General features: G+C 44.0%; 1 protein-coding gene across 6 annotated transcripts; it reads left to right on the top strand.

Annotated features, from left to right (window-relative positions):
• Nucleotides 1–209,167: 209,167 nt before the first annotated feature.
• madd (MAP-kinase activating death domain) lies at nucleotides 209,168–485,064 on the top strand. 6 transcript variants are annotated; one of them, XM_072272112.1, is made up of 33 exons: nucleotides 209,168–209,238; nucleotides 249,168–249,383; nucleotides 250,221–250,799; nucleotides 263,325–263,628; nucleotides 277,330–277,461; nucleotides 300,326–300,439; nucleotides 305,607–305,687; nucleotides 325,796–325,974; nucleotides 327,419–327,654; nucleotides 334,654–334,810; nucleotides 336,374–336,477; nucleotides 339,417–339,610; nucleotides 342,986–343,248; nucleotides 364,556–364,695; nucleotides 370,927–371,028; nucleotides 395,890–395,992; nucleotides 396,312–396,498; nucleotides 398,192–398,342; nucleotides 432,400–432,600; nucleotides 440,051–440,145; nucleotides 441,403–441,486; nucleotides 445,572–445,730; nucleotides 447,903–448,023; nucleotides 449,798–449,918; nucleotides 450,005–450,110; nucleotides 451,069–451,179; nucleotides 451,820–451,927; nucleotides 452,288–452,452; nucleotides 452,685–452,757; nucleotides 453,455–453,561; nucleotides 464,953–465,022; nucleotides 480,948–480,994; nucleotides 481,871–485,064. In XM_072272112.1, the coding sequence occupies exons 2-33, from the start codon at nucleotides 249,325–249,327 to the stop codon at nucleotides 481,970–481,972; spliced, it is 4,755 nt and encodes a 1,584-aa protein (XP_072128213.1). In that variant the 5' UTR covers nucleotides 209,168–209,238; nucleotides 249,168–249,324; the 3' UTR covers nucleotides 481,973–485,064. The 6 variants fall into 6 exon arrangements, with proteins under 6 accessions (XP_072128213.1, XP_072128214.1, XP_072128216.1 ...); XM_072272113.1 differs by having other exon boundaries at nucleotides 441,403–441,483; XM_072272115.1 differs by having other exon boundaries at nucleotides 481,822–481,964.
• Nucleotides 485,065–488,270: the final 3,206 nt, after the last annotated feature.

Consider the following 488,270-nt stretch of genomic DNA (forward strand, 5'->3'; position numbering starts at 1 on the left):
GATATAAGGAAAGATTAAATAGGTGTTCTTGGAACGTAGAAGATTGAGGGAGGTTTGATAGAGGTATACAAAATTATGAGGGATATAGATAGGGTAAATACAAGCAGGCTTTTCCACTGAAGTTTGGTGGGACTACAAGAAGAAGTTATGGGTTAAGGATGAAAGGTGAAAAATTTAAGGGGAGCATTCTTCACTCAGTGTCGCGAAAGTGTAGAATGGGCTGCCAGCACAAGTGGTGCATGCAAGTTCAGTTTCAATATTTAAGATGTTTGGACAGCTACGTGGATGGTAGGGGTATGGAGGGTTATGGTCCCAGTACAGATCGATAGGAGCAGGCAGCTTAAATGTTTCTGCATGGACCAGATGGGCCAAAAGACCTGTTTCTGTGCTGTACTTCTCTATGACTATGATGCTAAGTTTACAAAAAATTACTGATAATTTTGGGTGAACTTCACATGTTACTCTGTGTTCCAATCCAGACTTGATGTGCTTATTGTTTCAACTCGGTCTTTTCCAGGGTCAACATCAACTGGAACTTCAACAACAGGTATAAACTCTTTCTCATGTGAAGATCAAAGTTCAAAGTTAAAAGTAAATTTATTATTAAAGTATATCTAGTATATGTTTCCATATATGACACCAAGCTAAATTTTCTTGTAGGTATTTCAGGAAAAATAAAGAAATACAATATAATTTTAAAAAATATAAACAAAGAATGACAAACTAAAATGCAAAGGAAGGCAAACTACAAATCAAAAAATAGCACTGAGAACAAGTTGTAAAACTCTCCTTGAAAGAGAATCAGTCAGTCATAAAATCAGTTTGAAATTCTGTAAGCATCTCCACCAACCATTTTACCTATCGTATTCCCTTTCACACCCAAACAGTTACCGTGTATTTTAACATATCCTCAGTGTGGTGACCATACAGACCGAGAAGGTTACAAGAGAAAAGGCATTCTGCGATCAGTCACACAGTGATGATATTGTACACTCCACACTGACACAAACTTCAACAACAGATACAAAATAAGTTTTTTGTTCAAGATCTCTGCGAACCTCCTGCTGAACATGGATGGAGTTGCTCAGTATCCTCCTCAACTAAGCCGACAATTTGGTTTCCAGCCACAACACCAACAACATCCTGGATCCCTTTGACAACCACATCAATAACACATATTGAAGCATTTTGCATGAACCACAAAATTTACTGCATGTGTCAATCCAATCACTCATTAATATCTTCACCAGACATTGATGGAATTGAATTAATTGAACTTACTGTCTCATCTCTCTTTGATCCAGGATCGACAACAACTCCAACTACAACATCAGGTATAAACTGTCAAAATTACAGGAATGTGGTCACATTTAATAATCACAAAATCTACCATACTAATGTATTTTTGTGCTTTTGGACATCATGACTGGCAGGGCAATGTCAAGAATGCAAAACCCACAAAACATTGGAGGAGCTCAGCAGGTCAGGGGCACAAGACCACAAGAAGACATTAGAGCATAACTAGGCCCTCCAGACCATCAAGTCTGCTTTGCCATTCCATCATGGCTGATCCTGGATCACTCTCAACCCCATGCACCTGCCTTCTCGCCATATTCTTTGGTGCCCTGACCGATCAGGAAACAATCAAAATCCACTTTTAATATACCCATGGACTTGGCCTCCACCACAGTCTATGGCAGAGTAGTCCACAGATTAACTACTCTCTGGCTAAAAAAAAAATCCCTACCTCCTTTCTAAAAGGTCACCTTTCAATTTTGAGGCTGTGCCCTCTAGTTCTGGATACCCCCATCATAGGAAATATCCTCCCCATATTCATTCGATCTAGTCCTTTCAATATTCCATAGGTTTCAGTAAGATCCCCCCCACCATTCTTCTAAATCTCAGTGAGTACAGGCCCAAAGCTGCCAAATGCTCCTGATATGTTAACCCTTTCATTCCCAGAATCATCCTCTTCACCCTCCTCTTGACTCTCTCCAATGACAACACATCCTTTCCAAGATAAGGGGCCCAAAACAATTGACAATACTCCAAGTGTAGTCTGATAAATGTCTTATGAAGGCTCAGCATTATCTCCTTGCTTTTAGATTCTATTCCCCTTGAAATAAATGCCAACATTGCATTTGCCTTTTTTACCACAGACTCAACCTGAAAATTAACCTTCTGGGAGTATTGTACAATGACTCCCAAGTTCCTCTGCACTTCTGATGTTTCAACCTTCTCCCCATTTAGATAACAGTCTACAATATTGTTCCCTTTATCAAAATGCATTATCATACATTTCCATCCCTGTAATCCATCTGCTACCCGTTTGCCCATTCTTCCAATTTGTCTAAGTCCTGCTGCAATCACATTGCTTCCTCAGCACTACCTACCCTTCCAGCTATCTTTGTATCATCTGCAAACTTTGCCACGAAGCCATCAATTCCATTACCCAAATCATTGATAAACAATTTGAAAAGTAGCAGTTCCAATACTGACCCTTGAGGAACACGACCTTTCATTGGCAGCCAACCAAAAAGGCCCCTTTTATATCCACTCACTGCCTCCTGCCTGTCAGACATTCCTCTATCCATGCCAGTATCTTTTCTGTAATGCCACTGGATTCTATCTTGTTAAGCAGCCTCATTTGTGGCACCTTATCATCTATGGAAATAAATGGCAGATGGAATACAGTGTCGGGAAGTGTGTCCTCATGCTCTTTGGTAGAAGAAATCAAAGGGTAGGCTATTTTCTAAATGAAGATAAAATTCAAAAACCTGAGACACAAAGGGTCTGTGGAGTCTTTGCACAGGATTCCTTAAGGGTTAATTTGCAGGCTGAGTCGGTGGTAAGGAAAGCAAATGCAATGTAAGCATTCATTTCAAGAGAATATAAAGGAAAGAATATAATATTGAGACTTTATAAAGAACCAGTGAGACCTCACTTGGAATATTGTGAGCAGTTTTGTCCCCCTTTCTTTTAGAAAGAATGTGCTGACACTGGAGAGGATCCAAAGGAGGTTCACAGAAATGATTCCAGGATTGAACAGCTTGATGGAGAGTGTTTGATGGCTCTGAACCTGTATTCACTGGAGTTCAGAAGAATGAGGGGTGACATAATTGAAACCTATTGAATGTTGAAAGGCCTCAATAGAGTGGAGGTGGAGAGGATGTTTCCTGTGGTGGGAGAATCTAGGACCAGATGAGAATGCCTCAGAATACAGGGGCATCCTTTTAGAATGGAGATGAAGAGAGCTTTCTTTAGGTAGAGAGTGGAGGATCTATGGAATTCTCTGCCACAGGCAGCTGTGGAGGCCAAATCTTTATGTATTTTTAAGGCAGAGATTGATAGATTCTTGATTGGTCAGGGCATGAAAGAATAAGATGAGAAAGTGTGTGATTGGGGTGAGAGGGAAAATGGAGCAGATTCTATTGTCAAAATGGCCTAATTCTGCTCCTATATCTTTCGGTCTTATGGACTTTTAGATAAACAGTCGATGTTTCAGGCCAAGACTCTTCTTCAGGACTGTGAGGAAGGGAAAAGATGTCCAAATAAAATGGTGGGGGGGGGGTGGCAAGGGAAGGAGACTAACTGAGAGGTGATAAGTGAAGCCTGGTGGGTGGGAACAGTGAAGGGCTGGAGAAAAAGGAATCTGAGAGGAGAGGAGAGTGGACCATCGGAGAAAGGGAAGGAAGAAGGGACCCAGGGGGAAGTAACACGTAGGTGAGAAGAGGTAAAAGGTCACAGCGTAGAATAGAGGAGGGAAGGGGACATTAGTTTACCAGGAGGAAAAACAAACATTCATTCCATCAGGTAGGAGACTGTCCAGATGGACTATTAGGTGTTGCTCCTCCGCCCTGAGCATGGTCTCATCTTGGCATGAGAGAAGACCATGGACTGACATGTCGGAATGTGAATGGGAAATGGAATACAAATGTTTGGCCACCGAGAAGCCCCATTTGTGCTGGATAGTGTGGAGGTGCTCACCAAAGTGGTCACATAACTTATGGTGGGTCACACCAATACAGAGGAGGCCGCATTAGGCCCACCAGATTTCCAGCATCTACAGACTTCCTCGTGTTTATATGTCAAGAAAATTGTGCAGTTACCTCGATTCTTTAAACGCTGAGCTGTAGTCAATAAACAGTATCCTGACACAAGTACAAGTATAGCCCAGATGATCCAATGCCACGTGAAGAGCCATTAGGATTGCTTCTGCTGTAGACTTATAGTGACAATAGGCAAGTTGCAGTGGGTCCATGTTCTTGCTGAGATAAGGGTTGATTCTAGACATAACCAAACACTCAAAGCACTTCATAACCGTGGATGTGAGGGCTATAACCAATAATCATTAAGGCAGCTCACTCTGCTCCACTTGAGATGTTCATTTCAAAGTATAACTGTCAATATTGGGAAGCAAGTTAATTCAATGAAGGCAGAAATGAAATGAATAGACAAGGGGAAACTTCTTTCTCATCATCAGTGACCCAATTTTAATCTAATGCCACTTTCAATATAATCTTATTGATCTTGAAATATTAAGAATACAAATCTGGCAGAGGAAAACCTAATGAGATTAGTAATCTCTTCTGAATAAGACCAACTGCTCTTAGATGGGACAGCTTCTCAACTTCTGTGCACTGAGAGATGATGGAATGATTTTCTAGTCTGTCTATTGACACCATCTACTGTGTTCCTTCCAGCACCAACATCGATCTCATCTTCAACAACAGGTAAGAAATAAACAATCTGCTGTCCATAAACCTGGGAAAAAGAGTTTTCAAGAACATAAAACTCTCACCCTTGATATAGTTGGGGGAAAAAAATTATATCTTGCATGATAAACAGAAACTTGCAAGAAGTCCACAGTGGTTTAACAGATGCAGACTTCACCGAAAATCAATCCTTCATCCTCAGCAACAAGAGTGGCCCTCCCTGATGAGAGGCATTGCCCCTGAATGACGACAGAATTCTGAGACTCCACTCAGGAATATTAGGACACTTACTACTCTGATTTTAATCTTTCTTATTTTCAGTAAGTTCAACTATGAAAGGAGATACAAATTTTACATTATATATTATGATATGAAAAATTGCTGACTTCCACAGTAAGTGACTACATTGAACATGACTCTGGTGTCATCTATGAGGAGTTTGCACTTGAAGATTAAATATCTCAGTTGGAGAATCAACATCAGGGGTGCATAGAAAGAACTTTCTGTTAATCAGGGTGGCAATCGAGGTTTTAAAGGCAGAGATTCACAGCGGTTTCTCTGATTTGAGGAGCAACCTATCAACAAGAGGGATTCATTAGAAAGGGCCAGTGAACGTAACTCAAGTGCAAGCAGAGCGGCCATTATTTGGAGTGTGCCAGTCTTTGCAGCGGCTTTGGCTCATCAGGCTTAGGTGATGTAAAGTATCATGCAAGTTACACTCTCTCTGTTCTTATTTGTTTATTCCTCGCCTGTAAGAGGATAGTAGATTAGTGAGAATGGCTCCAGAATGCTCTGTACTCTGTGTGGGAGTGGGAAGCCTGGGAGACGACCAGTCTCCCAGATAAACACATCTGCCCCAAGTGCCCTGACCTACAGCTCCTGAGAGAACATGTTAAGGAACTGGAGCTGCAGCTCAGTGACCTTTGGCTCATACAGGCAACTGAGGAGGTGGCAGACAGGAGCTACGGGGAGGTAGCCACCCCTAGGTTGCGGGAGATAGGTAACTGGGTGACTGTCAGGAGAAGGAGGGGAAATGCATAGTGAGTGCAGAGTACACCTGTGGCTGTTTCCCTCAATAATAATTATAAAATTTTAGCTACAATTTGTGCAGGTTAGTGATAATATTTCCTCTTCACTGACTATCAACATTGGTGCACCTCAGGGGTGTGTGCTTAGCCCACTGCTCTACTCTCTCTATACTCATGACTATGTGGTTAGGCATGGCTCAAATAGCATCTATAGATTTGCTGATGATACAACCATTGTTGGTAGAATCTCAGATGAAGATAAGAGGGTGTACAGGAGCGAGGTATACCACCTAGTGGAGTGGTGTCACAGCAATGGCAGTAAGACAAAAGAGTTGATTGTGGACTTCAGGAAGGGTAAGATAAAGGAACACACACCAGTCCACAGAGGGATCAGAAGTGGAGAGAGTGAGCAGTTTCAAGCGCCTGGGTGTCAAGATATTTGAGATCCTAACCTGGTCCCAACATACTGATGCAGCTATAAAGAAGGCAAGACAGCGGCTATACTTCATTAGGAGTCTGAAGAGATTTGGTATGTCAATAAAAGCACTCAAAAACTTCTATAGATGTACCGTGGGGAGCATTCTGACAGGGGGCATCACTGTCTGTGTGGGAGGTGGGGGCTACTGCACAGGACCAAAAGAAGCTGCAGAGGGTTGTAAATTTAGTCGGCATCATCTTGGGGACTAGCCTACAGAGTACCCAGGACATCTTCAAGGAGCAGTATCTCAGAAAGGCAGTGATCATTATTAAGGACCCACTGCACCCAGGGCGTGCCCTTTTCTCGTTACCATCAGGTAGGAGGTACAGAAGCCTGAAGGCACACATTCAGCGATTCAGGAACAGCTTCTTTCCCACTGCCATCCGATTCCTAAATGGGCATTGAACCCGTGAACACTACCTCCCATTTTAATATATATTTCTGCTTTTGCACAATTTTTAATCTATTCAATATAAGTATACTGTAATTGATTTACTTATTTTTTTCCTCTATATTATGTATTGCATTGAACTGCTGCTACTAAGTTAACAAATTTCACGACAATTAACTGTGATAATAAACCTGATTCTGATCCTGATACTATTGAGGGGGACAGCCAACTGAGGGGAGCCACAGTAACCAGGTCTCTGACACCGAGTCTGGTGCTGTGGCTCAGAAGAGCAGAGAAGTGAAGAGGACAGTAGTGTTGACAGGGGAATCCTTAGTCAGAGAAACAGAGGTGTGGTTCTGTGGGCGCAATAGACACACCACGATGGTACATTACCTCCCTGGTGTCAGGACCAGGGATGTGTTGGATTAGGTCCACAGCATCCTCAAAGGCAAGGGTGAGCAGGCAGAAATCTTGGTACATATTGGCAAAAATGATGTAAGTAGGCATGGTGAGAAAGTCATGAAGAGAGATTTTAGGGAGCTAGGTAGAATGCTGAAAAGGCAGGATCTCCAGGGTAGTAATCTTTGGATTGCTGCCTGTGCCACGCAGCAGGGAAGGCAAGAATAGAATGATTTGTGAAGTGAATGCATGGTTGAGGAACTGGTGCAGTGGGCAGGGTCTCAGATTAATGGATCATTGGGTCTCTTCTGGAGACCTGTACAAAAGAGATAGATTACACCTGAACCAGAGGGGGCCCAATATCCTTGCGGGCAGGTTGGCTAGAGTTGTTCAGGTGAGTTTAAATTAATTTGGCGGGGGATGGGAACTGGAGTGGTAGTGCTGAAGATGAGGTAGTTAGTTTACAAACAGAGACAGTGTGTAGTGAGGCTCCAAGCAAGGAGAGGCTGATGAGGGAAAAAATTGCACTAAACAGGATGAGTTGCAATATAAAAGCAGACAATAATCAATAAGGGTGAATACAGGACTGAAGGTGGTATATCTGAATGCGCGCAGTGTGCGGAATAAGGTGATTGCAGTTGCAGATCGGCAGGTATGATGTTGTAGACGCGGATACACAATGTATTGAAAGGATAGTCAGGTAGGCAGAGGAGACGGCATTGCTCTGTTAGTAAAAAATAAAATAAAATCATAAAGAGGTTACATAGGATCAGAAGGTGTAATCATTGTGGATAGACCTAAGGAACTGCAAGGGTAAAAATACCTTGATTGGTGTCAAATACAGACCCCCAAACAATAGTAAGGATGTTGCCTACAAATTACAATGGGAGATAGAAAATCCATGCCAAAAGAGCAATGTTACAAAAGTCACATGGGACCTCCACATGCAGGTAGATTGGGAAAATCAGACTGATGCTGGATTACAGAAGGAGGAATTTCTGAAGTATCTGTGAGATGGCTTTTTAGAGCAGTTCATGTTTGAGCTCACTAGAGGATCAGCTATACTGGACTGAGTGTTGTGCAATGAACCAGAATTGATTAAAGAGCTTAAGGTAAAAGAACCCTTAGAGCCAAGTGATTATAATATGATCGAATTCACTCTGAAATTTGAGAAGAAGCCAAAGTCAGAAGTATCACTATTACAGTGGAGTAAAGGGAATTGCAGAGGAATGAGAATGGAGTTGGCCAGAATTGACTGGAAAAGAACACTGGCAGGGATGACGGCAGAGCAGCAATGGCTGTAATTTCTGGAAGCAATTCGGAAGGCACAGGATATATACATCCCAAAGAGGAAGTAATATTCTAAAGGAAAGGTGACACAACCAGGGCTGACAAGTCAAAGCCAACATTAAAACCAAAGAGAGACCGTATAATGGAGAAAAGGTTAGTGGGGAGTTAGAGGATTGGGAAGCTTTCAAAAACCAACAGAAGGCAACTAAATTAAGTCATTAAGGTAAAGATGGAATATGAAAGTAAGAAAGCAAAAAATATTAAAGAGGAGACCAAAAGTTTCTTTAGATATTTAAAGTGTAAAAGAGAGGTGAGAGTGGATAATGAACCACTGGAAAACGATGCTGAAGAGGTAGTAATGGGGGAAAGGAAATAGCAGATGAACTGAATAAGTATTTTCTGTTGTACTCACTGTGGAAGACACTACCAGAATGGGGGAAGTTCCAGGTGTCAATGTGAAATTACACTAAGTAGGGAGAAGGTTCTTGGGAAACTAAAAGATCTGAAGGTAGACAAATCACCTTAAACCTGATGGCATACAGCCTAGAGTTCTGAAAAAGGTGGCTGAAGAGATCATGGAGGGATTAGTAAGAATCACTAGATTCTGGAATGGTTCTGGAAGACTGGAAAATTGCAAATGTCATTCCACTCTTCCAGAAAGGAGATAGGCAGAAGAAAGGAAACTGTAGGACAGTTGGAGGATGTTGCAGCCAATTATTAAGGATGAAGTCTCAGGGTACTTGGAGGCACATGATAAAATAGGCTTTAGTCAGCATGGTTTCCTCAGGGAAAACCTTGCCAGACAATTCTATTAGAATTCTATGAAGTAGTAACGAGCAGAATAGACAAAGGAGAATCGGTTGATATTGTGTACTTGGATTTTCAGAAGGCCTTTGACAAGGTGCCACACATGAGGCTACTTAACAAGCTACAAGCCCATGGTATTCAAGGAAAGATTCTAGCATGGATAAAGCAGTGACTGATTGACAGGAAGCAAAGACTGGGACTAAACGAGACTTTTCTGACTGGCTGCCGGTGACTAACGGTGCTCCAAAGGGGTCTGTGATGGGACTTATTCTTTTAACATTATATGTCAATAATTTGGATGATGGAGTTGATGGCTTTGTTAAAAATTTTCCAGACAATATGAAAATAGGTGGAGGGGCATGTAGTTTTGAGGAAGTAGAGAGGCTACAGAAGGACTTAGAGAAATTAGGAGAACAGGCAAAGAAATAAAATATAGAATGCAGTGTCAGGAAATGTACGGTCATGCACTTTGGCAGAAGAAGTGGCTGACTATTTTCTAAGTGGAGAGAAAGTATAAAAAACTAAGGTGCAAAGGACTTGGGAGTCCTTGAGCAGGATTCCCTAAAGGTTAATTTGCAGGTTGAGTCTGTGGCGAGGAAGACAAATGCGATGTTAGCATTCATTTCAAGAGGACTAGACTATAAAAGCAATAATGTAACGTTGAGACTTTATAGTCATAGTCATAGTCATACTTTATTGATCCCAGGGTAAATTGGTTTTCATTACAGTTGCACCATAGATAATTAAATAGTAATAAAACCATAAATAGTTAAATACTAATATGTAAATTATGACAGGAAATAAGTCCAGGACCAGTCTATTGGCTCAGGGTGTCTGTTCCTCCAAGGGAGGAGTTGTAAAGTTTGATGGCCACAGGCAGGAATGACTTCCTATGACACTCCGTGTTACATCTCGGTGGAATGAGTCTCTGGCTGAATGTACTCCTGTGCCCAACCAGTACATTATGTAGTGGATGGGAGACATTGTCCAATAGGGCATGCAACTTGGACAGCATCTTCTTTTCAGACACCACCGTCAGAGAGTCCAGTTCCATCCCCACAACATCACTGGCCTTACGAATGAGTTTGTTGATTCTGTTGGTGTCTGCTACCCTCAGCCTGCTGCCCCAGCACACAACAGCAAACATGATAGCTCTGGCCACCACAGACTCGTAGAACATCCTCAGCATTGTCCGGCAGATGTCAAAGGACCTCAGTCTCCTCAGGAAATAGAGATGGCTCTGACCCTTCTTGTAGACAGTCTCGGTGTTCTTTGACCAGTCCAGTTTATTGTCAATTCGTATCCCCAGGTATTTGTAATCCTCCACCATGTCCACATTGACCCCCTGGATGGAAACAGGGGTCACCGGTACCTTAGCTCTCCTCAGGTCTACCACCAGCTCCTTAGTCTTTTTCACATTAAGCTGCAGATAATTCTGCTCACACCATGTGACAAAGTTTCCTACCATAGCCCTGTACTCAGCCTCATCTCCCTTGCTGATGCATCCAACTATGGCAGAGTCATCAGAAAACTTCTGAAGATGACGTGACTCTGTGCAGTAGTTGAAGTCTGAGGTGTAAATGGTGAAGAGAAAGGGAGACAAGACAGTCCCCTGTAGAGCCCCAGTGCTGCTGATCACTCTGTCGGACACACAGTGTTGCAAGCACACGTACTGTGGTCTGCCAGTCAGGTAATCAAGAATCCATGATACCAGGGAAGCATCCACCTACATCGCTGGTGAGCACTGGTGAGGCCTCACTTGGAGTATTGTGAGCAGTCTTGAGCCCCTTAACTTAGATAGGATGTGTTGAAACTGGAGAGGGTTTAAAGGAGGTTCACAAAAATGATTCTAAGGCTCCGTCCACACTCGACCAGATAAATCTGTAACCAAAGCTTTTTCTCTTCGTTTTGACCCTTCATCCTCACTGAAACGGCATTTTCCTCCTCCAAAAACGGAGCTTTTCTAAAACATTCTCCACAGTGTTTAAATCTGAAAACGCCGGTTGGCCATTGTAGTGTGTATGGGGTAACCGGCTAATTTTAAAAACACTGTCATGACATGCCGGAACAAATGGTGGTGGCAGCACGGCATTTCATTGTCTTCTTCAATGCAACCTTCAACGCCACAACAACAATATCTGAGAATAGATGTGCAACAGCCTAATGTAACGTTGTGTGGAAATACAAGATAACACTGACGCAGACATGTTTTATACATTTAACAAGGTGCTTTATTAATGTAATGCTTGTGCAAACATTCAATAGACGCAATTGTCACTTTTGCCCAGCAACTCGTTTTATTGCACATGTTAAATACAGCAAAATAAAACATGGCAAAAGTAAAAGCAAACAAATGAGGTAACAGTAAATTTCACTTTTGCCCAGTAACAAGCCTTATTGCATTTAGTCGTAGCTCTCGTCCCTTTCATCAGTGAAGAGACTATGGCTGTAGGAAATGTTTCTGGACAAAAGCGCACCAGGTCTTTCGTTTGGCAATTTCCTTTTAAGTTTTTCTAGTCTGTAACTGGACAAACGCATACCAAGTATACCTTTTCCTCTTCACTTGTTTTCTGTGTGTCCTGCGCATGCCCAGTAGGAGGAGATTCGCCCAAATACGCATTTTAATGTGGACGGAAGTATTTTCAAAAATGCCTGGTGTGGACGCCTATCATTTTTACGCGAAACCGGCGTTTTCAAAATTATCCGGTCTAGTGTGGACGTAGCCTAAGATTGAATGGCTTGTCATATGAAGAGCATATGATGGCTCTGGGCCTGTATTCACCAGAATTCAGTTGAATGAGGGTTGAACTCATTGAAACGTATCGTATGGTGAAAGGCCTTGATAGAGAGGATGTGTGAAGGATGTTTCCCATGGTGAGATAGTCAAAGACTAGAGGTCACAGCCTCAGAATAGAGGGGGGTCCTTTTAGAGTGAAGATGAGGAGGAATTTCTTTAGCCAGAGAGTGGTTGGTGCGTGGAATGCACTGCCTGAGTCAGTGGTGGAGGCAGATACACTAGTGAAATTTAAGAGACTGCTAGACAGGTATATGGAGGAATTTAAGGTGTGGGGTTATATGGGAGTTAGGGTTTAACAGTCAGCACAACGCTGTGGGCCAAAGGGCCTGTACTATGTTGTACTATTCAATGTTCTATATGTTCTATGACAGTGGTGGCCTCACTACAGGAAGCATGTGGAAACCACAGAAAGGCTGCAGAAGAGATTTACAGGGATGTTGCCTGGATTGGGGAGCATGTCTTACGAGAATAGTTTGAGTGAACATGGGGATGAGGATGAGAGGTAACCTAATAGAGGTGTATAAGATGATGAGAGGCATTGATCATGTGGATAGTTAGAGGCTTTTTCCCAGGGCTGAAATAGCTATCACGAGAGGGCACAGTTTTAAGGTGCTTGGAAATAGGTAGAGAGGAGATGTCAGGTGTATGTTCTTTTATGCAGAGAATGGTGAGTGCGTGGAAAGGGCTGCCAGTGATGGTGGTGGAGGCGGATATGATAAGGTCTTTTAAGAGACTTGTGGACAGGTACGTGGAGCTCAGAAAAATAGAGGGCTGTGGGTAACCAGAGGTAATTTCGAAGGTAAGGACATGTTGGGCACAGCTTTGTGGGCTGAAGAGCCTGTATTGTGCTGTAGGGTTTCTGGTTTCTAAATCAAAGATCTTTTCATCAGAAAATATAAAATTCATGGATAAATGTCACAAGACAATGAGTTGACAATGTCTCTGTGCACTGAGATGATGGTGGAATGATTTCCTAGTCTATTGACACCATCTACTGTGTTCCTTCCAGCACCAACATCGATCACAACTTCAACAACAGGTAAGGAATGAACAACCCGCTGTCCATAAACCTGGGGAAAAGAGTTTTCAAGAACATATACTTCTCGCTCTTCATCTAGCTGGGTAAAAAATTGGATTCCACATGAAAAACAGAAAATTGCAAGAAGCCCACAGTGATTAAACAGGTGCAGACTGCATCGCATATTCATCCCTGCTCCTCAGTAGCAGAAGTGGCCTTCCCTGATGACAGGCATTTCTCGAGAATGATGACAGTATCTTGAGACCTTGCTCATAAATATTGGACTACATATTACCGATTTTAAACTTTTTTCATTTTCAGTAAGTTCATCAACTATGAAAGGAGATACTAAATGTAAGTTAGATAAAATTAGGGATATGAAAAAAATTGTGATTTGCACGGTTACTGACTCACGTTGAATCATGTCTCTGGTGCTATCTGTGAGGAATTTCGTGTGTTCTCCAGGTGACCACCGGGGAAACTCCTTGATGTTACCACTGCTTTCCAGATTCCAAAAACATGCACGTTGATAGAGTAATTGTTCATATACTTGATGTCAGTGTGTTTGTGAGTGGCAGAATCTGAAGGGAGTTGGTAGGATTATGAAAAGAACAAAATGTATAATTGTGTAAATGTGTTCTTGATGGCAGGGATGCACTTGGTTGGTAGAAGAGTTGGTTTCTGTGCTATGTAACTCCATGACTCATATGAGGGAACCATGAAATTCAAGCTTAAACATTCTCTACTTTTAAATGAATGAAATCATTCTCTTTCACATCAATGAGGGACATCAATGAGGGAACCATGAAATTCAAGCTTAAACATTCTCTACTTTTAAATGAATGAAATCATTCTCTTTCACTTGAAAATTATGTATCTCTACTTGTTAGTTTCTGTTGTACTGCAGAACATGGTCTTTCTCGGGGGCTTTGCTTGGAGAGTAGAGGGTGCTGATGCTTTTTTTGTTGAAGTTAGTGGGGGAGGGGGAAGGTTGTTGCTTTGCTCTGCCTGTGTGTGGGACATGGAGGTGTAAGGGGCTTTGGGGTTCCAATGTTTTTACTGTCTCTCATTCTTCAAGACACTCTTCTGATTTTGTGAATCTGTGAAGAATAAGAATTTCATGTTGGACATTGCTTACATTCGCTAATGTTAAATGGATTATTGAACTATTGGTTATTCTCCCTTCTCTCAATGTGCTGATTTTACAAACAGTATTTCACATTATGTTATAATACTTGATAAACATTGGAACTCTGCTTCAGTCATAGACAAGTGTGGTTATCTTGGGAACTGGCATTCTATTACCAAACACACTGGTGAAATTCTACTTTCTATCCTGACAGGGCCAGTTGTAGCCTTCCCTTCATCAACAATTACTTCAACTGCAACAAGAGGTATGGGATCAGCTGTAATGCAACAGGGTGATAGCTGTGATGGAAATGGACGACAACAGTAATGATACACTCCTGACCCACTGCAGAGCTTGTCCTGGATTCATGTTTCACCCCTTCAGTTCAGCTCGCACTCCACCCACTCCAGAGAGAGCACTGGAAGCTGTTGATCCATTACCTACACTGACGTTTCCCACGTTCAACAACAATGGAAATACTCAGTATCCTGCTCAACTAAACTGACAAATCTTTACTTCCAATGTAAACAGCACCAAACAACACTTTGACTTCAACTGACACCAACTTTACAGAAGATCATTGATAATTTTGGGTGAACCTTACATATTAGTGTGTGCTTCAATCTACAATATCAACATCAATCATTGATGGACTTGATGTGAATTTGCTAATTGTTTCAATTCTCTTTTTTCCAGAGTCAACATCAGCTGAAACTTCAATAACAGGTATAAACTCTTCCTCATGTGAAGATCAAAATTAAAAGTAAATTTATTAGTCAAGTACGTCTAGAATATGTTGCCATATACTTCGCCAAGATATTTTCTTGTGGACATTTACATGAAAAATAAAGAAGTACAATAAAATCTACAAAAAGAACATACAGGTACGTAAATAAAGTCCGACAAATTAAAGGGCAAAGGAAGGCAAACAATAATATAAAAAATAGCACTGAGAACAGGTTGCAAAATTCTCCTTGAAAGTGAATCAGCCATAAAATCAGTTTGAAATTGTGTAAGCATCTCCAGCAACTATTTTACCTGTCTTATTCCCTTTCACACCCAGTTACTGTGTATTTTTTGTAATTTATTTTTTATTGAATTTCATCATCGAACAAACATTTTCACAAGATCTATTTCAGATACTGTAATCATATAATCATATAATTATTTGTCACAAATCTCCACATAATATTTATGAGGTATACACTTATAGAAAGGAGAGGAAAGAAAGAACAATCAAAAGAAGAAAACTATGTACAGAATAGGAAGTGATCTTTTTTTTTACAACATATTCATTGACTTGTGAGAATAAAATCAGGCCTCTGAGGTGTTATGTAGTTAAACCATTTTTTCCACTATGGATAAAATTGTTCCAACTTATGACTAACAGATGCTGTTATCTTCTCCAATTTGTAAATGTCCATTGTAATTTCCATCCATACATTTAAAGTTGGGCTCTCCTGAGAAAACCCATTTCCCAGTAACGGTCTTTTTACCAGCCACCAGCAGTACATTCATTATTTATCTCTTTTCAACCATTCTTGAGGTATATACCCAAAATATATGGTCTTATTCTCTAAGGGTATTTCACATTTAAAGATGTCTTGTAGGGCATTATGTGTCCCACTCCAATAGTTTTTGATAACGGGGCATTCCCAGAAAATATGATAATGGTTTTCATTTTGATTTCCACAATTTCTCCAGCAAACAGGGGGGTTACCATCATAATGGGATTTCTGAGAGGGTGTAATAAAATATCTTACCAAGTTTTTCCACCTGAACTCCCTCTATTTCTGTGAACTGGTACACTTCCATTCATACCTCCATATTATTGTCCAGTCTTCCTCAGATATTATTATCCCTCCTTCCTTCTCCCATTTTGTTTTAATGAATGAAGTCGAATGTGTTTTAAGATTTGACAAACCCTTATACATGCCTGAAATTATTCTACTACCGTTGCCTGAGCTATATGCTTTTCTAAATAGCTCTACCAGACATGTACTTGCCTTGGTTACATTTTTAACCATCCTATTAACATACTGTCGCATCTGTAAATACCAGTAAAAGTCTTGTTTTTCTAATAAGTGTTTCTCTTTGAACATTTCAAAACTGAACAGTGTTCCTTCTTTCATTATATTGCAAATGGCTGTTATTCCTTCAGCTGTCCAGTCCTTAAATCTAGCATCCAGTTTATTCAGCATGAAATCAGAGTCATGTGCATACCATTTAAAAATTGCAATGTCTCTCTCCAGTTTATATTCTTTTATAATAGTTTTCCATATTTTAAGAGTCCATTTCGCCCACGGGTTGTCAATATTATTTATGTAACTTTGTAGGTTATCAGCCAAAATTTCCTGTATGTTTTTCCATTGAGTGTCATATGATGGGTTGCACCAGCATATTATGGCTCTCAATTGTGCTGCAAAATAATAACCTCTAAGAGAAGGTAGGCCCCTTGCCCCCCTTTTCCTTGGCTAATTGCAAAGTTTTGAGACGAACCCTAAGCCTTTTACTTTGCCATATATATCTTGATAGCATCTTGTTCCATTCATTGAATTGATTTTGATTAATCTCTATTAGTAGGGTCTGAAAGAGATATAGTAGTCTGGGCAGTATATTCATTATAATAGATTCAGTCCTTGAACTGAGACCAAGAAAAGGAATCAGGCTCGATCTTGTTATATCTTCCTTAATTTTTTTATATATAGGCTAATAATTCCACCAAATCTTTTGGCATAATGATGCCCAAATATCTGACGGACTCTGTTTGCCATGCTCAAGGATATTTACTTTCAATTTCTCTTCGTGGGCTATAGTTATATGAAAGTAGTTGGGTTTTATCTATGTTGATCTTGTATCCTGATAATTGGCCATACTGTTCAAAGGATATTGCTCCCGGTGCGGCCTCCTCTACATCAGTGAAACCGGACGCAGATTGGGGGACCGCTTTGTCGAGCACCTCCGCTCCGTCCGCCACAACAGGCAGGATCTCCCAGTAGCCACCCACTTCAACTCTGCTTCCCACTCCCATTCAGATATGTCCATACATGGCCTCCTCTACTGCCATGATGAGGCTAAACTCAGGTTGGAGGAGCAACACCTCATGTACTGTCTAGGTAGTCTCCAGCCCCTTGGTATGAACATAGAATTCTCCAACTTCCTGTGATTCCCTCCCCCTCCCTTCCTCTATCCCTATGTCACTCTGCCCCTTCCCCCAGCTGCCTATCACCTCCCCTATGGTTCCACCTCCTTCTACTACCCATTCTGTTTTCCCCTATTCCTTCTTCACCTTTCCTGCCTATCATCTCTCTGCTTCCCCTCCCCAACCCCTTTATCTTTCCCCTTACTGGTTTTTCACCTGGTACCTACCAGAATTCTCCTTCCCACCGTCCCCCCACCTTCTTTATAGGGCCTCTGCCCCTTCCCTCTACAGTCCTGACGAAGGGTTCCAGCCCGAAACGTCGACTGATCGTTTCCACAGATGCTGCCCGACCTGCTGAGTTCCTCCAGTGTGTTGTGAGTGTTGATTTGACCCCAGCATCTGCAGAGTATTTTGTGTTTTTGTTCAAAGGCTTTCATCAATTTAGGTAAAGAGTATGCTGGTTGCCCTCGATAGATCAAAATGTCATCCGCGTAACAGGCCAATTTACGCTCTGTCCCTTTAATAGTAATTCCCTCGATATCTTCATTTTGTCTGATGTATTGAGCTAATAGTTCCAGATATAATGCGAAGAGTAGCGGTGACCATGCAAAACCCTGTCTCGTGCCCCTTTCTAGGGTAAAACTATTAGATAAATATCCATTGATTTTAATCCTGGCAGTAGGATTGTCGTACAGTGCCTGTATAGTTTTAATAATTGTGTCATGTAGACCAAATCTATGCAAAATTCTGTAAAGAAAATTCCAATTAACTGAATCAAATGCCTCTTCAGCGTTCACATTTATCACTATTGCTTCAATTTCATTTTTTTTAATATGATCCATAATGCGAAGTGTCCTTCATATATTGTCTTGTGTTTGGCATTGTTGTATAAAACCTGTCTGATCATTATGTATCAGTGTGGGTAGAGACTCTTCTAATCATGATGGCCAATGATAGAGGTAAATATTCTATAATCCACATTAACAACAGATATTGGTCTAAATGACCCACATTCCATTTTATCCTTGCCTTCTTTCGGTATAGCTGAGATTATCGCCTCCTTCCAGCTGGGTAGCATTTGCACCTTTCTTAGGGTCCAGTTCAATGTGGGGAGTAAAACAGGAACTAACTCATTTCTAACCTCTTTATACCACTCTGCCGTATATCCATCTGATCCTGGTGACTTGCTTAATTTAAGCCTACTAATTGCAGTTTTTAGTTCAGCTTCAGTTATGTCAGCAGTCATGGTTCTATTTTGGTCTTTGCTTAAAGTGGGTAACTCTGAAGAATTCAGGAAGGTGTCAGTTTGGGTTACGCTTCCCCCTGGAACTTTGGAATATAGAGTTTTGTAAAACATTTCAAAAGCTTCTTGAATTTCATTTAGCTTATTTTTTTTAATCACTTTTGTTCTTGGATCCCTAATTCTATGAATTGTATTTTCAGCTATTTTTTTTTTCAGTTTCCACGCCAGCATTTTCATAGATTTAGATCCACTTTCATAGTGTCTCTGTTTCAGAAACATTAAATTTTTTCTAATTTCTTGTGTAGCCGAACTATTAATTTCATTCCTAATTTTTAAAATTTCCTCTCGTGTATCCTGTGCCAAACTCAATGTTTTATTTTCTAGTTCCTTCAGCTTATTTTGTAATTCCTCTATCATTCTATTCCTTACTTTTTCTTATATGAAGATATCGCTATAATTTTGCCTCTTAAGACAGCCTTCAGAGTATCCCATAGAATGGGAGGTGAAACCTCTCTGTTATCATTGAATTTTAAGTAAAGACCAATTTCTTATTTAATTTGTTCCTTAAAATAAGGATCATGAGTAGACTTGAATTTAGTTTCCAAATAGTATTCTTTGGTTGTAGGTCAAAATCAACAGATAAATATATAGGTGCATGGTCACTTACATCTATTGTCCCAATTCCACAGGTGATTATTTTGTTCTATCTTTTCCAAATGTTATGAAATAGTCTATTCTTGTATATACAGAATGGGGGGCAGAATAATGAGTGTAATCCCTTCTGTCGGGGGAAAAGATCCTTCCATATATCAATTAGACCAACATCCTCAAAAAGAGTGTTAACTTTCTTATGTAAGGACTTTGTTTCATAAGTTTTTCTATTGGAAGAGTCTAACTTTGGTTGTAATTGTAAATTTAAGTCTCCCTGACATATCAAGAGACCTTCTGTTTCCTTTACCATAATATTAGTAATTTTCTGGAGGAAACTAATATCACTTCCTGGAGGTGCATATATATTCAATAAAGTAACTGGATTTCCATCTATATTCCCCCTTACCAGAATATATCTGCCCTCCTTATCTCCCATTTCGAATACTTTTTCAAAATTTAGCTTGCTTGAGATGAGAATAGCAACTCCTCCTCTATTTATATTTATATGAGGAGAAAACAAATTAGTGAAGCCCATTCTCTTGAATTTTCCATGCTCATTATCACTTAAGTGAGTTTCCTGTAAATATACTACATGGGCTTGTTCTTTTTTCAGTTTTGATAGAATTCTACTGTGCTTGACTGGATTCAACAGCCCCTTGACATTAAAAGAAATGAATTTTACTTTGTCCTTAGCCATGTGTATTTATCTGTTAGTATATCATTGAAATTTGCAGAATATAACTTAATCGGTCTACTCCCTGAACAAATAAGAGCCGAGAAACACGAATAATTTTAAAAAAAGGTAACGGAGGTGTGATTCCAAGGCTGGGGTCTCTAGCTGACCCTGGGTTGAGCTGGAAGAAACGTCTGGCAGTGGGGGATAGCCCCTCCTACCTGTGAGTTGAGGGTCCCTGCTGCAGTACCTATAAAAGTAAGTTAAAAAAATCTATGTCCATTACACAGAAATGATTTCCCTGTGTATTCCTCCCATGTATATATTCTCACTTAGGTGGGAAAAAGGAATGAATTAATTAATTTTTAAAAATTGAGTAATATACAATCCACATATTAATACTTATTTCTCGAGATAGGTATATCACCGTTTATTTTTGCTTCTGTTTAGTTTATCAGCACTTTTAAAGTTAGCCAAACCTTATTGCTCTTCTGGAGGAGGTGAGCGCTGTCTTCAAATAACTCACAGTCTCTTCCTAATATCCTTCTCTAGTCCTCCTCCCGTCCCCTGCTTTCTCGGTTCTCTTACTATTTCCCAAGCAGATCAGGATAACTGCTCAGCCAGGCTTTCACTAGATCTGACCACGCTAACGGCATATCCTCTGTTGTTCATGTCTGTAGTCGCCCCTTCCACCGTCTGATATAGCCGTATTCCTCCTTCGTAAAACATCCTCAGTTTAGCAGGGTACGGGGTTTGGAATTTAATCTTCCCTTGCTTTAATATTCATTTTGTTTCAGAATATTCCTTCCGTTTTTGTAGGACCGCCGGTGGGTAATCTTGATCGAAGTATATTAACTTCCCATTCCAAAAAACCCTCTTCTTACCCCAGGCCCTTCGTAGAATCTCCGCCTTGCTCTTGAATGGAAGGAATCTAAGTGCTATTGAGCGCGGTTTACTTTCTCTGTCTCTGGGAGGCCTCGGGACGAGCGCACGATGCGACCTCTCAATTTCAATCTCCATAGTCGGGAGAATCTCCAGCGCTTCCCGCAGCAGCTTGTCTACAAACTTCACCATCGACAATCCCTCTGCTCCTTCGGGAACATTATAAATCCTGGTATTTCTCCATTGCGATCTTCCCTCCTGGTCAAGCAATTTACTTTCCTGTTGATTTAATATTTTTATCGTCTTACTTCGTATCTGTTCCACATTTTGCACACGATCTTCCGCCTTCTCAATTCGAGTCTCTGCCATCACTATTTTCTGATTGACGTTGGCGAGCTCTGACTTGATGTCATTGAGTTGCTGTTTTATATCTTTTTGGACTTCCCTTAATTCTAACAAAATCCTTATCATATTTGCCGCTTCGCCTGAACGAGGCCCCACGTCAGTCTCGCTGCCACGCGCGCGTGTAGGAGAGCCGCGTGTTGTATCTCTCTCTTCCATAGGCCCCGCAGTGATGCTTTTTTTATCTCCATTCTTTTTCCCATTCTCTCCCCCCTTATCAATTCAGATATTTTTGAAATATCTTATATTTGATGGATTAACTACAACTACAACTACAACATCAGGTATAAACTCAAAATTACAGGAATGTGGTCACATTTAACAATCACAGAATCTACCATACTAATGTATTTTTGTGCTTTTGGACATCATGACTGGCAGGGCAATGTCAAGAATGCAAAACCCACAAAACATTGGAGGAGCTCAGCAGGTCAGGGGCACAAGACCACAAGAAGACTTTGGAGCATAACTAGGCCCTCCAGACCATCAAGGTCTGCTTTGCCATTCCATCATGGCTGATCCTGGATCATACTCAACCCCAAGCACCTACCTTCTCGCCATATTCTTTGATGCACTGACCTATCAGGAAACGATCAACTTCCGCTTTAAATATACCCATGACCTTGGCCTCCACCACAGTCTATGGCAGAGCATTCCTCAGATTCACTACTCTCTGGCTAAAAAAAAAAAATCATCCCTACCTCCCTTCAATTTTGAGGCTGTGCCCTCTAGTTCTGAATACTCCCATCATAGGAAACATCCTCCACATATTCATCCTATCTAGCCCTTTCAATATTCCATAGGTTTCAATGAGACCCCCCCCCACCATTCTTCTAAATCTCAGTGAGTACAGGCCCAAAGCCACCAAATGCTCTTCAAATGTTAACCTCTTCATTCCCAAAATCATCCTCATGAACCTCCTGTGGACTCTCTCCAATCACAACACATCCTTTCTGAGATAAGGGGCCTAAAACAAATGAAAGAATAAGATGAGAAAGTGTGCGATTGGGGTGAGAAGGAAAATGGAGCATACTCGATTGTCAAAGTGGCCTAGTTCTGCTCCTATATCTTTTGGTCTTATGGACTTCTGAATAGACAGTCGATGTTTCAGGCTGAGACTCTTCTTCAGGACTGTGAGAGAAGGGAAAAGATCTCCAAATAAAATGGAGAAGGGGAAGGAGGCTAACTGGAAGGTGATAAGTGAAGCCTGGTGGGTGGGAACGGTGAAGAAGGAAACTGAGAAGAGAGGAGAGGAGAGTGGACTGTCAGAGAAAGGGAAGGAGGAAGGGACCTAGGGGAAAGTAACAGGCAGGTGAGAAGAGGTAAAAGGTCACAGCGCAGAATAGAGGAGGGAGGGGACATTAGTTTACCAGGAGGAAAAAAAAACATTCATTCCATCAGGTAGGAGTCTATCCAGATGGACTATTAGGTGTTGCTCCTCCGCCCTGAGCATGGTCTCATCTTGGCATGAGAGAAGACCATGGACTGACATGTCGGAATGTGAATGGGAAATGGAATACAAATGTTTGGCCACCGAGAAGCCCCATTTGTGCTGGATAGTGTGGAGGTGCTCACCAAAGTGGTCACACAATTTACGGTGGGTCACACCAATACAGTGCAGGCCACCTTCGGCCCACCAGATTTCCAGCATCTACAGACTTCCTCGTGTTTATATGTCAAGAAAATTGTGCAGTTACCTCCATTCGTTAAAAGCTGAGCTGTAGTCAATAAACAGCATGACACAAGTACAAGTATGGTCCAGATCAGTGTTCCCCAAGCACCGGGCTGCGAGGAGACGATATGAGTTTTCGTCATCCCTGTCACACCCACTGTTGAACTTGAACGCACGCGAGGTCATTAGCCACGCGAGGACATCAGTCTGTCATTAACCTACAACTACTCGATGAGTAAAAAACAAATGTCGCTCGAGAGTTTCTTTGGAAGAGATGGTAGGGGACATAAAAGGCCTAACGATGATGATAACGCAGAGACAGCTGAGGCCGAGACTGCAAAAAAAAGCTTCCTTCAACAGAAAATACGACGAGTCGTACATAAAATATGGCTTTATTGCAACTGGTGACTCGCACGCTCCAAGCCCCCTGTGCATGATATGTGGAGACAAGCTGTCCAATGAGGCAATGAAGCCCTCAAAACTGCTTCGGCACCTTGAGTCCAAGCACCCTGCATTTAAAGACAAACCTGTTGAGTTTTATGAGCGGAAAAAAAATGTGAGCAAGCGGGACAGAAGCACGTACTGAGAGCCATCACCTCCACAAATGCCGCTGCTCTGAGAGCGTCGTATTTAGTGGCTAGCCATATTGCTAAGGCTCAGAAGCCTTTCGCGGTTGGTGAAGAATTGATTCTCCCTGCTGCCAAGGACATGTGCCGTGAACTGTTGGGAGAAGCTGCAGCTAACAAGATTGCATAGGTTTCTCTTTCAGCTACCGCAGATTCAAGGAGAATCGATGACATAGTGGAGGACATCGAAGCACAGCTGTTGGAACGGCTTAACAAGTCTGGTTTCACTACCCGAGTCAAAGAGGTTGCTCCTGAATGCCAGTCTACACACTGTGTCACACACAGGGAAATGCTGGCTAGCCGAAAAATGTCACCTGATCTTAACAGAGTATTGAGTGACGTTGTTGAAGTTATCAATCACATCAAAGCAAAAGCCCTGACCTCAAGTCTGTTTGAGCAGCTTTGCGAGGAAATTGATGCAGAGCACAAACGCCTTCTCTTACACACTGAAGTCAGGTGGCTATCAAGGGGGAGAGCCCTGGCCAGGGTTTTTGAGTTAAGAGAGCAGCTACAGAGATTTCTTTCAGGAAAAAGGTCACTACTGGCAGCACACTTCAGTGACGAGGAGTGGATAGCAAAACTCGCTTATCTGTGTGACATCTTCAACCTGCTCAATGAACTCAATTTGTCACTTCAGGGGAGAATGACAACTGTCTTCAAGTTAGCAGATAAAGTGTCTGCTTTCACAGCAAAACTGAAACTGTGGGGACAGCACATTAGCAGGGATTTTGGGAGAGACTGAAGCTGCACCGTCCTTCTCACAGCTGGTGCGCGAACACCTATCTTCGCTGTCGACTGAATTCGAGCGTTACTTCCCGACCGCAAATGACCCAAGACGTGCAAAGAAATAGGTCCGTGACCCATTTGTGAATGTCCCCGATGAATCATCCATGTCAGCATGGGAAGAAGATCAACTCCTCGAGCTTGCAAATGACAGTGGGCTGAAAAGTATGCTTGACATAACATCTCTGCCGGCATTCTGAATCAAAGTCAAGGCTGAATATCTTGAGATAGCCACAAAAACACTGAAAACTTTGCTTCCATTTCCAACATCATATCTCTGCAAAGCGGAGTTTTCCGCAATGAATGCAACGAAAACTAAATTGCAGAATAGACTAGACATAAGGAACCCCTTATCACTATATTCATGCGAGGAAAACATGCGCCGTGTGTCATTAGATAAATCCTTTTAGAAACAAAATTGAGTGTATTAGCCACTGATAAGGGACTTATAGTTGACTTACCACCTATATTCCGTTCGTGATTAACACCACCCCCCGTCGGCCGGTCAGCAAGAATATTGTTGATATTAAACCGGTCCGCGGTGTAAAGGAGATTGGGGGCCCCTGGTCCAAATTATCCAAGGCCACGTGAAGAGCCATTAGGATTGCTTCTGCTGTAGACCTATAGTGACGATAGGCAAGTTGCAGTGGGTCCAGGTCCTTGCTGAGACTAGAGTTGATTCTAGACATAACCAAACACTCAAAGCATTTCATCACCGTGGATGTGAGCGCAGCTCACTCTGCTCCACTTGAGAGGTTCATTTCAAGGTATAACTGTCAATATTTGGAAGCAAGTTAATTCAATGAAGGCAGAAATGAAATGAATAGACAAGGGGAAACTTCTTTCTCATCATCAGTGACCCAATTTTAATCCAATGCCACTTCCTATATAATCTTATTGATCTTGAAATATTAACAAGAATACAAATCTGGCAGAGGAAAACCTAATGAGATTAGTAATCTCTTCTGAATAAGACCAACTGCTCTTAGATGGGACAGCTTCTCGACTTCTGTGCACTGAGAGATGATGCAATGATATTCTAGTAGTCCATCTATTGACACCATCTACTGTGTTCCTTCCAGCACCAACATCGATCACAACTTCAACAACAGGTAAGAAATGAACAACCTGCTGTCCATATATGGAGGAATTTAAACTGGCGGGTTATATGGGAGGCAGGGTTTAAGGGTCAGCAGAACATTGTGGGCCGAAGTGCCTGTACTATGCTGTACTATTCTATGTTCTATAAACCTGGGGAAAAGAGTTTTCAAGTACATAAAACTCTCACTCTTGATATAGCTGGGGGGAGAAACATTATATCCTGCATGATAAACAGAAACTTGCAAGAAGTCCACAGTGGTTTAACAGATGCAGACTTCACCGAAAATCAATCCTTCATCCTCAGCAACAAGAGTGGCCCTCCCTGATGAGAGGCATTGCCCCTGAATGACGACAGAATTCTGAGACTCCACTCAGGAATATTAGGACACTTACTACTCTGATTTTAATCTTTCCGATTTTCAGTAAGTTCATCAACAATGAAAGGAGATACAAATTTTACAGAGAAGTGAAGAGGACTGCAGTGTTGACAGGGTATTCCTTCGTCAGAGGAACAGAGACGAGGTTCTGTGGGCACGATAGACACACCAAGATGGTATGTTACCTCCCTGGTGCCAGGACCAGGGATGTGTTGGATTAGGTCCATGGCATCCTCAAAGGCAAGGGTGAGCAGGCGAGGAGGTCATGAAGAGAGATTTTAGGGAGCGAGATAGAACGCTAAAAGGCAGGATCTCCAGGATTGCTGCCTGTCCCACACACCAAGGAAGGTGAATGTGTGGTTGATGAACTGGTGCAGGGGACAGGGCTTCAGATTTATGGATCACTGGGATCTCTTCTGGAGACCTGTACAAAAGAGACAACTTACACTTGAACCAGAGGGGGCCCAATATCCTTGCAGACAGGTTGGCTAGAGTTGTTCAGGTGAGTTTAAATTAATTTGGCAGGGGATGAGAACTGGAGTGTATAGTGAGACTCCAAGCAAGGAGATGCTGATGATAGAGCAAAATTGCAGTCAACAGGATGAGTTGCAATATGAAAGTAGACAAAATCGAAAAGGGTGAAAACAGGACTGAAGGTGTTATATCTGCATGCTTGCAGCACAGTTGCAGTTGCAGATCAGCAGGTATGATATTGTAGACAAGGATACAGGTAGACAGAGGGGTGGTGTTGCTGTTATTAAAAAAAAATAAAATCATCAGAAAGTTACATAGAATCAGAAGATTTAAATCATTGTGGATAGACCTAAGGAATAGCAAGGGTAAAAATACCTTGATTAGCGTTAAATACAGATCCCCCCCAACAGTAGTAAAGATGTTGCCTACAAATTACAATGGGAGATAGCAATGTTACAAAAGTCACATGGGACCTCCACATGCAGGTAGATTGGGAAAGTCAGATTGATGCTGGATTACAGGAGAAGGAATTTCTGAAGTATCTGTGAGATGGCTTTTTAGAGCAGTTCATGGTTGAGCTCACTAGAGGATCAGCTATACTGGACTGAGTGTTGTGCAATGAACCAGAATTGATTAGAGAGCTTAAGGTAAAAGAACCCTTAGAGCCAAGTGATTATAATATGATTGAATTCACTCTGAAATTTGAGAAGAAGCTGAAGTCAGAAGTATCACTATTACAGTGGAGTAAAGGGAATTGCAGAGGAATGAGAATGGAGTTGGCCAGAATTGACTGGAAAAGAACACTGGCAGGGATGACGGCAGAGCAGCAATGGCTGTAATTTCTGGAAGCAATCCGGAAGGCACAGGATATATACATCCCAAAGAGGAAGTAATATTCTAAAGGAAAGATGACACAACCAGGGCTGACAAGTCAAAGCCAACATTAAAACCAAAGAGAGACCACATAATGGAGAAAAGATTAGTGGGGAGTTAGAGGATTGAGAAGCTTTCAAAAACCAACAGAAGGCAACTAAAATAAGTCATTAAGGTAAAGATGGAATATGAAAGTAAGAAAGCAAAAAATATTAAAGAGGAGACCAAAAGTTTCTTTAAATATTTAAAGTGTAAAAGAGAGGTGAGAGTGGATAATGAACCACTGGAAAACGATGCTGAAGAGGTAGTAATGGGGGAAAGGAAATAGCAGATGAACTGAATAAGTATTTTCTGTTGTATTCACTGTGGAAGACACTACCAGCATGGAGGAAGTTCCAGGTGTCAATGTGAAATTACACTAAGTAGGGAGAAGGTTCTTGGGAAACTAAAAGATCTGAAGGTAGACAAATCACCTGAACCTGATGGCATACACCCTAGAGTTCTGAAAAAGGTGGCTGAAGAGATCATGGAGGGATTAGTAAGAATCACTAGATTCTGGAATGGTTCTGGAAGACTGGAAAATTGCAAATGTCATTCCACTCTTCCAGAAGGGAGATAGGCAGAAGAAAGGAAACTGTAGGCCATCTGGTCTGACCTCAGTGATTGGGAAGATGTTGCAGTCAATTATTAAGGATGAGATGTTAGAGTACTTGGAGGCACATGATAATCAGCATGGTTTCCTCAGGGAAAGTCTAGCAGATAATTCTGTCAGAATTCTGTGAAGTAGTAACAGTAGAATAGGCAAAGGAGAATCGAATGATATTGTGTACTTGGATTTTCAGAAGGCCTTTGACAAGGTGCCACACATGAGGCTGCTTAACAAGCTACAAGCCCATGGTATTAAATGAAAGATTCTAGCATGGATACAGCAGTGGCTGATTGATGGGAGGCAAAGACTGGGAATAAACGAGACTTTTCTGACTGGCTGCCGGTGACTAACGGTGCTCCAAAGGGGTCTGTGATGGGTCTTATTCTTTTAACATTATATGTCAATGATTTGGATGATGGAGTTGTTGGCTTTGTTGAAAAGTTTCCAGATAATATGAAGATAGGTGGAGGAGCAAGTAGTTTTGAGGAAGTAGAGAGGCTACAGAAGGACTTAGAGAAATTAGGAGAACAGGCAAAGAAATAACAGATGGAATGCAGTGTCAGGAAATGTATGGTCATGCACTTTGGTAGAAGAAATGGCTGACTATTTTCTGAGGAGAAGATGGTGGCGTGATGCAGCTCACAGCGGCCACTCCGGTGGTGACGTCTGTTATTTGTCAAGTAGGGTGCCGTACACAATCCTGATTTGATGAAGACGGACATGAGAGCACAGAGGAACATCTGGTGAAACTTCTGAAATGCTTGCTTTGCTGCTGCTGCTACTGTGTGGTCCAGAATCTCCGGAGAAGGCCCCGAGTCCTCGGCTTTGCTTGTTGCTCGACGGCCGGGGCGGGGTCAAAGCTCTCGGCAGAGGATGGTGCTCGGAGAGGCTGTATCAGAGGGGCTGGTCGGAGGCTCGAAGTTTTTGAATGGACTCAGAGTCAGCTACGGTCGGGTGCTTCCAATGCATCCGCAAGTTGTTGGTGCTTGGAGGTTCCTGGCAGGGAGAGTTTCTCCCTTCTGCCACCTGCGTTAGATGATGAGTCAATCGGGACTTTGAGACTTTTTTTTAAACTGTGCCCATGGTCTGCTGGTAATCAAATTATGGTATTGCTTTACACTGTTGAAACTATATGTTATAATTATGTGATTTTGTCAGTTTTAGTCTTGGTTTGTCCTGTTTTTTCTTGTGATATCATTCTGGAGGAACACTGTATCATTTTTTTAATGCATGCATTTCTAAATGACAATAAATGAGGACTGAGTGTCCTCAAAATCAAAAAAAATTGAGAGAAGGTATAAAAAAAATTGAAGTGCAAAAGGACTTGGGAGTCCCTGAGCAGGATTCCCTAAAGGTTAATTTGCAGGTTGAGTCTGTGGCGAGGAAGACAAATGCGATGTTAGCATTCATTTCAAAACGACTAGAATATCAAAGCAAGGATGTAATGTTGAGACTTTATAAAGCACTGGTGAGGACTCACTTGTGAGCAGTTTTGAGCCCCTCATCTTAGATAGGATATGTTGAAACTGTAAAGAGTTTAAAGGAGGTTCACAAAAATGATTCCAGGATTGAATGGCTCGTCATATGAAGACCATTTGATGGCTCTGGGCCTGTATTCACTAGAATTCAGATGAATGAGGGCTGAATTCATTGAAATGTATCGTATGGTGAATGCCTTGATAGAGTGGATGTGTAAAGTAAGTTTCTCGTGGTGAGATAGTCAAAGATTAGAGGTCACACCCTGAGAATAGAGGGGTGTCCTTTTAGAATGGAGATGAGGAGGAATTTCTTTAGCCAGAGAGTGGTGGCCTCATGACAGGAAGTATTGCTAACCATAGAAAGGGTGTAGAGGAGACTTACAGGAATGTTGCTTGGATTGGGGAGCATGCCTGAAGAGAATAGGTTGAGAGAACTCAGTCTTTTTTCCTTAGAGCGACAGAGGATGACAGGTGACCTGACAGAGGTGTATAAGATGATGAGAGGCATCGATAATGTGAACAGTCAGAGGCTTTTTCCCAGGGCTTAAATGGCTAGCACGAGAAGCCACAGTTTTAAGGTGCTTGGAAGCAGGTACAGAGGAGATGACCGGGGTAAGTTGTTGTTTTCTTTAAAAAACGCAGAGAGTGGTGAGTGTGTGGAATGGACTGCCAGTAATGGTGGTGGAGACAGAAACAATGGGGTCTTTCAAGAGACTCCTGGACAGGTACGTGGAGCTCAGAAAAATAGAGGGCTGTGGGTAACCAGAGGTAATTTCGAAGGTAAGGACATGTTGGGCACAGCTTTGTGGGCTGAAGAGCCTGTATTGTGCTGTAGGGTTTCTGGTTTCTAAATCAAAGATCTTTTCATCAGAAAATATAAAATTCATGGATAAATGTCACAAGACAATGAGTTGACAATGTCTCTGTGCACTGAGATGATGGTGGAATGATTTCCTAATCTATTGACACCATCTACTGTGTTCCTTCCAGCACCAACATCGATCACAACTTCAACAACAGGTAAGGAATGAACAACCCGCTGTCCATAAACCTGGGGAAAAGAGTTTTCAAGAACATATACTTCTCGCTCTTCATCTAGCTGGGTAAAAAATTGGATCCCACATGAAAAACAGAAATTTGCAAGAGGCCCACAGTGATTAAACAGGTGCAGACTGCATCGCATATTCATCCCTGCTCCTCAGTAGCAGAAGTGGCCTTCCCTGATGAGAGGCATTTCTCGAGAATGATTAAAGAATTTTGAGACTTTGCTCATAATTATTAGACTACATATTACCCTGATTTAAAATTTTTGATTTTCATTAAGTTCATCATCTATGAAAGGAGATACTAAATGTAAATTAGATAAAATTATGGATATGAAAAAAAATTGTGTTTTGCATGGTTACTGACTCACGTTGAATCATGTCTCTGGTGCTATCTGTGAGGAATTTCATTATGTTCTCCCGGTGACCACCGGGGAAACTCCTTGATGTTACCACAGCTTTCCAGATTCCAAAAACATTCACGTTGATAAGAATAATTCTACATAAACTTGATGTCAGTGTGTTTGTGAGTGGCAGAATCTGAAGGGAGTTGGTAGGATTATGAAAAGAACAAAATGTATAATTGTGTAAATGTGTTCTTAATGGCAGGGATGCACTTGGTTGGTAGAAGAGTTGGTTTCTGTGCTATGTAACTCCATGACTCATAAACCCATCAATGAGGGAACCATGAAATTCAAGCTTAAACATTCTCTACTTTCACATGAACAAAGTCATTCTCTTTCACTTGTAAATTATGTATCTCTACTTGTTATATAGCCATGATGATCAAATATTGCTATGATGATTATACGTTCTAGTATCAATTGTTTGGTGACAATAAAGTATAAAGTTAGTTTCTGTTGTACTGCAGAACATGGTCTTTCTTGGGGGCTTTGCTTGGAGAGTAGAGGGTGCTGATGCTTTTTTTGTTGAAGTTAGTGGGGGAGGGGGAAGGTTGTTGCTTTGCTCTGCCTGTGTGTGGGACATGGAGGAGTAAGGGGCTTTGGGTTCCAATGTTTTTACTGTCTCTCATTCTTCAAGACACTCTTCTGATTTTGAGAATCTGTGAAGAATAAGAATTTCAGGTTGGACATTGCTTACGTTCACTAATGTTAAATAGATTATTGAACTATTGGTTATTCCCCCTTCTCCCAATGTGCTGATTTTACAAACAGTATTTCACATTATGTTATAATACTTGATAAACATTGGAACTCTGCTTCAGTCATAGACAAGAGTGGTTATCTTGGGAACTGGCATTCTATTACCAAACACACTGGTGAAATTCTACTTTCTATCCTGACAGGGCCAGTTGTAGCCTTCCCTTCATCAACAATTACTTCAACTACAACAAGAGGTATGGGATCAGCTGTAATGCAACAGGGTGATAGCTGTGATGGAAATGGATGACAACAGTAATGATACACTCCTGACCCACTGCAGAGCTTGTCCTGGATTCATGTTTCACCCCTTCAGTTCAGCTCGCACTCCACCCACTCCAGAGAGAGCACTGGAAGCTGTTGATCCATTACCTACACTGACGTTTCCCATGTTCAACAACAATGGAAATACTCAGTATCCTGCTCAACTAAACTGACAGATCTTTACTTCCAATGTAAACAGCACCAAACAACACTTTGACTTCAACTGACACCAACTTTACAGAAGATCATTGATAATTTTGGGTGAACCTTACATATTAGTGGGTGCTTCATTCTACAATATCAGCATCAATCATTGATGGACTTGATGTGAATTTGCTAATTGTTTCAATTCTCTCTTTTCCAGAATCAACATCAGCTGGAACTTCAATAACAGGTATAAACCCTTCCTCATTCCTCAAGATCAAAGTTCAAAGTTACAAGTAAATTTATTAAAGTACCTCTGGAATATGTTGTCATATACTTAGTCAATATACTTTCTTGTGGACATTTACATGAAAAATAAAGAAATACAATAAAATCTACAAAAAGAACATACAGGTACATAAATAAAATCTGACAAATTAAAGTGCAAAGGAAGGCAAACAATAATACAAAAAATAGCACTGAGCACAGGTTGCAAAATTCTCCTTGAAAGAGAATCAGCCAGTCATAGAATCAGATTAAAATTGTGTAAGCATCTCCACCAACCATGTTACCCGTCATATTCCCCAACAGTTACTGTGTATCTTAACATATCCCCAGTGCGGTGACTATACAGACCAAGAAGGTTACATGTGAAAAGGCATTCTGCGATCAATCACACAGTGATGATATTGTACACTCTACACTGACACAAGCTTCAACAACAGATACAAAATGAGTTCTTCGTTCAAAATCTCTGTAAATATCTTGCTGAACACGGATGGAATTGCTCAGTATCCTCCTCAACTAAGCCGACAATTTCCAGCCATAACACCAACATCATCCTCGATCCCATTGACAAACACAACAGTAACACCTATCGAAGCATTTTGCATGAACCACAAAAGTTACTGCATGTGTCAATCCAATCGCTTATTAATATCTTCACCAGATATTGATGGAATTGAATTAATTGAACTTACTGTTTCTTCTGTCTTTGATCCAGGGTCAACGCCGACTCCAACTACAACATCAGGTATAAAGTCTATCAAAATTACAGGAATGTGGTCACTTAACAATCACAACATCTACCATACCAACATATTTTTGTCCTTTTAGACATCTTGACTGGCGAGGCAATGCCAAGAAAGTTTGTGCAATTTCCTTAATACTTTACCCAATCTTTCGCATCGCAGTGGAGACTGGTGACTACTACTGTGAAGCATATGTCGATGTTGGGACCCTTGTTATCCGTTATTTATACAAATGATTTGGGTGTGAATGCAGACAGCTTATTGAAGGAATATGCACTGAAATTGTAGCGAGCTAGGTAGAAATTTGAAAGGCAGAGTCTTTGGGCTGAAGGGCTGTATCTGTGCTGTGTTGGTTGATGACTCCCTGACAATGATTCAGCTCACCTTTAAGAAACTTCCCACTGGAGAGGAACGAATAGGAAACAAATCATGGTATATCATCTCCATTCCAGAACAAAGGTCACCAGAAGTCGGTGGGAGAAATGAATTCGGCAGATGTAACACTGGCATTTGCTCTCGTTACAAGGCTGAGCTCAAAGTCATCGTGAACTCATTCACTGAAGTACGTGAGGTGCATTACATTCAGCATTCACAAAATACAGCTCCCCCACTACTTTCCTTCACTTTACAACAACTCTTTCTGATGTAGAATTTCACAGAAAATGCAGACTTTTCCGAGACCTAGACAGCTGCCCTTCAAACAGGCATAGTCTATGACCGATCATATAAGATTTCTTTTAAATCAGAGATTGCAGAAGTTTCTTTAGCCAGGGAGTGGTGATTTTAAGGAGTTTATTACCACTGACAGCTATGGACAACAGGTGTATTTAAGGCAGAGATTGATAGGTTCCTGATTGGGCACAGCATCAAAGGTTATGGGGAGAAGACTGCGGTTTGGGGCTGAGGAGAAGAGGAAAAAAAGGATCACCCACAATTGAATGACAGAACAGACTCAATGAGCCTAATGGCCTAATTCTGCTCCTCTGTTTTATGGTCTTATGGTCTGAAGGAGAAATTACAAACGATCCATCAAAATTATTGTTCTATTCCTTGTTTACAAACTATATTTAAATAGTAGCATCATGCATCTTGCAACGAATTATCATCCACTGAGGTAACCTCAAAATACTTAAAGAACAGAAAGGATGCCATAAGGGTGTGAAAGGATATAAAGAACAACTGATAATAGATTCAAGTAATGCCTCCACCCCCCCTTCACCATTCCTATCCCCTTGTCCCTCTCTCATGTTATCCCCTTGCCCGCCCATCACCTCCCTCTGGAGCTCCTCCCCACCCCACCCCTTTCTTCTTTCTTCCATGGCCTTCTGACTCTTTCACCAATCAACTTCCTAGCTCTTTGCCTCATCCATCCCCCTCCAAGTTTCACCTATCGCCTGGTGTTTCTCTCCCCACCCCCACCCCACCTTTCAAATCTACTCCTCAGCTTTTTTTCTCCAGTCTTGCCAAGGGGCTCTGGCCTGAAACATGGACTGTACTTTTTTTCCCCATAGATGACACCTGGTCTGCTGTGTTCCTCCAGTATTTTGTGTGTGTTGCTCAGATTTCTAGCAGGTAATGCTGCAGCTATATAGGACCCTGGTCAGACCCCACTTGGAGTACTGTGCTCAGTTCTGGTCGCCTCACTACAGGAAGGATGTGAAGCCATAAAAAGGGTGCAGAGGAGATTTACAAGGATGTTGCCTGGATTGGGGAGAATGCCTTATGAGAGTAGGTTGAGTGAACTTGGCCTTTTCTCCTTGGAGCAGCAGAGGATGAGAGGTGACCTGATAGAGGTGTATAAGATGATGAGAGGTATTGATCGTGTGGATAGTCAGAAGCTTTCTCCTAGGGCTGAAATGGACACAGGTTTAAAGTGCTGGGGAGTAAGTACAGAGGAGATGTCAGGGGTAAGATTTTTACTCAGAGTGGTGAGTGCGTGGAATGGGCTGCCGGAAACGGTGGTGGAAGTGGATACGATAGGGTCTTTTAAGAGACTTTTAGATAGATACATGGAACTTAGAAAAATAGAGGGCTATAGGTAAGCCTAGTAATTTCTACTAGGACATGTTCAGCACAACTTTGTGAGCCGAAGGGCCTGTATTATGCTGTAGGTTTTCTATGTTTCTATCTGCAGACTTCCTCTTGTTTGTGATAATAAATTCTGTAATTCTAAGTCAATCCTGGCAGAAAAGCAGAAATCTTACATGTTATATTTCATACCCAAAAGCATTTAATTCTGTCTCGCATTCATGGTTAATAGGAGTTCTTACTATATATTAACTACACCGAATACTTGGGAAATTTCTTCAACACCTGATGAAGTATTGGTGGTACTATAGTCACCTTATCTATTAACAACCAAAAAAGAACCAACACCGTTACCAAAATAGATCAAGGGATTTAAATAAGAACTGAAGTGATAAATTTTAGAAAACACTGTTTACACTCGAATGCGCCTAGGTTACCACTAACTTGGACAAAAGGAGGAAGACAAATAACACATAAAAAATCTACACAGTCAGCAGATAAGAATTCCAAGGATAAATTTTCACCTACAAAAACAGAATTAAGTCCTCTATATGAGCATGTGCAATTCTGATAAGTACACACAACTAAACATAAATGAAATTATTAAAAAAATGATCACTTTAGAAGAAAAAGTTAACCAATGGAAGAGCATGACCCTCCATGGAAGATATCCCCACAATCTGAACAGATGAGATCAGACTAACCAATCGAATGGTGAAAGGCCTGGATAGAGTGGATGTGGAAAGGATGTTTGCGATGGTGAGAGAGTCTAAGACCAAAGGACACAGCCTTGAATAGAGGGGCATCCTTTCAAAATGGAGAGGAGCAGGAACTTCTCTTGACAGAGAATGTTAAATCTCTGGAATTCCTTGCTACATGCAGCTGTAGAGGCCAAGTCTTTATGTATATTTAAAGCAGACGTCCATAGATTTTTGAATGGTCAGGAGATGATGGGACCTGGGGAGAAGGCAGGAGATTGGGGCTGAGAGGAAAAATGAATCAGCCATGACAAAATGGCAGAGTGGATGCAATGGGCCAAATGGCCTAATTCTGCTCCTACATCTTATGGTCTTATGTCAACAAGAAAGCTTCAAACACCTGGCTCAGAGTTGGAGACCTCTTCGCAGAAACAGAAGGGTTCCTTGTAGCAATACAGGACCAGGTAGTTACCAGAAGTATTACCAAAAATATATGATAAGAGACCCACAATTTCAAGACAATAAATGCAGAACACAGGCACAATCAAGTGGCAAACATATTTCACCAAAGAAGTTGCTTTAAAATACAAATTCGTAAAAGAAACACCTTACTATAAATACTAGCCTGAACCAGTTTTATTGTCAAAAATCCCACAAATTATATTACAGACAGTTATTAGAAATTAGACAATCCATAATAATTGTCTGGATATAAAAATACAGGATGAACAAGAACAACTTAATAGATAGAGCCATTCCAAACACACATAGCATACAGAAATCAATGTGAAAATCAAAAGAAATTTGCCAAATTAAAAGAGGAAATTGAAAGACTATGGAACATGAACCAACAGTAAGATAACTGGTAACATCTCAAGATCACTGCACAATACAATTAAACAATTAGGCTTACTCAGCAAAATTTATGTAAATCTCCAGAAAGACAAACTAAACATGGGAAACCTGAAACTTCCAGGAAATTGAGAAATGAGTGTGCTTGGCTATGCCCATACCTTAGGTTTTATCAGCTTGGGCTGAGAAAAAATAATAATAAATAGCTCAATCAAGATATCTTCTTCTATTGTCCATCGAAATCCGATGACGAGGTCCCCTCCTCTAACGGTGAGATCTTTGATGACTATACAGTCCTATCCTGGACCCACAAGCTCTGTTGCAGGTGGAACATGTATATGTGGTAGTGTTGGCAACCATGGCTGCATTTCTCCTGGCTCTCTTCTGCTGTCTTCTGGTTGTTCTTTTCATCTCTGGAATACGAACCCCATCGCTACACAACTGTCGCCAAGTGGTACTGTCAGCCACTCCAGCTCCTCGGGGCTGATCTTGCACTTTCTTAAAGCATTCTTCATCTGATCCTTATAGCGCTTCTTCAGCCTTCCAGCTGAGCGTCGACCATGATGTAGCTGGCCGTATAACACTCTGCGGGGTAGCCGACATGGGGGCATCCTTATCACGTGCCCCAGCCACTGCAGCTGACGCTGGGTGATCATGGCCTCAATACTCCTGCAGTTGGTCTTTACAAGTATTTCAGTGTGAGATACCCACTCACGCCAGGTAATTCCCAGGATACGCTAGAGGCAGCTTATGTGGAAGCGCTCCAATGACTTGATGTGATGGCTGTAGGTTACCCAAGTTTCACAGCTATAAAGGAGGGTGGTGAGACAGACCGCTTGGTATACGGCAACCTTTGTGGAGGGACGAAGGCTCCAGTTCTGAAAGACTCTACGCCGAAGTCTCCCAACGGCAGCTGATGCCTGTTTAATGCGGCTCTGGATGTCGTTGTCAATGCCGCTATCCTCAGAGAGAATGCTCCCCAGATATTTGAAAGATGGCACTACTGACAGCTTTTCATCACCAACAGTGAAGGCAGGTAGAGTGGGTGGGACACTGGTACTCCATTGGCAAACCACTTCTGTCTTGGTGGTATTGACAGTCAGCCCTATCCTGCTGTATGCTCTCACTGCCGCAGTGAGGACAGTCTGAAGATCCTCCGGAGTATGGGCCACAAGAGCACAGTCATCTACGTACTGCAGCTCCAGGACCCACTCTCTACGGAGTTTGGTGGTTGCGTGGAGCCTCCTTCTGTCAAAGAGGTTGCCATCTAATCTGGCGTCCACTGCCACACCACTGCTGTATTCAATCTCGTTGTGGAGAAGCTTGGTAAAACACAAGAGGAAAATGTTACTGGCGCTAGTACACACCCCTGCCTCACCTGTGTGTACAAGGAAGGGCTCGGACTCTTGTCCTGCTATGGCCACCCGAGCAGTCATCCCATCGTGGAACTGGCAGAGTATGTTAACAAATTTATTGGGACAGCCAAGCCCAAGGAGAACATCCCATAAGAGCTCTCTTTGCAAGTGTCGTACGCTTTGGGGAGGTCGACAAAGGCCATAAACAGGTCCTGATGTTGCTCCAGGCACTTTTCCTGAAGCTGCCAGGCTGTAAAGAACACGTCGATCGTACTCCTGTTCTTCCTAAATCCACATTGCGATTCAGGCAGTATTGGCTCGATGATGTTGCTAATGAGTCTCTGAAGCATCGCCTTAACCAGGAACTTTCCAGCAACAGAAAGGAGTGATATGCCCCTACTATTGCCGCAGATGGCCTTGTCACCCTTGTTGTTATAAATGTCTTCGATGTTTGCATTTCTCCATTGCTTCAGTAACTTAGCAGGGATGTAGAGTACAGAGCCTCTCAATCAAGATATCACATCTTACTATAAATACAAACCTAATCCAGTTTTAGAGTCCTACAAATTAAGTTATGACTGACCCATTACTACAGATAGAACAACCCATAATAACCTTCCGAATATCATATGGCATGAGAACAACTTGTCTTTAAAGACTTTATCCTCAGCTACCTTCCCCCTTCTCCAAAAATATGGACTGCCCATGGCCCCACCTCTCCAGGGTCTCCTAATGTATTGGGCAGCATTACTTTAGTCACATCACTGCAAGTCTGAAATAACATGACATCCTTACCAGCTCTCTGGTCAAAACGCCATTCAATCAGTGTAACTTTCCCCCATACTTTTACAGAACTCAGCACTCTCAATAGCAGTCCACAGGGAATTCAGATATCCACACCACTCAGAACACCAGCATTATTTGTGGAAAATCTCTTTTTGAGTGACACCAAACTTTAATCCCTGCAGCCATAATAAAGTACCTTAAATGCTTCACCCGACTCTAGTTTAAACACAAGCTTAACATACAAACCACTTAATCAATTCTAAACAGTAGCTACACGACATCCTAAGTACCTGGAAAATGGTCCCCACAAATGTAACCCCCTCACTGGGCTCGTATACAAACTTAGCTTGTTAGCTACCTCGGCTAACACCACATGACTCAACAGTGAGGAGGGCAACTTACACAAAAACAATATACATCTAGGGTTGGTATGATTTGGGGTTTAACCAAACAGGAATGTTGTATTGTTCTAATTAAAGAAACCTCAATTTTATCAAATGCTGGGTAAATACTGCCTATGCACAATTAGCAGTCAGAAAGAAATAACAGATCGTGCACTGCATAAAATTACAAAGAAACTATATTTACTAATATCAGTTTTATCAAGCTTTTATTACATAGAAACCTACAGCACATTACAGGCCCTTCGGCCCACAATGTTGTGCCAACCATGTAACCTACTCTAGAAACTGACTAGAATTACCCTACTACGTAGCCCTCCATTTTTCTAAGCTCCATGGAGTTATCCAAGAGTCTCTTAAATGACCCTATTGTATCTGCCTCGACCATCGTCACGGGTAGTGCATTCCATTCAGCCACCACTGTGTGTGAAAACATCCCCTCTCTACCTACTTCCAAGCACTTAAAACTGTGCCCTCTTGTGTTAACCATTTCTGCCCTGGGAAAAAGCCTCTGACTATCCACACAATCAATCCCTCTCATCATCTTATACACCTCTATCAGTTCACCTCTCATTCTCCGTCGCTCCAAGGAGAAAAGGCCGAGTTCACTCAACCTATTCTCATAAGGCATGCTCCCCAGTCCAGGCAACATCCTTGTAAATCTCCTCTGCACTCTCTCTATAACATCCACATCCTTCCTGTAGTGAGGTGATAAGAACTGAACACAGTACTCCAAGTGAGGGCTAACTATTCGAATAACTGTTCGAGTAACAGTATCTTCAGATTCAGTGAGGGTCATGACCAACCTTGCTTTGGTGCATTTGAATTCTTCCACAAGACTTGCAATTGGTAATTCCAATTTGCCACTCCCGTACAGTCCAACAGGACTTAAGCATCGTGGAAGTCCAAGCCACTGTTTCACATGTTTGCTGATCATTCTTTCAAGCTTTTCAACCTTGCTGATGGGGATTTCATACACTGTTAAAGGCCACATGAGTCTTGGGAGTATGCCGAACTGGAAGCACCACAGCTTGAGTTTTCCTGGCAGCAAGGTCTTGTTGATGCAAGCTATGTACATGATGGTATCCTTTTTGAGTTCTTCAAATTGTTCAGTGTCCTTGAGCTTAGCATCATACCATCGGCCCAAGCTCTTCACTGGCATTTCTGAAACAGTTGGGACAGGTGTCCTGTCAATCTGAAATCTTTTATCCGTGACTTGACCTTTGACAATAGAGATGCTTCTGCACTTGCTAGGCTTGATCTTCATCCTCACCCATGCGATGCTTTGATGAAGCTTTTCCAGCAGTCTCTTGGTGCAGGGGACAGTTGTGATCAGTATCGTTATATCGTCCATATATTCTTGTATCGGTGGTAACCATTGACCAAACTGTAGCCCTTTTCCTCCCGCAACCCATTTTGAGGCTCTGATAATGAGCTTCATTTCCACAGTGAAGGCCAGTGGGGAGATGGTGCACTTCGCCATGATGCCTACTTCCAGTGGTTGCCACGCTGTGGTGAAGTCTGATGTTGTGAGACAGACTTGCAGATCCTGGAAGTAGTGTTTTACCAGATTTGTTATTGTTGCAGGCACCTGAAAGAATTCAAAAGCAGTCCACAGTAGGGAATGAGGAACTGATCCATAGGCATTGGCCAGGTCGGGGAACAAAACATGCAGATCCTTTCTTTCTTTCTTAACCATCTGGATTTGATGCCACATGATGCTGGTTTGTTCAAGGCATCCCGAGAAGCCTGCTATGCCAGCCTTTTGGATTGACGTATCAATGAAATGCTTTTGTTTCAGATACTTTGTAAGTCTTTGCGCCAACACGCTGAAAAAGATCTTGCCCTCTATGTTCAGAAGGTTTATTTGGTGAAATTGCTCAATGGTAGACGAATTCTTTTCTTTTGGGATCAGAACTCCCCCCGCTCTTCTCCAGGCTTTGGGGATAATTTGCTTTACCCACGCAACCCTCATGTTTTTCCAAAGGAATTTCAGAACATCTGGGGTGTTCTTGTAGACACAATACGGAACACCGTTAGGGCCTGGCACTGATGCCAATCTTGCCTTCTTCACTGCCTCTTTCACCTCACTCAGCTTGGGAGGGCTGATGTTAAATTGATGTTGTGGGGGTGAGATTGGTGGGATGTCAGCTGGGACAAGTATCAGTTCGTCTTTTAGCTCATCAGTGTGGATGATTCTGAGATGTCTTTCAACCTCCTCTTTTGATACTTCCAAGTATCCGCTTTTCTCTTTTGTGAAAATGCCTTTCACATATTTAAAGGGATCTTTGTAGAAGTCTGTTCTTGCTTTCTCCTTCTTTTTGCGTCATTTCGTTAAATTCTCTGCCTTGCACAGTTTTGAAAGCCTCTGTCTTAGGTCCTCTTGAAGGAGGTTAATGCCCTCCCTTTCTTCTGCTGTTGCTTTTTTCCACAACTTCCTCAGGCCTCTTCTCTCTTTAACAAGTCGTTGGATTTCCTGGACATGACGGGATTTGGGGGGATGAGGCATATCTTTCCTGCTGACTTGTTCCTTCACTCCAAATTTCTCCTTTCCATAGCTGTAGATCAGGTCACCCATCCTCTCCAACTTCTTTTCTACTGTTCCCTTGATGCCACTTAAGATCAGACTCACATCTGCATTGATGGTTTCACACTCCGTGCTGGTAGACTTCAGCCATTTCACCAACAGTTTACGTCCTTGCATATTCTCCACTTTACGATGTGCCTGGCTATGTCTTGGACTGCTGCTTGTGCCTGAAACTTCTTCCACATCCCGTAGGGTGCTGATACTCTGCGAACTGTGGGTTCCTTCCTGCCACTGAGTTTCATCTGACTGATTTGACCTTCCTCTTAACAGAATCTGGTCAATGCAGGGCCCTGGGTTGGAGATTTTCAAGCATTTCTTCCGTCCTTGATGAATTTTTAGACCACGAGTTGAAATTACTTTAGTCCAGCCACGCCTACAGGTCTGAAGAACATATCCAGCTGCTGGAAGGCATATGGTGTATTGGCCTTCATCAATCATGGAATTGAATTTAGGAGCTGAGAGGTAATGTTGCAACTATATAGGACCATGGTCAGATCCCACTTGGAGTACTGTGCTCAGTTCTGGTCGCCTCACTACAGGAAGGATGTGGAAACCATAGAAAGGGTGCAGAGGTGATTTACAAGGATGTTGCCTGGATTGGGAAGCATGCCTTATGAGAATAGGTTGAGTGAACTTGGCCTTTTCTCCTTGGAGTGACGCAGAATGAGAGGTGACCTGATAGAGGTGTATAAGATGATGAGAGGCATTGATCGTGTGGATAGTCAGAGGCTTCTTCCCAGGGCTGAAATGGTTGCCACAAGAGGACACAGGTTTAAGATGCTGGGGAGTAGGTGCAGAGGAGATGTCAGGGGTAAGTTTTTTTACACAGAGAGTGGTGAGTGCGTAGAATGGGCTGCCGGCAATGGTGGTGGAGGTGGATATAGGGTCTTTTAAGAGGCTTTTGGATAGGTACATGGAGCTTAGAAAAATGGAGGGCTATGCGTAAGCCTAGTAATTTTATGGTGTGGTGCACATGCTTGGCATGACTTTTTTGGGCCAAAGGGCCTGTATTGTGCTGAAGGTTTTCTATGTTTCTATCTTTACCACAATATCTACTTGTTTTGCATCTTTTAGGAAGCTATGGATTTGCACCCCGAGATTCCTCTGAACATTAGAGAATGGCTCTGTAGACATTCTTACATTTCTCCCAAAATTCAACACCTCACTTGTCTGGATTGGACTCCATCTGCCAACTCTCCACACAAATTTGCAAGTGATCTTCATCCTACTGCATCCTTTAACAGACCTCCTCACTTTCCACCACTCCTGCATTTATATATAAATCTATATCAGCAGAGGTCTCAGCACTGATCACTGAAGAACACTACTGTTCTCAGATTTCAATTCAAAGGAAAGCTCCTCCAACACCATCCTTATTTTTGAATTTGGAAGGGATATTGGTGAACTTGACAAAGGGAACTCAGTTTTCACTCTCATAGTGTTTATTCTGTATTCCTCACACATGCTGGCATTTATAGCAAGAGGATTCGAGTACAGGAGCAGGGAGGTACTACTGCAGTTGTACAAGGCCTTGGTGAGACCACACCTGGAGTATCGTGTGCAGGTTTGGTCCCCAAATCTGAGGAAAGACATCCTTGCCATAGAGGGAGTACAAAGAAGGTTCACCAAATTGATTTCTGGGATGGCAGGACTTTCATATGATGAAAGACTGGATGTACTAGGCTTATACTCATTGGAATTTAGAAGATTGAGGGGGGATCTGATTGAAACGTATAAAATCCTAAAGGGATTGGACAGGCTAGATGCAGGAAGATTGTTCCTGATGTTGGGGAGGTCCAAAACGAGGGGTCACAGTTTGAGGATAAAGGGGAAACCTTTTAGGACCGAGATTAAGAAAAACTTCTTCACACAGAGAGTGGTGAATCTGTGGAATTCTCTGCCACAGGAAACAGTTGAGGCCAGTTCATTGGCTATATTTAAGAGGGAGTTAGATATGGCCCTTGTGGCTAAAGGAATCAGGGGGTATGGAGGGAAGGCTGGTACAGGGTTCTGAGTTGGATGATCAGCCATGATCATACTGAATGGCGGTGCAAGCTCGAAGGGCCGAATGGCCTACTCCTGCACCTATTTTCTATGTTTTCTATGTCTATGTTCTATGTTTTCATGCCCTCAATTATATCCCTTACAGAATCAAAAATTATACTTTCCACGGTTCTGTGATATCTGCCATACAACATGCCAATGCTCTCTGTACAAATGATACACATAGGAATCACAGAAGAATGATGTACGGAGGTTGCGTACAGGTTAGTGTCGGTTTACCAGAACCACACCTGAAATTCAATGTAGAATTAGGAATTCGAATTGCACAATGGAGTGTGGTGCACATGTGGAATATGGAAGGGAAGGGACGATTGTTGAAAGTTAAAATAAATGCCAGTAATGCTCAACAGGTCAAGCCATATCAGTGTGATGAGAAGCAGAGATGCTTCAGGTTGAAGACCTTTCATCATAACTAGGAAGGAAAAAGAACCTTATTAAACTACAGAGATGTTGAAGGGGACTACCGGAGTCTCTGATAGGTTAACACTGCAGTGATCATGGGGATAAGCTGTAAACAAGGTTACTGAGTCAGTGAATGGGAGCAGTCAGAGGGTAAGGACATAGAAAACTGGAGCAGAAAGTGAACAATCTGTGCCAAATCACTGATAAATGATTGTACAGACAGAGAAATCAAAGTTACCTGGACTGTAGAATTTAATGTTGGTAATCCACAATTTATGAAGTGCTGTTTACAGATTTGTGGTGGACCTCAAATGGATAGATCAAGGTTGGAAAGGACCTTGATTGCTTTATCCAATGTAGAAGAGTCCATATTCTGAACAGCGAACCCAGTACACTACAAAGTATTGCATACTACAGTCTTCCCAAATTGCTATTAAGTTGTATAACATCAGGTAATCAGTATTTTTATTTTTATTTTTTTTTTATTTTTATTGAAATACAGCCACACCCCCGATTTTAATCACAGGACCATTTATAATGGCTTGTTAATCTAAAAACTGGTACATCTTTGGTCTGTGGGAGGAAACCAGAGCACCCAGAGAAAACCCATGCAGTCACGGGGAGAATCTACCATCTCCTTACAGGCAGTGGTGGGAATTGAACCAGGGTCACCTGTACTGTAAAGTGTTATTTCTCTTCAAGCAATGTGCAAGGGAACAGCATCAAACAAGAGAAAATCTGCAGATGCTGGAAATCCAGACAACACACACAGAATGCTGGAGGAACTCAGCAGGCCAGGCTGGAAAACAGTACAGTCGACATTTCAGGCTGAGACCCTTCATCAGGACTGCACCTGACATTAGATTCTGTGCAAAGGGGCTGCATGAGAATCAGAACAAAATAAAATATTGCGAAGGTAGTCTCATGTACAGGTATAATAAGTGAAATATAGATCCTCCAAGACACAATAACTTAATTCTGCATCCTCTTGTGACAGATTAATTTCACAGTCTCCATAATTACATCCTGAACTGTTTCTAGAGTCAACAACATCACCATTGACCACAGGCAAGGACATGATGAGAGGACACCATTTGATGACTCTTCTGTTTTGAACATCATATGGTTTATTCTGTAATTCTCACATACACATCTTGCTCAATCAACGGCATTGTTGTCAAACCGCATCTAATCAACACTCGGCTCCAACTAACAGTGGGATATCAGGGGCTCCTACTTATGCTGTGGCTTTTGAGACAGTTCGTTGAGCCATTTCCACAAGGAACCTAATTGCTTTAATCAGGGATATGGGCAAAATGAAAGGACAATATTGAATTGCTCGTTTGCTTTCAATATCACATTCAACCCACCAACAACAACTACAGGCATGCAGACTCCTCACAGCTATCCTATCATATTCCAATCTCCCAGTTCCTCCTTCTCCATCATACTTGCTCCAATGAAGATGTTGTCCACACAGATGCCCTGGAAATTTCTTGCTTCCTTCGAGGCCTTCCCTCAACAAGAGTTGATAAAGAACTTGACTACATCTCATTTGCTTCCATCCAGTCTCAGGACCCATCCATCTTTTGATGTAAAAGAGTTGAGGGTGTAAGCCTGAGTAGGACTGAAAAAAATACTGTTTCTTGCACAAAAACATAGAGGTAGCTTGAACCCATGTGAGTTCTCAGTGCTACAGCTTGGATCTGGAGATACTGCTGTGGAATTGACTGAATCTCTACTTAAGGAAGAAGCAGAGAGCCCTCAGATCATGCTGATGTGGAAAGAAGATGTAGATTCTTCAAAGTAAAACTGAGCTAGTTGGGACTAAGAATTGGAAACTTGCAGTGGATATAGAGATGGCACAGATGTACAAGGGAAAGGACCAGAAAGAGGGAGACATAAAGGGAGACATAAAGTAGGGAGAAGTAAGGTGGATGGGAGACCAGCAGCAGAAAAAAGAGCTTTGTCTGCACTGTCCTGCTTGTAGATCTCGAGCAGTAAGTAGAAGAGGATCGTGCAAGACTGGAAGTCTATAAATCTGGATGGGAAAATCTTTCAAGGATATGATTGCTACAACACATTATAACATGTAGTGAGTCATAGTCCAGAGGGAGCAATGAGGATATACCCGAAATTGAGAGGTAAAATCTCTCTTCACTAGACCAAATTAGTGCCACTTTTGTGGGAAGTGTGATGACAGCATTATGACTATTCACAGTGAGACCTCTTCACAGGATTATTCAGACTTCTGGATCAATGGGACCTGTACAAAAGGGATGGGTTGCACTTGATCTGAGGAGGACCAATATCTTTGCGACAGGTTTGGTAGAGCTGTTGTGAGTGGTTTAAACTAATATGGCAGGGGGATGGGAACCAGTATGATAGAGCTGAGGATGAGCCAGCAGGTTTACAATTAGATGTTATAATGTGTAATATGAATGTAAAGAAGGACAAGGCAAAGATTCGGTTCAAATGCAGACACAGCAAAGAGTTAAGTTATACTACGGAGGCAAAATTCAAAAGAGTGAAGAATGAAGGACTGAATGTGCTGTATTTAATTGTGTGCAGCATTTGGAATGAGGTGGACAAACTCACGGCGCAACTAGAGATTGGTCAGTATGACGTTGTGGGCATCACTGAGTTTTGGCTGAAAGAAGGCCATAGTTGGGAGTTTAACAGCAAAGGATATACTTTGTATCGAAAGGACAGGCAGGAGGCATAGGGGTGATGTGGCTCTATTGGTAAGAGATGGAATTACATCTTTAGAAAGAGGTGACATAGGGTCAGAGAATGTTGAATCTTTATGGGTGGAGTTAAGAAACTACAAGGGTGAAAAAAAACATTATGGGAATCATATTGAGGCCTCCAAATAGTAGCCAAGATGTGGGGTTGAGATTGCAAAGGGAGCTGAAAAGGGCATGCAATAAGGGTAATGTCACAATTGTACTGGGGGAATTCAATATGCAACGGGACTGGGAAAATCAGATTGGTGTTAGATCACAGGAGAGGGAATTTGTTGAATGCCTATGAGATGGCTTTTTAGGGCAACTTGTGCTTGAGCCTACTAGGGGGAATGCTGTCTTAGATTGGGTGTTGTGTAATAACCCAGATTTTATTAGTCAACTAAACGTAAAGGAACCCCTAGGATCATAATATGATTGAATTCATACTACAATTTGAAAGGGAGAAGCATAAATCACGTGTATCAGTATCACAATGGAATAAAAGAAATTACAGAGGCATGAGAGAGGAGCTTGCCCAGGTGGGTTGGTGGGGATGACGGTAGAACAGAGCTGCCTGAAGTTTCTGAATAGTTTACAAGGTGCAGGATAGATATGTCCCACAGAAGAAGTTCTCAAATGGCAGGGGTAGGCAACCATGGCTGACAAGGGATGTTGAGATGTGCATAAAAGCCAAGGAAAGGGCATATAAGGAAGCAAAAGTGAGTGGGAAGTTGGATGGTTGGGAAGCTTTTAAAAACCAACAAAAGGCAACTAAAAAGCTCTAAGAAAGGAAAAGACAAAATATGAAGGCAAACTAGCCAATAATATATAGCAAGATACTAAAAGTTTTTTCAGTTATATAAAGAGTAAAAGGGAGATGAGAGTTGATATTGGACCACTGGAAAATGACGCTGGTGAGGTAGTAATGGGGGACAAAGAAATGACAGATGAACTTAATAGGTAATTTGAATCTATCTTCATTGTGGAAGACACTAGCAGTGTGCTAGAGGTCCATGAGTGTCAGGAAGCAGGAGTGAGTAACATTGCTATCCCAAAGGAAAAAGTGCCAAGCAAACTAAAAGGTCTTAAGGTGAATAAGTCACCTGGACCAGATGGACTACATGATCTTTCAAAATCACTTGATTTTGACATGGTCCCAGAGGACTGGAAGATCACAAATGTCACTGCACTCTTTAAGAAGGGAGGGAAGGCAAAAAAGAATAAATCATAGGCCAGTTAGCCTAACATCAGTGGTTGGGAAAGTGTTGGAGTCCATTATTAAGGACAAGGTTTCAGGGTACGTGGAGACTAGTGATAAAATAAGTCAGTCAGCATGGTTTCTGTAAAGGGAAACCTTGCCTGACAAATCTGTTAGAATTCTTTGAGGACCCTGTTTCCGTGCTGTAATTGTTATATGATTATATGTTATATGGTTAAGTGACAATCAGGGTGGACAAAGGAGGGGCAGTGGATGTCATTTACTTGGATTTTCAGAAGGCATTTGATAAAGTGCCACACATGAGGCTGTTTAATAAGATAAAATCTTATGGTGTTACATGAAAGATACTGACATGGATAGAGGAATGTCTGACTGGCAGGAGGAAGTGAGTGGGAATAAAGGGGGCCTTTTCTGGTTGGCTGCCAGTGACTGGTGGTGTTCCTCAGGGGTCAGTATTGGGACCACAACTTTGCACATTGTTTGTCAATGAATTACATAGTGGAATTGATGACTTTGTAGCAAAGTTTGTAGATGATACAAAGATAGGTTCAAACATCAGAGGTGCAAAGGGACTTAGGAGTCCTCATGCAAGACTCCCAGAAGGTTAATTCATAGGTTGTGTCTGTGGTAAAGACACTAGTCAGACTGCACTTGAAGTATTGTCAACAGTTTTGTGCCCCATATCTCAAAAAGGATGTATTGTCATTGGAGAGACTCCAGAGGAGGTTCACTAGGATGGACAGAGGAATGGCTGACAGGCAGGAGGCAGAGAATGGGAATAAGGTTAATTCACAGGTTGAGTTGTGGTGCAGAGGCAAATGCAGTGTTGGCACTTATTTCAAGGGGAATAGAATATTAAAAGCAAGGAGATAATGCCAAGACTTTACAAGACAATAGTCAGGCCGCACTTGGCTGCAGGTGTATGGGGTTGAATGGAATCTGGGATCAGCCATGATGAAATAACAGAACAGACTCGATGGGCTGAATTGCCTAATTCTGCTTTTATGTCTTATAGCGCATGGACTGCTGCCAGTTCATTAGATGGTAGGTTAGAAAAGGGAATGAGAGTGGAAAAATCAGGACTAAACTCTGATTTGATGGTTATCAGTCCTTATCTATCTCCAACACCTCTGTTCTCACCTTATCTTCAGTGCAAAAGAAAGATGCACTTACCTGGTCCATGACTTTAACTCAACCAAAACCTGTGTTCAATGAATCATCTTTTTACAATTTCCATCCTGTTCAATGAGATTCCCGTAGCTGACACAGTCCCTTTATAGTACTCTGGTCCAATTTTCTGTCTTCACCAAACCAATTCTATTCTTTAAACTCATTCTCATGCAACCGTAAGAGATACAATTTCTGTTCATATATCGTTACCATCCAAACCAGCCAGGGGCCGAAGGATCCCCTCCAAGTAAAGCAGCAATTCACTTGCAGTTCTCCCAGTCTAGAGCACTGCTTTCTGTGTTCACTGTATGCTGTCCACATTGGGGAAAGCAAACATGGGAGTCGGTTTCCCCAATGTGGCCATCCACATTGGGGAAAAGTTGGCCAGCTGCTTTATGGAGCACTTGCTTTTAGTCTGTAGAGGTGAGCCAGAGCTCCTATTGTCAACCACTTTCACTTTGACCTACCTGTAGCCTCCTGCACTGTGGCCCTGTGTCAACGTGATGAACAGAACCTACAACAATGTTTTCTGGACTCAACATTGAACTCTCCAACTTCTGGTAAATAACTAACTGTCAATATTAGAATTGGCCATTTCTGTTGTCAGATCAAGTTCAAACTAACTTGTTTTCTCCATTCCACTGTTCTGATAGAGCCTTTGAAATGAAATGTTAACTCTGTTTCTCTGTTAAGGTGACAGTTGGCCAGTTGATTGCTTCAGCATTTTTTGATTTATCTTTCAGATTTTCAGCACAAACCTGCAACAGGGTCTTCAGCCCACTGGCCCATGCCAACCAAGATTACCATCCAAGCCAATCCCAATTGCCTGCATTTGACCTATGTAGTTCTAAACCTATCCACCCTCTTATCCAGTTCACTGTCTTTTAAAAGTTAGTTAATTCACACCAATCTGATTTATCTGGTCACGAATAGATATCTTCCACAGCTCAGTGCTGAGTTCCTTTTTAAAAAGTGACAGCTTGGGAACTGTTGATATTCAAAGGAAATTTTGCAAGTATTCTTGGGCAGTAAATGCTGGCCTAATGCCATGGTCACATTCACCTAAATTAATAAATGCCACATAGTTTTATTCAACTGTTGTATTCTTCCCATCTTTCTTTCAGAACTTATTGTCGGAGGCACCCGTGAGTGTAAGTAGTAATTCGTTTTAATTTATCCAAATATTCCCAATATTGCAAATGGACAAACAGATTTAACGGATTAGTTAGTGACATATACTTACAGAGCTCAATACTGAATTTGATTTAAGTGTTGAGAGATTGTGAACCTGGCCTCTATTACAGAAGGATTCTAATACAAGCAATGTCTCTCTAGAGATAAGGATCTGGTCCAGTGGGGAGGGAAGAACACGTGACCTTTTATTGTAAAATCACATGAGGCAGGTGGCTGAGGTGTCATTGCAGGAGCAGTGACCATAAGTGACCAGAATTCTGTTTATATTTAAACAGCTATGGAAAGAGATAGAACAGGTCCACAAATCCAATTCTAAATTGGCTGATCGCATTCCCACCTAATCTAGCCCCACTTACCCATGTTTGGTCACTTTATAGCTTTCCAAGCTATCTACAACTCCAATTACCTTTCTCTGACATCTTACTACTTTCAATTACCACCTTGTCCCCTCAGTTTCTGATTACATCTTTCCCCTGTTACCATAAAACTCTGCCCTCTCGCTCTTGATTCTTGAATTCTGTGGAAAAGAATGTGCACATTGACCTTATCAATGGTGTTCATGATACCATTCGATGAAGGAGTCTGAAAGGATTCGATGAAGGAGTCTGAGAGTCTGAGTGGGAGTGCCGAGAAAGACATTTTTGAAATTTTCGTTATTTTTTTTTCTCCAACGGCGTTCTGAGAGGCGGGACTGCGCAGACGTGTGACGTCGGGCAGTCCAGCGTGGCAGATTTAAAAGGGCAGACATCCTGCTTCGGGTTTGATTCGAAGAAGGAGTCTGAGAGTCTGAGTGGGAGTGCCGAGAAAGACATTTTTGAAATTTTCGTTATTTTTTTTTCTCCAACGGCGTTCTGAGAGGCGAGACTGCGCAGGCGGGTGACGTAGGGCTGTGCAGTGCGGCAGATTTAAAAGGAACAGAGCCTCATAGAGCAGGCAGCGGAGTGAGCCGGGAGCAGAGTGAAGACTTAAGGGTTTCGACTCAACGGGCTTAGGGGGAAACAGGCGAGGCGAGGAAGGTTTGGCATTCATTTTCTGTTGTTATTTGAGGAGAGGGGCATTATGAGTGTGAGGGCAGTTTGCTGTTCTCGGTGTCGGATGTGGGAGGCCCTGGAGTCTACAAGCCTCCCGGACGTCTACATCTGCGCCAAGTGCATCGAGATGCAGCTCCTAAGGGACCGCGTTACGGAACTGGAGCTGCAGCTCGATGACCTTCGTCTGGTCAGGGAGAGTGAGGAGGTGATAGAGAGGAGTTGCAGGCAGGTGGTCACGCCGGGGCCACGGGAGGCAGACAAGTGGGTCACGGTTAGGAGGGGGAAGGGGAAAGGTCAGGTAATAGGGAGTACCCCGGTGGCTGTGCCCCTTAACAACAAGTACTCCTGTTTGAGTACTGTTGTGGGGGGACAGCTTACCCGGGGGAAGCGACAGTGGCCGTGCCTCCGGCACAGAGTCCGGCCCTGTAGCTCAGAAGGGTAGGGCAAGGAAGAGGAGGGCAGTTGTGATAGGGGACTCGATAGTAAGGGGGTCAGATAGGTGATTCTGTGGACGCAGTCCAGAGACCCGGATGGTAGTTTGCCTCCCTGGTGCCAGGGTCTGGGATATTTCTGATCGTGTCCAAGATATCCTGAAGTGGGAGGGTGAGGAGCCAGAGGTCGTGGTACATATAGGTACCAATGACATAGGTAGGAAAAGGGATGAGGTCCTGAAAGGAGAATATAGGGAGCTAGGAAGGGAGTTGAGAAAAAGGACCGCAAAGGTAGTAATCTCGGGATTACTGCCTGTGCCACGCAACAGTGAGAGTAGGAATGCGATGAGGTGGAGGATAAATGCATGGCTGAGGGATTGGAGCAGGGGGCAGGGATTCAAGTTTTTGGATCATTGGGACCTCTTTTGGCGCAGGCGTGACCTGTACAAAAAGGACGGGTTGTACTTGAATCCTAGGGGGACCAATATCCTGGCAGGGAGATTAGCGGGGGCTGCTGAGGTGACTTTAAACTAGAATGGTTGGGGGGTGGGAATCAAATTAAAGAGGCTAGGCGTGAGGAGGTTAGTTCACTACAGGGGGATGGGAACCAGTGCAGAGAGGCAGAGGGGTGTAAAGTGAGGGTAGAAACAAAAAGTACTATGGAGAAAAGTAAAAGTGGCAGGCCGACAAATCCAGGGCAAGCATTAAAAAGGGCCACTTTTCAGCATAATTGTATAAGGGCTAAGAGAGTTGTAAAAGAGCGCCTGAAGGCTTTGTGTGTCAATGCAAGGAGCATTCGTAATAAGGTGGATGAATTGAAACTGCAGATTGTTATTAATGATTATGATATAGTTGGGATCACAGAGACATGGCTCCAGGGTGACCAGGGATGGGAGCTCAACGTTCAGGGATATTCAATATTCAGGAGGGATAGACATGAAGGAAGGGGAGGTGGGGTGGCGTTGCTGGTTAAAGAAGAGATTAATGCAATAGAAAGGAAGGACTTAAGCCGGGAAGATGTGGAATCGATATGGGTAGAGCTGCGTAACACTAAGGGGCAGAAGACGCTGATGGGAGTTGTGTACAGGCCACCAAACAGTAGTAGTGAGGTCGGAGATGGTATTAAACAGGAAATTAGAAATGTGTGCAATAAAGGAACAGCAGTTATAATGGGTGACTTCAATCTACATGTAGATTGGGTGAACCAAATTGGTAAAGGTGCTGAGGAAGAGGATTTCTTGGAATGTATGCGGGATGGTTTTTTGAACCAACATGTCGAGGAACCGACTAGAGAGCAGGCTATTCTGGACTGGGTTTTGAGCAATGGGGAAGGGTTAATTAGCAATCTTGTCGTGAGGGGCCCCTTGGGTAAGAGTGACCATAATATGGTGGAATTCTTCATTAAGATGGGGAGTGCCATAGTTAATTTAGAAACAAAGGTTCTGAACTTAAAGAGGGGTAACTTTGAAGGTATGAGACGTGAATTAGCTAAGATAGACTGGCAAATGACACTTAAAGGATTGACGGTGGATATGCAATGGCAAGCATTTAAAGGTTGCATGGATGAACTGCAACAAATGTTCATCCCAGTTTGGCAAAAGAATAAATCAAGGAAGGTAGTGCACCCGTGGCTGACAAGAGAAATTAGGGATAGTATCAATTCCAAAGAAGCAGCATACAAATTAGCCAGAGAAAGTGGCTCACCTGAGGACTGGGAGAAATTCAGAGTTCAGCAGAGGAGGACAAAGGGCTTAATTAGGAAGGGGAAAAAAGATCATGAGAGAAAACTGGCAGGCAACATAAAAACGGACTGTAAAAGCTTTCATAGATATGTAAAAAGGAAAAGACTGGTAAAGACAAATGTAGGTCCCCTGCAGGCAGAAACAGGTGAATTGATTATGGGGAGCAAGGACATGGCAGACCAATTGAATAATTACTTTGGTTCTGTCTTCACTAAGGAGGACATAAATAATCTTCCAGAAATAGTAGGGGACAGAGGGTCCAGTGAGATGGAGGAACTGAGCGAAATACATGTTAGTAGGGAAGTGGTGTTAGGTAAATTGAAGGGATTGAAGGCAGATAAATCCCCAGGGCCAGATGGTCTGCATCCCAGGGTGCTTAAGGAAGTAGCCCAAGAAATAGTGGATGCATTAGTGATAATTATTCAAAACTCGTTAGATTCTGGACTAGTTCCTGAGGATTGGAGGGTGGCTAATGTAACTCCACTTTTTAAAAAAGGAGGGAGAGAGAAACCGGGGAATTATAGACCGGTTAGCCTAACGTCGGTGGTGGGGAAACTGCTGGAGTCAGTTATCAAGGATGTGATAACAGCACATTTGGAAAGTGGTGAAATGATCAGACAAAGTCAGCATGGATTTGTGAAAGGAAAATCATGTCTCACGAATCTCATAGAATTTTTTGAGGATGTAACTAGTAGAGTGGATAGGGGAGAACCAGTGGATGTGGTATATTTGGATTTTCAGAAGGCTTTTGACAAGGTCCCACACAGGAGATTAGTGTGCAAACTTAAAGCACACGGTATTGGGGGTAAGGTATTGGTGTGGGTGGAGAGTTGGTTAGCAGACAGGAAGCAAAGAGTGGGAATAAACGGGACCTTTTCAGAATGGCAGGCGGTGACTAGTGGGGTACCGCAAGGCTCAGTGCTGGGACCCCAGTTGTTTACAATATATATTAATGACTTGGATGAGGGAATTAAATGCAGCATCTCCAAGTTTGCGGATGACACGAAGCTAGGTGGCAGTGTTAGCTGTGAGGAGGATGCTAAGAGGATGCAGGGTGACTTGGATAGGTTGGGTGAGTGGGCAAATTCATGGCAGATGCAATTTAATGTGGATAAATGTGAAGTTATCCACTTTGGTGGCAAAAATAGGAAAACAGATTATTATCTGAATGGTGGCCGATTAGGAAAAGGGGAGGTGCAACGTGACCTGGGTGTCATTATACACCAGTCATTGAAAGTGGGCATGCAGGTACAGCAGGCGGTGAAAAAGGCGAATGGTATGCTGGCATTTATAGCAAGAGGATTTGAGTACAGGAGCAGGGAGGTACTACTGCAGTTGTACAAGGCCTTGGTGAGACCACACCTGGAGTATTGTGTGCAGTTTTGGTCCCCTAATCTGAGGAAAGACATCCTTGCCATAGAGGGAGTACAGAGAAGGTTCACCAGATTGATTCCTGGGATGGCAGGATTTTCATATGAAGAAAGACTGGATGAACTGGGCTTGTACTCGTTGGAATTTAGAAGATTGAGGGGGGATCTGATTGAAACGTATAAGATCCTAAAGGGATTGGACAGGCTAGATGCAGGAAGATTGTTCCCGATGTTGGGGAAGTCCAGAACGAGGGGTCACAGTTTGAGGATAGAGGGGAAGCCTTTTAGGACCGAGATTAGGAAAAACTTCTTCACACAGAGAGTGGTGAATCTGTGGAATTCTCTGCCACAGGAAACAGTTGAGGCCAGTTCATTGGCTATATTTAAGAGGGAGTTAGATATGGCCCTTGTGGCTACAGGGGTCAGGGGGTATGGAGGGAAGGCTGGGGCGGTGTTCTGAATTGGATGATCAGCCATGATCATAATAAATGACGGTGCAGGCTCGAGGGGCCGAATGGCCTACTCCTGCACCTATTTTCTATGTTTCTATGTTTCTATATTATATATCATAGTTCATGGTTTCAAAGAGACTTTCATGAAAAACTACTTTCCAAACTTTAATTGTTCTTTTCACTGTAGCCTCTCCAATCCAACAAAGAATGGCAATAACTTAGAACATAGAGCATTACAGCACAGTACAGGCCCTTCAGTGCATGATGTTTTGCCAACTTTTTAATCTACTCGAAGATCAATCTTACCTTTTCCTCTTACATAGCTATCTATTTTCCTATCTGAGCCTTTCTCAAATATTGCTAATATATTTATTTCTACCACCACCCTTCATAGGCCGTTCCATACACCTACCATTCTCTGCATAAAAATAATACTTCTGACATCTCCCTATATTTTCTTCCAACCATCTTAAAGCTATGCTGCCTCATATTAGCCATTTCTGCTCTGTCCACTCAATCAGTGTCTCTCTTCATCTCGTACACCTCGATCCTCCTTCACCCTAGAGAGAAAAGCCCTAATTCACTCAGCCTATCCTCATAGGGCATGCTTTCTAACCCAGGCAGCATCCTGGTAAATCTCCTCTGCACCCTCTTTAAAGTTTCAACATTCTTCCTATAATGAGGCAACCGGAGCTGAACACAATATTGCAAGTGTAGTCTAACCAGGGTCTTATATGTACAGCTGCAACATTACCTCACACTTCTTGAACTTGGTCTCCCGAATAATGAAGGCCAACACAGCATACAACTTCTTAACCATCATATCAAGTTGCTCTGTAACTTTTGGGGATCTGCGGACATGGACCACAAGATCCTTCTGTTCTTGCACATGCTCGACAAAATCCAATGTCTCCTCAGGAACTATGGCCTGTGACTAGTGAAACTCCCGATCAGGATATTGGTTGCCTCCAGTTAAGATGCATCTTATCCCCCTGTGCCAGAGGAGGTTCTAATGAACCAAGAAATTGAAACTCTGTCCCCTGCACCAGTTCCTCAGCCAGTCTTTCCTGCCTGGACTAGCACATAGCATCAAGCTAATCCAAAGATGCTGCTCTTCAGCTACTTTCCTAACTCTGTATACTCACTCTACAGTGTAGGTAATGGATCAACAGCTTCCAGTGCTCTCTCTGGAGTGGGTGGGGTGAGAGCTGAACTGAAGGGGTGAAACATGAATCCAGGACAAGCTCTGCAGTGGGTCAGTCATAGTCATAGTCATAGTCATAGTCATACTTTATTGATCCCGGGGGAAATTGGTTTTCGTTACAGTTGCACCATAAATAATAAACAGTAATAAAACCATAAATAGTTAAATAGTAATATGTAAGTTATGCCAGTAAATTGTGAAATAAGTCCAGGACCAGCCTATTGGCTCAGGGTGTCTGACCCTCCAAGGAAGGAGTTGTAAAGTTTGATGGCCACAGGCAGGAATGACTTCCTATGACACTCTGTGTTGCATCTCAGTGGAATGAGTCTCTGGCTGAATGTACTCCTGTGCCCACCCAGTCCATTATGTAGTGGATGGGAGACACTGTCCAAGATGGCATGCAACTTGGACAGCATCTTCTTTTCAGACACCACCGTCAGAGAGTCCAGTTCCATCCCCACAACATCACTGGCCTTACGAATGAGTTTGTTGATTCTGTTGGTGTCTGCTACCCTCAGCCTGCTGCCCCAGCACACAGCAGCAAACATGATAGCACTGGCCACCACAGACTCGTAGAACATCCTCAGCATCGTCCAGCAGATGCTGAAGGACCTCAGTCTCCTTAGGAAATACAGACAGCTCGGACCCTTCTTGTAGACAGCCTCAGTGTTCTTTGACCAGTCCAGTTTATTGTCAATTCGTATCCCCAGGTATTTGTAATCCTCCACCATGTCCACACTGACCCCCTAGATGGAAACGGGGGTCACCGGTACCTTAGCTCTCCTCAGGTCTACCACCAGCTCCTTGGCCTTTTTCACATTAAGCTGCAGATAATTCTGCTCACACTATGTGACAAAGTTTCCTACCGTAGCCCTGTACTCAGCCTCATCTCCCTTGCTGATGCATCCAACTGTGGCAGAGTCATCCGAAAACTTCTGAAGATGACAAGACTCTGTGCAGTAGTTGAAGTCCGAGGTGTAAATAGTGAATAGAAGGGGAGACAAGACAACCTGTGGAGCCCCAGTGCTGCTGATCACTCTATCGGACAAACAGGAGTGTATCATTCCTGTTGTCGTCCACTTCCATCACAGCTATCACCCTGTTGCATTACAGCTGATCCCATACCTCTTGTTGTAGTTGAAGTAATTGTCAGTGAAGGAAAGGTTGCAAATGACCCTGTCAGGATAGAAAGTACAGGTTTATCAGAATGTGTTTTGCAGTAGAATGCCCATTCCCAAGATAACCACACCTGTCTAGGTCTCACTTGTAGTTCCCATGTGTTTCATGGTGAGATCAGAAGGGTGTGAGAAAGGAACAGATAAAATAACTAGGTGGTGATCATGAATCTTCAGGGAACAAAGAGAATTAAATTGTTCCTGTAAAGTTAGGGAATGTTGATACCTGGCCCCCTCATTAATATATTTATGGGTCATGGACATATGTAGCTTAGAAACAGACTCTTTGACCAATGAGTCCACTCCACCTATCAAGAACAATTTTATGTGAAATCCCATCAGATGACGCCATTAAGCAGCAGCTCTTTGCATGCAGCTCCGATATGAATCATCAAATATTCCCCATTAGGACTACTACAGCAGGGCCAGTTGTATCCTTTCCTTCATCGGTAACTTCAGCAACAAGTAATGGATTGACTGTAATGCAGCAGGGTGATTACTGTGATGCAAATGAACATCAGGAATGAATCATAAAAGCAATAGAGAGGGAATATAATGTAGCCAAAATTAGTGGGAGGTTAGAGGATTGGGAAACTTTTAAAAACCAACAGAAGAAGGCAACTAAAAATTATAACTGGGAGGATAAAATGAAATATGAAGCTAAGCTAGCCAACTTTTTTCAGATATATAAAGAGTAATTGAGAGGTAAGAGTGGATATTGAGCTGCTGGAAAATGACACTGGAGAGATAGTATGGGAGACAAGGAAATGATGGATGAACTGAAGAAGTATTTTCACTGTGGAAGACATTATTAGTATGCCGGAAGTTTGAGAGTGTCTAGGGACAGAAGTGAGTGCAGTTGCTATTTCTGGTGTGGGATCTCAGTAATTTTTCTGATCACCGGGTTCTCTTAGGAGTCCAAGAATGACTGAAAACATATTTCTTCATGATCAGTTACCTTAAAGTTTAAGCATAGGAACAGACACAGTGCATGTGAAACTAAGTAAGGAGCTGAGAAACAAAGGAAACAGGGTGATACAAAGATGGCACTTTGGCAAAATCTGGCACGTTTATACTCAAAATAACACAAATTTCTGAGGTCTTGCAAGAGCCTATTAAGGCACACAGTCTTATCACAAATAAGAGAAAGTCTGCAGATGCTGGAAATCCAAGCAACACACACTAAATGCAGGAGGAACTCAGCAGGTCAGGCCGGATCAGCTGAAGGGTCTCGGCCCAAAATATTGACTGTATTCTTTTCCATAGATGCTGCCTGGCCTGCTGAATTCCTCCAGCATTTTGTGTGCGTTATACAGTCTTGTTGTGTTTGTCATCTGCTAACACTTAGCCAATGAAAAATGAAAAAGGCGATAAACCGTTATGTAACTGCTATACTGCTTTCCCACCAGTAAGTGGAGACAAAACAACATATATTGTGAATATATACAAGTTTGTTAAACATACATACCATGTGTCAGTAAAACTATGATTTTATTCTTGCATTATTTCAACTAATATCTTAACAAAAACATTAAAAAAACAGCTAATTCCAACACTAGGGAGATGATGCTTGGGAAGCTGAAAGATCTGAAGCTCGATACTGTACATCACCTGGACCGGATGGACAACACCCCAGGGTTCTGAAGGAGATGGCTGACAGATTGCAGAGGCATTAGTAATGATCTTTCAAGAATCAGTTGATTCTGGCATGGATCTGGATGACTGCAATATTGCAAATGTCACTCCACTCTTCAGGAACGGAGGGAGACAGAAGAAAGGAAACTATAGGCCAGTGAACCTGACCTCAATGGTTGGAAAGATGTTGGAGTCGATTGTTAAGGATGTAGTTTTGGAGTACTTGGAGTCGCATGACAAAAAAGGCCAAAGTCAGTATGGTTTCTTAAAGGAAAATCTTGCCTGATAAATCTGTTAGAATTCTTTGAAGAAATATCAAGCAGGATAGTCAAAGGAGAATGGTGGATGTTGTGTACTTGGATTGTCAGAAGGCCTTTGACAAGGTGCCTCACATAAGGCTGCTTTGCAAGGTAAAAGCCCAGGGTATTACAGGAAAAATACTAGCATTGATAGAGCACTGGCTGTTTGGCAGGAGACAAAGAGTGGGAATAAAGGGCTGCCAGTGACTAGTGGTTTCTATAGGGGTCTGTGTTGAGACCACTTCTTTTTATGTTATATGTCAATGATTTGGATAATGAAATTGATGGCTTTGTGACCAGGTTTTTGGACAATATGAAGATTGGAAGGGCAGGTAGTGTTGAAGCAAAGAGACTGGAGAAGGACTTAGACAGATTAGGAGAATGAGCAAAGAAGTGGCCAAAGGAATAAAGTGTCTGGAAGTGTCTGATCATACACTTTGGTAGAAGGAATAAAAGCACAGACTATTTTCTAAACCAGGAAAAAATCAAGAATCTGAGGTGCAAAGGGATTTGGTAGTCCTCATTCAAGATTCTGTAAAGGTTAATTGTCAGGTTGAACCGGAGGTGAGGAAGACAAATGCAATGTTAGCATTCATTTCAAGGGGCCTGGAATATAAAAGCAAGGATGTAATGCTGAGGCTGGGGGCCTCACTTGGAGTGTTGTTAAATGCAAACAACAGGAATTCTGCAGATGCTGGAAATTCAAGCAACACACATCAAAGTTGCTGGTGAACGCAGCATCTGTAGGAAGAGGTACAGTCGACATTTCAGGCCGAGACCTTTCGTCAGGACTAACTGAGGGAAGAGTGAGTAAGGGATTTGAAAGTTGGAGGGGGAGGGGGAGATCCAAAATGATAGGAGAAGACAGGAGGGGGAGGGATAGAGCCAAGAGCTGGACAGGTGATAGGCAAAAGGGGATACGAGAGGATCATAGGACAGGAGGCCCGGGAAGAAAGACGGGGGGGAGGGACCCAGAGGATGGGCAAGAGGTATATTCAGAGGGACAGAGGGAGAAAAAGGAGAGTGAGGGAAAGAATGTGTGCATAAAAATAAGTAACAGATGAGGTACGAGGGGGAGGTGGGGCCTTAGCGGAAGTTAGAGAAGTCAATGTTCATGCCATCAGGTTGGAGGCTACCCAGACGGAATATAGGGTGTTGTTCCTCCAACCTGAGTGTGGCTTCATCTTTACAGTAGAGGAGGCCGTGGATAGACATGTCAGAATGGGAATGGGATGTGGAATTAAAATGTGTGGCCACTGTGAGATCCTGCTTTCTCTGGCGGACAGAGCGTAGATGTTCAGCAAAGCGGTCTCCCAGTCTGCGTCGGGTCTCGCCAATATATAAAAGGCCACATCGGGAGCACCGGACGCAGTATATCATCCCAGTCGACTCACAGGTGAAGTGTTGCCTCACCTGGAAGGACTGTTTGGGGCCCTGAATGGTGGTAAGGGAGGAAGTGTAAGGGCATGTGTAGCACTTGTTCCGCTTACACGGATAAGTGCCAGGAGGGAGATCAGTGGGGAGGGATGGGGGGGACAAATGGACAAGGGAGTTGCGTAGGGAGCGATCCCTGCAGAATGCGTGGGGGGGGGAGGGAAAGATGTGCTCAGTGGTGGGATCCCGTTAGAGGTGGCGGAAGTTACGGAGAATAATATGTTGGACCCGGAGGCTGGTGGGGTGGTAGGTGAGGACCAGGGGAACCCTATTCCTAGTGGGGTGGCGGGAGGATGGAGTGAGAGCAGATGTACGTGAAATGGGGGAGATGCGTTTAAGAGCAGAGTTGATTAGTGGAGGAAGGGAAGCTCCTTTCTTTAAAAAAGGAAGACATCTCCCTCGTCCTAGAATGAAAAGCCTCATCCTGAGAGCAGATGCGGCGGAGACGGAGGAATTGCGAGAAGGGGATGGCGTTTTTGCAAGAGACAGGGTGAGAAGAGGAATAGTCCAGATAGCTGTGAGAGTCAGTAGGCTTATAGTAGACATCAGTGGATAAGCTGTCTCCAGAGACAGAAACAGAAAGATCTAGAAGGGGGAGGGAGGTGTCGGAAATGGACCAGGTAAACTTGAGGGCAGGGTGAAAGTTGGAGGCAAAGTTAATAAAGTCAACGAGTTCTGCATGCGTGCAGGAAGCAGCGCCAATGCAGTCGTCGATGTAGCGAAGGAAAAGTGGGGGACTTCCCCCATCAGGAAGGTCTCAAAGCTCTACGCTTCTTTTTGGATTCCAGACCTAATCAGTTCCCCTCTACCACCACTCTGCTCCATCTAGCGGAATTAGTCCTTACTCTTAATAATTTCTCCTTTGGCTCCTCCCACTTCCTCCAAACTAAAGGTGTAGCTATGGGCACCCGTATGGAGCCTAGCTATGCCTGCCTTTTTGTTGGGTCTGTGGAACAATCTATGTTCCGTGCCTATCCTGGTATCTGTCCCCCACTTTTCCTTCGCTACATCAATGACTGCATTGGCGCTGCTTCCTGCACGCATGTACAGCACAGTACAGGCCCTTCAGCCCACAATGTTGTGCCGACCCTCAAACCCTGCCTTCCGTAAAATCCCCCACCTTAAATTCCTCCATATGCCTGTCTAGTAGTCTCTTAAACTTCACTAGTGTATCTGTCTCCACCACTGACTCAGGCAGTGCGTTCCACGCACCAACCACTCTCTGAGTAAAAAACTTTCCTCTAATATCCCCCTTGAACTTCCCACCCCTTACCTTAAAGCCATGTCCTCTTGTATTGAGCAGTGGTTCCCTGGGGAAGAGGTGCTGGCTATCCACTCTATCTATTCCTCTTATTTTATCTTGTACACCTCTATCATGTCTCCTCTCATCCTCCTTCACTCCAAAGAGTAAAGCCCTAGCTCCCTTAATCTCTGATCATAATGCATACTCTCCAAACCAGGCAGCATCCTGATAAATCTCCTCTGTACCCTTTCCACATCCTTCCTATAGTGAGGTGACCAGAACTGGACACAGTACTCCAAGTGTGGCCTAACCAGAGTTTTATAGAGCTGCATCATTACATCGCAACTCTTAAACTCTATCCCTCGACTTATGAAAGCTAACACCCCATAAGCTTTCTTAACTACCCTATCCACCTGTGAGGCAACTTTCAGGGATCTGTGGACATGTACCCCCAGATCCCTCTGCTCCTCCACACTACCAAGTATCCTGCCATTTACTTTGTACTCTATCTTGGAGTTTGTTCTTCCAAAGTGTACCACCTCACACTTCTCCGGGTGGAACTCCATCTGCCACTTCTCAGCCCACTTCTGCATCTTATCAATGTCTCTCTGCAATCTTTGACAATGCTCTACACTATCTACAACACCACCAACCTTTGTGGCGTCTGCAAACTTGCCAACCCGCCCTTCTACCTCCACATCCAGGTCGTTAATAAAAATCACGAAAAGTAGAGGTCCCAGAACAGATCCTTGTGGGACACCACTAGTCACAATCCTCCAGTCTGAATGTACTCCCTCTACCACGACCCTCCGCCTTCTGCAGGCAAGCCAATTCTGAATCCACCTGGCCAATCTTCCCTGGATCCTATGCCTTCTGACTTTCTGAATAAGCCTACCGTGTGGAACATTGTCAAATGCCTTAGTAAAATCCATATAGATCACATCCACTGCACTACCCTCATCTATATGCCTGGTCACTCCTCAAAGAACTCTATCAGGCTTGTTAGACATGATCTGCCCTTCACAAAGCCATGCTGACTGTCCCTGATTAGACCATGATTCTGTAAATGCCCATAGATCCTATCTCTAAGAATCTTTTCCAACTGCTTTCCCACAACAGACATAAGGCTCACTGGTCTATAATTACCTGGTCTATCCCTACTACCTTTTTGGAACAAGGGGACAACATTCGCCTCCCTCCAATCCTCCGGTACCATTCCTGTGGACAACTAGGACATAAAGATCCCAGCTAGAGGCTCAGCAATCTCTTCCCTTGCCTAGTGGAGCAGCCTGGGGAATATTCCGTCAGGCCCCGGGGACTTATCTGTCCTAATGTATTTTAATAACTCCAACACGTCCTCTCCCTTAGTATCAACATGCTCCAGAACATCAACCTCACTCATATTGTCCTCACCATCATTAAGTTCCCTCTCATTGGTGAATACTGAAGAGAAGTATTCATTGAGGACCTCGTTCACTTCCACAGCCTCCAGGCACATTTTCCCACCTTTATCTCTAATTGGTCCTACCTTCACTCCTGTCATCCTTTTTTTCTTCACATTATTGAAGAATTCCTTGGGGTTTTCCTTTACCCTACTCACTAAGGCCTTCTCATGCCCCCTTCTTGCTCTTCTCAGCCCCTTTCTTGCTTCCCTATATTCCTCAATAGACCCACCTGATCCTTGCTTCCTAAATCTCATGTATGCTGCCTTCTTCCACCTGACTAGATTTTCCACCTCACTTGTCACCCATGGTTCCTTCACCCTACCATTCTTTATCTTCCTCACCGGGACAAATTTATCCCTAACATCCTGCAAGAGATCTCTGAACATCGACCACATGTCCATAGTACATTTCCCTGCAAAAACATCATCCCAATTCACACCCACAAGTTCTAGCCTTATAGCCTCATAATTTGCCCTTCCCCAATTAAAAATTTTCCTGTCCTCTCTGATTCTATCCTTTTCCATGATAATGCTAAAGGCCAGGGAGCAGTGGTCACTGTCCCCCAGATGCTCACCCACTGAGAGATCTGTGACCTGACCCGGTTCATTACCCAGCACCAGATCTAGTATGGCATTCCCCCTAGTCGGCCTGTCCACATACTGTGACAGGAATCCATCCTGGACACGCTTAATAAACTCTGCCCCATCTAAACCCTTGGAACTAATCAGGTGCCAGTCAATATTAGGGAAGTTAAAGTCACCCATGATAACAACCCTGTTATTTTTGCACCTTTCGCAAAATCTGCCTCCCAATCTGCTCCTCGGTATCTCTGCTGCTACCAAGGGGCCTATAGAATAATCCCAATAGAGTAACTGCTTGCTTCCTGTTCCTGACTTCCACCCATACTGACTCAAAAGAGGATCCTGCTACATTACCCACCCTTTCTGTAGCTGTAATAGTATCCTTGACCAGTAATGCCACCCCTCCTCCCTTTTTTCTGCCCTCTCTATCCCTTTTAAAGCACTGAAATCCAGGAATATTGAGAATCCATTCCTGCCCTGGTGCCAGCCAAGTCTCTGTAATGGCCACTACATCATAATGCATCCAAGCTCTCAGTTCATCACCTTTGTTCCTGATGCATCTTGCATTGAGGTACACACACTTCAGCCCTTCTACCTTACTGTCTTTACACCGTTTATTCTGCTTCTCTTTCCTCAAAGCCCCTCTATATGTTAGATCTGGCTTTACTCCATGCACTTCTTTCACTACTCTATCGCTCTGGGTCCCATCCCCCTTGCAAATTAGTTTAAATCCTCCCGAACCATGCTGGCAAACCTACCTGCAAGGATATTGCTCCCCCTCACGTTCAGGTGCAACCCATCCAATCTGTACAGGTCCCACCTTCCCCAGAAGAGATCCCAATGATCCAAAAATCTAAAACTCTGCTCCCTGCACCAACTCCTCAGCTACGCATTCAACTGCCATCTCCTCCAATTCTTACCATCACTGTCACGTAGCACTGGCAGCAATCCTGAGAACGCCACCCTTGAGGTCCTGTTCTTCAGCCTTCTGCCTAATTCCCGAAACTCACATTTCAGGACCTCATCCCTCTTCCTGCCTAGGTCGTTGGTCCCAACATGTATCACGACTTCTGGTTGCTTTCCCTCTCGTACCAGGATGTCATGCACCTGGTCAGAGACATCCCGGACCCCGGCACCCGGGAGGCAACAAACCATGCGGGTGTCCTTCTCACGTCCACAAAATCTCCTGTCTGCTCCCCTGACTATAGAGTCTCCAATGATGACAGCTCTCCTCTTCTCTGTCCTACCCTTCTGCACCACCAGGTCAGAATCAGTGCCGGAGGCCCTGCCACCGTGGCTCGCACCTGGTCGGTCATCCCCACCAACAGTATCCAGGACGATAAACCTATTATTCAGGGGAATGGCTACAGGGGTGCTCTGCACTACCTCCCTGTAGCTCTCATCTATGACTGCCTCATTCTCCCTTATGAGTCGAAGGTCATCCAGCTGCTGCTCCAGATTCCTTACACGGTCTTCCAGATCACCCAGCCATACGGCAGATGTGACTCTGCGGGAGAGGGGAGTTCCCCCAAGACTGCCACATCTCACATGAGAGGCACATCACCGTCTCTGGAGACATTGTAAAGACTAACTGCGAGCAAGCTTGTCCTCCGCCTCTTCTCGTCGAAGCCTCTCGAGTCAAAGCCTCAAAGCTCCACTCCTTCACTGGCCCACTCACACACTGGCCGCTTCGCTTGAGCTATCCCTCTATTTATCTGTTTGAGCTTTTCAAAATTCTTGGTTACATGACCTCGATTGCCCAATCAGCTGCTTTCTGCTGAGTTTGATCTATTCAAATATTGATTGACTTGATTGCACAGACCAACTGCCAAAACTGCCAGAATCTCTCGAGAGTACTAACAGTACCAACAGTAAAAGTACCAACAAATTTGATGCTTCAGTAAAAATAGAGAACGAGGTAAAAAGGGTGGGGGGGGTGCAGTTGTACTATTAATCAGGGACAATATGACAATTGGAATCCAGGTCCACAGCTCCCTGAAAGTAGTTACGTGGGTTGATAAGGTGATGAGGAAGGCATTACGGTATTCTTCTAGGAATTCAGTTCAGGGGTCAGGATATTATTCTGCAACTTTATAAAACTTGAGTTAGAATGTCTTTGGAGTATTGCATTCAGATCTGGTTGCACCATTACAGGAATGGTATTCAAGCATCGGAGAAAGTGTGGAAGAGGTTACCGGAGTGCTGATTTTGATTAGGAAGCTTAAGGTAAAGGAGCCATAGGAGACAGTTTTCAACAGTTTGAGAGGGAGAAGCTAAAATAAGATCAATCAATATTACAGTGGAGTAAAGGGAACTACAAAGACATGAGCGAGGAGATGCCCAAAGCTGATTGGAAGAGGGCACTGGCAGGGATGACAGCAGAACAGCCATGGCTGGAGTTTCTGGGAACAGGATAAATTCAGCCAAATGAAGTATTCTAAAGGGAGGATGAGGCAACTGTGACTGACAAGGGATGTCAAAGACAGCATTAAAAGCAAAAGAGAGGGCATATAATATAAAACTAGTGGGAAGCTAGAGGATTGAGAAGATTTAAAAACCCACAGAAGACAACAAATAAAATAATGAGATAAATGGTGAAATACAATGGTAAGCTAGCCAATAGCTTAAAAGAGGATACCAAAAGATTTTTCTTTTTTTTTTGGCGCGCGCCTGCGTGCGTGCGAGTCTGTGCGTGTGTGTCTGCGTGTGCCCGCGATAATGTCTTTTTCATGGCTTTTTACAAGGCGCGGAGCGAGAGAGAGACTGTGTGGTGCGCCACTCCTCACACAGACATTTTCTCAGTATTCTTCCCTTTATTTTACGAGGTCGAGTTGCGATCTCGACACTCAACCCTGCACGGATGGAAAGCGTACTTGGGAGCGGACCCAACTGGTTTCGAACCCAAGAATCTCCGCTTCCGGGTCCGGCGCCGATGTCATTTCGCCACCAGCCGGCCCACTAAAAGATTTTTCAGTTATGTAAAGAGTAAAAGAGAGGAGAGAGTGGATATTGGACTGTTGGAAAATGATGTCAGAGAAGGAGTAATTGGGACAAAGAAATTACATATAAACCCTATAAGTATTTTGCATCACTCTTCATTATGGAAGGCACTAGCAGTGTGTCAGAAATTCAAGTGTGTCAGGGGGCAGAAGTGAGTGTAGTTGCTATTACTTAGAAGAAGAGATTGGGAAGCTGAAAAGTCAGAAGGTAGATAAGTCACCTGGACCAGATGGACTACACCCCAGGGTCTGAAGGAGATAGATAAAATGATTGTGGAGACAATAGTAGTGATCTTTCAGGAATCACTAGATTCTGGAATGGTTCTGCAGCTCTATAAAACTCTGGTTTAACCACACTTGGAGTACTGTGTCCAGTTCTGGTCGCCTCACTATAGGAAGAATGTGGAAGCATTGGAAAGGGTACAGAGGAGATTTACCAGGATGCTGCCTGGTTTAGAGAGTATGCATTATGATCAAAGATTAAGGGAGCTAGGGCTTTACTCTCTGGAGAGAAGGAGGATGAGAGGAGTCATGATAGAGGTATACAAGATATTAAGAGGAATTGATAGAGTGGACAGCCAGCGCCTCTTCCCCAGGGCACCACTGTTCAATACAAGAGGACATGGCTTTAAGATAAGGGGTGGGAAGTTCAAAGAGTATATTAGAGGAAGGTTTTTTACTCAGAGAGTGGTTGGTGCGTGGAATGCACTGCCTGAGTCAGTGGTGGAGGCAGATACACTAGTGAAATTTAAGAGACTGCTAGACAGGTATATGGAGGAATTTAAGGTGGGGGGTTATATGGGAGGCAGAGTTTAAGCACAACATTGTGGGCCGAAGGGCCTTGCTGTGGTGTACTATTCTATGTTCTATGTCTAGAAAATGAAATCAATCCACATTATCAACGTCCATCAGTGATGGACCTGTTGTGACATTGATTATCATTTCAATGTTCTGTTTTTCAGGGTCGACATCAACTGCAACTTCAGCAACAGGTATAAACTCTATCATCCAATCTCACATCAACAATGCATGACAAGGCATTAAAATCTAATATTTCCTGTGGAAAATTTGTTGATGAATTTAAAGTTAAATATTAACAACACTCAAGGAAAGTGAATTCTGTGTTCCTGTTTCTTCAGTGAAGTCCTTGATGAGAATTTTACATCAGTATTCATCAAGGAGAACATGGAAGATAGGGAGATCAGTGCTGATATGCTTCGGCAATTGGGTAAAAGAAGTAGTGTGGGTTATAGTCTTAACCTGTTCAGACTTTCCTTATAAATCATGTCCTCCAGACCCGGAAAAATCCTGTAAATTTCCTCTGCACTCTTTCAACCTTACTTACATCTTTCCTGTAGGTAGGTGACTAAATCCGCACACAAGTCAGCCTCACCAACAACTTCAACGTAACATCCCATTTTTTTGTACTCAATACTTTGATTTATGAGGCCAATGGCTTTCCGCACATTGGCCTCATAAATCAAAGTATTGAGTACAAAAAAATGGGATGTTACTTTGATTTATGAGGCCAATGTGCGGAAAGCTTTCTTTACGACCCCAGCTACCCTGTGGCACCAGTTTCAGTGAATTATGTACCTGTATTCCCAGGAACCCTTTGTCCTACCACACTCCTCAGTGCCTTATTGTTCACTGTGTAAGACCTACCCTGGTTGGTCCTACCGAAGTGCAAAATCTCACACTTGTTCACATTAAATTCCATCTGACATTTTTCAGCCCAATTTTCCAGCAGGTCCAGATGCCACTGCAAACTCTGGTAGTCTACTTCGCTGTCCACTACATTCCTAATCTTGGTGTCACTCGCAAATTCCCTGATCCAGTTAACCACATTATCACCCAGATCAGTTATATAGATAACAAACAACAATGGACCCAGTACTGATCCCTGCAGCACTCCACATGCCTCCAGTCAGAGATGTAAACATCTACTACCACTCTCTGGTTTTTCCTACAAAGTCAATATCTAATCCAGCTACCTCATCCTAAATGCCATGTAACTGAACCTTCTTGACCAGCCTCCCATGTGGGATCGTGTCAAATGCCTTGCTAAAGCCTATGTAGACAATATTCATGGCCTTGTCTTCATCCACTTTCCTGGTATCTTCCTCAAAAAACTCTATAAGATTGGTTAGCCATGACCTACCACACACACTATCCCTAACCAGTCCTTGTCTATCCATATACTCATATATCTGGTCCCTCAGAATACCTTCTATAAAATAACCTGAAAATTACTGGAAGACTTTTCAGGAGTTGAGGTGAGGAACACATAAACATGCCGATGTTTGTTTACAGATTGGAGTTTATTTTGTAAGCAACAACTAATGCTAGATCAATGTTGTTTTCATGGATGTCATACAGCATAGAAACATGGACTTTCACCCTCCAGCTTCATGCCAAGTTCCTATCTATACTCATCCCATATTACAATACTTTTCCCCTAGCTTTCGATGTATATAAACCCCTTCTAAAGCCTTTAATATTTTGCAGAGCTTGTTCAAGTGCCGACTTGGCCACTTCTGCCCCAAGGTAAACAAGCCCAGCCTGTCCAGACTCTCATCAGAATGCAACACTCCACCCCAGGAAACATACTAGTGAATCTTTTCTGCACCCTCTCCAAAGTAGTCATGTTGCAGTTACAATTGTACCATAACCTTCCAGTTGAAAGCAGTCTTACCAAATGACTTCTTCACTGCTTGTGTGCTCTCACCTGCCTTTGCTCTCGCAACCTGTGCCCTCAGTTGCAGGGATCCTTGGACTTATACCTCTGTTCCTCAATACTCCACAGGGCTTGGCCATTGATTGTATTTGCCTTTGCCTTATTAGTTGTCTAAGCAGCTACATCATAAAACATTATCTCTTCACACTTTTCAGCAATTCTGCCACTCTCTTCCCATCTGAGTGACTCATCAATATTAGCATGGGGCTGAAAGCTATCCTGCTCACTATCAAAATTGCATCACATCTACTATATCTTCCTACATCCATTTATAAAGTATTAACATAATAAACTACGATTGTCCCAGCCTTGTGGTATACCTAGACCACTACGTTATACCACTGTTACAGGCTTCAAATTACAAAAGCAACCCTTACTATCATTTTTTTATGTGCCTATCGTACCAGTTTTGGATCCAATTTGCCCACCTGCCTTGGATACCATAGGCCCTTAACTTTTGCATCAGTCTCCTCTGTGGGAACTTGTCAAAGGCCATATTGAAAGCCATGTTAACAGCACTGACCTCATTAATACACTGTGTTAAATGTTTTAAAAATACCATTAAATTTCATAGTATCAACCACAAGCCGAAAATGCCATGTTTGGTCAATATGATCCCACTTATCATTACACAGGAGTCAGCAAAGGTTGGGTAGCCGAGGACATTTGCTGGTAAAGTGATACCTGACAGCGATAGGCTTTTATAAATGAGATAAGCAAGTTCGGACTCAACATGTACCTCTCAAAGTGAGGACAATTCTGACAGGAATATAGAACTTTGGTTCACTAGGATTATTGATGTTCCTGTTAGGGAAAGGAAAGATGTGTATGTCAGTTTGTCACAACTGGAATCAGGAGCATCTACTGGGGAGTATAAAGGGCATAGAGGTATATTTAAGAGGGAAATCATGATGGCAAAAAGCAGAGATGAGATAGCTTTGGCATATAAGTAATGAGAATCCTAATAGTTTCTGTAAGAAATATTAAGAGCAAAAGGGTAACAAGGGAGAGGATAGGTTTTCTTGAGAATCAATGTTCTCATCTATGTGTGGAGAGGAAAGAAGTGGGCCAAGTCTTAAATGAATACCTTTTCTGTATTTACTGTGGAGAAAGTCGTAGAAGTTAGGGAATTCAGGGAAAAGTATAATGATGCGTTGAAACATATTTAGAATACACAAGAAGATGTCCACATGTGTTCGCAGGACCTGGCACATTTAATTTAACTTATCGATTCCTGAGTCTATGGCAGTACCTTCCTTAATGAGTCTATGTTTGGGCATTCCCAGAAATCATGGGAAGGCACACTGCTTATACCTCAAGGACCTGAGGCTCATGTTTTTGCCTTTATTGTTTACCAGAAGATATTGGCCTGTCCAGTTGTTGGCAATACTAGGTCAGTTATTGACACTGATTCATGGCATCCCTAGACCCCTACTAAGGCTGTTCTGTTCATAGAAACTTAATGTCATACTCCACGGTATGCAGACCAGAATTCACATGTCCTACCTTGCCATATTTGCCTTAATTGGTCCCATATTACTGGAAAACTTTCTTAACTTTATATACTGCCTCAACCACCTCAATCCATCAACTGACCCCATTCCCCAATGTTCTAATGAAAAATTCCCAACCTGCAAAACCCCTACATAAATCAGTCCATCAAATCCAGTAAAGTCCTTGTAAATCAGCTCTGCGCTCTTTGCCACTTAATGGTTCTTTCCGAAAATGCTCTCCGGCATATGTAGCTGAGCATCAAGAACATGACTGAAATCACATGGAAATACAGTCTACTGTACTAGTGACACCTACCTCTCTGACACTCTAAGTAACTGTTATCCATACTTTGGGGCGTGCAACACAATGCTGGCCACAAAAGCTAGCCCCTCCCAGGTGAGAAGCCACTGTCTGCAACAGCAGCAGACATAAGAAGGAATCAGCAGAGAGTCAACCCCCATACTGCAGCTGAGGCAGACAGCGTCCCAGGCTAGGTACTCAGAGAGTGTGCACACCAGCTCACTGATGTCTTCACATACATCTTCAACACTTCACTCATCCAGACTGCTATGTCCACATGCTTCAACTCAGCTACCACCAATGAACTCTACACCTTCAGAACTAAATGACTACTGCCTGGTGGCAAAATGCTAATCATCATGAAGTGCTTTGAGTGGCTGGTCACGGCACATATCAAAAAATCTGTTCCTGCCACACCGGACGCTCACCAATATGCCTACCGACAGAACTACTCTATGACAGATACTATAGCATAGCATCTGTCATGTACCTGGCCCTGACACTCCTAGAAAACAAGGACACTTGTGTCAGAATGCTGTTTCTCAATTTCATTTTGGCATTCAACACTATTGTCCCACAGACCTTGGTGAGCAAACTCCTACTCCTTGGTCAAGTACATTACTGTGCAAATGCGTGTTGCACTTTCTAATGAACAGATGTCTTCCAGTTGGGCTGCACCACCACTCCTCCCTCCCCATCATCAACACGGGTGCCCCCCGGGGCTGTGTGCTGAGCCCACTGCTGTACACTCTGCTCACACATCCGAGTAATCACATTGGCAAATTCACCAATGGCACAACTGTGATGGGGATCATTACCAAAAACAATGAGAAGGCCTACAAGGAGCAGGTGGAAGAGCTCGAGCTCTGATGACAGGCAAATGACTTCTTCCTCAATGTCAGCAAACTAGGGGGATGATTATCGACCCAGGGGAGCTTGCATCACTCGTACCCCCTTTATATCAGCAGCACAGCAGTGGAAACTGCAAGCAGTGTCAAACTCCCTGCAGTGCACATCTCGCACAACCTCTCATGGTCCCAGAACACATCCAACACAGTCAGGAAAGCTCATCAACACTTGTATTTTCTGAAGAGAATTTAACAGTCATTCATTCTTTGGGGCACTCCTCTGTTTTCGTGGATGACTGCAAAGAGAAAGAATTTCGGGATGTATATTGTATACATTTCTCTCACACTAAGTGTACTTATTGAATCTATTGAGCTGGACTATGCAAATCTATACTCATGTCATTCTACAGATGCGCAGAGCAGAGTATCCTGACAAGCTGCATCACTGCTTGTTATGGAAACTGCACTGCGACAGACAGGAACACTGTACAATGGGTAGTTAAAGCTCCTAATGCATCATTGGTACCAGCCTACGCACTGTCAAGGGCATATACAGAGAAAGATGCTAGAAAAGGGCCAGTAACATCATGAAGGATCCCAACCTGCTCATGGTTGCAGGAAACTGGGTGACTGTCAGGAGAGGGAGGGGAAATGGGCAGCCAGTGCAGGGTACCCTTGTGAACATTCCCCTCAATAATAAGTGTACGACTTCAGATACTGTTGAGGGGAATGACCTACCACGGGGGAGTAGCAGTGGCCGGGTCTCTGGCAGTGAGTGTGGTGCTGTGGCTCAAAAGAGAAGGGAATTGAAGAGGACTGGAGTAGTGATAGGGCATTCCATAGTGAGAGGAGTAGAGACGAGATTCTGTGGACGTGAAAGAGACACCCAGAGGGTATGTAGCCTCCCTGGTGCTAGGATCAGGGACATTTCAGATTGGATCCACGGCATTCTAAAGGAGGAGGGTGAGCAGCCAGGAGCCTTGGTACATATTGGAAGGAGACACCAGCAGGAATGACAACAGACCAACAATGGCTGGTGTTTCTGGGAGAAATTTTGAAGGTGCTAGATAGATACATCCCAAGAAGAAGTATTCCAAAGGCACGATGCAAACAAGACATATCAAAGACAACATAAAAGCAAAAGGGAAGGCATGTAATAGAGCAAAAAAGAGTGTGAAGTTAGAGTATCGGGAAGCTTTTAAACAGCAGCTGAAAGTAACTAATGTACAAATGCCATTAGAATCAGAATAAGGTTCAATATAACTGACATATGTGGTGAAATTTGTTGTTATGCAGCAGCAGTACATTGCAATGCATAATAATAAAAACTGTAAGTTACAGTAGAGTGAAAAAAGTAGTGAGGTAGTGTTCATTGCTTTAATGTCCATTCAGAAATCTGATGGCTGAGGGGAAGAAGCTGTTCCTGCATCATTGAGTGTGTGCCTTTAGGCTCCTGTACCTCCTCCCTGATGGTAGCAATGAGAAGAGGGCATGTCTTGGGTGATGGGGTCCTTAATAATGCACGCTGCCTTTTTGAGACATCGTTCCTTGAAGATGTCCTGGATGCTGGGGAAGCTGGTGCCCATGATAGAGCTGACTGAGGTTACAACTTTCTGCAGCTTATGGGTTCACATCCTGTGCAGTGCCACTCTCCCATGTCAGAAGGTGATACAACCAGTTAGAATGGTACATCTGTAGAACTTTCTGAGTGTCTTTATTAACATACCAAATCTAATGAACTTCCAAATGGAACATAGCCAGTGTCATGCCTTCTTTGTAACTGCATTGATACGTTGGGCCCAGAATAGGTGCTCAGAGATGTTGATACCCAGGAACTTGAAATTGCTCACTCTCTCTACTTCTGATCCCTGCATGAAGACTGGTGGGTGTTCCCTCGTCTTACACTTTCTGAAGGCCACAATCAACTATTTCGTCTTGCTGTCATTGCATCAAAGTTGTTGTTGTGACACATTCAGCCAGCTGATCTAGCTTGCTCTTGTTTGCCTTCTCGTCACTATGTGAAATTCTGACAACAATAGTTATGTCAACTTGCAGGTTGAGTCGATGGCTAGCATTCATTTTGAGAGGATTAGAATACTAGAACAAATATGTAATGTTGAGGGTTTTATAGGGCACTGGCCAGATCTCACTTGGAGTTTTGTGAGCAGCTTTGGGCCCCTTATCTAAGAAAGGATGCTAGTATTGCAGAGGGTCCAGAGGAGTTTCACGAGAATTATTCTAGGAATGAAACAGTTATCGTATGAAGAGCATATGGTAGCTCTGGGCCTGTACTTGCTGGAGATTAGAAGAATGAAGAGAGATCTCAATGAAACCTATCAGATGTTGAAAGGTCTTGATAGAGTGGATGCGGAGAGGATGTTTCCTATGGTGGGAGAGTCTAAGCAGTAGATGTAGTGTATATGGATTTCAGCAAGGCATTTGATAAGGTACCCCATACAAGGCTTATTGAGAAAGTAAGGAGGCATGGGATCCAAGGGGACATTGCTTTGTGGATCCAGAACTGGCTTGCCCACAGAAGGCAATGAGTGGTTGTAGACAGGTCATATTCTGCATGGAGGCTGGTGACCAGTGGTGTGCCTCAGTTCTGTGACCCTTACTCTTCGTGATTTTTATAAATGACCTGGATGAGGAATTGGCGGGATGGGTTAGTAAGTTTTCTGATGACACAAAGGTTGGGGGTGTTGTGGATAGTGTGGAGAGCTGTCAGAGGTTATAGCAGGACATTGATAGGATGCAAAACTGGGCTGAGAAGTGGCAGATGGAGTTCATCCCAGATAAATGTGAAGTGGTTCATTTTGTTAGGTCAAATATAGAAACATAGAAAATAGGTGCAGGAGTAGACCATTCGGCCCTTCGAGCCTGCACCACCATTCAGTATGATCATGGCTGATCATCCAACTCAGAACCCTGTAACTGCCTTCTCTCCATACCCCCTGATACCTTTAGCCACAAGGGTCATATCTAACTCCCTCTTTAAATATAGCCAATGAACTGGCCTGAACTGTTTCCTGTGGCAGAGAATTCCACAGATTCACCACTCAAATGACAGAGCAGAGCATAAATGGTAAGACTCTTGGCAGTGTGGAGGATCAGAGAGATCTTGGGGTCCGAGTCCATAGGACGCTCAAAGCAGCTGTGCAGGTTGACTCTGTGATTAAGAAGGCATACGGTGTATTGACCTTCATCAATCATGAAATTGAATTTAGGAGCCGAGAGGTAATGTTGCAGCTATATAGGACCCTGGTCAGACCCCACTTGGAGTACTGTACTCAGTTCTGGTCGCCTCACTACAGAAAGGATGTGGAAACAATAGAAAGGAGGAGATTTACAAGGATGTTGCCTGGATTGGGGAGCATGCCTTATGAAAACAGGTTGAGTGAACTCGGCCTTTTCTCATCGGAACAATGGAGGATGAGAGGTGACCTGATAGAGGTGTATAAGATGATGAGAGGCATTGATTATGTGGAGTTACGTACCCCGTAACTGGGTTGCCAAACCAGCAGAAATGGACCACTTAGTTGGAGTCTGGATTACTGGAACTAAGAAAGTTTTATTAAAGAAATAAGTAACACAGTACTCTAATAGTAAGGATATAAATGCAACAGGTTAGCAATGATAAAACACACATGTACACAGAACTAGGATAATAGGATCAATCAAGCTGTATCGCAGTCTAGGGGTAAAATGATCAGTCTCAAGTGACACAGGGTTCAGTTCAGTTTCAGTTCGCAGTAATCGCCGTCGTGCCGTTGGAGAGAGAGAGAGGGAGTGAATGCTGATATTCAAATCAGATTCAACAGACCTTTGATATTCCTCGCAGTTAGCTTTCGGCGCAAGCCCTTTTTAATGTCTTCTGAGGTCACCGACTGTGACCCCTCCATTCCGGATACAATCGTTCTTCTGCGGTGAACCCGGCACCCAGGCAAGGGTGGACACACACACCAGGTTCCTGCCGATCGTACCATCTCACCCTGTGCGTCTATGGTTGGTCCCGCGACCAGACCTCCAAAACTCCCACCATCTTGTGGGGGCACACCGCACTTGTTATCTCGTGGTGTTGTGGTGTGTCTTGCCTTAGCGAACCTGTTCCTTTTATCCCCTTGCTGGCATATCGCCTGTCCATCAAACTTCAAACAGTTCAGGTTCAAAGCAACCGGTCTCTGACAATACTCAGAACTGTGTCTCCTTTTCGTTAATCTCTCTCATCTCTCTCTTATTAGCATTTTGAATGTTTCCCCCATTTGTCTCTCGCTTATCTCTCTTATCAGCATCTTCTGATAACTTGGTCACAGTGGATAGTCAGGGGCTTTTTCCCAGGACTGAAATGGCTGCCACAAGAGGGCACAGGTTTAAGGTGCTTGGCAGTAGGTACAGTGGAGATGTCAGGAGTAAGTTTTTACGCAGAGAGTGGTGAGTGCGTAGAATGGGCTGCTGGCAACGGTGATGGAGGTGGATGCTATAGGGTCTTTTAAGAGACTTTTGGATAGGTACATGGAGCTTAGAAAAATAGAGGGCTATGGGTAATCCTAGTAATTTCAAAGGTAGGGACATGTTCAGCACAACTTTGTGGGCCGAAGGGCCTGTATTGTGCTGTAGGTTTTCTATGTTTCTAAGACCAGGGGACACATCCTCAGAATAGAGGGACATCTACAGTATTTAGAATGGAGATAGAGAGGAAATTCTTTTGAACATAGAACATAGAATAGTACAGCACAGTACAGGGCCTTCAGTCTACAATGTTGTGCGGACCCTTAAACCCTCCCTCCCATATAACCTCCCAACTTAAATTCTTCCATATACCTGTCTAGTAGTCTCTTAAATTTCACTAGTGTATCTGCCTCCACCGCTGACTTACGCAGTGCATTCCATGAACCAACCACTCTCTGAGTAAAAACACCCTCCTCTAATATCCCCCTTGAACTTCCTACCCCTTACCTTAAAGCCTTATCCTCTTGTATTGAGCAGTGGTGCCCTGAGGAAGAGGCGCTGATGTCCACTCTATCTATTCCTCTTAATATCTTGTACACCTCTATCATGTCTCCTCTCATCTTCCTTCTCTCCAGAGAGTAAAGCCCTAGCTCCCTTAATCTCTGATCATAATGCATACTCTCTAAACCAGGCAGCATCCTGGTAAATCTCCTCTGTACCCCTTCCAATGCTTTCACATCCTTCCTCTAGTGAGGCGACCAGAACTGGACACAGTATGGCCTAACCAGGGTTTTATAGAGCTGCATCATTACCTCGTGACTCTTAAACTCTATCCCTCAACTTATGAAAGCTAACACCCCATAAGCTTTCTTAATTACCCTATCTACCTGTGAGGCAACTTTCAGGGATCTGTGGACATGTACCCCCAGATCCCTCTGCTCCTCCACACTACCAAGTATCCTACCATTTACTTTGTACTCTGCCTTGGAGTTTGTCCTTCCAAAGTGTACCACCTCACACTTCTCCGGGTTGAACTCCATCTGTCATATCTCAGTCCACTTCTGCATCCTATCAATGTCTCTCTGCAATCTTCGACAATCGTCTACACTATCTACAACACCACCAACCTTTGTGTCATCTGCAAACTTGCCAACCCACCCTTCTACCCCCACATCCAGGTCGTTAATAAAAATCACAAAAAGTAGAGGTCCCAGAACCAATCCTTGTGGGACACCACTAGTCACAACCCTCCAATCCAAATGTGCTCCCTCCACCACAATGCTCTGTTTCCTGCAGGCAAGCCAATTCTGAATCCACCTGGCCAAACATCCCTGGATCCCATGCCTTCTGACTTTCTGAATAAGCCTACCGTGTGGAACCTTGTCAAGCGCCTTACTAAAATCTACATAGATCACATCCACTGCACTACCCTCATCTATATGCCTGGTCACCTCCTCAAAGAACTCTATCAGGCTTGTTAGACATGATCTTCCCTTCACAAAGCCATGCTGACTTTCCCTGATCAGACCATGATTCTCTAAATGCCCATGGATCCTATCTCTAAGAATCTTTTCCAACAGCTCTCCCACCACAGACGTAAGACTTACTGGTCTATTATTACCCAGACTATCCCTACTACCTTTTTTGAACAAAGGGACAACATTCACCTCCCTACAGTCCTTCGGTACCATTCTCATGGACAGCGAGGTCATAAAGATCCTAGCCAGAGGCTCAGCAATCTCTTCCCTCGCCTCGTGGAGCAGCCTGGGGAATATTCCATCAGGCCCCTGGGACTTATCTGTCCTAATGTAGCTTAACAACTCCAACACCTCCTCTCCCTTAATATCAACATGCTCCAGAACATTGACCTCACTAATATTGTCCTCACCGTCATCAAGTTCCCTCATTGGTAAGAACCGAAGAGAAGTATTCATTGAGGACCTCGCTCACTTCAACCGCCTCCAGGCACATCTTCCCACCTTTATCTCTAATCGGTCCTACCTTCACTCCTGTCTTCCTTTTGTTCTTCACATAATTGAAGAATGCCTTGGAGTTTTCCTTTACCCTACTCGCCAAGGCCTCCTCATGCCTCCTTCTTGCTCTCCTCAGCCCCTTCTTAAGCTCCTTTCTTGCTACCCTATATTCTTCAATAGACCCATCTGATCCTTGCTTCCTAAAGCTCATGTATGCTGCCTTCTTCCACCTGATGGGATTATCTACCTCACTTGTCACGCACCCATGGTTCCTTCACCCAGCCATTCTTTATCTTCCTCACCGGGACAAATTTATCCCTAACATCCTGCAAGAGATCCTTCAATATTGACCACGTGTCCATGGTACATTTCCCTGCAAAAACAGCATCCCAATTCACACCCACAAGTTCTAGCCTTATAGCCTCATAATTTGCCCTTCTCCAATTTAAAAAGTTCCTGTCCTTTCTGATTCTATCCTTTCCCATGATAATGCTAAAGGCTAGGGAGCGGTGGTCACTGTCCCCCAGATGCTCACCCACTGAGAGATCTGTGACCTGACCCTGTTCATTACCTAATACTAGATCTAGCAGCCTCCAGATCCAGCACATTATCCTCCGCAACTTCTGCCACCTTCAACAGGACCCCACCACTAAGCACATCTTTTCCTCTCCATCCCTCTCCGCTTTCCGCAGGGATCGTTCCCTTCACGACTCCCTGGTCCACACATCCCTCCCCACGGATCTTCCACCCAGCACTTATCCTGTAAGCGTAAGTGCTACACCTGTCCCTACACCTCCACTCTTGCCACCATTCAGGGTCCCAAACAGTCCTTCCAGGTGAGGCAACACTTCACTTGTGAGTCTGTTGGGTCATCTATTGCATCTGGTGCTCTCGATGCAGCCTCCTCTACATTGGTGAGACCCAACACAGATTGGGGGACCGCTTCGCCGAGCACTTCCGCTCCATCCGCCACAACAGACAGGATCTCCCGGTTGCCACCCACTTCAACTCTGCTTCACATTCCCATTCGGATATGTCCATACATGGCCTCCTCTACTGCCATGATGAGGCTAAACTCAGGTTGGAGGAGCAACACCTCATATACCATCTAGGTAGTCTCCAGCCCCTTGGCATGAACATTGAGTTCTCCAACTTCCGGTAATTCCCTCCCCCTCCCTTCCCCTATCCCAGTTTCACTCTGCCCCCTCCCCCAGCTGCCTATCACCTCCCTCATGGTTCCGCCTCCTTCTACTACCCATAGTGCTTTCCCCTATTCCTTCTTCACCTTTCCTGCCTATCACCTCCCTGCTTCCCCTCCCCGACCCCTTTATCTTTCCCATTACTGGTTTTTCACCTGGAACATTCCAGCCTTCTCCTTCCCACCCTCCCCCCACCTTCTTTATAGGGCCTCTGCCCCTTCCCTCTTCAGTCCTGACGAAGGGTTCTGGCCCGAAACGTTGACTGATCGTTTCCACGGATGCTGCCCGACCTGCTGAGTTCCTCCAGTGTGTTGTGAGTGTTGCTTTGACCCCAGCATCTGCAGAGTATTTTGTGTTTAAATCTGCTATGGCATTCCCCCTAGTCAGCCTGTCTACATACTACGACAGGAATCCGTCCTGGACACCACTTAACAAACTCTGTCCCGTCTAAACCGTTGGAACTAAGGTGCCAATCAATATTTGGGAAGTTAAAGTCACCCATGATAACAACCCCGTTATTTTTGCACCTTTCCAAAATCTGTCTCCCAATCTGCTCCTTGGTATCTTCGCTGCTACCAGGGGGCCTATAGAATACTCCCAATAGACTAACTGCTCCTTTCCTGTTCCTGACTTCCACTCATACTGACTCAAAAGAGGATCCTGCTACATTACCCATCTTTTCTGTAGCTGTAATAGTATCCCTGACCAGTAATGCCACCCCTCCTCCCCTTTCCCCCCCTCTCGATCATTCTTAAAGCATTATTAGCCAGAGAGTGATGAATCTGTGGAAGTTGTTGCCACAGGCAGTTATGGAGGCCAGGTCATTGGGTATATCTAAGCCGGAGGTTGATAGGTTTTTGATTAGCAAGGTGCGAAAGGTTATGGGGACAAGGCAAGAGAATGGGACTGAGAGAGATATAGATCAGCCATGATGAAATGGCAGAACAGACTTGATGAACTAGATCTGCTCCTATGTCTAATTGTCTTATGTTGTATAGAATGTGGGGAGATTTGAGATACAGGTGTTCCCCGCTTTTTGAACGTTCACTTTACGAAACCTCACTGTTACGAAAGACCTACATTAATTCCCTGTTTTCGCTAACAGAAGGTGTTTCACTATTATGAGAAAAGGCAGCGCGCGCCCTGAGCAGCCGCTCTCCCCTGTATTCGGAACTGCATTCCCACCGGCATTGCTTAAACACGTGCCTGCGAACAGCCGTTAGCAAGATGAGTTCTAAGGTATCGGAAAAGCCTAAAAGAACTCGTAAGGGTGTTACACTTAGCGTAAATCTAGACATAATTAAGCGTTTCGATCATGGTGAACAAAGTAAGGACAACGTGAGTTTGGCTTGTGGAAGTTGACGAAGAGGATGTTGAAGGGGTTTTGGCATCCCATGACCAAGAACTGATAGATGAAGAGCTGATGCAGTTGGAAGAGGAAAGGATAACAATCAAAACCGAATGAGTAATAATAAAGTACAACTTTAATTTTGAAAGGGTACGTCGGTTTAGGGCATATTTGCAAGATGGTTTGAGTCCTTACAAGGAACTGTATGATACAAAAGTGTGCGAGGCTAAGCAATCGGCAATTGCCTCTGATCTGGGCCGATAATTATGCGCCGGGCGGCACCTAATTAATTAGCTTGTTTATTTCGGCTTTTTTCTTAAAGATGTGCTGGATGCATCCCGGCTACCGCTGTACCCCTGCATGCTTCGCGGATCAGTATTGGTTCGCTGCCTGGAGAGTGGGGGCCACTGCACCACCCCAGCCCCCGACGACTCAGCCTAACACACCATCATCAGTGTGCTCGCTGTCTTCCCGATTCCCATAAGTGATACTACATTATTTCTACTTTATATCAGCTGTGTATTTTTACGTGTTATTTGGTATGATTTGGCAGCTTCATAGCTTAAAGGTTACTGGAGAGCTCTTGCGCCATGTTTTTTCCGACGGCGCTTGCGTGAGATTTTCGCTACGGAGAACAGTTCAGGCAATGATTGTGGAAAAGTATTTCTACTTTATATAGGCTGTGTATTTATCATATCATTCCTGCTTTTACTATATGTTACTGTTATTTTAGGTTATATGTGTTATTTGGCATTTTTTTGTGTCTGCGAACGCTCATAAAATTTTCCCATATAAATAAATGCTAATTGCTTCTTCGCTTTACGACATTCTGGCTTACAAACCGTTTCATAGGAACGCTCTACCTTCGGATGGCGGGGGAAACTTGTACAATTGGAGCAAATAGGATGTTGATATGCAGTTTGGACACAGTGAATCGGGGCCAGTTTCCATGCCATGTAACCCCATCACTCGGTATCATGATAATGAGATAGTCATGAAATGGAAGGTCCAATGTCTTCCCTTTAACTTGAATAAAGTAATTCCCTTTGCAACCTGAATATTAAAGATCTCTGCATTGACCTATCATTACCCAATTAGTTTGCCGCTTTCCCACCTGACTGATTTCGCACCCAAACTTTCAATATGTGTTGCAATTTTTGTTATATATGGCAACCATAGCGAAGTCAGGCATGCTTATCTTGGGAGCAAGTATGCCACCCTCCGGTAGACTCTGGTGAATTTGTACTCTCCACACTTCATACTTTTTGTTTCTTTATTCTCAAATAAATTGAGAAGAAAGAAATACTTACTGCATCAACAACTTTAACCTCAAAATGTATCAAGTTATTCAGAACAATTTTGTATGAACCTCACAAGTCATTGCATATTACAGCCCCAATCACCCACTCGTGTCAGCATCGGGCATTAATTGACTTCAGATGACTCAACTTATTCTTTCACATCTCTCATTTCCAGGGTTGACATCAACTGCAACTTCAGCAGGTATAAGCTCCGTCATCCAATCCAACTGGATGCATTTAACAATCACAAAATCCACTGTATTAGTATTTTATCATGTCTTTGTACACCATCACCGGCAGATGATAATTCTCAGTTCTCATGTTCTTCACAATAAAAATACATACCAGCTGTGCATGACTAACATGCATTGAGATTTAAATATTTCCTGTGGAAAATTTGCTGATGATTTTAAAGGTTGGTATCAACAGCTCACAAAGCCAGTGGACCAGTGAATTCTGTGTTCCCATCCTCCAATTGTGTATCAGCAACCACAATATTCCAGTGATATTATCCTACTGTCTTCATATTCTTCAGTCATTAATTCACAGCCTCTTTAAAGTTGCAATAGTTTCTACTTCATATAATCGCTATAAGAAATTATGTTCTAATCAAACACTAAAATATTTCCATAATCCTCTTTCCCACAACTTCAGTGCCCTCTACAAAAAGTCCAATCTTGCAGAAACAAGTGCAAGATATTTTCTCCACAATAATCCACATCATTAATGAGAGGGGCAGAGTGGTGTAGCAGATACCATCAGGGACCCTGACAGATAACACTGTTCCATTGCATCTTCAGAACCATGTTCCATCACATCTTCAGCAATCCTAGCAGATACAACTGTATCATCACATCTTCAGGGGCCCTGGCAGATACCACTGTCCCATCACGTCTTCATAACCCTAGCAGATACCACTGTTCCATCACATCTTCAGGGACCCTAGCAGATACCATTGTCCCATCACATCTTCATAACCCTAGCAGATACCACTGTTCCATCACATCTTCAGGGACCCTAGCAGATACCATTGTCCCATCACATCTTCATAACCCTAGCAGATACCATTGTCCCATCACATCTTCAGGGACCCTAGCAGATACCACTGTCCCATCACGTCTTCATAACAATTATAGCAATGTTATAGCAATTAGTGAAACTTGGCTACAGAAGGGGCAGGACTGGCAGCTTAATATTCCAGGGTTCGGATGTTTCAGATGTGATCGAGGCAGAGGAATGAAAGATGGGGGAGTAGCATTGCTTGTTAGGGAAAATATTACAGCAGTGCTCAGGCAGGACAGATTAGAGGGCTTGTCTACTGAGTCCTTATAGGTGGAGCTGAGAAACAGGAAAGGTATGGCCACATTAGTGGGATTGTATTACAGACCACCCAATAGTCAACGAGACTTGGAAGAGCAAATCTGCAGAGAGATAGCAGGCAACTGCAGGAAACATAAAGTTGTGGTGGTAGGGGATTTTAATTTTCCATACATTGATTGGGACTCCCATACTGTTAGGGGTCTAGATGGTTTAGAGTTTGTAAAATGTGTTCAGGAAAGTTTTCTAAATCAATATATAGAGGGACCAACTAGAGGGGATGCAATATTGGATCTCCTGTTAGGAAACGAGTTAGGACAAGTGACGGAAGGCTGTGTAGGGGAGCACTTTGGTTCCAGTGATCATAACACCATTAGTTTCAATTTGATCATGGACAAGGATAGATCTGGTCCTAGGGTTGAGGTTCTGAACTGGAAGAAGGCCAAATTTGAAGAAATGAGAAAGGATCTAAAAGACATGGATTGGGACAGGTTGTTCTCTGGCAAAGATGTGATTGGTAGGTCGGAAGCCTTCAAAGGGGAAATTTTGAGAATGCAGAGTTTGTATGTTCCTGTCAGGATTAAAGGCAAATTGAATAGGAATAAGGAACCTTGGTTCTCAAGGGATATTGCAACTCTGATAAAGAAGAAGAGGGAGTTGTATGAAATGTATAGGAAACAGGGAGTAAATCAGGTGCTTGAGGAGTATAAGAAGTGCAAGAAAATACTTAAGAAAGTAATCAGGAGGGCTAAAAGAAGACATGAGGTTGCCTTGGCAGTCAAAGTAAAGGATAATCCAAAGAGCTTTTACAGGTATATTAAGAACAAAAGGATTGTAAAGGATAAAATTGGTCCTCTTGAAGATCAGAGTGGTGGGCTATGTGCGGAACAAAAGGAAATGGGGGAGATCTTAAATAGGTTTTTTGCGTCTGTATTTACTAAGGAAACTGGCATGAAGTCTATGGAATTGAGGGAATCAGGTAGTGAGATCATGGAAACTGTACAGATTGAAAAGGAGGAGGTGTTTATGGTCTTGAGGAAAATTAAAGTGGATAAATCCCCGGGACCTGACAGAGTGTTCCCTCGGACCTTGAAGGAGACTAGAGTTGAAATTGCGGGGGCCCTGTCAGAAATATTTAAAATGTCGTTGTCTATGGGTGAGGTGCCGGAGGATTGGAGAGTGGCTCATGTTGTTCCGTTGTTTAAAAAAGGATCGAAAAGTAATCCGGGAAATTATAGGCCGGTGAGTTTAATGTCGGTAGTAGGTAAGTTATTGGAGGGAGTACTAAGAGACAGAATCTACAAGCATTTGGATAGACAGGGACTTATTAGGGAGAGTCAACATGGCTTTGTGCGTGGTAGGTCACGTTTGACCAATCTGTTGGAGTTTTTCGAGGAGGTTACCAGGAAAGTGGATGAAGGGAAGGCAGTGGATATTGTCTACATGGATTTCAGTAAAGCCTTTGACAAGGTCCCACATGGGAGGTTAGTTAGGAAAATTCAGTCGCTAGGTATACATGGAGAGGTGGTAAATTGGATTAGACATTGACTCAATGGAAGAAGCCAAAGAGTGGTGGTAGAGAATTGCTTCTCTGAGTGGAGGCCTGTGACTAGTGGTGTGCCACAGGGATCAGTGCTGGGTCCATTGTTATTTGTCATCTGTATCAATGATCTGGATGATAATGTGGTAAATTGGATCACAAATTTGCTGATGATACAAAGATTGGAAGTGTAGTAGACATTGAGGAAGGTTTTCAGAGCCTGCAGAGGGACTTGGACCAGCTGGAAAAATGGGCTGAAAAATGGCAGATGGAGTTTAATACAGACAAGTGTGAGGTATTGCACGTTGGAAGGACAAACCAAGGTAGAACATACAGGGTTAATGGTAAGGCACTGAGGAGTGCAGTAGAACAGAGGGATCTGGGAATACAGATACAAAATTCCCTAAAAGTGGCGTCACAAGTAGATAGGGTCGTAAAGAGAGCTTTTGGTACATTGGCCTTTATTAATCAAAGTATTGAGTATAAGAGCTGGAATGTTATGATGAGGTTGTATAAGGCATTGGTGAGGCCGAATCTGGAGTATTGTGTTCAGTTTTGGTCACCAAATTACAGGAAGGATATAAATAAGGTTGAAAGAGTGCAGAGAAGGTTTACAAGGATGTTGCCGGGACTTGAGAAACTCAGTTACAGAGAAAGGTTGAATAGGTTAGGACTTTATTCCCTGGAGCGTAGAAGAATGAGGGGAGATTTGATAGAGGTATATAAAATTATGATGGGTATAGATAGAGTGAATACAAGCAGGGTTTTTCCACTGAGGCAAGGGGAGAAAAAAACCAGAGGACATGGGTTAAGGGTGAGGGGGGAAAAGTTTAAAGGGAACATTAGGGGAGGCTTCTTCACACAGAGAGTGGTGGGAGTATGGAATGAGCTGCCAGATGAGGTGGTAAATGCGGGTTCTTTATTAACATTTAAGAATAAATTGGACAGATACATGGATGGGAGGTGTATGGAGGGATATGGTCCGTGTGCAGGTCAGTGGGACTAGGCAGAAAATGGTTCGGCACAGCCAAGAAGTGCCAAAAGACCTGTTTCTGTGCTGTAGTTTCTATGGTTCTATGGTTCTATAACCCTAGCAGATACCACTGTCCCATCACATCTTCAGAACCCTAGCAGATACCATTGTCCCATCACGTCTTCAGAACCCTAGCAGATACCACTGTCCCATCACATCTTCAGGGACTCTGGTTACTGCCAGTGTGCTATTTTGTACAAGTTTTGTTTGCATCCTTTCTAGTTTCACAAGTGGATTATGACCTGAAGTGCTCTCTGTTTCTCTTCAAATGATGTACATTACATTAGAATCTTGACACAGGGACTGTGTTAGAATTAGAGCCAAGTGAAATGTTCAGAAAGCAGTTTAACATACATATGTGAAATGCAGATCCTCCAGGGCACAATAACTGCTATTCTGCATTCTCTGGTGTCAGCTCATTTTCACAGTCTCCACAATTATATTCAGTGGCCACTTTATTAGGTACACCAGTACATCCACTCATTAATGCAGATATATGTAATCTGCCAGTCATGTGGCAGCAACTCAATCCATAAAAACATGCAGACATGGTCATAATTCCTCAGACCGTACATCACAATGGGGAAGAAAGGTGATCTAAGTAACTTTGACTATGGAATGATTGTTGGTGGATTGAGTATCTCAGAAACTGCTGATCTCCCAGATTTTCATGTAGAACAGTCTCTATAGTTTACAGAGAATAGTGCAAGAATAAAACATTCAGTGAGTGGCAGTTCTGTGAAAGAAAATGCCTTCTTAATGAGAGGTCAGAGGAGAATGGCCAGATTGGTTCAAGCTGACAGGAAGGCTACAGGTATGGGCATTAGGCAAGAACAGCAGTTGACAATTGTTCCTCTGTTTCCAATATCACAAGGTTTATGCTGTAATCTCCACATACGCATCAATAATTTTATTCCTTCCACAGTCAGTCTTGTTATCAACCACAGTTATAATCATAGCCAGATTAATTCCATACCCTGCTCCAACTAACAGTGGTAAACTGGGGTTCTAACCTCAGGTGTACCTTCTGAGACAGTTCATTGATCTGTGAGTTATAATTTGTCTTCGTCACAACCAATCTAATTACATCTTCAACAGCAGCAACATCAGTGTGTCCATTAACAGTGCATCTATAATCAATCACCTAACTACTTAACTTTTTTAGTGAGGATCTCAAATTTCAGATTTTTGTCTGCCCAACATGCTCTTTGTATGTGTCCTAATTTGTTGTATTTTCTGAATTTCACCTTTAAATCTGCACTGGTCTGGTGTATGTCACAATGGGAACACAATTTGTTCAGCCAGACTGGTTTCTGTGTAGATGTTGCAATTCTGTCATGCTCACTTCCATTCCTGGCTGCAGCTCAACTGCTCCTCTGCCTGCTGTTTCCATTGACACAGCTATTTCAACTTCTCTTTTCAATGTAAGTTGTACTTCAGTTAGGAGCCATTTTTGAATGCTTTCTTGTAAGATTTGACAAACCAAACAATTTGTCAGAGCATCACTGAACTGACAATACTCAGTCAATCCCTTCAATTCAGCTACATAAGCTGAAATGAACTCCCGTTCCTTTTGAATCCACTTATGAAAAGTTGACAGTATCCCACAGCTCTACTCTCAACCACTCTCAGAAGCCATGCTGTTGGTGATCTATTAAAAAATGAGCTAAGAGAGAGGACCAGAGTAGGACTGAATCAAATACTTTTATATTTATTGCACAAAAATATAAGTGAAGCTTGAACTCATGTGAGCTGCTAGTGCTATAGTTTAGATCTCAAGATAATGGTTGTGAAGTTGAAGTAGAAGTTAATCAATGTGACAATGTGTTTGGCGATGTCCTATCAGAGAAATAACTGAATTTCTGTTTGAGGTTAAGGAGAGGGCCGTCAGACCACCCTCGTGTGGAATGGAGGTGTAGGTTGTACAGAATAAAATTGAGCTGGTTGGGACTTGCAGAGGACATCAGAGGTGGACAGCTGTCAAGGAAAAGACCAGAGGAAGGGAGAAAGAAGGAGTATGTAGGAAGAAATAGGGTTAATGGGCAGGTGCAGCTGAGAAAAGAGCATTGCCTGAATGGTTCTGCTCATGGATGCTGAACAGAAAGTAGAGGGTAAATCTACTTTGTGAAGGTAAATTTTCTGTGGAAATAATATCTATAGCTGTCTAGCACAATGATTGAGAGTGAATCATACTCCAGAGAGATTTGTAAGATGTATCTGTGAGCTAAAATCTCTGTTGGCCAGATCAAATCAGTGCCACTTTTGTGGGAAGTTTGATAGTGACATCGGGATTGGTACACTGCAAATGGCCCAATTGCCTTTCCAACTGTCTTTTAAAAATTATTCAAATCACTGCCAATCTGATTGAATTGGTCACTGATAGATACTTGCCACAGTTCCACAGTGAATTCCTTTTCAAACAGTGAGAAGTTGGGAAATGTTGATGTTCTCAGGGACATTGGAATGTCTCCTGGAGCAATAAATGATGTTCTTGCCACTGTGGCCACATGCCTCTAAATCAATAAATACTAAATAGTTTTATTCTGCCAACGTATATTCTCATCTTTCAGAATTTATTGCTGGAGGCTCCCATAACATAAGCAGTGATTCATTTTACATTTTTCCCCAAAATGCAAAGTATTAACCAGTCAAACAGTACAACTGATCAGTACAAATGCATCATGAGCTCAATACTGAGTTTGCTTTTAAACAATGAGACATCGGGAATATTTCTCAAGTGATATAGAGATGGCCCAGTAGGGAGAGGGCAGCACTCAACCTCTAATTTTGGAACGAGTTGGGGCAATTGACTAAAGTGTCAGTGGGGCAGTAATTTAGACAGTGACCATAATTCCATTCATTTTAAAATAGCCATACAAAGAGATAGGACTGTCCTATGAGCTAAAGTTTTCAAAGGCTAATCTTGATGGTGGCAGATATTGGTGTTTAAATCTGAGGTTGTTATAGAAGTCAGGAAAGAGGCATAAACTTGTTGCTTCACAATTGTTTTATTAAGAGTTGATAGTAAAAATTACTATCAATTTTTACTGCAGTAAAAATTAACCAATGAGAAAATACATTCACCTAGTGCAAAACAAAGCTTCCAGAGTTTTCCAAAATTATACTTGGCATAAACACTAGAGGCATATTAAACTGCTATGCATATAAAGACTACTTAAAATACAAGCAGATAATTAATTATTAAACTGCAAAGAAAATGACAATTAAACAGTCGAATCCAAAAAACCTTCTCCCTTTTGATTCTAAATCACACATTTAGAATCATTACATCTAAAAATTCAGAGGCAGAAAAATATGTGGGATCTATGATATGTATAAAATAATCAAAAAATTACTTGGGTTATGAAGTATCTAAGAATATGCAGTATATGTTCTTCAAAGTATTCATAAGATTATAATCATTGTTAGGTAAATTAGCAAGCACACTTAAATGAGTTGACTTATTTTGTCAATGATTGCCTTTAAAATTTACATCATATTTACTTATGTGGTGTAAATTACAATGACACATTAGTATGAATATTATGACTCGTAATATTGAGCAATGGCAGCTTCCCAGACGTAAATGAATCCAGTCAAAGAAATCCCATCCATCAGATTGATGTATTTTAGTTACTTCTTTACGAATATGATCAGCCAAATTAGTTATATCTTTAGATTCATCAGGTATGTACTGTAAGTACAACACTTTTGCCTCTAACCGCACGTTCCCCCTTTAGTTGCTAAGATCTTATACCGTACGATTTTGAAGAACCATCTTACACACGACAACCATTTCTGTTGTTACTTTTCCCAGGGCTTCAATAGTATCATTGCTTACTCTTTCTAAGGCTGAAACAACATTTTAAAATCTCTATTATACTCCTTGCAACACCATAAAATGGTAATAGAATTGATGTAAAATGATCTCCTTCTGAAATATTTCATTTACTCCTAGACTCAGGAGGTAAAGGTAAAGTGTGTGTACATCATGTTGCAGAAAAAATAACAAGTTCCTAACCAATTATGTGGAAGAGTAATATAAGCTCCATTTCTGCACAAGAAATACATATTGCTCCTTCAGTTTAGAATATTTATTAATACTTGACAGGAGCTTTGTTGAATTGTAATAATTTTGATCATCATTAATACAAGTACACATTATGAGTCATCTCAACTGGTACATTAAATAGAGAAAGTTGGCAAAAATATTGCAAACTTTATAATGTCCAGTAGTTGTTGACTTGCTTGAAGACTCCTGGTTGGTTAGTGATTTGTTCACTGTAGCCCAGCAGTGTAGGCACTGAGTCAGAGGTTACTACCACATTAACCACAGTGCTTGTTGTCTTCGTTGGGTACCACTTTAGCTTACTTGCAGCGGCTGGAGTGTATTGACTTACTTTTACCTTCTGCTTTCACCGCTGAGTTGGTAACTAACAGTACTTGAGCTCCTTGAATGCTCCAGATGGCTCTTGACGTGAATTGGCAACAGCATATGACGAACGTTGAGCTCTATAACAACCTACCGATGCTCTCCACTAAAATTGAGGCGAGAAGACTACAACTAACAGGGCACTGTCTACGCCACCCCGAGCTACCTGCCAGCCTAGTCATCATATGGGAGCCCAAGCACGGGAGGATGAACCCTGGGCGCCCTCCCAAAACTATGGTCAACATGCTCCTAGAAGACAGCGGTGCGGCTAATGTAGATGAACTGAACATACTGATGATGGAGAGGGAGAAGTGGAGAGTCTGTCATCGTGCCCGACGCCGGCCCCCTAGGCCTGAGTAGTACTAGTAGTAGTAGTAGTAGTAGTAGTGAGCTCCTGGTGGTTCCTTAAGTGGTTTCATAATCAGGACCCACTCACCAGGAATCAGGATCTGTCCTCCTGCTGGGTCTTCCCAAGTGGCAGAAACCCGTTGAGAAGCAGACTGTACAGCTTGAATTAATTTCACATAATAGTAATTGTCTGCCATAATGTGTATATCAGCCTCTCGGAGTTCGAGGGCTCCCGGCAGTGACATAGGATGCCTTGTTCCACCTCAGATGGACAGCTTAGTTTTCTTGTTTGAGGTTGCTCTGGGAAGGTAGCCTTCCTCATGATATTTGGTCAGTCATTGTTCGATGGTTCCATCCATTCAGTACACTTGTCCTGACGACTCTGGCTGATGATGACAAGCATAAGATCATTCAATGTTCATCAGTCAACATCCTTCCTGACAAACAGTCCCAGTGAAACGTGTTCCTTGGTCAGAGTCAAAGTGACATGGCAAACCCCATCTAGGAATATACCTCCTGATCAAAGATTTTGCTGTGTGTGTGGCAGTGGCTTTCTTTGCTAAAATAGTTTGCTGAAAACCTGTCCACTATTACCAGTACCTCTGAGCATACTTGACACTTTGGAAAGAAATGTAGTCCACTTGTAAGTGTAAAAATGGAGCGACAGTGGCAGGAGAATTGATTGTGGTAGTTTTTCTGCTGCTCCAGGAACTGTTTTCTGGCATGTCGTGCACCTTTCAAACATTTGTCAAGGTTGTGCCCTGAGCCACCATTGGGAGAATCTGTCGATTGCCTTTTGCACTCCAATGTTCTTATTGGAGTGTATTTACTGTTCCAGATAATCTTGTACTGTATGTTTGTCTGTGAACCAGTTCAACCTCATTTCCATAATTCCAGTTGTCAGACTCTCCATATTTATTTAATTTCTTTCGTTTCTTCTCATGCTGCCTTTTTTGCAATTCCATCTGCGAATGAATTTCCATGGCTTTCCATTGTAGAAACTTTTACATTTTAATACAGCAACTTCTGATGGCAGTTGTATGAGATCCAAAAGTTTTTGTACTAGTTGACCATTCTTGATTGGGGATCCTGGAGCAGCAAGAAATCCCCTTTGCCTCCATAAGTTTCCAAACTCATGAACAATTTCAAAAGCATGTCGAGAATCAGTGTAGATAGTTGTTGGTCTTCCTTCTGCCAACTTACAAGCTTCAGTCAAAACTTTCAGTTCTGCCATTTGCAGAAAGGTAGCAGGAAGCATACTTCCTCACACCAGTACTTCATTTCCAGAATCTACCTTTCGAATTCCCCTCCCAACCATTGAGGAGCATCAGTGTATACAGACAGATCTCTGGCAGAGTAAAACCAACAGGATGCTGTCAGTCTCCATGTTCTTGAATTAAAACTGCCATCATATGTTTCTCATTAACATACAGGGTAAATGGTCTATTTGTATCAGGGATTCTTAATGCAATGTCACCTTTAAAGTTTGAAACACTTTTAGTTGATCTTTATTAAAAGTCACAGGGTCATCTGAGAACTTGCTGTCCTTCAGCAGATTGTTGAACAGTTGAGTAATTGTTGATGAATCTGCCACTAGCTTGTAAATACATTGATTAGCAATGGTTTCATCTTCAGTCCTGTGTGTCTTCACCTCTTTGAACTTTATTGGAGTAAGCTGGGACATAACAGTCAATCATATAGTTTCATCACTGTCATTCTTACTTGAGTTGCCAGAGGCCGCTGTAGAATCCATGTCACGTCCATCCTGTAATCCCTTGCAGTTCAGATGCTGGTGCTGCTTCCGGAATCTGTCTGATGTAGGCTGTAATTCTCCAGTGTTCTAACGGTGGTGCTGTATTGGGAGACTGCCCGATGTAAACTGTAATTCCTTCAAAAATAGGTGCTTTCCCAGTGAAGCACCTGCACTAATGTAAGTAGCGGGACCGTCCTAGTCAAGTCACAGTTATACTTTCTTACATTGTTTCAGTTTCTAAGCCCCAAACAATACACTTTGATTGAATTAAAAACACAAGAGATTCTGCAAATGCTGGAAATCCAGATCAAAACACACCAACATCCAGCATTTTGTGTGTGTGACTTTGATTGAATTATCATGTTTTTTTTTTGCTCGTTTGGTTAATGCAAAGATTTGCTCTTAAGACTTTTAACTCTATCAGCTGTTCTTGTATTTTATCACAATTTTCACATTTCTTTCTGTTAGTAAAAGACTTTGCATGTCCCATTTACTCTTTCAATCACTCACACATTCAATCAATCTGACCACATGGTCTTATCTCTAAATTAATAGCAATTATTCATTGGATCAAACACATGCCTTCATATTCTTAATAAACTTAACATTGTTGCTATTTTACATTCAGACTTTTTCATTAACTCTATCAAACTTAAATGTTTTATTCAGGTAAGATTTCTTAGTTGATTTCACAACTTTGGCCATTGTTTTGATTCGGTCTTAATTCGTGCACACTTTTTATGACTTTGATCGCGATCTCAAAATATTCAGAGTTTGCAGCCAAAATTTTAACAGGTTGCTCTGCAACCCAAATTTAATTCTTTTTACCCATGCACCACCAGGATGATGTATTGAAATTTTGGCATGCACTCTATTAGCTTGTATAAATTTATTAACTTTTTAATCTGTGCTCACTGCTTGTATGAATTTAATTTTTGATGCCTTGCCGCTTTGTGTATTTAGTCCACACTCTCCCAGTTTTGCACATGACTCTACCAAATTGTGTTTCTTTTTTACAGATCTTTTTTTAAAACTACAATATTTTGGTTCCGCGATCCTAAATCCCATCTGATGATGAGCCAGTTCTAGTTTTCTCTCAGACAGTTAGGAACATAAAAAGGAAGTTCTTTCCCCTTTTGTTGTGTGCTAAAAATTCCACCATTGGGTAATCCCTCCAAGCTCTAACTCATCCCGCTGACTATGACACTTGACAGTTTTGGTGTGTAAATCTGAGGTGGTTTCAGGAAAGAGGCATAAGCTTGTTGCTTCATGATGATTTTATTAAGAGTTGATAGAACAAAGGGAAGTTGAAACAAACAGGAACAAAGGTCTACTACTGGAAGATGAGAGAAACTAAAAATATGCCTTACATAAAACAATTACTTTTATACCCTGAGACAGAAAAAAATCCATTCATATCTATTGATAATAATAAATGAATTAGAAAATCTTATTCAATACTGAAGTAAAAACTAACCAATGAGAAAATACTTATTCACCTAATGCAGAACAAACCTTCCAGAGCTTTCCAGTATTATATTTGGTATAACACTGGAAGCACTAAGCCATTATGCATATAAAGGCTACTTAAAATACAAGCAAATAATTTTTTCTTAAACTGCACAGAAAATGACAATTAAGTAGTTGGATCCTACAATGGCATTACATAGGAGTATGCAAAGGCTGATTGAAAGAGGTTGTTTGTAGGCATGGAGATACCTTGCAATTGGAGGCTTTTAAACATGTGACATAGAGTGTTCAGGGTCAACATGCTCCTGTTAGAGTAAAAGAAATCCTGGTTGACTAGGAATAGTCATAGTCATACTTTATTGATCCGGGAGGAAATTGGTTTTCGTTACAGTTGCACCATAAATAATTAAATAGCAATAAACCATATATAGTTAAATAGTAACATGTAAATTATGCCAGTAAATTATGAAATAAGTCCAGGACCAGCCTATTGGCTCAGGGTGTCTGACCCTCCAAGGGAGGAGTTGTAAAGTTTGATGGCCACAGGCGGGAATGACTTCCTATGACGCTCTGTGTTGCATCTTGGTGGAATGAGTCTCTGGCTGAATGTACTCCTATGCCCGACCAGTACATTACGTAGTGGATGGGAGACATTGTCCAAGATGGCATGCAACTTGGACAGCATCCTCTTTTCAGACACCACCGTCAGAATGCTGGTGCACTCGCCAAATCAGAATCAGATTTATCATCACTGACATATGTTGACTGTGAATCTTCAGTTCAAAAGTTTAGTATCAAAGTTTGTATACTATATAAAACCTTGAGATTCAGGCTCCTCCCTGATGATAGTATTGAGAAGAGGACATGTCCCAGATGCTGAGGGTGGTTAATTATGGATGCCTCCTGTGATGGAGCTGGGTGCATACTGATAAACCAGAGGAGGCAACACATCTCTTTCATCTTGTCACTTTCTCACAGCATGTACATTCACAGAGGCTTCTGTCTTTAGCTGAAGTTGAAAGATTGCACCACCATTCACATGACAGCTGTCAGTGGCATTTCCTTCCCCCTATTCTGTGTCAGCTTGTTCTAAGCTGAATCTAGCATATGTATGATGTTTAGGGGCCAATCTGCCAAGGATCCAATGAGAACAAACTTCCAGTAGCTTCAGCAACTATGAAATATTACAATCATCAACACTATTGATCAAGTAATGATTGAGATCTGCATAAAGGGGCCATCATAACTATCATGTAGATGAAGCAGACACTACCTTCCCTGTTCTGTCACTCAGCATGTTTCGAAGCAGCAATACCTTGTACTCTACCTTGAGATACAATCCATGAAAGTCAATGAAGTGAATTTTGGAGGCCATGTACAAAATCATGAGGCTATAATGGAACGTGTAACAGTACAGTATAGCAACAGGTCCTTCAGTGCACAATGTTATACCTGACTAATTAATGTAATGAAACTAATCCCATCAGCCTGCGCATGGCCCATATCTCTCCATCCTATTTATATTCACATGCCTATCTCAGAGTCTCTACCTCTATTACATCTGCCTCCCAGCCCTGATGCTTTACCACCCTCCACATGTCACATTGCTGTCCCCAAATATCAAAGCCCTGGAACACTAAGCATCCAATGCTCTCTCTCTCTCTCTCAACCAAGTCTCTTTAATGCCCATAACACTTTAGTTCCATGTACTGATTCATGCTTCAAGTTTATCTCCTTTACCCTAAATACTTCTTGCATTTAAATAAACACACTTCACCCTTCAGTCACTGTCTACATTATCCTGATCCTGCCTTATAGACTCAAGATATCTGCCTTCCCCTCAATTCCTCTCCTTGCTGACATGGTATTTCTGTTTCCATTCAATCAGTATCAACCTCCATCTGCCTCGCTGCTACCTTAGATCCTGGACCCACTGCTAATGTAGCTTAAACTAGTTTCAGTGCAGCAATGTACTCTGTATATTGTAGCACGTACAGCAGCTTGGGTGCCACAGTAGCCTTGCAGCTATTATAGCTTGGGGCGTCAGACTGGAGTTCGATTCCAATGTCTCCTGTAAAGGTTTTCACTCAATGCTCTGGTTTCCTCTCACAGTCCAAAGGGTAGGTTATTGAGTCATTTTAAATTGTCCCATGATTAGGTTAGTGTTGAATTGGGACTGTCAGAGTTGCTGTGCAGCACGTCTCGAAATGCCAGAAGGGCCTATTCCGAGCAGTATGTCTAAATAAATAAGTATATTTTTGTGCGACTGACATGGAATGAACTTCAGGCTGACTGAGTTCCCATAGTTCGTAAGGTGATCCTTTTATTTCACTGAGTGAGACACAGTGAACCATTCAAGCAGAACAGGGAACTGCATACATCAGAACTGGCCTACATAATGTCTCCTCCTGGAAATCGATTATGAAAGTGAGATGGTCTGATGGGTCTGATACCTGATTTCATGTACATTTAATTTCAGCACAGACTTGTGGGGATTCAGGCTGAATCGGGCTATGAATGTAAAACACCAAAGACTGATTTTCATAACTCAGTTCACAGCAATCACAAGATATTGTGATCACATAATAAATTAAATGGAGGAGTATTGTGCAATTACAAGAGTTACCAATTTGTCTCATCAGTTTTCATACTTGATTCCTCCTTTATCCTAATTCTGCAGGATGAATCTCTTGTCCTCCTCATGGGAAGCTCAATATCCCTCCCTATCATTCACCTGGTGCATTCCCTGTCATACCCAAACAGTTACTGTAAACTGCAGGAAGTGAGAAGTGTGGGAATGGTACAGGAAGATGAGCACAGGTTGGATTACTTGAGAAAAGCATTCCTCTGTCACCCCCACTGATAAATATGCACACTCCGCACTAACACAGCCAACAACTCAACCTTCAACAATACATATGGAATCAACTGTTGGTTCTAATCCTCTTTGAACCTCCCACTGAACTAGGATGGAAGTGTCAGCATCCTCCCCAACTAAACCCTCCAGATTTATTTCCAGTGCCATTGAGAACCACATCAAAAATACAAATTGAAGAGCTTTGCATTGGCCTCAAAAGTCATTTAGTGTTTCAAACAAATCGCTCCTTCCCATCAGTAGCGTAGCAGTTAGCAATGCTATTACAGTTCAGAGTTCAAAGTTCAATCACAGTGTCCTCTGTAAGGAGTCTGTACACTCTCCCTGAGGAATGTAAGGGTTTTCTCTGGGTGCTCCCGTTTCCTCCCACAGTCAAAGATGTACCAGGTAGGTGAATTGGTGATTGTAAATTGTCCTGTGATTAGGTTCGGGTTAAATAGAGGTTGCTAGGGGTTGCTGGGCAGTGTGGCTTGAAGGACCTGAAGGATTTATTCTGTAGTTTATGTCTGAATGAACGAGTAAATGAATAAATGAACAAATAACTGAATGAATAGTAGAATCAGCATTAACCATTGATGGAGTTGGATTAATCGAACTTACTGCTTTATCTCTTTGTTCTAGGATCAATGTTGACTCCAACCACAACATCAGGTACAGAGTCCATCATATAATTACAGGATTGTGGATACAGTTAAACATCACAAAATCTACTGCACCAATGTATACTTGAGCTTTTGGTCATCCTGACTGGTATTATCCACCTCTTTGACCCCTCCAGCTATTGAGACCCTGCAACTGAGGATACTCCATGACCATTTCTTGCTCCACAATTGGATTTTGGGCTTACCTACTTTCAGCGGGAATGAGATCCTGTCACAAGGGGGCGCTGGGAGCAGACCCAAATGCAAGACAGAGACACTGAAGTACCAGAAACAGGACTTGACTAGAGAGCTGAGACAAGAACACAGACTTGGGCTAGGACATTGGCTAGGCAAGCGGGACCAGGACTAGGAACTAGGAACTGAGAGCCTGGGCTTGGACTCTGAGCCAGAGACTGGACAAGGACACAGAACCTGGGTCTTGACTCAGGCTCAGACCCCAGAACTAGGCAAGGACATGATGTGGCTACAGGACTGGACATAGCTTGGGTTTCTTCGGGGCTTGGGTATGGACTCCGAGCCAGAGACTGGGCAAGGACCCAGAACCTGGGTCTTGACTCGGGCTCAGACTACAGAACTAGACGAAGACATGACATGGCTATAGGACTGGACATGGAACTCCTGCACAGGATGAGGCACACGGACAGGACGAGGATGTAAAGCCTTGACTTGGACAGGACGAGGTTCTTGGATGTGGCTTGGACAGGATGAGGTTCTTGGACGTGGCTTGGACAGGATGAGGTTCTTGGATGTGGCTTGGACAGGATGAGATTCTTGGACGTGGCTTGGACAGGACGAGAGACTCCTGGAGAGGACAAGGGAACCCCAGCACAGGATGAGGGAACCCCAGCACCAGGTTGGGTGTGGTACTCCTGGGCTGGGCAAGGCACATGGACAGGATGAGAACATGAAGCCTTGACTAGGTCGAGGGAGACAGGAACCCAGAGACATGGAACACAGAGCCGGGACCCTTCCTTGGGAACAGGACGGGGCTGGGGCTCTACACAGAGTCAGGACCCCTCCTAGGGAGCAGTTTTATAATTGCTTTAATCTTATCTTCTTTCCATTGCTTTGCTGTCCTGTTTTGATCATCTGTTGACTCCTCAGAGTTTGATATCCTGCACCTCTGCTTTCTTCTCTTCCTCTTTCCTTTCCATTCCTCTTTCCCGCCTACCTCCATCTCTAGTTCACTTCCACTCTCACCAAAAACTTCCTTCAATAGCTTGGCTCTTTCCTTGATGTTCTCTTTCTCTGCCATTTTCCAGTCAGCCATCTTGACCCACTGTTTCCAACACACACTCCCAGCTCACCTCAGCCGCCAGCCAGTGAAGCTGAACCAAGGAGCTATTTATGTAGCCAGCCCAAAATGTGAATCAGCTACCTCAATTAGAGCACTCAACAGAAAAGAGGGAAAACCAGAAAACCTGAAATAAGGAACGATGGACTGGACCGTGAACCAGAATCCGGACTTCATGGACCGGACCATGACAGATCCTTAAGATAATTCCATGGGCTTTGCTCATAGTTTCCTTGTGTTCAGAGAGGTAATATGCCACTCTAACATTTTGAACATTTCGTATTACTTCAAATGCATTGCAAATAGTCTCCACTTTGAAGGCACATATAGAACATGCCCTGTAACAGCCTAATGGTAAAGAAGCAGTTAATGATTTTGATTAATATTATACTGAGTGCTGTGTAGAATGCAAGACCTCTCATTTGAATCATGTCCTCTGAAGTTCCATGTGCATCTGACAGTTGGGGAAGACTACCGTTCAAGTCCACAGGCCAAGGAGCACAGTAGTGGAACACCTAGCCCGGCTGTTCCTTCCTCCCGCATTCAGAAGGAATAGCCAAGTAGGAGATTCAGGATGAATTCCAAAATGGACTTTAGCTTCTCAAGGATATTGTAGACTCCATGTTACTATAAATTAAAATAAGAAATATATATAAAAAATTAAGTTAGTTCTGCAGAAATAGTGAGTTATTTTTAATGAATTGATGGGCTATTCATAGATCTGATGGCAAAGAGGAAGAAGCAGTTTCTAAAACTTCGAGAGTGTGTCTTTGGGCTTCTGTACCTCCTCCTGATGGCGGTAATAAGAGGAGGGCATGGCCTGGATGGTGAGGGTCCTTCATGAAGGAGGCATTGCTTTTTGAAACTTTCCTCGATGATGAGGAGACTAGTGCTCATGACAGAGCTCAATGAGTGTAAGACCATAAGTTGTAGGAGTAGAAGTCCATTGGAGTATCAGGACTGCTCCACCATTTGATCATGGCTGATCCATTTCCCTCTCAACCCCATTCTCCTACCTTCTATCTATAACATTTCATGCCCTGACTTATCCAGAATCTACCGACCTTCACCTTAAATGCACCCAATGACCTGGCCTCTTCAGCTGCCTGTGGAAATGAATTCCACAGATTCACCATGCTCTGGCTAAAGAAATTCCTCCCCATCTCCATTCTAAAATGATGCCCCTCTATTCTGAGGCTATGCCCTCTGGTCTTCGACTCCCCCACCTTAGGAGACATCCTCTGCACATCCACTCTATCAAGACCTTTCAAAATCTGATAGGTTTCAAATAGATCACCCCTTATACTTCTGAATAATAAATATGGGCCCAGAGCCATCAAATGTTCCTCATACAACAAACCTTTCAATCTCAGAATCGTTTTCTTGAACCTTCTTTGAACCCTCTCCGATATCAACACATCCTTTCTAAGATGAGGGGCCCAAAACTGCTCACAATACTCCATATGAGGCCTCACCTGTGCTTTATAAAGTCTCAACATTACATCCTTGCTTTCATATTCTAGTCTTCTCAAAATGAATGCTAACATCACAGTTGCCTTCCTCACTACAGACGCAACCTGCAAATTAACCTTTAGGGAATACTGCACAAGGACTCCCAAGTCCCTTAGCATCTCAGATTTTTGAAATAAATTCCATCATCCAAATCATTAAAATATTATGTAAAAAGAACTGGTTCCCCTGTGGAACACCACTAGTCACTAGCATCCAAACAGAAAAGGCTCACTTTATTCCCACTCCTTGCATCCTGCCAATCACCCACTGCTTTATCCATACTAGTATCTTTCTTGTTATACCATGGGCTCTTAACTTGTGTCACAGCCTCATGTGTGGCACCTTGTCAAAGGCCTTCTGAAAATCCAAGTACACAGCATCCACCAATTCTACTTTGTCTTTCCTGCTTGTTATTTCTTCAAAGAATTCCAACAGATTTGTCAGGCAAGATTTCCCCTGGAAGAAACCATGCTGACTACAGCCTATCTTAATGTGCCTCCAAGTACCCTGAGATCACATCCTTAACAACTGACTCCAACATTTCCCCAACCACTGAGGTCAGACTAATTGGCCTAGAGTTTTGTTTCTTCTGCCTCTCTCCCTTCTTCAAGAGTGGAATGACATTTTCAATTTTCCAGTCCTCCAAGACAATGCCAGAATCCACTGATTCTTAAAAGATCATTACCGATGCCTCCACAATCGCGTCAGCCACATCTTTCAGAACCCTGGGGTGTAGACCACCTGGTCCCGGTGACTTATCTTCCTTCAAACCTTTCAGTTTCCCAAGAACCTTCTCCCTAGTAATGGTAAATTCACACACTTCTGATCCCTGACACCTGGAACTTCCACCATACTGCTAGTGTTTTCCACAGTGAAAACTGACGCAAAGTACTTATTCAGTTCGTCCACCATTTCCTTGTCCCCCATTACTACCTGTACAACATCATTTACCAACGGTCTGATATCCACTCCCGCCTCAAACCAAGTTCTAGTTAGTGGATCAGTATAGATAAGTAACACTGATTGCAATGTTTATAGTGAGCCAGAGGGCCCTGTATCTGCTCTCTAACTCAAATGAGCAGAGGATACACGAGTAGGTCCTGGGCTATTGATGAGAAACGATGGAGAATCACTGCAATGCCAGAGTAGACATGGGTATGTCATAGGTGAGTAAAAAATATGGTGTAAGAAAATCCTTCCATTAATGATTTAAAAAACATTAAGTGTCCTCAGTGAGGATATTCTCTTGAAATGTGAAGAATTATGTGGTATTTCTGTACTTTGGAAATACATACATTCCAACATCATATCAAATTTAACACCAGTATGAAATCAACCTGCATTTGGTGATAGCTTCAGAATGCACAGGGAAAGGCCATGTGAAACTCAGACACTGATGTTTGACTTAAATGTAACAAGCAAGAGGCCAGAGAAACTAGCTGTAATTTCACTCGTCACTCGTCCTTTTTGTTGAAAGAGTTACTAGATAATCTCCGCATTATACCTTCACCTCTGCTACACCAGCAACATCCCATTAATGGGTAAAATTCTTCAATGTGTTCATACTTTCATAATAAATAACTATGCAATTTCAGGCTTTGCACCAGCCAAACAATATTCAGTTCTATTTCATAAATTTTTCACAAATTGGTCATTCATTCAGGTGTCTTGCCATTTGGCGTGGGCGATCATGTCTCTCCATCCATCACGGTCCCTGACCCTCCGAACTGTAATTGTTGCCTCCCTTGTTTCTAACCATGATGTTATTCCATCTATCATTTTTATTCTCTGCCTGCCTCTGCTTCTTTTTCCTTCCAACTTTCCAGTTGTAACTAAATGTTCTAATGTCTCTCTTCGCATGATGTGTCCAAAGAATTTTGATTGCTGTTTTCTGATTTTTTTTAAGTAATGTACGTTTTGTTTTCGTTCTCTGTAGAACTTCTTTGTTGGTTATCCTGTCCGTATATGATATGCATATTCTTCTGAGGAACCACATCTCTGCTGTATTGATTCTTTTTTCCATCGCATTTGTGATGGTCCATGACTCGCAGCCATACATCAATATAGGAAGAATGTAGCAGCTGAGAGTGCTAAGGCGGATGTCAATTGCTATTTTCTTGTTCGTTAGGATGTTTCTCATTTCTGTAAATGCTGTTCTTTGCCATTGCTATTCTTGCTTTTATGTCTGTTTCGCATTTGCCGTCAGATGTTACCCATGATATAAGGTACTTGAAGTTGTGAACTTGTTTCAGGATTTCATTTCCCAATATGATCCTACAGTATGGGATATCAGGTTTCTTTGAGATTACCATTACTTCAGTTTTCTTTTTGTTTAAGGTTAGGCCAAGTCTTTTGCTCTCTGTGTTGATGATAGATACTAGTTTCTGTAAAGTTACTTCACTGTTTGCTGTCAGTACTGTATCATCCGCATAGCAGAGGTTGTTGATATTGTATCCTCCTATACTTATTCCAGGAAGGTCTTGCATGATTCTCATGATGTTTTCGCTGTACAGGGAGAACAGGTCTGGTGATAGAACACAACCCTGTCTGACTCCTTGCTTTATTAACTGATATTCACCAATCTCGTTTTCTATCTGTATGGCTGCACTTTGTTGCCAGGAGAGATGCCCGATTATTCTTAGATCTTTTCCGTTGATATTAATATCTTTAAGCATTTTCATGATGACTTGTGTTTCACTGTGTTAAAGGCTTTTGTGTAGTCAATGAAACAGAAGTATAGGTCTTGTTGTACTTCTATTGACCTTTCGATAATATTCCTGAGAATATAAGTGGCGTCTGATGTTCCCTTGCCTTCAACAAAGCCACATTGTTCTTCACTGATCTCTGGTTTAATTTTGTTTCTTATTCTGAACATGATGATTCTAAGTAGAATTTTTGTGAGGTGGCTCATTAAACTAATCGTTCTGTGTTGTCCACATTCTGTTGCACCTGGTTTCTTTGGCAGTGCAATGAATACTGTCTTTAAAAGATCTTCTGGTACTTTGCCACTGTTGTACAGCGGCATGCAGAAGTTTGGGTCCCTTGGTCAAAATTTCTGTTACTGTGAATAACTAAGTGAGTAAACGATGACCTGATTTCCAAAAGGCATAAAGATAACACATTTCTTTAATATTTTAAGCTTTTACAGTTTCAAAATAACGAAAAAGCAAAAGTTTGGGCACCCTGCATGGCAGTACTTAGTAACACCCCCTTTGGCAAGTATCACTGCCTGTAAACGCTTTTTGTAGCCAGCTAAGAGTTTTTCAATTCTTGTTTGGGGGATTTTCACCCATTCTTCCTTGCAAAAGGCTTCTATTTCTGTGAGATTCTTGGGCCATCTTGCATGCACTGCTCTTTTGAGATCTATCCACAGATTCTCGATGATTTTTAGGTCAGGGGACTGTGAGGGCCGTGGCAAAACCTTAGCTTGCACCTCTTGAGGTAGTCCATTGTGGATTTTGAGGTGTGTTTAGGATCATTATCCTCTTTTCATCTTCGGCTTTTTTACAGACAGTGTGATATTTGCTTCCAGAATTTGCTGCTATTTAATTGAATTCATTCTTCCCTCTACCAGTAAATGTTAGTGGCTGCAACACAAGCCCAAAGCATGATCGATTCACCCCCATGCTTAACAATTGGAGAGGGGTTCTTTTTATGAAATTCTGCACCCTTTTTTCTCCAAAAAGTTCTATTTTAACTTCATCAGTCCACAGGACTTGTTTCCAAAATGCATCAGGCTATTTTAGATGTTCCTTTGAACCTTTTGAATAGAACTTTTTGGCCGCAATGAGCAAAGGTATGTTTGGAGAAAAAAGGGTGCAGAAAATCCCCCAAACAAGAATTGAAAGACTCTTAGCTGGCTACAAAAGGCGTTTACAAGCTGTGATACTTGCCAAAGAGGGTGTTACTAAGTACTGCTATGCAGGGTGCCCAAACTTTTGCTTCAGGCCCTTTTCCCTTTTTGTTATTTTGAAACTGTAAAAGATGGAACTAAAAAAGTTTTCTTGCTTAAAATATTAAAGAAATGTGCCATCTTTAACTTTATGCCTTTTGGAAATCAGTTCATCTTTTACTCGCTTAGCTATTCACAGTAACAGAAATTTTGACCAGGGGTACCCAAACTTTTGCATGCCACTGTATATTCTATTCAATAAAATTCTTAATTTCTTTTCACCAAAATCTTCTAGCACTTCATACAGTTCAACTGGAATGTTATCTGGTCCTGATGATTTCCCCTTTCACATTTTCTTTATAGCATGTTCCACTTCCTCTTTAAGTATTTATTGCTGGGCCCTCGTTGTTGTTGCCAATATCAAAGTTGTACTCTTGGTCTTCGTCGTCATATAGGTCTTTGATGTATTCTGACCATCTTTGCATTATTTTTTCTTTTTCCATAATTGTAGAGCCATCTTTTGCTTTTATACATCCTGTTGTTGCCCTGCTTTTCTTCCGATTTGCGACCTCTTTGATCTCGTCGTGCATACATTTGCTGTTTGCTGTTGTTGGTACTTGGATTTAATTGCACAATAATTGATTATTTTTCTCAGCTCTGCACTGATTTCTGGTGACAGGAAGTAGTGAAGCACAGTTTGGGCAGGGTCATATTTTCACTCCCCAGTTCTGGTCATTTTCAGCTGTTTCTCAATTCTGAATGACAGCCTGTAAATATTCCTCTCATTATTTTCAACAACAGTAGAATTAACCAAATTCAAGATCCACATCTACAATAATAGGGAGGAAATTAAATCAACTAATTTCAAAATTAGCTTCAAGTTTTATAAAGAAATTCAAAGTTCACAGTAAAATTTATTATCAGAGTACATATGTCATCACAATTCAACCCTGAGAATCTTTTTCTGCTGGCATACGTAGCAAACCTGTAGAAGAATAATTGTAAACAGAACCAATGAACAACAAACTGTGCAAATGCAGATATAAATAAATAGCAATAAATAATGAGCATGACATAACAAGCTAACGTCCTTAAGGTGAGACCATCGGTTGTGGGAACACCAGAAATAGAATGAGTGTAGCTGTCCCCTTTTGTTCAAGGGCCTGATGGTTGTAGAGTATTAACTTTTCCTGAACCCAGTGGTGTGAGTCCTGACGCACTTGTACCTTCTACCTGATGGCAGCAGTGAAAAAAGAACCTGGCCTGGGTGGTGAGGATCTTTAATGATAAATGCTGCTTTTCTATGGCAACGTGTCATGTCGATATGCCCAATGGTTGGGAATGTTTTACTAGTGATGGACTTGTAACGTATGGATCTATTTATTTTAGAGCAATGACCCCACCCCCCCCCCCCCCGCCCCAGCAGTACATATGGACTGTTGTCTATACATGCGTCTTGATCCTTGTCTGCGCAATGCACATTGATCTGTTGTCTACTCATCTGTATTGTTCTCTCCCCCTTGCCGTAATGTGAATACACCAGTTAAAGCCATCACCCGCGTGCGTGCTTTTATTTAATTGATATGTAGCTGCACAGACACAACAAATTGGTGACAAGTATAAACTTGAACATCAGAGGATATCCCCAACTCCACCGATAGTTACGGGATGAGACCGTGAGAGCGAAGAGTTAAACAGTACAGGGAAGGCCACCATTGACTCTAATAAAGGGACATGTGAGTACACTGCATAGTACACAGTGAAAAGAGCAACTAGCAAATTTAAAGTGAAAATAACATAGTTATGGCTTCAGTTAGGAAGGCTGATGAATTTGATACAGCTAATGAAGGCTGGGAGTTGTATATCCAGAGGGGTGAACTGTATTGTAAGGCGAACGACATGGTTAAGCAAATGAAAGCCCCCACACTTCTTAGCTTAATGGGTACAAGGATGTACAGTCTCTCCTGCAACTTAATAACCCCTGAAGAGCCAGCAAGCAAGACGTATGACGAAATTGTTACAACTTTATAAAATCACTTGAGCCCTAAACCACTGGTAATAGCTGAGAGATTTAGATTTTACAAAAGGAACCAAAGGATGAAAGAGTTTCTGAACAAATTACATTAGCTGCACAAACTTTCCCAATACTGTAACTTTAGAGCTAGACTTTCTGATACATGAAGGGACAGGCTTCTACGTGGCATACATAGTCAAAGCACTCAAAAAAGGCTACTGGCAGAAAGAGACATAACCTTAAAATGGGCATGGACCATTGCAATATTGTTAGAGACTGCAGTAGTGGATGCAGCAGAAATACAGAAAAAGAGATTAGAATGTGAAATGCATAAAATGTCCCTCAATGGTGCAAAAAGCCAAAAATGTTATCAATGGGCAAATCCTCCTGTGATGCGAATGACTGTTGGCTCAAAGAAAGAAATTGCAGAAAGTGTCACAGACAAGGTCACATAGAGAGAATGTGCAAGGCAGACAAAAAGCACAACCAGAGAGAAAAACCACGGAGCGAAAAGTTTCAAACACAAAACTAAGCAAATATATAAGTGATCGAATGTGAAACAGAATTAGACAGCACAGAGTCTGACAAAGGTGAACTGTCATGCCTAGAACTGCATAGTATAACTGAAGTAGATCACAAGATCATATAGATCACAATATATGTGCCTGGTGTAAAGCTAAAAATGGAGCTGGACACAGGGTCAGCTTTGTCTATGATTTCAGAGGATAACTACACAAGATTGTTTTCTAAGTTACCATTAGAGAAGACCTTGGTGATGCTAAAGACTTAGACAGGCAAAAAAGTGTCTCCCTAAGGCAAATTGAAGATGAATGTGACATATGGAGGTCAAACACAGCACTTAGAGCTTTACGTATTGAAACGTGGAGGGCAGCACTTTTCAAATATCAATAGTTGAGACTGCCACTCAATCAAATCTCTTAGTGTGGTAGCAACAGGCAACAGCAGCCCAAATGGTAGCACTAATCGGAGACTGGCATAGCTGCTTACTGCTAATAAAAAGATGTTAGAGAAGGGGATTGGTAAACACGAAGGCATGAAGGCCAGAATTGAACTGGATGAAGCAGCAACACCAAGATTCCATTAACCATGTCCAGTGCTTTACACACTACATCCTAAAGTGGATACTGAACTTAAGAGCTTGGAGACATCTGGGAGTGTCTCCAAGGTTGAGTGGAGCAATTGGGCCACGCCCATTGTTCTGGTGATCAAGAAAGGAAAGGCCAGAGCCATTCGCATATGTAGGGATTTCAAGATGAGCATCAACCAGGTGCTCCGTACTGTGCAGTATCCCCACCACAAAGAGAAGACATTTTTGCATCTTTGGCAGGTGGGGAGAGGTTTTCAAAGATTGATTTGGCATGTACCTATCTGCAAATGGAGACTGAGGAGTCAAACAGGAAGTTCCTCACAATCAACACCCACAAGAGACTGTTGCAGTATAATCGTCTCATCCTTGGCGTCACATCAGCTCCAGCAATTTGGCAAACAGCAATGGACCAAGTGCTCCAAGATATCCCAGGAACATGGGATGATGATGTTATTGTGACTGGCAAGAATGATGAAGAGCACCTCCAGAACCTTGGTAAAGTGCTTACCAGGCTGAGCGAGTATGGTCTGTGTGCAAAGGGAAAGAAGTGTGAGCTTTTCAAGAATGAAATCTCATATTGTGGATGTGTCATTGAAAAGCATGGCTTATATAAGTCACAAGAAGATTGAAGCAGTGATAAAGGCACCCAAACCAGAAAATGTGTCATAACTCAGACCATAATTGAGCTTTGTAAACTACTACCACTGGTTTCTCCCTAACATTGCTACAGAGCTGCATCCACTGAACACACTGTTATAGACAGGAGCAAAGTGGGAAGACTTTTCTTCTTCAGTTGCCAACAGTGGAAGATGTGACAAGCCATCAGCGTCCGCGGAAACAAAGCGTCTGATCACATCAGATGAACTGCTCGCCCATTTTGACCCATCACTGCCCATCAGACTGGCATGCAATGCGTCCCCTTATGGTATTGGAGCCTTTTTGTCGCACACTATGAAAGATGGATCTGAACACCTGTTTGTATTTGCATCAAGATCACTGACAATTGCAGATCACAACTACGCATAGATTGACTGAAGGGCCCTTAGTCTAGTATGGGGAATAAAGAAGTTCCACCACTACCTCTACAAACAGAAGTTTACACTAGTGACAGATCACCATTCCCTTGTATCCATTTTCAATCCCAGGAAGTGAATCCCAGTGATGACTGCTACCCGGTTACAACGTTGGTCACTATTCCTAGGAGCCCACTCTTACGATGTAGAGTTCAAGGACACCAAACAACACAGCAACACTGATGGCTAGTCATGTCTTCCACTACTGGCAACTGAAGAAGAAAATTCTTCATACTGTGACGCAGCAGAAGTGTTCCACACCACATTGGTGGACCAGTTGCCAGTAACAAATTCTGAAATACAAAAGGAAACCATAGAAACCTTAGAAAAACTACAGCACAGAAACAGACCTTTTGGCCCTTCTTGGCTGTGCCGAACCATTTTCTGCCTAGTCCCACTGACCTGCACACGGACCATATCCCTCCGTACACCTCCCATCCATGTATCTGTCCAATTTATTCTTAAGTGTTAAAAAAGAACCCGCATTTACCACCTCGTCTGGCAGCTCATTCCATACTCCCACCACTCTCTGTGTGAAGAAGCTCCCCTAATGTTCCCTTTAAACCTTTCCCCCCCTCATCCTTAACCCATGTCCTCTGGTTTTGTTCTCCCCTTGCCTCAGTGGAAAAACCCTGCTTGCATTCACTCTATCTATACCCATCATAATTTTATATACCTCTATCAAATCTCCCCTCATTCTTCTACGCTCCAGGGAATAAAGTCCTAACCTATTCAACCTTTCTCTGTAACTGAGTTTCTCAAGTCCCGGCAACATCCTTGTAAACCTTCTCTGCACTCTTTCAATCTTATTTATATCCTTCCTGTAATTTAGAAACATAGAAACATAGAAAATAGGTGCAGGAGTAGGCCATTTGGCCCTTCGAGCCTGCACCGCCATTTATTATGATCATGGCTGATCATCCAACTCAGAACCCCGACCCAGCCGTTCCTCCATACCCCCTGACCCCCGTAGCCACAAGGGCCATATCTAACTCCCTCTTAAATATAGCCAATGAACTGGCCTCAACTGCTTCCTGTGGCAGAGAATTCCACAGATTCACCACTCTCTGTGTGAAGAAGTTTTTCCTAATCTCGGTCCTAAAAGGCTTCCCCTCTATCCTCAAACTGTGGCCCCTCGTTCTGGACTTCCCCAACATCGGGAACAATCTTCCTGCATCTAGCCTGTCCAATCCCTTTAGGATCTTATATGTTTCAATCAGATCCCCCCTCAATCTTCTAAATTCCAACGAGTACAAGCCCAGTTCATCCAGTCTTTCTTCATATGAAAGTCCTGCCATCCCAGGAATCAATCTGGTGAACCTTCTTTGTACTCCCTCTATGGCAAGGATGTCTTTCCTCAGATTAGGGGACCAAAACTGCACACAATACTCCAGGTGTGGTCTCACCAAGGCCTTGTACAATTGCAGTAGTACCTCCCTGCTCCTGTACTCGAATCCTTTCGCTATAAATGCCAGCATACCATTCGCTTTTTTCACCACCTGCTGTACCTGCATACCCACTTTCAATGACTGGTGTATACTGACACCCAGGTCTCGTTGCACCTCCCCTTTTCCTAATCAGCCACCATTCAGATAATAATCTGTTTTCCTATTTTTGCCACCAAAGTGGATAACTTCACATTTATCCACATTAAATTGCATCTGCCATGAATTTGCCCACTCACCCAACCTATCCAAGTCACCCTGCATCCTCTTAGCATCCTCCTCACAGCTAACACTGCCCCGCAGCTTCGTGTCATCCGCAAACTTGGAGATGCTGCATTTAATTCCCTCATCCAAGTCATTAATATATATTGTAAACAACTGGGGTCCCAGCACTGAGCCTTGCGGTACCCCACTAGTCACCGCCTGCCGTTCTGAAAAGGTCCCGTTTATTCCCACTCTTTGCTTCCTGTTTGCTAACCAACTCTCCACCCACACCAATACCTTACCCCCAATACCGTGTGCTTTAAGTTTGCACACTAATCTCCTGTGTGGGACCTTGTCAAAAGCCTTCTGAAAATCCAAATATACCACATCCACAGGTTCTCCCCTATCCACTCTACTAGTTACATCCTCAAAAAATTCTATGAGATTCGTCAGACATGATTTTCCTTTCACAAATCCATGCTGACTTTGTCCGATCATTTCACCGCTTTCCAAATGTGCTGTTATCACATCCTTGATAACTGACTCCAGCAGTTTCCCCACCACCGACGTTAGGCTAACCGGTCTATAATTCCCCGGTTTCTCTCTCCCTCCTTTTTTAAAAAGTGGAGTTACATTAGCCACCCTCCAATCCTCAGTCCTCAGGAACTAGTCCAGAATCTAACGAGTTTTGAAAAATTATCACTAATGCATCCACTATTTCTTGGGCTACTTCCTTAAGCACTCTGGGATGCAGACCATCTGGTGACCACTTTGGTGACCAAAACTGAACACAATACTCCAGATTCGGCCTCACCAATGCCTTATACAACCTCATCATAACATTCCAGCTCTTATACTCAATACTTTGATTAATAAAGGCCAATGTACCAAAAGCTCTCTTTACGACCCTATCTACCTGTTACGCCACTTTTAGAGAATTTTGTATCTGTATTCCCAGATCCCTCTGTTCTACTGCACTCCTCAGTGCCTTACCATTAACCCTGTATGTTCTACCTTGGTTTGTCCTTCCAATGTGCAATACCTCACATTTGTCTGTATTAAACTCCATCTGCCACTTTTCAGCCCATTTTTCCAGCTGGTCCAAGTCCCTCTGCAGGCTCTGAAAACCTTCCTCACTGTCTACTACACCTCCAATCTTTGTATCATCAGCAAATTTGCTGATCCAATTTACCACATTATCATCCAGATCATTGATATAGATGACAAATAACAATACCCAGCACTGATCCCTGTGGCACACCATTAGTCACAGGCCTCCACTCGGAGAAGCAATTCTCTACTACCACTCTTTGGTTTCTTCCATTGAGCCAATGTCTTATCCAATTTACCACCTCTCCATGTATGCCTAGCGACTGAATTTTCGTAACTAACCTCGCATGCGGGACCTTGTCAAAGGCCTTACTGAAGTCCATGTAGACAATATCCACCGCCTTCCCTTCATCCACTTTCCTGGTAACCTCCTCGAAAAACTCCAATAGATTGGTCAAACATGACCTACCACGCACAAAGCCATGTTGACTCTCCCTAATAAGTCCCTGTCTATCCAAATGCTTATAGATTCTGTCTCTTAGTACTCCCTTCAATAACTTACCTACTACCGACATTAAACTTACCGGCCTATAATCTCCTGGATTACTTTTCGATCCTTTTTTAAACAACGGAACAACATGAGCCACTCTCCAATCCTCCGGCACCTCACCTGTAGACAGCGACATTTTAAATATTTCTGCCAGGGCCCCCGCAATTTCAACACTAGTGTCCTTCAAGGTCCGAGGGAACACCCTGTCAGGTCACGGGGATTTATCCACTTTAATTTTCCTCAAGACCATAAACACCTCCTCCTTTTCAATCTGTACAGTTTCCATGATCTCACGACTTGTTTCCCTTAATTCCATAGACTTCATGCCAGTTTCCTTAGTAAACACAGATGCAAAAAACCTATTTAAGATCTCCCCCATTTCCTTTTGTTCCGCACATAGCCCACCACTCTGATCTTCAAGAGGACCAATTCTATCCCTTACAATCCATTTGCTCTTAATATACCTGTAAAAGCTCTTTGGATTATCCTTCACTTTGACTGCCAAGGCAACCTCATGTCTTCTTTTAGCCCTCCTGATTTCTTTCTTAAGTATTGTCTTGCACTTCTTATACATCTCAAGCACCTTATTTACTCCCTGCTTCCTATACATGTCATACAACTCTCTCTTCTTCTTTATCAGAGTTGCAATATCCCTTGAGAACCAAGTTTCCTTATTCCTATTCACTTTGCCTTTAATCCTGACAGGAACATACAAACTCTGCACTCTCAAAATTTCTCCTTTGTAGGCTTCCCACCTACCGGTCACATCTTTGCCAGAGAACAACCTGTCCCAATCCACGCCTTTTAGATCTTTTCTCATTTCTTCAAATTTGGCCTTCTTCCAGTTCAGAACCTCAACCCTAGGACCAGATCTATCCTTGTCCATGATCAAGTTGAAACTAATGGTGTTATGATCACTGGAACCAAAGTGCTCCCCTACACAGACTTCCGTCACTTATCCTAACTCGTTTCCTAACAGGAGATCCAATATTGCATCCCCTCTAGTTGGTCCCTCTATATATTGATTTAGAAAACTTTCCTGAACACATTTTACAAACTCTAAACCATCTAGACCCCTAACAGTATGGGAGTCCCAATCAATATATGGAAAATTAAAATCCCCTACCACCACAAATTTATGTTTCCTGCAGTTGCCTGCTATCTCGCTGCAGATTTGCTCTTCCAATTCTCGTTGACTATTGGGTGGTCTGTAATACAATCCCACTAATGTGGCCATACCTTTCCTGTTTCTCAGCTCCACCCATAAGGACTCAGTAGACAAGCAAGGACCGAACATTGTCAAGTCTATGAATTCATCATGCGAGGATGGCCAACTCATAGTAACCCTATGTTTCCAGAGTTCTCAGTGAGACAAGTCCAACTGTTCTTGTTAAAGAACACTGATGAGTGGATCTCATGTTGTGGTTCCCTAAGCCACACACCAGAGTGTTAGAACATCTGCATAAAGGAGGCCTGGGTACAGTCAAAATGAAGATCTCACACGAGCTACATGTGGTGGCCGGGAATAGATAGTGTTATGTACCCCGTAACTGGGTTGCCAAACCAGCAGAAATGGACCACTTAGTTGGAGTCTGGTTTAACAGAAATTAATAAAGTTTTATTAAAGAAATAAGTAACACAGTACTCTAATCATAAGGATATAAATGCAACAGGTTAGTAATAATAAAACACACATGTACACAGAACTAGGGTAATAGGAATCAACCAAGCTCTATCGCAGTCTAGAGGTAAAATAATCAGTCTCAAGTGATGCAGAGTTCAGTTCAGCTTAGTACAGTTCGCAGTAATTGCTGTTGTGCCATTGGGGAGAGAGAGAATGCAAATTTTGATTCAAACAGACCTTTGATGTTCTTCACAGTTAGCTTTCGGGTGAACCCTTTTATGTCTTCTGTGGTCACCGACTGTGACCCCTCCGTTCCGGATACGACCGTTCTTCCGCAGTGAACCCGGCACCCAGGCAAGGGCGGACACACATACCAGGTTCCCGCCGATCGTCCCTTTTCACCCTGTCAGTCTATGGTCAGTTCCCTCAAACCAGACCTCCAACTCCCACCAACTTGTGGGGGCACACTGCTCTTCCAGGGTCTCATTATCTCGTGATCTCGTGGTGTGTGTCGTGCTTAGCGAACCTGTTCTTTTTATCCCCCAGCTGAGGTATCGCCTGTCCATCAAACTTCAAACAGTTCAGGTTCAAAGCAATCGGTCTGTCAATATCTGAAATGTGTTTCTTTCTCGTTAATCTCTCTCTTCTCTCTTATTAGCATTTTGAATGTTTCTCCATTGTCTCCCTTATCTCTCTCATCAGTATCAATCTTCTGATAACTTGGTTTGTTGTCACAATAGACAGATTGAAGATTTGGCCAAAAGCTGTTCAGGATGATACAAAGTTCAAAATGCACCCTCACAGGCACCATAATGCCATGGGATTGGTTGTCATCACCATGGCAAAGAGTGCATATTTACATTCATGGACTCCATGTTTCTGATTGCTGTGGATGCTCATTCAAAGTGGCTGGAAGTTATACTAAAGAAGTCAACCATCTCAGCAAAGCCTGTCTCTGCTCTGAGGACTATCTTCACCAGAAATGGCTTACCAGAACAAATTGTGAGTGACAACAGAGCATAATACACGTCAGAAGAATTCCGACTGTTCATGAAGAAAAATGGCATCAGACATTTCAAGTCAGCTCCTCACCACCCAGAAATGAATGGGTTAGCTGAAAGGTTTATCCTAACCTTCTAGAAGTCCATTGAAGTGATGGACATTTCTCTATAGCACAAGGTGGATAACTTCCTTTGTGTATCAGAACTCTGTTCATGTGACAACAAATCAGACGCCTGCAATGCCATTCATGAGCAGGAATCTGAGATCTCGCATGGACTTCCTGAAACCAGATCAATGGAGGCAAGTGCAGAATAAACAGTTCAGCCAGTTGCCAGGTAAATCAGCAAGGAGCTCTGAGGTTGGACTGGAAGTCCTAGCGTGTGATCACTGAGAAGACAAGTAGACACACAGTATGATAGATACAAGAACTGGACCACTGATGTACACAGTGGATGTTGGAGATCATACATGGACATCATGTGGACCAGACACCTAATGCTCAGCCAAAGAACACACCTGAGTTGACTGCATCCAACAGGATGGACACATTACAGCCACCGGACTTACATCTCAGTGATGATCATGTGCTTAACAGCAACGTGACACCAGTAGCCAAGAACATTATCGTTGCCAAGACACCTGCCAAACCTGATGCCTCTCCACAGGTCCAGAGGCACTATCTTGAAGAAATCAGAGCACCACCCAAAAGACTGAACTTCTAGAACAGTGAAGTTAGTTATGGACTATTATTGAGAATATGGGTTTATGAAAGAGAAATTGAATGTTTTGTACATAGAGTTTGATGTTGCATTAATCTAAAGGGGAGTCAGTGTAAAGTATGGATCTATTTCTTTTAGAGCAATGATGCCCCTTAGCACTGCATATCATCTATTGTCTAACCAAGTGCAATATTCTCTCTCTCTCTCTCTCACTCACTGCAATGTGAATACACAAGTTAAAGCCATCTCTCACGTGCATGCTTTTATTCAATCAATATGCAGTTGCTCAGACACAACATTACTGGGCCGAATCCACTACCTTTTGTAGGATTTTCTGCTCAAAGGCATTGGTGTTCCCATACCAGGCCGTGATGCAACCAGACAACATGCTTTCCACCACACATATGTAGAAATTTGCCAAGGTTTTTGATGACATGCTGAATCTCTGCAGACTCCTGAGGAAGTAGGGGTGCTGTTGTGCTTTCTTCACAGTTATATTTATATGATGGGTTCAGCAGAAAATTACACAAGAAACATGGGGCTGTTTTATATTTGTTACACCTCATTACTATTTAAACTGCTTATACTTTCAAATGATTTCTTTACACCTTCAGTGCCCTGAATCTCTAACCAGAATGCAAATCCTTTCAAGCTTCACTTTATACAATTAGCATTGACATGTCAATCAGCAAACTATTTCCCCACATTTAGCTTTCTTTCTAATTGTCGTTCTTCAAGTTTTTTGCCCATTTTCCATATGAAAAGAAATTCACTCAAGCCTCATTGCACTTTTCTTTTAATGAAAATATAGAAAGGCAAAGGAGAAAAAGAAATCAAATGAATTTTGAAGAAATTTGGTTGAACTGCATGTTGTATCCTAAATTTCACCCAACAAAGATTTTATGCATTTGCAATGTAACTTCCCTACATTCCTACTCAATGATGAAGGCAAGAATGCCAAATGCCACCTTTACCTGTTATGTTGCCACTTCAGGGAACTATGAATTTGCTCTCTAAGAATTGGAAAATTGCAAATGTTACTCCACTATTTAAGAAGGGTGGAAAGGAAACTACAGACCTCTTAGCCTGACATCAGTGTTGGAATCAATAGTTAGGGATTTGATTACGGAGTACCTGGAGGCACATGACAAGATAAGCCAAAGCCAGCATGGTTTCCTGAAAGGAAAATCCTGCCTGACGAACCTAATGCAATTTTTTGAGGAAATTACAAGCAGGGTAGACAAAGGAGATGCAGTGGATGTGGTGTACTTGGATTTTCAGAAGGCCTTTGACAAGGTGCCGCACGTGAGGCTGCTTAGCAAGATAAGAGCCAATGAAATTACAGGGAAGTTACTAGCATGGGTGGAGCATTGGCTGATTGGCAGAAAACAGAGAGCGGGAATAAAGGGATCCTATTCTGGCTGGCTTCCGGTTACCAGTGGGGTTCCACAGGGGTCGGTGCTGCTTTTCACGATGTATGTCAATGATTTGGACTATGGGATTAACGGATTTGTGGCTAAATTTGCTGATGATACAAAGATAGGTGGAGGAGCGGGTAGTTTTGAGGAAACAGAGAGCCCCGCAGAAAGACTTAGATAGTTTAGGGGAATGGGCAAAGAAGTGACAAATGAAATACGATGTTGGACAGTGTATGGTCATGCACTTTGGTGGACGAAATAAATGTGCTGACTGTTATTTAGATGGGGAGAGAATTCAAAATGCAGAGATGCAAAGGGACTTGGGAGTCCTTGTGCAGGATACCCTAAAGTTAACCTCCAGGTTGAGTCGGTTGTGAAGAAGGTGAATGCAATGTTGGCATTAATTTCTAGAGGTATAGAATATAAGAGCCAGAATGTGATGTTGAGGCTCTATAAGCCACTCGTGAGACCACACTTGGAGTATTGTGTGCAGTTTTGGGCTCCTTATTTTAGAAAGGGTATACTGACATTGGAGAGGGTTCAGAGAAGATTCGCAAGAATGATACCAGGAATGAAAGGGTTACCGTATGAGGAACGTCTGGTAACTCTTGAGCTGTATTCCCTGGAGTTCAGGAGAATGAGGAGGGATCTCATAGAAACATTCCGAATGTTAAAAGGCCTGAACAGATTAGATATGGCAAAGTTATTTCCCATGGTAGGGGAGTCTAGGACAAGAGAGCATGACTTCAGGATTGAGGGACGTCCTTTTAGAACTGAGATGCAGAGAAATTACTGTAGTCAGAGGGTGGTAAATCTGTGGAATTTGTTGCCACGAGTGGCTGTGGAGGCCAAGTCACTGGGTGTATTTAAGGCAGAGATAGATAGGTTCCTGATTAGCCAGGGCATCAAAGGGTATGGGGTGAAAGCAGGGGAGTGGGGATGACGGGAAGAATTGGATCAGCCCATGATTGAATGGCAGAGCAGACTCGATGGGCCAAACGGCCTACTTCCGCTCCTATGTCTTAGGATCCCTCTGTACATACAGTGAATGTGTCAAAAGTTCCAGCTTTTAGAAGGGATATAAACTATGTATATTTTGACCTCCTTAAGTGCTGCAGCTCACACGTTTCAGGATTAAGCTCCATATACATACTATGATTTCTTCATAAAGATGACATTTAAAGCTAGTTCTACCATTTCAATAATTTGATTATTTTAGGTAACATCGCATGATAGTACAGCGGTTAGTGAAAGTATCTCACAGCCTAGGGAGCTGGGTTTAGACCTGATCTGCGTGCTATTCGTATGGAGTGTGCATATTCTCATAACCGTTTGGTTTTCCCAAAGCTGCCTTGGTTTCTTCCCACATCTAAACATACATGAGTTGGTAAATTAATTGGCCACTGTAGCTTAACACATGGTGTAGATAACTGGTCAAAAAGATCTAAAGGTGATTGATGAGAGGAGTATAGGGAAATAGGAGTGAGATTGCACCGATGGGAGCTGGCAAGGACCCAGTAGGCCAAATGGTTTCCTACGTTGTAAGAAATGTGTAAATAGAGTGACATCACAAAGACAAATAAAAGTTTTCCCCAATCAGAAACCATGGATGAACAGAGAAGTTCACCTACTGCTCAAAGCCAGAGATTCAGTCTTCAGGTCTGGAGACAGGGAGGCTTATAGCTCAGCCAGGGCCAACCTGAGGAGGGGAATCTCTCAGGCTAAACACATATATAAACAGAGAATCGAGGAGCATTTCAACTCCTCGGACCCCTGGCACATGTGGCATTGCATACAGGTCATTAGAGACTGCAAACCTCCTAGTACTGTGCCCCCTTCCAGCTCTGCTTCCCTCCCTGATGAGCTCAATTACTTCTACGCTCACTTTGACCGAGAGAACAAGGATATCACCCTCAAAGCTGATCTCCCACCTGGCGAACTGCCTCTCTCACTTTCCACCTCCGATGTTTGCGCCACCCTGAGCAGGGTGAATGTACGGAAGGCAGCTGGTCCAGATGGAATACCTGGACGTGTGCTCAGAGTCTGTGCAGGGTTGGCTGGAGTCTTCACGGACATTTTTAATCTGTCCCTGGCCCAGGCAGTTGTCCCCACAAGCTTCAAGACCACCACCATCGTGCCAGTGCCGAAGCATTCCACTGCCATGGGCCTGAGTGACTTCCAACCAGTTGCACTCACCCCCATCATTGCAAAGTGCTTTGAGAGACTGGTTCTATCACATCTGAAATCCTGTCTGCCCTCTACCCTGGACCCCCATCAATTTGCCTATCGCACCAACAGGTCAGTAGAGGATGCCATCTCCACAGCACTTCACTCTGCCCTGACCCACCTGGACAGCCCCAACTCATATGTCAGAATGCTGTTCATTGACTTTAGTTCGGCATTCAATACTGTGATCCCCTCCAAGCTGATCACCAAACTTCGCCAGCTTGGTATCAGCATATCCCTCTGCAATTGGACCTTGGACTTTCTGACTAACAGACCCCAATCAGTTAAGTTAGACAACCTCTCCTCCTCCACTCACCCTGAACACTGGCATTCCTCAAGGCTGTGTGCTGAGCCCTCTTCTGTACTCCCTTTTCACCTATGACTGCGTTCCTGTACATGGTTCTAACTCCATAATCAAGTTCGCAGACAACATCACAGTGGTTGGTCTGATCAGAGGGGATGACGAGACGGCCTACAGGGATGAGGTCCAGCACCTGGCTGTGTGGTGTGCCGACAACAATCTGGCCCTTAACACCCAGAAGACCAAGGAGATCATTGTGGACTTCAGGCATGCTAGGAGCCACACTCACGTCCCCATCTACATCAATGGAACTGTAGTGGAGCGTGTATCAAGCTTCAAATTCCTTGGTGTCCACATTTCCGAGGATCTCACCTGGTCCCTGAACTCTTCCAACCTGATCAAAAAGACGCAACAGCGCCTTTATTTCCTGCGGAGCATGAAGAAAGCTCACCTCACTGACAGCCTTTTACCGGTGTACCATTGAGAGCATACTCACCAACTGCATCTCAGTGTGATATGGCAATTGTCCCGTATCAGACCGCAAAGCACTCCAGCGTGTGGTGAAAACTGCCCAGCGGATTATCGGCACCCAATTGCTCACCATTGAGAACATCTACCATAAACGCTTCCTGGGCAGAGCGAAAAGCATTATCAGGGATGCGTCTCACCCTAACCATGGACTTTTTACTCTCCCTCCATCCAGTAGGCGCTACAGGAGCCTCCGCTCCCACACCAGCAGGCACAGGAAGAGCTTCTTCCCTGAGGCTGTGACACTGCTGAACCTCTCATCACAGCGCTAAGCAGTATTGCACCCATATTGTACTGTCTCAGTACTTTTATATTTGTGTGCTATAGCACTTTTTTCATTCGCAGTTATTTTGTAAATAACACTATTCTTTGCATTTGTGGTCAGATGCTAAATGCATTTCATTGGCTTTGTATCTGTACTCGGCACAATGACAATAAAGTTGAATCTAATCTAAGCTAAAAAAAAACAGGCTTACTAAATTAGGAGACAAATTCCAGAATTTGAAATCATCACAGAGAATCATTCGAATTCAATTCAACAATATTGAAAACTTGTTAGTGAACCAGCTTGAAGCATCTGGTTGAACTGCTTTTCCCAAAACCTGACAATTCACTTCCTCGTCATTCTGCTTCACTCCTGTCTGTTTCAGATGCTTCTTTTATCCTGTCTCTTTGTATACTCTGACAAGTGCTCATGTATATTCTTTCAATAAATTTGCCCATCAGTGAATTTCCATCTCTCAAATTTGAAAGAGAACCAGTAGTTATCATCTTCAGCACAGCCTTGATTTTATAGTAGAATTTCATCTTGACTTTTCACACAGGGCTTCAGGTTTTTTAATGAACTGAATGGCAGTAGTGAGTGAGCTGAAAATGGTTTCAGGTTTCATTGTTCATCCAGTCTGTAGATTTCAAATGTAAAATGCATTTTGAAATTTTTCAAATCTATCAAATGTTCCCAATTACATGGGATAAATTATGTTATGTTTACACATCTATCTATTTGTACATTTAAAATGTACATATTACTGGAAGTTTGTCTATTCAGTGTCAGAGAAATAAATGTAAAAGCTCTGGATTTTCAACAAGTGCCTGAGAATCAAATGAGAATTAACGTCAGCAATATGATTAGAGGACTTGTCTACTGAGTCCTTATGGGTGGAGCTGAGAAACAGGAAAGGTATGGCCACATTAGTGGGATTGTATTACAGACCACCCAATAGTCAACAAGACTTGGAAGAGCAAATCTGCAGAGAGATAGCAGGCAACTGCAGGAAACATAAAGTTGTGGTGGTAGGGGATTTTAATTTTCCATACATTGATTGGGACTCCCATACTGTTAGGGGTCTAGATGGTTTAGAGTTTGTAAAATGTGTTCAGGGAAGTTTTCTAAATCAATATATAGAGGGACCAACTAGAGGGGATGCAATATTGGATCTCCTGTTAGGAAACGAGTTAGGACAAGTGACGGAAGGCTGTGTAGGGGAGCACTTTGGTTCCAGTGATCATAACACCATTAGTTTCAATTTGATCATGGATAAGGATAGATCTGGTCCTAGGGTTGAGGTTCTGAACTGGAAGAAGGCCAAATTTGAAGAAATGAGAAAGGATCTAAAAAGGCGTGGATTGGGACAGGTTGTTCTCTGGCAAAGATGTGATCGGTAGGTGGGAAGCCTTCAAAGGGGAAATTTTGAGAGTGCAGAGTTTGTATGTTCCTGTCAGGATTAAAGGCAAATTGAATAGGAATAAGGAACCTTGGTTCTCAAGGGATATTGCAACTCTGATAAAGAAGAAGAGGGAGTTGTATGAAATGTATAGGAAACAGGGAGTAAATCAGGTGCTTGAGGAGTATAAGAAGTGCAAGAAAATACTTAAGAAAGTAATCAGGAGGGCTAAAAGAAGACATGAGGATGCCTTGGCAGTCAAAGTGAAGGATAATCCAAAGAGATTTTACAGGTATATTAAGAGCAAAAGGATTGTAAGGGATAAAATTGGAGCTCTTGAAGATCAGAGTGGTGGGCCATGTGCGGAACAAAAGGAAATGGGGAAAATCTTAAATAGGTTTTTTGCGTCTGTATTTACTAAGGAAACTGGCATGAAGTCTATGGAATTGAGGGAACCAGGTAGTGAGATCATGGAAACTGTACAGATTGAAAAGGAGGAGGTACTTGCTGTCTTAAGGAAAATTAAAGTGGATAAATCCCCAGGACCTGACAGAGTGTTCCCTCAGACCTTGAAGGAGACTAGTGTTGAAATTGCGGGGGTCCTGGCAGAAATATTTAAAATGTCGCTGTCTACGGTGGAGGTGCCGGAGGATTGGAGAGTGGCTCATGTTGTTCCGTTGTTTAAAAAAGGATCGAAAAGTAATCCGGAAAATTATAGGCCGGTGAGTTTAACGTCGGTAGTAGGTAAGTTATTGGAGGGAGTACTAAGAGACAGAATCTACAAGCATTTGGATAGACAGGGACTTATTAGGGAGAGTCAACATGGCTTTGTGCGTGGTAGGTCATGTTTGACCAATCTATTGGAGTTTTTCGAGGAGGTTACCAGGAAAGTGGATGAAGGAAAGGCAGTGGATATTGTCTACATGGATTTCAGTAAGGCCTTTGACAAGGTCCCGCATGGGAGGTTAGTTAGGAAAATTTAGTCGCTAGGTATACATGGAGAGGTGGTAAATTGGATTAGACATTGGCTCAATAGAAGAAGCCAAAGAGTTGTGGTAGAGAATTGCTTCTCCGAGTGGAGGCCTGTGACGAGTGGTGTGCCACAGGGATCAGTGCTGGGTCCATTGTTATTTGTCATCTATATCAATAATCTGGATGATAATGTGGTAAATTGGATCAGCAAATTTGCTGATGATACGAAGATTAGACGTGTAGTAGACAGTGAGGAAGGTTTTCAGAGCCTGCAGAGGGACTTGGACCAGCTGGAAAAATGGGCTGAAAAATGGCAGATGGAGTTTAATACAGACAAGTGTGAGGTATTGCACGTTGGAAGGACAAACCAAGGTAGAACATACAGGGTTAATGGTAAGGCACTGAGGAGTGCAGTAGAACAGAGGGATCTGGGAATACAGATACAAAATTCCCTAAAAGTGGCGTCACAGGTAGATAGGGTCGTAAAGAGAGCTTTTGGTACATTGGCCTTTATTAATCAAAGTATTGGGTATAAGAGCTGGAATGTTATGATGAGGTTGTATAAGGCATTGGTGAGGCCGAATCTGGAGTATTGTGTTCAGTTTTGGTCACCAAATTACAGGAAGGATATAAATAAGGTTGAAAGAGTGCAGAGAAAATAGAGAATTAACACAAGTAAAGGGAAAGATTTGGGAAAGGGATAAAAAAATGAAAAAATTAAGTAAATAAGTACATAGGGATTGGATAATTACGTCTGCGGGCAGGAGCAAGCATGAACAAATTAGGATATAAACACCTACAATGGTTGATACATAGGCTTATATACAACATTTTGGACCAGTGGAAATGGTCCAGAAGGGTTATATGGAAACTATTATTACCATTTTTCTTAACAAGTAATTCCATTACTTAGCCTAATAGGTTAGATTTACCACAGTACATAATTATCTACTTAAATGTTTATTTTCCTTTTATATCATCTCAATGTGTACTTAAGAATGTATAAATAATTGTAGTTTTATACATATAAAAAATTGAAAAGGTTATATGTGTGAAAAAAGTACATGATATTTGTGAATTCCTTATCCAAATAAAAATAAAATTTAAAAAAAAGAAAGAGTAGGTTTACAAGGATGTTGCCGGGACTTGAGAAACTCAGTTACAGAGAAAGGTTGAATAGGTTAGGACTTTATTCCCTGGAGCGTAGAAGAATGAGGGGAGATTTGATAGAGGTATATAAAATTATGATGGGTATAGATAGAGTGAATGCAAGCAGGGTTTTTCCACTGAGGCAAAGGGAGAAAAAAACCAGAGGACATGGGTTAAGGGTGAGGGGGGGAAAGGTTTAAAGGGAACATTAGGGGAGCTTCTTCACACAGAGAGTGGTGGGAGTATGGAATGAGCTGCCAGATGAGGTGGTAAATGCGGGTTCTTTTTTAACACTTAAGAATAAATTGGACAGATACATGGATGGGAGGTGTATGGAGGGATATGGTCTGTGTGCAGGTCAGTGGGACTAGGCAGAAAATGGTTCGGCACAGCCAAGAAGGGCTCTGTGCTGTAGTTTCTATGGTTTCTATGGTTTCTATGTGCCAAGCATCAGAATAAGTATTTTTAATGCATTTTTGCAGCATATTGCATTTTTCTGTCTCTTCCCAAACCTATAAGTTGATATCTTCAACACATCTAAAATCCAAGTACAAATGATTTAATTTCTTTTCCAGAATTGAGCTGTAGTATGAATGGACATACATTGCGGGTAATTACAATTAATTGTACATTTTAATTGAAATTACTATTTTATATGGCCTATATTAGGTAGATCTTTTCCTTCTCACTGCAGATTGGAGAAGCTCTGGAATTCAAAGAAGGCAACTGTGTGAAAACAACAGTAAATTGCCTTTATGAAAACAATCAGTTACTTCTCTTCAATCAAAGTGTAATACAGAGTTGTCCTGCTCAACCCCCTCCAGATCACAATTGCGTGAGTATTTTACTAGTGTTCTCATACTAGTCTTCCAAACTTTGTATACTCCAATACGTATTTTATAATCTCACAATAATGTTTCCAATCCATTATAGTTATAGTTTATTAGATAATTTATTGAATACAAGTTGATATAAAGTACATTTTGTATGTTTCTGAAAGGACAACTAAATAATTTTCAAAAATTACATTCACAAATTCATGCAAATAAAAGGTAGTTTTTATAGTATAATTTACTTTGAGTGTCCCTAGCAAAGGCAGCATTTGTTGCCCCTCCCGAGATTATCTTGAACAGAGTGGTTCGCCAGTCTATTTCAGAGATGTTTAAGCATCAACCACATGGAGTTAGTTGGAATCACATGTAACTGCAGTTTTATATACCAATCCAGTAGTTACTATGATCATTTTTAACCATATAACCACATAACCATATAACAAGGACAGTACGGAAACAAGCCATCTCGGCCCTTCTAGTCCATGCTGAACTCTTACTCTCACCTAGTCCCACCGACCTGCACTCAGCCCATAACCCTCCATTCCTTTCCTGTCCATATATCTATCTAATTTAACTTTAAACAACAACATTGAACCTGCCTCAACCACTTCTGCTGGAAACTCGTTCCACACAGCTACCACTCTCTGAGTATAGAAGTTCCCCCTCATGCTACCTCTAAACTTTTGCCCTTTAACTCTCAACTCATGTCCTCATGTTTGAATCTCCCTCACTCTCAATGGAAAAAGCCTATCCACGTCAACTCTATCAATCCCCCTCATAATTTTAAACACCTCTATCAAGTCCCCCCTCAACCTTCTACGCTCCAAAGAATAAAGACCTAACTTGTTCAACCTTTCTCTGTAACTTAGGAGATGAAACCCAGGCAACATGTTAGTAAACCTCCTCTGTACTCTCTCAATTTTATTGACATCTTTCCTATAATTCGGTGACCAGAACTGTACACCATACTCCAAATTTGGCCTTACCAATGCCTTATACAATTCCAACATTACATCCCAACTCCTATACTCAATACTCTGATTAATAAAGGCCAGCATACCAAAAGCTTTCTTCAACACCCTATTCACATGAGATTCCACCTTCAGGGAACTATGCACCATTATTCCTAGATCCCTCTGTTCTACAGCATTCTTCAATGCCCTACCATTTACCATGTATGTCCTATTTTGATTAGTCCTACCAAAATGTAGCACCTCATATTTTTCAGCAATAAACTCCACCTGCCATCTTTCAGCCCACTCTTCTAACTGGCCTAAATCTCTCCGCAAGCTTTGAAAACCTACTTTATTATCCACAATGCCACCTATTTTAGTATCACCTGCATACTTACTAATCCAATTTACCACTCCATCATTCAGATCATTAATATATATGACAAACAACATTGGACCCAGTACAGATCCCTGAGGCACACCGCTACACACCGTCCTCCAATCTGACACACAGTAATCCACCACTACTCAATGGCGTCTCCCATCCAGCCACTGCTGAATCCATTTTACTACTTCGATATTAATGCCTAACGATTGAACCTTCCTAACTAACCTTCCATGTGGAACCTTGTCAAAGGCCTTACTGAAGTCCATATAGATAACATCCACCGCTTTACCCTCATCAACTTTCTTAGTAACCTCATCAAAAAATTCAGAAAGATTTGTCAAACATGAACTTCCACGCACAATTTCATGTTGTCTATTCCTAATCAGATCCTTTCTATCCAGATAATTATATATACCATCTCTAAGAATACTTTCCATCATTTTACCCACCACTGACGTCAAACTCACAGGCCAATAATTGCTAGGTTTACTCTTAGAACCCTTTTTAAACAATGGAACCACATCAGCAATACGCCAGTCCTCCAGCACCATCCCAGTTTCTAATGACATTTGAAATATTTCTGTCAGAGCCCCTGCTATTTCCACACTAACTTCCCTCAAGGTCCTAGGGAATATCTTGTACGGACCCGGAGACTTATCCACTTTTATATTCCTTAAAAGCGCCAGTCATCTTTAATCATCATACTTTCCATAACTACCCTTCTTGTTTCCTTTCCCTTACACAATTCAATATCCTTCTCCTCAATGAATACGGAAGAAAAGAAATTGTTCAAAATCTCCCCCATTTCTTTTGGCTCCGCACATAGCCTTCCACTTCGATTCTTTAAGGGACCAATTTTATCCCTCACTATCCTTTTGCTATTAACATAACTGTAGAAACCCTTTGGATTTATTTTCACCTTACTTGCCAAAGCAGCCTCGTATCTTCTTTTAGCTTTTCTAATTTCTTTCTTAAGATTCTTTTTACATTCTTTATATTCCTCGAGCACCTCATGAACTCCAGGCTGCCTATATTTTTTGAAGATCCCTCTCTTTTTCCAAACCAGGTTTCCAGTATCCCTTGAAAACCATGGCTCTCTTAAACTTTTAGCCTTTCCTTTCAACCTAACAAGAACATAAAGATGTAAACACGAGAAATTCTGCAGATGCTGGAAATTCAAGTAACACACATCAAAGTTGCTGGTGAACGCAGCAGGCCAGGCAGCATCTCTAGGAAGAGGTACAGTCGACATTTCAGGCCGAGACCCTTCGTCAGGACTAACTGAAGGAACAGCTAGTAAGAGATTTGAAAGTGGGACGGGGAGGGGGAGATCCAAAATGATAGAAGACAGGAGGAGGAGGTATGGAGCCAAGCGCTGGACAGGTGATTGGCAAAAGGGATATGAAAGGATCATGGGACAGGAGGCCCGGGGAGGGGGGGTATAGTCAGAGGGAGAAAAAGGAGAGAGAGAGAGAGAGAGAAAGAATGAATGTGTGTATATAAATAAATAACAGATGGGGGAGGTGGAGCATTAGCGAAAGTTAGATAAGTCAATGTTCATGCCATCAGGTTGGAGGCTACCCAGACGGAATATAAGGTGTTGTTCCTCCAACCTGAGTGTGGCTTCATCTTTACAGTAGAGGAGGCCATGGATAGACATATTGGAATGGGAATGGGATGTGGAATTAAAATGTGTGGCCCCTGGGAGATCCTGCTTTCTCTGGCGGACAGAGCGTAGGTGTTCAGCAAAACGATCTCCCAGTCTGCGTCGGGTCTCGCCAATATATAGAAGGCCACATCGGGAGCACCGGATGCAGTATATCACCCCAGCCGACTCACAGGTGAAGTGTCGCCTCACCTGGAAGGACTCTCTGGGGCCCTGAATGGTGGTAAGGGAGGAAGTGTAAGGCCATGTGTAGCACTTGTTCCAGGACGAGGCAGATGTCCTCCTTTTTTAAAGAAAGGGGCTTCCCTTCCTCCACCATCAGCTCTGTTCTCAAACGCATCTCCCCCATTTCACGCACATCTGCTCTCATTCCATCCTCCCGTCACCCCACTAGGAATAGAGTTCCCCTGGTCCTCACCTACCAACCCACCAGCCTCCGGGTCCAACATATTATTCCCCGTAACTTCCCGCCACCTCCAATGGGATCCCACCACTAAGCACATCTTTCCCTCCCCCCGTCTCTGCTTTCCGCAGGGATCGCTCCCTACGTGACTCCCTTGTCCATTCCTCCCCCCCATCCCTCCCCACTGATCTCCCTCCTGGCACTTATCCTTGTAAGCGGAACAAGTGCTACACATGCCCTTACACTTCCTCCCTTACCACCATTCAGGGCCCCCTCCTGTCTTCTCCTATCATTTTGGATCTCCCCCTCCCCCTCCCACTTTTAAATCTCTTACTAGCTCTTCCTTCAGTTAGTCCTGACGAAGGGTCTTGGCCCGAAACGTCAATGGTACCTCCTCCTAGAGATGCTGCCTGTCCTGCTGCGTTCACCAGCAACTTTGATGTGTGTTGCAGGAACATAAAGATCCTGTACCCTCAAAATTTCACCTTTAAATGACCTCCATTTCTCTATTACATCCTTCCCATAAAACAAGTTGTCCCAATCCACTCCTTCTAAATCCTTTCGCATCTCCTCAACGTTAGCCTTTCTCCAATCAAAAATCTCAATCCTAGGTCCAGTCCTATCCTTCTCCATAATTATATTGAAACTAATGGTATTGTGATCACTGGACCCGAAGTGCTCCCCAACACATACCTCCGTCACCTGCCCTATCTCATTCCCTAACAGGAGATCCAACACTGCCCCTTCTCTAGTTGGTACCTCTATGTATTGTTCCAAAAAACTATCTTGCACACATTTGACAAACTCCAAACCATCCAGTCCTTTTACAGAATGGGCTTCCCAGTCTATGTGTGGAAAATTAAAATCTCCCACTATCACAACCTTGTGCTTACTACAAATATCTGCTATCTCCTTACAAATTTGCTCCTCCAGTTCTCGGTCCCCATTAGGTGGTCTATAATACACCCCTATAAGTGTCACAACACCTTTCCTATTCTTCAATTCCACCCAAATAGCCTCCCTAGACGAGTCCACTAATCTATCCTACCAGAGCACCGCTGTTATATTTTCTCTGACAAGCAATGCAACACCTCCTGCTCTTGCCCCTCCTATTCTATCACACCTGAAGCAATGAAATCCTGGAATATTTAGTTGTCAATCACACCCCTCCTGCAACCACGTTTCACTAATAGCTACAACATCATATTAACAGGTATCAATCCATGCTCTAAGCTCATCCACCTTTCTTACAATGCTCCTAGCATTAAAATAGATGCATTTAAGAAACTCTCCATCTCCTACTCTCTGTTTATCCTTAATGGAACAAACAACTTTGTTATCTTTTTCTTCCTTGTCCCCTACATCTTTGGTCTGAGTGCTCCTGATCTCTGTCCCCTGCCTATCCTCCGGCACACACTGTCTACCTGCTTTCTCTATTCGTGAACTAACCTCCTCTCTCCTAGTCTCTTTAACTTGATCCCACCCCCCCCAACCATTCTAGTTTAAAGTCACCTCAGTAGCCCTCGCAAATCTCCCTGCCAGGATATTGGTCCCCCTAGGATTCAAGTGTAACCCGTCCTTTTTGTACAGGTCACACCTGCACCAAAAGAGGTCCCAATGATGCAAAAACTTGAATCCCTGCCCCCTGCTCCAATCCCTCAGCCACGCATTTATCCTCCACTTCATTGCATTCCTACTCTCGCTGTCGCGTAGCACAGGCAGTAATCCGGAGATTACTTCCTTTGCTGTCCTTTTTCTCAACTCCCTTCCTAACTCCCTATATTCTCCATTCAGGACCTCTTCCCTTTTCCTACCTATGTCATTGGTACCTATATGTACCACGACCTCCGGCTCCTCTCCCTCCCACTTCAGGATCTCTTGGACACGACCAGAAATATCCCGAACCCTGGCACCAGGGAGGCAAACTACCATCCGGGTCTCTGGACTGTGTCTACAGAATCGTACCAAGACCATAGTTTACAAATTCCAGATTATTAATCTCAGTTTGAATTCAGCTGCCATTATGGGATTTGAACTCAGGTCATGGGATTATTCATTTTGTAATATGACACCAATACCAACCATTTTACATGGAATTTCTAATAAATTGTTTGCTCGTATTGGATCTAAATTTCTCCAGCTGCAATTATTTGGCAACTTGAGCTTGCATACAACAATCTCCAGAAATTTCAAATCCATCTATTTGTTCAACGCATTGTATTTGTAATATAATGAAGACTGCAAATAAAGTGTTGCAACCATATTATGAACTCTTAGACAGAAGCTCCCAAGAATAACAAAGAATAACAAAGAATACCATATTATGAACTCCTAGACAGAAGCTCCCAAGAATAACAAAGAATAACAAAGAATACCATATTATGAACTCTTAGACAGAAGCTCCCAAGAATAACAAAGAATAACAAAGAATACCATATTATGAACTCTTAGACAGAAGCTCCCAAGAATAACAAAGAATAACAAAGAATACCATATTATGAACTCTTAGACAGAAGCTCCCAAGAATAACAAAGAATACCATATTATGAACTCTTAGACAGAAGCTCCCAAGAATAACAAAGAATAACAAAGAATACCATATTATGAACTCTTAGACAGAAGCTCCCAAGAATAACAAAGAATAACAAAGAATACCATATTATGAACTCTTAGACAGAAGCTCCCAAGAATAACAAAGAATAACAAAGAATACCATATTATGAACTCTTAGACAGAAGCTCCCAAGAATAACAAAGAATAACAAAGAATACCATATTATGAACTCCTAGACAGAAGCTCCCAAGAATAACAAAGAATAACAAAGAATACCATATTATGAACTCTTAGACAGAAGCTCCCAAGAATAACAAAGAATAACAAAGAATACCATATTATGAACTCTTAGACAGAAGCTCCCAAGAATAACAAAGAATAACAAAGAATACCATATTATGAACTCTTAGACAGAAGCTCCCAAGAATAACAAAGAATAACAAAGAATACCATATTATGAACTCTTAGACAGAAGCTCCCAAGAATAACAAAGAATAACAAAGAATACCATATTATGAACTCTTAGACAGAAGCTCCCAAGAATAACAAAGAATAACAAAGAATACCATATTATGAACTCTTAGACAGAAGCTCCCAAGAATAACATGTTCTGTATAGTTAACTGAAAACTACTGAAAAAAATTAGAGAAATACATTATGCATGGAATTCAGGTCAAGCTAACAAGTTCACACTGACCATCAACCACAAATTGTCCTCCATTAATCCTATTTTAATTCTCTCCACATTTTCATCAGCTCTCCCAGATTTCATCACATATCTACACAATTATTTTGATTCTATGTTCTATAAATTAAGTGATCCCAGAGATAGCTCTAAAGACCACCAAAACCAGTACTATTTAAATTAAAATAGGCCACTAGGTATTGAACACATTTTCAGAAATTGCCCCTCTCTGATCTCTAACATGTTTATCAGAACTAAATGGCAGAAAGAAAAACAATATGGCATCAGTTACCCAGTGTCAGGAAATATAGAGGCTTGGACCAAACGAGAGCACCAGAGACAATTTAGCAGTGAGTGACAACAAACTGCAAAATAACAGGCCACAAGAGGCCAAAAAACAAGAGAGAACAGTTAACACAAGGCAACTAGGTAACTGAAGGCTAAGAGCAACTGGTTGAGTCTGGCTGGTTCATATGAGTGAACAAGGACGGTGGATGAGAGCTGGCTTTAAATAGGCTTCAGAATCAGAATCAGGTTTATTATCTCCAGCATCTGTTGTGAAATTTGTTAACCTAGCAGCAGCAGTTCAATGAAATACATAATATAGAAGAAGAAAAAAATAATAAAATAGTACTAATAAGTAAATCAATTACCGTATGCATATATTGAATAGATTAAAAATCATGCAAAAAACAGAAATAATATATATTTAAAAAGTGAGGTAGTGTTCAAGGAATTGGATGGCGGGGGGAAGAAGCTGTTCTGAATCACTGAGTGTGCCTTCAGGCTTCTGTACTTCCTACCTGATGGTAACAGTGAGAAAAGGACATGCCCTGGGTGCTGGATGTCCTTAATAATGGACGCTGCCTTTCTGAGACACCGCTCCCTAAAGATGTCCTGGGTACTCTGTAGGTACCCAAGATGAAGCCAACTAAATTTACAACCCTCTGCGGCCTCTTTCGGTCCTGTGCAGTAGCCCCTCCATACCCAGACTGTGATGCAGCCTGTCAGAATGCTCTCCGTGGTATATCTATAGAATTTTTGAGTGTTTTTGTTACATACCAAATCTTTTCAAACTCTGCATGAAGTATAGCTGCTGTCTTTATAACTGCATCGACATGTTGGGACCAGGTTAGGATGGCAGAGATCTTGACACTCAGGAACTTGAAGCTGCTCACTCTCTCCACTTCTGATCCCTCTATGAGGATTGGTATGTGTTCCTTTCTCTTACCCTTCCTGAAGTCCACAATCAGCTATTTCGTCTTACTGACGTTGAGTTCCAGGTTGTTACTGCGACACCACTCCATTAATTGGCATATCTCATTCCTGTACGCCCTCTCGTCACCACCTGAGATTTTACCAACAATGGCTGTATCGTCAGCAAATTTATAGATGGTATTTGAGCTATGCCTAGCCACACGGTCATGGGTACAGAGAGAGTAGAGCAGTGAGCTAAGCACACAGCCCTGAGGTGCACCAGTGTTGATCGTCAGCAAGGAGGATATGTTATCATCAATCCACACAGACTGTGATCTTCCGGTTAGGAAGTCAAGGATCCAATTGCAGAGGGAGGTACAAAGGCCCAGGTTCTGTAACTTATCAATCAAGATTGTGGGAATGATGGTATTAAATGCTGAGCTATAGTCAATGAACAGCATCCTGACGTAGGTGTTTGTGTTGTCCAGGTGGTCTAAAGCCATGTGGAGAGCCATTGAGATTGCTTCTGCCATTGACCTATTGTGGCTATAGGCAAATTGCAATGGGTCCAGGTCCTTGCTGAGGCAGCAGTTCAGTCCAGTCATGACCAACCTCTCAAAGCATTTCATCATTGTTGATGTGAGTGCTACCAGGAGATAGTCATTCAGTCAGCTCACATTATTCTCCTTAGGCACTGGTATAATTGTTGCTTTTTTGATGCAAGTGGGAGCTTCTGCCTGTAGCAGTGAGAGGTTGAAAATGTTATTGAATACTCACACCAGTTGGTTGGCACAGGTTTTCAGAGACTTACCAGGTACTCCATCAGGACCTTCCATCTTGCAGGGTTCACCCTCTTTAAAGACAGCCTAACATCGGCCTCTGAGACAGAGATCACAGGGTCATCAGGTGCAGCAGGGATCTTCACAGCCGAAGTTGTGTTCTCCCTTTCAAAGTGTGCATAGAAGGTGTTGAGTTCATCTGGTAGTGAAGCATTGCTGTCATTCATGCCATTGGGTTTCACTTTGTAGGAAGTAATGTCTTGAAGACCCTGTTAGAGTTGTTGTACATCCGATATTGCCCTCAACCTCATTCGCAATTGTCTCTTCGTCCTTGAAATAGCCTTCCGCAAATCATACCTGGTTTTCTGGTACAGACCTGGGCCGCCAGATTTGAATGCCACAGATCTAGCCTTCAGCAGAAAATGTACCTCCTGGTTCATCCATGGCTTTTGGTTTGGGAATGTATAGTAAGTCTTTGTCAGCACACAATCATCCACACAGGTTTTAATGAAGTCAGTGACACTGCAGCATACTCATCCAGGTTCAAAGATGAATGCATGAGTACAGTCCAGTCCACCGATTCAAAGCAGTCCTGTAGGCACTCCTATGCTTCCCTAATCCAGACCTTCTTGGTCCTCACTGCTGGTGTTGCAGTCTTCAGTCTCTTCCTGTACTCAGGGAGTAGAAGTACAACCAGGTGATCAGACTTCCCGAAGTGAGGGCGTGGAATAGCACAGTATGCATTCTTGATGATGGTGTAACAATGGTCCAGTGTGTTGTTTCCTCTGGTATTGCAAGTGATCTTTTGATGGTAATTGCTTAGTGATTTTTTTCAAACTGACCTGGTTAAAATCTCCCAAAACGATGGTGAAGGCGGTAGGGTGCGCTGTTTTGTGCATGTTGATCCCATTGCTCAGGTCATCTAAAGCCTGATTGACATTGGCCTGAGGTGGAATGTAAACTGCTACCAAAATGATCCCAGAAATCTCCTGTGATAGGTAAAAAGGACGGCACTTTACTGCTAGATATTCCAGGTCTGGAGAGCAGAATTAGGATAGCACTGATACATTCGTGCAGCAAGAAGAGTTGATCATGAGGCATACTGCTCCACCTCTGCTTTTGAGAGACTCTATAGATCTATCCCGACAGTGTATAGTAAACCCGTCGATCTGAATCGCTGCATCCGGTACGGAAGGGGTTAACCAGGATTCCGTGAAACAAAGGACACACGCGGTCCTAATGTCCCTCTGATTCAGCACCACAACTCTGAGATCATTGATTTTATTCACCAGAGACTGCACGTTTGCCAGCAAGATAGTTAGTATTGGGAGTTTAAAACCCCGTTTCCTTAAACGCATTTGTATCTCTGATCTGCAGCCATGCACCTCCGTGGAATCCTATGTGGACACATCTATCCACAATCAGTTTTAAGCAGGGATAGTTCACTTAAACGCATTAAGACATCTTTGTTGCCTGTACTGACCTTGCTTTTTAGTTGTATCAGGCTGAAACAAGAATATTTAATCGTATCAGGTGATGAGTTGAAAATGAGTGGCAAGTTACTCCTGTTAGCTGGATGGAGTCTGAGAGTGTTGCCCCCCACCCCCACAACCAGCGGAAGTCCCCAGTGAGAGACGAATCCAAGATGAAACTGGATGGCACCCAAGACCTCTCCTCTGAGCTGTACCCTTCCCAGTCAACCAGGTAGTGCACACCCCATCACAATGGTGTGAACCACCTTCCATCATCCTTGGTTCCAGAGGTGCAGGCTCAGGTGACTTGAGTGCTCCATGGACATGTGGAAGGATGTGATCCTGATGGACAGTGGCAGCTGAAGACAATTAGTATCTGAGATGATATAATAGGTAATCTTAAAGGGACCAATGAACCAGGGTGAGATCTCCAGTGGACATCAGACACGATACCCTGCCTGGAGTAGTCTGACTGGGCACTGATGGCGGTTAGCCTGGCAGTAGTCAACATGGTTAACAGCTAGGATAGCTCTAGCCTGGCGGTAGTCGACATAGTTAACAGCCCTCTGTGTCCTCTTCCAAGCATTCGGGCATCAGTGAAGCATGGCTCTGGCAGACCAGACTTCCACCGTTGGCTCCTCCAAGGAGAACAATAGGGGTTGGTAGCCATGAAGCACTTCAAAGGATGACATACCAGTGGCCGAGGAGGTGTGTAGATTGTGGGACAGTTTGGCCCAGTACAGATACTTCTTCCATGTGGAAGGTGTAGAAGTAATGCAGAAACTTCTCCTCTTGTATAGAGCTGAATACTGAGGTGTAGTATATTGTTACTTTCTGACTGACTGTTGGTCTGTGGGTGACAGCCAGAGGACAAACTCACTGAAGTGGGGAAGAGGGAGCGAAAGGCTCACCAGAAGCAGGAGACAAATTGTGGGCACAAATTGTTCCTGAGCGAAACCATGGAGGTGAGCTACATGTCCCATCACACTCGTGCCTCTGCTTCTTCAGGAGCCTACGGATGTTTGGAATGTCATCAAAAACCTTGGCAAACTTCTATAAGATGTGTGGTGGAAAGTGTGCTGACTGGCTGCATTATGGCCTGATATGGGAGCACGAATACCTTTGAATGGAAAATCATACAAATGTAGTGTATTTGGCCCAATCAATCCCTCCCAACCATTGAGCACATCTACATGAAACATTGCTGTAGAAAAGCAGCATCCATCATCAAAGATCCTCACCACCCAGGCTATGCTCTTTTCTCACTGCTGCCATTAGGTAAAAGGTACAAGAACCTCAGGACTCACACCACCAGGTTCAAGAACAGTTACTACCCCTCAATCATCAGGCTCTTGAAAAGGGGATAGCTATACTCATTTAAGGATTCTGTTATATTGTTATTTCATGCTCATTATTTCCAGTTAACAGTTCCTGATGTTTACAGGTTACAGTTACTGTTCTATAGATTTGCTGATTATGCCTGCAGAAGAAGAATCTCAGGGTTGTATGTGGTGACATGTATGCACTCTGATAATAAATTTTACTTTGAACTCTGATATTACAACAGCCTAGCTCTCAGCATCAGCAAGACTAAGGAACTGATTGTCCACTTCAGGAAGGGGAAGTAGGCAAAGTAAGTAGCGATTCTCATTGAGGGGTCAGTGATTGAAAGGGTGAGCAGTTTCACATTCTTGGGCATCAGCATCTCAGAGGATCTGTCCTGGTTCTGCCGTATTGGTGCAATTATGATGAAGGCACACCAGCAGCTATACTTCATTAGGAGTTTGAGGAGATTTGCTATGTCACCAAAGACTAGCAATTTTTATAGATGTACCACAGGGAGCATTGTAACTGGCTGGGTCACCATCTGATATGGGGATGTCAATGCACAGAATTGTAAGAGGCTTCAGAACATTCTAGATTCGGCCAGCTACAACACAGGCAGAAACTTCATCACCATTAAGAGCATCTTCAAAAGGCAGTGGGTCAAGCAGGCAGCACCCATCATTAAAGACTATCGCCATTCAGGACATGCCCTCTTCCTATTAGAGTGGAGGTACAGGAGCCTGAAAATGCTCGCTCAATGTTTTAGAAACACCTTTTTCTGCTCTGCTATCATATTTCTGAAAGGTCCATGAACTGATGAATACCACCTCATACACCTCTTTCCCTCTTTTTATGTACCTTCACTGTGACTGCAGTAATTTGTCGTACCTGCACTGTACTGCTGCCACAAAACAACTAATTTCATGACCCATGTTACTGATTCTGTTTCTTTTATTTGCTTGCCTTATATACACATCAATTTAGCATAAATGGCTAAAGCTGAGTCCCAGCAATACCAAAAGATGAATGGGATGCTAATTCTGCACATTGCTCCAAAAGGGACACTCTGCAGAAAAAAAACATGTCATGCTATGCACCCCAACATGTTAATTGTGTCAGGGCCATGAGGGCAATTAATGTCAACATTAATTAATGCCTCATATTCCTGATGTTACCCTGTGATGGTCACCATCATGTACTATATCCTCCATTGAAATAAAAAAGCACGTGTTACCTGGCTTTCAGGCAATTTTGTTCCTTATACATCTGGTATTATTAATGCACCTAATGCTTAAAATCAAAAGCTGCAGAGAAGCTTGGTATATCACACAGGATCTGTGGAGGCAGAGAGATGGTGGATGACTTGGGTGGAGATCCTGTATTCAGACTGAGAGTGTAGAGAAGAGATAGCTGGTATAAAGAAGAGAGAGGAGGGGGTAAGGGATGGAACCAGGTGAGGACAGTGATGATGAGCAGGTGGACCCAGATGGGAAGGAGAATGAAACTGGGAAACAGGGGCCATGGGTGAAGTTGGCAAAAGAGGGGGAAAGAGAGTGCTAGCTAGATCAGAAGGAGAGAGAAAGAAACACCAGGAGTGCAGGTTATCTGAAACTGGAACTGGAACGGTTTATCTGTAACTGAGCTGCAGAATATTGTTGTCTTTCCAGTTTCTGTTTCGCCTCACCATGGCATTGGAGGAGGCTGAGGTCAGAAAGATTGGTGCGGGAATGGAAAGGGGAATTGGAATGCTCATGTGTAAGATATAGGAGCAGAACTAGGACAATCGAGTCTGCTCCAGTACTTAATCATGGCTGCTTCTTAATCCAGAGTGGGAAAGTGGCAGAGTGGCTTTCTCAGAATAACCCTTAACCAACAATATTCTGCAGCTCAGTTACCAATCAAGAACCAATTTATCTCTGCCTTAAGTACGCCCATTGACTTCTCCTCAACCGTCTTTGGCAATGAATTATGAGGATTCACATCCATCAGGCTGAAGAATTCCCTCCTCATCTCAGTTCTAAAAGGATGTCCCCTGACTCTGAAGCCGAGAGCATGGACCCTGAGCTATCTTACTAATGGAAACACCCCCTCCACATCCACACTATTCAAGTCTTTCAGCAGGAATGTCAAGCTCTTCATCCTTATTTCTTTCACAGGGAGTCCTCACCCACCACAGATGACCTGTAACAAAAATCCAACCAACTCTCCAGCATGGATCCTCTCATTTGTCAAACAAAACTTGTTCTTATCCTGAACAACTTCTCTTTAGACTTTTCTCTTTAGATTTTTCTCTTTCTACTATTCAGAGGTATAGCCATGGACACTCGCATGGACCCCAGCAATGCCTATCATTTCATTGGCTCTGTGGAATAGTCTATGTTCCAAACCTGTTCTGGTGCCACTCCCCAACACTTACAAAGTTCAAATTAAAATTTAATATCAAAGTATGTATATGTTACCAGCAGATGGGGCTCGTCAGCCTTGGACAGCAGCCCACCTAGGAGAAATAAACTCTGATTTTAAACCTCCGCTGCCTTGCAGCCATACCCACCCATGGGAAAGGCTTCGAGAGTAAACCCCAAGGAAGAAATCTGGAGCCAGGGTCCCTAAGACAGTTTGATGTTGTTTACAACTTCACTAGATCCCCTCCAGTTCGCCTACCAGCCCCGACTAGGAGTTGACGTTGCCATCATCTACCTGCTGAACAGTGTCTACGCCCACCTGGACAAGCCAGCCAGCACTGTGAGGGTCATGGTTTTTGACTTCTCCAGTGCGTTCAACACCATCCACCCTGCTCTGCTGGGGGAAAAGCTGACAGCAATGCAGGTGGATGCTTCCCTGGTATCATGGATTCTTGATTACCTAACTGGCAGACCACAATACATGTGCTTGCAACACTGTGTGTCCGACAGAGTGATCAGCAGCACTGGGGCTCCACAGGGGACTGTCTTGTCTCCCTTTCTCTTCACCATTTACACCTCGGACTTCAACTACTGCACAGAGTCTTGTCATCTTCAGAAGTTTTTGGATGACTCTGCCATAGTTGGATGCATCAGCAAGGGAGATGAGGTTGAGTACAGGTCTACAGTAGAAACTTTGTCACATGGTGTGAGCAGAATTATCTGCAGCTTAATGTGAAAATGACTAAGGAGCTGGTGGTAGACCTGAGGAGAGCTAAGGTACCAGTGACCCCTGTTTCCATCCAGGGGGTCAGTGTGGACATGGTGGAGGATTACAAATACCTGGGGATACGAATTGACAATAAACTGGACTGGTCTAAGAACCCTGAGGCAGTCTACAAGAAGGGTCAGAGCCATCTCTATTTCCTGAGGAGACTGAGGTCCTTTAACATCTGTCGGACGATGCTGAGGATGTTCTACGAGTCTGTGGTGGCCAGTGCTATCATGTTTGCTGTTGTGTTCTGGGGCAGCAGGCTGAGGGTAGCAGACACCAACAGAATCAACAAATTCATTCGTAAGACCAGTGATGTTGTAGGGATGGAACTGGACTCTCTCACGGTGGTATCTGAAAAGAGGATGCTGTCTAAGTTGCATGCCATCTTGGTCAATGTCTCCCATCCACTACATAATGTACTGGGTGGGCACAGGAGTATATTCAGCCAGAGACTCATTCCACCAAGATGCAGCACAGAGCGTCACAGGAAGTCATTTCTGCCTGTGTCCATCAAACCTTACAACTCCTCCCTTGGAGGGTCAGACACCCTGAGCCGATAGGCCGGTCCTGGACTTATTTCATAATTTACTGGCATAATTTACATATTACTATTTAACTATTTATGGTTCTATTACTATTTATTATTTATGGCGCAACTGTAATGAAAACCAATTTCCCCCGGGATCAATGAAGTATGACTATGACTATGACTATGACTATGACTATGGCAACCTCTGCAACGACACTGGTACCAAGCTGTATCGGCGCTTGCCCTTCCCTTGGACTACATCAGTGACGTGGAGAGGGGGAACCGGCTGCATGGGCAACAGTCAGCTCTTCAAATCTTCCCATCCAGGCTTGTGTCTTGGAGAAGACACAGTTCACCAGAGGCACAAACCCATGATCCCCTGGAATCGACGGCTGCCGAAGATTCTACCTTGAGGTTCATTTTCTCACAGTCATTTATGGTAAAATAAGGAAATACAATAGAATTTATGAAAAACTATACATAAATAAAACTCCCAACCAACCAATGTGCAAAGCAGACAAATTGTGCAAATAAAAATACATACTGTCATGTACCCCGTGACGGGTTAGAGAATCAGCAGAAATGGAAAACACTTTGGAATCCAGTATTGCTATTAACTAATGGTATTTATTAGTAAATATGCAATACTGTAATATAAATGCAGATAAATCAAACAGGTTAGCAATGAATATATATATTCATTGAGAGAGAGATTTGAGTCTTCAGGTGAGCTGATGCCGTCAATCTTCCTGTTGTCCTCCGAAATCCTTTCAAGGTCTCTGACTATGACCACAGCAAAGGGGACCATTCTTCTATGGTGGAGCTATCAACCCAGGCGAGGATTGGACACACGAATAACTCCCCACTGGTCACACCCTGTTCACACTGCAAGAGTCACTGATCAATCCGCCTGATCGATCCTCCAAAACCCATTTTTTCTGTGGGCACAACAAAGCTCATTGACTAAAATCATGTGTTTGAGGTCTATCATCTGACCTTCTATTTATCTCCCCGTACTGAGTACCAACTGTCTCTCAAATAACAGCTCTTCCCTTCTCTTTCTGTAAGAATACAGAAGCTGAAGCCAGTGTTCTTGTAGAAAGTATAAACAAACTGTGAGCAGTCTTCATTTCTCTCTCTCTTAAAAACAAGATGTCGGTGTTAAATATCTCTCTCTCTCTTTTCAAAAGCACAGTTCATAGGGGTAATTCAGGACCCCATTACAATACTGAGAATATAAGTTGTAAGGTCCTTGAAAGTGAGTCTGTAGTAGGTTGTAGACTCCGTTGAATTGAATTGAATTGACTTTATTTCTTAAAACCTTCACATACGAGGAGTAAAAATCTTTACGTTATGTCTCCATATAAATGTGCAATGTGCAATCGTAGTAATTTTTAATAATTTATAATAAATAGAACTGTTAATATAACATAGAGTACACTCAAATCAGCGTGAGTTCATCAGTCTGATGGCCTGATGGAAGAAGCTGTCCCGGAGCCTGTTGGTCCTGGCTTTTATGCTGCGGTACCATTTCCTGGAGGATAGCAGCTGGAATAGATTGTGGTTTGGGTGACTCGGGTCCCCAATGATCCTATGGACCCTTTTTATACACCGGTCCTTGTAAATGTCCTGAATCATGGGAAGTTCACAACTCACAATGCTGGCCTGTCAGCACCACTCTCTGAAGAATCCTGTGATTAAGGGAGGTACAGTTCCCATACCAGGGAATGCAGCCAGTCAGGATGCTCTCAATTGTGCCCCTGTAGAAAGTTCTTAGGACTTGGGGACCCATACCAAACTTCCTCATCCGTCTGAGGTGAGAGAATCGCTGTTGTGCCTTTTTCACCACACAGCCGGTGTATACAGACCACATGAGATCCTTGGTGATGTGGATGCCAAGGAACTTGAAGCTGTTTACCCTCTCAACCCCGGTAATCCACAACCAGCTCCTTTGTTTTTGTGACATTGAGGGAGAGGTTGTTTTCTTGACACCACTGTGCCAGAGAAACGACTTCTTCCCTGTAGGCCACCTTGTTATTGTTTGAAATAAGGCCAATCAATGTAGTGTCATCAGCAAATTATTTAGCAGATTGGAGCTGTGGGTGGCGATACAGTCGTAAGTATATGGGGAGTAAAGGAGGGGCTGAGGGGCTCCTGTATTGAGAGTCAGAGGGTTGGAGGCGAGGGAACCCGCTCTTACAACCTGCTGGCGATCTGACAGCAAGTCCAGGATCCAGCTGCGCAAGGCAGGGTCAAGGCTGAGGTCTCTGAGCTTCTTGTTGAGCCTGGATGGAACTATGGCATTGAATGCTGAACTGTAGTTCAAGAACAGCATTCTCACATAAGCATCCTTCTTCTCCAAAGGACGGTGAGTGAAGTTATCTATGCCAATTCAGGAGCCTGATGGTTATAGGATAATAATTGTTCTTGAGCCTGTTGGTGTCAGACTCAAGTCTCCAGTACCTCCTACCCAATGATAGTAGTGAGAAGTAGTGGCCTGGATGGTGGGAGTATTTTATGATGGATATTGCTTTCTTGTGGCAGTGCTCAATGGTGGGAAGGTCCTTGCCAACAATGAACCGAGCTGCTTTGATCACTTTCTGTGGTCTTTTCCATTCTTGGGCATTGCTGTTTCCATACCAAACCATGATGCAATCAGTTAGGATTCTCTTTTCCGTGCATCTATGAAAGTTTGTCAAAGTCTTTGCTGATGTCGAGTCTATGCAAACTTCCAAGAAAGTAGAGGTGCTACTGTGCCTTATTTGTGATGGAGGAGGTTCTGCCATGCTGGTCCCAGGATATGATAACACCAAGGAATTTAAAGTTACTACCTCTTTCCACTCCGATCTCCTAATGAGGACTGGCTCAGATAATTGCTACGTCAACTAGCTGCATCCTGAACTCGTGCAGAACAGGTCAACTTTATCACCTTTGCAACTAACTCCAGCCTTTCTTCATGTTCACTTGCATCACCTGATACCATTCTCCCATTTCTGGATCTCTCTGTCTCCATCTCAGGGTACAGATTACCTACTGACATTTACTGCAAGCTCACTGGCTCCCGTCCTGTCCCTTGTATCCCTCTCTGTCGTTTCTCTACCTCTACATCTGTTCTCAAGATGCATCTTTCCCTTCCAGCATATCTATATTACCCACATTTTTCAGGAAATATGGCTTTCTTTCTACCACAGTAGACAAAGACCTCTCTCATATTTCCTCCATTTCCCGGACTTATGCACCCACCCCAGAGGTGGAGTTGAAGTCCAAATTCAAGTTTAATTGTTATTTGGCCATACATGAATATCCATGAACACAGCCAAACAAAACAGCATTACTCTGGGGCCATGGTGCAAAATGCAGTATCAACCATCACACACAGCACAAGACACATAGAGCACATATAAGACAGCAAGCGCATATAATATATCAGCAAAATAGTCACACAAAAAAATATATTCCAATACCGAGTCTGCCGTCAAACAAAATACAGCTCGTCTTCTGCGAAGCAAACACTAGGGGCTGCACTGACTCTAGCTTGGATAGCTCACCACACTGCCTCTGGTGGAGTGCACCATCTCCAACGACTCTCTCCTACGCGGTTGTAAATAGGCGACATGGCAGCCTGAGGCCATGTACCATCCACCAATAAATCAGTGAATCTTACTTGCAGCATTCCACATTAACCTTGTCCACCAGGGTCTTGCGATTACAAGAGAAGTAACTAACATGATTACTTGCTGCTAGACTGCAAACTGCCTTTGCCCAACAACTCTTCGCTTTTTTTTTTGCGCAGCTCCTTCAGTTGTTCATCCAGTGAGCAACTTGCTGATGGAGTAGACCTGCAGTACTTTAAGGTCTTAGTGTCCAGCAGGGTCTTGCAATCATAACAAGTATGTTTTAAAAAGACAATAACACCTTTAGTTGACCCTGTAGAAACTGCTGCAATTGAATGTGCCACTATCTGACCGGAAGATCCCAGAGTTCCTTTGGTCTTCACCTTGAACCTACCAGCCTCCATGTCTAGCGTGTCATCCTTCATCATTTCCACTGCTTGCAATGGGATTCCAACACCAGACACATCTTCACCTTGCACTTTTCTCTGCTTTGTGCAGGGACCACTCCCTCTGTGATTCCCTGGTCCACTCATCCTTCCTCACCCAGTCCTCCCCATCCCCTGACACTTTTATCTGCAACCCTTGGGGATGTATCACTTATTACAACACTTCCTTCCTCGCCATCACTCAGTGCTCGAATGGCAGAACCTCCTCCAATCTCATTCACCACATTCAGTGCTCCCAATGTGGCCTCCTCTACATCATGGAGAACAAATGTAAACTAGGTGATCATTTTGCAAAGCATTTGTGCTCTGTTGACGATAGCCATCTTGAGTTTTCAGTTGCTAGTCATTTCAACACTCTATCCATTTCTGCACCAACCTGTCTGCCCTCAGCCCTCTCTTCTACTAGGCTGAGCCCAAATGAAAGCTAGAAAAACAACATCACATATTCCACTTAGCTGGTCTTCATCCCAGTGGCATGAATGTAGAACGTAAAACACTCTGGCGTTCTGCTCTCGTTCTGACCCACCCAGGTTCTCTAATTCCCTTTTGTTCTGACCAGCCACCACCTCCAGATCCTCATTATTCAGTATTACCTGTTTTCTCCGATCTCCCCATCTCATTCTATCTGCCCATCATACCCCTCCTCACCTGCTTCCACCTCTCAGCTGCCAGCCTCTGCCACAGCTCGCCCTCTCCTCTCTTTACACTACCTATCTCTTCTCTACATTCTTAGCTCTTTAGCAGGGTTTCAATAGAAAACGCCTCTGCTTGACCCGTTGAGTTTCTCCAGCAGTTTACTTTTTCTTCAGATTCTAGCATCTACAATCTTGTGTTCTCATCAAAAACTGAAGATTCTGGAAATCTGAAATAAAAGCAGAAAGTGGTGGCAACTCAAAGCAGTAACACAGATGCAGGGATCCCATTTCTTATCTCCTGACTGATGTATGTCAGATTAATGGGCTGAGGTTGTTTGAGTCCGGAAAACACCTTTGCAATCTCTCTCAGGACTATGTCAGAACAACATAGCTTGTAAAGCAGTTGGTTCTGGACGGTATTATTAACATCACAGCTGAAAGGAATCTAATTGTAACAGTCACAACACGCTGGAGGAACTCAACAGGTCGGGCAGCATCCGTGGAAAAGATCGGTCGATGTTTCGGGCCGGAACCCTTCATCCTGACCTTTTGATTTTAGCTTTTCATAAATTGTATTGTATTTCTTTATTTTCCTATAACTATCTGGAAAAATGAAACTCAGGGAAGTATGTGCTAAGATATATGTACTTCAATAATAAGTTTACTTTTTATTTAAACATTGAATTTGACTTTAACTAAACTTTTTCCCACTCTGTCTCTTGCAGGGATGCTATTCCTTTTTGCTTGTAGGGCTGTTCACTGACCCTGGAGGATAGGTCGCAAACTTTGTCACCAGTTAAACTGACATCATCAATGCACAATTGGGTGTTGTTTCTGCCCAGTGCTCATGTTTATATTGGTTCGGCTCTTTCTGATTGGTTGGCTGTTTTGCTGCTCGCTAGTCTCTGCTGGGTCTCGGCCAATCAGATAGCCGAGTGAACTCTGTTGGCCCATATTCCTGGTTATCGGTCATTGTGAGCATTGGTTCCTCGAGGTCCACGGTTCAAGCCTTGGCCCGGATCCCACAGATGCATAGGCTTGTAAATTGTGCCCAGTTCAGTATGCTCATTAATAGAGTCTCCATTGAGAGCCAAGATTCGAAGAATTCTCCTGATTTCTTGTTTTGTTCTTCTGCCAGGATTTTTGTAGTTTCCCAAATTAACTTGTGTCCTTCTTGGTCTTCATGTATGGAGATGAGTGACAGAGGACCGTGTCTACAGTCTATTTCTCACACATCTGCCTTCATCCCATTGAACCCCAGACATAACAGAGATAGGGTTGACCTTGACGATATGGTACCAGGTGGCATGGTAGGGTAGGGGTAAGTGTAACCCTTTACAACACCAGTGACGTGACCCAAGTTCAATTCCCTTCATTGTCTGGAAAGAGTCTGAACGTTCTCCCCTGGTTAGGGAGGGTTTCCTCCAGGTGTTCTGATTTCCTCCCTCATTCCAATGTCAAGTGTATTAGGGGTAATAAATTATGGGCAAGCTATTATGGCACCAGAAATGTGGCAACACTTGCAGACTGGTCCCAGCATATCTTTGTACTGCGTTGCTTATGATGCAAATGATGCATTTCACTGTATATTTAATAATACATAGAACAGTACAGTGCAGTAGAGGGCACTTCAGCCCACAAAATTGTGCCAACCTTTTAACCCACGTTAAGATCAATCTAACCCTTCCCTCCATATGCCACGTGCCTTCATCCATGCGCCAAACTAACCCTTCCCTCCATGCACCAATCTAACCCTTCCCTCCATGTGCCAATCTAACCCTTTCCTCCATGCGCCAATCTAACCCTTCCCTCCATGTGCCAATCTAACCCTTCCCTCCATGTGCCAATCTAACCCTTCCCTCCATGTGCCAGTCTAACCCTTCTCTCCATGTGCCAATCTAACCCTTCTCTCCATGTGCAAATCTAACCCTTCCCTCCATATGCCGGGTGCCTTCATCCATATTCCAATCTAACCCTTCCCTGCATGTACCACGTGCCTTCATCCTTGTGCCAATCTGTAAGTTTCTTAAATGTCTCTAATGTGTCAGCCTCTACTACCACCCCTTGCAAGGAAATCTACACACTCCCTAACCTGTGTAAAAACAAAATACTTCTGACATCCCCTCTCTCTTTCATCCAATCACATTTAAATTACATTTAAACTTGTATTAGCGTTTCCACCCTCTTGGCTATCAACTCAATCTACAAGGGGTGATTGATAAGTCTGTGGCCTAAGGTAGGAGTCAATTTTAGAAAACCTAGCACATTTATTTTTCAACATAGTCCCCTCCTACACTTACACACTTACTCCAGCGATCGTGGACATACGAATCCCTTCTTTGTAGAAGTGGTCCACAGCATGGATGATTGATAAGTTTGTGGCCTAAGGTAGAAGGAGATGAGTTATTAACTTCAATCTTTCTGCATTAAGACTTGAACTGCACGTGCATGTAGTGAGAGCATCTTGGACCTCCAGGCAGTCCATAGCAGGGGTGATTGATAAGTTTGTGGCCTAAGGTAGAAGGAGGTGAGTTATATTGCTCTCGTTACATGCACATGCAGTTCAAGAGTGAAAATACAAAAAGTTTGAAGGTTATTAACTCATGTCCTTGTACCTTAGGCCACAAACTTATCAATCACCCCTGCTGTGGACCACTTCTGGAGGTCCAAGACACCGACTTCTACAAAGAAGGAATCCGTATGCTCCACGACCACTGGACTAATTGTGTAAATGTAGGAAAAATAAATGTGCTAGGTTTTCTAAAATTGACTCCTTCTACCTTAGGCCACAAACTTATCAATCACCCCTCGTATGCCTCTTATCATTTTCTAAACTTTATGAAGTCAGCTCCAATCCTCCTTTGCTCCAAAGAGAAAAAGCCTTAGCTTGCTCAGCCTGTCCTCCTGCAGGTAGCGTCCTGGTCAATCTCCTGTACATTCTTTCTAAAGGTCCTACTTCCTTCCTGTAATGAGCCAATCAAAACTGAACACAATATTCCAAGCAGGTTCTAACCAGGGTTTATAGAGCTCCAACACTAGCTCATGGCTCTTGAACTCAAACCCCAACTAATGAAGACCAGTACACCTTCTTCATAAACCTTAACTTGCACAGCAACTTTGAGGACATGGACCCCGAGTTCTTCCACACTGCTGAGAAGCTGCCATTAGCCCTGTCCTCGGCCTTCAAATTCTACCTTCCAAATTAATCATTGCACACTTTTTCAGTTGAATTTCGTCTGCCACTTCTCAGCCCAGCTCTGCATCTTCTTGAGGTCTTGTTGTAACCTATGACAACCTATCCACATCTTCACCAACCATCATGCCATCTGTAAACTTACTAACCCACCTTTCCACCTCCTCATCCAAGTCATTTATAAAAATCTCAAAGAGTGGGGGTTCCAGATCTGATCCTTGCAGAACACCACTGGTCACTGACCTCCAGGCAGAAACTGCTCCTTTTACAACCATGCTCTGCCTTTTATGGGCAAGCCAATTCTGTATCTATGCAACCAAGTTTCCTTGGATCCCATGCCTCCTGACTTTTGGAATGAGCCTACCATGGGAACCTTATCAAACACCTTACAAAAATCCATACACACCGCATCCACCGCTCGTTCTTCATCCATGTGCTTTGCTACATCCTCAAAAAAATTAATCAGGCTCGTGAGGCATGATTTGCCTTTCACAAAGCCATCCTGTCTATCCCTAATCGGACCATGTTTCTCCTAATGTTCATAGATTCACTTTCTAAGAATCTTCTTCAATAATTTGCGCATCACTGAAGTAAGACTCACTGCTCTATAATTCCCAGGGCTACCCCGACTCCGTTTCTTGAACAAAGGGATAACCTTTGCCATCTTCTGATCATCTGGTACTACTCCTGTGGGTAGTGAGGACACAAAGAGAATTGCAAAAGGTGCAGCAACCTCTTCCCTCGCTTCTCATCGTAACTTGGCATACAGTATATCCCAACTGCCCCTGCACAGTTACCCAAAATAATGTATTTCTAGGTTCCAGCACATCCTCTTTCTTTATGTTGACATGGTCTAGCATCAGTCTGTTTTACACTGTCCTCAAGGTCTGTTCCTACTCCTCTCCAAGGCTAAAGGTCAGGGAGCTGTGGCCACCGTCTCAGAAATGCTCACCGACCAAGAGAGATTTAACATCTGACCTGGTTCATTGGCTAGCACCAGACCAATTATGGCCTTTCCTCTAGTCAGCCTGTCTACATCCTGGATACCCCATCTAAACCTTTTTCACTAAGGATGTGCCAATCAATATTAGGAAAGTTGAAGTGAGCAATAACAACAAGCCTGTTATTTTTGCAACTTTCCAAAATCTGCTTCCTGATCTGTTCCTCACTGTCTCTGTTTCTCTTGGGGGTCTATATAATACTCCAACTAGAGTTATCACTCCCAACCTGTTTGTAATTTCCACCCACACTGGTTTAGTTGGTAATTCCTCCATATTGTTCTCCCTTTCTACAGCTGTGATATTATCCCTGATTAGCAATACCACTCCCCCACCTCTTTTCCCTCCTTTCCTGTCCCTTCTGAAACACCTAAACCCTGGATTATCCAGCAGCCATTCCTGTCCTTGACTCCTTGATGGTCACAACATCATATTTCCATGTACTGACCCAGGCTCTATGTTCATTATCCTTGCTCCTGACACTTCTTGCATTAAAATAGACACACTTCATCCTAATCTACTGACTGCAATTTTGCCCTATCATCTACCTGTCCTCCCTCACCATCTCTGTGCTGCATCTATGTGTATATCATCTGTTCATCCTCTGATCTACCACTGCTTCCCCTCTCCAACAGCTCTAGCAAACCTGCCCGCAAGGATATGGGTCTCCCTCAAGTTCACATGTAACCCATCCTTTTTGTACAGGCCTGAAAAAATCCCAGTGATCCAGAAATCTGAACCACTGTCCCCTGCAGCAGTTTCTCAGCCACACATTTATCTGCCAAATCATCCTATTCTTACCCTCACTGGCATTAATGTTTCAATATATATGTGACAAATAAAATTAATCTAATTTTTTTATTCTATTGTATTTATTTAGTGATACAGCACAGAATAGAGCCCATGCTGCCCAGCAATCCCCAATTTAACTCTACCCTAATCACGGGACAATTTACATTGAGTAATTAACCTACTGACCAATATGCCTTTGGACTGTGGGAGCAAACCAGAGCACCTGGGAAAAAACATGTATTCCACAGGGAGGATGTACGGAAGGCACCAGGACTGAACTCTGAACTCCGAACTTCGACACCCCAATCTGTAATGGTGTTGTGCAATGCCACCATGCCACTCTTATGTTATCTTCAGCTGTCACTCCATGAGCCTCTGAATCCTTCTCTGCAACTTCTGCCATCTCCAAAAGGAATATCTTCCCCTCCCCCTCCAATTTCCACTCCCTCCATGACTCCCCCGTCCACTCATCCCTCCCCCGATCCCCGTCCAGTCACTTATCCCTGCAAGGGCACTAATGTTATACCTGCCCCTGCACCTCCGCTCTCATCACTAAACAGTCCTTCCAGGTGAGGCACCCTTTCACGTATGAATCCATCTGTATCGTTTACTGAATCTTATGATCCATCTGCTGCCTTCACTATATCAGTGAGACCCAACAAAGATCTGAAAATCTTTATTGAACTTTTTTCCGTCCTCCTTAACAGCCAGGATCACCCAGTGACCAGCATTTTAATTCCACTTCCCATTCCCACACTGACATGGCCTCCTTTACTACCAAGTGAAGCTAGACACAGATTGGAGAAGCAGCACCTCATATTCTGCCTCGGCATGAACATCAATTTCTCTCACTTTTGGTAAGCTCACCCCACATCTCCCCCGGCCACCTTATCCCACTTGCCCCATTGCATCTTTTCTTTCCCCTCCCCCACTCTCTCAATCTGCCCATCACCCACACATTCCTGAGTTCCCTTCCTCACCACTTACGTTTTCAGCCATGGCCCTCACTTCTCCTAGCAGACTCCATCTTCTTCAACTCTCTATCACCTCCCACCTTCTCCCCCTCCCCATATTGGCCAACTCTTGCTCCACAGCCTCCTGGCACCCTTTTCTAATGGATTTTCAGTCCAGACAGTTCATTTCCTCCCTGACCCGCTGATTTCCTCCAGCATTTTGTGTGTTGCTTCTGATTTGGTTTGGCAATATACAGTATCACTTTTTAAATTAGAGTTGTAACCATGAATTTGTTCCAAAGGTAAAGTTAATAAAAAATCAATTAATATGGCCATTTTATGACTTTTGAACTAAAATATACTTTTCTTTCTATTTTCAGAAATTTGTAGGGCTAGATTCAAATGGCTGCTGCAAGTTATATGACTGCAAACAAAAGAAGTGTAGGTATTCTAAGTTTTAAGGTGTTGGGTTACCATGTTGAAGTACACAATGAGTTTTCAGTCTAATAATGACCAAACTATCAACACTGAGTTGCAAGTGGCTCCATCTCATCTAAAAGGTGCTTCTGACAAATATGTGGAGTGGGACGTGGGACACAACTAAAATCATTATCAATCATTTGAGAAATCCTCTCACAGCCTATGATTATTAAAGAAATTAATAAATAACAATTAGAGGAACCTATATGATAGAGGGAGAAATTATCTACAATGTTTGTGACATCTGAAGAAAAATCAGAAGTGAAATTAGAAACCTGATGGACAAGTTATGATAGAGAATCAAATATATGGTCAAAAGCAAATGGTTTCAAAAGAAAATGCAAGCAGAGCTAGTTTGATGCCATGCATTGCAATTATTACAATGTGTTTAATACCAAAGGGCATGTATTGCAATAAAACAAGCCATCAACGTTGGGAAAATGCAAGGAATGAAAAGCACGCAACAGGAAGAGGTGGTTGTATACTGCTCCACTAGATAGGAACATGTATCTGTTACAACAGCTGAATATGTGAAACAGTCTGTCTGGTAACCAAACAATTGGCAAGCTGCTTTGAACATCCCTGAGAAATTTTCATGATCCAACTAAGAGAGCCAAGACTCAGTCAATGTTAATCCTTATAAAATCCAGAATAAAGGGTTCAGTTAACCCCAGGTAACCACATTCAGAATCCTCTGCTATTGAAATAATCACCTTCCCCTTGTTATATCACTAGTCATGCAGAAATATATTTCTCCTCTTTCCTTGTGATTCAGTTTCTGAACATTTGTCAGATCTGCAAGTCTTCTGGGTCAAATCACTCAGGCTGAAGAGCAAATAATCTCTAACAGTAGAGAATTAATTATGGCAAATAGATAAATTCTGGTTTTTTATGCACAGTGAAATGAAAGTTGTGGCAGTTCTGTGCAGTACATCCTTAATTCATGAATTTCTGCATCACAAAATAGTAAACACGTATCTTTACTTCTGCATCACGTACCTTTACTTCTCTCCCTCCCCCCGCTCTGCTTTCCGCCATAATTCCATAAAGCCATAAGATACAGGAGCAGATTACACCATTTGGCCCATCAAATCTGCCCTGCCATTTCATCATGACTGATCCCTTTTGCCTCTCAGCTCCAATCTGCTGCCTTCCCCTCATATCCCTTCATGTCATGACAAATCAAGAATCTATCAACCTCTACCTTAAGTACACATAAAGATGGCCTCCACAGCTGCCTGTGACAACAAACCCCACAGATTCACCACTCTCTGACTAAAGAAATTCCTCCTCAACTCCTTTCTAAAAGGACACTTCCTCTATTCTGAGGCTGTCCACTAATCTTAACTTCTCCCACCATAGGAAACATCCTCCCCACATCCACTCTATCAAGGCCTCTCACTATTCAAAAGGTTTCAATTAGGTCAGCCCTCATTCTTCTAAACTCAAGTGAATACAGGCCCAGAGCCATCAAACACTCTTCATATGACAAGCCTTTCAACTGTAGAATCATTTTTGTAAACCTCCTTTGAACCGTCTCCAGTTTCAGCACATCCGTTCTGAGATTAGGAGCCGAAAACAGCTCACAATACTCCAAGTGAGGCCTCACCAGTTCCTTACAAAGTCTCAACATTACATCCTTGCTTTTATATTCTCATCCTCTAACATCGCCTTTGCCTTCTCCACCACAGACTCAGCCTGTAAATTAACTGTTAGGGAATTCTGCATAAGGACCTCCAAGTCCCTTTGTGTCTCTCCATTTAGAAAATAGTCCACCCTTTCATTTCTTCTACCACAGTGCATGACCATACTCTTCCATCTTCTTTGTCCATTCTCCTAATCTGTCTAAGTCCTTCTCCAGCCTTTCTACTTCCTCAAAAGTACCTGCCCCTCCACCTATCTTTATACTGTCTGCAAACTTTGCAAAAAAGCCATCAATTCCAACATGACATATAGTGTAAAAAGAATCGGTCCCACATGAACCCCTGTGGAACACCACTAGTCACCAGCAGCCAACCAGAAAAGGCTCCCTTTATTCCCACACTTTTCCTCCTGCCAATCAGCCACTGCTTTATTCATGCTACAATCTTCCCTGTAATACCTTGAGTTTGTAGTTCCTTCAGCAGCCATAGGTGGCATCTTATCAAAGACCTTCTGAAAATCCAAGTATACAATATCAAATGATTCTCCTTTATTTCTTTAAAGAGTTCCAACAGATTTGTCAGGCAAGGTTTTCCCTTCAGGAAACAATGCTGACTACAGCTACTTTATTAGGTGCTTCCAAGTACCCTGAAACCACATCCTTAACAATCAACTCCAACATCTTCCCAACCACTGAGGTCAGAATAACTGGCCTCTATTTTCCTATTCCTATGTTTTCCTTTCTTCTGCCCCTTTTGAAGAGTTGAGTGACAGTTGCAAATTTCCAGTCTTCCAGAACCATTCCAGAATCTAGTGGTTCTAGATTCTTGCCTCCATAATGTCCTCAGCCACCTCTTTCAGAGGTGTACACTTACACCTCTTACACCCTGGGGCGTAGACCATCTAGTCCAGGTGACTTATCTACCTTCAGACCTTACAGTTTCTCAAGAACCTTCTCCCTAGTAATGGTGACTTCACACACTACTGATCCCTGACATCTGGAACTTCCACCATACTGCTTGTGTCTTCCACAGTGAAAACTGATGAAAAATACTTATTCATTTTGTTCTCATTTCCTTGTCCCCCATTACTACCTCTCCAGCATTGTTTTCTAGGGATCCAATATCCACTCTTCTCTCTCTCTTTATGCTTTATCTATCTGAAGAAACTTTTGGTATCCTCCTTAATATTATTGGCTTGTTTACCATCATATTCCATCTTCACCTTCTTTATGACTTTTTAATTGCCTTCTGTTGGTTTCTAAAAGCTTCTCAATCCTCTAATTTCCCACTAATTTTTGCTCTGTCATAAGCCCTCCCTTTGGTTTTTAGGTTGGCTTTAACTTCTCTTGTTTCCCACGGTTGTAACATCTTGCCTTTTGAATATTTCTTCCTCTTTGGGATGTATATGTCCTGTGCCTTCCACATTGCTTCCAGAAATTCCAACCATTGCTGCCCTGCCGTCATCCCTGCCAGTGTTCTTTTCCAATCAATTCTGGCCAGCTCCTCTCTCAAGCTTCTGTAATTCCCTTTACTCCACTGTAATACTGATACATCTGACTTTAGCTTCTTCTCAAATTTCAGGGTGAATTCAATCATATTACGATCACTTGACCCTCAGGGTACTTTTACCTTAAGCTTTCCAGTCAATTCCAATTCATTGCACAATCCAGATTAGCTGATTCCTTTGTGGGCTCAACTACAAGCTGCTCTAAAAAGCCATCTCACTGGCATCCAGAAAATTCTCCCTTTTGGAATCCAGCACCAACATGATTTACCTAATCTGTCTGCGTATTAAAATCCTCCAAGACGATTGTAACATTGGCAGGCATTTTCCATCTCCCATTGTAATTTGTAGTCCACATCATTACTATCGTTTGGGAGGTCTGTATATAACTCACTTGTCCATTTGCCCCTCCCCACTAACCTCCCTCCCAGCACTTTTGTCTGCAAGCAGTTAAAGTGCTACACTTGCCCATTCATTCCTCCCTCACCTCCACTCAGGGCCTCAAACGGACCTTCCAGGTGTGGCAACATTTCACCTGGAAATATGAGTGGGGTCATTTATTGTGACCAGTGCTCCTGACGTGGCCCCCTCTACATTAGTGAGTCATAGAACATATAAGCATAGAAAACCTACAGCACAATACAGGCCCTCCGGCCCACAAAGCTGTGCCAAGCATGGACTTATCTTAGGAATTACCTACGGTTACCCATAGCCCTCTATTTTTCTAAGCTCCATGTACCTATCCAGGAGTCTCTTAAAAGACCCCATTGTATCCACCTCCACCACCGTCACCGGCAGCCCATTCCACGCACTCACCACTCCCTGTGTAAAAAACTTACATCTGACATCTCTTCTGTACCTACTTCCAAGCACCTTAAAACTGTGCCCTCTTGTGTTAGCCATTTCATCCCTAGGAAAAAGCCTCTGACTATGCACATGATCAATGCCCCTCATCATCTTATATACCTCTATCAGATCACCTCTCATCCTTAGTCGCTCCCAAGGAGAAAAGTCCAAATTTACTCAATTCTCATAAGGCATGCTCCCCAATCCAGGGAAACATCCTTGTAAGTCTCCCCTGCACCCTTTCTATAGTTTCCACAGCCTTCCTGTAGTCTGGTGACCAGAACTGAGCACAGTGGGATCTGACCAGGGTCCTACATAGCTGTAACATTACCTCCCGGCTCTTGAACTTGGTTGATGAAGGCCAATGCACCGTATGCCTTCTTAACCACAGAGTCAACCTGCACAGCAGATTTGAGTGTCCTATGGACATGGACCCCAAGATCCCTCTGATCCTCCACGCTACCAAGAGTCTTACCATTAATATTGTATTCTGCCATCATATTTGACCTACCAAAATGAACCACTTCACACTTACCAACGCACACAAAAAATGCTGGTGAATGCAGCACCTCACACTTATCTGGGTTGAACTCCATCTGCCACTTCTCAGCCCACTTTTGCATCCTATCAATGTCCCACTGTAACCTCTGACAGCCCTCCACACTATCCACAACACCTCCAACCTTTGTGTCATCAGCAAACTTACTAACCTATCCCTTCACTTCCTCATCCAAGTCATTTATAAAAATCACGAAGAGAAGGAGTCCCAGAACAGATCCCTGAGGCACACCACTGGTCACCAACCTCCATGTAGAATATGACCTGTCTACAACCACACTTTGCCTTCTGTAGGCAAACCAATTCTGGATCCACAAAGCAAGGTCCCCTTGGAGCCCATGCCTCCTTACTTTCTCAATAAGCCTGGCATGGGGTACCTTATCAAATGCCTTGCTGAAATCCATATACACTACATCTACTGCTCTACCTTCATCAATGTGCTTAGTCACGTCTTCAAAAAATTCAATCAGGCTCGTAAGGCATGACCTGCCTTTCACAAAGCCATGCTGACTATTCCTAATCATATTATGCCTCTCCAAATGTTCATAAATCCTGCCTCTCAGGATCTTCTCCATCAACTTACCAACCACTGAAGTAAGACTCACTGGTCTATAATTTCCTGGGCTATCTCTACTCCCTTTCTTGAATAAGGGAACAACATCTGCAACCCTCCATTGATGATGCAAAGATCATTGCCAGAGGCTTAGCAATCCCCTCCTTCGCCTCCCACAGTAGCCTGGGGTATATCTCGTTTGGTCCTGGTGACTTGTCCAACTTGATGCTTTCCAAAAGCTCCAGCACATCCTCTTTCTTAATGTCTATATGCTTAAGCTCTTCAGTCCGCTGTAAGTCATCCTTACAATCGCCAAGGTCCTCTTCCATAGTGAATACTGAAGCAAAGTATTCATTACGTACCTCCGCTATCTCTTCCGGTTCCATACACACTTTTTCACTGTCACAAGGTCCTATTCTCTTATGTCTTATCCTCTTGCTCTTCACATACTTACAGAATGCCTTGGGGTTTTCCCTAATCCTGCTCGCCAAGGCCTCCTCATGGCCTCCTCTGGCTCTCCTAATTTCATTCTTAAACTCCTTCCTGCTAGCCTTATAATCTTCCAGATCTCTATAGCGTTACCTAGTTTTTTAAACCTTTCATAAGCTTTTCTTTTCTTCTTGACTAGATTTTCAACAACCTTTGTACACCATGGTTCCTGTATCCTACCATCTTTTCCCTGTCTCACTGGAGTGTACCTATGCAGAATGCCACGCCAATATCCCCTGAACACTTGCCACAATTCTGCAGTACATTTCCCCGAGATCATCTGTTCCCAATTTATGCTTCCAAGTTCCTGCCTGATAGCCTCATATTTCCTCTTTCCCCTTAAACTCCAATTAAACGCTTTCCGAACTTGTCTTTTCCTATCCCTCTCCAATGCTGTGGTAAAGGAGATAGAAATGTGATCACTATCTCCAAAATGCTCTCCCACTGAGAGACCTGACACCTGACCAGATTCATTTCCCAATATCAGATCAAGTACAGCCTCTCCTCTTGTAGGGTTATCTACATATTGTGTCAGGGAACCTTCCTGAACACACCTAACAAACTCCACCCCATCTAAACCCCTTGCTCTAGAGAGATACCAATCAATACTTGGGAAATTAAGATCTCCCACCATGACAACCCTGTTACTATTACAGCTTTCCAGAATCCGTCTCCCTATCTGCTCCTCGATATCCCTGTACTATTGGGTGGTCCATAAAAAACACCCAGTCAAATTATTGACGCCTTCCTGTTCCTATGTCTTCCTCCTTTTCTGCAGCCGTGACACTATCTCTGATCAGCAGTGCCATGCCCCACCTCTTTTGCCTCCCTCCCCGTCCTTTCAGAGACATCTAAAGCCTGGCACTCTAAGTAGTCATTCCTGTCCCTGAGCCATCCAAGTCACTGTAATGGCCACAACATCATAGCTCCAAGTATTGATCCACGCTTGAAGCTCATCCGCTTTGTTCATGATGCTTCTTGCATTAAAATAGACACATCTCAAACCATTGGTCTGATTGCATCCCTTCTCTATCACCCGCCTATCCTCCGTCTCGCATTGTCTCTAAGCTTTCTCTATATGTGAGCCAACCGCGCCTTCCGCAGTCTCTTCAGTTTGGTTCCCACCTATCATATATTGAGGGACAGCTTTGTTGAGCACATCCACACAAAAAGCAGAACTTCCCAGTGGCTAAACATTTTAATTTCCATCCCATTCCAACACATTGGTCCATGGCTTTCTCTCGTGCTAAGAAGAGGTCACCCTCAGGGTGGAGGAGCAACATCTTGTATTCAGTCTTAGTAGCGTCCAACCTGATGGCAAGAATACAGATTTATTCTTCTGGTAAAAGCTATTCTCTCCTCCCTCCCCTCTTCTTCTATTCCCCACTCCAGCCTCTTACCTCTTCTCACATGCCTTTCACCTCCTTCTGGATCCCCTCCTCCTTCCCTTTCTCCTATGCTCCACTCTCCTCTTCTATTAGATTCCTTCCTGTCCAGCCGTTTACCTTTCCCACCCACCTGGCTTCACCGATCACCTTCCAGCTGTACTCCTTCCCCTCACCCCCATCTTTTTAATCTGGCGTTTTCCCTCTTCCTTTCCAGTCCTGAAGAAGAATCTTGGCCTGAAACGCCAACTGTTTATTCATTTCCATTTTGCTGCCAGACCTGCTGAGTTCCTCAAGCATTTTGTGTGTGCTGCCCTGGTAAAGATCTATCATTACCATTGATCTCTGAGTTTCAGTAATCAACATTGCTGAAGTAGCACTCAGTCCCTGGTAAATTTGCTGGTTAATTAATGATAATCCAATTAGTCAACATCTGCCACCACTAACTCTCCCAGGAAACAGTGTCAGTCTTGCCATTTAACCCCCGGCATCTTTGCGTCACCACAGAACATATAGCCTCAAAGTGTCACTTTGTCCTAATTAATGGGAATATCAGTTGTCTTAAAATGCCTGTGCTGTACAATAAACATAGTCATATATTTTTCACCCTTTATTCTTTGTCATCTCATCATCAGCACCGAAAGTATATCTTTTCTATTCACTTCAACCACTCTTCCTGCCATGTATTCCATGTATTAAGTATGTGTATTTAAGTCAGAGGTTGATAGAGGTTGATAAATTCTTGATTGCTCAGGGCATGAAGAGATAGAGAGGGAAGGCAGGAGATTGGGGCTGAGAGAAAAAATGGATCAGCCCTGATGACAGAGCAGACTCGATGGACCAAATGGCCTAATTCTGCTCCCATATCTTATGATCTTATTCATGATCCCTTTGCTGATTAAACCCCAATGAGTTCATTATAAATTCTTACATCAGCCATGTCTAGTGTTGACTTATGAAAATATCCTTCCCACTATTATAGCCTTGAAGATCTTTATCGGGATTCTGCTCAGGGAAATTTCCATCCGGTGTAAACTTCCTTGATAAGCGTGCCTTCCAACAACATCTCTCAAAATCTAGACTTAACAAGAGTTGAGTTAGATGCACTATAATGTAATAATAACTGGATCAATGTAATTTAAACCTCATTAATATTCAACTTAAAAATTTGAGCATGTTAATATAACTTGACAGTCTATAGCCAAAAAGCTTGAAATTATTAACAATACTGGTCATTGAATAAATAAGAATAGAGATTAGAACAAATATTTGTAAAACTTAACTACAGTTCAGATTCAAGTGTTAAGCATCAGATTACTGAAATTATTGAACATTGCAACTCTTCCTTAATGTGACTTGTTACTTTCTCCACAGCAAAATGTTTACTTACGAGTTACAGAAAGACTTTAATTAAGAATGGATGTAAGCAAAATATCACAATGACCCGCTGTGAAGGATATTGTGATTCATCAACTGAGTAAGATATCATCAGTATTCTTATACTTCCAAAGCTAACTTTCAGAAATACAAGGTGTAATTCTTTTCTTAATAGAAGTGACTGTTGCAAGTTCTAGTGGAAGCAAATTCATATCTTCGTACCAAGGCTCACTCATTTATGTTGTGTGGCACTGTAGGTGTGGACAAATTCAGACAGCTCTGGCTGCTCAAAACTGGGTATCTACGAGATATTGCAGATGCTTAGCAGCAACAGAGATGTTCACAACCACATTGTCTGGCTCCTCACACTGCATTATTATCAAGCCAGGGGATCGACTCGGGTTCAATGAGGACAGCAGAAAAGCATGCTGGGAACACCTAAAATGATGTTAACAGTGCAGTGAAGCAATATTAGAACTGCATGTGTACCAAACAGTATCCTTTTAAAAGACATTTAGACAAGTATATGGATAGAAAAGGTTAGTGGGACATGTGTCAAACACAGGCAACTGGAACTGGCTTAGATGAGTAGCTCGGTTAGCAGGACCAGATGGGTCAGATGGTCTATTTTCCTGATATATGACTCTGTGCTTCTAAACAGCAAAAGCAACATGCAATGTCAATTGTTGAAAGTTGTTGAAGATCAGTCAACCCATGTCTTTACTGTAGGAGTTGCTCCTACAGTGAAGACCCAACTATCTTTATCAGCTTCCCCGGGAACTTACTTCCACCAAAAAGTCACAAAAGAAGATGCTTGATATATACAGAGCAATCTTCAACTCTTTTTGCAATTCCTTAGCAAATGAAATGGATGCTTGGGTTGATAAGCGCCAAATAATATCTCCATCACAAAAATGCCAGGCAGTGACCATGTTCAGTGAGAAGTACAAAGCGATCTACCCTTAACATTCAGTGATGTTACCAAAGCTGAATTTTCCAGAAATTCAAATGGCCAAGCTACATAAGCTGTCAAGGCTAGTAATTCATGTCAAAGGCTGTATCTCCTGCAGACTATGACTCCTGCTGAAGGGTTTCAGCCAGAAATGTTAATTGCACTCTTTTCCATAGATGCTGCCTGGCCTGCTGAGTTCCTCCTGCATTTTGTGTGTGTTGCTTGGATTTCCAGCATCTGCAGATTTTCTCTTTTTTGAGATGGTGACTCATCCCTGGTATGCCCAAGGTCTTTGTATCATCTACAAGGCTTAGCAGTAATGTCATGGAATATTGTCCACTTGCCTGGATGAGTACAGTGTCAACAATTTTCAAGAAGCTCAACACCATCCTGAACAAAGCTGTCCATTTGTTTAGCAACCATCTACCGCCATAAATATTCATTCCCTCCACTTGGGTGGCTGTAGTGTGTATCATCTACAAAATGTTCTGGAGTTAGTTACCCAGGCTGTTCTGACCGTACATCCCAAAGCCACAACTTCTACCGTCAAGGATAAGGGCAGGGTGTATGAGAACCCACTGCCTAGAGGCTCCCCTCCTGATCACATAGTATTGGAAGTATATCACTGTTCTTTCGTTGTTACTGGACCTCTCTCCAACACCATTCTGAGAGAACCCACTCGAGAAAGACTGCAGCTACTTACAAGTCAACTCATCACCATCTGTCAAGAGAATGGATAACAAATACTGGCCTAACCACCATCACTCAGAATCTAAACAAAGAGTAAAATCAAAAGGCCATTAAGTTTTCGTCCTGCCAAAGTGCATCACTCTCGCCTCTCTCTATTTGATTTCATTTACCACTTTTCTACTCTTCATTACCTTTATGCTATTGGGACTGCTGTTTTTTACATTGTTTGTCAGTGATTTAGATAATGGAATTGATGGCTTTGTGGCAAAGTTTGCAGATGAAGCAAGGATAGGTGAAGGGGTAGATAGTACTGAGGAAGCAATGTGATTGCAGCAGGACTTGGACAAATTGGAAGAATGGGCAAAAAAAAGTGGCAGATGTTGGGAAATGTATGATAATGCATTTTGGTAAAAGGAACAATAGTGCAGACTATTATCTAAATGGGGAGAAGGTGCAAACATCAGAGGTGCAGAAGGACTTCGGAGTCCTCGTGCAAGACTCCCAGAAGGAGGTTAATTTACAGGTTGAGTCTTGGTGTGTGTGTGTGTGTGTGTGTGTGTGTGTGTGTGTGTGTGTGTGTGTGTGTGTGTGTGTGTGTGTGTGTGTGTGTGTGTGTGTGACGCCACCGGCCGGTAGTAAAGAAGGCAAATGCAATGTTGGCATTTATTTCAAGGGGGATTGAATATAAAAGCAAGGAGATAATGCTGAGGCTTTATAAGACACTAGTTCAAAGGTTCAGAGGTACAATTTGATGTCAGAGAAATGTGTATACAATACACATCCTGAAATGCTTTTTCTTTGCAACCATCCACGAAAAACAGAGGAGTGCACCAAAGAATGAATGACAAACCCAAAGTCCCCCCCCCAGCTCCCACACGTAAGTGGCAGTGAGCAATAATCCCCCTCCCCCCACCAGCAAAAATAAAGCGCACCCACTACCAGCACTCAAGCGTGAGCAAAGACACAGACTTGCAGTTACCCCAAAGACTACATTGTTCACCCGATAATTCGACATGCTGCAGGCTCTCTCTCTCCTAATAAGGGAGAAAGAGGTAACTCCATTTTCCAACGAACGGGAGAGATAACAAACAACTCGCTGGTTTACGATGTTCAAAGTCCGTTATGTCACTTTTTTTTCGAGCTCTGTGCCTGGAGATCGCAAGGACCCCGGGTCCCCAGGCACACAGCAGATGTTCTGACTCCCCCAATGACACACGGGTCTCCTATGGCGACACCAACCCTTGATTTGCCCGTCTCCAGTTACTCAAGATCCCAGGCTTCTGGATCCACGCCAAAATCTTAGGCCGAGACTTTGGCATGCCGAATAGCGGCCGATTGTGGAACCCCGAGAGCAGGTCCCATTCTCACAAAGAATCATAGTCAGCGTGTACCTCCAGGTCAGAGTCTTCAAAAGAACCCTGAAAGGGAAAAATAGAGATATTAAAGATAGAAATAGAACTGTCTTCAAAGATGCAAGCAAAGGAGTCGCTGTTGGGCACCATAACTACTTAGCTCCGCCTCACTTGGAGTATTGTCAGCGGTCTTGGGGTCCTTATCTCAGAAAGGATGCGTTGTCAGTGTAGAGATTCCAGAGGAGGTTCACAAGGATAATTTCGGGAATGAAGGAGTTAACAAATGCTCCACACTTCCAAACATTGCCTCATTTGCATGTCCCTCCACACCCATGTTCAAGTGATTTATATGAGAAGAAGCAATGGTCCCAGCCATGAGCCCTGGGGAATGTATTATCCACATCCACCACAACCATTCTGAGAAATTGTTAACTGTTTCTGCCTTTCAGCCAATTCCCTTTCAATGCTGCAAGTAATCCTTTAATTCCACTGCACTGCTGTTTAGCCAGCTTCTCACGTAGGATTTTGTCAAATTCCTTTCATGCAGACTCATCCACTGCAGTTCTCACATTGACTTTTCACGTTGTCTCTTTTGCAATTTGCTTTAAACACAATCTGTTATGTTCTGCCTCTTATTTGTTTACTTGCAGCATTGTCTGCATCCTCATCATTAGCTTTCACCATCCACTAAAGCGGCCATATGACCATGAGATATAAGAGCAGAATTAGGCCATTTTGTCCATCGGGATTGCTCTGCTATTCCATCATGGCTGATGTATTTCCTCTCAACCACAATCTCCTGCCTTTATGCCCTGACTATTGAAGAATCTATCAACCTCTGCTTTAAATATACATAAAGACTTGGCCTCCACAGCTGCCTGTGGCAAAGAATTCCAGAGATTCACCTCTCTCTGGCTAAAGAAATTCCTCCTCATCTCCATTTGTTTCTGAGACTGTGTCCTCTGGTCTTAGACTCACCCACCATAGGAAACATCCTCTCTACACCCACTCTATTGAGGACTTTCAACATTCGACAGGTTTCAGTGAAAGTGCCTCTCATTGTTCTAAATTCCAGTTCGTACTGGCCCAGAGCCTAAAGCGCTCCTCATATCCTTTCAATCCCGGATTCATTTTTGTGAACCTCCTCTGAACTCTCTCCAATGTCAGCACATCCCAAAACTGCTCACAATACTCCAAGTGAGGCCTCACCATGGCTTTATAAAGCCTCAACATTACATATTTGCTTTAGTCCTCTTGAAATGAATTGCATTTGCTTTTCTCACCACCGACTCAACCTGCAAATTAACCTTTAAGGAATCCTATATGAGGACTCCCAAATCCCTTTGCACCTCAGATTTTTGAATTTTCTCTCCATTTCTCTCCATTCTCTCCATATTTTTTCTTTGGTATTTCTTCTACTAAAGTCAATTACCATACACTGTATTCCATCCACCACTTCTTTGCCCATTCTCCTAATGTGTCTAAGTCCTTCTGTAGCCTCTCTGCTTCCTCAACCCTTCCTAGCTCTCTACCTATGCTTGTATCGTACACAAATTTGGCTATCAATTCCATTATCCAAATCATTGACATATAATGTAAAGAGAAGCAGTCCCAACATAGACCCCTGTGGCAGCCAGCTAGGAAAGGCTCCCTTTATTCCAACGCTTTGCCTCTTGCCAATCAGCCAATCTTATATCCATGCTAGTATCTTTCCTGTAACACCATGGGCTTTTAACTTGTTAAGCAGCCTCGTGTGTGGCACCTTGTCAAAGGCTTTCTGAAATCCAAGTACACAACATCCAATTCTCCTTTGTCTATCCTGCTGGTTATTTCTTCAGACAAGACCCCGGCACCTGAAGGTAACATACCATCAACATGTCTCATTCACATCTACAGAACCTTGTCTCTATTCTTCTATCGAATCTCCTATCACTACTCATCTAACTGCTTTGCATGATCATCTCCCTTATTCAGTATATTATGTGCATTCAAATATAACACCTTCAGTCCTGAATTCATCACCCTTTTTGATTTTGTCCCCCTGTTACATTGTAACTCACCCCACTGACTGCAGTTTTGCCCTATCATCTGCCTCTCCTTCCCAAAAGTCTCACTACATACTGCCTCTTCTTGTATACCAACTGCCTCAACCTCAGCCCTATCACTCCATTCCCACCCCTCTTGCAAATTAATTTAAACCTTCCCCAACAACTCTAACAAATTAGCCCTCAAGGTTCTTGGTCCCCCTTGGGTTCAGATGTAACCTGTCCCTATTGTACAGGTCACACCTTCCCTAGAAGAAATCCCAATGATCCAGAAACCTGAAACTCTTCCCCCTGCACCAGTTCCTCAGCCACACATTCATCTGCCAAATAATCCTATTCTTACCCTCAATGGCACGTGGCACAGGTACCAATCCTGAGATTATTACCCTGGAGCTCTGCTTTTCTGCTTTCTACCTAACTCCCTAAATAGTCTCTTCAGGATCTCCTCCCTTTTCCACCTATGCCACTGGTGCCAATATGTACCAAGGCTTCTGGCTACTCACCCTCCTCCTTTAGAATGTCATGGATCCAATCTGAGATGTCCCTGACCCTCGCACTGGAGAGGCCACATACCCTCTGGGTGTCTCTTCCATGTCCACAGAATCTCATCCTCTCTACTCCTCTCACTATGGAGTGCCCTATCACTACTCCAGTCCTCTTTACCTCTCTTCTTTTCTGAGCCACAGCACCGGACTTACTGCCAGAGACCCAGCCAAAGCAGCTGCCTTGTGGTAGGTCATCCACCTCAACAGTATCTGAAGTCGTACACTTACTATTGAGCGGAACTGCCACAGGGGGTGCTCTGCACTGGCTGTCCATTTCCCTTCCTTCTTCTGACAGTCACCCAGTTACCTGGCTTCTGCAATCTACAATCTAGGGGTGACTACCTCCCTGTAGGTCCCATCTATCACTTCCTCAATCTTATGTATGAGCCGAAGGTCATCGAGCTACAGCTCCAGTTCCCTAACACATTGTCTCAGGGGCTGCAGCTCAGTGCAGTTGGTGCAGATGTGGTTATCCGAGAGCTGGAAGTTGTTTCCCAGAATTCCCACGTCTTACACACAGAACAAAACACTGTCTCTAGCATTCTCACTGCTTGAACTGTGCCCTATCATACAAGAAATGAAGAATAAAGAAGAAGAGGAAGAAACATACCCAATACTTAATGTGCCCAAGCCTGATCTCGCCAAAACCTGATGAGCCAAAGCCACTCCAACACTGGCCCATTTACACAATGGCCGCTCCACTGCCTTGTTTTTATTTGCCCTTTCTAATGAATCCCATTTGCCGATTGGGTGCAATCCAACTCCAAAACCTGCCGTGAAGCACTGCCTTTGTCAATCTTCAGCCCTGTGAAGTCGTTGCTTCTTCTGGTGCTCCTGCTCGCTGATCGGGTGCAGTCCAACTCCACTTCCACTGAGATTTTGCAGCATCATCTTGCTTACATAGACTGATCCAAACAGCTTGTTGAATGTTCCCCCTTCTACCTCTCTACGTAGTCAACTGTGTTAACCCAGCCTGCTCATCATCTATATGGCCAGAGACCTCTGCATTTCATTTTTATGTTAAATACCACTCTTGTACTCACCACCCCAAACACTCATACCATTTTCTTTTTCAGTTCCCCTCTAAGTCTGGCTGTCATGGAAGACAGACATCTTTCTTTTTCCTTTCATTTCCACCTCCCTTTATTCTGCTGTCTGGAGAGCTCCAATGTTGGTTCCTTTCCCATTCCCCCTGTGAGAATGTGCACAGCCTGACCCAGAAGTATATTCTCTTTAGGGCTCATCTATCAGTCTCTTACGCTTCTTCTTTCCTGATATTTGGTTCCATTTATCCCGTGCATGACTTTTCTCAGCCTCCTTCAATTTCAACTTTCACCTTTAGTTTCTCATTGCCCTTTTCTATTCGAACTCCAAACCTTATGATCTGACGATCAGCAATCCAAAGTGTTCTCTCTCGCTCTTCCCTTGTTCCCAACATCTCCCTCTGCTGGACATAGTTCACAAACTCCTCTCTTAAGCCCTTTTCTGCAACATTATCCCAATGAACATCTGGAGTAACTGTAACTGAATACCCCAATATCACCAGTCAGCAGCATTTGTACAACTCTGGAACTTCCCTATAGATCTGGTCTTCTATCTACTTCCTTGGCTGACAAAGTACCCCCAGAAGACTTCCTGTCCTGATGAAGGGTCTCAGCCCAAAACATCGACTCTTTATCCTCTCCATTGATGCTGCCCGACCTGCTGAGTTCCTCCAGTATTTTGTGTTTAAGAGTAGTCTTAGGCATGATCTCTCCTCTGCCTTCTCTGCGCTAAACAATTGACTTGACACCTTACCTCGCAAGGCCATGATCACTCCCCTGTCTTCTCTGCTCTAACCAAATGACTTGACACCTCACCTCACAAGGGCATTCTCTCTCCTCAGCACTGTAATGTATTTCTATGTCAGGATGCTGACTGTCCTTTTTCCCTCCCCTTCCTTTTCTGAACACCTTGTATCATAGAGCAGAGAAACACACCCTTTGGTTAACAAGGCCGTGCAACCTATTTGCACTAATTCTATTTATTCTCTCCACATTTTCAACAACTCCCCTTAGATTTTACTGGGCACCTACACATCAGGGACAAACTACAGCTACTGTTAACCTTTAGGATACTGAAAGAAACTGAGCACCCATTTGGTCACTGGGAAAATATGGATCAGGAGTCAGGATTGAATTCTGGAGCTGTGCTCTCACCCAATATCATAAGACCGTAAGACATGGTGGCAGATTTAACCATTCAGCCCATTGAGTATACTCTGTCATTCCATCATGGCTGATTTTTATCCCTCTCGACCCCATTCTCCTGTCTTCTCCCATAACCTTTGATGTCTTAATTAATTAAGAACCAATCAACCTCCACTTTAAATGTACTCAATGACTTGACCACCACAGCCATCTGTGGTGATGAATTCCACTGATTCACCACCCTCTGGCTAAAGAAACTCCTCCTCATCTCTGTTCTAAATGGATTTCCCTCTATTCTGAGTTCATGCCCTCTGATGCCAGACTTCCGCACTACAGGATATATCGTCTCCACATCCACTCTGTCTAGGCCTTTCAATATTCAATAGGTTTTAATGAGATTACTCCCCCCCCCCGCCCCCATTCTTCTAAATTCCGGTGAATACAGATCCAGAACCATCAAACACTTCACAGAAGTTAAGCCTTTCATACCGGAATCATTCTCGTGAAGATCTGCTGGGCTCTGTTCAATGCCAGCACATCTTTTCTTAGATAAGGGGCCCAGAACTGCTCAAAATAGTCCAAGTGCAATCTGACCAATGCCTTATTACATCCTCAATGGCATCTTTGTTATCCGGCAACTCATTAGTGAGGTAGACTTGCGTACTTGGTGTTCTTGCGATCATAAGAAAGAAGTAAGGGATGAGCAATTAGACCATTAGTTGGAGCTTGAGTAGCCACTGCCACTGTACATGGTTCCATCTTGGAGAAACTGCAAGAGATTTATCAACCCCTACAATATCACTCCTCATCCACAGTGAGAACAAGCCCTGCCAGTGCAAGCTAACCTTGCATATAAAACCCTCCATTATAGGCAATATCCTGGCCAATCTCTTTTGCACACTCTCTAATGCTGCCACATCCTTCCTGTAGTGTGGTGGCCAGAACTGTATACAATATTTCAGGTGCAGTCCAACCAACAGTTAGTTAACCTCACCATGATGTCCCAACTCTTATACACAATGCCTTGTCCTATGAACATAACCATGTTGAATGTGCTCTTCACTACTCTATCCCACTGTGTTACCATCTTCAGGGAACTATAAGTTTGCACTCTAAAGTCTTTTTGTAGTCTGTGCTTATAAAGTTCTTGCCACTTATTTTGTGACATCCCAGAGTGTATTATCTCACACTCCACCTGCCACTGCCTCACCCAACCGTCTAGTTGACTGATTCCCTCTGTATTCTTAGACATAATTTCTCCTTGACATTGACTCCACCAACAATCATTTTATCGGCAGACATTCTAATCAGACTCCCTGTATCCTCATTTCTATATTGAGTTTACAGAGCTAGAAAAAATGGCTGGGTGGAGGTCACCATTGGAGTAACTCAGCAATCGGTTCTTGATCCTCTATTGTTTGCTGTTTCTATTACTGACTTAGAGGAGGGAGTGAGATACACAGTTATAGGTCTGCCAGTGGTACGGAGGTAGGTGGAAGGTTGTGTTGTAACAAGGACATTGTGAGTCTGCAACAGGCTATAGACATAGCGAGTAGGGAAAACCAAGAAAATGGGGATGTGTGAGGTCACACACTTCAGTAAGTGGGATCCAAGCTAGGTACAGAGAGACTATGCATGTGTGACATTCGGCAGGCTCTGGGTGCTGTAGTGCATAAATGGTAAAATGTTCACAGGCAGGTTCAGCTGATTAAGAAGGCAAGTGTTCACCTTTAAAGTAGATTGGGAGGTTTTGTTCCAGTACACAATGTGCTGGTGAGGCCACACCTGGAACAGTGAGCACAGATTTGATCCCTTCCCCAAACAAAGGGAAAACAAAGCCATATTAGCAGTGCATAGAAATGTCCTCATTGAGGGCATTAAATTTCAGAATTGTTTGCCCCGGGGTGGTAGGGCCTAATCATGGGATATATCTGGGGTGGTGGGGCAGGTGGATAAATATTTAAAAGGATAAGAAATTGAGGATTATAGTGAACTGGCACAGACAGGGAGCTTCTATCCTGCTGTTATAACACTATCCCAGAACATTAAATACCCAGTCCTGTCTTGTCTTGAGCCACATTTCAGGTATTGCCTCCATGTGTCAAATATCCTATCCCCAAATTCACCAGCTTCACAAAATGTAACAAACTCTGACCCGCTGATCTCATTTTAAATTGCACCAGTCTGTGTTAGTGCACCTTGACAAACATTTGCATAACTCCAATGGAACAGTAACAATAGGATTCTGGAGGATCTCAACTGGTCAGGCAAGATCCTAGGAGCAAAATGGATAGTTGATATGTCCAGTTGAGACGCTCTATCTATACTGAAAGAGAAAGGGAAGATAGCAAGTAGAGAGGTGGTGGAAAGGGGTGGAGCGGGAGTTGACAGTGAACAAAATTTCCTCTTCTTCTAGCTCACCTCCATCTGACCAGATCCCTTCTCATTTCCAATTGCCAATGTGATATTAACCACCATAACCTCTCCACTCCCCTCACTTACTCATATCTCATCCCCTACAGTCCAGAGGATTGGAGGTTAGCAAATTTTGTTCTGTTGTTCAAGAAACACTCTAAGAATAAACTGGGAAATTACAAGCCAACAAGCCTAATGCCAGTCATGGTTGAATTATTGGAAGGTATTCTGAGGGACAGGATATGTAAGTATTTGGATAGACAGAGCCTGATAAAGGATAGTCAGGATGGCTTTGTGCATGGTAGGTCATGTCTAACCAACCTTATACAGTTTTTTGAGGAGGATACCAAGAAGGTTAATGAAAGGAAGGCAGTGGACATTGTCTACATGGACTTTAGCAAGGACTTGAAGGCTGATCCAGAAGGTTAAGTCATTTGTCAATCAGGATGAAGAGGTAATTTGGATTCAGCATTGGCTTCATGGGAGAAGATGAGGAGTGGTAGTAATAGTAAATGGTTGCCTCTCTGATGGAAGCCTGTGACAAGCAGTACACCATGGATATTGATGCCCATTATTGCTTGTCATGTACAATATATTGCGGTAAGCTGTTTCTGCAAATTTGCAGATGACTCCAAGACTGGATTTTGGACAGCAAGGAAAGCTATCAAAGCATTAAGCATGATCATCTTATGGCTGACATGGTTCCCATCGCAATGCCTAATCCTGTGCTCCTATGCTTTTATTGGCAGGTACAATGTAATGACGGGCCAAGTTATGCATGAGTGTGGCTGCTGTACGCCAAAGGCCTTTGAGGAAAGGACCACACATCTCATCTGTGAAATAGGCTTCAGGAGCATTACATACACCATGTTCAAAGATTGTGATTGTGATTACAAGTTCTGCAGGAATGAAATCAATCTATAAATATATGTATATACAAGCGAATTATCAATTCCAAGTTACTTTATAGAATTGACAGATAATTTTAGCAACTTTGTAATTTGGACATTCCTCTAATACTGAAGTAACTTTCTTAAATTTAATTTAAAGAAATTATGATGGCTAGATTCAATTAAAATTATTTACGTGTTTGCATTCCGTTCTTGTCTGTTTCGTGGTATATTGTTGGTGTATTGTCTTGGTTTATCATTTAAGTAGGAAAATGCTAATGTTGGAGAATAACAAGTGGTTTCAGAAGTAAACTTTATCTGAGCAAACATAAAGCAAATCAAATGCAGTTGAAATACCTACATTGAATCACAGAAGTGAAGGAATTTGAATAAATATATTGAATAAATATTTCAAGATAGTTGACAAAGAATGTTTTAAACACAAGAATAATCACCTTGTCCAAAAGGTCAGTAACATATTCACAACCGAAGCTGTTTATGTTTCAAAGATTTTATTTCATCAAATAATGTTTGCTAAGACAGGCAAGCATTACAAATTACAATAGCGGGGTGTAGAGTAAGGTTGCTGGTCATTCTTAGAATGTGATGTAACTCTGAGGCCAACATTTATTCTGGTTCTCTGATTCATTTAAGAAGGTGATACTGGCTTAATATCATGGAGTGACTTCAGGAAATCTCAGAGGATAAAAAGCGGTCAACCACATTGTGTGATTTAATTCATCTTTGAAGCAGACTAGATAAGGATGACAGATTTCTGTTTTCCAGAGAACATCCATAAACTGAAATGAAAACAAGATATTGGAAATAAGCAGCAGGTTTGATGGCATCTGTGGAGAGAGGATGATAGAGAAAATAGAAGCATCAGTAAGGATCCAGCCTGCTCCACTGACATTCAACGTGAATTGGCTGATCATTCCTATTCAGTACTCCTTCCAGCTTTCTCCTCGTTCTTTGATCCGTCTAGCCCAAAGAACAACATCTAACTTCTTGAATGTACAGTATTTATGATTCAAACACAGAACATTGAACAGTACAACACGACAGGCCATTCAGCCCATGATGTTGTGCCGAACTTGATGCCAATTTATACTAAATGTCTTCTACCTGTGTCTCATCCATATCCCTCCATTCCCTTCATCCTGATATGTCCATCTAAAAGCCTCTTAAACGCCACCAAATTGTCTGCTTCAACTACCACCTCTGGTAACCTATTCCAGCCAGCTATCACTCCCCGTGTAAAAAACTCCTCACATCATCTTTAAACATCACTCCCCCCCTGCCGCCCCCCCCCACCTTCCAACCTAAAAAGTCCTCTGGTGTTTGACATTTCTACTCTAGGAAAATTGTTTCCCACTCTTTACTTTAACTATACCTTTCATTATTTTAAAAACATCTTTCAGGTCTCTCCTCAATCTCCAACACTCCAGGAGGCATAAGCCGTGTTTGTCCAATGTTTTCTTGTAATACCTAACCTCTAATCCAGGTAGCATCCTGCAGCATCTCCACAGTCTCCACATTTTTCCTAAAATGGGGTGACTAGAGCTACACACAATTCTCCAAGTGCAATCTGACTAAAGTTTTACGTAGCTGCAGCATGACTTCCTTACTCCTTTACTCAACACTCCTACCAATGAAGGCAAGCATGTCGTATGCTTCCTTTACCATTGAGTAGCCACTTTCAGTGAATTATGGACCTGGATCCCAAAATTGCTCCATACCTCAATGCTATTAAGATATGGATGGATATTGAGCGATTCCTCAATATTTCTGGCTGATTGTATCCTCTTTTGTGTATACCCAAGTATGCATTTAATTGGTCTGATATTGTTTAGTTCTCCATTATGAATGTCCTGTTTCTGATTGGACCTACATTTTTCTTTACAGTAAGATTTCATATTCTGTGAAGGCTTGCTCTCATACTCTATTCTCCCCTTCCCAATCCATCTCTTTGTAAATTGCTGCCAGCTCTCAAATTTGCTGCTCCTTTTATACATTCATAAATTTCTTCCTTAAAAGCAAATTCATGAATCTTTCCTGCTCAGCTTAATGACATACTTTCTATAGCTGGAGGATCTGAACTGAACACAACACTCCAAGTGTGGTCTCACCATGATTTGTTCATTTGCAACGTGACATCCCAACAACTGTATTCAGTGCTCCAGCCGATGAAGGTAAACATGGTGAATGCCTTCTTATCAGAACTGGAGGGCTTGAGCTTTAAAAGTTTGAATAAGCTGAGATTTTGTGTTCCAGGTGCATAGGAGCCTGAGTGTTGACCTTATAGACATCTAAAAATCATGAAGACATTGATAAGTTTAAACAGTATTGGAAGTGCGATCAGTTGGGTCAAATATGATGTTCTCTTGGGGACTATTTCATTAGAATCAGAATCAGGTTTAATATCATTGGCATACGTCATGAAATTTGTTGTTTTGCAGCAGCAGTACATAATAATAAAAATTATAAATTACAATAAGTACATATAAAAATAAATGAAATAAGTAGTGCAAAAGGAAATGATTTTTTTTTAAAATACTGAAGTTCATGTATCCATTGCCCGTTCAGAAATCTGATGGTGAAGGAATGGAGCTGGGTTTGGTTACACCATTCTACAGCTTACTCTGATCCTATGGCAGGACCCCTCCAGACCAGATGGTGATGCAACTAGTCAGAATGCTCTCCACGGTACATCTGTAGAAATTTACTAGTACCAATTCTCCTCCATCTCCTAATGGAATATAGCCACTGTTGTGCCTTCTTTATAATTGTATCAATATATTAGGCACAAAATAGATCCTCAGAGACATTGACACCCAGGAACTGAGACAGTTCACCCTTCCCATTTCTGATCCTTCAATGTGTGTTCTCCCGACTTCCCCTTCCTGAAGTCCAGAATTACTTCTTTGGTCTTACTGATGTTGAGTGATAGGTTGCTGTTGCAATACAACTTAACCAGCTGATCTATCTCGTTCCTGTATGCCTCCTCATCACCATCTGAAATTCTACCAACAATAGTTGTGACGTTAGAAGATTTAGCTATTTAGCTGTTTGAGCTATGCCGAGCCAAAAATTGTGGGTGTGAAGAGGATAGAGCAGTGGGCTTAACACTCATCCTTGAGGTGTGCCAATGTTGATTGTCAGCAAGACATGCTATTTCCGATCTGAAGAGACTGTGGTGTCCTAGTGAGGAAGTCAAGAATTCCATTGGAAAGGGAGATATAAGGGTTCTGGTGACGTCATCGTTCAGAATGGCAGCTTAAATCAACAGCTCCTCCGGAAAAATGCGTATTTTGCCCAGTTAATCCATCAAATACAAGATCTTACAAAAAGATCTGAATTGGTAAGGAGGGCAAGAATGGGGAAAAAGAATGGAGATAAAAAAAGCAACACTGCGGGGCCTATGGAAGAGAGAGATACAACACGCGGCTCTCCTACACGCGCGTGTGGCAGCGAGACTGACGTGGGGCCTCGTTCAGGCGAAGCAGCAAATATGATAAGGATTTTGTTAGAATTAAGGGAAGTCCAAAAAGATATAAAACAGCAACTCAATGATATAAAGTCAGAGCTCGCCAACGTCAATCAGAAAATAGCGGCGGCAGAGACTCGAATTAAGAAGGTGGAAGATCGTGTGCAAAACGTGGAACAGATACTAAGTAAGACGATAAAAATATTAAATCAACAGGAAAGTAAATTTCTTGACCAGGAGGGAAGATCACGACAGAAAAATATCAGGATTTATAGTGTTTGCAAAGGAGCAGAGGGATTGTCGATGATGGACTTTGTAGACAAGCTGCTGCGGGAAGCGCTGGAGATTCCCCCGACTATGGAGATTGAAATTGAGAGGTCGCATCGTTCGCTCATCCAGAGGCCTCCCGGAGACAGAGAAAGTAAACCGCGCTCAATAGTACTTAGATTCCTTCCATTCAAGAGCAAGGCTGAGACTCTACGAAGGGCCTGGGGTAAGAAGACGGTTTTTTGAAATGGGAAGTTAATATACTTCGATCACGATTACCTCCCGGCACGAACAACAAGGGACTGTCCATTAGCGTGGTCAAACCAAGGGAAAGTCTGGCTGAGCAGTTATCCTGAACTGCTTGGGAAATAGTAAGAGAACCTAGAAAGCAGGGGATGGGAGGAGGACTAGAGAAGGATATTAGGAAGAGACTGTGAGTTCTCCGAGGACAGTCCTCACCTCCTCCAGAAGAGCCATAAGGTTTAGCTAACTTCAAAAGTGCTGATAAACTAAACAGAAGGAAGAATAGACGGTGATATACCTACCTCGAGGAATTTGAGTTATAATGTGGATTTTATATTACTCAATTTTTTAAAATTTATTTATTCATTCCATTTACTCCACCTAAATGAGAATATATACATGGGAGGAATACACAGGGAAATCATTTCTGTGTAATGGACATAGTATTTTTTACTTACTTTTATAGGTACTGCAGCGGGGGCCCTCAACTCACAGGTAGGAGGGACTATCCCCCACAGCTAGACTTTTCTTCTAGCCCAACCCAGGGTCAGCTAGAGACCCCAGCCTTGGAATCACACCTTCGTTACTTTTTTTTAAATTATTCATGTTTCTTGGCTCTTATTTGTTCAGGGAGTAGATTGATTAAGTTTTATTCTGTAAATTTCAATGATATACCAACAGATAAATACACATGGCTAAGGACAAAGTAAAATTCATTTCTTTTAATGTCAATGGGCTGTTGAATCCAGTCAAGCGCAGTAAAATTCTATCAAAAATGAAAAAAAGAACAAGCCCATGTAGTATATTTACAGGAAACTCACTTAAGTGATAATGAGCATGGAAAATTAAAGAGAATGGGCCTCACTAATTTGTTTTTCTCCTCATACAAATCAGGACATAGAAGAGGAGTTGCTATTCTCATCTCAAGCAAGCTAAATTTAGAAAAGGTATTCAAAATGGGAGATAAGGAGGGCAGATATATTCTGGTAAGGGGAATATAGACAGAAATCCAGTTACTTTATTGAATATATACGCACCCCCAGGAAGTGATATTAGTTTCTTCCAGAAAATTACTAATATTATGGTAATGGAAACAGAAGGTCTCTTGATATGTGGGGGAGGCTTAAATTTCCAATTACAACCAAAGTTAGACTCTTCCAATAGAAAAACTTATGAAACAAAGTCCTTACATAAGAAAGTTAACACTCTTTTTGACGATGTTGGTCTAATTGATATATGGCAGGACCTTTTCCCCGACAGAAGGGATTACACTCATTATTCTGCACCCCATTCCGTATATACAAGAATAGACTATTTCATAACATTTGGAAAAGGTAGAGACAAAATAATCACCTGTAGAATTGGGACAATAGATGTAACTGACCATGCACCTATATATTTATCTATTGATTTTGACCTACAACCAAAGAATACTATTTTGAAACTAAATTCGTCTACTCAATAATCCCTATTTTAAGGAACAAATTAAAAAAGAAATTAGACAATAGACAATAGAGAATAGGTGCAGGAGTAGGCCATTCAGCCCTTTGAGCCAGCACCACCATTCACTGTGATCATGGCTGATCATCCAAAATTGGTACCCTTTTCCTGCCTTCTCCCCATGTCCCTTGACTCTACTATCTTTAAGAGCTCTATCTAACTCTTTTTTGAAAGAATCCAGAGAATTGGCCTCCACTGCCTTCTGAGGCAGAGCATTCCACAGAACCACAACCCACTGTGTGAAAAAGTTTCTCCTCAACTCCATTCCAAATTGTCTACCCCTTATTCTTAAACTGTGGCCTCTGGTTCTAGACTCCGCCAACATCGGGAACATGTTTCCTGCCTCTAGTGTGTCCAATTCCTTAACAATCTTATATGCTTCTTTCAGATCCCCTCTCATCCTTCTAAATTCCAGTGTATACAACCCCAGTCACTCCAATCTTTCAATATATGACAGTCCCGCCATCCCGGGAATTAAATTGGTCTTTACTTAGAATTCAATGATAATGGAGAGGTTTCACCTCCCATTCTATGGGATACTCTGAAGGTTGACTGAAGAGGGAAAATTATAGCGATATCTTCATATAAGAAAAAACTAAGGAATAGAACATTAGAGGAGTTACAAAATAAGCTGAAGGAAGTAGAAAAAAATTGAGTTTGGCACAGGATACACTAGAGGAAATTTTAAAAATTAGGAATGAAATTAATAGTTTGGCTACACAAGAAATTAGAAAAAATTTAATGTTTCTGAAACAGAGACACTATGAAAGTGGATCTAAATCTATGAAAATACTGGCATGGAAACTGAAAAAAAAAGATAGCAGAAAATACAATTCATAGAATAAGGGATCTAAGAACAAAAGTGATAAAAAAAAGCTAAATGAAATTCAAGAAGCTTTTGAAATATTTTACAAAACTCTATATTCCAAAGTTCCGGAGGAAGCATAACCCAAATTGACACCTTCCTGAATTCTTCAGAGTTACCCACTTTAAGCAAAGAACAAAATAGAACCATGACTGCTGACATAACTGAAGCTGAACTAAAAACTGCAATTAGTAGGCTTAAATTAAGCAAGTCACCAGGATCAGATGGATATACGGCAGAGTGGTATAAGGAATTTAGAAGTGAGTTAATTCCTGTTTTACTCCCCACACTGAACTGGACCCTAAGAAAGGTGCAAATGCCACCCAGCTGGAAGGAGGCGATAATCTCAGCTATACCGAAAGAAGGCAAGGATAAAATGGAATGTGGGTCATTTAGACTAATATCTGTTCTTAATGTGGATTATAGATTATTTACCTCTATCATGGCCAAACCATTAGAAGAGTTTCTACCCACATTGATACATAATGATCAGACAGGTTTTATACAACAATGCCAAACACAAGGCAATATATGAAGGACACTTCACATTATGGATCATATTTTAAAAAATGAAATTGAAGCAATAATGATGAGCATGGATGCTGAAAAGGCATTTGATTCGGTTAATTGGAATTTTCTTTACAGAGTTTTACATAGATTTGGTCTACATGACATAATTATTAAAACTATACAGACACTATATGACAATCCTACTGCTAGAATTAAAATCAACGGATATTTATCTAATAGTTTTACTCTAGAAAGGGGCACGAGACAGGGTTGTGCATGGTCACCACTACTCTTCGCATTATATCTGGAACCATTAGCTCAATACATCAGACAAAATGAAGATATCAGGGGAATTACCATTAAAGGGACAGAGCATAAATTGGCCCGTTAAGCGAATGACATTTTGATCTATCTAGGGCAACCAACATACTCCTTACCTAAATTGATGCAATCCTTTGAACAATATGGCCAATTATCAGGATACAAGATCAACATACATAAAACCCAATTACTTTCATATAACTATAGCCCATCAAGAGAAATTGAAAGTAGATATCCTTGGGCATGGCAAACAGAGTCCATCAAATATTTGGGCATCATTATGCCAAAAGATTTGGCAAGATTATCATAATGCAATTATCAGCCTATATATAAAAAATTAAGGAAGATATAACAAGATGGAACCTAATTCCCCTTCTTGGTCTCAGTTCAAGGATTGAATCTATTAAAATGAATATACTGCCCAGACTATTATATCTCTTTCAGACCCTGCCAATAGAGATTAACCAAAATCAATTCAATGTATAGAACAAGATGCTATCAAGATATATATGGCAAGGTAAAAGGTCTAGAATTCATCTCAAAACTTTGCAATTAGCCAAGGAAAAGGAGGGATGGGGCCTACCTTCTCTTAGAGATTATTATTTTGCAGCACAGTTGAGTGCTGTGATATGCTGGTGCAACCCATCATATGATGCTCAATGGAAAAACATTGAGGAGAGGATACTTTCCATCCCCATACAGGCAATTTTGGCTGATAACAACCTACAAAGTTGCATAAATAATATTGACAACCTGTGGGTGAAATGGACTCTTAAAATATGGAAAACTATTATAAAAGAATATAAACTAGAGAGAGACATTGCAATTCTTAAATGGTTTGTATATAGAAACATAGAAAATAGGTGCAGGAGTAGGCCATTTGGCCCTTCGAGCCTGCACCGCCATTCAATATGATCATGGCTGATCATCCAACACAGAACCCTGCACCTGCCTTCTCTCCATACCCCCTGATCCCTTTAGCCACAAGGGCCTTATCAAACTCCCTCTTAAATATAGCCAATGAACTGGCCTCAACTGTTTCCTGTGGCAGAGAATTCCACAGATTCACCACTCCCTGTGTGAAGAAGTTTTTCCTCACTTCGGTCCTAAAAGGCTTCCCCTTTATCCTCAAACTGTGACCCCTCATTCTGGACTTCCCCAAAATCGGGAACAATCTTCCTACATCTAGTCTGTCCAATCCCTTTAGAATTTTATACATTTCAATAAGATCCCCCCTCAATCTTCTAAATTCCAGAGAGTATAAGCCTAGCCGATCCAGTCTTTCATCATACGAAAGTCCTGCCATCCCAGGAATCAATCTGCTGAACCTTCTTTGTACTCCCTCTATGGCAAGAATGTCTTTCCTCAGATGAGGGGACCAAAACTGCACACAATACTCCAGGTGTGGTCTCACCAAGGCCTTGTACAACCGCAGTAGTACCTCCCTGCTCCTGTACTCGAATCCTCTCGCTATAAATGCCAGCATACCATTCGCCTTTTTCACCGCCTGCTGTACCTGCATGCCCACTTTCAATGACTGGTGTATAATGACACCCAGGTCTCGTTGCACCTCCCCTTTTCCTAATCGGCCACCATTCAGATAATAATCTGTTTTCCTGTTCTTGATACCAAAGTGGATAACCTCACATTTATCCACATTAACTTGCATCTGCCATGGATTTGCCCACTCACCTAACCTATCCAAGTCACCCTGCATCCTCTTAGCATCTTCCTCACAGCTAACACTGCCACCCAGCTTTGTGTCATCTGAAAACTTGGAGATGCTGCATTTAATTCCCTCGTCTAAGTCATTAATATATATTGTAAACAACTGGGGTCCCAGCACTGAGCCTTGCGGTACCCCATTTGTCACTGCCTGCTATTCTGAAAAGGTCCCATTTATTCCCACTCTTTGCTTCCTGTCTGCCAACCAATTCTCTATCCACATCAATGCCATACCCCCAATACCGTGTGCTTTAAGTTTGCACACCAATCTCCTGCGTGGGACCTTGTCAAAAGCCTTTTGAAAATCCAAATATACCACATCCACGGGTTCTCCCCTATCCACACTACTAGTTACATCCTCAAAAAATTCTATGAGATTCATGGGACATGATTTTCCTTTCACAAATCCATGCTGACTTTGTCCGATGATTTCACCACTTTCCAAATGTGCTGTTATCACATCTTTGATAACTGACTCTAGCAGTTTCCCCACCACCGATGTCAGGCTTACCGGTCTATAATTCCCCGGTTTCTCTCTCCCTTCTTTTTTAAAAAGTGAGGTTACATTAGCCACCCTCCAATCCTCAGGAACTAATCCAGAATCCAAAGAGTTTTGAAAAATTATCACTAATGCATCCACTATTTCTTGGGCTACTTCCTTAAGCACTCTGGGATGCAGACCATCTGGCCTGGGGGATTTATCTGCCTTCAATCCCTTCAATTTACCTAACACCACTTCCCTACTGACATGTATTTCTCTCAGTTCCTCCATCTTACTAGACCCTCGGTCCCCTACTATTTCTGGAAGATTATTTATGTCCTCCTTAGTGAAGACAGAACCAAAGTAGTTATTCAATTGGTCTGCCATGTCCTTGTTCCCCATGATCAATTCGGATTTTACGCCGAATAAACTGGATGCTAGATTTAAGGACTGGACAGCTAAAGGAATAACAGCTATTTGCAATATAATGAAAGAAGGAACACTGTTCAGTTTTGAAATGCTCAAAGAGAAACACTTATTAGAAAAACAAGACTTTTACCGGTATTTACAGATGTGACAGTATTTTAATAGGACGGTTAAAAACGTAACCAAGGCAAGTACATGTCTGATCAAGCTATTTAGAAAAGCATATAATTCAGGCAATGGTAGTAGAATAATTTCAAGTGTTTATAAGGGTTTGTCAAATCTTAAAACACATACGACTTCATACATTAAAACAAAATGGGAGAAGGAAGGAGGGATAATAATATCTGAGAAAAAATGGACAATAATATGGAGGTATCAATGGAAGTGTACCAGTTCACAGAAATGGAGGGAGTTCGGGTGGAAAACCTTGATAATATATTTTATTACACCCTCTCAGAAAACCCATTATAATAGTAACCTCCCTGCTTGCTGGAGAAATTGTAGAAATCAAAATGCAAGCCATTATCATATGTTCTGGGAATGCCCGATTATCAAAGACTATTGGAGTGGGATACATAATGCCCTACAAGACATCTTTAAATGTGAAATACCCTTAGAGTGTAAGACCATATATTTTGGGTTTATACCTCAAGAATGGTTGAAAAGAAATAAATATTTAATGAATGTACTGCTGGTGGCTGGTAAAAAAGATCCTTACCAGGAAATGGTTATCACTTTAAATTTGGATAGAAATTACAATGGACATTTACAAAATGGAGAAGATAACAACATCTGTTAATCGTAAGTTGGAACAATTTTATTCATACTGGAAAAAATGGTTTAACTACATAACACCTCATAGGCCTGATTTTATTCTCACAAGTCAATGAATATGTTGTAAAAAAAAATCACTCCCTACTTTGTACATAGTTTTCTTCTTTCGATTGTTCTTTCTTTCCTCTCCTTTCTATAAGTGTATACCTCAGATAAATATTATGTGGAGATTTCTGACAAATATGATTGTATGATATATATGTACAGTGTTTGAAATACATCTGATGGAAATGTTTGTTTGATGATGAAATTCAATACAAAATAATTACAAAAAAAAAGGAAAGGGAGATACAGATGGCCTAGGTTTTGTACCTTGATGATTAGAACTGAGTGTATGATTTTTTTTAACACTGAGCTGTAGTCAATAAACAGCAGCCTGACATATTGCTGTTGTCCAGGTGATCCAAGGCCAAGTGGTGAGCCAGTGAGATTGTATCCCCTGTAGACCTATTGTAGTGAAAGGCAAATTGCAGAGGGTCAAGGTGCTTGCTTAGGCACGAGTTGACTCTAGCCAAGATCATCTTCTCAATGCACTTCATCACAGTAGTTGTGAGTGCCACTGTGTGATAATTGTTGCGGTTCTTCTTTGACACTGGTATTATTGTCCCCCTTTTGGAGCAGATGGAAACCTCCAACTGTAGCAGTGAAAGTTTGAAGATATCCTTGAACATTCTTGCCAATTGTTTGGCACTGTTATTCAGAGCCCTACCTGGCACACCATCAGGACCTGAGCCCTTGCGAAGGTTCACCATCTTCAAAGACGTTCTCATATTGGTCTCCAAGACAGAGATCATACGGTCGGTCACCAGATGCTGCAGGGATTTACACAGGTGTAGTTTTATTTTCCCTTTCAAAGTGTGCATAAAAGGCATTGAGCTCATCTGGGAGTGAAGTATCACAGCCATTCATGATGGTAGGTTTCACTTTGTAGAGGATGCTTTCATGTCATCATAGAGAATGGCTGTTTGTGACTTTGTCAGACATGGGAGGCTGATGCACAGGCAGCCACCACATGGTCTTTGACAGTTCAGTGTCAGGATCCAGTGTCATTGAAAACAAGATGACTGGAAAGCCTTCACTCGTGCAGCCATTCTTCACCTTCACTGCCATTGTGATGTGTCATCATCATTCATTATCACCACCGCTGAGGTCTTTGTTGGATCGTTCTTTGTCTGGAACCTCCTCTTTTGACCTTCCACCATGGCCCTACCAGGAGGTAAACCCCAAGAGGCATTACAGTAACAGTCCCTTTTCCCAGAGTGGGAGAGTGTGAAACCAGAGGACTTAGATTTGAGACTGGTTATGAACATGAAAATTAGAGACATGACTAACAAGGGTAAAACAATGACAATGGAAAACTAATCTACATGAAAAATGGGAGAATCAAATTAGTGTTGACAATGTAGAGGAAGAATTTCTGGGGAATGGATATGTGTCTCAGATTTCTAGGTTGGCAGATGAGGTAAGTATTGATATGGAATATGATATGCCGCTCATGACAGGAAGGAATAAAGGGTAAGTCAGCAAAAGGCTAGAGATTACAAAACTAATAAATTCATATTGCATTTGAAACAAAACAATTGAACTCAGGGTGTAAATAGAAATAACTTAGTACAATCTGGTAACCATCACAGAGGCTACAGAATGACAAAGAATTGGGACCGGAATGATATTTTCGATAGACAGAGTGAGTTACTCTGTTAATTAATGATGGACAAAGCACATTAGAGAAGGGTGATCAAAGTTCAGGAAAGCAGGACATACGAGGGGTGATTGATAGGTTTGTGGCCTAAGGTAGAAGGACTCAATTTTAGAAAACCTAGCACATTTATTTTTCAACATAGTCCCCTCCTACATTTACACACTTAGTCCAGCGGTCATGGAACATACAGATCCTTTCCTTGTAGAAATCGGAGTCTTGGACCTCCAGAAGTGGTCCGCAGCAGGGGTGATTGATATGTTCATGGCCTGCGGCAGAATGAGATCAGTTATTAACTTCAAACGTTCTGCATAATCACTCAAAGAGTTGAACTGCACGTGCACGTAACAAGAGCTGTATATCTCAACTCCTTCTACCTTAGGCCACGAACTTATCAATCATCCCTGCTGTGGACCACTTTCTGGAGGTCCAAGATGTCAACTTCTACAAAGAAGGGATCCGTATGCTCCACGACCACTGAACTAAGTGTGTACATGTAGGAGGCACTAATTTGAAAAATAAATGAGCTAGGTTTTCTAAAACTAACTCCTTCTACCTTAGGCCACAAACTTATCAATCACGCCTCGTACAAGTGGCTTGGGTGGAAATACAAAATAATAATGACAAGAAGTCACCTGTGGTTGTGGAGTATGAACCCCCTAATTGTCACGGTCCAGTCCGTGGACTCAGGACTCTGGGTCTTCCAGCTGTCCCTTGTTTGAGTTAATCATTGGCACCTGATTCCCATCATTGGGCTTGCAATATAAGTAGCCTTGGGATGGCGTGTGGGCTGCTGGTTTGTTTTGTTAGTCCTCCTTGGAGTAACCTGCTGATGAAACCATTTGTGATCTCTAGGCCTGGTTGGAGGACCACTGCTTTATGGATTCTTGTTGCCACTTGTAGGAGTAATTTTGTGGTATGGATTTGGCTGTTTCCTGGGCCAGCTGAGAGGCTGCCAGCTGCTCTGAGCTAGGTAGGGATCTGGCTGTTTCTGTAGCTAGCTGAGGTTGCTGGCTGAACTGAGATTTGGAGTATCCCTGGAGCAGAGATGGAACTGTGTTGTTCTTTGGAGTTTGTCTCTTCTTGTCCTTGCCTCTGTGGGGTAAGTCAGGCTGTCTTGCTGTTGCCCTGTGGGGGGGGGGGGGGTCAAGTCTTGTCTTGTCCTTGCCTCTGTGGGGTAAGTCAGGCTAGTTTGTTCTGTTGCATGGGGTGACTGTGGAGAGCCCGGGCCTCGACGGTCCGGCAGCTGCGCTCCAAGAGCCCGGGCCTCGACGGTCCGGCAGCTGCGCTCCAAGAGCCCGGGCCTCGACGGTCCGGCAGCTGCGCTCCAAGAGCCCGGGCCTCGACGGTCCGGCAGCTGCGCTCCAAGAGCCCGGGCCTCGACGGTCCGGCAGCTGCGCTCCAAGAGCCCGGGCCTCGACGGTCCGGCAGCTGCGCTCCAAGAGCCCTATAAAGAAGGCAAGACAGTGGCTATATTTTATTAGGAGTTTGAAGAGATTAGACATGTTAACAAATACTCAAAAACTTCTATAGTTGTGCTGTGGAGAGCATTCTGACAGGCTGCATCACTGTCTGGTATGGAGGAGCTATTGCACAGGACTGAAAGAAGCTGCAGAAGATTGTAAATCTAATCAGCTCCATCTTGGGTACTAGCCTACAAAGTACCCAGGACATTTTCAGGGGGCAGTCTCTCAAAGGCAGTGTCCATTATTAAGGACCTCCAGTACCAGGGCATGCCCTTTTTTCACTGTTACTATCAGGTAGGAGGTATAGAAGCCTGAAGGCGCACACAGTGATTCAGGAACAGCTTCTTCCCCTCTGCCATCAGATTCCTAAATGGACTTTGAACCCTTGGACACCACAACACTTTTTTAAAAAAAAAAATATACAGTATTTTTGTTTTGAATGTTTATTTAAATCTATTCAATATATGTAATTGATTTACTTTATTAATTATTATTATTATTTTTATTTTTTTCTGCTAGATTATGTATTGCATTGAACTGCTGCTGCCAAGTTAACAAATTTCTCATCACATGCTGATGATGAACCTGATTCTGATTCTGATATTGTCTGTCTTGACAGGATTGGGGGCTGAGGTCACTCTACTTGGCAGGTGAGACATGTGGCTGTGAAATAATCTCAGATTCTGGAGCTTCCTCTGGGTTAGTGGTAGGAGCTGACTCTGGAAATGGTTCTGGAACACCTTTCTTCTCCAACAATTGACTCTGCCAGGGCAATGCAGGCCATTTCCAGGGATGGAGAGGCACTGCTCTTGGCATCTTCTGGATGTTTTAGCATCCCAAACAGTTCAAGCTGCTCAATCTGCTGATAAATTCCAGACCACCAGACTAGGCTTCAAGCCAACACTTTTGTTTTGGCTATGCCTAAATAACTGGCATGTACTTCCTCCAACATTTAGCTCTCAGCTTGGATGGTACAACAACTCTCAATCTCCACAAGGCAATCCCCATCAAGGGCAAATTCATCCCAGAGCTGGTAAAAATGGGGGAACTGGAATTTCTGCTGCACATTCCAGCCATTTTGGATTGCCTTGTAGTCCTGAGACAGTGTAGGATTTATTCTGGTTTGCCTTTGGATCATCTCTGCCATAATGGGAGACTTCTGATTTTCATTAGGGAGAATATATCAAAAGGAGTGTTCACTTTTCTAAATTTTTCAGTTATTTCCTTTTCCAAGGGTGAACTGGACAATCCAACCATTTTCATGATTAGTTGCCCCCTTGAACTTGATCTTGCAATTTTCTCCTCCAAGAAAGAGCCCATCTCTGTATTCATGCTGATGTTAGTGGAATAGCCATCTGTCTTGATGCTTTGCTGCACACTTGGGTGCTTGGTGGAGGTGCCATTGGTTTTTTGTTGGTGGGAGGAGGGGTTCATTGCTTTTGCTGCTGCTTATGTGTGAGGGGGGGAAGTTGGGGGGGCTTTGGGGTTCTAACATTTAACTCTTTCATTATTTGGGGAATTCCTCTCTTTTCATGGGTGTTTGTCAAAAAAAGAATTTCAGGATGTACAAGGGGTGATTGATAAGTTTGTGGCCTAAAGTAGGAGTCAATTTTAGAAAACCTAGCACATTTATTTTTTCCTACATTTACACACTTAGTCCATCGGTCATAGAGCATACGGAGAGCATTGATCTACCTTCAGTACTGGGTTGATGATGACCTTAAAAGCATCACAGATATTGATGACTTATCAGATCTTGGCTACTGGGGCCACTGGCATTGCTCATGGGCTCCACTCAATCTTAAAGAATTCCTTCAGACTCCATGCAGTTAACTCACTGGCTGCTTTATCACAGATGACACAAGGAACTGGATGGGTTTTGGGAAACTTGGGTGTCATTTTCATTTAACACAATTTTACCCTTGATAGTGTGGTGACCATGACAGATGAGAAAAGCTTGTTTACCTCAACTGACATCTTTATTGTGACAAGTACAAACACAGACCAGGTGCTAAGCCCCGGCGAGAGAACCCGCTCAGTCACATACAGATGGGGAAGGTACAGTCAGGGTGATCCACAAACATACAGGCAATAACTGTATAACTCAAACTAAAATCTAACAATAAATGAACTTGAGTATCACACTGTAATCCCACAAAAGCATTTTCAAACAAGTACAATGAGTAGCACTAGCCACTGGCTGGGTGATTCACTCCACCATGTCCCCCAGGTTGGGGAGCCTGGGTATATTCACCCCATCAGGATTCCCTAGGAAGGCACGATACTCAGTTCCCAGGTCCTCCCTCCAGGTTTGTGTCCTGTCTTCAGAAACCCAGCTAGGGACACGGGATGCATACTGTTTGGTCCCTCGATTTATTCCCTGGGTCTTAAGATGCTCCATCCAACATCGTAGCTCTTCAATCTCACTGTAAATTTCTAATCCCACTCCTGACACCAATGTGGGGAGCATTCTACCCATGATCACAGACAAGAAAAGCTCGTTTATCTCAACTAACAAAAAGCAGACCTGGCACTATGACCCAGGGAGAGAACCCACTCAGTCACATACAGATGGGGAAGGTGGTTATTACACACCCTGGTTACAGTCAAGGTGATCCACAAACACACATGTGAATAACTGTATAACCCAAGATAAAATGTAATAATAAATGAACTTGAACCTCCCACCATAATCCCACAAGAGCATTTTAAAACAAGAACAATAAATATCACTGGCCACTAGGACCGCTGAGACGGGCTGCAGACAATGCCTCCCCACCCCCCCGAGTGTTACAATATGTTCCCAATTCCATCCTTGAGCACTGCTGTGGTGTCATCCAATATCTTTCTTCATTCTATTGACTCTATTGCAGCAGAATGAATGAAAATGGTGGCTGGATCTCCAGTCAAGTTGTAGTTGTCTCAGCCAATCACAACCCCTCAAAGCTCACCTTCCTGTTTTTACCACCTACTAGTCCAATGTGGCTTGTTGGTTGTTGTATTTCACTGTTACAAATGTCATTCCCACAGGAATTATCTTTTCTCCAGTATAAATTCTTAGTTGCATTAATCAAAATTCTTAGTTGAATATTTGCAGGCTTCAGTTCAGTATCTTCAGACTAATTTTTTCAAGATTCAAAGATTCAAAAAGCTTTATTGTCATTCTAACCATATGGCAGCTCTGCAGGGCAGAATGAGACAGCGTTCCTCAGGGGCAGTGTGTTACGTACCCCGTAACTGGGTTGCCAAACCAGCAGAAATGGATCACTCAGTTGGAGTCTGGATTACTAGAACTAAGAAAGTTTTATTAAAGAAACAAGCAACACAGTACTCTAATCAAAAGGATAATAAATGCAACAGTTCAGCAATGATAAACACATGTACACAGAATTAAGATAACAGGATCAATTAAGCTCTATCGTTGTCTAGGGGTAAATGACCAGTTTCAAAGTGACGCAAAGTTCAGTTCAATTTAGTTCAGTTCAGTTCGCAGTAATCGCTGCCGTGGGAGATGGACAGTGGGGGGAAGGAGAGAGAGAGAGTGAAACGAATGAATATTCAAACGGCTTCCACACACAGACCTTCGATATTCTTCACAGTCAGCTTTTGTGCGAGCCCTTTGTGATGTCATCTGAGGTCACCGACTGTGACCCCTCTGTTTCCAGATACGATCGTTTCTCTGCAGTGAACCTGGCACCCAGGCAAGGGTGGACACACAGCAGGTTCCCGCCGATGGTGCCTTTGCACCCTGTGCGTCTATGGCTTGATCCCGCGATCAGCCGTCCAAAACTTCCCACCGACTTGTGGGAGACGCACCACGGTCTCGTTACCTCGGGGTGTCGTGTGTGTCTTGCCTTAGTGAACCTGTCCCTTTTTATCCCCCTGCTGGGGTATCGCCTGTCCATCACTTCAAACAGTTCAGGGTTCAAAGGGGGAGCCGATCTTGACAGCTCTCCTTCCGTTAAACTCTCCCGTCCCTTCATTAACATCTCCAAATGCTGCTCCATTGTTTCCCTTATCTCTCTTTCCCCTGAAGACAGGTGGCAGACCAACTGCTGATCCCACTGGTGCCAGCACAGGGCAGCTAACATCTTAATCTATGTGTATTCTTGTCACAAGTGCAATCATAACATAACAAACGCAACACTAAATAATAAACATAACAATAAATAGTAAAACACAACAGCCACATATCAGTTAAATCAGTTATAAGTGTCCAGTGCAAGTTAAAAGTGTCCAAAGCAGAGTCAGGTGGAGCAGCTATTTAGCAGTCTGACTACCTGTTGGAGGAAGCTGTTTAGTAGCCTTGTGGTTTTAGTTTTGATGCTTGTGTAATGTTTGCCTGATGGCAGAAGAACAAACAGTTCATGGAGAGGGTGTGAGGGGTCTTTAATGATGTACCGTGTCTTCTGGAGGCATCGACTCTGAAAGAGGCCTCGGACAGAAGGTAAGGAGACCCCAATAACCTTCTCTGCTCCCCTAACCACCCTCTGCAAGGCTTTTTTGTCGACAGCACTGCAGATGGAGTACCAGAATTGTGATGTAAAAGGTCAGCACACTCTCAACCACACCTCTGTAGAATGTAGTTAAGATGTTGATGTTTTCCACTCTCTCCACTGTGGAGCTGCTGATGCTGAGGGGTGTGTGCTCAGGCTGAGACCGTCTGAAATTGACGATCATCTCCTTGGTTTTGGTGACATTAAGCATCAAGTTGTTATCCCTGCACCAGCTCTCTAGGTGTTTGACCTCCTCCCTGTACATTGTTTCATCATTTTTGCTGATGAATCCCACCACTGTGGTATCATCTGCAAATTTAATGATCAGGTTCTCCTTGAATCTGGCTGCACAGTCATGTGTTAGCAGTGTTAACAGCAATGGGCTAAGCGCACAGCCTTGTGGGGATCCAGTGCTCACTGTGATGGAGTCAGAGGTGTTCCTGCCAACACGGACTGACTATGGTCTCTCTGTCAAGAAATCCAGAATCCAGCGATACATGGCAGTGCTAAGGCCAAGCAGCAATAGTTTCTCCAGGATGATAGTCTCTGCAGGATGATGGTATTGAACGCTGAACTGAAATCAATGTACAGGACTCTGGCATAAGTGTCTTTGTTGTCCAAGTGAGAGAGAACTGTGTGCAGTGTGGTGGATATTGCGTCCTCCGTAGAGCGATTTGGATGATAAGCAAACTGCAGAGGATCCAGTGATGAGGGGAGGCTGGCTGTGATATGAGGCTTGACAAACCGTTCAAAACATTTCATCACTATGGGGGTCAGGGCAACAGGACAGTAATCATTCAGACAGGCTACAACTGATTTCTTTGCTACAGGGATGATTGTGGAGGTTTTGAAGCATCTGGGGACAATAGCTGGGATTTTGTGGAATGACTGAAACTGCGGAGCCAGTGTCCAATTTAACTTTAATTAATTTGCTGTTCTCTTCTGGTGGAAGCCATATTGTTTGTCCCTTGACAGTTTTCACAGTTAAATCTCAAGGCTATTCTGTCCTGTGTCACTTTCATCATTATCATGTTTTTCATCAATAGAGTGCAGATTAGTGCTCTTTTTGAAAATGCAGTTTGACTTTTTATCTTTTTCTCTTCCCTGTGGAGTCCATTTATTCTTGTCTGCCTGGCATGCTCTTTGTTCAACTGTGTTACATTTTATGCAAGTTTCGCCTTTAACCCTGCCTAGGTCTGTTGTATGTGAGCCTCTGCCACAATGGTAACACAATTTTTTTGGCCAGGTAGGGTTTTGTTTAGGCATTGTAATTTTGTTCACACTCATTTCCATTCCTGACTGCAACTCAATTGTGGTTCTGTCTGCTGTTTCCATTGCTCTTTTAAATGTGAGTTGCGCTTCAGTTAGAAGACATTTTGGAATTTTTCATGTAAGATTCCACAAAATAAATGATCTGTCAGTGCATCATTAAGCCCATCACTGAACTGATAATGCTCAGACAATTACTTCAGTTCAGCCATGCAAGTTGAAATAGATTTCCCTGACATTTGTTTCCACTTATGAAAACTTAAGGTGTTCTGCAATCAAGAATGGTTTCAGTTCTAAATGTAAACAACAGGAATTCTGCAGATGCTGGAAATTCAAGCAACACACATCAAAGTTGCTGGTGAACGCAGCAGGCCAGGCAGCATCTGTAGGAAGAGGTGCAGTCGACGTTTCAGGCCGAGACCCTTCGTCAGTTCTAACTGTTCCTGCATTATCTTCATGATATCAGCAAAGCTCATTTCAGCTCTTTTGGTTGGTGCAGTCACACTTCTAAGGAAACTATATGCTCTTCCACCAATTACACTCAGCAAAATTGGCACACGTTTCTCATTAGCTATTCCATTTGCTTTATAATACTGCTCAATTCTTATTAATGCACATCAGGAAAAACATTTTAACATCCTGACTTTTTGTGAGAGGAAGAACATTTTACTTTGTTGGATATCCGATAAGGCCCCTGGACCTTTTGGTTGGCGTAAATTAATCATGGAACTCAGCAGGTCGGGCAGCATCTGTGGAAATGATCAGTCAACGTTTTGGGCCAGAACCCTTCGTCAGGACTGAAGAGGGAAGGGGCAGAGGCCCTATATAGAAGGTGGGGGGAGGGTGGGAAGGAGAAGGCTGGTAGGTATCAGGTGAAAAGCCAGTAAGGGGAAAGATCAAGGGGTGGGGGAGGGGAAGCAGGGAGGGGATAGGCAGGAAAGGTGACGAAGGAACAGGGGAAAACACAAGTGGGTAGTAGAAGTAGGCAGAACCATAAGGGAGGTAGCAGGCAGCTGGGGGAGGGGGAGGGAATTACCAGAAGTTGGAGAATTCAATGTTCATACCAAGGGGCTGGAATTCAATGCCTTACATTACAAGGCCGTATGCCTGGGAAACACGGAAGAGGAAGGCAAAGAAGAAAATATATGGACACTGTGAAAGAACTAACAGATCTAAGTGTGTGAGATATCATTGAGGGATCGTTCGATGTGGAGAGCCATGATCGCCCAAGCGTGTAATACACAAGACACATGAAGAAGAAGACTCATTATTTATGAGCCCATGAATTTTGTTTCTTTTCTGCTTTTTTTTATCTTGACCATCTCTCCCCTTTTCTGAAGAAATCACATGTTGCACTTTTATTTTACTCAACCATTTACTCTTGTGAAGAAAACTTGCTGCATTCTTTTTAAACCTGAATGTCCTGTTGCACTTCAACAGGGAGGTAGTTCTCATCACCTGTTATGTTTTGTAACTCCAAACATTAAACTAATTGAAAGATAAACAAATAATTGGGGATAATATGGCGACTTCATTTTTGCTTTAGTGAGGCACATACATGTGATGTGATGGTGTGTGATCACATATGCCATTCATATACTTTTACATATAACCCATAATGACTTATAACAACAAAGGGTGCTTCATCACACAACACATTTACAACAACACTCAAATATTATGAAATATTAAATACAAAACAGTTACATCCTTGATGGTAGTGAGGAAGAAGGTGAAGGGGCTGCTGTTACACCAGCAATTGCAAGGGAAGTGCCTAGGGCAGGGGAGGGATGAGTAGGGAGGGATGACTAGACCAAGGAGTCACAGGGAATGGCCCCTGCAGAACTTAGAAAAGAGTGAGAGGAGAGGTTACTAGATGGTTGGTCATGCTTTGGTTGCCTGAAGGGCCTGTTTTCAAGCTGTGTGACTATGAAGATGACTTCAATAGCCTGTCCCTTTTCAAATTCCTGTCCCGTTACCATCTTTGCCTGACACCCAAAAAGACAAGTGCATTCCTGCCTATTGACAGTCTGTCAGCCACTCAGTGTCTAGCTGTACGTATATCATTCCTAATCCCATGCACTTTTACTTTGCATTCTAATCTTTATGTGGGCCTTTATCAAAGGTTTTCTGAAAATCCAAATACATATACACTATCTGCTGGCTTTTCCTTATCTGTTTTACCCATTATGTTCCAAAAATACCCCAGTAGGTTTATCAATATAAATTTATGTTAACTATTGATCATTTCTAACTGTCCTGGTATCATATGCTTTTAAAAAAAGTCTTTGCTATTTTCATTATTACTGATGTTATGCTAACTTATCTCTTATTTATGTGTTTCTCCCGTATTTGTCGAGTGGAATTGCAGCGCTATGTTTCAAGATGTAGATGCCAAGAGGCTTTTGATCTCTATCTCTTGCTGTGTGGGTTGGGTACACAGATTATTGCAAACCCACTATATGTTGCAATGTCTGGATATAAAGAGAAAAGAATTCCATTCTAGTCTTATGTGGAATGGCTGGTTATGGAGATAAATGGGAACATAGAAACATAGAAAACCTACGGCACAATACAGGCCCTTCTGCCCACAAAGCTGTGCCAAACATGTCCTTACCTTAGAACTACCTAGGCTTACGCATAGCCCTCTACTTTTCTAAGCTCTATGTATCCATCCAGGAGTCTCTTAAAAGAATCTATCATTTCTGCTTCCACCACCGCCGCCAGCAGCCCATTCCACGCACTCACCACTCTATGCGTAAAAAACTTACCCTGACATCTCCTCTGTACCTACTTCCAAGCACCATAAAACTATGCCCTCTCGTGCTAGCCATTTCAGCCCTGGGAAAAAACCTCTGACTATCAACACGATCAATGCCTCTCATCATCTTATACACCTCTATCAGGTCACCTCTCATCCTCCATTGCTCCAAGGAGAAAAGGACGAGTTCACTCAAACTATTCTCATAAGGCATGCTCCCTAATCCAGGCAACATCTTTGTAAATCTCATCTGCACTCTTTCTATGGTTTCCACGTCCTTCGTGTAGTGAGGCGACCAGAACTGAGCACAGTACTCCAACTGGGGTCTGACCAGGGTCCTATGTAGCTGCAATATTACCTCTCGGCTCTTAAACTCAATACCACAATTGATGAAGAGTCAACCTGCGTATCAGCTTTGAGTGTCCTATGGACTTGGACCCCAAGAACCCTCTGATTTTTTCTGATTTTTGAGTGCAATAAAGTTGGACTTCACCTAAACGCTAAAAAGACAGAGTACATGGCGTTTAACTGCGACGAAGGTACTCTCAAGACCATAAAGAACGATACTGTTAAGAAAGTCTTTGACTACAAGTACCTCGGGTCAAGAATGGTGAGTTCGGAGAAGTACATAAAGATATGGAAGGCGCTAGCGTGGAGGGCTATGAATGACATGAAGGAAGTCTGGAAGTTTGAATCTGACCAGGGGGCTTAAAAAGAGGATTTTCATAGCAGTCATGGAGTCCATTCTCACGTATGGATGCGAGACGTGGACACTCACCAAGACTACGTGGAAGTCTCTAAATGGTTGCTATACATGAATGCTCCGGATGGCTCTTGACGTGAGTTGGCAACAGCACATGACAAACGTCGAGCTCTATAACAACCTACTGATGCTCACCACTAAAATCGAGGTGAGAAGACTGCAACTAGCAGGGCACTGTCTACACCTCCCCGAGCTACCTGCCAGCCTAATCATCATATGGGAGCCCAAGCATGGGAGGATGAACCCTGGGCGCCCTCCCAAGACTATGGTCAACACGCTCCTAGAAGCCAGCGGTGCGGCTATTGTAGATGAACTGAACACACTGATGAGGGAGAGGGAGAAGTGGAGAGTCCATCATCGTGCCCGACGCCGGCCCCCTAGGCCTGAGTAGTAGTAGTAGTAGTAGTAGTACTAGTAGTAGTAGTAGTAACCCTCTGCTCCTCCACACTGCCAAGAGTCTTACCATTAATGTTATATTCTGCCATCATATTTGACCTACCAAAATGAACCACCTCACACTTATCTGGGTTGACTCTATCTGTCACTTTTCAGCCCAGCTTTGCATCCTATCTATGTCCCGTTATAACCTCTGACAGCCCTCCACACTATCCACAGCACCCCCAACCTTTGTGTCATCAGCAAATTCACTAACCCATCCCTCCACTTCCTCAGCCAGGTCATTTATAAAAATCACAAAGCGTAGGGGTCCCAGAACAGATCCCTGAGGTACACTACTGGTCACCGGCCTTCATGTAGAATTTGACCCGTCTAGAACCACTCTTTGCCTTCTGTGGGCAAGCCAGTTCTGGATCCACAAAGAAATGTCCCCTTGGATCCCATGCCTCCTTGCTTTATCAATAAGCCTGGCATGGGGTACCTTATCAAAGGCCTTGCTAAAATCCATGTACACTACATCTACAGCTCTACCTTCATCAATGTGTTCAGACACATTCTCAAAAAATTCAATCAGGCTCGTAAGGGATGACTTGCCTTTGACAAAGCCATGCTCATTATTCCTAATCATACTATGCCTCTCCAAATGTTCATAAATCCTGCTTCTCGGGATCTTTTCCATCAACTGACCAACCACTGAAGTAAGACTCACTGGTCTATAATTTCCTGGGCTACCCCTACTCCCTTTCTTGAATAAGGAAACAGCATCTGCAACCCTCTGATCCTCTGGAACCTCTCCCATCCTCATTGATGATGCAAAGACCATCGCCAAAGGCTCAGCAATCTCCTCCCTCAGTTCCCACAGTAGCCTGGGGTACATCCCATCCGGTCCTGGTGACTTATCCAACTTGATGCTTTCCAAAAGCTCCAGCACATCCTCTTCCTTAATATCTAAATGCTCAAGCTTTTCAGTCCACTGCAAGTCATCCCTACAATCGCCAAGATCCTTTCTCGTAGTAAATACTGAAGCAAAGTATTCATTAAGTATCTCTGCCATCTCCTCTGGTTCCACACACACTTTTCCACTGTCACACTTGATTGGTCCTATTGTCTCATAAATTATCCTCTTGCTCTTCACATACTTGTAGAATGCCTTGGGGTTTTCCTTAATCCTGTCCATCAAGGCCTTCTCATGGCCCCTCTGGCTCTCCTAATTTCATTCTTAAACTCCTTCCAGCTAGCCTTATAATCTTCTAGATCTCTATCATTACCTAGTTTTTTGAACCTTTCGTAAGCTCTTCTTTTCTTCTTGACTAGATTTACAACAGCCCTTGTACACCACGGCTCCTGTACCCTACCATCCTTTCCGTCTCATTGGAATGTACTGATGTAGAATGCCACGCAAATATCCCCGGAACATTTGCCACATTTCTTCCATACGTTTCCCTGAGAACATCTGTTCCCAATTTATGCTTCCAAGTTCCTGCCTGATAGCCTCATGTTTCCCCTTACTCCAATTAACTGCTTTCCTAACTTGTCTGTTCCTATCCCTCTCCAAAGCTATGGTAAAGGTGATAGAATTGTGATCACAATCTCCAAAATGCTCTTCCACTGAGAGACCTGACACCTGACTGTATGGAGTGGTTGGATTTGGAGAGCGTAGTGATTGATAAAGATATCTGCTGTGCTTTAATATACAGAAATCTAGGACTCCAATCTAAGTTCATTTCAAGAGGATTAGAATATAAAAGCAAAGATATAATGTTAAGTCTTTATAAAGCACTGGTTGGGCCTCACTTGGAGAATTGCGTACTATTTTGGGCTCCTTCCACAGGATGGGCTGAAACTGGAGAACGTTCAAAGGAGGTTCACAAAAATGATTCCAGGATTAAATGGCTTTAAGTATGAAAAGCATTTGAAGGCTTTGGGCCTGTATTCATTGGAATTTAGAAGAATGACGGGTGAACTAATTGATGGGTGCCTTTTTGTCACACACTAGGAGAGGTGGATCTGAATGTCCGATTGCATTTGCTTCAAGATCACTGATGAGTGCAGAACACAACTCTGCACAGATTGACCGAAAGGCCCTTAGTCTGGTGTGGGGAATAATGAGTTCCACCTCTGTCTCTGCAGACAACCACCTTGAGTCCATTTTCAATCCCAGGAAGGGAACCTCAGTGAAGTCTGCTGCTCAGTTGCACTGTTGGACACTTTTCCTAGGAGCCCACTCTTATAATATGGAGTTCAAGGGTACCAAACAACACAACAACTCTGATGGCTTGTCACATCTTCCACTGTTGGCAAATGAAGAAGAGAAGCATCCATTCTGTGACCCAGCAGAAGTGTTCCACACAGCATTGGTGGGCCAGATGCCAGAAACAAATTCTGAAATACAAAGAGAATCAAGGAATGACCTGACATTGTCAAAAGTCAATGACGTCACCATGCAAGGATGGCCAACTCATGGTAATCCTGTGTTTCCAGAGTTCTGAGTGAGATGAGATCAACTGTTTGTATGTCAAGGTAGGCTGGTGTGTAGATCTTGTGTTTGATTCCCTTTAAATTGCACACCAGAGTGTTAGAAAATCTGCATGAAGAACATATGGGTACAGTCAAGGTAAAGAGTCTTGTCTGGAGCTACATGTGGTGGCTGGGAATAGATAGACAGATTGAAGACTTGACCAAAAGCTGTTCGGGGTGCTACAGAAATCAAAATGCCCCCCCCCCCCCCGCGGCACCATTACACCTGTAGGAGTGGCCATCTTCACCATAGCAAAAAGTGTACATTGACTTTGCTGGGCCATTTAAAGACTTTATGCTTCTGATTACTATGGATGCTCATTCAAAGTGGCCGAAGGTCATACCAATGAAGTCAACCACATTAGAAAAGACTGTTTCTCATCTGAGGACTATCTTCTCCAGAAATGGCTTATCTGAACAGATTGTGAGTACCAACAGACCACAATACACATCAGAAGAATTCAGACTATTCATGAAGAAAAATGGCATCAAACATTTCAAGTCAGCTTCTCACCACCCAGCAAGAAATGGGTGAGCTGAAAGGTTTGTCCAAACCTTCAAGAAGTCCTTTAAAACTATGGTCAAGGAGGACATTTCTCTACAGCACAAGGTGGACAACTTCAGGGTGAAAGTTTAAGGGGAACATGAGTTGAAACTTATTAACTCAGAGCATCATAATAGTGTGGAATGAGCTACCAGCACAAGTGGTGCTTGCAAACTCAATTTCAACATTTTAGAGAAGTTGGGATAGGTACCTGAATGGTAGGGGTATGGAGACCTTTGGATCAGTTGCAGGTCGGTGGGAGTAGACAGCTTAAATGAAGAAAGGTAGGATGCAGAAGGACTTAGGCAGATTGAGGAAATGGGTTGGATGCAGAAGGATAACACATTGATGAAGGAAGAACAGTAGATGTAGTGTATATGGATTTCAGCAAGACATTTGATAAGGTACCCCATGACAGGCTTACTGAGAAAGTAAGGAGGCATGCGATCCAAGGGGACATTGCTTTGTGGATCCAGAACTGGCTTGCCCATAGAAGGCAAAGAGTGGTTGTAGATGGGTCATATTCTGCATGGAGGTCAGTCACCAGTGGAGTGCCTCAGGGATCTGTTCTGGGACCCCTACTCTTTGTGATTTTTATAAGTGACTTGGATGAGGAAGTGGAGGGATGGGTTAGTAAGTTTGCTGATCACACAAAGGTTGGAGGTGTTGTGGATAGTGTGGAGGACTGTCAGAGGTTACAGCGGGACATTGACATGATGCAAAACTGGCTGAGGAATGGCAGATGGAGTTCAACCCAGATAAGTGTGAAGTGGTTCATATTGGTAGGTCAAGTATGATGGCAGAATATAGTATTAATGGTCAGACTCTTGACAGTGTGGAGGATCAGAGAGATCTTGGGTCCGAGTCCATAGGACACTCAAAGCATCTGCGCAGGTTGACACTGTGGTTAAGAAGGCGTACAGTGTACTGGCCTTCATCAATTGTGGAATTGAATTTAGGAGCTGAAAGGTAATGTTGCAGCTATATAGGACCCTGGTCAGACCACACTTGGAGTACTGTGCTCAGTTCTGGTCGCCTCACTACAGGAAGGATGTGGAAGCCATAGAAAGGGTGCAGAGGAGATTTACAAGGATGTTGCCTGGATTTGGGAGCATGCCTTATGAGAATAGGTTGAGTGAACTTGGCCTTTTCTCCTTGGAGCAATGGAGGATGAGAGGTGACCTGATAGAGGTGTATAAGATGATGAGAGGCATAGATCGTGTGGATAGTCAGAGGCTTTTTCCCAGGGCTGAAATGGTTGCCACAAGAGGACACAGGTATAAGGTTTTGTGGAGTAGGTACAGAGGAGATGTCAGGGGTAAGTTTTTTACGCAGAGAGTGGTGGGTGTGTGGAATGGGCTGCCGGTAACGGTGGTGGAGGCAGATACGACAGGGTCTTTTAAGAGACTTTTAGATAGGTAGATGGAGCTTAGTAAAATAGAGGGCTATAGGTAAGCCTAGTAATTTCTAAGGTAGGGACATGTTCGGCCCAACTCTGTGGGCCAAAGGGCCTGTATTGTGCTGTAGGTTTTCTATGTTTCTATGTGTCTATGTTTCTAAGGACTTAGACAGTTCAGGAGAATGGGCAGGAAAATGGCAAATGAAATATAATGTTGGAAAATACATGGTCATGCACTTTGATAGAAATAAATGTGTGGACTATTTTCTAAACGGGGAGAAAATCCAGGAATCTGAGATGCAGAGGGACTTGGGAGTCCTTGTACAGATCACCCTGAAGGTTAACTTGCAGGTTGAGTCGGTGGTGAGGAAGGCAAGTGCCATGTTAGTATTCATTTCGAAAGGTCTAGAATACAAGAGCAAGGATAGGATGCTGAGGCTTTGCAAGGCACTGGTGAGGCCTCACCTTGAGTATTGTGAACAGTTTTGGGCCTCTCATTTCTTCGGCAGTTTGAATGGGGCATGACTGCGCAAGCGCATGAAGGTTGGCCTGTGAGACAGCTGGAGAGTTTAAAAAGCGAGCAGATTAACGGAGCGGGCAATGGGGTAGTGGGAGACAGAGTAGGAAGGCTTTGGCTCGAGAGGCTTTGGCGAACGGAGGCTGAGGGCGAGCTTGCTCCCAGTGAGGCAAGGCCGGGTAAGTTCCTTTAATTACTCTAATTAACTTAGGAGTAGGTAATGGAGGCAGCAGTTAGGGCAGTCGAGTGCTCCATATGCAGAATGTGGGAAGTCAGGGACAGCACAGTTGCTCCTGATCACTACACTGTAAAAGGTACATCCAGCTACAGCTCCTGACCAACCGAGTTAGGAAACCGGAGCTGGATCTGGAGAACTACGGATCATTCGTGAGGCTGAGGCAAAAATAGACATGAGTTTCAGGGAGACAGTCACCCCTAAAAGTCAGGAGGCAGGTAACTGGGTGACTGTCAGGAGAGGGAAGGGGAATAGACAGAATGAGCAGAGCACCCCTGTGGTCATTCCTATCAACAATAAGTATACCGTTTTAGATACTGTTGATGGGGACGACCTACCAAGGACAAGTTGTAGTGGTTGCGCCTCTGGCACCCTCAGCTCAGAAGGGAAGGAGAGAAAAGAGGAGAGCAGTAATGATAGGGGATTCAATAGTTAGGGGGACAGATATGAGGTTCTGTGGGAGAGATCAAGAATCCTGGATGGTCTGTTGCCTCCCTGGTGCCAGGGTCTGCAATATCTCGGATCGAGTTCTCGGTATTCTCAGGAGGGAGTGTGAGCAGCCAGATGTCTTGGTCCATGTAGGCACCAATGACATGTAGAGAAAGGAGCAGGAGGTCCTGCAAAGAGAGTTCGGGAGTTAGGTGCAAAGTTGAAGGACAGGACCTCCAGGATTAAAATCTCAGGATTGCTACCCGTGCCACGTGCTAGTGAGGCTAGAAATAGGAAGATAATGCAGCTAAATACGTGGCTAAGGAGTTGGTGCAGGAGGGAGGGCTTCATGTTTCTGGACAATTGGGCCTTGTTCCAGGGAAGGTGGGACCTGTTCCAGGGAAGGTGGGACCTGTTCCGACGGGACGGGTTGCACCTGAACTGGAGGGGGACTAACATCCTTGCAGGAAGGTTTGCTAGCGCTGCTCCGGGGGGTTTAAACTAGATTTGCAGGGGGAGGGGAACCAGAGAGTTAGAGCAGATAGTGAGGTGGAGGAGGATAAAGGTCATGCGAGAACCGCAAGTATAGTGCATGGAGTAAAGCCAGATCTAACATATAAAGAGGTTTTGAGGAAAGAGAAGCAGAATAAAGGGTGTAAAGGTAGTAAGGAAGAAGGGCGAAAGTGCATTTACTTCAATGCAAGGAGCATCAGGAACAAAGGTGATGAACTGAGAGCTTGGATACATACATGGAATTATGATGCAGTGGCCATTACAGAGACTTGGCTGGCACCAGGGCAGGAATGGATTCTCAATATTCCTGGATTTCAGTGCTTTAAAAGGGATAGAGATGGGGGAAAAAGGGGAGGAGGGGTGGCATTACTGGTCAGGGATACTATTAGAGCTACAGAAAGGGTGGGTAATGTTGCAGGATCTTCTTTTGAGTCAATATGGGTCGAAGTCAGAGGGTGGTGAATCTATGGAATTTGTTGCCACGGGCAGCAGTGGAGGCCAAGTCATTGGGTGTATTTAAGGCAGAGATTGATAGGTATCTGAGTAGCCAGGGCATCAAAGGTTATGGTGAGAAGGCGGGGGAGTGGGACTAAATGGGAGAATGGATCAGATCATGATAAAATGGCAGAGCAGACTCAATGGGCCGAATGTCCGACTTCTGCTCCTTTGTCCTATGGTCTTACGGTCGAAGTCAGGACCAGGAAGGGAGCAGTTACTCTATTGGGAGTATTCTATAGGCCCACGGTAGCAACAGAGATACCGAGGAGCAGATTGGGAGGCAGATTTTAGAAAGGTGCAAAAATAACAGGGTTGTTATCTTGGGTGACTTTAACCTCCCTAATATTATAGATTATAGAACATAGAACATAGAATACTACAGCACAGTACAGGCCCTTTGGCCCACAATGTTGTGCCGACCTTTAAACCCTACCTCCCATATAACACCCCACCTTAAATTCCTCCATATACCTGTCAAGCAGTCTCTTTAAATTTCACTAATGATTAGTGATTGGCACCTGATTAGTTCCAATGGTTTAGACGGGGCAGATTTTGTTAAGTGTGTCCAGGATGGATTCCTGTCACAGTATGTTGACAGGCCGACTGGGGGAATGCCATACTAGATCTAGTATTAGGAAACAAACTGGGTCAGGTCACAGATCTCTCAGTGGATGAGCATCTGAGGGACAGTGACCACTGCTCCCTAGCCTTTAGCATTATCATGGAAAAGGATAGAATCAGAGAGGACAGGAAAATTTTTAATTGGGGAAGGGCAAATTATGAGGCTATAAGGCTCGAACTTGCGGGTGTGAATTGGGATGCTATTTTTGCAGGGAAGTGTACTATGGGCATGTGGTCGATGTTGAGGGATCTCTTGCAGAATGTTAGGGATAAATTTGTCCCAGTGAGGAAGATAAAGAATTGTAGGGTGAAGGAACCATGGGTAACAAGTGAGGTGGAAAATCTAGTCAGGTGGGAGAAGGATGGCTCTATTGAGGAATATAGGGTAGCAAGAAAGGAGCTTAAGAAGGGGCTGAGGAGAGCAAGAAGGGGGCATGAGAAGGCCTTGACAGGTACGGTAAGGGAAAACCCCAAGGTATTCTTCAATTAGGTGAAGAACAAAAGGATGACAGGAGTGAAGGTAGGACTGATTGGAGATAAAGGTGGGAAGATGTGCCTGGAGGCTGTGGAAGTGAGCGAGGTCCTAAATTAATACTCCTCTTCGGTATTCACCAATGAGAGGGAACTTGATGACGGTGAGGACAATATGAGTGAGGTCGATGTTCTGGAGCAAGTTGACATTAAGGGAGAGGAGGTGTTGGAGTTGTTAAAACACTGAGATTGCTGAGCCTCTGGCTAGGATCTTTATGACCTCGTTGTCTATGGGAATGGTACCGAAGGATTGGAGGGGGGCAAATGTTGTCCCCTTGTTCGAAAAAGGTAGTAAGGATAGTCCAGGTAACTATAGACCAGTGAGCCTTACGTCTGTGGTGGGAAAGCTGTTGGAAAAGATTCTTAGAGATAGGATCTATAGGCATTTAGAGAATCATGGTCTGATCAGGGACAGTCAGCATGGCTTTGTGAAGGGCAGATTGTGTCCAACAAGCCTGATAGAGTTCTTTGAGGAGGTGACCAGGCATATAGATGAGGGTACTTCAGTGGATGTGATCTACATGGATTTTAGTAAGGCACTTGACAAGGTTCCACACAGTAGGCTTATTCAGAAAGTCAGAAGGCATGGGATCCAGGGAAGTTTGGCCAGGTGGATTCAGAATTGGCTTGCCTGCAGAAGGCAGAGGGTGGTGGTGGAGGGAGTACATTTGGATTGGAGAGTTGTGACTAGTGGTGTCCCACAAGGATCGGTTCTGGGACCTCTACTTTTCGTGATTTTTATTAACAACCTGGATGTGGTGGTAGAAGGGTTGGCAAGTTTGCAGACGACACAAAATGTTGATGGTGTTGTGGATAGTGTAGAGGATTGTCAAAGATTGCAGAGAGACATCGATAGGATGCAGCAGTGGGCTGAGAAGTGGCAGATGGAGTTCAACCCGGAGAAGTGCGAGGTGGTACACTTTGGAAGGACAAACTCCAAGACAGAGTACAAAGTAAATGGCAGGATACTTGGTAGTGTGGAGGAGCAGAGGGATCTGGGGGGTACATGTCCACAGATCCCTGAAAGCTGCCTCACAGATAGATAAGGTGGTTGAGAAAGCTTATGGAGTGATAGCTTTCATAAGTCGAGGGATAGAGTTTAAGAGTCGCGGGGTAATGATGCAGCTTTGTAAAGCTCTGGTTAGGCCACACTTGGAGTACTGTGTTCATTTCTGGTCGCCTCACTATAGGAAGGACATGGAAGCATTGGAAAGGGCACAGAGGAGATTTACCAGGATGCTGCCTGGTTTAGAGAGTATGCATTATGATCAGAGATTAAGGGAGATAGGGCTTTACTCTTTGAAGAGATGGAGGATGAGAGGAGACATGATAGAGGTATACAAGATATTAAGAGGAATAGATAGAGTGGACAGCCAGCGCCTCTTCCCCAGGGCACCACTGCTCAATACAAGAGGAAGTGGCTTTAAGGTAAGGGGTGGGAAGTACAAGGGGAATATTAGAGGAAGGTTTTTTACTCAGAGAGTCGTTGGTGCGTGGAATGCACTGCTTGAGTCAGTGGTGGAGGCGGATACACTAGTGAAATTTAAGAGACTACTAGACAGGTATATGGAGGAATTTAAGGTTTGGGGTTATATGGGAGGCAGGGTTTGAGGGTCGGCACAACATTGTAGGCCGAAGTACTGTGCTGTACTATTCAATGTTCTATGTTCTATGTTCTCATCTTAGAAAAGATGTACTGGCATTGGAGAGGGTCCAGAGGAGGTTCACAAGGATGATTCCAGGAATGAAAAGGTTATCATATGAGGAAGGTTTAATGGCTCCGGGTCTGTACTCGCTGGAATTCAGAAGGATGAGGGAGAATCTTGTTGAAACCTTTCGAATGTTGAAAGGCCTAGACAGAGTAAATGTGGAAAGGATGTTTCCCATGGTGGGAGAGTCTAGGACAAGAGGGCACAGCCTCAGGATAAAGGGGTGCCCTTTCAAAACAGAGATACAGAGAAATTTCTTTAGCCAAAGTGTGGTGAATTTATGGAATTTGTTGTCACATGCAACTGTTGGGGCTTAGTCACTGGGTGTATTTAAGGCAGAGATTGATAGGTTCTTGACTGGAGATGGCATCAAAGATTACGGGGAGAAGGCTGGGAACTGGGGTTGAGGAGGAGATTAAATAAAAGGATCAGCCATGATTGAATGGCGGAGCAGACGGAGCAGATGGCGTAATTCTCCTCCTATGTCTTATGGTCTAAATGGTTTTGTCATGGACTAGATGGACCAAAGGGCCTGTTTCTGTGCTATACCTCTCTATGACTCTATGGTTGGGATACAGTTTTAACTCAGCGTGTTAGTTATTCTAGGGTTGTGAAATCCCTCCCCCATCCTCTGTGATCTGCCTGGTTACATCTGCCTTGTCCATATTTTGTGCAATAGCTTTCCACTCAGGTGAGAGGGATTCAGTTTAGTGCTGAGTGTTTGGATCTACCATGGATGAGACCCAATTCTAACATCATGCATAAAGCTCAGATATGAAGAAAATAAGTGTGTTATCATACAAAGTACAATGGCTGATGACACAAATGACTGATTACACAAATTACACACTGTAATTGCATAATCAGAGCTCAAATGTACAAAGTAATCACTCTTTCCTGTGTGTGGTTATTTATGAAATGGATAAATAAACTACAGAGGGCACATTCTAAAACTAAACATTAAAGAAAAGGCAGGAAGGCAGGAATCCTGATCAATTATTAAGTTTAAAACTTCATAGTCCTGTTTATATCAGGACTATCAGTACTGATGTAAAGTCATCACCCTGTAACATGAACTCAGCTTTCCCTCTCTGAATGCTGTCTGTTCAGAATTCCAACAACTACTGTGTTCTGCTTCTCACACAGTTACAGCAGCTTCTTTCTCTCTGCCATCACCCATGTATTATTGAAGTAGCTCCAAATATGTTGTGCACTTGAGAAACCTTTGTCTCTGCTCTTTGACAGCTGTTCCTCTGTTCTCTCCACCTCTCTCTGACAATTCAAATACATTCAACTTCCAGCCCTTATTACAGGTCAATGATATGAAATATTAACTGTTTCTGTCTTCACTGGCAACATTCATTATTAAAGACATGCCCGCTTCGCATTGCTAACATCAAGGAGGAGGTTAGTGACTGAAAACCCATTCTCAATATTTTGGGAACAGCTTCTTCCCCTCTGCCATCAAATTTCTGAACAGACCATGAACCCATGAACACTACCTTGCTATTCCTCTGTTATACTATTGACTTATTTTGGTAGCTGTACGAATTATTTCTTGAACCAAACTGCTGAAACAAAACAAGTTTCAGAACAAGTCAGTGATAATAAACCTGATGCAGAGATGCAGCATTTTCCATTTTATTTTAGATTTCCAGCATTTGTAGTTGTTTTTTTTTGCTTTTCAGTCCCAATCTAGTGATATTAGCAATGATTATTTACAGAGTATGAGATCCCATTCTAATATTGGGTGCTGCGGTGAGATATGCAGAGACCAGTGAGTAGGTTAATTGGTTATGATAAATTGTCGCGTGATTAGGTTAGGGTTAAATTGGGGGTTGCTGGGCAGCACAGCTTGAAGGGCCTAATCTGTGATGTGTCTCTAAATAAATAAATAAAATAATTACACGACATTGGTTGTATGTACAAATTACTGTGATCCTCTTCAAATATTGATTATTTTTAATTCTAATACAGAGGGCAACATATAATGTGTGAAATAAAATATAGAACAGGAAGAGGCCATCCAGCCCACAATGTTGTGCCGAACCAGCTGAAAAGCAGATCAAAAACACCCTAACACTAATCCCTCTAACCTACACCATGTCCATATCCTTCCACCTTCCTTACATCCATGTGCCTATCCAAACGTCTCTTAAAAGCCTCTAATGTATTTGCCTCCACATCAGGCAATGCATTCCAGACTTTCACAATTCTCTGAGTAAAAAACATGCCCCTCACATCCCCCTTGAACCTACTCCCCATCACCTTCAATGCCTGCCCTCTCGAATTAGACATTTCAACCCTGGGATACAGATACTTTCTGTCCACTCTATCTATGCCTGTCATAATCTTGTGAACCTCTCAGCCCTCTGATGCTCCAGAGAAAACAACCCAAGTTTATCCTGCCTCACGTGATAACACATGTCCTCTAAACCAAGGAGATTCCTGATAAACCTCTTCTGCACCTTCTCCAAAGTATCAACATCCTTCCTATAGTACTTCCAGAACAGTACGCAATACTTCAGATGGGGCCTAACCAGAGTTTTATAAATTTGCAACATAACCTCCTGACTTTTGAACTCAATACCTTGACTAATAAAAACAAGCATTCCATAAGCCTTTTTAACCACCTTATTGATCTGCGTAGCCACTTTCAGGGAGCTATGAACTTGGATCCCAAGATCTCTCTGCTCTGCAACACTGTTAAGGATCTTGCCCTAGTGGGGTGCAATACCTCATATTTATCAGGGTTAAACCTTATCTGCCATTTTTCAGCCCATATTTGCAACTGATTTATATCATGCTGTATTCTTTGCCAGTCTTCTACACTATCCACAATTCCACCAATCTTGGCATCATCCTCAAATCTACTAACCCACGATGTACTTTTTCATCTGTCATTTACATACATCATAAACAGCAGAGGTCCCAGCACAACACTTCCTCCTCATTGATCTCTAAACACCCTAACATATTTATACACTTAGCACTGATCTCCTCATCCTCCATTCCCGTCCTTGGTAAATACTGAAGCAAAGTACTCATTAAGTACCTCACTCACATCAAAGCAAATGTTCCCCCTTTAACCTTGTGGTCCCACCGTCTCTCTCGTTATCCTCTAGCTCTTGATGTTTCTATAGAATGTCTTGGGATTCTTCTTAATCCTACTTGTCAAGGATTTTTCATGGTCCCTCCTGGCTTTCCCAATTCCCTTCTTTTGTTCTTTTCTAGCTTATTTACGCTCCTCATGTCCTTCATTTGATCCTAACTTCTAAAGCTTTACATACTTACCCTTTTTCTTCTTGACTAAATTGATCAACTTTCTGGATATCCAAGGTTCTCTTATCTTTCTATTCCTGTCCTTCCTTCTTACAGGAACTTACCTTTCCTGTGTTGAATGTACTGAGAAGTGAGCTCCACCTTTGATTATTTTTTCTGAGGAAATGGATTCTTAGCCTCTGTGCCGTGGTTGGTTATAGGACTGGGTCCCATTTCAACTTTGCACAATGTTTGGATTTACATAGGATTCAGTTCCTTTTATATATTTTGTGCAAAAGTTCCAAACACTGGGTTTTCAATTAAACCAACTTTGATTTTCATGAAATTTAAGTGGTAAAATTAGTGTAATTATATTATTTTCTGGGTTCCTGGTTCTTTAAGCGATGGGCTTCTAATATACTCCAGTGGATACACAAGGGCTGTGGGGGATGAATATACAATCAATGAGGTCACATTCTAAAACTCCTTGTAATGTCTAGATACACAGAAGACAGGACTGTCATTCTAATTCAATGGAGAGTTTAGCTGGAGGAGATAAGGATCCCATTATAATTCTGTGTGCATTTGTTGGCTGTGCTGAGGACTGATGTCACATGCTAATACTGAATGGATTATATATGGAAACTGATGGTATCTCATTCTGAATACCAATTGCTAGATGTGCAATTGAATCCCTTAGTAAAATGTTAATGATTTTAAACATAATATAGAAAACAACATCTTTGGGCTCCTAAGTCTGCAATGACCATCAAAAACCTATTACATGCCCAGTAGGGACTCCCATGACTTTTGTGACTATACTTCCTCCTGTTCTGTCTCTTGTAGGGACATCATTCCATTCTCCCATTTCCTACTGTATTGCATTTTCTCTGATGAGACATTCTATACAGATGCTTCTGAGATGTCTCCCTGCTTCCTGAACATGACTTCCCTTCAATACTGTGGACAAAGTCTACATCTAGTCCATTTATCTCATCTCCTTTCCTCCTGATTGGAGCAATACTTTCCACCCCACCTGCCGCTACATTCAACTGATCATTCTTCCCAATTTCCACCAACTCCAACAAGATCCACCACCCTCGTGCACACACATCTTCCCTTCCCCCCTCCTTTCTGCATTTTGTTCTCTCTTCCACCCCCACCAAACACTCCCCATCATATGGCACTCTCCCAGACCGCCACAAATCTTTCACCTCTTCCCAATGCACTATCCAGGGACTCCTCAAATAAATAAATGAGCAAAAACACAATACAGAAACAATTAAATATATAGATAGTATTAAGAACATGAGTTTAGATTCTTCAAAAGTGAGTCCATAGGTTGTGGAATCAGTTCAGTGTTGAGGTGAGTGAAGTTATCCACACTGGTTCAGGAGCCTGATTGTTAAAGGATAATAACTGTTTCTGAACCTGGTGGTGTGAAACTTTTCAGATGGTGGCAATGAGAATAGTGGGTGTCTTGCTGATAGATGCTGCTTTGTTGTGGCAGCACTCCCTGTAGATGTGCTTAATAATGGAGAGGGCTTTTCCAGTGATATCCACTAATTTTTCTAAGCTTTCCCGGTCTTGGGCATTGGTGTTTCCATACCGGGCAATGATATCAATTGCCTTTCACAATAAAGGTGTCCAAGTGGAAAGGCCAGGCAGCATCTCTAGGAAGAGGTACAGTCGACGTTTCAGGCCAAGACCCTTCGTCAGGACTCCTGAAACGTCGACTGTACCTCTTCCTTGAGATGCTGCCTGGCCTGCTGCGTTCACCAGCAACTTTGATGTGTGTTGCTTGAATTTCCAGCATCTGCAGAATTCCTGTTGTTCAAGTGGAAAGATGTTTTTGAGTTAGTAGGGACAATAGAGCCTAAGTATGTTTCACATCCTTCTGTTATCTCGTCTGTCTCCGGTACCCCCTATTGCAAAGGTTTTAGGAAGACCTTTCTGTAAAACTCTCACTCATCTGACCTGAGTATACACTACCGCAGTCAAAAAGCAAAGGTGACTCCAGCGGTCTCACTTGACTACAACTGGCTTACTGCAATTTCCACAATTGCACCCTGATGAATATAACCTTGAACTGGTCTAAATCTAAGGGCATCCTCAGTGATTGCTTGCATCCAAGCTGAAGACGAGTGGACACGGAGGTTTAACAGAATTCAGCAGTCAGAAACATCAGGCCGACCACAACAACTCGGCCTCGATCTCGGTGGTTGCTGGGGCGACGCGCACGATCCCGTCAGGGTCTAGGGGAGCATAGTGCACGCGCACGGCTACCAGCAGAGTGGCGTAATCGAGAAAGGAGGAGGTCTTGCGCAGGCGCGTTGGGAACCAGCACGGAAGCTGTAGTGCGGGGGACAGTGGTCTGGAGGGACGGGTGAGTGAGATTGGGGCGTGTGGGAATGGGGACAGACTGGCCTCTCTCCTGCCAAGGGTGCTGTATAACCGGAACTCCCACTGGCCCCGGGACCCTGTTCCTGGAGCGCGGGTGACATACCGAGGTCGACGGTGGCTGCGGCAGGGTTCTTGCGGAGAGGGGTCGGGGTGGGTCTCTGCGGAAGGGCCGGGCCCTGGTGTTCACGCCACCCTGAGCGCTGGTGTCGCATCCCGTGCCCCTTTTACAGCGGAGGTTTAAAGGCAGATCCTGTGGAGGCAGTCGCCCTATCTGCCTCATATGAATCGCGGCTGTTCTGGTAACGGCTGACCTATTTTTGTTTTGGTATCATATTGTTTTTTCCCCTCACCATTGACATTCCCGTCCCTGATCCTTTACATCAAGCGCTAATTGTTGTCCGTGGTTCAGTAGCTCTGTTAATAGAGGTCACATGAAGGAATCTGCAAAACCCACCTATCAATTTTGTGGTGGCCTGCGGCTGAGTGGATGGATCTGGGCCTGGTGAAGAGCTTTCCACCAGTGCATGTTGTGCTTTGGGTACCATGGATCCACTGTGTAGGGCAAGTAATTTGTCCTTGTGCCATTTTCTGCCTTTCTGCAGATGGCCTCTGCAGTTGCGTGTAGGATAATTGTGTGTTGAATATGTGAAGGTGGAACATGTAAAAGATACTTTGATGAGGATTATGTACAAGACATCTAATCCAACTTCATTCTTTTTTAAAGGAGAGGTGGGTCTTAAGTTCTCTGATACCCTCTGTATTTCAGTGCTACCACTTACTCCCACCTCCCTTCTACCAAGTGCAAGTGTGAGTGCAGGAGTACCATTTTCTGCATTTTACAGGGTAAACCATGTGCTCTGCAAATTAGACTGTTCCCCTGATAGATGACTAGTGATTTTGTTCTAGGTTATGGATCTGGTGTTTCCATCTGGAGGAACTCAGCAGGCCGGGCAGCATCCGTGGAAACGAACAGTCAACGTTTCGGGCCCGAAACGTTGACTGTTTGTTTTCACAGATGCTGCCTGACCTGCTAAGTTCCTCTAGCGTAGGGGTCGCCAACCGGTCAATCTTTGAGACTTTCCCAGTAGATCCTGAAGAAAAATCAAAAATAAGTAACACAAATACTGTTGTAATGTGAGCATTATAAAAGTAAGTAATACTAATTAGGATAATGGTAATATAGCAATATTTTTGCTAAAAAGCTGTTTGTAAAGAGAGATTGTTTCTGGGTTGCGGGGGTTTAGTTCCGTTCTTTCTGCCAGTGCACATGTGTGTAGTTCCCCCGCCATGCACCACGTTTTCAGCGTAGCAAGTGCTGCATCAAAGTGACCAATCAGATCAGACTGTCACAAACATCAATATACGGCAGTGGTCCCCAACCTCCGGGCCGCGAAGCATGCAGGGGTGCAGCGGTAGTCAGGATGCACACAGCACATCTTTAAGAAAAATAGGCCGAAATAAACTAATTAATTAGGTGCCGCCCGGTATGTAAATGTCGGCTCAGATCAGAGGCGACGCAATCGTCAATTGCTCGTGATATCCTGATAGCATAGCGGAGGCTCCACGAAAGAAGGCGAAAACGTACAAATTCCATCTAGAATTTAAAGACGCCTACCCGCCCCCCCCCCCCCCGCGCAATTCATGCCTGGAAAGTTGAGCTGAAATCGGGGTTGAAGGCCCAGCAATAGTTTTCCACAAAACATGCTACTCAAACTAAGGCTGTTATTGAAGCATCATTTTGTGTAAGTCACCTTTTGGCTGAACACAAGAAGCCTTTTGCAGACGGCGATTTATTCAAGGAAGCAATGGTCATTACTGCAGAGACTGTTTTTAGTGACTTTAAAAACAAAAACGGCACCACAGCTGCAATACATAATATACGGCTTGGCCCTGCAACAGTGACAAAGAGGGTAGAGTCACCGTCAGAGGACATGATTATTTTTCACTACAGTTCGATGAATCCCTGGATGTAATGCAAACAGCTCAGCTTGTTGTATTTGTCAGAATGGCTTTCCAGGATTTTACAACAAAGGAGGACTTCCTCACTCTTTTGCAATTAAAGGAAAGAATGAGAGATGAGGATATTTACAATGAGTTTAAAAAAAATGTCCGTGAAAATGACATCCCCATTCATAAACTGGTGGCAATTACTACTGATGGGGCCGAGCAATGCACGGTGTGTGCATTAGTTTTACAGCACTAAAAGTCAGTCCTTACTTCGGGTCAAATTATCAATGTGAAATTGCATTTTCACAGATGAAAATTATTAAATCTAAGTACAGGAGCTGACTTACTGACAGCCACCTCACTAGGGTTGCCAACTTTCTCACTCCCAAATAAGGGACAAAAGTAGCAGTCAAATCCCGGGACATTTGTGTTTACCCCGAGAAAGACTACCATGACCATGAAGCCTTGCGCAGGCACCTGCCTGTGCATGCGCGTACATGCCAATTATTTTTACCCCACGAATCGGTTTTGGCTTAATCTTCATTATTTCTACTTTATGTAGGCTGTGTATTGATCATATCATTCCTGCTTTTACTATATGTTAGTGTTATTTTAGGTTTTATTTGGTAGATGTTATTTGGTATGATTTGGTAGGTTATTTTTTTGGATCTGGGAACACTCAAAATTTTTTTCCATATAAATTAATGGTAATTGTTTCTTTGGCATCAAGCATTTCGGCACGAAAGGTTTCATAGGAACGCTCTACCTTAGTGGGGGAAATACGGGACAGTTGGCAACCCTACACCTCACAGACTGTCTCAGACTGGCTGTCTGTAGTTATGAGCCAAATTTCAGGGAACTAGCAGAAAGTATTCAGCTCCAGTCATCACACTGAGTGCAACAGTCAATTTTTATTCATTTATTTTTCGTGTTGAAATAAAATTAAATAATGAAACTTAGAATTAAAGGTGTGAAGTATTGTAATATTCTTAAAGAAAGACATCTATGGCCTGTTTGATATGCTAGTTACAGTGTTTTCTTGTTTGAATTAATTTGAAAGTTTGACAAAAGTATTTTGTATAATTCAAATAACAATTCGCCCAAATAAAAGGCCTCAAATTGGAAGTACAATCTGAGCTGTTTTTTCTCTAAACCATTTAGTAGGTAGATCTTGCCTTTCACTGAGGTCGAGGTAGGGGATCTTGGGCTTAAAAAGGTTGGTGACCACTACTCTAGCATATTGCGCGTGTTGCTTTGACCCCAGCATCTGCAAAATATTTGGTGTTTCCATCTGTAGCAAGCTAAACTTGCAATTCAGTTATTTAGTGGCGCATTTGCATTTGTAGTGTTATGATCAATGTTTGGTTTATTGGTGTGTATGCGTTTTACAGTTGATAGATGAGTCATCCATGAGAAGTGAGTGCCAATCCAGAGCGATTGTCTGCTCTGCTCATCCAGAAGAATGATACAGATAGGGCAGTTTACACCTGTCCTTTGCTTGGTAGTGTGAGATATTACAACGGATGTCTTTCAGTAGGTCTCATAGTCATACTGTAAACCAGAATTAAACCAACTACTAGGCTTTTTTGTGAGTAGTGTCCTGGTAATATGTAGGGCAGATTCATATTGGCAAAAGGCTGAGAGCATAGTATTAGAAGGTAGTAAATTGTATATAGTGAAAATTGTGGCGGTAAGTTGGAAGAAGTTCTTGCATTGAATGGTCTCAGAGTCATTTTTGTACCTCAGTTGCTCAACAGTTTGCCTTTTTTGGTGAGGCAGGTTTACATAAGGGTGGGTTCAGGTCCATGTTAGGGTGCAGTGTTTGACTGTATCCTTGCTGAAAGAAAGCTGGCAAGAAAAGCTAAAGGAAGGTGAAGGTGAAGAAACATCATGGGCACAACTATCCATATTGTTGGGGACCTATTCAAAAGGCAGTGCCTCAAGGCTGAATCCATCTTCAAGGACTCCTACCATCCAGGACGTGCTCTCTTCTCATTGCTACCTTCAGGGAGGAGTACAGGAGTCTGAAGATCCACACCCAGTGTTTCAGTAACAGATTTTCCCCCTCTGCCATTACTATTCCTCTTTTGCTCTATTTTTTTTCTTTCAGTGTACTACTGTCACTCGAAACAAATTTCTCAACCTATGTCAGTGATAATAAACCTGATTCTGAAGAAAGATGACTTGCTTTTCTTGCAAAAGAAGTACTTTTGCTGTTGTCCATGTTGTACAGGAGTATAGCAGTCAATTTATACACCACCAGCTTTCACAAACAGCAATGTGATAATGAGCAGATAATCCATTTTTTTAATGTTGGTTGAGGGATAGATACTGGCTAGCATATAGGAGTAACCTCCCTGTTCTGTTTACAAATATTGTGAGGCATTTCATGTGCTCGTGAGAGGGAAGTTTTGTTCACTTGTTCTGCATTCACACTGGGATCCCATTCTGAAATTTTTATGCTGAAGGTGATGGAGTAGGGCTTGTTTTCACAACAATCTCATTTAAGCAAGAGCTCTACCAACTGAGCCACGTGAACACTGAGCACAGAAACAAATTTCTATCTGGTAATAAAACAGTTGCTAAAATACAGCTATTCTGCTGTGGCATCTTTATGGGTGTTGCAGGATCACACAGGGTAGAGTCATGACAGGCCATCAAAGTTGAACCCATGGTAGAATCTGCTTGGCATACTTTGAAGGCATCTTTGTACAGGGTGTTGATGTGGTCACATTTAGGATATTGTGTTCTATTAATGGGAAGGCTGCAGAGGAGATTTACGAGGATGTCACTGGGGTTATAGAGAGAGGTCAATCAGACTGCGACTTTATTCCCTGAAGTGTAAGAGAAGTATATAAAATCACAAAGGACTTAGATGGGTGAATGCCCTCTGTCTTTCCCCCAGGGCTGGGCAATCAAGGACTAGAGCACATAGGTTTGAGGTGGAGGGGAGAGATTGAAAAGGAACTTGAGGGGCAACATTTTAACCCAGAGGGTGGTCCATATATGGAATGAGCTGCCGGGGTAGTAGTTGAGGCAGGTACATTAACAACAGTTAAATAGTACTTTGATAAGTACATGGTAAAGGCATAAGGGCCAAATGTGAACAAATATTGCTAGCTTAGATGGGAGTCTTGGGTGGCATGAACCTGTTGGGCTGACTATCTATGGAATGGGAAGACTGTAGGGGATATTGTAGGCTGTTTTGGGCCAGGTGGGAGTAGGTAGGTGTGTGCTCATGCAGTACAGGTCGACCTTCACTAATCCGACTACCTGTAATCCGGTTCCTTCGATAATCCGACATTGATTATGCCTAATGTGATCCTTCTGTAATTTGGCATTTTCACTAATCCGGCACTCCTCAGGTCCCAATGGTGCTGGATTAGTGAAGGTCGACCAGGGTAACTCACAGGCATCTATTTCACAGAAATCATAGAAATGTGAAAAGAGCTGAGATCCTGGTAGCTTTGATGCCCAACAATTGTTGGATCATGAGATGCTCCAGCCACCATGTCCAATGTGCATATCATGTAGCTCGGCCTTCCATTGATCAGGATCAGCCATGGATGTTGCGTCTTAGCTACCTATGCAGGCCAGGGCAGTTTGATATTGAGAGCAAACTGTTGCCCATAGAGAAGGCTTCCTCTGTCCACACAGCTGATGAATCCAAAGAAATGGCAGAGACTGATACAGTTTGGCACCAGCGGCGTCACAGGAGTTCCCAGTCAGCGTTGAACTCAACGTGGAACTGCCTAAGGAATTCCAGTTCCGGGTTTTTCCTCTGGGTTTACTCCTGAAGCCTTTCCCATGAGTAGGTATAGTAGTAAGGCGGTAGACTTTTGAAATCAGAGTTTACCTTCTGGATGAGCTGCCAACTGCAGCTGATGAGCCCATCTGCCTGAAGCAACTGGTTTTAAGGCACCAGTAACCCACTTTTGCCTCTTCTGTCAATTGAAATGGTTCTGCCGTACTTAGTAGTTACACCATGCATGAAGGCCAGGAGTTGGATTTGGTTGTCAGAGGCTATTTGGGACGCACGTCATTGGAAGCATTTAATAAATAGAGCTTACTACCACTACATCCCCCGACTATGACCAGCTTGAGGAATCATTACATATCTATCTATACTATTTTCTAGTACCTACTTTTTCTGTTCCCAACCTTTCCAGGGATATGTTGTATCTCATAAGTAGGAGTTTCACGATGGTGCCAAGCTGCAGTCTGCATTAAGGTTACAGCTCAGATTTAGTTGTTTTTTATTATTTTAGGTTCGTATGGATGTTTTAGGTTCGGAGGGCAGTTGGGATTTAGGGATAGGGATGTGGTGGAACTGGAGGACAGGCTGGAGTCCAAGTCTAAGCTTCTGCTCCAAGTTCGAAGGCTGAAAATGATGCAATTCACTATGTTTCAATTAATATGTGTTAAATTTTAATTTGTATTCATATCATCTACCTGTCCTGCCAACTTCAAGAATCTTTGTACATAAACCAAGGTCCCTCTGTTTATGCTTCTGGGCCTAACATTTAGTGTATTTATAGTATTAAAGGAGTATGCATGTTTGTTACTGGAGTTATCAATAATCACTAATAGAAATAATTCATAACTGCAATGTAGCACTGTCTTAGTGTTGTACCACACAACCAGAATGACTAGTGAAGACTGGAGAATTACAGCACAGCCCTTTGGTCATTCCTCCTGTGAAGATTCTTGGGAAGTGGTGCATAGTCTTTGATTTGCATATATCTGAGTACAGAATTTTCAGGTTTGTTTGCAATCATCAGAGGAGCATCTGAATGTGTTGATGGAGATGTATGGAGAAAAAACAAAATGACATCAGTTAATAGTAAAAAAAAAAGTGGCTGCGTGAAATAAACTTGGTTAGTTAATAGGTCCCACATTTTACAGTAAACTATCACCCTGTACAGTATGTCCTTTAATTAGTGACAGGCCTGGACTAGGCATCTGATAACCTTGCATCAGCTATAGCTCTGATTAAAAGCAAAGAGTTGTTGCTTTCATAATTGTATGTGAGCACTTAATTGCAACAGATCAGAAAGACTGTTGAAGTCTGGAATGCACTAATTATGTTGCTCGTGTACTTCCAGCAATCTGTGTGTCACCTTGATTGTGACATCTGTGACTGCAGTTAATGATGAATAATCCCATCGGGAACCCTGTACTAATCACTGGCTGCAGCCAATGATGAGTAATCCCATCGGGAGCACTGTGCTAATCACTGACTGCACCCAATGATGAGTAATCCCATGGGGAGCACTGTACTAATCACTGGCTGCAGCCAATGATGGGTAATCCCATCGGGAACCCTGTACTAATCACTGACTGCACCCAAAGGTGAGTAATCCCATCGGGAACACTGTGCTAATCACTGGCTGCAGGCAATGATGGGTAATCCCATCGGGAATACTGTGCTAATCACTGGCTGCAGCCAATGATGGGTAATCCCATCGGGAACCCTGTGCTAATCACTGACTGCACCCACTGATGAGTAATCCCTTCGGGAGCACTGTGCTAATCACTGGCTGCAGCCAATGATGGGTAATCCCATCGGGAACCCTGTGCTAATCACTGACTGCACCCAATGATGAGTAATCCCTTCGGGAGCACTGTACTAATCACTGGCTGCAGCCAATGATGAGTAATCCCATTGGGAACCCTGTGCTAATCACTGACTGCACCCAATGATGAGTAATCCCATCGGGAACACTGTGCTAATCACTGGCTGCAGCCAGTGATGGGTAATCCCATCGGGAACCCTGTACTAATCACTGACTGCACCCAATGATGAGTAATCCCATCGGGAACCCTGTACTAATCACTGGCTGCAGCCAATGATGAGTAATCCCATCGGGAGCACTGTGCTAATCACTGACTGCACCCAATGATGAGTAATCCCATGGGGAGCACTGTACTAATCACTGGCTGCAGCCAATGATGGGTAATCCCATCGGGAACCCTGTACTAATCACTGACTGCACCCAAAGGTGAGTAATCCCATCGGGAACACTGTGCTAATCACTGGCTGCAGCCAATGATGGGTAATCCCATCGGGAACACTGTGCTAATCACTGGCTGCAGCCAATGATGGGTAATCCCATCGGGAACCCTGTACTAATCACTGACTGCACCCAATGATGAGTAATCCCATCGGGAACACTGTACTAATCACTGGCTGCAGCCAGTGATGGGTAATCCCATCGGGAACCCTGTACTAATCACTGACTGCACCCAATGATGAGTAATCCCATCGGGAACACTGTGCTAATCACTGGCTGCAGCCAATGATGAGTAATCCCATCGGGAACACTGTACTAATCACTGACTGCACCCAATGATGAGTAATCCCATCGGGAACACTGTGCTAATCACTGGCTGCAGCCAATGATGGGTAATCCCATCGGGAACCCTGTGCTAATCACTGACTGCACCCAATGATGAGTAATCCCTTCGGGAGCACTGTACTAATCACTGGCTGCAGCCAATGATGGGTAATCCCATCGGGAACCCTGTGCTAATCACTGACTGCACCCAATGATGAGTAATCCCTTCGGGAGCACTGTACTAATCACTGGCTGCAGCCAATGATGAGTAATCCCATCGGGAACCCTGTGCTAATCACTGACTGCACCCAACGATGAGTAATCCCATCGGGAACACTGTGCTAATCACTGGCTGCAGCCAGTGATGGGTAATCCCATCGGGAACCCTGTACTAATCACTGACTGCACCCAATGATGAGTAATCCCATCGGGAACCCTGTACTAATCACTGGCTGCAGCCAATGATGAGTAATCCCATCGGGAGCACTGTGCTAATCACTGACTGCACCCAATGATGAGTAATCCCATGGGGAGCACTGTACTAATCACTGGCTGCAGCCAATGATGAGTAATCCCATCGGGAACCCTGTGCTAATCACTGACTGCACCCAATGATGAGTAATCCCATCGGGAACACTGTACTAATCACTGGCTGCAGCCAATGATGCATAATCCCATCGGGAACACTGTTCTAATCACTGGGTGCTTCAGAAGGCCAAAATGGTTGAAGGAGGAGGTTTTTTTTTTAACTCCTGGAAAAATTTTGTGATAATGCAAGCGGTGACTGCACTTTAAAGGTACTGACCTGGTTGTAAAACCCTGGACCTTGAGATCATGAAAGATGCAAGTCTTTTAGGAATCTTCCTGACCATAAATTATTTGTCTGTAATTCACCTTGTATTCAGTGATAGAGGAGGGGGAGTTTGTAAAATTAAACTAATGAACCAGGGCATGCTTTTCCACATCCTCTTAGCAAATTCAGAGTCTGCAAAGAAGTGGGAGTCTGTATCTGCATACTGAGCTGATATGTTGCCTGGACAAGAATGTTCTGAGAGGTGGACCCCTCTCACTGCCAGCTAGTCTTGGTGTTTTTCGGTCAGATCTGGCAATAAGGCCTTTTGCCAGATGCTCAGGCAGTCTGCTCATGGAAGAAATCCACTATCCATAGTGTCACAGTTCTGCAGCATCTGCAGTATGTTCTGCCTTAACCATGGCCTGATGGACTTGTGGTCCAAGGTGTTTACTTGAAAGAACTCTTCCACAAAGGACAGGTAGTGGAGCAACATCCAGCTGACTGGGGCATTCCACAGTAGAGAGTCCAAGCCTACTTGCAACAGGTGGAGCCTCAGTTCGTAGTGCCCACGTACACAGAATAATGGATGCAACATCAAAAGTAATGGACAGCACAGTGGAGTCGTTGCCTCATAGTGCCATTGGCCCATGTTGGGTCAAACTGTTGGCTCCCTGGTGTGGAGTTTGTGCATCCTTCCTGTGACCACGTGAGTTTCCTCCCACATTCCCAAGATGTCTTGGTTGGTAGATTATTTAGCCACTATAAACCATGGTTCATCAATAATCTTCATGATATCCACTTTTGGATTTTGTCAGGGATACTTGGCTCCTTGTTTTGTCATAGCCTTGGGCCAAAGATAGACCAGAGACCTGAACTGTAGAGCTGGGGTGAAATCAACTGTTATTGTAAAATATACGACATTTGACTGAGTGTTAAAGAGTCTGAGTAAAACTGAAATTAATAAAAATCAAAAAGCAAACACTACTGTACTCTGAGTAAAAACAGGTAATGCTGGAGATAGATCATGAGGTATTTGTGGGGAGAGAAACAGTTCCTGATTTAGTTCAATGATCCTTCAGAACTGCTGAGACATTCGAAAATGCTTTTGTTGGAGAGCAGGGGATGTTAGGAAAACAAGGAGAATGTCTGTGAAGGGTGATGCTGAATGATAGGTCTGAACCACCTTTAGCCTGATTCAGAGATGTTAGGGCCATCCACGTAACATGGTGTGTGATAGTTTAGGAGCAGTAATCAGGCACATTGCCAGAAGTGAGTCTCTGACATCAATTTGGGATGTTACTGTAATGGTCTTGTTGGCTGGTTGAGAAGTACGTGTTATTGTGACAGCTTGATGAAAGATTGCCTAATTCTCCAGGCATTCTCATGTTTGAGAAATGGAAGTTTGATAAGTCTGGGCAGAAAAACTGTGGAAGGGTTTCTTCAAACATTTATTTTACCAGCAAAAATTTCTTTCCACCACTACACCAATTGGATTTCAAGCATTGATTTTGGCCATATCTGTGTGACTTGCTATAGATTATTTCCTTTATCTATTAATTTCTTTTCTTCACTTTTGCCATTTTTATCCTACTTGGATCAAGACCTCAGGAACAAAACCAAAACCTCAGGAACAAAGTGGCTGAACGAGGAGGAGGTAGCCGACTTGCAATGTTGTAGAGAATGGCAGATGTGCTCCAGATATCCCTTAGGGAGATGGTGTGCATCCCAGAGTTGAGTGTCCAACTATAGTCGACGATGACCATGAAACCTCTGAGTTTGTAAGCAGGACAGAGGAGCTCCACAGGACCATCTCTGATCCTGATCCTAAACTTCATAAAAAGGAAGTAGTGATAGTAGTGGACTCTATGATTGGAGGTGGGGGGGTTGAGAATCGAATGTGCACTGACAAGTAGCCTTATATGATGTGTTGCTCACAAGGAGCACAAGGAGGAGACCTCCTCCCTGGATGAATAGATAAGCTCCTGGTCAGAGCTGGGCTGGATCTATTAGTCATTGTTTAGATTAGATTCAACTTTATTGTCATTGTGCTGGGTACAGCTACAAAGCCAATGAAATGCATTTAGCATCTGACCAGAAATGCAAAGAATAGGGTTATTTACAAAATAACTGTGAATAATAAGTAAGTGCTACAGCACACAAATATGAAAGTACTGAGACAGTACAATAAGGGTGCAATACTACTTAGCGCTGTGATGTGAGGTTCAGCAGGGTCACAGCCTCAGGGAAGAAGCTCTTCCTGTGCCTGCTGGTGCGACAGCGGAGGCTCCTGTAGCCCCTACCGGATGGGAGGAGAATAAAAAGTCCATGGTTAGGGTGCGATGCATCCTTGATAATGCTTTTCGCCCTACCCAAGCAGCGTTTATGGTAGATGTTCTCAATGGGGGGCAGTTGGGTGCCGATAATCTGCTGGGCAGTTTTCACCACACGCTGGAGTGCTTTGCGGTCCGATACGAGACAATTGCCATACCACACTTAGATGCAGTTGGTGAGTATGCTTTCAATGGTACAGCGGTAAAAGTCTGTCAGTGTCCTGGGACAGAGGTGCGCTTTCTTGATGCTCCGCAAGAAATAAAGGCGCTGTTGCGCCTTTTTGATCAGGATGGAGGAGTTCAGGGATCAGGTGAGATCCTTGGAAATGTGGACACCAAGGAATTTGAAGTTTGATATACCCTCCACTACAGCTCCGTTGATGTAGATGGAGACGTGAGCGTGCTCCTAGCATGCCTGAAGTCCACGATGATCTCCTTGGTCTTCTGGGTGTTAAGGGCCAGGTTGTTATCGGCACACCACACTGCCAGGTGCTGGACCTCGTCCCTGTAGGCTGTCTCGTCATCCCCTCTGAGCAGGCCAACCACTGTGGTGTCGTCTGCGAACTTGATTATGGAGTTAGAACCATGTACAGGAATGCAGTCATAGGTGAAAAGGGAGTACCGAAGAGGGCTCAGCCCACAGCCTTGAGGCACGCCAGTGTTCAGGGTGAAAGTGGAGGAGGAGAAGTTGTCTAACTTAACTGATTGGGGTCTGTTAGTCAGAAAGTCCAAGGTCCAATTGCAGAGGGATGAGCTGATACCAAGCTGGTGAAGTTTGGCAATCAGCTTGGAGGGGATCACAGTATTTATTGAATGCCGAACTAAAGTCAATGAACAGTATTCTGATGTAAGAGTTGGGGCTGTCCAGGTGGGTCAGGGCAGAGTGAAGTGCCGTGGAGATGGCATCCTCTGTTGACCTGTTGGTGCGATAGGCAAATTGATGGGGATCCAGGGTAGAGGGCAGACAGGATTTCAGATGCGATAGAACCAGTCTCTCAAAGCACTTTGCAGTGATGGGGCTGAGTGCAACTGGGCAGAAGTCATTCAGGCCCGTGGCAGTGGAATGCTTTGGCACTGGTGCGATGGTGGTGGTCTTGAAGCTTGTGGGGATAACTCCCTGGGCCAGGGACAGATTAAAAATGTCTGTGAAGACCCTGGCCAACTGCCCTGCTCAGACTCTTGAGTACACAGCCAGGTATTCCATCCGGACCAGCTGCCTTCCGTACATTCACCCTGCTCAGGGTGGCGCAAACATCGGAGGTGGGAAGTGAGAGAGGCAGTTCGCCAGGTGGGAGATCCGCTTTGAGAGTGACCTCCTTGTTCTCTCGGTCAAAGCGAGCGTAGAAGTAATTGAGCTCATCAGGGAGGGAAGCAGATCTGGAAGGGGGCACAGTACTAGGTGGTTTGAAGTCTGTAATGACCTGTATGCCATGCCACATGCGCCGGGGGACCGAGGAGTTGAAATGCTCCTCGATTCTCTGTTTGTATGTGTGTTTAGCCTGAGAGATTCCCCTCCTCAGGTTGTCCACATCGGAACAAATGGCATGAGTAAGGGCAGGCTGTCAGTTCTGCAAGACAGATTTAAAGAGTTTGGTGGGAAGCTTGGGGACAGAACTGACAAGGTGGTCTTGTCAGAATTTCTGCCCGTGCCACTGTCACAGGTAAGATGAAGGAGATTAGAAGATATAACATGTGGCTTAAATCTTGGTGTAGGTTTGAGGGGCTTAGGTTTTTGGGTTACTTTTGGGGCAGATGGAACTTGTACTGCCGGGACATCTTGCACTTGAAACGGAGGGGCACTAACGTACTGGGCAGGCGTATGCTTCGGTTAGTTGAGATCTGTTTAAACTAGGGAATGAGGGGACAGGGAACTTAGAATAGGGCAGCTCAACTGTTTAAACACCATAGTGGAAAATAACATATTAGGACATAAACTAATTTTTTCTTGTATGCCATACTCTGCCAGAGCCTCGGCGACCACTTTTTTTTTCAAGTGGTTGTCTTGGAGGAAAGATTCCATGAGTGGTCCCCCACGTCCTTCTCACAGCGCAGTTTTTTTTTACGAGGCCGAGTTGTGAGCTCGACACTCAACCTGGCACAGATGGAAAGAGTGCCCGGGAGCGGCCCGACTGGATTCAAACTCAGGAACCTTCGCTCTGGAGTCCGGCGCTGATGTCACTGCACCACCAGCTGGCCCCCAAAAACTAATTATAGACTTCAAAAATATAAAAATGGGTTGGAGTAGGAAACAAAACATCAGTAATAGATGAAGGATGGCCTGTAAAAATGCAAGAAGTATTAAAAATAAAATAAACGAGCTGGAATTATATGCAAGTGTTTATAAGTATGATATAATAGCAATAACTGAAACCTGGCTGACCTCAAAGGATGATGATGAATATAACTTGGGAAAGATGGGCAAGATTGTAAAGGGGGATCGCAAGGTTGCTTGTGATAGGAGATGAATTGAGACTGAGTGAAGATATTTGGGTGAGAATTGGAAGCTATAAGGATAAAGGAATAATGTTGGGTGTATGTTACAGACCCCTAATGCTAATAGTAATTTTAATAAACAACTCTATCAGATAATTAGAAAAGCGAGTTCTGAGAGAGATGTTATAGTTATGGGAGATGTTAATTTCCCAAATATTGAGTGGGAGAACCCAGTGACTAATAGATTACAGGAAAGTGAATTCATTGAGTTATTGAATGACTGTTTGCTGATGACACAGAATTAGGGGAGGGCAGTTAGATTGTAACAAAATCCAGATGTGGGCAGAGAATGGCAGATGAAATTTAATGTAAGTAAATGTGAAGTATTACATATAGGAAGTAGAAGTATCAGATATAAATATATAATGGGGAAACTTGAGTTAGGAAGCACACTGTATGAGAAGGATTTGAGCATCCTGGTAGGCTCATCACTATCAACATCCAGACAACGCACAGAAGCGATTAGGAAGGCTAATAGAATGTTTGGCCATATAATGCGCTCAGTGGAGTTCAAGTCAAGAGACATTCTCCTTAAGCTGTATAATGGGCTTGTGAGGCCACACCTTGAATACTGTGTAGAATTTTGGTCTCCATATTGTATGAGGGATGTGAAGGCACCACAGAGAGTCCAGAGCAGGGTGACTCGACTCATTCCAGTTCTGCGGGGTATGAGCTGTGAAGAAAGAATGAAAGAATTAAATCTTCTTAGCTAAGTGAATGCAGAATGAGAGAAGACATGATAGAATTGTTCAAAATTATTAAATGGTATAAGTAAAGTGAGTGCCAGCTGCTATTTCAAAATTAATTCACCATCAAGGACACGGGGCCATAAGTGGAGACTGGTTAAGGGGAGATTTCAGAATAATATCAGGAAGCATTTCTTTACATAGTGAATTGTGGGCACGTACCTAGTTGTGTAACGCAAACACAAGGAAATCTGCAGATGCTGGAATTTCAAGCAACACACATAAAAGTTGCTGGTGAATGCAGCAGGCCAGGCAGCATCTCTAGGAAGAGGTACAGTCGACGTTTCGGGCCGCGAGCCTTCGTCAGGACTAACTGAAAGAAGAGCTAGTTTACAGTTAGTCCTGACGAAGGGTCTTGGCCCGAAACGTCGACTGTACCTCTTCCTAGAGATGCTGCCTAGCCTGCTGCGTTCACCAGCAACTTTTATGTGTGTTACCTAGTTGTGTAGTTGAGAGTAGTACCTTGGAGAGACTTTCAAACCTAAAGTTGATAGTTATTTCAACTCACTATGTGAATAGGAATTTGGCAAGCTTTGTTGGGGTGAATGGCCTATTCTTGTCAAAAATACTTTCTAACATTCTAATGGTTTGCTTTCTGATGGAATCTTTGTCACTGTGTGTATGTGGTGAACACAGTGTATTGCTCTGTCCTGAGTGATCAGACACCTTCATGAACAAAACAACAGTGAATTATTTATGGGCTTCAACAGACAGAAATGTGGACTAATCATTGCATGTTTGAAGGATTGAGATATCATCTTTTTGAAGTTCTTTCGGTTATATATGCATAAATCTCTCGGGCATTAAAGAATGGAATCTAATTTTTAGATTAGGATGGATCCAAGTCTTCTCTGGAGACTTGAGCATAAAGATCTAGTTGGCAGTGCAAGGTAGGGCAGTGGGAATGGTGTATTTTAAGAAGGCTGTCTTTCATGGGAGATGTCAATTGGGTGGTGTTCTCCCCTCACCTCCTAAGGAGCAGAAGACTTTACTCTGCCCTGTGCAATGATGGAAGTTCTCCATATTGGATTACTATTGCATATTGTTGGATTTCATTTGTCTGTTGGTTACTGTTTTCTACATAAGTGTTGTCACTTTGAAGTACTTTAATATCTGCTAGTACCTGCAAAGTCTTTGATAAGCCCTGAAAGGTGCTGTTGGAAAGCAAACTTGTTTTTTTTTTCACATGCTGAAATGAGATTGAAGTGTTTGTGTGGCTGTTTATAGATTAACATTCATGTGATGTGCTCTCTGCCAGTTGAGGTTGATATGGCGGTGAGGTTCAGGGCATGACATGAGGCTTAGTGGGTTGTGTAGGGGGTGCCTTGATCGCCCTGCTGGCTGGTGAGAGGTGCAATCCAACATTAATAGCCAGGTTGTGGTAAGGGTAATGGTGGTGGGGTTTATGTAGAACAGCACAGGAATAGGCTTTTTAGCTTATGGTGTCTGTATTGACCATAACACCACATTAAACGAATGGCATATGCCTCCACATGATCCTTATCCCTCCATCTGCATCCTCTCTACAGCCTTCATGTTCTTCCAGAAATGAATACAATACTCCAGATGCAGTCCAGCTAGAGCTTTATAAACCTGCAACATAACTTTCCAGCTTTTGAACGCAGTTCCTTTACTAATAAAGACAAATGTGCCATCTACTTTCTTTATGACCCTATCAACCTGTGCAACTACTTTCAGAGATCTATGGACTGAGACCCCAAGATCCCTCTGCGCATCACTGTTAAGGGTTTTATCATTAATGTGCTGCCTCTTTTTGTTTGATCTCCTAAAGTGCAATACTTCATATTTAGCTGGGTTAAATCTATCTGCCATTCCTCCACCCGTACCTGCACCTGAGCTATGTCCTTTGGTAGTCTTCTACACTATCCACAGCACCACTAATCTTTGAATCATCTATGGACTTAGTAACCTATTCATCTATAATTTTTATTTACCATAAATTCCGGTGTATAAGCGGAGAATTTGGCCCTAAATTTTGGTCCTAAAATTAGGGGGTCGGCTTATACAGAGGGTGCCAACTTTGGAAAACGAATACATGGAAGACAGGTCGTATTTATTGGCTGTTTTTTAGTCAAATTCGTTCCACTGTCGACGCAGGAATTCTTTAAGTGGTTTGTTTAAACTCACATCTAGTGGCTGAAGCATGGACATCAAACCACCAGGGATGACTGCAATGTCCGTATTTTCAGCTTTCAATGCTGCTTTTGTCTCACCTGACAAGTGCGCTTTGAACATATCCCAGACAAGTAGCGACCTTTGGGACGTCGACGCCACACTTCTTTAACCCACTTCAAGCAACCCGCTTCGTCCATCCATCAGTGTTTTCGGACGTAAACAACAACAACACCCCATGGGAATTTTCTGAGCAATCTTTGTTTTTTTGTCTCAACACAAGATCACGGCTATTCATAAATCAGGTGCACCAACTTTGCATAGCTTTGAAATTTTCGCTGACCTCACAGTGTTTTTCGTCCCATTTCAACACTTGAACTCGAATCATTTCTCTGGTAACAATGTATCCAGACGATCGCTGGTGATTCACCCACTCTAAAACTTTTTCTTCGCGTTCTGGCCACTGGCATATTTTCCCGCGGTTTGCACGTTTTGTCTTTGGCATTTTCCCTCAGCGTGTCCTCTGCCTTTCTCCACTCTCTCACTTGTTTCTCATTTACACTCAACGTCTTGGCAACTGCAGAATTATTCATTCCTTTAGCAAAATCAACAGCCTTCAGCTTGAAGCCAGCATCATATCACACTCGTTTTAATCTTTCGTACATGGTGGTCGCAAACTCAATACTGAGTACACGTACTGATCCCACCACCCCGGATTATGTTTTAATGAGATTACGATGGGCGCTAAATGGTTTCACGGGGGTTACATTTCAGAGGATTCTTTACCATTGGAGACCTAATCCAAAATTTCTCTCCCTGATTTATTTATTAAGAATTCGCTTATAACGCTCTACAATATGTGGGCCTGTTTTCTTAGCAGGTACTGGTTCACAAAATTTCCAGGTTCTGGATCCGGCAAAGCTGAGTACCGGCATGTGAGATCTTGTGATCTTTTCTGGTTAGATCAAAAACCTCTACAAAAGGGGTTGGCTTATACTCTGGGTCAGCTTATACTCCGGAATATACGGTAGGTTATTTAAATGTATGTACGTATATGTATATATACATACAAAGGTCCTAGTATGGATACCTGCAGAACACCACTCGTATCAGATCTCCAGTCAGAATAAGTCCTGTTGGCCACTACCCTCTGTCTTCTATGGATAAGCGAATTCTGAATCCAAGTTTTCCAAATCACTTTGGATCCCATACATTTCCCTTGCATCATCATACATCTCATCTTCCAGATGAGCCTTCCATGAGGGACCTTATCAAAGGATAGACCCACAAGATAAGACTGGTTCCTAATGTGTGTAACATCCTTATTGCCGTTTCTGAGGCTTGATAGATTCCAAGCATCTGACTGACAGTGGGGTGAGTTACTGAGTCACAGCACTTGGTGAAGGATGTGTGGTAAAGCAGTGTAGTAACATCACAGGGTATCCCAGTCCCACTCCAATGGCCTCTCCATAGATTCTTTGAAAATGTTGGCATCCAATTTTGTGTCTGTTGCCTCTCCTTGACTCCAAGCAGAGTTGGAATCATCACCTTGGTGAGGACAGGGCGATGCACACATTGCATATTCCTTGTCATCATGATCTTAAGGGATAGAATGATCATGGAATGGCTGAGAGTGTTGAACTGTTTATGCCCGGATGCCATGGGAAATCAGGACACCACCCTCTTTTGTCTCCACTGTCACAGCCCTTCCCTGCCACCCACACTCAACTGAGGTAAATCCTGAGCTTTCAGTTGCAGTGAAGTTAAGTGCAGTTGTAGAACTGGCCTGACCAGGTTCTTTTCTCAGCCTGAGAACTAAATCATACCTCATGTCTCTTCCAGTAGTGATCAGAGCGGGTGTGTTAGACCAGTTACGGGGTGTAAAGAAAGGCTTGCTGCGTGGTGGTTTTGGAGGATTTGGGGGAATACATGATTGCATTTGGAAGAGGAGGGGCAAAGTGATGGGAGAGTGAATGGGGAAGCAAAGTTAAGGAATGACAGAGAGATAGGAGGTTAAGATGCCAGGAAGTGGAACGAGAATAAGAATGGGCAGAATAAGGGCGAGGCAGAATAGGTGAGGTGGGGAGGAGTGTTGTGAATGTGGGCAATAGTGGAGGGGAAAGTGATAGGCAAGTATGGGGATAGTGGTTCAGAAGGCAACTAGGTGAGGGATTGGGAAGGAAGTATAAATGAAGATAGCTTTACTACTTTTGTCATTATAGCCCCACCCCTATTAACAGCCTACATTATTCAGCACAACAGCTTTTTATGTCTGATTTCAATATCCTTTTGCTTTTTATAATTGATACTGCCATGCTGTGAAGTCTCATCATTGTCCAGGTCACAATACATTTCTTCAGATATGCCCCATCCCATTTGTTGCCTCTTTAGTTTGGTATTTCTACACTGGTGCTCTGATTTCTCTGTGCATTTGTACAACCATAAATTAAGTCATCACTGAAGGCTAACTGTGCATTGTCAGTGTTGTTGGTTTGTTTAGCAGGGTACCATGGTGTTGATTTTGCTGAAGGGGAAGGGAGTTACCTGAGAGTGCTATAGGAAATATCCTACCGCAGAATCTTTCTAATGCTTACTATTATTAACTGATATTAATATTTAATTGTTCCTGTGCCTGCCAAATGAATTATTAAATGTTCAATAATTTAAAATGCTGGGATAGGGCTGCACTTTGATGGGGAGAAGGGGTCACATTACATGGTGAATTCTGACAGCTTGCACTCAGCTGAGGACAGGCAAGTTGGTGGGTTAGTACAGGTGTTAATTAAAACCAAAACAAAACAATATAACTCAGTGGTTCAGGCAACATTCGTGGAGGGAAATGGGCATTCAATGTTTTGGGTTGAGACCCTTCATCTGGACTGAGAGTAGAGATGAGGGAAAGGGATGAGACGAGAGGTAGCAAGTGATAGGTGAATTCAGGTGAGGAGGGATGGGGGTTTATTGGCAGATGACAGGCTGGGAGGCAATACGTGGAGGTGACAAAGGGTTGAAGGTGATGGAATCTGTAATTAAGAGCTGGGTACTGAGAATAATGTCTAAAAAATCTTCAGGGCTTATGGAACACAGTGGCATGTTGAAACTGGGATGCTGAATGTGGTGCTCTTTCTCTGCCTTCAGGCCTGACCCCCCCCCCCCCGCCCCAATTCCCAGCCTTTCTCTGAGTATGTCATATCCCTGATCTGTGTGGAGTTTGTAAGGATGATGTCAGCTGGGCTTGGGAGTTCTGTTAATCTTGTGGGGGGCACCTCAGGGATAATGGAGTTCAGTTATGTTGAGAAGCTGGGGTTATACTTACAGTACAGAAACTTTGAGAAAAAGTTAATAGAAGCTTTAGAAACTGTGGTATGTATATGAGGCAATTAAGGTGAAATTGTTTGCAGTATAACCAAATGAGAAAAACATGGCAAAAACTTGTGAAAGAGAGTAAAGAATGTGACACCTGAGAAACAGTTGGAAGTAGATTCAGTGCTAATTTGCAAGAGGGATTTGTATACTTAGTGTTCTACTTTCAACTCATGAGGAAAATTGCCTGCTTCATAAGCGCAGTGGACCCTGCCCTGCTTTGGTGTAATTGGGTCGTAGGTGTACATGAATGCAGGGCCAGTCAGTGCCTGCAGTGTTAAATATCTAGAAGACTTCCCTGAATTTGATTGCTATCTTGTGTTGTTAGTTTCCATTTCCCTCTGCTATACTGGTTTTCAAACTTGGACCTGTTCAGCTAGTGATGGTGCACTATAAATAACGGCAGATTGGTATCTGCAGATAGCAGATTAGATTCTGTCACTATAGTAACCCAGCCAGATTATGGCACATCATGATGTGCTTATATAAATTCTGACTCTTACAATATGTTAGAGATTTACGTGAAAGCTAGTATAATTTCACAATGTGGTATGTATGTTTGCTTGCCATAACTCAGTAGGTCATTAACCTGTAAGGACGGATGCAATCACAAACAAGAGAAAATCTGCAGATGATGGAGAACACACAAAATGCTGGAAACCCAGCAGACCAGGCAGCCTCTATGGAAAAAAAGTATAGTTGAGGTTGTGGACTGAGCCCTTCAGCAGGACTGGAGAAAAAGAGATGAAGAGTCAGATTAGTAGGTGGAGGGAGAGGAGGAAGAAACTCAAAGAGATAGGTGAAACCGGGGTGGAGGGGTGTGAAGTAATGAGTTGGGAAGTTGATTGGTGAAGAAGATAGAGGGCTGGAGAAGGGGGAATCTAATAAGAGAGGACAGGAGGCCATGGAAGAAAGAAAAGGGGGAGGAAAAAGGGGATGGGGAATGGTGAAGGGGGGGTGGGGCCATTACCAGAAGTTTGAGAAATCACTGTTCATGCCATCAGGTTGGAGGCTAACCAGGTGGAATACAAGGTGTTGCTCCTTCAACCTGAGTGAGGCCTCATTGTGACAGTTGAGAAGACCATGGATAGACATGTTGGAGTAGGACTGGGAAGTGGAATTACAGTGGGTTGTCATTGGGAGATCACGCTTTTTCTGGCGAGATGGTGGATGTCCCGTCGGCAGATGGAAATGAAAAGATACAGAACAGCCAGAAGATGAGAGCAGGGTGTCCAGTAAGACAGCGGTCCCCAACCACCGGGCCGCAGAGCATTTGCTACCGGGCCGTGAGGAAACGGTATGATTTGGCGATATGAGTCAGCTGCACCTTTCCTCATTCCCTGTCATGCCCACTGTTGAGCGTGAACACACGCGAGGTCATTAACAGCTCGTCATCCGTGTCAGCGTGGGAAGGAGAGCAATTCCTCGAGCTTGCAAATGACGGCGGGCTGAAAAGTATGTTTGAAATAACATTTCTGCCGGCATTCTGGATCAAAGTCAAGACTAAATATCCTGAGATAGCCACGAAAGCACTGAAAACGTTGCTTCCATTTCCATTGTATCTCTGCAATGAATGCAACGAAAACTAAACTGCGGAATAGACTGGAGATAAGGAACCCCCTTCGTTTATCACAGTCTCCCGTCACCCCTCGATAGGACCGTCTTGTTGCAGGAAAACAAGCCCAGGGCTCCCACTGATTCAGCGATATTGGTGTGTTGCAATGATTTTATATGTTCATACAGGGAAAATATGTGCCGTGTGTTTAATATCCAAACATTGCTTAAAATGTTATGATGCTATTGACTGATAAGTGACTTATGTAACCGTATAACAATTGCAGTACGGAAATAGGCGATCTCGGCCCTTCTAGTCCTTGCCGAACGCTACTATCACCTAGTCCCACCGACCTGCACTCAGCCCATACTCCTCCATTCCTTTCCTGTCCATATACCTATCCATTTTTTTCTTTAAATAATATCGAACCTGCCTCTACCACTTCTACTGGAAGTTCTTTCAGCACTTACTTCAAGCTCCCCGTCCTCCCTGATGATTGACTTATCACTATATTCATGCAAGGAAAATATGCGCTGTGTGTTTAATATTAAATTCGTTAGATAAACCCTTTTAGAAACGAAATTGAGTGTATTAGCCCCTTATTACCAATATTCCGGTCGTGATTAACACCCCCCCCCCCCCCGAACAGAATCGCCAAAAAAGACTTACAGAGAATAATATCGGCAGGTACATACATGCGCAGGTCACGCATGTGCACTGGTGCCCGCGCAAGGCTTCATGGTCATTGTAGTCTTTCTCGGGATAAACACAACGTATTTTTTGACTGCTACTCTTGTCCGTTGGCAACCCTCCCCCCCCCCCCCCCCCCCGGCCGAGTCGGCCGGTCCGCAAGAATATTGTCAATATTAAACTGGTCCGCAGCGCAAAAAAGGTTGGGGACCCCTGCAGTAAGAGGAGGGTTGAAGAGAAGGGATCATTGGTGCAGGGTGGAGAGCCGCGCCAAAGAAGTAGGCATGGAGGTGGAGGCGGCGGTAGAAAAGCTCAGCGTCATGGTGGGTACAAAACTCACTGAGACAGGAAAAAGGTGAAGTCCTTAGTGAGAACAGACTGTTCCACTAACCTATGCTACATCAACGACTACATTGGTGCTCTTCCTGTGGACTTCATCAACCTTGCCTCCAACTTCCTCCCTGTCCTCAAATTTACCTGGTCCATTCCCAACACTTCCCTCCTCTTTCCGTCTCCAGTCCTCCAGAAAGGTCTCGGCCTGAACTGTCAATTGTACTCTTTTTCTGTAGATGCTGCCTGGCCTGCTGAGTTCCTCCAACATATTTTGTGTATTTGGAGGAATTCAATCATCAGCTCTCATGCAGTGTTTGATGGATTGTTGAAATCAGCATGTTCGTCATAATGACTTTATTAATTTCCCCAATTTTTAAAAAAAAAATTCAAGTACCTGTTAAAATGTTGCTTAGTGGCAGTTTGGATTTTGAAATGAAGTGTTTTGTTGCATTTCTGATTTGTGCTGTGTGGGGAAGTTTTCTGGAGTTTGAGCTGCTTCACCAGTTGCAGTCACATTGCAAAATGGAGGATAGGGTGGTGAAGTTCCTAAATGGTATTAAGTTTTGAGGTAGCACATCAAGGCTTTTTCATCACAGGCTACTTCCTGATGGAGTTTGGAGGTGAGCTACCTGCTACAGAGCATTTAGCCTCTGGTTTTCTCTTTGAGACGCATTGTTAATGTTGAGTGAGACCTGGTATATGGGTCTATGCTGATGCAGATATGAAGTCATATAAGATAAGAAAGTTGGAGATGGAGACTCATTGAATGTTGATCTGGTATGAACATTGGGATTCAAAGTATAAACCCAGTGATTTTCTAGCTGAGCTTTCTGCTAGTTTAAGATGAGGGTTCAATAGCCTTTTCTCTGAGCTAGTGTTGGTTGCATTTGGACCATGTGGTTTGCACAAGGTTGTACATCAAGAACACAGTGAATCTCCAGCTGCTGGTGGGGAGACAGACATTCCACTTGCAACGTTGAAGAATGGGATGCAATAACTGCCTCATAAAGTCACTAATCAGGATATTTTTTCCACTGTTTCCTCAAGATTGTATTATCTCTAGTGTGTCATTGTGTTGCATTAAGTTTACTGTATTTTCCTTTTTTTTTGTAATTGGGATGTCCTATTATTGCTGGGCACGTCCTGCCTGTTTAGCCTCAGTCAAGTGTCTAACTGTAGTGAGAGCAGGTGATGTTCATGTACTTGGACTGTCTGTTTTAAAATAGAATGTAGTTAGAAAATGTTGGTTGTAAAACACTGCAGCTTCCCTTGTAGTGTTGATTTCCACCAAGGGTAACTTCATGATTTTGTGAAGTTGGAGTTGACAGCTTCAGGAAGATTGCAGCACATGTGGTTGTTTAACCCAATGTGTTTGCACAAGATCATTCTTAATGCATTTGATCAAGATAATTACAAAAATAGAGGAGGAAATGTTCGGATGTTTTCCTTTATGGAATGTCAGCTAAAATAATTCTAGATCTACATGTTGAAAAGAGGTGTTTTTCAGATGCCGCATGCCTGGCTGTCTGTGTTTAGTAAAATCAGAGGTAGTGTTGGGTGTCCTGCATACATGCTTTCTGCACCCTACTCAAACACTGTTGCTGTTCTCTCTGCAGGGATAGTTCACTTATAAGATGCATTAAGCAAGGTTTAATTACTTCCATTCCACTAATTGATTCCAGGTACTTTGAAAATCTGAGTATATAATTGTTTGCTGATTTATCAGATTGGCTTGGCAGTTACTTTTGAACAATATTTGTGTCATTTATACCTAATGCTATTTATTAGTTGTGATTTAGGGATGGAGAGCATGGCTGTCAATGCTGGTAAGTAGGTTATCAACCTTTACCCAGCATGCAGTGAGCACTCTGAACACAGCCCTTGGTATATACAGAGTAAAGCTCCAGTTTTGTTAATCTCTTCTAATACTTCACCATCATCTAAAAGGCACAAAAATGCAGAGAGGGAGGTGGTGACCCAGATTGCATGATGAGGGTTTTGCAGATGGGTGAGGCATTGTACCTGGGAAGAAAGGTAACTCAGAAAATAAATAACACTGTCCTAGAGGGATGGGTCAAAACCAGGGCAGTGTGAATATGAATGCATTGATGAGATAATGTACGTCACTACTAGATTACAGTTACAGAGGTTGGGTGGATTGGGAAAAGGAGATGTGAAAGTTAGAGTAGAGGTTGCCTTGTGGCAAGTTAACGGTTTGTGGATGCAGTGGGGTTAGTGTTTGACTGCTCCAGTGAAGAACTGGTCCTGGCATGATGGAATGAATATCCTCCTGACATACTTTGATAACAAAATCTTTTTATGATTTCCTGCTTGGCTCTCTCCTTTTAGGTTGTGTGTTCAAGCCCAACTCCAGTATGACATTGTGGGCATCATTGAGACATGGCTGCAAGATTGTAGTTGGGAGCTTAATATCCAGGGATACACCTTGTATTGAAAGGACAGTCAAGTGGGCAGAGGGGCTGGGGTGGCTCTGTTAAAAAATAAAATCAAATCCTTAGAAAGAGGTGACATAGGATCGGAAGATGTCAAATCATTGTGGGTAGAGTTAAGCAACTGCAAGAGCAAGGAGGCCCTGATGGGAGTTACGTACGTGCCTCTGAACAGTAGCAAAGATGTGGTCTACAAATTACAATAGGAGATAGAAAAGGCATGTAATAAGAGCAATGTTACGATAGTCTTGGGGAATTTCAATATGCAGATAGATTGGGAAAATCAGGTTGATGCTGGATCCCGAGAGAGGTCATTTGTAGAATCAGAATTCTGGCAACAATACAATGAAATACATGATAAATAAATATAGAGGAAAAAACTGAGTTACATGAAGTGTGTGTGTGTGTTAAAAAAATATAAAATAGTTAAAATACATAGTGCAAAACAACAGAAAATATAAAATAGTGAGATAGTGTTCATGATTTCAATGTCTGTTTAGTAATCATATGGCCAAAGGAGAAAAAGCTGTTCCTGAGTCGCTGAGTGTGTGCTTTCAGGCTTCTGTACCTCCTTCCCGATGGTAACAGAGTGAAGAGGACATGTCCTGGCTGCCTTCCTAAGGCACCACTCCTTGAAGATGGCTTGGATACTACGGAGGCTGGTACCCATGATGGAACTGTCTAATTTTACAAGTTTCTGCAACTTATTTCGATCCTGTGCAGTACTCCCCCTGCCCCCCCCCCATACCAGAGGGTGATACAGACAGTCAAAATACTCACCATGGTACATTTTAGGTGACACACCAAATCTCCTCCAGCTCCTCATGAAATATAGTTGCTGTCTTGCCTTCTTTATAGCTACATCCAGGTTATGTTCTCAGAGATATTGACACCCAAGAAATTGCTCACTCTCCACTTCTGATCCCTCTGAGGATTGGTTTGTGTTCCCTTGTTTTACCCTTGTTAAGTCCATAATCAGCTCTTTGGTCTTGCTGATGTTGAATGCAAGGTTGTTGCTGCAACACCACTCAACCAACTGTTATATCTTGTTCCTGTATACCAGGTCCTTCCTGAGACAAGTGTTGATTCTAGCGATAACCAACGTCTCAAAACATTTCATCACTGAAGATGTGAGTGCCACTGAACAATAGTTATTGACACATGAGAGAATGCCTAGGAGGTGGCTTTTTAGAGCAGCTTGTGGTTGAGCCCACTAGAGGAAAGATAATTCTGGACTGGGTGTTCTGTAATGAATCAGACATGATTAGAAAGTTTAAGGTAAAAGAACCCTTAGGAGGCAGTGATCATAATATGGTAGAATTTACTCTGCAATTTGAGAGGGAGAAGATAAAATCAGATGTATCAGTATTACAGTGGAGTAAAGGGAATTAGAGGCATAAAAGCCAAGACAAGCAACTAAAAAAGCCTGAAAAGAGAACAGATGAAAGGCAAAGTAAGCCAACCAACTATATAAAAGAGGGTACCATAAGTTTTTTCAGATATATAAAGATTAAGAGTAAGGTGAGAGTATCAGACCGCTGGAAAATGATGTGTGAGAGGTAATTGGGGACAAAGAAATGGCAGACAAACTTAATACATATTTTGCGTCAGTCTACACTTTGCAAGATACCAGCAGTGTGCCGGAAATTCAAAGTGTTGAGGGAAGAAGTGAGTGGAGGTGCTATTCTAAGGAGCAGGTGCTTGGGAAGCTGAAAGGTATAAAGTTAGATCTGGACCAGGTGGCCTTCACTTCAGGGTTCCGAAAGAGGTAGCTAAAGAGATTGTGGAAACATTAGTAATAATCTGTCAAAAATCACTAAGTTCAGGAATGGTTGCAGAGGACTAGAAAATGGCAGTTATCTCTCCACTCAAACTGCAAGAATGGAGGGAGGCAAATGAAAGGAAATTCACCCTGCAGTTTTAGAGGGAGAAGTTGAAGTCTGATGTATTAGTATTACAGTGGAATAAAGGAATTGCAGAGGCATGTGAGAGGAGCTGGCCAAAGTTGATTGGAAGGGGACACTAGCAGGGGTGATGACAGAACTGTAGTGGCTGAATTTCTGGGCAATTTGGAAGGTGCAGGACAGAAACATCACAAAGATGAAGGGAAGATGATGCAACCGTAGCTGACAAGGTAGTGGTCCCAATCTACCTGCATATTGAAATCCTCCAAGACTATTGCAACATTGCCTTTTTGACATGCCTTTTCTATCTCCCATTGTAATTTGTAGCCCATATCCAAGCTATTGTTTGGAGGCCTATATATAACTACCCTTGCAGTTTCTTAACTGTACCCACAAGGATGCTACATCTTCCAATCCTGTGTCATCTCTTTAAGGATTTGATTTCATTTTATACCAACAGAACCACACCACCCTCTTCACCTGCCTGCTGTCCTTTCAGTAAAATGTGTATCCTTGGATGTAAAACTTCCAATTAAAATCTTTAAGCTGCAACCCATTAATGCCTACAGCTTCATACGTGCCAATCTCTTAACTACGCTACAAAATTATCTGCCTTATTTCATATACTGCGTGCATTCAAACGTAACACTTTCAGCCCCTCATTCTTCACCCTTTTAGATTTTGTCCCTGTTACACTGCATTTCATCCCACTGACTGCAATTTAGCCCTATCATCTGCCTGTCCTTCCTGACAATCTCATTACACACTGCCTCTGCTTGTAGATGAACTACTCTATCTTCAGCCGTATCACTCAGTTTCTCATTCCCCTGCCAAATTAGTTTAAACTCTGTGCAACAATTCCAGCAAACTGGCCTGCAAGGATATTGATCCCCCTTGGATTCAGGTTGTTACAAGGATTTACCCCTTAATAGTAATAATCAGGCACAGAGAGAACCTGTATTTACTGACATGTAAATGTGGTAACTAAAGAGCTCAACTAAAGAGCATCTTTAGTCTCAACTAAAGAGCATGTGGGTTCACAGACTTAACTGTGCAGTCCCACTAGGATTCCTTGACCTTCCTCAAAGAGTCAATGAAGAGAAAAGGTATTACCGAGGAAAGGAGTCTATGCCGGCTAGGTGTTCCTTGAGGTCCTGATATACACATATCTGCTGTGGGGTTATTCACTTCAGCAATCTGCAATGTTTCATCTCTGGAGAGTTGTCGCTCCTTTGCATTAAAAGCATCTCACTTTTATATTCTTCCCTCACCAGTTCAAATGTTCTGCTTCAATCTCATTGGTTCGGGGTCACCTGACTAGCCTGGGTCACCTTCTTATTAGTTCTGGTCCAGGGCTGCAACCGGTATTGTTCTATGCCCTCAGCCTTGTGCCTTTTGTCCTTTTCAACTCTGAGTGGGTCAAACCAGGTAACCTAAATATTGAACCTAACAATGTTATATTTCTCCTCCTGCAAGCCTGCCGCTTTACATAATAAATAGCAACTTGTCTGAAAATGGTCTCAATTTGCAGGTCATTAGCAGAAAACTCCTTGCATCTAGCTTTCATTGTTCTGATTAAATTATCCCAGAGTAAGAAGTCAGTTCAAAGAGTTCACGAAATTGTGGCTGCAAGGACAATCTCACAAAATAGCTGCCTCCACTTGTGTTCACTGATTATCATTCCTTCTGGCCAACAAGGTGTACCCCGTCCCTTTTGTTCAGGTCATAGCTTCCCAGGAAGAGATCCCAATAATCCAGAAATCTGAAGCCCTGCCTCTTGCACCAGTTCCTCAGCCACATAATAATCTGCCAAATCATCCTATTCTGATGCTCACTGGTGCATGGCTCAGGCAGCAATCCAGAGATTACTACCCTTGAGGTCCTGCTTTTCAGCTTTCTACCTAGCTCCCTAAATTCTCTCTTTTCCCTACCTATGTCAATATGTACCAAGACTTCTGGCTTCTCACCTTCCTGCTTTAGAACACTGTGGACCCGATTCAACATGTCCTTAACCCTGGCAGTTGGGAAGCAACATACCATCCGGGTGTCTCCATTGCAGCTAAAAAAAAAATCGTGACTACTGCTCTAAATAGTGCATTCCTTTTCTTCCCCCCTTCCCTTCCTTGCCCCCCTTCCCTTCTGAGACACAGTGCCAGAGACCTTGTCATAGTGGCTCCTCCTTGGTAGGTTGTCATTTATCAAACGTTAGTGGGATGTTGGAGGATTGGGAAGCTTTTAACAGAAATGCAACTAAATTAATGATAGGGAGAGAAAAGATGGAATACGAAGGTAAGCTATCCTAGTGAGGCTTTATGGGTGCAACTGAGGAATAAGAAAGGTATGGCCGCATTAATGGGACAATATTATACATCACCCAACAGCCCATAAGACATGGGAGCAGAATTAGGTCATTCACCCCATCGAGTCTGCTGCATCATTCCATCTTGGCTGATCCCGGATCCCTCTCAAGTCCATACACCTGTCTTCTCGCCATATCCTTTGATGCCCCGATCGATCAGGAAACGATCGAGGCATCAACGATCAACCCATGGACTTGGCTTCCACCGCAGTCTGTGGCAGAGCATTCCACAGATTCAATACTCTTTGGCTAAAAAAAAATTCATCCTTACCTCTGTTCTAAAAGGTTGCCCCTCAATTTTGAGCTGTGCCCTCTAGTTCTGGATATCCCCACCATAGGAAACATTCCCTCCATATCCAGCCTATCTAGTCCTTTCAACATTTGGTAGGTTTCAGTGAGCTTATCCACATTCTTTTAAATTCTAGTGAGTACAGGTCCAAAGCTGCCAAACATTCCTCATATGTTATCCCCTTCATTCCCATAATCATCCTCATAAACCTCCTCTGGACTCTCTCCAATGACAGCACATCTTTCTGAGCTATGGAGCTGAAAACTGTTGACAATACTCCAAGTGCGGCCTGACTAGTATCTTATAAAGGGTCAGCATTATCATCTTGCTTTTGTATTCTATTCCCTTTGAAATAAATGAGGAACAAATTTGTGGAGAGAATGCAGACTGTTGCAAGAAACATAAAGTTGTTATAGTAGGTGATTTTAATTTTCCGCATATTGACTGGGACTCCCATACTGTCAAAGGACTAGATGGGATAGAATTTATCAAATTTGTTCAGGAAGCCCCAAGGAGAGAGTGTGTGATACATGATCTGCTATTAGGAAATGAGACAGAGCAGGTGGCAGAGGCTCGTGTAGGGGAACATTTTGCATCTAGTGATCATAATGCCATTAGTTTCAAAGTAAATATGGAAAAGGACATGTCTGGTCCTCAGGTTGATATTTGCTTCATTGCTTCGAGGACTGCTGTAGGTTGTACTTCAGCTTCTTGGAAGGAGTTCGCTTGTGTTGCTATGCATAGATCTTCTGCACAGATAAACCTGCGTGTGTTCGGAAAAGTTGGTTGGTCGTTTGTGTAGACATTAAATAGTAGAGGTACCAGGACCGATCCCTGTGGTAGTCCGTTCTTTTGTGGACGCCACCTACTCTTAATTACATTAAGTTCTACATAAAATCTGCGGTTTTCTAGGAGGCTTCTTATTACTTTGACTGTTGTTTCGTTCTTTAACATTTTAGATAATTTCAGTCAAAGGCGTCTGTGATTCACAGTGTCGTATGCTGCTGTTAAGTCAACAAATACTGCCCCTGTAATTTATCGCATTTCAAAGCCATCCTCAGTATACTGGGTTAAGTTCAGGACTTGACCGCAGCAAGAGCGGCCTGGCCTGAACCTGGCTTGGTCTGGTGTTAGAAGATCTTCGACTAAGGAGAATATTTTTTTCAGTATGAGTCTGTCATAGAGTTTATAGAGGGTGCTCAGCAAGGAAATCGGTCTGCAGTTTTTAGGAATGTTGGGGTCTTTATTGGGTTTTAGGAGAGCAACAATTTTGGCTCTTCTCCACTTAATGATCTTGGGCAACAGTTAAAAAGGGACAGAAGCCAGTGGAGTGCTTTAGGTCCAAGATGTTTAAGGAATTCATTAAGAATCCTATCTATGCCACCAGCTTTGTTGGATTTTAGCTGTGATACTTCATCCTTTAATTCTTCTAGGGTGAAAGGTGGGAAGTTGTTATTCCCCTTTGAGAGATCTGACTCCATCTCCTGATGTTGCTTTTTTCTTTTTCCTCCGTTCCTTGTTATTTGGTCGACCATTTAGTATCAATTGGTGGGCAACCTGATTGGGCGTTACGGCAGCAATTCTCTGTGGTGGTCTATTGTCTGAGTTGAGTTTCCGAACAGTTGCCCATGCCTTCTTACTGTTCTTGGTCATGTCTGTGTTTTCTATCAGTTCCTGCCAACACTGTTGTCTCTCTTGGCCCAGTAGGGACAGAACTGACTCTCCCATTTCATTTTGTGTCTTGACCAAATGGGGCTTGGTCGTATAAGTTGACATACTCATCATAACTTTGCTTGATATCACTAGTCAATCCCTGAATATATTTGGTTCTGCAGCCTCTAGGTATGTTCTTCCGTGCTACTTTCCAGATTAGTTGGACAAATTCATCATAATGATCAGGTTCTGGTGGTATGGTATTGATAAGTTGATCAAGGGATTCTGTGAAAGATGTCCAATTTGCTTTTCTTAGGTTAAATCTTGGTAGCTACTTTGATGGTACAGGTCTCAGAACTGGAAGGGATTCTACCTGGACTGGATGATGTTGGGATTTGGGTATATGTTGGAGGGCTGTTCATGTGAAGAGGTTGGAGCTTGCCAAGGTAACAAAGGCAAGGTCTGGGTTGTATCCTTTTCTCCATCTGGCACTTGTGAAGGTAGGGGTGTCCTCAAGGCTGTTGTTTAGAGCCCATGATACAACTTCTCCATTTGCATCGTCATCTTCATATCCCCAGTTGATGCTGTGGCTATTAAAGTCACAATAATGTGGTACATTTTGTCCTGGAGTTCTAGGTTAGGTGGCCACATGAATGGCTCATTAGGGGGCTTGTAGACCGAGATGATAGTTATGTGTTTTGTTCCAACTTTCAGAAGTTCCATTGAGCCGGCTTGGATGTTGGCTGTGCTCACTACTATAGATTTCTCTTTAACAAAGATTGCACTTCCATAAGTTTGGCTAGGGGTGTCAATAGCCAAGTGCATTCCTGGCACATAGGGTTGGTTGTTCAGCCTGTGAGTTCCTTGTATGCACAAGATGTCTGGTTTTATGTTTGCCAGGATTTCTGCTTTATTGTGGCTGAAGCCTTCGATGTTGTGGCTAATGATTTTCACGATTTCCAGTGGGTGGAGGATTTATCCTTTTACCACCCACTGGATCACTTGGTCTGGCGCATAATGTCAGGATTGGTCTCCTTTCGGATTAGCAGAGTCACAGCGTGAACGTTCCTGACTGGATCCCTGCACAGCAGGTAAAGGCAGGTAGGAACAAATGAAGTTATTATGGAGTATAAGAAGTACAAGCAAACATTTAAGAAAGAAATCTGGAGGGATAAAAGAAGGCATGAGGTTTCCCTAGCAGACAAGGTGAAGCAGGATCCTAAGGGCTTCAACAGATATATGAAGTGCAAAAGGATTGCAACAGACAAAATTGGTCCTCTGGAAGATCAGAATGGTATATCAATGTATTGATTATAGCAGATGGGATGTTATGTTGAAGTTGTATAAGATGTTGGTGAGGCCTAATTTGGAGTATTGTGAGCAGTTTTTGTCCCCTACCGACAGGAAAGATAAGAACCTAAGAAAGTAGGAGGAGCAGTAGGCCATCTAACCCATCGAGCCTGCTGCACCATTTAATAAGATCATGGCTGAACTGGCTATGGACTCATTTCCACCTACCTGCCTTTTTCCCATAACCTTTAATGCCCCTTACTATGCATTTCACTGTGTATGTTCATGCTTTGATGTATGTGTGACAAATAAAGCTAATCTTTAAATCTTTAATGAAAGGATCTACTGAAACCATCTCATAATGAATCGCTGTGAGAAGTTAAAAATAATTACCCATCTTTAATGCCCTGGAGAAGATGGTGGTGAGCTGCCTTCATGATCTGCCACAGTCCTTCTGGTGGAGTCTTTCCCACATTGCTGCTGGGGAGGGAGTTAGTTAACCATAAGACCATAAGATATAAACAAGGTTGAAAGAGTACAGAGAAAACTTACAAGGATGTTGTTGGTCTGGAAGACCTGAGTTATAAGGAAAGGTTGAATAGGTTAGGACTTTATTTCTTAGAATGTAGAAGATTGAGGGGAGATTTGATAGAGGTACACAAAATTATGAGCGGTATAGATAGGGTAAATGCAAGCAGGCTTTTTCCACTGAGGTTGGGTGGGACTGCAGCCAGAGGTCGTGGGTTAAGAGTGAAAGGTGAAAAGTTTAATGGGAACATGAAGGGAAAACTGGACACTTGGAGAGTCATGAGAACATGGAATGAGCTGCCAGCGCAAGCAGTGCATGCAAGCTCGATTTCAGCATTTAAGAAAAATTTGGATAGGTACACGGATGGTAGGGGTATGGAGGGCTACAATCCAAGTGCAGGTCAATGGGAATAGGCAGTTTAAATGGTTTGGCAAAAGGGCCTGATTCTGTGCTCTACTTTTCTCTAACTCTATAAACAAAAACTTTGATATGCAGACATTTGAATTAGTAGTAAGAGTAGGCTGTCCAGTGTCCCTGTTGTGCAGAGACATTCCTGGCCTTGTCTGAATGTAATCTCTGCTTTGCAATTCCATTGACTACTGTGTAACCTTTCACTCATTTGCTTATCAACTATGTATTTATTACTGCCTTAAAACTATTTGAAGATTCCATTTTCACCCCCCCCCCCCCCAAGGAATTGTTCTCATAGTCTCTGAAAAGATTTGTCTTAAATGGGCAACGGTAACCTGTTTGGTTCTAACTTCCCATCAAAAGGAAACACCCCCTCCACATTCACATTATCAAGGCCCCTCAGCATCATTTATTTTTCAATCAGATCAACTTCTATTCTTTTAGACTTCAGTATATACAAGCTAATTACTGTCCATTCTTTATAAGACAACCTGTTTAAATATTGGTCCAGTAAACTGTCCCTGAGCTGCTTTCAGTGCTGTAACTTCTTCATCCTTATGGAGACTAATACTGTCGCGATGTGATTTTACAAATGGCCCCTGTAATTGACACACAGCCACCTACTTCTGCATTTGGTTCTTTCAATGCACAACCAGATTGTTAGTTTTCTGAGCTACCTGCTTTTCCTACACACTATACTTTCGCGAATCATGCAAAATCCTTAATAATGTTTTTTAAATTTTTGTTGCTAAATGGATATTTTTCCATGTAATATTCCATCTGTCAGTTTTTTTTTCCCACTCAGGTATCCTGTCTAGAATCTTCTTTCATCATCTTACAATTTATTTTCTGATCATTGTATCAATATCAAAGATGCCTTCATCTAAATTTGTATGTATTGATGGTCTGTGCTGCTCCCCATGCCACACCAGTCATTTTATCTAGCCAGTCGGAAAAAGGATTTTTCACGCCACCTTGTTTCCTGTTAGCTGGCCAATCATCAATCTGAATCTATATGCACTCTCCTACAATGTGATCTTTGGCCCGTGATGTTATTAATTGTTTCTGAAAAGCTAAGTTAGTACATCCGATGGTTCCTCTTTATCCACAGCATATTATTTATTTCCAAAGAACTCCAGTTAATTTGTCAAGTGTAATTTCCCTTTCACAAAACTTTAAAATCTTAGACACTAAGAAAAAAAAACTTCTGGTTTAACGTGGTGCTACCATACACATGCAACAGCTCACTGGTGATGAACAAACTTTTCTTGGGCTTCAGCCAGGTACAGGTATCGATTTTAACCGATATTTTGATGACAAGCTCTGCCATCTTCATCATGGATGATGTCTAGACCATCTAAACAGTTTACATCCAAACATTCAATTTATGATGAAGATGGAGAAGAATGTTTGCCTCCCGTTCCTTGACATTCTAATACACTGGAAACTGGATGTAGCCTCAGGCATGGCATCTATTGGAAGCCCACTCACACGGACTTCTACCTCAACAATAGCAGCCACCAACAAGCAGTTCTTTCTCCTTTGATTAACTGTGCAAGAACTATTTCTGAATCGGAGAGTATCCTCGAGGAAGGAAGACAATTACGCATGACGTTCCTACAGAATGGCTATAGAAGGAAGTCAATCAAGCCTTTAAAAGACATCAACAGAAAAACCAGGAAACCTAACAATGAAGAGGAACCCGTCACTACCGCCTGTCTTCTCTATATTTGCATGGTTTCTAGAAGGATTGCCAGGGTCCTGAAGAAATACCAAATTAATACGATCCATAAACCCGTAAGGAAGCTCAAATCCCAGCTTATATGGGTCAAAGTCGGCCTGGGACTCAGGATGGCTGGCGTTTACAGGATTCCTTGTGATTGCAGAGCAGTGTATATTGACCAGATGGGACACGCAGTGAAAACCTGCATTAAGGAGCACAGGAGGTGTATCCATTTGGATTACCTGGAGAAAATGGTTGTAGCAGAACATTGCATTCATAATTGCAGTAGGATTGACTTTGACGGCTCAAAACTACTATGCCACACCAATGGCTTTTGTGATTGCCTGGTGAAGAAGTCATTAAAATAAGACTAGAAAATAAGAATTTTAACAAAGACGAAATTTAGAACTGGAATTTGATTGTAAGCAAGGTGGAAGAGTGGAATCCTGATTTGTTGAGGACTTGCCCATCAGGAGGTATAGACGACAGGGGTATATATAATACCAGATGTGCCTAGTCATCATCCATGATGAAGATGGCAGAGTTTGTCTTTGGAACATTGGTTAAAATCAATACATATACTCGGCTGGAAGCACGAGAAGAGTTAATTCGTCATATACACCAGGTGTCACGTGACCGGCAGCAATGAATATAAAAATGAGTCAGGTGCTATAAACAAATAAACTTTATTAAACTCAGCTCAAAATTAGTAAAATGATAAACAAACGAAAAACCTTAACCGGAAGTAAACTGCTATGCGGCCATTTAACAAACCGCCAAATTCAGTACTAGTTCTTAAAGTGGTAAGTGCGAAAACAGTTCTTAAAGTGGTAAATTCAAACACAGTTCTTACACGTTTGTAGAATGGTAAATTAGAAAGTCCAAGAGATTTATATAGTCAAATAGGAGAGTCTTTCCTGAAGTAAAGAACTCCTCGAAGACATGACGTCACTGTCGATCCCAGCCGGAACCTGCCTTGTCCACAGGATTCATGATGACGGAAATAAAACGGTTTAAAGGCACTGACGTTTCCCTCTGGATACTAGATAGTGCACAGCCTTTTCTGCTGCTTTTAGCAGAGGCTATATCAGGCAGATCACTTTTTCTTGAACGAATTCAATAAGGGTCGATCCTATCCAAATCAGCCGAACTCCTTCATGTTCCTGTCTTCACTCTCCAATATTACTGAAAAGGTACATCAACAATCCTGGCAGCTGTTGGTGAAACTGCCAGCCCAGCACTTCTGTACCTTACAATAGAAAGTAAAACTCCATTTTAAAACTATACTGCGTCATGAGATTAATAAGCAGCGTAGCGGCGTATTTGACGATCTAACTGAAAACCAACTGCGTCACCAGGGGTCTACACTTATATACCTGGTGAGAACAGGTCATCACGTGACCTCACATCGGTGGGAAAATTACATCTTGTGACCTCCGCAAGACCATTACATCATCCTCATAAGACAATCACAAGATATCCATGAAGCATGTAACACAAGAAAGCACAAGATCCTTTTTCAGCTTACTGGTAGTTCAGAAGATAAGAAATTCAACTAACTGTGTTACTGATAACACCTTATTTGAAGTAAATTGGAAACTATCAGCACAAACGATGAAGAGGCAAGCAAAGGTGAAGTGAGTTCGAGGTGAGCTGTGCTGGTGCATTGCAGAATGGACACAGAGAGAGTGAGCCATTCAGAGAGGAGAAGCTGAGGCCGAGGAGTTCCGATGCCCGCACAACTGGCCGGGTGTGAGGTTGGATCACTCTGGGGGGGGGGGGGGGGGCGAGCTGATTTGAAGAATTTGAGAGTGACTTCGGGCTGAAGACAAGTCACTGGGTGGTATGGTCTAGGTTTGGAGCCTTTTGCTGCAGCAGTGCCCGGGTCCTAGGGCATTGTTTATAATTTATAAATGCCGGCCCAGATAGACTGGAAAGACAGGATGTTGGGATTTTGCTCGCTCTCCGTGATGTTCACTCCTCTCTCCATGGTGCTGAGGCTGTGGAGACTGCCCCATCTGCTGTGTTTTGTGCCTGCTAATATGATGAGCTGAAACAGTGGCTTTGGGCCCACTCTGGGCTCAGTTTAGTTCAGAACAGTTGTTCGCTTCTGTCATTTGTATAATTTGTTGTTTTTTTCCCTCTTTCTCTTGCACATTAAGTGTTAGTCTTTTTTTTCTACATTGGGTTCTTTTGGGTTTCTTGCTTTGTGCTATGTGTAAGCAAGCAAATCTCAAGTTAGATAACTTATCCATTCTTTGATAATAAAAGTATGTTGAAACTTTGAAACACTGCTGCTAGCTGTAATATTGGAGGACAGAAAAACTAGGCAATGAATGAGAGGTTCTGAAGAACAGGACTTTATTGTATAAGACCAAGGATTGCTGAAGTTGGCAGCATATTTAGATAAGATGATGAAGAATTCAGATGGGAAACTTGCTTATTCAGGGGGTTTTGAATTTAAGAGTAGGGAGTTCACGGTACAGCTTTATAAAGCATCGTTTAGGCATCAGCTGGATGCATAGAATATACTGTAGAACAGTACAGGTACAGGTTCTTCAGCTCACAGTGTCTGAGATAATCACAGTCCCAAATTAAACTTAACCCTTCTGCTTCCATATACTCTATATATTTCCAATTTCTATTCCTATTCATGTACCTGCTTTGTACATATTAGATTAGATTATGAGGACACTCAGTCCTTGTTTATTGTCATTTAGAAATGTATGCATTAAGAAATGATACAATGTTCCTCCAGTATGATATCACAGAAACACAAGACAAACCGACTAAAACTGACAAAAACCACATAATTATAACATATAGTTACAACAGTGCAAAGCAATACCATAATTTGATAAAGAACAGACCATGGGCACGGTAAAAAAAAAAGTCTCAAAGTCCTAATAGCCCCATCATCTCACACAGACGGAAGAAGGAAGAAAAACTCTCCCTGCCATGAACCTCCAGCGCCGCAAACTTGCCGATGCAGCACGCTGGAAGCACCCGACCACAGCCGATTCTGAGTCCGTCCAAAAACTTTGAGCCTCCGACCAGCCCTCCGACACCGAGCACCAAGCACCATCCTCTACTGAGCGCTTCGACCCCGGCCCTGGCCGCCAAGCAACAGGCAAAGCCGAGGATTCGGGGCCTTCCCCTCAGGAGATTCTGGATTGCACAGTAGCAGCGGCAGCGAAACAGGCATTTCAGAAGTTTCTCCAGATGTTCCTCCGTGCTTCTCACGTCCGTCTCCATCAAATCAGGATTGTGCACAGCATCCTATTTAACAAATAACAGATATCATTCCGGAGTGGCTGCTGCGCGCTGCGTCACGTCGCCATCTTCTCTTCAAGTTGCTCTTGTATCTGCTTCCACTAATTCTAAGCACCTGCCACTCTATCTTAAAAGCAACTGCCCTGTAAATCTCCTTTAAACTTTCCCCCTCACACCTAAAATCTGCTCTAGTTTTGACATTTCATCCTAGGAAATGCTGGAGGCCAGCCAGCATTTATAGAGATGAATAAACAGTCAACGTTATAGACCAAAACCCTTGATCAGGATTGGACAAAGGGTTTGGTCCAAAATGTTGACTTTATTCCTCTCCCTGGATGCTACCTGACCTGAGTTCCTCCAGCATTTTGTGTGTAATACTCCAAATGTGTGGCCTAATTGAAGTAACATGACTTACTGACTTTTGTAATCAATGCCCCCCCCCCCCCAATAAAGCAAGCATGCTGCAGATCTTCCTTAACAGCTAGTCCACTTAGGTTGCCACATCCAGGGAGCTACTGGCTTGCACCCCAGTGTCCAGTTCTGATAGCTTCACTTATCGAAGGAGATGCAGAGGAAATTCACCAGGGTATTGCCTGGGATGGATTGTTTCAGCAATAAACCTCAGCTTGTTGAAGAGAGACCAAATGGGCTAGGTTTGTTTTCCTTGAAGCAGGGGAGACTGTGTGAGAAGCGACCTGATAAGGAGTATGTAGAACTGTGATGGGCATAAGTAGGGTAGATAGTAGCAAGGAGATTTAGAGAGGATCTGTGGAAGGCCAATTTCTGCCAGAAGTTGGTTGGAATTTGGAACCTACTGTCCAAACAGCTAATTGAGGCTGATACTCTCAAAATGAAGCATTGGCACATTGCTTGTCCCTACTGGAATTATCACAGGACACATCTGCTTAATATACCAACCCTGTGGAAGGTTAGTTTTTTGACTAGTCACCCCGGCACCCATCTGCGTATGCGCTGACACAAAGGCATCTATCTGTATGGCATGATCTGGTTTGTCATCTTCCCATCGGAGATCCACAATTGAAATGATCAAAGTCTAGTTTTATGCACAAGCTTTGGAAGTGGATTTTGGTCATTGTGGAGAACTTGTCACTCAACCTCCTGCTGAGAAAGCAATCGTGCTGCTCAGAGGCAATTCACCAAAGAGTAATTAACCCATTGTCATGATTTTCTCTGTAAACTTGAACGTTATCGGACTCTCGGTGTCTGTTAGTGTGATGTATGCTTTCTAAGCTGCTGTGGGATCATCTTTTGTGATACCTAATAACAAGATTTGCTTTCTTGTTTTGCAGATTCCAAGTGTTGTTCCATATGAGATCTTTTATAGGCTGTGATACAGGGTTTCTTCGCCTACATCAGTTGCTGGTAGAGAGTTGGCGTCAGATGTGCTTCTACCATCAGGTGCTGATTTCTGACCAGGTGCAATGACCTAGTGGGGGGCTGGAGAGGATGTTTCAAAAGAAAGCATGTCCTCGCTTACTGGACTACCTGGTCTTCATTGGTGCCAGGTAATGATTCCTGCAACATTTGTGGTGGGATTGGGGCTCTGGCAGTTGGATTCCTCCAATTTGGGGGTGAGGGGAAACATAACAATGAGAGCCAGATGTTGACGTTCCAGTGCTTAGTGGCAGGAGCCAAATGCCATTGTTCCCAAGCACTTATAGATGTTTTGGGGCTCAAAGAAGAAAATAAGTAATATCTACCTGCTATATCATAACTACTTGGGAAGTATCTGAATGTGAAGAATTTCATGGAAAAGCTCTTGGAAATCATCTTGCTGATTGCTGGAGTCAGAAGCTTGTGTTGGAGTGGTTTTACTAATTGTGCCTATGCCCTCCTCTCTGGCATTTGATGATTTGCTTTTCTCAGTATGCCTTCATCACCAGCCGCAGTATGCTCTTGGGGCAAAGAATCTACAATCTGCTGTCGAAGCAGATTGTGACAGACCAAGGCTGCTAAATGATGTTCAGTGCTATTATGTGTATATAGGGCATAGCAGCACTGTGACAGGATGGGTTTCATGGTATTATTTTGCTGTATGATGGTTGCTTACGTGGCATTGCAGGTTGCTGCCTTGTTGGTAATGGATTGCCATGCACTTGATATTGCCAATATGACTGGGGGTTGGGGCATTGGAGGAACAAAGAAACGTGGCAACTCCATGGCTGTTTGTGATGGGTGATTGGTGGCCCTGCTGCAGTCAGTAGTGGAATGTCTGGGCTCAAGTGGAAACGTGTGGTTATTTTTGGAACATATTTGAGATGCAGCATTATCTCTGGCGGGGGTGTTGCAGACTGATTGTTGCAGGACTCATAGAACTGTTCATTTTTATCTTGTCTTTGCAGGCAACCCAGCAGTGATAGTATTGCTCAGACTCCTGAGCTGCTGCGTCGCTATCCACTGGAAGATCACCATGACTTTCCCCTCCCTCCAGACGTAGTCTTCTTCTGCCAGCCTGAGGGATGTCTCAGTGTGCGGCAGAAACGCACCAGCTTGCGTGATGACACTTCTTTTGTTTTCACTCTGACGGACAAGGACACTGGAGTGGTTCGATACGGGGTCTGTGTCAACTTTTACCGCTCCTTCCAAAAGCGAAGCCGGGACAGGCCAGACAGGGGGCCGCAGCGCCCAAAGAGCAATGCCGTAGAGACACTGGATGACCATAATAACTCCGACAGTGGCTCATCCTTGGCCACGCATAGTGCTGATTCCACCCCTGACATCAGTCGTTCGCCCCGGATGAAATCCCATCTGAAGAGTGGGAATCGATCACGGAACAATACCCTAACTTCACTCTGCATACTCAGCCACTATCCATTCTTCTCTACCTTCCGTGAATGTCTTTACACCCTCAAGCGATTGGTGGACTGTTGCAGTGAGCGCCTGCTTATTAAGAAGGCAGGAAGCTTGAAAGGCATCCAAAGGTGAGTGTGTGTATTTACCAATCAGTATATTGGAAATTGTGGCACATAGAGGCTGGCGATTCTGGAATCTGGTGCAACAAACTGGAGGAACTCAATAAATCAGGCACCTGTGGGGGAGGTGGGGGTCAAGAAATCATTGATGTTTTGGGTTGAAGCCCTGGGTTTTGACTTGAAACATTGACAATTTTATTCTCCCACAGATGCTGCCTAACCCACTGAGCTCTTCCAGCAGATTCTTTGTTGCATTGGAAATGGTGTTGTGTTCTGTTAAATATATTTATTCATTGCTATCAAAGAAGCAAAGAGAAATTGGGACAGAGGTGTACATTGCTAAAACGTGACTTGCAGGTTGGAACAGTTGATAGGAGGCCTACTCAGTTTATGGTACACTTCTTAGCATCACTGGCTGGGGTGTTAATGTTGCTTTTGACACAACTTTTACATTCCATTTGAGCTCTTGCTGTGTGCTAGCATAAGGGTTAAGGAGAAACGAGGAATAGAATTAAACTTGTGTGGGATATCATTGTCCATTGCCCAGTTTTGGTATATTCTAACTTTATCCCATCTAAAACATTGGTAGTTCTACATAGACACAGTTAAGGGTACTATTTGTGAAGAGAAATCTTCACTTTGTATAAGGACTGCAGTGGTGTTCACACTTTGCAGTAGAATTATGGAGAATTAAATCTGTAATTGATATGGTGGCAAGGAAAAGTTATTCTCCCAGTTTCCTGCATCTGTTCTAGCAAAGTCAGTTGACTTGCCAATATCCCCTTTGCTCAACTGTGAGTTACATCAGGGTTGATGGCTGTGATTTTTTTTTTTGCTGACTTCTATAATAGGCATAGTATTTCTCCTTTCCTTACCAGCTCTTCTCTTCAGATCACTTTCCGCAAGTTTCAACACTCTATCTAGAAACACAATTTCTTCCTTATTCTTTCAACATTCTAATTGACCATTCTGTCTGGGATACCCTGGTTTACTCTCCCATCTCCACCCATACCCAGCTCAGTACTTTTATGTCAGCAGGTCGGGCAGCATCCGTGGAAATGATCAGTCAGTGCTTCGGGCAGAAACCCTTCGTCCTGACGAAGGGTTCCAACCCGAAACATTGACTGATCGTTTCCACGGATGCTGCCCAACCTGCTGAGTTCCTCCAGCATGCTGTGAGTGTTGCTGTGACCCCAGCATCTGCAGCGTATTTTGTGTCAGTACTTTTATGTGCTGTTGCAGCTAACACATACCTTTAATCTCCTCCCTTATCAGTGCCCAAAACCCTAAACACATGGCCCATGTAAAGCAATTTGTTTATACTATCTCCTATTTATTATGCTATTAAATGGGCACAGTATTAGTTACACCTATACACTGCTCATTAGTGCAAATATCTAATCAGCCAATCATGTGGCAGCAACTCAATCCATCAAAGAATGCAGGCATTGTCAAGTTGTTTTTCAGACAAACATCAGAATGGGGAAGAAATGATCTAGGTGATTTTAATCATGGAATGATTGTTGGTGGTTTGATTATTTCAGGAACTGCTAATCTTCTGGAGTTTTCATGCACAACAGTCTTTAGCGTTTACAGAGAGTGGTGCAAAAAATCCAGTGAGTAGCCGTTTTGTGGGCAAAAATGCCTTGTTAATGAGAGAGGTCAGAAGAGAATGGCCAGACTGGTTTAAGCTGACAGGAAGGCGACAGTATCTCAAGTAATCATTTGTTATTGCAATGGTGTGCTGAAGAGCATCTCTGAATGCACAGCATGTTGGACCTTGGAGTGGATGGGTGACAGCAGCAGAAGACCACACTGGGTTCTACTCCTGTACCTAACAAAGTAGCCACTGAGTGTATGTGCCCATGTTGTCGTTTCCTCCACAAAGCGAAACAAGACGCAGATTAGGTGACTGCTATACAGATCCTCTCTGCAAGCATGACCTTGACCTTCCAGTTGCTTTTTACTTGAATTCTTCATTCTACCTAATGATTTCTTTTGCTTCCTACTGCATTCCAACAAATCTCAACAGAAGTTCAAGGACCAGCACCTCATCTTCCATCTGAGTACTTTGGGCATGTTTATATTCAATATTTTCTAATAGTTAGCATCTCCAGTTTTGTCCTTTTTCAGAGATCCAGCATCCTTTATTAAATTCAGAGTTTTCTGCATTTTCACCTCTGTACTTGCGCATTGTCACTAATTTTGTTCTTTAATCTTGAGTACCATTTACCCTGTGACATAGCTTCACTTTGTTACCCAACTAACTTTCTCTGCATTTTAAACATGAGGGAATATGCAGATGCTGGAAATTTGAGAAACACACAAAAAAAGAAGAGAAGTCAGAGCAAGAAGTGGGGAAAGGGGAGGAAGAAGTACAAAATGGGAGACGGGGAGGGGTGAAGTGGAAACTGGGAGACGGGGAGGGCTGAAGTTAAGAGCTGGGAGGTCGATTGGTGAAGGAGATAAAGGATGGAGAAGGGGGAATCTGATGAGAGAGGGCAGAAGACCATGGAGAAAGGGGAAGGGAGAAGAGCACCAGGGAGAGTTGGTGGGCAGGTTAGCAGATAAGGTGAGAGAGGGGAACTGGAATGGTGGTGGGGGGAGCAATTACTGGAAATTTGAGAAATCAATGTTCATGCCACCGGGTAGGAAGCTACCCAGACAGAATATAATGTGTTGCTCCTCCAACCTGAGTGTGGCATCATTGCGGCAGTAGGTGCATCTTAAATCCTGTTTATGTCTATTTTTTTTTCTAGTTCTGAAATGTGAGCACTTTTTCATTTCAGAGATTTGAATGCATCAAACACTTTCTGTTTTTGTTATTGTTTTTTTTTCAATAAATCTTATGTGCAGATCATGTCAACCATGTCCCACAGGACGCTCAGCACAGCAGGCATTGATATTCTTTAGTCACTGCTGATCATGGACATTGATGTTCCCGACCCTGTTGCTATTTTACCTGAGTGGTAAACCAGATAAACTGATGTGGTAAAGAGGCCAGACTGGGCAACATCATCTGAGTTCCATCGCTGGCATCTTAGGATAATCTAATAGTGTACCAAAATGACTAAAACAATAATTTTTCCCAACATTAAATTTTATTTCTAGTTTAAAATTCTTGGGTGTGTGACGTGCATTGGTTTGGAAGTTTGCCAGTCATGTAGCTTTGCCCTGCTCCAGTGTGATTGATGGAGCAGTGTAGCTGTTGAATCAGCTTGTTTATTTTTGTAACTTGAACTGCTGAGAAAGCAGACTCTTGAGACAGAACGCTCCTGGGAGAGCTCCACTTGCTGCAATTTGTATAATTTGCCATTGATGAAGCCTTTGTCCTTGTCACATCACAGCTAATATCAGCAATTCTGGTTACAGTATGATGGTACTTTTTTTACCTTCCCTTTTGGTGATATAACACTCAGTCACTACCAACTATTTTCCTTTCCTGAATGCAACTCTCCTCAATTGTTCAGCATTCTAGAAATATTGTTTAACTCTAGGTAGAGCAAATTTCAGTTATGACTGTCATTTGTCACTTTAATTTTCAAGATTTCTCTTATTTTTTTTGTAAAGTTTGAATTGAGACTGATACCTGTTGCTCTGTGAAGATGGTCATGGGCTGTTGTCTGGCAGCTTGTATAACTGAATGTCCTATTTCCAGGGAAATTAGTGTTAATCATATTGCTATGAATCTAGTGGCACAAGTCAGCCAAAGCAGGCGGGGACAACTTAGTGACTAACCCTGAAGAATACCAATGAGCTTGTTTCTGTTGTTTTGACTGTCTGGCAGCTCTGTGATAACTGAAAATTGAATATATTTGAGAGACCATCAACAGACTACCACGATGTGAACCATAAGTTTCTACTGTTGTAGTCCAGGAGCAGCCCAGGCTTAGTGAATGTGGGATCAAATGTATCTAAAAATGAGTCAACCTGGTGGAGCTGTAACATGGGTTATTTTGAACTAAGCAGCATTCAATAGACGAAGTTAAGCAATTCCATAATTAAGAAATCAGATGACAGCTTTGGAGTCTTGCCACATCCAATCATGAGTGATGGTAATTAGTTAAACAGATGGGAGGTAGGGACAAAGAAGATATCCATCTTCAACCACTTGAAATAAAAGTTGAAGCATTCACAACCAACTTTTGCAATAAGTACATGATCCACCTCAACTTCCTACTGAGCATCACTCCATGTGATAACAACAAGCAGAGCAGAGACTGAATACAGCAGAGTACACTGGGCTGTAATAAAGAAAATCTGCACTCCCAAACTAACTACATTTCTGACCAATCTATTCCTGTGCAGTTACAATACTGGAAGCTACCCAACACTGTGTCCTGTCCTCAAAAATTTGGATGTTCTATGTAATTACTTATTACCCAGTCATTCTGCTCTTATCAGCCAACTGATAGTACAGTTGATGGCTTCTGTAAAGTGGCCTTTGCTCATTAGTAAGACTCACTAGTAGCTAGTGTGAGGTTTGGCCGGTCCGCTCAGACCAAGATGTAGTTGCAAGAAAAATTTTGCGAATCCTTTTCAGTTAACTGGTTTTCTGCATTAGTTATCATAAATGTGGTCTGATCTTCATCTAAGTCACAATAATAGACAAATGCAATCTGCCTAAACTAACGACACACAAATAATTGTACTTTTCATGTCTTTATTGAACACATCACTTAATCATTCACAGTCCAGTCTGGAAAAAGTATGTCAACCCTTGTATTTAATAACTAGTAGAACCTCCTTTAGCAGTAATAACCTCTGACAAATGTTTCCTGTAGCTGCTGATCAGACTTGCACAAGGTGAGGAGGAACTTTAGACCATTCCTCCATACAAAACTGTTTCATTCATCATTATTTCTCGGATACCTTGCGATCAAGGAAGGTTGTGCACCCGTGGCTGACAAGGGAAATTAGGGTTGTATCAATTCCAAAGAAGAAGCATACAAATTAGCCAGAAAAAGTGGCTCACCTGAGGACTGGGAGAAATTCAGAGTCCAGCAGAGGAGGACAAAGGGCTTAATTAGGAAGGGGAAAAAAGATTATGAGAGAAAACTGGCAGGGACCACAAAAACTGACTGTAAAAGCTTTTACAGATATGTGAAAAGAAAAAGATTGGTTAAGACAAATGTAGGTCCCCTACAGCTAGAAACAGGTGAATTGATTATGGGGAGCAAGGACATGGCAGACCAATTGAATAACTACTTTGGTTCTGTCTTCACTAAGGAGGACATAAATAATCTTCCAGAAATAGTAGGGGACAGAGGGTCCAGTGAGATGGAGGAATTGAGGGAAATACATATTAGTAGGGAAGTGGTGTTAGGGAAATTGAAGGGATTAAAGGCAGATAAATCCCCAGGACCAGATGGTCTGCATCCCAGAGTGCTTAAGGAAGTTGCCCAAGAAATAGTGGATGCATTAGTGATAATTTTTCAAAACTCTTTAGATTCTGGACTAGTTCCTGAGGATTGGAGGGTGGCTAATGTAACCCCGCTTTTTAAAAAAGGAGGGCGAGAGAAACCGGGGAATTATAGACCGGTTAGCCTAACATCAGTGGTGGGGAAAATGCTAGAGTCAGTTATCAAAGATGTGATAACAGCACATTTGGAAAGCGGTGAAATGATCGGACAAAGTCAGCATGGATTTGTGAAAGGAAAATCATGTCTGACGAATCTCATAGAATTTTTTGAGGATGTAACTAGTAGAGTGGATGGGGAGAACCAGTGGATGTGGTATATTTGGATTTTCAAAAGGCTTTTGACAAGGTCCCACACAGGAGATTAGTGTGCAAATTTAAAGCACACGGTATTGGGGATAAGGTATTGATGTGGATAGAGAATTGGTTGGTAGACAGGAAGCAAAGAGTGGGAATAAATGGGACCTTTTCAGAATGGCAGGCAGTGACTAGTGGGGTACCGTAAGGCTCAGTGCTGGGACCCCAGTTGTTTACAATATATATTAATGACTTGGATGAGGGAATTAAATGCAGCATCTCCAAGTTTGCGGATGACACAAAGCTGGGCGGCAGTGTTAGCTGTGAGGAGGATGCTAAGAGGATGCAGGGTGACTTGGATAGGTTGGGTGAGTGGGCAAGTTCATGGCAGATGCAATTTAATGTGGATAAATGTGAGTTTATCCACTTTGGTGTCAAGAAGAGGAAAACAGATGAATGGTGGCTGATTAGGAAAAGGGGAGGTGCAATGAGACCTGGGTGTCATTATACACCAGTCATTGAACGTGGGCATGCAGGTACAGCAGGCGGTGAAAAAGGCGAATGGTATGCTGGCATTCATAGCAAGAGGATTCGAGTACAGGAGCAGGGAGGTACTACTGCAGTTGTACAAGGCCTTGGTGAGACCACACCTGGAGTATTGTGTGCAGTTTTGGTCCCCAAATCTGAGGAAAGACATCCTTGCCATAGAGGGAGTACAAAGAACGTTCACCAGATTGATTCTTGGGATGGCAGTACTTTCATATGATGAAACTAGGCTTATACTCGTTGGAATTTAGAAGATTGAGGGGGGATCTTATTGAAACGTATAAAATCCTAAAGGGATTGGACAGGCTAGATGCAGGAAGGTTGTTCCTGATGTTGGGGAAGTCCAGAACAAGGAGTCACAGTTTGAGAATAAAGGGGAATCCTTTTAGGACCGAGATGAGGAAAAACTTCTTCACACAGAGAGTGGTGAATCTGTGGAATTCTCTGCCACAGGAAACAGTTGAGGCCAGTTCATTGGCTATATTTAAGAGGGAGTTAGATATGGCCCTTGTGGCTGAAGGGATCGGGGATATGGAGGGAAGGCTGGTACAGGGTTCTGAGTTGGATGATCAGCCATGATCATTCTGAATGGCGGTGCAGGCTCGAAGGGCCGAATGACCTACTCCTGCACCTATTTTCTATGGTTCTATCTTTCTATGAACAGCTCTCTTCAGGTCATGCCACAACATCTCATTTGGGTTAAAGTCTGGACTCTTAATTTGACCAACTTCTATTAAGTTTCAGGTGACCAACTTCTATTAAGTTTCTGCTACCTTGACATTCTCCTGCAAAATATCTTGATACAGTTTTGAATTCATTGTTCCCTCAGCGATTGCAAGCTGTCCAGTCCCTAAGGCAGCAAAGCAGCCCTAAACCGCAATGCTCTTTACACAATGCTTCACAGTTGGGGTGAGGTTTTGGTGCCCTTTTTCTTCCGAACATGTCAGGGTGCATTTCTGCCAAAAAGTTCAACCTTTGTCTCATCTGTCCACAGAATATTGTTCCAGAAGCATTGTGGAACATCCAGATATGGAACGTGCAGCAATGTTTTTTTTTGGAGAGCAGTGGTTTCCTCCATGGTGTCCTTCCATGAACACCATTCTTGTTCAGTATTTTTCTTATAATGGACAGATGAACAGAGGCGAACAAGTTGTAGAGACTTCTGCAGGTCTTTTGCTGTTATCCTTGGGTTCTTTTTTACCTCCTTCAGCATTGCACGTTGTGCTCTTGACAGGACACCCACTCCTAGGTTGAGTAGCAACAGTACTGAATTTCCTCTGTAGACATTTTCTCTTACTGTGCACTGATGAACATTCAGGTCTTTAGAAATGCTTTTGTAGCTTTTTCCAGCTTCATACATCTCTACAATTCTTCTAAGGTCCTCTGAAAGTTGTTTTAATTGAGACATTGTGCACAAAAACAGATCTTTCTTGAGCAGAGTTGGCTTTGTCAGTAACCTGACTTCGTGTGTCTTTTTTATAGGGCAGGGCACCTTGACAACCCACACCTCCAATCTCATTTAATTCTTTGAAACGCCTTTCTCCAAATAGCTGTTGAATCTAGGCATTACCACAGAGGCTCACTTACTTTTTTGAATTTAGACTGATTATTTAAGTGGTGTACTCAGTGTTGACAAGAAGTACAATTGTTTGTGTGTGATTAGTCTAAGCAGATTGTGTTTGTCTATTATTGTGACTTAGATGAATATCAGACCACATTTTATGAGTAATTAATGCAGAAAACCAGGTAATTGAAAAGAGTTCACAAACATTTTTTTTCAACTGTACTTCACTGTTAAATTGCTGTTTCACTGTTAAGCTATGTTAGCATTAGACGGACAGTAGCATTAAGGTTCCTTTGCTGATATTTGAGAATAAAATGTTTGGGAGGAAACTAATCTAAAGACTGTTGTGCTTGATGCAGTTGGTCAATCTACCTCATTATTGGCAAGTCTGCCTAAGGTACCCTGTTAAAGGGTTTTGGTCCGAAACGTCAACTCTTTATTCCACTCCATAGATGCTGTCTGCCCTGCTGAGTTCCTCCAACATTTTGTGTGCAGTGTTATGGAATTCTAGTATCTACGGAATCTCGTGTATATGATAGTGGTTCCCTCTTTAATCAATATAGTGAGTAATGTATCTCTCTCTAGACCCTGCTGGTGGGCTGAGTTCCTTTATTTATTTTGATCTGGGCATTCCTTTATGATCAGGGATGAGTTCCTTCCACTGTTTAGGCGGCGCTTGTTCCTATGGGTTTTAGTACCATCCTGAGAGCTCCTTCTCCACTTTGCTTGTGAGCCTTCAGTTGATGGGTTTGTCGCATTTTTTAGTGTGGCTTTGATTATTAATCTTTCCCAGCAATAAATAGTCTATTGGAGTAACCTAGTGGATTGAGCAACATCTGTTTGGGAGTGGGGGTGGGAGCCGAATATTTGGGGAAGGAATTATTGATGTTTTGGGTTGAAACCTTACACCAGGACCTTTGAATCATAATTTTTGTCCACCTGGTAATTGCTTTCCATGACCTAATGCAGAGTAGAATATCTTTTGGTATGTGTTTCAAGTTGGCACTGTTGGGTAGGTTTGACTTTAGTGCTGGGATAATTGATCAAGTGGTCTTGGGGCACGAAGCTCATTGTCTTGCAGATTTTCAGTCCACCAAAGGCTGTGCGGGAACATAGAGGATTGATTGGATTTCATTGGTGTATGTCTTTGGGAGATGGTCCCTGAGAAGGAAAGTGATCCATGTTTTGCAGGAACTTAAACCATGATCTTTAATTGTTGGAGGGCAGTGTAATGCTGCGGGGGTTGGCGGGGGCTGCAGATTAGCGAGGCTCTTGATCTTATGAATTTTGAGTGTAAGGTTTTTCTTACACTCACTGTGTACAACTGCTGTACACCCTACCTGTTAAGAACTGTGATGATCTAACTAAACTGGTTATTCCAATTATACTGGTCTGCCAATGAATCCTTGAGTTAGGGAGGTGACCTGTTGTTAAAGATTTGAGAGGATGAAGGATAACGGGACTTTGGGAAATTCTAAATGTCAAAGTTCAAATTAAATTTATTATCAAAGTACTTGCACGTCACCATATACAACCCCAAGATTCATTTCCTGTGGGCATACTCAGCAAATCTATAGAATAGTAACAATAACAGGATCAATGAAAGATCAACCAGAGTGCAGAAGATGAAAAACTGTGCAAATTCAAATATAAATAAATAGCAATAAATAATGAAAACATGAAATAACAGGGTAATGAGTCCTTAAAGTGAGCTAATTGGTTGTGGGAACATCTCAATGGATGGACAAGTGAGTGTAGTTAACCCCTTTGTTCAAGAGCCTAACGGGTGTGGGGTGGTAACTGTTCTTGAACCTGGTGGTGTGAGTCTTGAGGCTCTTGTACTTTTCTACCTGATGGCCATAGCGAGGAAGGAACATAGTTAAGGTGGTGAGGATCTCTAATGATGGATGCTGCTTTCCTACAACAGTGTTTCATGTAGATATGCTCAGTGGTTGGGAGGGCTTTACCTGTGATGTACTGGGCCAAATCTGCTACCTTTGTAGGACAGCCTCTTAGATCTGATGGCATATTGTTAAAGAACCTAAATTTAATAATATTGGCAGGACAATGAAGATCTTGGGTATCATTTCTACTTGGGATGGTACTTCAGCGACGCTTGATGTTATGGTGCAGTAACTCTGGCTCACCAGGTAAGGCCAACCCTGGAAAATTAAATAGACCAATATCCCTGTAGCCTGATAAAGAGCACTCCTCTCTTGCACCCTGCCCCGAACTGCACTTTTGTGTCTTGTGTCAAGTTCACCTATGTTAGAGGTGCCATTGTCACCTTACGCAAGATAGAAGTGTAGAGTTATACTATTATGGAGAAAGGCCCTTTGCCCACCATCTGTGCTACATTCAAAGGTGTATTTACACTAATCCTACATAAATGATTTTCTATTCTGCATATTCCTATACCAGATTCTACACTACTCCCAAGCACACTAAACACAATTTACACGACCAATTAACCTGTCAATTCACACGTCTTGGGGATATGTGTGTACTGGACAAACCAACACGGTCAGAGGGAGAACATGAAGAAATGCAAACAAACAACCCCCAACGTTCTGATTGAACTTGGATAAACCAATACGGTCAGAGGGAGAACATACAGCAATGAAAACAAACAACCCCCAGCATTCAGATTGAACCTGGATAAGCTAGTGTAAGGGGGTTTCTTTTTTTTTATGTCACTGCATAGTCTAATTAAAATGGCTTCTTTGTTATGTTATAATTGAAAGGGCTTCTTTCTCAGTTAACTGCTGAGAAAGTCCTTCCCGCTAGCAGATTGTTTGAATCACGTTACTGATAAGAAGATGTGATGAACCAATTGCGATAGTTGTTATGTTTTTGATGTATCTGTAAGATATTGTATGCGTGGGGTTTTGGGGGAGAAGGCGGGAGAGAGAGACAGAGGATGGATCAGGTGCTGGGAGTCCGCTAACAGGGTCGGTCTCCGAGCGGGGCGTTCGGCGAGGAGAGGAGACGGACTCGTGTGGAGCGTCTGGTCGACCACCGTTGTTGGTCCCAGGCGGCCGATCGAGGTGGTCCAAGGGGTCGCAGGGTAAAGAAGAAGGGTCCTGAGCTCCAACTGTTTATGCACGTAGAGATTGAACTTTGATAAGTGTGGCGCCTTTTATTTTCCTTTTATATTTTATTCTTTATTAATTATATAGTTCCAGTAATATCTATAAACTGTAAATCATTTAATCGTATCTGGTGTATTGTCTGTTATTTGGGCGGGGTGCAGTACATCACACAGCATCCACACAAACTGATTACCTAGTGTGGCGGGGCTGAGGGCTGTCTCCCTAGACGACAGTGAGCCGAGCGACCCTGAGGCTGGCCAGGGGGGGCTACACTAGCCCCCAACGTTCTGATTGAACTTGGATAAACCAACCCCCAACGTTCTGATTGAATTTGGATAAACCAACACGGTCAGTGGGAGAGCATTCAGAAATGCAAACAGACAACCCCCAACGTTCTGATTGAACTTGGATAACCCAACCCCCAACGTTCTGATTGAACTTGGATAAACCAACACGGTCAGAGGGAGAACATACAGAAATGCAAACAAACAACCCCCAGTGTTCTGATTCAACTTGGATAAACCAACCCCCAACGTTCTGATTGAATTTGGATAAACCAACACGGTCAGAGGGAGAACATACAGAAATGCAAACAGACGACCCCCAATATTCTGATTGAACTTGGTCTCTAGATCTATGTGGCAGCAGCTCAGCTAGCTGTGCCACTTTACTACCTCGTAGCTTTATTCAGAATTTTGAGTAGGAAGTCAGTACAAGACTTGTGGCTTACACAGTAGGCTAATGATCATACATGAAATAATCAGTACTGGTCAGACTTGGAGTTTCTGGCATTCTCTGAATCCCTGATTACTTTTCTCCAAGAAGAAATGTTGGTTTGATCTTTTACTTTTCCAGGATTCAGTAAGGATTTCGATTCTGTTTCCTGGATTCAACTCCTAATTCCTACCAGTCTCCATTGGAACAGTTTCATCTTGTCTGTCTTTAATACCTTATTCATTGCCACAGCAGCACCTTCCATTTAACACTTCACTGCTTGCCATCTTAGCTATCAGTATTGAGGCATTCGACTGCAGAGGAGTGCATGACTGATTGCTCCTGGTAGTCTACACAAAACTCACATTTACCTTGGTGGATTCATGCTTTTTACACTGAGGGCTGTCACTCTATGGGCATTAGTGATTTCATAATCTACTCAATGGTGAGTTGAAGCTGTTTTTTTTAATCCTCGGGTGATTTCTGAACTGATTAGCACAGAAAGCCTGCATGTAGGCTGGTTTAATTGTGGTTAGCTTAAAAGAAAAGGATGGATTTTAGGAGCCATAATTTAGAGTTGTGTGGATCTGAAAGTGCAGTGGTCTAATTACAATTTGTTTAATCACAATGTGGTTGCAACTCCATATTAATTGGTTGAAATCTTATTGACACCTAGCAAGAGTGAGTCCTTTGGTCATGTTTTATTCCTGGATAGGTAACCCTCATCAGCTCACATGCTCTGCCTCCTTATCTGCTCTTTATTGCTTTTTTATGATGTTCTGTCTCTGTCTTTTCATTAGGTCGAAAGGAATTAGTATGCGCTCAAGCTTTCTTTCTCCTTTCAACCTATGGAAATTATTTTGTGTGCTGTAACATAATGTGGTTTTCCTTTTCTTTCTCAGAGACACTATGTGGCGGCTTTTCACTGGCTCTCTGACAGTGGATGAAAAGTCCAGTATCGTCCTCCATGACGTGAGAGAAATTGAATCCTGGATCTACAGGCTCCTGCACTCCCCTGTGCCTGTTCCTGGCCAGAAGAGGGTAGATGTGGAGATACTACCCCATGAACTCCAGCCAGCCCTAACCTTTGCTCTTCCAGATGTGGCCCGCTTCTCCTTGGTGGATTTCCCTCTGCATCTGCCCCTCGAGCTTCTTGGAGTTGAACCCTGCCTGCAGGTGCTCAGCTGCATTCTACTGGAACATAAGGTGAGGAGTGGGCATTTCCCTTTGCTTACTGTGTTGTTGAATAAAACTACAGTTCTGCTGAATCCTCCCCCTTCAAGCGAAGCTTGAGAAGGGGGAAGCTAAAGTTAGATGTACTCATATAACAGAGAGTAAAGGAAAATACAGAGGCATGAGAGAGGAGCTGGCCAAAATTGATTGGAAGAGAACACTGGCATGGATAATGGCAGAGCAGCAATAGCTGGAGTTTCTGGGAACAATTTGGAAGGCGCAGGATAGATACATCCCAAAGATGAATTATTCCCAAGGAAGGATGATGCAGCCATGGCTGACGAGAATTCAAAGCCAACATAAAAGCCAAAGAGAGGGTATATAACAGAGCAAAAATTATTGGGAAGCTAGAGGATTGGGAAGTTTTTAAAAACTATCTGGGGCAACTAAGAAGTTGTAAAGAAGGAAAAGATGGAATATGAAGGTAAGCTAACCAATAGTATTAAAAAGGATGCCAAAGGTTTTTCAGATATGTAAAATATAAAAGAGAGAGGAGAGTAGATATTAGACTGCTGGAAAATAATGTTGGAGAGGTAGTAATAGGGGACAAGGAAATGGCGGACGAACTGAATAAGTACAGTCGGCCCTCCTTATCCGCGGGATTGGAAAGGTCTGAAGGTAGATCAGTCACCTGGACCAGACGGTGTACACCCCAGGGTTCTGAAGCAGGTGGCTGAAGGTATTGTGGAGGCATTAGTAATGACTCTTCAAGAATCAAAGGATTGGAAGATTGGAAAATTTAAAATGTCACTCCACTATTTCAAGAAAGGAGAGGGGCAGAAGAAAGGAAATTATAAGCCGGTTAATTTGACCTCAGTGGTTGGGAAGATGTTGGAGTCGATTGTTAAGGATGTATTCCGGGGTACTTGGAGGCATATGATAAAGTAGGCCAATGTCAGCATGGTTTTCTCAAGGGAAAATCTTTCCTTAGAAACTGTTGGAATTCTTTGAAGAAATAACAAGCAGCATAGGTAAGGGACAATCGGTTGATATGTACTTGGATTTTCAGAAGGCTTTTAATAAGCTACCACACATACGGCTGCTTAACAAGTTAAAAGCCCTTGGTATTGCAGGAAAGATGCCAGCATGAATAGAGCATTGGCTAATTGGCAGTTTGCAAAGAGTGAGAATAAATGGAGCCTTTTCTGGTTGGCTGCTAGTGACTAGTGGTCTTCCACAAGGATCCAGAGGGGGCAATTAGCATTGAGGAAGCGGAGAGGCTGCAGAAGGATTTAAACAAATTAGGAGAATGTGCAAAGAAGTGGCAGATGGAATATAGTGTTGGGAAGTGTATGGTCATGCATGTTGGTAGAAGAAATGAAAGTGTAGACTATCTTCCAAATGGCGAGAAAATTCAAATATCTGAGCTGCAAAGGGACTTAGGAGTCCTCGTGCAGGATTCCCTAAAGTCTAATTTGCAGGTTGAGTGGGTGGTGACAAAGGCAAGTACAATGTTAGCATGCATTTTGAGAGGATTATCGTGTAAAAGCAAGGATGTAACGTTGAATCTTTATAAAGCACTGGTGAAACTCCTCAAAGTATTGTGAGCAGTTTGGGGCCCGTTGCCCCCTTTGGAGGTTATGGGGAGAAGGCAGGCGATTGGGGCTGAGAGGGAAAAGCATTAGCCATGATGAAATGGCAGAGCAGACAATGGGTGAAATAGCCTAATTTTGCTCCTTCTCTTATGGTCTTATAGTGCTGTAATACAGTCTGTTCCAAAATAAATGTAATTTATACAGCGTTTCAATCTGGCATACTACTACATTGGATTGGACTCTGTGGTTACAATTCTGTGAAATGTTCTTTCTTTTGTCACAGGCAAGACATTGTGCAAGACATGTTAATAGTTGGAGAACTTAAGCCCTGACTTCAGAGTTTAATCAGCAGCTTAAGTACATCTCCTAAAATGATGAAGTGGTCATCCCATACTGTGTGAAGGGAATTTATGCTGGGACTGTGTATAGAGAACAGTATAAAGAACTGGAACTTGTATTACCAGTCCTGTACTCCACATGCAGAGCCCAAATGGAGTTACTTGTTTGCCCATGACTAATGGCCTGATTTTTTTTTTTAAAGTTTATTAAGGTATAATTGCAAGTGTTCTGAGTGAAAGGTTCGGAACACAATAATGAATTAGCGTTCTGTGGGACAGTGGTAAATGAGCTACCAGTATAATTTATAGACCAGCCAAATATCAGCGCCAGAAAAATCATTGAAAAATATTGCCCACTAGTATTTGTTACTTATAAAGGCAGCAATTAATCAAAGATGATCATAATGGGTTTCGTCATTAGTAATTTACCATGGGAAAGTTGCATCTGGATCAATTAATTTAATTATTTTGAAGGAATAAGGAAGGATGAAGAGAGTGGCACATTTAATGGAGTCCATAACAAGGTTTAACACACCATAGTGGTCAGTTTATGCTCTGTAAGCTTCTGGGATTTCAGATTGGATCCAAAATTGATCGTGGAAATGAGAGAGGGTGTGCATACAAGTTTTGCTAACTAGTTAGTTGTCTTGATGAGCTGATTTACAAGCTGTGCTTCATGGCACTCCTTTCTATTTCTCTTAAGCTAATATACAAACAAATTTATGTTTTGAGTGTTTAGTAGTTCCTCACCATTTAAAAACTATTTAGTGATTGTCATGAAGTGAGATACACTGAAAAGCTTTATTTGCATGCTAAACATGCAGATCATTTCATATATCAATACAGCAAGGTACATAGAACAGGAACAGGCCCTTCGGCCCACAATGTTATGCCAAACTAATTAAAGTAGTAATCAAATGGCTAGCTAATCTCTCCTGTCTTCCAAATTCCTTACATTCAGGTGCCTATCTAAACATCTTTTAAAAGTCCCACAAGCCTCTGCATCCAAAATGTCATTCTTTACAACTTCTGGCATCTTTAGCAGGACGCTACTGCCAAACGCATTTTTATCTCCCCTCACCATCTGCATTCTGCAGAGATCGTTCCCTCTGTGATTCCCTTGTCCATTCGTCCCTCCCCACTAATCTCCTGCTTGGCAATTATCCCTGCAAGCTGAAGAAGATTGCCTCCTGCCAATATCAACCAATGCTCTGTGCAAGCTAGCATGAATAGAGCATTGGCTGATTGGCAGGAGGCAAAGAATGGGAATAAAGGAAGACTTTTCTGGTTGGCTGCTGGTAACCAATGGTGTTCCACAGCCATTGGTGTTGTTACGGCTTTTTACATTGTATGCCATTGATTTAGATGATGGAATTGATGGCTTTATGGCCATATTTGTTGGTGGAGGGGCAAATAGTGTTGAGGAAGCAGGGAGGATGCAGAAGGACTGTGACAGATTAGCAGAATGGGCAAAGAAGTAGCAGATGGAATACAGTGTTGGGAACTGTATGGTCATACACTTTGGTAGAAGGAATAAAAACATAGATTATTTTCTAAGCAGGGAGAAGATTCAAAATTTTGAGGTGCAAAGAGACTTGTGAGTCCTCTGCAGGATTCCCTGAAGGTTAACTTGTAGGTTGAGTTGGTGGTGACGAAGACAAATGCACAGTTATCATTCATTTCGAGAGGACTAGAATATAAAAACAGGGATGTAATACTGGGGCTTTATAAGGCACTGGTGAGGCTTCATGTTGTGAGCAGTTTTAGGGCCCTTATCTAATAAAATGTGTTGACATTGAAGGGGGGTTCAAAGGAGGTTCACGAAAATGATTCTGGGATTGAAAGGTCTATCATGCGAGGAGTATTTGATGCCTCTGGGCCTGTACTCACTGGAACTTAGAAGAATTTGGCGGGGGGTGGTATCTGACTGAAACCTATTGAATGTTTAAAGGCCTAGATAGAGTAGATGTGGTGAGGATGTTTTCAATGATGGGAAAGTCTAGGACCAGAGGACACACCCCCAGAATAGAGAGAAGTCCATTTAGAATGGAGATGAGAAATTCCTTTAGCCAGAGGGTAGTGAATCTGGAATCTATTGCCACAGTCTGCTGTGGAGGACAGGTCTTCGGCTGTTTTTAAGGCAAAGGCTGACAGATTATTGATCAGTCAGGGTGTGAAAGGTATATGCCCTCTTTTGCTTTTATGTTGGCTTTGACTACCTTTGTCAGCCACGGTTGTGTCATCTTGCCTTTAGAATGCCACTACTACTTTTGGAGAATTGCTTCCAGAACCTTTAGCTATTACTGCTCTTCCGTAATCTCTGCTAGTATCCCCTTTCAATCAACTTTCACCAGCTCCTCTCTCATGCTTCTTTAATTCCCTTTACTCCACTGTAACACTAATACATTTGACTTTCGCTTTTTCCTCTCAGATTTCAGGTGAATTCTATCATATGATGATTATTCCTCCTAAGGGTTCTTTTACCTTAAGCTGTTAATCAATTCTGGTGCATTACACAACAACCAATCCAGAGTAGCTGATCCCCTAGTGGGCTCAGTCACATGCTGCTCTAAAATGACATCTCATAGGTATTCTAGAAATTCTCTCTCTTGGAGTCCAAAATTTAAGAAATTTTGGATCCTAAGAGAGATTTTCCCAATCTACCTGCATATTGAAATCCCCCATTACTATGGTAACATTGCCGTTTTGACATGGTTTTTCTATCTTCCATTGTAATTTGTAGCCCGCATCCTGGCTACAGTTTGGAGGCCTGTATATAACTCCCATCAGGTCTTTTCACTCTTGCAGTTTACCCACAACGGTTTTACATCTTCCGATCCTCTGTCACCTCTTTCTAAGGATTTTATTTCATTTTTTACCAACCAAGCTATGCCACCCCCTCTGCCTTCCTGCCTAAACTTTTGATACATCCTTGGATGTTAGCTTCCAACTATGATCATTTTTTAGCAATGACTTTGAGATGCTCAAAACATAATACCTGCCAATCTCTAACTGTGCTACAAGATCAATCTTATTCCGGATACTGTGTGTATTCGAATATAGCACCTACAGTCCTGTATTCATCATCATTTTTGATTTTGGCCCTGTTATACTTTAACCCATTCCACTAACTGTAATTTTGTCCTATCATCTGCCTGTCCATCTGACAGTCTCACCACACACTGCCTCTACTTCCATCCTCAGTCCTATCACTTAGGTTCTCATCCCCCTGCCAAATTAGTTCAAACCCTTCCCAGCAGCTCTAACAAATCTGCTGGCAAGGATATTGGTTCTCTTTGGGTTCAGGTGTAACCCTTCCCTCTTTTACAGGCCATGCCTTCTTCAGAAGAGATCTCAATGATCCAGATATCTGAAACCTTGCCCCCTGCTCCAGTTCCTCAACCATGCATTCATCTGCCAAATCACCTTACCCTTACCCTCACTGATGGCAAGGATGGTGTGGACCCGATCTGAGATGTCCCTGGCACCTGGAGGCAGCATACCTTCCAGGTATCTCTACTGCATCCACAGAATCCTCTAACTATAGAACCCTCTATCACTACTGCAGTGCGCATCTACTCCCCTTCCCTTCAGAGCAACATTGCCAGACTGGGTGTCAGAGACCTCGTTGCTGTGGCTTCCCTCAGTAGGTTCCCCCCCCCCACCCCATCAAACAGGATCCAAAACTTATTATTGAGGGGACCTGCCACATGTGTACTCTGCATTGGCTGCCTATTTCCTTTCCCTCTCCTGACAGTCACCCAGGTATCTGCTCCTGCAACCTAGGGGTGACCACCACCCTGTAGCTCCTACCTTACCTCTCAGTTTCCCTTATGAGCCAAAGGTCAAGCTATAGCTGCTGCAAATGTGGTTATCCAGAAGCTGGAGGTCTCCCAGAGTTCCCTCATCTCACCCAAAGAACACAACACAGACCCTGGAGCCACCTTTACTACTCTATGTAGTAACAGAAGATGAACGAAGAAGAAGAACCCTCCCACACCATCACTGACTTTATCAGCTCAGGCGATCTCCCATCCAATGCTACCAACCTTATAGTTCCTACACCCCGCACGTCCCGTTTCTACCTCCTACCCAAGATCCACAAACCTGCCTGTCCTGGCAGACCTATTGTCTCAGCTTGCTCCTGCCCCACTGAACTCATTTCTGCATAACTCGACACGAAACGAGGAAGATTTAAAAGGACTCAAATCCTGATTCGAGTATAATTGGGAGAAAGAAGACTGAGATTCGGAGCGGGAGTGTGGAGGAAGCCTTTTTCAAATTTTTCGGTTTTTTTCCCATCAGCGTCAGGACTGTGCAGGCGTGTGACGTCGTGGAGGGAAACGAGGAAGATTTAAAAGGAACACAGCCTTATATAGCGGGCAGCAAAGTTTGCGGGCTGCGGAGTGAGCCGGGAGCAGAGTGAAGCCTTAAGGGCTTTGGCTGAACGGGCTTAGGCAGAAAGGGGCGAGGCGAAGAGAGTTTGGTTATTCATTTTTTTCACTGTTTGAAGAGAGGGGGAAGTATGAGTATGAGGGCAGCTTGTTGTTCTCAGTGCCGGATGTGGGAGGTAGTGGAGTCTCCAAGCCTCCCGGATATCCACATCTGCGCCAGGTGCGTCGAGATGCAGCTCCTAAGAGACCGCGTTAGGAAACTGGAGCTGCAGCTCCATGACCTTCGTCTTATCAGGGAGAGTCAGGAGTTGATAGAGAGAAGTTACAGGCAGGTGGTCACACCGGAGCCACGGGAGGCAGACAAGTGGGTGAAGGTTAGGAGGGTGTAATAGTTAGGAACAGTCAACATGGATTTGTGCATGGAAGGTCATGTTTGACAAATCCTATTGAATTTTTTGATGAGGTTACTAAGAAAGTTGAGGGTAAAACAGTGGATGTTGTCTATATGGACTTCAATAAGGCCTTTGACAAGGTTCCACACGAAAGGTTAGTTGGGAAGGTTCAACCGTTAGGCGTTAATATGGAAGTAGTAAAATGGATTCAGCAGTGGCTAGATGGGAGACGCCAGAGAGTAGTGGTGGATAACTGTGTCTCAGATTGGAGGACGGTGTGTAGCGGTGTGCCTCAGGAATCTGTACTGGGTATAGTGTGTGTGTGTGTGTGTGTGTGTGTATGTATATATGTATAATGTATATGTTGGCTGGGTTTCATCTCCTAAGTTACAGAGAAAGGTTGAACAAATTAGGTCTTTATTCTTTGGAGTGTAGAAGGTTAAGGGGGGACTTGATAGACTTGATAAGTTCTCCCTCATGTTACCCCTAAACTGTTTCTGTGCTGTAATTGTTATATGGTTATATGATTTTATCCCCCCCGTTCAATCCCTTTCTACCTATGTTTGTGAAACTTCTCATGCTGTTAAACTTTTCGATGATTTTAAGTTCCCTGGCCCCCACCGCTTTATTTTCACCATGGATATCCAGTCCCTATATACTTCCGTCCCCCATCAGGAAGGTCTCAAAACTCTCCGCTTCTTTTTGGATTCCAGACCTAACCAGTTCCCCTCTACTACCACTCTGCTCCGTCTAGAGGAACTAGTCCTTACTGTTAATAATTTCTCCTTTGGCTCCTCCCACTTCCTCCAAACTAAAGGTGTAGCTATGGGCACCAGTATGGGTCCTAGCTATGCCTGCCTTTTTGTTGGCTTTGTGGAACAATCCATGTTCCAAACCTGTTCTGGTATCTGTCCCTCACTTTTCCTTCGCTACATCGACAACTGCATTGGCGCTGCTTCCTGCACGTATGCTGAGCTCGTTGACTTCATTAACTTTGCCTCCAACTTTCACCCTGCTCTCAAGTTTACCTAGTCCATTTCCGACACCTCCCTCCCCTTTCTAGATCTTTCTGTCTCTATCTCTGGAGACAGCTTATCTACTGATGTCTACTATAAGCCTACTGACTCTCACAGCTATCCTAATTCCTCTTATCACCCCGTCCCTTGCAAAAATGCTATCCCCTTCTCGCAATTCCTCCGTCTCAGCCACATCTGCTCTCAGGATGAGGCTTTTCATTCCAGAACGAGGGAGATGTCCTCCTCTTTTAAAGAAAGGGGCTTCCCTTCCTCCACCATCAATTCTGCCGTCAAACGCATCTCCCCCATTTCACGCACATCTGCTCTCACTCCATCCTCCTGCCACCCCACTAGGAATAGGGTTCTCCTTGTCCTCACCTACCACCCCACCAGCCTACGGGTCCAACATATTATTCTTCGTAACTTTCGCCACCTCCAACGGGATCCCACCACTAAGCACATCTTTCCCTCCCCCCCCCCCCCCCACTTTCTGCAGGGATCGCTCCCTACGCGACTCCCTTGTCCATTCGTCCCCCCCATCCCTCCCCACCGATCTCCCTCCTGGCAATTATCCTTGTAAGTGGAACAAGTACTACACATGCCCTTACACTTCCTCCCTTACCACCATTCAGGGCCCCAGACAGTCCTTCCAGGTGAGGCGACACTTCACCTGTGAGTCGGCTGGGGCAAGAAAATCGTTCTTTGAGAACCCTCACGAGTTCACAAAGAAACTGTTTGAACAAAGTAAAAGCGGGCAGCTTAACATCTCTCAACAAGAACTTGAGGATCACCTGGCAAGCACTTACTGTAACAAACAGCGGGAGGCTCCTTTACTTGACATTTCACGGCTTGTGAAGCCTACCAAACCAGGAGTGAAGTTCGATCTGTCAGAACCCAAATTGGCAGAAGTGGAACGGTTCATCAGAAAGGCAAGGTCAGGATCAGTGCCAGAACCTAATGGAGTGCCATATAAGGTGTTCAAGAAGTGTGAACAGCTGAGGAAATACTTGTGGAGATTGTTAAAGGTGGTGTGGAGACAAGGTGTTGTTCCTTTGTCATGGAGTGAGGCTGAAGGAGTATACATCCCGAAGGAAGAGAATTCTTCTACAAACCCCATTTCTAGAAAAGTTGGGATATTTTCCAAAATGCAATAAAAACAAAAATCTGTGATTTGTTAATTCACGTGAACCTTTATTTAACTGACAAAAGTACAAAGAAAAGATGTTCAATAGTTTTACTGACCAACTTAATTGTATTTTGTAAACATACACAAATTTAGAATTTGGTGGCTGCAACACACTCAACAACAGTTGGGACAGAGGCATGTTTACCATTGTGTTACATCACCTTTCCTTTTAATAACACTTCTTAATCGTTTTGGAACTGAGGATACTAATTGTAGTAGATTTGCAATTGGAAATTTTGTCCATTCTTGCTTGATATAAGACTTCAGCTGCTCAACAGTCCGTGGTCTCCGTTGTCTGATTCTCCTCTTCATGATGCACCATACATTTTCAATAGGAGATAGAACTGGACTGGCAGCAGGCCAGTCAAGCACACGCACTCTGTGTCTACAAAGCCACGCTGTTGTAGCCCGTGCAGAATGTGGTCTGGCATTGTCCTGCTGAAATAAGCATGGACGTCCCGGGAAGGGACGTCACTTTGATGGCAACATATGTCTCTCTAACATCCTAATATACGCTTCAGAGTCGATGGTACCTTCACATACATGCAACTCACCCATGCCGTGGGCACTGATGCACCCCCAGACCATCACAGGTGCCGGCTTTTGCACCTTTCGCTGATAACAATCTGGATGGTCGTTTTCATCTTTGGCACGGAGAACTCGATGCCCGTTTTTTCCGAAAACTAGCTGAAATGTGGACTCATCTGACCACAGCACACGGTTCCACAGTCTTTCAGTCCATCTGAGATGAGCTTGGGCCCAGAGAACTCGCTGGCGTTTCTGCGTAGAGTTGATTTATGGCTTCCTCCTTGCGTAATACAGTTTCAAGTTGCATTTCTGGATGCAGCGACGGACTGTGTTGAGTGACAGTGGTTTTCCGAAGTACTCCCGAGCCCAGATGGCTATAATTGTCACAGTAGCATGATGGTTTCTTAGGCAGTGCCGCCTGAGGGCTCGAAGATCACGCACATTCAGCAGTGGTTTCCGACCTTGCCCTTTACACACTGAGATATCTCTGAATTCTCTGAATCTTTTCACAATATTATGTACTGTAGATGTTGAAAGACCTAAATTGTCTGCAATCTTCCGTTGAGAAATGTTCCTTTTGAACTGACTAACAATTCTCTCACAAATTTTGGCACAAAGGAGTGAGCCACGACCCATCCTTACTTGCAAAGACTGAGCCTTTGATAGACGCTACTTTTATACCCAGTCATACCTCACCTGCTACCAATTAGCCTGCTTAATGTGGAGTCTTCCAAACCGGTGTTACTTGAATATTCTGTGCACTTTTCAATCTTATTTCAACTCTGTCCCAACTTCTGTTGAGTGTGTTGCAGCCATCAAATTCTAAATTTGTGTATATTTACAAAATACAATTAAGTTGGTCAGTAAAACTATTGAAAATCTTTTCTTTGTACTTTTGTCAGTTAAATAAAGGTTCATGTGAATTAACATATCACAGATTTTTGTTTTTATTGCATTTTGGAAAATATCCCAACTTTTTTGGAAATGGGGTTTGTACATTGAATCAGTTCCGACCATTTTCACTCCTGAATGTAGAGGGGAAGATAATGTTTGGCATTCTGGCAGAACGAATATCTTCATTTGTGATAGAGAATGAATTAGTAGATACATCTGTGCAGAAGGCAGGAATAGCAAGCTTCCCAGGATGCCTTGAACATTCTAGTATGATAATTGCATACCATCCAGGAGTCAAAAAGGTTGAGAAGGAATCTGGCTGTAGTTTGGCTTGATCTGGCAAATGCGTATGGTTCTGTTCCCTATGTCCTGATTGAGTTTGCAATGGAATTCCTATGGATACCTGCTAAGGTGAGGAACTTTGTTATGCAGTACTACAACGATTTCCGGATGAGGTTTTCCACTCAGCAGTTTACAACTAGGTGGCAGAGCTTGGATGTTGGAATCCCAATGGGATGTGCAATTTCACCCATCCTTTTTGTGTTAGCCACGGAGGTCATTGTGAGGGCTGCAGAATCAATGGGACCAGGTGCCGCACTTGATGGCGGAGGGGAGTTACCACCAATACGAGCGTTCATGGATGATCTTACCATTTTGGGTCCCAGCATGGAGGCAGTGGAAAATTTACTATCTAGACTCGAGCTAATGGATTGGGGAAAGAATGAAGTTCAAGACCAAGAAGTTAAGGAGCCTTGTTCTTAGGAGAGGAAAGCTGGTTGACTTTCATTTCACCCTTTGTAGAGAGGAGATTTCATCCATTCAGGACCAACCAGTTAAGAGCCTCGGACGATGGTACACAGAGGAGCTGAGAGACACCAAGAGGGTTCAAGAGACAGGAGAACAGATCAGCAGAGGTCAAATGTCTGTTGACAAGTGTGGCTTGCCTGGCAAGTTGAAGTTGTGGTGTTTGCAGTACGGACTGATGCCACGGATAATGTGGCCACTAACTGTCTATGAAGTGGCAATGTCCCATGTTGAGGCAATGGAACGGAAGATGAACAAGTATGTGAAGAATTGGCTTGGAGTACAGAGCAGCCTCACCAATGTTGCAGTTCACAGCAGGCAGACAAAGCTTACCATCCCAGTGCAATCCCTTGTTGAAGAGGTCAAGGTAGCCAAGGTAAGATCATTCTTGATGCTTCGAGACTCAAAAGGCCCTGTCATCAAGAACATCCAGCTGGATGTGAGATCAGGCAGGAAGTGGTCAGCCCGTGTAGCAGTTGATGAGGCAGAGTCTAAATTGAAGCACAAGGAGATGGTTGGGGCTATCCAGCTAGGCCACCAGGGACTTGGATGGACAACCCACAAGTGGTGGTTATCTTCTATAGGTAAGGAGTGCCCTGAGCTTATAACAGAAGAAATAGGTAGAAGAGGAGAAGAGGTTAGCTAAAACAGCTGGCCTGGCCAAACAAGGGGCTTGGACCCGGTGGGAAAGTGTTGAACAACGACATCTATCTTGGAATATTCTGTGGCAGGTGGAACCACTCCGCATTTCTTTTCTATGCAGAGCAGCGTATGATCTGCTCCCAACATCTGCCAACCTCAGCACCTGGTATGAAGATAAGACAGACAAGTGTGCTGCTTGTGGCAAGAAGGGAACACTTCAACATATTTTGAGTGCATGCAGAGTCAATCTTTCCAGCGGCATGTACACTTGGAGACATAACAACGTTCTCAAAGTTGTAACAGAAGCGGTTGAGCAGAGAGTACTGCAGCACAACTTATCTCATGTCCCATGTTGCACAGAACATCGCATGTCATTTGTGAAAGAAGGCTCCAAGTCAAGGGTGTACAGCGCAGACTCACGATCAAGCATACTTTCTTCAGCCAATGATTGGTGTGTCAAGGCTGACCTGGACGGGAAAGGCAGTTTCCCGGAGCAAATAGCTTTCACCACATTGCATCCAGATATAATCATATGGTCTGACACCAGTAGAGAAGTGGTTATTGGTGAACTCACAATCCCCTGTGAAGACAACATCGATGAAGCCCCTGAGCTCAATTTAACCAAGTATGCATGATTAAGATCAGAGTGCAGAGACAGAGGGTGGAAGGTCTCATGCTATCCATTGGAAGTAGGCTGCTGTGGGTTTATTGCGTTCACTCTCCAGAAATGGCTGCATGACCTTGGCTTCACTAGAAGAGAGATCAAGTCAACCAGCAGGGCTGTAGCTGAGGCAGCAGAGAAAGGATCAGCATGGGTGTGGACCAAGTATGTCCAGAGGGGCAGATAGTCAGACAGTGTATACATATCTTGTAAACCTTTCAGTAGTTGCACGATACCTGAAGAGCAGACTATCTGTTGGCTGGAAGAGACCAACAACTCTGATAGAGGCAGATCCCAAGTTTTTAACGCAAACACGGGGAGTTCTGCAGATGCTGGAAATTCAAGTAACACACATCAACGTTGCTGGTGAACGCAGCAGGCCAGGCAGCATCTCTAGGAAGAGGTACAGTCGGCGTTTTGGGCCGAAACTCTTCATCAGGAATCCTGACAAAGGGTCTCGGCCCAAAACGTTGACTGTACCTCTTCCTAGAGATGCTGCCTGGCCTGCTTTGTTCACCAGCAACTTTGATGTGTGTTGCCAAGTTTTTAAGTTCATCAGTGGGAGGGGGTGCTTTAGCACTGCTGGCCCACCACCTCGAGGGAGTCTTGATCATAAGTGGGCAGAAACTCCTGAAGACAGGTGGCAGATCAACTGATGATCCCACTGGTGATAGGACAGGACAGTTAACATCTTAGTCCACGTGTAATTTTTTAACTCTCTCTGGCCGTTCCCCCCCCCCCCCCCATTAGGAGACACAGATCTTTCTGTACCCCAGAGCTCTGCAGTCTCTTGCCTTTTAAACAAAATGCTTCTTAATTTTCATGCTAAAATGACGGCTTTATTTGCTAGATCCTTAGCCATTCATGTGATCTTTAGAAAATGTCTTTTTTTTCTCATGAAATGGCGAGTCTGCATTTTCACAATTTTCCAAGGTAAATCAGTTGATTATTGTCACATGTACTGAGTTTAAAAAAAACTTGCATGCCATCCACACCAATTATTTCATTGAGGTAGTACAAAGAAAACAACTGGGTGCAGTATATAGTGTTAAGTTGCAGAGAATGTGCAGTGCAGACAGACATTAAGGTGCGAAGCCATAACAAGGTAGATTGTAATTGTCATGGTAGTAATAATGGCATTTTTCGATCAGCTTTTGTTGTTAGGCTAACTGATCAAAAGATCCTAATTTTCAAACTATCATTTTAAATAACACTGTTATACATGGATGTTGGCGAATGTGCTTGTGTTCTTGTTTAATGACGATGCTCCTGTTTGCTTCACAGGTGGTGTTGCAATCCCGTGATTACAATGCACTGTCCATGAGTGTGATGGCTTTTGTCGCAATGATTTATCCTCTGGAATACATGTTCCCAGTTATTCCCTTGCTGCCCACTTGCATGGCTTCAGCAGAGCAGGTACGGAGTGAAGCTTAGAAACTGAAACTGGGTCCAAAAGAGCCCACAGTACTTGTTGCGTCTATATAGGCTGTGGAGGAATTTAAATTATATTGGGCAGGGCAATGTAATGGGTATATTTACTAGATTATAATCGAGAGCTACAAAGCACTGAGGGCTTGGTTCAAACCTATTGTAGTAGCTGGAAAATCTGAATTTAATTAGCAAAAAAATTTGAAATTCTGAAAGTAATATCAGTGGTGATGATCATAATGACATTAGTCTGATATAACTCCTTTACTGTGAGGAATCCTTGTGTTTTTAAACTTGATCTTGCCTGTATGTAACTTTAGACCAAAGCAATGTGGTTGACCATTCAATGGATTCAATGTCCGCTTGGTTCTATGCCAAGATTTCAATTGTTCTGATATTCATCTGTTTATTACAATTTATTCTGCTGCAAATAACTCTCCTTGTATCTCAGGTAAGTACAACTTCAACAGCTTCAAAAAGCACAAGATTCAAGACAGTTTAATGTCATTTCCAATACACAAGTGCAGGGGAGAATGAAATAATTGCTACAGCACAAAAAAACACAAGATAAAGAACACAATAATAAAAAATACATATAAATACGCAAGATAGCTTGTACGGAGATTCATTGCATATCCATGAAGTGTCGCCAAACACAGGAATGTCTGTACATAAGGTGACTCTAGGAGGAAATGATAAAGTAGTGGTGGTGGGTCTGTGGAGAGATGGGTTAGTAGGTGAAGGTATTGATACACCTTATTGCTTGGGGAAAGTAACTGTTTTTAGTCTAGTGGGTACTGATGTGGATACTATGCAGCCTCCTCCTTGATGGGAGTGTAGGAAACAGTCTCTAAGCACGGTGGGTCTGATCATTCATCATGTTCTGGCCCTTTCCCAGTACTTTTTTGTTTATGTCCTTGATGTCGGGTAGGTTGGTGCTGGTGATACGTTGAGCAGTTTTGAATACCTGTTGAGGAACCTTCCTGTCTGTCACAGTGCAGTTTTTTCACATGCATTGGTGCAGAATGTTAGGATCCTTTCTACTGCTCATCTGTGAAGGATATGAGTACAGGTATGCATAGTCCAGCTCTCCTCAGAAAGTAGAGGCCTTGGTGAGCTTTCCTGATTGTGTAGGATATGTTCAAGGACCATGAGGCTGTGCAAGATGAGCACTCCCAGGAGTTTGAAACTGCTCACAGCTTCCACTGTTGTGCCGCTGAGGTAAAAGGGGTTGTGATTAATGTGAGTTATCAGTCTTGATAACTATCTCCTTTATCTTGTGATATTGAGGAAGAGGTTATTTGCCTGGCACCAGGCCTCAAACTCTTCCCACAACTCTCTGTAGGCTATCTAATCATTGTTGATGATGAGCCCCACTACTGTCGTGTAATCGGCGAATTGACAATATGATTACTTGGGTATTTCACCATGCAGTTTTGTTTGAGCAGAGTGTACAGCAATGGGCTCAGCACTCAGCCCCGGGTCTCCCATGTTAAAGATGATTTAGAGGGAGACGTAGTTATGCACCCTGACTGTCTGAGGTCTGTTAGGAAGTCTAACAACTGGTTGCACCAAGATGTATTTAGACCGAGGGATAAGGGTTTGTTCACCAAGGTCCGTGGGACAATAGTGTTGAATGCTGAACTGAAATCCAGAAACAGCATTCTGACACAGGTATCCTTGTGTCAGAGCCAGGTGCATAACAGATTCTACGGCACCTGTTGTAGAGCAGTTCTGTTGGTAGGCATATTGATGTGTGTCCAGTGTGGCAGGAATGGAGCTTTTTTGATATGTGCTGTTATCAGCCATTCAGAGCACTTTATTATGATTAGCATTAGTGCCATCAGGTGGAATTCGTTTAGACCATAAGATATAGGAGCAGAACCTGTTGAGACTGCTTTGCCATTTCATTATGGCTGATCCATTATTCCTCTCAGCCCCAATCTCCCAGCTTCTCCCTATAGCACCTCATGCTCTGACCAATCAAAAATCTATCAACTTCTGCCTTAAATATCATAAAGACTTGGCCTGGGCAGCTGCATGTGACAATGATTTCACCACTTCCTGGCTAAAGAAATTCCTCATCATCTCTGTTCTAAAAGGACATCCTTCTATTGAGGCTGTGTTCTCTAGTCCTAGATTCTCCCACCATAGGACACATCCTATCCAAATACACTATCAAGACCTTTCACCATTCGATAGGTTTCAATGAGGTCACCCTTATTTTTCTGAATTCTAGTGAGTACAGGCCCAGAGCCATCAAACGCTCTTCATATGGCAAGCCATTCAATCTTGGAATCATTCTTGTGAACCTCCTTTGAACCCTCTTCGGTGTCAGCACATCCTTTCTAAGATAAGGGGCCCAAAACTACTCTGAATACTCTAAGTGAGGCCTCACCAGTGCTTTATAAAGCCTCAACATGGCGTCCTTACTTTTATGTTCTATTCCTCTTGAAATGAATGCTTACATTGCATTTGTCATCCTCACCATGGACCCAACCTGAAAATTAACCTTTAGGGGATCCGCCACAAAGACTCTCAAGCCCCTTTTGAGCCTCAGACTTTTGAATATTCTCTTTATTTCGAAAATAGTCGGCCCTTCCATTACTACTACCAAAATGCATGACCGTACACTTCCCGACTCTGAGAATGGGCAAAGTGCAGTTGAAATGCAGTCTGACTAAGCCTCTCTACTTCCTCGAAACTATCTGCCCCTCCACCTATCTTCGTATCATCCACAAACTTTGCAACAAAGTTATCAACTCCATCATCCAAGTAATTGATATATAACGTAAAAAGAAGTAGTCTCAACATCACTAGTCACCAGCAGACAGCCAGGAAAGGCTCCCTTTATTCCCACTACACACATCAAAGTTGCTGGTGGCCTGCTGCATTCACCAGCAACTTTGATGTGTGTTGCTTGAATTTCCAGCATCTGCAGAATTCCTTGTGTTTACCTTTATTCCCGCTCTTTGCCTCCTGCTAATCGGCCACTGCTTTTACTGTGCTAGTATCTTTCCTGTAATACAATAGGTTCTTAACTTGTTAAGCAGCCACACGTCAAAGGCCCTCTGAAAATCCAGATACACAACATCAACTGATTCTCCTTTGTCTTTCCTGCTTATTATTTCTTCAAAGAATTCCAACAGATTTGTCAGGTAAAATCTTCCCTTGAAGAAACCATGTTGACTATGGCCTATTTTATCATGTGCCTCCAGGTACTCCGAAACCTCATCCTTAACAATGGATTCCAGCGTCTTCCCAACCACTAAGGTCAGACTAACTGGCCTATAATTTCCTTTCTTTTGCCTTTCTCCCTTCTTGAAGAGTGAAATCTGCAATTTTCCGGACTTCCAGAACCATTCCAGAATCTAGTGATTCTTGAAAGATCATTACCAATGCCTCCACAGTGTATTCAGACACCTGTTTCAGATCTCTGGGGTGTACATCTTCTGGTCTTGGTGATATATCTACCTTCAGACCTTTCATTTTCCCAAGGATTTTCTCCTTTGTAATGACAAATTCACACACTTCTGAGTCCTGACACTGGAACTTCCACCATACTGCCAGTGTCTTCCACAGTGAACATAGATGCAAAATATTTATTCAGTTTGTCTGTCATTTCCTTGTCTCCCATTACTACCTCTCTCTCCAGTACCATTTTCCAGCAGTCCGATATCCACTGTCTTACACTTTATGTATCTGAAGAAACATTTGGTATCCTCTTTAATATTTTTGCCAGCTTACTTTCATATTCCATCTTTTCCTTCCTGATTTTTGTTTTAATTACCTTCTGTTGGTTTTTAAAGGCTTCCCGATCCTCTAAATTCCCACTAATTTTTGCTCTACTATACGCCCTCTGTCTTAGAATTGAGAATTTAGAATTTATTTAAACCTTATATCCATCCCACAATGTGAGGGAGTAAAATTCTTTGCATTACGACTCCATCGCAATGTACAGACATGTAAATTTAAAAGTCTAATGGCTTGTAGAAAGAAGCTGTCCCATAGCCTGTTGGTCCTGGCTTTAAAGCTGCAGTATAATTTGCCAGACGGAAGTAGCTGAAACAGTTTATAGTTGGGGTGACTTGTGTCCCCGATGGTCTTCCAAGCCTTTTTCAGCACCTGCTGCTATAAATGTCCTCATTGGAGGGAAGTTCACATCCACAAAAGCGCCAGACTGTCCGTACCACTCTGCAGTGCCCATCGATCAAGGTTGGTACAGTTCTCGTACCAGGCGGTGATACAGCCGTTCAGTATGCTCTCAATGGTGCCCCTGTAGGAGGTCTTGAGGATTTGGGGGCCCATGCTGAACTTCTCCAGTCGCATGAGGTGGAAGAGACGCTGTTGTGCCTTTTTTTTTTGCCACAAAGCTGGTGTGTACCATCCAGGTGAGATCATTGGTGATGTGTATACCAAGGAACTTGAAACTACTCACTCTGTCAAGTACAGACCCATTGATGTTGATTAGGCCGAACCCGTCTCCATTTCTCCTGTACTCCACAATCAGCTCTTCTGTTTTTTCGACCAGCACCACTGTGTCAGGGTGTCAAGCTCTTCTCTGTACGTTGTCTCAACACCACTAGAAATAAGGCCAGTCAAAGTTTTGTTATCTGTGAATTTGATCAGTAGATTGGAGCTGTGTTGTGGCAGTACAGTCGTGGGTGTAAAGGAGTAGAGAAGGGGACTCAGAACACAACCCTGGGGGGCACCTTTGCTGAGGGTTAGGGGGCAGAAGTGAGGAAACCCATCAGTACCACCTGTCGGCAATCTGATAGGAAGTCTAGGATCCAGCTACACAAGGCGGGGTGCAGACCGAGGTCTCTGAGGTTCCTGTCAAGTCTGGAGGCAATTATGATGTTGAATGCTGAACTGTAGTCCAGGAACAGCATTCGAACGTATGCATTAGTTCAGAAGGTTTAGAGTTCTTTAGTACAGGGATGATGGTGGCTTATTTGAAGCATGTGGAGATAGCACCTAGGATAAGTGAAATGTTGAAGATGTTTGTAAAAATGTCTGAGTTGGTGAGCACTTTCCTTGAGTACTTAGCCTCAGATGTTGTTTGGCTTGGTGGCCTTGCGTGGGTTGACACTCTGCAGAATCCTTCTCAGGTCTGCTGCTGTTAGAGACGGCTCACCTTAAAGGGGGCTAGCTTTCATGGTAAACCAGGTCGATTGTCAGCAAGGAGAAGATGTTAGTTCTGACCTCCAGAGACAATGGTCTCCCAGTGAGGAAGTCACAATCCAGTTACAGAGGACCACGTTTTGAATCTTGTTGGTTAGTACTGAGGGTAGATTGTGTTGAACACTGAACTGTAATCAACAAACAGCAGCCTGATGTAGGTATTGCTATTGTACAGGTGATCAAAGGCTAAGTGGAGAGCTAGTAAGATTGCATCCTCTGTAGACCTATTGTGGCAATAGGCAAATTGCAGCAGGTATCAACTCCTGCTTAAACAAGCTATGACCAAACTCTGGAAGTACTTTACAGTAGATGTGAGTGCCACTGGGTGATAGTTGTTGAGGCAGCTCACACTGCTCTCCTTGAGCCTTGGTATGATTGTCGCCTCTGACTGCAACAGCGAGAGATTGAAGATATCCTTGAATGCTGCTGCCATTTGATTGGCTCAGCTTTTCAGAGCCAGACCAGGTACACCATCACGGCCTGACAACGCATGAGGAGTCAACCTCTTGAAATATGTTTTGATGTTGGTCTCTGAGACTGAGATCTCTGGGTCACCAGATGCCACAGGGGTTTGCGCGGATGTAGTTTTATTCTCCTTTTCAGAGCATGCAGAAAAAACATTAATCTCAACTGAGAATGAAGCATTGTAGCTATTCATGAAGCTGGATTTGCTTTGTAGGAAGCAATGGCCTGCAAACTCCGTCGGACCTGACATGCATCCGATTCAGTCTCTAACCTCAATTGGAATTGTTTTGTTCACTTTTAAAATGGCTTTCCTTTGGTTGTACCTGGACTGGTATAGATATAGATCACTAGGCTTGCATGCCACAATTCTAGTCCTCAGCACACTCTGAATCTCCTGGTTCATCTACAGCTTTTGGTTTAGATATGTCCAGTATGTTCTCAAAGGCACACACTCATCTACACAAGTCTTGATGAAGGCACTGACAAAATGGTGTATTCATTCAGATTCAAGATGAATCCCTGAATATTGTGTAGTCTACCGATTTAAAGCAGTTCTGTAAGTGCTGCTGTGCTTCTCTTTACTACACCATCTTGGTCCTCACCTTTGGTGCCATGGTCATTTCTCTTTGCCTATGCACTAGGAATAGAGGTACAGCTAGGTAATTGGACTTCCCAAGGCGTGCGTGTAGGAAGGCATGGTAAATGTTCTTGATGGTGACATAGTGTGTTGGCTCCTCAGATTTCACAGTTGGTAGTTTGTGGTAGTTGTTCAGAGACTTCTTTAAGCTGGCCTGTTTGAAATTCCCTTCAATGATGGAGAGGGCATCAGGGTGTGTTGTTTTGTAAATCATAAAGTATACCCCACCTACCCTGCCTTTAAAAGACTCAACTTGACCTGTCTTTGCAGTGAGTCATGAAGCTATTGGGTTGCAGCACTACATCGGAAATGGCGACTGTGTACTATGTTTCTGTGAAGCAAACTACCCAGCAGTCCTGATATCCTTGTGGTACTGCAATCTTGATCTGATGTCTTCAGTTTTATTTTCCACAGTCTGTACATTTGCAACCAGGATGGTTGGGAATGGGGAGGATGGTCTTAAATCACCTGCATCTCAGTTGTAGCTGTAGACCAGTGTGCCATCCCTGCTTCCATTTTCTTAAATGGGATCTGCACTCGCGACCCGAGTTCGCTAATTTTGGGTATCACTACATTTTTAAAAAAATATCTTAAAACAATCTTGCTTACCCATGGCTGTGACTATGGATTTCAGCTGCAGTAGTCCTAGACAGGAATATTTGATGATTCCATCAGGGCTGCATGCAAAGTGTCGTCATGCCTCGCAGAGTGCAACTTCTCATACTTGTCTGCATTAAATTCCATCTGCCATTTTACAGCCCCATTTTTCCACTGGTCCAGATCCTGATAGCCTTTGATAGGCTTTCTCACTGTCTACTCGACCCCTAAGCTTGGTCTTGCCCACAAGTATGTTGATGCAGTTTTCCACATTGTATCAACAATCTGGCTGATAGACCTTCACTTTAATGGCCTCAAAGCCATCTGTGTCAATGAATTCCACAGTTTTACCACTCTCTGGCTGAAGAAATTCCTCCTCTTTCCTGTTCTTAATGGACATCCCTCTATTCTGAGACTGTGTTCTCTGGTCCTAGACTCACCCAGTATAGGAAACACCCTCTCTATATCCACTCTTCCCAGGCCTTTCAATATTTGTTAGGCTTCAATGAGATCTCTCTCTGCATTCTTCTAAACTCCAGTGAGTGCTACAACAAAAGCTCCCCAAATGTTAACCCTTTAATTCCTGGGATAATCTTGTGAACCTCTTCTGGACTCTGTCCAATACTAGGACATCTTAGATAAGGGGCCCAAAACTGCTCACAGTACTCCAAGTATGGTCTCACCAATGCTTTATAAAGCCTCAGCATCACATCCTCCTTATATTCTTGTTCAATCAAAATGAATGCTGACATTGCATTTGCCTTCCTTACTACCGACTCATCCTGCAAGTTTATCGTTAGAGAATCCTGCACGTGGACTCCTAAGTCCCTTTACACCTCTGAATTTAGAATTTCTTCCCCATTTATCCCTTCTACTAAAGTGCATGATCATACATAGTCCCTACACTATATTCCATCTGCCACTTCTTTGCCCGTTCTTCAAATTTGTCCACATTCTTCTGAAGGCTCCCTACTTCCTCAACACTAAGTGCCTCTCCATCTATCTTTGTATCGTCTGCGAACTTGGCCACTAGACTATTAATTCCGTCATCCAAATAGTTGACATAATGTGAAAAGAACTGGGCCCCTGTGGAGCACCACTTGTCACTGGCAGCCAACTAGTGTGGCGGGGGGGGGCGGAGGGTACGTCGACTCAGACCATGAGAGGCCTGCATCGGGCATTTTCATGCCTTACAAGGCCCTCCCTATTCCCAGTCTTTGCCTCCTGCCAGTCTGCCAATCTTCTGTCAATGCTCATATCTTTCCTATAATGCTATGGTCTCTTATCTTTTTTAGCGGTCTCATGCGCGGCAACTTTTCAGAGGCTTTTGAAAATCCAAGTAAACAACATTCACTGACTCTCCTTTGTCTATTCTGCCTGTTATTCCCTCAAAGAATTCCAACGGATTTGTCAGGGCAGGTTTCCCCTTGAGGAAACCATGCTAATTTTGGCCTACTTCATCACATGCATCCGAGTATCCTGAAACCTCATCCTTAATAATGGACACCAACATCTTCCCAACAACTGAAGTCAGGATAACTCCCAATTAGTTCATTTCTTCTGCCTCCTCATTTCTTTAAGAGTGGAGTGACATTCGCAATTTTCCAGTCCTCTGGAACTGTTCCAGAATCTACTGATTCTTAAAGATAGCTACTGATGTCTCCACAATCTCTTCAGCTATTTCTTTCAGAACTCTGGGGTGTACACCTTTAGGTCCAGGTGACCTGCCTACCTTCAGACCTTTCAGCTTCCCAGGTATCATCATCTTAGTAATAGCACTCACTTCTGCCCCCAACATTCACGTTTTTGGTATACTGCTAGTATTTTACACAGTGAAGACTGATACAAAATACTGTTTGTCTGCCATTTCTTTGTCCCCCATCACTACATCTCCAGCATCATTTTCCAGCGGTCTGATAACTACTCTAACCCCTCTTTTAATCTTTATATATCTGAATAAACTTTTGATACGCAAACGACAGGAATTCTGCAGATATGCTCTTTTATGTTATTGGCTATTCTATTTCATCTTTTCTCTCCTTATGGCTTTTTTAGTTGCCTTATGTTGGTTTTTAAAAGTTCCCCAAACCTCTAACTTCCCACATATTTTGCTATATTATATGCCCTCTTTTTTTCTTTTCTGCTGTCCTTGACTTCCCTTGTCAGCCACAGTTGCCTCTTCCTCCTTTTAGAATACTTCATTGGGATGTATCTATGCTGCTCTTTAAGTTTTGCCCCCATAAACTCCAGCCATTGCTGTTCTGCCATCATCCCTGCTAGTGTCTCCTTCCTACCACCTTTGGCCAGCTCCTCTCTCATGCTTCTGTAACTCCCTTTACTCTGCTTTAGTACTCATATAACTAATTTTATCCTCTCCCTCTCAAACTGCAGGGTGAACTACATCATATTATGATCAGTGCCTCCTAAGAGTCCCTTTTAATCAAATTTTGGTTCATTACACAACATGCAGTCCGGAATTGCCTTTCCCCTAATGGGCTAAATTGTACGGTGCACTTAAAAAAAACCCATCTCATTGACATTCTACAAAAACCCTCTCTGGATCCAGCACTAACTGGACTTTCCCAATCTACCTGCGCATTGAAATCCCCATGACTATTATAATGTTGTCCTTACTACATGCCTTTTCTATTTCCCATCGTGATTTGTATCGTATATTCTGGCTACCGTTTGGACGCCTATATATAACTTTCATCAGGGTCTTTTTACCCTTGCTATTTCTTAACTCCACCCACAGGATTCTACATCTTCTGATCCCATGCCACTTCCTTCGCAGGACTTGATTTCATTTTATATTTGGTTTGCCAACAATGGACCCTGATCAGTCAAGGCATCAAAGGATTTGGCGAGAAGACAGGTATATAGGATTGAATGAGATCTGGGATCAGCCTTGATGGAATAGTACAGAGGAGGTTTACTAAAATGTTGCCTGGGTTTCAACTCCTAAGTTACAGAGAAAGGTTGAAGAGATTAGGTCTTTATTCCTTGGAGCGTAGAAGGTTGAGGAGCGACTCGATAGAGGTATTGAAAATTATGAGAGGGATAGATAGAGTTGACGTGGATAGGCTTTTTCCATTGAGAGTGGGGGAGATTCGAACAAGAGGACACGAGTTGAGAGTTAAAGGACAAAAGTTTAGGGGTAACATGAGGGGGAACTTCTTTACTCAGGGAGTGGTAGCTGTGTGGAACGAGCTTCCAGGAGAAGTGGTTGAGGCAGGTTCGATGCTGTCGTTTAAAGTTAAATTGGATAGATATATGGACAGGAAAGGAATGGAGGGTTATGGGCTGAGTGCAGGTCGGTGGGCCGAGGTGAGAGTAAGAGTTCGGCACGGACTAGAAGGGCCGAGATGGCCTGTTTCCGTGCTGTAATTGTTATATGGTTACAATGGCAGAGCAGACTCAATGGGCTGAATGGCCCAATTCTGCTCCCATGTCTTATAGCCTTATGAACCCAGCGCTGATCCCTGCAGCACACCACTAGTCACAGCCTCCAGTGAGAGGGACAAGTATCTTCTCCCACTCTCTGGCTTCTGTCGTGAAGCCAATGTCTAATTTACTACCTCGTCTTGAATGGTAATTGACCGAACCTTCTTGACCACTCCCTACCCCCCCCCCCCCGTGGGACTTTGGTTCTCTTGACTCGTTTCTCTGTTTTCAGCAGTGGTCAGTATTCTAACATTAACATATGGAGATGTGGTCTGAGAGCCAAGATGAAGGTGTGTGATGCCTTTGTCATTATGTCAGTACTGTGTGTGTCTATATAAACATAGTCTAGTCTGTTTCCCTAGTGGCCATGGTGACGTGTTGGTGGAATTTGGGTAAAATATCCAGCATGATTGAAGTCTCCTGCAATTATGAAGAGACCATCTGGGTGCTTTTATAGGGAGCTGAAGATGCTGTAAAGCTCTCCCAATGCATCCTTGGCATTCCTGCTTGGAGGTGGGGGGAATGTAGACAGCAGTGATGAACACAACAGTAAACTCTCTGAGCGGGTGATGTAGCCGGCATTTAATTGTAAGAAGTTCAGTTGCTCCAGGATAATGACTAGTAAATACAGAGGAGTTTGTGCACCAACCTTTGTTAATGTACGCACAGAGACCTCTTCCTCTCAATTTCCCTGGTGGAGTATCTGTCTGTATAGAGAATGAAGAGTACACTGACCAACATTAAACTAGGCGTGACAACCCGCCTCAGAGTACGTTTATCCAGTTATGTTATATGGATTAGAATGTTGGACAATATCTAGTAACATGAGGAAACAAATTGAAGCAGCAGAGATGTGGTTTTTGAGGAGGATGCAAAGAATATCATGGACAAAACGAATATCTAATGAGGGTATCATGAACAGAGCAAGCACAAAAAGAGAAATGTATGAGATCATGAAAAGGCAATGTAACTTCATTAGACATGTGATTAGGAAAGAGAAGTTAGAATGCCCGATAATAATGGAAAAGATTGGAGGGAAGAAAGCAAAAGGAAGGCAAAGACAAATGATGATTGAGACAGCAGCCAGAGAACTGGAAATGAATACCAATGAGTTGATCCACTTGACCCAAAACAGGAGTGTGTGGGCCATAGCAGTCAAAGCTCAAACTGGGCATTGCACCTGATGATGATGTCTGTGTGGAACAGAGTCATCCCATCGAGTTGAAATACTGAGTCAGGCATGTTGTTTAGCTGCGTTTTGGTGAGAACCAGAATGCAGTTTCTCATGTCTTTCTGTGTGTTCGTTCTCAGTTTCAGTGAGTCCACTTTATTTTCTAGTGAGTGGACGTTAGCCAACATCATGAACATTTGATCAGACATTCCACAGATTTGCGATATTAGTGCAACTGCCTACACCATGTACAGCAGTGCAGAAAGACAGCAAGGTTTCTTAGTGAACCTCTCAAAACAGGGTTGAGTGCTGGATACAGCTAAGTCACGGCATTGAAGCCAAGCAAACCTCAGCATTCTTGCTCTTGTACTGAAATACTGTGCTCCAGAACTAGCTATGGTGTAAGCCAAGCTGTTGCAGCGTTGCTCTCTTCTCCCCATCAATCTTCTCATCTGTGCTCATTTTGGGTATCTGCATTCATCTTGATCAAAAGGGCCAAATTCTGGAGGTCAGGGTTGAGTGGCAACCCATTACATTAAGACCTTGACTGAGTTCTATATCAAGTAGTCTTGGCGTCTTTGGAAATGAATAGTGTTGAGGATCACACCTGTCATAAAGATACATATCATTGTTGCAGTTGAATCCTCCCAAACGTAGCACCTCTGCAGGAAGTCCCCAAGTCTCTGGCCTTGGCCCTATCAATTACATCTGCTCCATGTATATTATTAAGATGGCGCCGGTAACTGGCGACTTTGCGCGTGCTCTCCCGAGCAAACTGCCCTCTCCACTATCCTATACCCGAGAAACCCTTCTAAACCTGCAATCTAGCAAGATCAAGATCAACAACACCCTGGCGAAGCTACTGACCCAGCAGGACACCACTGCGCCAGAACTGCTTCTTAAACTCTGGACCACACCTGGACCCAACCAGCAAGGCCCACCACGTTCCCGGAGATCCGTGGTCTGCTACCGTGCCAGAGTGCTTGGAGACACGGCCCATTTCAACCAGCACCTCTCCGGAGCAGACAATCACACAGAAGTGACGGCGGAGACCTCAAGGTGCCCCAGACGCTTCCCCGGAGCGACCACCGTAAAGCCCCGTTGGTGGCCATCCACAGCTGCTGGAGGTGAGGCCTCTGCCGCCAACTTTGGAAATTGAGCCCGAGGCTCGGCTGGAGCGGAGGCCTCCGCAACTGTGACTCAGCTTAAGGATTTGTTTCAGCCAGGAGCCTGGCCATATGGGATTAATTGTCAGCTTTGGGGCCTGACCCAATCGACAGCCTGGGCCCTTGGCAGCTGGAAGTGGCAGCAGAGCCTCCCCCGTTACTCGGCCCAACCCGGAGCGCACGACGACGTGACCCGCCGATCGATCCCCGCGGGATGTATCCATCAACCTCAAATAGCTGACGACAATAGACTGCATCGATGGAAACCTGGAAAGATGCACTATTTACCGAGCAAGTGTGGGAAAAGAGCTGGGCTGCTAGTCAGATTGAAGCTGAGGGGCTTCAGGGTCCCTCTGCCCACCATCCTACAAGCTAATGTGCAAGCCATAGAGAAGAAGGTGGATGATCTTAAATGGAGACTCACCTACTGCATGGAGATGCAGAACTGCTGTGTATTCTGTTTCATCAAGACCTGGCTCTCCCCTGCCACCCCCGACTGTGCCATCCGACTGGAGGGATTTTCGATCCATTGGATGGACTGCACGGCGTCTTCGGGCAAGACGAGAGGAGGTGGTGTCTGCCTACTGCTCAACACTGCGTGGTGCTCGGATACAGTGGCACTGACGAGCTCCAGCAGCCTGGACCTGGAACACCTGTCGGTGAAGTGTCGTCCCTACTATCTGCCACGGGAATTCACCTCGGTCATACCAACAGCGGTCTATATTCCCCCCCAGGCGGACGTGGAGTGTGCTCTGAACATACTGTATGCCAACATCAGTGAACTTTAGACCAGGTATCCGGAGGCTTTGCTCATTACAGCCAGGGACTTTAACCAGGCCAACCTCAGAAAGGCGCTGCCAAAGTTATACCACCATGTCTCCTGCCCCCCTAGAGGCCCGAATATACCTGACCACTGCTACACAGCAGTCAAGGATGCCTACTGTTCTGTCCCACGACCTCACTTCAGAAAATTGGACCATCAGGCTGTACTCCTGCTCCCGGCTTACAAACAGAAACTGAAGCGGGAGGTCACGATGTCAAAGGTAGTGTCGCATTGGACGGAGGAAACGGATGAGGTCCTCCGTGACTGCTTTGAATCGGTGGACTGGTTAGTATTCAAGGACTCGACAGCTAACCTCGATGAGTATGCCTCAGCTGTCACGGACTTTATTTGGAAACGCACGGAGGGCTGTGTGTCTCGCAAGACGATCCGGGTATTCCCTAACTGGAAACCTTAGATGAATTATGAGGTCAAGTCCCCTTTAAAGGCTAGAGCTGTGGCTTTTAGGTCCGGGGATACCAGTCGCTACACGGAATCCAGGCGTGAACTCTGGAAAGCCATTAAGGGCGCCAAGAGTCAATATCGAGCCAAGTTGGAACCTCAGGCTAACCAGAGGGATGCCAGTAGACTATGGCAGGGTCTAAATGAGATCACTGTGTGCAAAGAAAAGGCTGGGAATATCAATAATTGTGGCGCTTCTCTCCCTGACGAACTTAACTTATTCTACGCAAGATTCGAACAGAAGAGGAGCTCCCTCCGGATGAACCGGACCTGGTGGCATCGAGATTCATTGTCACCGAGGAGGACGTTAGAAGGGCCTTCCTGAAGATAAATCCAAGGAAGGCGACGGGCCCAGATGGCATCCCAGGTCGGGTTCTCCGGGCCTGTGCAAGCGAGCTAGCTGGAGTGTTTGCTGACATCTTCAACTGCTCCTTGCTTCAGTCTAAGATCCCCTCGTGTTTTAAGAAGGCAACGATAATCCAGTGCCGAAGAAGAGCAAGGTGGCATGCCTGAATGACTGTTGACCTGTGGCTGTGACATCAATTGCTATGAAGTTCTTGGAGAGATTGGTTATGGCACACATCAACCACAGCCTACCGGTCAACCTCGACGCTTTGCAATTCGCCAACCGGAGCAACAGGTCGATGGCAGATGCCATCTGTCTGGCCGTACGTTCCTCCTTTGAACACCTGGAGAATAAAGACGCATACCTAAGGCTGCTTTTCATTGACTACAGCTCTGCCTTTAATACCATCATTCCAAATAAACTGATTCCTAAGCTCCGGAACCTGGGCCTTAGCACTCAGATCTGCAGCTGGATCTTCAACTTCCTCACAGACAGGACCCAGGCTGTAAAAATAGAGGACAAGCTCTCCTCTACAATCATTCTGAGCACCGGTGCCCCACAAGGCTATGTACTCAGCCCCCTGCTGTACTCACTGTACACCCATGATTGTGTAGCCAAGTTTCCATCAAACTCAATATATAAGTTTGCTGATGACACAACAATTGTGGGCCGTATCTCAGGTAATGATGAGTTTGAGTACAGAGAGGAAATTAAGAACCTGATGGCATGGTGCGAAGACAATAACCTATCCCTCAACGTCAGCAAGACGAAGGAATTGGTTGTTGACTTCAGAAGGAGTAGCGGACCGCACGACCCAATTTACATCGGTGGTGCGCAAGTGGAACAGGTCAAAAGCTTTAAGTTCCTTGGGGTCAATATCACAAATGACCTGACTTGGTCCAACCAAGCAGAGTTCACTGCCAAGAAGGCCCACCTTTACTTTACTTCCTGAGAAAAGTAAAGAAATTTGTCCTCTCCCCTAAAACCCTCACTAATTTTTATAGATGCTCCGTAGAAAGCATTCTTCTAGGGTGCATCACAACCTGGTATGGAAGTTCTCCTGTCCAAGACCGAAAGAAGCTGCAGAATATCGTGAACACGGCGCAGCACATCACACAAACCAATCTTCTGTCCTTTGACTCAGTTTACACCGCACGCTGTCGGAACAGTGCTGCCAGGATAATCAAGGACACGAAGCGCAGAATCAAATATCGCTGTGATGATTGTATGTTCCAGTATCAATTGTTTGGCGACAATAAAGTATAAAATATATTTATTCCGTGAGAAGTGGAGACACTTGCTGATGATTACACAATGTTCAGTTGCATTTGCATTACCCCATAAAATGAAGCAGTTCGTGCCGCAAGCAGTGAGGCCCAAAGGGCCCAGATACATCACTTGCAGCCCAGTTAATTAATATCAGTGTATCAAAGTTAATAACCATCCTCAGGAAGAGAGTCCTCCTCAGGTCATTTCCAGACATGGAAGATGTCTGTCATCTACCAGTGGCTGATGAGACCAGTGTAGAAACTCCAGATTCTGCCACTGGCGGTGGTGGGGGTAAAGGTTTGGGAGGTAGTGTTCTCCTTCTACTGTTTATACTGGGCTCTGTGTGCTCCAAGCATGTGGTTCTCGGTATCATCCCAAGTGCTCTTGTGCACTTTGAGCAGCCAAGGGTGAGAGGTTCCAGCTGTCATGGTACAGGTCCTTGTGGATCACCTTGTCCATATGATGGTCATGCTGCTAATCTATGCAAATACTATTTACCTCTATTAGGCGCTTCCTTTCCTACCCAAGCACCTGTCCAAATGGCTTTAAAAAATCTTAATTGTATCTGCTTCTACTACCTCATTTGAAAATCTTGCTCCTCGGATAGCCTTTAATTTCCTCTCTTCTTACTTAAACCTGTTCTGGACTTTCCCGGCCTGGGAAGAAGATTCTGATTATCTATCTATGCTCCTCATAATTTTGTAAACCTCTAAGGTTAACCCTTAGCCTTATACACTCTGATGAGGAAAGTCCAGCCCATCCTCTCTCTTCTTTATAACTACAGCTACAGCTCTCCAGTAAGGGTAACATCTTGGTAAATTTCCTCTTGCTCTCTTAAGTTGCTGCTCAGAGATTAAACCACTGAAGATGAGCATACCAAATGTCCTTTTTACTACGTTATCCACTTGTGTCACTTTTAGTGAGATTTGGACTTGTATCCCAAATTCTCCTCATATCTTCTAAAGTCTCTGCCATTTATCCTATATGTATGAATGATTTTTATCTCCCTAAACGCATTACCTTACAATTGTCTGGATTGAATTCCATCTGCCAGTGCAACATCTAATTTTCCAGACTGAACTATTTCCTGCTGTATCCATCATGGCTTTGTGCAGCTCCACATTTGACAACTGACAACTTGCTCAACAGGCAACCTACGTTCTCATCCAAGTTGTATATAAGCTGCAAATATTTTGCTACAACTAAAGGTTCTCCTATCCAGCTTGGATGTGCGGAAAGGCAGAGCAACTCCAATTATCTACTTAAAATAAAAGTTATGTCAAAACAGAGCAGTCATTAAAATGGGTTATGTGAAGATTCCTCTCCGCAGCACACCTCACCCGCCAGTCCACGGTGCCATTCAGTACCAGTTCATCGGTGATGCCTCGGAGAATGTTCAAGACCCCCTCAACGCTGTACTTTTATACCCTTTCCACTGATATAAAGTTCTGCTGTAATCCTACCTCTTTAATGTCGCAAAACAAGTCAAGAGGTTATGTTGCAACTTTATAAACATCTGGTTCGGCCACATCTGAAGTATTGCATACAGTTCTGGTCACCCCACTATAAGAAGGATGTTGAGGCTTTGTAGAGGATGCAGAAGAGGTTTACAAAGGACGCTGCTTGGTTTAGAGGGCATGTACTATCAGGAGAGGCTGTATAAACTTGAGTTGAGCATCGGAGGCTGAGGGGAGATCTGATGGAGGTTTATGAGATTATGGGAGGCAAAGGTAGAGTAGACAAAGAACATCTGTATCCCTGGGTTGAAATGTCTAATACCAGAGGATGTACATTGAAGGTGAGAGGGGGTAGGTTCAAGGGAGATGTGAGGTGTAAGTCTTTTACTTGAGAGTGGTGGATGCCTGGAATGCGTTGCCTGGTATGGTGGTAGAGGCAATATTATTGGAAGCTTTTAAGAAACATTTGGATAGGCATACGGATGTAAGGAAGATGGAGGGATATGGATATGGTGTAGGTAAGAGGGATTAGTGTTGGGTATTTTTGGTTTGCTTTTAGCTGGTTTAGCACAACATTGTGGCATGAATGACTGGCCTGTTCCCTGTGCTGTACTGTTAAAAGACCATGAGATAGAGGAGCAGAATTAGGCCATTCAGCCCATCGAGTCTGCTCTGCTATTCCATCATGGCTGATCCCAGATCCTACTCAACCCCATACACCTGCCTTCTCACCATATCCTTTGGTGCCCTGACCAATCAGGAAACTATCAACTTCTGCCTTAAATATATCCATGGACTTGGCCTCCACCATAACTCGTGGCAGAGCATTCCAAAGATTTACTACTCTCTGGCTAAAAAAAATTCCTCCTTACCTCTGTTCTAAAAGGTTGTCCCCCTCAATTTTGAGGTTGTGCCCTCTAGTACTGGATACCCCACCATTGGAAACATCATCTCCACATCCACTCTATCTAGCCCTTTTAACATTCGGCAAGTTTCAATGAGATTCTCACACATTCTTCTGAATTCCAGTGAGTACAGGCCCAAAACTGCCAAATGGTCTTCAGATATTTAATCCCTTCATTCCCAAAATCATCCTCGTGAACGTTCTCTGGACTCTCTCCAATGGCAACTCATCCTTTCTGAGATATGGGGCCGAAAACTGTTGGCAATACTCCATATGCGGCCTGACCAGTGTCTTATAAAGGCTCAACATTATCTCCTTGCTTTTATATTCTATTCCCGTTGAAATAAATGGCAACATTGCATTTGCCTCCTTTACCACAGACTCAACCTGTAAATTAACCTTCTGGGAGTCTTGCTCGAGAACTCCTAAGTTTCTCTGCACCTCTGATGTTTGAACCTTCTCCCCATTTAAGATAAGAGTTCGCACTATTGTATCTTTTACCAAAGTGCATTATCATACATTTCCCAACACTGTATTCCATCTGCTACTTTTTTGCCCAGTCTTCCAATCTGTCCAAATCCTGTTCAATCACATTTCTTCCTCAGAACTACCTGTCCCTCCATCTATCTTTGTATCATCTGCAAACTTTGCCAGAAAGCCATCAATTCCATTATCCAAATTATTGACAAACAATGTGAAAAGTAGCGGTCCCAATAATGACCCCTGAGGAACACTACTTGTCACTGGCAGCCAACCAGAAAAGGCACCCTTTATTCCCACTCGCTGCCTGCTGCTTCCTGCCTCCTGAAGTTTTGACATATGGGTCGGGTGATTGGTCAATATGATACACCTATGGCACAACAGACCTCAGGTAGCAGCAGCAAGACCAGCCCGTGGGGTGGTAAGGGGAGGCCGGTGAGCTGCACACACAGTACGTGCCTTTCAGGGTGGGAAACAGACCTGTTTCCCCAATCTCCTTTGTACACCTTGGATGAGGTATTGCTTGATGTTAGCCGCTATGGTTAGAGGTGGGCTTTTGAGGAGCTCCCACTTAGACATTCTCACCAGTACTGAAGTTCGAGACACCCCAAAATCTTTTGGGAAGAGGAGGGAATAGAAAATCTTAAATGTGAAGTGGAAGTAGCAAATCAGTAGTGCATGACTGTGGTGGAGGCTGCCCCATTGGTGCAGACTCAGGCTGAGAAAATGGGGGAAAAGTGTATCGCCTTCTACTTCCAACTGGCTAAGGTCCAGCAACAGGAAGCAGCCCAAAGGGATAAATGGCAACCAGTCTAGTGAAGGTCCAGAGACTTATTTTATGAGCTGATGACCCAGATACCTGGGATGGGGATATTCGTTCAATGGTAAAGATTGGGAGGACGGGTGGGAATTTGGCCTCTAGGCCAATCTCCCACACCAGGACAATCCCTCACTCCAGGACAATTTGTCTCGCAGCTCGAGGAGGAATGGGAGTAGAGACCAGAAACACCTCCGTGATGACTAAGGAATATTCTGTGAGGAATTGGTGGAACTGAGGAATTGGTACAGAGAGAAAGCTGGGGGATCTGTTAGTAGTGTGGTTGTTAAGGATTAGGGATGCTGGGGGAGGTGGGGTGATCTTATCCAACAAGGAAATGGGCATCCTGGGAGGAAAGCAATGTCCTACGGGGATGGTCAGGGAGAAAAGGTCCCAGTCAGAGAGAGTAATGGCTGCAGTGAAGAGTGGGACACAGCACAGGCTGTTTATCATGACCACTGATCACTGGGATTTATGAGGGTAGTGATGATCTGCTGGAGAATCCAAAGTTCAGCTCGACTGTAGTAAGCTATCTGGTAAAAACGACAGTCCCCTCATCTGAAGGGAATAATACTGCCCCTTTTAGGGTTAGTGAAAGGGAGGACAGTAAGATTGGCTATAGGGCTCTTGTAGTGGTTGGAACATGCACACAAAAAACATGACACTTGTTCATTTATTTATGAATAAGAGATGAGGGGTATTTTGTACCCGGAGGGGGTTAGGGTAGTTTGTACCTGGTGGCAGGGAAGGGAGGGGGTTAGTTTGTACCCGGTGGTGGGGTTGCGAGGGGGTTAAGGCTGATTTATACTTGTGCGTTCACTCGACTCCATAACCTACGCAAGTGGCCTACTTGCGTTGTGAGCATTTATACTTGTGCATTGGTGTGTGTGCGTTGCTCTGCAATTCGCGCACGTCGCGCATGCACACACACACCTACCCGCGCAAGGCTTCATGGTCATGGTAGTCTTTCTTGGGGTAAACAAGCTTAAAGCGAGCGTCTTTTTTCATAAAAGCGAAATGTGTCCTCCATAATTTCGGAGGTCTGTAAAGCTTTATGGAAAGCATTGCAGCCAGAGTTCCTTCCCTGCCCTTCAGTCGGCCAAAAGGAATCTATTGCAGCATAGGAGGAAATGTCATGCCACCAGGCGGACCAATCACAATTGTTGCGGTCTGCGTTGCTGCGACGCGTAGTTACATTTTGGGAGAGGTGCATGTCAGGCTACGGCGTAGGGATCCGGGTAGGCTCTGTGTAGGGTTTGCGGTGACGCTGTACCTACGGTGCCGAGTTGACACACAAGTATAAATCAGCCTTTAGTTTGTACCTGTTGGCGGGGATGGAAGGGAGTTAGTTTGTAGTCGGGGATGGGAGGGGTTTAATTTGTACCTGGGTGAGAGTGCAGAACGTGCTAGTGGATTTGTGCCAGCAGTGTCTTGTGTGGAATAGTTTTTTGTGCAGGAGGGAGAGGAAAGGGGAGGTCTTGATACAGTCATAGTCATACTTTATTGATCCCGGGGGAAATTGGTTTTCGTTACAGTTGCACCATAAATAATAAATAGTAATAGAACTATAAATAGTTAAATAGTAATATGTAAATTATGCCAGTAAATTATGAAATAAGTCCAGGACCAGCCTATCGGCTCAGGGTGTCTGACCCTCCAAGGGAGGAGTTGTAAAGTTTGATGGCCACAGGCAGGAATGACTTCCTGTGACGCTCTGTGCTGCATCTCGGTGGAATGAGTCTCTGGCTGAATATACTCCTGTGCCCACCCAGGACATTATGTAGTGGATGGGAGACATTGACCAAGATGGCATGCAACTTAGACAGCATCCTCTTTTCAGACACCACTGTCAGAGAGTCCAGTTCCATCCCCACAACATCACTGGCCTTAGGAATGAGTTTGTTGATTCTGTTGGTGTCTGCTACCCTCAGCCTGCTGCCCCAGCACACAACAGCAAACATGATAGCACTGGCCACCACAGACTCGTAGAACATCCTCAGCATCATCCGGCAGATGTCAAAGGACCTCAGTCTCCTCAGGAAATAGAGATGGCTCTGACCCTTCTTGTAGACAGCCTCAGTGTTCTTTGACCAGTCCAGTTTATTGTCAATTCGTATCCCCAGGTATTTGTAATCCTCCACCATATCCACACTGACCCCCTGGATGGAAACAGGGGTCACCGGTACCTTAGCTCTCCTCAGGTCTACCACCAGCTCCTTAGTCTTTTTCACATTAAGCTGCAGATAATTCTGCTCACACCATGTGACAAAGTTTCCTACTGTAGCCCTGTACTCAGCCTCATCTCCCTTGCTGATGCATCCAACTATGGCAGAGTCATCCAAAAACTTCTGAAGATGACAAGACTCTGTGCAGTAGTTGAAGTCCGAGGTGTAAATGGTGAAGAGAAAGGGAGACGAGACAGTCCCCTGTGGAGCCCCAGTGCTGCTGATCACTCTGTTGGACACACACTGTTGCAAGCACATGTACTGTGGTCTGCCAGTCAGGTAATCAAGAATCCATGATACCAGGGAAGCATCCACCTGCATCGCTGTCAGCTTCTCCTCCAGCAGAGCAGGGCGGATGGTGTTGAACGCACTGGAGAAGTCAAAAGCATGACCCTCACAGTGCTGGCTGGCTTGTCCAGGTGGGCGTAGACACGGTTCAGCAGGTAGACGATGGCATCCTCAACTCCTAGTCGGGGCTGGTAGGCGAACTGGGGGGGATCTAAGTGTGGCCTGACCATAGGCTGGAGCAGCTCCAGAAAAAGATACTCAGCCTGTGACTGGTAGAGATGGAGTTATACTTTGTGAAAACTAAAGAGAATATAATAAGGTTTACCCACGTGATCAGAGGGAACAGAGGATTGTGACGTCTAGTGCTGTGGTGCTTTGCGGTACAGGTTTACCCCGCTATCCGAAGGTAGAGCGTTCCTATGAAACCGTTCGTAAGCCGAAATGGTGTAAAGCGAAGAAGCAATTACCATTAATTTATTTGGGAAAATTTTTTGAGAGTTCCCGGACCCAAAAAATAGCCTACCAAATCATACCAAATAGCACATAAAACCTAAAATAACACTAAAATATAGTAAAAGCAGAAATGATATGATAAATACACAACCTATATATAGTAGAAATAATGTATGTACAGTGTAGTTTCACTTAACAGAATCGGGAAGTTTGAGCCAAAATTGATTTGTGGAAAAAAAAATCTGCACATACACACGTGTGCACGTCATGCATTTGCACATACAGCATGTCACGCATGCACAAGTACACGCATTCGCACGTCATGCATGCACACACACCTGCCCATGCAAGGCTTCATGGTCATGGTAGTCTTTCTTGGGGCAAACACAAGTTTAAAACGAGTGTCTTTTTTCGTAAAAGAGAAAATCCCTTTCAGTTAATGAAAACAGGTACTGATGTAGGTCTTTCGTTAAAACAAAATGTCGTAAAGAGAACGTTCAGAAAGTGGGGGACACCTGTATTGTGGTTTGTGATGTTGAGATGGAAATGTCTTTGGGTGGAGTTGTATCCTTTGTGTCATGGTGCCATTTTATCTGAGTGTAAATATTGCTTCCTATGTAGTAGTCGCCAATAATAATCATTTACATTTTTACATCTTTTTTTAAAGCTACTACTAGCTCCGACCCCTTACATCATTGGAGTCCCGGCCAGTTTTCTCCTCTACAAGGCTGATTTCAAGATGCCAGATGATGTGTGGCTTGTTGATCTAGATGCTAATAAGGTAAGACACTAGCGTGTGAGAGAATGAAGCTCAATTTCCAAGTGGATCCACAGAAGGGTGGCTTCATGGGTTGGGCCTAATATACCTTATTTATGGTGAAACAGTTGAAATTCTTTAGTTGGCTGTCCAACAATTGCTCCTAATTTCATTGCTTTTGGTTGACATTACCTGTGAGGCTTTATGCCATGAAGCTGTTGCACAGTGCCTGGAAAGGTTAAATCATACGACCATCAGACATAGGAGTAGAATTAGGCCACTCTGCCATTCTGTCATGGGTATTTATTATCCATCTCAACCCCATTCTCCTGCCTTTACCCCAAAACTTCTCACTCCCTTGACTAATCAAGAGCCAAAAAGCATCCGCTTTAAATATACTAAAACATAGAATAGTACAGCACAGTCCAGGCCCTTTGGCCCACAATGTTGTGCCGACCCTCAAACCCTGCCTCCCATTTAAGTCCCCAACTTAAAATCCTCCATATACCTGTCCAGTAGTCTCTTAAACTTCACTAGTGTATCTGCCTCCACCACTGACTCAGGCAGTGCATTCCTCGCACCAACCACTCTCTGAGTAAAAAACCTTCCTCTAATATCCCCCTTGAACTTCCCACCCCTTACCTTAAAGCCATGTCCTCTTGTATTGAGCAGTGGTGCCCTGGGGAAGAGGCGCTGACTATCCACTCTATCTATTCCTCTTATTATCTTGTACACCTCTATCATGTCTCCTCTCATCCTCCTTCTCTCCAAAGAGTAAAGCCCTATCTCCCTTAATTTCTGATCATAATGCATACTATCTAAACCAGGCAGCATCCTGATAAATCTCCTCTGTACCCTTTCCAATGCTTCCACATCCTTCGTATAGTGAGGCGACCAGAACTGGACACAGTACTCCTAGTGTGGCCTAACCAGAGTTTTATAGGGCTGCATCATTGCATCGCGACTCTTAAACTCTATCCCTCGACTTATGAAAGCTAACACCCCATAAGCTTTCTTAACTACTCAATCCATCTGTGAGGCAACTTTCAGGGATCTGCGGACATGTGCCCCCAGATCCCTCTGCTCCTCCACACTACCAAGTATCCTGCCATTTACTTTGTACTCTGCCTTGGAGTTTGTCCTTCCAAAGTGTGCCACCTCACACTTCTCCGGGTTGAACTCCATCTGCCCACTTCTGCATCCTACCAATGTCTCTCTGCAGTCTTTGACAATCCTCTACACTATCTACAACACCACTAACCTTTGTGTCGTCTGCAAACTTGCCAACCCACCCTTCTACCCCAACATCCAGATCGTTAATAAAAATCACAAAATTAGAGGTTCCAGAACAGATCCTTATGGGACACCACTAGTCACAATCCTCCAATCTGATTGTACTCCCCCCACCACGACCCTCTGCCTTCTGCAGGCAAGCCAATTCTGAATCCACCTGGCCAAACTTCCCTGGATCCCATGCCTTCTGACTTTCTGAATAAGCCTACCATGTGGAACCTTGTCAAATGCCTTACTAAAATCCATGTAGATCACATCCACTGCATTACCTTCATCTAAATGCCTGGTCACCTCCTCAAAGAACTCAGAAATAGAGTCAGGTTTATTATCACCGGCATGTGACGTGAAATTTGTTAACTTAGCAGTAGTAGTTCAATACGATACATAATCTAACAAAGAAAAAATATAATAATAGATAATTAAATCAATTACGTATATTGAATAGATTTTCAAAAGTGCAAAAACAGGAATACTGTACATTTAAAAAAAAAAGTGAGGTTGTGTCCAAAGATTCAATATCCATTTAGGAATAGTGGAGGGGAAAAAGTTGTTCCTGAATTGTTGAGTGTGTGCCTTCAGGCTTCTGTATCTCCTACCTGATGGTAACGTGAGAAAAGGGCATGCCCTGGGTGTTGGAGGTCCTGACTGTCTTTCTGAGATACAGCTCCCTGAAGATGTCCTGGGTACTTGGTAGGCTCGTACCCAAGATGGAGCTGACCAGATTTATAACCTTCTGCAGCTTCTTTTGGTCCTTTGCAGTAGCCCCTCCATACCAGACAGTGATGCAGCCTGTCAGAACGCTCTCCACGGTCTAACTATTAGAAGTTTTTATTTACACACCAAATCTCTTCAAACTCCTAATAAAGTATAGCTGCTGTCTTGCCTTCCTTATAACTACATTAATATGTTGGGACCAGGTTAGATCCTCAGAGATCTTGACACCCAGGAACTTGAAGCTGCTCACTCTTTCCACTTCTGATCCCTCTGAGGATTGGTATGTGTTCCTTTGTCTTGCCCTTCCTGAAGTCCACAACCAGCTCTTTCGTCTTACTGACAATGAGTGCCAGGTTTTTGCTGCAGCACCACTCCACTAGTTGGCATATTTCACTCCTGTATGCCCTCTTGTCACCACCTGAGATTCTACCAACAATGGTTGTATCATCAGCGAATTTATTGATGGTATTTGAGCTGTGCCTAGCCACACAGTCATGTGTATGTAGAGAGTAGAGCAGTGGGCGAAGCACACACACCTGAGGTGCGCCAGTGTTGATAGTCAGTGAGGAAGAATATGTTATCACCAATCTGCACAGATTGTGGTCTTCTGGTTAGGAAGTCAAGGATCCAATTGCAGAGGGAGGTACGGAAGCCCAGGTTCTGCAACTTCTCAATCAGGATGGTGGGAATGGTGGTATTAAATGCTGAGCTATAGTTGATACTCCAAGTGCAATTTGAGCAGTGCCTTATAAAGCCTCAGCATTACATCTTGTATCCTAGTCCACTGAAAATGAATGGTAACATTACATTTGCCTTCCTTATCACTGACTCAATTTGCAAGTTAACCTTAAGGAATGCTGCATAAAGTCTGCTAAGTTCCTTTCCAACTCCGATTTTTGAATTTTCTCCCCCGCTTAGAAAATACTGTACACCTTTATTCCTTCTACCAATTTGCAGGACCATACAGTGCCCTACACTATATATCATTTGCCACTTCTTTGCCCATTCTCCCAATTTGTTTCAAGTCCTTTTGCAGACTCCCTGCTTATTTAACACTACCTGGCCTTCTACCTATCTTTTTTACCATCTGCAAACTTGGCCACTAAACCATCAATTCTGTTATCGAAATCATTGACATATAATGTGAAAAGAAGTTGTCCCAATACTGGCCCCTGGAGAACGTCGTTAGTCACAAGCGACCAACCATAATAGGCCCCCTTTATTCTGACTCTTTGCCTCCTTGCCAGGCAACCACTCTCCTATTCCTTCTAGTATCTTTCCTGTAATACAATGGGCTCTTATCTTGTTATGCAGCGTCAGTGTGTAGCAACTTGTTAAAGGTTTTCTGAAAATCCAAGTAAACAACATCCTCTGACTCTCCTTTGTCTATCCTGCCTGTTATTTCCTCAAAGACTCCAACAGAATTGCCAGGCAAAATTTCCCATGAAGGAACTATGCCGACTTGGCCTGCTTTATCATGCGTCTCCAAGTACTCCCAAAACCTTATCCTTAATAATGGACTTCAGCGTCTTCCCAGCCATTGAAGACAGGTTAATTTCCTTTCTTCTACCTCCCTCCCTTCCTAAAGAGTGAAGTGACATTTGCAATATTCCAGTCCTCTGGAAACATTCCAGAATCTGGTGATTCTTGAAAGATCACCACTGATGCCTCCATGATCTCTTCAGCTACCTCTTTCAGAACACTGGGTTGTAGGCCATCTGGTCCAGGGACTTACCTACCTTCAGGCCTTTCAGCTTTCCAAGCACCTTCTCCTTAGTAACAACAAAGAGGGAGTACTTGATTACTCCCAAGCAACTACACTCATTTCTACCCCTGATGCTCTTGAATTTCTGGCATTCTGCTTGGGTCTTCCACAATGAAGACTGACTCAAAATATGTATTAAATTTGTTAGCAATTTCTTTGTCCCCCATTAGTACCTCTCCAGCGACATTTTCCAGCAGTCTGATATCCACTCTCACCTCTCATTTAAACTTTATATATCTGATAAAAAAAATTTGCTGTCCTCTTTTATATTATTAGCTAGCTTGCTTTCATTTCATCTTTTCCCTTATGGCTTTTGTAGTTGCCTTGTGTTGATTTTTAAAAGCTTCCCAACTCTCTAACTTCCCACTCATGTTTGATATATTATATGCCCTCGTGTTTGCTTTTATGTTGGCTTTGACTTCCCTGTCAGCCTCCGTTTGAGTACTTCCTCATCTTTGCAATGTATCTATTGTGGCTTCCAAATTGCCACCAAAAACCCAAGCCATTGCTCATGGTGATAGTGTCCCCCTTCCAATCAACTTTGGCCAGCTCTTCTCTCATGCCTCTGTAATTCCCTTCACACCACTGTAATACTAATACATCTGACTTCATCTTCTCCCTTTCAAACTGCAGTGTGAATTCTTTCATGTTATGATCACTGCTCCTAAGCAGTGTCCCCAAAAATGAATCACGCTGCACTTGCCCAAGTTAAATTCTACCAGTCATTGCCCATTTTGGCAGGACAACAATTAATAGACATATTATCTACAGTGAGAGTTTAGAGCTTTGACATGCAGAGGCAGAACTTTCAAAAAGTTGTTATGAACTTACAGCAAACCTAACAACATTATTGCTGATTGCTAGAGTGAATGAGTACTAAAATAGGGAGGGTCTGCTTTGGTTTCTTATTGACGAAACCACATCTGGAGTTACAGTGTACAGCATAGGTCTTATTTAAGGAAGGGCAGAAATGCATTGTAAACAGTTCCAGATGAGGTTTATGGTGCCTGGAATATTCAGGTTCTCTGATGGGGAAAGATTTGATAGGCTAGGTCTGTATCTGATGAAGTATAGAAAAGCAGGAGCTCATATGATTGAAACCTACGATTCTTGAGGGGTCTTGATAGGTTAAATGTTGAGTGGAGAAAACTAAAAATGGGATTGATGTTTTAAAAGGTAGGAGTCACCACTTAAGTAAGTCAAAAGTGCCTCTGAGGGTTTTGAACTCTGTCCCTCCAAACGCTGGAGGAAGCAGAATATAGGTAAGGTAGAGATAGGCTGACTTGACAAGTAGGTAGAACTGGAAACTTGTAGATGCAGTCAGGTCTGTACAGTTAATTCAACATACTTGTTAAAGTCAGATCAGTTCCCATCCATGTGATAACTTCTCTTGTCACCTATTTTTTTTATATTTGGCAGGTTATTGCCCCTACTAACGCAGAGCTGTTGCCCCTCATGCCTGAACCTGAAGCCAGTGAGCTGAAGAAGCATCTGAAGCAGGTAACATAAACACAAGAGATTCTGCAGATGCTAGAAATCCAGAGCAACATGCACAAAATGCTGGAGGAACTCAGCAGGTCAGGCAGCATCCATGGAAATGAATAAGCAGTCAATGATTCAGGCCAAGACCCTCCTTCAGGACTGGAAGGGAAGGGAAAGGGAAAGACACTTGAATAAAAAGATGGGAGAAGGGAAAGGAGGATTAGCTGGAACGTGATAGCTGAAGTCAGGTGGGTAAAGTTAAAGAGAAGAAGGAATCTGATGACAGGAGAATGGACCATAAGAGAAAGAGAAGGAGGAAGGGCACCAGAGGGATGTGATAGGCAGGAGAGGAGAAGAGGTAAGAGGCCAGAGTGGGAAATAGAAGAAGAGGGAAGGCTGAGGGAAAGAAAATTGCCAGAAGGAGAAATAGATGTTCATGCCATCAGGTTGGAGGCTACCTAGACGGAATATGAGATGTTGATCTTCCACCCTGTGAATAGCTGTGGTTAAAGAGGTAATAGCCATGGACTGACATGTTGTAATGGGGATAGGAATTAAAATGGTTGGCCATGGGAAATTCTGCTTTTGGCAGATGAAGTGAAGGTGCTCAACAAAGTGGTCCCCAATTTGCATCAGGTCTCACCAATGTAGAGGAGGCCGCATTGGGATACTGGATACAACCCCAACAGGTTCACAGATGAAGTGTTGCTTCACCTGGAAGGACTGTTTGGAGCCCTGAATGGAGGTAAGGGCGGAGGTTCAAAATACCTTTGTTACTAAAGTACATTTGCAGAGGGGGAAAAAAACCAAATCACGCAAATAATAAAAGTAAGCAAATAGCATTCAGAAGGAAAGTGAGTCCACGGATACGAAGTCCTGAACAGCTGGAGCTGATCACAGCCTCGGCCTCAGTTCAGCACAGAGCCGAGTAAACGTCACAGAGCAGAGAGCAGAACCAGCCCAACACCCTTCTTTCCCAATCTGGCCTTCTTTTAAGTTGTCCAAACATTGAGTCATTCCTCACTCTAGGACCCAGGCCCTGTTGCTTTGATATGCTGTGACCCTGGACCTGGCTACCACGCTTCAACCTGTGTTTGACCTTTCCAAATTGGTCTGGAGCTTAGATTGATCAAACCTTGGGTCTTTCCTTGCTTTCGGATTAGGCGGATGGGCCTCAACTCTGCCTTGCCTCTGCTCGCCCCGACTTTGTCTCATCTCTGCTTGCTTTGAATCCCCCTTGACCTTGCCTCACACCTCCTCACCTTGACTGTGATCTCCTGAAAGAAAACCTCATCCTGGGGACAGATGCTATGTTATGTCTCTCTTTTCATTGGTTATGTAGAACAGTCCATGTTCTAAGTTTTCCCTGGTAATGCTTCCTGCACTACATTGACGACTGCATTGGTGCTGCTTCATGCACCTCTGCTGAACTCATCAATTTCAACAACTTTCCCTCTAACTTCCACCCTGCCCTTAAATTCACTTGGTCCATTTCTGTTACCTCCCTCTCCTTTCTCAATCTCTGTCTCTTCCTCTGGAGACAAAATGTCTACCAATATATTTTATGAACCCGTCAAAACCTAATGCTACCTCTTCCCATCCTGCCTCTGTAAAAATACTATTCACTTTTCTCAGTTTCTTCATCTCTGCTGCATCTGTTCCCAGGTTTAGGCTGTCCTTTCCAGGACATCAGAAATGTCCTCCTTCAAAGATCTGGGTTTCCCTTCCTCCACCGTTGTTACTGCCCTCATCTGCATACCCTCCATTTCCTGGACATCTGCACCAACCTCATTTTCCTGCTGCCTCAGGGAAAAGAGTTCCTGTTGTCCTCACCTACCACTCCGTGATCTACCACATCCAAGACATCACTCTCCTCAATCTTTGCCATCTTCAAATGAGATCCTACCACCAAACAGATTTTTACCTCTCCCCACTCTCTGCTTTCTGCAGGGATCTTTCTGTAATTCCCTTGTCCATTTGTCCCTTTGCACTTATCTTCCTCCTGGCACATCTCTGCAAGGAACAGAAATATTATACCTGCCCATACACCTCCTCCCTTACCCCCATTCAGGGGCCCAAATAGTCCTTCACCTGCGAATCTGATGGGGTTATCCATCATATCTGGTGGATACGATGGTATCTGGTTGATGTGGCATCCTCTACATTGGTGAGACCGGACATAAATTGTTGAACACCTAACCTCCAGCCCCAAAAGTGGAGTTTCCTGGTGAGCAATATTCCCTCTAATTTGTAATGACCAGTGTGTGCAAAAATGTTGTACTGTGCAATTTTTGCCCAGTGGCAACATGCACACTGAATTTTATATATAGAGGTATTCACTTTAACAGTTAGCAAAACGCTGTCAATAGGTACTTTGATCTCCTCTGGGTTTGATCGTTTTTGCTCTCGTTCAATTGCACTCTTACAAAACTTATAGCAGGCTTGCAGCGGGTAATGAAGGATTTTCTCGCTGGAGCTTTTGCACACCATCCATATGTGATTTGCTTGCTAAATGACGTTTAAAAAGTCAAGTTTCCAAATATCACTCCACTTCTTCCCATTTGCAAATTCTTCAGCAACTTTTGTATCATGATGATACACCCAGGTAACACCAGTTTCTGAATTGTACATAAATATTTCTCATAGCTGCACCTTTCTTGCACGAGTCTGTGGTGGCCAGTGCTATCATGTTTGCTGTTGTGTGCTGGGGCAGCAGGCTGAGGGTAGCAGATACCAACAGAATCAACAAACTCATTCCTAAGGCCAGTGATGTTGTGGGGATGGAACTGGACTCTCTCACGGTGGTGTCTGAAAAGAGGATGCTGTCTAAGTTCATGCCACCTTGGTCAATGTCTCCCATCCACTACATAATGTCCTGGGTGGGCACAGGAGTGCATTCAGCCAGAGACTCATTTCACCCAGATGCAACACAGAGCGTCATAGGAAATCATTCCTGCCTGTGGCCATCAAACTTTACAACTCCTCCCTTGGAGGGTCAGACACCCTGAGCCGATAGACTGGTGCTGGACTTATTTCATAATTTACTAGCATAATTTACATATTACTATTTAACTATTTATAGTTCTATTACTATTTATTATTTATGGTGCAACTGTAACGAAAACCAATTTCCCCTGGGATCAATAAAGTATGACTATGATTGTGTTCCTGACCTCACGATCTTTGGGTGTAGCAGTTTCGACTGTTTCATCAAGCCATTCAATTTTAAATGAGCTAGCAATTCTTCTGCGCTTCAGGCCTTTTGCTTCTTTGGAATTGGACTTAGTGAATCAATAATTTCTTCAATAAAATATAAGGCAATTCTAAAATCAATTACAAACTCCATGTGATCAACACCATCCACATCAGAAACCGGCAAAGGAAATGTGATTGTGTATGATTGTGAAATATACTTAACGTGCCAACAAGATAGAGGGTGACAGCCTTTTGTGTGCGGTTTATGTTCCTTTGTGCACTTGTAGCAAAAGATTTGTGCGCGTGCACACGTACGCATCTTAGAGGGAACATTGCCAGTGGCCAACTATTTTAATTCCTATCCTCATTCCAGTTCCAACATGTTAGTCCATGGATGCCTCTTTTGTCACAATGAGGCCACTTTCAGGTTGGAGGGGCAACACCTCATCTTTGGTGTAGGTAGCCTCTAACCTGATGGCATGAACATCAATTTCACCTCAGTCTGGCCGCCTTGCCTCTTCTCCTCGCCTGACTATCATCTTCCCCTGGTGACCCTCCTTCTTCCCTTTCTGCCATGGTCTGCTCTCCTATCAGATTCTTTCCTCTCCAGCCCTTTCCACCCACCTGGCTTCACCTGTCCCCTTCTAGCTATCCTCCTTCCTACCCCGCCTTTTTATTCTGGCATCTTCCCCTTCTCTTCCAGTCCTGAAGAATGGTCTCAGCCTGAAACATTGGTTGTTTATTCATTTCCATAGATGTTGCTGAGTTCCTCCAGCTTTTTGTATCTGAGGCAGGTAGGACCTGGTGGTTGGTAATCTGGAAGTCATACCATCTAACATCATACATGGGAGCTTTGTGGGAAGGGGCATCAGATAGAACCAGAGCAAAGCTGCACGTCTCTTGCCTTCAGTCATGCGGCGATGCACTACTTAGACCGTGACTTCACTGCCCCGCACCTGAATTTCTCCAATGTTCTCCAATGTCAGCAATGCTGGGGATGGTGAGTGGCCATGGTCTTACCAGCCTTACATTGTCTATGGGGGTGTGGGCTCATGGTCTTACTCACCTTTCATTGTTAGGTTGTCTGTGTGTGTGGTCGCCGGGGGGGGGCTGGTGTTGGAAATGATGGTTTCCCATGTTGGGTGAACTGACAACTTTTGGTTTGGTGGTGCGTGATTTGGACTCCTGAGGTTGAGGTGCGTTTGCTCTACTGAGATGGTCTGGTCTCTTGGGTTGGGTGGATGAGGACTGGCTTAGTTACAGTGCCTTGGGTCAGATGGGAGTGGAGTTAGAGGAGTGTGCAGTCCCTTGGGTCAGCTGGGTGAGGGGTTTGGTCTTCTGCAGTCGTTCCTCGTGGATGGTAGCAATGTGCATGCTGATTCAGCTTCATTGAGTCATTTGACCTTAAAACTTTGTGATTGCAATGTGCCTTGGTTTATGTTGTTAAAGTTGTACAGAGAAGCTCCATTATTAACCTGTTGGCTGTTTCATGTCCAATGTGTGTCTGACTTCTCCTTTGCCCCCATTCTCAATTCTGGACACTTGTTCCTGCTCTGAGAGGAGCTACTTTATAATTGTTCCCAGACCCAGTGGTACTGTTTTAATTGGTTTCCACGCGTGTATCTGTGTCATAACACTCAGTGAAGCCTACCTGCGTCAGCCTGGAGAATATTGGGTTGCTGTGGACCTGGTGGAATAGATGGTTCTCAGCTGGTGCTGAGTGTTCATAATGAACTCAACTTTGCCATTTATGTGGTTCACAAGTCAGCAACTGGGAAAACAATCTACCTTCCTGCCTTTGGCTCTCCACAGTAAAGGGGAAAGTCTATGTCGACCCACAGTCATGCCCAATAACATGCATCTGATCAATAAACACACTTACCTGAAAGAATCAAAATACTTTGCTGTCTGTTAATCTGGTTGTTACCTGGATGAGCTACTGGTGGGTGTGGAAAGGGAGGGGTTTGCAGGTCGTTGCTCAGGAACATAAAGGTATGGCATCTCAGTGCCCATACTCCACCCTGCTTCCTGTAGTGTGCAGTAAACAGCTCAGCACAAGCTGGAGTGTGGGTATATCTATGGGAGTGCCATCGTCATTTGTGTATTTCCTTTATTCTTTCTTTATTTTTTTCTCTGAATTTGTACTGCTGGCAGCATTTGAAGGTAAACTAGTTACTGACGTGGGGGCAGAGCATCAAATAAGTGGAGCCCATCTGTGTTTCAACTACTCAGTGTACTCATGCTTTACAGCAATGAAGAAAAAAATGCAGGCTTGGTGTGTTGAAAGCAAGAAGTCTATTACAGAATGTGTGAAAGTGCAGCAGTCAGCCTGGGCATGCCTTCTTATATTGCTCACTTACCAAACAGTAGTATATAGACCCTGCTACCTGCAGTCTGGAGAGGGAAAGGCTAGCCTGCAAACTGGCCATCACTGGGTCTGGAGATGAAGCTGTGAGCAATCCTGTTTCCAACCCGAAGCAGAAGATGCTGTTAAATCTGGAATTTGGACAGGGAGGTGTTTCTGGTAAGGTGTACAAATCAGTCATTTTGGGTTGAGCCCACAATCAATTAGACAAGTGTTTAAAACAAGGAACCACAACTGGTCACTTCGCTTCAGCACAACAGGCTTCTACCCTCATGCTCCTCCTTCTTTGATGCTCTGTTCCAAGGTTAGAACTCCTCACTGTGACCGTAATTTACCTAGCACTCTTGCTCACCCATGTCTTTACCTGACTGTTCTAGTAATAGATTTTCCTTTTGTCTGTGTCTCCACAATTTTTATTCTTCCTGTTGGGGCCTATCCTCATGGCTGGTTGGTTGCTGTCTTGGTGTTGTCATGGTGTCTTCCATCTTGTCCTTTGCCGTCCAGTGTTTGGTTAGCTTAAGTGATATCATGCAGCAGGAACTCGTCACAGCAGAGAAGGTGGTCCGTTTTTAAATCTATCTTTACTGCTTTCTTCCTGCTGTGATTTATTTTGGGAACGGCTTTTGGCTGTTGATTGAAGGGCGAGACTGGACCACTTATAATGCTTCTCCAGCAAATTCCTGTCTGAGCTTATCATTAACTTGGACCTTGATGAATAGCAGTTGCTTCAGTCTATCTCCTAACCTCTCCGTCCCACTCGTAGCTTGCCCTCCACCCACTGCTTCATTCCATTTTGAGTCCTCCCACAACCACCATTCTGACAGCTCATGCCTGTCCTGCTCAATCCCACAATTCCTACCCATTTCACCAGCTTTCCTCAGCTTCCAGCCACTCCTCTGACTCACACTTATTCACCCCTTTCTTCTTACCTCACCCCCTTCCTTCCTTCCTTCCTTTCCAGCCCCGTTCCTGGCACACACAGCTTCCACCCATCACCACCCTCGCATCACTTTCCAGACCCACCAGTGACTATCAAATTCATCCTGGTGAATTTATGATGTAATTTATATTTTGTGTTAAGATTCATCTTTGTTATTGAGGTAATGGAAAGCATGCTGTTATTCCTGGCCTTGCCTAGAATGCTTCTGCCAAATGACTTGAAGTGAGCATGCTGGTGATATGCAACTGTCTGCAATGGCATCATGGGGAGCTTGGCTCACTGCTAATACAAATATTCTGTTAATACCTCTAAAATCGCTCATCAAACTGCTGATGATTGTAAGCACATGTAACCAGTTTTCCACTTTACCGTTGCCGATTGACTGTGCAGGTAGTACATCTGGACCACATGGATGGCACAGTAATGTAGCCGCGAGCACAACGCTATTATGGTGTGAGCAGCCTGGGTTCGGTTCCATCGCTATCTGTAAGGAGTTTGTATGTTCTCCCTGTTACCACATTGGTTTCTTTGGGTGCTCCTTTTTCATCCCACATTCCAAATACGTATGGGTTATTGGTCTCATGGGTGTAATTGGGTGGTGCAGGCTTATTGGGCTGGAAAAGCCTGTAATTGTGCTACCGTATAGCTATAAATTATTTTTTTTAAATATCGAAACTCTATTATCACCTTGCTTCACTTGGTTCTGTTTGTTACCATTTCACTGTCCACTGAAAGCTTCCATACGTGGTAAATAATATTCTAAGCTACTGGACTTGGTTGATTCTGCAGTTAAAATATGCCCAGCCTTTAAAATGCCCCCATATCATCTTCCCTTCCCTTTGCAAGTTTTTTACTTGTTCATGAAGGGCTATTTAAACCTATGTGACTGGAATGTGTTTGGAATATCAAGCCTGTTTCAGCCTCTACTTGCTGTCTAATCAAACACTCCCAGGGAAGATACAGTACGGTTAAATGCCAAGCCAGACTCTTATTCCGTTATCACTGACGGGGACAAATTATCCTATTTTAGAAAATAGGATAATGTCTGCTGCAGACTGCGGAGTTCATTATGTATTCTGCCAGTTGTTACCAAATTGTGAAATTAATGTCTCCCCTTGCTTTCAAACTTTCAACTCTTGATCCAGATCAATAGAAGATTTGCCAAACATTGTTCTTAACATATATCCACACTGTGCATTGATAAATTCTGTTCTTTCTTGCTCAACTAACCATGACTGAGACAAGGGAACTCGCTTCAGGAAAGCAGTCTATTGTCCATTTCAGTTGTCACCCAACAGACTTGGTGTTTCATGATCTTTGGTTCAAACCTGCAGATGCTCCCATAGAGTCCATTGATATGATAGAATTTCCATCTGATCCACAGACAAATGATGACTACTTTCAAAGTTTCAGCTTTCTCCATCAGTAGAAGATATAGGAAATAGTGTTCTGGAGGTTGCTTAGCTACCTTTATTTGACCTCTGCATTTGGAAATGGTAGCTAGGTGGCTATTGTGCTTGATGATTTTCAGTGATTCTCCACAGATGTTTGTTCTGGTGGCTGGGCTGGGGTGGGGTGGTGAGAGGAGATACATTTGCTTAACAGGTTTATGCAGAATCTTGGTAATGCCGATAAGTGAGAGTCCCAGTCAATGATGGAGACTGAGATTACAGAATACTCTCATTGTGCTAAGGTTGTACAGTTGTCAGTTTACTGAAGGCTGATGGTGCTGCTTTCAGTAATAATTTTGGAGTGAAGACATTAGAAATTGAAGAATTGACCATTCATTTTCAAACCCTGAAAGAAGTAATGGATTGGAATTGACATCCCAAAAAGATCGATGATAAAGGGGTTTGGGAGATTTCATGCTTGACACCAGAATGAATGGGAAACTGAATTTGTCTCCGATCGGGTGTGGGTATCCCATAGGGAGGTAAACAAGATAACCAGGGAACCCAAAGGCTTCATGCTGGGAAGTTAGGGGATGAATGGGCAATTAATGCTGCTCTTTACATTTAGAACCATAGAACCATAGAAACTACAGCACAGAAACAGGCCCTTTGGCCCTTCTTGGCTGTGCCGAACCACTTTCTGCCTAGTCCCACTGACCTGCACACGGACCATATCCCTCCATACACCTCCCATCCACGTATCTGTCCAATTTATTCTTAAATGTTAAAAAAGAACCCGCATTTACCACCTCGTCTGGCAGCTCATTCCATGCTCCCACCACTCTCTGTGTGAAGAAGCCCCCCCTAATGTTCCCTTTAAACTTTTCCCCCCCTCACCCTTAACCCATGTCCTCTGGTTTTTTTCTCCCCTTGCCTCAGTGGAAAAAGCCTGCTTGCATTCACTCTATCTATACCCATCATAATTTTATATATCTCTATCAAATCTCCCCTCATTCTTCTACGCTCCAGGGAATAAAGTCCTAACCTATTCAACCTTTCTCTGTAACTGAGTTTCTCAAGTCCCGGCAACATCCTTGTAAACCTTCTCTGCACTCTTTCAACCTTATTTATATCCTTCCTGTAATTTGGTGACCAAAACTGAACACAATACTCCAGATTCGGCCTCACCAATGCCTTATACAACCTCACCAATGCCTTATACAACCTCATCATAACATTCCAGCTCTTATACTCAATACTTTGATTAATAAAGGCCAATGTACCAAAAGCTCTCTTTACGACCCTATCTACCTGTGATGACACTTTTAGGGAATTTTGTATCTGTATTCCTAGATCCCTCTGTTCCACTGCACTCCTCAGTGCCTTAACATTAACCCTGTATGTTCTACGTTGGTTTGTCCTTCCAACGTGCAATACCTCACACTTGTCAGTATTAAACTCCATCTGCCATTTTTCAGCCCATTTTCCCAGCTGGTCCAAGTCCCTCTGCAGGCTCTGAAAACCTTCCTCACTGTCTACTACACCTCCAATCTTTGTATCATCAGCAAACTTGCTGATCCAATTTACCACATTATCATCCAGATCATTGATATAGATGACAAATAACAATGGACCCAGCACTGATCCCTGTGGCACACCACTCGTCACAGGCCTCCACTCAGCGAAGCAATTCTCTACCACCACTCTCTGGCTTCTTCCATTGAGCCAATGTCTAATCCAATTTACCACCTCTCCATGTATACTTAGCGACTGAATTTTCCTAACTAACCTCCCATGCGGGACCTTGTCAAAGGCCTTACTGAAGTCCATGTAGACAATATCCACTGCCTTCCCTTCATCCACTTTCCTGGTAACCTCCTCGAAAAACTCCAACAGATTGGTCAAACATGACCTACCACGCACAAAGCCATGTTGACTCTCCCTAATAAGCCCCTGTCTATCCAAATGCTTGTAGATTCTGTCTCTTAGTACTCCCTCCAATAACTTGCCTACTACTGACGTTAAACTCACCGGCCTATAATTTCCCGGATTACTTTTCGATCCTTTTTTAAACAACGGAACAACATGAGCCACTCTCTAATCCTCCGGCACTTCACCCGTAGACAGCGACATTTTAAATATTTCTGCCAGGGCCCCCGCAATTTCAACACTAGTCTCCTTCAAGATCCGAGGGAACACTCTGTCAGGTCCCGGGGATTTATCCACTTTAATTTTCCTCAAGACAGCAAGCACCTCCTCCTTTTCAATCTGTACAGTTTCCATGGTCTCACTACTTGATTCCCTCAATTCCATAGATTTTATGCCAGCTTCCTTAGTAAATACAGACGCAAAAAACCTATTTAAGATCTCCCCCATTTCCTTTGGTTCCGCACAAAGCCGACCACTCTGATCTTCAAGAGGACCAATTTTATCCCTTACAATCCTTTTGCTCTTAATATACCTGTAAAAGCTCTTTGGATTATCCTTCACTTTGACTGCCAAGGCAACCTCATGTCTTCTTTTAGCCCTCTGATTTCTTTCTTAAGTATTTTCTTGCACTTCTTAAACTCCTCAAGCACCTGATTTACTCCCTGTTTCCTATACATTTCATACAACTCCCTCTTCTTCTTTGTCAGAGTTGCAATATCCCTTGAGAACCAAGGTTCCTTATTCCTATTCAATTTGCCTTTAATCCTGACAGGAACATACAAACTCTGCACTCTCAAAATTTCCCCTTTGAAGGCTTCCCACCTACCAATCACATCTTTGCCAGAGAACAACCTGTCCCAATCCACGCTTTTTAGATCCTTTCTCATTTCTTCAAATTTGGCCTTCTTCCAGTTCAGAACCTCAACCCTAGGACCAGATCTATCCTTGTCCATGATCAAATTGAAACTAATGGTGTTATGATCACTGGAACCAAAGTGCTCCCCTACACAGACTCCTGTCACTTGCCCTAATTCGTTTCCTAACAGGAGATCCAATATTGCATCTCCTCTAGTTGGTCCCTCTATATATTGATTTAGAAAACTTTCCTGAACACATTTTACAAACTCTAAACCATCTAGACCCCTAACAGTATGGGAGTCCCAATCAATGTATGGAAAATTAAAATCCCCTACCACCACAGCTTTATGTTTCCTGCAGTTGCCTGCTATCTCTCTGCAGATTTGCTCTTCCAAGTCTCGTTGACTATTGGGTGGTCTGTAATACAATCCCACTAATGTGAACCTTTCCTGTTTCTCAGCTCCACCCATAAGGACTCAGTAGACAAGCCCTCTAATCTGTCCTGCCTGAGCACTGCTGTAATATTTTCCCTAACAAGCAACGCTACTCCCCCATCTTTCATTCCTCTGCCTCGATCACATCTGAAACATCCGAACCCTGGAATATTAAGCTGCCAGTCCTGCCCCTCCTGTAGCCAAGTTTCACTAATTGCTACAACATCATAATTCCACGTGTCAATCCACGCCCTCAACTCATCCGCCTTCCCCTCAATACTCCTAACATTGAAATATATACACCTCAGAAGATTTTTACCACTACTCACAACCTTTCTATCAGCAGATTTGCTTAAACTTTCAACATCATTTATTTTCACCCAGCCACACTGTCAGCTCTGGCACTCTGGTTCCCATCCCCCTGCAAATCTAGTTTAGAACCTCCCCAATAGCACTAACAAACCTCCCTGAAAGGATATTGGTCCCCCTGTGGTTCAAGTGTAACCCGTCTCTCTTGTACAGGTCCCACCTGCCCCAGAAGAGGTCCTGGTTGTCCTGGTTCTGACAGGGCACACAATAAAATAGGTTAAAGTCAGCATGGTTTCATTGCCTGAGAAATCTGTTGGAATTCTTTGAGGAAATAACAGGCAAGATGACAAAGGAGTCAGTGGATGTTCAAGAAACACACACAAAATGCTGGAGGAACTCAGCAGGCCAGGCAGCATCTGTGGAAAAGAGTACATAATTAACCCAGGAAACATTTCGGGCCGCGACCCCTCAGTGGATGTTGTTTACTTGGATTTTCCGAAGGCCTTTAACAAAGTGTCGCACTCGAGGCTGCTGAACGAGATTACACCCAATGGTATACAGGGAAGATACTAGCATCATTAGAAAGATTGGATGATTGGCAGAAGGCAAAGAAATAAAGGGGGCCTTTTCTGGTTGGCTGCCGATGACAAGTGGAGTTCTGCAGGGATTTGTGTCTTTTGGGTCCGCTGCTTTTCAAGTTGCATGTTAATGATCTGCATAATGGAATTGATGGCTTTGCAGCCAAGTTTGTGAATGAGTCAAAGATGGATGAAGGAGCAGGTAGTGTTGAAGAAGCAGTGTGTCTGCAAAAGGCGTGTCCTGTACAAAAAGGGTGGGTTGTACTTGAATCTGAGGGGATCCAATATCCTGGCAGGGAGGTTTGCAAAGGCTACTGGGAAGAGTTTAAACTTGAATATCTGGGGAGTGGGAACCAGACTGAAGAGACAGAGGAAGAGGTGGTTGGCTCACAAATAGAGAAAGCTTGGAGACAGTGCGAGAGGAAGGATAGGCAGGTGATAGAGAAGGGATACGCTCAGACCGATGGTTTGAGATGTGTCTATTTTAATGCAAGAAGCATCATGAACAAAGTGGATGAGCTTAGAGCATGGAACAATACTTGGAGCTATGATGTTGTGGCCATTACAGAGATTTGGGTAGCTCAGGAGTGGGAATGGTTACTTAGAGTGCCAGGCTTTAGATGTTTCAGAAAGGACAGGGATAGAGGCAAAAGAGGTGGGGGCGTGGCACTGCTGATCAGAGATGGTGTCATGGCTGCAGAAAAGGAGGAAGACATGGAGGGATTGTCTACTGAGTTTCTGTGGATGAAAGTTAGAAACAGGAAGTGGTCAATAATTCTACTAGGTATTTTTTATAGACCACCCAATAGTAACAGGGATATCGAGAAGCAGATAGACAGATTCTGGAAAGCTGTAATAATAACACAGTTGTCGCGATGGGAGATGGTAATTTCCAAAATATTGATTGATATCTACCTAAAGCAAGGGTTTAGATGGAGTGGAGTTTGTTAGGTGTGTTCAGGAAGGTTTCCTGACACAATATGTATATAAGCCTAGAAGACGAGAGGCTGTACTTGATCTGATATTGGGAAATGAACCTGGTCAGGTGTCAGATCTCTCAGTGGGAGAGCATTTTTGGAGATAGTGATCATAATTCTATCTCCTTTACCATGGCATTGGAGAGGGATAGGAACAGACAAGTTAGGAAAGTGTTTAATTGGAATAATGGGAAATATGAAGCTATCAGGCAGGAACTTGGAAGCATAAGTTGGGAACAGATGTTCTCCAGGGAAATGTACGGCAGAAATGTGGCAAATGTTCAGGAGACGTTCTGCATAGGTATGTTCCAATGAGACGGGAAGGATGGTAGGGTGCAGGAACCGTGGCGTACGATGGCTGTTGTAAATCTAGTCAAAAAGAAAAGAAAAATTTACGATAAGTTCAAAAAATCAGATAACGATAGAGATCTAGAAGATTATAAGGCTAGCAGGAAGGAGCTTAAGAATGAAATTAGGAGAACCAGAAGGGGCCATGAGAAGGTCTTGGTGGGCAGGATTAAGGAAAACTCCAAGGCATTCTACATGTATGTGATGAACAAGAGGATAAGACGTGAGAGAATAGGACCAATCAAGTGTGACAGTGGAAAAGTGTGTATGGAACCAGAGGAGATAGCTGAGGTACTTAATGAATACCTTGCTTCAGTATTCACTACGGAAAAGGATCTTGGCGATTGTAGGGATGACTTACAAGGAACTTAGAAGGAGCTTTTGGAAAGCATCAAGTTGGATAAGTCTCCGGTACTGAACGAGATGTACCTCAGGTTACTGAGGGAGGTGAGGGAGGAGATTGCTGAGCCTCTGGCAATGATTTTTGCATCATCAATGGGGACAGGAGAGGTTCCAGGGGATTAGAGGGTTGCAGATGTTGTTCCCTTATTCAAGAAAACGAGTAGAGATAGCCCAAGAAATTATAGACCAGTGAGTCTTTCTTCAGTGGTTGGTAAGTTGATGGAAAAGATCCTGAAAGGCAGGATTTATGGACATTTGGAGAGGTATAATATGATTAGGAAATAGTCGGCATGGCTTTGTCAAAGGCAGGTTATGCCTTCCGGGCCTGATTGAATTTTTTGAGGATGTGACTAAACACGTTGATGAAGGTAGAGCAGTAGATGTAGTGTATAAGGATTTCAGCAAGGCATTTGATAAGGTACCCCATGCAAGGCTTATTGAGAAAGTAAGGAGGCATGGGATTCAAGGGGACCTTGCTTTGTGGATCTAGAATTGGCTTGCCAACAGAAGGCAAAGTGTGGTTGTAGACAGCTTATATTCTGCATGGAGGTCGGTGACCAGTGGTGTGCTTCAGGGATCTGTTTTTCTCTTCATGATTTTTACAAATGACCTGGATGAGGAAGTGGAGGGATGAGTTAGTAAATTTACTGATGACACAAAGGTAGGGGGTGTTGTGGATAGTGTGGAAGGCTTCCAGAGGTTACAGAGGGACATCAATAGAATGCAAAACTGGGCTGAGAAGTGGCAGATGGAGTTCAACCCAGATAAGTGTGGGGTGGTTCATTTTGATTGGTCAAATAAGATGACAGAATATAGTATTAATGGTAAGGCTCTTGGCAGTGTGGAGGATCAGTGGGATATTAGGGTCCGAGTCTGTAGGACACTCAAAGCTGCTGCGCCTCCATGGTTAAGAAGGCATACGGTGCATTGGCTTTCATCAGTTTAAGAACTGAGAGGTAATGTTGCAGCAATGTAGGACCTTGGAGTACCATGCTCAATTCTGATCACCTCACTACAGGAAGGATGTGGAAACTATAGAAAGGGTGCAGAGGAGATTTACAAGGATGTTGCCTGGATTAGGGAGCATGCCTTACGAGAATAGGTAGAGTGAACTTGGCCGTTTCTCCTTGGAGCGATGGAGGATGGGAGGTGACCTCATAGAGATGTATGAGATGATGAGAGGCATTGATCGTGTGGATAATCAGAGGCTTTTTTCCAGGGCTCAAATGGCTAGCATGAAAAGGCACAGTTTTAAGGTGCTTGGAAGTAGATACAGAGGAGATCTCAGGGGTAAGTTTTTTTTAATGCAGAGAGTAATGAGTGCGTGGAATGGTGGAGGTGGATACGATAGGGTCTTTTAAGAGACCCCTGGATGGATACATGGAGCTTAGAAAAATAGAGGGTTATGGGTAACCCTAGGTCAGTGGTCCCCAGCCACCGGGCCGCAAAGCATGTGCTACCGGGCCGCGAGGAAATGATATGATTTGGCGATATGTGTCAGCTGCACCTTTCCTCATTCCCTGTCACGGCCACTGTTGAGCTTGAACGCACGCGAGGTCATTACCCACGCATCATCCGTGTCAGCGGTCAGCGCGGGAAGGAGATCAACTCCTCAATCTTGCAAATGACGGCGGGCTGAAAAGTATGTTTGACATAACATCTCTGCCGGCATTCCGGATGAAAGGCAAGGCTGAATATCCTGAGATAGCCACGAAAGCACTGAAAACGTTGATTCCATTTCTAACATCATATTGCTGCGAAGCAGTGTTTCCTGTGATGAATGCAACGAAAATGAAATTGCGGAATAGACTGGACATCAGGAACACCCTTCGAGTATCGCTGTCTCCCATCACCCCTCGATAGGACCGTCTTGTTGCAGGGAAACAAGCCTAGGTCTCCCACTGATTCAGCGATATTGATGTGTTGCAATGATTTTATATGCTTATATGGGGAAAATATGTGCTGTGTGTTTAATATCCAAGCGTTACTTAAAATGTTATGATGCTATTGACTTATAAGTGATTTATATAACCATATAACAATTATAGCACGGAAACAGGCGATCTCTGCCCTCCTAGTCCGTGCCGAACTCTTAGTCCCACCGATCTGCACTCAGCCCATAACCCTCCATTCCTTTCCTGTCCATATACCTGTCCAATTTTTCTTTAAATGATAATATCGAACCTGCCTCAACCATTTCTACTGGAAGTTCGTTCAACACTCACTTCAAGCTCCCCTGTCTCTCTCTCCCCCCCCCCCGGATAATTGACTTATCACTATATTCATGCGAGGAAAATATGCGCTGTGTGTTTAATATTAAATTCGTTAGATAAACCCTTTTAGAAACGAAATTGAGTGTAATAGCCACTTATCACCTATATTCTGGTCGTGATTAACACTCTCACCCCCCCCCCCCGAACAGAATCGCCAAAAACATTTTGTAGAAAAAAATCGGCACGTACAGGCATGCGCAAGTCACGCATGCGCACTGGTGCAAGGCTTCATGGTCATTGTAGTCTCTCGGGGTAAACACAACGTATTTGGCTGCTACTCTTGTCCGTTGGCAATCCCCCCCCCCACCCCAGTCTGCCGGTCCGCAAGAATATTGTCAATAATAAACTGGTCCGCAGTGCAAAAAAAGTTGGGGACCCCTGCCCTAGGTAATTTCTAAAGTAAGTACACATTCAGCACAGCATTGTGGGCCGAAGGTCCTGTATTGTGCTGTAGGTTTTTCTATCTTTCTATGACAGAGATGAGTAGGCGTTTTGTTATCCAGGGGATGTTGAATCTGTGGCATTCATATGGCTATTGATGCAAAGTTGTTGGGTATATTTAAGGCAGAGGTTGATAGGTCTTTGATTAGAAAGGGATTCGAAGATTGTGGGAGAAGGCAGAAGAATGGTGTTGAGGGGGGTAATAAATCAGTCACGATCGAATGTCGGGGCAGACTTGATTGGTTCTGCTCGTATGTCTTATGGTCTTTTAGTGACCACATGGGTTTCTACTGGCTCCTCTGGTTTTGTCCCACATTCCAAAGACATGGGTAGGGTCAGTGAATTGTGACTATACTAGGTTGGCACCAGAAATGTGGCAACGCTTGCAGGCTGCTCCCAGTCAAATCCTTGGACTGTGTTGGTCATTGATGCAAATGACACATGTCACTGCGTTTCAATGTACATGTGGCAAATAAATCTGATCTTTAAAGCTATTCCTGCCTTTGTGACAGCCAAATCTCTGTATCATCGGAAGGATTTATTATCCATTCCCTATCTCCACCTGATTTTCTGTAGGTTGGCTGCATTTTTATTTGGAAATTGTTCATGTTCCAAGTGTTGTTCCACTTTTGAAGTAGTCTCTGAAGGTGCTGTTCATGTCTGTAGTCTTAATGTCAACAAAGCAGAGTTGCAAGCTGCTGATTATGTAACTGGATCTTGAGGGATGAGTTTCGATCTGAGAGCACAGCTTTATATTTCAATTAAGCAGTCATGTTCTTCAGGCATTCCTTAAAAGCAGTACTAAGCAAGGACTGCTGGGGATTAGGTACATAGATTGCTTTCACTGGGTGAAGGAAGACTCTCGTGTTATGTTATTTAGCAGTGATTAACTCTCCAAAGTTTACACTTATCACCAAATTTTGATGTTGCCCTGTCTGCTACAGTTCTCAATTACAGCTTTATTATCGGTAGCAATCCATATGGTTTCGCTTTTTGGTAGGCTCACTTTGGAATGTAGACAAGTAGGTTTCTTTATTATTGCCAAATCAACCTGGTGTCTAAGCAGAATATCCGATGGATTCAGCTCATAGTTTGTTACTAGTGATCTTGAGCTTCATTTATCATGTTGATCAAGTAAGTTAGAACGCCACTCAGTAAAGCTTTAAGGGCCTCACAGCTATCTTGTTGCAATTTAATGTGAAGGTTTTCCTGCACTCTTTTTAGTGTTGTGTTATGTAAGCCATGTGTTCAAAATCGACCTGTATAAACTATACTCTGTCAGGCAATCTTGAACCAAGAGGGTGTTGGTGGATATTTTAATTATTTTTATGATATTTTTATGAACTTCTGTTTAAGATGGCTTCTGTGTACAACACTCCTTCGGTTGACATCTCCTGGATAGATCATAAAACTATATACTTCACTTCTTCTATGTCTTTTACGTTTGCTTTTCATCTTGAATGTGATTGTGGAACAATTGGAGCCTGTGATTTGAAGTTTGGGGATCGTTTGGGTGTTTCAGCGCTCTGCAGCCCCTGAGTGGATCCTGGGAGGGAGAGGTGACGTTTGGGACCTCGTGGCAAGCAGGCTATGAGACGGGCCACAAGCCAATGTTTGACTCCATTTCGTCGAAAAAGCGAAGAGGGAGATTGAAACATTGAGGTGAATGCAGGAGGTGAGCGATGGCAAGCTGCCTTTTGACTGCCGGGGAATCACTCCGCTATCGGAGGGGGCGACTGCCTTTTGCTCTCTAGGGCATTGCTCTGCTGGCAGAGAGGAGAGACTGCCACTATGCCTGGAGAATGTTATTCAGGTTTTCTGCATTTTAGATATGACTTGGACTGTAGACTTTTTTCAGTCTTATAGATTAATCACATTCTGTACTTTTCGATTGATCTCTCTCATTTTTTTTTAGGGGAGGGAGATTTGGGGGTCAACGTGCCTATTCCATTTTCGTTTTGTGCGGGAGGAGCAATTTTACGGGAAGGGTGTTGATGATTGTGCTACCGTTCTTTTCTTTGTTAGGTTTGTGGCTATCTGGAGAAGAAGAATTTCAGAGTTGTATACTTTGATAATAAATGAGCCTTTGAACCTTTATATTTATAGATACAATATCTTACAGGCCCTTCTAGCCCATTGAGCCTGTGCCGCTCAATTACACACATGAGACCAATTAACCCAGTAAACAGCATGTCTTTGGAATGTGGGAGGAGACCAGAGGAAAACCACGTAGTCATGGAGAGAATGTACAAGCTTCGTACAGATAATGGCAGAACTGAACCTGGGTTGCTGGCGCAATAATTGTGTTATACTAACTGCTACGCTACAGTGACTTGGCATTGCTTATGCCTCCCTTTCTGAAGATGATGATTAAGTAGATATTGCTCTGTATATCTGCTGAGGTATTGTTGGCTTTCGCTACAGTTTTTTCCCATTGGTGGTGCTTGAGATTGGAGCATCATCCAGCTCTCACATCTATGTTGTCCGTTGCATGTTGGGACTGCATCAAGAGCTGAGTGGAACTATGTGCTGACAAGTAATTTGCAATGATAGAGCTTACTTGCTGTGACACATTAATTGTCGCTAAGGGTGAAGCAGATTCACATTAAAACCCAAAGGGTACTTAGAATCTTTGTTGCCAATGGTGGTGGCAAAAGGTGGACCCATGAATGCACCTCCCTTCAACTGGTGTTCCTATTTGGAGAAAGGCTTAGCTACCTCCTCCATTCATTTGGTCTCTGTTCAATCAGCCTCTGATGGGACAGCAGTACCCTGTTTTGCAAGATGCTAGCCCTGGTTAGAGTAAAGCTTCCTTTGACTGTTCAGTTACAGCATTCGCTGAATATGAAAATACTGGTCTTTACCTCAGCCATAAGGTGCTCCCAGAGCAGGCACTGCACTGGCTAGATGCAAAGTAATGATTCTAAATTGTCCCAATAAATGCCTAGATTATGCTGTGATTGGTGAGGAAAAGAGTAAATCTGTCCCATCAAATCATTGAAAGGGCAGATGCAGCTCCCTCAAACTATTCCATGAAATAATCCTGCCAAAAGTATGCTGTACGTTCCCCAGATTCAGAATAGAAGCTCCTTAGGCACTGTGGGCTTCTTCAATGGTGCCCAGTGCTGTGAAGTGACATTGTCTCAGTTCTGGAGCCTGGACCGAATTGGCTGGACATGTCGGTGGTGTCTATACCAGGGCCTAGCCTTGTTGCCCAGTGGAGTTGAATGGATTGCTCCTATAGGTTGTGTTTCATTTGGGGGCTTCAATTCCATTCTCTGTACTGATTTATTTTGTTCCCATGAGCATTAGACTGAATGTAACAATGGGGAGATTGGTGTTGCTTGTCTAGCAGTCCTGTTGATCATCTGCCCCTCCCCCTGCACCCCAAGAACACTGCTGTCTCTGAAATTCAGGACAGGGGGTGTCTTGGAAGGAAGGTGGACGGTGTAGATCTGTTTAATGGAATCAAAGGAGAGGGTCATTTATCTGTCGGGAGATATGTATTCAGTGTGCTCCCTGTGCTTGGGCACAGGAGCATTGCTGCCGCTGTCAGAGAGTTTTGCCAAGGAGGAGGGTGGGGTGGTGGCTGATGCTGTGATGGTGTTGCAATGACTGAAGTGGGCTGGTTTCAGTCCCGAGTTCCCTCATGCTGACAATTCTCCTGTACTGTGGTCCCACAATAGGCACTGGCAAGCATGAGCTTGAACACTCAACCAATCCTCAATCTCGAGAAGTTCAATGAAGCACAGCAACTGCCTCTGCTGACTGGGAGGGCACGCGAAGAGCAGACCTCCACTCCGTCCACCGAGTTCAACCCCCTCATCTACGGCAATGACGTCGACTCTGTGGACATTGCAACCCGGTGAGTTTCAGGGTGAGCCTGGGGCTTTGTGCATTCTCCTTGAGTCATATTAGTAGGATACCTATCTACAGGCACCTTTGTCCTGTAGGAATGTTGCCTCATCAAGTGCTCTGTCATTGTGTATCACAGCCACGTAAATCCTAATTAGATCTGTTGGGATCATTGCTGTGTTCCTCAGCTAACCAGCTCCTGCAGTTACCTTCAGCAGACCTGCCTTTCTGGGTCAGATCCCAAAGCCAGAGGTGAAGAAGTTTTCAGCTCCGTTCTGGCTGTTCTGGCTTGGATTTAATGTAAGACATCTGAACTTTGGTTGCTGCCACTGGGTAGAGGCATGAGGGGCAACACTGGAACATGAAAACGTGTTGGAAAATCAAATTTTGGATGGCGGAAGCTCTGGAAACAAGGTGACATTGTGGTATTTCTGCACACGTCCTACAGAAACCATGCTCCTCCTGTCCTACATCCTCCACAGCTGTTGCACATCATTGAATTGAATTGACTTTATTGCTTACATCCTTCATATACATGAGTAAAAATCTTTACATTATGTCTCCGACTAATCGTGCAATGTGCAATTTATAGTAATTTATAATACTATAATCAGTATCAGCATGAATTCATGAATTAATCAGTTTGATGGCCTGGTGAAAGAAGCTGTCCCGGAGCCTTTAGGTCCTGGCGTTTATGCTGCGGTACCGTTTCCCAGATGGTAACAGCTGGGAGTTTGTGGTTGGGGTGACTCAGGTCCTCAATAATCCTTCGGGCCCTTTTTACACACTTGTCTTTGTAAATGTCCTGAATAGTGGGAAATTCACAGCTACAGAGTCCTGCAATTGAGGGTACGGTTCCCATAGCAGGCAGTGATGCAGCCAGTCAGGATGCTCTCAATTGTGCCCCTGTAGAAAGTTCCTAAGATTTGGGGGTCCATATCAAACTTCATCTGTCTGAGGTGAAAGAGGTGCTGTTGTGCTTTTTTCACCACACAGCCGGTATGTACAGACCACACGAGGTCCTCAGTAATGTGTATACTGAGGAACTTAAAGCTGTTCACCCTCTCAACTGCAGATCCATTGATGTCAATGGTAAGGCCACTCATTCTCTCACCTTGTTCATTCATTACTGCTCACTTCCATCATGTACTGTCCAAGGAGAGATTGCTCCTGACCACTACTCCATTCTTTTCACTCCCTGGCCTGCCAATGTCCGAGTTTACACGGTTATTGTGGCCATGTGTCCTGATTAGATTGCTGTAGTATAGCAATCTAATGAGTGGATGTGATCCTGTGCTCAAGTGAGATTTGCATGCTTACATCTTCTGTTATGTAGAATGAATGACATAACAGGTGTGTTTTTTTTACTTGGTTGTACTGCTCTGACTGTGGCTGTGCTTGATCCAAAACGGCTTCCCTGTTGCTTTCTAAGTGGCTGATCCTTTGATTCACAGGGTTGCCATGGTGCGGTTCTTCAACTCCCCCAATGTGCTGCAGGGCTTCCTAGCCCACACCAGGATCCTCCGACTCTTTCCTCGGCCTGTTGTTGCTTTCCAAGTAAATTCTTTCCTCGCATCCAGACCCAAGTTGTCGTTATTCACTGAGAAGCTGGCTCGGACTCAAGCTGTGGAATATTCTGGAGAATGGTTGCTGAATCCCACCAACTACACCTTCCAAAGGATCCACAACAGTAAGTTGGGGAGGGTTGCTCTGCACAAAGATGGCGGATGAGTTTCGCAGTACAAGTCTGTTGCAGCCAGCTCGAGAATATACAATGGAACTGAACCCACCAGCTGTGCCCTTGTTATCAGGAGTGTGGGTTTGAGTTAATTTTAGGGCAGAGACATGTTCTTGATAATCAAGAGGGTGAATGATTACTGTTCGCTGATGATTTGAGATTACAGGCAGATCAGCCATGATCTTGTAAATGCTGAAGTGGGTTCAAAGAGCCAGATTACCACATCATCCTCATTGCTATGTTCCTGTTTGCTGCTCACTAGTTTTGTAGTCTTGTGTATGGAATTGGACATACCACTAAATGGGCCCAAGTTAGTATTTTACGATTTCATTTCCTAACCTTCCTTTCCTCTCATAACATAGTCTAGAATCATACATCCTTTAACTCTTTTGCTGTCATCATGGATTTGTTCACAAATTTCTTCCCTGTGTCTCATATTCCATTTAAAGCCATCATTCATTTTGTCCTATCACAAACGAGAAAATTCAAGCAACACACACAAAAAGCTGGAGGAACTCAGCAGGCCAGACAGCGTCCATGGAAAAGAGTACAACTGATGTTTCGGTTCGAGACCCTTCGTGGGGACTGGGGAGAAAAGATGAGGAGTCAGAGTAAGAAAGTGGCGGGGGGGGGGTGGAGAGTAAGAACCACAAGGTGATAGTGAAACTGGGAAGGGGTGAGGTAAGGAGCTGGGACGTTGATTGGTGAAAGTGATGCAAGGCTGTAGAAGGAGGAATTCAATAGGAGAGGACAGAAGGCCATGGAAGAAAGAAAAGGGGGAGAGCACCAGAGGGAGGTGATGGGCAGGTCAGGAGATAAGGTGAGAGAGGGAATGGGGAATGGTGAAGTGGGGGTGGGGGGCAATTACCGGAAGTTTGAGAAATTGTTGTTCATGCCATCAGGCTACTCAGATGGAATATGAAGTATTGTTCACCAACCTGAGTGAGTGTGGCCTCATTACGACAGTAGAGGCGGCCATGGACTGACATGTCGAAATGGGAAGTGGTATTAAAATGGGTGACCACTGGGATATCCCAGTTTTTCTGGCAGATGGAGCATAGGGGCTTAGCAAAGCAGTCTCCCAATCTATATCCAGTCTCACTGATATACAGGAGGTTACATTGGGAGCACCAGACACAGTATATGACCCCAACAGACTCACAGGTGAATTGTCACCTCACGTGGAAGGACTGTTTGGCCCAAAATGGTAGTGAGGGAGGGGGTGTAGGGGCAGGTGTAGCACTTGTTCCGCTTGCAAAGATAAGTGCCAGGAGGGAGATCAGTGGGGAGGGACGAATGGACAAGGAAGTCGCATAGGGAGCGATACCTGTGGAAAGCAGTAAGTGGGGGGGGGGGTGGAGGGAAAGATGTGTTTGGTGGTGGGTTCCCGCTGGAGATGATGGAAGTTACAGAGAATTACGTGCTGGATGTGGAGGCTGGGTTAGTAGGTGAGGACAAGCAGAACAGTATCCCTGGTGGGATGGCGGGAGGATGGGTGAGGGCAGACGTGTGAAATGGAAGAGATGTGGTTGAAAGCAGTATTGATGGTGGAGGAAGGGCAGCCCCTTTATTTGAAGAAGGAGGACATCTCCTTAGTTCTGGAATTAAGAATCCTCAGAGCAGATGCGGCGGAGATGGAGGAATTGAGAGAAGGGGATGGTGTTTTTAAAAGTAACGGGGTGGGAAGAGGTACGGTCCAGGTAGCTGTGAGAGTCAGTGCGTTTAAATAGACATCAGTGGATAAGCTGTCTCTAGAGATAGAGATCGAGAAAGGGGAGAGGGATGGTGGAAATGGACCAGGTAAATTTGAGGGTAGGGTGGAAATTGGAGGTAAAGTTGATGAAGTCAATGAGCTCCGAGTGCTTGCAAGAAGCAGCACCAATGCAGTCATCGATGTAGCATAGGAAAAGTTGTGCAGTGATACCAGTGTAGGCTTGCAACCATGTAGCTGACAATCAGGCAGGCAGAGCCGGGTCCCATGGAAGTGGCCATAGCTATGCCTTTTGTTTGAAGTGTGAGGAGCCAAAGGAGAAATCTTGTCCGGAAGGTATGTCCTCTCTTTCTGATTTGCCTTTCATCTGCTATGGAAGTTACCCAGCTGCACCAGCCCATTTTCACTGGAAGTCCATAGAGCTCCTTCTGTTATATTATGTGCAAATTATGAATATAGTTGTGCCCCCAAATCACTAATGTATTGGCAAATTGTAACTGGCATGCCAAAATTGGACTTGGAGTTCCATAGTCAACCTTCCTCTAGTGTGATAAATATTCACCACAATTTATTATTACTCAGACATACTGTAGGTACATGATGCTACTTCCCCTTTATGCATGCTACAGTTTTGTTTAGAAGCTAATTAAATTCTTCCTTTCTTTGATCTGGGGCTTTGCTTAATGCACATCTTGGTGTGTTCTTTGTTTCCCATATCCTCTTTTCCTCCTCTATTAGGGGTAAATTACAGGTGATTGGAAACCTTAGGATGCCTTCAGAAGTGGGATGGAAGACAGATAAGCAAGCTTGGAAGGAAGACAAAACAAAAGACTTGTAAAAATGTGCATGGTTCAGCAGTTGTTTCAATCCAATGAATCAATGTGATCATCTGAAACATACCTTAAGGAAGGGAAAGGATGGCAGTGCAACATTCTTGTTTATAGGATTTTCAGATGAGATGAGGAAATAAGGTGACTAGATCAACAAAAGAGATTAGAAAACACTGAAGAGGGAAAAAGTAGTGTCTGAGAGCTAGGAAATGCTGAAGGAATGCATTTGGTTTTATTTCAACTCTCTAGTATCTGCAGCTTTCATGATTTTTATTGATTGAGTCCAGATGAGTTGAAATAAGTGGGAAGCCTGTAGGACCCTTAAATTCATGTTTATGTACTTTTAAGGTCAAATGGAAGGAAACAGGGCAAATATGTCGGTAATTTTATGTGAAATTTAAAAGCATTAGCGACCCAGCAGGGATTTTAAGTCTATGAACATTAACTGGGACAGGAACATTATAAAATATAGAGAATTTTAAGTGCATTTAAGCAAGTTTTTTAAAAAATAGTCAATCTGAACAGATTCAAGGCAGCTTTAGGAAATTAAAGTGCTGTGTCAATGTATTGGTGGCAGAGAAGATATTTATATGAGGTTTAGAAAAGTGCAAAGACTCCAGTTTGGTTAAGGGGAATTTTACTGAAACTAGAAACAACTACTTGGCATCAAGCCACAGGAGAAAAATTAGAGTGGCAAGTAAGTATGAAGAGGTGAAAGTGTGCGCAGATTTCTGGAATGATAGTATTTTGCATCTTCATAAAATGTGTGAGTGGGAACCATGCCCACTGTGTGGTAAAGGAAGTGTGAGAAATATGCTGCAGTACTGATGTGATGGTAAATATAGGAAATATAAAAAAAAATATTGGAGCCTTTGATTTCTTTGAAAGTTGTGAACTCTGCCAGTCTCAGTGAAGTGTATTGCACATAGAACTGTACAACACAGAAGTGAGCCCTTTCATCCCACTTCATCATGTCAACCAACTGTGATGCTTGTTTATACTAATTCTATTTGCTTACATGAGGTCCACTTCCATCTGCCCCTTTTCTATCTAAGTAGCTGTCCAAAATCTTTTTAAACATTGTAATTATATTTGTTTCTACTACCTCCCTGTGTATGTCATTCCCGATGGTCACCACAGTCTGTGCGAGAAATCCTACCCCTCAAATTGCCTTTAATTTTCACCCCACTCATCTGTCCATTCTCGTTTTAGACTTCCCTGTTCTGTTAAGACACTGTGATTATCTATTCTATTTGTGCCCCCTTGTCATTTTATAAACCTCTAAGTTCACCCATCAGCCTCCTGCATTCCAGAGAGAATAAACCCGCTTATCTAATCTCCACTCCGTTCTAGGCAACATCCTGATGAACAACTTCTGTATTCTTTTGGTTCTATGTAATCGCTACTTCGCCCTACCTGTAGTGTCGTGACTAGAACTACAACACTCGACTCTTAAGTACAGTCTAACCGATGTTGCATATGGCTGAAATATGATGGCACAACCCTTAATGCCTGGCCTATGAAAGCAAGCATACCAAATGCCTCCTTTGTGTTGCCACTTTCACGGAGCAATGGCTTTGTATCTGGAATTCTGTCTGCACATTAATGTTCCTTAGAACCCTGCCATTTACTCTACATGTCCAGCCAGAATTTGACTTCCCAAAGTGTGTCACCTCACACTTGTCAAGAGGGTGCCATCTGCCACTGCTCTGCTCAATTTTCCAGCTGATCCATGTCTCACTGTATCCTTGGATAACCTTATCTATCTATGACTGTTCAATCCTCCTACATTCTCATCTAAATCATTTATATGTATTTCAAATAACAAAGGTTCCAGCATTGATCCCAGTGGTAGACCACATTACAGATTTACAATCAGAAAAATACCCATGTGCCACTACCCTCTGTATTCTCTCCTGAGTCTGGTTTTGGATCCAGTTTGCCGATGCACCTTGGATTACTAGTGGATTAACCTCCCAGCCCAGGCAACCAGACAGGATCTTGTCAAAAGCCTGACTGCGGTTCATGTGAACCACATCAGAGAGTCACAGAGTTCTACAACATAAAGACAGGCACTTTGGACTAACACATCTATTCTCACATCAGTTGCCTGTATTAATTCCATATGCCTTGTTCATTCAAATACCTGTCCAGATGCCTCTTAAATGTTATTACTTTCCTGCCTCCTCTAACCCTTCTGACAATTCATTCCAGATACCAGCTATAAACTACTTTGTGTGAAAAATTTTCCCCTCCTCCCTCTCCACCAAAGACTCACAAATTTATACAGATGAGAGCACTCCACTGATTGCATCACTGTCTGGTATGAAGGAGCCACTGGAAAAAAAAACTACAGAATAAACTAAGCCAGCTTCAAGATAGGCACTAGCCTCCCCAACATTGAGGACACCTTCAAAGGGGGATTCTTCATTGACAACCCCCATCACCCTGGACATCCCCTCGTCTCATTGCTACCATCGGGGAGGAGGTATAGGAGCCTGAGGTCCCATACTCAACATTTCAAGAACAGCTTCTTCCCCTCCACCATCAGATCTCTGAATAGATATTGAACCCACTTTTTAGCTTTTTTTTTTGCTCTCATTTTGCAGTACACTAATTTATTTATATATATTTCTTATTGTAATTTGTAGTTTAATTATGTATTGCGTTGTACTGTTACCCCCACCCTGGGAAACACACTGGTTGTGTACTATTTATACCTCCCATGATTTTATAAACCTCTATCATGCCACTTCTCAGTCTCCAATCCAATCTGTTCACACAGCCTATCCAATCTGTTCTCAGAACTCAATCCCTCTGATCCCAGCAACATCCTTGTGAATTTTAATTTTAATTTTATTTAGGGATACAGTACAGTAATAGGCCCTTCTGGCCCAGTGAGCCTGTGCCGCTCATGTGCCCAATTAACCTACTAATCCATATGTCTTTGGAATTTGGGAGGAAACCGGAGCATGCAGAGGAACCCCACGCAGTCATGGGGTAAATGTACAAATTCCTTACAGACATTGGCAGAATTGAACCCAGGTTACTGGCACTGTAATAGCTTTACCCTAACCATTAAGCTACCGTGCCTCCCCCACTAGCTCAGTTTTCTGCACCCACTCTAGCACAATCATCGTTTCAGTAGTGTAGCGACCAGAACTGTAGACATTGCTCCTTGCGGCTCAACTAGTGTGTAAAGTTGCAGCGTAACATTCCAACTTTATTAATTAATCTTAATTAACATTAATCTACATGGGCAAAAATGCCATATGCTGCCTTCACCATGCTATCTACCTGTGGGAATTATGGACTTGGGCCCCTAGGTCTCTGTTCATCAACATTACTTAATGCCCTTCCATTTGACTTCCAAAATGCATGACCTTGCACTTGCTGGGATTAAATTTCATCTGCCAACATGCAACAGGAAATCAAGATATGGCATGGTGGATCAAGTGCTGCACGGCTCTCATTCTTTCTTTTATCAAAAATGTTTGAAGATCACTGCTGAGTGGTGCTAGAGACAGAAGCAATAAACAGTTTATAAAGTATATTGGATGCATGATGTGCTGTAGCCCAAGTTGTCTGATTAGTCTGAATAGCTCATTTTAACAGGCACACAGACAGACACGCACAGGCACACAGAGAGGCACAGACAGAGAAGCAAAGACAGACACACGCATTATTTTCTATGATTCTTGGATTTCATGGTGTTTGTTTGGAAGCATCTTTAAATTGAGAAGTAACTTTATATTACCTCCTGGTTGTTTCCACCATCTGAAGAAACTAAAAGACTCCAGCTTCCATTTCTCTTCCAAGCTGTCTCCATGGGCTGGCATTTGTCCTGATCCACCTGGTATTCGCTAGTGGTGATAGTAGAGGGCTACACTTCACATTGTCACAAGAGCTTACAATAACGTAAGGTAGGGAAATCAGATCGGATAAGGTTACGTGATGGCTCAAATTGATATGGATATCTGAATTTCTAATCTATAAAGGAAGTGGATGAAAATGGTAGTTCAATTCTTCTGACATCCAATGCATGGAGGGTGGCCTTTGACCTCTCAGAATGATCTGTCAGGCAGTTTGAGCAGATTAGGTAGGAATCCTTAACTGAGATAGTTAGCCTTTTGTACAGCAAGAATTCTAGGTACTGAGGTTTGAAAGTCTTAGGGCATTTCTGGTTATATATTTGAAAATGAATGGGAAAGAGCAGGGGAGTTTGATAGTCTTGGTCTCTAGACAATGTCAAATGTCTTTAGTAGTAATGCTATAACATGGAGCTGTGAAATCACTCATCCTGCTGTTCAGTGATTTGCTTGTTTAATCCTAGTGTCAAGGGAAGGACTCTGTTTTGATTCTGGCTTTCTGTACAAATTGCAAAGAGCGTATTATTTTGTCTTTAACTAGGTGTGTTTGACCCTGCTCTGATCGGAGATAAGCCCAAGTGGTATGCCCATCAGCTTCAGCCCATTTACTACCGGGTCTATGACAGCAACTCTCAACTGGCTGAGGCTCTCAATATTCCCATTGAGAAAGATGATGGCTCTGAACCGACTGATGACAGGTCAGTTTTGAATTCTGAATCCACACAGCCAAGTTTCATGAATTGCATGCTTTCTGACTTTCTGAATGAGTCGGCCATGGGGAAACTTCAACAAGTGCATTAATAAAATCCTATTCATCACATCCATTGTTCTACCTTCATCAATGTGTAATATCCTCAAAAAATTTGATCAGAATTGTGAGGCATGAGCTGGCACTCACAAAGCATGCTGACTATCCCTGACCAGACTAAGCTTCTCCAACATCCTCCCAAGTTCTGTCTCTAAGAATCTTCTTCAATTATTTGCCCACCTCTGAAGTAAGACTGGTCTATAATTCCCAGGGTTATACGTACCCTTTCTTGAACAAAGGAATAACATTTGTCTGGTACTACTCCTGTAGCCAGAGAGGACACAACGATTATTGCCAAAGGCACAGCAATCTATTCCCCCTCTTCCCATAGTAAGTTGGGCTATATCCCGTCCGATCCTGATGACTTATCCTAATGTTTTTCAAAGATTCCGGTTCCTCCCCTTTCTTAATGTCAACATGTTCTAGCGTAGCAGTCTGTTTTACAGGAGAGTTACAGGAAACTTATTCAGCCTTCATTAGAACGAATGTCAAACTTTAAAAAATAATAATATGAAAGCTTGTTTGTATGGGCAAGTGTTCATAACCCAGAGATGTTCTACATTATTCGTTAAATGTGAAGACCAAAACTGCATGCATTTGTCCAGGTTGTGGTCTTATAATGTCCTGTAGTTGTGTCAAAGCTTTCCTTTTGTATAACTCCATACAACTTGGATTAAAATTCAACCTCTTGCTCTGCCCCATACTTTGTGTTTCATGTTTGTACTGCAGTATTTTATTGTCTAATTCCATTCAAATACTTCCTTTCAAAATGGATAACCTCACACCTTCCCACATTATACTCCACTCACACCATTTTTCACAGGGCAATGCTGTTCTTCCTTGTACTCCGTTTGAATTACCTACCCCTTACCCTAAACTTGTGCCCTCTAGTTCTAGGCACCTTTGCTTTGGTGAATCATTTCCCACTACCTACATTGTGATCCTCATTTTATACTGTCTGTATCTTAAAGGTCCCCTCTGAGCTTCCTTCACTCCAAGGTAAACAAACTCAGCCAATGTGATCTGTCTTCAAAACTGAACCATTCCAATCCAGACATCATCCTGGTGAATATCCCCTGCACCTGGCCAGTTAATTGTGGACTTCCAATAGTATAATGATCAGAACTGTACAAAGTACTCCATTTGTGTCCGAAGCAATGTTACAAATTTGTATTGTGACTTCCCCAAGGTTACATTCTATGCTGTGCAGAATAAAGTATTGTTTCCTGTAACTTCACCACCTTATCTAGCCATGCATTTGAAATGCTGCCAATAAATATTTCACCCTCGAGGAAGACTTGTTGATTGTATTGTTGACTTGTTGCCTGATCCAGATTTACACAACTATTTTGGTGAACAAATCTACTGGACTTGTACTCCTGTTCATTGACTATGCTGCTTGCTCACGTCTGCTCAATGTGTGAGATTCTGATAAGTCTTGTCTTCATTGCAGTGGGAGTGACAGTGTGGATTATAATGACTCCAGCTCTTCCTACTCTTCCCTGGGTGACTTTGTCAATGAGATGATGAAGTGTGACATCAAAGGAGATACACCCAGTGAGTAGCCAATGAGATGTCATTAACCCCATTGAACTTGATACCCCCAGATCCCGTGAACCCTCTGTTCTGGAATGGTGACCATATACAATGCTAACTTGTACTAATCCTGATGTCATGCCAGTGTCCTATCACTCTTCTGTCCATCTGCACTGTGGTGTATCTAGTGGAGCCACTGCCTCGCAATGCCAGAGATCCAGGTTCAATCCTTCCTTCAGCTTTTGTATGTGTGGAGTTTGCACATTCACATTCACACCCTATGACCGCATGGGTTTCCCCCTGGTACTCTGGTTTCCTCCCATATCCTATTAAGAAGGGTTGATTGGTAGGTTAATTGTCCATTAAGTTGTTCCTAGTGTGTGAATGGTAGAAGGTGGTAAGGTCAGTGTAAATAAGTAGCTAATGGTTGGTGCAGACCTGGTGGGCTGAAGAACTTTTTTGTTTGTATCGCTCTGGGAATCTAGTTGTGAGTAGTTGGATTTACAAGTTTGGATGAGTTATCTGTAAAAAGGAAAATATCAATTAAAATTAGCTATGCCCATGCTGGCTATGACAGAAGTTGTATTGGGGATTAGGAATATAACAAGGAAATTAAACCGTCTTCATAGCAGGAAGCATAAAAACTTCCAGAAATAATTGAAAACAGATCTAGAATAAATACGAAGTTAAAATTAATTAGCATTAGTTTTAAAAATTTGTATTGATTGGTGTCTGAAGACCAATGATGCTCATGACCTGAATCCAAAAAGTTTTTGAAGATGCTGGTGGTAGAGATGATGGGTGCTTTGGTTGTCACCTTCCAAAGCTAAATTCTACAACAGTTCCCACAGATTGGAAGTGTAAACAGAAGAGAGCAAACAAAAGTTCAGATCAGCTTGATATCATGTTTCAGCTGTTGCACATCTCAATGATTTGGATAAGGGAGTCAATTGCACTAGATTAGATTAGATTATTAGGACATGCAGTCCTCTTTTATTGTCATTTAGTAATGCATGTATTAAGAAATGATACAATATTCCTCCGGTGTGATATCACAGAAACACAGGACAGACCAACACTGAAAAAATAACAAAAACCACATAATTATAACATATAGTTACAACAGTGCAACAATACCGTAACTTGATGAAGAACAGGCCACGGCACAGTAAAAAAGTTCAAAGTCTCTCGAAAGTCCCACATCTCACGCAGACAGGAGAAGGAAGAAAACTCTCACTGCCATGCCTGACCACAGTCCGACTCTGAGTTGTCCGAAAACTTTGAGCTCTGATCAGCCCTCCAACACCGAGTACCAAGCGCCATCTCTGCCAAACGGTTCAACCTCAGCCTCGGTCGCCAACAGCAGGCAAAGCCGGGGATTTTGGGGCCTTCCCTCTGGAGATTCTCAATCACACAGTAGCAGCAGCAGCGAACCGGGCATTTCAGAAATTTCCACATGTTCCTCTGTGCCTTCTCAGGTCTGTCTCCATCAAATCAGAATTGTGCACGGTTCCCTATTTAACAAATATGATATCATTTCACCAGAGAGGCTGCACGCGCTGCGTCGTGCTGCCATCTTCTCCTCCCGCCGATGAAAGTTTGCTGATGAAAGGTTGATGGTTTGGGCAGTGCAGATATGGTGGATAGGACATGGTATGGAAGAATGGGAGTCATCTACATGAGTCAAAGAAAAGGGAAAGATTGAAAGTTATAGGCTTGCAGGTGGATCTGATACCTTCGTACAGAAATTACTGAAAGAATTTGCAAGCCCAGTGAGAATTTAAAAAAACAAATAGCATGTTAGCCATCATTGCAAAAGGATTTGGGTAAAAAAAAAATTTGTTCTTGAAATTATGGACCCTGGTGAGGTTTTTCTTGCAAATTTATATACAGGTCTGGTCTCCCAACCAAAGATAAGACATTTGTGTGAAAGATAGAGAGCAGTTGATTTGTGGGATGGCATGTTGTCGTCTTGGATTGTTATTCACACTGGGCCAATAGTCTTTAGAAGAATGAGGTGATCTCATAGGGACGTACATTAACAAGATAAATGCATCTTTCTTGGATGTCTAGATCCAGGGTCACAGTCTCTTTAAGATGATGGCTCTACAGGATAAAGAAGAATTTTTTTTATCAAGGGAGGAGAAAACCTTTGGAATTATCTTTGAAAGTGGGCTATTGTGGAAGCTCAGTCATTGAATATCAGAGGTTCAGAGAATTGAGAGTTAATAAGTTAATGCAGGAAAATAACACTGGGGTGAAAGATCAACCAGGACCTTACAGAATGGCAAAGACAAGCTTGATCCTTCTAAACACAAAATACTCTTCAGATGCTGGGTTCAAAGCAACTCTCACAACATGCTGGAGGAACTCAACAGGTCGGGCAGCATCCGTGGGCACTGCACCTTCCCTCTTCAGTCCTGACGAAGAGTTCCGGCCTGAAACGTTGACTGATTGTTTCCACGGATGCTGCCCGACTTGCGGAGTTCCTCCAGCGTGTTGTGAGTGTTGCCTTGATCCTTCTGTTTCTTACATTCTTAAGGTGGGTGAACAAGATTGATAGATTTAATTTAACTTATTAATAAATTATTGTAATTTATGTATTTTGATGTGTTTACGTGTATTACAGTCACGAAACAACAAATTTCACAGCATATTATTATGTCAGCGATATTAAGCCTGATTCTGATCTTGCTGATTCCAGTGAGCATGAAGAAAAAAAAATACATGAGGTTGAGAGTGATAGGTGGGATTAAGATCTGTGAATATTCAAGTTTTCATCCAGTGTCTCAGACTTTTTCTGCCATTGGTTTCTTGGAACAGTTTTCCAATCAGGGTCCAAGATACAGTGAGGAGAGAGTTCATTGGGTATCTGCAATTGGTAGCATATAGGTGTTTTTGGGGTTTTTTTTTTGAAAACGATGTCTGTATGTGTACTGAGCAAGGCCTTGTAATTGCAGATGTTGATCCTCTGACCCATGCTGCCCTTGGTGATCCCAGTGAGATAGACTTCCAGGGCTTTCAGAAAGATCAGGAAGATCAAGATGACCAGGGACTGGATAGCGAAAATTCTCTGGAAAACAATCCTCCTCGTTCAAGTTCAAGTACAACAGCAAGCAGCAGTCCCAGTACGGTCATACAGGGCATCAATCATGTGAGTGTGCTGCATGGGGACAATCCTTTTCTGTATGTCTTTGCACTAAAGCTTGGTCTTTGTATTCCTGCAAGTCCTTCAAGATTTCTGTACTTTCATATTTTTAAAATCTATTGTCATCCCAGTTTCCTGCCACCTCCCACTTCCTTTACAGTTGCTGTCTTAGCCGATTCCTCAAAGGCTTCTGCTTCCTTGCCTCTGAAGTTATAAAAGATACATCTCCTTTACTGAGCTCTGACCCTGTGCAGCACCTGGTTACATTTCATCTCTATAGCAATACTTTCTTCCTACTTGAGGTTCTCGTGCATTCATCAGCAATTTCTCCCACTTATTTGCCCCTTACACTGTGATTTCCCTGTATCAGAATCTTTGAAGACCCCATTCAAAGTATTTTCTAGTTCTTGTATCTTTTTGCAATTTTCTTTTTGAACTCCTTTCCATTTTTTTCCTATCAACAGTTTATATCTAGAAGTGCTCATCTTCCTTAGAAAGAGGTAACATAAGATCAGAAGATGTAGAATCATTGTGGGTGGAGATAAGGAACTTCAGGGGCAAAAAGACCCTGACGAGAATTCCAAACTGTAGCCAGGATGTGGGCTACAAATTACAATGGGAGATAGAAGATGCATGCCAAAAGGTCGATGCTGATTTTGGATCCCAAGGGAGAGAACTTGTAGAATGCCTATGAGATGGCTTTTCACAGCAGCTTGTAGTTGCGTCCACTAGGGGGGATAAACTGTACTGGATTAGGTGTTCTGTAATGAACTGGATTTGATTTTTGAGATTAAGCTAAAGGAAACCTGAGGAGTTCTGATAATAATGTGATAGAATTCACCCTGCAATTTGAGAGGGAGAAGCTAAAGTCAGATGTATCAGTATTACAGTTGAGTAAAGGGAGTTACAGAGGCATGAGAGAGGAGCAAGGTAAAGTGGATTGTAAGGGGACACTAGCAGGGATGACAGCAGAGTAGCAATGGCTTGAGTTTCTGGGAGCAATTTGGAAGACACAGGTAGGTACATCCCAAGAAGAAGTAATAGTACTCTAAAGGCAGGATGACACAACTATTGCTGACGAGTAAGTCAAAGCCAACGTAAAAGCCAAAGAGAGGGCATATAATGGAGCAAAAATTAGTGGGATGTTAGAGGATTGGGAAGCTTTTAAAAACCAACAGAAGACAACTAAAAGCCATAAAGAGGGAAAAGATGAACTATGAAGGTAAGCCAGCTAATAATATCAAAGTGGATATCAAAAGTTTTTTCTTATGTATAAAGAGTAAATGAGAGACGGGAGTCTATATTGAACCACTGGAAAATGACATGGAAAGGTAGTTATGGGGGACAAGAAAATAGAGGACAAACTGAACAAATATTTTGTATCAGTCCCTACTGTGGAAAACACTAGCAGTATGCTGGAAGTTCGAGAATGCCAGGATAGAAGTGAGTACATTTGCTATTACTAGGATAAAGGTGCTTGGGAAGCTGGAAGGTCTGAAGGTAGATAAGTCTCCTGGACTTTAAGATTTGGAAAAGATTTGTAGCTGGGGTTGAGGATGTTGTTGTTGAATATCTCGCTGAGCTGGCTTGTTAGAGTATGCCCGTGGTGCAAGCTAACAAGTCAGCTCGGCGAGCTACTTACCTGGAATGGATGCAGTGCTGAAAGCGGTAGCTAAAGAGGTTGAGCAGGCATTAGTCATGATCTTGCAAGAATCATTAGATTGTGGCTTAGTTCTAGGGGACTGGAAAATTGCAAATGCCACTCCACTCTTGAAGGTGGGAGGGAGAGAGAAGAAAGGAAATTATAGGCCAGTTATCCTGGCTTCGGTGGTTGGGCAGATGTTGGAGTCAATTATTAAGGATGAGATTTCAGGGTACTTGAAGGCACATGATAAAATGGGCTGAAATCAGCATGGTTTCCTTAACGGAAAATCTTGCCTGAAAATCTGTTGGAATTCTTTGAGGAAATAACAAGCAGGATAGACGAAGGAGAATTGTAGATATTTTGTACTTGGATTTTCAGAATGCCTTTGACAAGGTGTCACACATGAGGCTGCTCAGCAAGATATTATAGTAAAGATTCTAGCATGGATAGAGAATTGGCTGATCAGCAGGAGGCAAAGAGTAGAAATAAAGGGAGCCTTTTCTGATTGGCTGCCGGTGACTAGTTGTGTTCCACGGGTCTGTGTTGAGATCCTTTTGTTTTTAAGTTGTACGTCAATAATTTGGATGATGGAATTGATGGCTTTGTGGGCAATAGGAAGGTAGGTGGAGGAACAGGTAGTGCTGATGAAGTAGGGAGGCTGCAGAAGGACAGATTAGGAGAACGAGCAAAGAATTGGCAGATGGAATACAATGTCAGAAAGTGTACAGACATGCATTTTAGTAGAAGGAATAAAAACATACACTATTTTGTAACTGGGGAGAAAATTCAAAAATCTGAGGTGCAAAGGACCTTGTGCAAGGTACTCTAAAGGTTCATTTACAGTTTGAGTCAGAGGTGAGGAAGGCAAATGCAATATTAGCATTCATTTTTAGAGGACTAGTATATAAAAATAAGGATGTAATGCTAAGGCTTGATAAGATACTGGTGAGAGCGCACTTGGAGTATCGTCAGCAGTTTTGGGCTCTTTATCTAAGAAGGGATGTGTCGTCATGGGGGAGGGTTCAAATGAGGTTCACGAAAATGATTCCAGGAATGAAAGGCTTATCATATGAGGAGCATTTGATGGATTAGGGTTTATATTTGCTGGAATTTAGAAGAATGAGGGGGTATCACATTGAAACCTATTAAAACTTTAAAGGTCTAATTAGAACGGATGTGGAGAGGATGTTTCCTATAGTCTAGGATCAGAGAGCACAAACTCAGAATAGAGGGATGTCCATTTAGAATGGAGAGGGGGAAGAATTGCTTTGGCCAGGGGGTGTTGTATCTATGGAATTCATTGCCACATATGGCTCTGGAGGTCAGGTCATCGAGTGTATTTAAGGCAGAGATTGATAGATTCTTGTTAGGTCAGTGTGTGAACGGTTACAGGGAGAAAACAGGAGAATGGGGTTGAGGGAAATGTATCAGCAATGATCAAAGGACAGAGCAGAGTCGAAGGACTGAACAGTTTAGTTCTGTTCCAGTGTCTTATGGTCTGTTGCTTCTTCACCATAACCAATTATATTGTGCCCTTGACTCCTCCTGCATTACACTGTACAGTCAAATGGAGAATCTCCTCCAGCTTCCACTTTGGATTCCTAGTATCTGTAGTCGGGTTAACACAAAGCCCAGCTTGTGCATGCATTGTCTCCTCTCCATTCCAACCCTTTCAGGATGAAGTGAGCCTTCATTAAGGTTGGGTGATTCATTGTCGCATACCTCTGGTCTGACAGGAGTCCATTGACTCGGTGGAGGCTGATGAAAAGTCGCTGACTTTCCACAACCATATTGCAGCCACGTCGATTCAGGCCTTTGCTAAAGCCAGCTTAGAGCGGCGGGAAAGTGATGGCTTGTCTGAGGTTATGGGCCGGCAGAAGGACTATGACAATCCCTACTTCGAGCCTCAGTATGGCTTCCCTACTGAGGAAGGCGAGGGTGAAGACGATCAAGGGGAGAGCTACACACCTAACTTCATTCAGACCATCAATGGAAACCGGTGAGTGAATACTTCATGTGCAGCAGCTCTTGTGAATTCAAAGTGGTAGTAGCCTATTCTTCAGGCTGTGTGTTAGGGAAGGTGGGAGTTTAAAAAGGGAATAATCAAGGATCCTGTGACATTGCAGTTCAGGGGAAGTTATAGAAAGTTGATTAAGCTAAATGTCTTCTATGTCTGCAGCAAGGACTGCCCTTAAATGAGCTTAGGGGCTGGAGGTGATCAGACCTAACTGAGGGACAAAAGCAGGCTCAAGAAATTGCCCTACTTTGGTTAGCATGTTCCCTTTTTTCAGCATCTCCTTCCTCAAGAAGAGGTGATAATAAATACCCAGGGAACATCTGCCAGTGAAATGCCAGATCCAACAAGAGTATCCAGCCTAGTTGACCAAGAAAAGTCCTCATGATGTTACATCTGGGGAATGTGCATTAACAACAATGTTAGAATCTATTCCATTCGCATCAAAATGTTCAGCATAATGTGGTCTGTGTTCTACCTTGCTAGCAAGTCTGATCAGTTCTTGAGGCAATAATCTTTCGAATAGATATTGAATATTTTTGAGGCAACGATTGACTGATTTTAGTTTGCCTTTTGGAGGTGAGGGCTGAAGGACAGGAGACTGGCACCAAGGCCAAGATCAGATCAACCATGATCTTAATGAGCAAGCTCAAGGGGCTTTATGGCAAACAGCAGCTCTATTTCCTATGTTGTTGTGCTGTGCCATATACCAGTGGCTATTGCCTGGAATGATCAATAGGCTAATAGTTTGGGATGCTGTGAAGCAGTGTGGTAACTGGCAGGTTCAAAGTTCAACTTAAAAGTAAATTTATTATCAAAGTACAATATACAACCCTGAAATTCATTTTCCTGCAGGCATTCACAGTAAAGCCAAGAAACATAATAGAATCAATAAAAGACTGCACCTAAAAGGACAGACAAACAACCAATGTACTAAAGATAACAAACTGTGCAAATACAAAAGAAAAAATATAATAATAAATAAGCAATAAATACCTTGAACTTAAGATGAAGAGTCCTCAAAATTGAGTCCATGGTTGTAGGAACAGTTCACTGATGGGCAAATGAAGTTGAATGAATCTATCCCTCTGTTCAAGAACCTGATGGCTGAGGAGTAATAACTGTTTCTGAACCTGGTGGTGTGGGTCCTGAATCTCTTGTGTCACCTTCCTGATGACAGGAGGAGATGAAGGCATGACCTGGGTGGTGAGGGTTCCTTGATGATGGATGCTGATTTCCTGCAACAGTGCTCTGTATGGATGTGCTCAGTGGTGGGGAAGGCTTTACCTGTGATTGACTGGGCTGTATCCACTACTGTTGTAGACTTTTCTGTTAACATTGATGTTTCCATACCAACGTGTGTTGCAACCTGTCAGTATACTCTCCACCACACATTTATAGAAGTTTGTCAAAGTTTTAGATGTCATGCCAAATCTACACAAACTTCTAAGGGTGTAGAGGCGCTGCTGTGCTTTCTTTGTAATGGCACAGGAATTTAAAGTTGCTAACCCTCTCTTGCCTCTAATCTATTGAGGACTGGCTTGTAGACCGCTGGTTTCCTCTTCCTGAAGTCAATAAACAGCTCCCCGGTCTTACTGACACTGAGTGAAAGGTGGTTGTTGTGGCACCACTCAGCCAGATTTTCAGTCTCCCTCCTATATGCTGATTCATCACCAGCTTTGATTTGACCAACGACAGTGGTGTTTCACCAAACTTGAATATATCTTTAGAGCTGTCCTTGGCCTCAGTCTTAAGTATCAAGTGAGTAGAGCAGGGGGCTAAGCATAGGCCTTGTGGTGCACCTGTGCTGATGGAGATTGTGGAGGAGATGTTGCCAATCTAAACAGACTAGGGTCTGTAAGTGAGGATATCGAGGACACAGTTGCACAAGGAGGTATTGAGGCCACAGTCTTGAAGCTTATTGATAAGTTTTGAGGGATAATGGTATTGAATGCCGAGCTGTAGTCAATGAAGAGCATTATAATGTATGCACCTTCTCTGTCCAGATATTCCAAGATTGAGTGAAGAGCTATCTGCTGTTGACTGTTGTGACTCTAGGCAAATTGAATTGGGTCCAATTCACTTCTCGGACAGGAGTGGATATATTTCCTCACCAACCTCTCAAAGTATTTCATCAGTGGATTATAAGTGCTACTGGACGATAGTTGTTGAGGCAGGTTGCCACGTTCTTCTTGGTTGCTTGTATATCTGAAGTCTGTTTGAAGCAGGTGGATACCTCAGAATGCCAAAGTGAGAGGTTAAAGATATTGGTGAACACACCAGCCAGATGATCAGCACAAGACTTATGTCCTTGGCCAGGGACCCCATCTGGGCTGGTGCTCTCCGTTAGCTCATCCTCCTGAAGAGTGCACTCACATCGACCTCAGAGACTGAAATCACATGGTCATTGGGTGCTTTGGGAGGTTGTGAAGGTCCCTCCATGTTTTGATGGTCAAAGTGAGCATAGAAGGGATTAAGTTCATTTGGGACCATTGCCTTGTTACCTACTGTACTTAGTTTTACTTCGTATTTTGTAATAGTCTTCAAGCGCTGCCACAACTGTCGTATATTCTTCAGTGATTCATTTGGTCTGGAATTGCCACTTCACATGTGAGATGGCATTCCAGAGATTATACCTGGACTTCTTATATCTTTCTTGGTTATCAGACCTAAATATCACTGATCAGGCCCTCAGCAGGTTGCACATCTTGAAGTTCATCCAGGGCTTCTGTTTGGGAAAGACTGAATGATTTTGTGTGGGCACACTGGTCTCGACAGTGACAGCCATGGTGTATTCATTCAAATCTTCTGATGACTCCTTGAACACGGTCCAGTACTTGAAGCTAGCCCGTAGCTGTTCCTGTGCCTCCTTTGACCTCCTCTTTGTTGTCCTTTTCTCTCATCCTTGCTGTTTAGCTTCTGCCTGTATGCAAATAGGTGAAGGATAGTCAAGTGATTAGATTTCCTGAAATGTGGTCTTGGGATGGAACGGTATGCATTCCTAATCATAGTATGGTAGAGCTTGAGTATGTTGAGACTCCTGGTGCATATACAATTATAATTATATATTGATGATTATTGGGCAAAGGTTCCATCAAACAAGAAGTCCATGACAATGATTCGAAATGTGGTGGGGATAGATTGTTTCTTGTTTGCTGTCGGCATCATTCAATATCTCAAGTGCCTGCATAATGCCTGCAGTATGTAATCTGCAGTCACGATTGTGGAGTTGCTTTCCCTGGGTAAGGAGAGCAGTCAGCACTTAATCGTTAGATGTTCCAGGTCGGAGGAACAAGACAAGTTCGCAATGTCCAAGCATTACAAAGAGTATATCGTGAGCCACAGACCCCCCACCATTTGCCTTCTTTGAATCAGCAGTCAGATCCATCCTGTGTATTAAGAAGTCCTTGGGTCGTCGTGACTTATCTGGCGTGTCCAGAGTGAGCCATATCTCCTTGAAACACAAAACACAGCAATTTCTCATTTCCCTCCGACACAGCAATCTTGCCCTTAGGTCCTCAATCTTGTTCTCATGTGTGACTGTACATCTGCTAACAAGATGCCAGGTAGAGGAAGTTTCATTCCCTTACGTTTCAGTCATTTGGAGGCCTCCCCTCTTCCCTTTCTTACTGTACCTTTTGTTTGTTTAAAGGTGCTGTGCTGGTGTATTTGAGAGCTTTATTCGCCTGAGTATATAGCAGAGTAGAGTCCCATGGAAGTTGGGAGAAAGGATAAAAAGAGCAGATTCGGACAAGGCCAGTCATTTTGGATTGCGTAGGCACAGAAAGTGTCTGTGTCAGGCCTAACCTCATCTACAAATAAAAGGTGGGTAGGCTCAAGTGGACACCATTATTCAGAGTGGCCATTGCCAGAGTGTGCCAGTGATAGAGTGTGCAGGCTTTGGCTTAGCACACTCCAGCACAGTTAAGAAGAGGCAAGCCCTTTCGTTTTTTGGTATAGGGTAGTCAGAATGGAATGCTTCTCCTGTCAGATGTGGGAATTTGGGTTACCAGCAAGTTTCCCTGATGACTACATCTCCTGGAAGTGCACCCAAATTCAGCACCTGACTGACTGGATCAAGAGTTGGAGCTGGAGTTGGAAGTATTCAGGATCATTCGGGAGACCGAAGATATTATAGACAAGACTTTTGAAGAGGCAGTCACACCCAGAGTACAGGCTTCAGACAGTAGATGGGTGACCACCAGGAGAGGTAAGGGGATTAAGAAGTCAGTGCAGGGTTCCATTGTGGCTATTCCCCTCAGCAACAAGGATACTCTTTAGGATACTGCTGGGGGTGGTGCGGGTGGGTGGTGACCCATCACATCATGGCGGCAGTTGCCAGGCTGGTGATGCTGCAGCCAGCTGTGAGTCTCGGTCGGCAGGGAAGGGTAAAGTCAAGCAGTGTAGTAGTTATAGGGGACTCAATAGTTAGGGGAACAGAAAGAAGATTCTGTGGCCATAAAAGTGACACCAGGATGATGTGTTGCCTCCTGAGTGCTGGGATCCATGATTTATCAGAGCAGTTACAGGATATTCTCAAGGTGAAAGGGGTACAGCCAAAGGTTGTGGTGCATATTGGCACCAGTGACATAGGCAGAAAAAGGAACGAGGTCCTACACAGTGAGTATATTAGGAAAGAGGCTGAAGAGAAGGACCTCCAAGGTTGTAATCTCCAGATTACTCCCTGTGTCATTGGCTAGTGCATGTATGATTGAGTGGCTGCTGAGATGGTATAAAGGGCAGGGTTTCAAGTTCTTGGATCATTGGAACCTTTTCTGTGGAAGGGGTGTCCTGTGCAAGAGGGATGGGTTGCACCTCAACAGGAGGGAAACCAGTTTGCCTGGCCAGGGTTTGCTGGCAAGCACTCTGTGAGCCACATGGAGAGGATATTGATGGGCTCACAGAGTGCATCACTGTTTACATCAACTTCTGTGTGGACTGCAATGTTCCGACAAGAACTGTCCTTTGTTATTCAAATAACAAGCCATGGGTAACAAAGGACATTAAGGACATCCTGAACGCTAAAAAGAGGACGTTTAGAGATGGAAATAGGGAGGAGCTGAGGGCAATACAGAGGGACCTGAAAGCCAGGATCAGGGAGGCTAAAGCCAGGTACAGGAGGAAGCTTGAGTGGAAACTCCAGCAGAACAACATGAGAGAGTTCTGGAGGGGGATGAGGACCATCACTGGGTTCCGGCAAGCTAGCAACAGAGGAGCTGAAGGCAATGTGGACAGGGCCAACGAACTTAACCTGTTTTGTTGGTTCTGTTGGTGTCTGCTACCCTCAGCCTGATTTGATATTGTGGCCCCTGCCCATCCCCCACATGAGTCATCTGTTGTCAGCCCCCAACCAACACGTATTCCACTCTCCCCTCCTACCCCTTCTCACAGTCCCCCACCCTGCTGTCATGACTATACCCCTTCCCCACACGAAACCACCACGGTGGGCTTCACAGCTGAACAGGTGAGAAGACAGCTGAAACGTCTCAACCCAAGCAAGGCTGCAGGACTGGATGGTGTCAGTACCAGGGTGCTCAAAGCCTGTGCCCCTCAGCTATATGGAATACTTCGCCATGTCTTCAACCTGAGCTTGAGGCTCCGGAGGGTTCCTGTGCTGTGGAAGACGTCCTGCCTTGTCCCTGTGCCGAAGACACCGCGCCCCAGCGGCCTCAGTGACTACAGACCGGTGGCATTGACCTCCCACATCATGAAGACCCTGGAGAGTCTTGTTCTGGAGCTGCTCCGGCCTATGGTCGGGCCACACTTAGATCCCCTCCAGTTCGCCTACCAGTCCCGACTAGGAGTTGAGGATGCCATCGTCTACCTGCTGAACCGTGTCTACGCCCACCTGGACAAGCCAGTGAGCACTGTAAGGGTCATGTTTTTTGACTTCTCCAGTGCGTTCAACACCATCCGCCCTGCTCTGCTGGAGGAGAAGCTGACAGCGATGCAGGTGGATGCTTTCCTGGTGTCATGGATTCTTGATTACCTGACTGGCAGACCACAGTACGTGCGCTTGCAACACTGTGTCTGACAGAGTGATCAGCAGCACTGGGGCTCCACAGGGGACTGTCTTGTCTCCCTTTCTCTTCACCATTTACACCTCGGACTTCAACTACTGCACAGAGTCTTGTCATCTTCAGAAGTTTTCTGATGACTCTGCCATAGTTGGATGCATCAGCAAGGGAGATGAGGCTGAGTACAGGGCTACAGCAGGAAACTTTGTCACATGGTGTGAGCAGAATTATCTGCAGCTTAATGTGAAAAAGACTGAGGAGCTGGTGGTAGACCCTCAGGTGACCCCTGTTTCCATCCAGGGGGTCAGTGTGGACATAGTGGAGGATTACAAATATCTGGGCTGGCTGAATTGACAATGAACTGTACTGGTCAAAGAACACTGAGGCTGTCTACAGGAAGGGTAAGAGCCGTCTCTGTTTCCTGAGGAGACTGAGGTCTTTTAACATCTGCTGGACGATGCTGAGGATGTTCTACGAGTCTGTGGTGGCCAGTGCTATCTTGTTTGCTGTTGTGTGCTGGGGCAGCAGGCTGAGGGTAGCAGACACCAACAGAATCAACAAACTCATTTGTAAGGCCAGTGATGTTGTGGGGATGGAACTGGACTCTCTGACGGTGGTGTCTGAAAAGAAGATGCTGTCCAAGTTGCATGCCATCTTGGACAATGTCTCCCATCCACTACATAATGGACTGGTTGGGCACAGGAGTACATTCAGCCAGAGACTCACTCCACCAAGATGCAACGCAGGGCGTCATAGGAAGTCATTCCTGCCTGTGGCCATCAAACTTTACAACTCCTCCCTTGGGAGTGTCAGACACCCTGAGCCAATAGGCTGGTCCTGGACTTATTTCCTGGCATAATTTACATATTACTATTAATTATTTATGGTTTTATTACTATTTAATTATTTATGGTGCAACTGTAACGAAAACCAATTTTCCCCGGGATCAATAAAATATGACTATGACCATGGCTATGACTGTGCTACTCGGGGGAGTCTAAACTAGTTGTGCAGGGGGCTGGGAGCTGAATCCCCAAGTCAGTAAGGGAAGGATTAGACCAGAAGATAGATGTCAGGAGAAGTATTCAAAGGCAACATCGAAATAACAGTTATGATGGGTTGGATAGTTTGAAGTGTGTATATTTTACTGTAGGAGTATTATTGGGAAGGGTGATGAGCTCACTGCATGGATGTTGTAGTTGTAACTGAAACTTGTTTGATAGGGGCAGGAATGAGTGATTCGTGTCCAGGTTTTTGAAGTTTAGAAAAGAATGCGTGGAGTTGTACTACTAATCAGGGACAATACCACAGATGCCCTTAGACACCGAGTCCATTTGGGTGGAGCTCAGGAATACCAAGGGTGCAATCACATTGATGGGATTGTACTGCAGAACCCCGAATAGCCTCTGGGACATTGAGGAGCATGTATGTAATCAGATTAAGGTAAAGTGTAAAAATAATAGGGCTGTTGTCATGAGGGATTTCAACTTCCCTAATATAAACTGGGACTTTCTTAGTGTAGCTTTCTAACTCTACTCCTCATCTTTTTTTTCTCCAGTCCTGCTGAAGGGGCTTGGCCCAAAACATCAACTGTATTCTTTTCTATAGATGCTGCCTGACCTGCTGAGATCCTTCAGCATTCTGTGTGTGTTACCTACTTAATGTAAGGTGTTTAGATAGGGCTGAATTTGTTAAGTGTGTCCAGGAAGATTTCTTAAATCAGTATGTGGACGGTGCAACAAGAGGAAGAGCTGTACTAGACCTGGACCTGGTAGTGAGCTTGGGCTGGTGACTGACCTTACATTAGATGAACGGTTAGGGAACAGTGACCACACTCCTTATCTTTCAGGATAGATATCAATATGGTCCTTGTGGGAGAGTTTAAATTGGAATAGGGAAAATTATGAGGGTATTAGGCAGGAAATAAGTGTTAATTGGGGACACTTTTCTTTGGCAAGATCACATCAAACACTGGGAAGGTTGTTAAAGATCAATTGCAGAGAATACAGGATGATATGTTCCTGTTAGAATGAAGCACAGGGATGGAAAGATGAGAGAACCTTTGATGTCCAGGGAGGTGATGAATTTAATCGAGAAGAAAAAGGGAAAGTATGTAAAACTTCGGAAGTCAGGCTCATACGAAGCATGAGGAAGATAAAGAAGCCCGGAAAGAACTAAAGAAGGGAATTAGGAAAGCCAGGAGGGGCCATGAAAAGTCCTTGGCAAGTAGGATTAAGGCATTCTATACATATATCAAGAATAAAAGGATAACTAGGTTAGAGGGTGGGACCACTCAAGGATAAAGGGGAGAACATTTGCTTGGATGCAGGATGTGAGTGAGGTACTTACCAAGGAAAAGAATATGGAGGGCCAGGAGATCAGTACTGAGTGTAAAAATACCTTAGTATGTTTAGAGGTCAAGGAGGAGGGACTGTTGGGCCTCCTAAGGAGTATTAAGGAGGATAAGTTCCCAGGGTCTGATGGAATTTTCTCCAGGTTATTGAAGGAGGCAAGAGACGAGATTGCTGAGCCCTTGACCAGTATCTTTGTGTCGTTGCTAGCAACAGGTAAGGTTCTGGAGGACTGGAAAGTGGCTAATGTTAGACCTCTATTTCAGAAGGGAGCAATCGAAAATCCTGGGAACTATAGACTGGTGAGTTTCGCATCAGTTCTAGGGAAATTATTGGAGAAAATTTGTAGGGATAGGATGTACCAGCATTTGGAAACCCGTGGCCTAATTAGGGAGAGCCAGCATGGCTTTGTGCGTGGCAGGTCGTGCCTTACCAACTTGATTGAGTTTTTTGACAAGGTGGTGAAAGAGATTGATGAGGATAAAGCAGTGAATTCCATCTGCATGGATTTTAGTAAAGTGTTTGACAAAGTCTGTCATAGAAGGCTAATCCAGGTAATTAAGATGCATGTGGCAAATTGGCTGTTTGAATTCAGAATTGACTTGCACTTAGGCTACGTCCACACTACGCCGGATAATTTTGAAAACGCCGGTTTCGAGTAAAAACGACAGGCGTACACACTAAGCGTTTTTCAAAATATCTCTGTCCACACTAACACGGATATTTGGGCGAATCTCCTCTACTGGGCAAGCGCAGGGCACACACAAAACAAGTGAAGAGGAAATGGTATACCTAGTGCACGTTTGTCCAGTTACAGAGCAGAAAAACTTCAAAAGGAATTGCTCTTGGCTCTCGCGCAGGAGGACTTAAAACAAAAAAAAACAAATACTGGAGCGTATGGAGGCAAATGACAGGGAGTTCACAGACAGTATCACCAGGCTGACACCGAACATTGAAAAACTGACTAACTGTGTTGCATTAATAAAGCTCCTTGTTGAATGTATAAAACATGTCTGCATCAGTGTTATCTTGTATTTCCATACAATGTAACATTAGGCTGTTACACATCTATTGTCAGAGAAGTACTTGCATAAATAGGTAAACCACCTTCATACAAGCAAGGACAGAAAACGGGGCAAAGTGAGTATACTTATCTATTCAGTAAACTATGGGTTGAAGTATTTGGTGAGTACATTTCTAATTCTTCTGGTTTCAGTCTTGTTGCCGTCTGTTCTGAAATTGTTAGGTTATGTGGGGAGTTGCGTTCAAGAAAACACGAAATGCCGCGCTGCGGCCATCTTTTCCGGCACATCATGACAGCGTTTTTAAATACTGTAGTCAAAAAAGCTCACTTTACAATTTAATTGTCACGCCATTCACACCAACTGCGCGTTATAACAGCTGTACGGCAGTGCTTGCGCAGTACCAAGCAGAAGCAGAAGAAGCATTGTTGTTGTGGTGTTGTCATGACAGCGTTTTTAAATCTCTCCATTTACCCCATACACACTACAATGGATATTAGGCATTTTCAAATTTATTCACTCTAAAGACTGTTTCTGAAAATTTTCGTTTTTGGGGGATGAAAACGCTGCTTTAGTGTGGACGGAGGGTCAAAACGAAGAGAAAAAGCTTCGTTTTCAAAATTATCCGGCGTAGTGTAGACGTAGCCTTAGAAGACAGAAGATAGTGGTTGAAGGAACTTACTCAAACTGGAGTTCTGTAATTAGTGAAGTTCTACAGTGATCTGTGTTGGGACTTATGCTATTTCTGATGTATATAAATGACAGATGAAAATGTAGATGGGTGGGTTAGTAAATTTGTGGATAATATCAAGATAGGTGGGATTGTGGATAGTGTAGAAGACTGGCAAAGAATATAGCACAATATAGACTAGTTGCAGATATGGGCTGAGAAATGGCAGATAGAGTTTAAATCAGATAAATGTGAGGTGCTGCACCTTTGTAGGGCAAATGCAAGGTACCCCGTCTAGGCTTGACGCTTTCTGTGGGTTTTCTTCTGAAGGATACACTCACATCTGCCTCAGAGACTAAAATCACACAGTCAGTGGTGCTGTAAGATTTTGTGAAGGTTCCTCCATGTTTTGACGTTCAAAGAAAGCATAAAAGACATGGAGCTCATCTGGGAACAAAGCCTTGTTGTCACCCCTGTTACATGGTTTCACTTTGTAGGAGGTGATGGCATTCAAGCCCTGCCATAGCTAAATAGCATCTTTCAGTGATTCAGGCTTGGTATGGAATTGCCTCCTTGTATGTGAGATGGCTTTCTGGAGTTCATATCTGGACCTCTAGTATTTTAGAAACATAGAAAACCTACAGCACAATACAGGTCCTTCGGCCCACAAATTTGTGCTGAACATGTCCCTACCTTAGAAATTACTAGGCCTACCTATAGCCCTCTATTTTTCTAAGCTCCATGTACCTATCCAAAAGTCTCTTAAAAGACCCTATGGCATCCTCCTCTCCCGCCGGCAGCTCATTCCACACACTCACCACTCTCTGAGTGAAAAAACTTACCCCTGACATCTCTTCTGTACCTGCTCCCTAGCACCTTAAACCTGTGTCCCCTGTAGCAACCATTTCAGCCCTGGGAAAAAGCCTCTGCCTGTCCACACAATCAATGCCTGTCATCATCTTATATACCTCTATCAGGTCACCTCTCATCCTCCGTCACTCCAAGGAGAAATGGCGGAGTTCACTCAACCTATTCTCATAAGGCATGCTCCCCAGTCCAGGCAACATCCTTGTAAATCTCCTCTGCACCCTTTCTATGGCTTCCACATCCTTCCTGCAGTGAGGCGACCAGAATCGAGCACAGTACTCCAAGTGGGGTCTGACCAGGGTCCTATAAAGCTGCAACATCACCTCTCAGCTCCTAAATTCAATTCCACGGTTGATGAAGGCGAATACACCGTACACCTTCTTAACCACAGAGTCAACCTGCGCAGCTGCTTTGAGCGTCCTATGGACTTGGACCCCAAGATCCCTCTTATCCTCCACACTGCCAAGAGTCTTACCATTAATACTATATTCTATCATATTTGACCATGCAGAATATGACCCCTCTACAACCACTCTTTGCCTTCTGTGGGCAAGCCAGTTGTGGATCCATAAAGCAATGTCCCCTTGGATCCCATACCTCTTTACTTTCTCAATAAGCCTTGCATGGGGTACCTTATCAAATGCCTTGCTGAAATCCATGTACGCTACATCTACTGCTCTTCCTTCATCAATTCACATTCAATGTGTTTAGTCACATCCTCAAAAAATTCAATCAGGCTCATAAGGCATGCCTGCCCTTAACAAAGCCATGTTAACTATTCCTAATCATATTATACCTCTCCAAATGTTCATAAATCCTGCCTCTCAGGATCTCCTCCATCAACTTACCAACCACTGAGGTAAGACTCATTGGTCTATAATTTCCTGGGCTATCTCTACTCCCTATCTTGAATAAAGGAACAACATCCGCAACCCTCCAATCCTCCGGAACCTGTCCTGTCCCCATTGATGATGCAAAGATTGGCAATCTCCTCCCTCGCCTCCCACAGTAGTCTGGGGTACATCTTATCCAGTCCTGGTAACTCGTCCAAGTTGATGCTTTCGAAAAGCTCCAGCACGTTCTCTTTCTTAATACCTACATGCTCAAGCTTTTCAGTCTGTTGCAAGTTATCACTACAATCACCAAGATCCTTTTCCATATTGAATACTGAAGTAAAGTATTCATTAACTACCTCTGCTATTTCCTCTGGTTCCATACATACTTTCCCACTGTCACACTTGATAGGTCCTATTCTTTAACATCTTATCCTCTTGCTCTTCACATACTTGCAGAATGCCTTGGGGTTTTCCTTAATCCTGCCCGTCAAGGCCTTCTCGTGGCCCCTTCTGGCTCTCCTAATTTCTTCCTTAAGCTCCTTCCTATTAGCCTTATAATCTTCTAGATCTCTAACATTACCTAGCTCTCTGAACCTTTTATAGGCTTTTCTTTTCTTCTTGACTAGATTCATTACAGGCTTTGTACACCATGGTTCCTGTACCCTACCATAACTTCCCTGTCTCATTGGAACTCCACGCAAATATCCCCTGAACATTTGCCACATTTCTTCCATGCTTTTCCCTGTGAACATCTGTTTCCAATTTAAGCTTCCATTTTCCTGCCTGATAGCCTCATAATTCCCCTTACTCCAATTAAACACTTTTCTAACTTGTCTGTTCCTATCTCTCTCCAAAATGCTCTCTCACTGAGAGATCTGACACCTGACCAGGTTCATTTCCCAATGCAAGTGCAGCCTCTCCTCTTGTAGGCTTATCTACATATTGTGTCAAGAAACCTTCCTGAACACACCTAACATACTCCACTCCATACCCCTTGCTCTAGGGGTTTTAGAATCATAGAAAACATAGAAACATAGATTTATTTTACTTTTACTTGCTCTCCAGATCTGAATGCCCTTAGTGGGTTGCAGATGTCATGGTTGTTCAGGGCTTCTGGTTCAGGAAGACTATGAATGTTTTTTTGGGGACACACTCACCTATGACTATTTTCATAATGTCCATGACAGCTTTGGTGTATTCATTAGATCCTCTGAGTCCTTGAACATCGCCCAGTCCACCGACTCAAAGTAATCCTATAGCTACTCCTCTGCCTCCCATGACCACCTCTTTGCTGTCCTTACCTCTGGAGCCTTGCTGTTTAGTCTCTGTCTGTATAGGTAGGAGGAGAACAACCAAATGATCAGATTTCCTTAATTGCAGTCTAAGCATGGAATGGTTGGCATTCCTAATTGTAGTATAGCAATGGTCGGCACCCCTGGTGCTGCAGGTTGTATGTTAATGATAATTAGGTAGAGATTTCTGTTTTTGAAGTTTTTGGTAATGAGTTGAAAGGCATCGGGTTAAGCTCTTTCTTGTATGCTGATCACAGCACTCGGTTCTTTGAGTGCCAGTTCAAAACCTGCCTTTGGCGGTATGTGATTCCAGTACATTAACATCTTTGATTGAGAGACGCAATACACTGCATTGCAGAACTCCACAATATTCTCACAAATTTTCTATGTAACTGAAGCATAATCTCCATTTTAGTTCATTAGCTTCCCTAACATGTTGTACCAGGATACTATAACTACTCCTACATTCTTGTGCATTGCAGAGTTTTGAAATTATTCGCTGCTTAAAAATACTATGATTTTTATTCCAGCAAACTAGATAATTTCACATTTTCCCACATTATTCTCCATTTGTCAGACCTGCACACTAACAGACTTTCAATATCGTTCTAAACATTCCTGCCTAAATTTGTGTCATCAGCAAATTTAACAGTTACTGTATACCTTTGGTAGCTAAATCCTTGTAATTTATACAAATTGTAGAAGATTGAGTGCCCAGGACTTATCCCCTTAGCACATAATTTATTACATCTTGCCAACCAGAGAGAATCTCACCTGTGTTTTATTCTGGTGAAGGTGGACAGGCAGGCATGTTGTCTTCTACTTTAATATTTTGAGATAACCTTTGATTTGGAGCCTGGAAATTTAAGTTTTGCACACTGCCACTTCCTGTGACCATGTGGGTTTCCTCCAGGTGACCTTGTTTCCCCCTGCAGTCCAAGGACATACTGGTTGGTAGGTTAATTTGTCATTATAGATTGTCGATAATTAGGCTAAGATTAAATCAGGGATTGCTGGGCAGTGTGGCTCGAAGGACCGGAAGGGCCTATTCCATGCTGTATCTCAATATATAAGTAAATAAACATCTTTCAGATCCTCTTTTTCCAATGTAGACATTACTGTGCAGATAGTACGCCAGTATATTGGTTGAACTTGATTTTGATTTTGCCTGATTTCCTTGAATTTTTTTTTAATTTGCCTGCCTGAACCCTCTGCAATTTGCCTATTGCCACAATAGGTCTGCGGCAGATGCAATCTCAATGGCTCTTCACACGGCCTTAAATCACCTGGACAATACAAACGCCCATGTCAGAATGCTGTTCATTGACTGTAGGTCAGCGTTTAACCCCATTATTCCTATAGTCCTGATTGAGAAACTATGGAACCTGGGCCTCGCTACCTCACTCTGCAATTGGATCCTCGACTTCCTGACCAGAAGACCACAATCTGTGTGGATTGGTTTAACATCTCCTCAGGGATGTGTGCTTAGCCCACTGCTGTACTCTGTCTATACCCTTGACTGTGTGGCTAGGCATAACTCAAATACCATCAATAAATTTGCTGATGATACAACCATTGTTGACAGGATCTCAGATAGAGACGGGAGGACGTACAGGAGCGAGAGTCACCAGCTAGTTGAGTAGTTTCGTAGCAACAGCCTTGTGCTGAATGTCAGTAAGACCAAAGCACTGATTGTAGACTTCAGAAAGGGTATGATGAGGGAACTCGAACCTGTCATGGAGGCATCAGAAGTGGAGAGAGTGAGCAATTTCAAGTTTCTAGCTGTCAATATCTCTGAGGATCTAACCTGGTCCCAATATATTGATGCAACTATAAAGAAGGCAAGACAGCAGCTGTATTTCATCAGGAGTTTGAAGAGATTTGGTTTGTCACCTAAAACACTCGAAAACATTTACAGATGTCAGAGCATCCTGACAGGCTACATCAATATCTGGTGTGGGGAGGAGGGGCTACTGTATAGGAATGAAAGGAACTATGGGAAGTTGTAAAGTTAGTCAGCTCCATCATGGGTACTAACCTCAGTAGTATCCAAGACATCTTCAAGGAGCAGTGCCTCAGGTCCATGATTAAAGTCCTCCATCACCCAGAACGCATTGTTACCACCCATTAGGAAGGAGCTACAGAAACCTGGAGGCACATACTCCGCGATTCAGAAACAGATTCTTCCCCTCTTGCCCTCTTTCTAAATGGAACATTGAACCCATGAACACTACCTCACTTTTTTTTTATTACTTCTGCTTTTGTACTACTGTTTTTAAGTTAACTATTTAATATATGTATACTTACTGTAATTCATGTATTTATTTTTGTCTATATTTATCATGCATTGCATTGTACTATTGCTGCCTTGTTAACAAAGTTCACAACTTTGACCAGCGACCAAGCTGGAAACCAGAAGTTTTGAGAGGTGAGGATCTCACACAAGTCTGCTGCTGGAGTAGAAAAAGGAGCAATGGGTTGCTTCAGTGAAATAGAGCTTTGACCAGACAAGAGCAAACTAAATGGGCAAGTACATGACCATCATTGCAGTGACTGTGTAGGAGTGGACAAAGTTAGAGTTAGAAAACCATAGAAAATGGTGATCTTGTTGGTGATCTTGAGGCTTTACTCTTCGAGGTTTCAGTCAGACAAATCAAAGAAAAGCTCAAGATTAAGTTTTTTTTAAATTTTCTCCTTCCCTTCTTTATATCTGCTCAACAGGGACAATAAAGATGCCAGACAGGACAGTGGAATGCTCTTGCAGGATGTGGGAAGGCAGGGAGACCTCAGTGTCCCTGACAACTACAACAGTGAGAAGTGGATCCAGCTGCACCTTCTAACATTCCACGTTAAGGAATTGGAGCTGGAAGTGGATGAACTCTAGATCATTCGAGAGGCTGAAGGGGTGATATTGTGGTGACAGAGGATTTGTTTGTTAGAGGAATGGACAGGAGGTTCTCTGGGTGAGGAAGAGATTCCCAGATGGTATGTTACCTCCTGGATGCCAGGGCCCGGGACAGCTCAGATCAAGTCCTCAACATTCTTATGTGAAAGGGTGAACAGCCATAAGTTGTTGTCTATATTGGTACCAATGAGATGGATAGGATGAGTGACAAGATTCTGCATAGGGAGTTCAGGGGGGTTAGGTGCTAAGTTAAAGGGCAGGAACTCCAGGGTTGTGATCTCAGGATTGCTACCTGTGCCACATGCTGGTGAGGTCAGAACTAGAAAGATTGTACAGTTTAATATATGGCTAAGGAGTTGGTGTAGGGGGGAGAGCATAGGGTTTTGGATCATTGGGCCCTCTTCCAGGGAAGGTGGGACTTGTACAGAATGAATGGTTTGCACCTGGAAGGGAAACTAATATCCAAAAAGGAAGGTTTGTTAATGCTGCACGGTGGGGTTTAAAGTAGAGTTGCAGGGGAATGGGAACCAGAGTGCCAGAACAGTTAGTGGAGAGGTTGTGGAGGCAGATGTCGGTAAGTCCTCTGACAAAGTTCGGAATCAAACGGTTGAGCATGGTGCAACTGGTGTCCTGAGGTGTGTATATTTCAATGCAAGAAGTATCATAGGAAAGGCGGATGACAGTGCTAAAGATGAGGTAACTGGTTTACAAACAGAGGCAACATGTTGACAGGGTAAAATTGCAGGCAACAGGATTAGTTGCTACATAAAAGGCAGGCAAAATCAAAAAGGGTGAATATAGCACTGAAGGTGTTACATTTGAATGTGTGCAGTTTATAGAATAAGGTAGATGAACTTGTAACGCAGTTGTAGATTGTCATGTATGATGCAGGCATCACTGAATCATGGCTGAAAGAAGATTATAGCTGGGAGCTTAATGTCCAAGGATACACATTATATTGAAAGGACAGGCAGGAAGGCAGAGGGAGTGGTGTTTCTCTGTTGGTAAAAAATGAAATCAAATCATTAGAAAGGGGTGACATAGGGTTGGAAGGTGTTGAATAATTGTGGATAGAGCTAAGGAACTGCAAAAGTTACAACATCCTAATTGGGAGTTGTAGACAGATCCCAAAAGAGTAGTAAGGTTGTGGTCTACATTTGTGGGGATAGAAAATTCATGCCAAAAAGGCAATGTTACAACAGTCATGGGGGATTTCAATATGCAGGTAGATTGGGAAATCAGGTTGGTACTGCACTGGAAAATTGAAAGGGCTGAAGATAGATAAGTCACCTGGTCCAGATGGTGCCCACCCCAGGATTCTGAAAGTGGTGGCTGAAGAGATTGTGGAGGCATTAGTAATGATCTTTCAAGAATCACTAGATTCTGGAGTAGTTCCGAAAGACTGGAAAATTGCAAATGTCACAACACTCTTCAAGAAGGGAAAGAGGCAGAAGAAAGAAAACTGTAGGCCAGTTAGTCTGACCTCAGTGATTGGGAAGATGTTGGAGTCGATGATTAGGAATGAGTTCTCAGGGTACTTGGATGCACATGATAAAGTAGACCGAAGTCAGCATGGTTTCCTCAAGAGAAAACTTTATCTGACAGATCTGTTGGAATTCTTTGAAGAAGTAACAAGCAGGAAAGACAAAGGAGAATTGGTTGATGTGTATTTGGGTTTTCAGAAGACCTTTGTCAAGGTGCAACACATGAAGCTGCTTAACAAGCTATGAGTCCATGGTATTACAGGAAATATTCTAGCATGGATAAATCAATGGCTGATTGGCAGGAGGCAAAGAGTGGGAATAGAAGGTTCCTTTTCTGCTTGGCTGTTGGTGACTAGTGGTGTTCCACAGGGGTCTGTGATAGAACCGATTCTTTTTACTTTGTATTTCAATAATTTGGATGATGGAATTGATGGCCTTATTGCAAAGTTTGCAGTTGGTATGAAGATAGGTGGAGACACAGGTAGTTTTGAGGAAGTAGAGAGGCTATAGAAGAACAGACAGATTAGGGGAATGGGCAAAGAAGTGACATGTGGAATACAGTGTCGGGAAGTGTATGGTCATACACTTCAGTAGAAGAAATGAAAGAGTAGACTATTTTCTAAATGGAGAGAAAGTACAAAAAGCTGAGGTGCAAAGGGACTTGGGAATCCATGTGCAGGATTTCCTAAAGGTTAATTTGCGAGTTGAGTCTGTGGTGAGGTAGGCAAATGCAATGTCACCATTCATTTCAAAAGAACTAGGATATAAAAGCAAGATTGTAATGTTGAGACTTTATAAAGCATTGGTGAGGCCTCACTTGGAGTATTATGAGCAATTTTGGGCCCCATCTTAGAAAGAATGTGCTGAAACTGGAGAGGGTTCAAAGGAGGTTCACGAAAATGATTCAAAGATTGAATGGCTTGTCATTTGAAGAGTGTTTGGTGACTCTTGGCCTGTATTCATTTGAATTCAGGATGATGTGGGGTGACCTAATTGAAACCTTTCAAGTAGTGAAAGGCCTTGATAGAGTGGATGTGGAGAGGATGTTTACTGTGGTGGGAGAGGCTAAGACCAGTGGACAGAGCTTCAGAATAGAGGAAGCATTGTTTTAGAAAGGAGGTGAGAAGTTATTTCTTTAGCCAGAGAGTGGTGAACACTGGAGTTTGTTGCCACAGGCAGCTGTGGAGGCCGTCTTTGTGTATTTAAGGTAGAGGTTGATAGATTGTTGATGGGTCGGGGCGGAGAAGGCAGAAGATTGGGGCTGAGAGGAAAAATGGATCAGCCATGATGAAATGGTGGAGTGGATTCAATTGTCAAATGGCCTAATTTTGCTCAGATAGTTTATGGTTTATGGACATGTGCCAGTTATATTAAACCTGATTCTGATAAAGTTTAATGATAACTTCTTATTATAACACTGATTTGAAATGGCCAGAAGAATGACACCTTAATTATTGTGGTTAAATTCAGGTACCTTGATTCCATTGGGCTCCCTAGCAAGCTCAGTTAAGAAGCACAGTGATGGTTTGTTCTTGTATTTTAGACCCAATCTCCTTTGCCAATTTTGCACCTTGTTATTATAGTATATGTGAATCATTTCTATGGGGAAGGCATGGATTATGCATGGCACAGTGAAATCACCATTAAGTTCACTGATTTTAAATGTGTGCAATTACTCAGGGAACTGTGTAATCATATATTTTACTATTTGCCTTCTAATTGTAATTATTTATCACAATTTTGTTTTGTATGTACTGCAGTTCCATTTTGTCACACTTTTTAAAAAAAAAACACCTAAATTGAATTCCTGATGCATCTTGATGATGTTTGACACTATGGTTCTTGGTAGAGTTAAGATCCTATGACAGTAAATATAGTTGAGGTAAGGTGATACATTATAGGAAAGGTTGGCTTAGCCCACTGTGACAACTGTTGCAATTATATTAGGATATGGTTTGCTGCTTGCTTACTCTTTTATGGAGCAGGAAAAACCATCTTTTTCAGCCTGTAAATGTACTGCATGCAATGTAACATTGAATACTCCAGGGTACAGAAGGAAAACTGTTTTCCATAACACTGTGATCACATCTTGCATGAATCTTCAAACAGAGCAGCTGTTTCATCTCAACATGGTGAGAAGCAGGGGTAGGATCACAGCTGAGCCGTGGAATAAGAGAAACTCACTTATTAATTGTGGCAGGGAAACAAAATACCTGGGGCGTAGAGAGGCAAAATGGATAATGGGGAGAGGATCTGCGTGTTGAGAATTGAAGAAACTTGAGTCTTTCAGGCGTTTAATTATTTTCGTCATCCTTGAAGAAAGCTGTGAATTAGGCAAATTTCTAATCAAATTAATTTCCATGTGTATGTGAGATAGTGTATTTTGATAAAAAGATTAAAGGGTCTATATACTTGAATGGTAAGGGTCTAAGTAGAGGGATATGGGGAATTTGGAGTCACAGGCCAAAAATGATGAAGGATGCAGAAGCTAGTTGGATAAGAGTTGAGAATTAGGAGAACTGTTCTGTTTGGAGGGAGGGGGAAGGGTGAGAATAGAGAGGGGCTCCAACTTGCACAGAGGACATGAAGCCAGATTTCCTGACAGATGTGCTGGGATGGACAGCCTAATCTTAAAAGCCTACTGAGATGGACTGGCTGTCTCGTCTTTCCATTCTGTCAAGTTGATGTTAGTTCGAGATCCTGCATATTTCCTTTCCCTCCCACAGCTGCTGCTTGAGCTGCTAATTTGATGTCTTGCACTTGGATTTGGGATACGGATGTAAAAAAAAATAATAAATTCAGTGGTGTATGTTAATGTGGCCATGATAAACAACCCAACAATAAAAATTCCTTTCCAGAACACTGGTATTGAAAGCCAATGATGATGGAGATATAGAAACATAGAAACATAGAAAATAGGTGCAGGAGTAGGCCATTCGGCCCTTCGAGCCTGCACCGCCATTTATTATGATCATGGCTGATCATCCAACTCAGAACACCGCCCCAGCCTTCCCTCCATACCCCCTGACCCCCGTAGCCACAAGGGCCATATCTAACTCCCTCTTAAATATAGCCAATGAACTGGCCTCAACTGTTTCCTGTGGCAGAGAATTCCACAGATTCACCATTCTCTGTGTGAAGAAGTTTTTCCTAATCTCGGTCCTAAAAGGCTTCCCCTCTATCCTCAAACTGTGGCCCCTCGTTCTGGACTTCCCCAACATCGGGAACAATCTTCCTGCATCTAGCCTGTCCAATCCCTTTAGGATCTTATACGTTTCAATCAGATCCCCCCTCAATCTTCTAAATTCCAACGAGTACAAGCCCAGTTCATCCAGTCTTCCTTCATATGAAAGTCCTGCCATTCCAGGAATCAATCTGGTGAACCTTCTTTGTACTCCCTCTATGGCAAGGATGGCTGACAGGTTTAGTGCACAGTTCTGGTCTCCATTTTCCAAATGTATTAGAAGATAATGGAGAATATGCAAAATAGTAGGTAAGTAAGGTTCTTCCACACAAGGTCGCGTAGTGGCACAACAGCTGGTGTAGCTGCCTCGGCTCCAGAGATTCCAGACCTTGACCTTGGGTGCTATGTGTGAGACAGCTTCAGTTTTCTGTCTCTGCCTACGTTTCACCCAAATGTGTTGGTTTTCCCCTACATCCCAAAGTTGTGCTGTTTGGTAGGTTAAATGGCCACTTTAAATTGCTGCTAATGTAGAATTGGGATAAGAATGAATTGGTTGCAGGAAAATAAGTGGGGCAGTGGAATTGATAGGATTACCCTGAGATGTAATAGACTGGCCTTTTGTATCTTGAGGAAATAAGTATTTTGCCATGTATTAATGTTCCAGGCCCCTGAAGCCACTTCGCCCCAACAGTCTGAAACTCCCGAGCGACTCTGAAGTGGAATCAGACTCAAGGGCAAGCTCCCCAAACTCGACCATCTCCAACAACAGCAGTGAAGGCTTTGGAGGATTTATGTCATTTGCCAGTAAGTGCTTACGTACTTTGGTATTGGTTTGGAATGTTGAGAAGAGTTGGCTTTGAATACATCCCATTTCATTTGTCCCATTAGCTTGTCAATCTAGTATGCCTAGTCTGTGTGAAGGTGGTCTCTCATGACTTTTGTCCTGGTCACTTGGTCCTCTAATACTTGCATTATTGATTAGGGAATGGATGCCCAATAACCCTTGGGATTTTCGTGCCAGATTGACACAATTTATGAACTTTTGGATATTACTCTTATTTCAACGTATTTTTAACAGATAAGTTTTCTGGTGAACACATTGTGCATAAAGGGAGTGTAGGAAACAGGTCCTGATTGCATTTAAAGAGATGGTTGGAACTAACTTTCTGACGAGCCAGATATCAACTCGGCAGCATCTCTGAACAATTTGATGAGGTCTTTCCCAGCTTATGAATGCCTGATTTGTGTAAACCCAGTGTGATGTATTTGCTGATTTCTGCAAGCAACTTTTGCTACATAGGAACTCAATTCTGAAGCTACATTTCTGACTTGCCAACTTTTCCAGGTTATGAACAGTTAACAGGAACGGACTCTTTCTTTAACATGAGAAGGTTCTGTAGTAATTATTGGAGTTTCATTGTAGAAGAATTAATGTTTTGTTAAATTATGTGTGTACATTTGTTTGTGTATGTGAGTTTAAAGGCGTTGAAGAAAAAGTGTGTTGCATTATGGTCTCTGAAGTTCAGGTAAAATAATTAGAAATGGGATCAGGTGCAGACTCTTAAGCCACATTTCTGGTGGTTTCCCATATCTCTTGATTTTCCCAGTCCTGAAAGACCCATTAATCTCTGTCTTGAATATACAGATTGACTGACAATTCCAAAGATTCATAACTCAACTCAGTCTTAAACCTTCAGGCACCAGATGGGAAAAGCAGCCTCTCTGTACCCGTCCAGCCATTTGAGCAGCTTCTGTGCTTCACTGAAATTGCCCCTTGTTCCTTTTAACCTTCAGACATCTGATCAGTTTCTTCCCATGGGACCACCCCCCTCATTTCAGAAATCGTAAAACATAGAACATTGGAGCACAGTACAGGCACTTCGGCCTACGATGTTGTGTCAACATTTTAACCTACTCTAATACTAATCTAACCCTTCCCTCCTAAATGACCCTCCATTTTTCTTTTGTCCATGGCCTATCTAAGAGTTTCTTAAATGCCCCTAATGTGTCTGGCTCTACCACCACCCTAGCAGTGCATTCTAAGCACCCACCACTCTGTTTAAAAAACAACTTGCCACTCAAATTTCCCCCCATACTGTCCTCCAATCACCTTAAAATTTTTGCCTGTCTCACACATGAGCAATTTCCACCCTAAGAAAAAATCTGGCTGTCCACTGGATCTATGCCCCGTAATCATCTTGTACACCTCTATCAAGTCAAGTCTGATCCTCCTTTTCTCCAAAGAGAAAAGCCTTAGCTTGCTTAACCTATTCTCATAAGATTTGCTTTCTAATCCAGGTAGTGTCCTGGTAAATCTCCTTTGCACCCTCGCTAAAGCTTCTACATCCTTCCTATTCTTATTCCTATTCTATTCAGAACTAAACACAATATTCCCAGTGTGGTCTAACCAGAGTTGTATAGAGCTACAACATTACCTCTTGCCTCTTGAACTTAATCTCCTGGCTAATGAAGGCCAACACATCATATGCTTCTGAACAACCCTATCAACTTGCATGACAAGTTTGAAAGATTCATGATGGTGGAACCCAAGGTTCCACAGATTCACCACTGATTTAAAAAAAATCCTCCTTACCTCTGTTCTAAAAGGTTGCCCCTCAATTTTGAGGCTGTGCCCTCTAGTTCTGGATACCTCCACCAGAGGAAACATCCGCTCCACATCCACCTTATCTAGTCCTTTCAACATTCAGTAGATTTCAATGAGATCCTCCCACATTCTTTTCTAAATTCCAATGAGTAAAGGCTCAAAGCTACCTAATGCTCCTTGAATGTTAACCCCTTCATTCCTGAAATCATCCTTGTGAACCTCCTCTGGACTCTCTCCAATGACAATGAGACTGCCATAGGGAATCTCATCAAATGCCTTACTAAAATCTATATAAACCACATCCACTGTTCTACCTTCATGAATGTGCTTTGTTACATCCCCAAGCTCATGAGGCATGACCTGCCCCTCACAAAGCCTTGCTGCCTGTTCCTAATCAGACTATGCTTCGCCAAATGCCCATAAATTTTGTCTCTAAGAATCTTCTCCAATGAAGTAAGACTCACTGGTCTATAATTCCCATGGTTATCTCTACTCTCTTTTGAGCAAAGGAATAACATTTGCCATCCTCCAATCATCAGGTACTACTGTGGCAGATGAGGAAGCAAAGCTGCAATAATTTCTTCCCTTGCGTCCTGTAATAACTGGGGTACATCTTTTCTGGCCCTAGGGGACTTAACTGTTGTGATGTTTTCCAAAAGATTAAGCACGTATTCTTTCTCAATGTCAACACGTTCTAGCAAATCAGCCTGTTGGTGTTGTTCTCACAAATGTCAAGGTCCCTTTCACTGGTGAATACTGAAGCAAAATATTTATTAAGGATCCTCCCCTACGTCCTCCAACTCCAGGCATGTTTTCTATCCTTAACCACCCTCTTCCTCTTCACATACATGTAGAACGCCTTGGGCCTTTCTTTCATCCTACCTGCCAAGGCCTTTTCAATGCCTCTTCTAGCTCTCCCAAGGACATTTCTTAGCTCCTTCCTGGCTACTTTGTAGCAATCTAGAGCTATGTCTGATCCTTGCTTCCTAAACCTTAAGTAAGCTTCTTTCTTCATCTTGACTAGATGTTCTACATCTCTTGTCAATCATGGTTCCTTCACCCTACCTTCCTTCCCCTGCCTCAATGGGATAAAGGTAGACAAAGCCCACACAAGTGCTCCCTAATGACCTCCAGATTTCCATTGTGTATTTCCCTGAGCATATCCATTCCCAATTAGCACTCCCAAGTTCCTGCCCCATTTCACTTCCCTCATTTAAATACTTCCCCATACTGTCTGCTCTTATCTTTATCCAAGGCTATCGTAATTGTTTCCAAGATGCTTACCCACCAAGAGATCTGACTCCTGACCTGGTTCAATGCCTAGCACCAGATCCAGTAAGACTATCCTCTCCTATCTTTTAGTGGGCCAGCCTATGCACCTAACAAATTCTACTCCATCTGAACCTTAGGAGGTGCCAGTCAATATTAGAGAAGCTGATGTCACCCAAGACATGAGCCGTCTTATTGCTTTGCACCTTTCCAGAATCTTCCTCTTGATCTGCCCCTCACTGTCTGTGTTGCTATTGGGATTGTGGGTCATCTATAGAATACTCCCAATAGAGTGATTGCTCCCTTCTTGATTATGACTTTCATCCAGACATCCTCCCTTTCTACAGCTGTGATACTTGTCCCTGATGAGCCATGGCTTTCCTCTACCTCTTTTTACCTTTTGAAACATCTAAACCTTGGAACAAGTAGCAGCCATTCTTGCCCTTATGATAGCCAAGTCCCTGTAATAACCACAATGTCGTAGTTCCTTGTACTGGCCAATGTTCTAAGTTCATTTTCCTTGTTCCTGATGCTATTTACATTGAAATAGCCACTTCAATGACACCGATCCCACGGACTGCAATTTTTCCCTTTCAGCTTCCTTGTAGCCTCTGTAGATGCTGCATTTACTTGTATACCGACAACCTCATCCTTTGATTTATCACTCTGGTTCCCAGTCCCTGTCCAACAGCTCTAGCAAGCCTGCCCACAAAGATATTGGTCTGCCTTGAGTTCAGTTGTTACCCATCCTTTTTGTACAGGTCATACTTTCCCCATAAGGTCCCAATGATCTACGAACCCCAATTCCTCAGCCGCACATTCAACAGTTCCATTTAATATCAGAGAATGTATACAACGTACACCCTGAGATTCCTGGTCTTCACAGACATCCATGAAAATAGAAGAATACCCAAAGACTGAATGACATAAAAATGTGAGAACCCCAAAGCCCCCTTTGACCCCCTCCCATGCACAAGTAGCTGTAAAGCATCAACCCTCCCCATCTTCCCCCCCTCCACTTATTTCATCAAAAAAGCATCAGCACCCACCAAGAAAGCAATAGCAAAGCCACAAAGAGAGAGACCATAATCTGCAGAACAAAGAAAAACTAGTCAGACCAATTTGACATGCCACAGGCTGTCTCTCTCCCTAATAAAGGGTCAGACAGGTGTCACACAGCAAGAGACCAACAAAAACATACAACTTGCTGATTTACAGTCTGCCATGTCGTTTTTTCTGCATTCTCCTATTCCAGAATCAGCTGCAAACTCCCCTACCAATGAGAGAGAGAGAGAGAGAGAGAGAGAACGAACAGTTTGCCAAATACAGAGACCTCTGACAGTTGATCCACTGTTCCCGATATTTCATTTTCTCCCACGATGCTTCAGTCTGTGGCGCCAGCATAGAATTGAGTCATCTAGAGTGCCGCAAAGCCTCGAACCCCGAACCCCAAAGGCATGCTTGTCTTCTAGACCCCGCTATCGGGATATCGTAAACAGCCAGTTGGTGAGCCCCAGGAGCAAATTCCATCATCACAAAGAACTGCAGTTTGAGTGCAGCTGCAGGTCAAGGGATTGATAGAACCTTGGAAAGGGGGAAAGAAAAGAGACATTAAAGGTAGAAATTGAGCTATTTCCGCGGCTTGAAGAAACTGCTCTCTAGTGCTGTCGTAACTCCATCCTGTTCATCTGCCAAATCATGCTATTGTTATACACACTGGTGCGTGGCACTGGTAGCAATCCAGAGATTACTCCCCTTGAGGTCCTGCTTTTCAGCTTCCAACCTAGCTTCCCATGTTCTCTCTTCAGGACTTCATTCCTTTTCTTACGTATATTATTGGTACCAATATGTACCGTGACTTCTTACTGCTCACTCTCCTCCTTTAGAATGTTGTGGTTTGGGCGCCCTGGCTCTGGCATCTGGGAGTCTCTTGCAAGTTCACAGAATCTCTTGTTTGTTCCCCTATCTATTAAGTACTGTATCACCATTGTTCTCTTGTTCTCTCCCCTTTTCTTTTGAGCCTCAGAACCAGACTCATACCTGGTCACTGCAGCTTTCCCCTGGTAGGTTGTACACCCGATCCCCAACACTATACAAAGCAGTATACCTATTATCGAGGAGAAAGGCCACAAGGATATTCTGTGCTGTATGCCTATTCCCTTTCCCTCTCCTGACAGTCACCCAGCTACTTGCCTCCTGCAACTTGGGTGTAGCTACCATCCTGTAGCTCTTATCACCTCATTCTCCTGTATGAGCCATAGGTTATTCAGCTGCAGCTCCAGCTTCCTAACATGGTTCAGAAGGAGCTGCAGCTGGATGCGCTTCATGTGATGTAGTTATCAGAGAGACGAGATGTCTTCCAGATCCTCCACAACTGGCAGTAAGAACACACCACCTACCCTGGATTCATTCCCACTGCTCTAGCTAGACGCTAATAGACAAAGTAAGAAAAAAACTTACCTTGGTCTCCACCTCTTCTTGCTGGCCTCAAGCTCCCCACTCTAACCCTGTCCATATACACAATGGCCACTCTGCTTAAACTTAGCTTCTTTTTATGGGCCTTTGCCAAGATATCTGAAGCCCACCAGAAAGTTCTGAAAGGCCTTGCTCTCTTTTCACACTCATTCTCCATAAACAAGTGACTGCTTATGATATCTCACAAACACAGACACAGGCAGATTCAGAACAGAACACTGGATTTCTCCTGAATGCTGATTATATTTTTCCTGCTATTTGTCAAGTCTATTTCAGATCCAAAGTTTAAAGTTTACTGTGATTTTTCTGGTCACATGGTCCACTCATTCCTCATATGGCTCTACGGTTTTGACAATGATGATTTCCCTTATCCGAATCCTCCTTTGTCTCAGACACTGTACTAGGGTTATATCCTAAATGTGGAATCAGAACCCAGAACCTTGGCTTCACTCAGACTTGAAGCAGTATAGTGAGGGTTACACTAGGTCCTGAACCATAGGATATTACAGATGTTGTGCTGGAACCATATGCCAGCTGTTTTTGGGCAGTTGAATGGCCACTGTTTATTTAATCTGTGACAGGTTTGTATTTAGTTTGGTGATGTGTTTAATGTTGTATGTATAATGAAAGCTGATAACATGGTGTGTTGACATGGTATATGTTCACTCTATGCCCTCAACTTGCAGGTAACATCTATAAGAGTCGTGGCAGCAGCTTCAGTCTGTCGAACCTGGCATTACCAAGCAAAGCAGGGCGAGACAAGAGCACACCGTTCCCCAGCCTCAAAGGTAGAGACCTGTCTATCCTTTCAGAGACTTGACCTGTGAATGCTTTTCAGATATGGAGTTGCTGAAGCACACACACTTGGTTGCAGGCTGCTGTTACCTTGTGTTCAAGAATCCCTGGGTTCTGCACTTGGTCATTCATGTTTTGAAATTCATTAGTAGGTTTGTCTTTGCAATCACTATAATCTCCCCTAGCCTTACAACTTCCTGAGATAATCAGCACTTTTCCAAATCTGGCCTTTGCACACCACTGCTGTCACTCACTTTTTGCCTTTAGTGCCATTCTTTCTCCAAACCACTCCCTCTCTCCTCATCTTCTAAACTGCACTTTAAAGCCTGCCTCTTGACAAAGCTTTCAATTATCATCCCTGCGGAGCTTTTGTCTGAAAGTTTCCCTGAGAGGCATACCATGATCATTCTCCTCTGAAGGTGCTATACAGGTGCTATCATATTGAGCTGTCTGTCTGAGGATTGTAGGACAATCTGTGTATCACAAACCAAAGCATCAGGTAAAGTTTGAAACCACTCATTCCTTTCACAGATGGTTTGAACTTGAGCTTCCCCTTCCTTTTACATATCTTTCTGCACATCCCATTGTGTGTACATGCCCTTGCCTGCTTTCACTATTCATCATATCTCAGTGCAGGTTACTTGGTTTCTTGCCACCTACTGTGCTTAGTCAGTGTGTGTGTGTGTGTGTGTGTGTGTGTGTGTGTGTGTGTGTGTGTGTGTGTGTGTGTGTGTGTGTGTGTGTGTGTGTGTGTGTGTGTGAACTCGAATAGAGGAGGAGTCACCAAATTGAATAACCAGCACGGTTGGCTCAGTCACCAAGCAATTTTAGCAAAGGAATAGGATTCTAGTTCTAATTGACACCTGTTCACATAACAAAATGGCAGATGATAACAGCTATTTCATTGGACCCATATGATTTTTTCATCCTGGTGTTTCAAAGCAAAAGGCAGGAATAGGAGTACATTAACCAGTCCCTTAAGCTTGCAACACTATTCAATAAGATAATGCTTGAATGATTTACATCAACCCTAACTTTCATTACTTGTTTTTTTTCTGAAGTGCCCAAAAATGTATTGCCATCAACTTTGAATATAATTATGGTTTAACGTCCAATAGCTCTCTGATGTAGAAAATTTCAAAAAACTTCACCTCAATGCTAAGACAGTTTTTTGCTCTTCAGTTTAAATAGTTGACCTTAGTTGTAGAGTCTCGAAACAAATGTTGCCTTCAAGCATCTATCCTGCCGCGCCTTGGGAATATTACATGCCATTTTGTAAGGCAGTTTCATCACTTCTACAGGATACGGGTCTATTCCAATCAGTTTTTCTTCAAAAGACATTTCTCCTAATGATGAACCAGTGCTATGTATATCCTATTGCTTACTAAGCACAGCCATGGGCAAGATAGTGGAAATGTGCTGAGTTCATGGTTCATTAATCAGTTCTGTGCTGTGATCTGGCTGGGGTTTGAGTGAACTTGGCTAGTTGCAGGAATAGTCGACATTATGCATCCTCTTAGGTACTTAATCTCAATGTCTCCACTCCTTTCCTTTACTTACCTTGCTTCCCTTTACCAGCCCCACACATTCCCCTCGCCCCTGCCTTGCTGTGCCAACTTCATTTGTCTTTGTTACCTTACCAAAAAATTCAATTAAGTTTGTCAATGTCACGTACCCCGTGCCGGGTTAAAGAACCAGCAGAAATAGAAAACACTTTGGAATCTGGTATTGCTATTAACTAATACTATTTATTAGTAACTATGCAATACGGTAATATAAAGTCAGATATATTAAACAGGTTAGCAAAGATTATATGTATATAAGTGTGGAAATAGAGAAACCAAGCTTCTTCAAGCTGAGGGGTAAATGGATACAGTCTTAAGGTGATGAGTAAAGTTCAGTTCAGTTCGTGGTATTTAGTTCAGTAGTGATGGAGAAAGAGAGATATTTGTAATCCAGGGTAAATGTCAAGAGAAGGCAATTATGTCGATATTCCACAGATTCCATGACAGCAATACAAAATAACAATAGCAGTAGGTTTTATTTCCAAAGTTGTCCCACTCCACACACGAAATATCACCGACAGTGATCTTCAACGAATATCCTTCCAACGCAAGTGGTACCACACCCGAGTTCAGCTACGGGTCATCCCAAAGTGGTAGCCACAGGATACTCCAACAGAATCCACGTATGGATTATCTGTCTCTGAGGTACCGTCTTCAAGTGGTAAAACTACCAACCCAGGCAAGGATTATCACACACAGGTAGTTTCCATACAAGGTTACCCCAAACACACAACTGTGATAGCCACCTATCCAGTTCCATGACATATGAAATAACTCCAACAGTGATTTGCCACAGGGGTGCCTTTCTTCAGTGAACTACCACACCCAAACAAGGGTAACACACAAGTGGTATTCACAAAGGTACTCCCCTCACCAGAGAAGAGAGTTCTGACAGTGACCTCTTTGTCACTAGGTTTCTCTGTTTCAAACCTTCCTCTCCCCTCTTCTCTTCCTTTAAAGTCACCGAATGTGACCACAAAAAAGGAGGCCATTCTTCTGTGGTGGAATTATCTACCCAGGCGAGGGTTGGACACACAAAGAGCTCCCCACCGGTCACCCCTCTTTCACACTGCGAGAGCCACTGATCGATTCACCTGACCGATCCTCCAAACATCCAACTTTCTGTGGGCACACAAAGCTCATCCAGTGTCTAAAACCATGTGTCTGTGAGTCTATCAACTGACCTTCTATTTATCTCAGCATGCTGAACACCAACTGTCCATCAAGCAGCTCCTCCCTTCTCTCTCGGTAGGAACACAGAAGCTGGCAGTGTCCTTGCAAAAGTGTAAACACGCTGCAGAGAAACCATAACACCATCTCAAAGCAGACTTCGCCCCTCTGTCTCTCTTAATAAAAAGGTGCTTGTGTTGAATCTCTCTCTCTCTCTCTCTCTGCCCCCCCATTAAAAAAAAATATGACCCCTAGGGGTACATAACAGTCAATCACTTAGTCAGGTGTGGGGAATTCTGAAGGTGGTGCATCCTGTGTGGACAGAGTCTGCAGGGGTATGGGTTGTGGTACAGGGGCCATTCAGATTGGGGAAGTAAGATGTAGTAATACGGTTCTGCACAGTTTGGGAGACAAATATAGTTTTCTGTAGCTGAGCATGAGAATCCTGAAAACAGTATCAGGGCTGAAGATACTGCTGAATGAGTAACACAAGAAGAAAGATTCTTTTGTCTTTGTCCTTGGGAATTGGATATAGATAGGACCAAAGAGATTCCGCTGAGGAATGTGAGCTGCTACTGGCCAAACTAAGAGGCAGAACTGCAAAGGTAATATCACCAGAGCCATGTGTAGTTAGGCACATGGTCAATAAGATCAAAAGATAGATATGTGGCTCAAGGGCTGGTGTCCATTCATTCAGTATATCCCCTAAAAGCTTATTTAATCCTCACCACTTCCCACAGTCTCACTTAATTTTGTGTGATCAGCGAACTTAGTCCCCTCAGCCATATTGTTGATATAAACTGTGAGGACTTGGGGCCCAAGCACTAATCATTAGTCATAGACACCCAGCCGGAGAAAGACTAGTTTATTCCTCTTTGGTAACCATTTCGTAGTCTATAGTAGTGTATTACCCACATTTCCATGGCGACATTATCAAATTACTGTACTTCGGAAAATGCAAAACACCATATCCACTGGTGCCCTCTTCTCTGCTGGGTTTAGCCACGACTTTCCTATCTCTTGTTGACTCTCCTCATTCTGATTTGTTACTTTTCTAAATGTCCATTTTGTTATGGATTCCTCCATTTTTCCGGTTATAGAATCACAAACAGGTTCAATATCACTGGAATATGTCGTGAAATTTGCATCATGTGGGAGCAGTACATAATGCATAATAAGAACTGTAAACCCTTTGAGGACTGGTGTGTGTTCCCACATCTTACCCTTTCTGAAGTCCACAATCAGTTTTTTGGTCTTACAATCATTGAGTGCAAGATTGTTGCTGCAACACCACTCAACCAGCTGATCTGTCTGGCTCCTGCATGCCACCTTGTCACCATCTGAAGTTGTATCATTGGCACAACTATTACTGGCAGGAAAGTAGGTTCTCTATTTTCTCTCTCACCCTTAAATCTGTGGTAATTTTCTCCAGTTTTGGGAGATAATGTGAGCATCCATTACCTCCACTGCCATCTCTTTTAAAACTGGTCAGGTACCAGGAGGCTCTAATAAAGAAATAGAGAATGATGGAAGGTTAAATAGCATCAGAGAGGAGGAAAACAGGTGATGTTCCAGGTTAAATACCCACCATCAGAACTGGAATTCTGAGAAAACTAATGCCTTCTATATTGCTTAAGGTGGTGAAGAAAACAAAGGGTATGTACGTAATTGGATGCAGGCCAAAGTTATCAAGTGACAATTACTTTAAATCTAGGAGTTTGAATAGATTGACACAGAGACAAAATTGAAATAACTTTATGAAGCAGCACTTAGCATCCTCTTTTTGGAGGGAGAGAAAAATGGATGCCAGCCTGAAAAAGTTAAAAAGTTATCCCCCATCAGGGAGGTCTCAAAGCTCTCCGCTTCTTTTTGTATTCCAGACCTAATTAGTTCCCCTCTGCTCTGTCTAGCGGAATTAGTCCTTACTCTTAATAATTTCTCCTTTGGCTCCTCCCACTTCCTTCAAACTAAAGTTGTAGCCATGGGCGCCCGTATGGGTCTTTTTGTTGGCCTGTCTTTGTTGGCTTTGTGGAATGATATATGTTCCAAACCTATTCTGGTATCTGTCCCCCACCTTTCCTTCGCTACATTGACGACTGCATTGGCGCTGCATCCTGCACGCATGCTGAGCTCGTTGACTTCATTAACTTTGCCTCCAACTTTCAACCTGCCCTCAAGTTTACCTGGTCCATTTCCGACACCTCCCTCCCCTTTCTAGATCTTTCTGTCTCTATCTCTGGAGACAGCTCATCTACTGTGTCTACTATAAGCCTACTGACTCTCACAACTATCTGGACTATTCCTCTTCTCACCCTGTCTCTTGCAAAAATGCCATCCCCTTCTCGCAATTCCTCCGTCTCCACCGCATCTGCTCTCAGGATGAGGCTTTTCATTCCAGGAGGAGGGAGATGTCCTCCTTTTTTTAAAGAAAGGGGCTTCCCTTCCTCCACCATCAACTCTGCTCTCAAATGCATCTCCCCCATTTCACGCACATCTGCTCTCACTCCATCCTCCCGTCACCCCAGTAGGAATAGGGTTCCCCGGTCCTCACCTACCACCCCACCAGCCTCCGGGTCCAATGTATTATTCTCCGTAACTTCCGCCACCTCCAACGGGATCCCACCACTAAGCACATCTTTCCCTCCATCCCTCTCTCTGCTTTCCGCAGGGATCGCTCCCTACGCGACTCCCTTGTCCATTCGTTCCCCCCCCCCCCATCCCTCCCCACTGATCTCCCTCCTGGCACTTATCCTTGTAAGGGGAACAAGTGCTACACATGCCCTTACACTTCCTCCCTTACCGCCATGCAGGGCCCCAGACAGTCCTTCCAGGCGAGGCGACACTTCACCTGTGAGTCGACTGGGGTGATGTACTGTGTCTGGTGCTCCCGATGTGCCCTTCTATATATTGGCGAGACCCGACGCAGACTGGGAGATCGTTTTGCTGAACACCTACGCTCTGTCCACCAGAGAAAGCAGGATCTCCCAGTGGCCACACATTTTAATTCCACATCCCATTCCCATTCTGATATGTCTATCCACGGCCTCCTCTACTGTAAAGATGAAGCCACACTCAGGTTGGAGGAACAACACCTTATATTCCATCTGGGTAGCCTCCAACCTGATGGCATGAACATCGCGTTCTCTAACTTCCGCTAATGCCCCACCTCCTCCTCGTACCCCATCCGTTAATTATTTATATACACACATTCTTTTTCTCTCTCTCTCCTTTTTCTCCCTCTGTCCCTCTGACTATACCCCTTGCCCATCCTCTGGGTTCCCCCCCCCCTTTCCTTCTCCCTGGGCCTCCTGTCCCATGATCCTCTCATATCCCTTTTGCCAATCACCTGTCCAGCTCTTGGCTCCATCCCTCCCCCTCCTGTCTTCTCCTATCATTTTGGATCTCCCCTTCCCCCTCCCCCTCCCACTTTCAAATCTCTTACTAGCTCTTCCTTCAGTTAGTCCTGACGAAGGGTCTCGGCCCAAAATGTCGACTGTACCTCTTCCTAGAGATGCTGCCTGGCCTACTGCATTCACCAGCAACTTTGATGTGTGTTGCTTGAATTTCCAGCATCTGCAGAATTCCTCGTGTTTACGAAGTTAAATTCATTATTGATCCGAGGGATGTAATATACCCAGTTGGAAGACAAGGTTCTGTTCCTTCACTTCATATTGACTATTGTAGGTGCAGTATAGGAGTCCAAATAGTAGAGGTCAGAGTCTTCTGCATTGTAGGCACTGAATCCATTGTAATAAATTGGAAGGTGTACAAGTGAAACTTCGCTTCACCTGGAGGTATTTTTTGGGTGCTTGGTTGGTGGAAAAAGGTGAGATGAATGGTGTGCTTTGGAGAGTGCCATAGGAAGGGAAGTAATTGTGGAGATGGAATAGCAGATCACTGACTAATAGAAAGTTTGGTCTCTTTGGAGTGCTGAAAAGAATGGAAGGCAGCAGAGAAAATGGAAGGTCTGATGAATGTACGTTGATGTTTTTGGGTAGATGATGAGACAAGTGGAACCATCTCCTCATTCTGGCTAGTAGTAGAGTGGGTGGACAAGCTCAGGTAGAAGGATGGTGAAGGAGATGAATGGCATACCAGCTTTCAACAGCCAGGGCATAGAGAAAGAATAGAAAGATAATGTTATGTCTAAATAAAACTAATCAAGCTACAGCTGGAGAGCTATGTGCAGCATGGTCAGCACAATATAGGAAGGGTATTATTGCTAGGAGCCAAGACAGGCAAGATTTAGATGTATCCAGGAAAGCAGGAGTTTTTCTTGAAACATTATGTAGGTACTCCATCAAGGGAAGGGGATGTACTTGACCTGGAATTGAGCATGGCCAGGTCATTAAAAGTTCAGTGAGGGTGTATTTTGGAAACTGTGATCATATTACAGACATTTTAAGTTAGCTGTGGGTAAGGATAAGAATAGTCCTTGGATGAAAATGCTAAATTTGGGGAAGGCTGATTTCGGTAGTATTAGGCAGGAGCTGAACTGTTAGAGGGTAAATCCACATATGATGCAGGAGCCCTTTAAAAACCAGCTGAATAGAGTTCAGAACCAGTCTACTCCTGTGAGGATGAAAGACAAAGATGGCAAGGCTTGGGAAACTTAGATGACAAGAAATATTGTCAGAAAGAAGGAAGTGTATGTATAGTTTATGCAGCTGAAATCAAACAAGACACAAGGAACATACATGAAACAGGAAAGAACTTGAGGAATTACAGGGGATAAAGGGGGCCATAAAATGTCCTTGGCAAGTAGGATTAAGGAGAATCCAAAGGCATTTTATATGTATATTAAAAAAAAGTTAGTTGGGGGACAGGTAGTTCCACTCAAGGACAAAGGATGAACTTGCTTTCACCTTAGAAGAAAGGGTAAAAGGTTGACTCCAGTGACAAGACCCTAAATGAGTACTCTACATCAGTATTCACCAAGGAGAAGGACATGAATGGTGGTGAGATCCGGGAAGGGTGTGTTGATATTAAGGAGGTAGTGTTGAAAAATGGTAAGGTAGTTTGGTCTCAGAGGCCTGATAGACCTACCCCAGGATACTAAGGAAGGCAAGGGAAGAGATTACTGGGGCCTCAACTAAAATCTTTGTATCCTCCCTTAGTCACATACAGAATACCAGAGATTAGAGGACAACTAATGGTGTTCTTTTAAGAAATTACAGGCTGGCAATCGTTCCGCAAATGGTGGGGAAATTAGTGGAAATGCACAAGCTTATTACAAATGGTCAGCAAGGCTATCTCATAAATTTGATTTTTTTTTGAGAGGTGAGGAAAATGACTAATGAGTGTAGGGCAGTTGGATGTTGTCTACGTGGATTTTCGTAAAAAAAAAAAATTGATAACGTCCCTCATTACAGGCTGGCCTAGAAAGAGAAGTCACATGGCATCCACAATGTTTTGGTAAGTTGGATACAGAATCGGTCTGGTCACAGAAGGCAGAATGTAGTGGTGTAGGGTGTTTTCTTCAGCTGGAAGTTTATGACCAGAGGTGTTCCACGAGGGTCAGTGCTGGGGCCTCTGCTGCTGATATGTACAAATAATCTGGATGAAAATGTAGGTGATTTATATACTACATGAAATTGGATGAGTTGTGGATAGTGAGGAAGATTGAAGGATACAGCAGAATATAGATCAGTGTAAATTTGGGACAAGAAGTAGTGCAGAGAGCTTAACCTAGACAAGTGTGAAGCGTTTTTTTTGAAGATCAAATATGCAGTTAATTGCAGGACCTTAGGAGCATTAATGTACAGAGATCTTAAGGTGCAAGTCTATAGTTCCCTGAAAGTACCAACACCAGTGGATAGGTGATGGCATACTTAGCTTCACCAGTCAGGGTGTTGAGATAAAATTGAGGAAGTCATGTTGTAGTTGTATAGAAGTTTGGTTAGGTGACATCTGGAGTATTATGTGCAGTTCTGGATGCTGCATTACAGGAAGGATGTGGCGGCTTGGAGAGGGTGTGGAAGAGGTTCATGGGGATGTTGCCTGGATTGAAGAGTATTAGCTTAAGGAGAGATGGGACACTGTTGGATTGTTTCTTTCTGGAGGCTAAGAGGTGTGTATAAAGTCAGGAGAAGTGTAGATAGTTCTTCTCCTTCATGGTGATCATGCAAAGATACGAGGGCATAGTTTTTAAGTCAGAGGAGAAATGTTTAAAGCAGATTTGCAAGGTAAGGTTTTTTTAAAAAAAGCAGTGGTACGTGTCAGGAATGTTCTGCCAGAGTAGAAGTAAATGCAGATATGACAGAAACAGTTTCAAGGCATTTACAGGTACATGAACAGGCAGGGAATGAAGGGCCATGGATCATGTGTAAACAGATGGGATGAGTTTGTTCGGCATCCTGGTCAGTACAGAGTGAGCTGATTGGCTTGTCCTATCTCTCTGCTGTACTGTTCTATATTCTGTGACTTAATTGGACTTCAGAGTTTGCAGATGAAATTTCCAAGGCTGGTGCCTTTCATTTATGAGCAGAGATCAGATAGGCTGTGCTTGTTTTTATTGGAGTAGAGGAAGCTGATGTAGTAGAGGGAGCTGATTGGAGGTGTACAAAATTATCAGGAGCATAGATGGAGAGGATAGTAGGAAACTTGTCATATTATCAGATAACAGATAGCAGATGTCAAAAACTCGAGGGTATAGATTGAGGATAAGGGGAAAAGGGGGATCTGAGGAACAATTTTTTTCACCCAGAGGGTGGTTAGGATCTGGAACATGCGATTCAAGTGAATGGTGGAGCCTGAGACACTAACCATTTAATAATTCAAAGTAACTATTGTCAAAGGATGTACATGTCATCATATACTACCCTGAGATTTATTTTGGTGCAGGCATTCAAAGTAGTATAAAGAAATAACAATCAGTGAAAAACCACACACGACTGACAATTAAAATAGAAAAGAAGACACTGAAAAAAATAATGACAATAAATAGACAATAGGTGCAGGAGTAGGCCATTCAGCCCTTCGAGCCAGCACCACCATTAACTGTGATCATGGCTGATCATCCACAATCAGTACCCTCCTCCTGCCTTCACTCCGCTATCTTTAAGAGCTCTATCTAACTCTTTTTTGAAAGAATCCAGAAAATTGGCCTCCACTGCCTTCTGAGGCAGAGCATTCCACAGAACCACAACCCTCTGTGTGAAAAAGTTTTTCCTCAACTCCATTCTAAATTGTCTACCTCTTCTTCTTAAACTGTGGCCTCTGGTTCTGGACTCCCCCAACATCGGGAACATGTTTCCTGCCTCTAGCTTGTCCAATCCCTTAATAATCTTATATGTTTCAATCAGATCCCCTCTCATCCTTCTAAATTCCAGTGTATACAAGCCCAGTCGCTCCAATCTTTCAACATATGACAGTCCCGCCATCCCGGGAATTAACCTCGTGAACCTACGCTGCACTCCCTCAATAGCTAGAATGTCCTTCCTCAAATTTGGAGACCAAAACTGTACATACTATTCCAGGTGTGGTCTCACCAGGGCCCTGTACAGCTGCAGAAGGACCTCTTTGCTCCTATACTCAATTCCCCTTGCTATGAAGGCCAGCATGCCATTGGCTTTCTTCACTGCCTGCTGTACCTCCATGCTTATTTTCAGTGACTGATGAACAAGGACACCTAGATCTCGTACTTCCCCTTTTCCTAACTTGACACCATTCAGGTAGTAATTTGCCTTCCTGTTTTTCCCACCATAGTGGATAACCTCACATTTATCTACATTGAACTGCATCTGTCATGCATCTGCCCACTCACCCAATCTGTCCAAGTCACCCTGCATTCTCATAACATCCTCCTCACATTTCACACTGCCACCCAACTTTGTGTCATCTGCAAATTTGCTAATGTTACTTTTAATCCCTTCATCTAAATCATTAATGTATATTGTAAATAGCTGCGGTCCCAGCATCGAGCCTTGCGGTACCCCACTAGTAACTGCCTGCCATTCTGAAAAGGACCCCATCAATCCTCTTTGTTTCCTGTCTGCCAACCAATTTTCTATCCATGTCAGTACCCTACCCCCAATACCATTTGCTCTAATTTTGCACACTAATCTCCTCTGTGGGACCTTATCAAAGGCTTTCTGAAAGTCCAGGTACACTACATCCACTGGCTTTCCCATGTCCATTTTCATAGTCACATTCTCAAAAAATTCCAGAAGACTTGTCAAGCATGACTTCCCCTCCGTAAATCCATGCTGACTCGGACCTGTCCTGCCACTGCTAACCAAATAAACTGCTATTACGTCTTTTATAATTGATTCCAGCATCTTCCCCACCACAGATGTCAGACTAACTGGTCTATAATTGCCTGTTTTCTCTCTCCCTCCTTTCTTAAAAGGTGGGATAACATTAGCTATCCTCCAATCCGCAGGAACTGATCCTGAATCTATAGCACATTGGAAAATGATTACCAATGCGTCCACGATTTCTAGAGCCACCTCCTTAAGTACCCTGGGATGCAGACCATCAGGCCCTGGGGATTTATCAATCTTCAGTCCCATCAGTTTACCCAACACCATTTTGTGACTGATGCGAATTTCCTTCAGTTTCTCTGTTACCCTAGGTCCTCTGGCCATTATTATATCTGGGAGATTGTTTGTGTCTTTCCTAGTGAAGACAGATCCAAATAAATAAGTCAATAAATAATACTGAGAACATGAGGTTTAGAGTTCTTGAAAGTGAGTCCATAGGTGAGTGAAGATGTCCTCACTTGTTTAAGAGCCTGATGGCTGAAAGGTAGTGACAATTTGTGAATGTATGCCTCATGTACCTGCTTCTGGATGTCAGCAGCAAGAAGACAGCATGGCCGAGCTGGTGGGGTCTTTCTGGTGTTGCTTTCTTGTGGTAGTGCTCCTTGTAGATATGCTCAATGGCTCACTGGGGGATCAGCTATTCTGAATTGGGTGTTGTACAATGAACCAGAATTGACTTGAGAGCTTAAGGTAAAGGGGGCCTTAGGGGACAGGGATAGAATTTGCCCTGTAATTTGAGGAGAAGAGGAAGCTAAAGTCAGATGTATCAGTATTACAGTGGAGAAAAGATAATTACTGAGACACGAGAGAGGAACTGGCCAAAATTGTTCGAAAAGGAACACCAGCAGTGATGACAACAGAGCATCAAAGGATGGAATTTCTGGAAGCAATTCAGAAGGCACAGAATATATACATCCGAAAGAGTAAAATATATTCTGAAGGCAGGATGACACAACCATAGGTGACAAGAGAAATCAAAGCCAACAAAAAAAGCCAAAGAGAGGGCATATAATGGAGCAATAATTAGTGGGAAGCTAGAGGATTGGGAAGCTTTTGAAAACCAACAGAAGGCAAGTTAAAAAAAGGTCATAAATAAGGAAAAGATAAAATACAAAAGTTAGCTATCCAATAATATTAAAGAGGATACCAAAATTTTCTTCAGATATATAGGTGTAAAAGAGAGGTGAGAGTAAATATCAGACCACTGGAAAATGCTGCTGTAGAGGTAATAATGGAGGACAAGGAAATGGTTGACGAACTGAATGAGTATTTTGCGTCTGTCTTCACTGTGGAAGAGACTAGTGTTGTGCTGGAAGTTCAAGAATATCAGGGGGCAGAAATATATGAAGTTGCCATTTCTGGGGGAAGGTTCTTGGGAAAGTGAAAGATCTGAAGGTAGATAAATCACCTAGACCAGATGGTGTACACCCGGGGTTGTGAAAGAAATGGCTGAAGAGATTGTGAAGCATTAGTAATGATCTTTCAAGAATCAATGGATTCAGACATAGTTTCAGAGGACTGGAAATATGCAACTGTCACTCCACTTTTCAAGAAGGGAGAGAGGCAGAAGAAAGGAAATTACAGGCCATCAACAGGAATTCTGCAGATGCTGGAAATTCAAGCAACACACATCAAAGTTGCTGGTGAATGCAGCAGGCCAGGCCAGTTAGTCTGATCTCTGTGGTTGGGAAGATGTTGGAGTTGGTTGTTAAGGATGGGATTTTGGGGTACTTAGAGGCACATTTTAAAATAGGCCCTAGTTAGCATGGTTTCCCCAAGGGAAAATCTTGCCTGACAAATCTGTTGAAATTCTTTGAAGAAATAACAAGCAGGAAAGACGGAGTAGAATTGGTGGACGTGTACTTGGATTTTCAGAACGCCTTTGATAAGGTACCACACATGAGGCTGCTTCATATGTTAAGAGCCCATGATATTATAGGAAAGATTCAGGCATGGATAAAGCAGTGGCTGATTGGCAGGGGGCAAAGACTGAGAATAAAGGTCTTTTCTGACTGGCTGCTGGTGTTTAGTGTTATTCCTCAGGGGTCTGTGTTGGGACTGATTCTTTTTACATTATATGTCAGTGATTGGGATGAAGGAATGATGGCTTTGTTGCCAAATTTGCAGCAAGTTTTGAGGAAGCAGAGAGGCTACAGAACAACTTGCATAGATTATGAGAATGGGCAAAGAAGTTGCAGATGAAATACAGTGTTGGGAAATTTATGGTCATGCACTTTGATAGAAGAAATAAAGGTGTAGTATATTTTCTAAATGAAGAGAAAATTCAAAAATTTGAGGTGCAAGTGAACTCTTGGGATTTCTCGTGCAGGTTGAGTCAGTTATGAAGAAGGCAAATGCAATGTTAGCATTACTTTCGAGGACTAAAATATATAAGCAAGGATGTAATATTGATGCCTTATAAGGCACTAGTGAGGCCTCACTTGAAGTATCGTGAACAGTTTTGGACTGCTTATCAAAGAACGTATATGCTGACTGGAGGGGGTTCAAAGGAAGTTTGTGAAAATGATTCCAGGATGAAAGGCTTGGCATACGAGGAATGTCTGATAGCTCTGGGCCTCTACTCACTGGAGTTCAGAAGAATAAGGGGTGAGCTCATTGAAACCTATCAAATATTGAAAGGCCTTGATAGAGTGGATGCGGAGAAGATGTTGCCTATGGTGGTGGAGTTTAAGATCAGACGAGGCAGCCTCAGAATAGAGGGACATCTTTTTAGAATGAAAATAAGGGGGTATTTCTTTAGCCGGAGAGTGAATCTATGGTATTCATTGCCATAGGCAGCTGTGGAGGCCAAGTCATTGAGTATATTTAAGGCAGAGTTTGATAGATTCTTGATTAGCTAGATCATGAATGGTTACAGGGAGAAGGCAGGAGATAGGACTGAGAGGGAAAATGGGTTAGCCATGATGAAATGATGGAGGAGACTCAATGGGTTAAATGTCCCAATTCTGCTCCTATGTCTTGTGGTCTAGTATGTATCAGGATGAAGACTACAGACCAAGTGTTGGGAAATGGAAGTAGTACAGATAGTTCCCTGATGGGCTGAAGGACCTCTTTCTGTGCGCTATTACTCTGACTCTAAGAACATTACAGTCCTGGAGAGAGATCACGCAGAGGGGTTGAAATTAAGAAAAGTCGAGATGACATTTCATGGTGAGTATATGTTACATCATCGATAGTAGGAAAGACGTCGATTAACCAATATGCAGGCAACTGACAAAAAATGCAAAGAAATACGGGATAGTTATAGGGTTTAATTATCCTAATGTAAACTGGGATTGTAGTTGTGAGTTGCTTAGAATTGCAGCTGAAAGTACTCACCAAGGAGAAAGACATAGAATATAGTGAGCTGATAGTGTACGTGCTGATATTCTGAAAAATCAGTCTTGAAGAAAAGGAGGTGTTTTATGTCTTGGAGTACATAATGGTGGGTAAATCTTCAGGGCTGCATGTGGCAGTATGGAAGTTGCTCGAGCTGTGATGGAAATTATTTTGCATATTTAATAGTCATAGATGGGGACATAGCTACTGTTGTACTTTATTCAATAAGGGTAGCAGAGATAAGGCAGGTAATTACAGGCCTGTGAACTTTTACATCTGCAGTGGGAAAACTGAGGAACAAGATTTATTTACACTGGGAAAGGCAGGGATTTGAGATAGCTTGGTTTTGTGGATAAGAAATCTTGTTTCACTAATTTGGATTTTTAAAGAGGTACTTCAGAAGAATAATGAAGACAATAGATGTTCTTTATGGATTTTAGAAAGGCCTAGGACAACATTGCACATGGACTGCTAGTCCAGGAGGTTAGTGCAAATGAGATCCTTGGTAAGCTTGAAAATTAGATCCAAAATGAGTTTAGTGATGAAAGCAGAGGGTGCCATGGGAGGAATGCTTCTTTAATTAGAAGTCTGACCAGTGATGTACTGCAAGGACTGGAACCTTTGAGATTTGTGATTTTTTTTATATATTAATGACATGGATGTGAATATATGAAAAATGATTAGTAGGTCAGTAGTTGACGTGAAATTGGTGCTATGAATAACTTAAGCAGGATATAGATTATACAGCTCAGGTCTGGAGTGTGATAGAACACACTGCGCTTGCCTGGATGACTACAGCTCCAACAACACTGAAGAACTAAACCCCACAAGACATAGCAACCTGTTTCGTGGGCACGCCATCTGCAGCCTCTCACTCACTCCACCACTGACACAGTAGCAGTAATTTTCTTTACCATCTATAGGATGCACTGCAGAACTCACCCAGACTCCTTGGACAGCACTTTCTAAATCCACCAAAATGATCTGCTAGGACAAGAGCAGCAAAAACGAGCGGACACCAACCCTTTGAAGCTGCTCCAAGCCACACATCATCATGACTTACAGTGAATTTAAGTTAAGTGGGACCAGTGCACTTTGGCCCAATTAAACGGTTACCCAATTAGCTGAAGTTTCATGGAAATAGTTAAAAAGATATAAAAAACAAACAAACTACTGCTTCACTGAGTGTAATTACATATTTAATTGAAACATAACCATTTTACAGATACAGCACAGAAACAGGCCATCTCGGCCCTTCTAGTCTGTGCCGAACGCTTACTCTCACCTAGTCCCACGGACTTGCACTCAGCCCATATCCCTCCATTCCTTTCCTGGCAATATAGCTATCCAATTTTACTTTAAATGACAATATCGAACCTGCCTCTACCACTTCTGCTGGAAGCTCGTTCCACACAGCTACCACTCTCTGAGTAAAGAAGTTCCCCCTCATGTTACCCCTAAACTTTTGCCTGCTGTTGGTTGTTCTACAGTTTTAGATTGCATGCCTTTGGGGTAATACAGTAATGTAGATTGTGAAAATTGAGTAACAGGGAGAAGACAGGAATTAAACAGGTTATTTTTGTGTTAAGGTGGGTGAGCAACGGGGGGGGGGGAATCAGCATTGGGAGGGTTTTGTAATCCTTATTAGTGATTTGGATATACAGATAAAATTGGTCCTCTTGAAGATCAGCATGGTCATCTATAAATGGAGCAGAAAGAAATGGGGAGATCTTGAGCATAGAACAATAGGCCCTTCGGCCTGTAATGTGGCACCAACCTTTTAACCTACTCTTAAGATCAATCTAACCCTTCCCTTCTACATAACCCTTCATTTTTCTATCATCCATGTGCCTATCTAAGAGTTTGTTTAAATGCTCCTAGTGTATTTGCCTCTACCACCACTTCTAGCAGAGTGTTCCACACACCCAACTCTCTGTGTAAACTTATTTTGACAACCCTCCAAATGTCTTATTATTATGCCTCCTTGTATTTGCCATTTCCACCCTGGGAAAAAGAACTAAACACAATATTCCAAGTGTTCTCTAACCATTCTTATAAAGAGTTGCAACATTGCCTTATGGCTCTTGAAATCAACCCCCGACTAATGAAGGCCAGCACACCATACGCCTTCTTAACAACCCTATCAGCTGGTGCAGCAACTTTGAGAGAAGTATAGACGTGGACCCTAAGATCCCTCTGTTCCTCCACACTGCTAAGAATCCTGCCTTTGACCCTGTATTCTGCCTTCAAAATCAACCTTCGAAAATTCATCACTTCACACTTTTCCTGGTTGAATTCTATCTGTCACTTCTCAGCTCAGCTCTGCATCCTGTCAATATCCTGTTGCAACCTACAACAATCCTTCACACTATCCACACCTCCACCAACTTTTGTATTATTTACAAACTTACCAACCCACCCTTCCAAATCCTCATCCAAGTCAATTATAAAAATCACAAAGAGCAGGGGTCCCAGATCCAATCCCTACAGAACCCCACTGGTTACCAACCACCAGGCAGAATATTCTTCATCTACTATAGCCCTCTGCCTTCTGTAGACAAGCCAATTCTATGCACACAGCCAAGTTTCCCTAGATTCCATGCCTTCATGACTTTTTGAATGTCTACCATGCTTAACCTTAACAAATGCTTTACTAAAATCCATATCCACCACATCCACTGTTCTGCCTTCATCAATGTACTTCGTCACATCCTCAAAGAGTTCAGTCAGGCTCTTCACCAGCCTTTCATGGAAGACCTTGTCCAAGGTCTTGCTAAAGCCCATGTAGACAACATTCACTGCCTTTTCAACAACTTTCTTGTAACCTGTCCGAAAAACATAATAGGATTGGTTAGACATGACTTACCATGCACAAAGCCATGCTGACTATCCCTATCAGACTTTGTAACCATAAAACATATAACAACTACATCACAGAAACAGGCCATCTCGGCCCTTCTAGTCCGTGCCGAACTCCCACTCACACCTAGTCCCACTGACCTGCACTCAGCCCATTACCCTCCATTCCTTTCCTGTCCATATATCCATCCAATTCAACTTTAAACAACAACATCAAACCCGCCTCAACCACTTCCGCTGGAAGCACGTTCCACACAGCTACCACTCTCTGAGTAAAGAAGTTCCCCCTCATGTTACCCCTAAACTTTTGCCCTTTAACTCTCAATTCATGTCCTCTTGTTTGAATCTCCCCCATTCTCAATGGAAAAAGCCTATCCACTTCAACTCTATCAATCCCCTTCATAATTTTAAACACCTCTATCAAGTCCCCCCTCAACCTTCTACGCTCCAAAGAATAAAGACCTAACCTGTTCAACCCTTCTCTGTAACTTAGGAGATGAAACCCAGGCATCATTTTAGTAAACCTCCTCTGTACTCTCTCAATTTTATTTTCATCTTTCCTATAATTCGGTGACCAGAACTGTACACAATACTCCAAATTTCGCCTTACCAATGCCTTTTACAATTTCAACATTACATCCTAACTCCTATACTCAATGCTCTGGTTAATAAAGGCCAGCATACCAAAAGCTTTCTTCACCACCCTATCCACATGAGATTCCACCTTCAAGGAACCTATGCACCACTATTCCTAGATTCCTCTGTTCTACAGCATTCTTCAATACCCTGCCATTTACCATGTATTTCCTAGTTTGATTAGTCCTTCCAAAATGTAGCAGCTCACATTTTTCAGCATTAAGCTCCATCTGCCATCGTTCTAACTCGCCTAAATCTCTCTGCAAGCTTTGAAAACCTACTTCATTATCCACAATGCCACCTATCTTAGTATCATCTGCATACTTACTAATCCAATTCACCAGCCCATCATCCAGATCATTAATATATATGACAAACAACACTGCACACCGCTACAGGCCCTCCTCCAATCTGACACACAGTTATCCACCATGACTCTCTGGTGTCTCCCATCCAGCCACTGCTGAATCCATTTTACTACTTCGATATTAATGCCTAACGATTGAACCTTCCTAACTAACCTTCCATGTGGAACCTTGTCAAAGGCCTTACTGAAGTTCTTATAGACAACATGCACCACTTTACCCTCGTCAATTTTCTTAGTAACCTCATCAAAAAAATTCAATAAGATTTGTCAAACATGACCTTCCACGCACAAATCCATGTTGACTGTTCCTAATTAGACTCTTTCTATCCAGATAATTATATATACCACCTCTAAGAGTACTTTCCATCAATTTACCCACCACTGACGTCAAACTCACAGGCCGATAGTTGCTAGGTTTACTCTCAGAACCCTTTTTAAACAATGGAACCACATGAGCAATACGCCAATCCTCCGGCACCATCCCCGTTTCTAATGACATTTGAAATATTTCTGTCAGTGCCCCTGCTATTTCCACACTAACTTCCCTCAAGGTCCTAGGGAATATCTTGTCCGGACCCGGAGACTTATCCATTTTTATATTCCTTAAAAGCGCCAGTACTTCCTCTTCTTTAATCGTCATACTTTCCATAACTACCCTTCTTGTTTCCTTTACCTTACAGAATTCAATATCCTTCTCCTTAGTGAATACCGAAGAAAAGAAATTGTTCAAAATCTCCACCATCTTTTTTGGCTCCGCACATAGCCGTCCACTCTGATTTTCTAAGGGACCAATTTTATTCCTCACTATCCTTTTGCCATTAACATAACCGTAGAAACTCTTTGGAATTAATTTCACCTTACTTGCCAAAGCAGCCTCGTATCTTCGTTTAGCTTTTCTAATTCCTTTCTTAACATTCTTTATATTCTTTGAGCACCTCATTTACTCCAAGCTGCCGATATTTATTGAAGATTCCTCTCTTTTTCTGAACCAAGTTTCCTATATCCCTTGAAAACCATGGCTCTCTCAAACTTTTAAACTTTCCTTTCAACCAAACAGGAACATAAAGATCCTGCCCCCTCAAAATTTCACCTTTAAATGACCTCCATTTCTGTATTACATCCTTCCCATAAAAAATATTGTCCCAATCCTACTTCTCCTAAATCCTTTCACATCTCCTCAAAGTTACCCTTTCTCCAATCGAAAATCTCAATCCTAGGTCCAGTCCTAACCTTCTCCATAATTATATCGAAACTAATGGTATTGTGATCACTGGACCCGAAGTGCTCCCCAACACATACCTCCGTCACCTGCCCTATCTCATTCCCTAACAGGAGATCCAACACTGCCCCTTCTCTAGTTGGTACCTCTATGTATTGCTCCAAAAAGCTATCTTGCACACATTTGACAAACTCCAAACATCCAGCCTTTTTACAGAATGGGCTTCCCAGTCTGTGTGTGGAAAATTAAAATCTCCCACAATCACAGCCTTGTGCTTACTACAAACATCCGCTATCTCCTTACAAGTTTGCTCCTCCAGTTCTCGGTCCCCATTAGGTGGTCTATAATCACCCCTATAAGCGTCACAACACCTTTCCTATTCCTTAATTCCACCCAAATAGCCTCCCTAAACGAGTCCACTAATCTATCCTGCCAGAGCACCGCTGTTATATTTTCTCTGACAAGTAATGCAACACCTCCCCCTCTTGCCCCTCCTATTCTATCACACCTGAAGCAACGAAATCCTGGAATATTTAGTTGCCAATCACACCCCTCCAGCAACCATGTTTTATGCTTCTCTAAATATTGATAAATCCTGTCTCTAAAAGTCTTCTCCAATAATTTGCCCACCTCTGAATTAAGACTCACTGGTATATAATTCCCAGGGTTATCCCTACTCCCTTTCTTTAAAATAAAACAAATAACATTTGCCACCCTGCAAGCATTTCGTAGTACTGTGGGCAATGAGAATGCAATGATCATTGGCAACGGGGCAGCAATCTCTTCCCTGGTTCCCATAATAATTGGGGTATATCCTGTTTGGCCTGAGGACTTCGAATCATCAAACACTACAGCACAGAAGTGGGCCCTTTGCTCATCTAGTCCGTACCAAGCCATTAATCTGTCTAGTCCCATCGACCTGCACCTGGGCCATAGCACTCCATACAACTTCCATCCATGTACCTATCCAAATTTCTCTTAAATGCTGAAATTGAACCCGCATCCACCACTTGTGCTAACAGATCGTTCCACACTCTCACCACCCTTTAAATGAAGAAGTTCCCGTTAAACATTTCATCTTTCACCCTTAACCAATGGCCTCTAGTTGTCATCTCACCAACCTCAGCGGAAAAAGCCTGCTTGCATTTACCTTATCTATACCCCTCATAATGTTGTTTACCTTTATCAAATCTCCTCTCAATCTTCTAGGGAATATAGTTCTAATCTACTCAACCTTTCCTATAACTCATGTCCTCAAGTCCCAAAAACATCCTTGTAAATTTTGTCTGCACTCTTTCAATCTTATTTACATCTTCTCTGTAGGTAGGTAACCAAAGCTGCAGGCAGTACTCCAAATCAGGCTTCACTAATGTCTTATACAATTTCAATATAATATCCCAACTACTGTACTCAGTACAGTAATATAGTCATAGTCATACTTTATTGATCCCGGGGGAAATTGGTTTTCATTACAGTTGCACCATAAATGATAAATAGTAATAAAACCGTAAATAGTTAAATAGTAATATGTAAATTATGCCTGTAAACTGTGAAATAAGTCCAGGACCAGCCTATTGGCTCAGGGTGTCTGACCCTCCAAGGGAGGAGTTGTAAAGTTTGATGGCCACAGGCAGGAATGACTTCCTATGACACTCTTTGTTGCATCTCGGTGGAATGAGTCTCTGGCTGAATGTACTCCTGTGCCCACCCAGTACATTATGTAGTGGATGGGAGACATTGTCCAAGATGGCATGCAACGTAGACAGCATCCTCTTTTCAGACACCACCGTCAGAGAGTCCAGTTCCATCCCCACAACATCACTGGCCTTACGAATGAGTTTGTTGATTCTGTGGGTGTCTGCTACCCTCAGCCTGCTGCCCCAGCACACAACAACAAACATGATAGCACTGGCCACCACAGACTCGTAGAACATCCTCAGCATCGTCCGGCAGATGTTAAAGGACCTCAGTCTCCTCAGGAAATAGAGACGGCTCTGACCCTTCTTGTAGACAGCCTCAGTGTTCTTTGACCAGTCCAGTTTATTGTCAATTCGTATCCCCAGATATCTGTAATCCTCCACCATGTCCACACTGACCCCCTGGTTAGAAACAGGGGTCACCAGTACCTTAGCTCTCCTCAGGTCTACCACCAGCTCCTTAGTCTTTTTCACATTAAGCTGCAGATAATTCTGCTCACACCATGTGACAAAGTTTCCTACCGTAGCCCTGTACTCAGCCTCATCTGCCTTGCTGATGCATCCAACTATGGCAGAGTTATGAAGTCCAAAAGCTTTCTTTACATACCTATATACCTGTGACACCGCTTTCAAGGAGTGATGAATCTGTATTCCCCGATCTGTCTGTTCTTCCACACTCCTCAGTGCCCGACCAGTCACTGTGTAAGAACTACCCTGGTTGGTTTTACCAAAGTACAACACCTCACTTCAGCCATTTTTCCAGCTGGTCCAGATCCTGCTGCAAGCTTTGATAGTCTTTCTTGCTGTCCAGTATACCTTCAATCTTAGTATCAAAGCTGTATCTCTTGCCAATTTTCCATCACCACTGGGCTCCCCTGAACATTTGCCACATTTCTGTGACAGTCCTCTAGTTTAATGGTCCTTGTTACTCTCAGCTGTGGTTTCTAGTTATTGAATTACTTGAATTTAAACTCCAATCCATTATGAATTAACCACTGTGCTCCCAGTACTCCCTTCAGTCATGGCTCCTCCATCAATATTGTCCCTTCAACAGGTCCCTACACATCCCGCAGCATAGCATGCCCCATTGCCATCACTGAGGCCACTCCAACACAGCTGTCTCCAAGACAGTCATGCTCTGTCCTTGCTGTCTATACATTTTTTCCTCGGGTGCCATGCCTCCTCCCTCCCACTCCTCTGCATTGTCCTATCAGAGTGCAGTGGTCACTCCTTGTCCACCCTTGGGAAGGCATACACTTGCTGTGAGCTGAACACTGAATCTACTCCGCTCCGTGCAGTTGCCGAATGTAATTTCCCTCCTGTTCACTGCATGTTGCCCACACTGCCTCTGCTTATGCTTTGTCCATTTGTTTCTCTAGTCCTTTGCTGCTGCTCTGCCTGCACCCTACTGTCATCTGCTTTTCTATCTGAACTTTCCACCCCTGTGTTTCTGATAAATAAGTCTGTTGAGAGAAGTCATTATTTTGTTGTCTTGGTGACTGGTTGTGTCTCTGCTCTTTGCTCAGTTGTGCTTTGCATTTATTGAGTTCTGCCTAATCAGTATTCCAGTGGGCTGTTTAGTAGGTCAGTAACAGGTTGCGAAGATGGGGAGATGGGGGGAAGAACAGCAAGTTTGATCCTCTTCCCCTTGCCTTGAATTGCAAGTTGAGAGTGATGCTGTATAAACCTTAGACTGAAATATCTTTTGATTAAAGTATCATTTGAAAGCATCGCTTTTCCCAACATTTGTCAGCTTGCTCAGCAGTTCTCTAGTTCCTGACTGCCTGGCTGGATGAGACACTGAGCATTGGGATCTGGAGCTGTGACACTTTGTGTGATCTCAGCACAGTTGTTGGAGTAAGGAGCAGTCTACCTCAGGAAGCCAGTACTGTCCTCTGTGCTGACCCCTGGAATACTGTTGGACTGACTTGCTCATGTGTTGGATTGATTTCTTTTACTCTTGTTTGCTGAATGAGCACTAACTGTAATTTTGTGTCCAGTATTTGGGCTAAATACTATAATGGAGATTATAACCGAAGCTGGAGTAGGTAGTGAAGGTGGGTCTCTTGCATGGGCTGTCATACTCTTTCCCAGAATGCTCTGCTTCCCTCATTGGGCTGTTTGTAGCTCTTGACCTGCCCTCCCCATCCATTGGGCAATAGACGTTCCCCATCTCAGCTCACTCATAGTGCTGTCAGTGACAGTGTGCTTCTCACGCGCAGTTCATCATGATGCCTCGTTTTTGCATGTGATGAAGGCAAAAGCTTTGCTCCCACCTTCCTTTGCCTTGTCCTTAGCTCCCAGTACCTCACCCAGTTGCCCATTGCTCCTGGGTCACCTGCTTATCCCTTTCCCAGGCCTGTATTCTGAGCTACGTGCCCCTGCCCTTCAGATTTTGCTTTCACAGTGGTCTGTTGTGGTCTTCGCCTTTCCCTTGCTCTGCACCCCTGCTTTCCCATCAAAATATCTGTCCCGCCAACTTCAAGCCACTGCTCCTGGACTTTAACATGCACTTGACAAATAGAATTGGAGGTTTTCCTTTCCCAAGCAATTGTGTATGAGATCAGCATACCCTTGTCCACTTCATGAAAAATGACATTCTGTCTTCACCCAGTTAGTCTGTCTCCTGTCATAACTTTGTGATAAGGCTGGACAAAAGAATTGCTTCGCTGATTTACTATTTCTTCTTATCTGCTTTGGGGTGATGCAAAAGGAGCTAAGGGATTTCTCTGTGGGATAGGGGGAGAACGCTGGAAGAGGGATGCAGCACATTAAGGATGGCAGAAGCAGAAAGCCTCCCAGCACATCTGTCTGTCAGAGGACTCACTTGATGGAACTTGCAACCTCCACTTGTCCAACCTCTGCATTCTGCTATAAATCTCTGTCACTTTGGGATAAATACAGGGAGTTCCCCTTATCCAGGATCCACAGCTCCCTCACTCCCTCCTTCCCATAGACTCAAAACGACAGCCGTGCCCCAAAGCCTCTCCCACCTTTGACCTTGCTGCGATCTCTCTTGCTCTCTCATTTTCCTGCTCGTCATGCCCTGATGCTCCAGTGCTCCTAGCATACTACTACAGCCTTCCTACAGACAGCATGCCTATTCCCGGGCACCATCTCTCCTCACTGCCCATACTCAGTCCCCTCATTCAGAGGTACTCACTTCCCTGTCCTCCGCAGTCACTGCCAGCATCTTACCCTAGGCATGGACACTGTAACCAGCTGATCCTGCCCATACCTACCAACAACTGTCCTGCCCACCCCATCCCAACTCCTAACTCCCTGCAAAGCAGCCCTCCACACTCACTTCTCATATACACTGTTACTTGTCATAGCCTTCCTGGATACCTCTTCTGTATTTCCACTCATCTCCCCTTTTCTTCCCCACGCCCCCCAGGCCCCTCTTCTCTGTCCCTCTTTTCTACCCCCAAGTATCCTCCCATTCCCCCTGGGCTCCTCTCACCCCTCCCCTTCCTTGCCAGGTCTGCCTCCACCTGGGCCCTCTCCCAGCTTCCCCACCTCCCCGGGATCCCCTCCCCTTTCTATCATCACATGTACCTCATTCTAAACGAGCATTCCATCCCGACCTCCGCCAAGTCTGTGTATGATTGCAGCACTCGTATCCCAGTCTGACTTGTAGCTCCACACCATTTTCATATACTTTTCAGAGTTTGTATGTGTTTGCATCCCCTATGATGACAGCAACCATTCCCTGACACTGTTGCTTCACTCATTCAGGTACCAGGCGAGCACTGGTTGATCAGAAATCGTCTGTCATAAAACACAGCCCGACTGTGAAGAGGGAGTCCCCATCACCACAGGGCAGAGCGAACAACAGCAGGTACAGAGAGGGAGAGGGTCAAACACTGGTAACCCATGGTAGGAGAAGGGGAACAACCAAGGAGGAGAGAGGGTGAATAATCGGCAGGACATGGTGGGAGAGGGAGAACGGCAAACCTCACTCAGTTAGGGAGGGTGAATGATGGATCCTTCACAGCGGGAGAGTGGAAACGGGAATTGATGGGTGGGCAGCAGGGGGTGGGGAGAGGGGCAAGGAAGGGAGAGCAACAGCTGTGGTGTGGTATGTCCAGAGCAACTTTGACAAAGGATGTTGTGTCAGCTGTTTCAAGGTGCTGACCCATGAACTATTGGTGTTGCAGTGAGAACCAGCAGTTCCTGAAGGAGCTGGTGCAGAATGTACTGGATGGTCAGGGTGTTGGCTGGTTAAACATGAAAAAGGTTCGGCGACTCCTGGAAAATGAGCAGCTTCGTGTGTTTGCCCTCAGCAAGCTCAACAGGACGATCCAGTCTGAGGAGGATGCCCGACTGGATATCCTCAAGGATGTGGTAAGAGGTTGTTTCACAGTTTCGTATGGTATGCCGCGCTCTGGATTTTGTGCCACTTCTTGATGAACTTAAGCTGGTATCTGTTCCCCTCACCATTTTTTCTTCTCCACACCACCTCCCCCACCCTGTCCCACTTTGATGGCTTTCTCAAATCCCTCTCCCAGTCCAGTTTAATTCCCAGTAATAAAAAATGCAGCTGTGTGGTTCACAAGGTTGTTTAGGGGATATAGTGGCATCAACTGCATTGGGTGGGTTTGGAGTTGGTAGAGGGCACACTGTGCAACGATGACAGGATGCCTGCTGAAAGACATCAGTGAACCAAATGGTGTTTTTTTTATGATGTGCATAGTTGTAGTCATTGTAACCAAGATTAATAGTTGCTCCAAAAACCTGCAGATTAACTGAGGTCGCACAGGTCCGGTGGTGAGATTTGAATTTTGGATTACTATTCTACTCATGTAACCCCTTCACAGTCACTCTTCCATGTGGTTTTGGTCAGATAGAAAGTGCAGTATCACAGTAGTTGCACTATCCTTGTCACTTTGTGTATTGCAGATATTACCTTCATGGTAAGTTCCCAACTTCATTCAATAAGGCATCCTTCATGTAGTATGGAACTTGGTCATAGCGTGTGAAATGGACCAATATCAGACCGTGGAAATTAGAATCAGGTTTATCATGGCTGATGCTTGTCATGAAAATTGTTGTTCTGTGGCAGAAATATAGTGCAATATGTAAAAATTTACTATAAGTTGCATAAACAGAACTATATACAGATTCTACGTTTTTGTAGTTAATTGGGACACATCGGTATTGACCGAATTAAACGGCTGCCCCAATTAGCCAAAGATTCATGGAAATAGTTAAAAAGGCATAAAGACAAGAAACACTTTCACAATTTGTTTTTAAATGAAATACAGAACAAATTAGAACACTACCAATATCTCTACAATAACATAAAATTGTGTATTAGTTCCTAATAGTAATTGATAGAAGAATTTATCCTGTTTATGCCACTTTAATCTTTTGATTGACTGTAAATGAAAAAAATCAATGCAGACACCAACTGCAGATAGCTATTTCAAGACATGATGTGATTAGGAACTTTGCAAGCTTTGATGGGCTGAATGGCCTGTTCTTATCAAAAATCTCTAATGTTCAAATGGACTGCTATCATAGAATGCTTTTGATGAATGCATCCTCTAAATCTTCACTTTCATTGTAATGTTCAAGACGATTGTGATGCTTTCAAATTCTTTGTAGTTCCTGATTTGTTGAAGTAGTAATAACCATATAACAATTACAGCACGGAAACAGACCATCTGGGCCCTTCTAGTCCGTGCCGAATGTCATTTCATTTTCACTCCTGGCCATTTCTGGCATCTTCAATCCTGAATGCTTGAAACTGCAGTGAGCGACCAGTTCTGAATTGTCATACTGCTTATTTCTCACCAAGTATCAGTGACAAAAATCACACACAAAATGCTGGAGGAACTCAATAGGCCAGGTGGCATGTATGGAAAAGAGCACAATCAACGTTTTGGGCCAAGACCCTTCAGCAGAACCTTCTATTGAAGTGGTGGGCTGATATCTCTATGTGAGCTGTCCATTTCCCTCACTGTCACTGGGTGATACTGGTGCATTCTGTGAGCTGCTGCACGCTATTGATTAATGCATTTTCCTGTAATTACAGGAGATCAGTAAGAAGGTATATCGGGGGATGTTGGACCTACTGAAGTGTTGTGTGGGCAGCTTGGAACACTCGTATAGCAATGCTGGTTTGGGAGGGATGGCCAGTGTCTTCACCCTGCTCGAGATCGCCCACACTCACTATTATGTCAAAGGTAAGAAGGCACAGTCAGTTGGCCAGGGGCACATCACTACAACCACTCAGCAACAATGGTGAGTTTTCATAAGAAAAGGAAAGGGCCAAATGCAAAGGGAGGCAACCAAAAAGAATATCTGATGGAAATATCAAACAGCACGAAAGGTAGCAACTCCCGATCCATAAACCACTGCAACAGTGAACAGCAACAATGCCTGCTGACATCCCAGACTGAACAAAGGGATGACATGTCATGCCCAAGGCTCTGAAAGAGAGCAGCATGAGATTCCAGACCACAGCAGCAGATCCACACACCACAGGCCAGACACATAGCAGCCCTGGGTACAGACACTGCTGACTCTACACACAGGACTGAGTACAGACACTACTGACCATACACACAGGACTGGGTACAGACACTGCTGGTCCTACACACAGCACTGGGTACAAACACTGCTGACCCTACACACAGCAGCGGGTACAGACACTGACACTACACACGGCACTGGGTATGGACACTGCTGACCCGACACACAGCAGCGGGTACAGACACTGACCCTACACACAGCAGCAGGTTCAGACACTGACCCTACACACAGCACTGGTTACGGACACTACTGATTCTACACACAGCACTGGGTACGGACACTGCTGACCCTACACACAGGACTGGGTACAGACACTGCTGACTGTACGCACAGGACTGGGGACAGACATTGCTGACCCTACACACAGGACTGGTTACAGACACTACTGCTCCTACACAAAGAACTGGGTACAGACGCTTCTGCTGCTACACACAGCACTGGATACAGACGCTGCTGACTCTATACACGGCACTGAGTACAGACACTGACCCTACACACGGCACTGGGTACGGACACTACTGACCCTACACACAGCACTGGGTACAGACACTGCTGGCCCTACGCACAGCACTGGGTACAGACACTGCTGGCCCTACGCACAGCACTGGGAAGGGACACTACTGACCCTACACACAACACCGGGTACAGACATTGCTGACCCTACACACAGCACTGGGTACAGACACTGCTGACCGTACACAGGGCACTGGATACAGACGCTGCTGACTCTATACACGGCACTGAGTACAGACACTGACCCTACACACGGCACTGGGTACAGACATTGCTGACCCTACACACAGCAACGGGTACAGACACTGCTGACCGTACACACGGCACTGGGTATGGACACTGCTGACCCTACGCACAGCACTGGGTACAGACACTGCTGACCCTACATATGGCACTGGGTACAGACATTGCTGACCCTACACACAGCACTGGGTACAGACACTGCTGACCCTACACACGGCACTGGGTACAGACACTGCTGACCCTGCACACGACAGTGGGTACAGACACTGCTGACCCTACGCACAGCACAGGGTACAGACACTGCTGGTCCTACACAGCACTGGGTACAAACACTGCTGACCCTACATGCAACACTGAGTACAGACACTGCTGACCCTGCACACAGTACTGGGTACAGACACTGCTGACCCTACACATGGCACTGGGTACAGACACTGCTGACCCTACGCACAGCACAGGGTACAGACACTGCTGACCGTACACATGGCACTGGGTACAGACACTGCTGACCCTGCACACAGTACTGGGTACAGACACTGACACTACACAAGGCACTGGGTATGGACACTGCTGACCCGACACACAGCAGTCGGTACAGACACTGACCCTACACACAGCAGCAGTTTCAGACACTGACCCTATACACAGCACTGGTTACGGGCACTACTGATCCTACACACAGTACTGGGTACAGACACTGCTGGTCCTACACAGAGCACTGGATACAGACACTACTGGTCCTACACACAGCACTGGGTACAAACACTGCTGACTGTACACACAGCACTGGGTACATACACTGCTGACCCTACACGCAACACTGAGTAAAGACACTGCTGACCCTGCACACAGTACTGGGTACAGGCACTGCTGTCCCTACACGCAACACTGAGTACAGACACTGCTGACCCTGCACACAGTACTGGGTATAGACACAGCACACCCTACAGACAGGACTGGGTAGAGACACTGCTGACCCTACACACAGCAGCGGGTACAGGCACTGACACTACACAAGGCACTGGGTATGGACACTGCTGACCCGACACACGGCACTGGGTACAGACACTGCTGACTGTACACACAGCACTGGGTACGGACACTGCTGACCCTACACACGGCACTGGGTACAGACACTGCTGACTGTACGCACAGGACTGGGGTCAGACATTGCTGACCCTACACACAGGACTGGGTACAGACACTGCTGCTGCTACACACAGCACCGGGTACAGACACTGCTGACCGTACACAATGCACTGGATACAGACGCTGCTGACTCTATACACGGCACTGAGTACAGACACTGACCCTACACACGGCACTGGGTACAGACACTGACCCTACACACGGCACTGAGTACAGACACTGCTGACCCTAAACACAGCACTGGGTACAGACACTGCTGGCCCTACACACGGCACTGGGTACGGACACTACTGCCCCTACACAAAGAACTGGGTACAGACACTGCTGCTGCTACACACAGCACTGAGTACAGACACTGCTGACCGTACACGGTGCACTGGATACAGACGCTGCTGACCCTAAACACAGGACTCGTTACAGACACTGCTGACCCTACACACAGGACTGTTTACAGAAACTGCTGACCCTATACACGGCACTGGGTACAGACACTGCTGGCCCTACACACAGGACTCGTTACAGACACTGCTGACCCTACACACAGGACTGGGTACTGACACTGCTGACCCTGAACACTGCACTGGTACAGACACTGCTAGCCCTACACACAGCACTGGGTGCAGACATTGCTGACCCTACACAGAGCACTGGGTACAGACACTGCTAGCCCTACACAAAGCACTGGTTACGGACACTACTGATCCTACACACAACACTGAGTAAAAACATTGCTCTCCCTACACACAGCAACGGGAAAAGACACTGCTGACTGTACACACGGCAACGGGTACAGACACTGCTGACCGTACACATGGCACTGGGTACAGACACTGCTGACCGTACACATGGCACTGGGTACAGACACTGCTGACCGTACACATGGCACTGGGTACAGACACTGCTGACCCTATACACGGCACTGGGTACAGACACTGCTGACCGTACACACGACACTGGGTACAGACACTGCTGACCGTACACATGGCACTGGGTATGGACACTGCTGACCCTACGCACAGAACTGGCTACAGACACTGCTGACCCTACATACGGCACTGGGTACAGACATTGCTGACTCTACACAGAGCACTGGGTACAGACACTGCTGACTGTACACACGGCACTGGGTACAGACACTGCTGACAGTACACACGGCACTGGGTACAGACACTGCTGACCGTACACACGGCACTGGGTACAGACACTGCTGACCCTACACATGGCACTGACACAGACACTGCTGACCCTACACGCAGCGCTGAGTACAGACACTGCTGACCCTGCACACAGTACTGGGTACAGACACTGCTGACCCTACACACAGGACTGGGTAGAGACACTGCTGACCCTACACACAGCAGCGGGTACAGACACTGACACTACACAAGGCACTGGGTATGGACACTGCTGACCCGACAAACAGCAGCAGGTACAGACAGTGACCCTACACATAGCAGCAGGTTCAGACACTGACCCTACACACAGCACTGGTTACGGATACTACTGATTCTACACACAGTACTGGGTACGGACACTGCTGACCCTACACACGGCACTGGGTACGGACACTGCTGACTGTACGCACAGGACTGGGGTCAGGCATTGCTGACCCTACACACAGGACTGGGTACAGACACTACTGCCCCTACACAAAGAACTGGGTACAGACACTGCTGCTGCTACACACAGCACTGGGTACAGACACTGCTGACCGTACACAGTGCACTGGATACAGACGCTGCTGACTCTATACACGGCACTGAGTACAGACACTGACCCTACACACGGCACTGAGTACAGACACTGACCCTACACACGGCACTGAGTACAGACACTGCTGACCCTAAACACAGCACTGGGTACAGACACTGCTGGCCCTACACACAGCAGTGGGTACGGACACTACTGACCCTACACGCAGCACTGGGTATGGACACTACTGACCCTACACACAACACCGGGTACAGACATTGCTGACCCTACACACAGCAACGGGTACAGACACTGCTGACCGTACACACGGCACTGGGTACAGACACTGCTGACCGTACACACGGCAATGGGTACAGACACCGCTGACCCTACACACGGCACTGGTACAGACCCTGCTAGCCCTACACACAGCACTATGTAGAAACCCTATTGACCCTACACACAGGACTGTTTGCAGACACTGCTGACCCTACACACAGGACTGGGTACAGACACTGCTGACCCTATACACGGCATTGGGTACAGACACTGCTGACCGTACACATGGCACTGGGTACAGACACTGCTGGCCCTACACACAGGACTCGTTACAGACACTGCTGACCCTACACACATGACTGGGTACAGACACTGCTGACCCTACACATGACACTGGGTACAGACACTGCTGACCCTACACACAGCACAGGGTACAGACACTGCTGATCGTACACATGGCACTGGGTATGGACACTACTGACCCTACACACAACACCGGGTACAGACATTGCTGACCCTACACACAGCAACGGGTACAGACACTGCTGACCGTACACACGGCACTGGGTACAGACACTGCTGACCGTACACACGGCACTGGGTACAGACACTGCTGACCGTACACACGGCAATGGGTACAGACACCGCTGACCCTACACACGGCACTGGTACAGACCCTGCTAGCCCTACACACAGCACTATGTAGAAACCCTATTGACCCTACACACAGGACTGTTTGCAGACACTGCTGACCCTACACACAGGACTGGGTACAGACACTGCTGACCGTACACATGGCACTGGGTACAGACACTGCTGGCCCTACACACAGGACTCGTTACAGACACTGCTGACCCTACACACATGACTGGGTACAGACACTGCTGACCCTACACACGACACTGGGTACAGACACTGCTGACCCTACACACAGCACAGGGTACAGACACTGCTGATCGTACACATGGCACTGGGTATGGACACTGCTGACCCTACACACAGCACTGGGTACAGACACTTCTGACCCTACATACGGCACTGGGTACAGACATTGCTGACCCTACACAGAGCAGCGGGTATAGACACTGCTGACTGTACACATGGCACTGGTATAGACACTGCCGGGCCTTACACAGACCACTAGCTACAGACACTGCTGAGTCTGCTCATAGGACTGGGTATAGACATTGCTGACCCTACACAGAGCACTGGGTACATACACTGCTAGCCCTACACAAAGCACTGGTTACGGACACTACTGACCCTACACACAACACTGGGTAAAAACATTGCTCTCCCTACACACAGCAACAGGAACAGACACTGCTGACTGTACACACGGCACTGGGTACAGACACTGCTGACCCTACACACGGCACTGGGTACAGACACTGCTGACCCTACACACAGCACTGGGTACAGACACTCCTGACCCTGCACACAGTACTGGGTACAGGCACTGCTGTCCCTACACGCAACACTGAGTACAGACACTGCTGACCCTACATACGGCACTGGGTACAGACATTGCTGACCGTACACATGGCACTGGGTATGGACACTGCTGACCCTACGCACAGAACTGGCTACAGACACTGCTGACCCTACACACAGCAGCGGGTACAGACACTGACACTACACAAGGCACTGGGTATGGACACTGCTGACCCGACATACAGCAGCGGGTACAGACACTGACCCTACACACAGCAGCAGGTTCAGACACTGACCCTACACACAGCACTGGTTACGGACACTACTGATCCTACGCACAGTACTGGGTACGGACACTGCTGACTCTACACACGGCACTGGGTACGGACACTGCTGACTGTACGCACAGGACTGGGGTCAGACATTGCTGACCCTACACACCGGACTGGGTACAGACACTACTGCCTCTATACAAAGAACTGGGTACAGACACTGCTACTGCTACACACAGCACTGGGTACAGACACTGCTGACCGTACACAGTGCACTGGATACAGACGCTGCTGACCGTACACATGGCACTGGGTACAGACACTGCTGGCCCTACACACAGAACTGGGTACAGACACTGCTGAGTGTACACACGGCACTGGGTACAGACACTGCTGAGTGTACACGGAGCACTGGGTACAGACAGTGCTAACCGGACACACAGCACTGAGTACAGACATTGCTTACCCTACAAACAGTACTGGGTACAAACACTGCTGACCCTACACATAGGACTGATACAGACACTGCTGATACTACACACAGCACTGGGTACAGACACTGCTGACCCTATACACATTGCTGGGTATATACACTGCTGACCATACATACAACAGTGGGTACAGACGCTGACACTATACACTGCACTGGGTATGGACACTGCTGACCCTACATACAGGACTGGGTACAGACACTGCTGACCCTACACACAGCAGCGGGTATAGACACTGCTGACTGTACACATGGCACTGGTATAGACACTGCCGGGCCTTACACAGACCACTAGCTACAGACACTGCTGACTCTGCTCATAGGACTGGGTACAGACATTGCTGACCCTACACAGAGCACTGGGTACATACACTGCTAGCCCTACACAAAGCACTGGTTACGGACACTACTGACCCTACACACAACACTGGGTAAAAACATTGCTCTCCCTACACACAGCAACAGGAACAGACACTGCTGACTGTACACACGGCACTGGGTACAGACACTGCTGACCCTGCACACAACACTGAGTACAGACACTGCTGACCCTGCACACAGTACTGTGTACAGACACAGCACACCCTACACACAGGACTGGATAGAGACACTGCTGACCCTACACACAGCAGCGGGTACAGACACTGACACTACACAAGGCACTGGGTATGGACACTGCTGACCCGACACACAGCAGCGGGTACAGACACTGACCCTACACACAGCAGCGGGTACAGACACTGACCCTACACACAGCAGCAGGTTCAGACACTGACCCTACACACAGCACTGGTTACGGACACTACTGATCCTACACACAGTACTGGGTACGGACACTGCTGACCCGACACACGGCACTGGGTGCAGACACTGCTGACTGAACACACAGCACTGGGTACGGACACTGCTGACCCTACACACGGCACTGGGTACAGACACTGCTGACTGTACGCACAGGACTGGGGTCAGACATTGCTGACCCTACACACAGCACTGGGTGCAGACACAACTGACCCTACACACAACACTGGGTATGGACACTACTGACCCTACACACAACACCGGGTACAGACTTTGCTGACCCTACACACAGCAACGGGTACAGACACTGCTGACCGTACACACGGCACTGGTACAGACCCTGCTAGCCCTACACACAGCACTATGTACAGACCCTACTGACCCTACACACAGGACTGTTTACAGACACTGCTGACCCTACACACAGGACTGGGTACAGACACTGCTGACCCTATACACGGCACTGGGTACAGACACTGCTGACCGTACACATGGCACTGGGTACAGACACTGCTGGCATTACACACAGGACTCGTTACAGACACTGCTGACCCTACACACAGGACTGGGTACAGACACTGCTGACCCTACACACGACACTGGGTACAGACACTGCTGACCCTACACACAGCACAGGGTACAGACACTGCTGGCCCTACACGCAGCACTGGGTACAGACACTGCTGACCCTACACACAGGACTGGTTACAAACACTGCTGACCCTATACACAGGACTGGGTACAGAAACTGCTGACCCTATACATGGCACTGGGTACAGACACTGCTGACCCTATACATGGCACTGGGTACAGACACTGCTGACCCTAAACACGGCACTGGGTACAGACACTGCTGACCCTAAACACGGCACTGGTACAGACACTGCTAGCCCTACACACTCCACTATGTACAGACCCTACTGACCCTACACACAAGACTAGTTACAGGCACTGCTGACCCGACACACGACACTGGGTACAGACACTGCTGACTCTACACACAGGACTGGGTACAGACACTGCTGGCCCTACACGCAGCACTGGATACAGGCGCTGCTGACTCTATACACGGCACTGGGTACAGACACTGCTGGCCCTACACCCAGCACTGGGTACGGACACTACTGACCCTACACACAGCACTGGGTACGGACACTACTGACCCTACACACAACACCGGGTACAGACATTGCTGTCCCTACACAGAGCAACAGGTACAGACACTGCTGACCGTACACACGGCACTGGGTACAGACACCGCTGACCCTACACACGGCATTGGTACAGATCCTGCTAGCCATACACACAGCACTATGTACAGACCCTACACACAGGACTGTTTACAGACACTGCTGACCCTACACACAGGACTGGGTACAGACACTGCTGACCGTACACACGGCACTGGGTACCGACACTGCTGACCGTACACATGGCACTGGGTACAGACACTGCTGGCCCTACACACAGGACTCGTTACAGACACTGCTGAGCCTACATACAGGACTGGGTACAGACACTGCTGACCCTACATACGACACTGGGTACAGACACTGCTGACCCTACACACAGCACAGGGTACAGACACTGCTGGCTCTACACGCAGCACTGGGTACAGACACTGCTGACCCTACACACAGGACTGGTTACAAACACTGCTGACCCTAAACACGGCACTGGTACAGATACTGCTAGCCCTGCACACTCCACTATGTACAGACTCTACTGACCCTACACACAAGACTAGTTACAGACACTGCTGACCCTACACACGACACTGGGTACAGACACTGCTGACCCTACACACAGGACTGGGTACAGATACTGCTGGCCCTACACGCAGCACTGGGTACAGACACTGTTGACCCTACACACGGCACTGGGTACAGACATTGCTGACCCATCAGAGTACTGGGTACAGACACGGCTGACCCTACACACGGCACTGGTACAGACCCTGCTGGCCCTACACACAGCACTATGTACAGACCCTACTTACACTGCACACAGGACTGGTTACAGACACTGCTGACCCTACACACAGGACTGGGTACAGAAACTGCTGACCCTACACATGGCACCTGGTACTGACACTGCTGACCCTAAACACTGCACTGGTACAGACACTGCTAGCCCTACACACAGCACTGGGTGCAGACATTGCTGACCCTACACAGAGCACTGGGTACATACACTGCTAGCCCTACACAAAGCACTGGTTAGGGACACTACTGACCCTACACACAACACTGGGTAAAAACATTGCTCTCCCTACACACAGCAACGGGAACAGACACTGCTGACTGTACACACGGCACTGGGTACAGACACTGCTGACTGTACGCACAGGACTGGGGTCAGACATTGCTGACCCTACACACAGGACTGGGTAAAGACACTACTGCCCCTGCACAAAGAACTGGGTACAGACACTGCTGCTGCTACACACAGCACTGGGTACAGACACTGCTGACCGTACACGGTGCACTGGATACAGACGCTGCTGACTCTATACATGGCACTGAGTACAGACACTGCTGACCCTAAACACAGCACTGGGTACAGACACTGCTGGCCCTACACACAGCACTGGGTGCAGACACAACTGACCCTACACACAGCACTGGGTATGGACACTACTGACCCTACACACAACACCGGGTACAGACATTGCTGACCCTACACACAGCAACGGGTACAGACACTGCTGACCGTACACACGGCACTGGTACAGACCCTGCTAGCCCTACACACAGCACTATGTACAGACCCTACTGACCCTACACACAGGACTGTTTACAGACACTGCTGACCCTACACACAGGACTGGGTACAGACACTGCTGACCCTATACACGGCACTGGGTACAGACACTGCTGACCGTACACATGGCACTGGGTACAGACACTGCTGGCCCTACACACAGGACTGGGTACAGACACTGCTGACCCTAAACACGGCACTGGTACAGACACTGCTAGCCCTACACACTCCACTATGTACAGACCCTACTGACCCTACACACAAGACTAGTTACAGGCACTGCTGACCCTACACACGACACTGGGTACAGACACTGCTGACCCTACACACGGCACTGGTACAGACCCTGCTAGCCCTACGCACACCACTATGTACACCACCCTACTTACACTACACACAGGACTGGTTACAGACACTGCTGACCCTACACACAGGACTGGGTATAGAAACTGCTGACCCTATACATGGCACTGGGTACTGACACTGCTGACCCTAAACACTGCACTGGTACAGACACTGCTAGCCCTACACACAGCACTGGGTGCAGACATTGCTGACCCTACACAGAGCACTGGGTACAGACACTGCTAGCCCTACACAAAGCACTGGTTACGGACACTACTGATCCTACACACAACACTGAGTAAAAACATTGCTCTCCCTACACACAGCAATGGGAACAGACACTGCTGACTGTACACACGGCACTGGGTACAGACACTGCTGACTGTACGCACAGGACTGGGGTCAGACATTGCTGACCCTACACACAGGACTGGGTAAAGACACTACTGCCCCTACACAAAGAACTGGGTACAGACACTGCTGCTGCTACACACAGCACTGGGTACAGACACTGCTGACCGTACACGTTGCACTGGGTACAGACACTGCTGACTCTATACACGGCACTGAGTACAGACACTGCTGACCCTAAACACAGCACTGGGTACAGACACTGCTGGCCCTACACACAGCACTGGGTACAGACACTACTGACCCTACACACAGCACTGGGTATGGACACTACTGACCCTACACACAACACCGGGTACAGACATTGCTGACCCTACACACAGCAACGGGTACAGACACTGCTGACCGTACACACGGCACTGGTACAGACACTGCTCACCCTACACACACCACTTGGTACAGACCCTACTGACCCTACACACAGGACTGTTTACAGACACTGCTGACCCTACACACAGGACTGGGTACAGACACTGCTGACCCTATACACGGCACTGGGTACAGACACTGCTGACCGTACACATGGCACTGGGTACAGACACTGCTGGCCCTACACACAGGACTCGTTACAGACACTGCTGACCCTACACACAGGACTGGGTACAGACACTGCTGACCGTACACATGGCACTGGGTATGGACACTGCTGACCCTACGCACAGAACTGGCTACAGACACTGCTGACCCTACATACGGCACTGGGTACAGACATTGCTGACTCTACACAGAGCACTGGGTACAGACACTGCTGACCGTACACACGGCACTGGGTACAGACACTGCTGACCCTACACACAGGACTGGGTACAGACACTGCTGACCCTACACACAGGACTGGGTAGAGACACTGCTGACCCTACACACAGCAGCGGGTACAGACACTGACACTACACAAGGCACTGGGTATGGACACTGATGACCCGACATACAGCAGCGGGTACAGACACTGACCCTACACAGAGCAGCAGGTTCAGACACTGACCCTACACACAGCACTGGTTACAGACACTACTGATCCTACACACAGTACTGGGTACGGACACTGCTGACCCTACACACAGTACTGGGTACGGACACTGCTGACCCTACACACGGCACTGGGTACGGACACTGCTGACCGTACACACGGCACTGGGTACAGACACTGCTGACCCTACACATGACACTGACACAGACACTGCTGACCCTGCACACAGTACTGGGTACAGACACTGCACACCCTACACACAGGACTGGGTAGAGACACTGCTGACCCTACACACAGCAGCGGGTACAGACACTGACACCACACAAGGCACTGGGTATGGACACTGCTGACCCGACATACAGCAGCAGGTACAGACACTGACCCTACACACAGCAGCAGGTTCAGACACTGACCCTACACACAGCACTGGTTACGGACACTACTGATCCTACACACAGTACTGGGTACGGACACTGCTGACCCTACACACGGCACTGGGTACGGACACTGCTGACTGTACGCACAGGACTGGGGTCAGACATTGCTGACCCTACACACAGGCTGGGTACAGACACTACTGCTCCTACACAAAGAACTGGGTACAGACTCTGCTGCTGCTACACACAGCACTGGGTACAGACACTGCTGACCGTACACAGTGCACTGGATACAGACGCTGCTGACTCTATACACGGCACTGAGTACAGACACTGACCCTATACACGGCACTGGGTACAGACACTGACCCTACACACGGCACTGAGTACAGACACTGCTGACCGTACACACGGCACTGGGTACAGACACTGCTGACCGTACACACGGCACTGGGTACAGACATCGCTGACCCTACACACACCACTTGGTACAGACCCTACTGACCCTACACACAGCACTATGTACAAACCCTACTGACCCTACACACAGGACTGTTTACAGACACTGCTGACCCTACACACAGGACTGGGTACAGACACTGCTGGCCCTACACACAGGACTCGTTACAGACACTGCTGACCCTACACACATGACTGGGTACAGACACTGCTGACCCTACACACGACACTGGGTACAGACACTGCTGACCCTACACGCAGCATGGATACAGACACTGCTGACTGTATACATGGCACTGGGTACTGACACTGCTGACTCTACACACAGCACTGGGTACAGACACTGCTGCCCTACACACAGCACTGGGTACAGACACTGCTGCCCTACACGCAGCACTGGGTACAGACACTGCTGACCCTACACACAGCACTGGGTACAGACACTGCTGACTGTACACATGGCACTGGGTACAGACACTGCTGCCCTGCACACAGCACTGGGTACAGTCACTGCTGACCTACATACGGCACTGCTGACCCTACAGGGAGCAATGGGTACAGACAGTGATCACCCTGCACACGGCAGTGGGTACAGACACTGCTGTCCCTACACGGAGCATTGGTTACAGACACTGCTGACTGTGCACTCGGCACTGGGTACGGACACTGCTGACTCTACGCACAACAGTGGGTACAGACACTGCTGGCGCTGCACACAGCAGCGGATACAGACACTGACACTACACACAGCAGCGTGTTCAGACACTAATCCTGTACACGGCACTGGATACGGACACTACTGATCCTACACACAACACGGGGTACGAACACTGCTGACCCTACACACGGCGCCAGGTACAGACACTGACCCTACACACAGCAGCGGGTTCAGACTCAGACCCTACACACAGCACTGGGTACAGGCACCACTGACCCTACACATAGCACTGGTTCAGACACTGCTAGCCCTACACACAGCACTAGGTACAGACACTACTGATCCTACACACAGTACTGGTTACAGATACTGCTGACCCTACACAGAGGACTGGGCACAGAGACTGCTGACCCTATACATGCCACTGGGTACAGACACTGTTGACCCTACACACGGCACTGGGTACAGACACTGTTGACCCTACACACGGCACTGGTTACAGACACTGCTGACCCTACACACGGCACTGGGTACAGACACTACTGACCCTACACACGGCACTGGGTACAGACACTGCTGACTGTACACATGGCACTGGGTACTGACACTGCTGACTCTACGCACAGCACTGGGTACAGACACTGCTGTCCTACACACAGCACAGGGTACGAACACTGCTGACCCTACACACGGCGCCGGGTACAGACACTGACCCTACACACAGCAGCGGGTTCAGACTCCGACCCTACACACAGCACTGGGTACAGACACTGCTGACCGTACACACGGCACTGGGTACAGGCACCACTGACCCTACACATGGCACTGGTTCAGACACTGCTAGCCCTACACACAGCACTAGGTACAGACACTACTGATCCTACACACAGTACTGGTTACAGACACTGCTGACCCTACACAGAGGACTGGGCACAGAGACTGCTGACCCTATACATGCCACTGGGTACAGACACTGTTGACCCTATACATGCCACTGGGTACAGACACTGTTGACCCTATACATGCCACTGGATACAGACACTGTTGACCCTACACACGGCACTGGATACAGACACTGTTGACCCTACACACGGCACTGGGTACAGACACTACTGACCCTACACACGGCACTGGGTACAGACACTGCTGACCCGACACACAGCAGTGGGTACAGACACCGACCATACACAGAGCAGCAGGTTCAGACACTGACCCTACACACAGCATTGGTTACGGGCACTACTGATCCGACACACGGCACTGGTACAGACACTGCTGACTGTACACACAGGACTGGGTACAGACACTGCTGACCCTACACAGAGGACTGGTTGCAGACACGGCTGACCCTACACAGAAGACTGGGCATAGACACTGCTGACCCTACGCACAGCACTGGATTCAGACTCTGACCGTACACACAGCACTGGGTACAGACACTGCTGACCCTATACATGGCACTGGTATAGACACTGCCAGCCCTACACAGACTACTAGCTACAGACACTGCTGACTGTACAGACGGCACTGGGTACAGACACTGCTAACCCTTTACACAGCAGCGTGTATAGACACTGCTGACTGTACACATGGCACTGGTATAGACACTGCCAGCCTTACACAGACCACTAGCTACAGACACTACTGACCCTACACACAGCAACGGGTACAGACATTGCTGACTGTACACACAGCACTGAGTACAGACACTGCTGACCCTACACGCAGCACGGGGTACAAACACTGCTGACACTACACGCAGCACTGGGTACAGACAGTGATCACCCTGCACACGGCAGTGGGTACAGACACTGCTGTCTCTATACGGAGCACTGAGTACAGACACTGCTGACCCTACACACAACAGCGGGTACAGACACTGACACTACATACGGCACTGGGAAAGGACACTGCTGACCCGACACACAGCAGTGGGTACAGACACTGAGCCTGCACACAGCAGCAGGTTCAGACACTGACCCTATACACAGCACTGGTTACAGACACTACTGAGCCTACACACACCACTGGTTACAGACACTACTGATCCTATACACAGCCCTGGGTACGGACACTGCTGACCCGACACACAGCAGTGCGTACAGACAAAGACCATACACAGAGCAGCAGGTTCAGACACTGACCCTACACACAGCATTGGTTACGGGCACTACTGATCCTACACACAGTACTGGGTACGGACACTGCTGACCCGACACACACCACTTGGTACAGACACCGCTGACCCTACACACACCACTTGGTACAAACACTGCTGACCCTACATGCAGCACTGGGTACAGACAGTGATCACCCTGCACACGGCAGTGGGTACAGACACTGCTGTCTCTACACGGAGCACTGAGTACAGACACTGCTGACCCTACACACAGCAGCGGATACTGACACTGACACTACACACGGCACTGGGTACGGACACTGCTGACCCAACACACAGCAGTGGGTACAGACAAAGACCGTACACAGAGCAGCAGGTTCAGACACTGACCCTACACACAGCATTGGTTACGGGCACTACTGATCCTACGCACAGTACTGGGTACGGACACTGCTGACCCGACACACGGCACTGGGTGCAGACACTGCTGACCCTACACATGGCACTTGGTACAGACACTGCTGACCCTACACAGAGGACTGGATTCAGACTCTGACCGTACACACAGCACTGGGTACAGATACTGCTGACCCTACACATGGCACTGGTATGGACACTGCCAGCCCTACACAGACTACTAGCTACAGACAGTGCTGACTGTACAGACAGCACTGGGTACAGACACTGCTAACCCTTCACACAGCAGCGTGTATAGACACTGCTGACTGTACACATGGCACTGGTATAGACACTGCTAGCCTTACACAGACCACTAGCTACAGACACTACTGACCCTACACACAGCAACGGGTACAGACACTGCTGACCGTACACACGGCACTGGGTACAGACACTGCTGGCCATACACACAGCACTGGGTACAGACACTGCTGACCTACACACAGCACTGGTTACAGACACTGCTGACCCTACACAGAGGACTGGGCACAGAGACTGCTGACCCTATACATGCCACTAGGTACAGACACTGTTGACCCTACACATGGCACTGGGTACAGACACTGCTGACTGTACACATGGCACTGGGTACTGACACTGCTGACTCTACGCACAGCACTGGGTACAGACACTGCTGCCCTACACACAGCACTGGGTACAGTCACTGCTGACCCTACACACGGCACTGCTACAGACACTGCTGACCCTACATACAGCACTGGGTACAGACACTGCTGACCCTATAAAGGGCACTGGATACAGGCACTGCTGACCTACACACAGTACTGGGTACAGACACTGCTGACCCTACACAGAGGACTGGGCACAGAGACTGCTAGCCCTACACACAGCACTAGGTACAGACACTACTGATCCTACACACAGTACTGGTTACAGACACTGCTGATCCTACACAGAGGACTGGGCACAGAGACTGCTGACCCTATACATGCCACTGGGTACAGACGCTGTTGACCCTACACACGGCACTGGGTACAGACACTGTTGACCCTACACATGGCACTGGGTACAGACACTGCTGACCCTACACACACCACATGGTACGGACACTGCTGACCCTACACGCAGCACTGGGTACAGACACTGCTGACTGTACACATGGCACTGGGTACTGACACTGCTGACTCTACGCACAGCACTGGGTACAGACACTGCTGACCTACATACGGCACTGCTACAGACACTGCTGACCCTATGTACAGCACTGGTATAGTCACTGCTGACCCTACGCACAGCACTGGGTACAGACACTGCTAGCCCTACACGGAGCACTGGTTACAGACACTGCTGACCCTACACACAGCAGCGGGTACAGACACTGACCCTACACATGGCACTGGGTACGGACACTGCTGACCCAAAACATAGCTGCTGATACAGACTGTCCCTACATGCCGCAGCGGGTTCAGACACTGACCCAAAACACAGCACTGGGTACTGACACTGCTGACTCTACACACAGCAGCGGATACTGATACTGACACTGACACTGCACACAGCACTGGGTACAGACACTGCTGACCCTACACACAGGGCTGGGTACAGACGCTGCTGTCCCTACATACAGCACTTGGTACAGACACTGACCCAAAAACACGGCACTGGGTATGGACACTGCTGACCCTACAACCAGCACTGGGTACAGACACTGAACCTATACATGGCACTGGGTACAGATACTGCTGACCCTGCACACGGTACTGGGTACAGACACTGCTGACCCAAAACACAGCAACAGATACTGACACTGACACTACACACGGCACTGGGTACAGACACTGCTGAGCCTGCACACAGTACTGGCTACAGACACTGCTGACCCTATACACAGCACTGGGTATGGACACTGCTGACCCTACACACAGGACTGGGTACAGACATTGCTGGCCCTACACACAGCACTGGGTACGGACACGGCTGACACTACACACAGTACTGGGTACAGACACTGCTGAGCCTGCACACAGTACTGGCTACAGACACTGCTGACCCTATACACAGCACTGGGTACAGACACTGCTGACCCTATACATAGCACTGGGTACAGACACTGTTGACCCTGCACATGGCACTGCTACAGACACTACTGACCCTACACGCAGCACTGGGTACAGACACTGCTGACTGTACACATGGCACTGGGTATAGGCACCGCTGACCCTACACATGGCACTGGTTCAGACACTGCTAGCCCTACCCACAGCACTAGGTACAGACACTACTGATCCTACACACAGTACTGGTTACAGACGCTGCTGACCCTACACAGAGGACTGGGCACAGAGACTGCTGACCCTATACATGCCACTGGGTACAGACACTGCTGACCCTACACACAGCACTGGGTACAGACAGTGATCACCCTGCACACGGCACTGGGTAGAGACACTGCTGACCCCGCACGCAGCACTGGGTACAGACACTGCTGACTGTACACACAGCACTGGGTACTGACACTGCTGACTCTACGCACAGCACTGGGTACAGACACTGCTGCTCTACACACAGCACTGGTTACAGATACTGCTGACCTACATACGGCACTGGGTACAGACACTGCTGATCCTATAGGGAGCAATGGGTACAGACAGTGATCACCCTGCACACGGCAGTGGGTACAGACACTGCTGTCCCTACACGGAGCACTGGTTACAGACACTGCTGACTGTGCACTCAGCACTGGATACAGACACTGCTGGCGCTGCACACAGCAGCGGATACAGACACTGACGCTACACACAGCAGCGTGTTGAGGCACTGACCCTACACACAGCAGAAAATACAGACACTGACCCTACACACGGCACTGGGTACGAACACTGCTGACCCTACACACGGCGCCGGGTACGGACACTGACCCTACACACAGCACAGTGTGCAGACACTGCTAATCCTACACACGGCACTGGGTATAGACACTGCTGACTGTACACACAGCAGCGGGCACAGACACTGACCCTACACACAGCAGCGTGTTCAGACACTAATCCTGTACACGGCACTGGATACGGACACTACTGATCCTACACACAGTACTGGTTACAGACACTGCTGACCCTACACAGAGGACTGGGCACAGAAACTACTGACCCTATACATGCCACTGGGTACAGATACTGTTGACCCTACACACGGCACTGGGTACAGACACTGCTGACCCTACACACAGCACTGGGTACAGACACTACTGACCCTACACACGGAACTGGGTACAGACACTGCTGACCCTACACACAGCACAGTGTGCAGACACTGCTAATCCTACACACGGCACTGGGTACAGACACTGCTGACACTACACACAGCAGCGGATACAGACACTGATACTACACACAGCAGCGGGTTCAGACTCCGACCCTACACACAGCACTGGGTACAGACACTGCTGACCGTACACACGGCACTGGATACAGACGTTGCTGACTCTATACAGGGCACTGAGTACAGACACTGACCCTACACACGGTACTGAGTACAGACACTGCTGACCCGACGCACAGCACTGGGTACGGATACTGCTGACCCTACACAAGGCACTGGGTACAGACACTGCTGACTGTACACACAGCACTGGGTACAGACACTGCTGATCCTACACACAGGACTGAGTCCAGACACTACTGACCATACACATAGCACTGGGTACAGACACTGCTGACTGTACACACAGCACTGGGTACAGACACTACTGACCATACACACAGCACTGGGTACAGACACTGCTGACTGTACACACAGCACTGGGTACAGACACTGCTGACTGTACACACAGCACTGGGTACAGACACTGCTGATCCTACACACAGGACTGAGTCCAGACACTACTGACCATACACACGGCACTGGGTACAGACACTGCTGACCCAACACACAGCACTGGGTACAGACTCTGCTGATCCTGTACACAGCACTGGGTACAGACACTGTTGACCCTACATGCAGCAGTGGGTACAGACAGTGCTGACCCTGCGCACAATACTGGGTACAGACACTGCTGACCCTACACACGGCACTGGGTACAGACACTGCTGACCCTGCGCACAACACTGGGTACAGACACTGCTGACCCTAAATGCAGCAGTGGGTACAGACACAGCTGACCCTACACACGGCACTGGGTACAGACACTGCTGACCCTACACACGGCACTGGGTACAGACACTGCTGACCCAACACACGGCACTGGGTACAGACTCTGCTGATCCTGCACACAGTACTGGGTACAGACACTGTTGACCCTACACGCAGCAATGGGTACAGACACTGCTGACCCTACACGCAGCAGTGGGTTCAGACAGTGCTGACCCTACACACAGCACTGGTACAGGTACTGCTGACCCTACACGCAGCACTAGGTACTGACACTGCTGACCTATACACAGCACTCGGTACAGACACTGCTGACCATGTATGCAACTCTGGGTACAGACACTGCTGGTCCTACACACTGCACTGGGTACAGACACTGCTGACCGTACACAGTGCACTGGGTGCAGACACTGCTGGTCCTACACACTGCACTGGGTACAGACACTGCTGGTCCTACACACTGCACTGGGTTCAGACACTGCTGACCTATACACAGCACTCGGTACAAACACTGCTGACCATGTATGCAACTCTGGGTACAGACACTGCTGGTCCTACACACTGCACTGGGTGCAGACACTGCTGGTCCTACACACTGCACTGGGTACAGACACTGCTGGTCCTACACACTGCACTGGGTGCAGACACTGCTGGTCCTACACACTACACTGGGTACAGACACTGCTGGTCCTACACAAGGCACTGGGTGCAGACACTGCTGGTCCTACACACAGCACTGGGTACAGACACTGCTGGTCCTACACACGGCACTGGGTACAGACACTGCTGGTCCTACACACTGCACTGGGTACAGACACTGCTGGTCCTACACACTGCACTGGGTACAGACACTGCTGGTCCTACACACACAGCACTGGGTACAGGTACTGCTGACCCTGCACACAGTACTGTGTACAGACACTACTGCTCCTACACAAAGAGCTGGGTACAGACACTGCTGCTGCTACACACAGCACTGGGTACAGACACTGCTGACCGTACACAGTGCACTGGATACAGACACTGCTGACCCTACACACAGCACTGGGTACAGACACTGCTGACCCTACACACAGCAATGGGTACAGACACTGCTGACCCTAAATGCAGCAGTGGGTACAGAAAGTGCTGACCCTACACACAGCACTAGGTATTGACACTGCTGACCGTGTATGCAGCTTTGGGTACAGACACTGCTGACCCTACACACGGCACTGGGTACAGACACTGCTGACCCTACACACGGCACTGGGTACAGACACTGCTGACCCTACACACGGAACTGGGTACAGACACTGCCTATCCTATACAGAGCACTGGGTATAGATACTGCCGACCCTGCACACAGTACTGTGTACAGACACTGCTGCCCCTGCACACAGCAATGGGTATAGACAAAGGCCATACACACAGCAGCAGGTACAGACACTGACCCTACACACAGCAGCAGGTTCAGACACTGACCCTACACACAGCACTGGTTACGGGCACTACTGATCCTACACACAGCACTGGTACAGACACTGCTGACCCTACACACAGCACTGGGTACGGACACTGCTGACTGTACGCACAGGACTGGGGTCAGACATTGCTGACCCTACACACAGGCTGGGTACAGACACTACTGCTCCTACACAAAGAACTGGGTACAGACTCTGCTGCTGCTACACACAGCACTGGATACAGACACTGCTGACCGTACACAGTGCACTGGATACAGACGCTGCTGACTCTATACACGGCACTGAGTACAGACACTGACCCTATACACGGCACTGGGTACAGACACTGACCCTACACACGGCACTGAGTACAGACACTGCTGACCGTACACGCAGCACTAGGTATTGACACTGCTGACCGTGTATGCAGCTTTGGGTACAGACACTGCTGACCCTACACACGGCACTGGGTACAGACACTGCTGACCCTACACACGGCACTGGGTACAGACACTGCTGACCCTACACATGGTACTGGGTACAGACACTGCTGACCCTACACACGGCACTGGGTACAGACACTGCTGACCCTACACACGGCACTGGGTACAGACACTGCTGACCCTACACACGGCACTGGGTACAGACACTGCTGACCCTAAACGCAGCAGTGGGTACAGACATTGCTGACCCTACACTCAGCACTGGGTACAGACACTGCTGACCGTACACAGGGCACTGGATACAGACGTTGCTGACTCTATACAGGGCACTGAGTACAGACACTGACCCTACACACGGTACTGGGTACAGACACTGCTGACCCGACGCACAGCACTGGGTTCAGACTCTGACCGTACACACGGCACTGGTATAGACACTGGCAGCTCTACACAGACTACTAGCTACAGACACTGCTGACTGTACAGACGGTACTGGGTACAGACACTGCTAACCCTTCACACAGCAGAGTGTATAGACACTGCTGACTGTACACATGGCACTGGTATAGACACTGCTAGTCTTACACAGACCACTAGCTACAGACACTACTGACCCTACACACAGCAACGTGTACAGACACTGCTGACTGTACACACGGCACTGGGTACAGACACTGTTGACCCTACACGCAGCAATGGGTACAGACACTGCTGACCCTACACGCAGCAGTGGGTTCAGACAGTGCTGACCCTACACACAGCACTGGTACAGGTACTGCTGACCCTACACGCAGCACTAGGTACTGACACTGCTGACCCTGTATGCAGCACTGGGTACAGACACTGCTGACCTATACACAGCACTCGGTACAGACACTGCTGACCATGTATGCAACTCTGGGTACAGACACTGCTGGTCCTACACACTGCACTGGGTACAGACACTGCTGGTCCTACACACTGCACTGGGTACAGACACTGCTGACCGTACACAGTGCACTGGGTGCAGACACTGCTGGTCCTACACACAGCACTGGGTACAGACACTGCTGGTCCTACACACTGCACTGGGTGCAGACACTGCTGGTCCTACACACTGCACTGGGTGCAGACACTGCTGGTCCTACACACAGCACTGGGTACAGACACTGCTGGTCCTATTCACTGCACTGGGTGCAGACACTGCTGACTGTACACACAGCACTGGGTACAGACACTGCTGACCCTACACACAGCACTGGGTACAGACACTGCTGACCCTACACACTGCACTGGGTGCAGACACTGCTGGTCCTACACACTGCACTGGGTACAGACACTGCTGACCCTACACACAGCACTGGGTGCAGACACTGCTGGTCCTACACACTGCACTGGGTGCAGACACTGCTGGTCCTACACACAGCACTGGGTGCAGACACTGCTGACCCTACACACGGCACTGGGTACAGACACTGCTGGTCCTACACACTGCACTGGGTACAGACACTGCTGGTCCTACACACTGCACTGGGTTCAGACACTGCTGACCTATACACAGCACTCGGTACAGACACTGCTGACCATGTATGCAACTCTGGGTACAGACACTGCTGGTCCTACACACTGCACTGGGTGCAGACACTGCTGGTCCTACACACTGCACTGGGTGCAGACACTGCTGGTCCTACACACACAGCACTGGGTGCAGACACTGCTGGTCCTACACACTGCACTGGGTACAGACACTGCTGGTCCTACACACTGCACTGGGTACAGACACTGCTGGTCCTACACACTGCACTGGGTACAGACACTGCTGGTCCTACACACTGCACTGGGTGCAGACACTGCTGGTCCTACACACAGCACTGGGTACAGACACTGCTGGTCCTACACAAGGCACTGGGTGCAGACACTGCTGGTCCTACACACAGCACTGGGTACAGACACTGCTGGTCCTACACACGGCACTGGGTACAGACACTGCTGGTCCTACACACTGCACTGGGTACAGACACTGCTGGTCCTACACACTGCACTGGGTACAGACACTGCTGACCTATACACAGCACTGGGTACAGACACTGCTGACCCTACACACAGCACTGGGTACAGACACTGCTGGTCCTACACACGGCACTGGGTACAGACACTGCTGGTCCTACACACGGCACTGGGTACAGACACTGCTGGTCCTACACACACAGCACTGGGTACAGGTACTGCTGACCCTGCACACAGTACTGTGTACAGACACTACTGCTCCTACACAAAGAACTGGGTACAGACACTGCTGCTGCTACACACAGCACTGGGTACAGACACTGCTGACCGTACACAGTGCACTGGATACAGACACTGCTGACCCTACACACAGCACTGGGTACAGACACTGCTGACCCTACACACAGCAATGGGTACAGACACTGCTGACCCTAAATGCAGCAGTGGGTACAGAAAGTGCTGACCCTACACACAGCACTAGGTATTGACACTGCTGACCGTGTATGCAGCTTTGGGTACAGACACTGCTGACCCTACACACGGCACTGGGTACAGACACTGCTGACCCTACACACGGCACTGGGTACAGACACTGCTGACCCTACACACGGAACTGGGTACAGACACTGCCTATCCTATACAGAGCACTGGGTATAGATACTGCCGACCCTGCACACAGTACTGTGTACAGACACTGCTGCCCCTGCACACAGCAATGGGTATAGACAAAGGCCATACACACAGCAGCAGGTACAGACACTGACCCTACACACAGCAGCAGGTTCAGACACTGACCCTACACACAGCACTGGTTACGGGCACTACTGATCCTACACACAGCACTGGTACAGACACTGCTGACCCTACACACAGCACTGGGTACGGACACTGCTGACTGTACGCACAGGACTGGGGTCAGACATTGCTGACCCTACACACAGGCTGGGTACAGACACTACTGCTCCTACACAAAGAACTGGGTACAGACTCTGCTGCTGCTACACACAGCACTGGATACAGACACTGCTGACCGTACACAGTGCACTGGATACAGACGCTGCTGACTCTATACACGGCACTGAGTACAGACACTGACCCTATACACGGCACTGGGTACAGACACTGACCCTACACACGGCACTGAGTACAGACACTGCTGACCGTACACGCAGCACTAGGTATTGACACTGCTGACCGTGTATGCAGCTTTGGGTACAGACACTGCTGACCCTACACACGGCACTGGGTACAGACACTGCTGACCCTACACACGGCACTGGGTACAGACACTGCTGACCCTACACACGGTACTGGGTACAGACACTGCTGACCCTACACACGGCACTGGGTACAGACACTGCTGACCCTACACACGGCACTGGGTACAGACACTGCTGACCCTACACACGGCACTGGGTACAGACACTGCTGACCCTAAACGCAGCAGTGGGTACAGACATTGCTGACCCTACACTCAGCACTGGGTACAGACACTGCTGACCGTACACAGGGCACTGGATACAGACGTTGCTGACTCTATACAGGGCACTGAGTACAGACACTGACCCTACACACGGTACTGGGTACAGACACTGCTGACCCGACGCACAGCACTGGGTTCAGACTCTGACCGTACACACGGCACTGGTATAGACACTGGCAGCTCTACACAGACTACTAGCTACAGACACTGCTGACTGTACAGACGGTACTGGGTACAGACACTGCTAACCCTTCACACAGCAGAGTGTATAGACACTGCTGACTGTACACATGGCACTGGTATAGACACTGCTAGTCTTACACAGACCACTAGCTACAGACACTACTGACCCTACACACAGCAACGTGTACAGACACTGCTGACTGTACACACGGCACTGGGTACAGACACTGCTGACCCTACACACTGGACTGGGTACAGACACTGCTAAACCTACACACAGGACTGAGTACAGGCAGTGCTGCTCCTATATGCAGGACTGGGTACAGACACTGCTGATTGTACACACAGCACTGGGTACAGACACTGCTGACCCTACACACGGCACTGGGTACGGACACTGCTGACCCTACACGCGGCACTGGGTACAGACACTGCTGACCCTACACACGGCACTGGGTACGGACACTGCTGACCCGACATACAGCAGCAGGTTCAGACACTGGTTACGGACACTACTGATCCTACACACAGGACTGGGGACAGACATTGCTGACCCTACACACAGCACTGGGTACAGACAGTGATCACCCTGCACACGGCAGTGGGTACAGACACAGCTGTCCCTACACGGAGCCCTGAGTACAGATACTGCTGACTGTACACTCGGCACTGGGTACGGACACTGCTGACTCTACGCACACCACTTGGTACGGACACTGCTGACCCTACACGCAGCACTGGGTACAGACCCTGCTGACTGTACACACAGTACTGGGTACAGTCACTCCTGACCTACATACGGCACTGCTACAGACACTGCTGACCCTACAGGGAGCAATGGGTACAGACAGTGATCACCCTGCACACGGCAGTGGGGACAGACACTGCTGTCCCTACACGGAGCACTGGTTACAGACACTGCTGACTGTGCACTCAGCACTGGATACAGACACTGCTGGCGCTGCACACAGCAGCGGATACAGACACTGACGCTACACACAGCAGCGTGTTGAGGCACTGACCCTACACACAGCAGAAAATACAGACACTGACCCTACACACGGCACTGGGTACGAACACTGCTGACCCTACACACGGCGCCGGGTACGGACACTGACCCTACACACAGCACAGTGTGCAGACACTGCTAGCCCTACAAACAGCACTAGGTACAGACACTACTGATCCTACACACAGTACTGGTTACAGACACTGCTGACCCTACACAGAGGACTGGGCACAGAAACTACTGACCCTATACATGCCACTGGGTACAGATACTGTTGACCCTACACACGGCACTGGGTACAGACACTGCTGACCCTACACACAGCACTGGGTACAGACACTACTGACCCTACACACAGCACAGTGTGCAGACACTGCTAATCCTACACACGGCACTGGGTACAGACACTGCTGACACTACACACAGCAGCGGATACAGACACTGATACTACACACAGCAGCGGGTTCAGACTCCGACCCTACACACAGCACTGGGTACAGACACTGCTGACCGTACACACGGCACTGGATACAGACGTTGCTGACTCTATACAGGGCACTGAGTACAGACACTGACCCTACACACGGTACTGAGTACAGACACTGCTGACCCGACGCACAGCACTGGGTACGGATACTGCTGACCCTACACAAGGCACTGGGTACAGACACTGCTGACTGTACACACAGCACTGGGTACAGACACTGCTGATCCTACACACAGGACTGAGTCCAGACACTACTGACCATACATATAGCACTGGGTACAGACACTGCTGACTGTACACACAGCACTGGGTACAGACACTGCTGATCCTACACACAGGACTGAGTCCAGACACTACTGACCATACACACAGCACTGGGTACAGACACTGCTGACTGTACACACAGCACTGGGTACAGACACTGCTGACTGTACACACAGCACTGTGTACAGACACTGCTGATCCTACACACAGGACTGAGTCCAGACACTACTGACCATACACACGGCACTGGGTACAGACACTGCTGACCCAACACACAGCACTGGGTACAGACACTGCTGATCCTACACACAGGACTGAGTCCAGACACTGTTGATCCTGTACACAGCACTGGGTACAGACACTGTTGACCCTACATGCAGCAGTGGGTACAGACAGTGCTGACCCTGCGCACAATACTGGGTACAGACACTGCTGACCCTAAACGCAGCAGTGGGTACAGAAAGTGCTGACCCTATACACAGCACTGGTACAGGCGCTGCTGACCGTACACGCAGCACTAGGTACTGACACTGCTGACCGTGTATGCAGGTTTGGGTACAGACACTGCTGACCCTACACACGGCACTGGGTACAGACACTGCTGACCCTACACACGGCACTGGGTACAGACACTGCTGACCCTAAATGCAGCAGTGGGTACAGACACAGCTGACCCTACACATGGCACTGGGTACAGACACTGCTGACCCTACACACGGCACTGGGTACAGACACTGCTGACCCAACACACGGCACTGGGTACAGACAGTGCTGACCCTACACACAGCACTGGTACAGGTACTGCTGACCCTACACGCAGCACTAGGTACTGACACTGCTGACCCTGTATGCAGCACTGGGTACAGACACTGCTGACCTATACACAGCACTCGGTACAGACACTGCTGACCCTGTATGCAACTCTGGGTACAGACACTGCTGGTCCTACACACTGCACTGGGTACAGACACTGCTGACCCTACACACGGCACTGGGTACAGACACTGCTAGCCCTACACACGGCACTGGGTGCAGACACTGCTGACCCAACACACAGCACTGGGTACAGACACTGCTGGCCCTACACACAGGACTGGGTACAGACACTGCTAGCCCTACACACGGCACTGGGTGCAGACACTGCTGACCCAACACACAGCACTGGGTACAGACACTGCTGGTCCTACACAAAGAACTGGGTACAGACACTGCTGCTGCTACACACAGCACTGGGTACAGACACTGCTGACCCTACACACAGCAATGGGTACAGACACTGCTGACCCTAAATGCAGCAGTGGGTACAGAAAGTGCTGACCCTACACACAGCACTAGGTATTGACACTGCTGACCGTGTATGCAGCTTTGGGTACAGACACTGCTGACCCTACACACGGCACTGGGTACAGACACTGCTGACCCTACACACGGCACTGGGTACAGACACTGCTGACCCTACACACGGCACCGGGTACAGACATTGCTGACCCTACACTCAGCACTGGGTACAGACACTGCTGGCCCTACACACAGGACTGGGTACAGACACTGCTAGCCCTACACACGGCACTGGGTGCAGACACTGCTGACCCAACACACAGCACTGGGTACAGACACTGCTGGTCCTACACAAAGAACTGGGTACAGACACTGCTGCTGCTACACACAGCACTGGGTACAGACACTGCTGACCCTACACACAGCAATGGGTACAGACACTGCTGACCCTAAATGCAGCAGTGGGTACAGAAAGTGCTGACCCTACACACAGCACTAGGTATTGACACTGCTGACCGTGTATGCAGCTTTGGGTACAGACACTGCTGACCCTACACACGGCACTGGGTACAGACACTGCTGACCCTACACACGGCACTGGGTACAGACACTGCTGACCCTACACATGGCACCGGGTACAGACATTGCTGACCCTACACTCAGCACTGGGTACAGACACTGCTGACCGTACACAGGGCACTGGATACAGACGTTGCTGACTCTATACAGGGCACTGAGTACAGACACTGACCCTACACACGGTACTGGGTGCAGACACTGCTGACCCGACGCACAGCACTGGGTTCAGACTCTGACCGTACACACGGCACTGGTATAGACACTGGCAGCTCTACACAGACTACTAGCTACAGACACTGCTGACTGTACAGACGGTACTGGGTACAGACACTGCTAACCCTTCACACAGCAGAGTGTATAGACACTGCTGACTGTACACATGGCACTGGTATAGACACTGCTAGTCTTACACAGACCACTAGCTACAGACACTACTGACCCTACACACAGCAACGTGTACAGACACTGCTGACTGTACACACGGCACTGGGTACAGACACTGCTGACCCTACACACTGGACTGGGTACAGACACTGCTAAACCTACACACAGGACTGAGTACAGGCAGTGCTGCTCCTATATGCAGGACTGGGTACAGACACTGCTGATTGTACACACAGCACTGGGTACAGACACTGCTGACCCTACACACGGCACTGGGTACGGACACTGCTGACCCTACACACGGCACTGGGTACGGACACTGCTGACCCGACATACAGCAGCAGGTTCAGACACTGGTTACGGACACTACTGATCCTACACACAGGACTGGGGACAGACAGTGATCACCCTGCACACGGCACTGGGTACAGACACTGCTGGTCCTACACACAGCACTGGGTACAGACTCTGCTGACCCTACACGCAGCACTGGGTACAGACTCTGCTGACCCTACACGCAGCACTGGGTACAGACACTGCTGACCCTACACACAGCAGCGGATACTGACACTGACACTACACACGGCACTGAGTACGGGCACTGCTGACCCTCCACACAGGGCTGGGTACAGACGCTGCTGACCCTACACACAGCAGCGGGTATAGACACTGCTGACTGTACACACGACACTGGGTACAGACACTACTGACCCTACACACAGCAGCGGATCTAGACACTGCTGACTGTACACACGGCACTGGGTATGGACACTGCTGACCCTACACACAGGACTGGTTACAAACACTGCTGATCCTACACAGAGGACTGGGCATAGATACTGCTGACCCTATACATGCCACTGGGTACAGACAGTGATCACCCTGCACACGGCACTGGGTACAGACACTGCTGGTCCTACACACAGCACTGGGTACAGACTCTGCTGACCCTACACGCAGCACTGGGTACAGACACTGCTGACCCTACACGCAGCACGGGGTACAAATACTGCTGACACTACACTCAGCACTGTGTACAGACAGTGATCACCCTGCACACGGCAGTGGGTACAGACACTGCTGTCCCTACACGGAGCATTGGGTACAGACATTGCTGACCCTGTACACAGTGCTGGGTGCAGACACTGCTGACCCTACACACAGACGGCACTGGATACAGACACTGCTGTCCCTATACATGGCACTGGGTACAGACACTGCTGACCCTACACACATGACTGGGTATAGACACTGCTGAGCCTACACACATGACTGGGTGCAGACACTGCTGAGCCTGCACACAGGACTGGGTACAGATACTGCTGACTGTACACACAGCACTGGGTACAGACACTGCTGACACTGCACACATGACTGGGTACAGACACTGCTGACCCTAAACACAGCAGCGGATACAGACACTGACCATTCACGCCGCAGCGGGTTCAGACTCTGACCCTACACACGGCACTGAGTACAGACACTACTGGCGCTACACTCAGCACTGGGTACAGACTCTGTTGACCCTACACACAGGACTGGGTAGAGACACTGCTGATCCTACACACAGCACTGGGTGGAGATACTGCTGATCCTACACACAGGACTGGGTACAGACACTGACCCTACACACACCACTAGGTATAGATACTGTCACTACACACAGGACTGGGTACGGACACTTCTGATCCTACACACGGCACTGGGTACAAACACTGACCCTACACACAGCAATGGGTACAGACACTGCTGACCCTACACACGGCACTGGGTACAGACACTGCTGACTCTACATACAGCAGTGGGTACAGACACTGACCCTACACACACCAGTAGGTACAGACACTGACCCTACACACGGGACTGTGTACAGACACTGCTGACCCTATACACGGCACTGGGTATAGTCACTGCTGCCCCTACACACAGCAGCGGCTGTAGACACTGCTGACCGTACACACAGCACTGGGTACAGGCACTGCTGACCCTACACACGGCACTGGGTGCAAACACTGCTGACCCTACACACGGCACTGGGTACAAACAGTGCTGACCCTACACACAGCACTGGGTACAGACACTGCTGTCCCTACACACAGCACTGGGTACAGGCACAGCTGACCCTACATACGGCACTGGGTGCAAATACTGCTGACCCTACACACGGCACTGGGTACAGACACTGCTGACCCTACACACGGCACTGGGTACAGACACTGCTGACCCTACACACGGCACTGGGTACAGACACTGCTGACCCTACACACGGCACTGGGTACAGACACTGCTGACTGTACACACAGCACTGGCTACAGACACTGCTGACCGTACACAGAGTATTGGGTACAGACATTGTCCCTATATACGGCAGCAGGTACAGACACTGTGTCTACACATGGCAGCAGGCACAGACACTGGCCCTATACACAGCACTGGGTACAGACACTGCTGACCCTACACATGGCACTGGGTACAAACACTGCTGACCGTACACACGGCACTGGGTACAGATACTGACCGTTTTCACAGCTCTGGGTACGGGCACTGCTGATGTTACGCACGGCACTGGGTACAGACACTGACTCTACACATGGCACTGGGTAGAGACACTGCTAGCCCTTCACACGGTACTGGGTAGAGACACTGCTAGCCCTTCACACGGTACTGGTTACAGACACTGCTGATTCTACACAGAGCACTGGGTATGGACATTGCTGACCCTACACACAGCACTGGGTACAGACACTGCTGACTCTATGCACAGTTCTGGGTACAGACACTGCTGATCCTACACACAGTTCTGGGTACAGACACTGCTGACCCTACACATAGTTCTGGGTACAGACACTGCTGACCCTACACACAGTACTGGATACAGACACTGCTGACCCTGCACACAGCACTGGGTACAGACACTGCTGACCCTACACACAGCACTGGGTACAGACACTGCTGACCCTACACACAGCACTGGGTACAGACACTGCTGACCCTACACACGGTACTGGGTACAGACACTGCTGACCCTACACACGGCACTGGGTACAAACAGTGCTGACCCTACACACGGCACTGGGTACAAACAGTGCTGACCCTACACACGGCACTGGGTACAGACACTGCTGTTCCTACACACGGCACTGGGTACAGGCACTGCTGACCCTACACACGGCACTGGGTGCAAATACTGCTGACCCTACACACAGTACTGGGTACAGACACTGCTGACCCTACACACGGCACTGGGTACAGACACTGCTGACCTTACACACGGCACTGGGTACAGACACTGCTGACCCTACACACAGCACTGAGTACAGACACTGCTGACCCTACACACGGTACTGGGTACAGACACTGCTGACCCTACACACGGCACTGGGTACAGACACTGCTGACCCTACACACAGCACTGGGTACAGACACTGCTGATCCTACACAGAGCACTGGGTATGGACATTGCTGACTCTCTGCACAGTTCTGGGTACAGACACTGCTGACCCTACACACAGTTCTGGGTACAGACACTGCTGACCCTACACACAGTTCTGGGTACAGACACTGCTGACCCTACACACAGTTCTGGGTACAGACACTGCTGATCCTACACACAGTACTGGATACAGACACTGCTGACCCTGCACACAGCACTGGGTACAGACACTGCTGACCCTACACACAGCACTGGGTACAGACACTGCTGACCCTACACACAGCACTGGGTACAGACACTGCTGACCCTACACACAGCACTGGGTACAGACATTGCTGACCCTACACACAGCACTGGGTACAGACACTGCTGACTGTACACACAGCACTGGGTACAGACACTGCTAACCCTACACACGGTACTGGGTACAGACACTGCTGACCCTACACACGGCACTGGGTACAAACACTGCTGACTGTACACACAGCACTGGCTACAGACACTGCTGACCCTACACACAGGACTGGGTATAGACATTGCTGGCTGTACATGTGGCAGTACTGGTTACAGACAGCATAGCCAGAGCCACATCTGCAGCAGGTATTACTCTATAGAGCACCACAACAATCACCTGCTGCAGTGACAGGTCAGGATCTGTAAGCTAAGTTTTATCCCGAAGGAAAATATTGTTGCAAGTTTGATCAGACAGAAATAGATACTTTAAAGTGCAAAATGTAAGCATTGAAGTACAAAGAAATACAAAATGTACATTAAAAGGTAATAGAGCAAAATGCAGATGTGCATTGAAACCATATTGTTATACACTTAATGAGGAGAAGGGCTCTCCTGTGGCATTCAGTGGTGCACCTTTGTGGAATCAGTTCCTAAATGTGCTCCTCTGTTTGTCCAGTATGTCATGGACAGGGTGAGAGGGATTATGCATAATGCTCTGTAACTTCTGCAGCGTTCTTCTGTGTTTAGGGTCACTGTTGTCATATTGGTGTTGAGCTGCAGGTGATTCAGCCTACACCACTCAACAACTACTGCCATCCTCTGGCAATGCATTGCCTATTTATCCTATTTTGAAGCAATACGTTTCTTACAGTGTTTTGTGTGTGTTTTTTGGTGGCTGCTCAGTTAGTTCTTTGCGTTCAATGTTTGTCTGTTTCTGCTTTCTCTTTCCTTTGACTCAGAGCCTGACAAGAAGAAAAGGAGTCCGATAGAGGGAGGTCCCTTCATTGGTATTAAGGAGTCCATGCCCTCAAAAGGGGAAATTAAGCCCCCCGACGTACCAATGACTCACTTGCAACTCCCACCTAAAGCCACCGTCAACAAGGGGTTGGGCGAGTATGACTCCCGGAGTCTGAATGAAGAAAATTTTTTAGCTTCAATCGGTGTGTACTGCGTATGCGCATGTTATAGAATACAACTTGAAAGCAAGGCATTTGGCTTGTGTGCTGCTAGCTTTCTGTGTCAAGAAAGCACTTGTCGGCAACTGCAAGACCTGTGCTGTATGCTTGAGACTGTTGAATATCTGTGCCTATGCTTGGACTAAATTGGTGGCTTATTTGGAGATACTCCCACACTCTGCAGGGCTCTTTGCATATTGCCATTCCATCCCCTGTTTACCAGGTATTAAAGACCATGCTTTGTTTTCTATTTGAAAATAATATATGTTAAATTTGAATGTCAAATTACAGTAGTGAATTCTCAGGGGAAGACTGAGATGTGAACCTTACAAGGTAAACTTCAGACTCTAGGTACCTGCATTATTTCTCAAATGCTAACTATATTTAGTAAAAGTTAGGGAGAAAAAATTGGTCAGGAAGCTTGTAAATAGTTTCATTTCATCAATCAAAAGGCAAAAAAGGTAAATCGGAAGTTAATTGTAAAACACTATGGTGTAATATGATCCCTTGATGAATCCTTCTGAACAATCATTTGTACTGTTGCATCCAGTCTTGTCCTGTATAATCTCTCTCTGTCTTGCCCTAATCTATAATTAATAACATGATTTGTTTTTGGTGCTCTTTGCCTTTAGTTTCTTAACCCAAATATCGCAAATTATTTCATATTCATCAGTATACTTTGTGCCCAACTTGTCTTACTGCTTTTATTTAATTGAGCACATGGATACAAAGGTCTCCCCACTCACCTTAACTCTAAATGCAAAGGAAATCTAAAAAAGTTTTGAGGCTTATTAGAATCAAAGAGGTAATATGTAAATGATGGATTCCTGAATAGTTCTGTGTCTGTATTTACAAATAAGTAGCACTGAGTACAGACCACTTTAATGGCACACAGTCACACCGGGTACAGACCACTTCAATGGTACACAGTCACACCAGGTACAAACCACTTCAACGGGACACAGTCACACCGGGTACAGACCCCACTTCAATGGTACACAGTCACACTGGGTACAGACCCCACTTTAATGGCACACAGTCACACTGAGCACAGACCACTTTAATGGCACACAGTCACACCGGGTACAGACCACTTTAATGGCACACAGTCACACCGGGTACAGACCCCACTTCAATGGTACACAGTCATACTGGGTACAGACCCCACTTTAATGGCACACAGATACACTGGGTAGAGACCCCACTTCAATGGTACACAGTCATACTGAGTACAGACCACTTCAATGGCACACAGTCATACTGAGTACAGACCACTTTAATGGCACACAGTCATACCGGGTACAGACCCCACTTCAGTGGTACACAGTCACACTGGGTACAGACCCCACTTCAATGGCACACAGTCACACAGGGTACAGACCCCACTTCAATGGTACACAGTCACACTGGGTACAGACCACTTTAATGGCACACAGTCACACCAGGTACAGACCCCACTTCAGTGGTACACAGTCACACTGAGCACAGACCCCACTTCAATGGCGCACAGTCACATTGGGTACAGATCCTACTTCAATGGTACACAGTCGCACTGAGTACAGATGTCACTGTTGGTGTGGAAGTTGTGATTGAGTACTAGTGAATGAGATAAACACAAAATATCAATGTGTTTGGAAATGAATACATTGAAATGCAATGTGTCCAAGGATGGAAGTAAATATCAGAAGCTTTTAGAAGCTTGTCATTCATTGCTCACTGGTTTTGGGACTGGTGCCAGGAGGTTAGAGGACTGCTAATTTTGGATTATCATTTGAAAGTGATTACTGACCAATTAATTTTACCGCAGAGGTGATTGAATTGTTGAAATCCATTTAGAAAGAGCCTTCATTAAAAAGGCATTCATTGTGGACATGTAGCATGGATTGCTCGAGGGTCATGCCTGATTTACTGCATTTGATGGTTCTCCAAATTGACGGCAAGGCTTTAAACAGTGCTACATTCAGATGTGCTGGGAAAGTAAAAACCTATGGAATCTAAACAGAACTTAATTCCAGATTGTATCCAACATTGTTTGTGGCAGAAAGCAAGGACCAGTTGCAGAACACTATCAAATTACCTTTCACTTCATCAGCTTATCTGTGCTCTCCTGAAGTGTATGTTAACTTTCACATATAATGTTGGCAAGTTTTGTGTATTCTTCAGAATAATCCTTTCCACTCCATATTCCGTATTCTAGATCCTTCACAGCCACTCCTAAGAATACTGGCTGCCTCCTTCCAGTGTAGCTACCCATCACCCACAACTTTTTGAACAGAACCAATTCTGAATCTATTGGGAAAGTTGGGGATAGTTAGCAAAACGTGCAGCATCTGAAGAAAAAGGAACGAAAATGTTTTTCTTTCTAGAGATGCTGCTTTACCTACTGTGCATCTCTCATACTTCAAGTTGTAGTTCCAGATATCTAGCATTTGCAGTTGTGATATTCAGTTGTCTGCACTGGCAGTTATACTAACTAAACAGACTCTGTCTTCTCATCCAGCTACTTTGTTGACTGATTTTTCTAAAGTTAATACAGACTGTATTAATTAGGTTGCTTCAATTAATGTTCTCTTACCTTGACAAAGAATCAACTTAGTTCAGGTGTTGTTTTTCCTTTAAGACTTTACCTGATTAGCACATACCTTTACAAACTAATGATTATTTTGTCCATGATACTGATTTTCAGTTGTCTCGTTACCACCAATGTAAAGTTGACTGGGTTATATTTATCTAGATTATCACCCTGCCTTTTCTTACATAGTAATATATTGACAACTGTCTAGTCTTCAAGCACTATTCCTGTAACAATTGAGGACTGAAGGACTAGGACTAATGTTTCTACCATTGCCACTTTCAACAACCTACAGTGTACTCCATCTGGATGAGGTGATTTGGTAACTTTAAGTACTGCTAATTGTTTTAGTATTCTTTCTCTTTCAGAATCAGGATCAGGTTTGTTATCACTGGCATGTGACGTCAAATTTGTCAACTTAGCAGCAACAGTTCAATGCAATACATAATCTAGCAGAGAGAGAGAGAGAGAGGAAAAAAATAATAAATAAAATAAAACATAAATAAACAAGTAAATCAATTGCGTATATTGAATAGATTATATTTTTTTAAATGTACAAAAACAGAAATACTGTGTATTAAAAAAGTGAGGTGGTGTCCATTTAGGAATCTGATGGCAGAGGGGAAGAAGCTGTTCCTGAATCGCTGAGTGTGTGCCTTCAGGCTTCTGTATCTCCTACCTGATTTTAACAGTGAGAAAAGTGCATGCCCTGGGCGCTGGAGGTCTTTAATAATGGACGTTGCCTTTCTGAGACACCACTTTGTAAAGATGTCCTGGATACTTTGTAGGGTAGTACCCAAGATGGAGCTGACTAGATTTACAACCTTCTGCAGCTTCTTTCAGTCCTGTGCAGTAGCCCCTCCATACCAGACAGTGATGCAGCCTGTCAGAATGCTCTCCACGGTGCAACTATAGAAGTTTTTAAGCGTATTTGTTGACATACCAAATTGTTTCAAACTCCTAATAAAGTATAGCCGCTGTCTTGCCTTCTTTATGACTACATCAATATGATGGGACCTAGGCGCGACTCGAGTAGTGGCAGTCCTCTCTTATGGTATAGTTCATAAGTAACCTTTTACATTAACCTTGTGAAGACAGATGTAGTCAATTTTTTTTTATCCATACCTTCTTCCTGTGCCCTTAGCTCCCTAATAGACTGAACCTTCTTCCTAACTAATCTCATTCATCATACAAGCCACAACTTGTAGCACTTTTACCTCCTAATGAAAATGCTGCAAATTCATGTTCTACTTCAGATTCTCAGGCATACAATCCAACAGTAACACTCAATTTAAGTCAGCATAATACTCTGGGAGGCTGTATTGGTAGAGATGTCACTTTGTAGTTGAGATGTTAAATTGTGGGAACACGAGATTGCAGATGCTGGAATCTGAGGCAACAAGCTGCTGCAGGAATTCTGCAGGTCTGTCAGCAGCTGTGGATAGAAATGCACAGTCAACGTTTTAGGTCAAAAACCTTCATCTGGACTGGGAAATATAAACTGACCTGAAGGGGAATGAACTTAAAATCATTGGTGTATGTCAGGATTGAGAAGAACTGCAGGTTGAAGCTGTGGAGGACGTAGTAAAAGAGAGTGATGCAGTAAGTTTGGGAGAATAGGCCCCTGAGCTCTGGGAGAGATATTGGATGCATGGTGGAGAGGCAAGAGCCATTGGAGGGAGAACCAATGAATAGGAGCAGAATTAGTTCAACCTAAAACATAAACTGCCACTTCACTCCACAGAAGCTGCCTGACCCATGGTTATTCCAGCTTTTTATTTGTTGCTGTTAAATTGTGTCTGTCTGCTCTCTCTGGTGGATGAAAAATCCCATTGCAGTGTTTCAAAGAAGAGAATTATCCCTGGTGACCTGGTCTATATTTTTCCTTACCAACTATAATTCAAAACACATTCTTTGGCCATTGTTAGTTTATGGAAGCTGACAGTATGAAATCAGCTGTATGTGTTCTACTTTATAATGGCTACACTATTTATAAGTAGTTCATTGAGTGTAAACTTCTGAAATGGTTACTGAATGCAAGTTATGTTTGTTAAATGTTTTGGGTTCAATTTAATGTTTGCTAATCTTTTGTCTCCTTTCTCCACCTCCCATATTAACCTTTCACTTTCCTTCTGTGCTTTACTTAATCTCCTATTTATTAGCTGAATCTTGCTCCTGACATTTATCAGAAGCTTCCTTTCCTGATTTTGACATTCTTCACCTGTCATCAGTGCATTAGTTGGAGGCTTCATTTCTCCCCTGGAAAAAATATACCTAGTTTATACCTGAACTCTTGGAAGTAAAAGAAGGTGGTTCTGCTGTTGTCAGGTGGAAACGTTCCAACAAAAGTCAGTCCTACTGTCTCTAACTACCTGCCAAGGAAAGAAATACTGAGGAATGCTGATGCTAGGGTAGTTTCTGAGTGGGATTCTGGGCTACGATGAAGCTCTGTCAGTGCACTGTGGGAGTAAGGCATGTCAGGGTGCTCCTGTTCACTTTTAGCTCAGCACCAGAGAGTAGAAAGGTTTGAGGCAGAAGAGAGGTTTTCGAGATTACTTGTAGAACATGTAGGGAAACTTATGCTTTGCTGATTCTCATGTGATCACTGAGAAGTCCTCTCCATTTGGGAATGGCTTCTTCCTGGTTGTGTTGTGTCCTCCATTTCCCCTATCCAACCAATCTCTGACTCTCTCTGTCTTTCTTTCCTGCTTGCAATGCATCTTGGGTTGTAGAGTTGTGGAACAAGCACCAGGATGTGAGAAAACAAAAAGCTTTGGAGAAACAGAGTAAGGAATTTGATACCTCAGGCCTGTTGTGCAAAGTACTTACTACCTTTTTTTTTTAGCTAGGTGCCCTAGCCTGTCTTCTGTTTCAATCATAGTCCTTTGCAACATCTGCTATAGACTCATTGCCTCTCACCTGTAGACATGCTGTTAGGTTTGTGTATCTCCTCTTCATCACTTTCCAGCTCAGACTTTCTCCTTTTTCTCCCCCCTCTTCCTCTCTCTCACACTCTGTCTCACCCATTAAACTTGCCAGATGCAGGTGTGGTAGAGTGAGGGTGAGCTCATTGCTGTGTAGTTGCACCGCATGCTTAAATAGAAGTTGGCCAGTGGGTCATTTGGTCACTGACTGATGTGTCAGTGCCTAGTTTTGCTCTTTGTCTTCCATTGCTACCCAATACCCTTTGAATTTCATTGACTTCACCAAGGGTGCTCTTTGTAAATCAATGCGACTTGCTGTCATCACTTAGGGGAGATAAATCCATAAGGAAGTCATGCTAAATTTGGCAACCAAGAGTAGTGCGGCTGCTTTGGGATATCGAAGGGGAAGGTAGCAGGATTTGTGTGCCATTGAGAGGAGGATAATGGAACACACTTGTCAAAATCCAGCAAGCTTTGAAGAGGAGAAATAATCAACAGTTGTTATTCTCACTGGTGAGCCAGTGGTGGAGTACAGACTTCACTAGAGGAATCTTGTTTAAAATTATTATCGATGTTTACACATGGTAGCTAAAATGGTGAATATTTTACCTGCAGTATTTCAAAGGAAAGAAGATGCAGCTTGGCAAAAGATGTAGCTTCCAGTAAGATTGTGGCACCCTTTGGTGAAGCAAAGCTGTGTCATTTTTAAACTTCTTTATGATGGAATGACCCTTCTGGACATTAAGTACTGCAGGTCTATCTCATTAATGAAGTGGAAAAACCAAAGGAACTTGGCTCAGTGCGGACTGTGATGCTGTCTGCGACAGAGAGGCATCAGTACATGAAGGAGGTGTGCAGTCTAACAGCGAGTGATCGTCTTAGATGCCTTTCTTGTGATCGTCAGACCCTGTTGGATATTGATGGTGTGGAATACTGCAAGTCCAATTCATTGACTTATTGGCAAACAATGGGGGTAGGCAGCGGGAGAGCTGTGTGACCTGGCTCGTAGCCTGTTTACAGCCTCCCAAGAGGAGGTGTCAGAGTAGGGCGCTCCACCAGACTGCCGGGCGTGGTGCAGCACTGTGCTGGAGTCGGTGCTGCAGCCTCCTCCCGTGTTTGCTTCGCTGAAGACTAGCTGGATTGTGTTCAACTGCAGACTGCTGCAACATTCGTGGACTCAGGGACTTGGCCTCTATTTTACTGTGTGTGACTGCATTTTACTGATATGTGTTGTATGTGTCTTGTGCTGTGTGTGACTTTTGATATTGTGTTTTGCGCCTTGGCCCCAAAGTGCGACGCTGTTCAGTTGGCTGAATTCATGGGTATTTATGTATAGCTGAATGACAATTAAACTTGAACTTGAGAAGAGAAGTGTTTGGGAAGGCCGACTGAAATGTGGCTGCTCACAGGGTTGGTTTGTACTTGTTTTGGTTGCTTGTAATTTGTCTTTGGCATAATTGGACTGACAGTTCATGTAGGTGAATAATTGTCAGCTGTGAGGCCTATTTAACAGTTGAATTGATTGTAATTATTAGGATTGCCTTTACAGATATGGTTGTTTTGGGTGGTTGATTGAAAATGGGAGTATATTGGGTAGTGTTGATTGTAAAGAGAGTGTACTGGGCAATGTTGATTGGATTGCAGGGATAATTAGGCAGTTGAACTTGCTGATAACTCAGTAGTTCTATAAATACAACCTATTCTAATTTGGCAGCTGTCAAACATGTGCATTGGTGCAAAAATTGATGCATTCCATTGATGCCTGCTAAAGCCCCTTATATTTGTAGCATTGGAACACAAACAGCTTCAATCTCTGGTTTCTTTAGCAATTCTATCACTCTGATACTTTGGATGGGAGTCGAGGAATAACTGATTGCAGGTTGAGTCCATATGGTTCATTTTCCTCCCTACATCTTGACATGATATCTGTTGCATGTAGGTACTGAGAACACCAAACCCCAACCGGATTTCGATCCAGATGAGAAGAAATCACAAATCAGCGAAGATAGCGGCACGAGTGTAACAAGTCTGCAGGTTAGTTCTTGGACCTCATTGTTAAAGAAATGTGTAACATTAAAAATATTGCTGGAAACACGCTACTCTTAGTTGCATGTGGATTGTGATATTGTCTGTACCCATACATTGAACAATGAATAGTGTTGTGATTTCAAATTGGATTGAATGGAATTCATTGTGTCCTGATTATGGGGTCTGTTGGCTGGAGGTGTGGTGACGGGGTAGGTTTTGTTGATGAACAGCAATTTGAAAAGATGGGTCAAGGTTTCTTATACTTATAATGACTTAGGAGAAAGCCACTTGGCCCATTAGCTCTAGGCTGGTTTCTGGGGAGCATTACCCCACCTCATTTCCCTGTAGCTCTGCAACTTGTTTTCTTTTCACACATGTCCATTAAATCCTCTGATGTTGTTATCATTAACCTACATGAAAGGGTAATTTATTGTAGCTAATTAAGCTATAAATTCTTGCTTGTTTATATAATCAAATGGAATGATACTTGAATTCAGGCCCACAACTTAGTTTTTTTAATGAGTCCTTCTGCCATCCTACACATAGCTGATAAATAACATTTCACTGCCAAGAGAAGTTTTAGATAGGGAGGTCAGAACATGGAAGCCCGTTACCCATAATGTCAAAGAGGCTGGTGTTATAGAAGCTTCTGTAAATTACATAAAGCATTTGCTGTCTCACACATGATATATTTGTTGAACTTCAAACCTATGGTTTTAACCCATTAATCTGAGAGGAAACATTTTTCCTGAACTTTGGTAGATGTTGTTGAACTTCGTAAATAAAAATGTTTTTCATTTACTAAAAATCTCATCATACTGCCTTCAGTTTATTCCCCATCTTCCATTCAAACATTTTTAAACCTGTCCTGACAACAACAAGAGGCAATTTCTGTCTTGATTAATGACAATCTGGTAATGGGGTGGTGGTTGGTGAAATGGAAAGTATAAAGCAGGGCAACAAAATCCTCAGCAGCTGCAAACCGCTACACTGGAAGCTGTTATTCCAGACCTGTCACATAGTTTCAGCAGAAAATAAATACAAGGCAACAGCATGAAGCGTAGCTGCACTGATAGAAAGTTTTGAATATATTACCACTCTCAATTGATTATGCTGATAAGACTGGTTGAACATGAATCTTTGAAATTAAGCTGTTTTTCTCTTGGGTGTTGCTGGTAATATTCTTTGCATTATTGTTCTGTTCTTTTCCTTTTGCCTTTTTAATCTCCCCTCCCCACCTTCTCCACCTTCCAACTGCATCAGAAGAGTGACAGCGAGTCTATTGCCAGTTCTGAGCTGCCTGTCCTCACCCGGAGCACCAGCCAAGAGTCGGAAAGCAGCACCGTGGTAGGGCAGTGACCAGCCGTGGCATGTGCATGGTGTTCTTCCTGTGTGTTGTACTGAAGTAGTCAATAGCCCACTTTCCCTGTTAGCCTAGTATGATGCCACAATGAAACTGACACCTATTTAATAGTGGTCTTCGAGTGCACATATGGTTGATTCCTAAGCATTAAAACAATATCTGAGAGGGTTGGACCCTGATTGTTAGTTTGTAGTGAGACAAAAGTAGATTAATGGTGTTTGTACTGATAGAGCAGTGGTTCTTAAACCTTTTAGGGCTACCGCCCTCTTGGCTCCCAGACCACATCCCCAGTGCCCCCCCTCTACGTTTCCGGACATTACATAAAAACTATAAAGAACTGCAAAATGAAAGAAAATAGGAACTGCAAATTCAAGTCAGTGAGAAACAATTGCAAAACTTACTTAAATCTATTTAAAACTGCGAATAATTTAATTACAGTAAAAAAAACAATTCATCAATTTTAGAACATACATTAGAAGTCCAGCTATTCACTATTTCATTGCTTTTTCACCTTTCATTGAGATGATGGTCTTGGTGCAGTGATACCAGCTTCTCAACATCAGAGTGAGTGTAATTAAGAGCTTCAGATCCCCGCATTCAGTAATTTGCAATAATTTCATTGCTGCACTGAAACTGCGTTCCACTAAATATGATCTTGGAAAGGCAATAAAGACCATCTTGACCTTTTGGTTGCAGAAAGAAAGCTCTGAACACCTGAAAAAGTCTTGAATCCATTTTTTTTTTAACCTCGGCTTTGAGCTTTGTGAACTTTGATAAGCGACCAATCTGGACATCGGAAGGAGGGGACTTCACTCAGATCCACTGCCCGAGTAGAAAAGCCAGCAGCAGGTCGCTGCAGTGAGAAGGAGCTTTGATCAGAGACCATCCGAACATCGGAAAGAGGGGATTTCACTCAGGTTCACTGCCTGAGTAGAAAAGCCAGCAGGGGGTTGCTACAACGAAAAAGAGCTTTGACCAGCGATCAATCAGCTTCTGGGATTGAATAGCAAGAGCAAATTAAAGAAAAGCAGGAACAAGCACAGCAGCCGTCGTCTGAGTGGATGGAATCAGAGTGGTGGACCCTATAATGGGAGAGTCAAAGACGTGAGGACAGCCTCAGAACATAAGGGCATCCTTTTAGAATGGTGATCAGGAGGAATTTCTTTAGCCAGAGAGGTGAATCTGTGGAATTCTTTGCCACAGGCAGCTGTGGAGGCCAAGTTTTTATGTATATTTAAGGCAGAGGTTGATAGATTCATGACTGGTCAGGGCATGAAGGGATAGGAGGAGAAGGCGGGAGATTAGGGTTGAGAGGAAAATTGGATCTGCCATGATATGAAGTGGCGGAGAAGACTCGATGGGCCTAATAGTCTAATTCTGCTCCTGTATTTTATGATCTTTTGGTTTCAACTGAAAGTCATTTTATAGCCAGATCAGTTCTTTCTCCATCCTTGCTGTTAATTCCTCATTACAAATGTTCAGGATGGATTTATTACTCAGTCTGGAATTTGTATTGAGTGAAGATCCTGAAATCTCTCTGACATGTACGTATGCAGCTCACCCAGTTGGACACTGTGTACTTGAAGATCTTTCTTTCTTTCTCTTCCAACTCAAGAGAGGCTTGGAAGTTGGAAAAGGATGCAATGGCCAATGTTACACTTAACTTGGACAGAACTGTGGAGACAACTGATACGACTGATCAGATTCACAAAATTTCCTTGTAACTAAAAATTGATTTCATTAATTTTTGCGAATATTCTTTCCTAATACTCTTGAGTTCATTACTGAATGAAGCATTTGAGACTTCAAAAATTGTATCACAGTTTTAAAAAGTGTATAAAAGCATGTCGGGCAGTTTCGTTTTGAAAGCCATCTGACATCGGTGGGCAAAAGCAAACAATTAATCATCTTCAATACAAAATATTTGAGAATTGGGAGCATGGGACTTGATTTTATTTATCACTGTGATAGTGGTACTTAATGATTTGTGCAGCCAATCACTTAGCTTTTTTTGTGACAAGATGTTGTCTGTGAATACACAATGAATAGTAAATATGTTAGGTGCAGCCTTTTTCAAGAAAGTAATAACCCTATGGTGCCGTCCTGTCATTGATGGTGCCCCATCTGTTGCACAAGCAAAAACTGTTGATAAGTGGAATGTCTTTCTTTTTGAAAAAGTGCTCAACTTCCTGAAGTATTGACTCCCCCTTCATATCTGTTTCTAGTCCCCTTATAAGTAACAACTCTTGAACCATGCTCTTGAACTCACTTCACTTTTTATGAAGTGAACATAACCAAGAAGCAAAGATTCATTGTTTGGCAAAGTTGAACCGGATGCAATAGATGACCCCAACAGACTCACAAGTGAAATGTTGCCTCACCTGGAAGGACTGTTTGGGGCCCTGAATGGTGGCAAGAGAGGAGGTGTAGGGACAGGTGTAGCACTTACGCTTACAGGGATAGGTACCGGGTGGGAGATACATGGGGATGGACGTGTGGATAAGGAAGTCGCGGAGGGACCGATCCCTGCGGAAAGCGGAGAGGGGTGGAGAGGGAAAGATGTGCTTAGTGGTGGGGTCCTGTTGAAGGTGGCGGAAGTTGCAGAGGATAATGTGCTGGATCCGGAGGCTGGTGGGGTGGTAGGTGAGGACAAGGGGAACTCTGTCCCTGTTGTGGTTGCGGGAGGATGGGGTGAGGGCCAAAGTGCGGGAAATGGAGGAGATACGGATGAGGGCATCATTGATGACGGTAGAAGGGAAACCACGATCCTTAAAGAAAGAGGATATTTGAGATGTCCTGGAACGGAAAGCCTCATCCTGGGAGGAGATGCAGTGGAGACGGAGGAACTGGGAATAGGTAATGGCATTTTTGCATCTGGTGGGGTGGGAAGAGGTATAGTCGAGGTAGTTGTGAGAGTCAGTGGGCTTGTAGAAGATGTCAGTGGACAGTCTGTCTCCAGAGATGGAGACCGAGACATCGAGAAAGGGGAGAGAAGTGTCCAAGATAGAGCAAGTGAATTTGAGGGCTGGGTGGAAGTTTGAAGTAAAGTCGATGAAATTGACGAGCTCTGCTTGGGTGCAGGAAGCAGCACCAATGTAGTCGAAAATTGTAGTCGCCTCCTTCTTCTACTACCCATTATTTTTCCTGCCTATGATGTCCCTGCTTCCCCTCCCCCACCCCTTTGTCTTTCAAATTACTGGTTTTTCAACTGAACCGACAAGCATTCTTCAAATCCTTCCCCCTCCTCCTTTCTTCAGTCCTGACGAAGAGTTCCGGCCCAAAACGTCAACTCATCGATTCCACTGATGTTCCCCGATCTGCTGAGTTCCTCCAGCATGCTGAGTGTTAGTATGATCTCCCTGCTGCTTCCCCCTCAGAACCCTGCACGTTATAACAATCTAAGGCCCCGACAGGAGAGCTGAAGATAAAATGTTCAGCAGATCTGAATATGAGGTTTGATCTACTCCAGATCCGTAGTGATAGTCCTGTTCTGTACTGGAGGCACGTCCAAATCCATGGATTAGTTCTTTTTTCCTTGCTTACTGTGGTCAAACATGACCTAATCTTCAAATTAAGAGGGTGGAGGGTATTTGTTGAATGAGGTTACTGTTGCTCCAGTGTTGTGCCTGACCTGCTCCTTTCCACATCGTTCAAGAATCTCAACAGGAGAAGAGTTCCAATTGAAGCTACTCATTTTTCAGTCTTCTGGTACTTCCGATCTCTAATGGACTTCTAGGATTCCTTACTGCTCATACAGATCATTATCAATATTTTAAGAATGCTTTCATGCTCTGTAGATTGTGCTTCAAGTGGTATCCCATTTTCTCAAGCCAAATCCCTGCACTTTGTTCTAGCGCTTGTTTACCTCCACGCCAATTCTTACTCTGCATTCACTGGTTCCGTACTCGTAATCCCATCATTCCTCTTTTCTCCTTCCTGTGGCTGAGATGACTAATCTTTCTCTGTACTCTGAGCCTTGTAGTAGTTTACAACATAACGTACCCTGATTTTTTGTGACTTGTGTTTTGGTGTATTGGAACTCACTGAGTTTTTTTTCTTCTTGTCCCAGGTCAGTAACAGTTCTGGAGAGACCCTGGGTGCAGATAGTGACTACAGCAGCACTGCTGGTGAAAGCAAGGCGGGAAAAAATACCCTGGGGACCAAGACATCCAGGGTGACTCTTTCTGATAGCGAAATTGAGACTAATACTGACACCAGATATATATTTGTAAGTCTCCATTGAAGCTTCTCTGTAATTGGGACAGGGAACTGCATTGATTCCATTTTATGCCCTCTCTCTATCTTTTGGGTTGAAGACAAATATTGTTGGTACTTCAGCTGACATGAGGTGTATGGCTTACAGTAGGGTGGAGTCTCTGCATGACAGGAAATAGATGGAGAAGTGCCAACATTTAGAGCCTAGCAATCATACTAGAAGAGATGGATGAAGGGAAAGGAGGCAAGGGGGTGGCAAACAGAAAGTCACTTAATTCAGGTCCTGGAAATATCTGCTTTGAACATAGAACATAGAAATCTACAGCACATTACAGGCCCTTTGGCCCACAGTGTTGTGTCAACCGCGTAACCTGCTCTAGAAACTGCCAAGAATTACCCTACCTTTGAGTTGATGTCCACAAATTGAGATTATAGAAAGAAGGATGTTGCATTAGTTCATTGAAAGCTCGATAGGAATGGAAGAAAAATTACATGGTATCAAAGAGTAGAAAGAAATCACCTGTTGTATAAGGTTTTTTTTTCCAATATTGTTCCCAGAATAGATAGTTTTGTTTATATAGAAGCAAGATTCTGTTCTTGGCTTTTCCATGCAGCTGAGTGCTAATGAGAGAAAAAAAAGCACAGTTTCATTTTCTTCTGGACTTGGTGTCAATGGCAAATACAGCATCTGTTGACTAACTGGTGTTGGGAAGAATCTAGTTGGCCTATTTTTTAAACAAAGAAAAGTGGCCTGAAATAGATAAACGTCTTTGTTTTGTTCAGAGGCGATGAAAGATGAACAATAAACCATTATGGATGAACTATTGCTGCCACACCCTGAATAAAAGGAGGTCAGTGGAGGAAAGAGAAGTGATTGTCAGACAATGTAGGGGATGGGAGAACATTGGGAGTGTGTAGCCATTGGCCTTTTAAGTGAGAGCAAAGATGTGGAATTACTGCTTTCCCACAGGGAATGGAAAGGGGAGTTGTCTATGAAAGTTCTCAGTCATCCAGGTCATTATATATCAAGCGGTAGTAAATCAAGGCAACTGGACTTGCTGTGTTGTCTAGAAGATGTTTCGCCAGTCATTCAAGAGGCAGCTTCAGTTCTAACCCATAGTGGGTAGTTTTCCGGTTTTTAGGCTACGTCCACACTAGACCGCATAAATCCGTAACTGAAACTTTTTCTCTTCGCTTTGACCCTCTGTCCACACTGAAACAGTGTTTTCCTCCCCCGAAAATGGAGCTTTTCTAAAACGCTCTCTAGAGTGTGTAAATCTGAAAACGCTGGTTGGGCGGTGTAGTGTGTACGGGGTAACTGGAGCTTTTTAAAAATGCTGTCATGACGTTCCGGAACTGATGGTGGCGGCAGCGCAGCATTTTGTCGTTTTCTTGAGTGCGACCTCCAACACCACAACAATGGCGGATGGCTTCACACGTGTGTTGTTTACTTTTTAGACTACGTTAATAGCTTGTTTGTCTGTCCAAACAAAGAAGTCCGGTCAGCTTCTTCCAGCAGAGGTTTTCTTTGTATTCCTCAAAGACATTGTTGAAAACTTCCTTTCGCTGTTGTTGTAGGTACTCTAGTTTTTGACCAATGGAAATAGCACAACGCTGCCGCGGAAACGGAAACACTTCTTCTTCGCTTGTTTTCTGTAGATGTGTCCTGTGCATGCCCAGTAGGAGGAAATTCGCCTAAATACCCGTTTTAATGTGGACGGAGGTATTTTCAAAAATGCCTGGTGTGGACGCCTATCGTTTTTACGCGAAACTGGTGTTTTCAAAATTATCTAGTCTAGTGTGGACGAGTTGTTTAAAGTTACAGCAATAACATGAGGATGGTTAAGAGTTGTAGAGGTAATGAGGGGATCATTAGGCTTATCTTTGCATGAATGGAGGTGTGAACTGTTGTAAAGATGTAAATAAGGACTGCATTGTAAATAGCTGATCGATGGTGCTGTACCCTACCCCCTCTGTTCAGGGATAGGTTTTCCAGTTTGTTAAACTGGAAAGGGGAGTTGCAAAGTTTCTGAAAAAGTATAAGCAGAAGAGTTCGGAATTCGATGCTGAGTAAGGTAACCAGTGCTTTGGAGTGGTAGGAGATTGAGAAAACACGGAGAAACTTGTAGAAAGTGAAAGGATCATTTGCAAAAGGCTGTTGTTCACAGACTCTGTCATGTTACAGGGGAAATCACACATGCTGGTACCTGGATTCAAGGTGACTAAAGGCAGCATTGCAGGCCCACAGCTTCCTGGTCCCCCAGAGGATATCAGTCAGCGGGTTTACCTGTACGAAGGACTGCTTGGTAAGAATGGGACCACATCATACAATTCTGTCATGAAGTGATCACAAAGAGCGGAATCAGGAAAAAATCAAAATAACTGAATTTTTGGGTCCCAAGACTGGTGGAGTTCCATTGCGTTAGTGTACCTCATCACCACAGAGCCAAAAAATGTACAATGTAATTATGCAGGGACTGGGGGTCTAGTCATGAGGGGCTGGCTGCTTGGGAGGGAATTTGTAGCTGGGTTGGTGGTGGGTTGAGTGGGCCAGTGGACACAGTAGTAGTCAGCAGCATGGCTGAGGTACAGGTACAGAGGCTGGATGTCAGTCCTGAATGGGAAGGAATGCTGGAATTGCTAACATTTTCAAGTATACAGAACAATCCTGTTCGGATGGGTCTGAAAACATGACACTGGGTTTGCAATGAAAACAAGTTTCTCAGGTTGAACATTTATTTCTCTATATCCAGTGCGTGATCTGAAACACAAATTCTACACTGAGTCCCTCCTGCTGTCCCTACTGTGTACTCACGTGGTGGTGCTTCTGTTCCATTGTGAAGAGTTTGTGTGAAGTACTGTACCTAACAAATAATCCTGCCTGATGATTGTAACTAAATACTGCAGTCTTTTCATTTCCACTGCTGTCTGGCTCGCTTGCCTTGGATACATTCAGGGAGAGACAAGAGCTCAATGTGGGATCAACTGGAGGATGCGGCCATGGAAACCTTATCTATGAGTAAAAAAGCGCTTTTACTGCCTGCAAGTGATTAGGTCGTGCATGACTAGCTTCTGCATGAATGTGGCCAGGTCTCTGGCCAGTCACAAACGATTCCAGTCCTGTGACCAGAAGCCATGGTGCTCACCCTGTCCACCGCACCCGCGGTGCCCAGCCAGTCCGCCACTCCCCCAACGTGCACTCACTCACTCACCCACCCTCACTGTGTCTCCCTGTGACCTACCTTGACCCTGCTTGAATCGTCCACTTCAAACCCATTTTACCACCTTAACACCATCTTCCCTCACCCCCACACCCACTAATCCCATCTTTCCCCACGGCACTCCCCCATTGCTGAATCCTGCTTTTCCTGCTCAAGGTCCCTGCCTTTTGTCCTCTGCCCCAGTCTCCATTGACCCCTAATTGCATTGGCACCACTCCCTTTCACATTTATACAATGCCATTGGACTGTATGTGTGGATTTAATCTGGAAAATAAGTCACTGGAAAGGAATCGAGTGTGACCCGCTGGAGGCATGTATGTAGCACATCCGTTGGTGATTATTAGTTACTTGCTTCCCTTTCCCTTTTCTGGATGTGATTGTGAAGTGTTTGAGATGGGTGAATGAGACTAATAGTTGGTATTGCTGCTAGTCTCTCCCTAAACAGCTGCCTGCCTCTGACCCCACGAGGGGGCAACCTGTGCCCCAGTGGTGGTGCAACTATCTGCCCCTGCCTCCATGGCAAGGCTCAGGCTTCCTGCCCTGCCCCACGGCAGAGCTTCAATGACATTTAATGCACTGCCATTCTAGAAGAGGAGCAACTCCATCCCTTCCTCCCAGCACTTGAGTCAAATGTGTCTACCCTGGCTCAGCTGCTGTGTGACCTTTTCTCCTTTGTGTGGTGGTTGTGGCCCCATGCTCTAACATGGTTCCAGTTAAACCATTGTCACTCTGAGCTACAAATCAGAGAGAATCCTCAGTGCATGCCACTACTGTGCATCGAGCGATATGGCTAGTTACTCTGGATGTGAGAGAGTAGGGGAAGGAGCAGGGCTCTAATGTCTCACCTGCTGTTGTACAGGTAAGGAACGATCAGTGCTGTGGGACCAAGTCCAGTTTTGGGAGGATACCTTCCTTGATGCAGTGATGCTGGAGAGAGAAGGAATGGGCATGGACCAAGGCCCACAAGAAATGATTGACAGGTAATGTACATGTACCACAGCACAGCTGATAGGTGTTGGTGAAGAGTATGATTCTCTATCAGCTGACCTGTTATCTCTCAACACAGGTACACATCACTGGGGGATCACGATCGAAAGCGGCTGGAAGATGACGAGGACCGACTGTTGTCCACATTACTCTACAACATGATTGTTTACATGCTGATGGTCAAGGTCAGCCCTCTTCCAGGGACCAGGAGCCAGCATACTATTATGAAATAGCCTGTAAAAGACATGTCATAGAACATAGCAGTACAATAGGCCCTTCAGCCTATAATGATGTACAAACTTTTATCTACTCTAAGATCAATCGAACCTTTACTTCCTAATTTTCCTATCATCCATGAGGCCATTTAAAAATTTCTTAAAATGCCTCTAATGTACCACCACCCCGGCAGGGCGGTACATGCACTCGCTGTGTAAAGAACTTACCTCTGACATCCTCCACTACAATTTCCTCGAATCACCTTAAAATTATTCCCCCACAAAATTAACCATTTCCACTCTGGGCAAAAAGTCTCTGGCTGTTCACTTTATTTCTCTCTCTTATAATCTTGTATACCTCTATCACGTCATCTCTCATCCTCCTTCACTCCAAAGAAAAAAGCCCTAGTTTTTTCAGCCTACCTAATAGGACATGTCTTCTAGCACAGGCAGTATTCTGGTAAAACTTCTCTGCACCTCTCTAAAGCTTCCACATCCATCCTATAATGAGGCAACTGGAACTGAACACGATATTCCAAGTGTGGTCTAATCAGGGTTTAATGAGATTATAACATTACCTCATGGCTCTTGAACTCAATCCCCTGACTATCACAGACCAACACACCAAATGCCTCCTAACCACCCTATCAATTCTTGCAGCAACTTTGAGGGATCTGTGGATTTGAACCCAAAGGTCCCTCTATTCCCCCACACTGCTAAGAATCTTGGCAGTGACCCTGTACTCTGTCTTCAAGTTTGACCTTGCAAAGTGTATCACTTCACACCTTTCCGGACTGAATTCCATCTGCCACTTCTCTGCCAGCTTCCCTTGTAACTTATGACATAATGAAGTGATAACTTCTCTGTCGCTAAGCGGTTATATTGTGGATTTTGTGACCCACTGACTGATATTCGCATATTATTACAGGTTAACAAGAATGATATCCGGAAGAAGGTGAGGAGGCTGATGGGCAAATCGCATATTGGTCTGGTTCACAGTCAGGAAGTGAACGAGTTGCTCGATCGTCTGCCACAGCTGGTGAGCATTGTACTTCAATGGAGAGGCTGGGTGCCACGGGTGATCTCCTGCGGGAAATCAAAGTCAATGTTACAGTTATGAACAACAAGGTTGCAGTTAGTCATGAGGGAGGGAAGAAAGGCCAGGCCGGCGGGCAGGACATACAATCGGGCAGCAGAAGGTGGAGTTGGATGGTGTGCAATGGGCTGGGGGGTAACATTTGGATGGGTCAGTGCTGAGGCAAGATCGGGTTGGGGTGTGCAGGTTGTGCTGTGAACAGGAGGAGGGAAGCAATGGTCAGATGTAGAATTGGGAAGGATTGTGTGGCGGACTGATGGGAGAGTGAGTGCAGATGGCAGGGTGGATGCAAAGGGTCCATAGCTGGCCAAAAGATGTGTATTCACAAGGTTAATACCGAAACAGATCAGTCCTCAGAGCAGGGAAAGTATTGTCAGCAAGGATAAGCGCCAGGGTTTGGAGTCCAGTTCCCTTTTGTACTGGGATCATACCAGGTGCTCTAGATGGGCCTGACAACTAAGTGGCGATCTAGGCAAAGCTAGCACAGAGTTGGGAACAGAAGCCAAGAATTAGCATCTTTACTATTGACTGTTGTGTCTAGTCAGTGAGTCCTCCTTTTAATGGCCATTTGTTTGGTTGACAGGAGAGCCGCAGTCTTCACATCCGTCCCTGTGGCAGTCGTCACATCAAGAAGCAGACCTTTGTGGTACATGCAGGAACCGACACCAATGGTGAAATCTTCTTCATGGAGGTATGGGGTGATCAAGTTACCGTGATCACTAGGGGTGGATAAATGCCTTCCTGTGTCAGTGAAGAGCCAAGGGTTCCTTAACAATTTTCCTGCTCTAGCCCATTTGGAAATATGGTCAAGGATTAGTATTCCTTTGTGGAGCTGTCAGCCCTGTCCCCACTAAACAGCATCTGCAAATCTCCATGGTCTGCATTTCTCAGCAGTGGTCAGCAGTAGAGCTCTAATTTCTGGCAGTGCACTGTCAGTCCAGTCTGGTTAATAGACTCTATTTGCATGTTGGGACTGTTGTGCCGCAGTTGTGATATGTTACCTGGGCGCTGGCGGGAATTGATGAGAGTTACTCTGTATGTTTGACTGTAGGTATGCGATGACTGCATTGTGCTCCGCAGTAATATCGGGACAGTCTACGAGAGATGGTGGTATGAAAAACTCATCAACATGACGTACTGTCCCAAAACCAAGGTCCTATGTCTGTGGAGACGTAATGGGCAGGAAACACAACTCAACAAGTTCTACACCAAGAAGGTACTGGGAAGGGCAATTCCTGGATTAGTGTACATCTCCCGAGCACCTGCTTTACCTGCCATTCAAGTGCTTTCTTTTATACAGACGTCACTGTGCTTGATTTTCCCCCTCCATTGTCCTTTCCACCTCCTTGCACCCCTGTCTGCTGCTTACTGCCCTTGATCTCCCTGAGCTTCCTTCCACCGCCCCAGACGAGGACACCTGAAATCTTATTGCATTTGTTCTTTAACAGTGTCGAGAGTTGTACTACTGTGTGAAGGACAGCATGGAGCGTGCAGCAGCAAGACAGCAGAGCATCAAACCAGGTATAGTAGGATATCAAAATAATTGCTGAGCAAACAACAAAAGAGTGAACAGGTGCACATCAGTGTGTAAACACCATCAGACTTGGGCTGGCTGCACCCTTGGAATTTGTCCAAATAAATCAAAAGACAGTGATGTGGTTACTGAGAGTCAGTGTGTGAAGGTTGTCACAAATATATTTAAATGCAATTGCCCTCCAAAAGGGATATAGTACAGAGAATGAGCCATACAGTTCTCCAGCCCAGTTCAAGCTTCAGAAGCGGTAGCAGTTAACCTGCCAGCTCCTTAAGCCTGCTCTCTCATTTAAATTTGATAACTGAATCTTTGCCTCATACTCAATGACTGAGATAGCATCCTGAAATAGAGAATTCCAGAAACTCAGAATATTAAAGAATTTTTTTTTGTCTTGTTTGTAAATTCAAAGTAATGTACTTGGGTGGTATAGGGAGGGGCTTGAGGGTAATAAAACTGAAATGCAGCCATTAGTTAACCTGTTTTGGTGGTGTAGTGATGTTTTTTAGTTGTAGGATCTTGCTGTTATCTCTACATTATGACAGCATTTATACCTCAAGGCACTTGACTGGTTTTTTTCAACTGTCCTGAGGTTCTAAAAGGCACTGTGTGTGTAGATTAGCGTTGATTCTGCTTCAAATGCTCCAGCTGTGCTTTTCACCGTTACCCTTGGATGTTTCATTTTAGGTCCTGAGCTTGGAGGTGAGTTCCCAGTTCAGGATATGAAGACTGGAGATGGAGGACTGCTGCAAGTGACCCTGGAAGGGATCAATTTGAAGTTCATGCAGAGCCAGGTAGGGGCTTTTGCTGCAGTGGGTGATGCCCGTGTGGGGAATGATAGCAGCTTAAGGCTTCATCTGGGCACCTGAGCGTGTGTCTGTGTCCTTGATCTGTTTTATTTGCTCGGTGTTCCCTTTTTTGTTTGTTTCTGTTGCTGTATGGACAGAGGGATTTTGATCTTGTGGGATGCAGTGCTATGGTTCTGGTGCGTTCTGTGTGTGTGTGTGTGACCTTCTGATTCATCAGTGAGCTGCCCCATGACCTCGACTTGTCTAGAGTTAGTTCACTGCGCTTTGTTGTTTTGATTGTTTTTTTTGCAGACTTTAGATTGGCAAAGGGGTAAGTTTCTTTTTAAACATGTAATTTTGTTCTTAAATCTTTGAAACGCCTTGGGAATTTAACTGCAAGATTTCCATCAAACTTCTGATCGTGGCTTCTTTCAGCTTCCTCTGATTCTGCTGAGCACTGATCCAGCTTCCTTCTGGTGAGGATTGGGCTTGAGAGAAGAAGCCCACTGTTGGAAGAATTCTGCCACTTGCACCCTTGTCATACACTGGGTTCACTGTGCAGGCATCTGAGATATCAATGTAAATAAGTTCGAATCAGAATCACTTTATTGCCAGTATGTAAAACACACCAGAACTGTGGTTCAGTGCCAAGTACAAAAGCACAGGACAATACCATAGCAGACAAATTTGAGGAAGGACATTCTTGCTATTGAGGGAGTGCAGCGGAGGTTCACGAGGTTAATTCCCAGGATGGCTGGACTGACATATGTTGAAAGATTGGAGCGACTGGGGTTGTATACACTGGAATTTAGAAGGATGAGAGGGGATCTGATTGAAACATATAAGGTGATTAAGGGATTGGACACGCTAGAGGCAGAAAACATGTTCCCAATGTTGGGAGAGTCCAGAACCAGAGGGTACAATTTGAGAATAAGGGGTAGGCCATTTAGAACGAAGTTGAGGAAAAACTTTTTCACCCAGAGAGTTGTGGATCTGTGGAATGCTCTGCCTCAGAAGGCAGTGGAGGCCAATTCTCGATGCTTTCAAGAAAGAGTTAGGTAGAGCTCTTAATGATAGCGGAGTCAAGGGATATGGGGAGAAGGCAGGAACGGGGTACTGATTGTGGATGATCAGCCATGATCACAGTGAATGGCGGTGCTGGCTCGAAGGACTGAATGGCCTACTCCTGCACCTATTGTCTATTGTCTAACACAATAGCAATAATGCAAACAGCCAGGAGCAATCAACAATTAGCAGAACAGTCAGATGGGCAAATGTCAATAATCAATATATGAACAGACTCAATAATTTTATCAGCAGAACAAGGAGATCAGGAAAGACCATTTAACAATGTTGTGCAGGGACTGTTCAGGTTTTACACCGGAGTGAGCTTTGTTGAGAAGCCCATATAGCAACGGGAAAGAAGCTTCAGAGATGATGTGTAGTCCTGGTGGTGACGAACTTGTAGTGTCTCCCTGATGGCAAATTGGTGAATAGGTGACTGCTGTGGTGGGTGGTGTCTGCAGTAATTTTCTCAGCTCTTTACTTTGCTCTGTCAATGAGCAGGTCTTTTAGTGTCGGTACCTGACAGCCAATGGTCTCCACTGAGTGGGTCACTTGCTGCAACCTGCACTTGGAGAGGGAGGAGGAGGTGGGAAAGCAAATGGTGATAGAGGTGGTCACAACACCCTCAATGATGGCTGAGTAAAAATACATCATGATAAGCCCTGAGATGTTAAATTTCCTAAGCTGGGGTAGGAAGAACAATCTGCTGGGCTTTCCTAGTGGGGAGTGTAACATGCTTGTCCTACCTCAATATATTGATAATGGTGGTCCCCAGGAATCTGACTGACTCAACCACACACAGCCTGCCATTAATTTTCAAGGGGGGATGTGGCAGGTAGGGGGTTGTTGGCAGGTCAATCCTCATTTCCACTGTCTTGATAGCATTGAACTCCAAGTTCTTATGAGCACACCTTGCAGCATTACTGTCTACCTCTTTGATATCAGGTCACCATCTATTAGAGATGGGACCAACTACAGTCCTGTCATCTGCAAATTTTAGGAATTTAATGGATTTGTCTGGAGGTACAGTCATTTGTATGAAGTTGAGAACAGGAAGGGTGAAAGAACACAGCCCTGGGGAGAGCCTATGCTTATAGACATTGGATTAGACAAATTGCAACCCAGCCTTGCACACCGCTTCCTGCCTGTCAGAAAGCCGACAGGTACTGTAGGGTAAGGCTAGCTGGGTTAGCTTGTGGAGGAGCAACCCTAGAACAATAATGTTGAAGGTGGTGCTAAAATCCACAAACAAGATCCTCACATAAGTGCTGGGGAGTCCAACTGTTGGAGAATGTAATGAAGGCACAACTGAGTGATTTGCTGTATAAGTAAACTGTAGCAGGTCAAGAAGAGGATCAGTAATGGACTTAAGGTAGGCCAACATTAGACGTTCAAAGGTTTTCGTAACTACTGAAGTCAGAGCGACTAGGCTATAATCAGTACGTCCAGTGATCTTACTTTTCCTGGGAAATAGAACAACTGTAGCAACTTTAAAGTAGCTGGAACCCTGCATATTTGTTGAATATCTCAGTGAAGACTAGTGCTTGCTAATCCATACAGTGCCTTAAAATACCAGGTGAGACACCAAAAGGGCCTGCAGCTTACAGAATCAGGTTTATTATCGCCATCATTTGTCATGAAATTTGTTAACTTAGCAGCAACAGTACAATGCAATGCATGATAATATAGAAATAAATAAGTTACAGGAGTTTATATATATTAAATAGATTAAAATAGTGCAAAAACAAAGTAGATGGAGGAAGCAACATGATTTCAGCTCAGAGTCACCCTTCAGAGGGGGTCCTCCCATTCACTGTCTTTCCTCTCCTGCATTACTCCATTACTGCCCCTCTCTTCGTATCATCATCTTGCACAACTCCTTACCCCCACTGGGCCCTCAAGCCATGCTCAACTTCCTTAAACCAGCCTGCACTCCCTGGTGAAACCCTCACAGTTGTGGTATGAGCTGAGGTTGGGGACTGAGCAGGATTGTGTTGGGTGGGCAGATGCGATGGAGAGCATAGAATTAATGTGTGGGGACAGATGTGAAACATTTGAGAATGTGAAGAGAATGGCATAGATGGAGTGCTGGCAGCAGGAGTGGCAGGTTGGGAATGTGGAGTTTGTAGCAGGTTCAGGGGGTGCAGAGGAATTATCAGATTTGGGAGGGCTGTGAGTGTTGTCATGGATACAGAACAGGAAAAGTCTCTTTGGCTCACCAAGTCACTGCCAACCATCAAGCACCCATTTCCACCAAGCTCACCTTCATCGCGTTTTCCTCTCACGGTATTGACAATCAACTCCCTTCAGATTCTACCATTTACCTACACACTTAGAGGCAACTTACAGCAGCCAACTGATCTACTGATCTTTTAGGATATGGGATTACATCAGTGAACTGTCATGGCAGGTTTTGTGGTAAGCATTGTGCGTGTGTGTGTGTGTGTTTTTTTTTGTGTGTGTGTGTGTGTGTGTATATGTATGTGTGTGGGAGAGGGGATGTTATAGGACCAGTGGACTGTGTGGTGTGCCTGTAGGTAGGGGACTTTGGATAGATGATTGGCGATGGTAATATTTAATAGTTGGCATTAATTTTCTGTGGAGTGTTGGTGACGAGCTTCCACTGCATGGCGAAAGTACTCCACGATGTTGTTGGAGAGGGTGCTCCAGGGTGTTGACCATGTGGTGAAGAAGCAATGCCAATTTATTCACATCAGGGTGGTCCCTGACTTGGCGAGGATCTTGTGTCCATTGTCTTCCGTGAGAGAGATGCCGGATCTGGGAAGTGCTGTTAAAAAGGCTCAGGAAGTTGGAGGAATACACTGATATGAGCGGAGAATTCGTTATGGCATAGGAAGCAAACAATGGGGAAAAATGGATCTTTCTGTGGTGTGACTGGTGGGATGCTCCATGGTTCGGTATTTGAGTCCAGCGTTTGCAGTTTGTCTCAACTTAGTCCAAAATGGACCAGCCCTAAATCTGTACACCCCTCAGCATCTTTCCTGTAGCTAATCCATCCAGTTCCATGAGGATTTCAGATTTTTCTTTTGCTTCCTATATTTCCTGAATCTAATTAAACTTAATCATCCCAATCTTTCCCTGTATTGTTGTTCCAGGAATCATCTGGTGAACTGACACTGTCTTTCATAGTAAGGCCTTCCTCAGTTAAGGAGATCAAGACTGCATGCAGGTGTGGTCTTAGCAAAGTCCTATTCAATTGCAGTGAGGCATCTCTGCTACTGTATTTCAAATACTCTAGCTTTGAAAGGAAGAATGCCTTATGCCTTATTTATGCCTTCCTACACCTTCTTGTTGCACTTTCTTCTTTTCTAATCTCTTGCTGTTCAGATGATCTGCTTCCCTGTTTATACAGCCAAAGTGGATAGTCTCACAGTCATCTATATTGCATTGTATCTGACATGTAAAATCAACTCAGCCTATCCAAATCTCTACCAACCGTATCTCAGCTGACCCCTACCCTTACCTTTGAGTCATCAGCAAACTTGGCAGTTTCACGTGTAATTCCCTCATTAATATGCATCTTGAAAAGTTGTGGCCCAACCACTGAACCCTATGTTACCCTATTAGTCACTGCCTGCCATTTGGAAAAGGAGCCATTTATTCCCTTGTAGCCAATATATTACATGCCTGGTCTACTTCAGTTTCAGGATATTGATGGGAGGGTAGGACTCTGCAATGGTAATTCTGTTATACAGGTTTCTCCCGCTATCCGAAGGTAGAGCGTTCCTGTGAAATGGTTCGTAAGCCGGAATGTTGTAAAGTGAAGAAACAATTACCATTTATTTATATGGGAAAATTTTGTGAGCATTCGCAGACCCAAAAATAACCTACCAAATCATGCCAAATAACACATAAAACCTAAAATAACAGTAACATACAGTAAAAGCAGGAATGATATGATAAATACACAGCCTATATAAAGTAGAAATACTTTTCCACAATCATTGCCTGAACTGTTCTCCGTAGCGAAAATCTCACGCAAGCGCCGTCGGCAAAAACGGTGCAAGCACTTTCCAGTAACCTTTAAGCCAGCGGTCCCCAACTACCGGGCCGCGAGGAAACGATATGATTTGGCGATAGGAGTCAGCTGCACCTTTCCTCATTCCCTGTCACGGCCACTGTTGAGCTTGAACGCACGCGAGGTCATTAACCGCGCGTCATCCATGTCAGCACGGGAAGGAGATCAACTCCTCGAGCTTGCAAATAACGGTGGGCTGAAAAGTATGTTTGATATAACATCTCTGCCGGCATTCCGGATCACAGTCAAGGCTAAATATCCTGAGGTAGTCAGGAAAGCACTGAAAACGTTGCTTCCATTTCCAACATATCTCTGCAATGAATGCAACGAAAACTAAATCGCGGAATAGACTGGACATAAGGAACCCCCTTCGAGTATCGCTGTCTCCCATCACCCTTCGATGGGACCGTCTTGTTGCACGAAAACAAGCCCAGGGCTCCCATTGATTCAGCGATATTGGTGCGTTGCAATGATTTTATATTTTCATATGAGGAAAATATGCGCTGTGTGTTTGATATCCAAACGTTACTTAAAATGTTATGATGCTATTATAAGTGACTTACATAACCATGTAACAATTACGGCATAGAAACAGGCGATCTCGCCCCTTCTAGTCCGTGCCGAACGCTACCCTCACCTAGTCCCACCGACCTGCACTCAACCCATAACCCTCCATTCCTTTCCTGTCCATATACCCATCCAATTTTTCTTTAAATGATAATGTCGAACCTGCCTCTACCACCTCTACTGGAAGTTCGTTCAACACTTCAAGCTCCCCTGTCCTCCCCTCATAATTGTCTTATCGCTATATTCATGCGAGGAAAATATGTGCTGTGTGTTTAATATTAAATTTGTTAGATAAACCCTTTTAGAAACGAAATTGAGTGTATTAGCCACTTATCACCTATATTCCGGTCGTGATTAACACACCGCCGCCCCCCCACGCCGCCACCGCCGCCAACAGAATCGGCAAAAACAATTTTTAAGAAATCGGCACGTAAACGCATGCGCAAGTTACGCATGCGCACTGGTGCCCACACAAGGCTTAATGGTCATTGTAGTCTTTCTCGGGGTAAACCCAACATATTTGACTGCTACTCTTGTCCGTTGGCAACCATACCCCCCCCCCCCCCCCCCCCCCCGGTCGGCCGGTCTGCAAGAATATTGTCAATATGAAACCGGTCCGCAGTACGAAAAAGGTTGGGGACCCCTGCTTTAAGCTATGAAGCTGCCAAATCATACCAAATAACACATAAAAATGCACAGCCGATATAAAGTAGAAATAATGAATGTACAGTGTAGTATCACTTACGGGAATCGGGAAGACAGCGTCAAGCACACTGATGATGGTGTGTTAAGCTGAGTCGTCGGAGGTTGGGGTGGTGCAGTGGCCCCCAGCCTCCAGGCTGCCGACTGATACCGATCCGCAAAGCATGCAACGGTCCAGCAGTAGCCGGGATGCACACAGCACATCTTTAAGAAAAAAGCCGAAATAAACATGCTAATTAATTAGGTGCTGCCCGGCACGTAACTGTCGGCCCAGATCAGAGGCGATGCAATCGGCAATCGCCTCTAATCTGGGCCGACAATTACGTGCCGGGCAGCACCTAATTAATTAGCATGTTTATTTCGGCTTTTTTCTTAAAGATGTGCTGTGTGCTTCCCGGCTACCGCTGCATTCTCCGCAAATCGGTATCTGTCCGCGGCCTGGGGGTTGGGATGGTGGGACACTGGGGTGTCATCTCATCGTCGTCTGTTTCCATTAGGGCAGGCAGGTCATCTTCTCCTATGTCTGCCTGCCTCGATGTTAAAGGTCGAGGTTCGTTGGCTGATGTGGAAGGCTTGCTTGACTGCTTAGCCTCGCGCATTTTTCTATCTTACAGTTCTTTGTAAGGACTCAAACCATCCTGCAGATATGCCCTAAACCGATGTACCTTTTCAAAATTAAAGTCTTACTTTATCATTGCAATGAAAATCTCACGCAGTTGCTTCACGTTCAGTTCCTGGACAACTTCACTTTCGCTACTGCATTCGGTTTCGATTGTTATCCTTTCCTCTTCCAATTGCATCAGCTCTTCTTCTATCAGTTCTTGGTCATGGGATGCCAAAACCTCTTCAGCATCATCTTCATCAACTTCCACAAGCCAAACTGACTTTGCTCTTACTTTGTTCACCACGATCGAAACGCTTAATTATGTCTAGTTTTACGCTAAGTGTAACACCCTTATGAGCTCTTTTAGGCTTTTCCGATACCTTAGAATTCATCTTGCTAACGGCTGCTCACAGGCCTGCGTCGGGCATTTTCATGCCTTAAGCCTGGTTTATACTTCTGCGTCAACTGGACACCGTTACCTACACAAGTGACCTACGCGCGTTGTGAGCATTCATACTTGTGCGTTAGTGTGTTTGCGTCGCTCTGCAATTTGCACACGTCACTCACGCATGCGCACTCACCTACCCGCGCAAGGCTTCATGGTCATGGTAGCCTCAGGGTAAACAAGACGCGAGCGTCCTTTTTCGTGCGAAATGTGTCCTCCATAATTTCGGAGGTCTGTAAAGCTTTATGGAAAGCATTGCAGCCAGAGTTCCTTCCCTGCCTTTCAGTTGCCCAATTGGAAGCTATTGCAGCGTAGGGTGAAGTGCGATGCTACCAAGTGGACCAACCACAGTTGTTGCGTTCTGTGTTGCCGCGACGCGGTGTTACATTTTGGGAGAGGTGCGCGTCGCAGCAACGCAAGCTCTCGCGTAAGGTTCCACGTCGGCTTTGCATAGGGTTTGCGGCGACGCAGACCTTACAGCGACGCGTTGATGCAGAAGTATAAACCAGGCTTTACAAGGTGCAGATTGGAAGTCTGTGTGGGGCGCCACTCCTCACACAGATTAGAGCAGTGAGTGATTAAGTGCCTTGCTCAAGGGCACAAACACGCTGCCACAGCTGAGGCTTGAACTAGCAACCTTGAGATAACTAGACGAACGCCTGGGTTAGATGGCCTTAAGTTAAAAGGGGAAATTGGTGGGTTGTGTCTGTTTTTCCTGGAGCAAAGGAGATAGAAAAGTGACATGATAGAGATGTATAAAATTATGAGAGAGACTTAGGGTAGATACCCAATCTTTTCCCATAGAATGGGTATCATAATCGTGTTTACTATCACTGGCATATGCTGTGAAATGCGACAGCATTACATTGCAATACATAATAAATTACAATAAGAAATAATATATAAATAAACAATTAAATTAAGTAGAGCAAAAAAGAGAAAAAGTAGTTAGGTAGTGTACAGGGGTTCATTATCCATTTAGAAATCTGATGGCAGTGGGAAAGGAGCTGTCCTAAAACATTGAGTGTGTGTCTTCAGGCTCCAGTACCACCACCTTAAGGGTAGCCATAAGAAACAGGCATGTGTTGGATGATGGGGACCTTTAATGATGCCTGCCACCTTTTTCAGGCATGGCCTTTTGAAGGTGTTCTGGATGCGGGGGAGGCTAATGCCCATGATGGAGCTGGCTGAGTTTTCAACTTCTTGCAGCTTTTTCTAATCTTGTGCAGTGGCCCCTCCATACCTTGCAGTGATGCAACCAGTAAGAATGCTATCCACGACACATGAGAACCTTTGTTTTGACATACCAAATCACCTCAAAACTCATAATGAAAGATTGCTACTGTCATGCCTTCCTTGTAATTGCATTAATATGTTGGGCCCAAGATAGATCCTCAGAGATGTTGACACCCAGGAATTTGAAACTGCTGATTCTTCGATGAGGACTGGTGTGTGTTCCCTTAAGTCCACCGTCAATTCCTTTATCCTGCTGATGTTGGCTGCAAAGTTGTTATGACGCTGCTCAACCAACTGATCTTCCTCATCTTATATGCCTCTGCGTTACCATCTGAAATTCTGCCAACAATAGCCATGTCATCGGCAAATTTTTAGATGGTGTTTGAGCTATGCCTAGGCGCACAGATGTGGGTGTTGATAGAGGAGAACCGTGGGCGAAGCACACATCCTTCAGGTATGCTAGCATTGTTTGTCGGCAAGGAGGCAACGTAACTTCCAATCTGTACTGATTGTGGTGTCCTGATGAGGAAGTCAAGGATCCAGTTGCAGAAGGAGGTACAGAGGCCCAAGTTTTGGAGCATGTTGATTAGTACTGAGGGATTGATGGTGCTGTATGCAGAGCTGTAGTCAATAAACAGCAGGCTATTGTCCAGGTGATCCAGGGCCAAGTGGCGAGCCAGTGGGATTGCATCCACTGTAGACCTATTGTGGCGATAGGCATCTATAGTCTAAAACCATAGGGCATAGGTTTACGGTGAGAGGGAGGAGGTTTAAAGGGGATCTGAGCTTAGGTTTTTCTGCACTGAGTGCTTGGTATCTGGAATGAGCTGCCAGAGGAGGAGGAGGTGGTGGAGGTGGAAGCGTTAGTGACATTATAGGCATCTGGACAGGTATTTGAATGTGTAATGCGAAGTAGTGATAGGGAATTAGGGGAAGCAAGTGAGGTTAGTAGAGTCGGTCATGATGGTTAGCATAGATGCTTTGGGCTAAAAGCCTGTTACAGTACTGTATACTTCTGACTCTGATTCTAAATTTTTACTACATTCTCTCCAGAGCTTCACATCTTTACTGAAATGTGGTGCCAAGAAATGAAGACGATACATTAGCTGTAGCTGAGCTAGTGTTTTATGAAGGTTCACTATGGCTTATTTCCTCTTATACTCTTCTGCTTCTGTATGTGAAGCCAAGGATTCTGTTTGCTCTCTTAACCACTTTCTCAACCTTCCCTGCTCTTTCAGTGAACTATGAGTATACTCTTAGCCTCTTCTTTCTTACTGCCATACTTCCAACCACTTTATACTTCCAGCACTAAATTTTATCTTTCACCTATTCATCCATTTCAACAGTCTTTTTGTGTGATTAATATCCTCTTCACAACCCATTCACTTCCCTTCTGTCATTTACAAACTTGACTATTGTGCCCTAAACATCCCAGTCCAAGTCATCAGTATATACTAAGGAAGCCAACATACGTGCTACTGATTCCAGGGGAAACTCCGCTCTTCCTTTCTCTCCGTTCCAAAAAAAATCTTTGGCTGTTGTACTGATTCTTTCTACTTAACACATTTTTAGCTAGGCTGTTACTGCCTCTTCCATAGCCTTCAACCTTGATAACATGCCTATTCTGTGGCATATCATCAAAGGCCTTTTGTAAGTCCATATATAGGTACATTTCCCTTTGTTTCTTTGTTGCTTTATCACAAAACTTCCAAATTGTTAGACACAATTTGCATTTAATAATTCCATACCGGTATCTGTAATCAATTTACATATGTAAGTGGTCGTGAGTTCTTAGTGTTTCTAACATTTCCCCTGACACCGACATTAAACTGACCAGTCGGTCATTACTTGGTTTATCCCTACAATCATTTTTGAGTAAAGGTTAAGATGTGCAGTTTTCCATTTACCACTCTTGAATCTACAGAAGACTGTTGCCAGGCTTCTACTAATTTCCTTTCTTACTTTCCTTGTAAAGAGTGGGTGCATTCCAAGCAGGTCAAGTGATTTATGTCCTGCTAGCACTTCAAGCACCTTCTCTGGATACATACAAAAAAAAAGTGATTAGATTTAGGATGATTATTAAAAGGTATGGCAAGCCTGATGCATTATGTGTAAAGAGAAAGCAGCATAGTTTAATGGGCCAAATAACAAACTTGGGTATTGTCTGACATAGAGGTAGGAGGAACAACTGTGATATGTACTGTCTTTCTACATTTATATCTGTTAAGTGTTATAGGTTAAGTGTGATGTTTTGGGAATGTTGTGTCTGCCTTCCCTGTGAAGAGGTAGAAATGTATATTCACACATATATGCCCAGTTGTAAGGACTACATATACACATAATGTGAGGGGAGTCAGTATGTCTTTGTTGGCAATTAAGCCTTGGTATTATTGTTTCCCTCTGGCTGGCACAACAGGAAGGAAAGTAGGGGAGTGTAGTGTGTGGATGAGTGTCTCCTAGTCATACCCAATATTAATTCCGACCATTTCTCTTCCATGCTTTCTCCTCCTGCAAGGAGTGGAAGGTACCAGTCTACTGCTGTCTTTGCTTCTTAGCAATAATTTCTCATTCTTTTAGTTTTGCTTTGTGGCAGCAGATTGTGGGATTTGTATCTTTATTTGTTACATGCTCTGCTAGATTTGCTGTGACATTAAACATTTTAATTTATATATAAATACATTATTCCTGGATTTTGGTTACCAGCTTGGCTAATGGCCTTTCCTTTTTGTTTATTTGCAGGTTTTCATTGAACTGAGTCACATTAAAAAGTGCAATACAATCAAAGGAGTCTTTGTCCTGGAAGAATTTGGTAATTAAATGTTTAATATTGGCTGTATGCCAGGTACAAGTATCACTCAAACATGACAGTGACGGAGACACTCCTTCAGAAGGGTGGGAGCAAGCATGGAGAGGTGTGCAGTTTGCAGCCAAGAGGGATGGACTTTATACAAGTGCTGAGGGAAGCTTGCGCTCAGACTCTTGAAGATATTTGGAGCTTTCTCGTTGAGATCGACACGGGGTGAGTGGGTGGTCTGTCTGACTAGCAGTTGCACTGGTTAGCATCCTCATGATGGTTCTGATGTTTCAGTCAGGGTATCGACTTCACCATCATTGCAGCAGACAACCACTTCAGTGATGACGTATCATCCCAAACAGTACCTCTGGTCTAGGTTTCCCCAGGTTCAAATAGCGAAACTACTGGCAGATGTACAGAATTAAAATTAAAATTGGTGAGGCCAAATTTGGAGTATTGTGTACAGTTCTGGTCACTGAATTATAGGAAAGATGTCAACAAAATAGAGAGAGTACAGAGAAGATTTACAAGAATGTTACCTGGGTTTCAGCACCTAAGTTACAGAGAAAGGTTGAACAAGTTGGGTCTTTATTCTTTAGAGCGTAGAAGGTTGAAGGGGGATTTGATAGAGGTATTTAAAATTATGAGGGGGGTAGAGTTGGCGTGGATAGGCATTTTCCATTGAGAGTAGGGGAGATTCAAACAAGAGGACATGAGTTGAGAGGGGGCAAAGGTTTAGGGGTAACATGAGGGGGAACTTCTTTACTCAGAGAGTGGTAGCTGTGTGGAACAAGCTTCCAGCAGAAGTGGTAGAGGTAGGTTCGATATTGTCATTTAAAGTAAAATTGGATAGGTATATGGACAGGAAAGGAATGGAGGGTTATGGGCTGAGTGCAGGTCTGTGGGACTAGGTAAGAGCAAGTGTTCGGCACGGACTAGAAGGGCCAAGATGGCTTGTTTCTGTGCTGTAATTGTTATATGGTTAAAAGCAAGAAAAATACAGTTTTTACCCAGCACAGAAAAAGACTAGCGTATTGTTTGCATAAAACAAACACCCCTTTTTACTCATTAGTATAGCTTCTCACAGTGTACCTCAGTGTGTTTTCTTCTGCGAGTCTTCTGTCAAGCTTTGATTTAGTGATTTGTGGTATTATCATGAAGATGAGTGTTACAAGGTCTAATGTTATCTGCGTGAGATAGACACAGTGAAAGCACAGTGCTGCATTTATCCCATATTGTCTTTGTGCTCAACAGTGCGGTAATGAAAGAAAGAGGTGCATTTTACCTGCATCTTCTCTAGTTCAGTGTAAGAATATTGTTTGTTTTTGATTCAGGGTATTTTAATGAAAGACTGTGCTGATTGTTAAGAGTATTATGGTCTTGGGAGTATTGACCTGGAACAAATGTCAGTTTTGAGTTTACCTAGTTTAACAACCATGACACAATTTTTTTTTTGTAATAAGGAGATGTTGTATATTTTCGACTTTTGTTCCAGTAGCTCAGGTTGATCTTAAATGTGGTGAATTGTATTTTATCCTGTTATTCTGTGTTAGAATCATACAGTGAGTAAGCAGTCTCTTCGGCCCTCTGGCCACTGTAGTTTGTTAATGAAGGAAGTACAATGTGTTAATGAAGGAAGTACCAGTAGCGAAAAGGGTGTTGCAATAAAAGAATTTACCAAGAATTATCTCAAATACTGTTAACATTGTCATTCCAGATAGGGTAGCAACTAAACGATTGTGTAATTTTCCAAGTATTGTCCCGGTGGATGTGTATTTTGCAGTGAAACAACTGAGCTGCTGCTTCCCCATATTGATCCGGTTTCTTAGGTGTTGCATAGAAAGAGCCACTGCATTTCCACAGTATTGACCTTGAGACTTGGGAAAAGATGTAGATATTGTTGGCAGGTGGGTGTTACTTCTTGGATATACCTTTTCCACAAGAAGAAGAATGGAATTCTTCATTCTTGGTGTCATGGCCAAAACTGAGGGATAGGTGGAAACCCTGTGTGTGAAACATGCAGAATATGTGTGTGTGTGAAAGAGAAACATGCAGAACGTGTGTATGTCTGTGTATGGTTGTGTCCTTATATACAAGTTTGTATGGGTTTGTATATGCAGCCAAAGCTCAGATAACTGCCATCCTTTAGTTACTGGAGGGGGGAGTGCCCAGGCCAATATTGGATTAACCAATTCATTTTACTAACTGGTTCTTATCAATTCAGGCACGTGTCACATACTCAACTCCTGTGGTACATTTTTCAGCCTATGCAATGTATGTACTTAAGTACATTTTCAGGTCTTCTTCCATTCAGGTTATGAGGGTGAAGCAAATCATAATTGTACCAGCCTGGCATTGGAAAAAGGTCACTGTAAGGGAGAAAGTCCAGCTTTAGGTGCTGGTTAGGTGGTATGTGGAGTTAGGTTGTACACTTCAGGACAGCACAAGAAAGGATATCAGGACCTTTAGATAAGTGCAATGCAGAATCATCAGAATTAAATAACTTAAGGCTTGTATTCTGAGATGTAGAAGATAACTAGGTGTTTTTATTTAGATTTGAAAGGATTAAAAGAGTATATTTCTGCTAATGTAGGAATCTAGGGCAATAGAATATGATCTTCAATTCAGGAGAGCAATTAGAAAACATTTCTTCAGGAAAGGATGCCAGGGTGTGTAATTTTCCACCACAAAAAAAGCATACAAGGTGCCAAGTTGGCTATTAAAGTATTAATGGATTTCTGCTAGTCAAAGGATTCAAATATCAAAGGCCATGAAATGCTCAGTAGGACAGACAACATCTTTGGAGAATGAAACAGAGTTAACACGTTAGATCAACAACTCTTGATCAGAACCTAAAATGTTAACTGTTATTTCCAAAACTCTTGTTTTAGATGTTGTGTATTTCCAACACTTTGCAGATGCTGGAGTTCTAAACTTCATAGATTTGCATGCAGATAATGCTGGCATAAACTGGCCTTTGTCACCTACCACTGACCCCATCTGGCATTTAACTTGCCACCCTCCCTTAACTGCCATGGGGTTTTATTCTTTTGACTTGCCTACTGTGTGAGACTTTATGAAAAGCCTACATTAAACACATTAAGCCTGCTGTACTCCTTTGTACAGAGTATTGTATCCTTGCATGCACTGCTTCAGACCCATAGATGCAGCTCTGGCTATAAATGAAAACATCTCTCTGTAGTAATTCCATTTAGTTTTACATCTCAGACACTGCATTGTGCTGCCCCTCTGGTTTTATTTTTGTTTATACAAAACTGCACTCCAAAGTAACATGCTATGTGTAACACTCTCACCAGAGCTCGTATACAAACTTGGCTCGTTAGCTAACTCTGCTAACAGCCACGTGACTCAGTGGTGAGAAGGCCACGTTTCATAAACAATATATATCTCGGGTTGGTATGATTTGGGTTTCAAGTAAACAGGAACACTGGGAATTCCGATTAAAGGAATCTCGATTTGAGCGAATGCTGTGTAAATACTGACCACGCACAATTATCGGTCACCAATAAAATAACAGATCATACACCAGCATAAAAGTATAGTGGAAGTATATTTACAAATTTCAGCTTTATCAAACAGTTAATAGGAAAAAGAAAATTAAAAAAATAAGTACAAGAACCGATTACAATTAAACCAGTGTAAATATGCACATAATCATTGGAGCTCGTGTCGTGTCTGTGGTGGTCGGGTGTACAGCTTTACTCACGGTGATGTATTCTCATCACCAATCACAGGTAGGGCTTCCCCTTCATGGACTCCTTCGTGTCTTGAAGCATTCCTTGCATTAGGGTCTCCCCTTCAGATAAGATCATCCTGGCATCTTCTCTTGTCCTCTCCTGTCCACATCTCTCCCACCCGAAGACCACGAACCCAACTACTGTCTATCACAAATCTCTCTCCGCCCAGCTGTCTCTAGAACCTTCTTTCCATCCCACCATCCCGATTGACTGACACAACATTCCTAAGTTTAACAATAGATTTTTATTTTTAAACTAAAGCACTCTACCAGCAGGACACACTGCTTTTACAGAAACTGCTAGAATAAACTACCTCATAGCATAGCAGTAGAAATCTTAACCAGGGCATTGCATTCTTCTCCTCCTCACCCCTCCCCCACCAAAAATAGTCATGACCTCACGATTTTGGAACTTATTAAGCCAATTTTAATAGCACAGTATTCAAATAAATTTCGTGATTTCAGGATCCCCAATCCATTTCTAAATGGCAGTAACATGTCTCACTATTGGGTTAGATGCAACACTCTTTTTTCCAGTGCATCATATGCCACCCTACCTGGGGATTTCCTGACTCTCTGACACCTTATCTCAGCATCAGCTTCTTCAGCCTTAGGCACTAATTGAAACTGTTCCTGTTCACATGGGGATGCCTCCCTCTCTCTATCCATCATACCTTCCAGTGGCTCAAATCCCCTGGCCACCTGACTTGAATTTGGCTTCTTCCTCAATTATACTAGAGCCCAGTTTCCCCTCACTGTCTATTATCAGGTTTGCTTATCCATTGGTATCTGAGTCAGGGCTGGGAGATTCAGAAATCTCTTCATCAGTTCTTGGAGAGTTTGCATAAGGTAAAGCATACCATTTCCTCCCATTTCCTCATCCTCTTGAGTCTGTATAGTACTCAGTGGTTGGTTCCTCTGCAGGTCTTTCCACTGAAATCACATGGTTGTCAGCTAGTTGCCTTTGTGTTCTCTGCATGTCCCTTGGCTGGACAGAGGAGCACTTTTAGTAATAGACTTAAGACAACTGCACTGCTTCAAGGTCATTCTTACCCTCTGTCATTAGGCTCTACAATGAGTCAACCTATAGCGGGAAGTGATGACCCCTTCTGTTAGACTGCTTGAGGTAACTTACTTTTTATTCATTCTTCTCTTCTAATATTTGTATATCTGTGCACTTGTAACGTTACTGTGACACTATAATTTCCTTTGGGATCAGTAAAGTATCTATCTATCTATCTGTCTATCTATATCTACTTCTGTGCAGAGATCTACTAGGTGTAGGTTCCGTATCAGGCTCTGGGTTAATACATACTGCCTGCCCTAGGGGTAGAAGGTGATTCCAATGGAAAATTTTGATAGGACCATTCCCATCCTCTGCCTTCACCTGGAAAACTGGCACATTTGGCATCTGGCTCTCCACTATGTAAGGCGTAGACGCTCAGCAGTCAGCCAACTTGTGCTTCCCTGGTAGCCCCAGATTTCTTGTTAAAACTCTGTCTCCAGGTATTAGTTGAGAGAACCTAATCTTATGATCATATCTCCTCTGTTTCTTTGGTTTTGCTCGGTAACCGAAACCGCTGCTAGCTCATAAGCGTTTTGAAGTTCTTTCCTCATGTCAGACACATACTTGAGATACATCACAGGAAAACTAGACTTTACGGTCACCAGGAAAAGATGTGCCATCGGCATCCCTCGTCTGAGGGTGACCTTTCTCTTCGACGTGTTCCTGATCATCGCTATCGTCCTATTTGCGTGGACAACCAAAGATTTCTGCAGTGCAGATTTCATCAGCACTCAAGCAGGTAAGCGTTGACTCTTCATCATGATCCTCTGGAGCATACACCAGGAGGGCCTCGGCATCAGGCATTCCAGGGAATATGGGGTTTCCCATCACTCCAGCTACTTCCCCAGGATGTAACATGACAGGTTGGACTGGCTGTACCACACAGTTCCTTGTTTCCACTCATCATCCTGCTTAGGAGGAACTCATACCTTCTCAAAAGTAGCTCTGATCACCAGGTGAATGGACATGGTTTTCAGAAAATTCTCTCCATTTCTCCTCTTCCATGCTCCCATGAGCCTTCTCACAACGGGAGTATTTGTTCCCACAATAATGGAAGCTTCACCTTTTTCAGCCGGATCCGGACAGACCAATACTGAAGTATCAAGGGTCTCAGCTACTCTAACATCTGCTTCCAAAAGCTCCAGTTTCAACAACAAAAAACCATTGTAGGGGTATCATCAATACTAAAGACCCAAATTTCTAGGCCTCTGAGTGGCATCAATGGTAAATGCATTAAATACTGTTTGTAAAAGGATCTGTAGAGTAGAGTAACCTGAGAACCTGTGTCAAGTATGGCTCTAGCATAAACGCCTTCTTAGTCGAGCTTGGTCCCACTGAGCCTTCAGGAATACGGTCTTGCACTTTAGTGTTTCCCTTGATACATTGATTGGAATGTGTTCTCTCCAAGACACCAGGCCGTTTCCTTACTGGGTCCCTCTGAAGATTCTCAACTTCTTTCTTTGTTTAAGCAACTGTTCTGAAGGTTTTCCTGTCCTTCACACTCCTGCTTGAAATGTCTATCTTCACATTTGTAACAGAAATACCTGCTGCTTCCCTCGTAAAGAGACTCCTGTCAGCAGCAGCCCTCTGCTTAGTATGCCCTACCGGTAGGTTTAATTTCCTATCGGGCTTGTTACGCTGGCAGCACTAGCTACCATCAACCGAGATACCTCGGCTTGCAGGGTTTTTGCTTCAGCAACAGAGGCTACTGCCGAGGACTTTGCCCTACTGGTGGAGGCTTCCCAGTCCTCCATTGTATCTTCCTCCTCTCTCACTTCTCTGATCAGCTCAACAAGTGAGGGAGGGGACACATCTTACGAGACATTTGAATGCTTAAATCAATCACGTTGAGTGACAGCATGCCCTTCACAACTTGCCCCATCCTTAACAGATTTATCTCAGCCAGCTCAATGGCCCTTTACGGCACAAGCAATGCAGCTGTCTCTCCAGCCTGAAAATGTAGACAGAAAGTTTCTCCCCTTTCTCCTGGAATGTGTGTGAAAATCTCAGAAAACATTCTAAGCCTGCGATAACTGGCTGTCCGCTGGTACACTCTGGCATTTATCTACCAGTGATATAATTGCCAAAACCAGCTCAGAGTTTCCATTAATTGCCAAGGGACCCATTCGACCTTTCACATCAGACAACTCCTTTCCCTCACTTCACAGAAACAAGAACTTGTCTTTAAAGTCTTCGCCCCTAGCTACAAGCAACTCGTCTTTAGGGTTTTCACCCTCAGCTACATTTCTCTCCTTCCCTAAAAATCTGGACTGCCTACAGTTCCACCTCTCCAGGTTCTCTTAATGTATCGGGTAGCGCAACTTCAGTCACAGCACTGCTAGTCTGAATTAACACAACACCCTTACCAACTGTTCAACCAGCGTTACTTTCCCCAATACTTTTACGGAACTCAGCACTCTAAGTAGCAGTTCGTTGGACCTTCAAATATCCACCCTGCTCAGAACACAAGCATTATTTGTGGATAACCTCTTAGAATCGCACCAAACTTAAATCCCTGCTGCATCCATAATAAAATACAGTAATCACTTTCCCTGCTAGTTTAAACACTGGAACACTGACTTAAACACACGAACTGCTTAATCAGTCTTTAAGCAGCATTCACACAGCATCCGAAAACCCAAATGACACTCCTCCATATGTAAACCTCTCACAAACTTGGCTCGTCGGCTAACAGCCACATGACTCGGTAGTGAGAAGGCTACGCTTCATAATCAATATACGTCTAGGGTTGGTATGATTTAGGGTTCAACCTAAACATGGTGCATTCCATAATGCAGATCGCCAGACCCCAGATCCAAGTACACAGAACATACACACAGCACCTGTAACCTGTACTGGATGCTGGTTACTCCTTGTAAGCACAGCACTTTGTATCATATATACATTTCTCAAACTATATGTTCATAGCACTGTGCATCATCTACTTTTCTAGATGGCATTGAACCACCAGCGTTTCCAGTAAACACAGCTTCTGTTTATGTGCTTTAAACCTTGGTACGTATACTGAGCAGTGAACTCCAGTGTTTCTCTTAACCCTCTACACACTGCAGAGTCCCAGTGAGTGATCTCTGTATGTATGCAACAATGAATGAAATGACTTCTTTATACACAGCAGTGAGCATCAATGCATCTTAGTGTATATATCAACAAATACCTGAACACGATGCATCAGACTCGAATGTACCCCTGTTTATATTACACAAAGCACTGTTGTATTCCCTGTACACAACCCTGCCCTGGGTAAAACAGCATCAAACCCCAGTGCAAGCACTCTACTGTTATTTAGGGTACCATTGTCTGCAGCGCACACAGTCATTCCCTGGATACTAAACCCAGTGTACCATTGTCTGCAGTGAACACCATGTCCCCCCTCCTCCCATGCCCTCACCCTCACCCCACCCTGCTCCTGGCAGTCACTCACTTCCCCCCCCCCCCTTTGTGGCACCCGTTGCCACCCACCTCCGTCCCTGGGCTGCCCGCTCTCCCACCTTTTCTCCATATGGCGATCTCTCCCCCACAGCATGTGCTCTCGTCGCTCTCCCCTCACCCCCTAGCCGCTGCATGCCTGCCCCCTTCCTCGTTGCATTTGATATTGAGTGATAGTGGAGAATACATACCAGGACGCCTGCGTACCAGATAATCGTCTGAACTTATTGACAACTTTGCTTGTACAGTATGTGGACTCCTCCCATCTGACAGTGGCTAACAGAGTGACATGGGAATAACACTATTAACTACCACTACATCTCCCTTCTTGGGAAAAAAAAACTAGGTATGTATTTTTTGTCCATAGAACTGCATTGAATGAAATTGAGCGATTCAGTTCAGTTCACTTCACCCATGGCACGTAACTTATGCTGCTTGCATAAATGTAAAAAAAAATTGCCGACATACAAACCACCTTTCTCTGTTCTTAACAGTCTCTCTCTCTTTTCCTTTTTTTAAAACAACAACTTTTTTTTTGAAGAATAGTCTCACTTTGTGAAATGTTTTCCACATTAAAAACTCTTTTTTTGAAAAACACTGAGGAGTGGAGTTGACTTCCTGAACTCTCTGGCAAAGTAAGAGGATTATTCTGCCACTTTAGTCATTATTAGGTTATGGAGTATATCTCAGTCGTGGAACAGATAACGACCCGATCTGGTGTAGTTCTTGGAAGTGCTGGAGTGGATTCTTGAGCAGGTCTATCCTGCTCAGGGAAGTGGTCCTTGTCATAGGATTAGTCACTCTTATTTCTTCCTCTACCTTTCGTGGACTTCAAGCACACAAGCGTACGTCTGTTCCGCCTGGTTTCCTTTGTTTCTTTGGTTTCCTCTGATCACAAACAATCGTGCTGCATGCTGCTAGAATATTGTTCCTCTGGTGAATTGGTCTGAATCCAAACAGCGTCACCACTCCTGAGCGGTGACAAAGATTTTGATCTGTGTTTGAAATCGTGCATGGTCTTCGTTTTTGCACACTGTGTTATCTTGGAAATTTCTCACTTTGTCTTCATCCGATGGGTGAGATTGGAGAAGGCAAGGAAGAACAGGCAGACTTGTTCTCAGTCTCTGGCTTTTCCATTGACAGTTCTGATAGACTGTAGCCATTTACAAGAGGTGTAAGGCAATAAGCTAGTGGTGCTTTTCAGGGATCTTTTCCCTTGAGTAATGGACTCCTAACAGTTTGCACTGCTCTTTCCACTTCTTTTTTTTCCCGTGGGTATCGTGGACTGCTTGTCGGCGGTTTGAACTCATAGTCTCCAGCAAAGGCTTTGTATTCTGAGCAGCTGAATTGTGGACCACTTGTCTGATACAGGTGGTTAAAGTAGACCATGATCCAAACAAAGAGAGAGCTTTCCTTGGGGGCTTTAGATTCAAATAGAGAAGATTAGTGTACTATGGTTCAGTTGTAAAATGAGGCAGTGAGATTCAAAATGGACACTGGGGGCAGATATCACAGCCATCCCAGAAGGTCTGCTCACAAAACTGGTGAAGAAAACAGTCCAGGGTGAGTGAATACAGCTAGGTGCTGTATAACTGCTGCTGAGGATGTAGAGGACAGCCTGGACAGCTCAGCATTCTGTGAGTAGTAATCCACAGTGAGGAGATATTTGTCTCTTCAGCTCAAATGTCTGTGCCTGCACTTTTCCATGGAAAATCTGGAAACTCTGTGGGACAGGGAGGCTCAGCATGATTTTTGTGCAGTTTTCTGCATGCTTCACATTGCTTTACATAACCTCCCAGCTGTGTGCTTAGAACAGGCCACCACACGTATTGCTTTGCTTTTAGGCAACATTTTTTGATGCTTTGATGTCCCTGGTGGATTTGACTGATGATTTTGGCATGCACAGAACAAGGATGACAAGTCTGGAAGCCGTTAGCAACAAACCATCAAGAATGGTGATTGTGTCTCTTTCAAGCCAGCTCATGAGCTCCTTTTGGAACTGCCAGCCATCCAGGCTCTCAGTATTACATGACCCTGCTGCAGATTTGATCCTTTTTCAACTCAGTGCAAATTTACTCTGAAGCAGGAACACTGAACAACATAAGACATCCTCTTTTTTTTTACCATTTCTCATTTTTACGGATCTCTTTCACACTGAGCTTATGTTTCCTTGGCCCCATAAGGAATTTTTGTTGAGTTTAGCATAGGGACTGTTTTCTTCACCGGTTTTGTGAGCAGACCTTCAGGGATGGCTGTGATATCTGCCCCCATTGTCCATTTTGAATCTCACTGCCTCATTTTACAACTGAACCATAGTACACTAGTCTTGTCTATTTGAATCTAAAGCCGCAAGGAAAGCTCTTTCTTTGTTTGGATCATGGTCTTCTTTGACCTCCTGAAGAAATACCACTGAGTGACACTGACTTTTATAATGGCCAACTCTATTTCATTAGTGGCATTTCACTTCTTTTGCTGGACAGAGCTCTCTGACATGGAATGGAGACTTGCTCCTGTAGTTGGACATTTTACCTGCTCTTTGTTTCGCTTGTCTGTTTTGTTTGAGCTGATCTCTCCTGTCCCCTCTTTCTGTAGTCTTTCTGACTGCATCTTGCTTGTACCCGTCTTTGTGTACAGCCCCTAATCTGTGCTTCATCGTTTTCATGCCTGTTACTGATAAACATTCTCACTCTGCCTGACTATAGTGATTGATTTTCCTGCAATTGAAGTCTCTATGACAATTTGGTGTTTAGTAGCCTGACGACAATCCTGTCTCTATTGAGCTTATCTCCCAGAGTTCCATATGCACAGTTGTCTGGCAGCACGTGCTTCCTGGAGTTGAACTTTGGCCCCTCGTATATCACAATTTCACTTTCCTGGGAAATATTCTTTGAATTTGTCCTCCTTTTTCTGAGCATCTGTCCGTCTGATTCCTCCCGTGATGCTATCTGCTTCGTCACCCATGCAGTATATCAGCGTGCTTACTTGATGCTCTTCTGAAGCCTGACTGAGATTGTTTGCAACCTTAAATCTCTCAAAGCATCTGAATTGTCTTTCAAAGTCCCCTGGTTTAGAGAAATCAAATGTCTCAGGGGCTTTATTAGGTAAGTAGATATAGGTACTGCTGGGGTTTGCTCCATGTTCCTGTTTTATTTGTTACTTCATTTATTTTGACTACAAAAGCCGCCTTTTTTCTCCCCAGGAGCTTAGCTGACTTCTCTACTGTGTCTGTGTCTCTGTGTGCTTCCCCAAGGTAGTGGCCCACAGATTATTACAATGTATCCACTTTTGGGTACAGACTGGTGTTGCCTAGCAACTGGCCAATTCTTGGCTCCTGTCTCATGGTGTATACAATCAGCAACTAGCATAGACAGATACTTTATTGATCCCAAGGGAAATTATGATGTCACAGTAGCATTACAAGTGCACAGATATAAGTATTAGAAGGGAAGTAAAAAGAATTAAAAAAAATAAATTACCACAAACAGGAGGGGGGTCATCACTTCCCCGGCTGTAGGTTGACTCATTATAGAGTAGAGGTCGCCAACCCGTCGATTGCGATCGACCGGTCGATCTTTGAGACTTTCTCAGTAGATCTTGGAGAAAAATCAAAAATAAATATACAAATACTGTTGTAATGTGAACATTATAAAAGTAATACTAATTAGGATAATGGTAATATAGCAATATTTTCACTAAAAAGCTGTTTGTAAAGAGAAATTGTTTCCAGGTTGCGGGGGTTTAGTTCTGTTCTTTCTGCCCAGTGCGCATGTGTGTGTAGTTCCCCCGCCATGCACCGCGTTTTTAGCGTAGCCTGTGTTGCATCAAAGTGACCAATCAGATAAGAAAAGAGTACAGACTGTCGCAAACATCAATATACGACAGTGGTCCCCAACCTCCGGGCTGCGAAGCATGCAGTGGTGCAGCGGTAGTCGGGATGCACACAGCAGATTTTTTTTTAAAAAAGCCAAAATAAGCAAGCTACTTAATTAGATGCTGCCTAGCATGTAAATGTCGGCTCAGATCAGAGGCGACGCAATCAGCAATCGCTCGTGATATCCTGATAGCATAGCGGAGGCTCCACAAAAGAAGCTGAAAACATACAAATTCCATCCAGGATGGGAAGAGGAATTTCTATTTACCTTGGTGAAAGTCAAGTGTGTATGTACGTTGTGCCACCAAACTCAAGCACTGACTAAAAGAGGGAATCTGGAGCGGCACCGCAACACTAACCACCAGAAATTTAAAGACACCTACCCCCCAAAGAGCGCAATTTGTGCCTGGAAAGTTGAGCTGAAATCGGGGTTGAAGGCCCAGCAATCGTTTTCCACAAAACATGCTGCTCAAAATAAGGCTGCTATTGAAGCATCATTTCGTGTAAGTCACCTTTTGGCTAAACACAAGAAGCCTTTTACAGATGGCGATTTATTCAAGGAAGCAATGGTCATTATCGCAGAGGCTGTTTTAATGACTTTAAAAATAAAAACGGCATCACAACCGCAATACGTAATATACTGCTTGGCCCTGCAACAGTGACAAAGAGGGTAGAGTCACTGTCAGAGGACGTGGATATTTTTCACTACAGTTGGATGAATCCCTGGATGTATTGCAAACAGCTCAGCTTCTTGTATTTGTCAGAATGGCTTTCCGGGATTTTACAACAAAGGAGGACTTCCTCACTCTTTTTTAATTAAAGGAAAGAACGAGAGGTGAGGATATTTACAATGAGTTTTAAAAAAATATGTCCGTGAAAATGACATCCCCATTCATAAACTGGTGGCAATTACTACTGATGGGGCCAAGCAATGCGCAGTGTGTGCGTTGGCTTTATACCACTAAAAGTCAGTGCCTACTTCGGGTCAAATTATCAATGTGAAATTGCATTTTTACAGATGAAAATTATTAAATCTAAGTACAGGAGCTGACTTACTGACAGCCACCTCACTAGAGTTGCCAACTTTTTCACTCCCAAATAACGGACAAAAGTAGCAGTCAAATCCTGGGACACTTGTGTTTACTACCATGACCATGAAGCCTTGCGCGGGCACCTATGTGCGCATGCGTGCTGGTTTTTTAACCCCACGAATCGGTTTTGGCTTAATCTTCATTATTTCTACTTTATATAGGCTGTGTATTTATCATCTCATTCCTGCTTTTACTATATGTTAGTGTTATTTTAGGTTTTATGTGTTATTTGGTATGATTTGGTAGGTTATTTTTTTGGGTCTGGGAACGCTCAAAATTTTTTTCCATATAAATTAATGGTAATTGCTTCTTCAGCGTAAAGCACTTCGGCACGAAAGGTTTCATAGGAACGCTCTACCTTAGCGGGGGAATGTGGGACAAGTTGGCAACCCTACACCTCACAGACTGTCTCAGACTGGCTGTCTGTAGTTATGAGCCAAATTTCAGGGAACTAGCAGAAAGTATTCAGCCCAGTCATCACACTGAGTGCAACAGTCAATTTTTATTCATTTATTTTTCGTGTTGAAATAAAATTAAATAATGAAACTTAGAATTAAAGGTGTGAAGTATTGTAATATTCTTAAAGGAAGACAGCTATGGCCTGTTTGATATGCTAGTTACAATGTTTTCTAGTTTGAATTAATTTGAAAGTTTGACAGAAGTATTTTGTGTAATTCAAACACAATTCACCCAAATAAAAGGCCTCAAATTGGAAGTACAATCTGAGCTGTTTTTTCTCTAAACGATTTAGTGGGTAGATCTTGCCTTTCACTGAGGTCGAGGTAGGGGATCTTGGGCTTGAAAAGGTTGGTGACCACTATTATAGAGCCTAATGGCCGAGGGTAAGAATGACCTCATATAGTGCGGTTTGGTGCAGCATAGTTGTTAGTCTATTACTAAAAGTGCTCCTCTGTTCAGCCAAGGTGGCCTGCAGAGGGTGAGAAACGTTGTCCGGAATAGCCACGATTTTCTGTAGGGTTCTTTGTTCTACCACAGCCTCCACTGTGCCCAGTTTGACTCCTATTACAGAGCCAGCCTTGCTAATCGGTTTATTGAGCCTGTTAGTATCACCCATGTTGATGCCATTGCCCCAGCACACCACTGCTGGTGACAACAGGCTGTTAGAACATGTGAAGGAGAGGCCTGCATACTCCAAAGGGCCTCAGTCTCCTCAGGAAGTAGAGACGACTCTGGCCCTTCTTGTACACAGCCTCTGTGTTGGTGCTCCACTCAAGTCTGTCATCCAGGTGTGCCCCCAGGTACTTGTAGGTCCTCCACATCCACGTCCTCACCATCAATAGTAACAGGCAGGTTAGGTTGATATTTTTCATAGATATATGCAAATAAGAACAGTCTTACTGTAAATTGTTTCATGGGGATCTCACTTGGTCATCAACAATCAACCATTTCTGACACCATGTTGTTTAATTTAGAGGGATAGTGCAGGGCACACCCAAGACTCCAACCTTGCAGGATGTTCAATTGAACTTTATGGACAATCCTGCTTGTACAGTATGTGAACTCCTCCCACGTGGGAGCCGCACAGGAATAATGTATTAACTGAAACACACCCCTCCCTGCTGCACACCCACTTCCACCCGCCCTTCCTCCTGTTCCCGCTCTCCCTCCATACGACACCCGCTCTAGCCCCCCACCCACTGCAGCATCTGTTCCACCCCAGCGCCTGCCCCCATCCCTGCCTCTGCCCCCTCCCCCCTTACTTTTAAGGATGGTAGGTAGTATTGAGGAGTTTTCTGAGAGTTGCTGCAGTTCACATTGTAGTCAGTGCACACTGGGTGGTAAAGGGAGTGAAGGTTGGAGTGATGGCTGGGGCGACAGTCAAGTGGTCTGCTTCATCCTGGATGGTGTTGAACTTGACTAATATCCAGGCAAGTAGAAAATATACCATAACAGTTCATACTTGGCTTTGTAAATGATGAAATAGCTTTGGGATTTGGGAAGGTACTGAGTCCTTGACCAATGATACTTCTTGGATTGGGTCAGTGAAGTTCCTGTGCTTTGCACTCTAGATGGTTATTGCTAGTGAGCTGGGCAATGGTTTTGAGGATCTTTTATGTAATTCAGAGATTACTTGCCTCTTTACATGACCATGCCAACTTCAGTTTGTATTGCAGGTTTCTAGAATCTTTAGGGATGTACCAGAGTGGACATGTGTGTCCAGAATGGATGTGTGAACCAGAATGGATTTTGGGGGCAGAGGTGGTTTCATGGGTGCCATTGCTGGAGATTTGTGTTTGTTCTTGATTTGTTTAAATGATGGTAAACAATTGCTGTGATGGTTTTAAACTAATACCTTCAATCCTCAATTACCAGCTGCCTAAAATAATTAGTGTCACCCTCATTGTATATTGCAGTCTTTACTGAATACTTGTATGGAGTACATCTGTAAGTAGTGGGTTGTATCTGTGCATATACAGGGGTATAGATCTCAGCATGCAGGGGTATGTCAGCCCATGCATGTAATTCTGTGTTTCAGTGTATGTAAGATAGAGAGAAGTTGAGTATGTGCACGAGAGAGTGTATACTGAATATGAGAGTGTGTGTGTGTGTGCGCATATCTGTGAGATGGATATCTATGAGAGACAGCATATCCGCCTGTCCATGTACACACAATCTCCATTTGCAATGCATTTCATAATTTGTTCCTGGGTTAAACTCTCTTTTATCTCTTGCTCGTCCGGTTTCAGTTCCACAAACTAACGAAGTGGTGACTCACAAGTACAAGACTCCAATGGTGAGTAAGCTCTTTATCCCTTAGTGTTTACTGAACATGTGATGTTCTTTACCATCCAACCATTACATTTATCCAAAGCTGGAATTTAGTGGTGTAAAGCAGGAGCTGGTGTAATTCTCACCTTCTTCGTTGGGTGCTTTGTGGGTCTCCCTGTGTATTATTTGAGATCCTCCTCTTCACTCAAATGTGATGGAATTCAAAGTATGGTATATCAGATGTTTTGAAAAGGAAGTCCAGCATACTGCATTGTAAAATGTAATCAACAACAATGTAAATACAGTGATTAATATAAGTGGATGGGAATTTTGTTGATAAACCTCTGTAATAGATGCATGACTAACTTGTGGGCTTGTGCAGTTGATACAGACAGTATAATAGATTGCATGTTTCCACAGAACTGTAACAAGGTAGAAGTTAAAAACTGCCACTCAAATTGCCAGTGATTGGGCTGTTTTTATTGCTAAAATTAATGCCAATCAACAACGTAAGGTGGTTCTGCTAAATTTGTGGCTGACACCAAATGAGGGGTGTGCCAGTGTTTAAAGCAATAGATGTGTCCAATCAAGAGCAATGTGAAACCTGTAAAATGGGAGTGTTCTGCGAAATTAACTTCAATAGGTAGATGTCAAATTCATTCTATTTGGGAAACCATGCTGCTGATAATAGTGGAAGTCTAAATTGTTCGGTGGAACAGAGGTGTAGCTGTGGAAATGCCATTACTTTTGAACACGTAAATTGTCACTGAAGTTTTTAGGATTAGATTGGAAGGGGTGGGAGGAAGCTCGTGCAGTTGGTGGGATTCAGATGTTATTGTGATCTTTTCGCAGAGCGTGGCTGGCTTCTGATGGCTTCAACCCTGCCCTTGTCTTGTTGCAGGCCCATGAGATCTGTTATTCTGTGCTGTGTCTGTTCTCCTACATGGCTGCAGCAAGAGGAAAAGAGATGGAGAGCAAGAACAAGGTAACCCCAGCACGGTAAGACATCAGCTCGCCAAGCAACCCTAACCTCTGTCCACCACTCGCCAACCAGTTCAGCACTCTTGCTGCTCAGCTACAGCTGCGTTCATGGCAGGTAATGGCTGCTTGACTTGTACTCACTTCCAAGCCACTTCATTTGCTCACAGCTTGCCCAGTTTAAGAGGACTTCATCTAAATACCCATGCTAAATGTACATGTCAGCAGTTGCATTACAATAATGAGCTCTGGGCACGGTCTTAAACACTAGTTCCACACTGGTTTGATAACCTCACTGGATTCATCATGGTAAACAGATTCAATGTCGACCATCACTGCACTGGATTCGCTGCAACCCTACCCATTGAGGGCCACTTATACACTGGATTCTCTGTAAATGTACTCATTGAAAACCTCTGCACACTGTACTTACTGTGACTACCCATTGTGGACCACTCACTCCTGGACTGGATTCACTGCAACAATGAAAAAAAGAATACAGTCATGGACCACTCAATCCTCCACTGGATTCACTGCAAACCTCCCTGACGTGCACCGTTCACTCCTCCACTAGATTCATAGCAAACCTCTCCATCGAGGGGCACTCACCCCTGCACTGGATTCCACTGCAAAACTCACCGGAGACCACACACCCCTGCACTGGATTCACTGCAAAACTCCACGAAGACCTCACATTCCCTGCACTGGATTCACTGCAAAACACCACCGAGGACCACTCACTTCTTGCACTGGATTCACTGCAAACCTCTTTATCAAGGACCACTCACTCCTGCACTGGATTCTCTGCAAAACTCCCCATCAAGGACTTCTCTTACGTTAGGTTGTCTGCAAACCCACAACTGAAAACCACTCCTGCACTGGATTTACACTTAACCTGCTGTTCAAAGGCTGCTCATACACTGGATTCATTGCGTTTTCACCCATGAGGATGTATTGTGCACTGGCATCACTGGATATTTATTCACTTGGGGCCAGTTCTTCACGGAATCTATTCCGCATTCTCCCATTAAGAAATTAAGACTGGATTTGTATGGAACTAGCACATTCAGAATTTACTGTTATTTGCAAATCATCCACTGGATTTACTACGAAGGACAGTGGTACTGGAAGCCTGTCCCCTTCACCCACTCAGGGTGACAAAGCACAACAGTTGCTGCAGATTGACTCACTGAGAATTATCCCTCTGGAGTCTATTAATTGATTGCAACATCATTTACTGTAAATTCACCTTTTTGGAACATAATCCCATACTGCATTTGCCTGCAGAGGAGTGTCTCCTGCTGGATTCGCTGTGAACTGCCCTCATCAATGGCCTGTCCCATGGTGGTCTGTTCAGTGTTAAAGAATTGCAGCATTGGGATTGTGAGTGTTTCTGTTATTCCACTGCTGAGAGTAACCCCCCTGAGTCAGTTGCAATGACCAACAGCACCAGCTGGGCAGCCAGGTGAGCGCAGAAGCACTTCCAGTGGTAGCCTTAGCTCTGCTCCTGCACACAGCATTGTAGAGCTGAGGGCTGCTCACATGGGAGGTGTGAGGATGGACTTGGCCACAGTCTACAGTCTCTAGTTGCATAGTGGCCCAGTGAGCTCTGCAGGTTGTAGGAACTGTGTGGCAGGACTGCCTCCTCATCTGACGACACTCAGCTGCAGATTAAGCCTTCTACGACAAGTGGGATGGAAGAGTGTTTGACAAAACTGGTGACTTTAAATGCAGCTGTCTGAGTGTCTAGGAGAGGCCTGAGTGCCCCCATATTTGACTATGGCCATGGTCTGCTCCTTTCACCACTTCACCCACCACTCCACCTCCAGTAGGGCATCTTGAACATTGACCATTTCAACTGCTGCCTCTAGGTCACACCAGACTGTAGCCAACTGCATCCTTGTCTAACTCCTTTCATATCTCAGTTCTCTGCTTTCCCTTTGAATGTAAGGTCAAGGGTAGTCTGTAACAATATTAAAGTGCAAAGTCCTCCATAGAATCACAGAAGCAGAGAGTGAGGACAATTTCCTCTTCCTGTGCACAATGATAGGTGTCAGCCCTTCCAGACACAGTGATAGGGCTGATCCCACCCAGAGTATCCAAGGAGCAAGTTCCTCCCAATGGCTGAGGATTCCCTTCTCTGTATGCAAAATCCATCCATAAATTCGACCACAGTCCTCCCTTGCCCCAGTGACATGTAATCCACCTGGAAGGACAGGAGCAATCTTCACCCAACCAGTGAAAGAATAAGCAGGCTTATACTCAGTTGGCAGAGGAATAGTCGCCTCCCTCTACTATGAGTAATGATGATTGATGCATAGTGTACCAACCCCTGGAGATATATTTCTCACCCAGCATAACGAGAAATAACACTCTCTTCACAATGTGACAGAGTGAAACCACTCTGTACTCATCTGACAGATCATGGATAGAAAGTCATTGTGTTTCTCTCCACAGATGCTATCTGACCTGCAGTGTTTCTAGAATTGTCTGGTTTTATTTCAGGTTGGCAACATCTGCAGTTTTGTTTTGCCTTTCAGTCAGAGAGATAGTCCTCTTCCTGTCAACAATCCAGAGATAATGTACTTCAGATACACTGCCAGAGCATAATCCTGCAGCACAGAGAATCCCTCTACACTGGGAGGGAGGGAGTCCCACCACCATACAGTATGGGGGTGGGGAGAGTCCCTCCATACTTGGTGTTTGACTGAGTAGTACACCTTCATGTGACAATGAACAACATCCATTACCTGCCCGGTCACACAAACCTCAAACCTAATTATTTTACAGTAAATCCTTCATACACCCTGATGATCCCCTTGACACAATGCTGGGAAGTGGAGTATGAGTGTGTGTTTTAAGCAGGCGCTGTGTCAGAGCCAGCATTTCTCAGCTTGACCCCTAAGTTGAACTTAATGACAGCACGTTATTCTCTGTATGTTGTATGTGTTTTATGTTAGATATTCTGTTGTAGTTTGACCAGCGGGGTTGTTTTTTTTTCTTGTGTTTGATGCTTGCTGTTATAGGTTTGGGATTCTTGGTGTAAATAATTCAGTACTTCATGTATTTATAGCACTGTACAGTATCTTGAATGTTGCAATAAAACCAGTCCATGTGTGTCTGTCTCACTCTTGTCCACTACTGTTGATCATAAGACAGTAGGTGCAGAATTATCCATTCAGTCCTTTAAGTCTGTTCCACCAATCCATGATGGTGAAATTATTTTTCTTCTCAACCCATTCTCCTGCCTTCTCCCTGTAATCTTTGATGATCTTATTTATCAAGAACCTATCCATTTCTGCTTTAAGTATACCCAGTGATGGCCTCCACAGCTACCTGTGGCAATGAATTCCACAGATTCACCACTCTGGCTAATGAAATTCCTCCTCAATTCTGTTCAAAAGAAATGTCCTTCTCTTCTGAGACTGTACCCTCTGGTCCTAGAATCCACTGCTATTGGAAACGTCCTCTCCACGTCCACTCTTTCTAGGCCTTTCTATATTTGGTAGGTTTCACTGAGATCTCACCGAAAACAGTTCCAGAGTTATCAAATGTTCCTCATGAATCAACCCTTTTATTCATGGAATATACTTGGAAACTTCCTCTGGACCCTCTCCAAGCTCTTGGGTAAGGGACCCAAAACTGCTCACAGTACTGTAAGTGCAGTTTGCCCAATGCTTTATAAAGCCTCAGCATTCCATTCTTGCAAACATTGCATTTGTCTTCCTCACTATCCTTGATCCAGTCACAGCAGGTGTATTGTGGGGTATGTAACCAAACCTTTCTTCAGCTGTGTTCATACTGAGACAAACACAAGTGCAGGGTTCTATGTTTACATAAGGCCACACACCTGCAAAGTCAAGGTAGGGAGTGTCTTAATGAGTCATTGTTCCAAGAAGATGTGACTGGAGAGGGGAATTAATAATAGGAATGCAAGAACTGGGAGCTGATCAGGCCGATGTCATTGAACAAGATTCTAGCTTACCATTCATGTCATTACCAATTTCCCACAATAATGCCATCTCTCCCTGATGGTTGTAATAAATCAAAATCTGCATTCTCTGAAAGAGGTGCAGCAAATGAGTGGCTGAGGCTTGGAAAAATATTTACAATCAGATTTATTATCACTGACTTACTGTATATTACTTAAACTTTGTTGTGTTTTGTGTCCAGTTTCTCCCTCTTCCCTCACTCACTCCCCCTTCTCTTTCTGCCTTTTCTTGCTCCCTTTTTCTCTCTTTTCATCTCCCTCGCCCTCCCCTTCCCCTGCTTCAGCCCCCCTTCCCCGCCCCTCCACTGATTTTCATATCGTCTGCAGACTTTGCAACAAAGCCATCAATTCCATCATCCAAATCATTGATCATAAAATCATTATAACATAAAAAGAATCAGTCCCAACACGGATCTCTGGAACACCAGTAGTCACTGGAAGCCAGTCAGAAAAGGCTCCCTTTATTCCCACTCTTTGCCTCCTGCCAATCAGTCACTGCTTTGTCTATGCTAGAATGATTCCTGTAATACCGTGGGCTCGTAGCTTGTTAATCAAAGTGTGGCACTTTGTCAATGGCCTTCTGAAAATCCAAGTACACAATGTCAACCGATTCTCCTTTATCTATCCTGCTTGTTACTTCTTCAAAGAATTCAAATGATTTGACAGAGAAGATTTTCCCTTGAGAAAACCATGCTGACTACAGCTTATTTTTTCATGTGCCTCCAAGTATGCCGAGACCTCATCCTTAATAATCGACTCCAACATCTTCCCAACCACTGAGGTCAGTCTAAAAGGTCAGTCTGCCTATAGTTTCCTTTCTTCTGCCTCTTTCCCTTCTTGAAGAGTGGAGTGACATTTGCAGTTTTCCAATCCTCCAGAACCATTCCAAAATCTAGTGATTTTTTTTTGAAAGATCATTACTAATGCCTACATGATTTCTTCAGCTACCTCTTTCAGAACCCTGGGGTGTACACCATCTGGTCCAGGTCACTTATCTACCTTCAAACCTTCCAATTTCCCAAGAACCTTTTCTCTAGTTATGGTAACTTCACACACTTCATGCCCCCGACACCTGGAACTTTCGCCATACTGCTTAGTGTCTTCCACAGTGAAGACTGATGCAAAATACTTATTCAGTTTGTCCACTATTTCACTGTCCCCCATGACTATCTCTGCAGCATTAGACCGTAAGACATTGGAGCAGAATTAGGCCATTTAGCCATTGCGTGTACTCCGCCATTCCATCCCGGATCTCACTCAACTCCATACATCTCTCTTCTTGCCATATCCTTTAATGCCCTGGCCGATCGGGAAACGATCAATTTCCACCTTAAGTATACCCACGGACTTGGCCTCCACCGCAATCTCTAGCGGAGCATTCTACAGATTCACTACTCTCTAACTAAAAAAAAGCCTCCTTACCTCTGTTCTAAAGGGTTGCCCCTCAATTTTGAGGCTGTGACCTCTAGTTCTGGACACCCCCACAATAGGAAGCGTCCAGTCCATATCCACCCTATCTGGTCCTTTCAACATTCAGTAGGTTTCAATAAGATCGCCCCACATTCTGTGAAACTCCAGTGGGTACAGACCCAAAGCTACCAAATGCTCCTTATGTTAAACCAGGGGTCCCCAACCTTTTTTGCACTGCGGACCGGTTTCATATTGACGATATTCTTGCGGGGACCGGCTGACCCTTGGGGGGGGGGCGGGTAGGGTTGCCAACGGGCAAGAGTAGCAGCGAAATACGTTGTTTACCCTGAGACTACAATGACCATGAAGCCATGCGCGGGCACCGGTGCGCTTGCGCAATTTGCACATGCGTGTACGTGCCGATTTCATTCTACAAATAGTTTTTGAAGATTCTGTACGGGGGGAGGGGGGTGTTAATCACGACCGGAATATAGGTGATAAGTGGCTAATACACTCAGTTTCGTTTCTAAAAGCGTTTATCTAACGAATTTAATATTAAACACACAGCGCATATTTTCCTCACCTGAATATAGCGATAAGTCAATCCTATTATCCTTTGCTATTAAGTGCCAACTATGGCCTTCTTTCAGCCATAACTCATTGGTGCCCATAACGTCATACTGACCAATCTCAAACTGCGCCTCCAGTTCATCCACCTCGTTCTGAATACTACATGCATTCATGCACCTCATTCTGAATACCACATGCATTCATCCACCTCGTTCTGAATACTACATGCAGTCATCCACCTCGTTCTGAATACCACATGCATTTATCCACCTCGTTCTGAATACTACATGCAGTCATCCACCTCGTTCTGAATACCACATGCATTCATGCACCTCATTCTGAATACTACATG

Source organism: Mobula birostris, chromosome 11 (assembly GCF_030028105.1).
Source record: "Mobula birostris isolate sMobBir1 chromosome 11, sMobBir1.hap1, whole genome shotgun sequence".
Taxonomy (NCBI): domain Eukaryota; kingdom Metazoa; phylum Chordata; class Chondrichthyes; order Myliobatiformes; family Myliobatidae; genus Mobula; species Mobula birostris.

Coding starts and splice junctions, on each gene's coding strand:
- madd (XM_072272112.1), top strand. CDS start 249,325: ATGTTTCAAAAGAAAGCATGTCCTCGCTTACTGGACTACCTGGTCTTC. Junction 451,180..451,819: donor TCGATCGTCTGCCACAGCTG/GTGAGCATTGTA, acceptor TTTGGTTGACAG/GAGAGCCGCAGTCTTCACAT. Junction 451,928..452,287: donor GTGAAATCTTCTTCATGGAG/GTATGGGGTGAT, acceptor GTTTGACTGTAG/GTATGCGATGACTGCATTGT.